General features: G+C 43.1%; 50 protein-coding genes, 1 long non-coding RNA gene and 1 gene segment (V, D, J or C); 27 read left to right on the plus strand and 25 right to left on the minus strand.

The window, feature by feature from the left end:
* The first annotated feature begins 64,990 nt into the window (after nucleotides 1–64,990).
* Nucleotides 64,991–74,135, plus strand: pecam1a (platelet and endothelial cell adhesion molecule 1a). 3 transcript variants are annotated; one of them, XM_035181289.2, is made up of 15 exons: nucleotides 64,994–65,161; nucleotides 65,259–65,282; nucleotides 66,458–66,751; nucleotides 67,379–67,675; nucleotides 67,764–68,024; nucleotides 68,144–68,425; nucleotides 69,405–69,704; nucleotides 69,794–70,075; nucleotides 70,982–71,114; nucleotides 71,253–71,320; nucleotides 71,464–71,517; nucleotides 71,930–72,010; nucleotides 72,106–72,162; nucleotides 72,737–72,759; nucleotides 73,743–74,135. In XM_035181289.2, exons 1-15 carry the CDS (start codon nucleotides 65,107–65,109, stop codon nucleotides 73,947–73,949), a joined length of 2,418 nt encoding a protein of 805 aa, XP_035037180.1. In that variant the 5' UTR covers nucleotides 64,994–65,106; the 3' UTR covers nucleotides 73,950–74,135. The 3 variants fall into 3 exon arrangements, with proteins under 3 accessions (XP_035037182.1, XP_035037180.1, XP_035037181.1); XM_035181290.2 differs by having other exon boundaries at nucleotides 73,746–74,135; XM_035181291.2 differs by lacking the exon at nucleotides 71,464–71,517 and having other exon boundaries at nucleotides 64,991–65,161.
* A 9,539-nt stretch (nucleotides 74,136–83,674) lies between these two features.
* Nucleotides 83,675–86,253, plus strand: ppp1r27a (protein phosphatase 1, regulatory subunit 27a). The gene is made up of 3 exons (XM_035181070.2): nucleotides 83,675–84,453; nucleotides 84,603–84,753; nucleotides 85,359–86,253. Exons 1-3 carry the CDS (start codon nucleotides 84,018–84,020, stop codon nucleotides 85,477–85,479), a joined length of 708 nt encoding a protein of 235 aa, XP_035036961.1. The 5' UTR covers nucleotides 83,675–84,017; the 3' UTR covers nucleotides 85,480–86,253.
* Nucleotides 86,254–86,799: 546 nt separating this feature from the next.
* mcrip1 (MAPK regulated corepressor interacting protein 1) lies at nucleotides 86,800–90,863 on the plus strand. 4 transcript variants are annotated; one of them, XM_035181896.2, is made up of 5 exons: nucleotides 86,800–86,925; nucleotides 88,648–88,741; nucleotides 88,937–89,055; nucleotides 89,885–89,989; nucleotides 90,092–90,863. In XM_035181896.2, the coding sequence occupies exons 2-5, from the start codon at nucleotides 88,734–88,736 to the stop codon at nucleotides 90,154–90,156; spliced, it is 297 nt and encodes a 98-aa protein (XP_035037787.1). In that variant the 5' UTR covers nucleotides 86,800–86,925; nucleotides 88,648–88,733; the 3' UTR covers nucleotides 90,157–90,863. The 4 variants fall into 4 exon arrangements, with proteins under 4 accessions (XP_035037787.1, XP_035037789.1, XP_035037790.1 ...); XM_035181898.2 differs by having other exon boundaries at nucleotides 88,952–89,055; XM_035181899.2 differs by having other exon boundaries at nucleotides 86,813–86,912; nucleotides 88,952–89,055.
* A 668-nt stretch (nucleotides 90,864–91,531) lies between these two features.
* Nucleotides 91,532–94,549, plus strand: alyref (Aly/REF export factor). 2 transcript variants are annotated; one of them, XM_035180071.1, is made up of 6 exons: nucleotides 91,532–91,909; nucleotides 93,290–93,448; nucleotides 93,545–93,692; nucleotides 93,846–93,909; nucleotides 93,988–94,177; nucleotides 94,267–94,549. In XM_035180071.1, exons 1-6 carry the CDS (start codon nucleotides 91,652–91,654, stop codon nucleotides 94,279–94,281), a joined length of 834 nt encoding a protein of 277 aa, XP_035035962.1. In that variant the 5' UTR covers nucleotides 91,532–91,651; the 3' UTR covers nucleotides 94,282–94,549. The 2 variants fall into 2 exon arrangements, with proteins under 2 accessions (XP_035035962.1, XP_035035963.1); XM_035180072.2 differs by lacking the exon at nucleotides 91,532–91,909 and adding an exon at nucleotides 91,918–92,891.
* A 2,023-nt stretch (nucleotides 94,550–96,572) lies between these two features.
* arhgdia (Rho GDP dissociation inhibitor (GDI) alpha) lies at nucleotides 96,573–107,793 on the plus strand. Its single transcript, XM_035180073.2, has 6 exons — nucleotides 96,573–96,664; nucleotides 104,202–104,395; nucleotides 104,603–104,686; nucleotides 105,071–105,147; nucleotides 105,271–105,334; nucleotides 106,057–107,793. The coding sequence occupies exons 1-6, from the start codon at nucleotides 96,585–96,587 to the stop codon at nucleotides 106,257–106,259; spliced, it is 702 nt and encodes a 233-aa protein (XP_035035964.1). The 5' UTR covers nucleotides 96,573–96,584; the 3' UTR covers nucleotides 106,260–107,793.
* Nucleotides 107,794–107,887: 94 nt separating this feature from the next.
* Nucleotides 107,888–116,236, minus strand: cdr2l (cerebellar degeneration-related protein 2-like). Of its 2 annotated transcripts, none has more exons than XM_035180068.2 (5): nucleotides 115,773–116,236; nucleotides 111,555–111,709; nucleotides 110,852–111,000; nucleotides 110,252–110,416; nucleotides 107,888–109,667 (listed from the first exon to the last, which is right to left on the minus strand). In XM_035180068.2, the coding sequence occupies exons 1-5, from the start codon at nucleotides 115,849–115,851 to the stop codon at nucleotides 108,731–108,733; spliced, it is 1,485 nt and encodes a 494-aa protein (XP_035035959.1). In that variant the 5' UTR covers nucleotides 115,852–116,236; the 3' UTR covers nucleotides 107,888–108,730. The 2 variants fall into 2 exon arrangements, with proteins under 2 accessions (XP_035035959.1, XP_035035961.1); XM_035180070.2 differs by having other exon boundaries at nucleotides 111,555–111,667; nucleotides 115,773–116,234.
* Nucleotides 116,237–116,931: 695 nt separating this feature from the next.
* recql5 (RecQ helicase-like 5) lies at nucleotides 116,932–128,890 on the minus strand. Its single transcript, XM_035181110.2, has 19 exons — nucleotides 128,675–128,890; nucleotides 128,389–128,510; nucleotides 127,273–127,794; nucleotides 126,470–126,566; nucleotides 126,270–126,381; nucleotides 126,015–126,177; nucleotides 125,846–125,928; nucleotides 121,921–122,142; nucleotides 121,721–121,817; nucleotides 120,927–120,963; nucleotides 120,781–120,839; nucleotides 120,194–120,264; nucleotides 119,994–120,087; nucleotides 119,740–119,925; nucleotides 119,014–119,657; nucleotides 118,871–118,925; nucleotides 118,573–118,797; nucleotides 118,404–118,476; nucleotides 116,932–118,051 (listed from the first exon to the last, which is right to left on the minus strand). The coding sequence occupies exons 1-19, from the start codon at nucleotides 128,769–128,771 to the stop codon at nucleotides 117,927–117,929; spliced, it is 3,084 nt and encodes a 1,027-aa protein (XP_035037001.2). The 5' UTR covers nucleotides 128,772–128,890; the 3' UTR covers nucleotides 116,932–117,926.
* Nucleotides 122,620–125,832, plus strand: LOC118123619. The gene is made up of 3 exons (XR_004698604.2): nucleotides 122,620–123,425; nucleotides 124,778–124,896; nucleotides 124,983–125,832. It is a non-coding gene; the product is annotated as an uncharacterized LOC118123619 (long non-coding RNA).
* Nucleotides 128,891–129,744: 854 nt separating the features above from the next.
* On the minus strand, nucleotides 129,745–135,466 carry si:ch211-120g10.1 (E3 ubiquitin-protein ligase TRIM69). Its single transcript, XM_035181506.1, has 10 exons — nucleotides 135,248–135,466; nucleotides 133,315–133,398; nucleotides 132,706–132,804; nucleotides 131,985–132,086; nucleotides 131,738–131,872; nucleotides 131,516–131,653; nucleotides 131,381–131,432; nucleotides 131,275–131,301; nucleotides 130,727–130,753; nucleotides 129,745–130,642 (listed from the first exon to the last, which is right to left on the minus strand). The coding sequence occupies exons 2-10, from the start codon at nucleotides 133,375–133,377 to the stop codon at nucleotides 130,083–130,085; spliced, it is 1,203 nt and encodes a 400-aa protein (XP_035037397.1). The 5' UTR covers nucleotides 133,378–133,398; nucleotides 135,248–135,466; the 3' UTR covers nucleotides 129,745–130,082.
* Nucleotides 135,467–136,028: 562 nt separating this feature from the next.
* si:ch73-364h19.1 lies at nucleotides 136,029–143,242 on the minus strand. The gene is made up of 5 exons (XM_035180564.2): nucleotides 142,535–143,242; nucleotides 141,928–142,037; nucleotides 139,538–139,627; nucleotides 138,562–138,732; nucleotides 136,029–137,047 (listed from the first exon to the last, which is right to left on the minus strand). The coding sequence occupies exons 1-5, from the start codon at nucleotides 142,683–142,685 to the stop codon at nucleotides 136,868–136,870; spliced, it is 702 nt and encodes a 233-aa protein (XP_035036455.1). The 5' UTR covers nucleotides 142,686–143,242; the 3' UTR covers nucleotides 136,029–136,867.
* Nucleotides 143,243–144,812: 1,570 nt separating this feature from the next.
* Nucleotides 144,813–157,441, plus strand: xylt2 (xylosyltransferase II). Of its 3 annotated transcripts, none has more exons than XM_035180560.2 (11): nucleotides 144,813–144,997; nucleotides 149,325–149,877; nucleotides 150,470–150,645; nucleotides 151,969–152,171; nucleotides 152,424–152,504; nucleotides 152,663–152,879; nucleotides 153,180–153,356; nucleotides 153,493–153,749; nucleotides 153,858–154,053; nucleotides 154,436–154,769; nucleotides 155,031–157,441. In XM_035180560.2, the coding sequence occupies exons 1-11, from the start codon at nucleotides 144,824–144,826 to the stop codon at nucleotides 155,351–155,353; spliced, it is 2,691 nt and encodes an 896-aa protein (XP_035036451.1). In that variant the 5' UTR covers nucleotides 144,813–144,823; the 3' UTR covers nucleotides 155,354–157,441. The 3 variants fall into 3 exon arrangements, with proteins under 3 accessions (XP_035036451.1, XP_035036453.1, XP_035036452.1); XM_035180562.2 differs by having other exon boundaries at nucleotides 155,034–157,441; XM_035180561.2 differs by having other exon boundaries at nucleotides 149,328–149,877.
* Nucleotides 157,442–157,603: 162 nt separating this feature from the next.
* LOC118123335 (ras-related protein Rab-26) lies at nucleotides 157,604–161,907 on the plus strand. Its single transcript, XM_035180683.2, has 3 exons — nucleotides 157,604–157,960; nucleotides 160,965–161,075; nucleotides 161,794–161,907. Exons 1-3 carry the CDS (start codon nucleotides 157,814–157,816, stop codon nucleotides 161,905–161,907), a joined length of 372 nt encoding a protein of 123 aa, XP_035036574.2. The 5' UTR covers nucleotides 157,604–157,813.
* A 1,005-nt stretch (nucleotides 161,908–162,912) lies between these two features.
* zgc:112183 (uncharacterized protein LOC550410 homolog) lies at nucleotides 162,913–184,096 on the plus strand. 2 transcript variants are annotated; one of them, XR_007034893.1, is made up of 10 exons: nucleotides 162,913–163,456; nucleotides 164,421–164,531; nucleotides 166,379–166,420; nucleotides 167,117–167,183; nucleotides 167,437–167,489; nucleotides 167,959–168,024; nucleotides 168,779–168,835; nucleotides 168,919–168,995; nucleotides 170,485–170,662; nucleotides 184,031–184,096. XR_007034893.1 is itself a non-coding variant. In XM_035180714.2 (9 exons), the coding sequence occupies exons 1-9, from the start codon at nucleotides 163,346–163,348 to the stop codon at nucleotides 170,588–170,590; spliced, it is 690 nt and encodes a 229-aa protein (XP_035036605.1). In that variant the 5' UTR covers nucleotides 162,913–163,345; the 3' UTR covers nucleotides 170,591–171,376. The 2 variants fall into 2 exon arrangements, 1 of the variants encoding a protein (XP_035036605.1); XM_035180714.2 differs by lacking the exon at nucleotides 184,031–184,096 and having other exon boundaries at nucleotides 170,485–171,376.
* slc9a3r1b (SLC9A3 regulator 1b) lies at nucleotides 173,384–198,813 on the plus strand. Of its 2 annotated transcripts, XM_035180710.2 has the most exons (6): nucleotides 173,394–174,322; nucleotides 189,641–189,811; nucleotides 192,437–192,590; nucleotides 195,205–195,248; nucleotides 197,223–197,342; nucleotides 197,455–198,813. In XM_035180710.2, exons 1-6 carry the CDS (start codon nucleotides 173,744–173,746, stop codon nucleotides 197,590–197,592), a joined length of 1,206 nt encoding a protein of 401 aa, XP_035036601.1. In that variant the 5' UTR covers nucleotides 173,394–173,743; the 3' UTR covers nucleotides 197,593–198,813. The 2 variants fall into 2 exon arrangements, with proteins under 2 accessions (XP_035036604.1, XP_035036601.1); XM_035180713.2 differs by lacking the exon at nucleotides 189,641–189,811 and having other exon boundaries at nucleotides 173,384–174,322.
* A 9,731-nt stretch (nucleotides 198,814–208,544) lies between these two features.
* On the plus strand, nucleotides 208,545–225,014 carry atp2a1 (ATPase sarcoplasmic/endoplasmic reticulum Ca2+ transporting 1). The gene is made up of 25 exons (XM_035180260.2): nucleotides 208,545–208,703; nucleotides 208,812–208,948; nucleotides 209,970–209,987; nucleotides 210,501–210,583; nucleotides 212,917–213,021; nucleotides 213,938–214,076; nucleotides 215,379–215,459; nucleotides 215,550–215,635; nucleotides 216,127–216,282; nucleotides 216,370–216,511; nucleotides 217,503–217,669; nucleotides 217,783–217,871; nucleotides 217,950–218,052; nucleotides 218,144–218,275; nucleotides 218,771–218,893; nucleotides 218,994–219,212; nucleotides 219,396–219,507; nucleotides 219,597–219,820; nucleotides 219,930–220,150; nucleotides 220,246–220,448; nucleotides 220,665–220,750; nucleotides 220,909–221,042; nucleotides 221,713–221,830; nucleotides 222,466–222,583; nucleotides 224,335–225,014. The coding sequence occupies exons 2-25, from the start codon at nucleotides 208,831–208,833 to the stop codon at nucleotides 224,343–224,345; spliced, it is 2,988 nt and encodes a 995-aa protein (XP_035036151.1). The 5' UTR covers nucleotides 208,545–208,703; nucleotides 208,812–208,830; the 3' UTR covers nucleotides 224,346–225,014.
* Nucleotides 225,015–225,225: 211 nt separating this feature from the next.
* On the minus strand, nucleotides 225,226–230,787 carry rabep2 (rabaptin, RAB GTPase binding effector protein 2). Its single transcript, XM_035180262.2, has 12 exons — nucleotides 230,340–230,787; nucleotides 229,120–229,275; nucleotides 228,858–228,940; nucleotides 228,390–228,767; nucleotides 228,049–228,144; nucleotides 227,797–227,895; nucleotides 227,620–227,727; nucleotides 227,265–227,343; nucleotides 227,120–227,131; nucleotides 226,764–226,918; nucleotides 226,416–226,532; nucleotides 225,226–226,205 (listed from the first exon to the last, which is right to left on the minus strand). Exons 1-12 carry the CDS (start codon nucleotides 230,380–230,382, stop codon nucleotides 226,101–226,103), a joined length of 1,431 nt encoding a protein of 476 aa, XP_035036153.1. The 5' UTR covers nucleotides 230,383–230,787; the 3' UTR covers nucleotides 225,226–226,100.
* Nucleotides 230,788–231,349: 562 nt separating this feature from the next.
* On the minus strand, nucleotides 231,350–236,790 carry si:ch211-11k18.4. Its single transcript, XM_035181530.2, has 12 exons — nucleotides 236,505–236,790; nucleotides 235,962–236,073; nucleotides 235,385–235,478; nucleotides 235,136–235,190; nucleotides 234,731–234,871; nucleotides 234,217–234,377; nucleotides 233,873–233,971; nucleotides 233,576–233,721; nucleotides 233,026–233,197; nucleotides 232,827–232,939; nucleotides 232,222–232,306; nucleotides 231,350–232,132 (listed from the first exon to the last, which is right to left on the minus strand). Exons 1-12 carry the CDS (start codon nucleotides 236,620–236,622, stop codon nucleotides 232,073–232,075), a joined length of 1,356 nt encoding a protein of 451 aa, XP_035037421.1. The 5' UTR covers nucleotides 236,623–236,790; the 3' UTR covers nucleotides 231,350–232,072.
* Nucleotides 236,791–237,493: 703 nt separating this feature from the next.
* Nucleotides 237,494–242,633, minus strand: nudt9 (nudix (nucleoside diphosphate linked moiety X)-type motif 9). 3 transcript variants are annotated; one of them, XM_035179988.2, is made up of 8 exons: nucleotides 242,444–242,633; nucleotides 241,653–241,901; nucleotides 241,209–241,298; nucleotides 240,650–240,736; nucleotides 240,420–240,531; nucleotides 240,081–240,227; nucleotides 239,907–239,991; nucleotides 237,494–239,791 (listed from the first exon to the last, which is right to left on the minus strand). In XM_035179988.2, exons 1-8 carry the CDS (start codon nucleotides 242,539–242,541, stop codon nucleotides 239,646–239,648), a joined length of 1,014 nt encoding a protein of 337 aa, XP_035035879.1. In that variant the 5' UTR covers nucleotides 242,542–242,633; the 3' UTR covers nucleotides 237,494–239,645. The 3 variants fall into 3 exon arrangements, with proteins under 3 accessions (XP_035035879.1, XP_035035881.1, XP_035035880.1); XM_035179990.2 differs by having other exon boundaries at nucleotides 241,653–241,940; nucleotides 242,444–242,629; XM_035179989.2 differs by having other exon boundaries at nucleotides 241,653–241,940; nucleotides 242,448–242,604.
* An 874-nt stretch (nucleotides 242,634–243,507) lies between these two features.
* mapk3 (mitogen-activated protein kinase 3) lies at nucleotides 243,508–256,137 on the plus strand. The gene is made up of 9 exons (XM_035179987.2): nucleotides 243,508–244,026; nucleotides 245,507–245,689; nucleotides 247,338–247,527; nucleotides 249,578–249,694; nucleotides 249,776–249,890; nucleotides 249,979–250,110; nucleotides 250,662–250,771; nucleotides 251,410–251,538; nucleotides 252,187–256,137. Exons 1-8 carry the CDS (start codon nucleotides 243,806–243,808, stop codon nucleotides 251,527–251,529), a joined length of 1,188 nt encoding a protein of 395 aa, XP_035035878.1. The 5' UTR covers nucleotides 243,508–243,805; the 3' UTR covers nucleotides 251,530–251,538; nucleotides 252,187–256,137.
* A 1,621-nt stretch (nucleotides 256,138–257,758) lies between these two features.
* Nucleotides 257,759–263,442, plus strand: gdpd3a (glycerophosphodiester phosphodiesterase domain containing 3a). Its single transcript, XM_035180427.2, has 10 exons — nucleotides 257,759–258,143; nucleotides 258,922–258,964; nucleotides 259,421–259,556; nucleotides 260,077–260,122; nucleotides 260,216–260,334; nucleotides 261,224–261,313; nucleotides 261,463–261,596; nucleotides 261,839–261,898; nucleotides 262,096–262,147; nucleotides 262,846–263,442. Exons 1-10 carry the CDS (start codon nucleotides 258,005–258,007, stop codon nucleotides 262,972–262,974), a joined length of 948 nt encoding a protein of 315 aa, XP_035036318.1. The 5' UTR covers nucleotides 257,759–258,004; the 3' UTR covers nucleotides 262,975–263,442.
* A 1,681-nt stretch (nucleotides 263,443–265,123) lies between these two features.
* ypel3 (yippee-like 3) lies at nucleotides 265,124–270,148 on the plus strand. Its single transcript, XM_035180429.2, has 5 exons — nucleotides 265,124–265,519; nucleotides 267,123–267,241; nucleotides 267,749–267,792; nucleotides 268,650–268,758; nucleotides 268,962–270,148. Exons 2-5 carry the CDS (start codon nucleotides 267,125–267,127, stop codon nucleotides 269,049–269,051), a joined length of 360 nt encoding a protein of 119 aa, XP_035036320.1. The 5' UTR covers nucleotides 265,124–265,519; nucleotides 267,123–267,124; the 3' UTR covers nucleotides 269,052–270,148.
* Nucleotides 270,149–272,282: 2,134 nt separating this feature from the next.
* atp6v0ca (ATPase H+ transporting V0 subunit ca) lies at nucleotides 272,283–277,804 on the plus strand. The gene is made up of 3 exons (XM_035180428.2): nucleotides 272,283–272,618; nucleotides 275,388–275,571; nucleotides 276,639–277,804. Exons 1-3 carry the CDS (start codon nucleotides 272,543–272,545, stop codon nucleotides 276,841–276,843), a joined length of 465 nt encoding a protein of 154 aa, XP_035036319.1. The 5' UTR covers nucleotides 272,283–272,542; the 3' UTR covers nucleotides 276,844–277,804.
* A 362-nt stretch (nucleotides 277,805–278,166) lies between these two features.
* Nucleotides 278,167–284,403, plus strand: spsb3a (splA/ryanodine receptor domain and SOCS box containing 3a). Of its 4 annotated transcripts, XM_035180264.2 has the most exons (8): nucleotides 278,167–278,370; nucleotides 278,831–279,099; nucleotides 279,936–280,150; nucleotides 280,498–280,678; nucleotides 280,888–281,075; nucleotides 281,205–281,307; nucleotides 281,399–281,524; nucleotides 281,805–284,403. In XM_035180264.2, the coding sequence occupies exons 3-8, from the start codon at nucleotides 280,025–280,027 to the stop codon at nucleotides 282,194–282,196; spliced, it is 1,116 nt and encodes a 371-aa protein (XP_035036155.1). In that variant the 5' UTR covers nucleotides 278,167–278,370; nucleotides 278,831–279,099; nucleotides 279,936–280,024; the 3' UTR covers nucleotides 282,197–284,403. The 4 variants fall into 4 exon arrangements, with proteins under 4 accessions (XP_035036155.1, XP_035036154.1, XP_035036156.1 ...); XM_035180263.2 differs by lacking the exon at nucleotides 278,167–278,370 and having other exon boundaries at nucleotides 278,638–279,099; XM_035180265.2 differs by lacking the exon at nucleotides 278,167–278,370 and having other exon boundaries at nucleotides 278,638–279,099; nucleotides 279,939–280,150.
* A 544-nt stretch (nucleotides 284,404–284,947) lies between these two features.
* Nucleotides 284,948–287,041, plus strand: mrps34 (mitochondrial ribosomal protein S34). Its single transcript, XM_035180267.2, has 4 exons — nucleotides 284,948–285,089; nucleotides 285,782–286,145; nucleotides 286,282–286,324; nucleotides 286,518–287,041. Exons 2-4 carry the CDS (start codon nucleotides 285,828–285,830, stop codon nucleotides 286,814–286,816), a joined length of 660 nt encoding a protein of 219 aa, XP_035036158.1. The 5' UTR covers nucleotides 284,948–285,089; nucleotides 285,782–285,827; the 3' UTR covers nucleotides 286,817–287,041.
* A 621-nt stretch (nucleotides 287,042–287,662) lies between these two features.
* On the plus strand, nucleotides 287,663–291,506 carry nme3 (NME/NM23 nucleoside diphosphate kinase 3). 2 transcript variants are annotated; one of them, XM_035180269.2, is made up of 5 exons: nucleotides 287,663–287,810; nucleotides 289,530–289,660; nucleotides 289,777–289,878; nucleotides 290,233–290,345; nucleotides 290,552–291,506. In XM_035180269.2, the coding sequence occupies exons 1-5, from the start codon at nucleotides 287,765–287,767 to the stop codon at nucleotides 290,667–290,669; spliced, it is 510 nt and encodes a 169-aa protein (XP_035036160.1). In that variant the 5' UTR covers nucleotides 287,663–287,764; the 3' UTR covers nucleotides 290,670–291,506. The 2 variants fall into 2 exon arrangements, with proteins under 2 accessions (XP_035036160.1, XP_035036159.1); XM_035180268.2 differs by lacking the exon at nucleotides 287,663–287,810 and adding an exon at nucleotides 288,021–288,304.
* Nucleotides 291,507–291,552: 46 nt separating this feature from the next.
* Nucleotides 291,553–316,370, minus strand: mapk8ip3 (mitogen-activated protein kinase 8 interacting protein 3). Of its 16 annotated transcripts, none has more exons than XM_035181347.2 (34): nucleotides 315,402–316,370; nucleotides 310,372–310,492; nucleotides 309,790–309,860; nucleotides 308,972–309,063; nucleotides 308,458–308,481; nucleotides 307,343–307,394; nucleotides 305,930–306,161; nucleotides 305,710–305,812; nucleotides 305,078–305,196; nucleotides 303,367–303,378; nucleotides 302,758–302,775; nucleotides 301,496–301,553; nucleotides 301,188–301,340; nucleotides 300,725–300,782; nucleotides 300,409–300,560; nucleotides 300,216–300,272; nucleotides 299,943–300,113; nucleotides 299,064–299,190; nucleotides 298,641–298,691; nucleotides 298,342–298,431; nucleotides 298,012–298,167; nucleotides 297,725–297,890; nucleotides 297,438–297,635; nucleotides 297,155–297,335; nucleotides 296,933–297,052; nucleotides 296,735–296,815; nucleotides 296,352–296,419; nucleotides 295,911–296,059; nucleotides 295,661–295,832; nucleotides 295,442–295,555; nucleotides 294,486–294,524; nucleotides 293,801–293,965; nucleotides 293,205–293,351; nucleotides 291,553–292,884 (listed from the first exon to the last, which is right to left on the minus strand). In XM_035181347.2, exons 1-34 carry the CDS (start codon nucleotides 315,705–315,707, stop codon nucleotides 292,760–292,762), a joined length of 3,948 nt encoding a protein of 1,315 aa, XP_035037238.1. In that variant the 5' UTR covers nucleotides 315,708–316,370; the 3' UTR covers nucleotides 291,553–292,759. The 16 variants fall into 16 exon arrangements, with proteins under 16 accessions (XP_035037238.1, XP_035037236.1, XP_047199919.1 ...); XM_035181345.2 differs by having other exon boundaries at nucleotides 299,064–299,223; XM_047343963.1 differs by having other exon boundaries at nucleotides 299,064–299,223; nucleotides 307,289–307,394.
* Nucleotides 316,371–319,285: 2,915 nt separating this feature from the next.
* Nucleotides 319,286–324,403, minus strand: jpt2 (Jupiter microtubule associated homolog 2). Its single transcript, XM_035181206.2, has 5 exons — nucleotides 324,187–324,403; nucleotides 322,687–322,838; nucleotides 322,311–322,453; nucleotides 321,066–321,102; nucleotides 319,286–320,748 (listed from the first exon to the last, which is right to left on the minus strand). The coding sequence occupies exons 1-5, from the start codon at nucleotides 324,240–324,242 to the stop codon at nucleotides 320,480–320,482; spliced, it is 657 nt and encodes a 218-aa protein (XP_035037097.1). The 5' UTR covers nucleotides 324,243–324,403; the 3' UTR covers nucleotides 319,286–320,479.
* Nucleotides 324,404–325,488: 1,085 nt separating this feature from the next.
* On the plus strand, nucleotides 325,489–340,634 carry cramp1 (cramped chromatin regulator homolog 1). 3 transcript variants are annotated; one of them, XM_035180319.2, is made up of 20 exons: nucleotides 325,489–325,587; nucleotides 327,412–327,788; nucleotides 329,504–329,706; nucleotides 330,359–330,512; nucleotides 330,942–331,025; nucleotides 331,206–331,254; nucleotides 331,908–331,993; nucleotides 332,702–332,825; nucleotides 333,369–333,450; nucleotides 333,578–334,540; nucleotides 334,924–335,101; nucleotides 335,485–335,657; nucleotides 335,745–335,819; nucleotides 335,961–336,042; nucleotides 336,169–336,279; nucleotides 336,975–337,132; nucleotides 337,308–337,500; nucleotides 337,766–337,933; nucleotides 338,189–338,334; nucleotides 338,535–340,633. In XM_035180319.2, the coding sequence occupies exons 2-20, from the start codon at nucleotides 327,413–327,415 to the stop codon at nucleotides 338,646–338,648; spliced, it is 3,519 nt and encodes a 1,172-aa protein (XP_035036210.1). In that variant the 5' UTR covers nucleotides 325,489–325,587; nucleotide 327,412; the 3' UTR covers nucleotides 338,649–340,633. The 3 variants fall into 3 exon arrangements, with proteins under 3 accessions (XP_035036210.1, XP_035036208.1, XP_035036209.1); XM_035180317.2 differs by lacking the exon at nucleotides 325,489–325,587 and adding an exon at nucleotides 326,769–327,029 and having other exon boundaries at nucleotides 338,535–340,634; XM_035180318.2 differs by lacking the exon at nucleotides 325,489–325,587 and adding an exon at nucleotides 326,769–327,029 and having other exon boundaries at nucleotides 337,311–337,500.
* A 52-nt stretch (nucleotides 340,635–340,686) lies between these two features.
* dhrs7b (dehydrogenase/reductase (SDR family) member 7B) lies at nucleotides 340,687–344,511 on the minus strand. Of its 3 annotated transcripts, none has more exons than XM_035180320.2 (7): nucleotides 344,359–344,511; nucleotides 343,258–343,433; nucleotides 342,953–343,071; nucleotides 342,308–342,518; nucleotides 342,025–342,117; nucleotides 341,768–341,920; nucleotides 340,687–341,504 (listed from the first exon to the last, which is right to left on the minus strand). In XM_035180320.2, exons 2-7 carry the CDS (start codon nucleotides 343,409–343,411, stop codon nucleotides 341,299–341,301), a joined length of 936 nt encoding a protein of 311 aa, XP_035036211.1. In that variant the 5' UTR covers nucleotides 343,412–343,433; nucleotides 344,359–344,511; the 3' UTR covers nucleotides 340,687–341,298. The 3 variants fall into 3 exon arrangements, with proteins under 3 accessions (XP_035036211.1, XP_035036212.1, XP_035036213.1); XM_035180321.2 differs by having other exon boundaries at nucleotides 343,258–343,488; nucleotides 344,359–344,489; XM_035180322.2 differs by having other exon boundaries at nucleotides 343,258–343,485; nucleotides 344,359–344,477.
* Nucleotides 344,512–346,057: 1,546 nt separating this feature from the next.
* tmem11 (transmembrane protein 11) lies at nucleotides 346,058–348,698 on the minus strand. Its single transcript, XM_035180323.2, has 2 exons — nucleotides 348,585–348,698; nucleotides 346,058–347,122 (listed from the first exon to the last, which is right to left on the minus strand). The coding sequence occupies exons 1-2, from the start codon at nucleotides 348,629–348,631 to the stop codon at nucleotides 346,606–346,608; spliced, it is 564 nt and encodes a 187-aa protein (XP_035036214.1). The 5' UTR covers nucleotides 348,632–348,698; the 3' UTR covers nucleotides 346,058–346,605.
* Nucleotides 348,699–349,865: 1,167 nt separating this feature from the next.
* On the minus strand, nucleotides 349,866–353,658 carry natd1. Its single transcript, XM_035181425.2, has 3 exons — nucleotides 353,454–353,658; nucleotides 352,270–352,388; nucleotides 349,866–351,574 (listed from the first exon to the last, which is right to left on the minus strand). Exons 1-3 carry the CDS (start codon nucleotides 353,554–353,556, stop codon nucleotides 351,458–351,460), a joined length of 339 nt encoding a protein of 112 aa, XP_035037316.1. The 5' UTR covers nucleotides 353,557–353,658; the 3' UTR covers nucleotides 349,866–351,457.
* Nucleotides 353,659–354,969: 1,311 nt separating this feature from the next.
* Nucleotides 354,970–366,318, plus strand: LOC118122853 (trichohyalin). Of its 2 annotated transcripts, XM_035179748.2 has the most exons (18): nucleotides 354,970–355,119; nucleotides 355,783–355,843; nucleotides 356,992–357,334; nucleotides 357,585–357,687; nucleotides 357,816–357,921; nucleotides 358,214–358,326; nucleotides 358,416–358,687; nucleotides 358,912–358,985; nucleotides 359,198–359,308; nucleotides 359,393–362,230; nucleotides 362,624–362,762; nucleotides 363,018–363,123; nucleotides 363,252–363,408; nucleotides 363,521–363,613; nucleotides 363,706–363,792; nucleotides 364,041–364,185; nucleotides 364,392–364,480; nucleotides 364,734–366,318. In XM_035179748.2, the coding sequence occupies exons 1-18, from the start codon at nucleotides 355,100–355,102 to the stop codon at nucleotides 364,782–364,784; spliced, it is 4,908 nt and encodes a 1,635-aa protein (XP_035035639.2). In that variant the 5' UTR covers nucleotides 354,970–355,099; the 3' UTR covers nucleotides 364,785–366,318. The 2 variants fall into 2 exon arrangements, with proteins under 2 accessions (XP_035035639.2, XP_035035636.2); XM_035179745.2 differs by lacking the exons at nucleotides 354,970–355,119; nucleotides 355,783–355,843 and having other exon boundaries at nucleotides 356,034–357,334.
* Nucleotides 366,319–370,786: 4,468 nt separating this feature from the next.
* kcnj12b (potassium inwardly rectifying channel subfamily J member 12b) lies at nucleotides 370,787–377,678 on the plus strand. Of its 5 annotated transcripts, none has more exons than XM_035179851.2 (3): nucleotides 370,787–370,936; nucleotides 371,104–371,288; nucleotides 372,310–377,678. In XM_035179851.2, exon 3 carries the CDS (start codon nucleotides 374,323–374,325, stop codon nucleotides 375,601–375,603), a length of 1,281 nt encoding a protein of 426 aa, XP_035035742.1. In that variant the 5' UTR covers nucleotides 370,787–370,936; nucleotides 371,104–371,288; nucleotides 372,310–374,322; the 3' UTR covers nucleotides 375,604–377,678. The 5 variants fall into 5 exon arrangements, with proteins under 5 accessions (XP_035035742.1, XP_035035743.1, XP_047199681.1 ...); XM_035179852.2 differs by having other exon boundaries at nucleotides 370,836–371,288; nucleotides 372,310–375,540; nucleotides 375,643–377,678; XM_047343725.1 differs by having other exon boundaries at nucleotides 370,836–371,288; nucleotides 372,310–374,020; nucleotides 374,185–377,678.
* A 3,477-nt stretch (nucleotides 377,679–381,155) lies between these two features.
* Nucleotides 381,156–385,829, minus strand: tufm (Tu translation elongation factor, mitochondrial). Its single transcript, XM_035181427.2, has 10 exons — nucleotides 385,736–385,829; nucleotides 384,553–384,599; nucleotides 384,323–384,461; nucleotides 383,953–384,119; nucleotides 383,578–383,847; nucleotides 383,257–383,389; nucleotides 382,586–382,690; nucleotides 382,335–382,486; nucleotides 381,929–382,048; nucleotides 381,156–381,572 (listed from the first exon to the last, which is right to left on the minus strand). The coding sequence occupies exons 1-10, from the start codon at nucleotides 385,770–385,772 to the stop codon at nucleotides 381,402–381,404; spliced, it is 1,341 nt and encodes a 446-aa protein (XP_035037318.1). The 5' UTR covers nucleotides 385,773–385,829; the 3' UTR covers nucleotides 381,156–381,401.
* Nucleotides 385,830–386,507: 678 nt separating this feature from the next.
* Nucleotides 386,508–390,046, plus strand: hspbp1 (HSPA (heat shock 70kDa) binding protein, cytoplasmic cochaperone 1). The gene is made up of 8 exons (XM_035181722.2): nucleotides 386,508–386,666; nucleotides 386,859–386,989; nucleotides 387,633–387,828; nucleotides 387,963–388,187; nucleotides 388,352–388,507; nucleotides 388,927–389,023; nucleotides 389,129–389,240; nucleotides 389,684–390,046. Exons 2-8 carry the CDS (start codon nucleotides 386,870–386,872, stop codon nucleotides 389,762–389,764), a joined length of 987 nt encoding a protein of 328 aa, XP_035037613.1. The 5' UTR covers nucleotides 386,508–386,666; nucleotides 386,859–386,869; the 3' UTR covers nucleotides 389,765–390,046.
* Nucleotides 390,047–390,168: 122 nt separating this feature from the next.
* tmem86b (transmembrane protein 86B) lies at nucleotides 390,169–391,860 on the minus strand. Its single transcript, XM_035181724.1, has 3 exons — nucleotides 391,490–391,860; nucleotides 391,139–391,382; nucleotides 390,169–391,020 (listed from the first exon to the last, which is right to left on the minus strand). Exons 1-3 carry the CDS (start codon nucleotides 391,538–391,540, stop codon nucleotides 390,569–390,571), a joined length of 747 nt encoding a protein of 248 aa, XP_035037615.1. The 5' UTR covers nucleotides 391,541–391,860; the 3' UTR covers nucleotides 390,169–390,568.
* Nucleotides 391,861–392,433: 573 nt separating this feature from the next.
* On the plus strand, nucleotides 392,434–395,185 carry aspdh (aspartate dehydrogenase domain containing). The gene is made up of 8 exons (XM_035181498.2): nucleotides 392,434–392,519; nucleotides 392,656–392,713; nucleotides 392,861–393,005; nucleotides 393,147–393,231; nucleotides 393,437–393,586; nucleotides 393,697–393,920; nucleotides 393,996–394,135; nucleotides 395,015–395,185. Exons 2-8 carry the CDS (start codon nucleotides 392,659–392,661, stop codon nucleotides 395,050–395,052), a joined length of 837 nt encoding a protein of 278 aa, XP_035037389.1. The 5' UTR covers nucleotides 392,434–392,519; nucleotides 392,656–392,658; the 3' UTR covers nucleotides 395,053–395,185.
* An 885-nt stretch (nucleotides 395,186–396,070) lies between these two features.
* Nucleotides 396,071–405,591, minus strand: gys1 (glycogen synthase 1 (muscle)). Of its 2 annotated transcripts, none has more exons than XM_035181494.2 (16): nucleotides 405,463–405,591; nucleotides 402,420–402,538; nucleotides 401,999–402,180; nucleotides 400,977–401,168; nucleotides 400,689–400,874; nucleotides 400,458–400,602; nucleotides 400,239–400,356; nucleotides 399,418–399,538; nucleotides 399,105–399,211; nucleotides 398,494–398,553; nucleotides 398,121–398,313; nucleotides 397,318–397,444; nucleotides 397,133–397,228; nucleotides 396,876–397,039; nucleotides 396,711–396,791; nucleotides 396,071–396,586 (listed from the first exon to the last, which is right to left on the minus strand). In XM_035181494.2, the coding sequence occupies exons 2-16, from the start codon at nucleotides 402,535–402,537 to the stop codon at nucleotides 396,350–396,352; spliced, it is 2,127 nt and encodes a 708-aa protein (XP_035037385.1). In that variant the 5' UTR covers nucleotide 402,538; nucleotides 405,463–405,591; the 3' UTR covers nucleotides 396,071–396,349. The 2 variants fall into 2 exon arrangements, with proteins under 2 accessions (XP_035037385.1, XP_035037386.1); XM_035181495.2 differs by lacking the exon at nucleotides 405,463–405,591 and adding an exon at nucleotides 405,281–405,433.
* Nucleotides 405,592–407,333: 1,742 nt separating this feature from the next.
* Nucleotides 407,334–417,449, plus strand: pold1 (polymerase (DNA directed), delta 1, catalytic subunit). 2 transcript variants are annotated; one of them, XM_035181492.2, is made up of 27 exons: nucleotides 407,334–407,683; nucleotides 408,578–408,767; nucleotides 409,159–409,272; nucleotides 409,435–409,575; nucleotides 409,767–409,892; nucleotides 410,076–410,244; nucleotides 410,339–410,453; nucleotides 410,579–410,708; nucleotides 410,847–411,013; nucleotides 411,125–411,229; nucleotides 411,435–411,575; nucleotides 411,688–411,798; nucleotides 411,919–412,110; nucleotides 412,193–412,281; nucleotides 412,539–412,655; nucleotides 412,764–412,877; nucleotides 413,107–413,254; nucleotides 414,071–414,166; nucleotides 414,260–414,397; nucleotides 415,218–415,393; nucleotides 415,473–415,625; nucleotides 415,729–415,831; nucleotides 415,925–416,057; nucleotides 416,317–416,430; nucleotides 416,546–416,598; nucleotides 416,964–417,061; nucleotides 417,184–417,449. In XM_035181492.2, the coding sequence occupies exons 2-27, from the start codon at nucleotides 408,581–408,583 to the stop codon at nucleotides 417,269–417,271; spliced, it is 3,318 nt and encodes a 1,105-aa protein (XP_035037383.1). In that variant the 5' UTR covers nucleotides 407,334–407,683; nucleotides 408,578–408,580; the 3' UTR covers nucleotides 417,272–417,449. The 2 variants fall into 2 exon arrangements, with proteins under 2 accessions (XP_035037383.1, XP_035037384.1); XM_035181493.2 differs by lacking the exon at nucleotides 407,334–407,683 and adding an exon at nucleotides 407,695–407,921.
* A 567-nt stretch (nucleotides 417,450–418,016) lies between these two features.
* zgc:55558 (GTPase KRas) lies at nucleotides 418,017–422,026 on the minus strand. 2 transcript variants are annotated; one of them, XM_035181500.2, is made up of 5 exons: nucleotides 421,642–422,026; nucleotides 421,340–421,452; nucleotides 420,187–420,365; nucleotides 419,771–419,930; nucleotides 418,017–419,646 (listed from the first exon to the last, which is right to left on the minus strand). In XM_035181500.2, the coding sequence occupies exons 2-5, from the start codon at nucleotides 421,448–421,450 to the stop codon at nucleotides 419,533–419,535; spliced, it is 564 nt and encodes a 187-aa protein (XP_035037391.1). In that variant the 5' UTR covers nucleotides 421,451–421,452; nucleotides 421,642–422,026; the 3' UTR covers nucleotides 418,017–419,532. The 2 variants fall into 2 exon arrangements, with proteins under 2 accessions (XP_035037391.1, XP_035037390.1); XM_035181499.2 differs by lacking the exon at nucleotides 421,642–422,026 and having other exon boundaries at nucleotides 421,340–421,614.
* Nucleotides 422,027–423,666: 1,640 nt separating this feature from the next.
* slc17a7a (solute carrier family 17 member 7a) lies at nucleotides 423,667–441,333 on the minus strand. The gene is made up of 13 exons (XM_035181496.2): nucleotides 441,179–441,333; nucleotides 431,446–431,698; nucleotides 431,087–431,205; nucleotides 430,529–430,643; nucleotides 430,350–430,437; nucleotides 429,631–429,717; nucleotides 429,234–429,376; nucleotides 428,884–429,033; nucleotides 428,260–428,392; nucleotides 427,505–427,615; nucleotides 427,188–427,315; nucleotides 426,989–427,058; nucleotides 423,667–426,897 (listed from the first exon to the last, which is right to left on the minus strand). The coding sequence occupies exons 1-13, from the start codon at nucleotides 441,238–441,240 to the stop codon at nucleotides 426,551–426,553; spliced, it is 1,806 nt and encodes a 601-aa protein (XP_035037387.2). The 5' UTR covers nucleotides 441,241–441,333; the 3' UTR covers nucleotides 423,667–426,550.
* A 1,245-nt stretch (nucleotides 441,334–442,578) lies between these two features.
* On the minus strand, nucleotides 442,579–453,658 carry slc6a16a (solute carrier family 6 member 16a). 2 transcript variants are annotated; one of them, XM_035180976.2, is made up of 13 exons: nucleotides 453,248–453,649; nucleotides 453,086–453,159; nucleotides 449,222–449,438; nucleotides 448,574–448,731; nucleotides 447,452–447,578; nucleotides 447,180–447,355; nucleotides 446,900–447,010; nucleotides 446,533–446,774; nucleotides 446,064–446,244; nucleotides 444,906–445,107; nucleotides 444,310–444,469; nucleotides 444,041–444,203; nucleotides 442,579–443,715 (listed from the first exon to the last, which is right to left on the minus strand). In XM_035180976.2, the coding sequence occupies exons 1-13, from the start codon at nucleotides 453,372–453,374 to the stop codon at nucleotides 443,368–443,370; spliced, it is 2,286 nt and encodes a 761-aa protein (XP_035036867.1). In that variant the 5' UTR covers nucleotides 453,375–453,649; the 3' UTR covers nucleotides 442,579–443,367. The 2 variants fall into 2 exon arrangements, with proteins under 2 accessions (XP_035036867.1, XP_047199876.1); XM_047343920.1 differs by having other exon boundaries at nucleotides 447,180–447,578; nucleotides 453,248–453,658.
* A 2,933-nt stretch (nucleotides 453,659–456,591) lies between these two features.
* On the plus strand, nucleotides 456,592–464,772 carry eps8l1a (eps8 like 1a). The gene is made up of 14 exons (XM_035180583.2): nucleotides 456,592–456,916; nucleotides 458,106–458,214; nucleotides 458,359–458,417; nucleotides 459,426–459,558; nucleotides 460,304–460,392; nucleotides 460,474–460,548; nucleotides 460,623–460,771; nucleotides 460,861–461,070; nucleotides 461,249–461,357; nucleotides 461,771–461,911; nucleotides 462,021–462,138; nucleotides 462,321–462,483; nucleotides 463,087–463,219; nucleotides 463,581–464,772. Exons 2-14 carry the CDS (start codon nucleotides 458,106–458,108, stop codon nucleotides 463,665–463,667), a joined length of 1,575 nt encoding a protein of 524 aa, XP_035036474.1. The 5' UTR covers nucleotides 456,592–456,916; the 3' UTR covers nucleotides 463,668–464,772.
* On the minus strand, nucleotides 464,487–467,630 carry nme4 (NME/NM23 nucleoside diphosphate kinase 4). Of its 2 annotated transcripts, none has more exons than XM_035180584.2 (5): nucleotides 467,217–467,630; nucleotides 466,301–466,431; nucleotides 466,124–466,225; nucleotides 465,866–465,978; nucleotides 464,487–465,728 (listed from the first exon to the last, which is right to left on the minus strand). In XM_035180584.2, the coding sequence occupies exons 1-5, from the start codon at nucleotides 467,344–467,346 to the stop codon at nucleotides 465,608–465,610; spliced, it is 597 nt and encodes a 198-aa protein (XP_035036475.2). In that variant the 5' UTR covers nucleotides 467,347–467,630; the 3' UTR covers nucleotides 464,487–465,607. The 2 variants fall into 2 exon arrangements, with proteins under 2 accessions (XP_035036475.2, XP_035036476.1); XM_035180585.2 differs by lacking the exon at nucleotides 467,217–467,630 and adding an exon at nucleotides 466,812–467,188.
* Nucleotides 467,631–469,570: 1,940 nt separating this feature from the next.
* xpo6 (exportin 6) lies at nucleotides 469,571–482,148 on the minus strand. Its single transcript, XM_035180582.2, has 24 exons — nucleotides 481,372–482,148; nucleotides 480,213–480,303; nucleotides 479,446–479,558; nucleotides 478,877–479,074; nucleotides 478,572–478,731; nucleotides 477,953–478,030; nucleotides 477,324–477,855; nucleotides 476,746–476,872; nucleotides 476,507–476,616; nucleotides 476,247–476,355; nucleotides 475,970–476,062; nucleotides 475,231–475,300; nucleotides 474,983–475,142; nucleotides 474,695–474,787; nucleotides 473,596–473,740; nucleotides 473,320–473,469; nucleotides 472,942–473,131; nucleotides 472,668–472,823; nucleotides 472,339–472,453; nucleotides 472,039–472,210; nucleotides 471,605–471,766; nucleotides 471,240–471,338; nucleotides 470,681–470,911; nucleotides 469,571–470,213 (listed from the first exon to the last, which is right to left on the minus strand). Exons 1-24 carry the CDS (start codon nucleotides 481,372–481,374, stop codon nucleotides 470,112–470,114), a joined length of 3,459 nt encoding a protein of 1,152 aa, XP_035036473.1. The 5' UTR covers nucleotides 481,375–482,148; the 3' UTR covers nucleotides 469,571–470,111.
* A 530-nt stretch (nucleotides 482,149–482,678) lies between these two features.
* Nucleotides 482,679–486,098, minus strand: antkmt (adenine nucleotide translocase lysine methyltransferase). Its single transcript, XM_035181361.2, has 6 exons — nucleotides 485,963–486,098; nucleotides 485,101–485,264; nucleotides 484,899–485,003; nucleotides 484,672–484,812; nucleotides 484,227–484,277; nucleotides 482,679–483,741 (listed from the first exon to the last, which is right to left on the minus strand). The coding sequence occupies exons 2-6, from the start codon at nucleotides 485,260–485,262 to the stop codon at nucleotides 483,529–483,531; spliced, it is 672 nt and encodes a 223-aa protein (XP_035037252.1). The 5' UTR covers nucleotides 485,263–485,264; nucleotides 485,963–486,098; the 3' UTR covers nucleotides 482,679–483,528.
* Nucleotides 486,099–486,236: 138 nt separating this feature from the next.
* Nucleotides 486,237–491,011, minus strand: hirip3 (HIRA interacting protein 3). Of its 2 annotated transcripts, none has more exons than XM_035181358.2 (8): nucleotides 490,876–491,011; nucleotides 489,731–489,851; nucleotides 489,479–489,629; nucleotides 488,943–489,314; nucleotides 488,677–488,834; nucleotides 488,025–488,172; nucleotides 487,471–487,569; nucleotides 486,237–486,804 (listed from the first exon to the last, which is right to left on the minus strand). In XM_035181358.2, exons 1-8 carry the CDS (start codon nucleotides 490,950–490,952, stop codon nucleotides 486,617–486,619), a joined length of 1,314 nt encoding a protein of 437 aa, XP_035037249.2. In that variant the 5' UTR covers nucleotides 490,953–491,011; the 3' UTR covers nucleotides 486,237–486,616. The 2 variants fall into 2 exon arrangements, with proteins under 2 accessions (XP_035037249.2, XP_035037250.2); XM_035181359.2 differs by having other exon boundaries at nucleotides 490,915–491,009.
* Nucleotides 491,012–491,972: 961 nt separating this feature from the next.
* Nucleotides 491,973–497,242, minus strand: kctd13 (potassium channel tetramerization domain containing 13). 2 transcript variants are annotated; one of them, XM_035180896.2, is made up of 7 exons: nucleotides 496,831–497,242; nucleotides 495,267–495,527; nucleotides 494,623–494,792; nucleotides 494,393–494,479; nucleotides 494,026–494,078; nucleotides 493,699–493,894; nucleotides 491,973–493,434 (listed from the first exon to the last, which is right to left on the minus strand). In XM_035180896.2, the coding sequence occupies exons 2-7, from the start codon at nucleotides 495,502–495,504 to the stop codon at nucleotides 493,186–493,188; spliced, it is 993 nt and encodes a 330-aa protein (XP_035036787.2). In that variant the 5' UTR covers nucleotides 495,505–495,527; nucleotides 496,831–497,242; the 3' UTR covers nucleotides 491,973–493,185. The 2 variants fall into 2 exon arrangements, with proteins under 2 accessions (XP_035036787.2, XP_035036786.2); XM_035180895.2 differs by having other exon boundaries at nucleotides 494,393–494,482; nucleotides 496,831–497,232.
* Nucleotides 497,243–497,957: 715 nt separating this feature from the next.
* On the minus strand, nucleotides 497,958–513,831 carry sez6l2 (seizure related 6 homolog (mouse)-like 2). The gene is made up of 19 exons (XM_035180886.2): nucleotides 513,654–513,831; nucleotides 512,846–512,926; nucleotides 512,585–512,701; nucleotides 512,277–512,489; nucleotides 508,094–508,230; nucleotides 507,272–507,464; nucleotides 505,975–506,160; nucleotides 505,705–505,888; nucleotides 505,083–505,246; nucleotides 504,290–504,484; nucleotides 502,850–502,988; nucleotides 502,095–502,291; nucleotides 501,780–501,974; nucleotides 500,925–501,119; nucleotides 500,655–500,846; nucleotides 500,149–500,187; nucleotides 499,658–499,775; nucleotides 499,424–499,535; nucleotides 497,958–499,276 (listed from the first exon to the last, which is right to left on the minus strand). The coding sequence occupies exons 2-19, from the start codon at nucleotides 512,901–512,903 to the stop codon at nucleotides 499,247–499,249; spliced, it is 2,664 nt and encodes an 887-aa protein (XP_035036777.1). The 5' UTR covers nucleotides 512,904–512,926; nucleotides 513,654–513,831; the 3' UTR covers nucleotides 497,958–499,246.
* A 4-nt stretch (nucleotides 513,832–513,835) lies between these two features.
* On the plus strand, nucleotides 513,836–519,877 carry asphd1 (aspartate beta-hydroxylase domain containing 1). The gene is made up of 6 exons (XM_035180894.2): nucleotides 513,836–513,956; nucleotides 515,614–516,093; nucleotides 516,690–516,896; nucleotides 517,171–517,378; nucleotides 518,112–518,225; nucleotides 518,975–519,877. Exons 2-6 carry the CDS (start codon nucleotides 515,641–515,643, stop codon nucleotides 519,082–519,084), a joined length of 1,092 nt encoding a protein of 363 aa, XP_035036785.1. The 5' UTR covers nucleotides 513,836–513,956; nucleotides 515,614–515,640; the 3' UTR covers nucleotides 519,085–519,877.
* Nucleotides 519,878–520,922: 1,045 nt separating this feature from the next.
* On the minus strand, nucleotides 520,923–524,727 carry cabp5b (calcium binding protein 5b). The gene is made up of 6 exons (XM_035180887.2): nucleotides 524,489–524,727; nucleotides 523,088–523,118; nucleotides 522,802–522,945; nucleotides 522,043–522,152; nucleotides 521,795–521,942; nucleotides 520,923–521,283 (listed from the first exon to the last, which is right to left on the minus strand). Exons 1-6 carry the CDS (start codon nucleotides 524,534–524,536, stop codon nucleotides 521,255–521,257), a joined length of 510 nt encoding a protein of 169 aa, XP_035036778.1. The 5' UTR covers nucleotides 524,537–524,727; the 3' UTR covers nucleotides 520,923–521,254.
* Nucleotides 524,728–526,294: 1,567 nt separating this feature from the next.
* LOC118123336 lies at nucleotides 526,295–527,100 on the plus strand. The segment is given in 2 exon segments: nucleotides 526,295–526,387; nucleotides 526,487–527,100. Coding segments are annotated over 2 exon segments (372 nt in total).
* The last annotated feature ends 4,714 nt before the right edge of the window (nucleotides 527,101–531,814 follow it).

Consider the following 531,814-nt stretch of genomic DNA (forward strand, 5'->3'; position numbering starts at 1 on the left):
ACTGCATCAAAACAGGACGAGTGCACGTTAGGGGAAAGAAAGCTCACAGGAAACAACAAGAATGTGTCGGAATACACAAATCTGATCATCAGGATCATTTTCTCATGATTTAAACTCCAGGTGGGAAAAAGTCTGATTCTCATTTTTGCCCAGAATCGTGCAAACACACCCATGGGTCTGTTATCATTCAGACGCAGTTTAAGGTTTCTTGATCTCTAAGGGTGCAGCGAACTTCAACCACTGAACAAAGGGGAAGAAGTTCAGTCGAGAGAACTAACTTTGCATTTTAAAATATTCAGGAATTCAGCTGAAGATCCAAACACATAATTTAGCTTCATCCTTGTTGCATTTCAATGTGCTTTGAGGCCTGAAGAATCTGGGAGCACTTTAAAAAACGAGAGGAAGAGTCTGGAAACCATACCAAAGAACACGAAGTTGTGTAGCAGAGATTTGTTTTTGTGTTCTCATCCTGTTAATTACCTTGGAACCCCTCAGGCATATGTAATCACTCCTTGTGGGGGTCCCGACCCCCTTTTTGTAAACCACTGGGCTAGAACACAGTCGCTAGTGAAGCTTCTACCTTGTATTTTGAGCTGTGCGTGATTCTTTTTTTCTTGCCCCGTGTTTTCCTCTGATTACTTTTGGGACCATCTCTGGAAGGTTTATTATTTTTTATTTCACTCAAAATAAAATATGGAGAAACTTTGGCAGAGAGGGAGACAACCCTGCGTGCTGTGAACCCAGGTCTTGACATAAATCAGCTCCTCTTGATTCTCTCTGGGCAGGACTCACTTCTTGTATCAGATCACACAGCAGCATTAACCCTGAAATAAGAGTTCGCTCAGGAACTTTAACTCTAACTTGTTTCAAACAGCTGTAAAGCAGAGATAAACAGTATCCAGAAATAAAGCCAAAATATCTCAGATATGAAGGCTGCCATCTTGCAGCAAAGACATCATTTGAAGCCAGAGTCTGCACGGTGATGGTCGGGGGCTGGAGCCAATAGGTAGCGAGCTCCCACCTATACACTCAGTCGACCAATCGTGAGTCAGTCTCAGCTATCAACCATGAAGTTTCATTTTTATAGCATCAAATAATAAAACCAAACTTGAAAATGAACACTTGAACCGACAGTGTGCTAACAACTACCTACAAATGACATCAACAACCTGTACTTTGACTTTTTGGTTTGGTCCATGTCCCGTCAGCTAACATGGAGAAAGCAGGATTTATGACTTATACTGCAGCCAACCACCAGGTGGCGAGCAAGCAGTCATGTCGTCCATCTTTATATACCCTCCATGGTCCACACCATCTTTTCACACATCACCGCCTCAGGACAGTGGTGTTCATAAATGTTTTTTGGAAAACGATGTTTCTGGATCACCAGCGGCTTTACAGAGCTCCAGAGTAAACCCCACTGAGGTGCAGAAGAACGGCCTCATGGGCAGAGCACATCGATAGCAACCACACAGAGACCTGATTCAACATGATGCCGTGTGCATGGTGAGCAAAATTTGATACAACTGAAGTGAATCCATTAAAAATCGACTAAGTGTCATCAATAAACCTGTAGAGCCCCACTGCAGTCCTTGTAACAAGAGCAGAACCAAAGCCTCTCCCGGCAAAAACCCTCTGCCATAGACGAGACGAATCCTCCTGCTGAGGCACTTTCTGCTCTGATATAAACACAATTCACTACACAGCATCTCCACAAGCCAATTAAAGCATTCTTTAGCGGAGGCATCTTCATTTACACCAGCTCCAGCCATGTGTTCTCACATTCACATGCACCACACTTATGTTTATTCATGAGTTTATATTTCCATCCAGAGGAAAAAATAAAAGGTTTTCCCATGAGAGGTGGCAAGAGTTGCAGGGTGGGGGGGGGGAAACCCAGAAAGTCTGATGTGAGTGTGCAGCGTCAGACTCGCACACCAACAGAGGACTAACAGATCCCCCCCTCTCTCTCTCTCTCTCTCTCTCTCTCTCTCTCTCCTTCTCTCCATCACCCCCCCAAAGCTGTGTCCATCCAAATTCGGACAACGCTGTTGTATTATTAGCAAAGGAGTCTCCTCGTCAGCGTGTGTGGGACGTGCACTGTTGATCCTCTGAGATGCAGCCGAGCGAACGCCTCCCCCATCACCTTTTATCTGCGTCTCACATTCAGCTGGAGGCAGAACAAACAGGCGCCAAAAAGAAAGAAAAAAAAAACTTCTGCCCAGTGAAATCATTATTTGAGAACTTCAGAAAAAGCGCCAGTGAATCAGTGTGGCATTCTGACTCGCTGTACATTGCAAGTGCAGCGTTTGCTTGCACATCGATGACAAATACCAACCACACGATTCCATCCGCCCACAGCCCAAGTCATCCATACAGCTTCCACAGTGTGACGGTGTTTACCCACAGTCACGATGCTAAACTGTCACTGATGTAAAAGTCATATTTTGTTATTTCTTCCCCTTTTTCTTCTTCTTTCGAAAAACTTGATCCGTCTCTCTCTCGCTGTTATTTGAAGACCAAACGTCATCTTTACGTCTCACAGCTCCGAGATTTAAAACTTATTTTGAAGGAGGAAAACTTGTAGCTTCTCTTTTTTGAGCATTTCACTTGCTCCTCTCATTCAAAGCTCTGCATTGCAGTGGTGGAAAAGGAAGAATAAGCATTTGTTCTCTGTAGCCATGGTCTTATTCTGGAAGTCGAACCTTCATGTGAATACGAATGGCAAAGAGAAAACGCTGGACACTGGCACATACACATTATTAATAATCGCTGCTTGTTTGAGGCAGACCTGCCATTGATCATCTCCAGCACATCAGTGAGGGACAAAAGACAAAGGACACCTGAAGGTTGTCTTCTCATGTGACTACATTCTCGCTCTCACTTGTTCCTGCATCTCGAGCCCTCATGTATCCACCAAGAACATCTGGGCAGATCATATTACACGTGCACGCATTTCACTATAAAATAGATATGAGGGGGTTTCATGTGTTTTTGTCTCCCTCTCTGGTTCGTGTTTCTCTGCGTCTCTGCAGGATTTGTGCAGGCCACTACGTTACAGTGCCGTAGCTCCAGACCTCTGACCTGTATACATTATATAAGTTACTTAAATTAATCATTCTGATCTGGTAAATCCATGCATCCATTTATCAATTACACTTTTTTTATCCAGGTCTTGGTTATCTTTACGGGATGAATAATTGATATTAGGATTTATCATGGTGTGCTGCTGGGAAATGACACGTGATCCAAGTGTCAATATGATGTATCTGCTATTCTGCTAAATTTAACTTAACTAAAAACCCATCATTCAGCCCTGCGCAGCACTGTGTGTGTGTGTGTGTGTGTGTGTGTGTGTGTGTGTGTGTGTGTGTGTGTGTGTGTGTGTGTGTGTGTGTGTGTGTGTGTGTGTGTGTGTGTGTGTGTGTGTGTGTGTGTGTGTGTGTGTGTGTTTGTGTGTTGTGTGTTAGTGATCCACAGTGAGGGGCTACAACAGAGGCCTATGACCTTTGCCACAGCCCAGAAACCAGATGCTGGCGTCACGTGGCCTCGTCCAGCTGGAGGGAGCAGTGGCCTAAATCGCAGCTGGTCAGATGGGAAGGCTCAACACAGTCCAGCAATTAACCTGCGAATGTGGCCGAGATCAGAGATGCTTGTGTTCAGTGAGTCTACCTGGGGATGTTTGATTCATCACCTCAGGGAGTCTGGAAACCAACAACTTCTTCCTATGTCACGATCCCTCCACAGGGACACATGTGAGCACTGTCTGACTCTAACTGTGTCCTGATCTTACTGTGGTGAAGATTTAATTACACATTTGGTCACAATCAGGAGGTTTGAAAGATCTTAGACTATCTAAAGATGGAGGACGGCTCCCAAAAGTAAAGCCAAAGTGTCTCGATCACCACCTGGTGGCTGGCTGCGGTATAGGTCATTATTCCTTCCTCCTGGTTAATAGTTATTGTTGCCTTCGCCGAGGAGGTTAGGTTTTGATTGGAGTTTGTTTGTCTTTTAGTTTGCAGGATTACATAAAAATTACTGGTCAGTTTTTGCGAGGATCGGTATTGATGATTTGTGCGATGTGGTGCAGCTTTAGTGAATTTAAGAGGACTCGTTTGATTCTGTGTTCATCTTGGACTCTGCTCCTTCTGACCCCTCGTCTGAACAACTTTGGCTATAGACTGTACGACTTGTCACTCATAGCTGAGGTAAAAACTTGCATCATACCAATCTCACTGTTTTATTTGTGTGTGTTTCAAAAAAGTTCAAAGGGTAACATTGAGATAAATATACTCCTGCCTGTTTACACCACAGTTTTATATAAGACTGTTGAGGTGAGGAGCAGCAGGTCTGTGGTGTGTGCGTGCGTGCGTGCGTGTGTGTGTGTGTGTGTGTGTGTGGAAGCTGCTCTCATCGTGCTGCCTATTCTGAGTTTCTAAGGAGACAGATCAATCAGTGCTGTCTGCAGCAGCGAACCCACTGCAGGTCTCCATGTTGAGGGTGTGGGTGTCATGGTAGAATCCTCACTCTCACCCACTAATGCAAGTATGAACTTGACTCATTCTTCTCGCACCGCTCTCCTCCGCCTTATCCGCACTGGAGCCAAATCGCTGAGAGTAAGCTCGCTTCACGAATAAAGATGAGCTCGTGTTTTGTTTTTTTGTTTGTTTCAGCTCATATGAAATCATCCGAATCTGCACACATTTTCTCCTCCTCCTCTTCTTACAAAGGTGTGTGTGTGTGTGTGTGTGTGCGTGTGCGTGCGTGCGTGCGTGCGTGCGTGCGTGCGGTCAGGATATCAATGCTCAGATGTATCCCTTCAGAAAGAACACGCTCTCCTGACTCGTGTGACGACAACCTATGCTGCCAGTTTTTGTTCTGCGGTGCATTGTTTCAAATTGATTTCGCAGGAGAGCCGGCCTGCAGATTGATAATTCAGCCCCAGTCTGACAGCTGTGTGGCTGGACAGAGACCTGACACACACACAACTCCTGTATTTCTTTTTTTTTATGTGCAGCCAGCCAGCTGTCAGCCTTTCCCCTGAATTATCAATCAATTCACTGCTGATAAAAAATTTATTTCGTTATTTAAGGTCTGCTTTTCTCACACACACACCCACCCCCCTCTCCCTCCTCATCGTGGAGGCAGTGTGTAAATCATTACAGGAGAGAGAGGAAAAAAGAGAGGCTGAGGGGAAAAAAGAAAGAAAGGGGGTGACATTCACCAGTAGAGAGAGAGAGAGAGAGAGAGGGAGAAAGAAAATTAAATGGAAGAATTGATGCGAGAGGGGCTGGCTGTCTCAGATGGAGAGGAGGGAGAAGGTCAAGGGGATGAGGGTCCGCTGCGCCACAAATTACCGCTCAGCTAGTCTTTGGCGTTCCCTGATAATTTGCAGCCCAAGGGGAGAAGAAGATCGTTAGTGATTGTAGAGGATGGATATGAGAGGAGGAAATATATTGCTATGGACTTTTCTCTGGGTTTCAGTGGCAGATCTATAAAAAAGAGTGCTTATGGGAGACGAGGCCAGGGTCAGACGTCAGACGACTGTAGGAGGAGAGCAAACCTTTGAGATTATCAGCTGAAAACACGTACACGGAGTATATACTGAATCAGCATTAATGATATGGAAATAAGCTAAACAAGGCTTCTTCTTTATGACACCTATTGACACCAGTGTGGGTTGTGGCTGCGTAGGGATACACTTTAGTCATGTTACATATATTTTATATTTATTTTACATGTAATTACTGCTTTACAGATAAATCTTCATTAAAATGTCTAAAATCGACTAGACCTCTGTTATCCTCTCTGTATCGTCTCATAGTGTTCGTGTCTCTCGCTTCCAGGGACGCTCTTATCAGAGATGTATCTCTTTTTTCATGCGGACCTCAGCAACTACGAAACCTAAACTCGGCCTCATCTTCTGTGTTTCTATTTGTCTCAGTTTAAGAGGTGTGATGAGGAATATGTGTGTTTTGAAACTGGCTTCATGTTCTGCAGTTCGGTTGCGAGCTCGACCGTGGGTTTGAGCATATGGACATCCAGAGGGCGTTAAAATGCAAAATGAACGTGGAAGAGAAAGAAAACAATAGCAGCATTGTCAGTGTGTTCTGTTGAGTGTAGGTGGCTTGTAATGAACATCTGGATCTTTGCAACTGTACTTTTCTGCATAATGACACCAGAAAGACACGGATTACATAGAAAGATAAACAGTGAGCAGATTGTTTTACCTCTTAAGTGAAAGGTATGCATTGTTTTAATGTTTTTTGGGTTGTCCGTCCATACGTCCGTTCGTCCCATTCCCGTCAACACGATATCTCAAGAATTCCCCAATTTCCTCAGATTTGGAACAAATATTCACTTACTCAAGAATTAACTGATGTGATTTTGGTGGCCAAGGGTCAAATGTCAATATCTCCGAAACACCTTGAGGGAATTCTTCCACATTTGGCTCAAACATTCACTTGAGCTTGGACTTTATCTTAGTAGCCCAAGGTCAAAGGTCAAAGGTCACGGTGGCTTTACAAAGTATGTTTATGTTTTTCTTGAACATGATATCTTAAGGTCTTCAACTGTCTTCAACTTTTGAAGAGTCACTTGGACTCATAGATAAAGTGATTATGTTTCATTCGCCAAAGGTAAAGGTTACAGTGACCTTTTATATGAATTTGGGAAAAAAGTATGTAGAACTATGTCCACAGAAACTGCACTGGTTGGCGGAGGCATCCAACCGCAGTGCGGCAATTCTGGTTATGTTAATAAAGGCGAGTTATTAAAGTTGTAATAACTTAAGCCACATTCTGAGGTGTCTCCTGAACAATGGACAAACAACCGAGATATGAGTGAGTATCGCACGGAAAGTTATGGTTCAAGAGGTGGGGAAGAGTGAGTGGTCTTTAATGACTAATTGCTCCATCATCAGCCGAGCTAATGAGAACAGGCAGGAGATGTTTAGCTGTCCCTGATGTCTCCTGTCCTCTGTTGAGCCTCCGTGGACCCGGAGCCAGTTGCAGCCTCAGATCCCAGAGGTGTAGATCCAGGACGACTGCCCTCATCCCACGCTGTATTTCTTTCTTGCCAGGGAGGAATGAAATGTGAACACACTCATTAAAATTGACTTTTAGATTAAAGGGTTGCTTCACCTAAAAGACATAAAACTCTAGGTTCTCTCACCAGTAATGGGATCCAGCCTTGCAGATAGTATTGGTTATGTTCATCCAGGTTTTGGGACATCTCCTCTGACTCCACTCAGACACAAGAGCTGTGATTTTGACAAAGGAAATTCAGCTGTTACAGTTAAATAATCATTGGTGTAATGATTTGGTGACTCAAGCTTTTCAGCGTCATTAATAAGATGAGTCATGTCATATCCGCACTGCTCCCAGTGAGCAGTGATAAAGTAATGTAGCGCTCCGCATGTGTCTGTGTGTGTTTGTTTGCTCTCCACCTACGTTCATATGCGTCCTTGTCTCTTGTCTTTGTCAGGAGGCTTGTAGCAATCACAGAGATCTGTGAGGGCAGCAGCGCGGGTCAGATTTCTACAGGAACTCAGAGACAAGGTCCAGAGAGTGACGGAGTGTCCATCTGCTCGGAGCTATTGAACGATCCGACGAGCGCTCTCACTTCTGTGCCTTCTCTGCGTTTGCCTCTAATGGACAGATGCCTTCAGTTCTCTACAAAGAGGCGCACGTCAGCCGATATTGGTCGAGTGCAGCGTCTCCTGTAGCATATTAAAGTATAAGTGGGTCAAAGTGTTTGTGTGTGTGCGTGTGTTTGTGTGTATTTATGTCACTCTTCCATTGTCCACGGTGGCTGCTTACCTGGGGTTTGTTAGGGGATCAAGTGTGTGTTCTTGTTTTTGTTGCCTCTACCGGAGCTTTTTTCCAGAATAAACACTTGTCAGGGCCAGTAGACCTCATGGGGACCAAAGCCCAGGCCTAATGCTAATCACTTCTGTGGTACTGGTTAAGGTTAGTGGTAAGATGTGAACTGTGGTTAGGTATGGATTGGTCATGGTTTAGTTGAGGGATAATGTTTTGGTTAGGCTGTCCACAATGAATTTAAATCAATGCAAAGTCCTAATTAGGATGACTGCATAAAAGTGTGTGTGTTTGTGCGTGCGTGCGTGCGTGTGGAGCTTGCTTCATGAACCTCCTCCAATCAGTAGACGGACTCAGTGGGAAGAACACACAAGTTAAACAAGACTGCTTGATAACACACAACAGCCTGGTCACAAAAACACACGCAGACATTCATGCCCTCAACACAAACAAACACACACACCCTGAACCAAACCCACACTTGCGCTGACTGTCGCACATTGCCCCACATCGCTGTTGTCTCACGGGTGCTCTCATATGCCGTCACCCCGGTCCTGACTCAGCCGAGCGCCAGCCCCGACGCTCTCACCTCACTGCACCTGGATTCAACTCACAGGACCGTATCATCTTAACTCATTTCTCCTGGAGAAATGTAATTATTGCACATCATATTATCCTCGCCTGGAAAAAAAATGTGTTTTGCCGTCTCACAGAAATCTGCAGACCCTGAGAGATTGCAGATTGTAAATCGCTGGAACTCTGAAGCACACACTGGCTGGAGCAGAATTAAAGCATTGCTCCGCTGTGTGTGTGTGTGTGTGTGTGTGTGTGTGTGTGTGTGTGTGTGTGTGTGTGTGTGTGTGTGTGTGTGTGTGTGTGTGTGTGTGTGTGTGTGTGTGTGTGTGTGTGTGTGTGTGTGTGTGTGTGTGTGTGTGTGTGTGGTCTTGTCTGTGTGTGACGTGATGTTTGTTTGTTTTGGTGGTGGTGGTGGTGGTGGTGTTACGGCATGTTTTGGCGGAGGCCTGTACTGTTCTCTTCACTGGCAGGCTGACGTGCTTCTGGAGCAGATGGTGCCGACTGAGAACGCGAGCACTCCCATGCCCTTGAACGAGACAGGAAATTTCTCTTCCCCTCATTTCCCCCTGATTCCCCCTTTTCCTCCTCTTTCCTTTTTTTTAAAGTCCCCTTTAGTTTGTGGGACAGGGGGAAATGCAGGACTACAATTCTAACTCCACTCTCCTAGGTCTGTCCTCTGCTTTGTTTGGGTTGTTTTTCATCTGGAGTGTCCCACTGCTGCTGACCTCTGACCTCCCACCGCGGAGAAGCTGAAAGCGTAGCTTAGCCTCCATTGAGCCTGTCATCCCCGTCCAAGCTGATTATTACTACTAGTGGTTAAACCAGTGGCGGACGTGTGACGAAACCCACGGCCAACTTTCCCCAAGTCCTCTCCAGATGTCACAGCGGCAGGTTGCGCGCTTTGCTTTCTGACGCAATTGTGATGCATTGACTGGCATTGCCTCAGTGTGAGTTATTCTCAATCTTTAAATCCGTCTGTCCACCATGTCTGCTTTAGTCATCAAGCCGCCTACTCGGCTGGCTGCTCCTCCTCTGTCTGTTTGTTTACCTGCAATTCTTCTTCTTTTTTTTTTCACCAGCTAAATCGTGATCTCACCTTCCCCGTGTATCTGTCAGTCTGGGCCACTCTCCCTGCATCCTGTCAGCAGCATGTCTCCATCTGCATAATTAGTTTTGTCTCCCAGCCTGTCATTCTTAACAGGAGGTGATTGACTCGGCTCTCCGCGGGGACGGCTTCCGTGCACCACTTTTGGACGACGCGATGACACATTTCCGACACATTTCGCACTGTATTTCTTATCACGCTGCTCTGTTTCGCTGCGTGGCCCATGTTTCATTGTGCTGAGGTGATTGCTGCCATCCGTCATGAGTATTCACTGAGTTTTTCATTATCTTACAGCGCTCGGTGGATTTATGTCTTTCGAGACCATAGATGTGTTTGACAACGCGAGAATCGAGAGGTGAATGGCAGCATCCAGAATTTCCAGGGCTCCGTGCCGTGCTCAGCGTGTGTGTGTGTGTGTGTGTGTGTGTGTGTGTGTGTGTGTGTGTGTGTGTGTGTGTGTGTGTGTGTGTGTGTGTGTGTGTGTGTGTGTGTGTGTGTGTGTGTGTGTGTGTGTGTGTGTGTGTGTGTGTGTGTGTGTGAGAAAGGTCGAGGCACAAACAGTGTTAGTGGACACAGAGGGGATGAGCTACAGAGGCTATCAGATGAAGAGATTATTACTGCAGACAGACTGTCTGGTTTAAAAAACAGGGACGTGACGTTATTTGTGGAGTGAGCTCTGGGTCCAACCTGGGGCCAGACGCATAAAACTAGAAATAGGAAAACCCGCACAGAATATTTGTGTCAATGATCAGAAGCCTCGCATTGATTTCTTTTATTAATCCCAATCGTTGTCAAATCTGTGCACAAACACCATTTCCACTCCCACAGTCAGCCGTAAATCATTTGTTTGTATGTGAACACTGTGGACAGTCTATAGCTCCATCATTGAATGAGTGTCTTCAACTGCCATCATCACACACAATCAATGCCGGGGCCGTGGCTTTTTATGGTGTTTGCATCATCAATTGATCACGTGCACGCTCCTCAGTTATTGGCAGTGATGTCTCGATCATCGTCAGCCGGCGTTAAAGGAAAGTAATAAATCTTTTTGTTCAGTTGAGTGGATCAAAGATGCTGTGAGGAGAGTTTCTATCTCTATTCATATAGAAAAGAAAATTCAAGGTGACATGAAGATGAGCGACAGTTTCATATTGCATTTTTCAAATGTCAAAAAAAGGGAAAGTGCATCTAAATCGCCATATTGAAAATTGTTCATATCATCTAAAATAGAAGATTTAGAAATTATGTAGGAGAAAATTTAACAATTTTTAACCGATTTTGTCAGTGTGCATTTACTCAGTACATTTAACTTCTGAAATCTCAGTTTAGTGCAGCTTTGGCGCTCCTGGATTTCCTATTCCACTCATCACTGCATTAGAATATATCAACGGCCAGACTGTCAACATATGGTTTTATGTGCATTTCACTTTCAACTTCACATTCATAAATACTTTTTGAAGGCTCCCTCTGGTTGCCTGTCATCTCGCTGCCGTCTGCCGGCAGCTGCTTTTCACAAACTGTTCAAACATCACGAGGCGTCTCTTCCTGTCAGAGGCCAGCGAATACTGGCAGGAGGGAAATTTGGGTTTATCAGATCTTGACTTTCAAATAATGCAGTCTGATGAAATGGTTGAATGCAGACGCTGATAATCCAGGTGTGTGTTTGATTCCTCACGACCATTTTCGACTGAGGTGAACCCGGCGCTAGTGCTGGTTCAGAGGTGCATGTCACTGTATACGTCTCTGATATCCCAGCACCACAAGCACAACATCAACAATGGCTACAGACCACTGCTGCTTTGCTTCGGCATCCACAGTTAACAATATTTCATCTTTTTTGCACACGACAGGGGCTCAGTATCTTTTAATAAACGGTGCTCACAATGTTTTATCTGGTCTCGTTGGTCACGATAATCCCGCCCTCGCCCCCTGATTAAAGCGTTTCTTTCTGCTAGACCAGCGAACCATTGTTGTCAGAGAGCCAAGTCGTTGGCAGTTGAAACACAGACAACCGGTTTGAGATTGGCTCCGGACCGGCCCCTTGGTGGAACCGGGGGGTATGAGGCTGTCGGCCCCCCTCTCCGCAGACGTGACGCAGTAAAGTGCCGTTTCCATCCCGCCTGGAGACGGAGCCCATGGATCCTCATCAATTACAGCTCCTTGATTAGTGCAGAGTGCAAACAGGCTCTGCTCTTTGAAGGCATAATGACTCGCTCCCCCCCCTCCCCACCCTTTACGTTACCCACTAATAGACTGAGCCACAAGCAATCTCACTGCGGCTCCGTGTACAGTAATTGGAGGATGCTGTAGTGTTCATAGGGCAGGCTTGAGGGGAGAGAAAATGGGCCGATGCTGCGTGTAGTGCAATCAATCACTTTGCATGGGTCAGATCTCAGCCAACGCACTTTAATAGGACTCAAAATTAAATCACATTAAGGTTAAGATACAGTTTATTAACACAGATATAAGTCGTACTGCATTTTTGTGTGTGTTTCTCTGCTTTTGACTGCAAATGAGCAGAAGGACCTGATTTCGACGACAGGACATTTTCTCTCTTATCTCATTTTATAACTGCATGCGTCCCATGGGAAGCATCGTCACGTGTGTGTACTTGTCCTCCTTTTGCTGCATATTACTGCAATGTCTCGCAGCCTCGTGGTCGTGCTGAGTTTATTAGCCAGCACTGGATGAACGCCAGGTGTGTTTAACTAGGCCAGGCCTCAGTGGCGCTCTGTGAGGAGTCACGTGTGTTATGTAACCGCTCTACCTTTTTTTAGAAAGCACTGACAGAGCCTGCAGGTAAATGATGTTGTCCAAAGGTAATACACACTTTAACTGTCCACTCGTGACACTGCCTGTTTCAGTGATGTGTCAGTTATCACATACTTTGTCATTACGATCTCTGTGAATGTGATGAATCTCAGTGTGGCTCATGAAACACAGACTCTGAGATCCTGACAAAGCATCGCTGACTTGAGCAAACTGGTTTTGTTCTTGCAAAAAACCCAACATGTGACCTGGTTTCCACTTCTCCAACCTCAGGATTTGCTGCTTTTTGCTTTTTTATCGCTTTCATTGGGTTTTGGAGAAAAAATGACACTATCTATGGAGCAGTTTGTTTTGTGAGCAGGTCCCTGTTTGGTTTGCATTCACTTACACATGCAGGCAGGTGAGAGGATGCACAGTGTTTCCATTGCTTTCACGTTGCTGCAAGAGGCTGCAACGCACCAAGAAACACAGATGTAGGGAAGACGACTGTTAAGTTACTAAACAATGCAAGTGATGTTAGTTTCAAAGTTTATATACTGGTCCCATTTACTTTGCGAATGCAAAACTGGATGTTGAGTCAGATTTTTACTAAACGAATGAGGTCAAGAGAATTCACGATAACGATCCATCTATATAAAGTTTAAATAATGATGATGATAGTCAAACACATCTTTAGCTTTGTTTATAGGGATTTTTATCAAAATGTTTGGCAAATGAATCCCCAGAATTGTGCAGCTAGACGCTGATCTCATTAATGGTCCGAGTGATTGAAGATTGACCGATTTACTCATTAATGTATTAAATCATTATTATTATTCAGAGTTGGTAGCATTAAATAAAAATTTAATTTAGCCCACTTTGGTTTCACGTCTGCGTCTCCCGCTCACAGACACTGATCCAGAAACAGAGCAGAGATGGAAGTTATCAGTCTCTGCTTGTTTTTCTTTTTCCCGACTCAAAGTGAATCGACAGTCAATGAGAGACGTTGTCTGCTGTTCCTTCGATGCGTCTCTGCTGCTCCCAGAGAGAATGAGAGAGTGTAATTATACATTCTACCCAAACTACTTATTATTACCATGTTGGCGTGTGAGCTAGATTGTTGCTGCATCACAGCGGAACGAAAGTGAACTCATTTGGGAGACGCCTGATTGATTTTACAGATTTGAGTTTAACGGCACCTTTAATTAAACAATCAAATAAACTAAATCAGTGATGAAAATAAAAGTCTATCTGCAAACGCGTGGACTTTTTGTATCTTAAATGCAGAGAAAACCTGTGTAAGTACTGGATTATTTGGTCAGAGGTTTATAGCTGAAGCACAAAAACAGCGTGGGTCCGAACACAAAGTTCAAACTGTGGTTTTCACCTCCTCCTCCTCTCCTCTTTCTCTTTTTTGATTCCCTGAATGTTTCCAGTTTGAAATGAAATCCTCCCGATGCAGTAAATACCGTGCCCTCCGTCTTGACACAGGCGTTTGTTTGTGCACATGCCTACACAGCGGCAAGAATACACACATACTCCCGCCTTTTCATGCACACACACACCCACACACACACAGTGCTGAGTGCTGACAGTGTGGTCCCAGGTTCAACGGTAAAGTGCTGCAGACGGCTCAGAGTCCGATTCCTCGAATGATGCACATGCCACCCGGGACACTGCTGCAATATAATGAATGTTTGAGGGGAGGTGGGTGAATGTATCGGAGGGAAGAGGAGGTCAGAGACAAATAAGGCTGAAGAAGAGGCACAATCTGACGCAGGTGAAAAGGTTTAATAGGACTGATGAATTTCTCACTCCCCAACTCTAAAGGTTGGCTGCGGCGTGTTGTAAAGGATCAGTCGTATTATTCAACAGTTAAACTGACTGTAACAGGGCAGATTCTAATATAAATGGTGTTATGCTTGAATCAGTACAATTTATTATAAGTTGTAAATGCCAGCCCCAAAGTTACGGCCTACCAATCATCTTGGCTCGGCCCTTTTCCCCTTTTTTTTCTCTGCTTGCAGTTCACTTCTCATCTCCACTTTGAGCTGTATAATTGATGGTGTCACTATAATTTCCTGTCTCCTTCTCCTGTATGCAACTGAAACTGGGATTCTCCTCTTCTGTTTTAATCCCCCAGCTGTCCAAGTACATCATGCATGACTGCCTCCATTCTTACCCAGTGTGTGTGTGTGTGTGTCGGTGTAAATGAGCGTGTCTCCCTGCAGCCAGGATTAGCCGGCTGTGTATCGCTGAAGTCTTTCCAGAGTATCCACAGTGGGAGAGAGGAAATGAGGCGATCAGTGGTGGGGCTATAATCAGCAGTGACGGGCCGCCTCACCAGCACCCAGCAGGTGAATTGGAAGGACAATCCACCTGGCTGCCATGTTGTTTTTGTTGTTTTTGTCACAGTCATTGTTTCTTTTTTGAGCTTTTATCATAACCTGTGACGGTGTAACGGCTCGGGAGAATTTCTAAATCTTGCATTAATCTTAATAGAATATGCTGCTGTATTACATGAATCACAACTACTGTGATCTCTTATTACGACTTATCCTTATACCCTCCTTTACCTGGCTTATCCAGGGGGCTTTCTCTCTGTCTCTCTCTCTGTCTGTCTGTCTGTCTGTCTGTCTGTCTGTCTGTCTGTCTGTCTGTCTGTCTGTGTGTGTGTGTGTGTTCAGGGATGTTTGCAGCTCATTCCTAAACATGGAGGATCCTCAGCCGCTTGTGACACGCGTCCTTTGCTTAACCTCACATGCCCGCTTCCCCTCTGCAGTCGGGGGGCAAGACAATTCACGACATAATCCCCTGACGACGCTTCCATCATGTCTCTCCGACAGTGATTAAAGCAAATTACCATACGTGTGGAAGGACAAAAAGATTGCTGTGAGAGGTTGAGGTCATGATAACAATGATTCACTGGTGTTATGATGAAAAACCCTTTGTGCTTTATAGAAGAGCTATAGTGAGGGAGGAGGGGGGGGAGAGGTTTTAATCAGATGAGATCAGTGGAAGAGGATGTCACTAGGGTCAATAAGGAGTCAACGATGCATGGAGAACACGTTGTGCTGTAATACCCTCTGACCCTCATGACACTTCCTTGTGCCCTTTAAGACGTTTCTGTATCTACAACTCTGGGATTATATTTAAAACCACATATTGGACGTATTTGAGCCCAGAAGGATTTGATTGTGTTCTTTAAGACTTAGTCGGATTACAAACCACAACACTCGGTTCAAAGAAATAACTAAACATCCCTAATCTCCTTTAACATTTAAGTTGAAAGGCTTAAATGAATATATAAGGGGGAAAAAGTGCGTCAGTCATACAGTAAAGAAAAGTCTTTAATGGGCCTGTTTCAGAAACCTGGCATCGTGATGGAATTATTCCGCATCAGCACGTCCATGGGAACACTGAGCAGGTGCAGTCATGACGTGCATCAGTGTAGTTTGAACATGAGCCAGGGAAAATGTTTGGCTGCCTTTATACAAGCATCAACAGTGGAATATTATATAATGTAATGTATATTTGACCCAATATGGCATCGTTTATTCTTTTGTTCTTGGCCGTGGATGTAAGTTTGACACGTGTCATTTAAATTGACCATTTCATGATGATATTTCTTTTGATATTTAGATTTTGATATCACCGTTTCATCAACATCTAAGGGCTCATAATGGGTTCTGTAGAAACTGTTTGCTCTTTTATTTGTTCCATGTGTGTGTTCATTCTGTCACACTGTCGTCTATTCAGAAACAAGACACACGCACAAAGTGACAAATTCTTGTGTCAAGTCTCTGCATCTGTCTGTGTTGTTTTGTTTTTTTTACTGTACACAAAATTCACTTCAAAAAAACTTATTTGCCTAAAACTCATTGTTGAGCCACGAGGCCTTTTGACAGATTACCATCACTGACTGCACTAGATTAAAGTGCTTTATAATGACATTCTGTGAAAGGAAACATCTCTCATCTCTCCCTCTCTCTTTCAAACAAAGACACACGCAATATGTAGGTGTCAGCATGTCTGTCGTTTTTCACAATGGCACTTTGTTCGTTGAGGTTTGTGTAAGCTTTGCTGCTTCATACTGACCTGACACCTGCCAGACTAACCACACTAACCTGGACTGTGAAGAGACACTGTGGGAGAAAGACGGAGTGAGATGATGATACCACAGGGAGAAACTTCTGTCAAATGTGAACAAAAGGAGAAAGAAGAATAAAGAGGAGGACCTGTGCACCTGAGAACATTAAAGTAAAGGAACAACATTTGGATAATAATATAATATATGGGTACATCTATTTTCTGCACTCGTTTGTTCTTTCAGTCACACGGAGACTGGAGTTTATCCAAGAATGAAAAGTTTGAAGGCACAGAGACAATGAGTCCTTCTTTCTTTTAGTCACCAGATCTTACATTAAGCTGCAGTATGTCCTCGGCAAACTCTTGACTAGATCAATAGGGCCTCGTATTAATAAGTCAAAGACATCCCAGTAAGATTGTTCCAGAAGTCACAGAGAAACATTTGCAACCACTTCAGCTCTCATCCTCCAGATTTGGGTTCTCCTTAAGCACCTGCCTCCCCTCCGACCCCTGATCTTCCTCCTCCTGTCTGGTCTCCAGGGGCATCATCAAGAGCCGAGTCTCCTCCTGAATGTTATCCTGGCAATCCAGGTGTATGCTGGATCTTTCTTCACCCAGAGCTTATTGATTTCTTTTTCTTAACTTCAACCCTCTGGTTACACTTCAGGGACGTCTTAAGTTGCACGGATCATCTCCCTGACAACCGAGAGACTGCACGACTAGGACCCAGATATAATCTGCAGCTGCTCATTTAAGATGTTTGTTTTCATTAATTTCGATCTTCTCTTTGTCCTCTTATTTCTCCTTCCTTTTTTCTTTTTTTTTTGAAAGTTACATTTTTGAAAGTTAGGTTGAAAACAGACGCATAAAAAGAGAAACAGATATTAAAACCACAGGAAATATGGTCCCTGTGGATTGAATTCTAATCCCAGTAGAGACATGCAGACTCAGAAACATGTTTATTCACCACATCCTCACAAAATTAAGCAAGTTCTTTAACAATTTATAGGCTCATTACCAGTTTGGTGGTGTTGAAAGAAACTGGTGCACCAGTCCACCCTGAGAAGACTCACTTTCAAACTTGCTGATTATTGCTCAATAGCATTTTGATGAACAATAATAATCAGTTACAGTCACGTTAACTCTCACAACTGCATCGGAGAACATAACTACGGCTCTGAACTACAGTAACAGGAAGAGATTGACATCTTTGGGAAACGGCTCGTTAGCTGTTAATGAAAGTATATTTTATTGGCCTTTCACCTTCATTACACAGCGACAGTGGAGAGAGACAGGATATGTAGGGAGAGGGAGGAGGGGAGTGACGGCCGGGACTCAAACCGAGGACCTGCTGCTCAGGGCATGAAGAAAACCCTCAACCATTCAGCTGCCGGGTTTCCCCTTATTGTTCAGAATAAGATGAGATAAGATTGATACCACTGTCATGTCTCCACCATAGACTGTGTATGAAGATGGATGATGGTTCACCTGCTGGCTGCTATATAGGTCATAATCCCCTCCTCCGTGTTAGTGGACGGGACATTGACCAAACATGTCCAATGTAGTTTTGTCAAAGATGGTTTCTGTCATTTTTAGTTTTAAATTACACTGTTAAATGTTCAAGTGTTAATTTCATTGTGTTTTATTCTTAAGTAATATGATCGACAGCTGAGACTCGTGGTTGGTTGAACATGTGCATCTGTGGCAACTCATATATATTTTGGCTAAATTTTTTCATCATAAGAGGAAGTGGAGACATGTATTAATTTCCCTAACAGCACCAAAAGCTCACTAATAAACATTGTCTTGACCTATTGATTAATGTGTCCCCCCCAAAATAAATACATATACTTTATCTTTAAAAGTAGTGAAATCATCAGAATCAGAATAATAGATTTTCCCAGGTTGTGCCGATAATTTACGATTGATCCCAGAAACAGCCCAGTGAATGAAGTACTTCTCCTTTATCCTCATGTGAAGCTCCTGGTTTGTTCTAATGCATCCGAGCTGATTCTAAATGGATTAGAAGAACCAAAGGTAAACCGGTCAGAGCACTACACTGGTCTTCCTTTCAATACAGAGAGTGTGTTGTGTTAGTGTTGTTCATTAGTACAACTAATGACTAATGCATCATCAATATCCACCACATAGATCCATTGTATTAACTCTACACACTGCTCTGCTCTGTACAGTCCACTCCAACAATACTTTTGTCACTAGTCACCTACAAAGTCATTTTACTCCAGGAACAAGACATTCTGCACTGGGTGCCAGTTTTGCTGGGTCTCTATGGGATTTTTTTTTGAGAATGGTGCAGTCAGGCATGGTGGGGAATGGAAATGAAGGGATTATGATGAGCTGTTAGCATTAGTCCTTCATAAAGATGCATGTAAACATTTAAAAAGAGCACGAGCAAACCAAATTAGGCCTCCAAAATGTGTCCACCTCCTCTCCCTCGCCTGTAGTCTCTGTGGACTCTGTCGTCATCGGGGAGAGATGAGAGGATTGAGGGGCTTATGTCCTTTTGGTGAGATGGGAGAATAAGAGCCCACTCAGACCGAGACAGAGAGGAAAACACGATCCGTGGCAGATTAAAGTTGAAGGTCATCAGGAGTACATTTCAGATCACCGCTCTTCAAGTGACAAAGCCGTGTGAGTCATGAAAACATCATCACACAGGTTGATCTGTGCAAATTGAAAAATGAGTCCAGCTTTACATTCAGCACCACGTAAAAAACGACTAGTTTTTAACTGCGATGAAAGATATGAGAAAGAAGATTGAGCTTTTTTTTTTCATTTCTGCAGAGTTTACGAGATTGAATTTCAATATTATTTAATTTGAGAGCACCTTCAAAAAAGTTCTTCCTAAACTTGTGAATTCTTTAACTGTCAGACTCCTCGTGGACTCAGTTATTGAACCGGTTGTTAAGCAGGAAAATAAAACAAGAAATATTATTCACAATCAGCATTTTTGCTCATTTCTTTCTTTACCTAATATTTCCTTTAATTGATATTAACCCTCATTAGTGTGCAGACACATCATCCACTTGATTGGTGTGTGTGTGTGTGTATGTGTGTGTGTGTGTGTGTGTGTGTGTGTGTGTGTGTGTGTGTGTGTGTATGTGTGTGTGTGTGTGTGTGTGTGTGTGTGTGTGTGTCTGTCTGAGCCTGTTTGCACACTCACTTACATGTGTACGATAATTTGCGACGTTGCTACAAGCTCTTAGAATATAAAGCATCTATTAGCAGCTGTAGGGGGTCTAAAAATACATGCATAATGAATGTGACACACAAGAACACACACACACACACACACACAGCACTGGTTAAGTCTCCGCAGAGCTAAGGCAGTGGATTAAAACTGCACCAAAATGTGTCTGATGTGGGGAACAGACAATTACATAACACAGAGAAGTGCTGACCAGGAAGAGCAGCTCAGCGTGAGTGTTTCGCTCTGTGCACCTGTTTTAATATTTCTGAACTTTTAAATCATTTCAAACTCTCATCCTTTTACTTATCAAGGTGATTATAGAAAGAAAGAAAGAAAGAAAGAAAAACATGCTCTTTATAAGAAAAGTTCTTTTAAGGTCCCTGGAGAATACACGAGCAGAACTAAACTGGAGGTTATATTTGGATGTACCATCTCGACGTACAGCAGCGCATGCATACAAATTTAATCACCTAGCTCTGCTCTCTCTTTTTTTGCTGCCTAAATGGGTTCCTCTCAGCGGTGCCATCTTCCAGCCCGGACTGCATTAGAGAAGCTGTGCAGAAGGAACTCCCCCTGCAGGCTGAGCGTAGAATCAGCTGCACTTTTTTCCTCATCACTATTCATGACATGCAGCATCGGCTTTTAGCCGCTGCTCATGGCCACGAGTCTGCGATGACCACAGCCTCTGATTTACTCTAAGTCAGAATCGGTCCTGCTGAGCGTCAGCCTGAGCCTGATGACGACTTCTAGCCCCTCAACATTTCTCTATAGGAGCAGATTCCTCTACAGGTGGGCGTCATTCTTTTACACAACTCCCTGCAAGAGGGAGATTGAGTGATGAAGGAAGAAAAAGAGGCAAAAAATGGAGTAAAGGGATAAAGTCTGGGTAAAAACGACTTGAGTTCTGACTTAATTATGTTTGAGTGGGCATGATGTTTGATTTAACTGTTGAATCTTAGCATTAATAATGAATATGTAGATGGGGTCATATGAATTTGATGTAAATATTTGATTTAAGCTCTATACCACCGGAGTCGTTTTTTTTTGAGAAACCTCTCCCTCCCCGGCTTCTTCCTATCTGACCATCTTGTGAGAAAACAGTCACACAAGCAGTTTTTATTTTAATACGAAGCTCCGTGAGCCCACATCTCCTCCTCCAGCTCTGTGCTCGAGTCAAAGGGAATTCCTGAGCCGTGCTCAACCTCGGCTCTGCCGTCTCCTCACCCACACAGACTCTCTGCCTCCAAGCTGTTTGCCTCTTCTTTCTGTCATTTTTCTATTTTTCTATTTTCCATTTTCATTTCATATTTCCAATACACAGTTGTTCAGGACAAGAGAGAAGCTCCTCACGGTGTTTTGAGAGTGAATCCACAGTTTTGAATCACGTCGGCGATACAACAAATCATTTCAGGGTGAAGGTTTAGTGAAACTTTGTAAATTGAACTTATTATAAATTAAAATAAAAGTTATGTTTGTTGCTTTCTTGTTGCTTTTGTTACCATTGAACTGAGCCAGGCTAGCTATTTCCCTCTGTTTCCAGTCATTATGCTGAGCTACGCTAACCTGCGCAAGGCCTTATCTATACATTTAGCATGTAGACGACTCAAATTAGGGCTGAGGAAGAAAACAATATCAATAATTACCTTAGATTTGTAAAATGCTTTAAAGTGTTTGTCAAAAAAGAGTTTAAAAGCACAACCTTTACTCAGGAGTCTGTCTTTAAACTGAAACAAAATAATAATGAGACGATATGATATGTAAGTTTCTGTGATCAAATCATTTTTGACCATATCGTTGTGAAATCAATCCTCCCAAATTGTGGAACTATTCCTTTAGAGATTTGTGAGAAATTCACAGAACACGTCATATTTGATACACGCATGCACATCACGCGCAGACTGCTTTCTAACAGCAGAGGCATTGTCATGGTTACCACACAAGAGACACGAACAATAGCAGAGTCGATGCACAACACACTCCTGTGCTGCTATTGTGTTCTTAGTTCGTTAGCTACTTGGAATAATCACCAACGTGCTCCACCATCTGGAACAAGTGGAAGGCTGCGGCCCTGAGTAAACCAGGGGAGCTCAGGGTGTAGACTGCACCTTTTAAGAGCCAGTTATTAGTCTGGACCGTATGTACATCCCAGACCAACTGTAAAACTGGCTCCTCTGCAACTCCCGTGCTAACTGTGGGCTTTATTAACAACTACCAAATAAGAACTATACTCTAATTTGTCTTTTTTCAGCACCTGCTCCTGGTTTTCGTCACTGCACCATCCCCTCGCCTGCTCGACATCTTTCCGCTCCGCTCCCTCCACGCCTCCACGTGCTCGCTCTGCACGTTCCCACCTGCGCTCATGATCCGCTGCATGCACCTTCAGTCTGCTCCCTTTGTCCTGAGTTCAGACAGTCCCTTCATAGTCTCAACAAAACCAGTGGAATTTTAATCACCCATTATCGCGACTTATCCAAGCCACCGTGGCAGGTTTCCCAGTGAGGGGGTCACTCTTTTGTTCCTGTTTTTCTGTGTATTCACAGCGGCCTGGCAGTGACTCTCCTGTGACGTAGAGCCATCTTCAACTATTAATGACACTGAGACTTAAGATTCAGATTCATGTTCTTCAACGTATACATTATCTTGGAGATCTTCCCTCCTTCCCTCCACCTCCTGGGAAATTATCAGTCCAGTGCTAACTCTCATCAAACCCCTAAGAGGTAGAAGCATGTGCTCGACTGCGATTGTATTGATCCTCCACGCAATCATGCGAAGGCAACAGAGTAAAAGCTTTAATATACCCTGAGCTCGGTGTGTTTTACGATAATGGCAGAGCTCACTCAGGGTGTGAGGATCCTCATCAGAGTCTCAGGACACTCAGGACTCGTAAGATTCAATCACACACATGTGCTGTAATGAAATACAGAAACATTCCGTCTTAAATATTTAATACTGATACAAGTGATTTCTTATATAAGTGGAGGTTTATTTTTTGGGGCTTTCCCAAAAAAACGATGCATACAGTTTAAACCACTGTGAGTAAGAAATTAATGAGCACAAGTGCTTTAAGGCAGTATTGGAGTTTTGTCAATTTTCACGTCGATGTGATGAAGCAACGGGACTTAATTTACTGAGGGAATAAAACACATTTGTGTGTTAGATATTGTCTTTGCCTCTCACTCACTCCCCTGTGTTCTCGCTGTTTTCCATTTCCTTATGTTCTTGTTTGTCCCCAGTTTGCTTGTCTGTGTTACTGTGTGTGTGTGTTTTTGTGTGTCTGTGTGTGTGTGTGTGTGTGGATGCTGCTCCCCCTTAATCAGCTGCACACTTGCCTCAGATCAGCTCATCGACCTAACAAGCTCCATGCTCCACTCTCATGGTGCCATGCTGTGGTAGCCAAGCTCCAAGTTCTTTTTAACTCATCTTTCCTTGTGGCCTTTGACTCCGGCCGAACTATTGATCACCTTCGACCGCATTGATCCTCCAGCTCAGTGTGCTACTGCGCTCATTCTAATACAAACGCACATTGTAGTGGAAAAACGTATATTATCATTTATAAAAACAAAACCACTCGATATATCACATGTTTTAAATGTTTTTGACGTATTGGTTGTTGTGGCTAAATAAAGCAGCGCAGCTACAGTCCTCATCAGTCGTAAACATTAGCCAGACACCTGACCTGTCACCTACATTGACCTGATACCGTCTGCACAGCTGACCCGTCCTTGAGGAAACAGGTCAGGGCCCTTTATTCATCTGTTCATTGCAGTCAGGCTTTAATTCATTATGGCTGATCTGTTAAAAATGTGATTTGGTCATTTATGGCTTGTAACCACAGCCCATAAAGCTGCACTGGGGGATCTGAGATCAACAGAAAGCTCCACACACTCTGTAAACAGGCACCTATAGCTACTATAGGGACACAAAGCCTGTCCAGTTGTCCATTTTCTCTCAGCATCTCACCCCAACTCACTCCTCAAACTACCAGGAAGACAAACTCATGTCGCACCCTGTGAAACGAGAACAAGCGATAACACACATTTCACCTTTCTGAACATAACAGTCCCGACACAGTGGCAGTGACACGACAGGTGACATCACAACGTCTGTCGCAGTACGACGGCGAATCTTTGTTCACTCGGAACGATCAATTTAAGAATGATACAGAAGTGCACACGATTTTAAAAAAGCACATGAAAGAAGAACGAGGCTTTGATTCGAGCTGCATTTTGCTTTGTTTTTATCTCTTTCTCTTTCAGTTCGGTGTCTCATGTGTCGTTCTGTATCTGCTAATTCCAGGAATCTCTCATATCTCGAGAACCCTTCATCTTCTTGGCATGTGCATTGTTAAGGGCCCAGAGAAGTGCAGTGTAGAATTTACAATTTTAACACATTATCCTACTAAACAGTGAATAAACACAGCAGCTTGCCATCTTGCAGTAGTGGGGGTGAGGCAGCGTGTCTTTAACATGTCCACTTCTTTGTCTTTAGTGTTTTCACTTCCCAGGATGAGTAACAGTCCTGATCAGATGACCTGCAGGGACAGTGAAAAAAGGTTTTTTTATACTAACTTAACTTTTTATACTACTGCTGTCTGCATGTGGCTTGTATATCTCCAGAACCGTTCATGTTAACGGCTTCACGCTTGGCACGTGTATTGTTAATAGCTCAGGGAAGTGCATTGTTGAATTTTAACACGCGATAAGGTCGATGTCAGCGCTCTGTAGCAGCGGCGGCGGCTGGGTTTCGTGTAAGTGGCGTAAGTAACTCACGACAACCTGACAGCGTGTTCATGACAACGGCAACAGCTATTCCTCCAGTTTGGGGGTTGTGCGTTCTGAGTCGAGCTAAAACAAACACTTAACAGATGAACAGCTCTTTGTGCAGCAGCGGTGGTGCAGCTTCAGGGTTGGACTCAGTCCTGAAGGTCACTTTTACAGATTCAGACAGAAACCTGCCACCAGCATCACCACAGGCCAAACAATTAGGTTTGGGCTCTGCACTAGTAAATACAAATGGAAATTGAATTCACATTAACATTTCGTGGATAAATGACTCCCCTCCTCAGTTAAATCAACTTTCACTGATTTTCTTTCTCTTTTTTTGTTGCATTTTCTTGTGCAGTAGTTTGCCACGAGTAGCGGCTCGTGATGATCTGCACTGTGTCAGCGTCTGCCTCTGTGTGTGGGTGGGTGAGAACTGGTCCATACAAGCACTGAAATGCTGAAAAGGAATCACACATTTGCAGTCCTTGAAAAACACAGATTAAGCTGTGAGGTCTTTTCAAAGACCAGTTTTGGTTCTTTCTCCTCTTCTGCGAGGACATTTACAAGGCCGCCTGCCTATTCACACATGGAAAGCCCACATGTATTAAAACATCAAAGCTTTCTTGGTGCTATGCTGAACTCTGCAAAGATCCGTGAGTTGTGTTTTCTTGCTGTCGATACGTGTCTTGAAAATATTAAGTGGGAGAGGGGGAGAGAAAGAGGGATGAATAAATAAGTGAACTGGGTTGCAGAAAACTGACGGGAGCAGTTTCCTCCCATGTTCCTTTTACGTCTTTGGGCAGAAAGAATCAGATAAATTAATAATAACGTACGGTTTGGTTCACCTCCTCCTCCCCCACCTCCTCCTCTGGGTGCTTCTCCCCCTTGTGTGTATTTTTGAAAATTGCCTTCATTGCTACGGATGGCTTCAATAATTCACTTGAAAGTTTTGAAAAACGCAGCAGATGATCTTGAGAACATCCAGAACGAGAGAAACAACAAATGAAAACATTTCCTTCTGTTTCCTTCTCTGGTGTTTCCTCGCACTGCACCAGCGTCAGGACGCATGAGCCCGACTGTGCGCAGACAAATACAGCCACAGTGCGAACACATATTGATTCTGCAAAGCACCAGTGACGCAAAGATGAATTGTTTTTACAGTGAGAATGAAGCCAAACCATCCATTCTATCAGACGTGTTATTTATGATTCATGCAGGATTCAGTATCTTCTCCGAAGTCCCTCAGATCCTCTGACCAGCGTCTCCTGGCTGTCCATTGGTCGAGGCCAAAGGAGAAAAGGCGAATGTGCATTTTTTAGTTCTGCTCCAAAGTTTGTGCTCCCCCTCAGTGAGATTTAACTGACCCACATGTTTACTCAGGCTTTTGACTTGTCCTTTTTATTCATACTTAGCCTTTTATTACCTCCGCCAAGGAAGTCAGTTTGAATTGTTGTTTGGAAGCAAGATTACACTAAAACTACGCAATGTATTTCCACGAAACCTGGTGAAAGGAAAGGCAATTTCATTTGTAAAGCCCCTTTCATTCACAGATGAGTCAATGTGCTGAATCTAGCTGGAAGTAAGGATGTGATGTGGGTCAGGGAGGGTTTAAAGTTTGATACTGATTCAGATCAGGATCGGATCCAGGATTACATTTGCAGATCCAAATAAGAATCCAGATCTAGTGAATTTTATTGTTTGTTGTGTCTTGTTTGTTTGATAGTTTGCTGGATTATGCAAAAACTAATAGATGAATTATCACGAAACTTAAGGGGAACTTACCTACAGGAAAGAATCTCCGACCATTTTCTCATCCAGACTCTTTCCTTCTGCTTTTCACCAAAGTGGACGATCATGGTGTCGATGCTGTTATAACTGTGATCTCATACATATCAGTTTCAGGCACCATCCAGAGGAACTACAGTCTTGTAATGTCATACAAAAAATACATTGCCCTCCTTATGCATCTGTTACATGTACTGTAAATTTGAATTAGGAGCTCTAGTGTTTATAAGTGGGTATTACAACCTGGATAACAGACGCTGCTCTTCAACCCTGTGACCAGTCAGAGCATTAACATCCCGGAGGAGAGAAGCTTCCCCCTGAATGTGTCTCAGCTCACGGCGTGTTTTGTTAGGACCTCGCCTTGTTTTGTTTTCCCGCCCCCGCAGATGAATGTGACTGATATTCCCCCATCGCCTGCACATATGGAAATTAATGGATTTGGGTTACAGTATATCTTCATGTATGAAATTGCTTCTACAGTAGGGGTTGTGTGTGCTGTGCAGGGCGATAATAGGCCTCCTATATTCCCTCTGTATAGTAACTCTGCATCCTGTCAAAGTGACAGAAAGCACCTCTGCTCTCGCTGCTGCTGATGCTGCAGATCAGAGCCTCTGGTTTTATTTCCGAGGGAGAGGAGAGGAGAGGAGAGGGAGGGAGGGGAGGGGAGGGGAGGGGAGGGGAGGGATGGATGGAGCCATGGAAATAGGCGCAAACATGGAAATATAAATAAACTGCAACCTCTCGGGTGCCACCACCCACCATCTCCTCTGCTCTGCATCTGCTTACTCCTGCAGTGAACTTTGTAAATTATCCTGTTCTTTACCATTATTATCATGTTTCATCTGGTCACCTGTGGTCCTGTCCTGCTCCTCCAGTCCCTCCACGTGCTGCCGGGAGCTGCTGCCGTCAGGGGCGTTGGTCCTTTTGTAGAAATCAGCCACTGTCGCTGCTGTAAACTCCTGTTCAGCCTTCATCTTAACATCCTCCTCCTACCTGCCTGAGGGATGAATCACTCCTTTTCTTTGTTAAATAAACAGAATGTAGACTGCAGTGTATAATGCATCTTTGTAATGTACCACAATACTGTAGCGGTGACGGGGGAAACAACTTTACTTCTTTCGTCTTTGTGTCTCTTTTGTGTTTTGTAAAGCTGCTTTCAAGCACACACACACACACACACACACACACACACACACACACACACACACACACAACACATTCAAACCCACATGGTGAGCCCAGCATGAAGCACCTTCGCTCTGTAATAGGTTTTATCTTATTTATTTTTTTGCCCACACTCCGTCGCCACTGCAGAGCTTCACTTTAAAAGTTGCATGGACTTCTTTAACCAATCAGGACGAGCTCTGTACTTTTCCATGCTGAAGCCCATAGGGTCAGTCCAAGGGTCCGTGTTCGCTGTGAAGGCCGTTACAACGCACACATTTCATTCTTTGCTGCACTGTGTATCAGCTGCACACGTTTTTTTACAGCTTGCAAATGTGTTGCAGCACTTTCTGAACAGCAGGGGGTCTCTGTGAAAGCCTCGTGTTTTCGTGCGTCAGCCTTACACATGTGAGTCAAGTGTGATCTCGACATGCGAGGCCTCGGGCTTTACAGGCGGCTCTGAAGGTGATGTAATGTCGTTTTCTCTGCGCAGACACATCGCGGTGTCTGAAGCTGACAAACAAAAGGAGTCTGAAGATGAGTTCCTTTTGTGTCTGTTGCCAAACTTTTGGTGGGCGAATAAAATAAAATAATGTCATGATCATAATATTGTGATCGCCGCCGCTGCAGAGTCATGCTGCTGCAATCAGAGGCCTTAGAACTGCAGGTGCTCCATCAAAAGATTTCCATGAATATTAATTAAAGCTTTGAACAAGAAACAATAGGAGATTTCTAAATCAACAAATGACATTTTATTGCTATCCGGTATGAATAATACTTTTAATAGTTTCAAATTATATGAGGGATTTCATGCCCCCTCAAGGATTGAAGCAATTTTCAAGAGTTTGGCACGATCCCTCTTGAAAACCTCTCCGATTTTAATCCTGAAGTTGCACTGTCATCCTGCCAAACAATAATGTCTTTTTCGATTGGGAAAAGTTGACATTTTATAGATATGAAATTTGGACCTGAAACCTCCTTTTGGGGCCCCGGAGGTGCTCAACAGCAGCTGAGGTCACCTTCGCCTCAGGCCGGCTCCACCCTGAGCCCTCAAACAGCTGCACTATGTATCCCATGTTATTAATATACCTTTTATTGTGAAAAACTGCGGAGCACCAGTGGGAGAGTGTCACATTTTATTCATAGATATTCAACAGTTTTCCTTCGGTGGATTTTGTGATAAGCGTATGTAATTGTTGAAAGCAATAAATTCCCCAAAAACTCATAATACAGGTGCTCGTCTTGCACTGAAGTAAAGTTTTTAGCACTTCTGTTAAGTGCTTTTTTTAAAAACCAAGTTATCATGCGACTGGAGTAATTAATCTCCTAAAATTAAACTGATGTTAGAGATATTACCGAGCTGATAACACATTTATTCCTTGCCTTTATTTTTTATCTTTCATCTGTTTTCTTAAATCATGTAAATCAAAGATAACAAATGACTCCGTAGCGCAGATCCCACTGTTATAAATCTTGAGCGCATGCTTCATCAAAGTGTAATTAGTTTTCCTCAAGGAAAGCGTGTGTATTAGAACAGTGAAAAAGGAGGAGCAGCAGCGAGGTTGTTTCTGTAATCAAAGAAAGTTAAAACACCTCCAGTTTAATTACCACTTTGCAATCTCGGTTGTTCAGGCTTTAAAAGAAAGTTGTGTATTACAAACAGACACATGGTTTCAAATGAGAAAGAATGCGGGGGGGGGGAAGAATACTCTGCACACACACACATTATATATTCTCCCCAAATGTTATATTGATTATCATAATGATTTAATTTATACCGTATGGTGATTAATGGTTGTTTTGATCTAAATAAGCTGTAACCAATCTTATTGGTTGCAAAACATCATGATGGCATCATTCCATCATACCATATGATCAAATTCTTCATAGGCCTATGTCTATATAGTCCTAAAAGATGTAGAGATACCTTGAAAATGCATTTTTAAACTATATATGATGCAATTTTATGATTTTATTGTCACTTCATGATCTCACGTATATAACAATGTTTTTTTTCTGGATTTATTTGTGTAGACCAATCAAAATCATCCGGAGAGATCCCCCCCCCCCCAGGTAATATTCACACAAGGTTAAGTGGAAATCTGTCCATGTTGAGTTATCTGGTCGGTGGTGAAGCATTAAACTCTCAGAAATAGAAAGTTCGGTGCTGATTGAAGGCAACGTTCAAGGTCAGTGGGAAAACAATGTACTATCAGCACTGGGATTCCTCTTTGTTTTGTCCCAACAGCTGCAGGGATTACGTTTCCTTTTCAGAAACTAATCCACAACATAACAAAAAGAAAATGATTGAAAATATGTATTAATCACAGGTGACTGAGAGATAAAGTAGGCTTCCTCCTCATTGACCTGTCCAGGTGGACCCCGCCTCTCGCCACATGTCAGCTGGGATTGGCTCCAGCCCCCTGGGTGAAGAATGAGGTGTTTTAATGTTCAAAGAGGGGAAATGAACCTAAAACAACACTATTAAAGCCGACTAATGATAATAATGGTTCAGGAATTTATATATTAGCAAGTTTAAGTCGAACAAGAACATTTGTGAACAGAGAGTACAAAGCTGCACAGTACAGCTTGACCATTTGCCAGAGCTAAAATAGGGGATAGAGAAAATACAACAGCCTGCCATAATGGTAGTGCACTAAAAACCCATTATCCCCTCACGGTGAGTAACAATAATTTATGATGACATTTTCTGCTAAATGATGTTTTACGGATGGAGCTGTGAGTGCAGGGTCAGCGGCAGAGCAGCTGTACTGCGGCAGACAGGCAGCGCCTTGCTAAAGGACTCATCAGCAGGAGGAAGTGGATATTTAAAAGAAGATGCTTTACGTGCTTTCTTGCCGAGACTGTTCGCTGTGAAGATGCAGTATTTGGCCAAAAGAGCATTATGGGGTCTTGAGAATCGCTATATTGATATTGATTATCACGTTTTAGAACTTGTTACGTGAGTTAAAAGTTGATTGATGAATAAATAACAAAAACAGAACTCTGTCACTGCATCGACAAAATGCACACAAGGTTTTTTTGCTCATGTATCTTTCAGCAACTCCGACATGCAGATCACACAGTAGATTATTTATCACATGAAGGTTTTTCTGCTCTATATGTGAAGACCCAGCACATGACGTCTGCTGAACTCTGCCGTCCAACCCGATTCCTGCGTACAACAGAGATCACCTATTTTAGAGATTAATCCCTGTCTCATAAAACACATGGATGTGTCTCCCTCGCTCTGAACCATTTGGGAGGCTCGCGCCGTCGTCTGGGCCGTGCGTGCGTCGCCGAGAGATGATACTGCACTTAACATGGTTTTGTTCCCTGCAGTGACATGTACTCGGCTGACATCCTGTCTGATTTGCACCACGTGGTTATATTTTACCGCGGCCCATCCCCTCCCCTCCCCTCACCTCCTAAATACAGCAGCCTGAGAGCTCAATCCATTAACGTCACTCAGGCACACAAATATCCTCTGACAGGTCCAGAAATAGGCTTTTAAAGCAAATGTAACTGTTATTGAGGCGCGGCCATTATATTATCTGCTGCAGGTGTAAAGCCGCAATTTGTCTGATTGAGTGAGTGAGAAAGCAATTTTTTTTTAAACTCATTGAATTTGTTTTTTCCTTCACTTAAAGCCTAAATTTATTCATCAGTTTCCCCCCCAACAAGAGCTGTTTGCCCTCAAACGGTTTTATTAGCATCAGCGGGGGAACTTTATTTTCACAAAATGGTCAACATGTCGTCTGAAAAGCCCCCGCCTCACTAAATTACAGCTCCAGAGAAAAACCCTGAGTGCTTGTAATTCTTCGGTCAAATTAAAAAATCTACCGCTGCATCAGCCTTCAATGCCCACATCGGTTAATCTCCTGTAAATATTTAATGCTTCCCGTAGCTTCACCCGCGCAGTTATTTGGATTCTCATTTGTTTTCCTGCCTTTAGAAACTCAAACTAATTCTGCGCGGCTAATTGCTTCGTCTGTCATGTACGTCAGGATGCCTCTGAGCGACCGTTTCCTCCATGTTTTCTTTCTTCTTTTTTTTTTTAATATCAAGAATTTATAGGTAAGGATCGGAGGCTAGTAGCCAGGACTCGCAGTGATGAATACGTCCTGACAGCGTTATTGAGGGATATATTGTTTTCTGGGGACATGGGAGGATTTTATCTGGCGAGTATTGTGAGAGATGATTAAAGGGAAGATACTGCTGAGAGTTGTATCGGCAAACCGAGTTATGAATGAACTGTGCCCACCTCTGGGAGCAGTAAGGAGCTCAGGGGTCACGGTGGGCTGTAATCTTAATTGTTTTCAGGTTCGGCCCCATGTCCTCCACACTTAAAGAAATGATTCTCTCCGCGAATCCAAATGCTAGAGTTGAGCGGGTTCACTCATGTACAAGACGTCAGGCTTATTACAGTCAATCATCTCCGCTGGGGAGATTTCTTCATGTAGGCAGCTGGCATGAACACTGATGACACGACTGCGACTTCAAACAGATCTAAATATCATCTCTCCGTCCTTTTCCCTGAAGTTCTCATGTCACATGAACCCTCTGTAATGACGATGATGAAATCTAGAGCACGTGGAAATAATAGGGGGCTTCTAACAATCGGCCTGAAACAGGAACTGTGTGACTCCAGAGAATCTTATGGATGCATATATGAAAACGTTTAACTTTTCCTCCTCCTCCGAGGTTTTGTCAGTTTCTGTTTGTCTTTCCATTTGCAGGATTAGCCAATAACTGCTGAGTCGTTAAAACTTGGTGGAAGGGTGGAGAGTACGACCCAGGAGAGAATCCATTCACTTTTGAAGTGAAGTCAATAAGGGGGCGGATCCAGAAATGTTTTAACTTTCTTCAACAATGTGAAATTGAGGCCGTTTTTTCAACAACTGCGTCGGTTTTTATCACAGTGTGTTGATGGTGCATATTTGCTGACTTTCCAACAGCTTGAATCATTCTCTCCCCCCCCACACACACTCTCTCTCTACAGTGTTGCTGAGATTTGCATGTGCAAGTTCGACAAAAGCTGCACAAGAACCTCTCAGTGATCATATGGCACCGGCTCATATCAGTGATTTCCCTGCTGACGCCCGTCTTTCCTCTCGGCCCTGAACCCACCATGATGCCAAAAGACGATTAACTTTCACCTCGTGCGTGCCCGGGGCATTTGGAGCTTTTGAAACCAGTGTCAATGGAATCCGTCACTGATGTGATTATAATTTCTGGACCCTGCCGGAGTAGCAGGACGTCCTAGTTATTCTGCTCCACTGCCTCACATCAGTAATGGAGGTAATGCTCACTTGTCAGCGCTTGACAAGTTTGGACCCAGAAGAGCCCAGTATATCACAGAGCCTGGGTTTAGTTGTTAAATGTGTATACGAGGGTTGAGTTAAGTACGTTGTGGGACACTTGTAGGTTTTTTTATATTAGCTCCATTCCATCTCTACTTTCGCCGGCCGTGCCAAACCAAACCAGGGTGGCATATATTTCCTCCTAGCAGGGGAAGTGACAGGTCACGGTGCTGTGGCCCAGCTTGGTGAAACCCTGACGGCCTCCTCCCCTCAGCTGTGTCTTTGGCAGCTGAACTCCTGTGAGTCTGTGGTTTGGACTTCAGCTCCACTCATGGGATCTTGTTTGTTCTGACACTGTTTACTGCTTTCCAGCCGTATCCGACCTGTGGTAAAGCTTCACATTAAAAGCTTTCCACTGGCAAACCACCACAATGCTTCTTTTTTTTTCTTTTTTTTATTCCTGTATCGGCCCCTCAATCAAATCATTTGATATAGTTTTCAATCTGTTGATACATAACTGAAAAACGCTCTCACTACACGACCTGTTGTGTGTACAGATGTTTCCTAATTGGCTGATTCGGTATCACAATAAACCATTGTGATGGAAACAATTTACAAAAACAGCTACTTCTGCCTTCTGTAATTTCAGTTTCATTGCTTCCAGCATTTCATTTTATTTTAATCTGTAACAATTCATGAAATATGCATTGATGAGTTTCCAGCTCTCTGGGGCTCGTAATGTAATCATTGTTTTGTTTATGATGGAAAAGAAGAGAAAAAAGTTTCAAAACTGAGGAAGAAAGATGGAAAAGTGAAGCAGAGCAAACTTTGAACACAGTAAAGTACAAGAACGGTGCTGTTTACTAAAACATCAGCAGCTTTACTTATAGTACTTCTGTATGTAATACTTATAGCAAAGCTACTCTGACACGTCATTATTAATTATTTAGTTCCTTCCAGATTTCTTTTGCAACATAATCCCCCAGTCACCGCCTCTTTCATCTTATATCCCACAGTCAGTGAGCGGAGGCCATTAGTGCTGTATGATAAATAAAACAGCTCTTGTGTCATCAGAACCTCTTTACATTTAAAATGGATTGAAATAAAACAATACAGTAAAGATAAGGAGATAAAGCTTTAAAAACATCTATTTATTCATATTTATTTCTCTGTTACGAACTGAAGTTAATTATTTCAGTAAAAGAACAGATTCCTCAACACTTTACCAACTCGTAGCCACAATCAGGTTCTTCCCACAAATCCCACCAGGGCAACTCTGTACAAATGTGAATTTGGTAGAAAAATTGGATCAGTAAAGAACCCATTAGATTTCGGCACAGATCCGGGATCAGGTGGTGGATCCAGAATGTTGTGGATTTTTTTACTTTCTTTAAAATTGTGTCACAGGGCATTTTTTAACATTGACGTTGATTTCACAGAGAATAATTCATGCATCCTGATGAAAAGGATCAGGCAAGTTTGGGGGACTGATATTTTTGAATGTGGTCTATTCGGTGCAGATCCAAATAAAAATCTGGATCCTGTGAATTTAAATGTGGTTTCCTGAGGGGGCGGTTGGCGGAGGTGTGGCTGCCATTCCAGTTGTAGTTTTCTTACTGTCTCAAAGAATAGATAAAGTACAATAACTACGTGTATTCATTTTTCCTCACCAGGTTACTATTGAGTTTTTTAACACCCACAGGAGCTGTGGATTACAATAGCCGACAGGAGACAAATTATAGTGAAGTAAAACATCTAATTTTAAACGGCACATTCTTTAGATTCACTCTATGAGAACACATGAAAAAAGAATATCCTCTTTCAGCATGCGCCCGTTTTATTGAGACGATTAATCACTGTCATCTCCAAGACGCCACCCTGCATACAGGGACGCACTTCCACCGCTCTCGCTCCTGTCCTCGTCTTCTCCTGCAGCCTCACCTTTCCCCCTCTGGGCCTCCAGCGGGTCATTAATGCAGCTCTGATCTGTACAATCCAGCATGCATGGATATTTATTAGCAGCTGTCACATGTTGGCTGCATCAATAATTAGTCACTGTAAAGCCATTTGGGTCCTAATTACGGGCGGGGTCCAGCGTCGGGGTGATCCATCAGCCGGTCACGTATTGCACATGCAAATGCAGGCGTGTGATCGTCATCTGAGACTCACGCGTCGACTCCTCATCTTTCCAGTGCACTTACAGTGAGTTGATCCAGTGCACGTAGTTACTGTAACGACTCGTCTCCCGCAGAGAGAGAGTCCAATAAATTCTGATGTCATTACTGAGTTTAACTGCAAGTGGGGCTGCCAGAGGTGTTAATGTGATATAATGCTGTACAACTTTTACACCCTTATTACTTATTTATCAGAATTTATAATGTTGACTATTTGTTATCCTCTGCTGAAATTTCATTTTGGCAAAAAAAACTGAAACAAAAATGTGAAACTGGCCATTTGTCTCTCCGCAGAAGTGTGATATATATATTATCCCCATTACATCTCGCTGCGCTTCAGGAACCCAACTGTAATTTTGCCAACTTTATTTTTAATTATGTTTCTCTCAGAATCTCACAGCTCTTGTTGTTTTGTTCCTGGAGTTGAAGGCGCGCATCCAGCAGTGAATTCTCTGATGCAGTAGATATGTTTACTGTTGCTTGTAGCATAAGATTAGATTTGAGAACCAATGAGTCAACAAAGGATTGGATGTTTACCTGCTGTAAATCATGTGCACACAGGATTAACACTGCGATCAACAGAGTATTTGTGTTCTGCATGTGATGGTGGATACATTTAGTATCGTGTGCACAATTATATACGATGCATAGTCATTAACCCACAACGTTTCCTACAGTAAAAGGGGGTGTGTGGTGTGTGCATTTTCCTTTGTGCACCATTTACAGTGTGCAGAATGTGTATTTGCTCAGTTCCGCATGCTGTAGCCCCTCGAGCATCTACACATACACACAGGTGTGTCTGTGTCTGTGTGTGTTGGTGTGTGTGCTGCGCTCGATGGGTCATAAAACAAGCCTGATAGGGCCCAGTGCGTTGGTGAGCACATTATCATCAGCTGGCCCCAGACTTTTATGGCCTGCCACACCTCTAAGCCGCGCCAGCAGTCACTGGTGTTTTATGAGCGCTGCTCCCACATACAAGACAGCGGGAGAAGGGGAAGGGTGGGGCGGCTGAGATGTAAATTATAGACTGGGCGGCTGTGGTAAAGGCACCGGAACAATCACAAAGCTCTCGGTCATGAAATATGTGTCCCCCGATGCCGAGGGAATGATGAGGTGGGCAAACGGATAACAAGGAATCTACAGCATCTCCCGACACCTGACTAACAACATCTCCATCGTCAGAGCAAAACGATTGGAACGAAACTAAGAGACCTGAGAGGCCTGAGAGCAAATATACACTGAGAGCAACGTTATGATGCAACAGAAATTAGATGTTGACACAGTGCATTTAAGGGGGGGTGTGAAACTGGAGAGTTGAAAGATTTAGTGTCAGATTTGGTTGCACAGAACAAAACACCTTTTCAATTTATCTTGAATTTCACAGTGGAGATTTTTCTCTTGGCAGGAGATGCAGGTAGTCTGACCTAGATGTGCAGTCTGAGGAATTATTTTGTCTCTGATCTGGGTCTAATTCCAGCTACATATGGCAGCAGCAGCTTAAATTGTGAGTATTTTTGTTTTGTTTTATGAGCCTATGTTTGGCCCTCTCAGGACTTGATGCCTCACTCAGCTCTGGCACCGAAACACAGCGAGGTCATCTTCCCACAGTCGTGCTGATATTCGGGAGATTATGGGATCAGCAGAAATTAGGACGCTGCAGCTGTGGTGACTTTTTCCTGACATTGGAATCATGCCACAAGTGCCACAAGTAGTTTGTCCTCATGCACCACATGCACGCACACAGTGATCTGCAACATCATCCTGAATATTATCAATTACCTGCGTACTTTTCATGTTTTAACCCTGCGAGTCAAACTCCTCTGAACTGATGAAGGCGTGTTTTTTAGGATTAAAGTCGAATTGTAAAGATCTGCACAGGAACCGCATTGTTGTCTAAATTACTTAGCAATCCTCTACATTATTGATACGGTTCATTAAGGAGAGATTAATTGTGTATTGGCAAGCCCATCCCCCAGAGTTACCAGTGCTGAGTTGCAGCGCTGCTGATTGTGCAGTAGTGGACAATAACAGGATCTGTCCTGTCACTATGAAGGATGTCACACCTCCGGTCATCATGCACACAACCACCCCAGCGTTTAGCCTGCGCCTCGCGACACAGTCCCCACCTCACGCATGTCCTACGTCAAAGGAATATGCAAAAGAAATAAATCACCATCAGTCAAGATGCAAATATGGACTTTTACTGTTTCTCTTTTTTTTTACCCAGTCTACTAAATCAACATTGATTCTCTTCTCTGCAGTATCAAACTGCTTTGTAAAGGCTTTTCTTGAAAAAGATCCTGTGATAATGCTGAGTCCTCACCCGGAGCATCAATGCTACCCCTCCGTCTCGGTTTTGCTGCGTGCGCCACAAAGTCTGCAGCGTGTGAAGCCTGTGAGCAGAGAGTGATACTCACAAATCCGTCAACGCGGAGACAACCCAATGCTTTTGCTTCCACAGGGCAGGGAATCAATCACCCTGGTTGTTTAGCCAGGACCTGGTTCACTGTAGTGAATGTTGGTGCATAAAAATGCCCATTCACTTGGTTTGCATGCCTTCAAGGGACGAGTGCTTTGACAGAGTGTGATTGAATCTATAAGGAGGAAGCACAGTGAGAGAGAAGCGCCTCGAGGTTTAAAGGAAGGAGATTATAATCAGTGTGAACACAATGTTACTGTAAACACAAAATATTAATGAGCATGTCCTTCTCTTCTGTTTTTATAATGTAGTTAATGATGCATGTTTGTGTTAAATCTAACACAGAGTGGCAGCGAGTGCAGTGAGCACCAACCCACACTGATCTATTTGATTTCACACTGACAACACAGGCAAAGCAGCTTTTACAAGCTTTGCCATTCAAGTTGAGTTGTTCTTAATTTCAAGGTCACAAAAAAGCGGCTAAACAAAGTTTGTCCACAGAATTTGGGTCCAGACTTTCTCCGAAATTCTCATCTTGGCACCGTTTTTTTTGTCCTGACATATTTATATTCTGTTTGTTTTTATGTTTACAACGTCATCAACATGTTCATTCCATCGTGGTGAATTCTGTTGAAAAAAAAATCCAATTTTTGGCAGATGCAGCAGAAAAAACACCCTCGTAGGAATTTAATTCGCATTTTGGCTCCTGTCACTTGATTTAATATCTAAGCCCTCGTCTTCCCGTGTCAACAGGAGTCTCATTTTGAGCCGTGACCTTTATCCAACTGACCACAGTGCTCTCTCAGAACCGGGTCGTAAATCTCACATGAAGCCTGTCACACAGAGCAAAGGTGCCGCTCAGCTCCGGTGACACCACTGCATGGATTTCTGCTTCAGCGGGTTCGGTTCTCATCAAGTATCATTCAAGACGATAATCCCAGAGGTGGTCGGATCGGTGCTCATTTATCTCCTCTGTCTGGTGCGTGCGTGCGTGCGTGCGTGCGGGTGCGTGCGTGTGTGTGCGTGCGTGCATGCGTGTGTGCAGGGTGTCTACTGTGTCACTGTGCGCTCGTGTCTGCTCATGAGGCTTTGACCCAGAGAAGCTGAGTTCATTTTTAAAAAACACCCATTTTTAGATTTGGCTGAAGCTTATGTTTTTAGTCAGTTTAATTAATGGCTCTGGTGAGATTAATTCAATGAATACTTAAATCTGGTTAAATTTGAATCGACTCTGACATTTAGTTTAATCATAATTTGTCATTTTATTAAATACTTTTTTGGGGAAATATTTTACATCATGGATGTTGAAATGTTGAGTAATGCCACATGACATGAATTCGGTTATGCTAATAGGTTTGTTATTTCTCACTTAAAATTTCCTGGCAAGATTAATGTAATATTGTTCGTTATAAAGACGGTTTAGTTTTGTTTTGTTGTGTTGAGTTTATAAGCAATTATTTACTTCCAGGGGAGTTTCCCAGAAAGATCATCATTAGCAGATGACTTTTTCCCGTATGTTTGCTTGTGACATATTTTTCAGTCTTGTATTATTTGATGTAAAAATTTTTTAAGGTAGGAATGAATTAGTTATAATTTAGTAGCAGTTCACCTAGAGCACTGCCTCAGTTCCACAGAAGACAGTTCACTCCAGGGAACAGTGAATTCAATAAATCTAACATCATGTAAAACCTGTTGAGAAAACAGAGGTAACAAGCTACTAGATTCAAATATTTATTTTGTACGGTGGCCTCAGGGTTAATGTTTGACCATGAAGAAGGTTTTTAAAACCTCATTATTATTAGTATTTTGGAAATGTGCATCTTTCACAGACAAGGACTTGAGAAATAATTTTCTCAGGGTCTTTTAGTCCCATTGTGTGCACTTTAATAAAGTGAGTTTGATGGATATTTGTACATGTTAGTCACGATTTCCTCGACTGAAGTAGCCGCAGAGAATCTCTTACAGAGAGATGAGTCCACTCAGAAATCAGCCGCAGCACGAGGCAACTATGAATAAAACCCGGAGGGATTAAGACCTTGTAAGAGGAGCACGTGAGCAGGAGGTCGACAATCTGTAATCCACTGGGGGGAAGAGACAGGGGTTTAAAAAAAGAACAAATCAGGGTGACGATGGAGGAGGAGGAGGAGCGTCTGCGTCATGCAGCTGTGACTCTCCATCAGAACATCTGGAGGGAGGGAGATGCAGGTGGACGGAGCAATTCTTTCTACACTGCCCGTAGCTCTGCCCTGTACAGTGAATACACATATATGCAGCAGGTAATGTTGACTAAAGATTGACGCTCAGCTAAGGACATATCTATTGATTTGTACACGTGATTAAAAAGAGCTGCAGTACATGCAGTAGTTGTAGTAGTAGTTGAAAGCAAAGGTCTGCAGGCTGGAGGTTGGGTTGATAACTGCCCTTGATTGTTTGAAGATGTTTGAGGATGTCCTGATCTGCCATTAAAGAGAAATTCTTTAAATGTTGACCAGTTGAACAGTTTGAAGTTTCGTCCCAACGGGGGATGATCAATTTATTAACATCCGTTCTTGCAAATCTGGCATCAGTTCATCCAGCGGCTGCTGAAATATTTCACAGGACGAGTGAAAACTCTGTCCGGCTGTTGCCACTTAATGAAAGTTCAGAAGTTCACTGAAGTCATTGAGATTCATCCCGAGTGCAGTTTAATATCTGGGCCAAGTTCTGCGGCAATACATCGAATAGTTGTCTTAACATTTCACAAGAAGAACAAGTCAGAAGATCACTAAAGACAGGAGGCTTCATCCTCTGGGGACCAAGAATGACAATCTATTCAATGTACATTAAGATCAAAAAGACGGATCACATGACCGCTCCCGTAAAGTGAAGCCACAGCGTTTTGATCACCATCTGGTGGCTGGCTGCGGTACAGGTCATAAACCAGCCTCCTCCATGTTAGTAGATGGGACATGGACCAAAACTAAAACATTGTCAAATAACCTTTTCTCAAAGATGGATTCCGTCATTTTGGCATTTTTAATTAGTTATTTGATGCTGTAGAAATGGGGCAAAACATAATGATTGACAGCTGAGACTGGGAAGTGTTGGACGTCCTTAGCAGCTCTGGTGTCCCCGAAGCCGCGCTGCTAACATGCTCTAAAACTAATATTGACTGCAATTAAAATGGAGAAACCTGAGGGATGTTCCCACCACGTTCACTTCTTTGAAAAACCGAGGATACCATCGCCATAAATTCAGACGAGGGATTACTACTTTTTAACCGCATAGGAAATGTTTCCCTCTAAAATCAGATGCCCTCAGTTTAAAAACACATCACGTAGTCTGACTTCTGCCGGCGTAAATGTGAATTTCACAGTTGAATATTATTGCAGTTGAGCCGTCTTGAGCCTTTTTACTTATGAATAGTAACATTTCACAGAATGTCATCATCGTGGCTGAACATCAGAGATGGACATCAGGTAATGGTTTTGCCCCGAATGCACACGTAGAATTTCAAAATGAGATCAATGATGGTTCTGTTATATAACTTAATAATGTATAATTGAATATATTTATTGTATGCTCATAGGCTTAGAAGGTAGAGATGGTACTACAGGAGGGATTAACCTGAATCCCCGCCGTTGTGGCTGTATTCAACCTGCTGCAGCTCAAATCCCCTCCCTGCTCATCACCATCTGTCTGGTAATCCCATCCACTGCTCCTCCACCCTTTGGTCACCTCACCCTAGTTTTCCTCTCTCTTTGTCTCATTTCACCTCTCACATCGCGGGCTGACGCAGACGAGGACGGGGTCGGGATATTTTCAGACCCGCCCGCTGTATACGTGTGGCTCCCGGAGCACAGACTGTCCCGAGCTCGGGGCCGCGCAGGAAAAAGCCGCCGAGCCGACAGAGAAAGACACTTATCCCGACATAGAGGGAGTTCGGCAAATGTCAAAACCTTCTGAGACAAGTGCTGAGAGGCCACTCAACCAGCCGGCTCATTATTTCACACACAGGCTCTAATTATAGAAGTATAGTGTATATTCCACCACGTTTCGTGCACAGAGGCTGAACAAGAGGCCACAATCTGAACGGGTGGATGATCATTAAAGAGGATTTTCCCGTAAGGTTCAGAGTAATGACATTACATCAGTGCTACTATTCAGTGACCTGCCGCCGCCTCTCTGTCACCGACTCTGCATCTGAACTGAAGACCCTGAATGTATGAATAGATAAAACACACACACACACACACACGTGTGTAGTGGATCTGTGATGTTGATAATCCAGTTAAGTATTTACTTTTTTACAGTAAAAAAAACCTGTCATGTCGTGTCATTGTTAACTTCGACTCTTTGGCTCCACACGGGTTTTTCTGCTTTGTGTCCACTCCACTTATTCTCTGTTGCATAACAAAGAACCTCCGGTATGTAGAGCATGTACACTCACACATGTGCAGCTGTGGCTGAGGAGTAGAGCGGTCGTCCTCCAACCTGAAGGTCGGCAGTTCGATCTCCAGTCTTCCCCATCTGCATGCCGAAGTGTCCTTGGGCAAGATGCTGAACCCTGAATTGCCCCTCATAGAACAAGAAAGTGCTGTTAATAGATGCACTGTATGAAAGTGTGTGTGAATGGGTGAATGTAAACTGTACTGTAAAGAGCTTTGAGTGCTCATCAAGACTAAAAGACCATTTACCATTTACATGTGGCTTGTCTTTAGACTGTAGGAAGAAGTGTCAGAAAAGTGTCATATTTAAAAAAACAGATCCATCTTGATGTCACTTCTAACCACTGTAGCACTCTGCTGCCTGAGAGAAACGAAAACAGTAAATAATGTTTAGGTACTAAAATAAAAACGTGTTTTTAGACAAATGTTTGCCAACATATCAACTTTCTTGTTGCTTAATTCTGTGAATTGTCTTTGGGTTTTTTCCTTCATGTTTTCTTCCGATGAACTGCTGATAAACCACAAAACATGTTCCTCAGCAAAAACTATATTGGTGTGACAGATTGACTGAATATGACAGTGAACTGAATTCAATCAGAGAAGACAACAAAATGAGGACGTATATCAGACCTGTGAAGAGAAGCCTGCTGTGAACATGTTTGTGTTCCTGCCAGAAGGTTCATCGAGATCATAGAGCAGCAAAAAACCAACATGTTCAAAGGCAGGATCAAAAATCCCAAAGGATTTCAAAACAAAGTCAACGTACATATACCATGATGGGATTTTGCCCCCTTTCATACCTTTATACTCATGAAATATTACTGGCTACTCAGAACATATGCACACACGGACTGGAAAGCAGTTCAGAAATCTCGGTTGTGGTCTCACATCCACCCCGAGTGAGAGCGGCGAGTTGATGGCTTTGAACTCGGCTCCTCTGGGATCTCCTCTGTCTTCCTCCTGATGCGTGTGGAGCCCGGAGGCCCGATTCTCACCAGTGAGAATTCATGAATAACGACAATTCGCGGTCTCTCTGACATATAAAGTGTGATCAGATCGGCTCCGCACTCGTGACCTTCCGTGGCGGTTGAGGAAGACGTGGCTAAAAGGACGAGAGGGAGAAGAGAGAGAGCGGCGGAATGGTGTGAAGATCAAAAGAAACTCTGCTGCAGGACGAACGCATCTGATCAGACGCCTGATGAATTCACTTAGAAGCCAAGTTAGTGCCAGGTTGTTATTTCCCTCATGCAATCATGCACAGTGCATCATATCGGTATGTTTCCCCAGCAGACTCCGGTGGAGTGTAAACCCCCACTGATGCTCCCGTTCCTTCGCTGTAGTCAGATGCCTTCGAATGCAACCCGGTGTGAATATTTTCCTGAATATAGCTAGAGGCCATGGGAGGGTTTTGCATAGCAATAGCACGCGGCGAAGCGCCGAGGAGTCTCTTGCCAGCCGGCTTTCAAACACACATCCATCATCTCCCCAAAGAGTGTCAAATTAGCAGTGGGCTAAACAGGTGGCTTGTCAGCGGATGCCAAGGAGCTAGCAGGAGGGAGATTGAGGTCATGTTTGTTTGATTGCCTCGGGGGTCAAGTACCAGATGGATTAGACTTCTTGGTTTTCGAGGGTTGCAGAAAAGGGGGGGGCGTGACTGTTTAAGTGTTGTAGTGTAAATGGGCAATTAGAGCCCCCCTGCTAAGTTTTTTAAAAAAGTGCTGATACTAAAAGAGGATGTTTGTTTTGGAGTGTTCCGCATTACCACTCATGAGCTCATATTTTTTAGAAGAAGAAATTCAGTGAAAATGGTCTTGTTGACTTTCTGTCAGGGAGGGTGAATATTATTAATTTGTATTGTGAGCAAAGCTGAAAATGATCTTCAGGAACTTGTCCTGCAGGTGTTAACTATAATTATCTTACTGGTGTAGCTGATCAAGTTCAATCAGTAACTTTGTGTCTTTCAAAACAAATCACACTTAGTCGTCCCCGTTGTTCAGCCAAGCTACTGCTGTGGATAATAATGTTTGTCTGTCGGCCCAGACAGAAATAAACTAAAAACTAATTCTGGAAGTATTGCAGTTAAAGTTTGTAGAGACGTTCGTGGCCCTCAGACAGTTTCTGAATTACCTAACAAGATATTTTATGACAGAGGGAGAAGTTTTATTTTAACTTTTGTGCTGTGTTGTTCTCAAGTTCTTTGTCTCAGTGAAATCTTGTTGCAACATCGGTTCAATATGCTCTTTGTTTTATATGTGACCTGCTCTCGTGACGTTTTTTGGCCAATTCAGGTGGACAACTGGGAATTTTCTTGATTTAAAAAAACAGACCTTGTTCTACTTACTTTTGAAAACCATCCATCCATTATCTATACCAGTGAAAAAGCGGAGCCATAACCATAGAAGACACCGTCGGAAATGTCAAGCGAGTTTGTGATGCTAAGATGTAAAGAAAATCACGTGATCTCCGCAGCGGAGTTAATACGTCACTTCCTGCCTCTGTGCTGCACCCGGCTGCTCCGCCTCTCACCTGAATAATGCCGGATTTGTTCCTGTTGTGAATGCGTCCGTGCAGAAAACCTCCTGCTGCAATGTGCATGTGTGAAAGGAAAACTGTGGGTAAACGGCTTTAAAGTCTAAATAGGCTGAATTTCGAGTCTCCAATCAACCGTAAGGAGAGGAGGTACTAGAGTACCCAGAGAAAACCCTCGCAGACAACTACTACAGTGCTAACTTTTGCTGTGAAAGTGATCTGAGGTCAAGCAGGCTGAGGAGCGGCAGGAGGCCGGGATCCGACTGGCAGAGCGAGCGGGGGAAACAGCGACTCCAAAACAGACAGGTTGACAAGGACCTGCTTGGCGCGGCAGGTCGCTGGAAAACGACCGGGTGACGAACCTGAGTATCGTGGCCGCAACATTTGTATCGCGGAGGAGGCGACTGAACAATCCAGGGCCGATTGAGTCCGTGTCTTACTTACCACAGCACATGCTTTGCTACAGGTGGATAGCGGATGAATCATGGGAGTGTTGGAGCATGTACCTGAGAAAGGAACAGGGGACGATAAACAAAACAGAAGAGGATCACTGGGGAATATATGACATATACACTTTAATATGCATCATGTGTATATTAATGTATTCTGTTGTTAAGTTATATGATTTTCCTGTATTTGATGACCCGTGCTGCAAAGTAATTTTCCTCTAGTCCTACATTTACGATGCTGGGTGTAAACATAATATCCAGGGGATACAGTGTAATGGAATTCTGGCCGCTGAAAGTCTCCTCTTTCCCGTGTTTTTTCTCTCAGCAGTAAATTGGATCCAGTAATCGCCTCAGGCTGGAAACGAGATGATTTAGACAGTAATTTGTGGAAGACAACTTTGAGGTCAGTGGAGTCTGCCCATTCATTTGCATTCGGTTCTGTTTATCCCCCGGTCGTCAGTGTTGTGCCAACCGAGTGTTGTCTCACAGCCGCATTTCTCTTACCATCTGTCAGAATTTAATACCTACGGAGTAAAATCCTGATAGACAGGGCTCCTCTCGCTTCACGTCGCAATTTAACAGCGATTCCACTGCGACTACGACCCGGCTCACGGTATCGTTCTCCTCTGCTGTGTTGTGATGAGCTGAATGTGAAGCTATCGCCAGGAGTTTCAGATTTGGATGCGTGGGCGTAATTCCTTAAGTAATGATAATCTGTGAGTTAGAGGAAGGTGACTGGGGGGTCAGAGTCGACTGCAGTGCGGAGGCCTCGCAATTCAGATGCACCCTCCCCCGTTTTTTACACCAGTGGACCATTACCGATATGTATCTGGGTCTTTACTTGTCATTCAATTTATATCAAATTTAGCGATTGCATTATGCATGTGGGAGCATATTACTGCCGTCTGTATTAGATTCTTGGGATCGCCTGGAGGGTTTTTTCTCCTGAACCACGTTGTTGTACAATATCGCTCGAAGCCCGTGGCCTGAACATCACAGGAAGTTTCCAGTGCGACTCCTGGCAGCCCAGTGTTTACGATCACCATTAATGACTCTTTCAAACCACCGGGCATCTTTTCATTAAGTCACATCTGTAGCTGAAGTGTTCAGACCCTTCCCTCAGCTGCAGGACAAGGCAGTTATGTAATGCATAGTTATTTTTCACTAAGTTTCTGATATTTTTAGCTACACTAGTAGAATGGTTCTAGAAATGGTCTCTGACCCAGACTGAGTCTAGAATACTTTTGGATGTATTGCCATGAGCAGCTCTGGCTTTGGGAGGAAGAGAGGGTCATCCACTAACCAGAAGGTCGGTGGTTCGATCTCCCGTTCCCACAGTCCTTAGTTAAGATGCTTAACCCCAAAGTGCCCCTGTCGTCTGTGCCGACAGTGTATGAATGAAGAAAGTGCTGCTTTTAGGAGCGCTGCAGAATGTTTTGCGTGAATGAAATGCAACTTATACTGTGAAGGGTTTTATAAATATTTATAAATAACACATTTTCTGCAGATGGAATTCTTCTTCACTCCTCGACATCTACTTGATGGATTAGAATTTTGACTTTCATGTTTCTTAAGCTGTTTTCAGACATGACCTGCAGGTAAAATCTGGAGAGTTTACCGGCAGTTTGACTTTCACAAATGCACAAAGCAGCAGGAGGTTCTCTGCACAGACGCGTTCACAAAAACAAATCCGTCACATTATTCAGGCGATCATCATCACTCCGAGGCTTAATATGTGCTTGAGCACAGTCAAAACATTATCATCTCATTCATAAACTAAAATATTTATACTGCACCATGAACAGTCAAATTTCCTTCCTGTTGTATTTGTTTGTTCTCTGGTTCGCCCCCATTTACCGGAGACGTTGCAGTTTGTGACTCCCACGTAGCGTTTGGAGAAGTCTGAATTACCTTTTGTCGTTGTTTTGAATCTTTCCACGCACCCTGAGTGCTGCTTTGAGCTCCAGGCGCCTCACTTTTATCCAACCAGCATTCCTTGCAAGTTCTGTAGAAACGCTCCAAGCAAACAAAATGGGAAAACGGTGCAACTCTGAGGACAGACACTGCAGCTCCTCCTCAGTTGGCCCAAACATGTCAGTGGTTTGAAACTAGGATAATAGAAAAGTTGGTGTTGTTTTGGTTGGTTAACATTTGCTAATCTTACACCTACAGCTAATGAGTGTAATGAGTGTAATGAGTGTAATGAGTTATCCTGTGCAGCCGGATGTTTGTGCCCATTACGTTGTGTAATGATGAGGCTTTAATCTCATATTCCTCATCTATTATACATCAGAATACAACAGAACATTATCTTGTGTGCATGTTTTTCTAATTGTGATATTGTGATTTAACTTTGCATGGCTCAGTGATTAGGGATAAAAGCATCTTAAAACTGTCAGACTGCATCTTATACACACACACACACTGTTTTTAACCCTAAAAACCAGATAGCTTCCTCCACAATTCACATTTAATGTATTCGTGCTGAATAAGAGATGAATTTTACTTGTGTGCATTTTTTGGGGGGGGGGCTTCTTAATGGAATTCAGCCCCAAAGATACAGTATAAATACAGAATCCCTGATTGGGCTTATTGAGCCGTTGGAGGTTTCTGTGCCTTTCTCTTCCCCGTGGTAGGAGGTTGAAAGGGAGCAGGGGTTTCTGTGTGCACAGCATTATTGGATGTGAAGAGTCATGATGTAGCCAGAGTCATCCTCTATTCCAAGGGCAATGTTCATGTTCAAAAAACCAGACTGCACTCTCACAGGTTCATGTACTGGACTTCAAATCCCTTCTGCCCCGACTACTTTGATGAGTTTTTATTGTATTTTTCTTTTTTTTGCAGGTGCTGTGGTTAGTGATTCTGTGGCTTTGATTGGTTGTAAAGAAAAAAAGGATATTTACATCTTTTCTGCCTCAAAGTCGAGAGGGAACCTGAAAGGGGTTCCTGCGTTATTGATCCTTCGTGGATCCGACTCTGCAGGCGACACAACCTTCACTGTTATGTAACCCAAGTTTTCCTTGAGGAATCTCGCGGCTGCCAGCGGCCACGGTTACAGACACTGGAAACTCAGAGCTAACCGTGCCTGCAGTGTTGGATGACATGGAGCCGCACTGGAGTGAGTCCTTCCCCCGAGTGCCGGGGAGAATTTAGATTTCCTTCAACACAAACAGACCGGCAGCCTTTGAGCAAGGGGAGAAAAAAAGCCATGTTGTCCTTGTCAGCAGGATTAGAACAGAATTATGTAATGATGAGGAAAAAAAAAAATATCAGACTCACTTGTTGATGCATAATTGATGACGCTCAATAATTTCCTCCCTTCTTGGTTTTGTTTTATCTGTGGCTGCATAAGTTTAAGGTAATTCATAAACCACCGTCATTTCTGTATACGTCGTTAATGTTGAGCATAAATTCATTTTCTTTTTTGTAGTTGTTTCATATCCTCCTGCAGGTCTCTTGTCTTTCTATCTACAGCTCATACCAAACATCTGCAGGTCTTTAATCAACGAGTCCCGATGGTTTCCTGAGCCGACACCACTGCGCGCGACACACACACACACACACACACACACACACACACACACAAACAGCACGTGCACGGACCTCTACATTCACACTAGTCTCCGTTTATTCCACTGAGCAGTGTCACTTCCTAATGTAGCCTCCTAATATCCCTCATGTCATTTCACTGAGCATCTTCCTCATGCTTCTTCACTCCCGTGACTTCAGTGCAGAAGAGTGTGAGGACTGAGCAGAGGGAGGAGGGCATTGACTCTTCCCCCCTTGGGTTTGCTCTCAAGACACTCTGCACAAAAACCCCATAATGTGTCATACAGGGGGGGGGGGGCATGCTGCTCTCAGCTTGAAATGGTGAAAGGGCGGTTTGCTTGCGGATCTGCGGCTGTAACGGCAGTTTAAAGCTAAACTCTACGTAACGTCTGCAGAGCAACGCCAGGCTCTGCAGCCACAGGTGGTGATTAAAGCTGTTAAAGCAACGACTTGATCTCTTGTTGACTTCTTTATGATCAGAGGGTTATTACGTTTTTTGAACATAACGTTTTAGGAGGTTGCATATCAAACAATGCTTAGGTTTTATATGTTATATGTTTTATTAGAGGGCACCAGAGGTCACGATGATCTCCAGCTCAGTATTTATTAGTCTTGAACTTGCTGGATGTGATAAGTTCAAGCTGCTGACTATCATTCAGTCTGACACGTCGTTTGGGAGCAGAGGGGTTTAGGGCATCTCAATGAGGGAGACACTGTTCTGCACTATCATAAAGACTTTGAAGCTGTTGTTTGAAAGTGAAGTGGTTGCAAAATTCAGCTTTAAACCATTTGATTTATATAAACAGTCAAAGATGTGATTGTGCACACAGGTGGGAGTCACCTGGTTTGAGGTGAATCTCTAATCCGTTATTCTCTGTGTGCAGGTCGCTCCTGCAGGCTCAGTGGCAGCTTCAGAGAGGGACTGCTGGAGGGGTTTTAGCCGAGTTCATCTAATGATTTGTCTTTATGTGTCACAGCGAAAAAAACACTTTTTAATTCCTGCATGAAAAAAAGTGTATGAATCATTCAACAACCTTTCACTTGACCTTGAATCATCGCATCGTGATTGTGATTGATTCATAAACATGGCTCTTTGCAAAGCGGGCAGGATGAGGGTTTATCAACAGGCTGCTGCTACCTTGATGGATCAAATGCTAGTGCACCTCATATTTTGGTTTCTAAGGAGATCTTTTTAGCTGCTAAATGTACATTCAATGCTTGACTTGAAGAAATAATGTGAAAAACAACAGTGTCCTGCTGTTAACGTTAATGTTTTAGATGCTGGAAATAATTTTAGGCTGCAAGACAATTCAGGGAAATGTACGTTTCAGAGTTTAGAGCAACCGACAGGTGGCTTCATTTGTTGAGCCACACACACAATCTGTGCATTTACATCACTGCTGAGAGGCTGTAAAACTTAAACAGCAATAAATAGTAGATGTATCAATAATGTTTATGCATTTCTCCTGAATTTAGCATCAGTCCCTCTGGCCTTTTTGAGAGTGGTGACAAAGAAAGCAGATGATGTCACTACGTTTGCATTCATTGATCATCAATCATCGTGGAAGTGCTTTTCATATACCGACTGTTTTTTACCTTAACTCCACCTCCTCCCTAGATGTGATGTTGTTTTTGCAAAGAAAAAGAACAAAGACATAAAAGCAGACAACAAAGTCTGGAAACCCTGCGTCTGGTTTGATAGGAGTCTTGTCAGGCTGTCCCACAGGAAGCTGTGTGTCAGGTCGAGGCCGATCGTTGCCACTCTACTTCGGGCTGCTCCATGCCTCCCTGCACTGGACCATTCAAAAACTTTCCGGAGTACGTGCCAGATCGCTCTGTTAACTTCTGAAATCACACCTGAGCCGGAGCCGGTGGGGGTTTCGCCTGCTGCCGTATGTGTAACACACTCCTCATTTCTGCTCCCGGCTGGAGTCGCGGCACTCCAGGTGAAGTGCAGGAATGAGAGAAGTGGCGTCCAGCTCCGTCCTCGTTGTACATCGACTCACTTCACTGCGTGCATTTTAAGTTTTTAGATCAGAGAGGAGGAGGGTAAAAAACAGGAGGCTGTTTACTGAATTCCCTCACATACTTAAGTAAATCCTCCTCTTCAAAGTAAAGGGGAATTACCGCTGACAGCTCACACCAGCGAGTAAGTCGTGAGTGTGTGTGGAGCACAGCGGAAGGTGAGAGCTGATGTCAGCGCTGCTACCAAAGGGCTTCGGAGTTTGGAAGACTTTCCAAAGAGATGATGATAATATTGGAGGTATTACATTTTCATAACCTCTCAACTCTCCCACAACTCCCTGTAGGTTGACGGGGGGAAAAAACAATGCACCGTATCTGTACGGTAGCACAATCATTTCAAAGTCTTCCTCGATACCAAAGGTTTTGTGAATACCCACAGAAAGGGACATGATACGTAGAGTATATTACACTTATATGAGCTGGACCATCAAGGGACTGGGTGGAGCAGAGCAGACACAGAAGTTAGAGGAAGTTTCTGCTTTCATGTGTTTGTGTGCCTGCTCACAGATTCCAGCAAAAAGCCTAATTACTGTTTAAATTCAGTTTTATTTGCCATGAGCTTTACCTAACGTTAACCGCGACATAAGTACGCTGCTGTTTAACAAGATGATATTAAGGATGTTGACAGTTTAAAAGCTGCCAGTGAGCGAAATATGTTTAAATTAAAAAGTTTTAATTAAAAAAGTTTTCTTCTCTTTGTTTGTTAATCTGCAGGATTACGCAAAAACCACTAAACCAATTTCCTTGTAATTTTTTGTGGAGGGGGCGGGGCATGAGCCAAGGAAGAACACATTCCATTTTGGTGCATTTCTGAATAAGGGGGCGGATGCAGGATATCTTTTTCTCTTTATGATTATAATTTACGGATCTTTTTTTGTTAATACAGATTTCTACAAAACTTGGTGGAAGGATTTGTCTCAAGGAAGAAGCAATTACATTTTGGTGTGAATCATGATCAGGGGGCGGATCCAGGAAGTTTTTATCACTCTCTTTAACATTGCGAGATCCTGAAGCCCTTATATTTAATCTTTGTGACTATTTAAACCTATATAATGAGTTATACATTCCCAGAGAGTTTTTTAAATACCTAAAGTAAAGAGCACTAAACAGTATATTACACTTAATGCCTAAGATATGAGCTGGACCACCAAGGGACTGGGTGTATTATAGTTTAAATTACAATGAATCTTCCCCTGACTTTAACCATCACATTATAAGTTACCATGAAGTAGATGCTGTTTAACGTGACAATATTGACAGTGTATGTGAAAAATGCCAGTGAGCAAACATGTTTGGTGTTATGGTTTGAACCAAATTCACAACTTGCCCCTATTGAAGTGGATGACATCAAAAGAGGCTCTGCTCCAGTGCACTTCAGTCAGCAATGCAGCAGCAGTAATGAGAACCTGCACCTCCTGTGCACGTTTCTCCCAGAGTGCAGTTGCTGTAATATAAAGGGGGGTTTTACAAAAGCCAGTCTGGGTTACCAGAATTACAACCGAACAAATTATTGCAGTTAGATTGTTTCATGGCTGCACCGAGGACCCCCCCTGTCGGGCGCTGATCCCTGTTCTTTGGGAGAAAAGCACTTATTATTAATAATTCAGCACAGGAGCCACTTTACCGTCAGATGTGGTGCTTTGTCCTCGCAGTGAGTGAAAGCTGCTGCTTAAAGCCTCGATCTTTGTTCTTTAAATTAAACCCGTCAACTCGCCGGATTGATGCACGCGGCTCCTGATTCCTGTTCTCCTCTGCGTCTGTGTTGACTTGTGATCACCGGAGTGGAAATTGGCCACATATCATGAATTATTCCCATAATAAACTCTGCTGAGTGAAAATGTGATCAAAAGACGCCCAAATCTGGACTGTCAACGGATGTAGCTCTGTTGATACTGCTGACTACTTTGTCTTTAACAGAACAATCATGGGAGAATTTCACAATTGCACAGATAAGGCAGGAGGTGAGTCACCTGAAGCCAGACGCACACGTCAAAGGATGCAGCGACTTACACAACACGATCCGACTCTTGTGCGTGTATCACTGCAGAGCACACAAACCCATTGTTCCTGCCTCTGCATTACTTTGCTTCTTCTTTCCCTTGAGTCATTCTATATACATGTACTTAGCTTTATACCACACAGTACGCATGAATACAGTGCTGCTGCTGCTGCTGCTGCTGCTATAATTAAATCCCATAATTGAAACCTGAGGGAATATATGTTTTTGTTCTCGGCTCTAATCACCATTCGCAGCTATACGTCAGCCGTGTGCATGTGATGGTCGTGTCTTTTTGCTGAGTGTGGCGCCGCTGCCTTGCTCATTCCCCAGCCTCTGTACATTATCTCACAGACTGATGACAAGCTCACAGCCAGAGGTCCGGCCTCCTCTCACTTCTTTACCTCAGAGATATCTGTGTCATCTCGTCTCCGCTCAGCTGCACGAATCTGCCGACATGTTCAGCTCAATGTCCTTTTTCTGCTTTACGTTTTATTTAAATTTTTCGTTCTTGTGAAGCACTGCAGCATCACAAATAATAAAGCTGTTTGCAGCAACGCCTGTGACGTCCATCTGAGATACTGAGATGTGATTATGTTCATGCATCAGTCAGGACGCTGTGGCCGTTTGCCCCACACACACACACACACAAAACAAAAGATTCTTATGTCATCAAAGCTGCCGTCAGTTCTGTCGCTGTTTGTGGCAGGTGTGCGTTTTCATCTCTCCCTCACAAACACACACACGCACACACACACACACACACCTACATGTACATGCAGCTGTTCGGGAGGTAGAGGGGCAGGTACACAAGAGAATACGCCAGAATAATGACTGCTATTCATTAAAGAAGTATTAAGAAATAATATGTCTGCAGTCGTTTACACCGCACGTGTTTCTCCCCCAACCATCTTTATTGCCTGCAACTCATACACTCGTTATTTCTCTGCATATATTAGTGGCCACAGAACGTATGTTACATACGTGTTGAACAGTGCTCACACTGGGTTAATTAGAAGCACTGAACACTGTAATCTTTGTGTTTTCTGTGAGCAACCGCATCCACAGAGCAGGGGGGTTTCAAGCAGGTGCAGCAAGTCTGCTCCTGATGGTCCACAATTCTTTACTAGAGCTGTCAACTACTAACACACACACACACACACACACACACACACACACACACACACACACACACACCTCCAGCTGCTTGAGCTTGTTATCTGTGGCAGAGCTGGGTCAGACCAGAGTGGATCAGGACGGGGGAAGATGAGTTCTATAGGCTCGAGCTCAAAGGACTTTATTTATTTGTGCTTCCATCTCACTGGAGATGCTTGTTTTTCTGTCTCATGGTCACTGATGGTGATTAGCATCGTATAAACAGTACTTGCTAGCTCTTTGAAAATTTGTTCAGTCGTCAATGTCTTTTTAACATGTCTCTTAATTGTTTAACCCCAAGAGCATCAAGGTGGAGGTTTGAATCCCGGTTCGGTCGTGGTCTGTCCTTGTTCTTTTCATGTTCTCCCTGTGTTTGCTTCCTCCCACAGTCCAAAGACCTGCAGATTGAGGATGAGGTTAATTGGAGACACAAAACTGACTGGAGGTGTGAATGTGAGCTGTCAGCCGCCCCCTCCCCTCCCTTCCCACACACACACACACACACACACACACACACTCCAACCATTACAAGGTAACTGGTATAGATGATGGATGGATGTTCAACCCATTAACCTGCTAAATGATTTCCTGATTCAGATTCATTGACCCTGCTGACGTGCTGTAAAACAAGGATAAACAACAACAATGTATAAACGACAATATTTAACTGAGGCTCAAAAGCTCTCTGACAGTTTTACAATCAATATTCAACATGTTTAATAAGCGAATAATCTTCTGGTCTTTTTGGGTGTGAGTGTACAGACCGCTCATGTTCCAAGCAAACCACTGACCGTATTTCATTTAGCTCACCAGGTACTTTGTGCATATATTATTTTAATTAATGGTCATAAAAAATGCAAAAACTCATCTGCAGCTAGGACATTAACGATGGCAGCAACAACCTGTGTGTGTGTGTGTGTGTGTGTGTGTGTGTGTGTGTGTGTGTGTGTGTGTGTGTGTTAGAGTACAGAGAAACGCACACACGTCAGATATAGAAAGGGTTGAGGATGAAACCATAATGTGTGCGTTGGTGGGGGTGGTGCTTCAGGATGACATGGAGGACAGTGATTTTGAAACAATGAGATTTATTTTTTTATATTTTATTTCAATTTAATTGGAAGCCGACGCAGCATGAGCCAGCCTTGTTCTGCCTCCCACCCACATGGTCCCCGGTGCCACGGGGCCTCTTCGTGGAGACCTAATCTGAGCTGCGTGTGAAGGTCTCTGTGCTTTGCTGCAGTTGAAAGGCCCTGAGTGAAGGCATCTCCCCTCCCCTCTGAGGGGTGTCAGCGGGGGCTTTCACAAGGAGTATCTGACAGAAAAAGATGACTTCTGCCTCAGATCTGTCCAAATCTCCCTTAACTTTCGCTTCACATTTCTCCTCGTGCATTTATTGCATCCCTTCCCCGGGGCAGGTTCTTGAAACGCATGCAGGACTGATATGTGAGATGAATTTATCTTCATTGAAGGTCCAATCTTATTTTGAAATAAAGGCAACAGGAGCAGGGGGTTTAAACCGTGATCAGCACCCACACTGTAAAACATGAGAATAAATAATAGAATAAATAATTAAATAGAATAAAGTACATGTGAAAATCTGTGTTTCTCTAACTTAAGAACCTTCTTCTGGTTAAAATAAATAATTGAAGATAACTATGATCTTAAATGTGTTTCATAAAAGCAACTTTTAAATAACTATTAATTTTTGGTTTTTATGTCTCTAAAGAAGCTCATGTTTAAGGTAAACCAGCTTTCACTGATTTGCATGTTTGGTTGAGTGCTGCATGTGTAATTGAACTGACTTGAGTTGGGAAGCCTCCAAACATGACAAAACATTCATATACACACGTCTCATTTTATGTTATTCCACTGAAAAGAATGTAATTTGTTTCTATATTGTGATTTGCAATGTTTAATTTTCTGTCTTCTGTAGTTGTTCATTTTAAATGATATGGATTTACACTGTCAGTGATGTTTTCTTCATGTTTTCATTTCATAATCACACTTAAGTTACGAGTGTAGATGATGTAATGACCTTTAGTCTGTAATTGTATGTGACTTAAGATCAATTCATGGTTTGTCCCTCCTCTTCATCTTGTCTGTTGGCTCCATGCAGCATCACACAGGTTCATGTTATTCCATTCGTTGGTCCTATTAAACGCTGAAATCAAAGGAATTCATTCCCATGTTGTCATCCCGCTGTCGCTCAATGACAGAGGTGGACCGGCCATCAGACAGCCTCCTCATTAGTGGCGGAGTGGTTGCTATAGTTACAGTTTCATTATATTCTGGTCAAATTCTTTTTTCCTCTGTAGTCATTCTTCTAAAAAAAAAATCTCTCTGCCATTCTTCAAATCGTGCCTGGATAAACAATAAACCGGCTCCAAGGTCACTTTGCACATACCTCGTTTCCTTTTTCTCTTTTTTCCTGCAGAGAGGATGTGAATGGATGGAATGCAACACGTCTCAATGAAGTCACATCTGACTCATGGATAAACGTAGCATGTTTTACCCCCCCCCAAATACCAACACTGCAGAGGCCCCGGAAGATTCCTATTGTCGGATGTTTTGATGGCACAGAGTCTTCGTGGTCAGCATTTCAACCGGCTGTTTCATGCTCGTTCTATTGTCCGACAACAAAAACAGGAAAACATATGAATGAGAACATCTGTACTGGAAATGTGTCATTGTTAAAACACTGTACGAGCAGCAGAGGAACAGATACAGAGCTGGAACTGGCCGACGCTAAGCAGAATGTGAATATGATCCTCTAGCGACATTTAGCCACTTTTCTAGCAGCGTTTACAAACACAGGGACCAGTCATGATGTAGCCACGTGTCTCATTTCCATGTCCACCTCTCAGCGCTGGGATCTGTCTCCTCACGCTCCTCAGTGAAGTTCTGCAGTTCCATGTTGTTTTTCTGCTCTTCAACCATCCTTTCTTTTTCTCTCCTCCGTTCATTCCTCTCTCCCCACTGAGACTTTTCAGTATTGATAATGGCCTCAAGCTCTGCAGTCACATTAATTCGATTTTCAAATTGAGCCTTTTTCTGTGTGTTTATCAAAGGTTATATTTGTATTGATTAGAAACCAAATTAGGACATACAGTATGAATATTTGTGTGTTTGTGTGTGTTAGTGCGCCTGTGTGTGTCCCTGTGTGTGTGTATCTTGACATTGAAGCTGATCCTGAGCCTGAATTTTGAACAGAGCACATCCACTCTACGCTTTTATGTACAGGTGATGAAATAAGAAGTAAAAATGATGAAATAAAACAAATAATCTTATCACAGGTATCCGGGGAGAAAGATGACTGTTAGATGAAATCAGATTGCGTTCGTGCAGAGTCTCTCTTGCAATGCAAAGCACTCATTTCTCAGACAAAGGAAGAAACGCCATGCGGTGTTGACCAATGGATTATCAGGATGCAGACGTTCTGATCTATGCAGATCAATGCATGCACTTCACACCCATGTGGATATGTGCAGTGTATGTAGCCTGAGGACAACATTTAGTATCAGGATGGTTTTTGTTTTGCAGCTTTGTTCTTCCTTATGTAACATTGACGCAATCTACAATCACATCATGAAAGCTTTACTTACATACATCAGTGTGAAAAGAATGATGTAAAATGACAGAAAGCATCTTTGAGGAAAAATGATTTGACCCGTGTTCTTTTAGTTTGTCCCATGTCCCATCCACTAACATGGAGGAGGAGGAACTCATGACCTATACTGCAGCCAGCCACCAGGGGGGCAATCAAGCGTTTTGGAAGCTGTCATGTCGTCCATCTTCATATTCAGTCTATCGTTGCCGTATATACAACGACTCCCTCAGCTCTATACAAAAAGTAACACTGGGAAAACCACGACACATCTTTCATCTTATCTTAAAAGGCTAATTTTATCTTCTACTATGAGGATTGAGTGGATAATTGCTCCCCTGCAGTCACTTCTGAGTCTGTGATGGGTTTTCAAGGCAGAAAATAAGAGTTTTATCTTTAACAGTTTGATTGTTGTATTATGTGACACACACTCTCAGTTAAATTAGGTTTTCTACAATTTGTGCCCCAGTGACACAGACTCCTGATAAAGGTTGTTCAGAGTCTTGTTTGCCGAGAGGAGGCAAAAGGCGACTCAGAGCCTCGAACATCCATTTTAAATGAATTTTGTACTTTTTCGGCTAATTAGCATTCCTGCCAAATGAGACTCGTTGTTCTATTATAAAGGCCAATGCCAGCAAAGGCTGGGAGTTATACAATGCTCCATGCTAAGTCATTGACTTTCTCCCCACTTCCCTTTTACTTTGGAGATACTTTTCTCCAACTGATTCTCTCCTGTGTGCTGGTATTTCTTCTTTTTTTTACAATAGGCTGTTATTGACATTTACTGTGGAAATGAGCCAAAATGTCAGGCCGTGCACCTCCAGCTGTATTTCTCGCTGTATTTGCAGAATAAGTCTCAACATCGGAAAAACAAAAGCTCAAAAGTTTCTGAATATTTGCAAATTTAAATGTGGCTGTAGTCCTGGTGGCAAACAGTAGGGGGCTGTATGAGAGAACGCAAACAGTCAGTTGCTGCAGAGATTCTCTGGAGTTTCTCCTGCCAGTCCCCAAGTGAAATGATCGGAGAATGTCCGAGTGAGTCCACGTGAGAATACAGTAGGATAATGTCTGGAGAATTCACAACAAGCTAGTGATCCTGTTGATGATGTTTCCCACAATGGACGTGAATAATTTAAAAAGAATTATAAATACTTCAGCATGAAAAAGAGGAGCGATACACAGAGACACTGAAGAAGATCGAGAGCTTTTGATGTCGAGAACTGACGCCAGTGTCGATGTGACAAAAACACATGATTTCCACACAACGAAATTGACGTCCTCTCCTGCCTCCTTCCTGCTCCACGCAGGCGCCGCCCTTTCCCTGAATGCTTCTGTTTTTGTGAATGTGACTGACAGACAGTCTCTTACTGCGTTCTTATTATGTGAAAGGAAAAGTCTGGAGAATACACTCAATTGTCTGGGCATTTTTTCCAGAGTTCATGTCTGAAAACAGCTGAAGACTCTGGAAGCGTCCTCTGTCACCAGACGTTCGGTGGCAGGTGTGAAGAAGCAGGGTCTCTCTTTCTACCCTCACACACATTTACAGTTTCTATAACTCTAAACGAGTCCTGGGCCCAGCCGGAGGCGGAGTGTGATTGCACAGAGGAGCTGGTCTTTTGTCTTAATCCCGTGAATGAACATAATGCTCATATTGATCGTGAGTGCGGGGCTCTCCCAGATGCCCTTCCGCTGTGATGGGACCTCGGGGGTTTCAACCAAACAAAGCATTGGGGTTAAATGCTTGCTTTAATCAGAGCTATCCTGATTAACTGGAGCAGCCCTGCTCCCTCAGGGGTCGATAGCTTCTCTGGCTGACACTGCCGTGACATGGTGGGCAGTGGCAGCACGTAACGTCAGGTCAAACCCAACAAGTGTGTTGAGAGCGTCAGGAACAACTTCAATCTAACCAGTACAAACACTTTGTTGTGTCGCCTCAGAGGTTGCAGCACCGTCAACGCGGCTGCATCACGGATCATGAGGCTCTCCTTCGCTTTTTCTATCGCTGTGCAGACTCTTCTTGACTTCGGTGTGTCAGCAACCCAAAAAGAGACCCTTCTCTCTGGAGAGCCTCTCATCTGAGGACGCTATTTAGAGCTTACCCTCAGCCGACGCTCACTGCTGCTACGTGAGGCTCCTCGTCTGCACTTTTCTGATCTCGTTCTAAGTGGCGTTCCAAACAAGTCGCTCCAACTTCTGGCTCTGACTGTGGTACTTTAAACACAGAAAAGGCCAGTTGTTAAATGTTGAATGTGGCTTGTTTGTGTGAAACCCACATTATTATCTTGATCAGTAAAGGGCTAGAGCGCAAGTGACGGTTTTCTGTGTCATAATGGGATCAGATCTCTTCCTGGTGTACAAGCAAATACCACCGACCAATCGCAAGCATCAAATAACTAATTGAAACCAAACTCAACAAAAGAACTTAAGAATACGAGAGAAAGCTACTTTTAGAAATATTTATCTGCTAACATGTAGAATAAGTTTATGACCTTTACTGCAGCCAGCCACCAGGTGGCGATCGAGATGCTTTGGCTTCACTTTTGGGGAGCTGTCAGGTCGTCCATCTTAAAAACCATCTTTACATCTCCACTCCCAAAAAGTGAAAAATGTATAATGACCATCTGTTGCACAACACATTTGTTGAGGAGTATCTAACTGATTAACTTATTTGCATGAGATCTCATTCTAATGCAGACAGAAATTTAGTATGTTTTGTATTTGGCTCTGCTTGGTAATGGTGGTTAAAGGCAAAAAAGGTAATTTATGTACATTTATACTCGATTGAGGTGGAGAAGTCGATGTATTCATGTATTCAACCGGAGAGAGGAAACAGAGGCAGACAGAAAACATCACGTCCATGAGGAGCGATGCTGATGATGATGAGACCTTCAAAATACTACACGAAACATAAAACACCACATTTATTTTTTTTAGGTTTGACCCTCGCTATTTAAATAAGAGTCATCTTTATAAATTCTCTTCCTCTGCAGTGGTTCAGCAGCAACTGGAGAATTAGTGCAACCTGTGTATTTCGATGCGGCCACATCTCAACCTCGAAGGCCCTCTCTCTCTCTCTCTCTCTCTCTCTCTCTCTCTCTCTCTTTGAAACCTTTATGAGAGAGAGAGAGAAAAAATAGGTGGTTTCATAAGAACTGTTGGAGTTACAGGGCAATTACTGTTTATGTTCTCTGATGCCTGCATAATTGATTTTAAAATTCACACAGATGGGATCCTCTCCCTCGCTCTGCGCCTCTCACCGCAATCTGCAACGGAGAAACATCCCTGTGTGGTGTTGCTCAAGGACACTCCAGCAGGGTTGGGTCTAACCGGAGCACATCAACAGACAACAAAAGGGGGCGAGAAAAAGAATTAGGCTCATGCTCAAACCAGCAGAGGGGTCCTTGGATCCAGGTTTCTGTGGAGAGTGAGCCCACAGCAGGCCTCTCAGTGCACCGGCCCCCTTGTGGAGTTTCAGATGGAGCTGTCCACATACAGCACGCCATGTGCCGCGTCCAGGAGCGACGAGTGGATGCTCGAGGGCCGGCTGTGTCGTGATGCATACATCCGTGAGAGCTCATTGTTAATGCGCTGCAGTACGGAACAATGAGCATGAGTCTTTTCTCCGCGTCCCCTCTGCTTCACTGTCTTGACTGTAAACCTGCTGCTGCTGCTGCTGGAGGAGCGGCAGCATTGTCTGGATTCTCCCTCAGTATCCCTGAGAGAGTCGATGCAGGGCGCCTGTCACAGCCGAGTCTCTCAGATCATTTATTATTGATTGTGCAGACATGAGGTGGGTGGAGCAAGGAGGACAGAGAGAGAGAGACAGGGAAAGTGAGAGAAAGTCTGTCTCCAGCAGAAAATGACATGTAAATCATGATGTGGAAGAAAATCCAAACAAAAAGGAGGCAGGGGAAAGAAGCTAAATTGGGAATTAGAAGTTATTTAGATACAGAATCATCATGTCCCTTGAAAAGAAAGATGGCGTTGCGGTTGGCCGTGCGATGTTTTGCGTTGGGGCAGTTGGCCTCAAAGCTTTGCCTTGTAGCAACACGCTCCCTGCCTCCTGCACGCTGTTGCGCCTCAGGCAGACACATCCCCATGTTGTCCCTCATCGGCAGTGTTCCCAGCCGTGGGTCAGCCGGCCCTGACGTTAGGTGCAGAGGCTCCCTGGGGAAACAAGTGGCCGCACGCTGCCAAAACACACTGTGCCAGGGAGTAGAGCATGGAGGGTGGCTGCAGATGGATTTCTTTTTACTCTCTGTTCTGTCTGGGTGGCTGTGGCTGAGCGGGGGAGCGGTTGTCCTCCAACCAGAAGGTCGGCAGTTCGATCCCAGTGTTCCCCATCTGAATGCCGAAGTGTCCTTGGGAAAGATGCTGAACCCTGAGTGGCCCCTCATAGAAGGAAAAAAGTGCTGCTAATAGATGCACTGTATGAATGTGTGTGTGAATGGCAAAGCTGTACTGTAAAGTGTGATCATCAAGCTCAGAAAAGTGCTTTAAATACAAACCATTTACCATTCTGTCATTGTCCCACAGTAAATTATCCTCGATTTGTTGTATTAAACCATTTGTTCCAATATGTGTCTTGTAAAAAAAACACGATTGCGTGATTGTACTTGTTGGATTTTCTACAAAAGCCTGAGCTGATTGTTTGTTATTAGGCCCTGAAGATCTTTTGCGTTCGAGCAGAAACCCATTTCCCAACTCGTGTCGTTCAATGGTGAAGCTTTATTATCCACCAAAATTCCCCATAGGCCTAAATAACATAGAAGTCTAGATTGTTTTTTTTACTGATTCCTCCATTTTCTCTTCCTCTTCGGTCTAACGTGTTTCAATTGAACGTCCTTAATTCAGAACAACAGCAGTTTGTTCAGTTTTAAATTTAAAACCTTTTCACACACACAAAAACACTGAGTGATGCACAAACCTTTGCAGACAAATTAAAAGAAATTAGCTGAAAACAATCTGTTTGCAGTACATGCACAATGAGAAACATTTCATAAACAATAAATCAAATGGAGATTGCTCCTAAACCTGCATGCTCTCAGTATTTGAAGCATCCACACTGATAATCCTCCAAACTTTGAACATTAGATGTATTATTGCAGTGGATAAATAGGGATTAACTCACAGTCCGGCGGAGCCACAACCTGTGCGGCAGCCTGAGAGAAGTGCCGGCTGTACAGAGCCCAGGGCGAGGACATAAATCACGACTCTGACCCGGGCCCACCGAGAACCAACAGTGTCGATGGTACTTTACCGTGGCCGCCATCGATCACGTCTTTCAGAGCAATGCACTTGTTACAGTCGTGAAAATACAGTAAACGCATGCAAAAAAGCACTATCCTCATCAACCACTGTCCGGCACTGACACACACAACAAACCTCCAGACTGTGTTCAGGCAGTAAAGTGGTGAGAGGCTCGGATAAAGAGATTTCGTCCTTCAGCAGAGGAAACTGAAAAGTCCTCCAAACCTTTCACCTGCATCATTCTGCACAGTGAAGGTTGAACCATCAAGTAAATGAACAATAAGGGAAATGTTTTTTGGACACATGCTAACACACCGCGGGTCGAGATTTGTGTTATGAAATCAACTTGTTATTTAACTAACTTGAATTTCAATCTCATGTATAGACTGTGTATGTATGTATATGTAACCCATCCACAAGAGGCTGATGTCACTTGTGGATCCTGGGTGTTTAGCACTGTAACCTGACGTCTCCCATTGCAAACAATGGTTGAATATATAAAACAACCAGGCTGAGAAATCAAAGTAAGTGAAAAAATAATGGAAACAAAAAATTAACCATCTTCTATCCTGACCTCCACACTTGACATGTCATTCATAAAGATTAATTGACTGTACTATCTTCTAACTGAGCGTTAAACAGTGTTAACTTCACCTTAACTTCTCAATACAAGCAACACCCACCCCCCCCCAAGTGTGTTGCTCAGTCATCTCTTGCAAAAATTCTTCTTCTTCTTCTTTTTCTCTCAATAACACGTAGTTATGTTGAAGTTACGATTAAAGGTGTTGGATGTGATTAAATGTTTACTCGACCTATTGGGACGGCAAAGGATGCCTCCAATATCCCCAAATCCCCCGTCACATCGCCGCATTACATCTGTGATCAATACTCTTGTTCCACTAAAGGTGTAAAGGATGTCTGCTGCTTTCTTCAAGCATCTCTATTTTTTATTTCCTTCTGCATGTTCAGGAGTGCCTCTATCCAACGTGGACTGCTGAGGCAGCGTGCAGCCGCAGAAGCATCTATAAAAAGTGTCCTTAGTGTCTCTAAACAGCCTCTTACCTCCACCTCAGCAGAACCAGCCCTGATGCTGACTGCAAACATTCATGGTTTGCAGTGTTAGGTCAGATTGGACGGTTAATGCTGGACTGGCATGGCCTTTAATGGAGGTCACCTCTGCAGCACCTCCATGACAGCTCTCTGGAAGCCACATCACTCCTGTGTATAGTGTGTAATATGTGTGTGTGGAAGGTGGAACAAATGAACTATGCAGATGGAGCTGCAGAACATGAGGGTTTTTCAAGGACTCCCTTTATTTTTGATGGTTCAGCGCCTCTTAGTGGTTGTCGTTAAGGATTGCAGGATGCTGGGCACTGCAAATAGATACAAATGCAACCAGCTTTTTTTAAAGTAAAGTTTCTGCACCAGTGACAAGAAAAGTTCAAATTACCAGCTATAGTCGATACAGGTAGATAGGAGGTAGGTAGTCGGCTGGGTGGTGGGTGGGTGGGTGGGTAGGTAGGTAGGTAGGTAGGTAGGTGGGTAGGGGAGGGGAGGGAGGGAGGGAGGTGGGTAGGTGGAGGTGGGTAGGGAGGTAGGTAGGTGGGGAGGGAGGGAGGGAGGTGAGTGGGAGGTAGGGAGGGAGGAAGGGAGGGAGGGAGGTAGGTAGGTAGGTAGGTAGGTAGGGGGGTAGGAGTGACCTCTTCAATGCTACAACAATAACCACAACATTATATGGGAATTACATCATGTTATTAACTTTGCCTAACATTTGTTTGCAGAACTGCTTTGACCTTTCTGTGCTTTCTTTTCCAATTTCCTATATCAAAGTGATACAGACCAAACATCGGTCCAAAGGTTGTTTGCTGTGTGAAAGCGAATACACACCCACGCCGGGGGAATTAAAGATGGAGACACTTTCTGATCAGGGCTCTTCATCTCTTGTTCTTTGTGATCTCACTTGAGTTGAGTTCTTGTAAGAAGCTTGAATAACCTGTCCGCTGTCACGTCACAAGTCTGAATCTCATCAACTCGGAGGGACTGAGACCATAATAATTAAATCTGACTCTCCCCTACGTTGTGTATTTCTCCATAAATCTCCCAAACACTTGATGATTTCTTTTTCTGTGTGTACATCATTTATAAATCATCACTACACTCTCTGCAGTTAAAGTCTGGCAGCTGCTAAGATCTTAGTTTGTAGCCTATAAATGATTCAGAGGCTCCATCATAGTTTCATCTCTCAGTTTTTACAAGAGGGTATACGGAGCGCCGGAGAGAGGATTAAACACGCGGTGTAAGGTGGTGTTGTCAAAACAGTGTGTGTTTGGATTTTACACTTAATATCGGATAAGAGATTGTATCATTACTCAGCCGGAATCCCTGCAGCCCAGTAAAAAGAAAACTGCAGATGATATTAACAATTTAAGAGGTGAGCTCGTGGGTAGAGAACAGCCTTTAGGTCGGTGCATAATTCTCAGTGTTGGTTGTTTTGGATCTATAGCTGCAAAAGCAACAGTCTAATCTCTGATATAACCACATGTAGAGACGTGTCTGTAGATGTGTGTCATTCATCATTAGGTGTTAAATCATGTAAGAAGCTTCCAGACCGGATCCATGCGAGAGAGAAAAGTGAGGAGGGCACAGGAGGTTTCTAAAAGCCTGTTGAAATGTCTCCTCCCTCGTACACTAATAAAAACAATGAAAATGCTTGATTCCTGAGGAAGTGGCAGCCATTTCCTGGTCAGTCAAGCAGCGCAAGGAGTATGTATGATAAGACGAGGTCCACCCCCCATCATCCCCCACTGCACTACCACACAAACTGAAAGAGTTTCTCTTCCTCACACTCCACCTCTCACTTCCTCCGGCCCTCCCCTGTTCTTCTCGCGGCCCTTTGCTGCCCCTGTCTCGTCGTCCCTCTGCAGCCGTATTTTAAACTCCCAGCAGTGAACCACCATCGGTCAGGATGGACTCCAGACCCCCCAACCTGCTGCTGCTTCTCACCGGCCTCCTGCACCTGTGTAAGGACCCACTGTTGTGCTGCTTTCAGCTTTTTCCTTCAGCAACTTATCTCCTGATCCTGACGTTTGTTTGTTTTCTCCTTTTTTCCAAATACAGCCCCGTTGGCCAGAGGACAGGGATGTAAGTATAACTGCGTACTGTACATCTATATATCTGTTTCTTGTTTGGAAAAGTGTGGGCCAGGGTTTCTTTAGTGTTGAGACAGTTTGAGGTCACCATGTCCTCGCTGTATTAGACAAGAAGCTATTTATACCTCACACATTTGTCTTTTTGTCGTTGTTTTTGATAAAGAAAATGTGCGTTGTGTTACGCTCAACTCGCTTCTTTAATAGTTTTCAAACTCTTTGCTTACGAGAATAATCTGGAATTCCTAACTAGGTGGTTATAGAGAATGATATGACGTGTTATATGAATAAATTAACATTTTGAGAAATACACTTTGTGCAAAGTGCTCGATGAGACAATTGTCACCACTCTCATGTCTGTCCAGTCAATGAGGCCACAGCCAGCTGCTGGTTAGCTGAGTTTAGCATAAAAACTGAAAACAGGAGGATGCAGCTGATTTTCTTGTGTCGAGGTCCAAAGTTAAACAAATCACCTCTGAAGTTCTCTGATTAACATAACGTCTGTTGTTGAGGTTTTAAGTAATTTTAGAAATAGTCAGGTGCATAACCCGGTGAATTATCATTATTACACAGTTTTATGCAGATGAAACAGTTGCATTAAGACTAGAGAATAAGGGCGGCATGGTGGTATATCTATGTTTTCCCCGAAGAAAAATAGATAGCTAATTGGAAGATTATTTTATAAAAGTAATATTTCTAATGTCAAGAATGCCCTTTCTCAGTCTACGTATAATTTCTTTGTAAAGTGGCTGAGGAAGGCCCAGCCATTCTCTGCCTCAGTGACTCCACATCTCTGAGCCTGGCGCCCAAACCAGCAGCGGCACTTTGAGGATGTTGACTAAGTGATTGTTTGGTGGCTGTTGAGGCAGGTTACACCGTGTTGTTGTTGCTGAGGGAGAGCACAGGAGCGATAAATCAACACAGCGCTCCCTGGGGGAGGAAAAGGGTCAGATGCTGTTTGTTGAAGCTCTTTCCTTCCTTTGGCAGCTCCTACTTACTGTGTGCAGCACATAGAGGGCAAGGGAGCCACTTTGCCTTTATTGTGCAAAAAATAACACACCCTGAGTTCTGTATTGTGTTACTGCTTCGGTCTTTTGTGTTGATTTTCCATGAGGGAGACGTTAAAATATTTCTCTGTAACATGTTTGTGTGTCTGTGTGGAACCTGCAGCGTACATTATAGATGGCGTCGGCCTCACAGTCCTACCCAGCAACACAGTTGAGAGCGGGACACCAGTGACCATCCACTGCAGGGTCAGCGTCAGTAGCGAAAACCTCCCGAACCTGACGCACACTTTCCAGCTCAAACAGGACGACGTTCCCATCCACACCACTATCACCACAGAAAACAAAGTCGAGTACAAACTCAACCCGGCCAGGGCCGCCGACTCTGGAAGTTATGAATGTCTGGTCACGGTTAAAGACAAGAGCAAAAGAAGTTTCATCCAAAAGCTCGACGTCACAGGTAAAGCTGGAGTGGACAACTTGGCACAATATATTACATGATTTTTTTTTTATTAGTTTTATTTGTCATAATTGCTTTTGTCTGGTGTGGTTACTGTAGTGTAATCTAAAGAGGTAATAAAATTCCATTCATCATCATAGATGGGTGGGGGGGCTCGGTTTATCTAAACCAGTGGTATGTTATTCCAATAATTCATATTACTGCAAACCATTTTTCACAAAGCATGATAGAAGATACTTTCTGCTGAAATGTTGCGTTACAGCTGTTGACGTTTAAATTTTGGATGTCAGAATTTCTTTTGGCATAAAAAACATGTTTTTAAATTTCCTGTTTTTGACTCAAAACAACCTTATTTACTTAGAATCATTGTTTCAAAAATAATAATATAAGTTATTTATAATGAATGTGGCAAAGCACACAAAAACTGTCACATTTATCACACTCAAAACCACACTTCTTTTTCTCTCTCTTTGGCAATACAGGGTTCTTTCGCACATCCAGCTTTGATACATTCATCATACCAGGCAGCTTATGAACGTGTACTGTTATATCTGAAGAGCCAGTATCAGTATGTGGAGTAATGGCTTTGCTTTCCACTGTCCTACTGGGTTCTCCTCTCCTCTCCAGGCCTGCAGACCCCCGTCCTGTATCTGAGTAAGAGGACCTTGTACAAGGGTGATGACTTCAAAGCCACCTGCAGTGCTCCGGATGAGAAAGGGTCCCTCATATTCAGTTTTTTCCAGAGATTTGGAAACGAAGAGCCTCAGAAGATGAAGCAGGTCGCAGCCACAGGTAACACATCAGAGACCACGCTTGTCCTGAGACACGTCGGAGACTACTTCCTGTACTGCAACTATGAGATCAATTTGGTTTCTGGGACCAGACACTCCAACCACAGCACTGAGATTCAAGTGATAGTCACAGGTGATACAAAAAGAGTTGTTACATCACCCAGAAAAGCTCAGATTGACAGAGGAACGATGTGTGACTGACTCTGAGCTGTGTTTTGCAGAACTTCAAATTTCCCCGATCATGAACGTGCTGCCATCTCCTACCGTCTATGAGGGTGACGTCATAGAGGTCGTCTGCAAAGTGGTGAATTCACTGCAAGACGTTAACGTGTTCCTGACGAGGGACCGGAGGATCCTCAAGGAAGCCCTGGTCAGCCTCAATCACCGTTTCACAGCGCAAGACGGCGACTCAGGGGAGCTTGTGTGTAAGGCAGAGTGGGGCAATGTGCAGAAAGAAACCTATCAACAAATCATAGTCAAAGGCAAGTACTGGAAATCTGGGAGGAAATGTCTAATATGTCCTCTTATCTTACGTTTAAAATACAACATGTACAGTATAAAGATTGCGTCATGGTTAATTCTTGTTGTCTGACCCCAACAGAGCTGTTTTCAAAGCCACGCCTGACTATGGAGCCTCTTGACATATTTGAGGGTGACCGCATCAAACTGACCTGCTCTGTCACTGTTTACGTTCCTGAGCGGATCAACCACAAAACCATGGCGTTCACCATCTACAAAGATAACGTCGAGGTCATCCGCTCAGAGACGTACACCACTGTGGCAGACGCGAGTAGAAATGGCAACTACACCTGTAAAGCCCGGAGTTCTTATCTTGCAGAACATTTTGAAAAAGAGAGCCCAGCGCTTGTTGTTAAAGCAAAAGGTGAGTCGTGAAATTACAATTCTATGGACCTTTATAGAAGACAGTTTGTCTGTCGGCAGATTCACGACTGTGTGTGAAACATCACCATCAAAATGTACTCAATGGAGTCACATATTCATGGTTCCCAGATGATGAACCCTAATTGCTCCCCTTACGTCTACTTTAGAGCCACAACCAGGTTTTAATTGAAATGTGTTTAGAATTATTGGATTGTCTTGAAACATAGTTCTGACTTTCCTGATCTTCTGAGGATGAATTGTAATCGCATTGATGATTGTGACTTTTCATCCGGTGATATCATCAGTCAGTCATTCAGTTAACCAACACCTGCTAAACCAATGAGATTCCAATCAGCCGAAAGCTTCACTTTGTGTTTAGTGCTAATTAGCAAGTGCTAGCATACAGTAAACTAAGATGAAGCAACAGATAATTTCTTACCAATAGACCTAATGAAAGAATGACAAAAGGAGGGAATTCTTTTACAAGCATCATACATAACAACATCATTTTAGCTTTGCTCCGACTGTGCCTACAGGCTCAAAGTGATGTTAGCATGGCAGAAGACACTTAGGGCTTAATTTTAATGATCTAAGATCATGATCTAAGGTGCGTAGTGAAAGTGCTTTTAGGGCTTATCTAAATAATCAAATTTTGCCTGTTTCATGATGAATAAATTACCTCTGCACCAGGTACATGGTTCAAAAGTGTCATAATTAATCATAATTCGTTAATTGTGTTGTAACATGCAGTAAATCAGTCAGACTGCCACCTCCCATGAAACCTAGATGTGCCTGCACCTTGACCTCCTAGCGCCTGCAACAGGCGCTAGGAGGTCAAATTACAATTGTGTCTTAAACTAGCAAAAACACTTGTATCAAACTTTGAACCATTTTTTCACTAGATGTAAGTGAAGTTTTGTTCATCTGCATCTTGTTTGTTATGTTGTATTGACTAACTGGCTAATTATCTCTATCCCCAGTTCTTCCTTCAAAGCCCGTGCTAAGCGTGGTGGGGGGTACGCTTGTATTGGGAAAGCGCTTCCAGCTGCTCTGTCACAGTGACATTGGCACTCTGCCCATCAAGTACACCCTACATGGCCTTCGAAAGGTAATTGGAGAGAGGTGGGTGAGCAAACCGGGAGAACAAGCCCTCTTTAACCCACCAATCATCTTTAAGAGCTTGGAGTTAAACAACTTTATATGCCACGCAAGGAACAGTCAGAACCATCCTCCCATGGTGGGATCAGTGCAGCAGCTATTCGATTCAACCAACGTCATAGGTTTGTTGGATGCAGGAATAATGACAATCATTTGAACTAATGTAAAAACATTGTCGATGCAAGTCTAATAGGGATTTTACTCTCTGCAGAGCCTGTGACAATACCACAGTTTTCAATAGACCCCAGCATGGGGGACGTCTCGGAGGGGCAGGACTTGACCCTCACCTGCTCTGTCCAGAGTGGAAGTCCTCCCATAACGTTCACCTGGTATCACGCCGAGACAGCGGGCGCTCTTGCTTCAGAGAACTCAAACAAACGTGAGGAATCGTACTTCATACGCAATGTCATGCGAGAGCACAAAGGGGATTACTACTGTGAGATCACCAACCCAGCTAACGAAACCAAGCGGAGTTCCACTGTCAGCATTAAAGGTGGGTTTCGTCCTCAGTTAACAGCAGTGATGATGTTAGTGCACATCTGTCCTTGTGTGATGACTTTTTGAAAACAAGAGATAAGATTCATTGTATTATTGTAAAGAGGAATAATGGTTTATTATCTTGTTGTGTCAGGGTGCTCTGGTTTCCTGGTAAACAGCTCGCCCTCCATGTTTATGAAACAAAATGGCCCCAAGCAAATTTTTACGTTAAATGTCTTTGAAGCCACTCAAACAATGTAAACTTTTAACAGTGTTGTTAAAGCAGAAACAATTCATCTACACCTAATTTTTACACAGTCTATGGCCTACACACAGCACCGGTACACTTATGATGTAGCCAAGCTAACAAGCTGCTATCTGCCACGATGAGCCCTTTATACCTGGATCTGAAGTGGGTGCTCTTCCATTGAGTCCACCATGTTTCTCCACCATGTTTCCTCTACATGTTCTGAAGGGGAGGGTGATGCAAGGAGTATTCAGTTACTGCAATATGCAACGCCACCTCTAGATGCCACCAAATCCCACACACGGAACCTTTAAAAACAAACGTTTTCCGACCGAAGTATCTCAAACGGAGGCGCTGACCTGTGAGATGCAATTGATCCATTTTACCAGTCCACATGGCAGCTGCCTATTTAGCTGTGGCCACTTTTATTTGACTTAGCAACACCGATAAAGCATTTTGGTCCAAGATGCTGGTGCTAGTGCGACATCTAGTGGCAGCGAACATAGTACATATAACCTTATATCAAAGACAGCAATTAAATGTTAATGAAATTATTATATACCATATATTTGTGAAAGGTACAAGCTGAAGATATTGAGGTTTTGTGAGAAGATTTGGAAATTAGTTTTTTATATTTAAATCATGATAATAATTTAAATATTTGTGTCCCTACAGTGAAGTTGGCCCACTGGAAGAAAGGTCTGATTGCAGGCCTCTGCATTCTGCTCGTACTGGCCTTGGTCCTCGTTGTCGCCCTTAAAACACGTCTCCTTGTATGTGGGAGGAAGAGAACAGGCGATCTGTCAGTGTGAGTTCTTGTTCTTGTTCTTATCAAAAATCTCTTTGTTCTAAAGGTGAAGTAATGAGGTACAAGAAGTGTTTTGACTCCCACAGAGCTTCCTGTTTGAAAAAAGCTGATTGTGGTTTTGTGTCCACCTCGTCGTAGGAAGTCAGCCGGCACCAAAGTAGAGCGGCTGAGTCTCACCCAGGCGGAGGTCAACGAGGCTGCAAATGGTAAAAACCTCTTCTGCTGATAATGCAACAGCAAACTGTGCTGAAGTAAACTCATTTTAAAAATGTCCCTCTTCTGTTTAATGCCACTTGTTCTAGATTGTACTGACTCAACAGCTGGTGTTGTTCTTGTTCTCTCTGTGTAGTTACACCGGGAATTATGGGGAAAAGTGTTTGGAGTGAACATGTATCAGGCTCTGGTGGGTATTAGAGACTGGACAGACCAATTGTTTTTAATTTTATACATGTTTTTAATTTAAATATGAGTCCGTTCATCTTATTGTGAAAGATTTTCTCAATATCTCAGCATATAAGACACAGCCTTTAAAAATTGGTCACAAATACATTATTTATGTATTCATGGAACATCGGGATAAGTCACTAAACAGCTGAGCACTGTTGTGTTTACTCAACTCAGATGTTACAGAAGTAAATTATGCATTTGTTTGGGACTATTTTCACCAATGAAATGTGCATTAATAGTTATTACTATTGGGGGTGTAGGTCAAAATTAACTGTCAACAATAAGAGGGATATAGATTTTCACCTGCCAAACATTTCTTTCTTCTTTTTTTTTAAATAATATGAAATGCAATGAACTTTGTGCTGCAGAGTCCGATGACCAGATTAGTGAGCCTGCTACCGCACCTCAATACACAGAAGTGAATATCGGCGAGGCAGATCCTAATAGAGGTGAGTTTACCTCAGAGCATTATTATAATCTATCGTTAATTCAACCCGACCCTAAGAACATAACCCGAAGTATTCCTGTGTTTGTTCCGCGTTAGCTCCGGTGAAGAAGGGCACGGACACGGTGTACAGCGAAGTGAGGAACTCCATGCAAGGTACGACTGACATCCTGCTCTTCATTCCAACCCCCTTGTTACGCTCTGAGAGAAATCAGGTCACAGGCTGCCATTTGAAAAAAAAGAGCGGCACCAGGAAACGGGATCGGCTCCGTTTGTAAACATCGGCATTGTTGGTGAAAGAATGTCCCATGAACACAGAAGGCCCGTTCGCCAGGTGTCCACTTCCTGCTTTCATCAAAGAGAACTTCCTGTTCCTACAATCAGAGAGAAACAGCGGGTACATCCGTTCAGACAGAGCAACGCGCTCCATTGTCTGATGCTCCAGAGGGAAACTCTCGTCCATTGTTCGGTCATTGGTTCCTAACGGCTCCTGGCTCTGTACACGTCATTATGTGTCACACAGTGAGGCAGCAGGAGTGAAGGAGAACATAACGTCTGGGTTGTTTTTTTGTGTTCTGGCAACATGCTCGCTCATAGGAAGAGACTTTATTGGCATATAAATAATACTGTGACAGATGTGATAATCTCCCTGGTTTCGTTAGTGCTGATGAGTTTGCGAGCCCTCAGACTCCTTGTTTCCTGAGTTTGTCCTCTGGCTTTGTTTTTGCAGGTGTCCCGGATCAGACTGATGGTGTAAGTAGCAGCACACGTGTCATATTCAGTGCATCCACATAACACACAGTCGTGAATCTGCTGTGTCTTTGCTCAGAGTGACCTCTCATGGACAGACACAGTACAATAAACTGAAACTCTGGTGTCAGTTCTTTTTCTATGCACACAGATAACTGAGAGTGTAGAAACTTTATTTTCCAGCATCATGAATTCATGATAGTTTACGAATAATTACAAAGGAACTGTCCCGGAAACAATCACGTGATTTGGCACCAATTATGTAATTTAATAAGATAAGATAAGATCAAACTTTATTGATCCACATACCAAGGAAATGTAGTTGTTACAGCAGCAGGCAGCTCAGAATGAGGTAAAAAGGCAAGAGAATTCAAAAATAAATGCAGATTATGTACATGATATACACATTTCACTGTAGTGTTTTTTACAGGAAGCCAACATCGAAAACTGTATTTGAAAGATGATTTAGCAGGTGGAGACGGTTTTGAGAAACAACATAAAGAAACTTTAATATTTAGTTTGTAAGTCCCTGTGTCATACTGGTGTCTTACAGTCTTTTAGTCAACTCACAGCAGCTTTATGCATATAAGCTATTTACAGACATTCAACAAACATTATATATGTGATAATGATATCAACAAAAACGTCCATAATCCTTATGAACAGCGGCTTTTATTGTCGACCAACTAAAGTTAGACCTTTAGAGCTTTGTCTTTGGTTTAGTTGGTTCCAAATTATAATTATGTTTCCTGTAAACCTTTCAGCAAATGCACAAGAAATTCTAAAACTGTTACTGTTCTTGTTAATCCATCACTACTTTGTTCATTTAGGTGAACGAGCTGAGGTGATGTTATCAATCACGGACGGTTAATTACAAGGAGCCACTCTGTCATGCTGATAGACACAGGAAACAGTGTCGTGTAGTAACCTTGTGTTCAACTCTCTTCACATGAGCCTCATATTTCATTTTTTTTGTCCCCTATCAGCAGGGGTCAGTAGAATATGCGGATCTGAATCATGATACAGATCGCCACCGTGACCAAGATGTCCAGCATGACCACGTGGACGGACCTGTCCAGCAAGACCACGTGGACGGACCTGTCCAGCAAGACCACGTGGACGGACCTGTTCAGCATGACCACGTGGACGTACCTGTCAGTGTCGACGCCAACATTGCTGACCAAGGAGAATGAGACTGAAAACTGGGCAACAAGGATATTTATTCCCTTATTTATCCAGCTGGAGTAAATTGTTCTGAAACAACACTAAGAAACGACGTGTAGTTACACAATGTACTTTAGTAAAGCTTTGCAAAGAAACACTCCACCCTGTAAATTCACCTGCTTTGCTCTGGAGGGCAAATAAAATGTTTTTGTAAAGTGTTTCTCTTTCTTTCACAAGAAAAATACCTTCAAATCTACATCCTTCTTCCACAGACTCTAACTAGGCTGCTGCAAATAACACTGTGTTTGGAATGAATGGTGAGAATCATTTTATACAGCCTGTAATTTTCAATAGAGAATAAGCATGACTACTGCAGTCATCCCTTTTTCAGAAGTGGAGATATGTCATTGAAATGTTCTTGGTTTATTCTGCCTGTGCAAACGCAATATGCAGTAAAGATTAAAGGTTGCATTTAAATTCCCATGTGGGAATCTGTAACATCTGACACCAGCAGCCTCACCACCAGCAACGCTTTCATCTCCATTCTTAGCACCGGCTAACGTATGGACAGGCCTGCAGATGAAGAGCTCATCTTCATTATCTCTCTGCCTGTATCTGTGTCTTCTTTTCCAGCTCACAGATCTCTCCTCCTCCACCAGCCCCTACATTATATGAGCTTTCTCATCTAAATTCTGCTAAGTCTCCGTGAATGCGTGCACAATATGTGACCCCACCAGTGTTACAACATTTCCAGGGTTGGCACCATTCCCACCGCCCCCCGAGCTCTTGTATGCCAACATGTGTGCCTCTTGGCCTTTGTGGCGTCCTCGCAGGCATCTTTGAATAGATCTCGCTTCTGCTCCGACGTGCCAAAAGGAAAACTTACACTCGCTGCACAGAACTGCAATTCAGTCCGCTCGTGGTTAATTAATCACACATTAATCACAGCATCATCTCCGTTACAAAAATATCACAGATGTAAAAGCAGGGTTGTTAGAAATAGGCTGTTGGGGAATGATTAGACAGAGGTCAGATGAAAAGTATAACCTCAACCTGCAGGGATTATATATTCTTTTAGGGACCAAAGAGACAAAACCACAAAGTCATTAAATAGAGGACGAAAAACAGTGTGAGAAACGTGCAGGTCAGAGGAGAGTGTGTTCCCGTGGGTCATTTTGAGCACCGCACACTTTGCCCTTGGATGGTGCTGCTCGTCGTCAGATCGTCACCGTTCTGACAGGGAGAAGATCGTGGATTTACTACCGTTCCCAAAAATTATGACCTGTGAGGTCATCTAACTTAACGGAGTCTTAGGATTCATCTTACAAGAATGCACGCACACCCACCCCAGCATGTAGTACAGTCACATGATCATGGTGGTGGCAGCAGTGTAGAGGGGTTCGTTATACGTGCATATGGTATAAGTGATAGATGAGACTTATGGGCCTAGTGCTCCGTCCGCTTTTCATTACTTCAAGTACGCTGTTCATGTCTCCGCCACGTAACCTGATCCACCCCCGTCTGTATCTGGAGCAGGACTCCTGCACTGCCATTGGCCGCTGCGCTAAAATTAGCATATTGACCCCTGTGAAATGCATTCTGGGAATATCCTGTCTTTGACTTGGCCTTATGCGGCCAGTGCTGCGGTCTTCAGATGCAGCAATGAGGTCATTATGTCGACCTCATCTTTCGTCTTCCTGCAGAGGAACCTTTGAGTTGTCGAGATGTTTCCAGTCACCATGTATTTATCTCAAATGTACTTTCACTTCTCATTATAATAATTACTTCATTATACATAATAATTTTGCACAGGAATCAAAGTGGTCCAACCCTGTGACCCGATGGTGGTTTGGTTTTTCCTGAAGGAAGGCTCAGACGTGTTGGAGATCATTAAGAATAAATTGAGACGTGCTTATCTTTTAATTCACGGTGCAAAAATATCAAACAGCCGTGTGTGTGTTTTTGCGTTCTCTCCTTTCTTGGTGATGGCCCATCAGGAGAGAGCATGACCTCACTGTCTCACAGCCACTAGTTAACGTTATCTAAATGTTGCAGGAGACCAATCTGTCCAGATCTCATGTAAACGCCTCCTATTTGTGCACACATTGCTTGTACGTTCGCTGGCGCTGACATCTTCTAATTTAATAATCTTTTATAGCAGGTGTCATGGGCTAAGTTTGTGAATATACTCTGTCCACTTGTTTCTCAGCTGCCTCCACATTTTTACATGAAAACCAACTGTCGTGAGGGGGTTGGTGCCAATCCCAGATGACGCTGGGCGAGAAGCAAGAAAAGACTGACAACCATTCAAACTCACATTTACACCTACAGGCAAAAGAAGTTGCTGAGTAACCTGCCCTGCATGTTTTGGACTCTGGGAAACCGGAGTACCTGGAGGAAACCTACGAGGAGGGCAGGCTGCCGGCTCTACACAGGAGGTCCCCTGCTCGGTCGAGTCCAGAGAGACGACAGCACAGACCACCGCACCACTGTGCCGCCCCAACGAATCTTAAATTTGCTTTATAATATGAATCAGTCTACACCATATGCAAATCATGACCTGAATTCAATGTCAAGCCTTAAAACTAAAACTAATTTGGTATCCACAGAGCTATTTATCAGGACGGTGGTATTTCACGAGCCATTTCTCATCCCGGTGCAGAGCTCATTAAAGAGTCGTGCTGCTGGGACATTGCATGTGAGTAACTGCAGTAGAAAACATCTCAGGTCGGAAACCCAGTGAATAAAGTCATGTTCAGACTTGAACTCTGAAGGATGTCGGAGCAGGTTCATGTTCCGGTCGGGTGAGGACGTAGGAGGAGATCACGTGTGTTTGTTTAGCGAACATATATTGTGTATGACACAGTTTTTCCATCTTGAGATATTTGTATATTTTCTAGTTCGGGTTTTCTTTAAATTTTGCATCTATTGCGTGTTAGAAATGACTTCAACATGTCAGTGCCTGTCTGGAAGCAGCTTAATACATCAGTCTTACTACAGAGGAGTTTTACATGACTCTACGTTTCATGCTGCATTTGACACATGTGCTGTGCAGAGGAAATATTGAAGTAAAGACCAAGAGGTAGATGTCATTTTTGAAGTTGGCATCACTGACATACAGAACATACACACGCGTGCAATATATCTTTTATTCTTGTCATTGTCAAGCAGCCACATGTCGGTGTGCTGCATAGAGGCCGCAGGCTAAAGACAGCCCAGGCACACCTTTGTGTGAAAGAGAAATACTTCACTGTCCTTCATATGCTAAGCGAAGGGTAGGTTAAGTAAGTCGACCTGTTTCATGTCCTCCATCTTTAATTGCTTAAGCTCTCGCAGATCCGGGAAATGAATTCATCAGAACGTTGTGCAACCTGGTCCCAGCAGCAGGAGGTTCACTGGGCACACATCCTCTCCTCCGTTAAACACTGACCGTTCCCAGACTGAACCACATCCCCCTCATTGTGCAATCAAGCATCAACAAATTATGTACAACTTTTGACCTCTGACCTGCTTTTCCATGGAGGGAGGCTCCAGTCAAGGTAACCCTATCCCTGCACAAACAGTCACCCAGCCTCGGTCCTGCTCCGCGTTAAGTCTGAGCCCTCTCCTCTCAGTGTGTCCCGGACAGCTGCGGCTCCTGTTTACTGCCTTTAACTCTTAGCGCCGCAGCATTCTTTACACACGGTCAATGTCAGCCACAGCGTCCCTCAATGGGGGAGAACCTTTTTTCCCCTTTGTCTTCAATGGAGCCACATACTGATATCTATTCTAAAGAGTCTATAAAAGCCTGGATCTTTCCCGTGGGACAATGTATTCACGGCCGTACTGGAAGCCCTTTTAAAATTCTGGATTTTAAGGGACACTGGAAAATATTACAGTGTTTACGAGTAGTCAGGTGGGGGGGGGGGGCCTGGGTTCAAATGCTCTGCCAGTGTTTACGTGAACAATTATATTTCGCTTGGGACAAAAAAGCCATTTACACTTCCATCGGGAGAGCAGAGCTCATACACCACCACCAGTCTGCACCTGTCACTGTGTAGGCCGTCCAAATAGTGATATATTCAAAAGTATATATACTAGTTTTATTTGAGATCATCAAACAGAGTAAACACGATCATTTACTGCAGCTGTCTGATGCAACAACACCTCCTTCTGACCACAGATGATTTGCATTCCCTTTGGATCGAGCTGCACTAATGTTGACCCTGACTTTTCAAACTTAAGAAAGCTCCTCTCGACCCATCAGAAGATATCATATTACTGTTTTCACTGTCATAAACAGCAAGAGAGTTCCCGGTTTGAATCTCGGTTCAGCTGAGATCCTTCTGTGTAGAGTTTGCATGTTCATCCATTTGAATGGTAGATTAGGGTTAATTGGAGTTTCTAAATTGATCGTATTGGGAATGGTTGTCTGTATCTGTATGTTGGCCCTGCGATATACTGGTAACCCCGAAGCTGCACAGATAATGGATGTTGGAGGATTCGTTGTCCTCGATAGGGGAAACATGAACAGCAATAACAATCAAGAGCATCTTTATGAAACCTGATGTCTTCTTAAGTGCTGCTATGGCTGCCGGTAGCAGGCTTTTGCTGAAGCGGGTCCTGTTGCACATTATTGACCTGTACCTGTAGCCATTATGTTAAAGTGGCAGCTGAGTGGGTGAGTGATTGTGTGTTGTTGAGGTTGCAATCTGAGTATAATGGCCGTAGAGTTGAGGTTAGATGAGGGACGACCTGTTATTTTGGCCGCAGTGTGGAGATGTCAAGTCCCCCTTGTGTTTATTTGACAGTACTGTCAGTACTGAAGAGCTGGTTTCTAATTCAGACATAAGTGGCTGCAAACTTTTTCCATCTATAATAAAGGAATCAATTAATAAACCCAAAACACTGACTGTCCGTGTGCTGCTGATATTATGAAGTAAATCATTGCAATTTTCAGGTAAAAATGCTTTGAATAGATAAAGAGTTTTAACTAAATTCAGATTGTGGACCATACTGAATTTTAAAAGATGGCATGATGTGAAAGCAAATACAGACACGTATTCATTCAGTCAGTGGTAATGAATATAGATGAATTCCTGTGGAAACTATGCGCTCATGACTGGGAGTGTCCAGCAACTTAAGGGTCCAGAGGCACAGGAACCACGAGGGTCGTGACATGTGTGTGTGTGTGTGTGTGTGTGTGTGTGTGTGTGTGTGTGTGTGTGTGTGTGTGTGTGTGTGTGTGTGTGTGTTGGGGGGGGGCACAGATGTCAGTCAGGCTCATTTTCAACAGCAAGTGGATCCATTGACTTTTGGCCGACTTCTCTAATCTGCTTTCTTTGCTCTTTGTGAGGACTCACAGTGTTTGTGTATGAATTCACCTCCTGCTACTTGTGTGTGAGGATCCACTACGAGCATGAGGCTCAATAAAATTAGACTTTTACTGTTTTAGTTGTTCGTTGGATTACATGGAGAGAAAAACAAATTATGGGAAGAATTTGCATTTCTTGGTTGAAATGATTTAGGATGAATAAAGTTTGGTGTTGCTGTATCGATGATGACACTGTAACATACATATATGGTGTTGAAGGTTTCTAATGATCCTCTGTCTCAAAGCAACTCGTAGGACATGAGTGTCGTCTAAGTGACTTCACCAGAAGGACATGAGGCCTCTCTCCGCTGCATTCAAGGCCTCAGTCGAGCCTCAGCTATACTCCTCTGCAGACACGTACACAGACATGTACAGGCACAGCTGCAGCCACACAAGTGTAGTTGTTCTTATTATACTTCTTTCTAAGGAGGAGTGCATGTGCCGTAGCAACACATTGATGGATACACTGACGTCCGCACAGAATGTACAAAAGAAAATATATGGAGAAGATGCTGCGTTTTTCACATCACCACAGAGCGAAGAAACATACGTGATCATCTGGAACATGCAAGATCAACATTACATGATTTGATATCTGGATGGCGACACCCCTCACTGTAGAAATAATCATTCGTGTGATGATGTGTGATAATACATCTCGGATTCACACTCTGTGGTTTGGTGAGACTTTATGACAGGAATGTCCTCCACACTGGAGCATTGTGGGAGCAGACAGTGTAACTCTAGCAGACTGGAGGCTTGTGCAGACACCATGGACACATGGCTGCTTTTAATTTACCGCACTTGAGACCTTAAGCCACTTTCCATACATGTACAGTGGATTAATGTCTATTAATGACTACACACGTTTCCCAGAGTCTGGACAATTCAACTACTCATTCATTCATTCACTCTCTACTTTTTTATATAATAATTCTATTTTTATCCATATTTGTAATATATTTTCCCCTTGCGCTGCTACTTTCATGTGCTGCTGTGTTGTGAATTCACATCCACTAAGTAGGATGAATACATTTTTATCCTATCTATTGTGTACATTGGAAATTAAATTACTGGTTTAATACTATGATATAATGTTGATTCCCAGTTCTGCAATGAGGGCTAAGAAGTTGATTTAGCAGCTGAGGCAATACAAACGTTTTCTACATCTACTTTTACTGTTGGTGCAGACGACCGTCTGCAAGAGACAGGAAAATGCCTGTGCTGGTTGAGCCCCATTTAATCTAATGGTGAGTTTCACAGCACAAACACAGCATCTGAGGGGATGAGTGCATCGTCTCCTCTTGTCCAGACTGTGGACAGTGAGTGAGGCACGAACAGCTGCTCAAAGAGACAGTGTTTTACAGAGAGACTTAAAACGAGGGGTCCCACCACAGTGATTCAGCAGCTGGTGAATCTGGGTCAGAGGGTGACAAAAGAAAACACAGGATCTGGAAAGCCCATCACTGGAGCAGGCATCATGGTGTCATCTCTTTCTCACTGAAAGACAGGATTACTCGCTCCTGATTTAGATTATAACTCCCTTCTTTACCTGCCCACTGCGCATGCCGTAACTAGATATACTTGCTTTTATCTGGAGCTGTGGGGATCCAGGCAGTGGCCTCAGTGAGTAGACATGTTCAAATGTACCTGTTGACCCCCACAGGAATGCATGTGTCCAGGAAAGCAGGGTGGATTTTCTGAGAAGTGGCTGTGCAATATGGTGCAATATGGACGGTCTCCATTTCCCCCCACCCGTGCCAAATTTCTGTTTAAATTCCTGCTAAGTGTCAAAACAAAGCTGTGAAACATGGATTATTCCAACAGATACATCTGACATGTGCTACACTGACCTTTTTAAGCAAAAGGATGGCGGCCTGCATTCATAGCGTGCTGTGCCCAGACGGGATGCTTCTCTTATTTTTAGAAGATGGAGTCAGCGAGCTACCTCCTACCTGCATCACGCAAGTCAGTTGAGTGGTGAGGAATGCATAGCTGGCTTTTTGGTCATATGATAAGCCTCTGTGACAGGCCGCTATTAAAATTGTCGTTCTTATGGCTTGGGTTTCAGGTCTGGCCTGGACGTACCCACCCAGACACTTAACTGAAGGTAAACACATGGATCACTCTGAGCACATATGAACCGATTGCCTGCTAGATCCTGTTGATAATTAGTTAGTGGTGTCGGTATCTATCTATCTATCTATCTATCTATCTATCTATCTATCTATCTATCTATCTATCTATCTATCTATCTATCTATCTATCTATCTATCTATCTATCGTGACTTTTTTATTACCACCTTTATTAACCAATAATAACAATAACAAAATGTGTGTATTTTGTTAATTTGGGTCAGTTTTAATGTTTTATCATCGAGGGGAGTTTGAGTTCTGCCACCTTGGTGATATAACATCAGAATTTTCCCTCTCCTATCTTTGATTATTGACGTCTTTGGTGATGCTCCATATACCTGCATGTTTTCAGACTGATTTCTTGGTCATTTGACAGATCATTGCATGCACTCTAATGGGCAGGTAGGTAAGGGGGAGGGGGGGGCAGCGTGAGACTATGAATAGCTGGAAGCGAGCGAGACCCCTCTCTGGCATGTGTCCAAGAGTGGGCCTAACAACGAGCCGCGACGAATAAACATTTTCCACACGCTGAGGTCCTGGTTTCTTCTGCCGAGGAAGTGGCTGTGGAGAGGAGCGGGTGGAGGTTGAAGGAGGGTCACCGTGGCTCAGGGACGCCCCTGCACCCCCACCACACCATATAAGACACTGTGAAACCCGAGAGCTGCGTTTAAAAGTCTCTTCCTCAAGCTGTGAACATTCAAATACTCTCACTTCAATTTGTGTAGACACGCGCTCTAAGCTGCTCCCCCCCACCCACCCCCGTTTAGAGACCAGTAGTGCAGGGAGGTGATGAATAATAATTCACAATGGCATTCAGAGCTGGGATCAACTCATAACACTGAGAAATTCCTCCATCATTTGCTGCTGGGAAAATGTACACAGTGTCGGACTATGACACAATAACAAAGAAACCGTTAACGTGCTGTAAAGCAGCTTGAATCAAAGCATTATCTTTTCAATAAATAAATTTGAATTTTACATTTTGAAACAAAGCAAGCTGCAGGGTTTTTATGCATTTCTTCAGGGCACCAATGTTGCTTTAAAAGTGAAGATGGGTGAGTCACTGTGCTGTCTTCAACATTCAATCAATAATAAAGCTGAATATGCAGTTATGCATTAGAATGGATGCAAATTGCAGCGGGGGAGCCGAAAGGTCATATACCTCAAGGGGTTCGACTTGTGTTGAGAAACAAAAAACCAAAGGATGGCAGCTCTGCTATTTCCTCTGCTACATTGGCAGCATCTCAGTCCAAGTCGTCTTCCAAAGGTTTTGTGAGTCGGTTAAAAGCAGCTCTGCCCATCTTAGACGTCTGTCTGGGGGACAGCTGGTGAGACAATCACAATGTTACAGCCCCACTGGCACCTACGCTCTGTCACACGATGATGAAAGATAGTGTTGCTCATTATAAAATGTTGAATTCATTAATTAAGTTCCTCTAACCGTATAGTCATCGGTAACAAGAACTTAGGAAGGTGTGTGTTGCAGCACGTGGTCATACCCTCAGTGTTGTAAATAGCCGCGTTTCTCGTAACCATGTGACTTTTTTGAGGCATCTGAAGGGAGAGGTGACATTTACACGCTTTGCCCCCTCGGCTGGTCATGACTGCACTGCCACAGGTAACCTCAGTGGGGGGGTTTTATTGGTGTATCTGGTCGTGATGCAAAGGGCAGGCATGAAGTGTCAAATGAGGAAGGTCAATGGGGAACACAAGAAGGGACATGGGCGAAAGGAGCACTTGAAGAAAAGGAATCTAGGAATCTCCAATATATTATGAAACTGAAAGTGTTTTGGAAATCAATATTACATTGCGCCATTAGATATGACGTGAGCAGACGAATCAACAACACGTACAAGCATGAAAACATGTGCTGTCCCTTTTGGATGTTGTTTATTTATCTCTCTCGTCAATAGCATCAAAACAACTGGATTCAAAGAAAACTGACTTTTGCAAAAGCCCAAAATAAGTTTTGGCTCAAAGCCTCCAACAAACATTAATTTGAAACATAGTCTCCTCCCAGCAATTTGTTGCTCTGATATACTCATAGTTGTTTAGATGTTGATGTGGTACGATTTCTCAAGCAAGACGCAAGGAGAAACAATTTTGTCAACAGATTTTATGATCTAGGGGTGGGGGCAGTGTCAGTGGACAAGGGCCTGCACAGTGGGAGGAGCTGCACAAGGGCCACTCATTTCTAGGCTGTAGTCACTGGATATTAGGCCCCAAAATAGCCCCACAGAAGGTATATAGGGGTCCTGTCCAACTCGCCCGGTCAGACGACGGTCCTGCGCAGCAGCAAACACACTGTGCAAACAAACCATTTCAAAGTCAGATGGGAGAAATTCACAGCAGACAAGAAAAAGAGGACAACACGAGCTAAAAGAAAGGAACTGGGACACAGTGGAGAGAAGCAAAGGATTTGTTTAAATTATGCAAAGTGATTGACAGTCGGGGCTACTTTAATCTGGATAAATAAGGAGAGGACAAAAAGGACACACAGCAGAGGATACTGCTCTTTTATTGGATTGGTGCATTTCCCTTGGATTTCTCACTTCCCTCCTCCTGGACTGACAGCAGAGGAGGAGGCAGAGCCGCCACCGCCGCAGGGATGAAGTTCAACTACCACGTACCGGCGTCAACGTACACACGCACCTCACAGTACACACCAACCTACCACACGCCTACAAACTACACCCCATCACAATACACACCAACGCAGTACAAATCCTCATACACATCCACGACAAAGTACACCCCAACGCAGTACAGCACAACACAGTACACTCCGTCATACCACACGTCCACATACAAAAGTGCACCAACATACATCCCTTCATATACCAAGGAGCCACGGTACCGCTCAACACGTCGCACGCAGGCACAGGAGCCTCCTGCACCTGTCGCACCGGTCACACCTGCAAAGAGAACAGTGCACTTCCCCAATGACATCATCTTCCAGGATATTGTCAGACGGGGAGATCTGGAGCAAATCGGTCGGTTCATGAGGGCGAGGAAGGTCCGTGTGGATACAATCTTCCACTCAGGTCAGTTCAACTCCCACAGCTTCTACTTTACTGCAGCAATATTCCCTGGAGACATTCAAAACCCCCATAAACTAATCAGATGCAACATTAGAAACAATGTCGTCATCATTTGCTGCTGCTGCAGAGGACTCATTTAGTTTTGTGTGCAGGTATGGCAGCGCTACATGAAGCCGTGCTGACAGGAGACATGGAGGTGGTGAAGCTGCTGGTGAAATATGGCGCTGATGTTCATCAGAGGGACGAGGACGGATGGACGCCACTTCACATGGCGTGCAGCGACGGCTACCCAGAAATTGCTCGGTAATAATGTAACTTTTTTCACCCTTGAGTGACATAGACTAAGTTATTTCCTGTACATTCTTCATCTTCTCATTTCTGAAAAGCAAAATAAAGTTTGATTTTAACATAGTAAGGAACAATTTAGTTTGGGATTTGAAACCAAAATACTAATTGACCACAACAGCCTGACTAGAACCAACAATATCTGTAGTTTCTTAATAATAGTAGTTTGAATTTGAATATTGGCAGTATGTATTAAAAGTGGCTGAACATAATGAAAAAATATTTATGAAACAGTGACAATTGAACCTTCACAATACACAAAACATGGTTTTCAGCATAAAGCAAAACAGGGTAGAGAATTTTTAAAACCCAAATATCAAGATGTTTTGTTTTATTTATAGCCAGAGGAAGAAGTGATGGTCATAAACTGATCCACAATATTTAAAGCTGCTTTATAGCTACAAGTTATGACACTTGTCTTATTCTGAAGTCTCTGAGTTAAGACAGTGATAAAACACAGACACTGAAGAAGATCAGTTGAACAAATGATAAATAATCTCATGCTTACGTGTTTTAAGAGAATCCCTCAATCCTTCAACAATCCTGTACTTTGCTCTCCACAGTTACCTGCTGTCGATAGGAGCCAGCACAGAGGCAGAGAATGAAAACGGAGAGAAGCCCGCAGACCTCATCGACCCAGACTGCAAAGAACTGGCCCAACTGTTTGAGACTGGCTGTGTGTGACCGGCCCCCATATGGACCCAAGCGGGAACAGAGACGACAGAACGATGAGCTCAGGCCCACAGACGAAAACGTTCAGGCCACAATCACTGATCCTGTAAAGTGAGATGTTGGGTCTGTTTGTTGGCTTCAGGCGTGTAGGACACCTTACTTCGAGATTTTTTTTTATTATAGCCATGAGGCAATATTCAATTGAGCTGCCTTTCGGTTTCTGGTCATATTTAATTTAACTTTATTTTGTGAATTTGTGTATTTCTCATAGTGTCTGTGGTATGTCTGTATTCTTTACTCACATGTCATGTACCACAAGGTCAAGGATGTGTCACTGAAATGTCGTCTTGACACGTGACGTATGATCCTCTCTGAAGAAAATTAGATTCGTTTCAATCCTTGTGTATTTTCCAGCACTGTATCTGTGTTAGTGTTTATCAGTTAGGTAGGTTGCACTGTGCAGCCTCCATGTTGATTTAAATCTGCAGCACTGAATTGGGGACGTTAGACGTTGGTGTCTTACACAAAGAGTGATGTATCCTCACTGCTGGGCAGAGAGAGGATCCACATTAATAGTTAATACTTCACTGATAGGTCAGGAATTGAAGAAAAAAAAAGATTATGCTGCACAAGCACTTCTTCTGCTGCAGTATTTCTTCCCTAATGAATTGCTGGTGTTTTTTCCGTAGTAGAAATGCAATTATCAGCAATGAAAGTCTTATAATTGTCTCTACAATAATTATTTTTGTACATTTTCATAAAATAAAGAAACCTTTTATAAACATATGACTGACTTGCAAGTGTGTCTGTTTAAGCGCCATCGCTCCAAACTGTAGCTTTTCCCTGATCCTCCTTTCTGATGTGTAATGCAATGCTACAGTGGAACAAAAATATTTTGGTCCCTCAGCTGTGGTCCGGTGTATTTGCAGCTGCTTTTTTTATTAGGGTTATACATGGAAACACAAATGTGACACATCTGACATGAAACATAATGCAACAATGGAAAAAAGCATTCTGTCGTTTAGGTTTTTCATTAAAATAGAAAGTAATAAAAGTAAATGAGAAAAGACAATGTACATGAACCACTAAACTGTAGGTGGGTGGACTTATAGTATTTCTTTTGAAAATGTTTGTCTCCTCCACACTTTTTTAATCGAGAAAACTGTATTGTATATTATTGTGGTAATTTGTCTACACATTTTTAAATCATATCATATCTTATTTTATTTTATCTAATAATATAATCTCTTGTATATTATATTACATTATATTACATTACATTATATTACATTATATTACATTATATTACATTATATTATATCAGTATAATCATGAGGGGTCTTTCACTTCCGTGTCCTCTCCCGGAAATGATTCGTTGGCATTGGCAACGTTTTAGCAGGTCTAACGGCGAACACAGTCTCTGAATAAAGAAAGCGAAAGGAGAGGTAATAAAAAGAGGTTGGTTGGATATTTTAACTCTATGTTCTCTATCGGGTGGATTTATTTGATCAGTACCGGGTTAAAATGTCCTCCTGGGGAATCTTTTTACACCGGCAACGCTGGTGGAAATATTAGCTGTTTTAAGCTAACGTTACGACAAGACAATGCAAATCACCAGCTAGCAGGCTAAAGTTAGCCCCCACACAACTATCGTGTCAGCAGATCCCCAGTTTGCTGTCGTCCCCCCCCCCGGGGACGCAGCTGCAGGGAAACACAGACCCGACCGCCCCCCCCCCCACCCCCCAACCCATCACACACGATGTTAGAGACCAGGTGCTGTGTTTCATTGTGAGAGCTGGAGCTGTAGTCAACAACACTGGGCTAAAGTGTGTAGCCTGTTCCCAACACTGCTGAAGCTACTTCAGTCCAAAAAAACGTAAACAACAACCCGGTTCGTCCATTTCCTGTGTGATCTCTGGCTGCTTCGATACAAGTGAACAGTAACAACGTTGAGTTCACTCCACGAGCTGTAACTGGGGTTGTTTTCACTTCTCACGATCCATCAGAGGATGTGGATGAGTAGGAAGCTAACACTGTAAACTCAGGGAGCTAACTAGCAGTCATTTACTGCTGCTGCTACTAACTCAGCTCCATGTAAATGTAGATGTTAGGATGCAATGTTCAGATCCGACCATTGAGTATGAAAACCACAGTTTACAAGGAAAACATCTGTGTTAAAGTTCAAGTAAAATTAAGTACAATAAAAAAAACTTCCACAGTAAATAATCTAGTATTAGTAAAGCATTAAACGTAAACATGCACATAACTCTGATAAGTAATAGTAACAAAGGAGTAATAATGAAATAAGTTTTGTCATTATTGAGTAATTTGCCTATAATTAACTGGTTTACTTTTTATATAATCCTGATTTAGTAGAGCCAAAATGGATGCCTTCACATGTTTTGTTGGGTTGTTTGACAAAGAGTCCAAATATCCCAAAATATCAAGTTTACAGTGATGAAAAGTAGCTCGTTAGAGAGGCTGGAATCAGATAACTTCAGGGGTTTCATTATTTTTGGTTGAAAATGTTCATTATTGTTCAAAACAGTTGCTGATTGTATTTCTTTGGATCAGTTAATCAATCAATCAAGTAATCAAGTAGTCGGCTCTATATCGTTGTAATACATTTTAATTAGATTCTTACTAATGCATTTTAGCTATCTTATGTAGTTATTGTTGTCATTGTGGATTAACCAGCAGTTTATTGTCCTGGTTTGTAAACATAATGAGTTTTGTGCCTTCACAATTATCCAGAGCCATTAGTGACACCTTCATAAAGCTTGTTATTCAAACCTCAAAACTATTACATTCTTTTTTAATTCTCTAAATGAAATGAAGCAGATCTCCACATTTGGAGAAAGTGGAGTCCCTTTTACAATTAAAAGTTACCAGTGATGTAAATCCGTCATTTGACTTATAGATTATTCACTAGTAGTTTCAGCTCTCTTTTGTAATTTTATTCCCTCTAAAGTAACTTGTACCTAAAGCAAAGCAAAGAGCATTCTCTCCAAAATGTTGCATGAAAAATATTCTCAAGTGAATTGCATACGTCACTAAATTGTACTTAGATACAGTTTGTAAGTAAATGTACTTGGTTACATGACATTAATGTTAGAAACTGGCTTATTGGATCATGTGGGATGCTAAAGTTGTCTTTGTTGTTGTTGTTTTTTTTATAAGAATCCAGTTGAGGACTTCTAGACCTTTGTATCCTTCACATCCACTCACCATAGAGGAGCGAGGAGCGAGTACAGACTGCAAACAGAATGACCAGGTGGGTAAAAAAGTCTCTGCACTTCAGTGCTCATGCAAATGTTCAAATTGTTTAAACAATGGTCATTGTAGCTTTGTCAAATGTAATTATAGGTATGCACAGTGTTGGGCCTTTGACATTTAGTTTGCAGTAAACTGATAAATTATATGAATTTCTGTTTGTGCTGCTAATGTTGCTGTTTTCATGTTTATCAAGCTCATCTGCTCCCAGGATGGTGAATAGTTACAAGCGGACTTCAAGCCCCCGATCGCCCACTAACACTGGGGAGCTCTTCACCCCTGCACACGAGGAAAATGTGCGCTTTATACATGATAGTAAGTTTACTCACGATTTATTGACAGTGTTGAATATTTCATTTAAAACGAAAACATTTGTCTTGTGTAACCTCATCTCTTACAGCTTAAATCTAGAGACTTGTTTTTAAATATAATTGTTGATGCACTGAACCAAAGAGACTCCTTTTTAATAACATTAATGTGTGCATGTGTTACATTATTTGTATCGTAGTCCATCCTAAATATAACATTGTAGAATCATATCTTAAAGTCGGGAGTGAGCTTTCTCTCCTTAGGCCACACTAAACAGTCGTACATTTTCTTGAGTTTGCATAAAGTGTTACTTACCAAAACACATTGATCTGTCCTTGAGGTCATGAGGTCTCCAATATTGCCAGACATTGCTGCACATCTTGACGTGAAACCATGTGGTGGTGATATCTTCTGGATAAAGACTCACTATCTAGTCTCTGTGGAAGTTTAGAAACCTGTAAATCAGTGGAACAATGCAAAGCCATTGTGACGTATCACGTCACCTATGTGCATGCATGAAACAAACAAAATGGCCCTGCACATAGAAAACGCTCCATATGACTACTTGAGGTCAAAAGCTTCAAAGGGAACCTGTTAAGTGCTGAGAATGAAACCTCGAAACTATATACTACAGTATCTGAATCAGACAACAGAGCTAAAGAATGGGCTTTCAAGTTGGCAAGTGTCAGGACTTTGTGTCAGATTCAGTGAAACTGGCTTAAACTACTCATCTCACATTCATTAAGTTGAGCTTGTTAGTTTCCTTCATCAAGTTGAATGTTGATTGACATTTCCTAAATGTAACAAAAGCATTGTTGTCTTTGCTCCTCTTCAGCCTGGCAGTGTGTGCTCAGAGACATCAGATCAACACAAAATAGTGAACGTAATGACCGTGGACCACAGGAGTATGTGGAGAAGAACCCAAATCCTAACCTACATTGTAAGTTTCAAGTTAAAGACTTAGTGAAGTAAATTGTGTTTTACTGACACACTGAAGGATGAAATAAATCAAGCACATCTCTTTACTGTCTCTCTCTTGCAGCTTTCACGCCAGTGGACCTGAGTGACCTCAAGAAACGCAACACACAGGACTCCAAGAAGTCCTAGTCTTTCTCACGATGGTCCAGTCGCTTTTTTTTCTCCACCCATTATCCTCGCGAACTTTTCCTCCATCAGCCCTCTGTCAGCCAGAAAGTCAGCCCTGTTGGCCAGTCTTAGCACAGAACGCCAAGCTTGTCTCTAAACTCTGGACCATAGCAACCCCTGTCTCTCTCTTTATCATCTCCAACTGACTAAGAAGAAAAGAACTGGGATTCCAGGGAGCACCAACTCTCCCCTCTCTTGGTTCATGTGTTTTTCAACTCACAAAATCTTCATGTGTACATTGTTTATGTGGATGGGACTGATGCAAACTTTCATCACAATTTGCTGACATCTGATGCTGAGGTACAAACTGTTGCCACTCTCCACAGGACAAAACAGACTGCAGTCTTAAACACAAACCCTGTTTTCTTTACTACTGCTACTTATATGACTTTGGAGGAAAATGCGAAAGGGCTGACGTCTTTTTTTAAAAGTTTGTTTTGGAAGATAGTTATTGTAGAAGTAATGAAATGGTCACATTGGATACACACTTCATGGGCAAGTTCTGGAAGCCAAATGCAATGTAGAAGGCCAACGTTTTAAGATGAATTTTCTTGCTCTCAAATGGACTTTACTAAGTAGAGACCTTCCCAAGTGTGCTGCCCTTGGTGACCCCCCCCTCCCCCATACCCTAAACGAAACAAAATGTTGAATAAAAGTCTTTTACAATACTCCTGCTCGTATTGATCCTGCATAAATATTGTGAGTGAATTTCCCTATGGGTGAAGATGATGAATATTCATAAGTCATCATTGTTTTTATTTTATTTTTGTCCTAATTAATTGATTAATTATTTGGCGTGTCACTTATAAGAAGCTGAAGTTGACATGTACAAAATTGGCTTTTTTTGTCTGATCATAGATAATTAGTCTGTTGTCACAAAAAAAACGAATATTATTGGCAAATAATCATATTCAAGCAGCTGGAAGCAGCAATAGAAATGACTCATATGATCAATTGATTATCGTAATAGCTGCTGATCAATTATCTTGATTAATTGTCTCAGCTTGAATCTGTAAAGCAAAATTCCCTAAGGCACAAGAGTCACAGTTGATAGTGAGAAGTGAGAGTGTGACATTATTATCATCATCATCATCATTATTATGAGTAAAAAGTGAGAGAGTGACATTATTATCATCATTATTATTATTATTATGATTTTTTTTATTATTATTATCATGAGTAAAAAGTGAGAGAGTGACATTATTATCATCATCATCATTATTATTATCATCGTGAGTAACGGGGACAATAACACAGAACTGTTGTTGTTCTCTGATGTGCGTCGTGACGCCACGTCCACGTCACGAGCCCGTACGTATAAATAGAGGCGGACGCTGGGTCATTGTGTTTTTCGTCAGACAACGTGCAGCTGTGCAGGGCAGAAAGCGAGGGACCAACACAGGGTGTATTTTTTTAATTCCACTGTTTCCAGTTTAGCGTTACCGGTGTTAGCATAATGGCCGATAAGATGGATATGTCTCTAGACGACATTATCAAGCAGAACAGGCAGCAAAGAGGCGGAGGCCGCGGCGGCGGCGGAAGAGGCCGAGGCCGCGGAGGCTCCGGCGGCGGCCGAGGAGCAGGAGGCGCCGGACGCGTCGGAATGAGCAGCGGTGGCGGCGGAGGATTTGGAGGCCGAGGCGGTGGATCCGGCCCCACGAGGAACCGGCAGAACCTGAGCCGCGCTAGAGGCAGAGCAACGCCTTACAACAGGGTATGAGAAAGTTAAAAGGAGTGGGCGGAAAAAGGATAAAAAAAACCCGTCGGCTAACCTGAGAAAAGCCAGGGTCACATCCTTCTATTCTACGATAAGCTTGCCAGCTAACCCTCTAGCTAGTCAAGCTAATAGAGTGATTGCCGACCGCGGAGTTTAGCTCTCGGTTCGGCATTAATGGAAGTTGTATACATAGCTTATCCCGTCTCCCACCACCCATGTGTGTGTCGCATCTTTTTTTGCCACAAGAAGAGGCCTGGCTGGAGGAGGTGTTAGCCGGGTTGGCTAAGTTGGATCGCGAAGGCCTCGGCGGCGCCATTTTGAATCCAGCACCTTAATTTAAAGCTAGTCGTCCACGAGCAGGCAGAGCCCCTTCCACACCCACTGGTCAGGTTGATGATGGTGAGAGGAATCCGCTCCATCGAGAAAATTCGCCCTCATGATTTTTATCACCACTTCTGGGAGCTGTAGTTTTTGTCCATGCCCCCCGGTGCAGACGGCCTTTTGTTCGGGAGTGGCCGGCGGGCTTCACACCGAGGCCCGTTTGGTGGCTTATCGACCAGGGTGGCTGTTATGGATGGATCGGTGGACATCACCCCCTGATAGTGTCCATAAATGGCGAATCTTCACTCCCGTTAGTGTATCAGTGTCTAGACGAGTCCCAACAAAGCCCCAATCAAAATGGCGTGGTCTCAAAATGGACGCTTAGATAATCCACTCTCTCGTAGAGAGGGGATAGCCGGCCATTTTCTAGTTGTTTTCAAGATCACTCCCCATTTCCTTGTGGACATTTCTCCCCCCCCCCTACTCCGTGAGAGCCATTTTCGTGGCCTGCTAAAGAACTCTTTGTGGCGAACCGGGAAACATGGTGCAACGCTGGAGGCCACGCTGCTTCAGATGGCGACCCCCTGTGTGCCCGAGGATCGTATCTGGAGAGCCTTTGGTGGAGGCACACATGGCAAGAGTACTGTGGGCAATATTGGTACAAGCTGTTCAGGGGTTTCATGAAGAGCAGGGTGGGCGGGTTTGGGGTAATTCTGGTGTGTTTTGACTCAGTTGTCATTGATGTAAACATCTCAGCAGATGCTTTTTAAAACCACTTACAATATGTCTGTATGTAGAGGTGATTAGCAGCACACCCCCTTGCCTTACTGGCTCAGTTTTTCCTGTGCATGTCCCCCATGTCTGTACTGATTCACTTGCTCGTAGTGATGGGGTGGGCAGGGGACTTTGGGGACCCTCTTGGGGGAGCCGAGCACCCTGGCCCTGTTGGAAGAGGAGGCCCTGCTTGCCCCAGCACCCAGCCGTGTGGAGTCTGTGATTGACAGAGGCAAGGGGGATCCTGAAGTCAGCAGGTGCGTTCTCTTTCATCTGTTGCAGCCAAAACAGCTTCCAGATAAGTGGCAGCACGACATGTTCGACAACGGCTTCAGCGGCTTCAATGGTGCTGCTGGAGGTGGCGGAGGAGGTGGCGTGGAAACTGGAGGGAAGCTCCTCGTCTCCAATCTCGACTTTGGGGTCTCAGATGCAGACATTCAGGTACATGAGTTCATCTTTACCCTTTTGTTTTTAGAAGGAAGAGACAAATGTTTTTGGTTTGTTTGTTTATGCTAAAGTCTGTCTTTCCCTTTTCAGGAACTCTTTGCTGAATTTGGAACTCTGAAGAAGGCGGCGGTTCATTATGACCGATCAGGGAGAAGTCTGGGAACTGCAGATGTCCACTTTGAAAGGAGAGCGGACGCACTCAAGGCCATGAAGCAGTACAATGGCATCCCACTCGACGGTATGCATCAAACTCAAATTGCATGAAACTGCTGTAAATTTGTTAAACATCATTGTTGTTTTTTTGATGGCTGGTTTAAGTTGCATTTGTTTTCCTGACTGTGCACTGCTGTCCTGCTCAGATTGTAAACGCATCACACCTTTGTCCTTTCAGGGCGGCCCATGAACATCCAACTCGTCACATCACAGATCGACACACAGAGAAGACCTGTACAGGGGTGAGTGCATTATTATAATTATTAGATATTTGGAAATTATTGTGAGGGCTGCATGTTGATTGCCATTCTTGTTGTCAGTCTGAACAGAGGTGGCGGAGGAGGCATGAACAGAAATCGAGGGGGCAGCTTCGGCGGCATGCAGAGAGGTCGAGGAGGCCGTGGTGCAGGCGGTCCCAGAGGACGGGGTCGAGGAGGACGGGGTGGAAACACTAAGCAGCCGATGTCAGCAGAGGAACTCGACGCCCAATTAGACGCCTACAATGCCAGGGTAGGTTCAGTTTTCAATGCCGTACCTGTCCCCAGTTGACTAATCCTGCGCTGGCATTTGTCTAATTCCCATCTTGTTTTGTTTTGCAGATGGACACGACATAAAATGAAGTCTCCCCCGTTTCCCTTCCTGTCTGCACAGAAGGGTCCTTGTCAGAAATGTGCAGAATATTTTACACTTGTCTTCTGGTGTGATTGAAATTGTTGTTGCAACTCCTTTTAAATGGTCCGAAGTGTTTTTTACCAGTTGTTTTTTTCTCTTCATGAACATGGTTTTTGGTTGTAGGTTAATGTGAATTGGGATTCCCAGTTCTTTCCTCTTCTCTGTAGTTACTGAGACTTGTAATAAAACCTGCAGTGCTTATTGACCAAATGCTGTTTCTGTTTTTATGTCAATGGGTCTGTCACCTAAGAAAATCAACTTATTTACTTGCATGACTGGATAACTTTGGGTATGGTTATTTTTTTTCTTTTTCTACGTACTGTCTCTTATACTTCTTGGAACCGTGAGCCAGCACGCTCGTATCACATGTGTAGGCATTGGCATAAAGTTAATCACAATAGTAAAAAGAGGCATGTAATTAACTTCTGGTTAAGAAGTTATATATGGAATTAACAATTTAATACTGTTGCACTTTTACAAACCATCAAATGCTTTAGCCAATAAGTCATATGGTCCAAATCAGTTAGTTTAGGGTATTTGACAACTTTTGGTTTGTCCAGCTTTAATAAAACTACCAAATATGGAGCCAAAAATCAGAATATCCCACTGCAACTTGAACTGTGTCTCATGCCTAATGCTTTGATGCACCACAACGCCTCTAGGGGTCGTCCTGCACTACAGGGGCCTTTTCATAGTCTGGTAACGACCATATATGGTCTGTAGTAAAGTCAGATGGCGGTTTGTGTGGAGAACAAACCTCTGTACCTGCCTGCCACGCCCATAACATGAGTCCAGTCCTGCACCCTGACTTGTGATAAGCTGCTCTGCTTCATATTTCACGACTCTTGTCAGTGGAGGAGCTCAAACTGAGTGGGAGCTGAACAAAGTTAAAACTGTGTGGATCCTCTGGAAGCAGCTTTTTGTTGGTATGTTGGTGTCAGAGCTGATCTACATGTCCACGCGTGTCACAGGCGCATTCTCCCGGAAATGTGCTCACAGAAGCTAAGGTTTCAATTGTGAGCAGAGTCAGTTTCCGGTGAGGATTTCAACATTAAGACGAGTTCACAAAGTAAAACAGAACTGAACCAACTGACATATCAGCCAGACGAGCCCTGTGACTTAAATTATTTTTAATTCAGGAAAAATAATGTAACATATTGTACAGGTTCTCCATGCAACATATAAAGGTAGTTAGATATAAGCGGTAAATAGATTTAAAGGATAGAAGAATATAAATACTCAGATCAGTGTTAGACATTATTTTAAAACAAGATGATTATTGACAGGCTGACATGTAATCAATATTTGAATCTGACTTTTGAGGCAGACCTTTTCATTGGATGATCCGTAATAATTATAATAATTTTATATTGCACTTTTTAATACACAGTTACAATATGTGTTACAATTTAAAAATGAATATTGAAGGAAACAAAACCATTAATTGATGGAATAATTAGATAAGTGTCCTACTGAGAGGCAGTAGATTAAAAGTATAAAGTAACATTAAAATGGAAATATTTGAAAGAAAAAGAAAGACAGTGGAATTTGTACACTACATAAACTGCAGTGAACTTCAATATCAAGTAATAAAAACGTTGACATATCTTGAATAAGTTGTGGAGGGCGGTGGAAACAGTACTCATATATTCTATTCATTCATTCATTTTTATGTATTTTGAACATGTAAATAAAAGTGAAAACAAAATAAAAAGTATTATTTACCGACAGTGATGAGTGGAAAAAAATCAAACGCTTAATGATTTAATCTATATATTAAAAAAGGAGTGAGAAGAAGTACAAACTTATTTAATCTCTCATTTCTCCATAAGATATTAATGAATAATAATCTTATACTTCCAGCTTCATATATATACATATATACAAACTCATACACCTATTTACTCAAAATCAAATATAAAAGAGAGGAAGATAAGATAAGAGAGAGACGAAGGAGCAATTCATATTAAGTGACCAAATAAAGAAACATTGTCAAATCCTGTCTTCACCTTGTGAACATCATCATTCTGTACTGTGTTATAAACCGGGTTGTGTTTTGACATTGTTTTGACTCCACATTGAAGTCAAAATAGCGATAGAAATACTCTGACATAAATAGAAGCCATGGATTCAAAATATTTACTGAATAAAAAATGTAAACATCAGGACGTTTGAGAGGAGCCAGGTAGAAATCCGCTTTTATGTTGAAGGCGGTGGACCGGATGTGGTGCTGAGTTCGCGGCAGATGTCTCAGATTTTCCTGCTCGGCTTCATTTCCTCCCGCCACCGTCAGCAGGAGAGTCTCATCCCAGCTCAAGTACAACGGTAAGTTAACCAAACACGTTAAGTTACTATCTTAACCAGCTAACTGACCCACCCTGAGCTGCTATGTCAAAGTTAGCTCGCTTTTGTTTTTACAACTTGTGAGCAAACTCCCAGCCATGACTTTAGGAACCGTCTGTCCAGTTCATCAAAGAGCATCTTCTCTGCACTTTGTGGCTGTTTTTTTCTTTTACATTTGATCACCTTCTTGTTATTGTTTTATGATCTCAAACTACTTGGATGTTTTTTTTATGTCGAGTCATTTTTAAAGTTGTGCCGCGGCTTTGAGAAGTGAAGGAGCAATCATTAGTTGTTCATTTCCGGGTGTCGAGCCTGATCCGGAGTGACATGGTAGCCCGTTAGGTAACCATCATGTCTGCCGCTGCTTCCACTCGTTTAAATTAACACAAACAATGAGTCAATGCACTGACTTTGAAATCCAAAGTGGAACCATAGTGGAGCTTGAGTCACTTTTAACTGTGGGTGAGCGACTCGACTGTCATGTGGTGCAAGAGGAACACTTCCTGCCACTTCCTGGATCACATCTCTCCTTCATTTGAATTGGCACTGATGCCTCTCACTTAAAAACAAAAACCTGCCTCCATTTTCATAGTCGAGTGCACATGGGTCATATCTCCTGAGATCACAAGTGAGTCCCTTCAGCCGTGTGCTTGGCTCAATGGCTGCAAGGCACCAAACCGTGACTCCCTTTTTTTCCTAACCTGTGTGACCAATAAAGTGGCCTGAAGGAATCTGACTCTTCCTTTTCTGTATCTCAACCTGAGGTCGCAGCCTTGCAGCCGGGGGGGGGGCCGGATGTCTCACTTTGCACTTAAAAGTTTCTGTGGTTTGGTTTTAAAGGGATAGTTCACCAAAAAAATGAAAATTCACTCACCGTCTACTCACCACTATCTTGATGGAGGTGATGGGTGAAGTGATTTGAGTCCACAAAACACTTTTAGAGTTTCAGTGGTAAACAGTGACCACTTCTTCAAATGTAAAAGAACAAAGGGAAAAACACATATCATGCCTCCATACTGCTCCTGTGGTGTCATCCAAGTGTCCGGAAGCCCCGACTTTCAAATTCGACTTGAAATGCCGTAATTTCCACCATGTTTTTAGCCTGAATGTCCTCTGATGTCCTCTGATGCCAAAAAAGTGGCGGAAGTGATGTTTCGATGACTTGGAGTCGCTTGGACGACACCACAGGAACAGTATGGAGGCATTTTACTTTTTTTCCCCTGTTGTTTCTTTTATGTTTGAAGAAGTGGTCACCAGTTACTTAAACTGTATTGGATTTGGCTGCAACGCTGTTTACCTCTGAAACCCCAAAAGTTATTTGTGGACTCAAATCACTTCACCCACCCCTGAAATTTCATTTTTGGGTGAACTATCCCTTTTACGCAGGTCAAATTAATGGCTGCGGGTTCAGCATGAAGGTATTTTCCTGACGTTGGTATAATAAGCTTCACACATGTTCAAGCAGCTCACTGTGAAAAGTGTTCAAGGTTCACAGCCACACGCCTGAACCCACCAATGCTGCACAAGTTAGCTATTACTTAAACATTTAGGATGTGAAGGGAAATTGTGTTCATACTGACTGTGGTGCTGAAGCAAAAACTCTATTCTGAATTGTTTTATGAATCTTATCATTTGGTTTTAGTCTATTTAAGACTTTGGCGAGACGTAATTCCTTTGAGTTGCGTTTTTAAAGTCGACCCTGACGAGTTGTGACAGTGGCCTCTTCTGTTTTAACTCGCAGGGATTGGGAATGCGAGCCAACACTTCCACACACAGACCAGCAAGACCTAGTACTGATTAGTCTTTCTCAAGTGTCACGTTGTGCGGTCCTCCACAGCCAGAACATGGCGTCCTCCACCTCAACTGCAGCCTTTTCAAAGTACTTGGCTATGAATATTATATTTCACTTTTTTTCTACCCCTGAATCTAGCTTTTTAAACTGTACTTTGGTCGAACCCTCTTGTAACATGTTCCGACCACCTGTTGTATCACATCCGATTCTTGAAGAAAACCATTATACAGCTGTAATCCAGCGTTGTGTAGAGTCTGCCACCTCCACCAAGGCTGTTGCCCAGGGAGGCAGACGGGATCTGGGCATGTCACCGAAACCCCCATGGTGCAGGACTAAGCTCTGACCTTTCAGCTGGCACCTTGGCCGTCCATTCACTCACGGCTTCCTGCTGCCGTACGCAGGGATTTCTCACCAGCTATTTTTAAAGCTTTCTATTTGTTCTGGTCCTTCCTGGGATAGAGGCATGTTCTGTTTCTCTATTTCTCCTTGCCACCTCCTTTTCGTTGCTCATTTTCTTTGTCATCAGCTTAGTCTTCTGCCCTGATGAATCATTTTCTTTTTCTTGGTGATTTAAAAAGCTCTTTCGGCTTCATTAGTATCACGAGCTGTGTGCTTGCATTTCATTCTCTAATTTTAATCTCATTTACTTTGTATTGTCGCTCATCCTCTTCTTTGTCTGTTGAGTTTCCTCTGCATTGCATCAGCTCTGCCAGCGACTCTTGGTGCAACACTTCCTCAAAGCTTTGGCATGTGTTGCACCATATCCTCAACTCGGTGGAAACCAGCCTTTATCCACTGACTTAACATCTAGCCGGTGCCAGAGTCCGTTTATGTCATTACAAAACGATTAGCGATTGGGTTACCCTCACAGGCAGCGTGTGAAGAAGATGAGATGAAGTGCCTCAGCTCCACAGCATTTGATTTAGTCCTCTACAGGATGTGAATCATGACGCTCATGCCTGAAAGAGGAAGTTTGCAGTAATGTCTGCACAGCCTGACATGCAAGGCAGTCTTGCTTGAGGTAAAAACCATGTGCTGCTACTTGGCCACTGTAACATCAGGTCTCGGTGCTTGTACCAACATACAGGTGTGTTTGTATTGTATTTGGTGTTGTTGTGGTTCAATTTCTTAAATCTTCTTAAAGCTCCACTGTTTGCTCTGTTATCCTCTTAGCAAACTCAGCAAAGCCTAAATCAACACTAACATGAAAGCAAGAGAAAAATCAATGAAGTGGCTGCATTTCTTCAGTCTCAGGAGGGTTTAAGGGACAAAATGTTGATATGAAAACATGATTCTTTGCACCTACATTTCATGAGCTTTTATAAAAGAATAATGAGAACGATGGAGAGAAGTGAGCCCGGCGATCAAAGTAGTCAGAGATCTGTGAAGTTCAATAGAGATGTGAACCCAGCGGCTGAATGTCGCCTCACAAAGGTGACATTCAGCCACTTTTCACTTTTAGTGAAGCAGCATTCATGTCCTGTTGTTGTCTTTGAGGTTTATTTATGCTTTGGTCCTCGTAAACAGTAATTCAAGGTCTAAATTATTAGCTTTTAATACATTTGATTTATCAGTAAAGGTGACTCTACTGTGAAAGTTGGCAGCAGCTGTGGTCGAACTGCAAAGCTCCTGTTAGATTTAATGTTTTTCAGTCATCTGCAGAAAAACATCTTTGCTTTGTTTTCATCAGGAAACATCGCTAAATAAAATATTTCTATGAGTTTCTTGTAGAAGTGGCTTGGCTACTTGCTGCTCTTGCTCCCTTTACCCCAATGAAATTAAATCTTTTTCTCACTTGTTTACATTTATATTTAATTTGAAAAACTATTTCAATATTTGTCAGTATCTTTGAGTTAATGTCAGTGGTTTAATAAGATATTTACGAAACATAAAATTTTTGGAACAAATTAAAGTAGTAATCATCGTTTTTTATTGTAGTTTTTTCCAAGTTAAATTGGAAGAAAAAGAAACAAACAATAGAAATTATTAACTGACTCCGAGGATTTTATTCACTAGTCTTGTGCAATTTTATCTATAGTAGAAAAATAATGCAGCAGGCAAAATGATCTCTTAGATGTCGTGCTTGGTAAAGACCAGATGTGATATCAGGGTTTCTTATCAAATACTAATGCACTAACCCTTAAGACAACGAATCAGCTGAGAGGTGTCTTATCGGTTTTCAGTATTTAATTTCAAAAGTTCTACCAAAGTCAAAGTGTTGCATCAGCTAAATCTGTGAGTAATACAGCCCGTGAGAAGAGGTATCTAACATCCTGTCCCAGTTTCAGTGTTGTGTTGACGCATCTCTCAGTTCTACACTGATGGAAAGAACCCTCCCCCCCCCCCACACTCCGTTTCATAAAGCCTGTATCATCCCACAGGAACCCCTCAGTCCTCTCTGAGCTCGCTGACCAATTATCTTCAGTACCATCTTAGTGACACTAATGACTCCTGTCAAGACAATCCTCTTAATGTGTCACCGGTGACACCTGCAAACACTCTCCTCATGTCCCTGAATGCCTCATTAGCTGTAATCCCACCTTCCATAATCCCACCGCTCGGTGGTGTTGCTAAGGAACGAGGTCTAATCTGAAAACCTCAGCTGCTGGTACGCCTGGTTGTTTGTAAAACTGCGCCGTTGGGTCCCGTCAAGCGAGCAGATTATGAGCGCCGCACGCAGGACTGCGCAGGTGGCGAGATTCAGCAGCACATCAGGTGACCGCTTGCGTGATCTCATGACCTGTGTGTTGTCTCCTAGCAGACGCCGGTGCTGGACAATGACTGGGCCTTTTCCTTCCTGTTCAGTGTGTAGCCAGTTGTCCACAGCCCACGTTGTGTGAGCAGAGTTATCCAGAAAGAATGTGTGTCATCATGAGTGCGGTGATGTCAGTGTTGTTAAGGCTAAACCATTAAAATTAGGAATGTGGTTCTTTAACTGGCTGGATCAACTCTTTCTTACTTTTGAAGTATCATCTCTGAATGATGTGGCGAGTTGCAGACGTTGCACAACACATTTCTGAACAGTTTCCTCTGAATTTGGTGGGGAAATGCAATTTTATATTTATTTTGTGAAAATACTATATTATTCTGTAAAAAGTACCATAATACAACATAATGGAATATGTGTTTCTTTTGTTCAAGTTGCTTTAACTTTCCAAAACCCAAGACTGTGTCATCCTACTAATCAGTTTATTGAACAGTTGTAAATATGACATTAATGAATTCATTTTTGATACTTTCGATTTTTTTCTCTGACATTGACGTGACATACGTAGACACCCTCAGGTCCTTCTTATACTTTGAATGTAGTTCGAAGACAGTCTGTCTTTCTGCCTGAGCCACAGTGGAGAAACACATCGGTCTTCTTTGACCCCGCAGCTTCCTCCTCTGTGAGGGTGGGACGCTGCAGCTCACAGCGGCCGAGGGCTCGTACGAGAGGAAGTGAGAAAAAACAACCTGCTCCTTGATATTTCAAGAATTATGTGACCCCATCGCTGTGTTATCTGGTCCTGCTTTCCTGTTTCTCTGCAACAAGGAGCCTCTCTCTCGTTCCCTCGGCCCAGAAACACTCCAACGGCCCAAGCCAATCTATTGACAGAAAAGGAATTTAGTGCTTTTATGGGAGCACAGAGGCCCCATTTGGAAAAATGTCGCTGCGTGTTTAGTTCCTGCTTGGCTCATACCCAGCTGTGTATGGTGGACACAATGGAGCAGGGAGGAGGGTTCGACACAGACACGGCAACAAACCAGTTCTCTCTGTTGATTCTGTTTGCAGTATTGTGATTTGATTTTTTTGTGTGGATCCTCCACACTGTAAATAGTGTGTTGATGATGTCAGTGTGAAATGTCAGGTGAAACCTGCTTCAGGAAGACTCATCAGTTTTAACTGTCGTCTGATGGATTTTGCAATCTTCAGATGTCTTGACTTGATGACAACCTTCAACTCACAATGATTTGCAACAGTAAATTAAGTGAGCGATAGAATTTAACAAAAACAAGTATTTATGGTATCTGTAGAACACGTTTACTTTAATGGAGAAGCAGTTTGTGTTACAATCTTCCTCTTTTACCTTTAGGGTCATTTTTCTGTGCAGAAATTGTATTACATCATCAACATTCAAGCATTGATCTTTGTTACAGATGAGTCGGTTTCAGCTCTTAAGCATGAATAAGATTACATGAATTACAGTACACTGTCACACTACAGTTGTTTTCATTGCCCTGCTGCAGTTTGACAGAAAGGAGTTATGCTTGGTTGAGTTCATTCAAAAACAGGAAGTAGAGTTCTTTCGACAAACAAATGTCAAACACTTAGGACGAGAGGTTTGAGGGCGGAGCTAGTCTGTAGAGTTCGAGTCGTGTTTTTCCATTGTCACAAATGAAAAGACATTTTTGTCTCCAACAGAACATTGCATCAAAACTATCAACACTGAATATACTGTATACACATGCCTTGTATTTAGGTCAACTGAACTGCTGGGACATCTGCTCAAACACCATTAGACTAATTTGTGTGTTTTCAGTCCCTGAGGTTTGCAGGGATGCTATGAGAGTAACATCATCATCATCATCATCATCATCCAGCTGCCTTCTGGCTTCCACAGGTGTAGATCAGCTTTGCACAGACTCTGCCTGGCATCTGTGCACCAGACGTTAACTGATAACTCTATTTATCACAGCATTTTATGAGCAACAATTGAGTTTAGTGGCGAACTCAAAGTTCCTCTATGTTCTTCGAAAATGAGGATGCTCTGCCTAATGGCCGTTTCCTTCTCAGAATCAATGTCCTCGTGTCTAATGAGAAGTGACTGGTGAGACGGTGCAGCTGGGTGTAGATGGCTGCATTAGCACTGCTGTTCCTCAGCTGTCACTTAGCGGAGAGACAAGTTGAGACTGGAGCTCAGATAATCGAGGCCACTGGCCACTGTGCTGTGAGTTTCTGCTGAGGCCTCACAGCCGTGTTTTGTGGCCCTCGTCTCTGCTTGTGTGTACGTTTGTGCACTCGAGTGTGTGCATACGTGTGAGTGGACACTGAGGAGCTAAAGGAACAAAAACACAGTAACACTGCCTTGTCTGAAGCCGAAGATAATAAAGGTTACACATGATAAACCACACCCAGATTCTTGTGAGGGTTTTTTTTTCAGTAAAGACTCAAGCTGCTGTCAAGTGTTTATAATATTTGCACATATTGTGACATTATACTATAAAAATATCAGGATAAATTAACTGTGAAGTCAACTGAAGAATACTTTTTTGTGTTTCTACATTCTTATGATCTAACTTTTAATTAATTAATACATTTTCCTTTTATTGTAATCTTAATATGTTTACACAATTTTCTTTGATCGTCCTAATTAGTTCTGTTCTTAAACATCTGTTTTGTTTTATATAAAGCACTTTGAGCTGCATTCTATACCATGAAAACTGCTGCATAAATACATTCTATAATTTATTTGTATTACATCATCTGCTGCTTTACGTTGCCAGAGCCCCAAGTCAAAGTCCACTGAGGTTTTCCTCTGGATAACTAATCCTTAATAAATATCCAGCAGCTGCATGTCTAATAACCCAGCACTGCCTTGCTCCACATGTCAGTCAGATTTCATTTAAGCAAAGTAAAGAGTGAAAAGGGAAGTGGTGTGTCGTGTGGAAGCCTACCCTCAGTCCTCACTGCTTTATTCTCTTATCCTCTAACCTCTGCTGTCACTTTCACCTCTGTGGTTCCAGCACCATGGCAGAGCAGGAGCCTACAGCAGAGCAGCTGGCAGCGATCGCAGCCGCCAACGACGAGGCCGACACCGCGGCCAACTACAAACCTCCCGCCCAGAAGAGCTTGCAGGAGATCCAGGACCTGGACAAAGATGACGAGAGCCTGCGCAAGTACAAGGAGGCGCTGCTGGGTAAAACCGCTGTGGTTCAAGGTTAGTGGTCGCTGTCGAATACCTCTCATAATAACTCTCCTAATCTTCTAGAACAACTGTAAAGCCCGTAAGTAACCACAGATATTTAGATTTAAGTCAACAGTACAGTCATGTGCTGCAAAAACCACTGTGTGTGAAAAAGAACATTTCCATAAGTTGCTTTAAACTGATGATCCTTTATTTCTCTGACCTTTGTCTCCGTCTTAGATCCCAATGCCCCAAACATCCAGGTGACGCGAATGACTCTGGTTTGTAGCACTGCGCCACACCCCCTGGTCCTCGATCTACAGGGTGAGTGGAGCAGACGAAGGGGGGGAGGGGTTTAGCTGGACTAAACTCGAGAGCAGCTGCTGATACCTGAAGTGAACGCCCACATTTAAAGCAGTCCTTCAGACACACTGGAGGAATTGTCTCATAGAAACATTAGTTATGGACAATAATTACAAAAATAAAGACCAAATGTCCTGCTGGGTCATTTGTGTTTAATTGATAATGACGTCATCCCCGTGTCAGTGGGTACAACTGCTGAGCTGCTTCCTCGTGGCTCTGCTGCCCTCCCATGGTGGTCTCATTGAACTACAACAGAACAGGAGTGCTGGGCTCACTTGAAGCCTTGTTGCCCCCTGGTGGTCACTATCATTGACTTCTCTGCCTTGTTTGTCTTTTCCCTGCCAGGAGACTTGGACAACTTCAGGAAGAACCCGTTTGTGCTGAAGGAGGGAGTCGAATACAGAATAAAGATCAACTTCAAGGTGAGGGAGTCTGGTCTGTGCGTCTGTTTGTTGTCTCAGACTGTTGGAAGTGTGCAGATGTCCCTGATGAGGGTTCGCCACGGGAAACTGCTCAGCAGAATGACGCATGTTGCTTTTTTGCAGGTCAACAAGGAGATCGTGTCCGGCCTGAAGTACAATCAGCAGTCTTTCAGGAAAGGAATCAAAGGTAAAGCTGTGAACGTCTTTTCATTTAGTCTCTGCAGTTTCTTTTGGTAGATTTATTTTTAATGGATATTAAAGGACTTAAAGGAGACTGGGACAAAAGAGATTGACACCACTCTCCCTAATAAGAGGCTGCAGCCAGTTAGCTCAGCTTAGCACGAAGACTACTTCTGAAGCTCAATGATAACCATCATCAAATTAGTTGGGGTTTTATTGTCGCTGAGCCAGGGCAGTGATATCCCCTGGATTCTAGTCCGGCAAATGTCTGGACCCAAGAACAGTGCATGTCTGAAAGCAGCTTTTGTGATGAGCTAATTGGCTGCTAGCTCCAGCCACACATGAACTCTACATATGAGAGTGGTGTAAATCTTCTCAACTCTTGGAATGAAAGTAAAATACCATATTCCTTTTTAAAACGTAGTTGTTTAAGTCCTCAAACGGATCTATTTCTGTTTAAATGATATACAGTGACAGTAGTATACTGTGTGTTTGTTCAGAAGCCGTTAGCTTAACTTGCTAGAGGTAATGTTCCTACTACTACAGTTTAGTAGATGTTGACACACACTGGACGACCTGTTTTTAATCTGCATTTGATATATTTCCTCTCAGTAATTAGAAATTTATGAGGCATAATTTTCTGTTGTAAAAATCTTGACTTGACGAGGTGCATGTTGAGCCTTCAAGTAACTTCTTACACCGGCTTTCCCCTCCCTCTCTCACACATAGTGGACAAGTCCGACTACATGGTCGGCAGCTACGGGCCCAGACCAGATGAGGAGTACGAGTTCCTCACCTCCATGGAAGAGGCGCCCAAGGGGATGCTGGCCCGCGGCACCTACGACATCAAGTCCAAGTTCACCGACGACGACAAACACGATCATCTGTCCTGGGACTGGAGCCTCACTATCAAGAAAGAGTGGAAAGACTGATTCCCCCGACGCCATCCTCCATCAACGTCTTCCTCTGCTTTGCCCCTCTTTCTTTCTTACTCTTGCCGTCATTCCGTTTTTTTTCCGTCTGGATTATTTGTTGATTCAAGCTTTTGCTCTCTCCGTCCATTGACACCCGCCCACCCCCCCACCCCCCTCCAGTTAAATTTCTCTTTTCTAAATTCCAATCTCTTCATCATTCCTCCCAGTGTAACGCTTCATGGGTTTTTGCAACCACCCTTTCTGTTAAGTATTAATTCTTTCAAAATGGAGAAAGCAAACAATGTGTACAATCCAGATTTTGCAGTTATGGTTTCTTTATAAAAGGAAAAATAAGTAAAAAGAAAAAAAACAATATTCGTTACCTGCTTTTGAAAAAAATATGAATTCTGTGATTTTCCTCTTGCTCCTCCCTGCTTTCTTGTCTTTCCCCCATTTTTCTTTCTTCTGTGTTTTTCAGTTTATTTTGTACTATTACCGTGATCTGCCTTGGGAAGCATATTACAGGGAGCAGTAGTGCTGTATGTACGTGACCACTGTGCAGTCGTTGAGCAACCGTTGCTGGACTCTTGGACGCAGTCCTCCTAAAGCCTTTGAGCAGATTATTTGTACCAGGGTCTCGGAAAGTTACTTCGAATTTAGGCCTCTTTCAAACGGTTTTGCATTTTGCAAAGTCTCTGCTGGGAGAAGGGGGGGGCGATTTTCCCTGTAACCTTCCGCTTGAGGTGCGTCTGTTCCTCTCATGATCAGGGTATGTTGGCAGTTATGTTAGCAGCCATGTGGCCTTAACAAGAATCCCTAGGAAGAAATAGAAAAACCTAGTTGAGCCATTTGCCTTCAGATTATATTTGCCAGAGCATCATGTGAGCCTGTTATTAACTATAATGTACTGATACTAAGAAATGGGCAGGGAAACATTTTAACGCCGTTATTTCCAGCTTGATGATTTGTAAAAGCCGTCACATTTAGATAGATCTCAGCTCTATTTATAAACTCTGATCATTTACAAACCTTTTATATCAGTTAAATTAGCTCTTCTAGGTCGTATTAAAGGCTTCGTACCGCCCAGGCTCCTCTGTAGTATCTGAGGCCATGTTGTTGGTGTTCCTGAGGCGTTACCGTACTCCCCTCCTGGATCCACCTCAGTCAAACTGCAGAACACCTTCTCTAGTTCAACCATTACCAACGCTCGCTGTGCCTCCAGTCTTCTACGACCTCATGCTGCTCCTGCTGACCTGGCGGCACTCGACACGTGCTCGACATCAGCGAGGTGAGACGTCGTACGTGATCGACTTCTGAACCAAGACCTCAGTCCACGACCAGACACCGGTGGTTGCAGACATGTGTCCTCTCTCTTCATTATACACTCCATGAGTATGTGAGCGGTGTCTGTTTCCACAGCCTCATTCAGCTCATGGGTCAAGGACTGATGCTCTTCTCTGTGGGTTGGGTCTGACTGTGTGTGTGTGTGTGCTGCTTGTATTACCAACAGTCGACTGATCTCCTGTGTTCAAATTAAAGTGTTCAGACTGGGCCTACGTGTGTGTGTGTCCCTTTGTTTTACTCAATTTTAGGTTTGAATTGTTGCCTCCCTGTGCACTTGATGAAAAAATAGGTAACTTGGTTGATGCATTTTGTTTTTTTTAATTAACAGAAATTAAAGACGACGATGCGACACCAGTATAGAAGCAACGACTATGTAAATAACTTCATATTTAAATACAGTCTTCGTGTAGAACTGATTAGTTTGTCATTTTATTTAGTGATCAAACAAATCCCTGAATCAAACTGATCATTGGTCCCGTGCAGCTTCTGATTCATTCTGTAAAAACCCTTCAGATTCATCTCCACCCATAATAAACCACATGAGAACCAGACCCCCATCATACACTTGTGCACCTTTGGCAGTCGTTTGGAGGGATTTGTAACATCCAATCAACTCAACATGTACACACACACTTTAAACATCACACCTTTACTTTTACCTGCTTTTGAAGACCAATCTAGCACTTAGTGTTTATAAGACAGAAGCATGCTTCAAATGTAAGTAATTTCAAAGCCAAAGGCAGTTTTCTTTTCCTCCAGTTTTTTTTATATATTATTTGGCATCATTAAATTCCATAAATAATAAATGGCAATAGTTAAATCCTTTCTGCATCAGTGCACCTCCGTTACAAATACATCACATACTAGATTGTCCTTAAACAGATGTTATGTTATATATTAAGTTACGTGCGCTCAGAGAAAAAGGCATTTCATCCTCATCGACACAATCCTCTCATCCGTGCAGTGAATTGTAACATTTGGCAGCTTCAGGTTAATCAGAGAACAACTGGAGGCTTCGCCCGTCAACTGTAATATTCATCATCCACCTCTAAAATCACAGGCAGGCAAAGGTTAAACAAGAAGCCCTCAAAATAGTGAGGTAAAGTAAATCACGGTTTTCAGCGGCCGACAGACTCGTCTCCGGCTCATTTGTTCCTCTTTCTGCTCTTGCCGGAGTTCATGTCGCTCTTGGTCTTCTGCAGGCGGGAGAAGATCTCTTTGAACAGCGCCTTGTACTCTGGCGTGTTCTGGCTGAGCCGTTTGTCCACCTGCTCCACCTGCCGGCTGATCCCCTCCAGGGCCTCTGGGGTGGAGGGCGTTTGCGGGGGCGTCGGAGGCGCGGCGACAGCCCCTGACGTGGAGGGCCCTGCACAGATCATGCTGTACTCCCTCATGGAGGGGTCCCTGGAGACGGGCCGCGAGGTCTGCACCCCAGCGTGGCACAGGCTCTCCTCGTGGCGCCGGCACTTCCCCAGCAGCTCCTCATACTTCTCCAGCAGGGCGTGGTACTGCTCGTCCACCTCCCTCAGGATGGACATGCCCCGTTTGCGCACGCCGTTGGCATGCATGGCGTAGCTGCCCTGACGTCTGCCCGAAGCATCTCGAGCTGAGATGGCATTCAGGGCTGTGTCGCTGCAGCTCTTCCTCACCGGGCCCCCCTGCTGCCCGTTGCCCCCTGCCTCTCCAGCGCCTCCTTCACCTCCCTCCTCCAGCCCCGGGCACACCTCTGGGGTGTCTGTCTCAGGGCCGTTGCTGAGCAGCGTCTCAAGGCCATCTTCCAAGCCCCCCATCAGACACATCCTGGACTTCCTCAGCTGCTGCATTTCCTGCAGCTCAGCCTCCAGCTCCCGGACCCTCAGCTGGCAGCCCTCGGCTCCTGAGAGACGCTGTTCCAGACGCTCAAACTCCTGCAGCACGGAGGTGCACTCCCGCTCGGCGCCCTCCCTCTTGGACCGCTCTGTGGACATGGCTGAGCGCAGGGACGAGACGATGTCCCTCAGGCGCTCGTTCTCCTCATCCGCCGGCTGACTCTCAGCCAGGTCGACGCTGCCCGGGTTGGCCAACAGGAAACCATCCTCATACCTGAGACAATGAAAAGAGTCGCATCACAAAGCTGCAGCTGGATTTCATACTTTAAAAACAACCCAGTGCACAACCCTGGTCAAATGAAACCAACAATATGTGATGAGATTTCACTGACGACTGCAGCAGAGAGCAAACACTATAAGACATGTACTAAAACACATAAGAAAAATGCAGTTAAACACAATGTGCTCTAGTATCTTCAACTTTCTGATCCATTTGTCCTCAAGAGCAAGTTTAACAAAAGTTAAACTATTTTAACATATTTATTTACTCTTTATTATGATTTAACATTTATCTGCTGTTTTATTTATGTGATACAAAATGTTGGCGCTTCAAAATTAGCAGTTAGCTTTAACTCACTCCGGTGCAGCCACTGCAGCTTCTATAAAATGTCCATGTTGATTTCTTCCCCCAAAATTAAGTATTTAATGGTAAAATAATCAAAACACTAATCGTATTTAGTGTGTTTTTGGCTTTGTAGAGCTCTGAATCAGTTTAATCAATCGAGCTGGTGTCAGGACCAAGATCCAGATGAACTTTATTGTCCCACAAAGGGAACAGTTTGTCTTGTGCACAGTCACCTTGGTGCGGTGCAGAGCTCTTTGAGGCAGGGGAACGAGTGCACCGTCTTGCGTCGTTCCTTCTTCTCTCTGTGGACCCTCAGCTCCTCCAGAGTCCGCAGCTCCTCCACCCGAACCGTCAGACTGTCCACCTGACCCTGCAAGGTCTCCACGGTGCCCGTCATCCTGCGCACACACACACACACACACACACACACACACACACACACACACACACACACACAAACGTTTGTCCTTGTGCTTGTTACGCCATCGATGAAATGACTTAATTCTCTCTTTTCTCCACATACCCAGGGCGACAATGAGTCACTGTTACAGAACAAAGAATGTGAGTGAGATCTGAAAACTATCTTTAGCCTTTAGTCCAGGACTGTGATCTGTAAAGAACTTCAATCCCTGATTATGTTATAAAAGCTTTACGGCTGCTGGAGCGGACTGTTATGACACAGCTTTTATGAAATATGCAAAACCGTGGCAGAATAAAGACATTACACGACTTCCTCTTCCCAACCGTCCTTCAGGTTAAAGCCTCTTTGGCTTTAAATCGTCTCTTTAACGACGTGTGTGATGATAATGACGGTTACAGCAGCTGCGGCTCACCTGTCGATCTTCTGCTGCGAGGCCTTGCTCTCCAGCACCAGCTTCTCGTTGGTGATCTCCAGCTCTCTGGCGGTCACGTCCAGCTGTTCGTACACCTTCGCGTGCTGCTCGTTCATCTCCCGCAGCATTTCCAGCTGCTTGGACAAGTACTGAGAGGAAAAGATATGAAATATATATATAAATACGTGTACTTTTATACAGATGACAGTTCAATAACATCTAGTTTGTGGGTGTGGAGACAACAAAGGTCAGGAACCACTGATCAGTGTAAATATAATGAAATCTGTCTCTTGTTTCTCTGGATTCTTACTTTAAGTCACTTTAGATTTGAGAATCTGCCAAATGCAAAAGTCTGAGGGCACATTTCACTTTTGGATTCACTGTGAACGCAACGTGATGTTAATTCGCCTGTTTGACTTTGAGGTAAATCTATCAGATACAGACTTGGTCATGTGTTTTACTGCAGAGTTGGGTGCTGTTCTATAGTCCTATAGAGCAGTGGGAAGGTGACGGATTCTGTCATTTGCATATCGCAGATTAAAAAAACACTTCTGGGTTTAATTTGACCCTTTTTCCTCTAACGCTCCTCATTCTTTGATAATAAGCTTAAGACACAATTCAAGACAAGCCAGATATTTCTTGTGTAGGATGTGCATGAAATCCGTCAGATTCCTCCATTACACACAGTGTGAGACGAGCGCACCTCTATCTCCTGCACTTGGTCCTCATTGTTGATGTACATCTGCTGGAGGGAGTCCTCCAGCTCCTTGTTGCGCTCCAGGAGAGTCTTACCGAGCTCTGCTGCCAAGTGCAGGTCTGAGAGGAGACAGGAAACAGCAGAAGATGACTGTGGGCTCACTGGGGAAGAGAGTGGGGGGGACAGGAGGGGGTCAGTTCTTCATTCCACCAGAAAACATTTGGACCAGTGCTCCGAGAGGCTAAACCCTTCTGGATCTGTATCAACTTCGTAAATTAGAGAAAATCCTTCGCTTGAATCAGGCCCTAGTTTCTGAAATCCTGAGTTTCCAGGCCTGGTTTTGTCTCAAGACGACCTCCTGAGAGTCAAAGTGTGAGAAGATGTGTTTATAAGATCTGATCTTTACTCAGAAAGGTCATATTCGAAAAGTTTTAGACAATTTGAATACATTTGAAAAAGAATTACACTCGTTCACCACAGCCAAGGCCCATCAGTCCCCTTGAATTTAATCCAACCACACCACATTTCACACATAGATATATGAAAAACATAAACCTAAACATGCCAGATTTGTTTTTCCATCAAGATCCATCAATAATTTGTAAATTGCCATATGTCACAACGTTAAAGAAAGTTACAAAGAATTCCTGGATCCGCCTTCTGACCCATAAAACATCCTTCCACCAAGTTTCCTGGAAATTTAATCTATTTTACAAACAAATATACTTTCTCCTTATTGGAGGTGACAAAAGAAATAACTGCAACAGAGCTGCAGGCCTTCAAACACTAGTTCAACAGGTCCAAAGAAAATTATTAAACCGGCTGCAGTACTTTCCTCCACTGTGTTGAGTCTGCGTTGATCACACTGACACAAACCAGGGCCCTGAGCAGTGAAAACACAACAGGAGCCTCACAGTTGCTGATATTTTACAACACAGCTTGAAACATAAATTATTCATCTCCTCTGGTGAATAAAACCCTCACTGGGCCGAGGAGGAGGAGGAAGAGGAGGAGAACCCTGCTGGCTCTGGAGTGGGAGGATGGGAAGAAAACACAGAGTCACTGACATCCATTACTGGACATGAGTGCAGTGTTTTTATCACCACAGCGTCGGGGGGGAGCACTGACAGGAACACACACACACATGCGTCATCATAGGTGTAAAGCAAAATGGACTAAATATCTGTAACGGTCCAGTTTGTGTCTGAATGGAGCAGGAATCCATCTGTTTCATCTAATAACATAAAGCAATGTTCATGTCTCCTAATTTCTCTACAAGCATGTTATTCATTTCATTATAATGATTAATAAAAGGATATTTTAACGTAGGCAAAGTTTTATTCCAACATGCCACCCCTCTCACCCACCGATGGGAAACTGCGATGAGATCCACACGTGACATTTGGCGAGTGGAGCCTCACACTGTCACCCCACAACGAGGCATCAGCTGCATTTACAAGACACATGTTTGGTCGTATGTGTATCGTTATTTAAACTGGGTCCCACTGGAAGAGCCTGAGCATTTAGTGGCTTAAAATATCATACACATCATTCTGGGCTTGAGTCTCGGCCGGGGTCATTCTGCGTGTGGAGCATTCTTCATGAACCCAGGAGCTCAGCTTGATATTAAAAAGACGGGTGTGTTTTGGTTTCTAAGCTTTGTAAACTCCTCGCCTTGCTCATCAGTCGTGGGGAAGTTGCAGGTGAATTGTTTTTGCAATCTGGCCCAACTTGAAATTCACATGTAAAAATCTTTATCGCTAACTTATTCACTTGAATCTTATAAATAGAGAACGTGACCTCCTGAGACTCTCCAGCCTGTCGTGATCTCCTGGGAGAACCCTGAGGCGGCCTCGTTGACAGAAATAGAAAAGAATAGAAATAGAAAGCAGAGTCTTCACCAACAAATACCAGTGAGCTCAGAAGGAATCCGCTGCCGTCCATTTACAGCTACAGTGCATTGGGGTTATAGCGAGGACTGTCCAGGCCTCTGCAGCAGATACGAGCATCTCCTATGAATCAATGTGTAATGAACTGTTGTGGGACGGGCGGTGAGGTGACCTTCCTCGACCCCGGGGGGTTGAACTAGCTGCTCTGATACTCGTGTGTTCGCTGCTGCTGCTGCATGAGGACAGCGAGGACAGGCTGTAATTTCCTGTCTCAACGATGCAGAGCTGATAGCTGAACACAGGCCTGGATAATGAGCCGAGTGAGAGGGCGTGTGAGGGGAGAGCACAGCGAGCCTTCTCTCTCTCTCTCCCCCAGGTCCGACTCAGTCACAGCAGTGTTTCTGCTCCTGAGGGCTGACACGTGCCCATGTCTCAGTTATGTAATTTCTGAAGGATGCACACGGCCGAGAGGAGGAAACATAACTCATGAGACACCTGAGAACACAAAGGGTCTGATCATGAGCACCAATAACACATAAGTGATCACGTGCAGAGTCAAACGTGCATGCTACCATTTGATGCTTTGTACCAGAGTCAGCCTGAGAGCTACTGTTCTTCTGGTTTCTGCTTCCTGCTCATGCATCTCTGTGCTGCTCCCTCATGCTTGAATCTCACGTTCGGTCACACGCCCCTCAAATGAGGCCGATGACATCACCGTGGCCGCGCCATCTGCCCAGACGCACTTCATATGTTTTGCCAGATTATAATGAACACAGGGGTCACCACATAGCAGAGGGAGGCAGGCAGGGGAGGGGGGGGGGGTTACATAACAGCAGCACTTCTGGGGCAAAAATGATGCCCGAGCACGAGCGCACGTTAGAGTGGCGTTGGTTTAATTCTGCCTCCGATCTCACCCCCCCCCCTGAAAGCCTGGAACCTTTGATCCCTGCTCAGGAGGTCTCGTCTGGGGCTCACTAACCAGATCAACCCGGGGGATTAATGACTGCACGGCGACACACACACAAATCCTGTACACACAACGATATATCCACCTGCCTGTCACTCATCTGAATATGAACGACGATGAGACACACAAAGCTGCTTTGCTTTCGCTCTCTGGGTCATCAGGTGATGCTGCAGGAGGACACACACACACACACACACACACACACACACACACACACACACACACACACACACACACACACACACACACACACACACACATCTCATCTCTCCACTGCCAATGAAAGTGCATCCACTTACAAGTCATTGCAGTCATTACATTTCACAACAAAAACAAGGCAGTGCATTAGGTGCAACGACTAATGCAAACACAACACCTCTGGATTACCATTACAACTAGATTGCTTATTACCTCTCCATTTATGTTAGACACTGTATTTGCTCATGAACGTTGTATTTATTTGTCATCTACTGCACTTCTGTCCGTCCTGGGAGAGCGATCCCTCACATGAGACTCTCTCTGAGGTTTCTACTGTTTTTTATCTGATAGTTTTTCCTCACTCTTGCTGAGAGATTGTTGCACCTTGTTAAGCCCTATGAGACAAATTGTGATTTGGGAATATGGGCTATACAGTTCACATTTGATTGATTGATTGATTGAAAACAAGGTCTGTTTCCTTGCAGAGATAATAAATAATCACAAAATCCCTGTCCACCGTGTTTTGGTCAAATCTTTGAGACAAAGAAGTGAAGTCGAAGGCCGTCGCCCGCTCGGCTCTTCTGTGTTTTTCTTTGTGCAAAAAACATCCACATCTACAAAATGTTCTGCATTTTTTCCTCCCACAATGGACGTGCTTGTCTTGACCTCTGGTGCTCGCACTAAATGTCACAGCAGAGATGAACGATGGGTGCAGTCACATCCTCCTATGTGACCCAAACACGCCAGAGTGAGGAGGAAGTGTTAGAAAACAGAGGAAGAGGAGAAATGTGGATGTGGCTCAAGGAGGAAGGAGATGAAGCAAACATCCACTCACTCAGACGGACAGACAGAGACAGAGCAGGGCTATTCTGGGATACACTGACAAGATCAAAATAATTGGCAGGAGAGGAGCTGAAGTGCAGGCAGCTCCACACTCAGGTGCACACACACACACACATATATAGGCAGAGACGTGGGTTTACACCCATCATGGTGCAGGGATGTGTTTTAGTTTTACAAATGGATGCAACCTCCTCCTCCCTTCTTCCTTTCTTTCTTTCTTTCTTTCCACCCATCCTCCTCTTCCTCAATGCATGAAGCCATTCTACCAAAAATCCTAAATGTCTTTGTCCCACCTCCCTCAGGGGGGGGTGCCGGGTGATGCCTCACCTTGCTCCAGGTCCCTCTGGTCGTACCACGGCTCCTCTTCCTCCGTCACAAACTCCTCCATCCCGCCTGCACGAAGCATCGATGCTGATCAACTTCCTCCTCCACCTCCTCCTCCTCTTCCTCCTCCTCTTCTTCTTCTTCACCGGGGATGCGATCTGCTCATTCACTCGACCGGAAGTGCCTGCTGCTTGCTCCCCCCCACCCCTCTCTCTCTCTCTCTCTCTCTCTCTGTAACCCTTTCAGACAAGTGACTTAAGGAGTAAATCCGAGGCTGCAGCACCTGCCTCTGTCTGCGGGTCTGAGGCAAACCTGCAGCCCGGCGATCGAACCTGCGGACAAACCACAGAGACTCTGCAGCTGCCAGAGGAGACAAGTGAGTCTCTGTCTCATCAGTGTGAGGATGAGCAGCAGAGCCTCGAGGAGGAGGAGGAGGAGGAGGAAGAGTGGCTGCTCCGCTCCTTCTCCTGATGAGGAGGATGCGTTCAAGGGCGGTCGTAAATGTTGCAGAAAAAGCGGGCTCTAGCACAATACAATAATAATAATAATAATAATAATAATATTTCCATTTGTGAGGGAAAACATGTCTTACTTGTTTAGAGTAAAGGAAGATGTAGTTTTTAGAAATTGGGAAAAGAAAAGTTGATTAGATTTAGAGTCATCAGCTCTGCATAACATTATCAATATAAATTATAAGATAAAAAACATCCTATATATAAAGATCAATACAAAAAATATATAAAAGCTTAAAATGTAAATCTTCTCTGTAGTGTTTTTTGTTTTTCTCTCTCCTTATTGTGTTTGTTTTGATTACAAACATAAAATACTAAAGAGGAAAATAATAATAATAATAATAGTTTGTTCGTCCTCAACAAAACAGCAGTTTTCACTTTTTGTGACGATAATAATAAAAACAGCATCATCAATTCACTTCATGCATTTTCACCCTTCCTCTTTCAGGGTCTGAATTCAGGTGCATCGGAAGCTGGAAGTAACGTGAGGCACATGAAGGCAGCACTGATGGAGGTGACGTCACTGTATATTTAACACTTGTCCCTGGCACTGACGTCTCCCTCCTCTTCCTCCTCTTCCTCCTCCTCCCCATAATTGGATTTGTCCAATTGAAGCTTTCATAAATATAAGTGACGTCTCACACTGTCTGTTCCTATTCAGCAAAGATTTTATTGTAAACGTTTGGCAGCAAAGAGCAGATCAACGATGGCTGTTTTCAGACTCAAGTCTTTGTCCATCAGTGCTTCAAGTTTTACTCTTTGGGTTTTTTCCTCTGGTCTGTGGAGACAAACTGTGGCCTCACACAAACCTGACGGGCGCCGACACGAGAAACCATCGAGATAAAAAGAAAAATACACGTCCTTCGGCACAAACAAAAAAAATCTACCAAATTATGTTGAAGTCAAATAAAGTACAGACTTTTATATCATACAGTATCTATCATTTATGCCCATTTGCTTTGCTGTCTGTTCTGCAGTTCAAGTCAAAATATGTACCAGCAATAAAAAGTAAAAAACAAAAAAAAAAAATCCATTACAACACAGAACAATGTGGTTTAATTCATAGTGTTTTTATGCTTTGACCAGTTTACTTCAGAGTGTGTACACTTCACATCACTGACAACCTGAGTAAGGCCTATTCCGTAGATTGGGAGGACATTGAGTGCAGACATTCATGATCCCCAGAGGATAAACTCCAGTAATTGTCAGTATGAAAATCAACACGCAGAGACTTGAAACATGTAGAAGTGCAGGAGAAAAGGAGACAAAAAGAAAAGTGTAGTGCCACATACACAATATTCCCTCACTACACTGAGATGACGTCTGTTTCTGCCTGTTCAGTCATTTAAAGTTTTGGTCGTCAGAAATGTAAAGTGTACACAACTTTCAGTTAACAGGCAGAGACATAAAAGAACACGCATCATCGTTCTACTTCTGCAATCTCCGTCTGTAACAGTCCATATTTTATTGCTTGATTGCTGACAAGCCACCAGCCTGGAACCGAAAGCAGAAGTTTTAGCAGCAAATCGACCATGAAACTGGTCGAGAGGCGTCGGTGGCAAAGCCTGAGATTGATGAAACAAGAGGCACTGACAAAGAGGAAGTGAAGGGGTTGGCCATAAAAACAGCGACGTGTCCCTTCCCATCATTCCTTGTTCTCTGTGGCGTTACAGCTGTGCGGTCTTTTGAGGTGCTTCCAGTCGGCCTCGCTCTCACAGCGCTGGACTTTGCTGAAGAATTTCTTGATGAGAGCTTTGGCTTCTGCTTTAACTGTGAACACAGAGAGACAAGAGAGTTGAGCTGGTTTCAGACGAGCACTGAACTGACATGTTTTATCCAGAGGGGGCTGTACGTGACATGAAAAATGAAATGAAATGAATACAAATTTTGAGCCTGGGTGAGAATACAGCAGTCTGGTAACTTCACAGGGAGCGAGTGGGAGTGTTGAGGACGTTTCAAACACGTAATTGACGCAAAACTGGAAGATATAAATATCTCAACCTTAAAAAGAAGAGACCCCAAATAAAGACGTCAGCCTCAAAAGACAAGATTCGAGAGCTTTTTGTGTTTGTAAACAGTTGTGGTATTGTTTATTTTTGTTATGTATTTTGTGTGTATTTACCTTGACCTTTTCCCCGACTCCTTCCTTCGGTAAGAAGGTGAGACAAGTAGCGGGCAAAGGACTTGAACAGCTCCTAAACCAAAGAAAGCAACCGCATCAAGTCAAACACGTTATTTCATTTCTCTCTGCTGCTTCTCTGCAAACATGAAACGATAAACATTTCTCACACCTTTGTGGCAAACTTCCCCCGAGTGTAAAACGGGTCCAGGTATCGGACGACGACATCGGCCGCTTCCTTCAGCGTCAGTGGCGTCGGCGGCTCACTCGCCGGCTGCAGGGCCCTCTCCTGCACGTTAGGGTTGAAGGTCACTCTCCTGCTGCTGCCATCTGGAGGCCGGCTGCGTTTCGGCGGAGGAGACGACGACTCTCTGCTTGCCTTCATGTCATCTGTCAACTGGACACAAGCATCATCATCAGCCACTGTGCAGGAAATCAATCTTCAGACTGGATTGGACAGCGACACCCACCTCTTGTATTGGAGCTGGTTCGGCTGCTTCTTCTTCTTCTTCTTCTTCTTCTTGTCTGTTTGAGGGGTAAAGATATTCTGTTACAGTTGATAAAAAAAAGCAGCAAAGTTTTCAATAAATGGTGAAATCAGTTATTTGCAGACCTCAGTTCCTGATGAGATGTGTCATGAATCTGCTTCAGCTCTAAAGTCTCTGTTTGATGCGTTTCCTCCTCGTCATCATCAGCTATAACGATCACTTTATTTTTACTTTCCTCCTGCGTCACATCCTGAGCCTCCGACTCCACAGGACTGTTCTCCATAGCTTCCACACTGGAAAGTGAGTCCTCCAGCTGGACGGTGTTTTCCTGCTGGACTAAGGTGGAAGTTTGAGACACCGTAGCATCAAGTCCCTTCAGCTCCGGTGGCTCCTCCTGGCTTTTTTCCGTTGTTTGCTTCTTTGCAAAATACTGGGAAATGTTGCGGGAACTCTTCGCTGCTTCCGCCAGCTTCTGCTTCTTGCTCATGGCTTTGCCGGCTTTCGTCGGGCTGTCCGCGGGGGCAGCGACTGCATTTGCTCTGTCTCTGATGGACGATGTTACAGCTGAGGATGTGTCTGTGTTTGTTCTCTCCTTGTTGCCCTTGACAGACGACTCTCCGCAGCCTCCTGAGCCGTCATTGTAAAAACCACCACTCTCTGACCCTTTGTTCGAAGCAGTTTCCAACCTGGAGAGCTCCAGCAGTTCCTTGGCGGTCTTGAAGGGGTCGGATGAGCCCCTCAGGCCGGCTCCTACCCTCTTACGCTTCAGCTGCAGGAACAATGGAAAAACAATAATGTAAGGATTGTCCGAAGCTCCACCATAAGAATAGTGTGTACTAGGGGGATCTTACGGAATAGATTTCTGATGCAGACGTGAACCCCTGCAGCGCCTCAGAAAAGGACGTAGAAGAGGAGGTGGATGCTTCCCCTGTGAGTTTCGACTCAACTTCTCCAGCTTCCCCGCTGCTGTTCGTCTTGTCTCCTTTTCCCTTTTCTCCTCCAGTCGAGGGAGTTGCTGCTTTCTTCATTTCTGCCACCTTCAGAATAAGAGACGAGTTCGGGCGTGTATCTTCCTTATATCAGCAGCAGAACAGTCAGAACCTACCTTCTTCAGCACAGCAGCCTTGTATAAGTTGGCAGACTTGCTGTTCTTGAAGACCTCGTGTTCCATATCCGCCCCCGAGGACAGAGGGTCGTAGCTGAGAGATGGAAGGGAGAGGAAGAACAGCGTAATGCGATTGATGATTCTGAGGAAAATTAAGTATGCATGAGAGTGATGATTCAAGGACGTGTCTGCATACTCACATGAATGTGCCTCCTGCCCCCTGGTGGTCATGTATTGCCTCTTCCAAGAGGTACAGGCAGTGCTCTCTCGCCTGGAAAATAAGGGAATTAACAATCAAATAAAAACAGTGACAAAATAAAATGGTCAAGGGTTATTAAAAGGCATTAATAACAGAAGAGTTAAAAGAATTTAGTTTGTTACAGGAGTTCAGATACATTCTGTATTTACATCTGTATTTTTTAGTCCTCATTTCTAAAAAGTTAAGATTTTCACTTTGTACGAGATGACAGAGCAAACACATTTTCTTATCACTCTCGTGTTTAGAGTTGATGTATCATCATATGAAATAGATTTAATTTAAAATACATATGTTCATGTAATACATAAATGAGCCACAGTGGCAGTATGCTGCCGTCTCCTTGTCCTTGTCTCTGTGTTGTATTCAGTGTTTATTCGAGTGGTGCTGTTGTGTTGCTCAGTTGAAACATTGGCTCCGTCGTCTACCTTCACATCACATGACACATGAGTCACTGAATTCCTGCAGACGTGATAATGAGTGCAGCGGGTATGAGGAATGTGTTGGTGGCGTTCGACTGCGCCGCTGTACCTTTACAGTGAGCCTGGGGATCCTCTGGCTGCTGGCATCTCTGAGCCGGCAGCTGTCGTCTGCACAGAGGGACACAGCAGTTACGTTGACAGTAAACATCAGCCTGCGTATTCATTCAGAGTTATTTACTTCTTCACTGATTTTACCTGGAGGAACAAAATCTCCCCTCTGACCGTCAGTTCCCTGAAGCGACACAGACAGAAGTTAGTAGTTAGTTCTAGAAAAGCAGGGTAGTGTTTTCTCCATGTCTGTGTGTGGGTGGACAAAATAACTGATTTTCACAAAACCTGGTGGGAATTGGGACATTGCCCGACTGATGCTTTTCATTTGAGTTTCAAACAAACACAATGTCAGCTTCGGTGGCTTTAAAGGCAAAGTTCAACAAACACTATTTAACTCTGGGTGCTTGGATGTAGTGAAGTAGCGTGGGATCATCACTGCTGATAGAAATCTACCTGACTTGGATGAGTTGATGCACATATGTTTTATTAAAGTTCTCCTAAAGGGCGTGTATATATATTTAGTGAAGCATCACTATAATCTGGTATTTCTCTTCATTAAGCTTAAAACTTAAATGTAGTTCAGTGAAATGAAAATGATGTTCCCCTTAATTTCCTTTACGATGAAACCTTCCTGTTCGTTAAAGTTCTTCTTTGACTATTTTACCATTAGGACATTCCTTATTTTATTGTATGTGTTGTAAACTGGCTCCACTTGGACCTGCTGAGGAATCGTTTGCCTTCAGTGTTGTGCCACAGTTCCACTGAACATGTGGGAGCGATTTACTACGCGCTGCACTTACAGGGGCCCCAGCAGCCCCCTGTCTTTCTGCTACCCACAGCTGGTGAGCAGATGTACAGACTAGAAACTCAATGCTAAACAATGTACGGAGTTGTTTTCTGCCAGAGACAGTTTATATTATTAAATACTGAGTTTTCACCTTCCGTAGGTTCATCTGCTTCTTGAAGAGGTCAGTAAACTCCTTTTTCCTCTGTGAGCCATCATCTTCACTGCCGCTGTTTTCCCCTTCATCAAACCTACAAGGTGGGAGATCAGTGTCAGTCTACTGCTTCTGCATTATTATTATATTACACACATCAGAACTATAACATCCCTACTGGGACAAATCAAATGTCCTGCCTCTCAAAGCCGTAGCCCTTCTTTCCACCTTCATAAACTTTGGGAATGAAGCCAAACGGTCCTGTGGCCTCGTTGCTCTGAGCTGCAGCGGTTCTGGTGCTGAGGGTCGCCCCTTTCTCCAGCTGGGCTCGTACAGCTTTAGGGTTGCGGCAGAAGTCGCAGGCGCCGGCACAGTTTGGCGCTTTGTCCCCGAAGAACTTGGAGATGATGGCATGACGACAACTGTTGGGTAGATGAGAGACGCTGATAAAATGAGGTAATAAAGCTCCTGCAAGTTAGAATAAATTCACAAAACAATCCGAAATTAGCTGCGTATTTGAGTTTTGCATTTAAATAGTGAAGAGCAAACACCACTGCATCATGCACAGGCTGTTAGGGGAGGCTTTCTAGAGCATGACCGATCTTTTAGATGTTGTGTAACCGCCACAACCGTCATGATCGATTTTTCTATTATGAAATGAGCCAAATAGAACTCCCTTGTCACATGACATTAAAAATATAACCGTCTGGAAAACACAACACAAAAGCTTAATTACACACAGAGCTATTAACATCTGCACTTATGAATGTTCTGATATCAAAAATGCATTAGAGCAAATTAAATCTTAATTTGGAGGAGTGATTTTCAGTCTCAGCTTCCTGCACATTAAAGCTTTTTGGAAACACGACATCCAGTCCTTTCTAACAGCAGCTCACTCTCTCCCTGCATGTTGTTGTTTTTTTTTAAATCCCTGTTTTCCTTGGGATTGTTCCACTCTTTTTAAAAGGCCTATATCAGATCCAGTATTATGTAACAGTCAATATTCGCACAACAAACACACACAGAGTGTGTTGGGGAAGCGGCTCATTAGACGAGTCACTTTCTACAGAACAACATTCTAACTACCACGCTAGAAATGGAAACGCTGCCTCCACAGCCGCGAAAGAGAGAGGAGCAGTCTAAACCAAAAGGAGGTGGGGAAAGACGAGGAGGAACACAAAGAGTGTGTGAAGTGAACACTCCCAGGCAGCCTTGGACGCATACAAACTAAAGTGAGGCTCACCAGTCAAATTGCACAGCAGATAACTACCGTGTGTGTGTGACATCAACAAAAACCACTAAAGAAGAGAACAAGCCTGAGGAGCAGAAGAAGAAGCTTTGGAAGATAACAACGTTCGAGGGAAGGAAAGATTCAAAAGCAGCGTGGAGGAGAACTACAGAGGAGCAGGGAATGAGATTTGTTTGAGTGTCATCTCACTTTTCTTTCGACTCCTCATGCAGACCGTCATCTATATCTGAGACATTATCCCTCCTAACCCTAATCTCAACCTGTCTGCTAATCTCAGGCAGCGTCTGAAGACTCCTCTGGATGATTGAGTGCTCTCAGGCGCTCCGCAGGCAAAACTCCTGCCTCGCTCATCGCTGTCTCCTCCTCATCAACTGGTCTGCTCACTTCTGTTTTGTTATTTCTGACACTTAAGTCTGGGCTCGGCTGAGTGAGTGGAAACAACAAGGGCTCTCGCAGGTAAGTGCTTTTACGGCGAGTGAGTCTGTTTTAAGTGTGTTTGAGAGACAAAGCGCCTGAGAAAAGGCAAAGAATGAGAAGAATGATTTTAAGATATGGACACAGAGACCATTTTAAGTAGTCAGCTTTAAAATGAGGAATTGGCGAATCTGAAGTTTAACATTGTAACAACTGTAATGTAACAGCCGGATGTTGATATATGATGCTTGTTCACGATTGAAACAAACACAGAATTAAAGAGTTGAAAAGTCAGATTAAAAAACAAATATCCACATTGTTTTTCTTCAGATTTTACACATGGATACTGGACACTGGATATAAACAAGGTGTAAAATCCACCACATCAAGCACCGACAGAGTATAAATGTCATTTATCAATCAGGGTCATCGACCACAGTCCACTAGTTTGGTAAAAACAGCTAAATGTAACTTTTTAGACTTTGGTTTTTGAACATAAAATGATATGTAGGATTATTTTTGATTTTATCTCTTACTTTTGGACAGAGGAAGGCTAACTGTTTCCTCTGTTTCTAGCCTTTGTGCTAAGCTAAGCTAAGCAAACACTCGCGACAAAAACATTTGGCAAGACATAATTAGTTCTGTTCCCCAAAATGTTACACTAAAAAACTTTATTCTGTTATCCAACGTTTGTATCATTCCACCATGTGTTGTAATGCAGTGCAACACAACACCACAAACACTCAAACCAGCAAATAGCTCAACCCCAAGAGAGTCGCACCCATTTCACACAGACAATGGTAAATCATGCATAGCTTGACACCAGCCACTAAAATTATATACCATTGTTAAAGATGCAGCACCGTCTATACACATAAAAACACATTAAAAACATATGGGAACTTGACTTCAAGTTCAACACAGAGAAGAACCCTGATTTGTTTTTCTCCTCTTATTCTTATGTTTTCTTACAGAAAGCTTGAGAGAGGGTTAAACTATTCTAAATGCTTAACACCCTGAACCTCCAGCACCTCCCTCTGTATTATCAACCTGGTAAACAGACTCACTCCCAAACACCTGCTTGGCTAGAAACACTACATACTTTTCATCTGTTCACTCCCAGCCAGTCAAAGGTCTGTCTTTCTCTGGCTGTAATCCTCCAAATTTCTCTCTTAAAAACTACAAAACCACAGGTTGAGAAACTGTTAAGCAGCACTTTGTCACGTCCATATATAAACAGCTGTAAATGATCCTCTTGTGTCAATACACCAGCGATGTTGTCTTACCCACTCTGGGTGTCAGGAACAGGAGTTACATCCTGATGACACTAAACGAAGGCAAACGAAATTGACCCTGTGTAAATACACCCACCCTTATTTCTGCTTGGTCAATAGGATGGATGCCGGAGAACAGACGCTGACCCTTCTGAACAGGGTATGGGTAAAGTTGCAGAATCTGCCCAGCGCCAACAGTATAGATCTGGGTGCTTTCTTCGTCCTGCTAACCTTCATCTGTAAGTCACCTCTCTTCCTGTACTGATTTTCTGGATTCTTAAAAAAAACGTTCTGGTCGTGACACTGCTGATTTGCTCTCCCACAGTGGTGGTGGTGATCATGTCAGTGGTGACCTGCTTTAGCTGCTGCTGCTGCTGCCGCTGCTGCAAGGCCAAGATGAAGGGACCGAATATCTGAACCAATGTGCTCCACACGAAGAGAAGTATTCACATGTGCAATTACTGGACTTACTGAACTCCCACATCAGGCATCTAAGCACAGGACAAAAGAGTTGCAAGAGTTTTTCTGCAGCTCTGGACTCCGGCTGCGACTCATGCCCATGTAATTCATAGGTAGACATTCAAGATGGGTGTGTTCGGTGGCACCAAGGAGGCCAAACCCTTGAACAATAAACTGAATTGTCAAGCACAGAGAGGGGTGTCCTGACTGGCTGCCAGGCACACCTGCTAAAGCTGCATGGTTTTCAGGAGAATCCACATTCCTCGGAGCATCCCTGCTCTCTACAGGGTCACAACAACTCCCCTGATGTGGGGAAAAGGCCGGGCCACACCCAAAATGCAACTTTAAATTATACAGGGAAAATACATGGAATTTGAGCTGGGAAAATTTGTAGAATCATTAAAAATAATAAAATAAATAGGAACTATCAACAATAAAAGTAAGATGTGATGGGGGAATGTAAATTGCTTTGTTAATGAGTCATTGTTGAGGAGTTGGATAAGATTCTCCTGAGGGGGAAGCTGTTTCCGAACTGGGACGTGAAGAGAGATCAAGTCTGCCCTCTGCTGTACGCAAACTGAACATGTGTGTGATGAAACTTATATTATGCATGATTTACTTAAGCAAAGGGAAAATGGATTGTGTAATGAAGTGAGGCTTTGACTCAACACTTATTGTACTGCCTACTGTAAATAATAAACAAAAAGTGAGAGTGATTTCTTCACTTACCCTTCTTTCTCACAGAATGACACCATGGCTTCGAAGTCTGTGATGGCTGCTTTGTCCGCCTCCTTTGAAGAGCCACGTTTTGCCTGTGGAAATATTGATCAGAAATGTTCACAAACCTTGACGTTAATCTGAATCCTTACATTCCGAGTCCTCTGTTTGCCATGCCGACCTGTCTGCGGCCGACTTCCTTTCGGATGAGGAAGTTCATTTGCTCCTTGTCTCTCCGGGAGTAGTATGTGCGACAGGAGGAGGGCAGTCCGTCTCTGCCCGCTCGCCCAGACTCTTGGTAGTAACTGGCCAACGACTTAGCGAGGTTCCAATGAGCTACAAACCTGGGGGATTAACAAAAACATCAGCATATACACCCTTAAATACAGTAAGCAGTACAAAATAATACAGAAAATCCCCCCCCCCATTCCCTCACCTGACGTTGGCCTTGTCTACTCCCATGCCGAAACTGATGGTGGCGACAATAACCAAAACTTTCCCCTGCATCCAGTCATTCTGTGCCTCTGTGCGATCTCCCGTTTTCAGACCTGCAAAAGAAGCACAAGTCAAACACTTCTTTCTGGTATTTTTCAAATTTTCTAATGCTGCATATACTGAGCAGAAAAACTCAATTACCTGCATGATAAGGCTTGGCCAGGACTCCAAGCTTGGTCAGCTGGTAAGCCACCGTTTCACAGCCATCCCTGGTCCGACAGTAAACAATCCCACAGCCCTGTTCACAAACACCATCAAGTGTGAGGAAACCAGCATCAGGGAAAATATCATGAGCCAAAGCGATTCAATTCAGCATCAAACAAGAATTCTATGATATACAATACTGCAAAAACAAGGTCTGGTCACACAAATAATCATAGTGCTCTGCAGGATGTGACTTTGTTCCATCTCAGGATGGAAGCTGATGTTGGCACAATGTGTTAAAACAACAGTTTTGTTATCCGGATGTAAAAAATCCAGCCTTCAGCACATTGCTGTGTTTTTGTTCAGTAGCACAGTGAACCCTCCATATTTCATATAATAATAACCGATATTATCAGACCAGTATCAGCTTACTAGTGTCAGAAATAAATTCTACCCTGTATAAACTGTATGTTGTCTAACAAGGAACAGAAATGCAAAATTTGATAAATTAGAAACTATTACATAGTCCACCAGAAAAGTGATGTTTGGATGCATGATTCTTCTTAACCCTCAGATATGGACAGTATTTTCTAAAATACTATAAATATCAAAACAACTTTCCATGTGAGTGGAAACTAATAAAAATATACTGAAAACCTTAGGGTAGCCATTGCAGTTGGCTTATGATTAATGTATTTTTGTATTTCTGTTCTTTGTTTGACTCCAACACAACATGTATATTAAACTGTGGTGAGAGTCACAGTGAAGAATCCAAACACCTCAGAGTCCAGTCTACTGACCTGTCCATTAGACCCGCTGTCCAGCGCCAGTGCTTGCTTAATAAAAGCATGGAGGTGGTCATAAGGTTTCGGCAGCAGCTCCATGAAGATCACATCATAGTGCAAGTTACTGCGAAACACCTCTGTGACAAAAGACAGCGGCAAGCGCAGCCTGAGGGACTTAACAATGTCCTCCTGCACATTCTTGGGTGCTGTCGCTGTCAGGGCCAAGCAGGGAACTCCAGGTAGGCGCGCACGCAGCTCACCCAGTTTGAGGTAGTCCGGCCTAAAGTCGTGGCCCCACTGGGAGACGCAGTGAGCCTCGTCCACGGCCATGTAGGACAGCAGGCCGCGGGATAACAGGCCCGTCAGGCACGGCTTGAACGAGGAGGACGCCAACATCTCTGGGGTGATGTAGAGGAGCTTCAGCTTCGGCTGGCTGCTCTCCAGGTCGCTCATGATCAGATGGCGCTCGCCTACTGGGAGCTTGGAGTTGATGGAGCAGGCGGGGATGTTCAGCTCCCTCAGGCGTTGCACTTGGTCCTGGGAAAGGAGCGACACGTGACTGAGAGTTTACACAAAAGCTCATATATGTGTGATGTGTTAGCAAATAATAGATGCCAAATTTTTAGTAGATACAAGCTTCAACCATCAGGCAGGGCGCCAACCAACAGGACCCGCACATCATTTGTGCCCATGAGTATTGCACTGTTGAACAAACTGTGAATCTTGGTGTGTGAGGGTGTCACACCTTATAACATGTCGAGCCCTTTTTATGATAGTATCTATCTACCTACCCACCCACCTTACTACCTACCCACCTAACCATCTTCTGCCCCACCCACCTCAAGTCCCTACCTACCTACCTAGTACCCACCTACCCCTACACCTTCCTACCTATCCACCTATTTACTTACCTACCTACCTACCTACCCACCTTCCTACTTCCCTACCCACCTTCCTACTTCCCTACCCACCTACCTTCCCCTACCTATCGACCCACCTATTTACTTCCCTGACCACCTTCCTACTTCCCTACCCATCCACCCACCTACGTACCTAGTTGCCACCTACCTTCCTACCTACCTACCCACCCACCTCCCTACCTTCCATTGGTTGACAGTGACAGCCACTGACCTGAATGAGAGCGATGAGCGGGGATATGACCAGAGTGATGCCCTCAGCCAGCACCGCAGGCAGCTGGTAACAGAGGGACTTCCCTGCTCCTGTGGGCATACACACGAACACATCCCGGTCCCCTGCACACAGGAAACACACTCAGCATGTCACACACTACAACAACAACAACAACACTACTACTCCACGTGCAGCTTCATGTTGTCAGACGTCAGGGGAAGCTGCTGCTAGCTAAACAGCAGCTAACGTGCTAGTTAGCAGATAAACACACAGCCGGTGAACCCACCTCTGAGCACAGCGCTCACCACGTCCTCCTGTATCTTGGTCCGGAAGCCGTCGAACCCGAAGTGGGTTTTTAACGCCGCTTTTACACTTGCAGTCATGTTGTTTGTGTGATGAGACCCTCTCCGGAGTCTTTATCCCCCCGAGCCCCGAACACCCGAGGAGGGCGAACTCACTGCGGGTGGGCAGAAGAACGCGGTGAGCCAATCAGAGCCCGGGAAGCGGCGGCGGGCGCCTGGTGTCGTCGCACATCAATGACGCCATCACCAGAGCAATTCCTATAATAATAAAAACTGTCTAAACGTTCATTCTTTGAGCTCAATTTAATGTATTTGATATCATTTTGATATATATTATATTACCAAATATCAATTAGGTATTATTATTTTATATTATGTTATATTACATTCTATTATAAGTATTGCATGCAACGTATTATTACTTTTATTATGATGTTTATTCCTGACTGCCTTCTTGCTGCTGTAACGTTGCAAATTTCCCTCCTGTGGGACTAATAAAGGATTATCTTATCTTATCTTAGCTTGTTAACTTATCTTATTGTATATTTGTTTATTCCTATTTGTTTGTTATGTCAGTCTGTGTGTGCTTTAAGTTGTTTTGCCAATTTGTTTAAAACATTTTAACTTTACCTTTAAGAATTATTGACCCTCGGTTAAAGTTATTGAGTAGATATTATTCGCTCTATTTGGATATTTGATTGATTTATTATTTATCATTATTGTTTGAATTTGAAGTTGTTTGTCTTTAAGTTATTTGACTGATATATAATTTATTTGGTTCATGTTTAATTTGATTGATCTTGCATGGGAAATTGAACAATATTGTCTAGTCATTAACTACTTCTCATAACTCTGGACCTGTGTTTACAGACACAAATAATAGAACCAAAGTGTCAGTAAAAGAATCACCTATATGATACCTCACAAACATGGCTGCTGTTATTATTGTTTTTGTTGTTGTTGTTATTGTTATTATCAATGTTATTATTCAACTTCAAATATATTGCAAACAATATATTTGCTTTTTTACAGGCCACAATAAACAGACAAAATGTAAGACACAGATTTGGTTTATTTATAATTCACAAAGTGCATTCTTACTGCAGGATTCATATTGCACATTACGTTACATTAAAGCTATAGGGTTTGTTTCAAATATACAATATGAAAATACATTATGCATGTGAGCAAAGGGTAACATGATAACTCTATAGGGGTAGCAACAATCACATTGAAGCGGCAGCAGCATAGAGTGTGGTCACATAGTGGAGCTAGTGATTGTGTCTTACATCAGGATCTCTGACTTGGAATACAGTATGGATATAACTGGGTTTCTTACACTTTTATATGATGTCTACTGGAGTGTTAGAGGAAGAGGTGACAGAAGGGAATTCAAGCCCAGAGGCAGGAAGTGGAGCAGAGACACTGCCTCTTAGCAGCTGGGGACTTAATCACCAGATCTTTTATAATCTCCACTGTACCAAACAAGGGGAACAGCTTCTCAGTGAAGCTCTCATTGTAGGTGTAAATGTGAAGGTGTTTGTCCACATCATAGAAGGACAGTTGGCCCTGGTCGTAGTCGAGGTAGATGCCCACCTTGCGGGGGATGAGGCCCGGTGGCAGGGAGGTGAAGGGCACGGTCAGCGCCTTCAGCTCAGTGCCCCTCTCCAGCCGCAGGGTCATGTACCCCGTGTTGGTGTTCAGCGACCTGAAGCCTTTCCTCAGGGCAGACTCTCTGGCGACGCCCAGCCGCCAGTCCTGCTCACCCACATCCACCTCCCAGTAGTGCCGGCCGGAGTCGAAGCCCTCCACCCCGACGGCGCACCACCAGCCGTCGAAGCGTTGGTGGTAGTTGGGAACATCCTTCCTCTCAAAGCCACAGCGCATCTTCTTCTCGTCATTGGAGATGAGCAGATCAGGGTTGGCTGAGTCCAGGTCCAGAGTCACCTCGACTGCAGGGACATGGAGCAGCTTGATTAACTCGAGAGCTTCAGCACAGATTACACTGACTAACACTTTTTAAATGAATCCTGTACCTGCAGCATTTGAGATCCAGTCCCACACTGCAAAACAGTAAGAAATGACAGTGAATGCAACTCAATGACACAAAGCTGGTTTTACAGAATCAAAAAAATGTGTTTTCGGTTTAGACATTGAAATCATAAAACCAGTATTTATGGACCAGACTGGATATTTTGCTTTTAAGGTTAAGGAAACTAGACGTTAGTTGGCCTGAAATTTTCCATCTCTCAAAATTACATTTGATGTAAATTTCCACCAGCAAGGTTTGCCTGTATGTTGCCTGTTTTCTATTCATGTTGACGTTTGACTGACAAAGAACTTTTTGAGGCCAAAATGTTGAATCAGTTAAAATTCTGGGAGCTGAAAATTTCATTGTGTGGCAACTTCTGGTTTTCAATTATATGCTGATTTTTGTCCTGAGCTTGTGCCCAGCGGGGGTTGGACATGCAAACTATCCATCTATCTTCATACAAATCTAATACTGAGCCTTTTGGAATTTAATTGTGCAAAACTACAATTAAATGATCTGCAACAAAACGTATGCAGATTGTACATCTCTTACCTGGTTGAGGAATGTAGGCCATGGCACCTGAAAGGAAATAATAAGAGACTCATAAGGATGTAAACGTTTATAAATTCACCTTAATTTACTTTTATACTTAACATACCAATATTCTGAGTCCTCTGCTTCCACATGAGCCACTGTTGTGGTATGGTGTCCTGCAAGAACACATCAAGAAGGCTTCTATTACACCCAAATGAAGTTCAGATCACAATGTGTGTATTATAACATGGACTCCTACCTTATCTGGGCGCTGCAGCAGTAAAGTCCACATGACCAGTTCCATAGCAGACAGCAGATTGGGCACACGGCCCCAACGCCAGGCTGACTGCAGATCATCCAGGACCTTCGCCACGGGCTCCCCGGGCCACACGCTTTGCTGCAAGAAGATCAGTGGGAATGAAATGTGTCACACAGAGAAACCAAAACCCTGCAAAAATCCGTCAGATGAACAGGAACTTACATCCGGCTGAGCTCTCAGGTCCTTGATCCAGTTGAGGATCAGGTTTTTGGCCTGAATCAGATCCTGCTCAGTGATCAGATCAGGCAGTTTCCCCTCATCCCTCTCTGGCCAACCGTCGGTCTGCATGGGCTTCTTCTGCAGACAATCACATCCACATATTTAGTGAATAAACCTTTCTATACCTTGTGTCAGCATAGTTATATCCTGCCTCTGGAAATGGATCATTTTGATTTTCTGGGATTAGCACCTTGCTCTCCAGCATAGCGGCCCACTGGAGGATGAAGAGCCTGCAGAGCGGAGTCGGCCAGGTGTCATCCTGGTCCCAGATGTGCTCCAGGACTTCTGACCTCTGCAGTGAGAGAACAGAGAGGGAAACACAGGAAAGATGAAGGTAGAATCATCATCATCATTTCTGATTCAAGGCTCATTGAAGAATAAGAAGAAGAAGGACACAGCATGAGAGTGGCCAACAGGATTTATAAATCCTACAGTGGAGATCACGTGTTTCTTATTGTTTTTCCAAGTTTACATCTTTATCGGCTTCATTTAGACATTTATATTCTTTATTTTTTTTCATCTGTTGTATATTAGAAATGTCATCAACACTCCCACTCACTCCCTGTGAATTTTCCCAGACATTTTCCTGCTGTATTCCCACATCACTCAGACATTTTCCCGATGTTTTACCACACGCCAGCAGGCAAAGTTCCAGAAAGTGTCTGCAGCCCCACTGGAAAAACTTTGGGAAAAGGTTTCTGTTCTGGAAAAGTTTAATAACATTTGTAACTTGAGTGACATTCAATAGTGCAACAGAATGATGATCAGTTACTGATATTGTTGTTGTTCTTTCATGTCATGTTATTGGTCATGTCACATATTATTGTTAATAACATCCCAAGTTCAAACAAGTCCTGAAATTGCCCAATAACTGGTGATAATGTACTAAGTGTGTTCTCAGGAGGTTGTACCTGGCACACTCGGCTGAAGTCTCGAGCCAGATCCAGAACAAACAACTGATCCTCATCCAGAGGCTCCCTCTTGTCCTTCTTAGCTCTCTTCTGTGATTCCTGCAGGGAAATTCAAAAAGTGAAAGGATTTTCTGAGCAAAACTGTTCAGAAAGGCGATGAGTTTTTGGTTTTAAAAAAAAAGAAAAAGAGACATGTGGAGGACGTTAACGCTGCTTAACCAGTGCATTAGAAAGTAATAAGGTCAATCTAGAAAGGAGGTGGTCACTCAGCTGGATCAAAATGCACATCATGGTTCTGTTACTGTCAGCAGAAACAAAAGACACCCCCCCTCCCCTCTCCCCCTCCCTCCCTGCCTCCCTCCCTCCCCTCCCAGACTCTCTGCCTAGATTCATCTCATCAGCAACTCTCTGCACACAGTGGCTGCTTCTGGTCAAACAGACCCAGGAGATGAGAAACGCACGCAGTCACATGCTGCTCTAAAAATGTTTTCATGTCAACCGTCTGCTTCGGTCTCAAGGCGACTCAAAACCATTCTGCTGGGAGCGTAACATGTTTGTTTAAACATTAAACACAGCGCGTTTCCTTTGAGTGCACCACTCATTATTCACCTTTATCTTGGCCGTCAAGTTCTTGGCCGGCTCCACCATGAAGTGAAAACACTGCATCATCATGGCTGCGCTGCGACAGAGTTCCTGCCGTGAGAAACAACAGATACATGTTATTGTAGATTGTCACATGAACAAGTTGTTTTTGTCGCCAGCCTTCACACAGGACGCTGCACACTCATTAAATCTGCATTGATATATTTGGTAGTTATCTGGTACTTCCTTCTCCATCATGTGTAGAAGTGAAACATCTCAACCTGTAGCGTACAACCAAGGCGTTATGTTGTCCGCCCGTCTATCTGATTCTTGTGAACACGATATCTCCAGAACGCCACGAGGGAATTTCTTAAAAAATGGTACGAATGTTCACTTTTACTTAAAGATGAAGTGATTCGATTTTGGTTGGTCAAAGGTCAAAGGTCAAGGTCACTGTGACCTCTAGCTCTTGTGAACGTGATATATCTGGACCACCCATAGATAATTTCATTACATCATGCACAACGATTCATTCTGATTAGAATCTGAATGTCAAAGGTCACGGTCACAGTCTTTTTTCCCCTGTGAACTAAATATTTTAGGAATGCCTCAAGAGAGCCGTTTCAAATTTGGCACAAATGTTCACTTAGACTCACAGATTAACTGATTAGATTTGTGTGGTCAAAGCTCCAAAAACATGTTTATGACACATTTAACATTATATCTCAAATCTGCCTTTAGTGAATTTGTGACCTCATATGAATCTGGGAAAAAATATGTGAAGACTGAAACTGCACTGATTGGTGGAGGCAACTGCAGTTTGGTATTTCTGGTTACATTTGGATTTCATGAGGTGGAACAGATTGTATTGTTTTGGTCTCTGACAGCAGACACTGTTGTGCTAAATTCAAAAACACCAGCGCGTCAAGTAAATGATTAAGCACATGATGGAATGTTCAAGTAAGATAACGTCTGAGTGTGATCACAACAACTCTCTATAAGAAGGGGGAGGGATGTTGTGTCCTCAGCCTTCACTGCCACTAACCAAGTTAATAAAGTCAAATTATCTCCGCCGAGAGACGTGGAGCGAGTCGATCATTCACGAGGGCACATCAGAGACCCAGAGCAGCAGTGATCATTAAACTGGAGCAGAACCAGGCAATGAAAAGCAGTCAGTGTGAAACGTGACAGGCCTCGGCAGAAGATTACATGAGCTCAGGCCGAGGTTGGTCTGGTCGGCACTGCAGCTGTTAGGACGACCAATCTGAACGGGTTCTGATGCCGAACCAGACTGAGGAGGATGAGGGAGGATTCACCGGTATAAATAAAGCATCACTGCAGATGCATGTAGCTTTAACCATTTAGAGACTAGTGTTTATCAATAGTCTTATGAGAGGAGGCCATAAATAGTCCTGATTAGACTATAAATAAACTCACTTTCCAGCTCAGTCACGCTCCACAAAGCTGCAGCACTCAGATATTTCTATCATACTCGTGTATATAACTTATTTCAATTAATTACATGCAGTAACACTGATTTATACCCAGAATATATATTTGCATACTAAGCTGATTTCACTGGAGACATTTGCATATGATATAAAGATATTGGAAACCAGCTGCAGGCTTATAGGGAAAAAAGAAAAACGCTCCGTTAGAAAAACATTCATTCGTGCGGGGAAATCATGACCAAGCATCTTTTTGCAGCGCGACCCAGATCCGGAGGCCAGCTGATGACTGCGCACTGTGCGTAAACACACACCTGCCGTGTGACTTTGCGGCAAATCTGCAACACGGACGCAGCTCGACTCGTATATCTCTTATATACACGCGATGTAACACAATGGAGACAGTGCACGCATTTGTATCAGGGTGATGCGAGTAATGTTGTGTCCAGAGGTGCGTGCGTCCTGCAGGGCAACGCAACATAACACGTCCCATGACGCACAGCTAAGCCTACCTTGCTCCGCAGAAGGTTTGGCTGAAGCGGTTTGGATCTTGTCCGGTGTGTGAGGAGAAAAGTGCCCGGGACTCAGAGGCTTTAGTCTGGGAGCTGCTGCAGTGCCTCTGACCTTGTTTACATACTTGGCTGATCGGAGAGCTTCGGTTTTTTTTCCCGGCAGTGACGAAGGCGACTCACCAGTGGACGAGGCGCGCAGCCATGTTTGTGAGGGAACCAATAGGTGACGCTGTTCCTGACACAGTTTGGTGCTCTGGTTATTAAACACATAGAAAACTGAGGGGCAGAGTCAGTCATCATCATAATAATAATAATAATAATAATAATAATAATAATAATAATAATAATAACTTTTATTATACACCTTACATCATATGTACACAAAAGTATATTTACTGTAATGTTACTTTTAAATACAGTTTTTTGAATTCCACTGTACTTTCCTGACAAAATATTTTTGTTTATTCAGCAGCTTCGGTTACATGAAAATATTCAGATTATAAACTATAATGCATTTTTAAAGCCTGACCTGCTTAGCAATATATGTATTTGTTGAAATGAACTTAAATAAAAGGGAATATTAAAATGTATATTACATGTTTATAATAGTAATAATAATCCTGTAATATATCTGTACAATTCAGGGGCCATTCTGCAAAAGCAAAAATACTTTTGCTTTTAATATTATAGCTAGAGATTACAACAGTTTTTTTATATGATCATCTGCTGCTACTGTGTTGTTATTAGTTCTTTAATTAAAAAAAAAGTTTTAAAAGAGAAATAATGATGAGTCACTTGTTTTTTAATAAATACAGTACAGGACAACACGCAGGACGGACATTTTGCATCATGTTTACATTGTAAGTCGCAGAAAATAACAGCAAACAAAACAAGTCTCAATAAGGAACTTATTATTCCTCCACTGTTTTCATTTCACATTCACTGCTGCTGAGGACTTGAACGTTTTTTTTGGAGAAGAGAACAAACAAATCCACCTTCTGTCCTGACATCAAATTATATCAAATGTAATGTTACAAAATGTTTGATAATAAAGTGAGAAAAGTAAAACTGAGGTAATATGATAAAAAATAAGAAATGTCTTATTATAACTTCATGAAAGGCACTCTCATTAGCACCTTTTTAACCCCACAGGCTGAACCAGATATGCTGGAGCAGTATGGCCCAGCCTCAGTCATTAAAACAGGCCTCTGATAACCTCACAAACCAGACGATGAGCTCTGAGGCTGAGGGACGGCAGAAAAATGAGTAAAGCAAACAGCAAACAACTAATTCACTGCCAGAGTATATTCAGAAAAGTACACAGTGGGTCCCTTTTTGGTGTATTTCAGTCCCTGTCGTCCCCAAATCCTCATCCGGATGAACCAGCCACCTCAGAAAATGTTCATATCAAGTTTCGCCCTTTACTGTGTTTTTAACATTCGTGTGCTCCAGCCAAATGTGTCCTCTCCTGCAGGCTGTGCAGCTCCTCTTTGGTTCCCCCTCAGTCTTGAGGAATCTGACTCAGCTCCAGTGAACGTGTGAAGGATCCAGTCATGATCAGCCTGTAAAGCTACAGAGTTCTTTTCACATTCATCGGGCAGCTTGAGAAGTCGATGAGGATCAGACATGTAGAACGGTGGTGCTGGCGTCCAAGTTGATTGGATGAGGTGCGTCGCTCTGAATGTCAGCTCCTGGGTTGGTGTAGAGGGTCCGAGGTGGAGAGATGTCCACAGCAGGTGAGAGGATGTTGTACGGCAGCTCCATAGACTGGCGGATACTCTCTTCGTATGTGGGAGGAGGCTGTAGGACATGTGGAAACAACAAGATTTTTTTTTAAACAGCGTTTTTTGCAAAATGTTGGGTGTCTGCGTGGTGTTTCATGTTGTTGTCCGTGCAAAACTTTGCACATTCCCCAAGCTCAACAAAGAGCAACATGTGTTGCATGTGAAATGTGTAGTTTCCCTCACGTATGTGGACATTTTTAGCATCTTTCAGCTCATTGTTTTGGTTTTCAGAGCTGCAGTTTCTCATTATTGACTCTGTTCAGACCTGGTGTTAACATCCTACCTGGGCGATCAGATCACAAGTGGACAGCTCTGAATAGAGGGGTACGTTCAATCTCGAAACATTTTGCAGCATTTTGCTTCAGTTACGGGTTGAATGACATGTTTGCAGCGACATGTATATAAACTCTGATGTATTATAAAGCCTGTGCACACAATGGATTCTAAAATTGTCTAAAATCACATCAGTTGAAGTTGTTGGACACATTTGTCACGGTGATGGTTTGACGGTAAAGGACTTCCTGAGGTCTGACATCTTTCCACAAAAATAAGTGGGAGGTGTATTTACATTACCAATAAATCTGTCCCCTCGTCGGCCGCCTGGAACGTGTTTTCCTCCAATGCATTATCTTTCTGATCACTTCTGGCAGATTCACACTCCCTGACTGAGCCCTCTTATCTTTTAATTGCTTGGGGACCCTCAGGCGACAAGAGCCACCCTACAACCCTGCCCTCAGTCCGCTACGCACACCCCACAACCCCAATACCCCACACACACCAGGCCAAACGTTTTATTACTATCCTGCCTCAGGCCAGCAGGACGGACAGGGGGACATTTAGGGGCCATCTTTTAAACTCTTCTAAAAGGGGCTGAGGGAGACTTTCAGTGACTAGTGATGGGTTGTGAATGTGCTTTCTGTGTGTGTACGTGTAAGTGTGTGAGAGAGAGAGAGAGAGAGAGAGAGAGAGAGAGAGAGAGAGAGAGAGAGAGAGAGAGAGAGAGAGAGAGGTTTAATTAAGGAAAAGGATGGGAGGTCAAAGAAGGAAAAAGACAGGATCACAAAGCTGCATTTCCCGGCACTGTTTGCACTCAGGATGCAGACTTTAATTATGTTTGATGTGCCCTTTTCTCATTACCTTGTTTGCTGAAGCGATGTGCGACTGAAAAGCTCAGCGAAAGATCAACACGGGAAAACCTTGAAAAGCGGCCGACAGCGGCACAATTCAGCAGCGAGCATTAGATGAGATGATAGCGCGCCCTGTTTACTCCCCTCTGAATGCAGTCTAATCTCTGAACACGCTCCTGTTACATTATTGTGTGACAGCGCGGTCATAATAGATAGAAACCCACTTCGTACAGTCTCCTCTGATTGTGAAACCACAGACAATGGCCTTCTCTCCAACTAGAATAGCAGTTAAATATTTCCCCATTTCCCAAGCTTAACAACAGCACCTGAATTACCCTATTGTCAAAGTGTTTGTGAGTGTATCAATTGCTGTGACACAGCCCTAGTGCCTAATATATCCCACCTCAGTCACAATGGGTCCATTGAGGCCGAAGCGGTCTGCGATCATCATGTGGATCTGCCTCTGGCGGTCCTTTTTTCGAACACTCTCGTAGGAGGGGAGCCTCGGCAGGGGGGCGTCCAGCGTCGGCAGGCTGTAGCTGGAGGGCAGGCCGACGAAGAACAGCTGACCTGTCTGCTGAGACACACACGGGCCCAAAAAACAGAGGGAAGCTTATGAAGGACAAGAAACAGAAGCCGTTACACGCTGAGGATTTATGGACAATTGCTCAAATTTACCCAATCAGTGACAACCACTTTAAAGATAAAAGCCAGTAAGATGCAGTAAATTAACTCAAGAGGTTGGGACTGCCTAATATATCCAGTGATAGCTGTATTGTATGTGTATATAAAACCAAATTTCTTTTCCATTTCTTGTTCTTCGCTCCAAAACATCCGCAAACTAAGTATTGTTTTTAGAGTGGTGAGGAACAAGTGATTTCCAGTAGTGTAGCCTGAGACAGAACTTGCTACAGTCAACAATTTGGTTTCACAAGGGAAGTGAAACAGGGTACAGTGTACAATGTGCAAGACTTCAGTTTCGAGGGGTGACACCAATTACAACTCTACCAATGTCGTAATACTTTTGGAGAACTATCACGCAAAAGAGCACGAGGAGTTCACAAAGACGAGGGGGGGGTGAACAAAGACAGCCCCAAAGCAAGAGAGATAAGGGACAAATCTGTTGAGTTTGTTATTTCTGGATTTATATATATTTGTGTTCTTCTTCAGTTATTACTGTCAAACTAGATCTTAAAAGAAGTTCTATGGCATTTGTCCTTTTCAAAGGGTTTAACCAAAGTCCAGGTATTGGAATCAGGAGGGAAAAAACACTATTGTAACATTTCTATATTGTAATAACGGAGTGACAGTTTATCTTTGTATTGCAATGGAGAATGAAAGATGTAGCTTTAACAGATTTCACTCCTGGGCTCTCTCACCTGACTGTTGTTGTCATCCATGATCTGCTGCTCCAGGCAAGAAGATCCCACCAGAGTCTGTCTGCTGCTGTAGTACTGAGGAGGAGCGTCCTGTAACACCGGCAGTAACGACAGTCACATGAGTGTCTCAGGACCCTGGTTATACATTAACCTGTTCCAGATAAAACCATTCATCCATTTATATTCCAACTAAGTGATGTGCCGGCGTGTGACCCTGCTGCTCTTTCTGCAATTAGTCAGAAATCCACTAATTTGAGCCCAATTGACCAATTTTCATGCCTTGTTTAGTCACTGTAGACGCTGGCTGTTTTAGCCATACCATAAATTATCTAATCAATAAGACCACCGCCCTCCGATTAACGTGCCTCCTCCCAGTCCCACCCCCTCTGAAACAAGACCTGTCAGTGTCTCACTGTATGAGGTGCAGGAATCCTGGAAAAAGGCCGCCAGGAAAACTAAGTAATTGCCTTGGGTCTGAATGAGTCTCCTTTGTGGGGAGAACAATGCAATGTCCCACTGTGTCATCAGCGTCCCTAGGCAACAACCCGCACCGTGTGGTCTTTTCAGCGTCTCTCTATTCCCTTGTAACTGCGGCAGGTACCTCTTAACGAGCACACTCCAATACACATTATGGCCTTGTTTGTCATTTGGGGCCGGCATTACAACAAAGTCAATTTGTTGCCTGACTGAGATTTAAATCCGTCGTGAGGATAAGAGGCGTTAGGACAACGCTTGTTACTAATACAAAAGAGATTTATCCCTGATTTAGAGGCAGCAAACACGGGAGTTCGGCGAATCCACACGGGGAGCACTCAAATATCTGATTTATCATTTTCCCAGGCCAGTTCCAACAATGACATCACTCACATTTAGAGTGACGCACTCCAACGACCTTTGCCATAACCCTCAAATCATGTCAGAATAAGAGACGACACCAAAAAGGTGATGTCAAAGGTCACTTTCCCTCAGCGGTTTGTACTTTCAAGAAGCCCCAAAAAAGAGAGGGGGGGGAAGAAAAATAGAAGAGTTGTCCTTTTGTCTCCTGCCCATTGATTCAGCCAGTGTGAAAAAGCACAACCGTGTAAAATCAGTGTTGAAGTCGGGGGAGGACCCCAGTGGCAGCGTGCCTTTTTCAACACCGCAACTTAAAGGAGATCCATTGTCCCCTTTGCGTCCCCCAACACCCACAGTGGGGTCTGTCCACCATTCATGGTGCAAACTGAAGCAGGGAAAGGTATGTGCCTATGAAGTTGAGGACATGAAAACGAGAAGCACAATGAAAGTGTTTGTGTCTGTTTCCCTCGTGGAATAACTACCCTTCACTTCTCTCTTCTGACAGTCAAGACAAAAACACTCTATAGGCGACTGTGAGTGAATTAAATATCCCACCACAAAAGAAATTAAACTCTGAAACACTATGGGTGCAGACTCCTGTTTACAATCAGTCACATGTAGATTAATGTGCTGACCTGACAGTAAGTTAAGGCAGCGGCTCTTTCTTATCAGCGACACCGTGAATACAGCTGTAACTGGAGGTCGGCAGGGCCAGTAGGTACCAGTGACACACTGGTCAGCAGGGCCAGTCTGTACCAGTGACACACTCTGTTAGTTCCTTAACTGGGAGGACAGAGCTTCTCCATTAAAAACCACAAGCAAGCAGAGCTTCCTGTCAGTTGAATGTGTGTGTGTGTGTGTGTGTGTGTGTGTGAGGGGGTTGTGTCTCTGCAGCCTGAAGATAACACTGAAACTTCACCCGTGGGACTCTCGGCCGTGGAATACAAGAGAAAGAGGAAGCAGAGAGAATGGACGACCGGTGAGGAGGAGTGACATCTGTGGAGTGTTTACGTTTCCCCGTCACCTCAACCTGCACCTTTACAGCTTCGCAAAATGTACGACAACTTAACTTTGGCAGGTCGACACATTGTTGGAGATGTGCCTTCCTTAAACATTAGATTGGCAATGTTTAAAAAATGTCACACACGAACTAAACAAACATCAACGATCGGGTTGCTTTGCTTCACCTGCTATATGCCAATGTTAGGATTTGATTTGCAGTGATTTAATTTCACTGTTGTTGCACTACAGCATCAATATGCACGGTACAAGTGCTAATTCTGTCAAATTCCATTAGAGCCACTGTGGCAGTCGGAGATATTTCTGGAGAGCGGGCAAATTCAATGATCATATCAGGTTTATTTCAGTCCCCTTTCCCACAGCCATGCAAATTGAATCTGACACTTCTAAATGGCCCCTGCACAGGGTGCACATGGCCGGGTCCCTTCTCTGTCAGTGTGATCCAAACAAATAAACTGGATCGGGAGCAAAACTGAACATGTAGGTCATTCAAAAAAAAAAACGCAGCACAAAAGGCACTTGTGTTTTCCTCTCACCATATCTGCATGAGGCCGCTGATAGGAGCGGAGTTTGCAGCACTGTGGATCCTTGCGATAAATAATGGACAGCAGCACCGCAATAACCACAAAGAACACCAGAGAAGAGACTGTTTGAGAGCGGGAGAGAAGGAAATGTTAATCACACTCAGTCAGGCAGCGGTTCCTCTCGACATCAACAACCTGTGGTTCAGCTTGAAAAAAGAACAGAACAGCTTTTAACAATTGAAATCTTCAGTCAAGGGGTTGGCTCATTTCTTTAATGGACTGTCTGTCTTTACAATTTGAACACTTGGTGAAATGTCTCTCCTGTGCTCTACTTGTCAAGAACAATTACAATGTGGAAGTAAAAGACAAAGATAATTCTGTCATTAACTGTGGTTTAGAGGTTTGAGTGCCATGTGGCAATCAAATCCTTCTGTCACAACGTTTGGAGAATGAAGATCCTTCATCAGGCTGCAACTTTTATCACACTGCTGCAAACACGGTTATTCAGACACTGAGCTAATCAACCAACAAGCCAAAAGGTCGAAGTCACTCTCACATAGTTTTAAATCATTTACAAATTTCCCTTTAATGAGTGAGACACTTTATTGAGTTTACTTACAGGACGCAGCGACCACAGTGAGTTGTTCTGATGTCAGCTGCGAGGAGGGGATGGTTGGACTTGCAGTTGTGGACATTTCTTCTGTGTAACCTGTGATTGATCCCTTTAGAAATCCTCCTGAGCTCATCAGCCTCAACACAAAGGCTCTCATCTTCCTTTAAAAAAAAAACTTAACTACATCAGAGAGAAGGGCCGGAGCCCACAGCTCCGCAGCTCCTCATCATGGTTTTATCTCCTGTTCCACAGACGAGTCCTCACGCGCTCCTCGTGCAAGTCCGATCTCAAACTCAGTGCTCGCGGTAAACATGGCACAGAGTATATGTGCTCGTGCAGGCGCACTGACACTGACGCCCCCTCTCCAAACTGCGTGACGTCGCTGGAGATGTCTGTGCGGCATCAGCTATATGGTTTCGCCAGGAACAGCAGCCACTTCAGAACCAGCAGACTTTTTACTTCTATGACTAATTTACTTGGAGTTTAATTCTCCTTGAATAAAAACAGAAATCTGACATGGAAATCTGCTCCAAAAAACAACGCGTATGGCTTCATATCCGTGCGTAATTTCAACATAGTCGGCATTCCTTATTATATTACGCACAGTCCACGGCAGGCGGCTGCTGGTTCTTCCGCCGTGTGATTTAGCACATCGAGAGCAGGAGGTTAACACTCTGGATGCCTGAGCCGGAGACCCGTTACCCCGGAGACCGTGGGGATCCCGTCCTGAGATAATTTCTATACAAACAAAGAGCCAAAATGTAGCATTAGTATTCATGAAGGAGAACTATGGAAAACACGGCTTCCATGTAAGACTGCCACTGGGCACATAAATTATCTTATTAAAGCTCTTTGTGGTCAAGCTCAAATATTACAGATTTGGTCTATTGCGAGTCTAAAGATCTAAACTTTAAAATAATATGAGCAAAATAAAACTTTATTTCAACAGCACTGAGCGAAACAATCTTACAAAGTTATTTACAAAACACGTATGAACAAAGGACAAAACAAGACAAAACAAACATAAGAAGATATAACTTCTTACAACTGTTCATTAACTATTAACACTGTGACATGTTTTATTAATTGTATTTCCATCCGTTTTGACCATGACCTCCATGTGGATGCTGAACTATCAAATCTTAATTTAAGTGGCCATTAAGCTACAAGGCATCAAATCACCAAATTGAAATAGGTTATTGGACAATATAATATATGCACCCTGTCATTCTAATGCACATTTAACAGGCAGCAGCACAGAGCTCCTCAGTATGAACTATATACACTTTGGCCCATAAGACTAATCAGTACATTTTATAATGGACCGAAGGCAGCAGGGAGAAATCGGATCTGCTGTTGTAATTTCCCGAAGAGAAGGAAGTCAACCCCCAAACTTCAGTCTGTTGATACAGGGAACAGCTCAAAAAGGCCTCATGGTGAGACATATGTTGTAAGGTCCGGAGACACAAGAGGGACTCTAATGTCTAAAGATGAAGCCTGAATAAAAAAAAAGAAAGAGAAACTGTATTATAACCTACGTCGAGGAAGTTCTGTTTCATGTGTCAAAGAGTAGAATTTTTCCATCATACCAGAAGAGCAACCAACAACTATTTTCACTTGAATATTTTAATCGTACTGAAGTTGTTGCCTTAATTAACTTGTCGATTGACTGTTTCCGTATAGTGCACTGCTTTGTTTCTGGGGGACTGGGGGTCAGCAGGTCAATAGTGTCCTGACAACTCGGCCTCCTAGAGGGTTAATCCTGACCCATGGTGGGGAAGCAGCAGGTCACTGCACGGTTGACCTCTCCAGTTCACCTGGGTCTGCATTAGAGAAGAAACTCAACCCAATTCACTCAAAGGAATAGAATAGCTTTGATTCAGAAAGCTATTCTATCTATCTATCTGTCTGTCTCTCTCTCTCTCTCTCTCTCTCTCTCTCTGTCTCTCTATCTATCGTCTGTCTGTCTGTCTGTCTGTCTGTTCTCTCCTCTCTCTCTCTCTACTATCTATCTATCTCTCTCTCTCTACTATCTATCTATCTATCTATTCATCTATCTATCTATCTATCTATCTCTCTATCTCTCTCTCTCTCTCTCTCTCTCTCTCTCTGTCTGTCTGTCTGTCTGTCTGTCTGTCTCTATCTATCTATCTGTCTGTCTGTCTGTCTGTCTGTCTCTCTCTCTCTATTTCTCTCTCTCTCTCTCTCTCATCCATCCATCTATTAAAAACTTTCTCTCCAAACTTTGACCAACCTGCGGATGGCGAGCGCCGCCGCGTGCCCGCGCAGCTCAGTATGCGCCGTGGCCGCGCTCCCGGTCGCGCGGCGGTGGTAAAGATGGTGGCCAGCGCTCGGGTACAGAAACTGCTCCGACGGTACAGACTCGCGATCGCCGCCGCGTTAACCATCCTCCTGGTCCAGGGTCTGGTCGTATGGAGCCTGCGGAGCCTGGAGGAGGGCGAGGCCGAGGTGAGCGACTGTCTTCCCCCCCCCTGCCCGCAGCCCCCGGTTATTTGTCCGGGGCACGGCAGCGGCTGGGGTCGCCGTTAGCGCTTAGCTTAGCTCAGCTCATCCGTGTGTTGTGATACGGAGAGGCTAACCGAGGCTAGCTACGTTAGCAGGCTACTGGGGATGTGGGGGGGTGGGGGGTGCGCAGCGAGACATTTCACTACAGCCGGACCTGTCCTGTTCTCTCCTGTCTGTCTGTCTGTCCCTCTGTCTGTTCCTCCCTGTCTGTCCCCTCTCCGTCCTGTCTGTCTGTCACTGGCCGCGGCATCAAACACACGCGCTAATAACCGGGATTAGCGGCTGTGACAGCTCCGGTTCTCCGGTGTGTGGCTCGTTTAAGCGGCAGCAGCTTTGCTCTGTGTTTACATTTCATTTCGAGTCCCTGTGCTGCGAAGAAATGTGACGATGGAATCACACGGAGATGAAGAAGATGAAGAAGAAGAGCAGCTCTATGAAGTGATGCAACTTTGTGTGAGACTCACTGACGAGTCACTGTCCCAGCAGATCCAGGATCTGTTTCATATGGTTATTATTCAGTGTTGTTACTCATATACCCTCTGTTCTGCTCAGACCCTCACCCTCCTCACCCTCCTCACCCTCCTCACCCAGAGAGGGAGATGAAGGTTAAAGTTAAGTAGAGAGTTTCCTCCTCTGTGAGAAACTTATCTCTGTGTCTCTCTCGCACACCTGGAGGAGGAGGAGGAGGGGGGGGGCTACCTGGGGCTACCTGGGGCACTGTCTGTTTCCTCACACTAAGGTGTGTGTGTGTGTGTGTGTGTGTGTGTGTGTGTGTGTGTGTGTGTGTGTGTGTGTGTGTGTGTGTGTTAGTACTGATAAAGCCACAGGAATGCAAGTTGTAGCCTGAAGTGGGACGCGTGCTGCCTCACGGTCATGGTGTGATAAGTTGGTATATTCCTTTCAACATGAGCTACTTTCAGACATGCTCTGACCTCCAGATCTTCTCCTTGTTCCCGACATTCTCTGGAGTTCAAACCTCCAGTAACAACTCCAGATAATGTCAGAGTGAGCCCACGTGCACGTACAGCAGGATTATGTCCGGAGATTTTACCACGAGCGAGTAGACACATTGATTAATCTTCTAACACGTGACAGACGCAAAACCTAAGAGACCTTTTTCCTATTGTTTTGAATGTTCGACATGGACAATCTCCTCCTTTGTTCTCAATATGTGAAAGACAAAGTCCTGAGAAAGTTCCACGGGTCCTGGATAGTTTGCAGTTCTGTGTCTGATGGGCAGGCAGCAGGCAGCAGATGTAACCGAGGCTACGTTTGGGACAGTTTGACCCTTAAAGGAGGGAAATGAAGGGTCATGATTCTGTAGTCAGTCCCTTGGGTCGAGCGTTGAAATGATTTGCTGTGGACCATTTTGGTTAAAGCTATGAGCTTATAGTAAAGTCAAAGGTTAATTCCCAGGTTCCTGACAGTTTGCAGCTATATGTTAACATGAATTACACCAGCCCAGATGAAGAAATCATTTACTTTGTCCACACTTGAACATGGAATTGTAACTGTAAAACAGGAACTCCAACATGTCCTTCATCATTTTGCAGAAGTGCTGTTCATTTTAACCTCTACCACCTGTTTGCTTCACCAGCCTCAGGGCTCTCGGCTGCTTCATCAGGTGCAGGTTTAAACATGTCTCAGCAAAGATACAGAAAAATGTGTAAAGGGGTTTGTGGTTAACTGTAGCTGAGATAGGTCTGTAGAGACATTTTTAGAAATCAAGATTTGCTTTCTCAGACAAACGCATGTTGGTTTATAGGGAAAGAATAAGAACCAAAAAGAGAATCTGCACAAATTGTTCTCTTTCTTTCTTTTATGGTTAAAACGTGTCTCATTCGTTCTCCTGTGAGTTCAGGCTTGGGAATCGTGACACTGCTGCTTCATGTCAGCGTTTCATGGAGCCGGCAGAAATCTATGCAAATAGCAGTGCACAGGGTCTTTGGATATTTGACAGTTGTCATATATATTTAGAATGAATAATCAATAATTCACCTCTGAACAGAGCATGAGCGAGCGAGGCTGGTGTCCCTCTGTGTGCCGCTTTAGCTCACATCTGCTCTAATCGGTGTCTTGCTGTGAATGCCACACGCATTAAAATAAAGCCCCTGTATGGAAGAGGGAAAGGATTTTCAGGAGAGAGGATGACAACTCTGTCATCCTTGTATCACCCTCTGCTTTCCCACACTTTCCTGCAGAGACGGGTGCCTGCTGCTGCTGTTACTGCTGCTGCTGCTGCTTCTCACTTCAGCAGATGGCGACGCTGATACGGTTTCACTCAACTTTAATTGGAAAGTAAAGAGGCAGCGCAGCTTTCTTTTGAATCAATACATTTTTGACATGATGGTGTTAATTAAAAGCTGTGAAATCGGGTGATAAGGAAAGGCGTTGGCCCCCCCCCAGCCGCTGTGCGCTTGTCTTCTGTATGAGAACATTTACGAAAGCAGCAAGTTTTCTTTTTTTAATCAATGTTAGCTGACAAAAGTGAGACAGCATGTTCTTCACACATAGTTTACATATTACTTTTGTAGCTGTGAGCCACCACGGAAAGAAAAGGTCCTACTGATGGAAAGAAAAATGCATACAATTTTCAAAAATATTATGCTTTATGATTCAGTTGGTAATTGAGATCAAAAACAGAATTATTATTATTATTTTTAATAGACACTGCTGCAAACAGCGGTCTTATCCTTACTGTTGTTTTCTAGCTTTGTTGTTTAACTAACAAGCCATTTTACATGCACAGAAAAATGATAAAGGCAGAAATTTGAAAATCCATTTACATGCACTCATTGCACTGCAATAACGTGTGATTGTAAAAGCTGCTTTCTTCACGTCACTTTCAGGTGCTGTTGGACTTTAATTATTTTAGATTGAAGGCCAGTGCTGTCACTTTGACACGCTCTGATTAGAATATACTGCATGGCTTGAAAGGTGAGTTTATTAACACCACTCAAATGTGTTCCACAAAACGAATAACTTGGTTTGTAAACTCCCTGAAAGAAGCTCCCCAGACTAAACTGTATCTGGACTCTACCGTGCCCACTGTAATGGGGATTCAGGGTGTAGTTGGCAATCAGTGGCTGACTGTGCTGTACTAGTTGGCAGCAGGTTCATTGGCAGTGCATTATCTGGCTCCAGCCCCCTCCTCTGTTCCCACCGTCTCTGGGCTGTCGACGTTCCAGCGGCATGAGGCGAGCGAGCCGGCCGTCTGACAGAAGCAGAAAGCTCTCAGCCCACTCGCTTCTCTCCCTGCTTCCTCCTCTCGGAAGGGCTTTTTGGTGTGATCCAGTATTCTGCGGTGCCAAAGCATAACGTGGTTTGGCTAGAAGATTTTTAAAAAACAGTCTACGTACTGTTATTTAATTTTTTTTGCCTTCCGTTTTTGGAGGTGTGATTTGTGCTCCAGTGAGACTGATTCTCTCCGTGTTCTCGCTTTGAAGCCAAACTGTGTACTCGGGACACAGAAATACAACAGAGGAAGTAATGGAGAAGTAACATTAGGTTTATTTAATTAGTCCTGCTTTTTATTCATGTTCAAACTTTTTTTTCCTGTTGGGGAAACACACAGCTCAACTCTTATCTTGGATTTGCCTGATATATTTATATTTTTCACTGATCCACAACCATGACAAACACTCCCTCGACTTAGGATCTTACAGCCAAAACAAAATTTTAGATTGCTCAGAGTTTAATGTGTCTATTGCCTGAAATAAATACAAGGATTCTCTATGTAACCTCCTTAACGTCTGACACTCATGCCGTTTCCCTGTGTGTGTGAAGGGTTTGTGAACACACGCACCTGTGTTTACACCTTCTTTGCAGTTTTTGCCAGGGGTTACAGACATGGGTTTGTTGAGGTTTCTGCAGTGATTTGTGTGTGTGTGTGTGTGTGTGTGTGTGTGTGTGTGTGTGTGTGTGTGTGTGTGTGTGTGAGAGCTCTGCTTTTTGCAGATTAGCTTCACAAAAAGGAGGAGGCTGAGCTAAAAATAACCCAGATCAGAGAAATTGGGATAAAAAACAAAACCAAGTAAACACATCCTTCCCTCAGGGGCTCTGTCTGCTGTGGTGTCATTGCAGGTCTTTGTTTACCTTATGTCATTCTTGGATTGGGAATCAACGCCTCTTCTCAGTGGTGTTTGTCCAGGATGTTCTTATGGGATGGAAACAGAATCATATTTTTATTCAATGCCTCTCTCTCCCCCTCTTTTCCTCTCTCCCTCGCTCTCTGTCCTGCTTTCTTCTCTTCCCCTCTCTTTCTCCTCAGAAGAAATCACGACGGTCTAAGTTGCCAGACCACAACAGCCAGGACCCCAAGAGAGACCCCGCACTTTGGGAGAAACAAAACTCTCTGTCAGTGAGGAACAAGGGCAGATGGAGCGCCAGGCTGGAGAGGACAGGGGGCACAGCAGCCAGCGCGCTGAGGAGAGGAACCAGCCGGCGAGGAGGGAAGCCCAGCATCAAGCAGAAGTCTCCTCAGGAGCGGGTGATGACGGGCGCTGGAATGGATGGTGTCATCCCCCCTGACCTGTCAAGCAGCCGCAACTTTAGCGAGACCCGAGGAGGCGCGGATGGGGCAGTTAAGCTACCTGCTGCTGCTGCCGCCGCCATTCCAGGGGAGCCGGGCAGTGTGGACGGGGCACACCAAGCCCCCAGCAGTGACTTTGTGCCCAAGTGCGACATCATAGGCAAGGACGCCCTCTCCGCCCTCCATCGCGCTGGGTCCCAGCAGTGCCGACAAGAGATCGCCAACCTCGTGTGCCAGCATCAGGCTGGTCTGCTCATGCCAAACGCCCTTCCTCAGTTCTGCCCCCAGCTCGGTGAGAAGCTTTTAAAGTGAACTCAGATGGTTTGATGATGATGATGATGATGATGATGAAGTAGTTTACACACTGAACTTTCTGATCATTTATTGGTTTCATTTTCATTTACTGATTTATTTTCAAATGAATGAAATGATACATCAACAAAATCCTAACTCAGAGATCATAAATGTACATTTATGAGTCAGAAGGATTTTATTAAAATACTAATAACAGACATTAGACTTATTAATCTACACTAAGTGAGTTAGAATCATAAGCAGCCAATTGCATTGCACATGTCTCATTTTCTATCCAGCGAACTTGTGTGTACATTTACTACACGATTATAGAATAGTTTAAGGGATGTAGTTGAGCAGACCGCTGAGCCCACGCCTCTGGCTGAGTTGTGCATTCCAGTGAACACACTTGGCAGCATGTGTGCGTGGGAAGCTTGTTTGAGGGAATCTAAAAAAATGAAGTAACAAAGACAATATTTTAATGCCTTTTTTAAAAAAGTCCACTTCTGATTTAAACCCATTATACAGCCGACTGTGAACCATTGAACAACAACTCTTGAATCCTCAATTCCTGCATCCTCTTTGTTCAGGTATAATAAATCCGGTTCAGGCCGTTGGCGAGCTGGACAACAGCCTGTCCAAAGTGGAGAACCCCATCAGGGTGGCTTTTGTTCTGATGGTCCACGGCCGAGCCATACGGCAGCTCAAGCGTCTCATCAAAGCCATTTACCACCGTGACCACTACTACTACATCCATGTAGACAAGGTAATCCCAGTTCATTCACTACTGTACGTTCTCTGCGATGTGCTTGTGCAACATCCTGGTGATTGGGACCTACGGTATTGTTTATCCATGCTAAAGCTGAACATCCCTGCTTGGTGCCTGCTGCACTGAGCTCACCACCAAGCTTGAACCGGTTAGGTCTTCCTGCATTATGAAGGTTATATTTATCCCACGGGTCTCACAGTATGGTAAAGGGGATTAGCCTGGATAGAGCGAAGAGTGGTTATTCTTAGGGGCTGGATTTAGTGGAGGAAAGGTCTGCTGTCATGTGCAGTTGGAAGGCGAAAGACAAATGTGTGGCTGCTGATGGCGAGGCCGGGACCTCAGGTGTGTGGAGCGCGGACAGCAGAGGTGCAGGCGCCTGCTGTCAGTGCACCTGTGCAGCCGGAAAGGTTACAGAGTCCAACCTGTTCTGCTGCCAAGGGGCGGTGGAGCGGCTCACCGGAGGCAGTGATGAATAAGGAGTCAGTAGGACAGACACACCACAGACACAATCACAGACAAGGTGCCAGCCAGACCTCATCCATCTCTGAGGCAAAAGCCTGTTTGAGAGATGAGGCTCTAAAACAGGTCGTGTACTGGAATCACTCGTCTGCACTTCACTATCATACGTCTTTCCTTTTTTCCTGCTGTATGCCAGTGAGGAGTGTGAGTTCAGGATCATTGTCACTCTGTTGCTCTCCTTTCTGAACACAATCAGGTCACCCACATAGTCTTGGCAAATCCTTTCTCTTTATTTAATACAGTTCAGAGTAGGTTACATGTTGGTTAATCGGCTGGTAAATAATCAACCAACCGATTAAGTTGAAATGAGGAATTTTGAACCCACAGATTTTGGTTTCCTGCAGTCCTCACACACATGGTCACACATGCTCACTGTATCTTTCACCACTTTTAATGCATCTGCTTAAAGCTTGAATACCTGTCAGCTCTTTGACTTTCTCCATCTCAGCCTCTATTCCCTGCTGATGTCGAATCCCTCCTCTGCAGTTCCCTCCAGACTGTCCTCTAAGCTTAGTTCATTTGTTTCTGTCTCGCTGTCACCTACAGCCACTTAAAGAAAGAAGCAGTCAACCTACCACGAGGCAAAAATGGCTTATTCTGATTGTTTTATGCGCAGTAGAAAGCACCATGTGACTTGTGTTCCTCTCGGATCGGATTCTCTTTCAGCGTAAGCCAGCTTTGTGTGGTTGTCCTGGCACAGTGGCAGCTGCAGAACTGTAACACAGCTAAAACTGGATTACACCGGTGATGCAGAAACGCAACTCGTGTAACCGTTCGACCTTTTGCTTTTAAATCCTCCAGCGGTCCGGCTACTTGCACCGCGAGGTCCTGCAGATCGCCCAGCAGTTCCCAAATGTGCGAGCCACGCCCTGGAGGATGATCACCATCTGGGGGGGTGCCAGCCTCCTGAAGGCTTACCTACGCAGCATGCAGGACCTGCTCTCCATGATGGACTGGAAATGGGATTTTTTCGTCAATCTCAGCGCCACAGACTTCCCCACCAGGTTGGTCGGCCATATGCAGTAACAGTGGAGATTTGGATAACCTCAATAAAACAAAGACAAAACAAAAACATACCAGTTATGTCTGAGAATCTTCGCACTGCCTTTAAACTTTGTGGTGCTTTTTGTTATTTTTCCTCAAAGTTGTTGATTTTGTCAACCAGCACCACACTTGTTCAAGCCCTTTATTTCCAAAGAGTCCTCTAGACCTAACCTGTATTCCTTTTTATTACTCACCTTCACACCCCCCTGCAGGACCAATGATGAACTGGTGGCTTTCCTGTCGCAGCACAGAGACAAGAACTTCCTCAAGTCACACGGGAGAGAGAATGCACGGTGAGGATGCTATAGCTTCAACACAAATCCATAAAAACACATCTCATAATATATAAACAAGAAGGCGGCAAATTAAATAAAACATTTAGCCTTTCATGGATGTCTGTGCAAACTCATGTGATCATTTATTATTTATATATCACTATTCTGTTTCCCAGGTTCATTAAAAAGCAGGGCCTCGACCGCCTCTTCCACGAGTGTGACAACCACATGTGGCGCCTCGGGGAGCGCGGCATACCAGAAGGCCTGGAGGTCTCAGGTGGCTCTGATTGGTTTGCGCTCACCCGCCGCTTTGTGGAGTATGTCATCAACTCCCAGGATGACCTGGTTACAGGGCTGAAGCAGTTCTATTCCTACGCCCTGCTCCCCGCTGAGGTAAGTGGGCCTCAGGTGGTCTGTTTATATCCTGTATTTAGCAGAGATAATGTAATATTTAAAGCTTTTGGGGCGTAGTGTGCAGCAGAGATGCCAGACGAGAGGAGGGTTTATTAGCATTTATCTGACTGCGTGGTTCAATTTCTCAGTGGTTTGTTCGCTGTCGCTCGATGCTATACATGCACGACATTTTGCAATCTGAAGAAGGTGCGTTAGAAACCGTTTAGGCACAGTATCTTCACCCTCTTTGTTGTGTTGCACAGCAGAAATATTGTATTGACCCCAGCACTTTCTCCCCAGTCTTTCTTCCACACGGTGCTGGGGAACAGTCACATGTGTGACAGCCTGGTGGACAACAACCTGCGGGTCACCAACTGGAATCGTAAGCTTGGCTGTAAATGTCAGTACAAGCACATTGTCGACTGGTGTGGCTGCTCGCCCAATGATTTCAAACCGCAAGACCTCATCCGGATACAGGTAAGGGAGCCAGAGTGTAGCACAGAACCCCAACTCCAACCTGTTTTGTCTCCTGTCTTCAAGTTCCACTTTCTTACAGGTTTATTTTACAACCAGTTTGGTTCATTTTCGCCCTTTCTCGCTTTCTCTTCGACAGCAACTGACCCGTCCCACATTCTTTGCCCGTAAATTTGAGTCGTCGGTGAACCAAGAGGCCATAGACATCCTGGACACTCACCTCTACGGCCAGTACGCTCCGGGCACCATCGCCATCAAGGCGTACTGGGAGAGCGTGTTCGAGCAGTCGGACAGCGTCGGCTCTCTCAGGGACGTGGCTCTCACTGCTTACACTTCTTTCTTTCGCCTGGGTCTGAAGAATCTGGCCACGGCTCAGAGCAATGTGGAGTCCTGCAGGTAGGAAGTTTGTCTTTGTACTGTGGCTGATACAGTATATTCCTCTATTAAATTAAATACACATTACTTTCATTTGTTATTAATGGATTATGTATTCCCTCACATTAGGTTTGAACCAGTAGGCTACCCTCTATCGGTACACTTGTACTTCTATGACGACCATTTCCAAGGGTACGTGGTGCGTCAGGAAACTCAGGCTGTGGGGTCAAAGGTCAGGGAGACGCTGGAGATGTGGGCAGTGCCGCAGGCCTCGTTCGTTCTCGAGAAGAACCTGAAAGAGTTTGAAAGGCTGAAGAATCTGGAAGTAAGTGCCCTCTGGGGGAGAAGCTCTTCCCTTGTGCGTGACTTATGATAGATCCTTATTCTTAAAATAACATGTATATCCTTCAGCCTTAAAGATGAAGGCCCCCTTAAGAAAACCGCTGCGTAGAAAGATTCTCTCCCTGATATGTAAAGACTGTGGTGATAGGATCAGGGCTTGATCTGACCACAGCTGAACTTTGAAGATTAATTAGGTTTAAAGATTAATATTGGGAGGATGGTGAGTGCAGAAAGTTCTAACACATTCATTTACCTTGTCCTCTAGTGCTCAAAATGTAGGAGACATTGTTTCGCTTTACTGGGCCACATTACACACTGTTATTTCAGGACGGTACTGACTGAATCTTTTTGTTTCTCCCCGACAGATCGGCACAGAGTGGGATCCCAAAGAGAGAATCTTCCGTAACTTCGGTGGGGTGATCGGACCTCTGGATGAACCGCTGGCAGTCCAGAATTGGGCCCGTGGTCCCAACCTCACAGCCACTATCGTGTGGCTCGACCCGGCTCTGGTGGTGGCGTCGTCGTACGACATCACAGTGGATGTGGATGCAGAGTACACCCAGTACAAACCGCCGCTGCAGCGCCCCCTGCGGCCCGGGACCTGGACAGTGCGGGTGTTAAAGCAATGGGAGCGCGTGGCAGAAGTTCGTTTCCTTGTCATGCCGCTAACCTTCAAAGATAAGGAGCCACTACGCAAAGGTGAGTTTGAGGATAACACTCATAATAGTCCATCCTTTTCTTATTTTCTTTAAATCAAATCCAACAATGTGTCTGTCAGTACATTCTACCAAGTCTAATAAAGACACCAGGCATTAATGAACATATTTCCATATTCTTGTTCATAAATTATTCAGGCTATCACTACAGTATTCATTAATATGAGATATATGTGATAAGTGATGTGATGGATTTCCCCTCTTTCATTTTCTCTTTGTCTGCGAACATGAATGTCCCGTCCAGAAGAGGACAGCTGGCTCCATGCAGGTCCTCCGGGGAACATGTACCTGGAGCAGAGTTTCCAGCAGCTGAGCTCCATGCTGAAGCTGCCTCCCCAGGAGCCTGCCATGCGGGAGGCCCAGCGTAAAGCCCAGCTCGTGGGTCTGCCCCTTGAAGAGTGGGTGGACAGTGGTGTGAGGACCTTCTGGGTTATGGGCAACCTGTGCACCACACAGACTTCCTCCTGCCCAGCACTGGGACCTTGCTCCAAAACCTCCTGGAGCTCTCTGTCCCCGGACCCCAAGTCGGAACTGGGCCCTGTCAAAAGTGACGGGCGTATCAGGTAGCCCCAAGAGAGGAGAGAATGTAGACTGTAACACATACACAGGAAGAAAGAGGGAGAGCTGGACCTACACTAGGGAGATCCAGGAGAACCTGTGTGAACCGGATTTTGCCCCCAAGGTCGGCTCAGAGCTCCGGGGCACATAAACAACCACAAGAAAACTTTCTGCACTGAGGAGTCGGGACTTTCTTTGGTGATGCAGACGAGAAAGCGGAGGATTCGACTGCTGGATATTTGCACATAGAAGATCGCAAGCGAAGACTTGTGTCATTGTTTGCTGAACGGTTACATGGATGCCAGATGTGTTGTTGCACACAGGTTTCAGTTTTCCTCTGCGTTGAAAGAACCAGAAAGCGGTTGTTAAAACTCGAGTCGGGGCTCCTCGCTGCGCCTCGATCTTCATTTCAAGGGAGAGCAGAAACCTCTGAATCATGATATTGTGCTTATTTTGAAGCATTACCGTGTAAGCATGTGGAGCAGACAGATGAAGTGCACTTTACTGTAAGACTATGGCGTCACACAGAGGTCACTCGGTTACAGTGCGAGGAGCAGACGTTTATAAAGTCAGGGTCACGTCACCTGTTCGAATCACACATGACGTCCTGTTGCACAGACACATCTTTAAATACATGACTGTCACTGGGGTTAGGAAAAGTAAGGAAACAGACAGAGAGCGGGTTCCTTAGGTCTCATTGCATTCAAAAATCACCCTCAGATAAAGTTGATAAAACAATCGCTGAAAAGATGCTCGGTTTCACGTCCGTGTGGCGGATACGGATGTGTGGTGTGGTCCAAGTCTTCAAAACAACAGAGTGAGTGGAGCTCGAGTTGAGATCGTTTAGTTTAATGATGTGACAATGCTCAAGTCATTTAGAGCTGCAACGAGCTTGTCAATTAATCGATTTGTCTATTGATTGATCAGTTGATCTTTGTACAAGAAAAAACTGAATATTTACCAGTTCAATGTGAGAATCTTGCATCACTAGATTTGATATCTGCTTGGACAAAATAAGACGTCGTCTCAGACTTTAACCGATGATTAATCAGTAAATTGTGAAAATAACTGCATATTAACCATTCATTTTAAATATTCCCTATGTTGCAGCTTAAATACAATTTGGTTTTACCAAATCAAAGTCAGTTTAGCAAAGGGAAGAGAGATGAAACTGAAAAGCAAAAGGAAACGTTTGACATTTTGGGAAATACCTTTTCTTTCTGAGAGTTAAATCCAATGAGAATATTTATAACCAACCTCATGTTTACACACTACATACACAGCTACTGCCTGCTTTGTGTTTCCCAACATGTCACAACTTTCCTTTTTAAATGCAAGAGTTTCAAACCACAAACCTGGTTGGACGTGTACGTTATTCCTCCGTTATATCAGTTTAAAAATGCAGTATTGTCACTCGTGTGCTCTGTTTACCTCACTGGTTGTTTATTCCCATTTCATTTCTAAAGGTGCATTTCATTTCAACTGTTTAAGTCCTCCAATCAAACGATGGTAAACGGTACACTGTATGTTTTTAAAAGTTTTTATTTTAGTGTGATCATGAGAATCTAAGCTGCCTTTTACTTAGCTGAGAAGACAAATGGCTTATACGGGAGAGTAGTTTCCAGAGATGTGCAATTAACGCCTTTCGAGAGGATAGTGAAGCCCCCTGTCTGTGTCTTAGTTTTGCATTAGTGGTAGTTGGCCACCATATGAGTTTTCAAGTGACCTTGTTTACCTTGCACAGGACAGCTGCTTCGGTGAGACCCCAGGTCTATTGAGACGAGCGAGCAGAGTCATCAGCGTAGCAGATTTTATTTTTCTACACATTATGAGAGAAAAGTGTCTGTTAAACCATTAAAAACTGCTGACTACTTATGTTGTATTTGACGGTCCACGTGTTCAGTGACATCTGATGCAGACCTGTTTTATTTTTATTCATTTTTCTGTTTGGAGGAGGAGGAGGAGGGTGGGATGTTGAGGTTTCCATCCGTGCTGCTGTGATGAATGAGTGGGGAACTTTGTCGCTGTACGCCTCTGGACAAGCTCATAAGTTAGACGTCCTGACTGATGACTCAATAAAAAAAACATTTATATGAAGGTTTTGGTCGTGTGATTTTAATGTCTCCTGTTTACGTGTTTGTCTTCTGTTTGATTTCCACTTAAAAGCAGGAGGTTGGACATGTTTATGTTGCTTCCCTTGTTTAAAATGCTCAACATGTTTTTCCTTCATAAATACTGTAAGCTGCAACTCAGCGGTGGTCTCCAACCGGAAGTCTTTCATATAAATATTTAGTCAGATTTGTGCTTATCCAGAGGACTGGATGTCACTTTTGTTGAGGACATAAACAGCCGATTAGTGACGGGCTGGGAAAAAAAAAACCCAACAACTGTATAAAAACAGGAGAAGAGGGATGTTTTAACCTTCACCTCTCTAGAAAGTCTAGACGTCTGACAGGTAGAATCATCGAGATGGATGACACCAGTGTGGCACCGCGGCAGGAGGAGGTGGGGATGGCTTCCTCCGACAGCGCGTATGGATCATCTGCGGTGGACACGGACACAGAGGACGGACACACACCCACAACCTTCCCTTACAATGAAGACCTCACGCATAAGGTGATTCTTCTTTTGCACTACTTTGGATGAGAATTATCTTTCTATCCAGACGCTGGATCTGTAACCGGGAAAATGTATTTAGTAAAGTTTATGATGATGGATTTAATAATTCACTCTATGAACGACCAAATAAGATCTTCTTTCTACAGACTCAGTGTTCTTATCCCTTCAAGAACTTCAAGACCCTAAAAAAAACTCAACGGTCCAGTATTATTTAAATAAGCGTCGCACTGTGTGTGAGCCCAGAACAGGCTCCTGCTTCCTCAGCAATTTAACTCGTGGTTACATTTGTTGTTTCTGCCAAGTTACATTCTGCCAGAAACTCCACAGCAAACTGGGCAGAGACGGCTCCAGCCTCTCGAAGGCTAAAATGGGCCAAATTGTCCTCAGTTATTTAAATATCCAATAAACTTTCAAGCGCTTGTATGACAAACTATAGAAATATGTGTATATTCTTGTCAGAGCTGATCTTTATTGTGTAGGCATTAAACGGAGGTGTTTTTTCAAAATTCTGCTATAATACCTTTAATGTAAGTAATATTTTCAATATGAGGGCTTAATGTAAAGGCATTGGAATTTAAAAATATGGACTCACTGGACAAGATGACACCTTATTTTAGTTTTTGGTGTCTCTTAGGACGAAAGAAAGGAAACAACACTGGCTTCTTCAATGATAAGATGTTTGAAACACAGAGGAATCTATGCATTAGTGTGTGTGTGGACTCGAGACTGTAAATAAAGATGAACCACACATCTCCACTTCCTTTCTCTGTCAAGAAATGAAGCCAAAATATCTGTTATACTAGCGCGGCCATCTTGGACAGATGACGTCATTTGGAGCCACAGTCCGTGTAGCAGTGGTCGGGGGATGGTCTCAGCTGTCAATCATGACATGTCACTCTTGAACACGCATCAGTGTGATAAGAAATAACTAAGATGACAAATCACCTTTGAAAAAATATTTATTTGACGTGCGATTTTGACTTTTTGACGATGGAGATACTTCGGCTTCGCTTCTGAGGAGCTGTAATGTCGTCCATCTTTATTTACAGTGAACAGTGAGGACATGGCAAATACAAACATCTGGAGAAATGTTGTTTTCATTCAATAATATCTAACGAAAGCAAGATGGTTCGGGGTTTCAACCTTGACGACCGGCCAATCCGCCTTCTCCCCACGGTCCAACGTCATGCAGGCGAAGTAAAGTTGAGGATCCAGTGTGAATGACTGTTAATCTCTAAATGTCAGTTCATCAGTAACCTGGCCATGTACCCTTTCCCCTCAAACGATAAGAAGTGGAGATAATAAAGGGATTTACTGAACACGTGTATGAGAGTGTTGGGTTTCCTCTCTGCAGTTTCTTGGTGACTATCTCATTATGACGGATCTCTGGGACTTGTGATTAACCCAAACAACACAGAGGAATCTCATGTTGCCATGGAGACACACGCAGCATCACTGTCCCTGCAGTCGGGCCATCAGCCACAGTAACCCCCCCCTCCCACACACACACACACATACACACATACACACTGTCACAGGTCTCTGTGTGCTTCCTGGAGATAAACTCCCCCCCTCGCTGCTGCACTCTGCTCCAACAGCTTAAGTCCTGAGAGCACTTTGACATGCCAACATCTAAATTTGATGAAGGAGGCATAAAATAGTAATATGTTGATTACGCAGCTTAACACTGAACAAGTTCCCCCTTCGCTCAGTGAGTCATCCACAGAGACGCTCGCCTCTGGTCTGCATTATTTGTATCTGAGGATCTTTTTTTTGTTGCTTTGACTCACACGAACGTCTGTAGCCGAGAACACAAAATAAAACAAAAGCATCCCATGCAAACATTATTTATATCCTGCACTCTTTGTTTAAAAAGGCCACTGTCTAAATTTACTTGATTTCTGAAGCTTTTTTCTGTATTTTTTCGCAGAAAGAAATTGATTTAGATTTTCACCTAGAGCTTCTGCCAACATCCACTTTAAAGTGTCTGATTTCCGTCTCGTTCAATAACTTAAACTGTCATAAACTTGTGTTTTTAACGGAGGAGCAAAGTCCAAAGTGCAGAACTCGTGGATGTCAGTGATTAAAAGTGACGGTATTGTGGGTTTCAGGGCGTTGTGTGCTGTAGAGCTTGCACCGTATGTGGGCACTTTGAAACTGCAGATAAGAGGCAAACAGCGGGGCTGGCCTGCTGGAGGAGGAGGAGGAGGAGGAGGAGGAGGAGGAGGAGGAGGAGGAGGGTGGGTGATAAATTTCAATAAAAGAGGCAAGCATCTGCTGCCAGGAAGCTCCAGGCTGGACCACCAGCTCCCAATGAGACAATAACCATGGCGACAAGGCCGATTGAATCCTACATCCAGCACTGTGGTGTCAAAACGGCAGATCCCCACTGGGGTGACGCATCGTGACCTGATGGTTCTCACAGGGGACGCCACTGTTTTTATAGGTGTGCAAGTGGGGTTTGATTTATATTAGCAATAAAATGACGTGAAATATGTTTCAGAATAAATACAAGTTCTGCATTTAAGAAGAAACATGCAGGTATTACCAGCTGATGCATGACTATTATATAAAAAAGGTAGAGATGGACCAAACCTGGTTTAGTGACTCCAAGGTAAAGTCTCACTAGATTAATCTTTTGAGAAGAGAAAAATAAGAAGAAGAAAATCTGTCACAGAAATGTGTATATATTTTTGTCTAATGCGTTTTGTGGAATCTTAGTTTTACCTCCATTTGTCTCAAAGTTATTTAAATGAAACCTGAGAAGTTCACGGAAGAAATGTCTCAAGTGAAAGTGATGATATTTAAAATGTGTCAAAATGTCAAAAAGATTAAGAACCTTGAATTAATAAATGGATTTTTATAAAATTATGACTTTTTGTATAGAAATGTTGAATAAAAAGTCAGTATTAGTAGTTAGTAGTCTTTATATAATCTATATGGCTGTCAAATGAATGCAGGTCACCTTTCTGTGACTCTGTGACTCTGTGACTCTCTGCAGACGATCCTGGTGGGAGACAACGGAGTGGGCAAGACCTCACTGCTGGTTCAGTACGACCAGGGCAACTTCCTCCCAGGCTCCTTCACTGCTACCGTTGGCATCGGCTTCACAGTGAGTCCCGACTCTCCTGTCCTCCACACAGCCTCCACACATCCTCCCCGCACATTGTCTTTCCTCCCTTCATTCCCTCCACCACTTCCCCGGGTTGCTGACCTCACCCGATTTATGAGAAGGACACGTCACTGAAGTCGTGACATGTAACAGCAGGGCAGATCCTCTCTGGCTGTGGAGGGGTTTTGACTCCCTCAGTGAGTCAATGAAGTGCAGCATGAATCAGTTTTGTTCTCCAGTGTGGGTTGGTGCATCTTTTCACTGCATTCATTACAATCCTTAACACTCAGTTTGTGCTTGTTTGTGTGTGTCTGTGTGTTTGTGTGTGTGTGGAGGAGTGCTTGATAGAGAGTACATTATTATATTTAATGATCCCAGTGCTATGATTAAATTACTGTGAAGAGAGCAGTACTAATGAATGTCATGGCGACAGGCTGTTTGCTGCTGGATGTTTGAGACAAAGCTGTTTTAAACAAGGCAGATTTTTCTGCTCTGTGACATGTGCAGGGCGGGGGTTCACCCTCTGTGGAGGCAAAAGGAGACAAACAGCAAAGATGCGCGACTCATTTGCTGCATTATTTTGGTTTCTGCTGTGTCGGTTGACAACTCCGGCTTTGTGTCATCTCCAATCTGAGCGGCACGGAGGAGCCGGAAATCTGGGGAGAAAGTATATAAAATCGGCTCTGCCATTTTGAATTAGCTCGGGTTCGTTTGGCAGAGCGTGATTCAAGGTTCAGAACCCCTGCAGGAGAACGCTGGATCCAAAGTGGAGGGGGTACGACAGCACCTGAAAATCCACTTCGGGAATGTCTGCACCTGCCTTCGTCTTTGACAAAGCTCGGCACGGATGATTAATGTTAAGAACCGCAAATGCACACAAAGGTGAAATTGTACCCTGAGTTGGAATACATTTTTCACCTCCGCCATGAGTAATGAAGCAGCAAGTACAGGGGGGGGGGGGATATATGCAGAGTCTGCCTGGTGTGTGTTAGTGACTGATGCTTCACTTGATATTATCTGATGTGTTAAATTGACTCACCTTGTGCATCTCCCGTCTCTTCAACTTCCACGTGACCCGAAATCCAACCAGTCAAGCGTTCAGCACAAATAAATGTTTTATCGCTGCGTTCGTGTCAGCAGGGGCGGGAGGGGGGGGTGAGATGTGGCCTGCAGCCGCCTGTGTCACACACTGATGAGGTCATCTGTTCTGGACAAGAGGTTGAATGTTACTTATATAACATGGCAGATCCCTGGTTCTGGCCTTGTGTCGTTATGGGCCCTGGTCACCAGGAGAGGAGAGAGAGGAGGGAGGAGGCAGCAGCTCCTCTTGATTCAAACACAAGGGGGAGACAAATGCTGCAGGAACAAAGAGCCTTTGAGTCTGAAACCATTTTGGAAAGGTTGCACATGCTAATTAAATGTAAGGGATTTGCTGATACCTGTAGGATCGTTTGTTCTTGACAAGATTTGCATCATGAAATCAGGAAAAAAATCCCTTTCCATGGCATATTCTTCTGCTTGGGGGAAGGGGAGAGCTTCGTGGAGCAGGTTTGCGCAAAGACGCGGACGCTCAACTCCTTTTTACGCACATGAATATGGAGCATTTTTAAAGCACCTGGTCACGGTTGAGCCTGTGTGACTCGCTGCCCTTTGCTCTGACCCCTTCGATGATCCAGCACCACCTGTGGCGGATGAGTCAGCCCACCTCCCCCCCACCACCACCACCCCAGTGCCTGCAGCCTGACTGACAGGTTGTTTTCACTCATTAGGGAATAACAAGTGATGCTGGAGCTGTCCTCTCACACACTCCGCTCATCCTCTGCCCACGCCAGGATGCGCACCGCACAAATCACAGACATGTTTCCGCCTGAGTGTCACCAGCTCTGCTCCTGACTGCTGCTGCTGCTCCTGACTGCTGCTGCTGCTGCTGCTGCTGCGCGTCGACGCTTTCCTCTGATTGTTTGTCAAGTTTCGATCGTCGCTTCCGTCTTGTTTTTTACATTTTTTTTATTGTTTTTTGAGGACAGTGCCACGTTGAGGTGTGTTTCTCTCCTCGTCCTTTTTCGTTTTGCAGCCACGCGCAGTATGCGAGCAGCGGCGGGGCTGGAGGCTGGCGGAGACTGAGACACCCCCCCACCCCCTCCACCCCCCCTCTCTCACACACACCGGCGTGCGCGTCTTTCTTGGACACATCTCTGGAGATTACAGCTGTGCTTTGGCTCCGCGCAGCCCCGCACACTTTTCTTTTCTTTTTCTTGGGGAGGATTGCGATGTCCACGAGAAAGACATCGTTGACGGACAAGGAAGCCAAAAACGGGACGTCAAAATATGTGCTGGAGAGATGCGCCTCTATTAACGAGTATTATGACATTGCCTTCAAGGTGTGTATTTCCGTCTTCTTGCAGTAGTGTGTGTGTGTTGATTTTGCGTTTTGGATTGAGTGTGGGGTTTAGTGGGTGCACCTGCAGCAGCTGCATGAATAATTCCTCACATCTGGATAATGTGCACATGATCTCTCAGATAATCTTAAGTGCAAAAAGCAGCAACTATCAGCCTATTAGTCATTAGTCATGCGTCCCCCCCCCCCCTGCTGTGCTCCATCCACCTGCAGGTTTAATGTGATACGTGTCTCTGAGAAGTCTCCCTGAGCCTGTAAATCTCTTGAGGTTGCTTTGTCCGCCCTCTCTGATGCAAATATTTGCTGAGGGTGTAGGTACTTGTTGCTCCCTTGTTAAATCCTCCCATGAGATGTCATCAATAAAAAAGCCACACACACCTTCGACTCTTTCATAAAAGCCCACAGACAAAAGGGAGAAGTTGCAATTCCAGTTTAATTGTGTTGTGCTGCTGTTGATTCATTGTGAAAGGGACCGTGTGGAGGTTTAAACCACACACTGCCTCGGGTGGATGGCTGTAATTATATCGATTAGTTTTGGAGGAGGATGCTCAGCTGAGAAAAATAATTGTTGAGAGCAAAATTACAGAGTTGGCTGCCCCCCTGTTTCCAGTGAACTGGCGGTGTGTCACATGTTGGTGGCAGCTCAGTCAACAGTGGATCACAACACCATCTGTACTGGAGCAGCATTAATGAGCCGCACACATTAACCAACATGAGATGTTTCGCAACTGATTCAAACATCGTGATCATCCCAGTTGTGAAATGTTCCTTTTTTTTTTACTTAATTGCGAAATCATTTTTGCAACACGTCCCCTGCAGCTTCAATGTCCTCCTCCCCCTCTCAGGAAATATGATTTTCTATTCTGCAATCATGTACAGTTGTGTCAGTCATGTTGTTATCCTGCTGTAACCTGTTGTCCCTCTCTCTGGTGGTGGCTCTGCTTTAGGTGATGATGCTCGGAGACTCTGCCGTGGGGAAGACGTGCATCTTGGTGCGCTTTAAAGATGGGGCATTTCTCGGAGGCAACTTTATAGCCACCGTTGGAATAGACTTTAGGGTGAGAGAGCGGCTGCACAGCAGTCCCACGAACTCACATTATTCATTATTTCAGTGTCAGCTTTTGCATTTCATATTCTTGTTACGCTCACGAGAAAGTAGTGAACCTACTGGTATTTACAAAGCAACAAGGGGTCCACTTGTTTGAGTGACATCAGGCCAATTATCACCTCACGTCCACACTGAACAATTCATCACCCGGCGACGATAGCACCAAATGTTCGAATCCTCCCACCAAGCAGTCAAGTTCACAAGCGCGCTGTGGACAGCTTTATAAATGTCTTGGCAGATGCCTGCCCACGTCCCCGTCTCCTGGAAAGATTGGCTGCAGCTCGGCTTGAACGTGGAGGAGTCACACAGCTGACAGACAAGCTCGTACCTATACACACACACACACCTCATGCACACACACACACACACACACACACATAACACTGCTGCTGAATGTGGAGCCAATTTCTACAATATATCTTCCTCCAGTGGCGAAACATTTCCCTCCAATCAAGGCAAAAACACTCCCATTAACAGCAGGTCAAGTGGTTTGAAGAGGACATTTTGTTGCATTGGCTAAACTCATTTGTCCATTTTGGATGATGACATAGACACAAGGCAGCAAAGTGGATGTCTGACATTTCATCCCCCCCCCCCCATTCAAGCAAAAGCAACAGGTACTGTACGCTTAGAGTCTGCTCACGAAATGCATTAAAAAAGAGGACGTGATTGATTTACACGTGCATTCATTTGATGGATGTGCCGGATTAAATGTGTATTTACTCAGAAGAGTGGCTCCCGGTGTGGGGGGGATTACCTTTTGTTTACCTCCTTGAGTGTGATCGGGGGCTGGAGCTGCTCAGAAACGGCAGTGATCTGAGAGAGAAGCATTAGAGTCAATGGGCTGAGGTTGTCCTCTGCACACAGACGGTGATGTTGTGGCAGCCTGCTACATGGCCGCTCTATTTTCGGCACGCTTCCTCGTTACTCAGCATGCAGGCTCCGCTCACGTCATAATTGGACGGGGAAAAAATGGAAACCCATGGCAACTAATGCAGAGGTTGAACCATGTCCATTCTGCCAAAGGCAACGGATTCAGCAGGTGGCGGCTGTAGCTCGCCACTGGCGGCTTTGCACACGTTCGCCGAGGTTTCTTTTGTCCCCGTGTGTTTTTCTGGTGTGTGTAGCTGCTTATTCACAGGAAAGGCAGGGACCTGATTGTGGTGACTTGTCACTGATGTGAAGTCATGAAGTGATCCAGGAAGTGCTGCATTTGCTCGATGCACTTCCTTCCTCTCTGCCTCTCTTCAGGTTGTTTAGTTGAAAATGCAGCTGTGATGGTGATACTCCCCATGAACGAGAGAATGGAAGAACCTGTATTTTTCTTTCTGAATGAATGAGCATGCATGGTTACACACTGCGTGTTATCTTAACCTTTATTTCCACTTCACTCTTAATTCCCTCTGGATGTTTTTTTGTTAAACAATCCCCACACTTAGTCTTTTTTTATCTGGCATTTCTAAACAATGTAAGGCCAATCTTAGCTTTACAGGAAATCAGAGGGCACCATTACGGGGCTGAAGGAAATTAACGGGGGCGTCCGTTGTTATGCTGCCAGTCGTCTTTCTCACTGTGGTGTAATTAAGTCTAATCCCAGGACCTTGTTGTTACGTGGGTGTTGTAAATTACTTTCTCTGCCAGCATTCAAAGCCACTTTTAGTCGTCTTGTTTTTTTTGCCACACGCTGAGTCTCAGAGCGTTTTGTAGTCGTCTGTGATGTTCATGTCATTCATTCCTGTGCAGTTATGCATATGGTGGTTTATCAGTCCCTCACACCTCCTCTTCTCGTTTCTGTAGAATAAAGTGGTGGATGTGGACAACCTCAAAATCAAACTCCAGGTAAGAGCATGCAGCTTTACACCAGATTCACCAGTTTCAGCCCAACAAATGACAAAACCCTCTGTTCTGTGTGGCAGCCGAAACTCATCTGGTAGTTTATAATGCTTTCAGTAAAAACACAGTCAAAGTCTCTGATTATTACTTGGCGTGATAATGTCCAACATGCTGTTAATGCAAGGTGCAAACCCACAAAACCTCCAAGCCTGTTCCCTCACCACTGGGTGGACGGTGCCAAATTTACATTACTCCACTTCCTTCTCTTCCCTCAAATCTGGCACATGATGAAATATTGGGATTCATTCCAAAGAAAGATTCTACCACCGTGAGTCTGTAGCCGCGTTTCGACCAAAACTACCTGGAACTGTGAGGCCTCTGAACTTTTTTTTCCAAGGAACGAAAAGGTTCCAGCAGATTGATGGATCGATCTAAAGCTCAGGGGAGATTTCCAGTCGCTCTTGTTCACTTACACAAAACAAGAGGACAACAGCAATGTATATCAGGAATTAGCAGTTTGCTCTTTATCCTCAGCAGCTAAATTTCACTTCACAGAAGAACAAATTCTCAGTAAATATGTTGTCGCTGCATCTCAGTCGTCTCTATAATCGTTATCTGTGCAGTCGTTTGAGGTGAGGACCGTCCAGGATGGTCCAGTTTTCCCACGTTAGCTGACGTGTCATCCTGTGGTTTTTCATGCAGATCTGGGATACAGCCGGCCAAGAGAGATTCCGCAGTGTAACGCACGCCTACTACAGAGACGCCCAGGGTAACCTTTGCTTTTTATATTGTAATCCCTCGTTATTTGTTTGTGTGTTTGTGTGTGTGTGCGTGTGCGTGTGTGTGTGGGTGGTGGTTGGGGGAGTTCAGGATGTGGTTAAGGGAGCAACCTGGCTAAGATGTGTGAATATTTTTATTAGTGTGCATAGAAATGGTGTGTAGGTGTCGATGTGTGTTACATAAGACGGTGTGCAGCAATTTAATAATAACGTTTGCAACTGCTCCTCTGTCTCTTTCTACAGCCCTACTGCTGCTCTATGATATCACCAGCAAGACGTCATTTGACAATATCAGGGTAAGACTGTCTCATATTACCTCTCTCTCTCTCTCTCTCTCTCTCTCTCTCTCTCTCTCTCTCTCTCTCTCTCTCTCTCTCTCTCTCTCTCTCCCTCTCTCTCTGCTCTGCTCTGTCTTCTCACTTCCTGCTTCTAAACCCTCTCAAGCTTAATGCTCCACTCTGTCTATTTACATGCAAAGTACTTCGAGGGCCTGCGACGTTTTCTCACAGCCCTCTTTGGAAATGACACGATAATATCGCTCGCTCGCTCGCTCGCCCAGTTCCCAGTTTTCAGTGATGAAAAGCAATAAAAGTGTTCAAGGATGAGAGTGACTCAGTCGCGCCATGATTGATTGGATGACGGGGATATTATTACAGAGAACAGGAGGGGAGAATGCAGACTTTGAGTTTGGTAGTTGTGTTTAGTTGATGCACCTCTTTCTCTCTCCGTCTCTCATGTTTCTCTCTATCTCTGATACTTTTGAAGGCTTGGCTCACAGAAATACACGAGTATGCCCAGAAGGATGTGGTCATCATGTTGCTCGGCAACAAGGTGAGCGAAGCTTCCTTTTTTTTGCTTTACATGAAAGGATCAGAAGGATAAGTGGTCCCTTAGCACAATTTAAACGCACTCTTATCACACTCAGACAGACATGAGAATGCTCAAAAGGCCGAAAATGCTTCCACTGTGCAGCACATGCATGAATGCAAACTTGAAACGGCGTCTTAATCATGCTCGCGTGTCTCCGTTGATTTGAATGTGCACATTTGTCTGAAGCGACAATAACCTGGGTCCATTTGCAGAATTTACCCGTCACCCAGTGTTCTGTGATCATTATGTCTACATGGGAAAACAGTGGCACACAAATAACAATGCACTCGCTCCGAGCTCCTCTTGCATGAAACCATTTTCTTCACAACGCTGCTGGTGAGGAACAGATGAGTTTTCATGTCTCATTGCAAACAGCAGTCATTGCCAATATATCTAAAAGCTCCCTCTGGTGGTTCAGAGAGGACTCACCCTGCTCCCGGGCCAGAGATGTCACACAGCGGCAGCTCAGATAATTTGCTGTGAGAGCAGCAGGACTGGTGGCATCAGTCTGCGAGAGCGCTGCTCTTCCGCTGGAGGTGGAGTCTCTGACATCTCATCAGTCCAAAGGAGCTCTGGCTCAGTGGGGCAGCCAGATAAGGGGGATGTGCTGGGCTGACATTCGAGTGCATCACTGTAGCTAATGGCACGGTGAGGCTGTGACCTTTCACCTTTCGCCCTTTATGACTTGCTTTCTCTCCCCGCTGCCGGCTTACAGTCAGACATGGCTGCAGACAGGGTCGTGAAGACAGAGGAAGGAGAGAGGCTGGCCAAGGTAAAGTTCAGTAGATCGGCTCCATGTGGTTTTATTTTCAACGACAGACAATTCCTCTTCTAATGCTTTTTTCCTCATCTCAGGAATACGGTGTGCCATTCATGGAGACCAGTGCGAAGACGGGACTCAATGTGGAGCTGTCCTTTCTCGCTATAGCAAAGTAAGTCGTGAAGTACACAACCTGAAACCAAACAACAGAGTCCGAGGTAGCGATTAGCTGGTGAACAAAGTGGAGCATTAGCAAATAAAGAGTTTTCCCTGTAGGAGTTGGTGGAGAACAAAACAGAGAAATAAAAATGGAGTGAATGTTGGACTTTGACACCAAATTAATACTCATGTTGCTGCGTGGCTGCCGGATGTTGCTGGAAATAGTCATTAACAGGTTTGCCACATAGACTCTTTATAAAATGAATGACATGACGGCTTCCAAAAAGTGAAGCCAAAGCGTCTCCATGGCCCCCTGGTGGCTAAAGGAAAAGTAAAAAAAAGTCCAACCACACATTAAATAATTTTCCCTCGAAGTTTCTTTTTCATTTTTCACTGACTCACTATTGGTCAAGCGTGTGTATTGGCTGGACTTCGTCACCGTGGATATTTTGGCTTCTCTTCTGGATAGTGGGAGGAAGTAGAGACACTTTGTCCATCTTTATAAACAGTGGTTTGCCACAACTACTTGATTATTACAGATTTGGTTATAGCTTGTTCTGCTCCCCCCCAAGTGCCTATAATAGGTTTAAGATATATAGGAAGAGATGCTAATTTCTCAGTCTACAATGAATTCTTTATTATAGTGTAGCCGGTTAAACATAAGGAACAAGAGGAACAAAGCGTGAAGCCTTTAAAGTTTTCATTTCAAGACAAACGATTGGTTTAATCAATCACGTGTCATTATTTTTAGCTTAAAGTCAAGGTCTTACAAGAAGCTGGAAAGAATTAATAATTAATTACAGTTAACACCCCCTAAACCAGATAAATGGCAAGTAGTAGAAATCATTAATAGGTTAAAGCAAAAAACAAAATGAATCCAGTTACATTTTTATCTTGGGTCTTGCTTCACTTGAAGTTTTGTTTTTTAATCTGTTTTTATGAGTTTTCTTTGCTCTTCTCTTCACCGTTGTGCATTTCTATACTTTTCTTTGACGTGGAATTAATGTTCCTGAATCTAAAAGCCCCCCCGATGGTTGTTCAGCTAATTTGATGTTTGTTCCTGTCGACTCGATATAATGGGAATGTGCATGTTTCAGGCTGCATGTGGCTCTCGATAAACATTAACTGTGTGATTTCTTTTTTTTGTCTGACTTCCTTGTGAACACACCTTTCTCATTGAATAGCAGGAAACGTGAACGGGGGTTGGTACATTTGCACAGCGTGTTCCTTTAGAGCGGCGCAGCAAAAATAATGTGGTGATCTGCCGCCTTCGAGCGCTGGGTATTTTAAGTGCAAGTTAGACGAAATGAATCATGCCAGAGGCTTTTTGATTAAATCTCAGCAGAGAGGGACATTTCTCTCGCTCACCCTGTTGCTTGATTTATTTCTCTTGCCTTCTCATTTTCTTTATTCACTCGCCCAGTCTGTCCTCAATCCCACACATCCACCGCCTCTGTATCTAACCTCCTCTCTCTCTCTCTCCCCCTCTCCCTCTCCATCAGGGAGTTGCGGCACAGAGCGACCCAGCAGCCGAACGAGCCCAAGTTCCAGATACATGACTACATCGAGTCTCAGAAGAAGAAGTCTGGCTGCTGTAGCGGGGTGTAGCTGATGCTGATCACCAGGCGGAGAGAGAGAGAGAGAGAGAGAGAGAGAGAGAGAGAGAGAGAGAGAGAGAGAATGAGAGAGGCAGAGAAGGGGGGAGTGGGAAGGAGGTAAAGATGTCTGCTCACACACAAAAAGCCAATCTCAGCTCCGAACGTGAGAAGCGGACGCCTTTCGACTTCTTCACTGAGCTCTGAGCTGAGGGGGAATCTGGATCGGCCGCCATCCCTTATCTGAAATGTGAATTTCGAATCTCTTTTTAATGTCATGCGTAGAAAAAAATGTCTGTGGTGTTTGTGGTGACAGTTACAAGTCAGGAGTTACAATCTGAAATGCTATATTCATCTGCAGGGACAACGAGAAAAAACAGATTATTATCATTGTGCTCTTAATAAACGGCTGTTTTTTGTATGAACAATCAATACGACTGTTGTTGTGGGTATAGCATTTTTTGCCATACAGCTCTCGGTTTGTTTCGTCACAGTTTTACCAGGCTGTGAACTGAATCCCCCTTTTTTTGGCCTTACATCCCCGTCCTTTACTCATTTTTGGTGTGTTTGAGGAGTGGACCTCAGCTTCACAGTCAGATTGTAGCTAAACTGATCCCGTCTGTTCACACCTGTACTGCTGTTCGGTAGAATAAAGCCAACGTTTTGAGGGGCGCTCGCCCACCGTGTCTCTGTCTGTGCATTTGATTAAAGGCCGGTGAGACTCAGAAGTGCACATGTACCCGTGCTGGAGGATCATCCCACCAGGCTCCATATTAAAAATAAAAAGATTTTCATTACTGTCATGTCTTCAGATAGAGATTCCTCAGCATGCAGTGCACACACAGACACACACACAACACACACAGCACTCCCAAACACCGTTGTGTCTCCTTTAATGATGGATGTTGTTGTCTGGGCTGTACCGAAGCTGTATTTGTTCATACGCCGCATCGTCTAACTCGATTCTTTGTAAATGTTCATTGTGAATCTTTGCTTGTCAAATCCTGCTCAGTGTCACGTTTGTCTGAGGCATCACGGTGATCACAAAGTGCCACAACAAAGTGCTTTGTTATCATATATATATACACACACATCTATAAAAAAGTATATTTTGTATTGTACGTGGTGTTGTTTTCTTGAAGTCTGTGTCGTGTGTGTGTGTCTTTGTGTGTGTGTTGAGATTTGGGCGGAGAGGAGTAGGAGTGGGTGACAGGATGTGGTGAGGTTAATGAGCCACTGTGTGGCAGCAGCTACACTGTTTATCCTCCAGTATGTAGCACAGGGAAACAGACAGATCACAACACACATGTTAATGTATTTCAATGTCGCTCAAGATCTGTAACCGTGAAGTGTTTGTCATCGTTGTCGGTGCAGTGAGTTTGTATTGACATGCTTGGTGAAGACATTAAAAAGTTGGAGCTCATTCATGATTCACTGCACTGGGCTGTGCCCCTGAACGCAGCTGGCCTCCTCTCCCACTCACACACTGCACGTCCCCCATCCTTTACTTTGAGGTGGATCAATCATTCGGATGATGTCCCACTAGCAGGTGAACTCCTCGCTGAACGAGTCCAACACACTGCAGTAATCGGCACAGATGCTCCGGTGGCTTGAAATCTCCAGGTTGCAGAGCGTTGGGATTTCCTGTCACTGTCCTCTTATCAGGTCTGGAAGCATTCCCAGCTGAAGAGTCAAATCCTGCATCCAAAGGTTTGGTTCAGCAGCTTCCTGAAATACCTATTTTATCTTTTTCTTTTACAATCGCATCAAGAGAGGGATCTGAGTCGACTCACTTCAAAAGAAAAGCGATGCAGATAAGGATCTGGAGACTGGCATTGGAGACAAGTTATAACTAAATGTTATCTGGTAAAAACATTCACGCAAAACTATTTTTTTATGTTATCTCTGGCAGCCTGGCATTTTATTATAATCTCAGGATTTAATTCCACACATGGGAAATGTTTTCATGGCAGATGATACAACACAGGGAAATAATCAGATCTGAACAATATGGTCAGAATTATCAGTTGATATTGATAATTATCACAATAAATGTCACATTATTATTAGTAGTATTAGTAGCAGTATTTTTTTGAGGTCTTCCTAAGTCTTAAGACAGATTTTTGCCCAAAGGTTGTGGTTTTTAACTCTGTTTTTATTGTTGTGATATTTAAGAGATATAATACTTGGCTCAAATGCAGTGTTTACGCGAAATGGAAACATTTATAGTACAAACAAATGGAAAAAACAACTTAAAGAAAACTGTAAAGAAAACTGCAAATACTGAACGACAGAAAACTGAAACTATATGAAAGATTTTTTTTTTACGTACGGTGGTTCTGAAGTGCCAAACACAAACTGTACATCAAAATACACAACGGTAATTCAGAAAATACCACAAAACACAATAGTATTAATTTCTAAGGAAAACGGTGTCTGCTATATATACCTACCTTTTTCATATTGTGTGTTTTCATTTGTCATAGTGTTTTTTGAGTTGTCAGTGTTTAGTGATTTGTTGTGTTTTGTTATTTACTGTTGTTTACTGTTGTTTGTAGTTTGTTGTGTCTTTCGAGTTGTGATTTGTACTTCAGGGCCACCACAGAAAAGTTTATTATAACATTTTTAAAAGTTGATTTTGTCTTCATTCCAACACTGTCTCGTCCTCTGATCATCTTCATCCTGTTGTTAAGTCCTGTTAGTTTGTGTTTGCTCCTCCAGCCACAGCCTCTCTACACCAGGCAGCAGCAGCAGCACCAGGAGGAGCAGCAGGAGCAGGGCTGGTCCCTGAACGCACCTCCCTCTTCCTGAGTGGCTTCTCTACTTTAAACACCGACAGCAGCTCCCGGCTCAGATGAGTGAGCTCAGGGGGCCTCCTCTGTTCGGTGTGTGCCTGTAGGTGTGAGGATCTGCCCAAACACTGGTGGTCAGTGGGCTGCAGAGGAACACGAGTGGGACCGAGTCCAGCAGCACCGCAGCTTCCCACGGACTGATCTCCCTGCAGGGGGCGGGGGTTGGGTGTTTCTTCCAAGGGGTACCACTCATTCCCACACTCCCCCCCCACCCCACCCTCCTCCCTCCTCAGTGAGCAGCATCCTGGGCAGGTCCTCTGCTCTGTCTCGATCCGGCGACAGGGCTGAGCAGCAGCGGCAGTTCGAAGCCGACCATGCGCCAGAGCAAGAGCCAGTGTCTGCGCCCCCGGCTGTGCGCGCTGGAGAAGGGGGACAACGGCTACGGCTTCCACCTCCACGGGGAGAAAGGGAAGACGGGCCAGTTCATCCGCCTGGTGGAGTCCGACAGCCCGGCGGAGACCTCGGGGCTGCGCGCCGGGGACCGCCTGGTGTTCGTGAACGGGGAGGACGTGGAGACCGAGAGCCACCAGCAGGTCGTGTCCCGGATACGAGCCACCCCGGGCCGCCTGGAGCTCGTCGTGGTGGACCCGGACACGGAGCAGCTGCTGAAGAGGCACAACATGAAGTGTCTGAAGGAGTACGTGACCGAGGGGGTCCCGGTGCTGCTCGATGAAGAGGAGGAGGAGGAGGAGAAGGTGAGGGAAGAGGTGGACGGGACGGTTGGCGAGGAGAAGCGGGAGCAGGCGGAGGAAGAGGAGGTGGTTGTGATGGTGGAGGAGCGGCAGCAGCAGGAGGAAGAGGAGGAAGAGGAGGTGACACCCAGGGAGTCCACGAAGACTAACGGGGAAATCCACGAGCACGTCGAGAAGAAGCTGAGCATCAGCTCTGAGAAGGTGAGACAAAGTTTCAGATAAAGTTTCCTGTCTCCTCTTCACTTCCCCTCCTCTTCACTTCCTCTTCACTTCCCCTCCTCTTCCTCCTCCTCTTCCTCCACTTACACTCTTCTGCACAATAACAGCTTTCAAGCACTCACATTACAAGCCGCTGAATGCATCACACTCTGGAGGTGTTTCCCCTGTAGAGAATAGCTGCTCTGTGCCACGGTTCCCTCTGGAAGCTGCTCCCACATGATGCCCCCTCTCTGCTGCTGATGCTGCCAGGCTGAGGTCAGGGTCAGACAAAAAAAACCTGCCTCTGCTCATGGTTCATGAAAACACAGAGCAAACTCTACTGTGTGTCTAGTTTATTCATTTAAGATGCCCAGTGGCAGTGGCTACTCCTCCCCACAAGTTGTAAACGTTTATTTCAATAGCTCTCAAAACAAGATACAGGCATTCAAAGACTTTCCTCAAAAAATATGCTTTAAGTGATGATTTCAAAACGGGTAAAGTGATGCCTCACCCCCCGAGGATTTCCAGTGTCTAAGGGCCCTGATGGCAAGACTCACCCTTAGGCCTGAGGTGTACTTGCTGTTTCACCACGTGTACTTGCTCAGGTACTATATGCATGTTACTGAAGGATTCCCGTCGAGGGCACACCACACTCACACTAAAGAGTGTGCGATCTTTCTGCCAGTTGTGGTAAACACAGATGGCGACACCTGAGGAGATCGAGATTTCAAGATGTTAAGATCGAGACAGGAAAAGTGACGTCACATAGTCAAATCTCTCTTATTATGCCCCTGATGATGTATCCCCTGATCCCGTTTATAAAGACGTACAACTGCCGCGATCTATTATATGTGTTTTGCATCTTGCGTACGCGTCAAGTCAGTTTCCGAGGACGTGCACAAGCCACACACGAGGATACGTAAAGCAGCCATCTTGCGTACGTGTCCGTGAAGTTGACAGCAAGTATATTCCGACTCTAAATGACCAGCCTGGACTTCGGAACTGCTACAATTGTTATTCTTATAGATCTTGGATTACAGCTTGGAGCACAGGGAGTTAGTAGCGCCGATATATAAATCCAGACCGAGCTTTAAGAGTTATTAAAAGAATTGGAAAATCAATCCCTAATTTAACTGGCAGCCAACGAAAGGGAGGAGAGAAATAGAGCGATATGAGCAGCCCAGAAGTTTCTGTCTAAGGTGATTCCCAATAACTTTGTTTCAGTTCCCGCTCTGTAAACCTCAAACGTCTGTGTCACCACAGTCTCAAGCAACAAGTGACTTTCAGTTTTTCCCGCGTGTGCAGCTGCTGTGCTCGGCCTCAAAGGGCAAACGGTCCAAAATGTGAAGTCACTGTGTCTTCTGTTGCTGCAGCGATGCCATGAGGTTAAACATAAAGTCAGCAACAGTGACATGGCTGCACAACAGACACAGAGACAGCACTTGGTGGAAAGACGTGGTGAGAAAAGACCAGAACTAAATATCTGCCCAGCACTCCACATCAAAACAACAGGAAATAGTTTAGTGTCATTTTTACAAAATCCTCCTTAAATGAATCCCACAAAAATGAGATTTCCAACCTTTGATCGTTGTCTGTAACACATTATGGGCACAGACTCACATGGCAGTGGCCACTTGTTGCCGTGTCTGCTGTGTGTCTGTGAACTCACCACCGAGGTTCATTAGAAAGCACTCGAGGAGACGAGGGTCTCTCCAGTCCGGAACATCTGTGCCCCTCGCTGCTGCGTCCTGGATGTTTACCCCCGAGGCTGTTTCTGTACGTGGCTGACTCCCCCTCCTCGGTACTTTACCGTAAGGTGGGGAGAGGAGCACGGCCGGCAGCGAGCACGAACAAAGAGGTGGAGAAGACCCAGCTGAGGTTCATTCTCCTCATTTCTTCTTCCTTTGTGGATCTGTCTCTGTCCCTCTGTCCTTTTTGTGCTGGTTAACAGAGCGTCCATCACATCCAGGTGCTGCCAGTCCGTCCACAATTTCTTTTGTAGGTTTTGTTGGGGGGGGAAATGACCCCAATGACCCCAAATTAAGTTTTGCTACATGATGTGATACTGGGGGAAGTAGCTGCCGCTGAGCAGTGCAGGTTTTTTAGTGATTTCCTGAAACTGACAGGAGGTCATGGAGGTCACGACACTTTGAAATAGAAGTTAAGTGATGGTGGGTCCGGAGACACTGAAATGGTGTTTTCTGTTAGATTAATCTAGATTCAATGAAATTTCATAAAAAGTGGAAAAAAGGCCATAATAGCAACAAAGGTGGAATCTGTCAATTACATATTTTATTATGTGAAACAGAGAAGCAGATAAAAATCACTTTTCATAATCTGCAACCTTTTCCATTATTCAACAACTTAAATGCTTAATCGACATATTGTCAGCAAGATGAGACAACATCAATACACGGATCAATACAAAACTTGGTGGAAAGGTGTGATATGGGTCTGGGAAGATTCCTTTAAATGTTGGTGAGAATCCGAATCAGGGGGCGGATCCAGGAATTTTAACACTGCAAGATAAGGCATTTTTGTAAAATTTTTTGATGGAAAAAAATCAGGCCCATTTAGGGAACTGATATCTATGAGTGTGTGCAGTCTGGTGCAGCTTGATTGAATTGAAGGTGACTGTTGGGCCTCGATGGAGGTTTTGTGATCTTCTGAGTTCTACTTCGGTCCATCACAGATCCTCAGTGTGTGAAGTGATGCCTTCAAATGTCATCTTCCAGTCCAACACCCCAGAGATATTAGGTATCACATCATGTTACAGTTACAGATGAATTCTCGGTTTGTTCAAATCTTCCTGAAATGCTCCAAGAAACCTTCTGTCGGCTCGATCGTCATCGTGAATATTCTTCTTCTTCTCTCAGACCATTTTTATCATTAATATGTGAAGGACCATTACACATGTAAAGTCTCATATGAACCCAGATGTTCAGAGAAAAGCATAAATGTCCTGTCTCCTGTCATTACTGAGGACAGTGTTTGACATTTAATCATAAGTTGAGCCTCCCTGCCTCCTTCTTTCATAATGTAATGACAGCGTGTACATATCCCGAGCCATGCAGGGCCTCATGGGAGTTGTGCTTCTGGTATTTAAAAAGAAAAAAGACTTTCCTTTTCCCCACAAGCACTTGAGCGCTGCCGGGTTGGGCTGTTTGTCTTCAGAATATACTGCGATTGTTCCCGTGTTTACCCTCGATGCTCTCCACAGAGGGATTAATGGAGCCGTGGCGGTACGGTTCACAGTGGCACACAACCCAGGGCGAAACAAACGTCGAAAAACAAACAACAGCCAATGCATTTTCACCCGTTTTCTCATTTCTTCTTTATCATATAAAGGCTCAGTGTGTGGAAAAATCAAGATTTCAGACGCCGAGGAAGTTACTTGGGGACAGAAGAAGACACAGTGGGGTGTGTGAGAGTGTAAATTGGACCCGAGGGACGAAGTTTACGGTCGGCTGTGTCTCTGTGTTACACTCAGAGGCACTTCAGGGTGTGTTTTGCATTGACTCCAGTCTTTCTGGAATTTTCTCCCTACATCCTGTCCGGCATTCCTGTGCCCGAGTCCTGTGGCCTGGGCCAGTGACACACACACACGCACACACACACACAATCCTTGCAAAGCTCCCGCAGCACAAACACACTCATGGAACGGCCTTGCGTTAGTTTAGCAGTCACACTGACGTCTGCACACTGCCTGTCTGGCCTCGTCTTTGAAGCCACACAAAAGAGGGTTCGAAGAGCGACGCCCCTCTCCGGAAAAACCAAGGAGCTGGGCTCAATGTCGCCATGGATACGCTGATGTTGTGTGCATGTGTGTGAGTGTGTGTGTGTGTGTAAGTCTGTGTGTGCCATCCATGTGGAGGCTAAGCAAGTGCGAGGATGGAGGTAGGCGAAAGTGAGACAGTGCAGGGGAGGTGCGAAAATGGATGAGCAGCGATGAAGGTCAAAACGTGGAGTTCGGCCCTGGGAAGAAAATAAGAGCCGCTGACGTCAGCGTGGAACCAAACACACAAAAACACATTATCGGTTCCAAAGGTCGTTGTTTAGTTTACCAGGCAGTAAAATGGTGGACTGCTGCACGTCTGAGATGGTTGTACGACAACATGTAATCAAATCTGGAGGCAATTAGTTGATGGATTGATTGACGGGCGAATTGTTTTGACCGTTGATTCTTCTGATTCCAGCTTCTCAGATCTGAGGATTTGCTGCTTTTCTTTGTTTTCATATACATGTTTTTCATATTCCAGAGGTACATTTTATTTGCAACATAATTTCTTTGCACATTTTGATTGTTTTTGTTGGGTATGATGGACACTGTGGAGGGTTCGGGTTGTTTTGGGTAAATTAATCATATAATTCATTATTGAGTAAGCATATATATATATATGTTTATCTATATTTTATTTATTTTCTCTTGTTTGAAATAAAGCTTTTTATTTATCTATCTATATTTTGTCATTCAACATTTTTTTTAGCTCTAATAATGAATCAACCAAACAAAAAACTAACTGTCAGATGAATTAATTGATTATTAAAAACAGTCAGTCATCTCAGCTTCTGCCCAAATGCTCTACAACCCATTAGGTAAGTGACCACACGAGGTTTGCTCAGAAATACACAGCAATAATTTAATAAAATGGACGAGCATCTCGAACACAAATACACATTTTTGCAGCTAAAACCACCGAAATGTGTTTTTCCAGGATCACACTGTGCTTGTTGTTTTTTTTTCTTTCTGGCAGTGATTCACTGGGAGAGTGTGAGGGTGAGAAGCTTTTGGGAGTCTTCCTTGTGACTGCAGGCTGCTTACATAAGCCGCAGTCTTTAAACACTAATTACAGGAGAGGAAGAGCACTTGTGTCAGATGAAATCGACTGTGGCGAGATGAGATGAGATGCGTAGGCACGTCTTTCTAACACAGTGTGTGTGTAAGACGCTCTCTAAGTGTGTATATGATTGTACAGCATCGAGACAGAGGCCTGAAATCAGACAAGAGGACAACTTTTTTTTAGTCCGTCCCCTCTGTTGGTTATCGTTTCTCTCCTCTAATCTGCACTCTCACATAAAACCTAGTAATTAAAGAGCTCAAAGCTTGGACTGTGTTCACAACACACACGCTCGGCTTTACACAGAGAGCGTGGGAGTGTCATACCTGAACAAATCCCCTTCATCCGCCGCTGTGTTGTGCGAGGATTCAGTCTGAGTTTGTGTGCATGTTCTGTGAATTGTCGAGATTGACAGTGGTCTTATTTATTGGTTTTTATGGGCTGTCCATAGCTCAGTCAAGGCAGTGTGTGTGTGTGTGTGTGTGTGTGTGTCGCCTGAAGCAAACCCTGAACTCAACCATGTGGTTTCACAGTCACAGTAAAAAAGCTTTTTTCCCAAATGGGCAGAACACTGCAGGAACGATTCAGTCGAGGGTTTGAATACTTGTGTCTGTAATTTATGGGACGAATGGGGGCAACATCCCGTCCATGTGACGTTCTTATCTGTGCTCTGTCGCTTCTCGTTCTGCAGGGTGGACTTGAGTTTATAATCGACCATTATCAGACCCACATTCGCTGATATCTGGTGCCGTGGCTCCGGGGGCGGCCTGTGGATGAGACTTTCTGTTAATAGAACCAGCGTCAGTGATTATTTGTCATGCATTAGCGGCAGAGATGACCACGCCTGCATCAGCTATTTGAGCCAGGATGGTCAGGGGTGTGCTTCTGGCTGACTGCTGCCGTGTCTGTGGGAGTCTTGGCCTGTGCACAGACCCCAGGACATTTGTGCTGATTTCCTGTCATTGTTGTTGGTGGAAGATACCCCCCCCCCCTGCCTCGTTGTCTCGATCTCCGTCCTCCTCCCACCAACACCCTGCTCCTGCAGTTAGAGGTCCAGCAGCCAAAGCTATAAGTGTGAAGGCTCGACAAACTCCCTCATCAAGAGTCGCCGCAATGGTTCAATTTGCAGCCACCAGATCAAAACACGATACACAGCATGAACTATACACAAGAGACATTAGTGTAATAGTGCGTCATTCCAGCAACAGACAGTGAGTCATGGTCCAAAGTAAACACGATCTCCAGCTGACAGTTGGCTGGTTGTCATTGAAGCCATCTTCACAAAGCCAGGTATTGTTCCGGCTGTGTTTGGGTAATGGAGTGCGTGTCAGTGTGCTGGTCTGACAGGATCAGATACACACCGTGATTCATCCTGTCCTTTCCCCCATTCGTTTTTGGCATTTGCTGCATTTGTGTTTGTTCTGCGTGAGCGTTTTTCACATGCATGTGTGTGTGTGTGTGTGTTCGTATGTGCTTGTATGTGCTTGTATGTGCTTGTATGTGCTTGTATGTGCGTGAAAGAAAGTTTGGGAGTCACCCTTCCCTTCTCTGCTCTGTGTTGACCCTGGACTGTGTGTTTCAAGGGAAATTGTCCACTAGACAAGACAGGGTGGGGAGGGAGGTGGATGTCGAGGGCTTCATTGTGTTTCAACATTTGTGAATGTACGAGTGCAACAAAAAAGACACGTACGAGCCGGGTGGTTGGACTGGCTGATGTAATGGTGGAAATCTGCGCCACTGTTTAGACAGAGGAAGTTATTCAATAGTGCAGCGATTAGTCAGCGAAGCAGTTTATCATTGATTTTTTTCAAATTGTTTGTTTCGATGTAATATTCTGAATGACAAAGAAATTCCCACATTCTAGAACATTGAAACGGAATTTCTTGGCACTTTTGCTATAAAAATGACTAAAATTGATTCTGCAAGTTTTTCCATTTTCCATTAAAAGTTGAAGTTTATCCTTTCACCCCTTTTACATTCAAACTATCCCAAAACTCAGCAAACTCTGGGTGTGTTAGGCCGATGTGCACAATGTTGCAAATCAATCACTGTAATATTAATCCAATGGCAATATTGGATTTGCAGGATATTTGTAAGAGTGTAATGACACAGTTTGTCAGGTATTTCATTCTGTCCAAAACAGACCCTTTATCTTTTATCCCCAAAATGTTCTCAACTTGAATTTCATACATTAGTATCACTTTGTAAAAACTGCAGACAGATGCCAGATTCTCTGTTGTGTTGGTGTTTTTGCTTCTTTAGCCACACTCCTCCAGCAGCTTTCATCGGGGTTCCATGTTTTTGTGTGTCTTATAGGTGTGAATCACAGAGAAACCCGTGATACAATACTATCATAAAACATCGCCCAAGATAACACTAGTATCACAGTGCAATTTATATTAGTTTCAGTGTTTGGAAAAGCAGCGCGCACAAGGACTTGAGGAAAACAGTTTGAATTCAGCTAAAGAAAACTAAAGTAACTAAAAAACTAAAACGCTAAAAAACTCAACCCTGCGTATTCTGCCATTAGGGAGGAACATTATTCTTTCATTGACAACAAACTCCTAATTCTTCCCTTTGTGTACAGTTTCCCTACTTGTTCTTCAGTGTAAACACACAGTTTGTGGGATGGATTCAGGACACACGGTTTTATAAGAATGTTTTTAGGGCATATTCGCCTTTATTACTCTTGAGGACAGTGCAGCGACGGCAGGAAATGAGGACAGACGGAAGAGGTGGGGGGGCACGCAGCAAAGGCCCACGGCAGACTTGTAGACACTTGATGTGATTACATGGTCAGTTTCTTAAACTCCCGAGGCCTCCAGGACGGTTTGTGCAACGCCAAGTTCATATGTGCCGTCGTTTAAAGGTCAGCTGTAAACCGGCAAAAGGAGGGAAACTGCCCCGAAGGCACGACGGTTAAGTCTCAAGAGAAGAGAAGATAAAGTTCTTCCACATCACAAGAGAACATTACATTCCTCTATTGATTCGGCGTGAAAGAAAAAGAATTGACGGTGGCAGTTTATTGTGGCGCGTCGACTCAGTGACTCTCTCACAATGTCGACTCAGTGACGTCAGTTCAAACAACAGCATCACTGTGGCCCAGGTCAGAGGTGGAACCTGAACCCTGTGTGTGTGTGTGTGTGTGTGTGTGTGTGTGTGTGTGTGTGTGTGTGTGTGTGTGTGTGTGTGTGTGTGTGTGTGTGTGTGTGTGTGTGTGTGTGTGTGTGTGTGTGTGTGTGTGTGTGTGTGTGTGTGTGTGTGTGTGTGTGGGGGTGGGGTTGCTGATGATTGGGTCTTATGGGATGCTGGACGGAGGCTCCACAATGCCACATTGCATTTCCCTCTACATTCTGCCGAAGGTTCACCACCCTGGCCGGACAATGAGCCGGAGGGCCGCGCCCAGCCGGGGGGGTGGAGGGGGAAATGAGCCGCTGCTCACCCTGAAATAGACTCACCCCCTCCTGCTGTTCACCTCCCTCCCCCCCGTGGATGACATTCTTAGGGTACGACCAAGACGGAGCAGAAAACGTACATTGTTGGTGCGCACGTTTCCTGAAATGGTTCCATCCTCAGGAAATCTATAGAAAAAGTGAAACCAGTATTCCGTAAAACACTGTTAAAAGTTGTCTGTTGTCTGCCTGATAGCAGGATTACGCAAAAACTACAAAACCTATTTTCTTGAAACTTGGTGCAAGGGTGGGATATGAACCCATTATATTTTGGAGCTGATTAGATTAAGGGGGTAGATCCTTATTAAGTTGTTAAAAAAAAATAACCCTAACCCTTTCCTTTAGTTTCCCAATTCCTTGGTTCAGGACCTAAACTTATAACAGTACTGGTTTGCACCTTTCTGCTCAAAGGAACCAGTGGAGGTTTGAGTTCTCTGATCAGGATTCCCCCTGGTCGCCTTCCTCTGGAGGTGTTGGCTCATATACAGTGTAAAAATGTTTTTCAAAAAAGATTCTGCCTTGTGAAACTCAACCCTCAGTGTTCAATGATCTCTACTTCCATATTCTCGTTGTTGCCTTCCCCTTTTCCTCTCAATGTATTTTCTTACACACACACGGTGGGTGGAGGGACTCGTGTTCGAGGTCGACAGCCTCGTGCAGCGCGCAGGTCTGCAAAGGGTGGAGGGTCAGGGACAGGAAGACTGGTGGAGCAGATAAAACTTGTTGACTCATTAGTTAGAGATCAGGTCAACAATCACCCGTCAGCGGATTGAATGAAATAATGATTTTTTAAAAGCAAAGCCGCAACCTGCAGGCTCATTTTCAAAGATCTCCCAGGGAAGGCCAGACCTCTTTAGTAATCAAGACCACACATTTGTTCTTATCTGTGCTCCTGCTGTGATGACTGACATTACTTTTATCATTTCAGGCCACTCCCCCCCCCTCCCTAAAGAGTCCATTGTAATGGGAACCCTCGGCAGAACCTTTCTTTGGTGGCTTTTGTAGAACTAGTTTGTCCCATCCTCAAATGGAAGGGGTGGGGGACAGTGCCGTGCTTTGTTCCCTCCCCTGCCTGCCTCACAGCTGGTTCCATGGTCCAGCTTGAAACCCTACACCCCCCCGTCCTGCCCCGAGAGAGTGGTGCGCTCCGTGCATTCAAGGGGCCAAAACCTGTAGTTACAAAGGAAAACCGGGTTTACATCAAACATTTATTAAGTCCGTCCTTGAGGCTGTTAATCTCCATCAAAAGCTACACATGACAATCACAAGGAGCGGGAGGCCCACGGCGTGTCACTGAGTAACCTCGGTGCCTGGCAGCACGTCACCTTGCTGGTTATTCTTTACGCTGATCAAAGAGGCCGAACTCATGGGAGAGCTGCCCTCGCTTATTAGAACGAGGGGGATGGAGTTAGCAGCAGGAGGAGAGAGAGAGAGAGAGAGAGAGAGAGAGAGAGAGAGAGAGAGAGAGAGAGAGAGAGAGAGAGAGACTGCTTTAGATGACATATCTGCAAGCGGAGCTCAGCTGAGTGTGACAGGTCTCAGTCGATGATTGGCAACACCCCGGAGTTTACTGGATGTTATCAGCGGTCAAACGCAGATGTTTGCATCGAGGAAGAACAGCTGAAAAAAAAATGTCAGCGAGTTGTTTTACGTAAAATGAGTAAAGGACATTTTCAGCTTGTGACAACAAAAAGTCGTTGAGTCAGAGACCAGGAGCCGGGCAGGAATGACACAAGCCTTCAGTAATAGATGTCCCACATGTGTGCTTCTTCATTGAGGCCTGTAGTTACACATCAGTTGTCTGGCAAAGCATGGGGGGAAAATATGAAGTAACTGGCAGACTGAGTGGCAGAGCTGCAGCCTCTGGCATCACACACACACACACACACACACACACACACACACACACACACACACACACACACACACACACACACACACACACACACACACACACACTCTTTTCCATGCAGAGGCCCTCAGCTCCAGCCCTCCTCTGTCGGACTGAATCAGCAGGAGAGCCCAAGTCTCCGGTGGCTCAGCGAGAGACTGGTAAACATGATGGATGGTTATTATGGGAGATAAACTGTTGCTTTAATTCTCCCAGAGGAGCCTCAGATGATGCACATCGATCAATGTGGCGCGTCAATCGCTCACCTGTCGCTCTGGCTCCGAGGCATAAATGATGAACCTGTCTGTCCGCGCTCTGTCGGGGGAAACGTTGACGTAAATGCTGATATTTAATAAACTTCAGTCGCTAGCGGCGCGGCACTGGATGGTGATATCAGTCTGTCTGTCAACACACCAGTTTGATTCAGATGGAAATATCTCAGAAGCTATTGGTTGAATTACCATGAAGGCTTGTAAAGACGTTCATGGTCTCCAGAGGATGAATCCTATTGGTCATCTTCAGATAGTGAATATGGAAAACATTATAACTAACATTTAATCTGCACTATGCTGGCAGCTCAACAAATAAATGGACAGGGGTAGAAAGATAACCTTCTTGGCGGAGTATTAATTAATGGATATTAGCAGTAGTTAGCATTATCATCCCCGGCAAGACCTATAAGATTTGATTTATATTCATATCTATCTAAAAAAAGCATGTTAGAAAAGGACTTTTGGATTTAAGATTACATTTTAAAAATATGTAAGAACTTTGCTGGGAAACCTGTATTTGTGTTTTAAATATTCACGATTGTATTCCAGTATTATTCTACAGTCCAGAGTTACATCCTTGGGGAGAACATGTGATTTTAGGAGCTGCAGTTTGGTCATTCAGCCTGTTAGTTGAATTCTGCCTCCGGATCTTATCTCTATGTCTACACCAGCCTCTGGATCGGGAACCAGCGAAACCTTTGTGTCTTTCAAAACTCTGAAGAGAAAATGAAAGCAGCAGGTGCAGGGAGTTTTGTGAGTGAGAAGTGAGAAGTGTGTTTTGAGAATATTAAAATGGACCCTGGTATTGTCCTGGAATGATTAGTATTCAAAGCAACTGCTTATTTTTAGTCTCCAGAATCTGTGCAGAGGAGGAAGAAACCACTCTCGTACATTCACTGCCTGAGCGATGGTGAATCTTAATGAACTGTTTAACAGCAGAGACTTGAGAGGGAAGTTGGTTCAATAGACTTTTGTCTCGGTGGGAATAAACGTGATGCAACTTTACTTTCGATCGTTTTCACTTCATTTGGCTTCTCCAGTGTCACTTAACTTTGTGTCATCCCAGGTTGTGTTAATAGTGTGTCAGTAATGGAGGCTGCTGTTGGTTGAACATTAACACAAGTGGATACAAAGCAGTTGTTGACTCAACTGCAAAACTCAACATTGCACAATGAAAACAAAGTGAAAACTGAGTTTGAAGGCACAGTCGGACTTTTCACCCAGTATAAACAATGAGATCACGATACACACACACATGGTACATGACGGTCAAACAACCATGAACGTTGCTTTAAAGAATGAAGAATAGATACTGAGGTGCCTTCACTTTCAACATATTTCTGTACAAACTATCCCTTTAATTTTTTTGTATTGATTTTTAATCCAGAAAACATGCATTCAATACAAACAACCAATTTGAACTTACATTTGACATGTTTTTTAATTAGTACTTTTCACTATCTTCTGGCATTTCAAAAAAATTTATTGGAATAATGATTATTGGAATAATAAATAATAACATTAATAATAACAACAATAATAAGTATTAGTTGCAGCCTTATTATAGTTTTAGTCCCATCTATAGACTCAACCCTGATCCCAGGTTTTATCCATCTTTTTGCACATCATTCCCTCCTCTTCCTCATCTCTGTAGAACTAATTCATGCACAGACAGTTTTGCCAAGTTAAAGTTAAAATCGGTAAAAACTTTCCCATCTGTGATTTGTGTTTTTCAACCTCCATCTTCCACCCATCCCTCCTCCCTCCTCCCCTCCCTCTTTCCCCTTGCAGGTGTAGGTTGAGTCTAATGTCGTCTCATAGTTAATGTTTATGTAAGTAAGTTATTTGCTTTGTGGTCGTACGGTTTGTTATCACCTGGTTTTTGTTGGTTAGATATCAAACATTGATTTCCCTCTCATCTCTATAGAGAGATTAAAATATATTTTTATTTAAATTTGACAAAACCTCCTCCTCTACATGCTACCTAATGTAAATGTGCTTTCTCATGACAGAGGACATACATGTGCGCGTGTCTTGGCCACGTTTTTCTCTGTGTATTGAATTCCCTCTCATGTCAGGAAGTGGTGTGAGCGCAGAGGGTAGCAAACCGAGGGAAGATGTGTCAACACTTCCTGTTCAACACTTCCCTCATCACAGGGAAAGTTTGTGTCACCGAGCGAGTGTGTTGATCTCCAAATGCTGTTTTTCTGAGCCGAGAGGAACTTTTCACACGATAGAAAAAAAGTGTGACATTTGATATTGAAGCGATACACTCAGAAAAAGTGAGAAATAGGAATGACTGGAATTCCAAACAAGGTGTTGTGTCACATTAAAGCCTTTTTTCATGAGACAGCTGACATGACATAGTGCAGGTATCATGGTGCATGTAAGAAAAGGGAGGACTGTATTTGTAGAGCCCTCCTACAAGTGCACTTTTACTAAACTGCATCTGAAGCATTAGCACAAATAGATGAACTACACTCAGTAGAGTGCACACCTCCATCAAACCTTCCCCTTATGAAATAACATGTAAATTCACTAGATCGGGATTTTTATTTGAATCTGTATCAAATTGCACACACTCATAAATGTTTTTTATGATTTCTTCATCTAATCCATGAAAAACGCACAATATTTCACTATGTTAAAAGGGAAAATATTTCCTGGATCTTTCCCCTGATCTGGATCCAGGGCTTGGTTTTCTCCCCATATTGAATCCGTCCACCAAGCTACTTGTCAATCCAGTAGTTTTTGCGTATTCCTGCTAACTAACAGACAAACAAACAAACACAGACGAAAATGAAAACAGAAACCTCCTCTGCGGAGGTAATAAAGGATCTGAGAAGACGTATAACAATGTTAAAGCTGACCTCAGACCAAGGCCAAGCCCTGCCTGAAACAAATATGTACTTATTTTCTCAGTGTAAATTAGAGAACACAGATTTGTGTTTATCATTTTGTTTTTAGCCACCAGCCTCAGCTGATTGTACGTGGAGGAGTCGTGAATTCAGTCTGTAATTTACAGAGCGTCCCAACCGAATGTTCTCTGGGTTTAAATGTGACCAGTGTATCTGCAGCTGTAGCGTTACTGGCAGAAGTTATTCACACATTTGTCGATGCTGTTGGCAAGAAATACGAGGCGCACAGCAGGGACACACACACACACACACACACACACACACACACACACACACACACACACACACACACACACACACACACACACACACACCACACACACACACACACAAGCATTTGAGAAGCAGTGGTTCTCCTCATGGCTTGTGTGTGTTCAGCAGATTCCACAGATTTCAGACCCGCGTGGAGATTCTTCAGCCCTCCTGTCCTCTCCAGACACAGACCCTCCTCTGTTGTCGCTGCCAGGGCCTCCCTCGCCCTCTCTCCCAGCACAGGGACGCCTAACAGCCAGAGCGACAAAGTCGACCAAAAAACCCACCTTGTAATTCTTATTGTGTTGAGCACGTGGATGACATGACTAATGCCCAAAAGTGAAGCCAAAAGCTGTGTCATAATTCAGGGGCTGCATCATTTGCATTACCAGCTTGTCCCGCCCCTTAAAGCCATCGCCTAGCAACAAAGCTACGAAGGAAAAAGTTCTTGGGTTGATTGAAAACTTTTTCAACATGTTCACCAAATTATTCTGACGTTTTCGCCCCCTCGCTTGCTGCCGCCATTACCTCAATGAAAAGCAGTTTGTCACAGGAGCTCAGTTGGGACTTGTTTAGGTTTTGGCCCAATCGATCTTCAAGTTGAGACACAGCTAAACTGTCTCTATCGCCACCTGGTGGTCACATTTCCAGGTGCTTCACTGATAGAAGTGAGTTCTTGGTGGACTTGGCAGGGGGTGGGTGAGGTGTTGGCTCGGAAAACAATTGACTTGCATAATACGGTGGAGTGACCATCAGTCACTGCTGGTGTCAGGTTGTAAATGAGAGAAAATGTGGAGTCAGACAGACTCGGTTATTATAACGTCCACAGTTTATTTATGTCCCGAAGTGGCTGCAATCAATCAGTCTCCTGCCAAGGTTTTTCGTGTGACTCATTCATGCTTATTTATCGACGTTCATTGTCTTTCAAAGTGTTCAGTTGACAGAGGGCGGTAGCTCTGATGTGGAGGGAGCGCCAGGTCGGTCACGCTGACAAAGATTATCCTGACCAGCGAAGTCTCCGGTCCTCGCCTGTATGTCGATGCGTCCGCCGTGGTTCGACCTCTGTGATGACAAAGCCACCGAGTCTCCGTCTGCTAAATAAAGCTGCTGCTTCATCCACGCAGCGGAAGGGAGGTTCTGGGATCGAGCTGGAGTTTTTTCCTGGATGACAATACGGCTCTAACTCTTCCTGCCATCCCCGATTGGGACTGGACGGGACAGGGCGAGGGGAGGTGGTCAGAGGTCAACGCCCAGCTCCCATTGTCCTCGCTGGAGCCTGGAGCGAGCACGGCTACGGACCACACCGGAACCGGTCCCTTCCTCTACACCCCCCCTCCCCAAATTCTCCACAAACCTTTTACCAGCACTCCTCCAATCACATGCCTCCAAGACCCTCTTCCTTCCTGGCGAGCAGCGGTCGGAGTCACGAGGAGTCCAACAGCAGCTTCGGTTTACTCACGATTGGTCAAAAACACACAGCACAACACATCAGCATGCAGCAGCCACCTGCATGTTCAACCTCGGCTTCATATTCATGGTTAACGATTCACTGGAGCTCTCCGTTATCTTCGTGCCTCTCGTTCTCCCTGTGCAGACTCACATGGTGGAGGAATTATTTTTTTTAAACGCTAGCGACTTTGTCAAATGTCCCAAACATCACATTAACATACCTGCTCTCTCTTGTGTGGCGTCTTTCAGGAGGTGTGCACCGAACTGCGGCCGCGGCTGTGTGTGATCCGGCGAGGTTCTAACGGATATGGCTTCAACCTGCACAGCGAGCGGGCGCGGCCGGGCCAGTACATCCGAGCTGTGGATGAGGACTCTCCAGCAGAGAGGGCAGGCGTGCTGGCACAGGACAGAATAGTACAGGTACTTGAATGAGGTCAACACTGCAGCACTGAGAGACCAGGCAGGGCTTTAAGTCAGTATGAAGACATATAATTGGTTCTGGTGAGGATTTTCTAGTCTAGAGGACTTTGCACAGAGTTCCATATCCTGCTCGTATAGAAAAAGCATATATTTAAATTAGCCCAAGCGATATAGATTTAGATGTAGATGTTGAAACCGATATAAGGGCATAAAAACATTCAGATTCCAATTTATTGTTCAATATATATGCAAAAATTAAGCAAAGATTCCTAAGATGTCGTTGTCAAACCTTTACAACAAAGACATGGAACTGAGCTTTAATATTTTATAGTTTAACCATAAATTTTATAATAAATAACTTTAAATAAAAAGAAATAACTAATATAACCAATTATATAGAACTTGAATTAAGAAAATAAATGCACATTTTTTTCACATAAAAATATATAAACATACATTTACATCTTTGCTGCTTTGTTTATTCTGTAAAGTGAAACTTTTCACTATCAGTAAATGCAAAAACAAATATGTGGTTTTATTGACCAACTAAGAAATCGTTCAGGCTCTAATTTTAGTCCTGGGCAGTTTTAAGGAAGTTAGACAAATTAGTCTCTATAAAAAGTAACTGGTTATTGACCAAGTTATAATAATTTAAAAATATCCATGCAAATCATATATCCTGATTAGTCTGCCACACTTCCTCTCTAGACAGCCCGTGGTATTTCTTCGTTGGGATAAATTTAGAGAAGAATGGAGTGACGTGTAATCAGGCCTCAGCTATTCTGTGAAGTACGAGAGAAAGTCCGTTCACCGTCTCAGAGAAAAACAGGAGAATAGATTTTCAAATAATTAAAAATAGTCACACATGATTTTAATGTTTATTTTAAACGTGTGACTGCAGGCAGGGTCTTGTATTTACATCTGTTTCATCCTTATCCACACCTAGATATCATGATATTGTTATATAATAATAAATACAAGTGATCAGAGGTCAAGTGTGCTCAGAGGAATGTGATGTGAACTAACAGCCGCTGTGTGGGGTCTTAAAACCGACCAGGGGACTTGGTTGTAACTGTCACTACACGCGGCCTCACACTGGAACAATCTGCTTCCTAACTGGTCTGGGGTCTGATCTGACCACACCTCTACAGTGCAGACTGGTTTAAACAGCAGACAAATAAATAGACACAAAAATGTACTTGAGTAAAAATACCACATTATCTTTTGTACTTGAGTAAAAGTAAGAAAGTACTTGTTTTTAAATGGACTCTACTACATCATTATTATTGAGTCTCGTGGTGTTTCTACATCACCAGTGATGCTGCCGCTGCAGGAGGCGGAGTCTAATCTTACCTGCCCGCTCTGATTGGATCCGTGGACCAATTCCCCTCTCGTTATTTGAAAATATATAAAAACAATAGTGAACATGTACTGCAATGCATTGGGAAAACTTAGCTGCTGATACATGTTGAAAAAGTGAATCTACTTAAGTAAAGTACAGATACATGAAAAATGTACTTACATACAGTAACTAAGTGAATGTACTTTGTTACATTCCACCGCTTATTTATAACGCAATAAGTTTTTCTCCATTAATTCCAGAACATTATGACTTTAAGTGTGAGAGATTAGATCTTTTTCGGTCCCTCCAGGTCCCACACAGATCACGTGTCTGAGCTTTCACTCTTCACAGATTCGCGGGGCCATGTGGTTACTATACATACAACCAATCACTCCCACTGCTATCGAGTCGGCAGAAGCAGAAGTGACTCACAACGAGCATCTCTGACTCATTCAGTGTTTTTTTTTAAACACATGATCAAACCGAACTCCTTTTCGCTTCCTACCTGAATGACATTTCACCCCCCCCAGCACGTGAGTGTGAGCCACGAAGAATCCGAGAGGGGGATGAGGACACAGGGATTAAAAAGAAGGTTCAGGGCCTGTGTTAGAGTCTTGTGAGGGGGTTTGAGTCCCCCAGAGGGCCCCAGACAGCCGCGCCACCCACTGGGGAGCAGGGCTTTGTGGGGAGCGGACGACCATTGTTACCACTGTTACTGGCCAAGCGGCTATTGTCCAGCTTCCTCTGTGAGGCTGGCTTAGATGTGCCGGTCCGCCCTATGACCTAAACACACACACACACACACACACATACACACATTCGAGACATTTCTTACATGCTTTCCCATGGCGATTTTATCCCACAACACTCATCTGGTCTGGGATGGACCCGACATGTTGCTGTACACCTGAAAGTAGCTGTTACACTGTCGGTGAAATACCAGGAGAGATCTAAACCTGAAGGGTAAAACAAGAGTCGACCACTGAGCCCTAAAAGTTTGTTTTGCAAGTTACTGTTTGAAAGTCAGCGTGTGTGTGTGAGTACATGCGTACGTGTATTTGTGTGTGGACACACAGGATTTCCTGCCCTGTAGCCTCTGGCAGACAAAGTGATAATGTTGAGAAAGAACTCCTGACAGTGATGGAACAGTTTGTTCACTTCTCTGTGGGAACAAAGACAAAAAACAAAACTAAAAAACAACAGTGACCCTTTCAAAGGATTTCCAGCTATGCCACAATTTTTCTAAAAACCCTAATTCCACCATTTCCTCTCCTCCTCCTCAGGTGAACGGCATGTTGGTGGAGGGGAAGACGCACGCACAAGTGGTGGCCGCCATTAAAGCCGGCGGGAATGAGACCCGGCTGCTGTTGGTGGACGCCGACACAGACGCCTTTTTCAGGAGGTGCAGAGTGGCCCCCACCTTGGACCACCTGACCGGTGAGAGGACGCACACCGTCACTCAGAGGAAGTTACTCTCAAGCTGGAGTTACTGTTTCAAAAGCCTGTCCGTTTGATGCCTCTGCTTTTTTCTCTCCTCCGTTATTTCTTCCAGTCTTTCTCTTTTTCTGTCTTTATCCTGCTTTCTTTCTCCGCCAAGAACCACAGACAGACTGAGCCACTTCCTGCCCCCACCCCACGTTGATGTCCTGTAGAGAAAGTTAATCTTTCAGACACAAATAGATGGGATCAGACAGATCAGAGCCAGATTGCACTGAGCGAGAGTTGTTTGTAACGTGTGAAAGTTTAATCTCTCTCACAGAAGTTTTAATATCAAACATTGGAGCTAAAAAATGACGACAAATCGATGATTGAATAGTTTAATGAAACATTTCTTAGAAGGTCATTTTAAAGGAAGTGATCCGGACCTAGCATCCTGTGGCCTTCATCGGCGGAGATGGTGACCTCAGTATAACTTTTCCATCATGTGATAACAAGTAGTACTATAGGATCTGAAATTCCTCTGATGAAGGTCACAAGTTGGAGCTGAAAGTCCCAGCGAATGCACAGTAAGAGGACAAACAGATACACAACTCAAGGTGTAATCTTTCTGTTTTCTTCTCTCCACAATGATCTCATGGGAATCCGATTAAGTGGTCGGCGTTCAGTGCTTTGCTCAAGGGCCGTCTGACATAACAAAGGTCCTGGCATATCCACCAAACCCCCCAGGGGGAGCTCGAGTACAGCTGATCCTCAGGCAGGTGGTGTGTGCGCCTGTGCTCGGGCCTAATGTCTCGAGTGCCACCGTGCACGGAGAAATAAAAACACGGCCCGGGGTACGAAGGCGTACTCTAGTAAAGAACCTTAAATTCTACTTAAAGGTCTCATCTCGTATAGAAAGTCTAGTTCCATGTCTTTAAATTACAGATCTTTTAGGTGCTAGAGAGAAAGTATCAAATCTCTCAGTCCACAGAGAAATGTACACGTATTCAGTAACTGTGGCTTAAAAACGAGCCTCCTCCTTTTCTTTATTTCTATTAATTATTCTTTTTCCTTCAGCCTCAGCTTTTTTCTTCTTCTGATTGTTGGATTGTGTTTTTCTTGCTGCTGTAAAATTTCCCGATTTTATCAGTCGTGTGGTTTTATTAGTTCCACTTGGACTGAAAACCAGCTCGTTTTATGACCGTGTGTGGAAACCTGCTTTGTCACAGTCCAGGAACAATATCCACCGCCTGGAGTTGAAGCTCTGGGAAAAAAAGGCTGCTGCCCCGGCAAAGCACATTTCTGCCACAATTTCCTCGCACACGCTGCTGTCACGGCGCCACCAGCAGACTTCCCTTCCGTGCACTCGCCTTCCCTCTCGCCATATTCTATCCTTGCTGCCTGATAGACCCGATGTGGTTGATTCTGCAGCCGTGCACGTTCCCCTGAGTGACACTTTGCCACTTTACCAGTCCAGCCCAAGGGTCTAGCAGCTGAGGAGAGTGAGCTGGAGGCTGCTTCACTGTTCATGGTCACGATGAGCTAAGTTCTGAGCCTCTCCTTTGATTGGCTGATGAGATGTGAAACTACATTGAGATGATTTTCAGTGCTTGAAACCACAGATTTAGCTTCTTTTGGATGTCAGAACTGAAAAGTGTCCGATATGGGAGATTAAGGGGAAACTGCACTTCTATTTTCCACCTCTGTAGTTAGATGTGTTAGTGATCAGAGAGATTCCAGTGACGTGTTGCCCAGGTAACTGCCTGCACTTCACATGCTGCCCACTCAGAGGGCACCTGCCTACACTGACTCTCCGACTTGCACACACACACACACACACACACACACACACACACACACACACACACACACACACACACACACACACACACACACACACACACACTATGCACAGCACCTTTGTTTGGTTTCCAAGGCGCTCACTCCAAGTGGCCTCTCAGGCTGGAGCTGGAGCCGTGTTAGAACCTGGAGAGGCTCCTCTCAGAGTCAGTGGCACTCACACACACACACACACACACACACACACACACACACACACACACATACACACACACACTCACACACTGCAAAGACCAGAGGAGGAGTCGATTCTCAGATTAACTCGGAAGGAGCAGCTGCTATCTGCCATAATAGCTCATTATCATCTATAAACACGTTTCTTTGGAGGATCACACACAGGGATGGAAGGTAAGGGATGTGCCCGACCCCCGTGACCATAGTTTGTGTCAAAACGTGGATTCATGGGAACGTCTGCGAGTTTCTGCTGAGGTCAAACTGCAGATATGGGATTGGCAGAAGGCCTCAAGCTTCATGGGAGAAGGAGGAGGAGGGGGAGGTAGAGTCAGGAGCAGCATCTCATAGAGGATGATCCACGTGTGAATAATAGATGACGTGCTCGTACCTGCGCTATGTAATAGAGCAGGTGTCGGTGGAGTGAAAGGTGAGCTGCAGAGAAAACTCTTGATCCAGGAGCTCTGTGCTCTGATGGTGCAGGACTGCAGGTGTCATGACACAGGGAGGAGCAGGGAGACGCTGATGCCGACAGACGGAGAGAGACAGAGAGAGTTTTATTTTCCGGTGACTGATTGTTGTGTTGTTTTCATGCCTACAGGTCCGCTGCCAGAACCTGTCATTAATGGAGGAATGGAGGAGAAGGTAAGCAAACTCACCGCAGACACAGTGCCATGGTTTGATTTGGAAATCGGCTTTAGAGCGAAGCCATGAGTGGGATTAGAAGTTTGAAGTGTGCGAGGAGCTGTCGGTCTCCCACAGCGACCACTTCCCTCTTCACCGAAGGAGCCTCTCCTTCCTGGCAGAGCCGAGGACAGTAATAGTTCAGCCTCCTGCTTTGAATCGCTCCTCGTGCAGAGTCACAAACGCCGGCCCAGCAGGCCAAGGTCGAACTGTGTCTGAAAGTAACACGCTGCATTTTTTTCTCCGTGTGGCTGGTGAAGTGAGTTATTAATCACGGAGACGTGTACTGAGAACACTTTCCTGTGATTGTCTGAACGCTCTGGTGTTCATTGTGCGGCGCGGTGCAGAAAACCCCACCCAGCTGCAACGCCATTAACTCTGACTTATTTAAAGGGACCAAGACGGAGAGTATATACACAAAACCCTAATTATTCAATCAATAAAGTTGCTCATCAATCAATCATCGAATTAAGAATAAAAGATACATGGAGAATGGCAACGCCACCACCGCTGCAGAGAAAAAATGCTAAGCTAAGCGGCTGCTGGAATCCCCTTCATATTTAACGTACCAACGTAGGAATCGTGTGAAAAGTATCAATACGCCAGAAAGAATATGAACTTGATAATCACTTTGTGGACAAAGGCCAAGAAAACCTGAAGGGAAGACATTTTCACAAACCAGTTGAGGGGCCTGCAAAATGTTTAATCACCTCCCAGGTAACGTTTTGGACACTGGTCCTTCTTCAGACAAAATACAAACAAAGAGATACATACATATATATATATATATATAAACGTTTTCATGGGGGGTAGTCACGTGACCTATCAGGTGACCTCCTGGTGCAGGTGTATGTTTAGTGTCTCTACCTAAATATTATCCATCTTCTCATCAAACTTTACCCCAGAAAGAGAATGAATCTGTTTCACAACCCGAACGTTTGTGGATTCCAAGAAAAACAGATTGTGTGTGTGCGGGTGTTCTCCTTAGTTGTCACTGGGGGCATCACAGGAATGCTTTCTAGGGGTCTCTCATGTTACCTGAGTGTCTTGTTCTCTAGACTTTTATGTAAATCAGTCTTAAGATCAGATAATTCCAGACTTGTATTAAGACGCCAGGACACAATCTAAACGAAACTCCTTCTCCAAATATGCAAAGTGACCCCAGCTCTCCATTACTCAGGGGCCTGTATGTGCACCAGTGAAATTACATGTTCCGTTTATTGTAGCGTAACAAGACGCTGGTTAGAAGGTTGAGGAGCTGAGAGGGAGGAGGGATGTGAGAGGGAGGAGGGGTGTGAGAGGGAGGAGGGATGTGAGAGGTCGGGCTGTGGTCGTCTGTGAGGTGAGAGATGTGGTTTTTCTCGAGGTTCTCGTAAGAAGACAGAGAACAGAAAACAGAAAACCCGTTGAACGGTTTGATGAGTAATTCAACCCGAAGAAAAGCAGGAAGTTTCTCAACAAGTCTTTTAACTGATTCTACGACCCTCCTAAGAAATATATGACAAATAGATTCCCACAGATTCTCTGAAGTCCTCATGCTCCTGCTTCACAGGCACTAAATGCAATGTTTACTCACTCTAAGTTTTATATAGACTTCAATAAACAGATTGTTGTTTACTTTAAACTTCTAGTAGAAAGTTCCTATTGAGAAACTTCTCAAGAGAACAAAGTCAAATCAAATCCAAGACTGCCTCTCTGTGGAGAAGTCTGTTACTGCACCAAGTCAGGAAAGAAGGATTATCCTTCCCCCATTGAACCTGAGCCTTTGTTTTAGGGCGATGAAACAATATCAATAATGTATATATTGATTTATATCTCATTTTCTGTCCATATTGTCCAGCCCAACACTTACTTCTCATTTTTACTGGTGGAAAATGTCCCAACTCTGCCAGTTCCATGTGATAAAGTGATGCTGACAAGCGTCTGTGTCCCCAGGTGAACGGCAGACGGCCCAGTGGGGCAGAGAGGGACTCGAAGCTGTCCATCAGTCCTTCTCCGTCCAGCGCCTCCTCCAACACCTCCCTCACAACCCTGCCCGCTAACACCCCACCTGAGGTACATCCCATAAAAAACCACTACAGCACAATAATCATATGCAGTTTAAAAACACACAAGATGCAGCATGTTTGTTGTTTTGTTGAACGTTGTGTCGTGTGTCCCCCTCCAGGGTTTGGTGACCGGTGCCGTCCCCGCTCTCAACCTGAGTCTGCAGCAGGTCAAGGAGCTCGCCCACCAGAAACGCGCCAACAAGAAAGCGCCACCTATGGACTGGACCAAGAAAAATGAACTCTTCAGCAACCTATAGGGCACCTGACGCCACCTGACACACACACACACACACACACACACACACACACACACACACACACACACACACACACACACACACAAACCAGATTTTTTATCATTTTTTTTATTTTAAAGAAATTAAAGGAGCAGTTTAACTATTGGCAGCAGATACAATTCAAGCCATTCTGTAAAATATAGTATTCTTCTTATTACTCTCCATGTTATTATAACCCAGATATTAACGTTTGCTACTAACAATGAAAGATGCATATGCCAATGAAAGAGAACTGGACCACGGTGAGAGTGTGTATGTGTGTGTGCATGTCGCTATTTATGCCCTGTGAATATGTTTCCTCTCTTTCTCTCTCTCTATCTCTTTCTGTGTGTGTGTGGACCCTGACCTCTGACCTCTGACCTCTGACCCCTGACCCCTGATCTGATGCCTGTGGAAACGAGGAGTCGATCATCGTAATACATTTAAAACATTAAAGGATCAGACACATTCGATAAAACCAGACAATCATACATCTCTTATTCTCCCAACTGTCGGTTTAGGGATCAAACATGTGACGTGAAAACTGAGATTTGACCATTTGAGTCGTTTTTATTTACTTTAATTAACTTTTTCTTTAAATTTGTACATCTTTTGTGGGACCAGAAAAAGGATAAACTCTCTAACATGAAACGTATTTTCAGAATCATTTGTAATTTTTTTACGGGGAAATATTTACTGATGGCTTTAAACTGGAAAGAACTACATTTTAAAGTAGGCTATTCTATCGTGTATATATCATATATCATGTATATTTTTCACTCTATGAAATGAAAGTGGTTTCAGTTGAATCCTGTGTAGCTACAATGCCATTAAATCCACCTCTGATCCCCACATTGTCTGAATACCTGATATTTCATCTTCTGAATAAATGTGAACTACCGTCTATAATGAGTAACTTATACCGTCCTCACTTTGTCGTCACTGTGACACACACATTTTTAGTGCATGGAAGATTTTTTATTGCTCTCTGAGAGATTTTTTTCCTATCGATGTCTTAAAAAGAAGAATCGTGTAATTTTTCCATCACGGATTTCTACGTCTGCGCCTCACTAGATTTTGTGCATTGGACCGATTTTGAGAAAATGTATAATGTTGAAATTGGAATGATTGAATTATATGAAGAAATATTTTGCAGCTTGTGTGAGCGATTTGTATTCTGTAATAAATCAGTCATCACAACAACATGATCCTGTTGCTTTTTATTCGGGTATTTTACTATTTTAACTTTAAACCAGCAAACTGGCTGATTCAAGAAAGTTGTGTCTTCTTTCCCTAGGTACATTTTTTTTAGATTTATTGCGTTTGTAAAATAATCCTCTGCAATTCTGTGAAACTTATTTATTCATCCGACGTCATTGATGTAAAACGTTCATCTAAATATCAGCTGGAAAGTAGTCTGAAAAACATAACATCCATTTTGACCCTTAATCCACTGACACTTTCTGTGTAATTGTCCATATTCGATCAGAGACCGGTGTTTGTCCTCAGCCTGTGTCGATGTATTTTGTGTTTTTTCCGGACTGGAGCGCCGTGTGTGCTCCTCTTCTCTCCTCCGACGTGTTGCTCTGTCTCCAGCAGCTGTCTCTGACTAATGACCTCGACCTTTCTGCTCCTTCCAGCCCCGCCGTCATTATCACAGTTCACTGTCACACTCTGCGCTGTTCGCTCTCCGTCTCCGCGGGACCATTAACCTAATTGGACTTTGACGGACATCAGAGTTAAATGGGGGTAAAATGGGGACTCGGCAGAGAAAGATGAGAATAATAATGAGGATGATGATTACAGCTGTTGAATTATAACCATGTCCTGATTGAGCCGTTCATCCTGGTAAAGATACAACAACAGTTTGATTAAGATATTAGTTGTAAGGATGAGGAGCAAGCTGGTTGTTATAGTAACTGCAAAGGAGATTGTATTGCTCTTCTCATCCAACCCTCTGCAACAAATAGAATTAAAGCTGCATTGAAGGATCCTCACGACTTCACCACGTCCACAAAGACTCAAAGGTTTTGCAACATTGATATTTTGGTGAATATCTGGCTGCAAACAGGTAAAACGTACCGTGAGCGCTATGTTATTTTGTGGGAGGCATCTTGTCACACCCAGGATATACAACAACAAATTGAGGGCCTCCTGAAGACACAGCTTTACACGGCACTGTGCTACACAATCGCACTGCACTTCAACACTGCACTACACACTGCACCACACCACTGTGCACCGCAGCACTCCATCACTGCGCTGTACTTCACCTCTGAACTGCACACACTGACCCACACTGCATCCATCCACCAAGTTTTGTGGAAATCCGTTCAGTTGTTTTTGTGTAATCTTAAAAACCAGCAAACAAACAGGGTGAAACATAAGTGAAGATACAGAATTCAGTTCAAGTCCTCGTGAGCGACTCCGTGTTCCATGTTAGTGTTTTACAACATGCACAGAACTTGCATGAACCCATGATGTTGGCACAACTACCACCACGTTCTACGCATTTTAACTCAGTGGACATTTGTAAAGCATTTCTTTGAACAAACTTTATTCTAGACATTACATTGGGGCTTGGAGAGAAACAGTGTGGATGTTCAGTCAGGTGTTGCCATCCTGCAGGTTGGTGTTTGCAGAGGATAATTAGCAGAAATAGGCAGATTGCTGCCCTCGTACCCACATGTGATGATGTCATTATGAAACGCCATTATTACAATATTAATATTGGCTGATTGGGCCACAAACAGCATGTGCAGTACTATGCTTTACTATGTTTTTCATCCCATTTCCAGCTGGTGTATCAATTCTCTGACACTTCAACGTTGCATCTGTCCTCTCTTCTACATTAGCACACTGAACCGTGATAAGGACGGTGATGCTGTGAAGGAGGACGGGGGACGATGACGCTGATAATTAAGATGATGAAGGGCAGGTGCAGGTTGTGCGCTGGACCTTCACAGCTTAGGCGCAAACACAGCCTGTTGCCGGGCAACCGTGTCCACCAGGGGGTCCTTGTAAGGCCTGGAGCTGGGGTGAGACAAGGGGTTGACACAACTCTACCTTCAAACCCCACAGCATGCTAAGAATAGACCAGGGGTGTGTGTGTGTGTGTGTGTGTGTGTGTGTGTGTGTGTGTGTGTGTGTGTGTGTGTGTGTGTGTGTGTGTGTGTGTGTGTGTGTGTAAAGCACAGTGGAGAAAATGACGGACAAAAACAGAGATACATGGAATAAGTGACATCAAGTGTATTGAGGAGGATGGAGCAGGAGAAGATTTTGGGGGGGAAAGTACAACAAGCCGTGTGGGACAAGACAAAGGGAGAAGCATCGGCTGAGCGTTGTGCGCAGGGCGGCTGTAACACAAGCTTTTTTCTATCTGTCTTCTCCGAGAAAGCTTCATCCCCTTCTGCCTTACTTTCCTCATCCACACACACACACACACACACACACACACACACACACACGCCATCTCCTTTTTAAAAATACCCAAGGACAATCCTCACTATTAATAGGAAGTGTTGTCAACTGGCTCTGGAGAAATGGGACCTTCTGTTCGGCTAACTATTTTTGCGGCCCTTTGTAGCTGCGACCCCTACCACTGTCAATTACATCCATTTTCCAGACTATTATAGACAACGTAAACATGTTTCATAAATACGACAGGGTCAGAGAAACAATAACGCTTTCAATAAAATACTCGATAATTTGTGGAAAATGTTTCAAATAGTAGTAAAAGACGCAAAAAGATCAAACTGAAAGAAGAATAATTGAATATAGCATTGAAGATGTGGATTCTCTTCCCGTGCTTTATTTCCTAAAAGGTCGTGTTGTGGGTGCCCACCACAGGCTCCCACAGAGAATAGTTCCAGAGCAGCAGTGATGGACTCAGCGTTATATTATTTACTTGGCTCCTCTTTCAGCACTGGGCTCTTTTGGTTCCAGCTCTGGAGCGATAATGGAGCTCCGCGCATACTGCCGGTGATTTATAGGCCCCGGGGTCGACATCCATGCGGCCCTGCCTCCAGGCCGACCGCTGCCATTCGCCTGCATGTAAAATAAATTAACTGCAGTTCAGCCCAGACACCTTGGAAGGGAAATAATAAGACACCGAGACATTCATCAATGATTTGTGAGATCTTCAGCAGCTGCATTTATATCAATGAGTTTTAATGTTAATCTACAAGCAATCAAATTAAAGCTGTTTTTATGATTGGGAAATAAAAACAGGACAGAGTGTAAATATCTGATTGTGAGATTGCGCTTTTCAACATTTTCAGCGTTTTCCCGGAGAATAATTCATGGATCTTGTTAAAAGAAAATCAGGCATATTTAGGGGGCTAATATATTAGAGTGTGTGTAATTTGGTGCAGCCTGACTGATTTTACGGGGACTATTATGTATCTATTACATTTTTATTATTCAAGGCTTCATCTGATGTGACTCTTTCTCGGATAATCAACTTGACTAACGAATATGAATCAAATCTAACTTTCTAGGACATTAGCCTAAATTCTGATATAGCAACATTCAGGATGGATGCTGGATAGCTACACACCAAATTCTCCAAGAATTGCCCTCTCAATGTGTGTGTGTGTGTTTGTGTGTGTGTGTGTAACCCAGGAATAGGGCTTGGGTTGGGACAGCACTTAAAGCTTAACACCATTCCAGCTAAACACCTGTCACACACACACACTCACACTTGCATGCCCGCACACACACCTGTCTGATGCATACCATAGACTGTGTCTGTCTGTCTCACTGTCTGTCTGTTTGCTGGCCTGTCTCACACACACACACACACACTTGAACATACTGTGACATACTCAGAAATGTTGACACTTGTGTCTGCAAGGTCACATTTCTATATTCTCTCACATGTGTGTTTCACTTGTTTCTCTGAATGCAGCCTGACGTCTGCCAGAGGCTTTCGAGGGGTCAAGGTTGTTTATGCCGCTTTATGATAAAAGCCACCGCTCCAGTGCAAGTCAATTATACCTGCAGCTGGAGCGCCTCTCATTATTTGTCATCACTTTGTGAAGAGCATGACATGTTTTCATCACGTAAACTTTGTACAGAGATGAGGAGGACAAACAGGCAGTCTGTCACAGCTGGTCAATAAAAAACAAGCCAGTGGGTGATTATTGTCACTGAGCTCATCTGTCCTCCGCAACTTCCACATCTCTGAACTTCTTCGGAGTAAAGTCCCTCCATCTTGATCATCACTCATCCGTCATCCTGTCATCGTCGCTGTTTCTCCAGCCCTGTGCACCCAGTCATTCCCAGCTTGTCCGCGCTCAGGCCCGTATATGGCGGGGCTATCCAAGGGGGGAGCCACAGGGTTAAATATACTCCGAAGCTCCAAGAATGCCAAACTCCTCCAACTAACCTGACAGTGAGAGATGCCCTGCAGGGCAGAGGGGCACACGATGGGCACATGCTCTCATTGTCTCATTAGCATAAGCATTTTATGACTGTTGTGCCCTGAAGTCAGAACTATGAGGTGCATTCAGGAATGCTAAAGCTCTTCTCTATACTCGTTTACTGAGGAAACTGAGACAATTATGTGTTTCACAGGCCGTTTTCAGATAGTTTGAATTTGCTTTCCATGTAAGAAGAATGTGGAAACAGTCGATGCAGTACGTTTAAACTCTTCTTTGCAAACTCTTGCAAAGACTCTGACCCAAGCCTGAAAAAAACAGCTGTGAGTCATATCATCATCATCACAACCATCTGACATCAGCTACTTCATCAAGAGAGAGCAGGTTCCGTACACACCTGGAATTAACATCTGTCCTGAGAGATCCGATCAGCCAGCGTTGAGTACGTATGTTCACCCCTGGCATCAAAATGCGTCCTAAATGTGTCCCCTGTTACGTCCCCCGTTCTACATGTAAATTAACACGCATGTCATTTGTGTTTGTTAAGACCAAATTATGTTGTTTTGAGCCAGTCTGTGTTTACAGATGTGTCCAATGTCACTGTTTGTGTGTCTCTGTGTGTCACCATGAGAGAGAGAGTATATGTTGGCTCTTCCTCGCTGCAAAGCCCAAGCAGATCTTCTGAGGAGGAAGTGGCTCTTTATCGGAATGGTGGTGGTGGTGGGGGGGGGCTACTCAGTCGGAGATTCTGTGACACAACAGAGCAACACGAGAGCCTGAAGTTTGTCCTCACTTCATGTTGTCAGGGACACACTTACTTAAGAGAGCGCCTGGCCTTGATTTATGTCCAGGGCCAGATTTTCAGGGCACGTGGCAGCGAAAGTGCTGAAGCCGGTGGAGGGAGAGGACAGAAATCATGCGCTGATGAAACGGAGAACAGGAGAATCACAGACTTTATTCAAGCATATGAACTAGGACACATCAGTGACTGTATGAAAGAGGACAGTTGTGTTTTTAATTCAGATTTGCAATGAGGAAAAACTGTTTTCCAAAAAAAGTTAAATAATCTGTGGCTGTGGCTCAGGGGGTTGAGCGAGGTTGGCAGTTCCATCCCCGCCTCCTCTATTCCACATGCCGAAGTGTCCTTGGGCAAGATACTGAACCCCGATGAATGATGAATGATGAATGATGAATGATGAATGATGTGGTGCTGCACATAGATGCACAGTATGAATGTGTGTGAACTGGTGGATGGCACAACTGTAAAGGGAAAATCTCTACATACACAAATACAGACCATTTACAATATGGTCTGTATAATAATCTGATAATGCCAAATGGAGATACATGTAGATAATGGAGACTTTAAAGTTAAATAAAATAAAATGACATGCATTCAAAAACTATTTACAGTTCAGCCGAGAGTCAAGGTGTTTACATACCTTAACTGTGCATGTGTCAATTAGTCATTAACAACGTTATTGCAGGATTGTTTTACTTGCAAACTACAGCGTTTGTCAGTTGTATAATCTGCAGCATCCTTTACTAAATCCATCACTTTAAACTGACCCAAGTTTCATTTAAATCAGTTTGGTAGTTTTTGCGTATTCCTGCTAATAGTCAGACAAACAAACCAACAGCGATGGAAACATAACCTCCTTGTCTTTATTCTGTGGACAGACATTGATTTTCAAACATTTAGAGTGATCTTCATGAAAATGAAACTGGAGAACAAAGCGGAGCATTTAGCTGCTGATTTGCTCAAGAGGTGGTTGAGACCAAAAACTGAGCAAAAAGGGGGTGAAAGCTTCATCAGGTGGCCACAAGTTTGACTCCGGACATGACAGAAGCAACCTGGTTACCACCTCATCCACACCTTGATGTAACCTTCAAGCCTCAGTGCAGCACCTGGGGGTCCACGCCTGCAGGGTGTCACATTCTCCAACCTCCCTGAAAGAACATCGAAAAATTCTGCCATTGTGTCATCGCTACCCGCACACATGCCCACTGCACTATTTATACCAGAGGAGCACAACTGCTGCTATAGGTACAGTTACAGTGAGGCACTTCAAACCCCAGCTGCCCGGCCTCAGCTAATAATACAATGCAGTATACACACCACCTACACACACACACACACACACACACACACAGACACACTACTGATTGCTCCGCTGCTACTTTTGGCGCTCATCCTCCTCCCTCAAAGTGCTTCCTGTATCTATCACAGTGATGAACGGCCACAGACGGGCGGTCCTGATGTTCCCACCTCCCACGCCGAGCTGCCTGCCAACAAGCTCTCACACACACTCGTTACATCACTGCCGAGCCCGTCCCCGTCCCAGCTCCAAATCATTATGCACATAATCATTTGATGTGTGGGGGGGGGGGTTTGGAATATAACTGCAGGATGTTTATGTTCAGTGACGACCGTCCAAACAAATAAACAAACAAACTAACGGGTAATTAAGTGACAGTCACAGGATATCCAGCTTCTGAATTTCCAGAAACTATTTGTGACGGTAAAAGTAAATAAAAGCTCATTCTCTGTTTCTGTACTTTACTTTATTAGTGTGTAGATTTTGTGCATGTTGTGTCAAATGAACACGTTTAATTAAGAAGCATTAAAAAAGCATTAGAAGCAGCAATTACTCATAAATTACAAAAAAGAACGACAAAGTAAATTAACACCAATGAACTCCTATATACTTTACTTTACATGACTGGAAAAGTCATATACAATGAGTGTGTTCCATTGACTGATACATGTACCTGGTTTTACTCTTTAGGATGGAAATACCATCGTCACATCAAAGGGTCAAAACTTTTATAAAAGAAAATGTATTTGTGTCTTTGATATTTGCACCTCTGGCCTTTTTGTAGCCCGGACAAAATGGATGTGAGCCTGAAGTGGCCCAAATGTAAAACAGCAGATATTCCCCAAATATCCCAAAACAAATGTGGGCCTGCAAACATGCAGTGCTCTCTGTAGGCGAGGTGGAATCCGGATGTGCACCTAAAGTAGCCAAGTAGCACAAAACAAATTTGGGCCATCTTTGGCACCTGTGGCTCAGATCTGGCAAACAGGGGTGGACCGGCCAAGTGCCATCATTTCACGCGATATGTGGGCCGGATGACAGTGTGGGCCAAGCTGGGCCAAAACTATTCTGCTATGTGGGAGGGTATGACCTTGGACCTTTTACTTCTCCATGTTCAGGAAAACACAACATGTGAAACCTGCGTGAGCATCAGCACCTTGAAAACATCGTAGAAACATTAGCAACTTACTCTGACTGGCAGCTTGAATCAGCCGCTTAATCAAAGACAGAATTAGGCCAAGTGGAGCTGATTGTTTTAACCGTGGAAGGATAAGTCCTGTACGGTGGTCACGAGGAATTTGCGTCACGGTCACTGAGGTGAAGCATCTTTTTGAATTCAACTCTCACCACAAACACAACAGCTCAAAAGACTTATCATGCATCACACACTCCTGATTCTTCTTTCCAAGAAATGATCCCAAACTAGTGTTTCAAGAACTGTGCAAGAGCAGTGTGAGTGTGTGTGTGTGTGTGTGTGTGTGTGTGTGTGTGTGTGTGTGTGTGTGTGTGTGTGTGTGTGTGTGTGTGTGTGTGTGTGTGTGTGTGTGTGTGTGTGTGTGTGCTGGTGGTGCAGCATTATCACCGGTGCTTTATTAGAGCACAGTGCTTAGAATGAGCCATAGAAACCTGATCCCAAAGGGAGATTGAGCTAAATGTCAGTGAGCCACCTTGAGCTTTGCACTGCAGCAGCAGAGCCCACAACAGCACGGCGGGTCAGCGGGGAAACACACAGCGGCGGATAGAGAGAGAGAGAAAGACAGATACTCGAAAAAGCTTGTACATAATGGTCATACATTGGTCCTCGTGATAATAAAGCTGGTGCATTTTAGTTTAGAAAACACCTCAAATACGTAAAGATCCCAGATTGTTAGCCTGTTATTCACAAGCTGTAGGGATATGTATATGCACTGATACATCCTTGCATCCAACCATCAGCAGCAGGTCAAGCAAAGTAGTCCAGCCGTCGCTTTCCAGCATCATTTCCCAGCTCCTCATCCACCCTGGTGGAGTTTGACCTCCTACCTTCCAAGAACACGGACACAACTCTCACTTTGATTATACCAGAACCAGACATCTCATAGATACAGCACAGGAAGTCCCTACTCCTGCACTAACACAGACATGATCCCACAGGGGATTTGTTTAAGGCCTTCTCCAAATTCATAAATAACATGAAGGCTTGATGGCAAATGACAGCTTAAGTACCTGTAGGTTAAAAAGTTAGGATGAAACATGCATTGTTCCTCCTGAGTCGGCAATCGGTCTGCGCCTCCTTTCAAGCAGCCTCCTATAACCTGAACTGATCACCTCTTATTAAAATATACACAGCCTGTCACTCGGATCCATCATCTGAGAACCATCTGTTGTTTGTGCCAATCAGACAATAGTTGCTGAGACGTTTCAGTCTGGAGATGACTGACACGGCTGAAAACTTAACTTTGTGAGTATATGAAAGCATCTCACACAAATAAACTATCCTGAACTTGTTTCCAAACCAATAACTATCAGTATTTTATGGAAAAGCAGCACTTAATGAATAAATAGGGCCAACTCTGTACTCGTCTTCACCCAAAACACCACTTTCATCGCCTCATGACCTCATCTTTATCTATTTGAGTGTTTATGCGATTGTGTGTATTTTATGCAAGGGCCCTGCACAATTCTTTCATACTCTCCTATGCACTGGAGAAGGGAAATAGCAGATCAGGACTTGTTTCATTTTCTTAGACACTGTGAGATTGGGAGTTTTTTGACATTTTCACAAATTCCCCTGAAGATAATCAATGGATCTTGATGAAAAAAAGAAATCAGACATATATAGTGAACGGATTTTTACGTAAGTGTTTTAAATTTGGGCCTTGGCGGATGTAAGCGCTCTGCTGTGCCCTCTGGAAAATGATGGAGAAAAACTATAAAGCAGCACAAAATGGAAACACTGTGTAGCTCTGGATTGTACAAGAGTAAAAAATGCTCTTGTAAAAAAATGCACTTGGTTTAAAACTTAAAATCTGCTTTTGCGAAAGCCCAAACATCCCTTGACACAAAAACATCTTTCGTCCTTGACCCCCTGACGACCTTTTTTTTTCAAAAATCCGTACATTTCCTTTATCCAACTTGTTGAGTAAATGCTTGAGTGTGCACGTGTCCACAGACGTGCACGCGCAATACACAAATGTCCCCTACCTCTCATTCAGAAAGCCATTATGCTGCCCCTCCTCATTGTCCTGACCACGCGCGCTCTCTTGTGCACATCTTATTTCCAGCTTGCCGGGGCAGTGGACCCCTCTGCAGTTGTTGCCCCTCTCCCCCCCCTACCCCCCCTCCTGCCTATTCTCTACCGCAGGGCCATCCCTGCCCACCTATTTGTGATGTCCTCAGCCAATGAGGTGTGAGTGCATGGTGAGCAAGCACCAATGAGGCCACTTTTTCATCTGTATAAAACTTTTCAGGACAGTTTGCCGGGTTGCACTTTCTGTCAGTCCAGGGCTCCAAGAGGAGAGCAACAGCCAGAGAGAGAGAGAGAGAGAGAGAGAGAGAGAAGGGAGGAGAGAGAGCAAGTGTGAACGCAGGGGGTTGCCAGGTTTTAATCCCAGTCCCACGCTTTAAGAAAGTGGTGGGTGAACATTGCTTCAGTTGTTTTTGAAGTTTTCCGTTTCAGGCCAGCTGGGCGGCTCAGACTGATGTGAGTGTCTCTGTGCTTTTTTGTCCCTCTGTCCTGAAGCCTCTCCGTTTCATCGAGGATGGAGAACGCACACAACAAAGAGTCAGAGGACGTTCTGTCCAACTTTGGCGTCACTGAAGAAACCGGCCTGTCTCCCGAGCAGGTCAAGAACAACCTGGACAAGTATGGCTTCAACGGTGAGGGAGATAAAAAATGGATGGATGGATGACCGGGAGGATGAGTTGGATGGAGCGCTGGAGAAAGAGTAGTAGTGAATGAAGTGATTGAGGAGCTGCAGGATGGAGGTGTCCTGGAGGAGGAGGAGGAGGAGGAAAAGACTCGTGGAGGAGAGATGGAAAAGCATAGAGGCAGAATGATTGTGTGTGTGAGAGGTTTAACAAGATGAAATGGACGAAAGAGACACTGAGGGATGAAGAAAGAGGAGGAGGAGGAGGAGAGGGAGAAGTGAGGAGACTGATAGATGAACTGTGGTGATGCTCTGATTCAGGGAAAGTGAATGATACAAATGGGGAGTGATGTTTGTGCAGCAGGTGCATCAGGGGGAGTTTCAGGTTTCTGACAATCACAATCACTGGTTTTAGTTCTGGAGATAGTTCTGTAAACTGAGTGAATCCACTGAACACACCAGTCGTCCACTTACTTACTTTTTCCAACCACATGTTTTATGCAACTAAAAGCTCCTGAAAAAGCTCATAATTGGACCTTGAGTTTGGATATTTAAGTCCCCATCCTGATATTTCAGAGAAGCATCCAACACAGCAAGAAAAGTCAAGCATAAGTAAATGTAAATGTTCCGTGTCATCGCTGGATGCTGAGCCCGGCTGCGGTGACTGTATTTGGAGCGGCTGAGCCTCAGCGGACAAGCTGGTGTTGACAGAGTGGCAGCGAGCTATAATAACAGAAAGAGTAATTAAGAGTCACCGCAAAGGTCGGTTACTGACGCCACTATATTCGTGTGATAAACTGGCAGCAGGACAAGGAGGCCCGAATAAACCAACTGCTACTTATACACAAATAATTCACACTTGGGAGGGATGCTGCGGCACCGACTGCTGGATATTCATAGACACATGGAGAGAGATTGTGGATTTCATCATTGTGTTTTGATACGCTGCGAACACTTGAAAAACAAAAGCAGATGAACGTGGCGTGACGCCTCGTGCATTATTAACATTCTTTGTCTCTCTTCACCCACAGAGCTGCCAGCCGAGGAGGGTGAGTCCACTTTCAAACACCTGTTTTTCAATTCTTCATGTAGAAATGACGACGTCCCGTTGATCGTCATTTATCTTTGTGCCGCCCCCCACCACCACCACCGCTTCCTGTGATGACAAGTCACAGGGTCATTTGTTTGACACCTGTCGCTGATGGCTTCTTGCAGCAAGCTCCGAGATAGTTACAGTGCACAAATAACGTGTTAATGCCACACACAGCTCAAAAGACCTGTCTATACATTGATTTGGCCTAAAGACAAGCAACTAAAAGTACAACACGACACCATACATATCATGTAGGGCTCAGATATAACAAAATAAGCCACCATGAATTAATGATCATAATTTACACTTCCAATCAATGCATTTCCTGTTGGGTCATTGGTCTTGCATGCAAAGTCACAACAGATTATATATCTTTAATTTTCCAGGTCAGTAGATGAATATTTAGTCAGCAGTAAACTTCATGTGTGACCAGTGTGCGTGATTTTATGTTGTTGTTTTATTTCACCAGGAAAGACCATCTGGGAGTTGGTTGGGGAGCAGTTCGAGGACCTGTTGGTCAGAATCTTGCTGCTGGCCGCCTGCATCTCTTTTGTGAGTCTGTTCACTTTTCGCCCTAAACACGATGTTGTGTTTCTGTAGTATTCACTGAGTATAGTTTCTGAAAGGGTTCTTAGAAACCGATCTCCCCTTGTTCCAGCAGCACGAGGAGAAAAGTTACACATTTGTTCCATTACGACTAAATCTAGCGAGTTGAAGCCATCGACTGAGAAGGTGGTGTGAGGACTTTTTACGCCCTCATGCTCCAGAGCCATTTAGAACAAGCTCCACCAATCAGATGTGTATGTCCAGGCCTATAGGTTATTTTAAGGTTAATGTCTGAGGCAACACAGTCAACAAGTACCTCAGAGACAGATCCCGACCAAATCTGTAGTAGAAATAACGTGAATTACAAAATGTCATGTTGACTGTGCTCATTGACGAGCTGCATCTTCTCCCATGTCCTCTTGGCGATGACGCACACACTCACGCACTCGGGCGGACAAGCGCAGCGTGTACATCACCGAGTTATTAAATTACACTGGGACCCGTGTCCTCACTCTCATTTACACAAGGAATCCCCCCCCCCTCCCTTCCCTGTCGCTCTCTCCAAAACTGTTTTGTGGAGAAGGGCTGAACACATTGTCTTAATCCTCCATCGCTGCCCTCTGGCCTCCCTGCACAGCTGTCACTATGGCCTTAGAAGGCCTGACGTCTCTGTGTGTGAGTGTGTACTTGTACTTCTTGTGAGTACTTGTACTTCGTCTTTGCGAGTGAGGACATATTTGGCCGATTCTCACGTTTTCAAAGGTCTGTCTGAGGGTTCAGACTTGTTTTTAGGATCGGGGGTCAGAATTAGATTTAGGTTAGGGTAGTGATTAGGTTTGGGTTTTGGTTGAAATGATTAGAGTGGTTAGAGTGGGGGGCTAGGGAATGCACTATGCCAATGAGTGTCCTCACTAAGATGTGCGTGTGTGATAGACAGAGCAAAATAAAGAAAATGACAAGGGAGTGGGTGAGTGTTTGTGTGCGTGTGTGTGTGTTTGTTTGTGTGCATGCATTTGTTTGTGCGTGGCAGGAGCTTTATTTTAAGAAAGTCTCAAGCCAGGAAGAGAAACTGTATCCTTGGACAAAGGTCAGGGATGGACGGAACGAGGGACGGCTTGCAGCAGCAGGAGAGAGTGAGGGACAGGGAGGAGGGTGAGGAGGGTGAGGAGGGGGTCAGGGATTGGGTTGCACAATGGCATTGTTTGCTGCAATGACAAACGAGAGCAATAGATTCACAGTCGTATATGGTTTCTAAAAGGGAGAGCACTAAATGCTGCAAACACACGCTCATCCTATTCATACACAGGAATGTCCTACTGCCGCGACGTGCTGACAGGCCCTGACTCTCGCTCCTGAGATCGATTGTGTCTTTGAAGAGAAGCAGGGTGAAGACAGACCCGAGAGGACGAGCAATAGAGCCTATTTTCAGATAAGTGTGAGAGAAGATGGGAGATTAAAGAGCAGACAAATGGATAATACACCAAAGATTATGATACTGAGCTAAAGGCCGAACGCTACCGGAGGAGGACGTGAGGACTCCTGACCTCCGTCCCTCTCTCTCTCTCTCCCTCGCTCCCCGGTCAGCTCCGTGCTCCGCTGGCCTGAGACTAATCTGTGTCAATGTCAACACGGAGCCTTTCCGAAACAGATCCGCGATAGTAACACGGGACTCCCACTCACAGGGGGCACACGTGTTGGACTACAGGGTTCGAAACACAGTCACGTGTCGAGGGAAGACTTCACACATAACGTAAGATACGGGGACAAAGTGAAATGTCATGTGGTTTGTTACTCACAAATAGCTCCACTTTGTTACTGGCAGAGGTAAAAAGATAATAGTGACACCCTCAGCAACAAGTGCACAACAGACTTAAAGACACACAAAAAAGATCCTGGATCCAACACCCTGATCCGGATCTGCACCAAAGTTTAATGGGATCTTCCCTGACCAACACCACATCCTTCTACCAAGTTCCATGGTAATCTGTGTAGTTATCTTGGTGCAATCATGTGACATGTGCTTATTGCAAACATTATATCAGGGCAACAACTAACAACTTAACTTATGTCAAATATCATCTTATTTACTTATTATCTGTTTTTATATTTCTGACTGTAATGTGTCCACCTGTCCACCAAATATTTTTTGGGGGTAAAAATGCTACACGTTCGCTATGTAACTCACAAAAGTGAGGATTTGCTTTTATACCATTGTAAATCATGGCCTCAGACTGTTGGACACTGTAAAGTCTGGTATTTGTAAGTGAAAACCTCTGTTGTCAAACTTTACAAAGATCACAAACATAATCTGTCTGTCTGTCTGTCTGTATCTGTCTTAGGTCCTGGCTTGGTTCGAAGAAGGTGAGGAGACTGTCACTGCCTTCGTCGAGCCTTTCGTCATCCTCCTCATCCTCATTGCAAATGCTGTTGTGGGAGTGTGGCAGGTTAGTGAGCACGCATGCTTGCCCACACACGCACACGGGTACAATTGCAATCACAAGGACACATACCTGCTCCTGAATTCTGTCTTTTACTCACACCTAAATAGACTCTTAACTTAGCAACAGTCACGACAATAAATCACACACGCCGGCGGGCCTGCTCTGGTCCCAGTCCGTGTCCTTTACCGTGAGCACACTCTCACTCCTATCAAAGCAGCGGCCGAACAGTTTAAGTTCAAGGGAAGCCAGAGTGAGAGGCCTGACGTCAGTGAGAGGTGAAAAAGGTGAAAGGTTAAACCAACGGGGCAAGTGGAAGGAAGAGGTGAGGGGGGGGCGGCGTGGGACCCATCCTGCCTTGAAGGCTTCAAAACGCAGGCTGCTACGTTACAGTCCGCACTGTGCAACCCCCAGTAAAAATACAGAGGGACTATCAGGTTACCCCAGGCCTGGTGTGCGTGTGTGTGTGTGTTTGTTTGGTAGGGGGGTTCATATCAACCGTGCAGTAGTCATTTGGAAACTATGCACAAGGATTCACACATGGGGGGTATGGGGGAGAATGGAGGGTGGGGAGGGGGCTGCTGGCATAAGTCAGGCTTTACACTTTGAGGTGTTTGAGGACAGCCTTGGAAGAAGTCAAACACTGAACCCGACATGAGTCTGTGATGGACCCGTTCCTCAGCTTGATGCTGCTCTGACACATGACCTCTCTCTATGCAAACACACGAGGCGTCAACTGAAGATGTGTTCAACACTTTAACGATAATTTAACATCCTGGGTCTTTTGATTATGTTTTACACTTTTTGTGCATTTTCACATGTCTTTGATGCATGGCACCACAATGAGCTTATGTTTTCTGTGTGTGTGTGTGTGTGTGTGTGTGTGTGTGTGTGTGTGTGTGTGTGTGTGTTTTTGCAACAGGAGCGCAACGCAGAGAGTGCCATTGAGGCTCTGAAGGAGTACGAGCCCGAGATGGGGAAGGTTTACCGGTCGGACAGGAAGAGCGTGCAGAGAATCAAGGCCAGGGAGATCGTTCCCGGTGACGTGGTGGAGGTTTCCGGTAAGGATTCGCAACCACGGGGGGGCGTGTCTGTCACTGCTTTACCTGCTGCATTAGTTCAAGGTCCACACATTCACTGAAAAACACTGAAGAAATCCCCACCTGGTCACAGAACTTATCTTCAAGTCACAAAACCTGTATCAATGAATGTACTTTATACAACCCACAGTAAACATTGTGCATTAGACATCGCGGTGGCAGGTAAAATAAAGTCAATACACAGGAAATCAAACTCTGATGCTGATGTTCACACACTCACATTTGTGGAGCCTGGACTGAGGGACATGCAGAGTAAAGCATCATCCACCTTTTCAAGCTGTGCAATTTTGCATGCAAATTCTGGTAAATGCGTAAATTTAGTTTTTAAGATGTCAACACAGAACCACTGGTCTGTGCACCTTTTGTTTCCTGAAAATAAGCAAAAGATGCAGCAGCCGGCGATGGCAAATTTAAATTGAAGTCTTTTTTCATTGCTAGACCGGATAAATCAATGATAAAGTCTTTAGAAGAGGAAAACAACACAAAGACCCAACAATCTAGATGGCAAGTGTGTTATAACGTCTGACTACTCGTGTGAAATGAAAAAGTGCAGCTGCAGTTTGATTATTCATTCAGATCTCACTGTTCCTCTTAACGCGATGAAGACGTCGAGCTTCTCAGCATCTGAATCTCTGTCCGCTCATGTGCTTCGAGTCAAGTCACACGTGTGCAGATACATGGGCACTGGTGTCCTCGGACATTGAACGCGGGCCCTTTTAAGGCAGTTGCAGAGAAAAGGGGGTGGAGGGCAACTGAAGAAAGTTTCTGCGGGAGGAAAAAAAAAAACAACCACACACACAAGCTTGAGTATAAATACACTTAATATTGACTCGCTCCTCTGTCTCACCCTCTCCCTCTGTTTGTTGTACACCTGTTCTTTTCATTTCATGATCTCCCCAAGGTCTCCCTCTCCCTCCGACTCTGACTGTGGTATCGGTTTTCAACAACAACACTATCCATCCAGAGGGCTAAAACCAGTCAATCAACTCTGCCCCCCCCCCCCACCCCCCCCCCTCCATACCTCCATCCTTCTGTAATGCTGCAGTCAGACTCACATGAAGTACTTTGTACTGCGATCCTGCACGAAGACAAAAAGGCTGCTCAACAAATCAGTCACAGAAAATAGAAACACGAAACCAAATCTGAATTCTGTGCATTTCTCTCTCTCTGTGTGTGTGTGTGTGTGTGTGTGTGTGTGTGTGTGTGTGTGTGTGTGTGTGTGTGTGTGTGTGTGTGTGTGTGTGTGTGTGTGTGTGTATTTAGTTGGTGACAAAGTGCCAGCTGACATCAGGATCATCTCCATCAAATCCACGACCCTGCGTGTGGACCAGTCCATTCTTACTGGTGGGTGTTGTGTGAAAAATGGTCAAATGTCATTTTTGACGTCTGCGTCCTTCCTTGATCTCCATCATCCAACCCCCGTGTTTCCTCCAGGTGAGTCCGTCAGTGTGATCAAACACACTGAAGCCGTACCAGACCCCCGAGCCGTCAACCAGGACAAGAAGAACATGCTGTTCTCTGTGAGTCTCTTTTTACTGCCATCGCTTCATCCTTTATTTGACACCTTCACGTTTCCATCACACCCGACTCCAGCTGCTGTTCACTCTCTTCACCAAAACTCAAAGAAGGCTTAGCTTCATTTAGCTGTGTGTGTCCATTTCCATTCACCAGTTTTTAGGTGCATTTGGAATTTGTGCAAAAGAAAAAAAAAAAGGAGTGGAAGCACCAAAAATCCCCCAAAAAGTCAACACATGAAAACACATTTTATTCCCTACAATTGGCAGAAATGGAAAAGTTGGGCTAATGACAAAAAATGTCTACGTATTGGACAATTTGAGCTTTTAAACTTAAGGATCAACATAGTTGTTACAGTTCAATATGAATGAGAAACAACTGTCATGACGATCCATCCAATCCTCATGAATACACAAGAGGGAAATTCAGCATGTGACTAACAGGATACATCCTCTTGGAACCATGAATGTCTGATGTTTTTTTCAACTCTGTCCAGGGCACCAACATCGCTTCTGGAAGGGCCACTGGTATCGCCGTGGCAACTGGCGTGTCCACTGAGATCGGTAAGATCCGTGACCAGATGGCCGCCACCGAGCAGGAGAAGACTCCTCTGCAGCAGAAACTGGACGAGTTCGGGGAGCAGCTCTCTAAGGTGGGTGATGTTCAGACTGTGAACACGTCGAAAAACCCAAACTCCGACTAATATCTCACACGTCCCCTCCGACTGCCTGTCCTCCAGGTCATCTCCCTCATTTGTGTGGCCGTGTGGATAATCAACATTGGCCATTTCAATGACCCCGTCCACGGAGGCTCCTGGTTCCGCGGCGCTATCTACTATTTCAAGATTGCCGTGGCTCTGGCTGTGGCTGCCATTCCTGAAGGTAAACCACGAGGATTAACTGCCCAAGAAGATTATCATATCCAAGATTCACATTGTGCAGCTTGTCTACATGACGATGCAGCGCCCAGGGCCTTAAAAACTAAATGAGGGCCAGTTTGTTGATCTTATTTGTTATTTTGTTCGTCTATGTTTTGAAACCTGAGACTGAGAAGAGAACAATTAAGTAAAGACACCTTGATTATATTTATCCGTTTATAAATTTTAGGGAGCGGCAGGTGAGGCACGGACAAACTGGTTTAACTAATTAAAACATTTGCAAAAACTAAGAAACAGCATCTAATCCACTGTCAATCAGTGTTGTACTTTGTTGTCTCTTGAAAGCCATCAACCACAAACCAACATATATGTATATTTTTTAAGTACATACATTTTGCTGTCCAGTACACACAAGAGCCTTTTCTGCAGAATTATTAGGGTTGATCATATTTTCTGTAACCAAACCAGTCTCAGATTGGTTGTTGCTCCCACTCGACCCTGTCACGCTGCAGTCACCTGAAACCTGTGCCAACGATCCTAATGATGCCAAAACAACATCATCATCTGCAAACACCAGTGCCGCTATAATGTCACTAAGTTGGACCATCTCCAGACCTTCTCCACACGGTTGTTGGAGTTTGATTTTTGCCAAGAATCTAAACACAGACCCGACTGTGGGCGTCCCCCTCCCACACAAATCCCTCTGGAGAACAAAGTAGTTTGGGTGTGCTCCAACCAATGTGTTAAGGACTGTGTTGGGACCACCGCTATTGTCGGGCTGCCAAATGCCAGAGTCCCTAAAGTCCAGGTGGTTTTGTCCAGGCACGACCGTTCTTTCTTTTCACCTGTTTTTCTTTTTTTGAGAACACCCCCTTAACATTTTGTCCACCATCAAAGCCTTCTTATCTTTCCTTCTGTAATAGTTCTGAAAAACATCATGTCACCTTCACTGTGTACCTCTCTTTTGCCCTGCGCCTCATCCACGTGTCCGTCAGGCCTTCCCGCCGTCATCACCACCTGCCTGGCTCTGGGAACACGCCGTATGGCAAAGAAGAACGCCATCGTCAGAAGCCTGCCCTCGGTGGAGACCCTGGGCTGCACCTCAGTCATCTGCTCCGACAAGACTGGCACGCTCACCACCAACCAGATGTGTGTAACCAAGGTGGGTTCAGGTTAATGGACGTCACAATCTCACATGCACAAATATACTTAATCATTCATGAATCAGAGAACACTGAATATAGAGCAGATCTGATGTGTCATGTTTCCATGCAGATGTTCATCATTGACAAAGTGGAGGGTGACAGCATTTCCCTCGGTCAGTTCGACATCTCTGGCTCAAAGTACACACCTGAAGGAGAAGTGTAAGTGAAACACATTAAACGATAACACAACCTTGAAGAACAACATCTTGAAATCATATTTTTGTCATTTTCTAATAGCACAAAGAACGGTTCGTCTGTGAAGTGTGGGCAGTACGACGGACTGGTGGAGCTGGCCACCATCTGCGCTCTGTGCAACGATTCTTCTCTGGACTACAACGAGGTCTGAAGACAGGGACAGTTAGTGTGTCTGACATTCATCCCTGCATGTAAAACCAGTTTAAAATGTCCTCACTCTCCTTCTTTCTCTCCAGTCCAAGGGTATTTATGAGAAAGTGGGCGAAGCCACCGAAACAGCCCTGAGTTGCTTGGTTGAGAAGATGAATGTGTTCAACACTGAAGTCCGTGGCTTGTCCAAGGTGGAGAGGGCCGACGCGTGCTGCAGTGTAAGTCCACAAAAGATCCAACTTTTAGAGGACATATCTATATTCAAAAAGAGATGATTATCAATATTTTAGTATGAACAATGGATCAAATGGCTGCTTGCAGGTAAAAGGCGTCATTCACAGTTATAAACCCACAGTGAACCAGAATAGAACTCAGAGCGCATACGTCCGCCGAGGCCCAACAGTCCCAACAGCCCCCCTATTTTGAATCAAGTCACACCAAGTTTCACACGCTCGTAAAAATCAGTCCCCTAAATATGCCAGATTTTTTTCCATCTAGATCCATAAATTGCTCCTTGGTGAAAACGTCAAAAGTGAAAAAAGTAAAAACTCTTAATCCGCTATGATCCAGATTCACACAAACATTTTATGCATTCTTTCTTGACCCACATCCATCCACTAAGGTTCATGCTAATACATCCAGCAAGCTAGACACAACCTTGATTTTTGAACATTTTCATGCAGTTCACCGGCTTTTCCTTGATTATCCTATAGGTGATCAAGCAGCTGATGAGGAAGGAGTTCACCCTGGAGTTCTCCAGAGACAGGAAGTCCATGTCAGTCTACTGCTCTCCCGCCAAGTCCGCCAAAGCCGTGGGAAACAAGATGTTCATCAAAGTGAGTGTGTGGATTCTAGATTTTATGACTTCCTGGTAAAAACAAATCACAGCAAAACACAGGAGCCAAATGCAAATGGTTGTCATCACTGCGACATTAGGGAGCTCCAGAGGGTGTCATCGATCGCTGCTCCTACGTCCGAGTGGGCACCAACCGCGTACCCCTGACTGCGCCGGTCAAAGACAACATCCTGTCCATCATCAAGGAGTGGGGCACGGGGCGCGACACCCTCCGCTGCCTGGCACTTGCCACCTGCGACTCTCCTGTGAGGAAGGAAGACATGAACCTGGAGGATGCGACCAAGTTTGCAGACTACGAGGTGGGTGACGGAGGACAGATGAAGCAACATTAGGGTCATGAGGCTCCACAGAGATGAGGCAGTGACTCCCTACTGCTCAGCACAGTACATCTCAGAAACAATGTTATATTGATTCTTTGCCTTCATTTGTTCTCTTCATTGTGAGTGGCTCCAAAGAACTTTTTGCTTTCTTAATACACCCAGACTGATTTGACCTTCGTGGGCTGCGTGGGCATGCTCGACCCTCCTCGCAAGGAGGTCAAGGACTCCATCGAGCTGTGCAGGGCGGCTGGTATCCGTGTCATCATGATCACTGGTCAGTTTATGCATGATGCTCTGTGCTTCAAAATTAATTTACGCATGAAGAAAAAACTGAATCCTTATTTGTTTCCCACGCCTCCGTAGGTGACAACAAGGGCACAGCGGTGGCCATCTGCCGTCGAATCGGCATCTTCACTGAGGATCAGGATGTCACTGGCAAGGCCTTCACCGGTCGTGAGTTTGATGACCTCGCTCTGTACGATCAGAAGAAGGCAGTTCGAGAGGCCTGCTGCTTCGCCAGAGTAGAACCGTCCCACAAGTCTAAGATCGTTGAGTTCCTGCAAAGCTTTGATGAGATCACTGCCATGGTGAGAAGAAAAACTGAGATTTCCTTGTGTTGAAAAAGATGAATACTTCCTCTCTTCTCAGGCTAACGCTTCACTCCTCTCCTCCATGTTCCCTCTACCCTTCACTCAGACCGGTGACGGAGTGAATGATGCCCCCGCTTTGAAGAAAGCGGAGATTGGCATCGCCATGGGCTCTGGCACTGCCGTTGCCAAGTCTGCCTCTGAGATGGTCCTGGCTGACGACAACTTCTCTTCCATTGTGTCCGCTGTTGAGGAGGGCAGAGCCATTTACAACAACATGAAGCAGTTCATCCGCTACCTCATCTCCTCCAACGTAGGCGAGGTCGTCTGGTGAGTGAAAGGATCCGACTTTTCCCGTCTTTGCATGAGACAAAAAGAGGAACTGAGTCAAAAGCTAAGAAAAAACATTTTGGCCTCCGCTGCAGTATCTTCTTGACGGCCGCCCTGGGTCTGCCCGAGGCTCTGATCCCCGTCCAGCTGCTGTGGGTCAACCTTGTGACTGATGGTCTGCCCGCCACCGCCCTGGGCTTCAACCCCCCTGACCTGGACATCATGGGCAAAGCCCCCCGCTCCCCCAAGGAGCCCCTCATCTCAGGCTGGCTCTTCTTCAGATATATGGCCATTGGAGGTAACTCTCTCTCCTTCACTCTCATTTCATTTGGTCTCATCCACTGAAGCATTTGATGGCGCGGACATGGACATGGAATTACATGTTATATTTTATTTATTAAATACTGGACGTTTATTAACCTATCCAGCATTTGATTTGGTTTAATCATTACTGATGGAAAGTCTGAAAACCATTATAAGTTTTAGATTTGAGACTTGATAATGTGTCATTCAGGTTACGTCGGAGCTGCGACCGTTGCAGCAGCTGCCTGGTGGTTCCTGTACTGCGACGAAGGCCCAATGGTCTCCTTCCACCAACTGGTGAGTATTTAACCCTGTGCATCGGTGGGACCATGTAAACACCTGTAACTTCACAAAAGAGTGAACCTACAGAACCTCTGTACAAACATTGAGGGTCCTTAGCTTCTGAGAGACGGGGCCAGTCTTTGAAGGATGCGCGCTTGTGTCTCTGTCGTCAGTCACACTTCATGCAGTGCAGCGAGGACAACGAGGACTTTGACGGGATCCGCTGTGATGTGTTCGAGTCTTCTCCTCCGATGACCATGGCTCTGTCCGTGCTGGTCACCATTGAGATGTGCAACGCCCTGAACAGGTCTGACAACACTCAAAGGGCATCGTGGGTTCTTCCATCTGAGCACTGTGAATGGAAAATAAATATTTACAGATGTTCTGTAAAATGACCAAGTGCATGTAAGCAATTACTGTATTCAAGCCCAAATTTTAAGTACTCTTACTTTCATATTACATTGTACTTCTCTTCCATTACAGTTCAGGGGGTAGTATTGCACTTTAAACTCTAAACATATTTGTCAGCTATTGATTCAACTGCTAAACAGTTTATAAAATCATTCTAAATGAACAAAATCAAGTATTAAAAGGCTGCTTACATCTTAAAACCTCTGTAATGATAACACTCTCAGGGGCCACTTTTTTCTGGATCGTTTGAGTTGAGTTGTTTGTGATATTACAATACATAATCATATTTACATACTTTTGAATAAATAATACTTTTCGTGCTGAATTTTACACAGTGATATTTTACTGTCATGAAACTGACTCTGGTTTGTTTGCAAACACACTGTAACTGTGCTGAGATGTTTCTTCTGAATGTGACGACCTCTATCTTCAGCATTTACCAGATCTCCAGTTGATTCTTATTCTTCACGTGTATATTTTCATGCATTCACCTCAACACACATGCATTAACGTACCCCTCCGCCTCCCCCATCCAACCTTCCTCCCTTCCTCCCTCCCTCCCCCAGCTTGTCTGAGAACCAGTCCCTGGTGCGCATGCCCCCCTGGAGCAACTGCTGGCTGGTGGGTGCCATGACCCTCTCCATGTCCCTTCACTTCATGATCATCTACGTCGACCCCCTGCCCGTGAGTCTGGCCTCCTGCACCACATCCACATCCATCTCCCCCCTCCACTCTTCCCCCATACACACGGCCTCCATGTCTCACTGCTGAAGCACCACTCTGTTGCCCAGTTTACGAACAGGGTGAGACACAATCAAACCAGCTGATCAGAACTGTCAACTCCTAAAATACTTCCCTAATTGCTGTGGCTAATGTGAAGCAGATAGCAATTAATTCCAAATGATTAAATAAAGTTATAAAAAGTTATAAATCAAGACTTCAAGAGTGAGGCAGTGAGGATCAGGGTTAAGTGGAGATCATTATGTCACTTACTGCTCTCTGGAGGACAATAAGTGTAAAAACAACACATTTTAAAAATGACTTCAAACACTGAAATTACTGTTTAAACAACATATGTGCAAATACTGTTAAATCAGCAACTACAGTGTCACTCAGTTTATGAAAACACATTTAAATTCACTGGATCCAGATTTTAATTTACAACTGCACCAAACTGCACACACAGATCTACTTGATATCTTCTTTAAATCTATTCATTCAATTTTCCATCGCCCCTTCACCGTGACATGATTTCTGAATAAACCTGAGTGGAAAGTTTGTTTTCGTCACTATGAACCCGGAGCTGCTCTCGTCCACAGATGATCTTCAAGCTCACTCACTTGAACGTGGAGCAGTGGCTGATGGTGCTGAAGCTCTCCTTCCCGGTCATCCTCATCGACGAGCTCCTCAAGTTTGTGGCTCGCACATATCTGGAGGGTAAGCTGAGCGCACGAGAATATCCATTCAAACCAAAATGATTTCATGTTGCTGAGTAATGATGGGTTTTTTTTACTGTTAGAAGAGAATTCATTCATTTATACCAGTATTCTGGGATGTGGCGATGATGTGCACCAGAGCCTCTGGTGTCAACATGGCTTTATCCTCCTCCTTACCTCCCAATTTGATTGTTTTAACCTCTCCTTCCTGTTTTCTTATTCCTGCTACTTGACAACTTTCTCCCACTTTCTTATCCTTTAACTTCTGTTTCTCATATATTTAATATTTTTCTCCTTGGATGCTCTTTTTTCACTTTTCCCTCTCTGACAATGCAGCCTAAACCCGTTTCCCCCTCCTCCATACCCCTTAACCACACAAGGTATTCCCCCTGACACGAGCTAAAGGCTTCCGCCCTCTGCATGTGCACGGCCTACAGGTCTCACGCTGGGAATTATACAGGTTTATGTTATTCTGTCAGAGAAACGCTGTTGTCCGTCAAGTTTGTCTTTTTACCTTCTGTGTTTTATTTGTCTTTGTAATCTTTCTCAACTAATCTTAGACTGTGTGTGTAGCCGTGATTTCGTTCCGATGACTTTCACGAGCTGCCAGTAGAAATCCAATATTTGCTCTCAGTGTCGGTGTAAACTGTAGAGTTGGCTTTTATCATTGGAAGCTTGAAAATGCTTCTTTATCTTTTTGCTTAGAGCAGTTTGTAGAATAGAGGAAGGCCGCTCAGCACATGTTCTGCCTCCTGCTTTGACTTTTCATTTGCTGCAGACAAGCTACATGTGCATTTTGCTAACACCTTAAAACATTGTATTATTTCTTGAAACAGACTTTGTGTGCTCGATTGCTTTTGTGATTATAAAAAACACATAGGCAGTCTTTCTCATTTTTTAAAATATTTATCATTGCTCACATAAGACCTTGCTTCAAATGTTTGATATTTTCACAAAGAGGGGTAGAGATTTAAGTTTGCATACTTATGATAATTTGCTTCCCTGCTTATTATTATTATATGAGAATATTGATACCACTCATATCTATACACGAATTCAAGGCTTGAACCACAACCAATCCCACCACCAAACTAGAATCGCACTCAATAGAGCGTAAACACATGAAAACACATTTAAATTCACTAGATCCAGATTTTTATTTGGATCTGAACCACATTGGACAGAATCATATCAGTCCCTTGAATGTTTCCGTTTTTTGCAAAACACCCAATCTCGCAATGTTAAAGAAAGTGAGGACAATTCCTGGATAGTGGCTGGTGGTTAAATGTCAGTAAATCACTTTGTGTCGGTCAGATGTGTCCCTTTTCCTTTTCTCCTTAAAAATAGACAATCATATCTTGGCTCTCAGCAGTTGCCAGGCAACCAGCGGAGACAGAAAGTTGCTAGTTCCAGTGAAGATATAAAAATAGTCCTGCACACAAACCCTGTTTAAAAGAGCATATTTTACTTTCTACACTTACGGCACTATACTGCTTAAACAAAGTAGTGTAGACTCAGTTTATTGTAGAGATGCTACTGGATGGATTTTGTTGTCCTTTTTGGTTGCGCTAACCACAGCTAACAAGCTTCCTGGCAGGCAGCTCATTTAACTCTTGAAAAAAAAGCAAATTGGGGTACGTGTCCAAAATGTCCAACTTATTTTGCAATTCACTTTTTAACCAATGGAGCTCACTCAGCCGCAGCCCACTGCCGTTACCCCACAAATGACAACGCCTTTGTTTTCTCCCCCAGGGAAAGTCTAGAGGCGAAGTTCATCAGAGAGTGTCTGAAGCAGAGCGAGAGAGAGAGAGAGAGCAAGAGAGAGAGAGAGAGAGAGAGAGCACAGAGACACAGAGGATGGAGAGAAAAGGCCGAGCGCTCCCACTGCCAGCGAGCCTGCCGACAGTCGCCTGATGTGATGAAAACATCGAGCGGCGTGAATACAGCAGAAAACACATAAGCCATCTGAAAAATACACCAAAAAAAAAAAAGCTGCAAAATATTTTTTTTTTCTGTGTATGTACTGAAATTAATATATAGGTTAAACTTATTAAAACTATTCTGTGTTGATTCTATTCTTAAAGAATAAAAGATATGTATTAAAGAAAGTGTCGAACTTGGATGTTTCCTGTTCGGTTTGGACGGATGTAATTTGCTGTTGATTATAATCTGATGACATTAATGGAAGTGTTACAGGAATTATAATGTGGTGAACAACATTGTGTGGACGTGCTGGGACTGAAAACCAGAGTCATCAGAGTTTTAAAAGAGATTCTGCAGCTGTGAGGCTCGAGCGTTCAACATCTGTATGAAGAAAGCGTCTTTGTGTTCTGCTTTGTTGCCAAGTGTTTTCTGCCCCGCTTCAACAAAAGCTCCTCTGTAGCCTGTTAATACACCGCTGAATATCTGTAAATATATTCATGTCGCCTGTTTTCTGACTGTTGTTGCAGTTTTTGCACTAAACTACATTATCTGTATATGAAGTTAACATTTTCTTTAATCCAAGCTTCAGGGTTTTTTAAAAACCTTTTTCAGCCCGTGACTCCATGTATGAGTTTTTGAGGCTATATTAAAAAAAAAAAAAAAATCAAGGGCATGCAAGATTTTATGAATAGATTAAATGGAAATTATTCAAATACGCTGTATAATCAATCCTAGTTTATTAAAATATCCATTTGAACAAATATGCATATTAGTCTTCCAATAATCCTGTTTCTAAATTAGATGACCCTGTGTGCAGTGGAAACCTGTCGTTAGTTTTCGGTATTAATAAAAAAATGGCAATATGTTAACATTCACATTTCTTATTTGATTTTTACATATTTTCTCATTCTCAGTTTGAAGTCTAAATGATAAATGTGGCTTTACTACAGAACTGAAATATATAACAATACTAAGCTTAAAAGACAACAAACTCAGATATTAAAAAAAAAAAAAATCATATCTGAAATGCAGTTAACTTAGATGAGTATATTTTGAATTTATTATTGAATAAATGTAATTGTATAGGTCCTCATCGTCTCTCTACAAAAGGTCCAGAGAAAACTTGTTTGCATATGAAAATGCTCGTGTTGTTTGCATATTAATAAGTTCAGTGTTGAACTGTTGAGTGTTTAGCTGAAGTCAGTTTTATAAACAGAGAATATTTACATGTGTTTTAGTACAGAAAGAAACATGTCACTAGTTGTAGGGAAAATAGAATGTGTGAGATAAATGAACAGCGTCACTGCAGAATTCACCACAGATCACTTTGGTCACTAAGCAACAGTTTGAGTCACTGACACAAAACCATTGTGTCTGAAACAAAAAGAAACATCATGTCTCTGTTCAGGAGAATCTCCAGTGTCATAATACTGTGCTAGCAGCAGCAGCGACTGGGATGACTCCAGCGCCCACCCTACCACACTGTCTGTTTCATGTGGCTGTGGTTAGTTGAATATTATTGGTCACTGTAGAGATACTTCATCTTGGTCCGTGGTCTTTGGTTCCAGTGGTTCCGGTGTGTCTTTCAGAAAAACTCACGAGGCGTCTGCAGGCGAGGAGCCGGCTTCACTGACGCCCTCTTCCAGGATTTCCTTGACTTGTTCCAGACTCTCCGCCTGTCGAATTACCTCAAGCTTCACCTGAAGGAAGAGAGACGGGGGAGTAAGTTAACATTTTGTCATTAATGTGGAGTAGCTCCACAGATTTCTAAAGCTAATGATAGTTGTCAGAAAAAAATACTACTTTAGTTTAGTTCATTTTTATCAGTGCTAATACCCAAGAACCATTACACAACTTATCTACTGCAGGTACCCGAGCCGATGAAGGACTCTGATCCCCACTGTTCCTACCTGCAGCGACTGGGAGAGCTGGACAAAGTCCCTCTGCACAGTCTGGATGGTGTCGACCTGTGAGCGCAGGCTGATCGCTTGACTTCGCAGCTCCAGACACTGTTGGTGCAGAGCCGCCTGACACAACAGATCAAACCATATTCAAGTCCAGAATCTCCAGATATTATGATCCTATTAGTACTATTAAATAGACACTCAAGCATGAACCATTTATACTATTCAACAATGTAGAGTTAAATTAGAGTGTCTCGTTTAAGCATTAAGTATTTAGCTTTCATTATCTACATATTAAAGTACAGACTGCTAATCATAGGATAAGATTCACTGAGGCACAACACTTGGATTTACTTTATCTTTGCCGAGAGCCTTGTTGGTGCTCTGTACATGAGAGAGCGCCACCCGTAGGGCGTCCAGTTCATTGCGGCAGGCCGCCAGTTCAGCCTGCAGCTGGTCCCTCTGAGCCTGAATCCTCTCTGTCTCCGTCTTCAGACTGGACAGCTGCACTGCACACACACACAATCGCACACAGGTCTGCATCAAGTTAAGAAATCAATCACCGCTGCATCATGGGGGCTCTTCAACCTGTTTACAACGATGTGCTTATTAAAAAGAAAACTCCAGGTAAATCTGAATGAAATACACCAATAACAAGAATTATTAACTGCCCTCTTACACTTATAATAAAGCAGGAGTTGTTCACTCACCTTCTAAAACCTCTGTTGACAGAAGATGCAGGTGGCAGCAGAGAGGACGTGAGAAAAAGCAGAATAAAACATGTGTCACAGTCGAGACAGACGAGACAGACAGTGCAGGAGAACTGCTTAAATACGGATGTGATGATCCACAGACCGTTCTCCTCTGTCCGAGTGTCCAGCTGCTCCCTCAAGTTCACTATCTCAATGCGAAGACGCTCCTCACAGTGCGCCCCCTGCAGGCGAGTTCCACAGTGAACACATATGAGTAGGAGACACATGAAGAAACTGTCGGCTATAAAACCATGAAATCAAATTAAAACAAAACCGGAACAAAAATAAATAGATGTCAAAATAATTCCAAATCAGGTCATTGGCAACTTGATTACTTGATTACAAAGTAAAATTACAATAATGAGACTTCATAAAAGGTCAAAAATTAATAGTAAGTGAAGTTTTTTCTTTGCTGCAGATATACAGGGAAAGTAAAACCAGTAAACAAGTGATGGTACCTGTAGTGTTGCTTGGAGTGAAGGGTCTGCCACCTCATCCTCAACCTCGTCTCCTTTCAGTCTGGACAGCTCGTTGCACATCTTCCTCTGAGAAAAAGACAACTCCGCCTGCAGGAGAGAATGATCCTTTCAACACCTGCTCCATGGGAACCAAGTGATCAACATGATGTCACTCACCAGCCGGCTCTGGACTGCATTCTGTGATTGGCTAAAAGATTTCTGCAAATCCAGGAGGAGGGCCTCTGAAGTCTGCACCTGAGACTGGAGCATTGACACCTGGACAAAAACACATGTGTATGAGCCTGTGCGTGTCATTTCCATTTCGCTGTCATGAGATCTTGACACAACAGCTCTATAGCTGTTATATAGCTGTTTATAGCTGTTATAGTGTGTGCGTGTCTTCACTACTCTAGGAGCTTTTTTCCCCACCTGTTTGTGTGTGTGGTTGGTCTGCGTGTCCAGTTCTTTCTCCAGCTCCTCCTTCTCCGCCTCCAGCCGGCTCACCTCCCCTCGCAGCTCTGAAACCTGCCAAACACACCACACCCTCTTCACACCTGAAGGACTCGAAGCTGAAGGCTTGACTCAATTTTGGAGTGACAATTATCAATTGCTACATTCAAGATCATGAATAAAGAACAGAAACAGAAAACTATGACAATTCTGGATGTTGAAGCACATGAGAAGTCAAAGATCAAGAATGTTTTCCCTTCAAAGACAAACTTCGGCAGCTTGAAACTATATTCCTGAAATGAGTGTTTGTGTCAGTATACCTGAGCATTGAGTGCATCCCAGTCGCCGTGTGTGACCAGTCGGTGTCCAGCAGGTGGCAAGTAAATGGCCTCGGGCACCAAAGTTCCTGTGGACACCAGTGAGTCCGTGTCTTCCTGAGCGTGGAGTTTCCTGGGCAGGGAGGGCGTGTCTAAGGAGAAGGAGGACAACGAGGCCGAGTCGCAGTGCCGCAGTGAAAAATAACCCTCTGCCGTAAGCTGAGCCCCTTCGCCGTCCGCGGCGGCTTCAAGCTCTGCCGGCTGGCCGCGAGTCCTCTCTATCGATGCCATCGCCTCAGCCTCTGTCATCCTGCTGGTGTTCGATGTCGAAGATTCGCTACTGGAGACTTCAGCGTCCATCCTGCTTCTCCTTCCACTCATCTAACAGGTGGAGAAACACAAATTGGTGGGATTGAGTCCTGGAACACCTGGAACACAAGTTAATAAAGTGAAAGAAAGTTTAACACTGACCATGCTCTGTACACTGGATCTCCTCCACTCCACAGGCTGAGACTGGAGAACCGCTATCCTGGCCTCATACTGCGCTGCTGTCTCTGCAAATACAACAGGATAATGATGACACCATTCATCACAAAGTGTAAGAATCTATGGAGTAGAAGTGTTGGATTGACATACATTGACTCCAGATTCAAATAATCAAGCTAACGTTTCTCTATCGTTTCTTTTATCAGGCCGTGTCCACACAAGCCGCCAAACACAAACACACTCTGACCTCTGAGAGCCTCCTGCAGCGACTGGATCTCTTGATCACATTGTTTCTGCAGCTCTGCCAGTTCCTCCTGTTTGCTCAGCTCGCAGATCGTCGCCACTCCCTGCCAGTGTTCGGCCTGAGCTCGGCACTCGGCTAGCTGGGCCTGCAGGCTCGCCTCTGGGAAAATGACAAACGTGTTCTTATGTTATTACGTTATGTATTCTGGCATTATTTTAGCTTTGTAATACAACAAAGCACATTTGTGTCATCGTGGTTTGACTGTGGCAGAGAAGTACTTTACACACTGTTACAGAGGTCAGCCTGAAAGATAATAATCTGCATTTCAACCCAAAGAAACAATGGATGACAGCCCCTGACGACATTCTTACTCTACATGACAAAGTGTCAGGGCACAGAACGATTTATTGTCAAATATTTTTAATGTCACATAATTTACTTCTTAACATATATTACACTAATAGTTTACTTGCAGGTCGTATTGCCATACACACACCCTACATGTAATGTGTATATTTGTATAGGCACTGTATATATGAACTCAACTTTAACAATTAAAACTATTTTGTTTATAGTCACATATTTTCTTTAAAGTTTAATCCCCTGCTGTGTTTATTGTCACATGTGTTGTAAACATCAAATATTACACAAATATTTTACTTGAGGATAGTATGTACATTTGTAGATGTATTGTATATGTATGAAACACTTTATTGCAGTATTTCTACTTTAACATGAGGCTGTGAACACTTTATCCACCCCTGTTGAAAAGTATTTCATTTGTTGTGACATATTTTACTTATGATCACATATTTTGTGTATTGTCAGATGTATAAAACAGTTGAAATGAGCTCAAACTTTAACAACCCAGACAGTACTGCTTTATTGCAGTATCTGTACTTTAACATAAGTACAGTGTATACTTTATTTTTTGCACAATGTGTACAGTACAGTTCACTTACGCAGTAAACTTGTGATATTTGTATTTGAAGAAATCAAACCGAACTCTCGCGATAAGATCAATATCTTGACAATATTAAAAGTCTCTCTGTGGAGGATTACATGGGTTTAAGTGTTAGCTTGCGGCTAGCAGCGCCCGTTCATCTCCATGGCAAACGAAGCTAACAGGTGGTTCGGTCCACAGGCCCCAAGTGAAGCAAAGTTAATGTTTAATGGAAGTTCAGCTCATTTCAAACCAGGTTAACGTGGCTTGTGTTTATTACCTGAGTCTCCGGTGTTCATCGTCTCCCCTGACAGCTCCTCCATTCACCCGCCGACAGGTTAGACACAGACGGACCGACGGTCCCACGGAGCTGCCCCGGACATTTTGATGGTTTCTGGACGAACAGCGGGACTTTAGCGTGGAAACGGTCCGAACTGTGTCCGCTTCAGGAAACAACTTTCCCCGGTGTGAGCTGCGGAAACACGTCAACCTCCTTCCTGTTCCCTGACGCCTCTCTCCCTCTGTCCTCCTCTGTCCTCCCCTGTCCTCCCCTGGTCCTCCCCTGGTCCTCCTCTGTCCTCCCCTGTCCTCCCCTGGTCCTCCTCTGTCCCTCTGTCCTCTGCAGTCAGAGAGAACGTGTTTGTTTCTTCACTTTCTGCTTGTTAATAAACTAAGAAAGGAGTTGACACGTTTGTTTATTGAAGTGCTAACACCCACATGTCCTCCACCCTGTTTAACCAGTAGCTGCTGACCCCTGGAGGCCACCCAGCCCCAGTTTGAGCCACATTCATAAATAACTGTACATATTTGATTCATTATCATATATTTGGTTTACTGTCACATGTTTTTTATTTATTCAAAATTTACTGACACATTTTGTTATTGGAATGTGTTTTATTCATAATGACACATTTTGTTAATTTGAACAATTATTGTCACATTTTTATTGAATAATTTTCATTATACAAACATTGCATCCAGTCACATTTTCTTAGTGTTGAATCTTATATATTATGACGTTTTTTCATGCTGTTTATTGTCTGTATTTTGCAAGGTACATATTCTATTTATCATCACATATTTTGTAAATTGTTATATATTGACGTTATGTCTATAGTCACCTAATTCAACTATCATCACATTGTCATATTTTATTTATTGTCACACATTATTTTTCAGATTGTTGTCCCACATTTTTTAACTCTAAAAAATAAAAAAACAGTTGAAAATACTTCATCCTCCTGTATTCAACCCCATCTCCAAGTAAAAAAAAAAAGCCTCATTACTTTCTATATTGAACATACTTTTCTTTATTAATCAGTTGTATTTAAAACAGTCACAAGTACAAAGGAAAGTACAAAAAGTGGAAGTAGTCACTGAAACGGTTTGATCTCAGTCTCACAATCTAGATTTACTTCACTTGCAGGCGTTGTGTTGTTAATTGAATATTCTTCATATTATAACACAGAAGTTCATGATGTAAATTTGTGCATTAATACCAAAACTGTATTTCCTGGTACGAGTCATGAAGCAGACAAAGTACTGTATAAAATGCTGGTGAAAGTCTTGGAAAAACAGCAACACATACAAAGTGACCTACGTAAACCAGTGCTATATGTCATTTAAGCAAAATACAGTTTCTCTGATAAAGTAATATCATAAATAGTTTGCAATTCTTTAAATATCTTAAAGTGGTGTGAGCCTGAATTCCTTTGAGGGGAGCAGTCACAGAGGACGTGTTTATAAATGCCCACAACAAACATGTTATCTGGAACTTGAGTTCACCTGCTGTGAGAGTGAACCCTGCTTATCTGCAGGTAGTGTTTTCTACAGAGGTAACATCAAGTTGTTTTTTTTACAGAACTCAAAGCACCAGAATTTGTACCAAGTGCTGTTGACTGTAATTTACATCTGCACAATTAAAAAAAATAGCCAGTTGGTGTTAGATGTTGGAAACATTTTAGACGCGGGGTCGCTGTGGGGAAGCCGAGTCTGTGTGCATCACAACAGTTTCTACGCATCCATGTCCTGGTCGCTGACACTTTGGCGAAGGTATTCGTCATAGAGAATTTTCTAGAGGAAAGGAATAAACAATTAACAACATAACTCAACACAGCCCATGTATGGCCAGAACAGTTCAGAGTCAGTCACGTTCACGGTACCTTTTTGTTCTTGACCACCTCCTGAACATACTCCAGCTTTTCCTGCAGCTGCCTTTTCTGTTTGCCTGACAGAGTTGGTCGAGTTCTGCAAAGAATCGAAGGGAAACAACTCAAAGACCAAGAATTTGGATCAGGTTGGTGATTCACAGAAATACAGTAGATGCAGAGGTTGGAAAAGTAAAGGCTTTGTTTTTTGTTTGCTCCAGGTCCACAGGGAGCCATTATCACATGCAGCTGCACAACAAAAAGAAACTAAAGTTCTCAGAGTGAAAGGACTGTTTCTACTTCCTTTTGAAAACTGAACTGAGAAGCTCTTTTTGATTTCACAAAGGGAACTGAAAGTGACACCGTTGCAGACGAGTGAGGTTAAATAAAGCAGTGACAAATAAGTAGTGAAATAATATTTACAATAAGAAGCGTGAGCTGCATGACACTAATAAACAAAATATTGTTTAAAAATCTGTCTTGAGAGAGAAAAGGGGTACATTGGATTAAGTGTCTACACAATGTTGAGGATATTACAGGAAATGAAAAAAGGTCTAATCTTGAATTCTGTGTCATTTCAGGACAAAGGCTGTAATGGGGCTCTGATCCGACTCTCCTACCTGAAGGAGTAGCGTGCAACGATGAGCAGGAGGAAGGAGAGAATGATCAGTCCGCCACAGCTGTACAGCTGCTGCTCCATGGAGAGGGACTCAAATATTTTCACTATGGGATTCTGTGGATTACAAGAGCAGCTACAATTACACTTGATGACTTTAAAGACTCTTTGTGAATCTATTTCTTGCTTGAATGGACACTCACCAGGTAGAGTGAGAGCGCCTGTGTGCCCTCGTGGCCCAGAGCCACATCCAGCAGCTCCTTGGACAGAATGCCCAGCACCAGCAGAGCCATCAGAGCCATCGGGACACTGAAGCCCAGCAGAGTGAGGAAGCAGCTCTTACAGCGCGCTCGTCGGTTCTCTACAGCGGTTTGCCTGTGAGAGCAGAGGGTCAAAGTTATTCTCTGGGAGCATTGAGGACTGATGCTACTGTTTATGTATCATAGACTATATAAAGATGGGAAGATGCGTCTCCACTTCCTCCCACTATCCAAATAAAGCCCAAATATTCTTGATATGAACACTGCCATCTTACTGCCACACTCTAGCATGGAGGAGGCGGGGTTAATGACCAATTCTGCAGCCAGCCAGCAGGAGGCAACTGAGATGTTTTGGCTTCACATTCAGTGAGCTATGGTGTCGTCCATCTTAATATACAGTTTATGGTGTGTACTACAGTGTATAGCTGCTCAGGTCCATACTTCTATGAGATGATATTACGTTTGTGTAACGCAAAGCCTTTGTGCGTGTTACCTGTCGTTACTGAGCGTGTCAGTGACGGCCTCACTGATGAGCTCACAGTCCTTCTCCAGAGAGTTGAGGGCATTCTGGACCGTTTGGTTGATCGTTTTCTCGATGGCGCGACACACTTCCTCAATCTGGTTCACACAGCGACTTGGCTAAGAAGAGAAGAACGAAGAAATTCAATGTCAGCCCGTACTACTAACTAATTGGAATGACACTGGATACAAAGAGCAAATAAAAGGGAGCTGGTGTACAAGCTTAAAAAACTGACAAACGTGTAAAACTCACTGACAGTGCAGCTCTTACCTTGTTAGGATTGGGGATATAGATGGTGGGCATGTCAAAGCCACATTTGTTGAGTCCTGGTCGCTTGCAGAGCTCCTGGACAATCTGCATCATTACTCTCTGAGAAAACGAGAAATAAGTCAGGAAGAGAGAGGGAGGATGTCACTTCCACTATTGAGTTTCTGGGTCATTTCTGTTACTATATTGTGTAGAAGTGAGCGTGCGTTTTGTGTCAAATGACCTCCTAATCTGTTACAGTCAGACAATATTAGCAATGGAGTTTATTTTTTTTTATCTTACAGGGACAGAAAGTCCTGGTGGTGACCTAATAACACATTTTTATTGTGAGCTGTTGCTGTGCATACCTGTCTGTCTGACTCTCCCCCAGCCTCGTCGGCTTTGCTCAGGAAAAAACGCAGGCGGTCCCCGTGTTTCTCATTCAGACACTCCACGATGTTGAGTGTGCGCTTGCACAGAGCCTGACCCATGGGGTCAAAGAAGACCAGAATCAGGTCACAGAGATCACCTGAGAGTGACAGTGGGAAGGACCATTATTTTACAGATTAGGTCGACTATTAGAAAATGTTTAAGTTAATCATTACTCTTCAGGGGGATTTTTGTTAATTTTCTATTCAATTTTCTATTCTATGCTTAAGTATATTTCGACACAAAACTTAGAATCATATCACAGTTTAACACAGAGAAAACATGATTCCAGTGAAAGATGATAACAAACCTTAAGCTCTCACAGGAAGTTATGACATTAAAAATAATACAAAAGTACTAATGAACTGCATACAGTATATTAAATTTGGATCCAACACAAAGCCTTGATAACTGCAGTACAATAGCAGCCAAGTTCAGTTAGTTTCCACCCACCCAGCCACAGGAGAACATCGTCCACATCGAAGGGATACTTCATATCACCGTCCACCAAACCTGGCGAATCCACAAATGTCACCAAGCTGAACCGTTTCTGTCGTGACGTGCAGATCTCTGTGCTCAGGTACTCTGAAACACCTAGATATCAAAATAGAGATCAGAAAATATCAGTTAGTAGCAAGTAAGCCGTTACAGCACAATAACCTGAATTCAACTTTGAGTGACACATCAATCATCAAAGTCTATCGTTAATGAATACTGTTTGTCTCAGGGTGGGCTCAGTGGGCATCCTCCACAGGCTACACACAAACTAGATGTAATAAATACTATAGATGGACAAACGACAACATACAGAAAATCTCTGGGCAACATGAACTGCTTGGCAGCAGCTGAAAATCTCACCTTTGAACTCTTGCAGAGGCTTGAAGTGGGGATATAGGTGAAGGGTGGCATTTCCCTAAAGAAGAAAGAAAGATCAGTCGCACTGAGCTGAAATCATTAGAGAAGATCTGATTTAGGTTTGTGTAATAAACTGCTATAATGAGAAGTTACTTAAACGGAAAGTGAGTGATTGACAGTTGAACTTATTATTAAATTTCACTGGACCAAAAATGCATCTACTTCACAAACATGAGCTCCTGCTGCACTCACTGTGAGAGATTCTCTCTTCCGTCCACTTGTGATAAAGCTGAAGCCTTGAGTCTCAATAGCCACTCCAGTGCGCTGGATGTGCTCCTCCACATACCTGACAAGGAAGAACAAAGTCAAACATGAGTCGTTTTCAAACTCGGGGGAAAATGGCCAGAAAATTGGGTGTGGATAATTTCCAGAGTTTCCCTTTCGAAGAAACGCAGCAGGAGATCGTCTGGGTCGGACACATTCACTACAAGGGGGAAAATGGCCCCTGGGTAGTGCATGCAGGAGGCACATTAACAAGTGCATGATCAGGCATTGATGTAGATTTTACAGATTTAGACTCAGTAGACCCGTTATAACTTTTGAACATGATCAGTAATGTGTGCCGTTTGTCTTTCTACAGACATATTTCTTTCACACTACATTGAAGTTGTCTGGAAATACTTCTCTAAAAATTGTACAGCTATTTTTATTAGGCATTCAATGAGTCAATGTCGTGCGTCATACTCATACACACGTTCGATTAGTTTACTCCTAATTCTTTATAAACACAGAAGATAATATGTCCACGATGAAGTTGATGACTATTCACCAGTTGATGAAGGAGCTCTTCCCAGCAGAGTGGTTTCCCATCAGCATCACGGTGATCTTTTTCCTGGGAGCCAGCAGCTTCACACCAACAGATTCAGCCACTGTGATCAACCCTGAACGAGACAGAGAACACGATTAGGGCTGACACTACTTTACTTTTTTGTGTTTCCCCTGATCACTCCCATTAAGACTGGATGACTCAAAGCAAACCTTCATTCATTTTATTGGAACACATACTTCTTGTAAACTGGCAAGAAAAACTAGTTTAAAACAAAACTAGCACGAGCTTCATTGCAAAATTCTGTATCCGTGTCATCGTTGACTAAAAGCGGCTACATCAGTGGGTGAAGTAACTACAGCACGTCAGCCAAGTCACACAATCCCTGCTGCTCACTAGCTAGCTAACAGTTAGCTCCCTGCTATCTAGCGCTACACACCAACTTAGCCAGCTAACCACCAAGTTAGCTCAGCTAGCTTAGCGACCTAATCAAACGTGTCGCTTCTGGACCCGGGAGGTCAACAGGTCGAATCCCAGCCCGCTCACCACTGACGGGATCCGCGTACAGTTGATGACAATCCCTCAAGATGCGCTCGTCGCAGGACACGGCGCCGGACAGCGCCTCTGCGTTGGCCGCACTTCGGTTCTTCACCCGTCCGGACATTGTTACGCGGTGGTGGAGTTACAGTTTCCCACGGAGGCGTCCGAGCATGAAGCTGAAGTCGCTGCGAACAAAGCCGGTGTGTCTGGTTTGAATCGCCCCGGTGCGTTGAGACACGGGATCGAGACGCGGCGCGGCCACGTCGTCAGCTTCAACGGCTTTCTTTCCTGACGCACGGGCTTGTGGGTAATGTAGTTCCAGCCGTGGAATTTATAGTCATGACACACACACACACTTGTCTCTCTATGGTTGTGGGGGCTCTCATTAGCATAATGCATTCCATAACCCTTGACCATCCAAAATTCAAATGCTTTACCTAAACCTAATTCTTAACCCTAAAGCCAGGTCAAAAACCTCAAACAACCCTTTGATCACACAACACACAACACACACACAGACGTTTGTACAGCTATCTTGGTGAGGACACTCATTGACATAATGTATTCCCCAACCCCTAACCCTAACCATCCAAACTAAATGCCTAACCCTTAACCTAACCTAAACCTGATTCTAACCCTAACCCTAAAACAAAGACTTAACCCCCAAACAGTCCATTAAAGAGGGGTCACGAAGTGAGGACCGGCCAAAATGTCCTCACTCCATAGGTTGTAGACTCAATCTGGTCCTCACAAAGACAGCCGTACAAGAGCACACACACGCACACACACAGGATAAAAAAGAAAGTAAAGCTGTAGCAAGTTTTCACAACTGTATATAAATACACAAGTTCAGCAGCAGGATGTGACCGAAAACAGTTGATTAATCATCGACATAGTTCTTCTATAGATAGGACTAAAGTTACCCACACTGTAAGACAGTAAATACAGTGCACAATCTAATACAATCTTTGAGGAATAAAAGAACACAAATCGACTCAAGAATTCATAGTGATTTAATATGTCAAGTGAATCAAATTAATAAAAACACAAGACACTTCAGAAATTCAGTGCAAAGTTTGTAAGTAGACATCTGTTGGTTCATTTTCACGTTTCAGCACGTACAAGCAAACCAGTCGGCGAAGTCTTATGTATAACATTGGTAATAATAAATAAAATAATACAATTTAATTTATTTGATCACTTGCTCTCCCATCTTCCTGTCCTATCATGTAGTACCTACGCAGGAAGTACCGAACCAATTTTCTTGAAACTTGGGGGAAGGGTGCGACACGGGCCGACCGATAATTCCTTACGCATGGATCAGGTCAAAGGGGCATTATAGGGCATTTTATTTTTTACATTTTCACAGATTTCCCAGGAAATAATTCATGGATCTTGATGAACAAAAATCAGGCACATTTGGGGAACTGATATCTATGAGTGTGCGCAATTTGGTGCAGCTTCTGTCTTGATACTAAAATTGAATAAGGCAGAAAAAATATATAAATAATCGGAACTTTAACGCTGGAACAACACACATGCTATTAGTGCTCATAATGTCAGTGGAGATGGAAAGAAGCCCAGGTGCACTGGACCTGAATGAGCATCTGCATGGACGTAAAGAACAATTTTAACATTTTACTATATAATATCACATTTCAACAGCAGAGCCTCTCCACTCCGCTTATGAAGCTTTTAGGATTCGTGGCGCCTCCTGAAACTGCTTTGCGTCTAATTAAATGACATTTTACAGCCACAATCTCTTCCATTTCCCCTAAGTGCCTAATGGCCATGCTCTCTAGCTTTACAGCATACAGAACATGCATGTCACATATTATGAAATCTGTTCATTCAGCCTGAAAACAAGTTGGATACATAAGATGATGCAGCTGCCTCCCATCACTGAAACTAATATGAGCTCAGCTGCTGGTTGTTGACAGCCTTTTGATGACAGAAGTGTTTATCTCAGTAATCCTAACAGATGCAAACCACTTGATGCGTAATTCTCAATTTCCCACCAGTGAGATGACACATACTTGTGCGAACATTTGGAAAGACCAGGCTGTCGAATGTGAAATGGCCTTTGCTTCCACCGACTGTTACCACTAGAGAACGTGTTTGTCCTCTAGCTTCAGCCTGTCTGGGCTGAAGCTAGAGCTCCAGCAACTTCTTCATTTTCTATTCACATGTACACATCAAAATCAGTCCACACACTTTTCTCCCTGATTGCCCCCTTATCGCACTTCCATTAATGTTGTATGTGTTATGTTCAGCAGCCCATTGAGGTTGTTCTCACAAGATTTCACTGGCTTAATGTGTTTCTTGTTAGCATTGAATAAATTAGCACAATTTGTGCCAGTGGAAATCATGTGGTTAGCCTCATCTGTTGATGAAGTGTGCCACTGAGCACCATGTGGGTTTTTACACCTAGAGTCTCTTTTTTTTTTGTTTCTGTTCTATAAGAAAAATCAAACAGCATACATTTTAACAAGCTTTCAACCTGCTACTTAGGCCCTGTTCAAAGATCCGTTCACAAGTGGTCAGTGTTAAGTCCGTCCTGAATGCGTCTCCTGTGACCACTTGTGATCAAACCTCACTTACCCGGAAAATAAATATGTACGACATTTGCGTAAGTGAGGACCAAATAATGTTGTTTTTAGCCAGGGGAAAGATTTTACCAATTTAAGAAAAGTCTCCATCAATATGTACTGAATAGTGTTGATAGTGTGGTTCACGCGGCTAAATGAATGCGGCCATGTGCGTCCCACACCACCTCTGAATGTGGTCTGAGTGATCTGAACGCATTTGGGTGCGACCTGGACTTAGCGCTGGCCACTTGTGAACGGATCACTCAGGACAGATGTACCAGGCCTGAATGGGGTTTTACATTCATTTCATTAGTTCTGCTACATTAGTAGAGTAAAGCTGCATAGCCACAATGTCCATCATTCATTGTACATCATGTACCGTTAATGAGATGTTTATTAGGCTTTCATTATCATAAATGTAATTTTAATGTTAAAATTAGTGAGGTACAGTGTTAGGTGTCATGCATTCTAATTATCAAGCACTCTCAGCACTCACTGAGAGTAGTGATGCTCATGTTCGTGTTTCCTTCATGGTTTTGTCAGAACAGTCTTGGTTTGGTTACCAGTGGGACTTCCTCTCTTTGGCAACCAGCTCCAGGAAATGGGAATGACTTGCATAGAGGGGTGAAGACGAGTCCACATCAGCCCACTTGACTTGTCCTGCGTCATCGCCGGCTTGCAGCGGCAGCTCGCTCACACTGTCGCCTACGGTAACAACAGAGATATCTCACAGTCCCACAAAAATGCAGTTTGTTGCCCCCAGAGTGAAAATGTATCAGAACTATACATTTCAATTGTTTAATGCAAAAATTATTGATACCTGAGTCATCATGGAAGTTGACCACGACTGTCTCCATCCAAGCATTGTCAGTGTTTCTAGGATCATCCACATAGCCTTTATAGACCTGAGGGAGAAAAACAAGATACTTCAGTTTTCTTATAGAGGCAACTTATTGACCAGAAAGTGATAAGCAAGTCTTTGTCAGCTGCCCACCTGAAACCCTGTTGATTTAAAGAGTTTCGTGATGCGCTCATTGATTTTTGCTCTCTCCGATGGCGACACCGAAAGAGAGTTCAACGCTTCCTCCGAGAACTCCCGCTGCAGCGTGAGGGTGACCTGCTCCCCTGCATCCACCATCCCCTACAACACGAGCACATGGCACACACATTAACACGCAAGTCACAGACACATGGCATCCTAAATAACCCAAACCACACCCCCCATTCCTCGGCTGTGAATTTATTTCTGTTATCCTTGAGAAATCTTGAATAGTTGTGAGCATAAAATGGTCGGCAGGTAGATCGTGAAAATTTAAACGTGAAATTCACCAACCCCAGGGATGGCCCACTGCCCACAGTCCTTCCTCTTGATGGACACAAACTGCAGGATAGGCTTTTTGGTGACTGGGTGTTGTATCTTTGCTCCTTTGGCATCTACTTTCCACCTGCCAGAGAGCGACATATGAAAAGAAAACTGCAAAGTACACAAGGCTCCTTGATCTAATGAACTGTGATTAGCGAGAATCTGGATAGTAAAGATGTGTAAAGTAAAGAAAAGATTACCTGGTGACAACTGGATCTGCCGCATGATTGGGTCCCCATCGTCCCAGCAGACCTCTAGCGATCAACCCTGTGCGTCCACGAGGATTCCTAAAGGAGTGAAAAGTGAGTTCAATCATTTGTTTCTTAACAATTCTTGGAAAATATGTTTTTCATAAATGTATATTGAAGAGCTCGTACAAATAAAAAAGTCTTTAGTACTCTGGTCAGTTTTCCTGACATGTTTGTCCATTAATATTAAAGCTTACTGAAGTGATTGCTCTTTATATTAAAATTTAATGAAATATTTCTGGGATGCGAAAGTGTTGCTAAAATGAAAGGTCCCTCCGGAGAATCGACATCCCCGCGAGCAGCTCTTTGCAACCACTGCTGGATTAAAGCCATCATTAGGAAAAGTGTTTCGCACATTAGCAATCAGAACAAGAGAGATATAACCATAACCATTGATCCGGCAACTTTCTTCTGAAGTCTGCTTTGTATCTGTCAAAGCTTGAAAATCCTTAAATCCAGAGGTAATATTTAATTTTTTAGGTAAAACAATTTCTCTTGCTCTGCAACTTACAGTGGCTTTCCATTTTCAACCTTGTAGCTGCCCTCGAAGCTTGTCCTGTCCACAGAACCATCCACAGCGTTGAAATTTGGACTGAAAGACCTGCAAAAACAAGAAAAAGTCATCAAAACTGGTTGGATTAATGTGCAATGGACTCACACAGCTAGCTTTACATGTAAAAATCTCACAACAGCCAGGGAAATCTATAACTAATTCTACAGGGCATTCATCTATCCACTCATCCATTATCTATACCACTTATCCTTTAAGGGTTGCTGCCGGCTGACATTGGGGAAGAGGTGGGCCACACCCTGGACAGGCGGGAAATGTATTGCAAGGCAGACATATAGATTTAAACCATTCACACTCACATTTGCAACTAAAGTCAATTAAGAGTCTCAAATTAACCCAAATCTGTATGTCTTTGGATATATTTTTTCGGCACGAGTTGCTCACCCGATATCAGGATCTGCCCATGCTGGCTTCTTTGCTACCGCAGAGTCGGTGTGGCTGACTGGTTTATACTGTGGCCAGTTCTGACTCCAGTCCACCTGGTTATCGGGCACCGGGAAGCGCTTGACGTTGGATCCTGGATACTGAGGGCATCTGGATTTTGCGTGAGGAACCGCTGAGGTCGGCATTGTCAGGACGCTGGTCGTGTAGAGGTTACAGCAACTGGAAGTGATCGGTCTGGCGGTGTGGCTGCTGATGAAAGGAGGGAAGGATGAGCAGGCGATGGCAGACCTGCAGGGGAAGAAATGTCAGACACGTTGGGTTGAGACCCCCCCGCCCCCATATCCACTCCTTGCTTTTGTGGCTCTTCAGGAGATAATAGATAAACACCTTCCCACAGCATTAACTTCATGCCACACTAAAAAAACACTTTACTGTTGTTAGCGTATTGAAATCATCATGACATCAGGACAAGTCATTTTTACAGTATGATACACACATCTGTCAGCTTACGTAATAATGATTTCGCAAACATCACATGATTATTTGTTGAATTCTGTTTGACATTTTAATACTGATATGTTTTTCAATTTGATTTTGCACGTAAGCCCAGCACTGTGGTTCACTGTGCTATTGATTTTAAATCACATGGCCTGGCTCGGCTGATAATGGCGTCATTTCAGGGACTTTGACAGAAACAGCCCATAACTCTTGTCTACTCTTGCAACGTTAGCTTCGAGCTAACCTAGTCCTGTACGTGTAAACATGTAGCTGCTACGTGAACGTGTCCGTACCTACGTCCGGAGGAGCCCACGGTGCAGGGGAGTCCGAGGAGAGTGAGCGCTAGACGGATCCGGCACATCCAGTTTCGCCGCAGAAGGAAATGAATCATTCCTTCAGACGGACCCAAGCATCGATCAACCACAACATGCGAGAGCACCGTAACCAGGAAGTGCACCGCCCTGCGTGGTGACGTCACCGAGGGCGTGCGGTTCCAGCAGTCGCACTCGTTTCCATGGTGACCACCTTCAAGTATATATTGGTGAATCTGCCTCTCTCACAAATTAATTAATTAATTCATCTACAACACATTGGCCAGTTTTTACATAAATACCGTTTACTTCACATCATACAAGTGTTGTGTAAAGATTTATTTGTAAAAGCGACTATTTTCCCTTTTGAATGACAATATTTTATGTGACAGTGTAAATGTGACCTTAGAAAAACATTATACAGGTTTGGAGACAATTGTGCTAATTTATTTAGTGTATTGATAAGGAAAACCTATTATGTGATGCTTCATTTCCATTTTAAATACTACGAAATACAGCATCACGAAAGCATCACTTTGTTGTCTTGTTTATTTGTGTATGTGTGTGTGTGTGTGCACAAGCAAAATTGACATTATTACCAAATGGTGATATACCATATCTTGACGTAAGTGTAAAACAATTAGACGAATCGAGATCATTTTGTTTTAATAACAGGTTTCCTCTTCATTACCAAATCTTGGACTAATATGAACATGTGGAGAATGTAAGGCATCATTATATTTTCATTTTGATTATGTTAATAGTGATATACAGACGAATACATTATAACAACAGGGCTTCACCATATGCACAATGTCACTGTATACTTCCATGTTATATACAGTGATTTAAAACGGTGGATTATCACGAAATCATCAAATTAAATTGATAATAAACTAAATTTTTCTTATTCTTGTTGTTCTTGGCAAAACTGGCAACATGCAACATATATGGACACGCCCACCCTGCGTGTTTATTTTGCAGCCTGCGCTTGTTACGCTGTGATAATGGAGCTGGATGGGCGGGGCCTCTCCGTGCGGATCTGTAGCCAGCTGGCGTGACTCCGCCCAACCGAGTCAGCCTCGACAGGCATATCTAACGCATCTGTATTACCGTAGTTTGGCACGCGCATTTTACGCTCGGTGTTGAGGCCAAATCCGCGCTCGCGCACCCAAATCCGTTTACAGTCCGGTAGTGGAGAGGGCCCGGCGCTCGGTTCTCTGCTCCGTCAGTCCAGACATCCGCACGGTCACAGCCCCGGAGAGACGTTACACGGCGCGGGGAGCGGCGGCGGTGCCTCGGCGACACACTCGGACAGAGCAGGAGCACTTCGGAGAGGAAAGAATGGCGGATTCGAGCAGCACCGCAGCGGTCGGGGCCGCGGGCTCAGACAGCGTCGCTGCTGCTGCTGCTGCCGGGGCGGCTGCCACTGTTGCGCAGGATGTCGCGCCCGGAGCCGCGGGACCCAAGCCCGTGTCCGAGTCCGTGAAGGGCCAGCTATTTGACGTGGGCCCCCGCTACACGAACCTGTCTTACATCGGGGAGGGGGCGTACGGAATGGTGTGGTGAGTTGTGCTTGCCGTAGTACCGGAGTCGAGACGTGCTAGCTAAACGTTACGCTGTTTGTTAGTAAATACAGTTCGCCTGCCCCCGTTTGGCCGCTGGCTTCCACGAGCAAATGTGCAGAAAAACGTGAGGGCGGTCGCCATGTTTGTGTTTTTTAAACGGCTGCCCGACATTAGGACGCGTTGTTGAACCTCCACCAGCTCTTGTGGTTAGCAGGTTAGCAGGGCTAGCTACAGGCGTGGCTTCGAGCTGTACAGGAAACAAGATTGGGAGCGATTGCGCAGAACGTAGTTTGCAGCCTGAGCTCGAAGCTCTTTGCAAAGAGCTGCGTTCTGACCGCAGATTCAAGTTGCTTATCGCTGCAGCCCTTTTTATTTTATCCTTCCTCCGCCTGGTGTTTGTCTCCCACTCACATTCACGTGTACTTCAGCTCTCACACACACACTCAGCCTGCAGCAAAGCCGCTGCACAGGATGCAAGTGGGATTTGTCAGCTGTGGCGAGGCCTCTCCTTGTGTTATCGCCGTGTGTGTGTGTGAGATCTGCAGCCCTGTGAGGACGTGTTAAACAGCCCTGATGCACTTTAATATCAGTGCCAAGGCGGCCCGAGCTGTGAACAAGCCATCAGATGTGACAGCACTGCGTGGATGGCACACGAGAGCCCGGGCCCCACACAGTCCATCCCGGTAGGACACGCCGTGTGGATCACTGTCATCCCCCACCGTGACAGCACAGGGCTGTTTTGTGTTGGTGTCATCGTGGTCATGTGATGCCACTGATGCAGCATCCAGTGTTTGTAAACACAGTCACCTCCCAGCGGCTGGTACAATGAAACAAAAAAACCACTACACAGAATATAATGTTAACGGTCTGAAAACCCCTGAAACTGTGCTGTTTACTCCACCCGGGATGTTTACTCCACCCGGGATGTTTTAGTTACCGCTGTGCTTGTGAATGTCACAGTCAGTAAAGGGGGTGCACAGCCAAGTCTTTGCAGCATGTTGTGCAATAAGAGAAAATGCTTGTACCAATAGGAAAGATGTGATGTAACTATTGTTCCTGTTGAGGGCGAGCGCCCGTGTGAAAACATAGCTTTGACGTTTTTTGTGTATTTAATCCCACAAAAGGAATAAGGGGGAATCAGGGAAGGGTTTGAGAATTTATCTTTTCCTTTAAAAATTTACAAGGGGATGAACTGTATATGCAGTGGACCCAAAAAACACACCACTCTCAGCTGCTCTCAGCACTGCCTGTACTCTACACCTACACCACACTGATACTGCACCTACACTCATGTCTACACCTACAGAACTTCACCACATCTCACAGCACAATAGACGTGTGTGTATGTGTGTGTCATATGTGCATCTTGGCTGTCGAGACCGTCTGCAGGACCATCCCTGTTTCTGGTACAGTCATCGCGTATTAACTGCGCGGTGTGTAATATGAGACCTGTTTTGTGCTTTCCGCCCCTGTGCAGCTCTGCCATGGACAACGTGACAACCTCGCGCGTTGCCATCAAGAAAATCAGCCCCTTCGAGCACCAGACGTACTGCCAACGCACACTGAGGGAAATCAAGATCCTGCTGCGTTTCCACCATGAGAATATCATCGGCATCAACGACATTCTCAGGGCACGGCAAATTGACAACATGAGGGATGTGTATCCTTTCACTCTCTGCAGGATGAGCTCACTGCATTTGTTTGCTTTTATTAATGCAAATGTCACATATACCACAAAATTATTATTTTTTAAAAAGCTGCCGGAATAATCTAGTTTGTTTTTGCACAGAAACTACAATTATCTCACACATTCTTAAAAAAAAAAAAAACACTAAAAAGGGAGAGAAACTATTAAGTGTTAATTTAAACATCTGTTCATGTTGGATTCAACAACCCGTAACAAAACGATGTGCAGCAACATTTGAGTAGGCTTTAACTTTATTGCAACAGCTTTGTTTTTTCATTTTGTGTGTTTGTGTGACGTCAAGAATTCAGCTGTGACTGCTCCTGCCTAGAAATGATTGAGGCTGTGTGTGGTGGGGTTCAACCAAACAAATAACACGGTTATTAATCCAGCACTCGCTCACTACACTTTTGCCATCGAGTTTCAAGATGGGTTATAGTTGAAAGGAAAGAATGCTTGATGGAGACGTTAATGTTTTGGCTAAATTTAGGCTACATTGTGAAATATATCTGACTCTGCTATTGTTACTGAATTATTTTTAGACTGCAGTTTCCGCAAACTGCAATTAAACCACAAATGGCAGTGTCTAATAGTTGTTGGAGCCAAAGTTGATGCAAAAGGTGTTTAAAGTAGCGTGGCACATTTCAGAGTTGAAAAAACGTTACGCACCTCAATTTAACCACGTTTAATCCCAGGTTTATCCTGTCAAATGCTAAATTGATCATTTCAGGATTAATTGGTATTGATTCAACATGTCTGCGGTTTTCGTTTAGCTGTGTCACCCCAGGTCAGTCCTTTTTTAGACAGAAAGCAGCGACCATTCGCAGAGCAGCTAGCAGTGAACCGGGGGCATGACCGGTCAGTCAGTGCGTTACTGTGACTGCTGCTGTGGCCGTTTGTGAAAAGCTGCTTTGTCCTCAGCGAAAGGCAAAGGAAATGTGTGATGTCCTTTTTTTCTTGTTTTCTTCTTTGATCTGCCTGGACACTCCACTTTGTTGTTTTGTTGCCGACTCCTGATTTGGGACTGATGTTACGAAATCCAGGGACAGCAGCGCATATACCAGGGCGTCTAATAGCAACATGACCTGATGTTGCCATGAGAGGAAAAGTTAAGGGATCTCCAAAGTTATAACAGTTCATCCTGAGGAGGATATGAATGTTTGTACCATCCAGTACTTGTTGAGATATTTCATTCTGGACCACAGTGGTTGACCGAAGGACTCGACATTATCACCCTAGAGCCTCCTCTGGACTTGTTGAGTATAACTAAGTTATTGCATCACAATCATTGCACCGACTGTTTTTGACCAATTCTGGCCGTCTCAGATTTGTCTACAAGATATGAGTCTAGAAAATATGACAAATGATCATTGTGCCATGAGGCTTGAAACTGGTCCAATCAGGGAGCTATAGGGAGTGAGGCTTAGAGGGTGATGTGTCTCTTTGCTTGTCCAAACTGCGTGTTAACACACGTTTAAACAAAGTATGATATGAGGTATGATTCAGCATTCTTGGCTCGAGCTTCCCTCATAAATTTCCACCGCTGAAAAATGCACGAGATATTTAAGAACGTTCCCTTTCCCCCCCCAAGTCGTTGTCCTCCTTGACTCGAGCGTCCCTCCAGCTACATCGTGCAGACTCTGATGGAGACGGACCTGTACAAGCTGCTGAAGAGCCAGAGGCTGAGCAACGACCACGTCTGCTACTTCCTCTACCAGATCCTGCGAGGCCTCAAGTACATTCACTCGGCCAACGTGTTGCACCGTGACCTCAAACCCTCCAACCTGCTCATCAACACCACCTGCGACCTCAAGGTCTGCACACAAAAACACAAACACACACACACACACACACACACACACACACACACACACACACACACACACACACACACACACACACACACACACACACACACAGACGGGGACTTTTGGTGTTTCGTGTTACTTGCAGATTTTTTGGGAGATTACACAGACGCACATACAAGAAAACTAGACCACACTTCAATATACACACTGAATATATTGAGTGCGTTACATTTATATATTGTAAATTTCACAGGGATTCAATAATCCCTGTGAGCTGAGAACCATAATGTTTCTCAGCAAATATGCTTTTTTTAAAACATTGGCACCAGTAGCAAGAAAGTATCTCAGGAATGTTGGATCAGGGTGACGGATTGACCCGGGCCTTCGCTTGCTCGTCATAACCCAGCCAAGGAACCCGTGTTGTTGAGGTTATTTGAATGATGCAGACTTTCAGACTTGTAATAGACATTTTCCTGACAACAGAGAGGAGCTGTGGTCTCCTCCTGATGTCCCTTTGTCTCTCATAAGCTCAGAATCTGAATGGATTCAGTTTTACTTTGTTTTTCCATTTAGGTTTAGTTTTTTTTAAAGTGTAAAGCTTGAAAATAGAAACAGAGTGACACACTTTTTCAGCATGTAATGGTTTGAACATGAAGTGGCCTAAAGTGAAATACTGCTGGAGTCTCTTCAGTGGAGATTATTATTGACAATATCTTAACAATGTAAATGAGTCAAGGTCTTAGTACCTTTCAGATCTAAACAACGAGGACTTATTTCTGTAACACAATACACCAATCAGTCACAGCATTGAACCAGAAACTGGTTTTAATGTTGCAACTGATTTGCTGTACAGTTGCATGATGTTAAATGTGTGTAATGAGGCGTGGCCCTGGCTTCTTCTCAGCTGGCAACAACAGCGAGCGTTAGCATCTTGATTCTTTCTCCGCTTACCTTTTAGAGAATGTTGGAAACCACTTATCAAAACTGAAGCGCACACAGCCTACAATTAAAGAGAGAGTGTTTAAAGCGTCACAGCTAAAGGATGTACAATTAATTACGCAAAGGGTTGTTAAACACGAGGACCTATTTTAGAATTTTAAAAAACCATGGGAAAATCCTATTTGCTGTGTCTGCGTTTGGTGCTGGTCAGTTTGCTCCATCGCAGTCAGAGTTCTCTTTGGCGTGTTGCTCAGCCTCAGAGTAAACTTGTGAACTCTTGACAGCAAACCATCAATCCCGGGATTAGCTGATCATGTGGGTGGAGTAGAAAACAAAAGCAGCATATGTTGAAACAGCTTCCTGAAACATTCCACTCCAGGATAAAAAAAGGAAAATCAAAATACACCCATATAACTACAGCCACACATTAAGTCCCTGGCTTTGTGCCACTATTGTTACTTAATGTGCATATCCATTGACTTTGAGTAATATGATCCTCAAATTGATTTCGCATATTCGATGCAGCCCCCATTAAGCCCTCGTTTCTCCACATCCCTGTGCACAGTGTACAGTCTTTCTCAGCTGGTCGCTGCCTGGCTCCAGGCTTCCTGCAATTTGGTGATTTGATCAAAGAAAAACAGAAGAGAAATAAAGTTTGTTGGAAAAGCACAAAAACAGGAACTTTTTTTACCACCCTATTATTCCTTACCAACTACTTATGAGTTTTGGGCTTAAGTTGTAAATCCGACACAAAGCCATTTTCAGACATGAACAAGACTTTGACTTTCCCATATGAATAAATAATGAATAAGAGATTCTCCAGATTGGTTGTGTTCACAACAACAGGAAAATCTCTGTAGCATTCAGACTAAGGCTGATGCCTGGGTAGAGGAGGCAGAAGGCAGGAGGAGGCGTATAGGTTCCATTGAAGAAGTCACGTGTCTCTTGTTTACAGCAAACACCAGCCCTTTATTACCAACAGCTCGAATCTCATTGTTTTTCAATTCGTTGGCGTCTTCCACTGCTTCTCTGATCAGTGCATGTCTGAAAGCAGCCGTAGTGTGACCGGTTGACAGACTGATGTTTCTGACCTCTGGCCCCTTTGTGTCATCCTCAGATCTGTGACTTTGGCCTGGCGAGGATAGCCGACCCTGAGCACGACCACACAGGTTTCTTGACCGAGTACGTGGCCACGCGTTGGTACAGGGCTCCGGAAATCATGCTCAACTCCAAGGTGGGTGTGTGTGACTGATGTGGATTGACCGAAGTGTGAGTGTGTTTGTCAGTGTGTTGATGGTTTGTGTGTTTGTCTCAGGGCTACTCTAAGTCCATCGACATTTGGTCAGTGGGCTGCATCCTGGCTGAGATGTTGTCCAACAAGCCGATCTTCCCTGGGAAACACTACTTGGACCAGCTCAACCACATACTGGGTGAGACGCAGTTCTTGGCCACGTTACAACAATTTCTATCTACAAGCAGCCATGTTGAAAGGTGTCCATGACACTCCTCTCTGTGCAGGCGTCCTCGGCTCCCCGTCTCAAGAAGATCTGAACTGCATCATCAACATGAAGGCGAGGAACTACCTGCAGTCCCTGCCTGAAAAACCCAAGATCCCCTGGGAGAAGCTCTTCTACAAGGCCGACTCGAAAGGTACTCGGACATGGAATGAGAAATGATATGTCATATTTATTGGAAATGACAAAACCTGCAGACTAATCTGAGGAAGCAGGTGGAGGCTGAAGGTGCCACTGAGGTCTGTGTTGAAAATGACTTGTAGAGCTTGTATCAGTAGCTGTTACAAAGGAATAATTATATTAATATTTCTATATACATATTTTGTAAAACTCTTTCCAAAGAGCTCTTTACTGGGCTTGTTAAAATAATGAACATATTGATGTTGGAAAAGAAAGAAATTGATAAATTAGATACTTGATTATCCAGAGAATTTTATAAAAAAATGATCATTGTTCTAATATTATGGTTATTTTAATCACACTCTTTATTCCTTAAAGATTTGTTTAATAGACAGCATAAGATACTTGAAAATAAAATGTAAAAGATACGAAAATTATTGACTTCTATGAATGTGAAGTTTTTGTTCTTCCGCAGTCCCAAAAAAACATTTTGAAGAAAAGTTGTGTTTCATATTGCTGCACAACCTGGTGATTAAACTAACCAAAGCTCTCTGAATCCTAACGCAGCTCTGGACCTGCTGGGTCGCATGTTGACCTTTAATCCCATCAAGCGCATCAGCGTTGAGGAGGCCCTGGCTCATCCTTATCTGGAGCAGTACTATGATCCCACAGATGAGGTACGCATGGAGACTGTAGTTGTTGTTGGAGCTGTGTGCCTTTTTTGAATCGGTATTAAAACTGTACAGTTAAAGAGGAATTTGAACAACACACAGGGAAAGACGCCAAGCTCAACTCAGCCAAGTATTGAGATTTGCACAAATGTTTGTGGCAGAAGGGCTGATTAATTCATGTTGTTCGTGATTTTTATTTTGTCAACCATGAGCCAAGCTTTAATTGTGATCCTTTCTGCTTTGTGCTGGGAAGCCTCTTAGCTGTGTTCGGAATGCAGTTAGTATTACGTTTGCTCCAGGTTAAAGTACGTAATCTCTCGTCACATACAAGTTTATGTAAGTGTTGGCACAAATCTCCCTTTGTTTGAAACATATATTATCTGGCCAGCAGTTTGTTTGTTTTTACAGCTTGATTTGATTTATACCTAAATTTGTGCATTCTGTTTTCTGGTTGTTGTTTTTGGTTCATTCTCTGCACATTTTGGAAATTAAACTGCACCATTCAGGCTTTTCTCTCTGACCAGCAGTCACCTCTCGATCATTGCTGCTGTTTTGTTATGTTAAGTAAACGTGTGCAGAACAGTGCAACTGGATATTGGCACGAAGACAGAAGTGTTATAAAATATGTGTGTATGTGTTTGTAGCCGGTAGCGGAGGAGCCCTTCACTTTCCAGATGGAGCTGGATGACCTTCCCAAAGAGAAGCTGAAGGAGCTGATCTTTGAGGAAACGGCTCGTTTCCAGGAAACCTACCAGGGCTCCTGAGACACACAGGTACGTAAAACTGAAACACAAACACCCACACTTACTGCAGCGCACACTAAGAGAACCAAAGTTCAAGATCTGTTCTCTCCTTGAACAGAGGAGCAAAACAAATGTTTCACTACAGTTTTGCGTGTTCTAATTTGTTTTCTTTAAACTGCAGGAGAGCTCTGAATGTAATCGGTTGATTCAAGACCACTAGATGTCAGTGGAACACCTGCCATTCATAGTTTAAACACCCTGCACATTGTGTAGTCAGTGAACCTGTTTGCTGTCACACAGATCCAAGAGGACAGTATCATAGGCACATAAATGTATTTCCATGTAATCGAATAGACGGATCAATTTCGGATCACAAAGATTTCTAAACTGTTTATTTCACACATAATTGAAACTGAAACTGAGATGCTCCCTCACCTCGCAGTCTTGCCAGTGTTGCATCTTGCACAATACAAAGAAAAGAAATAAATCACTGTTGCACATTGTTCCCAAGATGCAAGAAACGTTAACGGATACACAAATGTTCAGGGCTATTTATACGCCAACGCCTCAAAGCTCAGTTTCAAAACTCATCACGAATGATAGGAGTGAGGGTAAAATCTACAAAAAGTCTGGAATTTCGTCAAAGAGCCTCATTGCATCTTCTTCTCTTTCTCGTAGCCCTAAAGAGTGACAACGCCACGCAGAGGCTCGGAACAAGAAGACTCCAAACGACATGCTAAAACAAAGAAAAAAAAAAACCAACAAATCTTCAAGAAACCAACAAAAAAGAGAAAACACGAACATTTAACTGCTTATCTTTCCATTTCTACTGCAAGAGAGAGCTAAGTTCAACTTTGATTTCTGTGGTTGGGTGGGGTGGTTGGGGTCTGTCGTACTCGTATTGGTTTAGTTCTTTTCCCGTGTTGGACTCTCCCTCCGTTCACCTCCCATGTTTGTGTTCCAGTCAAACGCCTCACCTCGTCCCATCTGCAGTCACTCACTGCGCCTCTCTTCTCTTCTTCTGTACGGTTTGTTCATCCTTCACCTGTCGCTGATCTGTCTTTCCTCTCTGTCGCTCCCCCTCATATAAAATCATACTACTGTATTAACCAACACCATAACTCTCTCGTCTCGGCTCCATGTAAATCGCAACCTGGGTTAAAGTCGAGGGCTAAAAGAACGGGGATGCTAATCCGGTGTGAGTATGTATATACAAAAAAAATATAAAAAACCTTCTCTTTTTTTGTTTTTTTTCGTCGTTGTTTTTTTAAGTGTGCTTGTCGCAGTTTTCGTTTGTACACAACGTTGTTTGCGTGTTTTCGGATCAGTTCAGAGTCGTAATGTTTGTGTTGGGGTTTATATTTGCAAGTCATTTTTTGAACACTTGATTTTGAGACAAACATTCAGTGTTTTTATCGGCATGTTGGCAAGTTTATAGATTTCTTTGTTGTCGCTCTTTTTGGATTTTCTTTTTGTTTTTTAAAGGAAAAAAAAAAAAAAAACTGTATGATGTTGATTATGAATGCATGCATTCCTGAAATTTACCAAAGTGGCAGAGAGACGCGAGGAACTTGGCTGGGGAGCCACTAAGAAATATCAGTTTTTAACCTTAACCACATTTCTTGACCTACAACTCGAATCAAGGGCAGAGAAACGGATGTTGAACGGTTGTTTTCAGGATGGTTCTACGTGTTTGGAGCAAAACAAAGCATAAAATAGTTTCTACGATCAAGTGTTCTTTCAGATATTACAACTGTGATGCCTAAGCCCCATTTTCCAGAACGTTCATGGAGCTCTGTGCCATGTCGAAACATTTAATTTCTCCCCCCCCCCCAACATATTGTAAAAAAATCAGAGGCTTGAAACACCAAAACTGTAACGACCAGTACCGACCGGACAAGATGCAGATATGCCACAGAAACACTGATGTAAGACACTGGTGTAACATTACTGTATTCTCCACATTCTGCCGTGTAACATCCCTTGTCCATTAAATACAGCCAACACCAAACAGCTGATCCAGTGTCAGTATTACATTCCTATATCAAATTACATTCCTGTAACACACACAGCGGCTGACTGGTGAACTGCTTGTGTCATGACACCGCTGGAGCCCCCTGTGGTTCCTCAGCTCCTCTGACTCCTGATTGTCACTCAATCCTCAGTTTTTAGGGAAACAGCCTGTCTGGAAAATGGGGGTCTGGTTGACTTTAGCCTTTGCATTGTGCGATGCTGTCTCATGGAGGGAGGGCTTTGTGCCGGCTGGGACCTCGCTCAACAGCCGAGGCCCCACTCTGAACAACTCGATCTTCATGAATTCAAGCGGCCATTTTTATTTTGTGGTTCTCTGGGCCCACATACCTTTGTCACGGCAGACGTTTTGACTTGTCATAGAAAGGAAAGAGCACACATGAAAATTTAGATTTAGAGGGATATCAAACGTCCCAGTAAATCAATCGTGCCAGTAAGCTAGCGCACACACACAGTAACAGGACCCTAGTAGTCGCTCATCTGAATGGAATGCCCTCATTATTAATGTTTACGGCTATAACGCGCCAGAATGTCTGCTGCGGTAAGAGGCCTGTTGATGCTGGTGTTGAATGTAACTGGCCTTTGCTTTGTGGACTCTCCTCAGTTGTGTCCATTGACAGAAAACCGCACCACTACTGAGAAAAACTGTGCACGTTACTGATTTTAATCAAGAGCAAAACAGAAGAGAGCTGTACAGTTACTCCTGCTCACAGCCGAGCAACCATCATCACTTCCTGGTCGTCCCGTATATATCCCAGTTTGCCCCTCTCTGCGTGTTTTTATTTCCTGTGCTCCTCTTCCTTCCTCCCTTTGTTTGTGTGTGTTTGTGTGTGTGTGTGTGTGTGTGTGTGTGTGTGTGTTTTCCTGGCCACCCGTTAACATGCAGGATGTGTGTTCTATAATGTGGGTGATCCGGTGTCTGACGTATCATCGAGTGTGTGTGCACAAGTTGTTCTCTTTCTGTGTTCATTGTTTCTGTCAGTTTTCAGCGTCTGCTCCCTGTTCTCCGTGACCGTTCTACTCGCTGCTTGGTGGACCTCCACCCACGGGTCCACCAGCTCCGTCTGCACTAATCTTTTTGCCCGTTGCACTGGGACCAGTGTATAGACCCAGATCTGGAGCGCTCACTGGCCTCGCCCTCTCTCCCAGGGTTGTTCTTTCAGAAGCCATAGCCACCACTCTGGGATCGTCGTGAGGCTTTATGGTGCATGTGGCGACGCACGTTTTTGTAGTTCAACCCTCCCGACTCCCACCATGCTTTACTATTAGGGGAAAAAAAGGGCTGCCCCCTCTTCCTCCTCCCCTGTCTGCGTTTACGTACTCGCCCATATCTGCGTATGTACTGTGGGATGGGGAAAGACCCTCTGACCCACGTCACTGACTCTGCTGTCGCTTTCCTCCGTCAACCCCTCGTCTCTGATCATGGACATGGTCATAACGAGCAGGAAAACCCGCTCCGATCACATGACTCAATCAGCACGCCAGCACTTTGTCTCTGCAGCCACGCTCTGACTCCTTCAAGGTTGTTTCGGATTGGTCCTCTCCTCCCCTTCCTGTCTTGTATCCTGCTCATCCAGCTTTAAGTTTCACCTGCTGCGTGTGTGTGCGTGTGTGTGCGTGTGTGTGTGTGTGTTAAGACGCATGGACTGTCTGCTGTAATTTATGTCTGTGTAAAAGTGTTTGTATTTTTGCTTCTCAGTAACATAAAGCCAAGGCTCTTTTTGTGTAGTGTGTGTGTTGGTGGTGTGTATTTTCTCCTCACAGCTTGGGCCCTCTCCCTGCAGTTCTTTGCTTTTACATCTGTGCGACTGTTTTTTTTTGTTTCTTCTTCTTCTTCTTTCCCCACAAAGAACAGTCGCACAGATATTTTTATCTGCATTTTTCTTCTGTAAAGTCGTTCACCAGTCAAACAGGACCTGCTTGCTTTTTTTTTTTTGTTTCTCTCCCTCCGACCTGCCACCAGACAAAACATCCCACTGGGTAACTGTAGGAATGAACCAAGAGGACCACGTTTTGCAATCACACACACACACTCTCACACACACTTCCTCTCTTCGCCTGAGGAGTGTATCCGTGTGAAAAGTTGCACTTAAACACACCGCATACATTCACACAGTATCAACAAGTCGAAAGGCCCGTCTGTCATGAGGCCTGTTTCCAGATATTGTTGTTTTTAAATGGCTGTTCTTATTATTGCTATTGTCGTTATATTGGTGAGTTGTTGTATTTTTCTTTCTTTCTTGTGTTTTTTTTTTTTTTTACATAAAAGGGAGTTAAAGATGTATCTTTTCTTTTTTTTATTATTAGGATGTTTTTATTTGTATTTCTTCTTCCTTATTTCTCTTATGGGCTTGACTATTGGCAGTGTTTTCAATCTTTCGGAAACCTAGGCTGTTTTGTTTTTGGTTTTGTTTTTTTTATTTCTCCAAGATCTTACAAGAAATTATTTTAAAAGAAGATATAAGTAGATTGTCAAAGAGATATGAGTTATTATTGAGGGTTATAGTCTGTATATTCTATGGGTATTATGAATTAAACGATTAACAAAGAAACAGAATTATATACATATAATTAAATAAAAATTTCCTGATACTGTTACAACTCTTTGTGGATGTATATTTTGTCCTCTAGTGATCTGTTGTTTTTTTGTTATGCTATGATTCACAGTCTTTTATATTCAAACCCCAGGGACCAAAGTTTACCCCCTGCACAGACTAATTAATTCTCCACTATCCTAAGTAATAATTTGCAGTGAATCTAAAAAAAAAAAAAAGGCTAACCTGGCATCAAATAGTTCAGTTTAGTTTAATAAGAAAGCTACTGACCGCCGGTGCCCTTTCCTACCAGAGTCCGAAGGTACAAGTCTTTTATTTTTTGTTATTGCTGCTTTCAGACATGCACTGAACCGTGCACTGATCCTTAAATCATCCAGAGGGGATGTGCAGAATGTGAGAACGCAAATGTCTGTTGCTCCGCACATTCCGCAGACTTTTTCAGCCATGTTCCCAAACAGCTCTTTTCTTTCTCGTTACTTATTTCAGAACAGTGTTTAAAAGAAGCTACTAATTACAAGCCATGTTTTCCTCTGTTTTTGTGCCGCTGGTCTTAATTTAAACTTAAATTGGTTATTCAATTTGAGAAAATATTAATCTGCATTTGCGCAATCTCAGGAATTAAAAGAGGTTTCACTTTACAAACCAGTTTAAAACAGGAAACCTAAAGTCAGAGTGGTGGGAAAGGATATATAACCGTGACAAATGTCAACTTGCCCTCCCTCCTGTACGACTTTCCCATCTTACTTCACAACATGTCTGAGCACGGCTTCTCCCTCCCTGACATTCCCACAGACTTCGATGAATGACGGCACTGAGACAGGAAAGGAAAACACTAAAACAAGAAGAACATTTTATATAAAAAATGACCTGGAGCTGCACATCCGTCACCTGCAATTGTGAGAAAATGGTAGAAAGTCACTTTGTGCCACAGTGAATAGATTTGTCTGTTCTGGTAGAAACCAGGCTCGTTGCAGCATTTGAGAGCAGCTCGACCTTTTGCAGCTTTGACACATGTCAGCTTTGTTATTGAAGCGGAACAATACAGCGCTACACTCTGCTGACGTAGAACTGGATGTATAGAAAGCATGTGTACATGTGTTGTTGTCATATTTCAGGCCCCATGGGTCCGGGTTGAGTTTACATATCTCCACATGCTACCACATCGCCTTTGTCAAACATGGGCCGGCTCAGAAACCTGCTGCATTGACAGTGATGACATTTCTAAAGCTCTTAAATCTGCAGAGAACATTAGATGCACATAACTGACCCTTTTCCCCTGTTGCACCACCTGCAGGATTATCATGACACTAATTGGATGCACGGTATTCTGCATCATTAAGTCAATACTGCCAACATTGAGGCCGAATAAAAGAGATCCCTGAAAGGTGTTGGCGGAGGTGCAGTGTCCAGGTTATGAAACACACACACACGCTCACACAAAGCCACTTGTCCCTGCAGAACAAAACGGTTTAAAGAGCATGATATAGTATTGCCACAGGCAGGGGAGAGGCCAGTGAGAAGGGGGGAGAGCGGTGAGGCTCTGAGCTGGTGCTTCATTAACTGATTTTTACAGCTCTGCAGGTTCCAGGTGCCTCGTCTCTCTCTCTCTCTCTCTCTCTCTCTCTCTCAAGGAGCGAGACTCTATTCCTGGCTGCCTGATGAAACATTCGTGGGACGCATTTTTTCGGTCTTACCTGTCCGTCCAGTTTCTTCTTATCTCCTAAAGAAGAAAGCAGGTTGTCCTCGGTCAAGCTTCTGCATCTGTTCACCGACAGAGGAAGCGTTTGTTGGAGAGAAGCCTCAAGGGCTTGGACACACTTGACAGTTGTATTCAGGTGATAGTGCACGTCCAACATCCACGTGAGGGATCTTGCAGACTTTTACCAGCTCCCATTTTTTTTAATGGTAGAATGAGCAGTTTTTTGTATTTCGTCCTCCCGGCGTTGGGAGGATACACACTCACCTCGTTGTACCTGCTGAAGAACCCACACATTCTCCACAGGAAGAAACGCACGGCCTTTTACTGCACACACATCTCACACAGAGGAGGTAAGAGAGGAGGGGGGGTGCTGACAGTCTGACAGGAGGAGGGCTCCATAATAAAGCTGCGTGATTCAAAACCTGATGGGGATTTGTGAAAACAGGTGGATGTCATTGAATATTCAAGACGTCCTGAGAGAAATAACCAAAGTGAGAATGTTTAATAATTCATATGCTTTTGCTAAAACCTTCCAGTTTCTGTTAGTTGCACAAATTATTGATGCGGAAATGAAGGTGAAAAATAGCTATCTGATTATTTTTCTTAATTGACTTTACACACAATATTTAATCAATTCATAATTTTTTGTTTTGTTTTGTTTTCAACCTGCACCAAAAAGCTTAAGTTCAAAAAAGTCACTAAATACCACAAAAAGTATGTTAAAAAAAACATGTCTGATTTCTTTTATCAACATCCGTGGATTATTCTCTGAGAAATCTATGAAAATGTTAAAGAAAGTAAAATGAAAATGCCTGGATCTGCCGAATCTTATCCGAATTCATGCCAAAATGTAACGGGTTCTTCCTTGGGTTCATACCTCACCCCTTCCACAAAGTAGTGTTTGCATAATAGTACTAAATAATAAACAAACAAATGCAGACAAAATCATAAACGTCTTTGTGGGGGTAATTAAAAACAACAAATTGAAAACAGTGTGATTCAAAATGTCTTCTTGCTTGTCCAGATGTAGCGTGTGTGCATATTAACTGTATTTCTGGGGCCCCTGGCTGAATCAGCGGGGGCCCCTCTCCCACCACCATCAACCCTGACTCCTCTGTTGGTTTCCAGGATGTGGGGAGAGGATAGAAAGCACCATGGAGGCGTTCACACAGTGAGTACCACACTCTGTGAAAAGAAGAAAACATCTTTTCAGAAAGTCTATTGGCAGCTGAGGATCGGTTTTCCCTGATTTTTATCTTTTTATTCCTGGACATTAAGTGGTTTTCCAGCCCAGTAATTTATCTTGTATCTGATAATAGAATGATTCAATAATGGATTTCCTGTGTTTATACACTCAGCATCTCTCCGACTGTGCGCCCCATGGGTGCTGTCTGATTAACTGAGAGCTTGTGGGCTTCCTCTGGAAATCTGATCTGCATCTTGTTGTCGTCGAGTTCACAAAACGGCTCAAATGTCAATTTAATGATGGATTGTACAAAATAGATTTGTGCTTTGTGAAGGAATGATTCATATTCATCTCTTTTAACACCTTTGTTTGTTTGCAGCTTTTTAAGAGACTAGTTCATTGCACAAGAAATCTTATCTCCATGTGAACATCTGTCTGCAGTGCGGTGGAGCAGGGCACACAGATGCTGGAGCTGGACTGTCACCTGACACATGACGGACACGTGGTGGTGTCACATGATGAGAATCTGCTGAGGCAGACAGGACACGATGTCACCATCTCCTCCCTCGATCTGCAGGTGAGGGGACGTGTGGAAAGAAGGTCGCCTTGAGATAAACCATCTTTCCATTGAAAGGCGTTCGTTATAAGAAAACAGGTTTCTCAATGTCTCCGATTTATGAGTTCAGCTCATAAATATGCTTCGGTTTGATTGCAAAGCTGCATGTCTACACAAACATTTACTTTAAACTCACTTGAGAGGCCTGAACGCCTTGTGCAACTCAGGGTTGTGTTATCTATTCACAGGAATCTTTATCTGAGCTCGTCATCAGAAACGTAACTGGTTTCTGCAGAATTGTGTCACCTTAAAGTAAATGACTGGGTTTTGTGTCCAGCTGTGTTGCAGCAGTGCAGCTCCAGCACTATGTACTCTGTCACTCCAAAGTTTGATGTGTTTAAGGCGCAGTCAATGCAAAAGTTTTGTTTCACATGTGGAATGTCTAAGGAGAAGTTTTGTGCTAACTACTTAACTAACTAACTAACTAACTAATGAACTAACCTTTTCTTTCTTCATATACCTGTTTTTCCATCTCCTTTAGGATTTGCCTTTGTATAAGGAGAGACTGGAGGTGACATTTTTTGCAGGTGAGTTCCTCCTCTCATGCTTTAGATTCTAAATCATTGACAAAACAGCTCAGATCAGGAGGTAGGTGTGTCTCACCCCCCGAAACCCCCCAGGTCACTACAGCAGCGGTGCGGACAGGAAGTTTTCTCTGCTCAAGGACGTGTTTAAGAAGTTTCCTGAGACGCCCGTCAGCGTCGAGATCAAGGAGAACAACAAGCAGCTGATAGAGAAGGTACAGAACACCTGACGTAGAATAAAAGAAACACTACAAACATTGCACTTAACCAAATTATAGAAACTCCCAAATCTGCAGAGTCTCACTTCTAATTTTAAAGTATAGCATCTTTGAAAGTAAATAGATAAAACCTTTGTTAGCAATAAAACTAATCTACTCTTAATTATCCAATAAACTGAGTAACATACGGTGAGATTTTCACTCTGCAGTGCACGTTAGGAAATGAATCAGATCATATTAGTTTTAGTTCAGGTTTTACCAATGAGGGCTCTGCTGGATGTGAGCGGCTGTGTGAGGCTGAACATGTGTAGTGTTAGATGAAGGTGTGTCACAGAGGTGCTCAGTTGTGAGTTTTGTGGCGCTTAGCAACACTGTGACTAAATGTCAACATTAGTCTTTTCCCTGTTTGATGAGTCAACCTGTTTTATCTTTGAGAATTTAAGTTAATGTCTTTTTATTTTATTTTTTTTGTCCACCTTACGTTCCCTTTGTCTCATGTTCAAGAAGAAAGCCACCTTTCGTGTTTTTGTGATCAAATGTTTAAAGAAAAAAATCCGAAGATACAAACAGATACACACACAAATCATGCAAATAATAAAAAGAAAATTATTAATAAATATAAAAAATTCACTTGGGTAAAAAGGAAAGCAAAAACAAAAGGGCCACCACCCCCCATTCCCCGAAACCAGGCCAGACTCTTATCGAATATCATTATACGGTTTTAAATGGTTTATATACTTTCTAGTCATACCTTTCACGTAAGTATTTGCAACTCTAGTATTATTATATATGCTTACACATCTTGCCTCACAATCACTGCACTAGATTTTAACCTAATATCTCCCAGTTCATATTTAATCTGTGAGCTCCTTTCGTCCGTCGGCAGGTGTCCGACCTGGTGAGACACTACAACAGGGAGGAGATCACGGTCTGGGCCTCCGTGAACTCCAGGATCATGAAGGAATGCCAAAGAACGGTACATCAGCCACTTGGTGGAGACAAAGTTACTCGTACAGTGTTATTTCACTAGTTCACAGACAACAAGTCATTTTAGAGACATGTAAAGATCTCTACCAGCTTCTCTCACAGCAGCACTAGCCTCTGTGTGTCTCTGCTCCCTCGTAGAACAGCTCCATGCCGTACAGCTTCTCTGTGATCCGAGGCCTGCAGCTGGTGCTCCTCTTCTACAGCGGCCTGCTGCCCTTTGTGCCGCTGGGCGAGAGTCTGCTGCAGTTCTACTTGCCACGCATCTTCAACAGGTGTGTCCTGTGCAGGTGCACGTTGAGTCCAAGTGTGAGGTCATGTGTGTGTGTCACTACGTAATGAGGTCTTTATTGTTGAAATTCACAATCTAGCTCATAGAGAAGAGGCAGATCATTGACCCTCATGCTTAAACGTTTGTTTTCCTCTGTTTTATGGCTGCACTTCATCACTCAATCTGAGCTTTAACATAAAACAATATGATATGTTACTTTGCTTGTGTGTGTGTGTGCCGCTGAAGGACGTTCATTCCTGAGAAACGCATCCTGAGGAACAGGCTGGTCGTCTTTTTGATAGAAAAGTGAGTGACATTATTTAAAGAACCGCTGCAGCACCTTTCTTGCTGCTGACGTGCTGATGGAATTGTGACTTGGTAATGAGAAGGACATTTGTAGGAAAAATTATTGTGGCAAAGCAGCAGCAGTTTATAAAACAGCAACATCAAACTCTGAAGTTTGTATATAGACAAAATCATTCATTGATGTGTTGTTATTTCAGAGTAACTATGAGGAGGAGTCTTTTTAAACACCTGGCAGCCCGTGGAATTCAGGTATGAATAATTAACATATGAAGTGCAAACCTAAAAAATCTAGAAGTCTAGATAAAATAGAAAATATCTATCTATCTATCTATCTATCTATCTATCTATCTATCTATCCAACTATCCATCTATCAGGACTTGTGTAGATAAACAGAGAAGCTCACACAGCTGCTGTGAGTGTCTGTGATAAATCCCTCTGGTCCTGATGTGAGTAATCTCTGCTGGGATGACATCACCCCCATCATTAGCCCATGAGGTCATCATCATCATTAGGCCTATGAGTGGTCACCTAATAGTTTGAGCATGAGAACAATTGGAGTCACATGTCGAAGCTCAGTCTGCCGCTGAGGGCCTCGTCCCATTTGAATTCCAACATGGCGTATCAATTGTCCCCCTGGTGGCAGGCTGGACAATCGGTCATGAACCCTTCCTCCTCCATGTTAATGGATGGGACATGGACCAAAATATAAAGTCACAGTACAAATCAAATACGGTTTCCGTCATTTTCGGTAGTTTTTCTCTATCGAGTGTTCATTTTTAGGTATTGTTTTATTAAGTTATTTGTTATCCGGGATATTTGGGCTTCATTTTTAATGGATATTGGGAGGAAGTGGAGATGCATCCTCCATCTTTATTTACAATCTATCATATAGTTGATAAAGAAGGTCTTATGTCTCTAGGGTCGACTGATATATCTGTAATTGCAGGTGCATCTGTTCGTGTGCAATGAAGATGAGGACATAAAGGCTGCATTTGACGTAGGAGCCACAGGGGTGATGAGTGACTACCCCGCCGTTCTGTCACGATACCTCAGCAGACACAGAAGTCAGGATTGACCTGGGAACACATCCGGGTCGTCATCACTCGGCTGCTTTTCTGAGGAGAGAAAAGAAGAAAAGCAGAGAAATGTAAGAAGTGTGAGACTGATTTCCTCACCCATGAAGAGATTAGTCAAGGAGCTGTTTGAAAAAAAACTATCGTTCAACCCTCGAACCTCAATCGTTGGTGATAGAATTACGTGTTTGTAGTGCGATCTGCTATCAGTTCATTTCTATGTCCTCCGCCCACGTCTTTCAGACAGAGCCCAATGTTCAAACATACAGCCACGGATTTTCTCTGCAGCATATCTACCAGCGCAGGAGTGAATGTTTAACCAGCTGGGCCATGTCATCCAACATCCAGTTTCTCATGATAAGAGAGTAAACACGACTTTGTTGTGATTGTGTCTCATGTGATTTTCTGACTTCGTTTGATTGGTTTGAGTAAGTGCTGATTTTCTGAAATAAAGTATGTGGGACAATTCACTTGGAGTTATGCTGTTATACATATTTTTGTGGTATTAAGTTGAATAGAAGATGAACATGAGGTAAGACACTGAAGTAAAGAAAGGAAGAAAAGTAAATATGGTGTCTAGGTTGTGTTGTGCATCTATGTTTAATAATCTCACATGTACTATATATATGCACATATAGGCTGGGGGTTTACATGTGCAGTTAACCACACCTGTGTCCTTGTTTTACCAGGCCACGGTCAAAGTCCATTGATAATCAACCAAGCTGTTAGTGAAACAAAGGCTGTATTTTTCTGACCTATTTGGCTGGGCCTTGCAGTGTGACGAGTGAGTTAATGGAATATATTGTAAGTGGATCAGTGCAGACTAAGGGCTTTGATCCAAAGAGCAAAGGTTTGAATAAGTGACCCAGCAGAGAAAATTAGGTCTTTGTGATCATACAGTCTGGGATATAACATAATACAGCTACTACTGAGGACACAGGGGGCACGTCTGCAGCACTATTTATGGAGGGGGGGGTTTATCAACGTTAAGGGAAGTTGAGATTCTCATATTTCACCTTGCAGTTACTTTAAAATACTTTAAAAACTGAGTGTTTTGAGGGGAAAGTCTTTGGTACCACCAGAAAAAGTAAATACTTTCCAAAAGAGTTGACTTGTTGATTAACTGATGAGAGAAATTTTTAATCTGTTTCATGTTTGTCTTTCTCTTCTCTGACTGCAAACTGTGGACAATTTTGTTCACTGAATTAATAATTGATTGACTAAATAGACTATGATAATGATGAGGTAATGAAAATGACCATAACTTGCAGCTCAACTTATCAACAATGTACAAACAGAGATAAAATGTACCCAAAATGTAATCAGACGATTAAATGAATCAATAAAATGTGATGTGTTTTTTTTTTCTTTCCTTAAAGACATGGTAGGATTTTATTTACATACTTTGTTTTGAGGCTAGTAAAAATGCCTCAGGTGGATGAAGTGGTGCAGGGGAGGAATTTGGACCTTGGAGTTTTATGAAAACACGCACACACACCCCGGAGAGAAGAGCAAACACACAACCTCAAGGCGCACATGCAAATAAATCAAGAAACCACAGCAACCAATCTCTGTACCAATCTTTTCTGCTGAATAACATTTAACATTTCCTGAATCCTATCACATTAACTGTTTAGACACTCGGAAAATGAAATATCACACTGTCAAAATACTTGACAATGCGAGTAAAAGTGTGTGAGTGCACGTTATGTACTTACTTATATCACTGTGTGCAAAAATCAACTTACTAAAGCTGTCACATAAATACAGTGGAGTAAAAAGAGCAAATATTTAAGGCTCCAACTATTACTTTCATTATCGATCAATTTGTTTTTAGGAAATGATTTGTTTGGAAAATGTGACAAACCAAATGATATATTAAAATGTTTTGTTTTCAATCAACTGTCCATGCTCAAGTTAAGTACAAGTACCTCAACTGTGTATTTGAGTACAGTACTTGAGTAAATGTACTTGATTACAGTACTTGAATACAGTACTTGAGTAACTGTACTTAGTTACCAGACACCACAGACCCTAGCAGCAGGAAAAGATTATGCACCAGCAGCCAATGGCCACACGGGACTCATGTAAGGCCGCCTCCGATTGGCTGACCCACATCCTAAAGGTCAGTGCGGGGCTGTGATTGGTCGACGGGGGGTTTGTTTTGCAGTCTCCGGACTTCCTCCTCTGGCTGTTTTCATAAACAAACCACACTTTCCCTCCCGCCGGGGCCGCGTCTCTCTGCCAGCAGCGACACACTCCCGCCGCCGTGTCCGCAGCAGCCGCCGCGAGACCCAGGAGACAGACACAGGAGACAGACACAGGAGACAGACACGCGGGGTGAACGCTGCAACAGCCGGAGTCTTGTCGGTGTTGTCTTCATTGTCCGAGCGGACGACGCGTGGTCGACTGTCGGGACTGGGACTGAGACTCCCCCCCCACCCCCTCACCTCCTGCAGACCGCATAACCCGCTGTAACCGCATGGTTTCGAGCTGTCAGTGATTCTAACCCGCAGCTGAGACCGCGAGGAGCGTCGGTTGTTTCAGGTGAGCGGACAGACACCGAGGGGAAACCCCGCAGAGCTGCTCTGTTGTGGCTGTGTGGAGCTAGCATGCTAGCTAACACACACACACACACACACACACACACACACACACACACACACACACACACACACTAATGTTTGCGCAGCTCTCTTTGTTAGGACATTGCATTGACTTGCATTCATTGTGGACAGCCTAACCAAAACCGGATCCCTAACTTTAACCACGACCAACCCATGCATAACCCTAACCTCAGCCTAACCACAATTCATATCTTTCACCTAATCTTAACCAGGATTTCAGAAATTATGTTTTTGCTGGTCCTGACAAGCTGCTGTTGTGGCTGTGGGGAGCTAGCATGCTAACACACACACATTAAAGCCTTATCCCTGCAAATTCACCACGATCCCCAACTGTAACCTAACCAGGATTCACATCTTAACCTTAAGCTTAAAGGCTCAGTGTGTGGAATTTAGTGACATCTAGTGGTGACGTTGCATGTTGCAGCTGAACACCCCTCACCTCAACCTCCACTTCCAAACATGAAAGGGAACCTGTGGTAGCCTTCAGTTGTCATTAAAAACTCAAAAGGTGTTTAATTTGTCCAGTCTGGGTTACTGTAAAAAAACATGGCGGCCTCCGTAGAGAGGACCCGCTCCCGAAGTAAATATAAATGATCTAAATATAGGGCCCATTCTAGGGTAAAGAAACAGACTTATTTTATATTTAATTTCTACAAATGGATCCCTTTCACACTGAACCTTTAACCAGCAACTCAGAAATTATGTTTTGCCTCATTAGGACGGAGCTCTGGTCACCATTTGGTCCACTGGTCCTGACAAATTCAGTGTTGATGCTGGAAAATGTCCTGAAAAGATAACAAAAACGCACGCACACACACACACATACACTGGGGTAGAGCTAATGCCTCCTGCAGCTAATGCATGCATTAGGACCACAGACGCTCTCCAGTGTTGTACAGAGCAGAAATGTGGCAGCACACATTTGACAGGGCTTGAATTTGGGTTAACTGATTGCATCTAACGAAGCGAGGGCTGTTTGTGCAAACTGTTACGAACCAGGAAACAAGCTGCCTGATAAACGGTGCCTGTCCCCGACCCATCTGCTAGCATGAGCGTCTGCACACATAATGACCGTAACAAGGATGCATGATGCAGAAATGAGCTCAGCCCATCGTTTGTTCTTTTTTCTTGTTTATTCATTCTATATTTAACACTCTGTGAAGGATTTATGAAGTGCATCCCTGGTTAAAACACTAAATTTAATGAGTTTTTTTACTGGCCAGTTAATCCTCTGGTTGTTCCAGCAGTACTTTTGTGAGGTTACTTTGGGATAAAGCCTGCGAGTGTTATGCTGCTTTTATCAGATGTGTTAAAAGTTGTAGAAAACCTGTCTGTCTGTCTGATAAGCTGGAATTCCTCACCCACAGTTAAAAAATGCTCAAAATAGAAAAGGAAATCAACCCGATTGATCTAAATGTATGAATAACTGGTATATCTCAAGAGTGGTTGCATGCATGGCAGCGTGACTGATCCATGTGTGACAACTGACCATCATCCTGCTTCCTCCTTGTCCTCATCCTCAGATATGGTGAAGCTGACGAAGGCCAAGACGTTCCAGGCTTACCTGGACTCCTGCCACCGGCGTTACAGTTGTGTACACTGCCGCGCCCATCTGGCCAACCATGACGATCTTATCTCTAAGGTCAGTTTGCTGCCACCCTGTGTTGTTCCTCATCATTTTAGTTGGCTCGTACAACCCTCCATGGTTCTCACGCAGTTATCTCCGCCAGGGAGGTCGTGTTTTCATTCCTCGGTGTCTGTCTGTTTTGTAGGATTACACAAAAACTACTGAACTCATTTTATTCTAAACATGGTGGAAGGGTGGGTATGTGCCAAGAAGGAACACCCCCGCCCCCCCTTTAAATCTTTTTGTTGTCTTTTTGTTTGTTAGATTTTTGAGATTTTGATTTGGAAAAATACAGGATTTAAGGGGCCTGTTGGGCCATGGCGGAGGTATGAGTGCCATTCTAGTTTAAATGGTCGCAAAACTGGACTAAAATAACACTCCACATATTTCCAACTTAGATTTGGGATGTTAAACTGGACAAATTTCAATTGCCATCATATTGTGATCTTGATCCATATCAGTATCAAGTGGAGAATTGTAGCATTACTTCTCTCTGATGTTATTTTCTTCTGTTTCTCATAGTCTTTCCAAGGCAGTCAAGGCCGAGCCTACCTCTTCAACTCTGTGTGAGTATTTTGTTTTCAAATATCACTGGTACATACAAAAGTTATTATTCTTACTGTAGGTTGTCCCTCCTATTTTTAGATCAGAGTTGTAATAACAGCCGAATGGAAAACATCAAACTAATCGTGGTGCTGTCACTAAAGAATCCTTGCCCATATGAAGTACATTCGTAACTTGTGGGGGGGGAGTTTTTAAAACGTTATTTGAAGCAGATGTTTTCAGTACAATGTTGTTGTTTTTTTAAAATCTAAATTAGGAGCCTGGTCTTGTTAGCCATGTTTAGCCAAGACTTTGTTCAGCTCCATCCATCACTATGTAAACTGGTATAAAATTAGTTTAGCTAGTGTTAGAATTTATATTCTTTGCTGTTTTTAAACCACTTAAATATGTTTTGTACTTAGCCTACACAATTGTAAAATCTTCTCTGACTAGATTAGTTGCCTTGCAAACATTTTGTGGACCTTTTTAGAAGCAAAAACAAGTTGGAGAATCTATGATCTTTTGTTTTCCCAGTACTTTATTTTCCCAAAACAGTCCAGTTCTCCCTGGGAACTAATTCCCATGATCAGACATGTTTACAGATTGTCAACAGATAATTGGAAATTCCTGCCGATTGGACCTTGAAGTAGGATGAGATCATTTTAGTCACACTCCTCCTGGGTTAGTAGGTTTACATTTAATTGGCTCAGGTGAAGCCTTAAATGGTCTAAATCTTTTTCTCTTAAAGGAATTTATAAAGTGTAACAATTTATCTAGACCGTTAGTTTGACACTGGAGTGGATAAGTTTTACTCTCCCATTGTCTCACCGCTGTGAATCAGAGATGAGCTGTTGTTTGACGACACTGCGTTCGGTTTCAGGGTGAACGTCGGCTGTGGTCCTGCGGAGGAGAGGCTGCTGCTCACAGGACTTCATGCTGTGGCCGACATCTACTGTGAAAACTGTCACACTACACTGGGCTGGAAATATGTAAGCATGCACACCTCAACACGAATAGCAGGCTTGGGTTAATATCGTCATATTGGTGTCCGTGTAAACATAGTCAATGTCTGCACATCCTTTTATGAAACTAGCACTAAGCAGAGATAACAATGATATATGTCTTATTTGAATCACACACACCAATGGACTTTTTTTTATTGTATTTACCCTTGTGCAACTTCCCTCTGCAGGAACAAGCCTTTGAGCTGAGTCAGAAGTATAAGGAGGGGAAGTACATCATCGAACTGTCCCACATGATAAAGGACAATGGCTGGGACTGAGCGAGGAAAATCTTCATCTTTCTCCATGACTCTTTAAAAAGTTGCATCCCCTCACATAAAAAGGGTTCCAGTGTAGCTTCCTTATCCCGCATTCGAGCCATTGCTTCGTATGGCTTCGCCAACAGTAGCATGTGATGCCTTATCTTTTTCTGTTCTTTGTGTCTTTTCACGGCGACCACAACACCACCATTTGCTGATCTCACTATCCTAATCGCTAGTTGTGCTGGGACATGGACCGAATGAGTGCAGGGTGGGTGTGTGAAAGACGGGCGGATGTGGTCACGCAGGCACGTGTGCGTGTTGGATTTTTTAAAATCGTGTTCGAGTGATGAAACTTTTATCAGTGACCACGAAACGGTCTCACTCTGGGGAGGTGAGACCTGGGCAAGTCAAATAATCAAACCTTACACTTCAAATGCAGGTATTTGGTTGTTTTCCCCTTTTGAGTTTAGACTATCTGGCTTAAACGGTGTATTTGGGCTCGTTTAACCCTACAGATCCTTTGCGAGTGATACAAGGCTATGGGAATCCTTCTAGCAGTGGGAAGGCTGTTCTATTTTTATCAGTGAAATTCATTGTTTTTTTTAACAGTAAGATCAGTAACACTTCTTGTTATTGTGCCAAAGGCAATCAGGGTGTTATACTAGTGATGGTCAAGGCCCACAAAAGTCTCCCAAATGAATTCTTAAATCCGGAGTATGAGTGTGTTCTGATTGTTGGGGTATATTTTAATGTGTGCATGTGTATGCGAGTGAGGGAATGTGTGTGTGTGTGTGTGTGTGTGTTTTTGCAGTGGGTGTGTGTGCTGAGATGCCTTAAGCTGGATGATGTTGAGAAGAAAAGGTCTGGGGTTCACATCTAAGACTCATCACTGCACAGTTGGGATATCTTCACTTTTACTTAATGCTGATAAGATACATCCTGTGTGTTTGTGTATAGCCTTTTATCACTGATACATTTACTCAATCCTCTTAGTGCAAAGTGTGATTAGGGTTTTGTAGCATATTTATGGTGATTTATTTTTTAAAAGTCTGCTTCTTTCATGCTTTCATTTAAGTGTATTATTTTAACTTTTCATTAAAAGACAGTGTCTGTAACGGGTTGTTCACTTTTATTTTGTGTGTGCTATGTTGTTGATAATGGTTTCCTGCCTCTGACCTACAAATTCCTCTTTATTTACTCAAATAACTGGTTGATCGAGAAGAAGTTTCTGTAGAGAAGGGATAGTTGACATACTCTTGTGTACTTGTCCTCTCGATTGACCTTCAGTATTTTAACTTCCTTTTTACGGAGCGTTTGCTGACGTCTGTTTCAGGAAATATGGCCGTAACACCTTCTGTTCCTGAATCATAGTGTTAACTATTGACTATAATGGATGATCATGCTGTTTTATAACCAGCGTAAGTGTTACTGCAGAATGCTATGATGTCACTGGGAAGTTTATCTTTGACTATTTGGTTATAAAATGTCATTTTTTTTGTTTAACTGTTATAAGTGGCATATGAATTATTTTTAGTGAGGACACAGTGACTTTAACCTGTGACCTTAGACCACAATGTGTTCATGTTAACAATGGCTGTGTTCTGCAGGTAATTAACTTTATCGTTCACGCCGGTGAGAGCAGAGGCAGGCGTAAAGATGGACAAACCAAAAAACACATTTTCTAATCTGTCCCACAAACTTGTTTTTCAAATAACAAAAGAAAGTTAACACATCTTCTGGTCTAATTGTAAAGAAATGGTGATCACACTTGCTGCAGGAACAGGTCACATGAGGGAGCTCTGAACAGAACTAACAGTTTATTATAAGGATGTGGTGCAGAAACTGCTGACAGTCATGTGTATGCAGTTCATTCAACTGTCTGTCCTGCTCTTACCTTTCATTTCTACCAGTCTATTGTGTATTGACATTGTAAATGTCTTTGTTGATGACAAACAGTGAGAAACTTTAAACAAGTAGCACTGAAGGATATACATTTCTAATGTTTGGCTGGTGATCCCACTTATAGGTTGAGGATTTGGTGCCTTATTCGTGGACACGTCAACAAATCATGAGGCTGGTGACAGAAAATTGTATTCAATTGTTTAATTTGTGCAAAGTGGCAACAGTTTCGTAATGTGATGCCAAATTCATAGTGTATAATTTGCTCCCTGAGAAGCAAGTCCTGCTGGACTGCAATGGATAAATCAGTAATTGAACAGTTTTTGATTATTTGCATATTTTGATTTTGAATTTGATCACAGCCCCAAACTCAGTTTTGCTGTACTTAGTATTTTTAGAAAACCATAACAGGAAACAGAGCAGCCATGCAGAGACCTCAGTCAAATCTAAACTGGTGTCAATGATGAGATAAGATAAGATAATCCTTTATTAGTCCCACAATGGGGAAATGTGCAATATTACTGCAGCAAGAGTCCAAATATGAATCAGTAAGTAATAAGTAACATGCAATTCTCAAGTGTAAGGATAATAATATATATAAAAAAATATAGAAATAAAACAAGTAAAATGCAGGTGGTGTAAACTGTAAAGGTCACAGAGACTGGCTGAGGGTGAAATATATATTTTAGGAAACTCAATTAGGTATTAAGATGTAAACTAGAGACACAATCTGCCCAATAAGGAACAAACAACATGAGATGAGGTGAAATGTCCCTTTATCTGACACTAGGAAACGTCCATTTCTAGTTGACAGTGTCACCTTGAGAAAAGCAGCTCCGGTGAAGTCACTCAGTCAAGTCTGTTTGAATTTGTTTGACACGTGCAGGGGACTCACATGTGGATTTAAATGAACCTGCAGCTGCCATGCTGATTTAAAAACATACATATAATATAATAAAAGATGGATGTCTCCTGATCACAGGCTCACCGGGTTTCCTGCGTTGCACTGTTTGTTTGTTGTTGTGGGTATTTTCTTATTATTAATTATTAAAAAACAATGTGTTTAATGGTTGATTTGTACTGTTTATGTGACACATTATAATTAATACGTCAGCGTGAAGTGACTTCAAGCGATTCAACCGCAGTCAGTGCACTTGCAGCAGAACATACCACAACACGCACCCCGTAAAAAAAAAAAAAAACCATTTAAACATCCATTAGTTTAAAGAGTTTACGTGCGTGTGTATTTCATGTGAAAGTCGCTGACACGTGAGAACAAGCTCTCCGGGAATATTTGTTAGATGCGATGGAGACAGAACAAGGGTTGGATAGTGGATGCCTCTTCGTGTCGGGCACCCCCACGTCCGCGGGAATGGACGCGTCCGAGGCTGCCGGTCATGTGACTTTTTCCGTTTCGCCATTTTCCTCCTGAAGACCCGGTGCTGCCTCTGGAAGAAGCTCCGCGAATCGACCCTGCTCTCCGCGTTCCCCACCTGCCCCACAGCCGCCTGCGGGATAGAACCACCGGGCCGACCGACCCCCCTCCTCCAAACAGAAGAAAGTCGTTCCGTGTAGCTGCGTCCGTCGCCCCGCGAGAGAGAAGAGCGAGAATGAGCAGCCAGGAGAGCCCCGAGTACTCGCCTTTCTTCGCCGTGATGGGAGCCTCCGCGGCCATGGTCTTCAGCGGTAACTACCCGAGCTCCTTCTGGGTCGACCCCTGTCTGTGCGGGCTTAGGTAGCGGGTGCTGTCGTTAGAGAAGCGGGCGGGTTTGGGAGTCAGCTTGCCCGGTCGGTCACGGCTCGCACGCACCTGTCAAGCGATGCGAGGCGGTGGCGAAGGCAGGAGGAGGAGGAGGAGGATGGGGGAAGGTGTCCGAGCGGCCGCCGACCACCAGCCCCCTCTTTCCTCCCCGGCTTCCTCACCCGACCACCGGGGTCGAGCTGGAGCCACGTCCGCTGATGACGCAGAGCCTCGCCGAGGTGGCAGTTGCTCCCTGTAATCTGCCATCGTTTATTGTAATTTACAGCAAAAGCGGCCATCCACGAGTTGTAAGGGAAGCAGGGTTGAATCCTCCTCTTCCTCTTCCTCTCCCTCTTCCTCTCCCTCTTCTTTTCCTCCTCCTCCTCCTCCTGTACCGTTGGTTTCTATCCGGATCACACGAAGGCCCGGGCCTACACACGTCAGTCTGGTGCATTTAAAGGGAAAATCCGTCCATTCATTCATGATGGAGGCAGGGTACACCCAGTGTGTCACATGGCTGCTGGGGGGTGGGGGGGTGTAGGAACGACACACACACACACAACTGTCTGCATATCCTGGAAGTCACTGACAAAAAAATAATTTTCACATCAGTCGATATCGATAATTACCTCGATAAATGTCCCTGTTATTGTTTCTTTGTAAGTTTAAAGACGGATTCTCGACCCCCGAGTGAAGGTTGTGGGTTTTAAACTCGTTACAAAACCTGAGGTCAAGCAATTGTGTCTCGCCTCAGGATGCTCGCACCGTTCATAATCAATATGTATCGACATGTGTTGAACCTTTGCTTTATTGCTGAACATTTCGGCGGCAGACTGGAGTTCTAACATGAATCTAGAGATGCACAGATACAAATATTTCTCTCCCAATATGCAACACCTCAGCTCAGGGTATCAGCGAAACAGAGAAGTGATCCAATACCAGTGCTCTTCTGCTCAAATATGAAATCTGTTTTCATTTTTATTTAATGCAACATAAGTCCAGGTGATGCTGAGGTACCAAAAACTGAGTCAGCGCCCGGTTGAATGCAACTCAATTTTTAGAATGACTCTGGCAAAGAGTCTGGATTTAATATCACAGCCTGGCTCACACCCAACTGGATCAGTGTGTCCGTAATTAAACCTTAATACATTTCCCCTTACACTTATCTTTTTTTATTGCTTATGCCAGAGGTGTCTGTTGCTACAAAATCCACTTCCTTTTGAGTCCTGCACAGACTTTGTCTATTTGCTCACATTTAGTATAAAGGCTGTAAGAAATCAAAATTAGTTTGTCAGTAATGGGCAAACTGCAGTTTACCTCATTAAAGTTATCAGGTTGAGTCTTTGTATTCAAGTTAAATTCAAAATACTGGCGAGTACAAGCTTTTGCTTTTCATTAACACCAAATTGTCTTGTCATGTGATGAGATGCTGATATTCTGTGATGCAGAAACTTTTGGTTTATAATTTTAATGCTTCTGACAAAATATGAATAACTAGTATTTTATAAAATAAGACGGTGAGGCCTAAATAGTGTCTAATAACATTTACACCAGTAACACAGAGTACTATGGGAACCTTATCTGTCGCTCATCATTTCCACATCATACAACCACACCTTGGTAACAGAGTATAATTTTAGCTTTACAGCGTTAGATCAAAATCCACTGTGCCCACATCTCAGTAGAATCTCCACGTTTGTTAGTGTAGTGTCATAAATGTTGTTTCCTCACAGCGGAGTCAGTCTAGGATTTCTTAAAGGTTTCAGTTGTACAGAGCCGAGGCCCTGATGTAACCTTTAGGGAAGTAGATGAGGGAAATATGATCCTTCCTGAACATTTCACAAGACAACTCAGTCAAGCATAAGATATCTGTGTTCACCTTTTGTAAAGCTGCAGCTGTGACTGTACCTCCTTTTAAAGACACCAGGGGGAATAGGCAGTGCAGAGTTGACCCACTGTGCTTTGCAAAGAAAAGCAATCAGAAGACAAACCCTTAAATTTGAACCAAATACAGACCAAAAATATCCTTGTGTTGTCTGATGAAAAGCAGTTAAACTATTAGAGAAAATGCTCGGTTGCTTATTTACACAGTGCTTATTATCAAAAACCCTCGAATGTGTCAACACACCCACGGCAGCAAGTGAGAAGCGATGAAAGCTTAATCGTGTGAATTTTATTTATTCCTTCGCTCTAGCGGGTCTTAATTGTGCGCCTGTGTTGTGTGTTCAGAGTTTCTCGTTGTCATCAAAGCCAATGAATAATAACCAGTAATTGGCTTTTCCAGTTCTATGCTTCCCAGGAAGATTGCATTAATTTCTCCTGAGATACCGGTCAACCATCACCTTCTGTCAAATGATGACATGAACCAATACAGGGGAAAAACTCGGCGTAAAGCACCCGATGGGCTCTGTGTGATCTGAAAACTGCTTTAAATGATAGAAACCATCTTTGAGAAAACGTTATTTTCATGTATTTTGAATCTTCAGTTTAGTCCGTGTCCCTGGATTTATGAGCCGGCCACCAGGTGGCGAGCGAGACGCTTTGGCATCACTTTTTGGGCGCAGTCATGTTGTCCATCTTTTATATATAGTTTATCCTGCCCACTTTTCAGTGCTCGTTCTTTTATTGGAATTTCTGGGTGAGAGAAAACAGCAGTTGAATGTTTTTTATTGTTTCATCCGGCATTAACACAAACTCTCCTCTTTCTTACTCAGCATTGGGAGCGGCGTACGGGACAGCGAAGAGTGGCACAGGGATCGCTGCCATGTCGGTGATGCGGCCAGAGCTCATCATGAAGTCCATCATCCCTGTGGTCATGGCGGGTATCATCGCCATCTACGGGCTAGTGGTGGCTGTGCTGATAGCAAACAACATCTCCGAGAAGATTACCCTTTACAAGTGAGATGAACCTCGGATACAGACGTTGAACAGTTTTAGTCATTTTCATCTCACCTGCAACCCATCCACCTCCTTAACTCACAAACATAGTAATATTATACATATTTTATCTTTTGAATGAATATTTACTGACCTTTTTGATCTCCTGAGAAAAGTTTGGATCTTGAGCTCTATTAACGTTAAACTTACTACTTCGTGGTGCGTAGTGTTAATATAGCTAATTAAACAGATACAATGCATGACAAGTTAAAGTCACTGTGAAACAGCAGGGCAATGAGCACAGTATGAGTCCAAACAGCCACATTTACCTTCATTATGTACTTAAATGTTCCTGCTCTTAAAGCAACACTATGTAACTTTCTACCTCAAAACAGCTTTAAACCGTTTCCTCTTTCATTTCCACTCCTCACCCTCAACATCTGTTCTTGCTCGATGTGACTTTCATGAGCAGGTTTGATCTCCTGTGACACGTGTGGTACTGACTGATACTAAATCGTCAGAATTAGGTCCAGCAAGCTTGGAGTAATGCTGAACTGTAGATCAGTTGAAAGATACCATTTTTAAAAAACTGTTCTCCTATATTCAGTGAGGAAACTTTTGAAATATGAAGAATTCTAAAGAGTTGGGTGTATTTGTTGTTGCAGTGACAGCTCTGCTGGTTCAGAACACTGGGGATCATGGGTCATATCCACTGTTCAGTTGTACAGTCGGAGCCCCAGGCTTTGTTTTCTCTCTACATGAAAACCACTTAATCGCTCAGACAGTGCCCAACAGAATGAATTACCTTGTGCGGCTGCAGGGGGCGCTGTTTTTTTGTAAAAGTTACATAATGCTGCTTTAAATTGGGAAAATGCGGTTGTAATGTTTCAATGGTGCTCTGATTTATATTCGGATCATCAGATGGATTCGTTAAATTTTGGGGTAAAACTACCCCCACCTGAAATCTTTCAGACTTCAGACACTCAGCCTCTCCTGACTTGAACCACTGTTGATAACAAACTGTATGTTTCAGACAGTATTACCTTGTACACTAACGGAACTTCTCTCTTTCTCTCTCTCTCCTACAGGAGTTTCCTGCATCTCGGGGCTGGGCTGAGCGTGGGCCTGAGCGGTCTGGCGGCCGGGTTCGCCATTGGAATCGTGGGCGACGCCGGTGTTCGAGGCACCGCCCAGCAGCCCCGGCTCTTCGTGGGCATGATCTTGATCCTGATCTTCGCTGAGGTGCTGGGGCTTTACGGCCTTATCGTGGCCCTCATCCTATCTACAAAATAAAGTGTCTGCGTCAAACACCATCTCATTCATTCCATATCCAAGCAGCAAGAACAAATAGGAGATTTTCACCTACTTCCATTACACCCCGCGGGTCTGACAGGATGGGATGGCAACAGAAACATGTCAGCGGTCGACTTTTGACAGCTGTGTCCTCAGTAGATGTGATCTATCCATATTGTTTAAAGCCATCCAGTTGTGTCAGGTCCTTCGTGTACAGTACGGGCATGACGATGTATTGGTTTTGTGGGATGATGTGTGGACAGTCTGCCTGATTTGTTGTCTGATCTTAACCTGTACAGTGATCCAGAGTCCCTTCACTCCTGTAAATGTAGTAACCAGTCTGTGCTGTGGGTGTGAGTATAAATGTTTACCCCTCTGCCCATTCCCCTCCTTCGGGTTTTTGTTTTCTGTTTTCTGTTGGTGGTTTTGATTGTAATTCTCTGTTTTGAAACTGCTGAAAAATCGTGCACATTGGTATTTTATTTTTTCATGTTCTTTTTTTGGGACCATTTTTGATTCAGGAGCTGTCAAGACATATTTTTTTCACTATTTATGGAAAGCTATGACGATTTTGACTCAATGAAACTGTCTTAATGGAAAACTGTTAATATTAAAATACCCTATATACATAAAAATACATATAAATTATCTGTGTATAGTTAGATTAATTGCACTGTGGGTAATTGTTCAAAGTGCTTGGAATTCCTCTGGATGTAGTGTGATAATTAATGGAGGATGTCCACATGTTGACTTGGAGTTTGTATGTATGTGTGTGTGTGAGCATATGAGAATGACTTGAGTGTATAATGCGTGCAAGTGGATTTATGTTTAATATGACATTCTCAAACACTAGTATCGTTTACTTGTAGTGCTGCTGTCTTATTTGTTTTTTTTGTTAAAGGTGAGAGGTCACTGTTCAGCCATGCCTGTCAGATTTCCAAATAAAACTCAGCCTCCTCCAGAACGTCTCTGTCAAGTCATTTAATGTCTGATATCAATGGGATCAGTCAATTTACAGCATCAGTAATACAGTTCTCTAGTTTTTTATTCTCTCTGCAGTCAGACTGTCAAAATCCACTTCAGAGAAACAAGTCAGACTATGAATAGATTATTTTCAACTCATTTCTAATGTCTGAGTCATGTCGTGTGCATGTTTGAATGTTGACGTGAGACATGCACACTGGGGCCCACTGGCAGCTGATCTCTGGCGAGGAGGATGTTGCCAACGACTACGCCCCTGGCCACTGCACTGTCAGCACAGAGACCAGCAGACCTGGTGCTGGACAGGATCTGCAAACTGGTGAGTCACTCCAGAGCAGCAGGAGTTGATTGATTCTGGAGCCTGTGGTGAATTATTATCCTGATCAAGAAAATGACAACTCTCCCATTGGGCCGTTTACCTTTATACCACCAGGGGACAGTAAATCAGCATTCGATTCGATTCTGCCTCAAAGAAGTTGCTTCATTTTCTTGGTCTTACTCAAATATTCAGGATTTGAGAGATCAGAAGCGGTTGTGGTTCAGGAGGTAGAGCGCGTTGTCCACTAACGCTTTTTAATTTGAAAAGTTTTGTATTTGTGTTTTTACTTGTTTGAAGTTTGTGAATAATTCTTGCACTTGTGTTCTTTTGTTTGAAGAACTTTGTGATATTTTAAAGAGTTACTTGTGTAAAATGTAATGTAAGTTTGTGAATAATTCTTGCACTTTTTTATTTGAATGCAAAACTGTATTGGTTTATTTTAAAGTGTTTTTACTTGTGTAAAGTTAGAGAATAACTCTCGCTCTTGTGTTATTTTAAATGCAGAACTTTATTGTGTTATTTGCAGTGTTGTATTTTTACTTGAGTAAAGTGAGAGAATAACTCTTGCTCTTGTTATTTTGAATGAAGAAGTTTATTTTGAATGAAGAACTTTATTGTGTTATTTTGAATGAAAAACTTTATTGTGTTATTTTGACGTGTTGTATTTGTGTCTTTACTTGTGTGAAGTTAGAGAAGAACTCTCGCACCTGTGGGTTAAAACCATCTGAGTTGTGGTGGCGGAGATGTTTTCTGGGAACTTCCTGTGCAGACTGATCTCAGAGCAGCAGCGGGGCTTGTTGTTGTTTTCTCGGGACTCATGGTAAGTAGGTCACGGGGAAGCGCAGCTCCGCCTGCCGCTCCTTCGTCTCGTCCGAGTAGCGATCGGCTCCTTCGTCCTGCAGCGTCTCTGCAGTTTTTACCCTTGTACCTTCGAGCTGGTTGTGAACAACAAGCAGGTAATGTGGGCGCCATCCTTTTTATTTTTTATTTATTTATCTAGCGCTCCTAGCAGTAGCATGCTAACGGAAGCTAACTCACTAGCTACTCTACGCGGGTTGTTGCGCCTTCGAGTTTCCTTTTCACGACACAACCCGCGGACACACACCAGTCAGCGACACGCAGCAGGGAACCGGGCCGTGCACACACACGTCTAAACCCGCAGTCTGACTTGAATTGTGACGCCTCTGACCTTGTTGAAGCCCGTTAGCATGTTGATGCATACGCTTCGTGATGCTAGCGTTAGCCTAGCCTAGCCCAGCTGGGCTAACAACAGCTGGTTTGGACAACATCTGCACGTTAAAGGTTAATTAAAATTTGACAGATGAAGGTAAAGACACGAGAACTGTGTCCGGGCTCAAAACAGACAGTCAAGCGTTTAGGTTGATGTGTGCGTTGCTGTTTTTGTGTGGTTTGTTGTTGTTGCACAAACCAGGATACGACATGTCAATAAACTCTTGAATCTAATACGACTTCCTGGAATAAGAAGGAAATGTGCAGCATCTGTTTCAAATGTAAGTTTAGCTTTAAATAACATTTGACTGAAACAAACAAGGAACTACGACAACAGGAATAAACCACTAAGATGTGTCATAACATGTGTGTTTGTGTTCTTCTCGTTAATCACTGGGGAGGAGGCTGGATTTATGTAGTGAATGTAATTATTGATATAGATTATAGTCTTTTTATTGTTGCGTATGTTAAAACATCTTTTTTAATAAAAAGCTGAAGATGAAGTCCCCTGTTTTCAGTGTCTGTGCCTCTCACACCCTCATGTTGTCATCCTGTCTTCCAGCAGCCGGACTGATGCTGTTCCTCCAACATCTGGAATAAACCTGTTCTGACTGTCGGGTCCTTCTACAACTGAGACAAAGAGTGGCTGCCATGTCCAGACGAAGCAGGAACAGTCGTGCGTGGAGATACGTGTGGGGGGGGATACGGCGGGACGCTGATGCCCGGGCACTCGTGTTGGCCTCTGAAAGCGAGGAATGGAGCTATGGCCGCCTAGAGGTAAGCACGCCGCACTGGAACAGATGTGTCAGACATCGTGTGCGTTTCCATGTCGTTGTCATGTGATGCACCTTGAAACTTTAGTTTGTCTATGGCCTTTATTAACAGATCTATGTTTGTTGTTGCTAATGTCTGATGCTTGAAGCTAAAAGTTGAGTTGTTTACAAGCTTTGTTTTAGATCTAATAATTTAGGGGAATTCACCATAATGTTGGCCTTTAACTTTCAAAATGTGTTTTTCAGTGCAGCAAGCAATTTCCATTTAAAAGCCTGAATTCCATTATCAGCCCTGCAATGTTGCTTACATAGGATTTTCGCTATTTCTTTTTCTGCCCACTTGCTCCCAAGTTTAGTGACTCCGACTCTGAGACAGACTTTTCAGCAGTGATGGTCCCTCCAGTCCCCAGCGCAGTGCCGGTCACCGGAGAGTCCTACTGTGGCTGCGACTCCCAGGCTGAGACCAGCTACAACCCTCGTCTGCGCGGGTTTCACCAAGTCAAAGACTGCCACTGTGGAGAGGATGACCAAGGTACAAGACTGCTGCTGCATTTCAAGGGTTTAACTAGTGTAGGAAGCATAATTCATAGGTTGATTTCAGGCTACACCACTGTATGGTGTCATGTTAAAAATTTTTTATCACATAATCCTAAGAATCATATTTTTGCTTGTCAGGTGATATTAAGGTAAAATAAACGTACAACACAGTTACCTGAAATGAATGACTTCCGTTGTTTTTAGAATTTGACTGGGGGTGGGACTCGAACAGCCGGTCGACGGCAACATTACTGAGCTGTGACAATCGCAAAGTGAACTTCCACTCTGAATACAGCTGTGGCACAGCTGCGATCCGCGGCTCCAAGGAGCTGGCTGAAGGACAGCACTTCTGGGAAATCAAGATGACATCTCCAGTGTATGGAACAGACATGGTAAACCTCTGATTTCTTGCCTCCTTACATTGGCCTGCTTTTGTTTATGTTATGTCATTTTCTCGAAAACAAAAGATTGTTTAGAACAAAGGCTTCATGAATTCTTCTTCGTTCTGTCTTTATGAACAGATGGTTGGCATCGGCACTTCTGATGTCAACCTGGACAAATACAGACACACCTTCTGCAGCCTGTTGGGAAAAGATACAGACAGCTGGGGTCTCTCTTACACAGGTAAGACCAACACAATACATTGTAATGAGGCAGTGACTGCGCTCAATGGTCACAGTATGAGTTAGATGTCATTTGCTGTCTTTCTTTACAGGCTTGTTGCATCATAAAGGAGAGAAGATGAACTTTTCTACACGGTTCGGACAGGGGTCCATCATCGGAGTCCACCTGGACACGTGGCATGGCACACTTACTTTCTTCAAGAATCGAAAGTGTATAGGTTGGTACACCCACTTTAACCCTTTTAATTCAAATCAAGTTGCACCAAATTTCACACGCTCATAGATATCAGTTCCCTGGCTTTGTTTGGGAAGCACACTGATGTGCATAAAAGAGCTGTAGAGCATTTTCCTGCACAGCTTTCACGTCGCACACAAAACTGGACGACCTTTCAGACACAATAAGGGTGTCCATGTATTTAGTGGGGATTCTGAGGAGTTTTGGCGTTGGAACAAGATATTAATCCTGATAATACATTTTTGTCACCCTTCTTGATCCAGGTGTTGCTGCCACAGAGCTCCAAAATAAGAGGTTTTATCCGATGGCGTGCTCCACAGCAGCCAAAAGCAGCATGAAGGTGATCAGGTCCTGCTCTGCCCCCACCTCCCTGCTCTACCTTTGCTGCGCTCGCCTTCGCCAGCTGCTGCCAGACTGTATAGACAACCTGGACGTGTTGCCCCTGCCCCCAGGCCTCCGTCAGTTGCTCCACAATAAACTGGGTTGGGTGCTCAGTCTCAACAGTGGCGCTGTAGAAGAAACCCCAGACGGGCCTGAGTGCTCCTCGCAATTGTCTGTCCCTCCCTTGGCCGGACCGTCCTCCTCGGAGAGTGACTCGGAGGGTTGCACGTCCGACCCCGAAGCCTGTCAGAGGAAAAGATGCCGCTGGACATGACTGGGCGGCTCGAACCCTACCTCCTCTTAAACACTGGCAGAGGTTACTGCCCTACGGCATCTAATCTAGTGTTACTTACCTGCCTCAGGCTTAGCGTGGTAGTGCAGAGAATAACCAGGCTCGGTGGAGCAGAGAGAGCGGTGTGTAGGCGGTGGCAGTATTTCTGCCTGCACGTTTTATTACTGTGATCTTCTCTCATGCCATTCACATGTCTTCATGCTCTTCATGCACTCAGTATCCAACACCAGCTTCAGTAGTACGTGAAAAGATGTGGTGTTGTTTTGTTAACTAGCATAATGTGTTGCCATTCACCAGTGGGAATGAGCGACATTGTGCAGGAATGGTTACGCTGAGAACTGTACAACGTGACACTGAAGCAAGATGAATCCAAATTTTTGGTCGTCATCTTTATATATTTGCAAGAGGGGGGGGGTTAAAAAATGACAGACAGTAAAAGTATTTTCTATGTTTTTATCCTGTATGCAAAAAAATGATATTATTCGCTGTCCATGCATTATCAAAGTTGTCTGTTACCTGTTTCACTGGCATCTGCAATTTCTACTTTTCCAAAGTGAGAATCAGTGGATTTCTTACCTGCAGGTCACGGCTGTGAAGCTAAAACTTCAACTGTAAAAAAAAAACTAAAGAAATGATGAGAGGAGGTGGAATGAACGCGAGTGCACTTTGCGGCTTTTAGTCAACAATGAAATGATTGTTTCTGTCTGTCTCTTGATCCCCAAACAACTGACGCACATCTAATCGTTCATCACATTATTGGAAAAAACTGTTTAACTAAATATTTACTACATTCAAGTCTCCCTTTGAAAAGTCCTGCTTGTGGTTTACAGAAGCTATGAATTTCCACTTTTCTGAATAATGTAAGCAGTAAACATCGTCTCGTGTGTGTCAGTGAAATGAGACCACCGCACCTTTCATGTAACTTTTTATCGCTGTTACATCTTATTGTTACTTTAGAACTTTTTAAGGGTAGTTTATTTGTTTTAAGATTATGAGCACTTTTTAGGGTTAAATGTTTTTATGCAATGGTTCTTTTTGTTTTTGTTTTCCCAAAGGCCTTGTTCAATCCCTGTCCTTAACAACTGCTCTTGATTCACTAAAGTTGGATTTAATGCTACTGTCGTCATTTCAGTATCAAACCCTCAGCCCCTCTTGGCCTGAAACGTGACTGTGGAAAGGGGTTAGGTTAACATCTGCTGCGATGGGTTTCAATTATTACAAGCTTTCAGAGCAGAAAATGATTTTCAGTAATGTCATAGAAGCTTATTTCACTGCTTCTGCAGATAAAATGATTCTCAGCTCTTTCTTTAGATGTTTTTCTGTATGTCTAACAGTTCTATGTGGCTCAAAACACAGTTTAAATATTGTGCTACTGTCTGGTAACAATCACAACTAATTGAAGCTGTGGATTTCACAGTATTTTGTCATAACCGCAACAGAGAGACTGTCGCCTGAGGGATCTGCAACATTTCTCCTGATGTTCTGATGTCTTGAAAAACATTTTACTGTCACTTTTGATGCCTACGGGGGCTAAGTGGGGTTAAAAGGTCAATTTAAGTCTGAATTGATATTAAATTAGTGACAAGGGTCAGATATAAAGTGTAGTTTTTTTGTCAGAGTACCCAACCATAACAATATACGTATAAAAATAGTGTTTGAGTAGTGGTTGAGGCTACACAGTTTGCGGACTGCTGCCTCAGTCTCCTGTCTCTGATCACATTTATTTAGCCTAAGTAGATGCACACAAACATTTATGGTACTATGCAATGCAATTATCTTCTGTGATGAGGGTTTCCTGGGGGAATGGGTTTATCTGGGTGCCATGCCTGAGACACTGGTACCAGAGGACCACACTTATCGGCCATGAGTAGTGTTACATTCCAGTTGTGCAAAATCAGAAATCCCTCTTTGTAGATCCAGTGATGTAACCACACACTGGTTAGTTGTAGTCCAGAAGATGTATTTTTTTTTTTTTACTTTTAACTGTATTTGTCTTCACATCAATGCATCCAAGCACTTTTTCTTACTGTTGTACTGTAAATAGGAAAATTCTAAGTGTCTCTTCTATAACATGTCATATTAACAATACTGTATGTGAGGGCCTTTACTGGCCTTTTTCTGTATACCCCCGATCAGCATGATTTCAGCTGAGAATAAAATGAATGCTTAATAAACATATGCAGAAAGGACTTAATTGAATCGACTGCCACTTTGTTGACTCCAGAATCAAAAACTATTGAAAACAAGAGTTGAGGTTTTACTCTTTGGATCCAAAAAGAGACTTGGTCCCAACAGGTGGAGTGAAAATTCAAATACATTTTATTCAATATAATCATCACATAAATTAATACAATAATTCACAATGAAGAAGCTCAATAGTCAAACAGCCAAATAATCAAAATTGAAGAAAACAGCTATATACATTTCCTACAATCTTATCGAAAATGTGACCAGTTCTTTTTGTTTTTACAACTAATTCTACTTCAAGTGTGGCTGTTAAATAAATACATTGCTAAATTATTTTAATCTTTATCCGTTAAATTATTCTGAAGAGATGATTGAAGATGCTTCCATAGACCAATCAGCAATAATACTTAAAATATGCAATAATATGAATCAATTCTAGAGCCCTCTTCACATGATAAATTATTTGGAGCATACGTTATGAATTCTCATAAAGAGTTTCCCCACAAAATACATGATATAATATAATAATCAATATTTTGCCTGTTTACACTTAAATTAAATGCTCTCTAAATTCCCTCCTGCGGAACGAAAGTACGACAGCGGTTCACACGGAACATTTTGGCGTGCGGACCGCAGAGCGGAGCGGCACTGCTGAGGTCAAGTCCCACAGACACACACAGACCTTCAGGTATTTCAGCTTTAAGTGGTTATAGAACAGGATCGACAGTTCAGCGACAGTTCGTCAAACCCGATCTTTTGTCGTCAGTGTACGATGCGTCTCTCTAAGTTGTTCTTAGCCTCTAACAGCAGCTAACGGCTAGCTCCGGTTAGCTTCGGTACAGCAGGGCTGTCAATGTGTTCGTGTTCAAGCTGAGCAGTAAATCAATATCAGTATTTATCGGACTATAACTCACTAATAGCAATATAACAAGTCAAATGTTTATATAACGATCCAATATAATACATAATGCATAAGATATAATCACATAATGGATCGACCACAGATGTGTAAAATGTTTTTGTTATTATGAACATTGAACTCACTCTCTCTCTCACCTTGCTTAGTGTGTTATATGCCTGACACCTCCCTGCTGTAACACTGGAATTTCCCAGTTTGCAATCAATAAAATCAATTAATCAATGATATCTGTATCTATCTAGCTCATTAAGAAGGCTTTAAAACTTCAACCTTCACTCTGGAGCTAAAATCAGTCTTAAAAGTTAAAACAACAACAACAATGTGACATTTATCGTGATGACCATGAATATCGACTCGTATGAAGTTGCTGGCAGACTGATTTGGGGCTTTGTTTCCTTTGTTACCAGCAGGGAGAAGATCTAGAAGTTCACATGTAACTAAATTAAATTCCTCTCTTGCAGGACACACGTCAGGCTCGTGGAGGAGCGCCTTTAACACAACACAGTCATGGTGAAGAAAAAGCAACTCCGGCTCATCGCCGAAATGGCTCGGAAGATCCGGGCGTACAGAGAGCTCAAGTCCCGGCCGCGGGACTCCCAGAAGTACGCCCTGGACTACGAAACGATGAAGCGTCCTCTCACGGGGAAGATGCTGCCCGTGCTGGCTTGGGCAGATGTCCGAAAGGAGAGCCGCCTCTTCTCCTTGCTTGCGTGCATGAGGATGTTCGGAGTCGGGCGCCTCTTCACCCGGAAGTCGTGGTTGGAGGACCACACTGAGCCAAGCTACTGGCAGATCACCAAGGTCAAGGTGGACTACACAGCTGAGGTGAGAGCTGGCCACATCCATTCACTGTTACAGACTGTAACCTCTGCATATTGTTATGGAAATACATGTAGAAATGAGTGTGACTGAGACTGATATGTCCCGTAATCACGTACAACTGGTTTCTTGTGGTTTGTAGAACATGGATCATGGAAAGGCGTGGGGGATCCTCACCACCAAAGGTAAGACTGGACCCTGTAACTAATTATCAGGTGATGATCAAAATCCCAGTTGGAGAGGGCGATTACCAATATTACACGGGATGCAATGATTCTTAAACCAAGAGGACTCACTCAGAAGTCTTAAATTTGTGCACATAAAATAATAAACAATAAGTGATCATTCTGTAACTTTGTTGTGATTTGTGCTCGGCAGGGAAACAGGAGAGCGAGGTCAAGGAGGTGGACAAGGTGATGTACCATGACTGGCGCCTGATTCCCAAACACGAAGAGCAGCAGTTCACAGACTTTGAGCCGCTCCCTGAGCCGCCGGTGCGCTATGTCCCCTACCCCCCGCTGCTCCGCGCCATGCTGCTGGCCCAGCACAAGAAAGCAACAGGCCGCGTACTGACAGAGGAGCCCATCTTACCTTTGAAGAGGGACGTCCGGCTCAACAAAGACTATTTCCGCAGTCAGGAGCAAGCGAGGCAGAGCAAAGAGGGGACCGCGGTGTGATACTCCTGCTCGACTGTTGTTCACTAATCTTGGACATTTTGGACCAAATCAGTGTTGACAGACGCGTCGAACTTCTTCTGTCCAAGAACACTGGAAGTCTTCAGGGCAAAGTCCTGATAAGTCCTGGACTCAAACAAGTTCTTTGCCTAATTTCATCTGCAGCAGGCCTCTCTGTGTGTCATGTGTATGTGTGAGATGTGTTAATAAATCTGAGGTAAAATAAAACCACTCTGTGAGTTTTAATGCAAAAAAAATGTGTGTTTAAATCAGACTACCTCGACGTAGCAGTAAGGCTACGCTTTGGCTTCACTTTTGAGGAGCCGTCATCTCGTCCATCTTGGAACCTCTGAGTTGGAAGTTGCAACTGGAACACCCCCACACTCAAATCGGAGGAACCACACCATCCCCGACTTCCAAAGATGGCGGCGCCATGTGTCAGCAGTAGTGAAAGATGTATTTTTATTTCACTACTGTCATTACATTTGCCGTAAACATAGTACTGTCCAATTACTGGACGTGTTTCTACGGCGTTGGTTTGTGTGAAACGCCACGTCATGTGTTATTATGAACTGGTTTTGCTAACAATGGCTCGCTGGATAACGTAAAGATGGTTCCTGTGCAACTGGAATGCTATCAACTCGGGTTATGTATTATTATTATTACTATCAATAATACTATTATAATAATGATTTGATTTAAATTATTGATATTATAAGTACTAATCGTATTAGCAAGTAAACAATCCTGATTTAATTTTGTCTTCCTGTATAAAACTGTATTAATTTCATTTCATCGCGTCATCTTTGGTCACTTTACGGCCGTGAGGCAGCTTCCTCAGCTCGCCTGTGATTGGCTGCACGTTCCATAGCAACGTAAGCGTCTACGTCCTCCTCCTCGTCCACTTCCGCCTCAAGCAGCGTGTGTGTGCGGCTCCGTCCACTCAGCGACATGATCTGTCTGTTTCTGTCCGTGTTCGCTCACGTCTTCCAGTCAGGTTGGTGATGTCTTCATGTCTTCATGTCGGTCCTGGTTCTCCGGTTGTCTCGGCGGATCATGAGCTCGCAGTGTCCGCAGAGAGAGAGCGACTCCTCGGCTAGCGGCTGCTCCAGAGAGGGAGCGACTATGGAGGCAGGAAAACCTTCAAGAACTTTAACTAACAGCGACTAATGTGTGTTTAACACAAGTGGAGTCGTACACAAGTGTGACCTGTGACTAACAACACACACTGTAGTGACAGACGTGTTAGCATTAGCATGCGGCTCCACTGACACCGGCTAGATGCTAATCCACCAGCTCTGCGGTCCATGTGTTTCTCCTCGCGGGGAAGGGAGATGATTCATCGGCTTATTAATAGCTCGTGTTGGGGCCCGTGGGATCTGATTGGCTGCTGCAGGAGCAGCTCTGCAATGGGGCCGAAAAAAAGGTCACAGGGAAAACTGAGTGAGGCTGAAGATCTGGTGGTTAAACGTGCACGGATTGAAGAATCTGGTGAGACACACCAAGCGAAACTGAACTGAAGTGGAGCTTTCAGGGCGTTAGAGGTTCCTTCAGGGTGTGAGAGGTTCCTTCAGGGTGTGAGAGGTTCCTTCAGAGTGTGAGAGATTCCTTCAGGGTGTGAGAGGTTCCTTCAGGTTGAGAGTTGTTCCTTCAGAGTGTCAGAGGCTCCTTCAGAGTTCCTTCAGAGTGTGAGAGGTCCCTTCAGGGTGTGAGAGGTTCCTTCAGGGTGTGAGAGGTCCCTTCAGAGTGTGAGAGGTTCCTTCAGAGTGTGAGAGGTTCCTTCAGGGTGTCAGAGGCTCCTTCAGAGTTCCTTCAGAGTGTGAGAGGTCCCTTCAGAGTGTTAGAGGTCCCTTCAGAGTGTTAGAGGTCCCTTCAGAGTGTGAGAGGTTCCTTCAGGGTGTCAGAGGCTCCTTCAGAGTTCCTTCAGAGTGTGAGAGGTCCCTTCAGGGTGTTAGAGGTCCCTTCAGAGTGTGAGAGGTCCTTCAGAGTGTGAGAGGCTCCTTCAGAGTTCCTTCAGGGTGTCAGAGGCTCCTTCAGAGTTCCTTCAGAGTGTTAGAGGTCCCTTCAGAGTGTGAGAGGTTCCTTCAGGGTGAGAGGTCCCTTCAGGGTGTTAGAGGTTCCTTCAGGGTGTGAGAGGTTCCTTCAGGGTGTGAGAGGCTCCTGTGGTACAGACTGTTCTGCAGCCAGAGTCGGGGTATATTACAAGTCTGTAAGAGAAGCGTTTACTAATCTAACAATTGGCTCAAAACTTAGATACGACAACACAAGCTCTGCAGATGCATGTAGTTGAAACCTGAGTGTTCTCTGCTGCATGTGGAGGATTGAAAGTAAACTGTGTGTGACACCTGCTCTAACAAGAATGTATTTATGTCACTGCAACACTTCTGCATACTTCTTCCTCACTACCTCCTGCGTTAGTGATGGAGATGTTTAAGTACATTATACAAGTTACTTCATTAAATGCACTGGGATTGGATCCGTACACAGATATGAATACTCGCAGATACTCCATTTTCTGCAGTATTGAAGGTATTTTCAATGCTGGTATCAGAACATCTCCTAGTTATTGACTTTAATAATCGACTCCACCATCTACACTGAGGTGAAAGCTAGTTGGTCTTGTGTGTGCTATGGTTGGACATTGCAGTTAAAACACTACACAGGTTTTTGCTTTTTTCATATTTTTAATATTGCCCAATGTTAACTCTGGTTCTAGCGTGGACTGGGGTGAATGAGCGAACCTTCATCGCTGTGAAACCCGATGGCGTGCAGCGGAAGCTGGTTGGCGAAATCGTGCGGCGCTTCGAGAAGAAAGGGTTCAAGCTGGTGGGCCTCAAACTGATGCAGGTGGGCTGGATGTCCTTCATTTCCCTTAAAAAAAGAGACGCTAAAATAGTTGAATCCCCTAAAAAGTACCGTACACACTAAGTATGTTTCTGTCTTGTGTGTGTTTGACCGATCAGGCGTCTGAGGAGCTCCTCAGGGAACATTACTCGGAGCTGCGGAGCAAACCCTTCTTCAGAGGACTGATCACCTACATGAGCTCAGGACCAGTTGTTGCAATGGTGAGACTCTTCAGCACATTTTCTCCACGTACACACGTCCTCTGGATACGAAAAGGTTTTTATCCTGGTTCATTTATTTATCATTGAGGTTTAAATTGATACCACAGCAGTTAAGTCACACTCCTGCTACATCAGAAAATGGAGTTTAAATGATGTGTTGTGTATGACAGAAAAAAACAAGTCAGCCGTATTTGTGAAATCATTTTTCCTCCGTACAAGAAGGTGAATGTGTTGAAAACGTCAGATCTAATGAGGCAGACATTTTGGGACACTGTTCTGTAAAGGGTGTGGTGCCACTGCTGCTTTGTGACGTCATCCTTTGTGCTCAGGTCGTGTGCGTCTCTGTTTGTTCAGGTGTGGCAGGGTTTGGACGTGGCTAAGACCGCGCGTAAGATGTTGGGAGAGACCAACCCCGCGGACTCGATGCCAGGAACCATCCGAGGAGACTACTGCGTGGAAGTGAGCAGGTCAGATCCAAGATGACTAATTTCTCCCTTGAGGGGAAAAAACGAGAATTGTATTTGTATGCTGCAGTCACAATTGACTGTTTGCATCCTCGACAATATGCACATCATAAAACTAAATGAAAGAACATTAAATAAAAGACTACAATATTTATAATATCATCTCTTATTCCTGTGTGTGTGTGTGTGTGTCCTGTTTGTGTTGGCAGGAACGTGATCCACGGCAGCGACTCTGTGGCGAGCGCCCAGAAGGAAATTGCTCTGTGGTTTCGTCAGAACGAGCTTCACTGCTGGGAAGACAACTGCAGCCACTGGATCTACAACTGATCTCTGAAATCCACTGTCTCTAAACCGTCCTGTTGGTAAACCAGTGTTTTTTTTTTCTTCTTTTTGTTAAGTCTCAGTACAAGATGGATCACATTGTACCTCAGAGGACGATTTTGGCTTTAGTAGCTCGTAGTTACAGGAGAGATGCTGCATCATTGCTGCCTTGCTGAATCTCTCGCTGTCTTGTTTTTCCCCCCCATTCCCTTAAAAATAGAATCTATATGAAAGTGTGTTTGAAATGATTCTTCAAAGCAAAAGTGCACTAAATGACCAAAAACGTGACTGTTACAGTTTTCAGTGTAGATTGTGATGAGTGCAGAACACACATGGTTTTTAAAGCAATAAGCTTGGTGCAATAAAAGGTCACGAATCGTAATAATTGATCCCAAAGGTCTCAGGTGAAGTTACAGGAAATGTCAAATCACAGCTCTGTTGTCACCAGCTCAGTTTGTTTTGATTCTTTGTTTTTAAAGTGAAAAAATCAGCCACATGTATCGAAAATACCAAAACCTTGAAGAAAGTAATAATAAACGTTACCCGGCACCATTATTGCACATTCACGATTTCTCAGTTTCCTGTAACTTTTAAATTCAGATTCTGTAAGAATGTAAAAACAGTCCGATCACTTAAAAAAAAACTTGAATACAGTCGTTGATATAGCTTTTAAAATATGATGTATAGATTGTCTTGTTTACGACGCTGAATGAAGTTTGCGAATATCTTTTTATAAAACATTTTCCCATCATGTCGTCACATTCATGCTTTTTTAAAACACTATAATGATGCTCAGTGGATTGTTTTGGACATGCTGAAGAAAATAAATCTAAATCTTAAAAAGCCAAGTTTCAGTGTTTTGTGAAATGAGACACAGACGCCACACAAATGTTTTTCAGCACACAAATATGTTTAATATTTAATCCACACGGATGGAGATCGATGCATGAATTTCCATACTGAACAAAGAGGATGGGCTTCGGTGTGTCTGGAGATTTACAATAATCCCTGTACACGTTACGACGACACGCCACCGCTCGCCTGCTTTACACCAAACAGTCCGATCCACAGCCATTCAGAGGAGAGGGATTTGTTCCGGACTCGAACCCTCGACCTCTCGCGAGATTTAAAGCACGTAAACACGTTCTGATCTCTGATCGACATCATGCTGCCGCAGGTGCCCGTTTTGGGCCCAAATAACGTCGCTCTGATGAAAAACACCTAAATCAGGACTCTTCAAAACAGAGGCAAGATGGGATGCAAAACATTTTAGGTAACAGCCTAAATAACCCAGACTAAATTTGACAAGTAGTAAAATTGACTTTACATTTATTGTAATTCAACATATCCTCAAAATGTCAACAAACCCGACGATTTAAACCGTTCGCAACAATTTTAATGCCAAAAAAGATTGAAAGTGTCAAAGCACCTGTAATCTGCACCCGTTAACAATCAGGGTTCATATTTTCAGTCACAAATGGTTAAAGATTATCTGATCGGCTGCTGTTTGGAAAATCAGACTGATTTGTGGTAGAAGTCAGTTTTGCCACACTTAGTTATTTATTTATTTTTTGGTTAAAACTGTTGCATTCTGGGTCTGTGGGCTTCACTTCGAGACGAGGTGGAGGTTTCACAGGTGACGAACTAAATGAAGGAAGAGGACGACTAACTCGGGCTGATTCGGGGGCAATTGAGGTAAATATAGGAGGAGATACAGTGTGCTTACAGGGTGAGTATAAGATCGATACAGAGGAGGGGAGGTAGTTATGAGGCTGGGTTACAAAGCTCATAAAGATGGTTAACAATGCCCTGGGTGGGAGAGATAGGATGGCAGGCAGATTACTAGATCAGAGGAGGTACTTACAAGGCTTTAGAGTTACAAGGTGATGGGGCAGGAGGGGATATCATAGTTACAAGGGACCATACACAGCTTGGAGGGTCATTTTAGAGCCAAGGGAGCTTTTCCTCGATCAGGGATAATTACAAGGTTTGGGTGGCTGGAAGCTTTTGGGGCCAGGGGGAGAGGAGGAGGAGGAGGAGGTGGTGGAGGTGGTGGTCGGGTGTGTGTGTGTGGGGCATTAAAGCAGATCCAGGTGTCACTCGGGTACGTAAGACACCTGCCAGACGATGATGTGGCTCCGCTCCGCTTTGCACAAGGCAGGTTTCATCTGCGTGGCCCCACCGCTCTCTCCCTCCTCCGTCTCGTCGTCTTCTCCATCGCCTGAGGAGAGAGACACAAAGAAGATAAGAGCTGACAATCTAAAGATAAAAAACTTTATTGTGATGATGTTATGCGAGGGATAATTATATATATATATACACTTATTTATTTCATTTAAGTCAACGATTCAACACACAGTTGTTGTTGCCTTAGACTGTCTATAAAGATGGAGGACATATCTCCACTTCTTCCCCATCTTTTTTTTTACAGTCTATGGCTGTTATTAAGAATGGTGCGAGTGTTAACTGTGACACACACACACACACACACACTTGTTGTGTTAGTGCGTGTCAGGTTGACATGCAGCCGTGGTTGCTCACCGATACGGAAGTCGATGTAGCCCTCTCCTCCACTCAGCACCAGCACGTTGTGAACACTCTGGGCCTCGGCCTCTGGGGGCGCTGTGGAGCCCTGCCCCTCAGACGGACTGTCCAGCACGCTGCCATTCAGGGTGGCCAGAACATTGCCTGAAACACACACAGGAAAAGACAAGAAAACAGGATGAAGACTTGGGGGGTGTAGTCGGCTATGGACGTGTAACAACATGCAGATACTAGTGATCATTTAAACAACATCTAATTACTGCTGGAGGTGGGGTGCGTTCAAAACCAAAATCCTTTTTGTTGGAACAGATGCCCAGCGACCCTCAGTTAACGTCTGATTAATCCTAAACAATGATGACACGTCTACCTCACAAGCATGGTTACCAGACAATGGAGCTTTGCAGTGCGTCAGCCTCAGTGTGTTATCATCACAGATTAACGCTGTAATACAAAATTCAGTTACGGGAGAAATATTTTAAGACAAAAGTGAAAAGGAAGATTCCACCTGCTTGGATTTGGTGTCAAACTTCTGTGTAAATGAAACAAGGCTGGAAAGGGTTTTAAAAAACACTGAATTCAGAACAGGGGCCTACCGGGCACTGATACGAAGAACTTGACTGCGTCTCGGTGTCCGTGGAAACAGAGCTGGGCCTGTGCCATCGAGCAGTAGGGGATGAAGCTGCCGCTGCTCTTTTCAGAGCCGTCGTCGCCGTACACGTGGATGACTCCCCCGGAGGATGTTGGAGACACCTTATTGGCTGAGAGGGAGAAGGCGTACAGGTGTGAATAACGGAAAGAAACCTGCATTTTGTTTTTTCTTTACAAGCAAATCATAAGTGGTGGCCTGTCACCAAAAATACCAACAACTTAACACAAAAACAAATACAAATCACCCACAACATCCATATTTGTCCAAAGATCAACTGAAAATGAAAAACCTTTTTAAAGAAACACAAAAGCAAATGTCTTACATGCGATGAGTCTGGTACACACGAATATATACAGCATCTTTAAGTTGCAATGAATCAAATGATGAAGAGCATGCAAAGCCACCGATGTGTAAAAGCACCAGTCTGATACGAGAATGAAAATGGAAATCCTTGCACACAGAGTATTTTTGGTGACCATCAGCAGAACGAGGACTACAAGCGTGTCCTCGCTGCTCGAGCTCTTAGAAACAGGTTGCATCGCTGCAGGAGAACATGAAGGTTCGACTGGGTGAAGGCAAAAGGAAAAGGTGGATCCCAACAGCAGGATGTCAGGAGCGCTCCCACTTACCCCTCAAACCCAGGAGCTGTCCCCGGTGAAGGACCACCGCTACGGGAGGTGGAGGAAGAGGAGGAGGAGGAGAGGAGGAGAGCAGAGGAGAAAGAGGACAGTGACAGTAACAGTTATGACTGTGTGAAAAGAGGTGAAACCATCGAAGGAAGGAAAATAGAGTCAGGGACGTCATGGGGAGAAGAAGGGGGGGGGGGGACCTAAAGATAACTGCTGCACGTGTTTTAATAGAAAACAGTTCAGGCGACCGGTGAGATTTTAGATTTGATACGATTGGATAAGATTTGATTATGAAGTACAATTGACAATCAAGTACAATCAAGAATTAAGTTGTTATGTTACGAGAACAAAATTGTAATTTAATGTTGTCAACGACGACCAGAGGAGATTTTCCCGTCTCTGTGGTTCTTTCTTCTGAATCGACAGTTTCCTGCACAATCCTTTTAAAACCATGATACTTATGATGATGTGATGCTGATGAGCCCAAAGATTAATAGTATTTCATGATGTGTGAAACCTAATTTAACAAGATCTGTGTTCCTCATTTTAACACAGGCGACCTCTAAGACATAATTTCCGTAATACAACAAATTAACGCTCATAATATTATGACTTTATGCTTTTTATTCTAGTAATATTATGATTATTTCCCTTCAAGTGTCCCATATACTATATTTCAGGGTTTCAACAAAAATCTAAATAGATGAAAATTAGTCTCTAATTGGGTTTGTGGTGTAATTTTTCAGCCCCAATCTCATGCTCAAAATGTGAATTGACCACATGATGGCGCTGCTTGATCCTTAATGTATAATATAATTATTTTAAATGTACCAAATAGAATCATAAACAGGACACGTTTCTTCCGTTAGGACACAGTTTGGATTTCTATTTGCAGCTCGGCCCATGAATGACCTTTTGCACATGTTCTTGTTGTGAGCTGTGTACATGGAACTCACTCTCCGTCAGTGGGATGGAGATGATCACACCGTTCCCAGTTCCTACCCACAGGCGATTCCCACCGATCAGAAGCGCCGTGATTCGCACGAAGGAGAAGCCCAGCTTGCCGGTACCTGTGAGGGCAGAACAGTTGAGGATTGAAGGCAGTGTTTAAAAAAGCACTAGAAACATATATTCACATTATATTCTCTGAGAGGCCAAATTGAAAAGAAACTCACCCAGCATCTTGCTGACGTACGGCTCAATGTCCACGTCCTGGAGGTGCTGGTGCGTGTGGGCGTGGTAGAGGCGCAGGGTGGAGTCGAGCCGGATCGACACCCACACGCCATCGCCGATCCACGCTAGCTGCCGCACCTGGCTCTCCCTGCGGGGGTGCGCGTCGAAGGACTTCTGGATGAGAATCACACACACATCATTACAATAACAATAAGTGTAGTCGCCATAAAAAGGCAGAGAATCACAACTCACCTCGATCTGCATGCTCTTGGGCTGGATGACGTGGATCTTGTTCTTGTAGCCGCACCACACCTTGTCGTGGACGACCGCCATGCAGCGGATGGAGTGATGAGGCCGACCGAGGTCCATGAGGTGGTAGTTGGACAAATCCCACTGGCCGTCTGTTGACAGAGACACACACACACGGACACAGAATTGAGCACAGGGCCTGGTTATATTCATGTAAACACAAAACACCGCTGATCAATGAATCTGTGATAAAAGCTGATAGAACACTGGATCTATCCATGTCAATTTGTCACAGAACTAGAATCATGTGACCGGTTTCCTGTGATTTTGGTTGATTTCATGGCTCAAGTCGGAGTGAACGGAGCCTGAATGGTGGAGACGCTAAACTGACATGCTGGTGCTCAGGAGCCCTGTTTAAACAAATGTTTCAAAAATGCCAGATACCCTCTGATCTGTGGAAAATGGCGAGGGTCCCGTCAGCGAGGGCGACCAGCACACGACCTTTCACATGCCTGCAGTTGAGAGAGAAAACAAAGACTGTTGGTGTAACAGGAATTCACAGACAGACTTATGTCAACTTTACCCATGTGGCACTTTGCATAGCGTAAAATGCAGCTCAACGCGCTTCACCTCAAACAGAAGCTTATTAACAGAACATAAATAAAAGCGACAAAATCTTTGAGGTACGGCAAGATTAAAATTACAATCAAAGAAAAAGGCTGAATTAATTAAAAGTAAGACCATTAAAATAGGTTTTGCGAGAGAGGATGTATTTCTAACATGCATGTGTGTGTGCAGCTTGTTTCAAATCTGGCACGACCACTTACACCAAGCTGAGCACCGAGTCTTTGAGTTTGATGGAGTGGAGACACTTCTTCCAGTTTCCAACGGCCGAGTGCACGTAGAGCCTTGAGGGACAACAAAAGTGGGGACACACATTAACTAGAAGACACCAACTAAGATGTCAAGAGAGCTTTTGGTGTGTCGCTGTGGAGAATCTCCTGCTGTTCAGCGGGACGACTCACCAGCCGTTCTGGGCCCCGAGCCACATGGTGGGGGCCACGCTCGTGTAGCTTTTGGAATCGTCGCATCCGTCCTCTGACTCTGGAGGCTGAGACGATTCCTCTTTGGACAGGCCTCCGTTTCTGTGAGGACCGACGAAATACGTGGATATTATCAAATCATTATCTAATGTACTCAGGGGTTTATTTCGGTTGTCTTGAGGGGGACAGAATTCGAGCTCTTACCTGTCGGAGACGTCTGTAGGACGAGGCTGGGGATCGGTGAAGACGTGCTCGGTGAATGGTCCTGGAGGGCCGGATCCCATCGTGTGGTTGGCTGTTGACTCTGAGACCTCTGTGGCTTCAGTGGCTTCCTCGGCCGACTGTGCAGGGTGAATCTTCCCGTTCATGGGGGGAGCAGTGGGGGCTGCGGCACAAAACCATTCAAATAAATAATAAACCTAAAAAGACAGATTTCTCATCTTTCTATGATAACACAAAGATGCAGGAGTTTTCACAGTGTGTCCACCTTGTCCTTTGTCCATTATGGGGGTGTCAGTGCGTGAGGAGCAGTTGCTACGGGCAACGCTGCAGTTGGTGGCGCAGCCGACGAGAGTGATACCGGCCAACATGTTCTCCACACTACCGGTGTCCTCGCCTGCGCCGGCGCCAGCGTCACCCGGATCCAACACGATCTCTCCTGCTGGGTAGTCACTCTCACTGGCAGCTGAACACAAACACACATATCAACACAACAACAACAACAAAACAAAAACGTGCAATAAAAAAAAAAAAAAAATCTCTTTTGGGTTTTACCTGGGACGCTGGAGATGCAGAGCACGTGGGCGTTGCAGACGTTGAACTGGTCGACCAGTGAGCCCGGCTGGTTGGCGTCGATGATGACCACCTTGCTGGCAGAGTGAGTGCTGGTGAGTATCCACACTCGACTGTTCATGCTGTCTGTTTCTTGGAGCTCCTTTGACTGGGACAGGGAGACGGCAGTGATGATGACAGCGAACCCAAAACAGACCAATATAATTCATCTTTTAGGCATTTTTGTCTGAAAATAGATTTCAGTCACTGTGACGTAGTGATGGTTGTACCTTCCTCTTCTCCGGGGACGTGTGGCTGCTCTTCTTCTCCGCTCCGTCCTCGTCAGCGTGCAGGGGATCGCTGCCGCCCAACAGGGCTCTGCTTGGTGGCGACTCCTGGCTGCCGGCCCTCCATCCTGACAGGTCCACGCCTGCCGCACACCACAACTACAAGCACACACACGTGCAACAATTAATAGGACGGAACTAGCCACACTGAAACAAAGGATGCTCGCTCTTTTGCCCTTAAATAACATTGAATCAAGTTGTTACTACTCGGTGTGGACCTACCGGGTATTTGTAACTTTCCACCACTGTAATTTTTCCATCTTTAGTTCTCACCTTCCTGTTGGGGTCCTTCTCCACCAGGGGGCGACAGTACACCGGGACAGGAACATTCTTCATGCGATTATCATCTTTTTCGTTGGTGGTCTAAAAGCAGAGGTGATGAGAAAAGTCACGAAGAGGAAACTACAGTAATGAATTATTGTGTGGTTCCCTCAGTGCACCTCCAATGTTAAAATCCAAGGATATTCAGAGTTAGTGCTACAACATGGTACCTACTACAACAATGGGTTTATGGGGGAAGGCTAAAGGGAGAGGAGCAGTGAAGGCGCATGCTGGCCCCATGTTGGTCTCACCTGTTGTCTCTTCAGCGGGCTTTCCTGAGCGGTGTCCGTCTGACCACCAGTCTGTGGGAGACCAGAGTTAGAGCCGCCTGCCTAACAACACACTCCGGCCCTCAGGCGCTTCCAGCTGCACGGGGATCAACCCCTCGAGAAAATCTAAAGGTGCACTGTGATGCTGCTAAAACCTGTTTTTAAACCATTCTTCCCGACTTTGGCGTAAATCAAAGGTTTAGTCTTGTGATCATCAACAATACATACACATCATACATATAGATACAGTAGATGCCACTTCCCTGGCTGTCAGTGACCCGCATCAACGAGTCACACAACTGGTAGTTTGTTCTCCACATGTGTTATTGTTGTGCAGTGTGTGGAGGCCCAGGGTCTGTGTGTGTGTGTGTGTGTGTGTGTGTGTGTGTGTGTGTGTGTGTGTACCTGTTTGAAGCGTGACGGCACACTCCAGCCACAGGCCTGCATGATGCCGTCATCGCGGCGCATGTGCTCGCGGACCTGCCGGTACTGTTCGCGCCGCTGCTCTCGGCGGGCTAAGACCGCCGAGTCACTGAGGAGAGACGCAACACCGTTACTGGCCAGTCTGCAAGCAATGGAGGGAGGGGAGGCCGGGAGGAGAGAGAAAAAGAGCGAAGCGTTAGCAGCCTGGCCAGCCGGCAGCAGGAGGAGGCAGAAAGAGATGAGAAGACTGAGAAGAGGAACATAAAGCAGCTGCAGTGGTTAAACGAAGCTTTGTTCTATAGCTCGAGCCAAACACGTGTTTCATCACCCGAAACTGAAACGCTAAAGATTTTTTAAAAAGATTTTTTTGGGGCATTAAGAGGTGATGAAACAGTTTGTGTTGATGTGTGTCTGATGTGAGTCCTGTGTGTATTTATGTATCTAACTTTCCAATTAAAACTCTGCATTGATTCTCAAAACAGGAAGGTAAAAGAAGTGTATGATCCAAAAACTAAATGTTCTAATGTGAAGAAATTTATGTAGTTCAATAACTTTTGAAGCTTTGGACCCCAGATCCACGTGCAAACAGATTCAGGATATTTTTTAAACTTTCTTTAACAAGTGCCGTTCTGGTAATATTATACAGTATATTGTGCCTGAAGCTTCCTCTGAATGAAATATGAACTGGAACTATCATCCTGTTGAATGTTTGAGAACCTGCTGGAAGCTTTCTGCTCTTAAAGCTGCCGCAAGCGAGCAAGCGAGCAAGCGACCAGGTGTTCAGGCCACAAGCAGAGTGAGAAGCAGAGGAGGTCGGAGCTTCGGTGTGAGGTGTAAGTTAAGTGAAGGTTCGCTGCTCACTCTTCGGGGAAGAATTCCAGCGTGCGGTTGGAGGTGGAGATCTGACACATGGTTTGGCTGCGTCGCTGAGAGAAGCCGGCCGGCGAGGGCGACTTGTAGTGGATGTTGACGCTGTAGTACGGCCGCTTGACCGGCGGAGGGCTGGACGACGTGCTGAAGAGACGTGCAAAGCTGGTGGACAGAGTCAGAGAGGGGAGGAGAGGTTGGATTATTTTTACGTATTTCTAATTGTACTGAAGTAAAGATTGTTTAAAACATAAACCAGAATCTCACAACTGCCAGATGGTTGACTTCTTTTTCTCTGTGATTGGAGGACTCTCCCGTGACGCCCTGCGAGGAAAGACAGAAAGGACACAATATAAACCACGACAGCTTTTATTATTTTTACAATTTATTCACTATGTTGAGTTTCTCATCATTTTTTTAAAATCTCCGGTCCAGAGCAGCATCTTTCTTTTCCCTCTACCTGATCATTTCCGTCCACCGTACGGCCTCCTGCAGTTCCATCAGTCTCTCTTTGTACTGGTTCCTCTCCATCAGCACGCGCGCCATCTCCACCCGGGTGAATCGCCGCCGCTGGGTCATTGTCATGTCGCCGTCCTGCATGGGTGATGAGAACTGGGAACATGGGAGCGCAGTGTCATTTAAAAAAAATACACATTTAGAGGCAGACGTGGGTTTTCTACAATGTGAGACTTTCATTATGCCGGCGTTGGATGAAATACACTGAATCTGTGAAAAACTGAAAAAGTGAGGATATCTCCATGACTCATTTCACTCACATCATCCGCTCCTTCATCCTTAGAGTCCCGAGACGCACCGAGAGCTTCGGCTCTTAACCTGCAACACAAAAGCCAAAACAGTTACAGAGAACTAGTGGATGTGAGGAGTGGTCTGGTGCCGAGACTGGGACTGAATCTCAATGTAGCCCCCCTCAGGACTCGAACCATGAACCCTCGCAGACTGAACTGACAGGAGTTTGAAATGAACTGGAGATTAGTATTCAGACATCTTGTCCTCTGGTTCTTATTCTTTGACAAGTCACAAGAAGGAGATGTGCGTTTGTTATATAGTCACCCAGGGTCACTGAGACTTTAGGGGCATTGTGTATGCAGAATTGTTGTATCAAGGATCGAATCCTGAGTTACACTGCGATTCTCAAACCCAGTCACTAAGGTGTGAATCATATATTAAGAGGTAAAAGTTATTGGCCTCATTATATTTGAAGGAACATGTCATTTTCACCTCTTGAGTTCTTCCTCCAGCTCCTTGACTCTGGCGTCCACCTTGTTCTTCGACTGCCTCACGGCCTCCAGCTCCTCCCTCAGCACCTCCTGCACCCCCGACAGCTCGTCCACTTTGGCAATAAGGTCGTTTTTCACAATGTTCAGAGCGTTTCTGTCGAGCAAAGACAGGAGGAGGCAGTGAGGAACCTGAAAGCAGCTGCAGGAGACTGCGAGCTGAGCTGTCACGTGTCCCAAACACTCCTTTGAGAACAGGCTGTATGAAAATGCACAACGTCGCACACACTCGTCCGTCTCTGTGTCTCTTACTTGGTCTCTAGGAGCTGTTTGTTCTCTGTCAGCAGGTTCTCCACCTCCTTGCCCATCCCTGAAACAGTCACATCCACATCATCATCACATTATACACAACGTCCAACAAGCAGTCAACGCAAAGACTGACAAATGGATTTCACTGCCTTACATATCTATCAAGGTAAGTGTCAGCTGTGTGACAAATTATGAAATACTTGTGTTATAATACTAATGTTATTAAATATTAGGGGTTAACAAATTTCACAAATTGGGAGAATGTTTAGTAAAATCAAAAAAATAGTCGACTCCTCTTTATTTTTTTTCTTGAGGAGTCATAGGGGATCTTAAACTGCGACGTCTGCTACGGCATCACCAGGAAGTATTTTCCTAGAAAACTCCGTACTGTTAGATTTTAATTTTTTTAACCTCAAAATAGAAAAATGATCCATGATATTCCACAAGTGCCCCTTTATCCAGAATTCATGGAGGTTAATATGCTCAACCTATTAAATCCTAATCGTCTAAATTCTTGCGAGAAATTAACAGAAACATTTACATGGAAGCAGCAAGCAGAGTGCAACACGAGCCCAACCCACAAACTGTAAGCAGAAATGAAAGGTTTGCACATAAGAACATGTAAAAAAATTAAAAGAAACTGAACAAAAAGAGTGTATTTTATACCAAGTGTCAAAAAGACAGGAGATAGATTATTGGTTAAAACTTTGTTAGAAAACTTTATGTTTTGAAAAGCTAATTCTGTGATGCGTGACCTGACTGGAGAGGCAGAGAACCACCAGTCTCCAGATCCCATCAACCACCACCAGGGTCTAGACCCCGGGGCGGTTTCCCCCTTTCAACCATGAAGACAACATGAGGGGGTCTAAGCACCAAACAGACTCTTATTTGTTTCACATCTCTTACTGTGCACAGCAATACATTGTGTTTATTCAATTGAAGTCTCTCCTGTTTGAACTGCTGTGTTTCTGCGTCACCACGAGATCACTCGCCTTCTAGATTCATCGTCCAATCAAAAGGGGCGTTTTTACTTTAATGTTCCATCACGTCTACAAAGCCCCTTCAAAGCAAATCTTTATTGAGATTTATTTTTTTAGTTGTGTGGGATGCAAAGGAGGCATAAAAATGTAAATATAATATAAAGCCGCACAAAAAAAACCAAACAAACAGAATACAGAATAAACCAGAGGGATGTGAAAGCTCAAGGCCAGGGGATGACATAACAAGCAAATGTGACCATGAGAGTAGGCGAGGGGGCGCCTTACCGAAGAAATCATCGCGGACTGGAGGCGGAGGAAGAAAAGGGGGAAAGGAGGAGAAGGAAAGAGGGAAAACGGCACAGATCGGAGAAGATGGTGAAGAAGAGAGGGACAGGAAGGGAAGAGAGAAGAGAGGACGCTGATAAGCATTTGTAAATATCTGGATTTGAGGAAGAGCAGCTGGGCTAAAGGACTGAAGAAGTAGAAGTCAGGGAGGGAGGTCGATTCTGTGGCACTGAATTAGATTTATTTACAGATTTATTTCAAAGCCACAGTGAAACCGTTTTAGGAGCATATTGCCTCTTTCGGGAATAATATGATTCCCATGTGAACACGTGGCTGAGTGGGACTCTCCTGAGGGTCATATCAAAAATCTTTCATATACAACGGGATGAAAAGTTAAGGTATGCAGACTAATCACAAAAGATGACAGTAATTTCAATGTGACATTTTTTTTAATCAAAGAAATTTCAAAATCCCTGACCAAGCAGTAAATCATTAAAATAGTGGCTTTGTCTGTCTCGTACACACTGATTAGTACCTGCTCTTGGAAGTTCGGAGACAAGTCGAGAGAGTAAAAGAAAAATATACCAACCAATACGATAAGATACACACCTGAGAACTCGCCTATGGGTGTCACCAGCAGAAGCACATACAGGGGGGGAAACAAAAGAAATGGGTGAGAGGTTAACAAATGAGCTCCCTTCTTATTCCTGCGATCAAAACCCAAAGGAACCCAGTAACAATAATTAAGATTGAGAAAAATCTCACACGATTCATCAAAATGTATGAACCATCGACTGTATATAACGGACGAAGTGACTGCTTCTCAAAAGTGAAGCCAAGTGTCTTAAGAGTGTAAAGTTCTGCCTCCTCCATGTTAGTAGATGGGGACATGGACCAAACTCAAAAGTCCAGATAGTGAGAGGATGTAAAGACACATCGTCTATTTTTATATACAGTCTATGGTATTAACCCGTTATAGAGTGCCAGTGGAAATGTAGGATAAATAATTACTGTGAATATGAAATATTAAGTACACTGCACTGAATATCTAAGAGATATAATAAATGATTGAAGTTCTGCAAACAAATGTCCCAAAACATTTAAAAAAAGGTTGGTGTAAAACGGGGTTTCTCTCTCCTGCAAAGAAGAACAAAGAAAAAACTAGAAAGACAAATAAATGATAAACGTGAGTGAATGGGCAGCTGGGGTCGGGGGATTGTATATATTGTTTTCTCAGGATGACTGTGGGATGAGCTGCTGGGATGGAGTGTATTCCAGCCTCAGCCATGCAAGGGAAAAAGAACACGTCACACGGAGCTCCTGCCCTGCAGCAACCACAGCAAAACACGAAAAACTGGCTTTGCACTCATGCATCCACTAATATTTCCCTTTGTTTGGGTCCATACCTATTCGGACAGTACTAAGTAATATCACGTATTGACACGTTAAAGCAACACAATGTGAGAATTGCTCTCGGGTACACTTAAGGGCCCCCTACAGGTGGGAGGCGTAACTCATATTTTTATCAGCGTCATTAATACCAGTCTAAGTTTGAGCCTCTCCATGCACAGCGGCACACATTTGTTTACAGGCAAACTGAAAAGAACCAGCAACCAGGGAAGCCGAGCAGAGGGGTGATACATACCCTGCCACATGCATTGTACTGTATATAGGCATCTTGATAATAACATTTGTACAAAGTAAAACATCCATAAAGTTGTTGCCATCCTTTGCAGACAGGCAGGATTCTGGATGCGTTTGGAGAAACCCTCCAGATAGCACAGAGCTGCGGCGCTGGTTGTTGCAGTTGCTGTCATGTGACTTTTGAAGCATATAATGCATGTTTCAAATTGTCCTGCATGGTTCATCAGCGTGACAATCGTGCAATCTCAGGGGTTCTGGGAGCACTGTGGCAATGGCAGAGATGCTATTCTCCATATTTTAAGTTTGTGTACCATCAAAATGATTTTAAACCCGTTATTTTAAGGTAAAAAAGAAATGACACTGTGTTGCTTTAACATGCAGGACATTGTCATGTCAGGGTGCAAGAGCCTCCAGCTTCACTTCCAGCAGATCAAGGAGGTTCGTGTCAGGAGGAAGTGAAGGAGGCGGCGCTTTTATTTTCAAGCATTTCCTTTAGAGTGAAAAACTTACCACTGCATTATGAGATGCATATCACTAAGATGTGACCAGTAGGATGATCTCATGGTACAGACTGTTTCTACTTTACTGTCAAGAGTTATGTCGCTCCACTAAGGGGATTTGCAAACGACCCTATAAAACAAAGCAGCAGCTATCACAGCCAATGTCGTGTTCATACCGAGCAGCTCGGCGCCTGCATCTACGTCTCCGATGATGTCCGACTTGGCGTCTTTGATCTCGTGATAAAGGGAGTCGGTGTTGATGCCGAAGGCCTCGTTCACGATGCCCTGGGAGGGGCTGAAACACACAGAGATAGTAATCGTTAAACAATAAGAGTGGAATCAATTTTTTTTTCAGGGCAGCTGAAATATAACACTTCTTTATCTGCACCCCAGCCGTGGTAATTTACATGTTTCACCTTTGACTAAAGGGTTAAAGAATCTTCTATGGTCCGAGAAACAGTAACTGGCCTTGTATTGATGGGTAAAAAAAGGACCAGATTGATTTTCTTGCATGTTTGACGCTAAGCGATGACAAATCTGAACTCTGAATGACACACGATGAAACCTAAGATAACTTTGACAAGAATAAACTCACTTCATGAAGAAAAACACCTTAGAAAACCTGAATCACTGTGACGTGTGTGGGAAATGTACATTTTTTAAAGTAAACGTGCAAAAACACTGATGCAGTCCTTTAAACTCTGCTGACTAACTTATAAATCAATGTTGATCACGTTGAACGATGTTTTAACGTGTTTCTATGAAAGACACTGTGGATATTTCCCGTGAATATATCGTGTAGTTGTACCTGTTTCCTCCCCCGTACCCGCGGTGGTCCACACACATGTCGAGCTCAGGAGTAGAATCGATGATCTCCTGGAACTCGGACCACTCATCACTGCTTCCCATACCTGGAGAAATGTGACACAAACACGTTCAGCTGCTCTTTGGACTTTAAACATCTTTGCTTGCACTTTGCATGATTAATAACACATTGTCAGAGTTTTGACCCCGGGGCGACCTCTCACCGATGCTGACGTTCCTGGTTTCCTGGGAAACCTGCACTTCCATATTCCGGCTGAGCCGCTTGGCACTTTTCCTGTGGTTCCCGGCCCGCATGGCATCGAACTCGGAGTTGGGGAGGCAGCCCTCGTTGATCGGGGTGACGGTGGCGGAGGGGACGGAGGAGGTGGGTGTGTTGGACTTGCTCCCCGTGCTGCTGGGCGTGGCTGCTACTGAGTCGGACTCGGATCCATCCTCCTTGTGGCACAGCAGCGGAATGAGACGATGACATGGCGACAAGAGACCAACAATTTACATGAGCATCATATGGTGAAAATAGGATCAGGCACTAACTTTGTAACTTTCACACCTGCACTTAACTTTTTTAATTCTACAGCAACTGATTTTACTGGTGATGCTGCAAAATGATATGAGAATCAATCGTGACTTCACTTTCTTGAGGCAGCTGCACGTTTCCTTTAGTTTTTCTAGGTTTAACGTTGTTTCACTGTGTTTAAACACATGCTCTGTTATCACTGTGGTGTTTGGCTGTTTGGGAAAGATTCACGTTTTGTTGCGCGACATCTTGATGCATGAAACTGGCTGATTTTCAGAGGACATTTTTACTTTTTGAATTTGTAGGTAGGTCGGAGAGTTTGTGTATATTCATAAGACGACTTTAAACTGATTTGTTAAATGAGATATTGTGAAGGTGCCTCATGATTCGTTGGGTCCAGGATTAATTCTTCACTAAAGACTTCAACAGGTTGTCGATCATCTTTAAATCGATGCAGTTAGAACAGTTTGACCACAAACTGCCAAGAATCACTGTCTGAATCCTAAAAGGCACTTTTTGAACGTGAACTCTTGTCAGGATGATTTCAAAACGTAAAAAACCAGAAGGAGCCACAACAAGAAAGCATCTACGCCCTCTTTTCCACTCACCATGTCTGTTTCTGTCACATATAAAGCACAATATTCTATCAAATTTAAAAAAGAAGCTCACTTGGCAACTTAAAGGCTTAAACTTAAAGTGCAAAGTGTAAAATAAAACACGAGGACTCATGGCAGAAGCTTCACCATCACACAGAAAAGCAAATTCTGTGGAAAAATAAATACGGGGTCCCCTGCTTGCTTGAGTCAACACATATGCTTAAAAAATCTGACTTTAAAGGGTTGGTTCCCAATTGGTGTGAAAAAAACTGTTTCCCCTAAAGTGACACAAGCAGGCGGAGGGGGGGTGTGGCTAGCAGGACGGGCAGCGGTAAAGCAGGCCCCTCCCCCTTCCCAGGCTGCGGTGGGAGGTCGTGGAGGAGGACACGACCGCCGGCTGTCTGTCCCACCTGATAGGCAGAGCTGGAGATTGACTGGCCGAGCTCGCTGACCTGCCAGGTGTCTTTCCCGGGCATCATCCTAGCCCCCCCGAGACCCCCACGTACCATGCCCTCGCCGCTGGGGTACAGGCTCAACGACGGCGGGCGCTCCGCTTTGCTGCAGGTGAAGGAAACACAAAGAGGTGGAGACGGTTAGTTATTCATTCATTAGATTGACTCACTTACTCCTGTCCAGCACAGGGGGCCTCATTATAAAGGAGAGTATCTATACTAAAGGTGCACATGCACAGACAGGCCGGGAATAATCAGCATTTATAATCGATGCACAAGCACAAAACAGGGTCTAATCATTCATTACTTATAGATCCACTTTATCGTAAAACACTTAAATCAGCAGTGAACTTTTAATGAGCCACATCTATTCCAGAAACCGGCCAATTGGAGAAGATTTAAGTCGACTCAGATCTCCCAGCTCGCAGAGGAGGGGGCCACTGACACTCCGGGTCAGGATATAAAATCACCTTGGTTAGCTCAGTTAAAATGGTGGAGGTGACATTCAGTATAGTAATTAATTAATTAAAGGCAGAAGCAAAACGTTCCTGTATCTGTTTCCTTTATGTCAAAAACATAATGTATTTAATTTCACTGTAATACAGACACGAGACGGTTATCAATCTTCTCATTTATCTCTTGGCAAGTAAGAGAATACGAGTATTTAAAGTAAATGTTTTTAAACTGTGTGGAGAAAACGAGAAACACACAGAGAGGCTGCGAATGCCTGCTAAAACAATTCATATGGAAATGTGCAGCTCAAACTGTTTCCGTTAAAGTCCATTTCTACTTTGCTTAAACTTGATAGATAGAATTACTTCCTCTTTGTACATATCAACGTCATCCTCAGAAACAAGCAGGACAGGCTGACACACAGACGGGCCGACAGGCAGACACAAGCAGATGAGGGAGAGACCTTTGAACTATTCCCTATTTCACACATTGCGATGAGAATGCAGCATTAATGACGCTCCGATGATAACAAACAGCTGCACCAAGCATCAGCAAACACATAAAAGAATACGTCTTCAAACGAGGAGTCGAGGTTTAAACACCCACAAGAAGCGTCAGCAGCTTTTTTTTCCCTCTTCTAATCTTAAATCCAGGCAGGCATTTGGTTTCAGACGATAAAGGATTCGGGGCAGTTGCGGGGACCATGTTGGATTTACCTTTTCCTCCATGTGTGGCGTTGACTGTGCAAAACAGCAGCACAGAGAGCAAGCCAGCAAGACAGACAGACAGACAGACAGACAGACAGTGATTAGAGAAATACAGGAGACAGGGACATGCAGTGACACATGAAAACACGTAAACACAACCCCACACACTGAGATTCAGCTGCAGAAGCTGCCCCAGATGTCGCACTCCTCTTGTACGGTGCACATACATATTCAGGACTCATGACGCTGAATACTTTAAGCAGGTTGATTAACAAAATGTATTTTTTCCTCATTGTTCCTGCCAAAGCTCAGAATGGCTGCCGGTGTTTTTTTGTGTGTGCATTTTCTCTCCTCTCCGCCGGTGGGAGGTACCGGCTGTTCATCAGGGCGTCTGACAAACAAACGCCAGCGTCGGTACAATGAGCATGAAAAGCCTCACACGTTCAGAAAAAAAACATGAAACGTCAGCAACAAGACGATGGGGGTGAAGACGGATGAGCTTTAAACATATAAAACAACTCACGTTCGTCCACAGCCGGGGCCTTCCGATTGGCTGTTGGTCCCTGCCTGCTGCATTTTGGACCGCTCTATGTGCTCGACGTACGTCTGGATCATCTGTGATCCACAACAGGAACAATGAGCAAAGACTTGAGGAGAGTGAAGGAATGTGAGATGTCATGTATTGGTGCATGTAGAACAATCTATAATCTACATTAAAGAGCTCATACTGTGATATCTGAATACTGTTGTTTATCTAATATAGTTGATATCAGACTTAATTTGACGCTTATTGTTTTTTGATGCATAACATTTTGTTTTCGGTGTTCAAATTCTACTTTTTCGACTTTCCAGGCTGCCACTGACTCCCTTCGTTGCCAAGGAGGTTACGTTTTCAGTGGGTCAGGGAAGAGCCTATCCACTTGCTTTGTGGATCCAGATCTTTAACAGATTTCTCCGAGAATAATTCACGGATTTGATGAAATAATAAACAATCAGGCATGTTTAGGGGCACTGATATTTGTGAGTGTGTGAACAATCTGGTGCAGATCCAAATAGATCGTTGGCGGAGGTATGACCTCTCTGAGTGCCACTCTAGTTTTCATAATGGTTTGAAAACAATTTGCAGACAACAGCAACAACTGTGTCTGCTTTAAATCTGGTTAAATTTCAAAATAGAAATGAGCTACGACTTTGTGCCCTTGATAATGAAACATGTGAGGATGATGAGAGTGACAGTGTTCACACGACAATTCATTTGATAATAACAGGCCGGCAGGTTTGGTGGATTTCACGATGGGTGAAGAGAATGAAGAGTTGTCGGGGTCGAAGGTTTCCTCTCACCTCAGTGTGGCGCTGGTGCAGAGCGTTGTACTCTTTCTTCGTGTCTGATTCTCGCTCCTCCAGCCGAGTGACTGACACACAGAGAGACGGACAACAGTTTAAAAGCAATCCAAGGGTGTGTATTTTAACTCAGACACGTTTACATTGACACAAATATTCCAATATCAACATTATTGGATTAAGACAATAATGTGAACAAGACACTGCCTTGTAAACAGTATTTTCTGGTTAACTTAATCTGAATCAGGTCATACTCAGAATATTCCACTGTGAAAATCTAGTATAGACAAATAGAAACACATCAATACGACTTCACTAAACAGCCAAATACTGGATGAGCAGAACAAAAGCAAATCAGGGTTTCAGCTCAAATCTACCAACATCGTCCAACAGTGTCTGCTCCCGTTTCCATCTTCCCCATAGAACTACAATGGAATTTTTAATATGACACTTTCTTTTATATGCATATCAGGATAAAAAAGCCTCTGCAGAGTCTTTTTAAACTGTTAAAAACTTTTTTTAGTTTACTCAGATCTGGTTGAGCTGCAGTATTTTACAGTGTGTGAAGTCACGTCCACTCACTTTGGTCGGAGTAGTTCTTTGTCTTGAGCTCCAGCTGTTTCCCCTGCAGCTCCAGAAACTCCACCTGTACCTGCAGGTCCTTCTTCTCAGCTTCCAAGGCATCTTCAAACTCAATGAATTTCTGGCGGAGAAACACACGAGCAAGACGTTTGGCCTCGACACAGCTTCACTTCAAACCACAGATTTTACAGAAAGTGACGGATCACATGTAATATTTTCCACGTCGTGTACAGGTTGGGTTTTTGAAACAGAATTTACAATAATGACAAAGCTGGAAGTGTATTGTGATTCTAATCTTGATCTCAGCCATGTTGAGTCATCACGTTTCAGGGCTGCACTGCACAATGAGAACAAGGCAATTTAAAACCTATCGCTCACAAAAAAGGTTGGAGATGGTCGATACGTCTAGGAAATAACTTTTATTTGTCCGACAGCGAGCACTTCAGCTCTGTAACTGAGCAGCCTGACGCAAACACAGAGCAGTCTGCTCCTCGTTTACATTACCCGTGTTTTAATTTTTGGGCTTTTCAGTAAAGCTGTTCACAATGACGTCCTTTTTTTCCAGTGCAGCGAGTCTGCAAAGTCTTAAGACTGTAATCCTCTGCATGCAGCAAGGCCACGGAATCAGGAGCGTGCTGCACACGTGTAGCAAACACAGAGTTGAATGCTACAATTTGATGACTTCTGCAAATGCAACAACTAATTTAGTCACTTGAAAAAGTCCTTAAAAAAACCATCCTTGTATAATACGGCCGCGTTTGACATGTGCAGAGAAGCAGAAGCTGAAATATCAGAGAAATGTGAGTCTCCTCGTTTACTGATTCAATAAGATTAGTTTTTTTTCAATTAAGGTGATTATAGATTGAACAGATAACTGATATGAACATCAATAATTATAGTGATATTATTTTCATCAGTATATGTTGATATAATGCTTATGTACAAACACAGTGAGGAGGTAGAACACACAACTGATCTACCTGAGATTTAAAACTTAAAAGAAAGAATTCTGTAACATTTACCACAATATGATAAGTGGCAATAAACTGTATATTAATAACATGTTATGGCCATTTCACTCTGCCCAAGGTGAATTTGTATTGTACTATTAATAGCGGTGTTGTTTTTGCACATTGACTTCCAGTGTTAAACCTGAAAACTGAGTTAATATCAAATACAAATAATAAATATATCAAATAAAGAATAACATAATGCAGATAATCTAGCTCATAGCCCATAACATTCAATAATCGTATCTGGGGGACGTTATGGTCTGTTTTTGTGTGCAAATAATTGGTTTTAAAAAAACAGACACAAGCAGTTATCTCTTCTGCTCATATCAGATATTTTTTGACAGAAGATATAATAAGACCACCACCATTATGCCACAGCAGCAGACCACAGCTACACTCATTATACTCTTCATCACATCCCCTTCGACAGGGAACATCTCCTGCAGTCAGGTCCTCCAGACGTACTCCTCTATTTGCTGCATTTACCTGCATCGGACCTTTCACCTTTCAAACCTCAAGAGTCTTTGTGAGTAGCACGAGGTGCAGAGCCCATTAGAGAGGCTGTGTGTCCAGGTTAAAACAACAGCTGGGCACTTTCAGAAAGGACGTTTGATTCACAGTGTAAATCACAATTACACTGGTAAAATGACACAGTGTGCAGATTGATGGGCTGGATTATTGTGTTATTCTGTGCGCTATGAATAATTCACGAGGCAGCGCGGTGATGACGGAGTGAAGCTAATGTGCTTTCCTGACAAGCCCCAGCTAAGTGTGTCCGACTGCAGCGCTGCCACACATGCAGCCGTTTACACCGCGTAATACATGAAGACAGCGTGAACTGACGGCAGCAGCAGAGAACAATATGAAGTCAGTCATTTTTTTTTTTTTAATAAACCTGGAGGAAATAGTTGTCAGTTCAGATTTGTCTCAAGTGTTTGAAGGAGAAAACTGGCTTGTGACTGTGAATGTGCAGAACTGAAGCGGTTAAGCCGTTAAGTTCACGTTATCTGACGAACCACATCAGGAGGGAAGGTGACGATGATGAAATGAAGCAGAGGCAGCGGCGATCTGTCTTTTTCACCGCCATCACACTTTGAGAGGCGTGAAACCTGCACAGCTGCTGATGGGATCGCTCCAGCAGACGGAAACCTGCGGCAACAGAGATGCTTCTTTCTAAAAGGCTGAATTTGTTAAGCTGGCTGTGATCCGGGGAATCCAAGTCTCCACGAGCAGAGAGCGAGCACTGAGCTTTGTTTACCATCAAGCTGAGGCCTAATTGTAATCTGAGCCGTGCAGTGAGAGGGTGTGTTATTGTTTTCCCCTGCCTCTGAGATTCTCTCGCTCTCTTCCTCTCACCCCGCTCATTCTTCTTATCAGCCTTTGTCGGTCCAGTTCTGCCGCTGCCTTCACTCACTGGTTCACTCACACTGCCGCCTCATAAAACCTCAGCGTGTTTCATTCTCTCTCTGCTTTTGTTGTCCTGCCTCAGCTCCTCATAAGCACAAATCAGGTTACAGTGCCAGTGTGCTCTGTGTACTATTGATTTCCTATGATTCCCCACCCTCGCACAGCATCCCATCCCCCCCCCCCATTATACCCCCCTCTCCCACTCGGACGAAACTGTCTCTCTCCTTATTTGTGGCCTTCAAAATTTTTTTTATTTTCGAGCTGTTATAGAAAAGAGATTTCTCATGCCAGCTTCAAACATAACCTAACATGGAAGATAATCCTGAATGCCAGAGAAAACCACGAAATAACCAAATACAGAAACAAGATAATTGTATTATATTACTGTCTGAAGTGCTTGGAAATACCACTTCTATACAGCTAAACATTTAATAGGTGTGGGACCAATATGAAACCTAGATGTTCCTGGAACGATCCAGACTCCTCACTCCTTTAAAAAAAAAAAACAATAAGCAAAGCACTTTACCGCCAACTGCTTCAGTTACATGTTTTGGCAGCGAGCAGCAGAGATAATACGGATTGCTCCTCTGCGTCGGTTCACCGGCAAACGCACCAAAACCCTCCCTTGATATGGAAAATGAAGGTAAACAGACCTTATTGATATTTAAAGGTTGTTCAAAATGGTGATTCCAATACTTTATTTCTTTACGTGAGACTCTTAAGAGCTCCTGAGAGCGTGTTTAAGGTTTTATTGTATCGTAAGCACTTTGTCACATTGTTAAGAAAGGTGCTGTATGAATAAAGGTTATTATTGTTTGTGTTATTATTGTCGTATCATCTCCTAAGTAGCAGGAATCTTCGGGCCTGTGGGCGTCTGTCATTTAAAAACCACGGCGATGGTAATTAACAGATTAAAAAAAATGAAAACAAATGCGATAACTGGCAGAGGAGAAAACACAGAGGGGGGGGGGACAGATGATGACACAGGCGAAAAGCTGAGCTAAGCTGATACCAACAGAGCTGCCAGTGATATGCTGAGGCCTCTTAGGATGGGAGGAGGATTAAAGTTGCTTTATGATGACTGCTGGATCCCACGGCTGCTCTGACACCGGTCAGAAGAAGACAGAGGGGGGGGAAGAGGGGGAGTTTAGCCGGTAATGTAATAGCTCCATATTAATGTCCACTTTTGTTATCTGTGTCCCTGTTCCTGCTGTGTTTCCCAGTGTAAGTGCCCAATGAGCCTCACGCTTACACCATTCATCTCCTTCAAATTCAAAGCATGGCCTGATGGCCCTTTTTAGCACCAGCTCAGGTAAGAGACACGTGTGCTACCAGTGACACTTAGCTGTGTTTTGTGCGCTTGTCGGTGTTGTCAGTGTTGTCAGTAGTTGCATTGGTACTGGCAGTTGTCACAGTAACAGCGGTGGTGGTGGTTTTATGAACAGTAGCTGTGACACCAGAACTAACAGTCGTGTAAGCAGCGTTTATTCACACTGCAACTAGAATGTGTTCTGCTCTCTTACATAAATATAATGTGGGATTGTTTTTAGCGATTGCTTACGTTTGTTTTACCCTTTTCTTTTGCCATTAATTTTAAATAACGTTGAACATTTGTATTTTATAATTTGTTGACCTTGATTTTATTGTATTGTTTTGCTTGTTGCCTCTGATGTCATTTTTTATTCTAGTTTACATTTGTCCTCTCATTTTATTTACTATTATTATTATAATCATTATTATGTACAGATAGCGTGTCTGTGACCGTGACAGCAGATTTTACCTCCGCATCTTCAACAGGTTCAATATCTGGCAGATTAGATTTGGATGAAGAAGCCGGAGGATGAACAGAATTGTGAGGGAATATTAATAAGCATCTCCTCTTTGCAGAACTTTGTAACTCTCGTAAATATTCACTGTGCTATATTTATCTGTCTGTACGTTATAAATGTTTCATGTGCAATCCATTCACTGTATTCACGGCACATATTGTTCCTATAATCCTTACACTTAGTATTGCATGTTACTTATTACTTACTGTTGCCTACTTTGCCTCTTGCTGCTGTAACTAGACCAATAAATTATTATCTTATCGTATGTTATTCTTTCTTTTCTCTCTACTGTATCTCAGACCTTGCGACGGCTCCACTGCTCCTCTCAGACCCCAGAGGTTACTGGCTTTCAATTTTTCATCAAGCATCATTTTGCTTAAGAAAGCTGGTGTGCTTCACATAAAGTAATAACAATAATATAAAAACACTATTTTGTAGAACTCATCTTAAAACAGTAACAAGGTGCTTAAATAGTTAGAAATTTTAAAAAAAATGATGACAAACAATAGGAAACGTTTAGGCTCTTGTTAAGTGCTTCTGCTGAATCATATGTTTTTAAATAATATAATAAGATTACAGTCGTTCTTTGGACAACCAGGAGTCAGCAGAGCACCGACACTAAAAATAAGCTCAACAATCTCATGTCACAGGCCTCAACGTGAGTCACATGTCTGATGAACCCTCTCAGACAGGGAACCGTGACCAGGAGGAGGATGTGATGGAGCGGGTGTGGAGGCCCAGAGAGCCAAGGTGGGGGTGGGGGTGTGGGGGAGTCACTCACCTCCTCCGCCTGCTTCCTCAGCGCCTTCTCCCGCTCGTACTGGGTGATGAGCTGCTCGTTGTCCTCCTTCAGCAGCTCCAGCTCCACTTCGTGCTCCTGGTTCTCGGTGAGCACCCCGTCCAGGTTCTCCAGCACGTTCACCACCAGCGGCATCAGCTCCTTCACCACCTCCTCGTCGTAGCTGCGGATCAGCCGCTCGAACTCCCGGTAGATGCTGTTGGCCAGGCCCGACACCCGCTCCGACATCACGGAGCCGGAGCCGTAGTCGTCCTGGTAGACCACCTCGTCGATCTGCAGCTCCATCATGTTGCCAGCGGTTTCCCAGATGAGGAGGCTGCGCTCGGACACAGTTTCGGGCCTCGGAGGCGACACCGTCCCCGGGTGGGGGTTCCGCTCAATCTCAGCTTCTTTTTTTTACCTCAGATCACGAAAACACTTGATGCCATTTTGCAGCAGAGTTCCCGGGTGAAGACCGGCTGTCGTGTAACCTTGAGCTCGCTACGGAAAATCTCGGTAGTGATATTGTGGTGTGAAGAGGGCCCCCTCCTCCTCCTCCTCCTCTTCACTCCCTCGTATCGCCTCCAGACGCGGCTCAGCTATTCCTCTCCCCCGGCGCACAGCATCCGATCCGGGGCGCAGTGGGTGTGAGGGCCAGCCTGTGGATCGGCCCTGGAGGATGAGTCCATGCCGAGGAGCCGATTCGTCGATGATGTTGCACCTGCCTCTCAGAAGCCGCAGCCATGGACCCCAGCCATTACAGGCAGGGCGAATAAATACGAGAATAAATAGGTCAATAAATAACGCTCCGCTGCGGATCTCCTCCCGACGCCCGATCGGCCGCTACACCGCCGTCGCTGCCATGTTCCGCTCCCCTCGCTGCCGATGCTGCTGGGCCGGGCGTTGGTGGTGATGTCTCCCGATGGGAGAGGCTCACCCTGCTGATGGAGGGGCCAGCTGACCGACTGCGGTGACGTCACAGCGTCTGCATTCAGCCAGCGCTCTCACTGCGTCAAGTCAGACACGCGACAGCAGGAGCGCGCACCGGCACTGGCACTTCAAAATAAAGCAGCGAAAAATCAGATGGTAGCTAGTGTTAAAGGCTCGGCTTTGCAGTGACGCCACAATGAATATCATCATTAATACATAAATACAATTATTGGTTTGCTTTACTTTTAAACTTAAAGGTGCAGTGTGTAGAGGTTAGTGACATCTAGTGGTGAAGTTGCATGTTGCAGCTGAATACCCCTCACCTCACCCTCCACTTCCAAACATGACAGAGAACCTGTGGTAGCCTTCAGTTTTCATAAAAACTCAAAAGGTGTTTAGTTTGTCCCTTCTGGGCTACTGGAAAGAACATGGCGTCCTTCGTAGAGAGGACCTGCTCCTGATGTAAATATAAAGCATTTAAATATAAAGGGGCCATTGTAGTGTAAAGAAAACAACAATTCCTTCAATTGTATCCTTAAACACAAATAAGTTTTAGCGAGCTTATTTCAAAATAGTTTGATATTAAGGACGCTAATTTCAATTTTTTTTTCTTTGTACAAATACCAGTCCACACAATTAACACTGGACTCAAATAAATAAAACTGAAACACAACTTTAACAATGACCATCACAACAAAAGAAACCCCAAACTACATACTTCATATATACACCTTAATCTCTCTAATGATATAAATATCTATAAATAATAACGAGGGCATGGGGTCAGTATCAGTGGTAGCTAGAGACCTGGGGTTTTTTTGTACCTTATATTGAAAGCCTAAACCGGAAATGGTCGTTTTCCCTTTAACAGCCCTTTGACCTAAGTCTGCAGCAGCACTTCAGTAATAATGACAATGCACTCTACGAAACCGAAATCAAAAGCTGAACTGTGGAGATAAACAATGTCCGATTGACTAGATCTCATGAAACCTTATTGATAAATATTAAAAACTTGGAAGTCAAGATGATTTTTAAAGAGAGTATAGTGATATATGTCAGTTTACTTCCCACCTGACAGAATAAAAACATCTCCGTTTAAAATATTTGTATAGAGATCATCTAAACAGTCACAGTTTGAAGATAGGATTTTAAAATCACACGCTCTCAGCCTATATTAAATATGTTTATATGCACTTTAAAGACTTGATCCACAGCAACAGCTCTGCTCCTGAAAACAATATCACTTAGTTAATGGTTTTAGTGAGTTCATCACCTTCTGAGATTTTTTTTATATGTTAACAGGTTAACATTTAACTTTGCAAGTCACTGTCTTAATCTCCTGACGTTTACAGTATGTTGATAAGGGTCAATTAAAATAAACAATGGTGTAATAGCAGCTCTATATTGAAAAGTGCATGAAAAGATGCAGATTTCAGAATTTTTGCTGAGTGCGTTCACTTTAAAATAGGAATCGGTAAAAAGGTCTTATACCTTCCAATAACAGGAGCATGAAATAATCTCATCTAGATGAGGAATTCAGCTTTCATTCGTTCCGATTCTTGCAGCATATGCACTTTTTTTCTCCTGCAAAAGAGATGGACAGAGTTGGCTAAAAAAAGGGATTCGCTTCAGATGATGGTCTTGTGTTACATTTCACAACATCCTCAACAGGTTCATTGTTTTTGCCTGGCGTGATTAATGCCCTGTAGGGCAGGTAGTTACTGCCACTGGACTGCACAGATAGCACAGGAGTGAGGAGTAAAAAAAAAAAGGGACTGCATAGAGGGTGAGCATCTGTGTGCCTCCTCCAGCCTCTCACTGCAGCAAACCTCATAGTTAGCAGATTGTAGGCAAGAGGTCAATTTAAGTAGAGCCAAGTCATTTTACACAAACATCAACCTTGTGTTTTATCTTCTCAGACTCGTGCTGAACTGGCAGAAGTCAAAGTGGCTGGTCTCACTCAGTCCAGGGGTTTGCATCCTGTCCGTACCAGTGAGGAGGTCTGGGAGATCAAACTGTGCTCCTCGTGTTGCCTCTCTGCAGGGAACACACCAGATTTCGAGTAGAAGTGTCTTCATACTGAACTTGCTCAGCTCCTTTGAGATTCCCCTGCCTGTTGTATGAGTTGTATCTTGAGCTTTTAGAATAATGAGGCCGATAAATGCTGCAATCTCACAGCATAATGTAACCAACCTGCAACCTACACAGACTTCGGCCTTATCAGTCAGATTAACTGAAAACAACGGTGTGGCTGTAGTATTGCAATTTAAAATGCACCTTGCATATGCCGTTGTTTCATTTCAACTAAATTATTAATTTGCTCTTATATCACAGACAAGTTCACAGTAATCACATTTGAGGAGTTTAGCTGAAAGAGCCCTTGGTCACTCATGATGCTGATCCAGTCGGCCGACCAGACCCCATTCTTCTAGGATCTAACTTTAATTGTATGACCGACATCGTGTAGATGTAATAAACTGATTTCTTTTCATGCTTTTTTACCGACTGCACACAACCACTCCTTCCTCCTCTCTCTGGCAAGTACCATATTTTTAATGCACTCCCTGGTATCATAAAAACACGACTTATCCATGTCAGTATCTGTATATACTGAGAAATGTGTTTTGCCTAAAGGAGGGAATGAAATAGTGCTCTAGATTCCATTGTGTAGTTGCAAAGCTTAAACTACAATTTCCTCCAAAGCATGAAGTGGCCATTTTTTAGAGCAAAGGGCTCAGAGTGCTACCACGGGGCAAATAAGAACAAAAGCATCAGTGATTCAAGAAATAACTCTAAATCTGGAGCTCACAAGACATAGTTAGCGTGTCACATCTACACTGATCCACACAAACATTTAACAAGGTATGTAGCGTGTTCACATATTAGTATTTCCTCCATTTCAAGTTTCAGTTATTATTGCATCTCAAATTATAGGAAAATAAACAGCATAAACACACTCCAAATGCAAAACAACATTTTATTGCAATACACAGGTTATCTTTCTTCCGCTGCGCTCATTGCCTGCCAGGCACATGGACACACTGGGGACAGGCTGGCACCAGAATAGCATGAATGTGCATTGTGAAGTGATTGAAAAGGTGATTATCAATGAGCCCACCTAGACTCAGGTAGGCCACGAGCTTGTCCAGAGTTCAGTCTTCAGCCGTTTTAATTTAAAACATAAACAGAGGCCTACCCCAAGCAAAGAAAAGGCATGTTCTCAGATGACGCAAGCAATGAGGACAAAGCAGAAAGTACCTGCACACGATACATTCGCATTAAAATCGAAACGGAATTTCTTTAAGGAAGCTGAAGCTTTTGGGAGGAGACAATTGCATTTGTCTTTGTTTTGGGGGTCAATTTTTTGGCATCTCTCCCTGAACACAGTTTGTGTTTCCCTCGACACATTGAAATTCAGAACACGGCAAGAAGGAACACTTGGATGATTTAAGGCTTCTGCTTATCAAGTCATTGTGAAATTCTAACACATGCAATTTAAGGCTTCTTCATATTACGTCTTTGTGAAATTCTAACATGCAATATTTGGAATAAGTGCCAAACAAATGGTTTTGTGTTGGAACTGGCAGCAAATAAAAAGCTGGCACTCCCTGAAACATTTCACATATTACAAATGGTGAAAGATCTATTCACCCCATCATGTCTGAATGAATTTTTTTGAAATTTGAGGAAGGGCCTGCAATGAAACTACGCAATGATTGTAGTCACACCAGAACATTAGAATCCACAGTCATTTAAAGCTTCTTCAGTTGTCTCAACCTTTCTTGAGATGCAAAATACGTGATTTAAAGATTGACATATAAACCAAACTTCAGTTACACATGCTCAAACACCGACAAATGTAACCGCAACATTGATACAGTCCAAGTGAGTAACAGCTCACTGGTAGGTGATTGTACGATAGCAGGTTTCAGTGAAGAACAATACAACTTGAACAAAGAGCAAGAAATGGGAAAGAAAGTGCAAGAAGTTGGGGAGAACATATTTGACCATGGAAACAAAATTCCTGGTGTGTTTAGATGTACAGGTGAAATAACCGTGAGTAGAAGCGTGAAGGAATGAGAGAAGATTAGCGGGGTATCAGACAAGGAGTGTATAGACACAAAACAGGGAGGAGTGCTGTGTGCAGCTGATCAGTAGAACACCACACTAGATTTCCCTCCGGGCGGGCTAAGGACCCTGTTGTGAGAGCGAGGCCTGGGTCCGAGGTGAGGCTCATGTTTCTTCAGTGAAGTCTCATCATCAGGAGGTGAGGAAGAAGGTGAGGAAGTAGCGGGCTTGGGCTCGGGCACAGGAGCAGAAGCAGGGGCAGGAGCAGGAGCAGGAGCTTCTTTGGCTGGCACAGGAGCCGGGCGGACAGCTTCTTCCGTCACCACAGGTTGGCTGACCTTGGGCTCGGGTGCTTGAGGAGAGAATAACGCATTTTTACAGAAATAACAGCCTGAAGATGAGCATATAGTTCAACTTAGAAAACATTTAGGAAATAAAGAAAGTGTAGAGTTGATGGATACACTTGTGTGGACTCCGTACCTGTCCCTATACTTAACAAACCCCTTTTCTTTTTTAATGAAAGGAATGAGAATCCACCATGTACACTCCAGACCAGGTTTAGAATTATAGTTCACCTGTTGATGACTATTGCCACATGGATGTATCATACTTTCCATATTACCTGTTTTTACAGATTTAGATCAACATTTTCCTTTTAAATAAACTCACCTGGTGATTTATGTTCCGGTCCCACACTTAGATTGTCCTGTAAAGAAAGGACAAAGCCGTTTTATACAGGTTGTCTTACTCTGTTACCAGTGGGGGGAATGAACACAAGGCTTTCTCACTATTGCTGCTTTAAGCTAAAGCAGCAGCTCAAATTCTGCAAACAGTGTAATTTCCCTGACGAAGGCTTCTCTCTGATGCATCACAGTGAAAGTATTTGTCTCTCATTCGCACAGTCAGGCTACTGGGCTCAGGCAGGGCTCACTTTAAAAAGAGATTTTAATTCAAACAAGATTTTACCTGGTTAAATAATAGAAAAAGAAAATGCTGAAAGTATGTTTTAGTTAACACATAGACAATATTCTGTGTAAAAGATGGAAACCATTACCCATGCAGTGAGTTAATGGATTATGTTGGCAGCTCCAAAAATTATGCAAATACATTTTGTTTTTAATCAACATAGGAAAAGTATTATTTCCCAGCATCGACTTTATTATTTCAATACAATAAGAAAAGCTTATTTTCTACTTCAGCACAGTAAACGATAACTAACAATTACGTTAAAACAGTCTCGGGTAAGACCCCATCATTACTTTGAACTTGATGACGGGGAGATTATCATAAATACTGTTGATAATGCTGAGATCCCCCAGTTTCTTGGCAGAGAGGCACTTCCAAATTAACCCTAGCACAATAATATGTAGCTTATTCAAAATATTTTCCCTTTCCAAAATATCCCATTCTTATCAACTACGATAAAAACATCAGTAAGTTGACATAATAATAATAATAACTTGAATTTAGTTAGTGCCGTTCAAGAGACAGAATGACGCTGTGCTTTTTTGTCTTATGCAAACAGCTGTATAAAATACCATCACGTTTACAAAAAAACTAATTAGCTGGTGTTGAAATTCAGTACCTCTGAGGGAATCTATTTTTGTCCTTTCTGAGGCTGTTGCAATGTTCGAGTTGCACAAACACTACTGAACCGTGAAGAGGATTGCTTGATACACACAACTGTGTCAAATGCTGCCTGACACAGTTGCTTGTAAAGTATTAATTGGATAACTAGCAGGCCTTTGGACCCTGAGGGGTAGAAAATCATTATGTTTTGTATTTGGGGTGAACGATTCTTTTAAAAACTCACTTGCTGACGTGGATATCGTCAGGAGTCTGAGTAATAAAATAGAAAATAAATAACTAAACTAAAACAAAAAGTGGAAAATAAAATGGAGATGCTTGGCCTACCACTGGCTTGTTTCTGTTTGGGTTTTGCACAGGTGCCCTTTCTGCAGCCCCGAATAGGATGCTAGTGGATCCCCCCGGGGGAACGCGTCTCTGTGGTTGAGCACGAGGTTCAGCTTCCGCAAATATTCCGCTGCTCTTCCCACCTACACAAAGGATTACAAAGATAGTGTTGAATTAGGTCATTTTTAAGTCAGTAGACACACATGAAGGAACAGGTTACTTCACTTGGAGGTCGATTACATTAAGACCCTGAACAGTGACAGTGTTTATACTGAAATCATCACATTACAGTAACTGTTTTCACACCCTGGACTTTGACAGATGGTTAGACTGCCCTGCCTCAGCATATCCATTAGCCCTGACAGGCTGGTCTGACCTGGAGGATTGGAGCGTCTGGGTACGTTCTTGGGTTCCTCTGGTGAAGCAAACACTTTAGAGGCCATTTTATTAGGTCTTCTTGATGCTGCAGCATCGTCATCATAGCCCCCGAACAGGTTACTAGAGCCGCCTCCAGGAGGCTGCAAGACCCTACGGGAGACAAAGTAATAAAGGACAACTTAAATAGGATCCTGTCACAGATCAATTACCATGTACTAGGGCTGGGCAATAAAACAATATCAATAATTACCACAATGTTTTATTACAATGTCTTGTAGTATAGTTAGAGCTCTAACAACATATTTATATTAGATATGGATGAGAATATAACACATTTTCACTCCAGTTGCAATATGTGCTGCTCATTAATTGTGCTACAACCTTCACTCGGTATCAAAGAGAAGTATTTTAACTAAAACAAAATACTGTGACATCTATTGTGATAATTGTTAACTCTAGTTGCACATAGTAGTTCCAGTTGAATCTGCAAATGTCGTGTCTGCCATTAATTCTATGCTTATCTGTGCAAATACACAGAGTGCACAGTCAAATTCCTAGTATGCATTGCAAATAAAGCTGATTCACCAATGACCATCTTTACCTTGGTACAATTTTTAGCCACATCATCCAGGCCTGCCTCGTACAGTGACTTGGCAGAAACAGCCTTTTCACAAAACACATACTTTTCTTAATTTCATACACACTATATGAAAGTGACCTGTCACCAGAGGTTGTGTGAACCCTTGTCAAACGTGACACAGCATACTACAGGTTATCACACACACACACACACACACACACACACACACACACACACACACACACACACACACACACACACACACACACACACACACACACACACACACACACACACACACACACACACACACACACACACACACACACACACACACACACACACACACACACACACACACAAAGCAACCTGACTGACATCTCACACAGCAGCTTCAGCCGAGGCAGCCCAACACCATGTTATTTGATTATAGAGCCGGGAGTGGCGCCATGTGTTGAGCTAAACTTCCCTGACGTGGTTTAGCAGCCACGACATACGTGTGTGTGTATGTCTGTGTGTGGGATCTGACCCCAGGAGCAGACGCCTTCGAGTCCGTCCCAGGGAACTTGACCACAACGGGAACAATGAGGCGGACACACAAAGAGGAGCAGCGGCTGAAGAGGCTCCCGCACTTCCGCAGGCAAAGCAGACAACGCCTGGTGGGTTAGCTTAAAAAGCTACGCGACCCAAGTTCAGCTACCAGCGACGCAGACAACCCTCCCCGAAGCGAGCGCACCCCTCGGGGACACAAAGTGTATTAGTGAGACTCGTCCTGAGATGCACAGGTTGTGTGACTAAACCCCGCGGAGACCTGTCAAATGACGTTAACCCACATTCAGACACTAGCTTCGCGGGGCGGCTGGTGAAATCGCCACATCTTCAACCAAACCACCCGCAGCAGCCGCAGCACGTATTCACCTTGAGCTCGGCTTGGAGCCGCTCTCCAGCCCCTGGAACATGTTCGTCGAAGTCATGGTTCCTTTTCTCTTTGTTCTTCTGGTTTTTGAGCCTTTGTCCGATTTCCCCCCTCGAAGCAACAACTTCACGTCACTTTGCCAACTGGACGAGCAGCGAAGTTCCTGCTGCAGCCGCCTCGCGCTCCGTGGTGTGAGGAATGTCTCCGCCCTCCCACACGCAGCAATATAAGTGAGGGGCGGGGTGCGCTCGTTTCGAGGCACCCGGCGTCCCTCCGTGGAAAAAGTTGCAACTGCGTGACTAAGTGGGCCGCGTTCGAATAAGTCCACTTCGCTTAGGAGCCTTCACATCTGAGGGGGAGTGACCCGGAAGTATTTCAGCAGCCGCCACTATGAGAGATGTTCCAATTCTTTAAAGGCCAAGGAAAGGAGCCTCAATGCTTCCTAACTTATCTCCTTTACCATAAGAAACATCGGACCATCCTTTATGGAAGGAAAGGTCAGGGTCAAGGAATAGTGGTTAGGAAAGGAGATTATTTGGACTTTCTGCACGCAGCCATGGAATTTGAGACTTTGGGGTTTAAAAATACATATTTTTAATTTGAACATGTGTTGAATACTTACACCTGGTATCAGGAGAAATTAAATGGAACAATCCAACAGAGGAAACAAAATAAAGCTTATTTACCCTTGAATTAAACTAATTTAGATTAAACTAAATATGTTTTACAATTAATTTAGATTAAACTAAATCTGTATACAATTAATTTAGATTAAACTAAATTTGTAGCACATTTCGTGTGTTTTCTGTTTTAGTTTCTTGCAGCCTAGGTTACTTTCACTCAGCACTTTGTCGCCAAGTGTGAAACTTTAACTCTGACTCCGCTCATCCGGGTGATTTTCGCTGTACGCCAAGCTGAGAAACCAAGCGCACTCCCTGAGTCCCGCCTGTTGATTCGCTCTCTAAAATGTCAATCTCTTTATGGGTGGGACTTGTTTCTATGGTGTTAAAAATAACTCCGTAGCAATGATGTAATCTTCTTGATATAAAAGCTCGAGAACTGACCAACAACTTTTTTTGGTAACGAATCCGTTAAATTAAATAATAAAATAAAACATCCGTAAACTCACACAACGTGACAGGAAGAAAACCGCAATTGGTTTCTCTGCTGGGCCGGATCCGCCGGCGATTGGCGGAGCCTGCTGTCAGTCAAGTTCCAACGGGTCGCCTCGTGTATCCCCGGCCAATCGGGGGCTTTGTTTTCGAGTTGTGGTGGGCGTGCCAGGGCGCATGGTCATTCGATCCGCAGGAACTGTCATCGGCGACGAGCTGCAGGGCCGCCGGGAGCTAGCGATGCTAGGCCGCGTACCGACTGGGAAAACCACCAACAGGCCTCTGCTTCAGGTAATTTACAGCCTTCTGACAACGTCACACGTCGGACAAAGTGTTTGAGGCTCCGCGTGTGAAGAACCGTCGCGTTTCGAGCAGTTTTCGTAACGTTGTGGCCTCGTTTGACAGCTCCGGCGCTAACGTTAGCTAGCCGACAACAGCAGCCATGCTAGTTCCCTCGGTGTGTATGTATGGATGGAGAGGACTCGTGCATTCGTTTAATATATGTATATATATATATACACGTCGTACGATATTGAACTTATCGATAGCTGTTAGTTTAAATATCTTATCACAGTCGCCACGTGAACCTTTCAGTCAAAGACCAGCCCTGTGGTTAGAGAACCAACAAGCTACTGGAGCTGTAACATTGCACTGAGGATGTGCAATGAAACCCTGTGGAACAGATCTCAGTGTGTTGCTGTACGAGTTTAGATCAAACTTAACACAAATCAAACGACATCTTCACTTTTGAATATTCGCTAAATGTTGGTTTGAACCCGGAGATGCTCTCGCAGTAGTTTGAAAGTGTTGAAGACCCCACATGACCGCATGTAAACATACAGTAACTTTACCAGTAGTGTCGAGGTCTCACGGTTGTTAGATCACTTATCTATTTTGGAAATGTGTCTGAGAATTAACGTCGAGATGACAGAAATAGTGTGAGGCTGTGAGTGAATAGAGAAAGAGGGATGCTCTTAGAAAATCAGGGTTCAAGCTACACTTGTGCACTTCATATTTCTTTGTGTAGCTTTGTGTAGCTTGTCACTGCACCGACCTCCACCTGATTACTCAGAGATAAAGAAATCAGTGGGTAACAATGGATCAAACACACAATTACAAATTCGGGGGGATGCTTACACAACACTGATACAAATGTCATATACTGTGTCTTGTTATGTGCACCAGACACACGCACAGCCTCTGCTCCTGCTCCTGATGTATAATACTCTTTATGAGGATATTAATAATGTGAGCAAAGGGCCTGTTGTTTGGAAGATTTACTAATGCAGGGTGTATATGAAATTAATAGTTTTGCAGACATAATTTCTGCAGGCGCCGGGTGACGTAGTGACAAGCAAAGTCCACTTGCACACTCGGGTTGAATGAAAAACCTCCTGTGCTCCGCGATTCAAATGGGCACAACTGACACGTTTCGTGGCAAATGCATCTCGCGTGCGTGCAGGGACCGTCTCGCGTGTGTGCCCCTTGGTTTGTCCACCTTTTTATTTCTAGTTTGTAAAGAAGCATTGAGTAAATGTTGATGCAGATAGAAAACAGTTGAACTGCGCAGAGAGTTCAGCTCAGTCGAAGCAGGAGCAAGGAGAGGGCAGAAAGCGGAGGGATCGGTGTCGCTTCTATTATGCTCGATTCGCTCAGTATTTGCCAACCTAACCGATCGGATCCATGGTGAAGAGGAAGAAGACGTCGCCGGGCACCGAAGAATACGAGAATGGGTAAAATAATATTTGAAATTCACACTTTATTCAGAGGTCGAATGCACCGAGGGGCTCTCGTTGTCGTTTGTGCAGGGCGCTAAACTGAAAAGCGCTCGCATTTGAATTTAGTTGAAATTCAACCCGAAATATTTCACATTCGAGCCGAGAGACACTCGCTAAAACACCGCCGTCACTTAGCGAACTATTCTGGCTGGTGGATATAATTTATCCGGGGACGGTAATTGCATATATTTGGTGTTGTTTTGTCGGGACTGGAGAGGGGATTTGAAACAAACAGCGGCGGCCATGTTGAGAGACAGTGAACGTCGTCTTTAGAAGTTAATTTTTCACACCGCTTTGCTCCCAATGTGACCGAATGTGCCCGAATGTGTTTTGGCAGCATGACACCGGGCTCCAGGGAGGGGATCGGTGTCGATGGGAGGAGGAATCCGTCCAGAAAGCCCGACGGCTGCGACGAGGAGGAGAGCGGAGAGCAGGCGAGCGAGGAGCGCAGTACAAAGGGAGACGACGGAGTGGAAATTCTTAATCCATCAGCCACAGCGCTCAGCCCCGGTTCAGCCCCGGTGCTCCCCGCCTCTCCGCCGAACCGGACCGGGCCAGCCTCGAGCCCGCAGCCCCAGACCTCCGCGGAGTCCGCAGCTCCGTGTCACGACCAGCATCATTTTCTCCGGTCGAGCGTTCGACCTCCGAGCAAGCGCATCCGGAAGGATTCAATCGGATCAGCCATCAATGGACACGGCGTGGCGAAGTCGAAAGGTACCGTAGGTGGCCCAGGAATGTGTGTCTGTGTGTGTCTGTGTGTGTGATGGGATTAACAAGAGGGTCAACTCTCAGTTTTGACTGTCACTGTGTTTACATGTGTGAGAGTGTGTGGCGGCTGGAGCGATGCTGTTTGTGTTGCTGTCCCTCTGGGCCACTGCCTCTGGAGGTGGCTGTCTGATCTGCTCCAGCACCATCCTAACATTTGTTTATAAAGAAAAAAGACAGAGTTACAGACAAGATGTTGAATTACAATTCAGATGTCAACTGACTCCTTTTTATTCAGTTTCTTGGAAAGTTTTCACTTTCCAGCTGTACTAACTGGGACTTTTATGACTGTGATTATCAACAGAGAGCTGGAGGAATAAATCTCAGGTTTAAGACTTCAGTTTTTTTTCCTGCATGGAAATAGACACAGGACAGAAAGAAACCACATTATTATGACGAGTTCTTTTACATATAATTGTATTTGTTCAGAGACTTTAAACAGTGCAGGTTTTTGTTATATCTGAATTTTTTTCTAGAAGCAACTAAAGATGCTCTAGTGGTGCTGAAATTTGTCTTTGCAACTTATCTCAACTGATTCTGTGGTGACTCTTTGTGTGATTTCTGCAGAAGCCTTTTAGAAGCTGTCATTGTTGAATTGACATAATAATAAACAGGTTATCAGGCTTTAGCAGTTCAGGATGTGCATCGTTGATTTCATATCACAAGTAGCCCAATGAGAAACACTAACTGACAAGTGGCACAATTCAGTGCGTCCATGTAAATGAGGGATCTTCCTGTCCTCCACACCCCGAGAAGAGTGAAAGACAGGCGGGGCAGTGGGGTGGGGCAGGAGCGTTAATATCCTGTATGTTAGAAACTCACAGGAACTGAGGTGGCTTCTGTCCTTTGGCGAGCCTGTCGCTGAAACTGGCACCTGTTTCATTCCTTGCTGAAGGATTTCTTTTAAAATTTTCATACAGAATTATTTAGAAATGATTCCTGACTTTTTTGGGTCGTATAATTATCCTGCACTACAATATATTTATTGAAAAATTGCTTTATACATGAATCAGACTTAAATCTGACAGACGTAATTGTTGGGAAAGCGAACAAGAAAAAGATTGTTTGACTCAGTAAATTTAGATTTCTATAGAGACCTACTTATTTTAATATGTGCATCTAGTTTGAATAAGACACATCAAGGTTAGTCTCTGTGAGCCACACACATGTTTGCATTTATAAATGAGTTCTCATTTTGGCTGAAAATATAGTTGCCTTCACATAGCGCAGTGTTGCATCAACAACATTCTTAGTGTTTGTGTTGGTGCCTCCTGGCATTGTGTTGTGTGCTGGGGTAAACTTGGCCATTGCAGCCCACCACGAGTTGGTTTTGGACCTGTGTACTGTAGATCTGCCCGTATGGGCTGATTGCTTTTCCTGCCTCCTTGCCAAAACTGAACCACAGCGGGGGGTGGGCTCTGCAGGTTGTGCACTGTAATGCCAGTGGGTGGCTTTGTGTGCGTGTGTCCTACATCTTCTAAGCTGCACAGCTCAGAACTACAATTGTATTTTATTTTCCTTGCTTTAAAAAAAAAGCAGCCAGGGTGGTCAACCAAAAACATTTGGCTCAATCTTTACATTTTTAACTCAAGTGTGTTTTTTTTGTCCCTATAAATGTTTCATTACTGACGGGTTTGTGGGCTCCTTGACTCTGTGCAACGCAGGCGCAGAGAATGGCTCGTCCTCCCAGGGTGCAGTGGGGCAGTCGGGGCCGATGGTCAGCTCCACAGGAGGAGTGTCCAAGGCCTCCAAGGGCCAAGGGTCTGCTGAGAAAGAGGAACAAGCTGGCAACCAGAAAAGGGCCCGTCGGCAGTGGGAGTCTTGGAGCGCAGAAGACAAGAACAGCTTTTTTGAAGGGCTCTATGAGGTAAAGCGTGAAAATCCATTAGTTACTACCATATAGCTTTTAGGCTCATTTGTGCTGACTTTGCGTACAAGAAGAGATTTGAACATTTCAAATGATATAAACATACCTGCCCAAATATTTCCATGCGTTCTTTATGTTGGCATGGTTGTTAAGCAATACATCCACTAGAGGGCAGCCCAGAGTGGAGAGTGTCTTACAACAACAAACATGTTGATGGTGGAGGAGGTTGCGATAATGTACCAATTAAGACGGAGGCAAAAGTGTCTTTTTGTCCCTGTGCCCAGACGAAGTAACGTCATCAGCTTGTAGTTTCTTACAAACTCCACAAAAAGTTCCGCCATTGTTGGAATTTCTTCCTCGTCTCGCTTGAAGTAATGGCTACATCGACCCTCCATGATTTCCAGTGGTACTGGTCCATTTAGCCTCCTCCATATCTGTACGCTTTCAGAAGACGTGCACACTCTGTTTCTGTATCTAACGTTGAGCTCGAATTAGCATTTACACTAAATACATACTACTTTATATGACACAACCTAGCATTTGTCTTATCTTTATGTTATGCATCACGGGACACATGAAATCAAGATAAAAACCCAATTTCATTTGTATCTTTTGACATCTTCTACTCTCCTTCTACTCTACGTCTCTCTAGCATGGGAAGGACTTTGAGGCAATCCAGAACAACATTGCAATGAAGTACAAGAAGAGAGGGAAGCCAGCTAACATGGTGAAGAACAAGGAGCAAGTCCGCCACTTTTACTACCGCACCTGGCACAAGATCTCCAAACACATTGACTTCGCCAACGGTGAGTTGCCCATAATCTCTGTCACCCCAAAACAGCTGGGACCTAACGGGATCTCTCTGAAACTCAGAGGGTAGAACAGGATTTATTTTTGGAGGGTTGGAGCACCACAGCCTAATTGTTCAATCTAATCCATCATTTCAGATATCTTAATTTTTTCATGTTGAATCAGGGCTGGTTTTGATTTTAACGGTGCCTCTTGCAACAGTTGCTGCCATGGAGAAAACAATTAAATATCGATTTAATAATCCTTACTCTTCATGTTTATGTCGCAACTTGTTAGACAGTTTGATTGACAGTCCAAAAAAAGAATCTTTCATGTGTGAAAGAATCTCACCAGACGAGCTTTACCCTCTTTCTCCTACAAAAAGCTCTGTCACTGCCGTGTGATCTTAACGTAGTGTTGTGACTTGTCCCTCCTTTCCTTCTCAGTGTACTCCCGAGTGCTGAAGAAATCCTCCCAGGAACTTTATGGTCTCATCTGCTACGCTGAGCTCCGCAAAAAAGTTGGGGGATGTAAGTGAAGGCTGTGCACACACGCACGAAGACATGTCTCTGTGGAAGTTGTTTTCATGCTGTTAGATTGTGACACATGGGACGTGATTAAATGCTGCATGCTCCCAGTCATGGGGGACAGCTGCTCCTGGGGTAAGACGACGTAAATGACTCTCTGGCTTTGTGTTTTGTCTTTGACAGTAATGGACGATAAGAATGTGGCAAAGCTGAATGAACTCATCCAGCAAGGGTAAGTCTGTCGTTGAAGTGATCAAATGAACAGCCCACTGTCACTATGCAGTTTTAGATTTTTAGCAGGAACAAAAACCCTGATATGCTTTCACTCTCAGTATGAGGAATAAAATCAGTTTGACCTCATGCTGACATATACCAAATACAAGATAAGCAGCAGGAACACATCCCACATAGGCCACTTATATCACTTAGAGGGAATTTTTTGAAATAGGGTATAAAAATGTGTCATTATATCTTGTTCAGACCTGGCATCAACGTGATCCCCTCACAAGTGCTCAGCGCTAAGTACAAGTCTGAACATACTTAAATTCATCTTCATTTAGATCTGATCACTGGGATGCATGTGGCCACATTCTTTCTGCTGTGTCAACACAATTACATCCTGGGCCAAATATGAAGGACCGCCTACTCAACTGACTTCCTCTGACCCGCCACAGTTTAAAAATGAATCAAACGTAAAACGTTAATACCAGGTCTGAACAGGGCCTTTCATATTGCATGGCTGCTGTATTGTAAAGGGTTCAGCTAACTTTGTACATGTCTATGTTATTCTGAATTGCCAGCATGTGCCTCCTCCTCTCAAAATTGCAATTTGATCCAAAAAAGTTTTCCTTGAAGATTTCTCTGCTCTTCTGCTTGTTTGACCAGGGCTACCACCGTACGCTCCAAAGGGAGGAACTTGCGAATTAAAGCACCCATGTGCCGTGCACTGAAGAAACTCTGTGACCCTGATGGTGAGACACTCCACACGTACTGCACATGCAAAGTAAACAAACATCGGTGCTGAAAATACAAACTGTGACGATGGTGAGGCACAGCGATTGTGGGGGCAGGTTCTTTTCTGGCAATAACAATAACAGTGTGGGCTAGTGGCGTTTCCATGGTAACTCTGTGGGAGCTATGTGAGGAGGAGGAACAGGCGGGAGATGATGGAGATGACTGGTCCGGCCGGCTGCTGCCATTGACCCTTCGGTTCAACATCATCCACATTTATAGAAATCATTTTTCTTTCAATCCAGGATGGAAAATCACCATTTCTCTTAAAGTCGATCTTTTCATAGCTGTATCAGTGCTTTGCAAAGTTTGTTGGCAAAACAGCCTCATTCTGGTTTGTTAATTTCCTTTATTGCTCTAGTTACACTCTTTTCATTGCCTGCTAATCCGTTGAGCATGAACGTTTGCAAGATAGAGTACTTAACTTTTCACGAGTTGTACGGTCAACTGTGGTTTACTGTTCAAGTGATGTCATTGTGGATTTTGAGGTTTACCCGTTGTACAGTTGTGACATTTTGTGTCTGCTAGGTTTTCGAAATTTATGACAAAATCCCACCAGCTGGACACCTGCTCTCTCGCTCTCTCTCTAAAAACACCTGAACTTGTCCCAGAAAAGAGCTTTGTTGTTGTATCTCAGTCAGTCTCACTATGTCTTTGTGTCCGTGCAGGAGTGAGTGACGAAGAGGACCAGAAGCCAGTGCGTCTACCCCTGAAGGTGGCAGTAGAGCTTCAACCACGCAGTAACCACTCCTGGGCCCGCGTTCAGAATCTGGCCCACAACCCTCGCCTCAGGTCAGTCAGGCTTTAGCTGATGTCCGGGAGGAGTCAAAACCTGTTTCCAAAACGGCGTCATCAGAATGAGCCAACGTTTCACATTTGAGTCTGATCCTTGGAGATAAAAGAAAAGACAAAATAAAAGAAAAAGAAAACATCCGTGTTTGCGATTGTTTTCAGGATTTTCAAGGACAGCCAACTAATGCAAATGATTAGCAAATCAATCAAATGTTTGCATTAATGCGTCATCAGGTAGTTTTGAAAAGTGTGCCTGTTTGCTCAAGCAGCTTCTAAGATTATAAGATAAGAGCAACCAAAAAGAATCTATGCAAAACGTTGGATACATTTGGAAAACACAGTAGTTTGTCTCCCAGTCTCAAAATGACCTTGATTGAAGTTGATTTATATTCTCATTCATTAATTTTTAATAAGTCAATCATTTAGCATCAGACCTAGAATTACTTGATATGTTAGGAGCATAAAACTAAAGTTAGCCAGTGCAGTGCTACACTGTCTTACCACAGCAGCTGTCAACAAACTGTTTTGTCTTTTCTCACCCAGGATGGTGGTGGAGCTCCACAGGAAAGTTTCCAGTCTCATTGACTATCTGAAACAGAAGTGGGCGCACCAGGACCAGCGGATCGTATCCTTTTAACAATTTGTTACAATCATCTTATGTGTGTGAATTCGAGCTGGGTATTGAAATTCATCCATACACAGCTGGGGAGGACAAACCTGTGTGAACTGAGTCCTTAACACTGATGTTTCAGCTCAAGAGTCTCATGGAGAGAGAGGCTTTGGAGGGCAGCCAGTCCAGCACAACCTCTCCTAGTAAATCACAGCCTGATGAACTTTTTCTTCTCCCCGCGGAGACCAGCACCCTGACCATGATGCCTGGTGTGGCACGTGTGGTTCACTCCAAGGCCTCCTGCACCGTACACTGGCTGGAGAGTGGCAAGACCCGCCCTAATTCCAAGGAATTACCAACTGCTCAGATCCTAGGCATCCACACGGCTCCACCACCTCGGACTGGCACCAAATCTGGACGGGGGAGTGCTTCCATTGCTGCCACTGCCTCTGGTGCTGGTGCTTCAGTGACTGTATTGGGCGATACTCGTCGGACTGAGCCCCTTAACCCTGAACCTTCACCAGACAATTCTGCAAAGGTAGAGGAGAAGAGACCTCTGTCTGTTTCTGTCACTGCTTCCTCTCAGCAGACTGTGGCTCCCAGGGAAGAGGAAACTGTGCTGGGGCTCTCTGAGGGGGGCAAGACCTGTGCCAGTGTGGAGGCCAGTGGTGGATTAGCAGTGATCAAAAGCACGGAGTTGTGTAGTGTTGTAGAGAGCTCATCTGAGCATTGCAAGGAGGAGCAGAACACCAGTGTTCCTTCCCCTGAGGCCAACCAGACTCCTCTAGCCAAAAGTCTGATGACTGGCTCAGAGGAGGGAGTGTTGCAGGGCTCTGCACCAGCAGCCAAAGAGCGGACCATTGAGCAGATCAGAGAGGAAGGCTGGAGTGCCCGTGACGCAGAGAACGTCACCCTGGCTGAGCTCTACTTGATGTTTGGAAAACCTGGCAAGCTACAGCTTGAATACGAGTGGCAGCCCGTGGCGGCTCCTTCTAACAACCAGGAAAATGGACAAGCCTTGGCTCAGGCCAAGCCCAACAAGACAAACCGTGTTTTGCGCTGCCTGCTCAAACTGGTTACCACTGAGGTCAATCCTAAACCTTTGGTAGGGATTAATTTTGTACTTCTCTCAGTGTTGTTGCTGGTTGCCAGATGCTTTTTAATATATATTTGTTGACAAAATGTTTGAATGTCATGGTTTAGTTTTTGAAAAACTTAAATTGATCAAACAAGGACACATGGTTGGAGACATAAAGTGGTTCTCATGTGCTACATTGCATTTTGTTGTGTTGTAGTGTTTACAAAATTGCATTGCTAAGAGAACTATTACAACAGATCCTAGATGGAGAGATAAAGGTTGGTGCAATGTTGGTGATTGTAGGACTGGGGACGGGCTGTTCTCTGTGCCACCTTCAAACTGTAGTGACATCTTTATTTAGAACTGTACATTTTGAACAGACGCTGTCATTAACTCGTCCTCTCCTCTAGGCACCGGAGCTGTGCTCCACTGCCACATCACCGCTCAAGACCCTTCAAGAGGAGCAAAACCAGGCACTCACACCTCCAGGAAAGGGGCTCGTAACAGGTGTTCGCAGCCCCAGCTGTGGCCGGCAGCAGGCGTCCGTCCGAGGGGCCCGGTTAAACCCGGGAAATGCTGGAACCTCAGGTATTTGTGGGTATCTCTCCTTATACTCCTAAGCCATTACTACAGGCATTAAATATAAATTCATCTTCAGTGTAGCTGATCCTATTGTAGCTGTAGACCTTAGTACAGACGAGCAGGCATCACAGTTTCTCTGTCCCTTGATAAGATCCTAAGCAAGTATGTTGTTTTTCCTGATGAATGGTTTTGTGGATGGTGCTGTTGTTTGTTTGACGATGGGAAATAACTATGCAGTGCAAGTGCTTCCTGTTTCATAGGAAATTGGATATTTCAAGTACTTTACGTACCATATTCTCCCAGATGCTGTTCAGTGGGTTCATACGTTATTCTCAGGAAACGTTCCTCCCCCTCACGTAACATGTCCTTCTTGTTCCTCCCCTCTCCAGGCGGACGGAGCCTTCCCCGTTCTCTGCTGGGGTCGACAGCAGGCTGCGACTCGGAGGGGGGCGTGTTTGCGGTACCCACCACGCTGCCCCCCAACAGCTCGCGCCACAACCGAATGTTCTCCCCCAACAAGGAAGCAGAACTAGCCTTTAGACAGCAGCTGGACTCTATCAATGTAAGACAGAGCAGAGCATCATTAAACTGGTATATTGTCCACAGTAATATATGCACAAATATTAATAGACTCTTTCTGTCCTCGCAGATGCAGTCAGATCTTTTCCTTTCCAGACAGAGAAAACCTCGGAACAGGCAACTCCGCAAACCCCTCGTAGTTCAGGTAAGAGAAGAATTGAAGGGTGTTTCATTTGAATATGCAGTCGTATTGAAGTGAACACCCTCTCTATTGGTTTATACTCTTATTGTCTTACATGTTGCTGTCCTACAATGGGCTAAAAATCTGTTTCTGTCTCATACACAGCGGACACTGCTGCCTCGAACTACAGGGGACACTCCTCAGCACGTCTGCTCCTTCTCCATCCTCTCCAACTCCTCTGCCACAGGTACGCTTCCTCACATCAGGACAAAATGATGATACAACATGTCAGCAGAGGATGGGAAGTTGTAAAAAAAAAAAAAGGGGGGGGGGAATTTCCATTTGCTGTCTCACTTCCTGTTTCTTCCCTCAGGAACTGGATCTTTCCGGCCAATCCATACTCGCCTTGCTCCTTCCCCCCGCCCTCCCGTTTCCAAAGTCTCCCCTGCAGCGCCCAGCTCCGCAGCCGCCAGCCAACTCTCCAGTATGTATATTCTGTTTCCTGTCCATGTTTTATTGACAGTTTGTTAAATTCTAGATAGAACATAATGTAGGCTGTACTGTTAAAGATTTCAGTTTGAGTTACTTTTTGATCCTGTGGCCACAGAAACTAAAATGACTACTTAGAGATAAGCTTTTCCCTTATTTTAAACACAAATACTTTATAACACGACTCCATCATTAAACAACCTCAACAAAACAATGAAGTCTTCATACACAACAAAATAAAAGCACTTGGATAGTTAACCTCTCAATCAGAAATAACTGTCCTACATCAGTTGATTTTCTGTATTGGTTCACTTCTTACCAACAGTGTTTCTAACATGAAAGCATTGATTTCTTTAATGCGAGAAACTGCTCCCTGAGGCTCTGGGTTTTTATGCAAAATTAAGTCCTAGTTTGAATGTATATGAACAATTATTGGCCTCTTTTCTCCCACATGATCTCCAACAGTCGATATGATTTAGAACAAATAATCCATTGTGCAGGAGTAAAGGGACAAAAAGAACGTTCTTCTGCTCTCTGAAGGGAAGAACTTCAGCTTTAAAGTTGTATATTCAAACTGTTGTTGAGTTTGATTCCTGAAATGTTAAGTTGCACGCTAGTGTCCACTACGGTTAATACTTGTGCAGATGTGACAAATCCTCTGTGTTATCTTAACTGTTTTTATTCTTACAGGTGCCATCGACCTGGCAGCCAAGTCTGCAGGCATCATCCCCGGCAGCCCCTGTCGGAATCTGGATTCTCCCACTGTCGACAACGGCACTTTGCTCGCCACCGCACCTATTGCCGAGGCTGAACCAGACTCTCAGCTCCTCCAGCAAGATGTCCCAGAGGTCAGCACCCACACACAGACGCTCCGAAATCTATTTATTTAGGATTAGTCCCTTTTTTGTCGTTGGAAGGATAACAGAGCTGGATCACTCCTCGCACTAGTGAATTTATCTTATCATCTGTACAGTATAGTCCCAAGTTTCTCCCCCTTTTTAAGTGTTGAACTTGTTCTTTCAGCAGAATGGTTTGCCTCCACCATCTCCTGGAGCGACTGGTGGGAGAGACTCACTCCTCTCTCCACCCAGTGTCGCCTCGCTCCTGGACATCTCGCTGCCTGGGCCCCCAGAAGAGGCTCTGGCCCCCGGAGGCCCTCAAACGCACATCAGTGACTCCATCATCGAGCTCGCCATCAACTCTGCCCACTACGGCGGTACGTGCCTGTTTCCAACCCTCAACATTTAATTAGGATGTGTAGATGTTGTCTTCTGCAAAGGTTTTTGTTGAAATGAGATGCGACGACAGGAAAAAGGTTTTGTAAATCCCCAACGACAAGATTTTATTTGTCTTCTCATTAGAGATTTGAAATTATGTGAAGGAATCTGTGGACGACATATTAAGCTTCCAACCCGTCAGGAGTATTGACCACTGTGTGTGTGTTTGTAAGCTAATATGGCTGTTTGTCTCTCGTGGTGCAGGCGAGGAGGCAACTCTCTCTCCAGCCAAGCTGAGCAGCAACGACGGCTCCAAGCTTCTGGCCTCTTCTCCCTCAGTCAGCCCGTCCCGAGGCTGGATCCCATCCCCCAGCCACGACCCCCAGTGGTACCCCAGCGACTCCTCTGACTCCACACTGGGATGCCTTCTCTGTAAGTGTTTTTCTCCCCTACAGAACCCTCCACAAACAGATGTTACTATAGATAACTATCTTTTTACAAACTTGCATATTACGAATCGTAGCTCTGCTCTACTTCTCTGTTTGATTCTATCCAACGAGTTGAGGCTTAAGGCGCATTTAAGAGATACGATGGTTTCAAACAATGTCACCGTCACTGCTCACATACTTCCACGTGTCATAGATGTTGCCATTGTTTGAAATGTACCTCATGTTCATGTTCATCCAGCCAGCATGGTGTCCCCTGATAAAGGGAGGCGGACCACGCTCACCCCCTCCGGCCCCTCCAGTGGCACAGCTTTGCTTGGTCCTAGCCTCCTGGACTGCAACTCCCATGATTCCTTTCAGTCCCGGGGTCTTCCTGACGTGGCAGAGGTGAGTTCAGGCCTTTGACTATAAGGGATATGTGGGGACGGGGGGGATTTCTGTCTTTGTTTCTCACAAATGTTAAATCTTTTTTTATTCTTTTGAAGTGTACACTCAAATTAGCCTTATATGCAGTTTTACCTCTATCTCAAAATCCCCGTGGAATCCATCTTCTTAGTTCACATCAAACGCTCTGTGGTTGTTTGCAGATGGACTCTCAGCTTGCTTGTATGATGAGTGAAAGCAGCGTGGACTACATCGCTCGCTTCAACGACCTGGCTCAGGAGCTGGCTGTGACCGAGCGCTCCATCCCGCCGCCCTGAGGAAGAGAGGACCACCACACCACGGCCATCTGGAGGACAAGTCCCAGAGTGACCCACGAACGGGTCTCTCCCCCTCGATGGCAAGACTGTTGTTTCCTCTGTCGCTTCTACACTGTGGAAAAGGCAGTTGTGGAGAAAAGCCCAGCCCCTATAAGCCATCCCTGCCCTGTTTGTTTAAGTGCAATAATGACAGTGAACCTTGACCATTGTTCAAAGTTAAAAAATGCATTGGTTTCACTGGACTGTTCTTTAAGGTGAAATGCCCTTTAAAAAACAAACACTTAAGAAAAACGAAAAAACGCGTTTACAAAACACAACCTCATGTACAGGAAGATACAATGCCATATCTGAACAAAATATTTTCACTGATCTTACGTCTTCTCATGATCTTTTGAGTGTGTGCAAGCGTTTGTGTGTGTGCGTGAGTGTGTGTGTGTGTGCGTGCAGTGTGTGTATTTCTGTCATCTTTTTCTCTCAGATCGACCTCCAAAATGTGTAAATCCTCCAAAATGTGCAGTTGAGGTCCCAGTCGGTGGCAAACAGCTGCCGGAGGGCGATTTTTTGAAAGTGGTGGCAGTGAGAAAACGCAGTGTGTTCAGTCGTCACGGCAGCAAAAGTGGAGCACGAAGACGTAAAGTCCTTTGCTCCTGTCCTACATTTTACATGCTCTTCATCTCAGTCAGTTCAGGTATCATTGGTTACATTTGAGGAGTAGAGCCTGCTGTGTTTGTTTGGAGTCAGGTTTCTTTCGTTTATTACAGCCACGTGCAAAATGGCAGCTTCTGTCGCTTGGATACATTTTATAGCAGCACTAAAGATGTGATCTTCTGCAGCTGCTTCCTTGAAATTTCTTTATCTGAATTTCTAGTGGAGTTTAAAATTTCAGCCTCATTGAATTTTCATAGATTTTAATGTGTTTCAAGATTATAATTAAGAAAACGGCCTTTAGGTTTGTTTGTTGTTCGCTAAAGTCGCTAAGAAATAACTTAATTCTTTACATATTTAACTTTCAGCTGCGGTTTCTCATTTTTACATATTAATGATATACTCAGACATTGCAGTTTGAATAACATGGCGTTTGGATTAAGTAACAGTGCTCATTTTACTACTTTGCCCATAAAATGACCAGCTGTAATTTCACTTTTAGATATTTGTTTTAAATTCCACTCATTTAAAATTTCAAATGTCTGACGTTTCTGTTAATATCACACTCCAGTTGAAACAAGAAGTATATTACGAAAATCAAACACTGAAGCTGTAGTTGACACTCCGCTCATACTAAGTTTTAAAGTCACTATTAAAACCCTCTGATTTTACTTTGTCCATTGATGAGTGTTGATACTGAACACTGGGCCATCGTCGCTCTAACCTCAGGCCGCTCTGAACCTGATGCTCTTTTTTTTTTGTTTTACTCCGTCGATGTAGTTTCGCTGTTGTTCACAGAGACTACAAATGTACCACGTTAACTCCAGACTCTGAATTTCAATTACCAGCATCATCGATATGCAGTATTGAACACATATTGCCTCATCAACAGGTTTTAACTTCGTCTCTGTTCGTGTGAATTGTTGGGAGAATTCTGGTCATTCCACAAATGGGATTTTTAAAAAAAATGTTGGTCTCCTTCAAGCTCCTCCACGGTTTTGACTCTACGCTTTAAAACCTGTCGTGGCGCTCATTCGTTAGACGTTTGAAAAAGGTTTCATCTCCTCACACCAGAAAAGAAACGACGAAGATGTTCTTCATGAAGAAATAAACAGCAGGTTTTGTCTTTGAATCTGGCTTTTTTTGTTTTTGTTTTGTTTTGTTCAAGGATTTATTTGTACAAATGGCAATTCCAGTATTGACTGCGCTTTTGTAACATATTGTAAATTGTTATTTGGACTATTTATTGGAAACATTTCTGAAAATGTTTTCTGTTTAACTTAATATTAAGACGACGTCTAAAAAGGAAAAAACCTGTTGTTTAAAATGTTCCGTTTGTAAAAGGTGTTTTTATTCTGTATAAAGATAGTTATAAAAAAAAAAAAACTCATTGTTTCTTGTATTCATTGTTTAATTTGTGATAAAACCAGTTCAAATGTTACAATTTACAGAGAAGCCTTTGGGTCATTACCTCCACCGTGGATCTTGATGAAAATAAATAGGGAATTTGAGAGCGATATCCATGCGTGTGTGCAAACTGAAGACATCAAATTGAATTTAAGGGGAATGTTGGGCCTTGGTGGAGGTATGCGCTGTACTGAGTTAAGTTTTGTCATCTGTTCCAGAGAGCTGAGTGGTTTCTCTCTGGTCTGCATAAAAACAAAAGTTATCTTCCATCAAAACAATACAACTAGTAAACCAAAGAATCCCTTGTCATGTAACATCCATGTCATGGAGTCAGTTCAGGAAACAGCCTCACAATGTTATCACAGGAGAGTTTACCAGTTGACTTTAAAGCAGCGATATTGATAACAAGGTTAATTCCTGAAATGAATGGACAACACAGTCTGGTCAAGTTTCAGATTTTCTACTAGTAGCACTTCAAACTGTGTCACTTAACAGAAGCATCTATTCACATCACGTCCATTTGGCCTCCATGTGCTGCAGTCAGTTTCAAGTTTTGGTCCATGTGACACAAACTTTAATCCGCAGCCGCGATCAGCCCTCATCCGTCTTTTGGTTTCTGCTCCTTGCGAGCGCGAGAGGCCATGAGTTTGAAGAAGAGCGCGGGCCACAGCGTGCGAAGGTAGACGGCCAAGGTGGCCAGAGGTTCTGCTAGAACCACATCTTTGCTCCTCTGACGGACGGCCTTCAGGACCGCGAGAGCCACGTCTCTGGGATCCCGACCCATAGCTGTGGTTTTGTCCAAAACTGAAAGCGGCGTCGCACAAACAAGAAACAGAATCAGTGACACCTCAGTCAGCTTCGTTGGAAAACTGTTGTTACTTCTCGTAATTGTTTCATTTTGTTGTATTTACTCTATATTGGACTCTAACAGAAAATAAACATGCTGCACAAGTCGGGTTCATGAGATGATGTCATGTTTTACAAAAGGGGAAACACAATTTCCAAAAAGCAAAAGGACAACAGTAGAATTTGTGTAAACACTCCTGCAATTATTTTCAATGCCTCACCTCCGTACTTGGAGCCGTCCCCGGTGACGGCATTGAGAGACAGGTTTGTTCGGATGTAACCGGGGCTGATCACGGTCACTGGAATCCCGTAGCACTCGATCTCTGCCCGTAAGCAGTCGAAGAAGGCCTGGGTGGCGTGTTTAGAGGCTGCATCTGGAGTGGAAAAGACACGGGACTGCTTCATTTCCATCAACCTGACGGACTGAAAACCTCTTGGCCATTTAGTTTGTGTAACTGAACAAGAAGAGGCAACTTACAAGCTGATCTATATGGGATGGCAATCTTGCCCTGGACGCTGCTGATGACCACGATGTGGCCGCTACGCCGGCGGACCATGGAGGGCAGGAGAGCTGTGAAGGGAGCAGAGAAGAACGAGTGAGTTAAATATAAAAATATTGTGTGGTCCTGTTTACACTTCAAATCCTTGGCAACCTGCAAATGTCTCTTCCTTATCAGTGTAACCACAGCAACAAACACACATTATACACGACGACTCACATCTGCAAACCAAATGCTATAAAACCTCAGCTCCTCACTAACCCTGAGTCAGAGCAACAGGGCCGAAGTAATTTGTCTCCATGACGTCCCGTTGAACCGAAAGATGGGTGTCCAGGATGTTACCACGGTAACTGATTCCGGCATTATTGATGAGGACATCCACTTGTCCATAACATTTCAGGATCTGCTCTGCAGCTCTGTCCACCGTGCCCGAGTCAGCCAGGTCGAACACGGCCGTTCTGGGAACATGAGTCTGTTGGTAGAACAAAAACAGTTGAACACTCGGGCTGATTCAAGTCATTCTATCATTCTTGTATTTTAATGAAAGATTGATCTGCACAGATGTGAAAAACTGTTTCTCTTTTAATGGAGTTTCGTGTTGGATTCTCAGCAAAGAAAGAGTAACAACAGTGATGGAAAGAATTCAGATTTCTAAAAATAATCTCACGTTACTTTCATACCTGAGCAAGTGACATTGTCAAATGTTCCTCTTTGTTCGGACCAACAATCCAACACTTTAAGAAAAAGCTAAAAGCTGCTCTCACATTTGAGCGGCTTGGCGGCTTCATCGCTGATCCTTTATGCATCGCTCTCTCTGTAATGTCATCCCTCTACTAATGGAACATTTAAAAATCTATTGACTATGCAATACATTTTCCTTTTTTATCTCAGCTCTAGTGTAAACACCTTCTGCTGCGCGCCTGTTGAACTTGCAGCGAGCTCCTGGACGACCTGCTGCAGACGGGCTGCGTCTCGACCACACAGAACAAGCCGTGCACCTGCAGCGTGGAACACCCGCGCACACTCTGCGGAAACAGAGAACACCTCCGGTTCAAGTTGAATATTAATAGCACTAGGAGCACAACACTAAAATGTGCCACTGTGACTTATCTCACTACTACCCATGGAAATGAACCGCTGTGAATCAGTGTGACTAGATTGGTGGAGAACATGTGAAGCTGAAGTGAAGAAGAGACGAGTGGGAGACGAACCTTTCCCCAGTCCAGAGCTGGCCCCTGTGATGACCACCACCGCGTCCTGCAGGGCAGCTCCTGGTCTGAGGCGGGAAAGGATCCGGTACAACAGCCAGACCCCGACACTCGCTAAAGCCAGCGGCAGCATCCCTCCTCCCGTGACCCGCTCCATGGCTCACAGACCCCCCCGAGACCTGCAGACAGAGGCTCGATCCTTTAGTCCAGAGGAGTTTCTCCCTGCTGCAACTGCTGATTTGCATTATCACAACATTCAGACTCAGAGATTTCTTGTGGAGAGAAGTCACCTGACAAAGGTCTGTTGAAAATCTTTGACAGCCTGAAGGGCAAACATTTATAATTTCACAGATAATAGATTGTTTCAGCAGAACACAGTGAGATCTTAAGCTCTCTCGCCCCAATGCCAAAGTGACTGTGGGTGTTTTCATGATCACATCATTAAGTTGAGCTGCTTCCAGTCATCCCCTGGTCCTGAGTAGCCAACTACTGTAAAAGATCTGCTGAAACTTGACACACAGACAGTGGGAGTCACCTTGAAAAAGAGTGAGGTGTAATAACTGTGTCACCTCTCAAGGATTTCTTCAAAATAATATTTAAAATGAGCAAGTTATGAGCGTCATAATGAAGAAGTTGCCAACTTTTCCTTTAATTTTCTCAAGAATTCTACAGTAAAATCTTCTGAAACTTGACCGAGGCAGTGGGGGTCACCATAAACAAGAATGAGGTGTAATAACTGTGTCACCTCTCAAGGCTTCTGTTTAAATAATGTTTAATATGAGCAGGTTAGGTTTATTTACAGTCTGTGGTTTGCACATGACTGCAGTAGTTATTATTAGCATAGTGATAGCAATAGAAACACAGTTAGCATTTAGTGACGCACAGCAGGTTTGTGTTGGTGAGCACGTGTGTCGAGAACACACCGAATGAACCATGTTGACTACACGTTAGAATCTCACAACACAACACAACACAAGGAGCTCCACACTGACTCCACTGCACATGGGAGGCTATCAGGGATGCTAATGCTAACGTTAGCTCGTTTCCAACAATGCGACAAACTGACCCGGACACAAGAGTTGGTTTCAAAGTTTAAAGTCTCACCTGATGTGTGTTTCTGTTTTGAACCGCAGCAGCGGGACGGGTGACGGGAGAACTTCCGGGTTTGTCTCCGGAACCCGACGACCGGAAGCCCGAAGACAGTCACGGTCATTCACCGCTGTGAATTGTGGGAGTTGAAGTTTGGGGTTTGCCAGTGGACTTTGGACTCATGTGCTCGTGTCTCGTTTCACACAGATACAAATTATTTGCTGTCAAGTTACCAGAGGTTCTCTCACCAGGCTGGTTTGTGTTGAAGTGGAACATTAAAAATAGTTTTTACCTTTTTTAAACTTGAAAGTGAATCAAAACTCTTCCACATCTGGATTAGAAACCAGCTGTGAACCTCTGGGCTGTTGAAATCACTAAAGTTGTGTTTCCTTAGTCTCTCTCTCATTTTGCAGGTGTACTGCAGGTTTACTAACTTCAACTATTGACCTCATCCTGCCAACCTTATAACCAGCGTCTTCTTTGTGATGATGGGGCTTCCTACCGCTAACAGACCTAGTGGTCAACCTTAAAGTGTGATAAGCAGCCACACTGCTGTGGATCAGCACTGAGCATCAGGTCAGCTGACAGATGATTAGCCAGCACTGGCCCCATACCAGCAAACTAATGAGGTTATCTTGGGTTGTCCCTCTGAGCACTCATCCGTCTTCTTCAAGTGTCTCCGTCTCCCTGCGTCAGTCCAGCACATCTACATGTAGAGTGAGAGGCAAAAGGCGCTGGGAGGTTTCCCGTGCTCTGTGAGCATTAAGGCAATTTATTTAATTCAGTTCCAAAATGACTGCGTTAGGTCTCGAACACACGGTCGTCCCTGTGGTTGTCTAAGTGAAACACAGGCTGAGCTCACAAAGTCAATGTGAATACAGAGCACAGCAAAGGTTGCAAATGGAATCTTCTCCATGTTAAAGCCGGCGGCTGTGGTCTCAGTCATCCGAGGCTGTTTTCATACATTGAACAGTTATTGAGAAACTGTTCAACAGTTGAAGTTTTATTAACTAAACGTTTTGCAACCTACTCGTCCTTTTAAATCACTGTAAACATGTTTCCCTGTTATAGTGTCATAAACTGAAAATATATTGTGATCAAGTGAGGGAAAGACATTTGTGTTACTGTGTTTGTCTGTTGACATTTTGTCTAAACACAACTTATTGAAACATTACCAGTTTTCTGACCTTCGAGAAAGTTAACCATTTATTTCCAGGAAACCTTTCATTGATAAAAGTATCATATATTTTAAATCTTTTAATTTCCAGCAGAGAAAATAGGTGTTTCAGGAAAGTCAACAACCCCTTATCGTCACATTTGGAACTGAACTGATTTACACCTAAAATCCACTTTATTGTTCAATTGTCGCGAGTCTTGTTAGATCACATATCATCCTTCACATACTTGTTTATGTTCATCAGTCGAATTCCATTACTTTAAAATTGTTAAACTGCCGATGTAGACAATAACTCAAAACAAGCATCACTGAATAAACAAAATAAAGAAAGTATGAATTTTGAATCTGTTTGTTTCTGTTCTTAAATTTTCATTATAAGGGTTTGGCTTGACATAATGTGAAATACTGCACAGGCTCAGAAGCGTGAATAAAATGTGACTTTTCTGAAACAAGGACACATCATTGTCACCAAAGATCTTACTTGTTCTCTTTCAACCAAAGAACCTACATGGACAAGACACAATCTCAAATTGAGGCTTTTTGCTCCTTTGTGGACATCATGTAGAATCCATTTAATGAAAACAGTAAAATAAAATACAGAAAAGTGAGTTTGAAATATCCTAAAGTTTAATGAAAGGGTGATGTACTGATCAGCAAGAAAAGGGTACAGTAAAACTACGAGGGAAAGGGGAAAAAGCTCGGTACTCAAAACATATCTGTCCGTTTGAACAGCAATACGATTCAGTCCAGAGGAACTGCGGCCATTCCCTTGTGCACTAACTTGTGTGTCAAGGATGCAGGTGGAGGGCACAGGGGAGGAGGCGCAAGGGAACTACAGAGATAAACGTACTGCTGTTGTCACAAAGAAGTAAAGGAAATGTAAGGGGGAAAAAAACAATTCCTTCTAGTTTTAACTATATCCCTCTGATCAAAGTTCAAAATGGAAGCACCCACCACATGTGCGGAGCTAACTGCTGGGCCTGATCGTGACTTCCACTTCTCTTACATCTGGGGTTGGATAGGTTCTGTTTTTTTGTTTGTTTTTTCCTTTTTTCGGTTGGTTCTTAAACCCTTTCACAGTGCACTCATACAGCATAGAGTTCATAGATCTTCTTGGCGCAATACGCCAGGGCAGCCAGTGCTATCGTATTATGGAGTCTCTTTCTGTGGACGTCATCCCTGCGTACCAATACCACGGGCGTCGAGGAGGTGAGTGTATGCAGGGGCAGCCGTGAGAGTTTTTGGCTGTCATATTCCACCTGGTACTTGCAGCAGGGGTCGAACTGCCAAGAAATCCCGTAGAGGGCAGAGCAGGCCACGCTGAGGGCGCCAGCAGGCAGCGCCACGTAGCGAGAGTATTCAACAGGCAGTGAAAGAGGCGTCAAGAGGCAAGCCGTTCCTGACAACACAGCCGTCTTGTGCAGGCAGTTGCCAACTGTAATCCAACGGGCCGTCTCATCTCCGATACGTGTGGGCTCAATAACAATGTATTTATACTGGGCCTCCAGTGCTTGCTCCAACTCGTACTCGAACTGGTCCTGTGCATTCTCCCCGTTGTAGATCTCGTGCACAATGTAGCAGTCTGTCGCCGCCATCACTCCCCTGAACATAAACAGAGAAAAACATTTTTGTGGCCAAATTTTATTGCAAAGAAAAACATTCCAAGGAGGTTATTTTTGTCTCAAAGTTCCTCAACTTAACTTTCAGTGCATTTTCTACATCACATAAATATTCCTGCTGTATATATGAATATATATATTATCTGCTTCTACTAAAGAGTGCCCGTGCAAGATTTGATTGAATAGTTATATTTTGCTATTAATCTGTACATCTACATACTTACATGAGAAAAATTTTATTTATAGACAAACATTTCCATGCATACCTGCATTTTTTTCAGCACCTATTTGAAAAGCTACTTGAAAATGTTGATGTGTGACCTTTAGACTACATGGTGAATGACTGTGAGCCCACTGTTACAACACAATGAAGTCATTTCTCAATGTTGTCAGTCCAACAAAAGATACAACGCGTTTTAAATGAAGTCATTTCCCATTTTAAACTTCATTGTTCTTACTGGGATTGAACAGGTAATTCAGTTTCCATCACTATCCCTACTCCCGAACTCCAAAATATAAAAATACCCAAAGTCAGCTTTCATAGGGGAAGTGATGTCTACAAACTACTTTGTCTGACCAGCAAACAAAAACCTGCATCGTGAGAAGTATGACATTTAAAACACTACAGTTTAAAATGCTAATCCAGACCCCTTGGATATGTTAGGTTGCAAACTAAACCATTGCTACCAACACCTTTGTTTTGACTTTCTGTTTTGATCTTGTGTTATCCCAACACCTCAGTATATGGACGTTCTTCACCCCTAATGAACTGTACAACTACCACCACACACGAGTGGATCCTCTGAGGCCTCGATAACAAGCTAACTAACCACTTGACAGATAACAGGCTTATTCTGCCTCACAGACAGCGGGACGTGGACTGAGGCAGGAGGGGAGGGGGAGAGAAGAACTGGACGTTAGACTGAACACCGGTGAAAGTCATGTGAGGATCACGGATCAGGGAACACCGTGTACCGGAGAGGCGCTTACAGAGCTGGCGGTAGAAAGTTGAAGCGGTGCACAGCGAAGTTGAGAAGCGACTCACTTTCGGTACAGGTCGAGAAAAAAAAAAAAAACAGCGGACAAGGCTAACATCCTGCCGGGGACTTGGCAGCATGTTCGCCGGGCCCCACCGCAACCAGAGCCCGCACCGACCCCGCGGTTAAACGCAACCCCCCCCCCGGCAGTTAGTCGGTTTGTGTGAAATGAACCAAAACACCGCACGAGCTGCGGGTTTGTTTCCCCCGCTAACGCTAGCTAGCTGTACGCGCTAGCCCGCTAACGTTAGCCAACCAGGGGATACAATTCCGACTTGTCGCGCTGGTGTTTAACTTTGCGGCCCCGAACGATGCGCACGTTTAGCGTCACTCAAGCAGAGAAATCGACAAAATGACACTTCACAACAGAGCATTCTCGTTTAATGGCCAAGATGTGGAGTAACTGACCTCTCCCTGCTTACTGGGACACCGCGCCTCCTTCCCAGCGACGCCATGTTGGAGATACAACCGTGATTGCGGTTGACGTATGACGGCGCCCAGCCTTCTGGGTAATGTAGTGTGTCAGTGCGCTGGGAGCGTCGCTTGGGCGCGGAATGAGGACTACGTCTCCCAGAATGCAACAAGGGACAGAGCGCCTGACTTTACGTCTTTAACAGCACGTACAAGTTTTGAGAGGTCAGAATGAATTATGAATACATTTGAAAGAGATTAACGGAGGTGTGTGTTTGTGTAGAACATAATAATTAATTGATTAAAAGCTCATTAAATAAATACACGAGATAACCACATTAAATTATTATTTTTAATTTCCTGAGTCAGTGGCAGCATCATGTGTACAGTATGTAACACAACGTACATGTGTTGTTTTGTAATAGCACGTGTGTTGTGTAGACTTCTAGGTATCTCTGTGTGTGTGTGTGTGTGTGTGTGTGAGTGAGAGAGAAGATGAAAAGTGACAGTGTTGGTGTGTCAATGATTAATCAAATCATTGATTTATTAATAATAGATAGATGGATGGATAGATGGATAGATAGATGAATAAATGGATAGATAGATAGATAAATAGATAAATAGATGGATAGATAGATGAATAGATGAATAAATTAATAAATGGATAGATAGATGGATAGATGAATAGATGGATAGATGGATAGATAGATAGATGGATAGATGAATACATGAATAGATAGATAGATAGATAGATAGATAGTCTCCCTGACTGAATCATAAATCACCAAACATAGCTCAATCAGACAAAAATCAAAATACTGCAGCGTGAAATGCAATACACGATACTGCCACTAGGTGGTGACAAAGTAAGGCCCTTTAAAAACCTTCACCAACAGGCTGGATCATCACTGATGCGTTACAAGGTCAAATTACACATGAACTGGATCAACACAGTGTATGTGCTGTTATTGAGTTTGAAAGTTAACCTGTAACTTCAAATGTTTAAAACTTCCAGTGTTTCCTTGATTTCATGCAGTTTGTTGCAGAATGTGAGCATGAGTTTATCAAGGAGACAATATACATCTAGTCAAAAAGTAGTAGTTGGAAGTTTTACATACATTTGCATCCATTTGCTAAAATTGAAATGTGTTCATCTGACTCAGTCGATGAAAGAGCTCAGTTCATAAACTGTCATAAACACATATCTAAGTCATACTCATAACAATGGCTGTATGTGAATCCTGTTTCGTTATACACACACATACTTTGACAATAATGTGAGTATTAGATGTATTTATTTACACACAACAGTAACAGAAAAGAAAAGTCTCAAGCACAAAACAATATAAAGGACTGGTACATCCACCACATGCTCATTTGAAAGAACCATCCGCTAAAAACTGTTTCATCAGCATCTGACTCCTTTCAAGAAAACACACAAATATCAACAAAACTACAAAATGAAAGAATGTTTTGAATACCTTAACCAACCAATAGGTGTGTGCCACCTAAAATAAAACTTTTACAAAGGGAAGGTTTTTCCTTATTTAAGCAGATAGTCTGCGTCGCACGTTGATGTACGTCCTGCCAGTGTGTCGCGTAACCTGAGGTATTTTTTCTCCTCAACACTTAAGATTGTCGCCTGCAAAAGACTCCAGAGGAGCCGTGAGAAGGGAAATAACAGTAAACCATATTTTGTCAGTAAATTGTTGCCTTGTTCATCATCAAAAAACAGCAACTGATCAAATGACGAGAAAACACAGAAAGCCTCAACCACACCACAGAATGTAAATGCCCTGAATATATAGCACTGCTGTTTGTGAAATGCTGGTTTCAGCAGAGATATTGATTCAAATACACTCTCAAGTGCTGCGCTGCATAGTGACAAGCTTCACACCTAATTCCTCATGTGTGTGTGAGACATTTAACACCTACAATGGAGAAAATGGTTGTACCTGCAGAGCTAGACATCCTCACATTGTGTTCTTTGGTTTACAAATTCTTGCACCTTTTAACTTTTCAATGTGGACAGTAAGTGTCTGTTACTGGTAAGAGTGGAAGTGGACAGAGTAACAGTGGAACTAAATTGAAAATTTGAGAAATAAATGTTTTCAAAATACAAATTATATATATTTTTGAATTACCCATTACCGACAAAATGTATGTCTCTTTTTTGCAGTAACATAGAAAACGAAATTGTAATAGCTTGATGTTTAAAAGATGTGTTTAGTATTCAAAACCTACTACATTAGCATTTCAGCCCCTAAGAGACAAGTTTATAGAGTGGAACACAAACGGAAATAAAAAATAACAACCTCAAAGAATATCAAAAGGGAGTTGAATTATAAAAGTCGTCATCATCTGGACGTCAGTGAAGCCATAAGCTGCTTCCGTCCGAGTCCTCACAGAGAAAGACACGGGGTTGGTCCATCTTCATAGAGCTGTTCACAAACAGCGAGTCCAAAGCAGGACAGAACATTTGCAGTCTTTTTTTCCACATGTTCTCTTGATAAACCCAACGCTTGCTCAGTGTCAGTGATGGTTTGACAACCTGGAGGTTTCTGTCTGAGGTAACAGGCTTCGGTTTTGGTTGATTAGTTTGCACGTGTGTACAAGTAACGACCAGATGATTCACTTCCTGCTTCTGGTTAAACTGCCTCCAACGTGTTATGGCCATTACCGCAGACTTAATGTACAGCTCACAGACGACTTCCCCGTGTGATCCGCTGTCTCTGGATTCACTCAATGTGCCTGGAAGGTCCTTTATTGTATATCAGCCTGTATCTTCAAAAGATGCTGCTGCTGCTGCCACCACATCGTGTTCATCTCCTGGGAGTCTCTTTCTCCTTCTCTGCCGCGGCTGCGTGGGGTCATTGACAAATGTGTTCAAAGTACTGAGGCTGAGGATTCTCTTTGACGTATTTCTGAATGTACCAGCAGGTCAGGTGGGCTTTCAGGTCCTCTTCTACCACAAAATCCATGGCTGCCTGTCATCACACAAGCATACAACCACATGTACATTGATCTGACAGGCACTTTTTCACATGAACACTTTGTTTTGTATATTCAAAATTCAATTATGTGAGGTGGGCTTGTGAATGTTTGCCAGATATACAGCAAGCATGGACATGACTGGTATAATCAACATAAGTAGGTACTTTTTCAATTGAAATAATTAAGTTCTAATCATTAGTGAAATTTAGATTCATGTGGACAAGTGTTTAGATCTCCACCTGGTGGCTTGCTGAAATATAGGTCCTCCTCCATGTTAATGGATGGGGGATAGACCAAACTAAAAAGTAAAAGTACACATTAAATATTTCTCAAATAAGGTTTCTGTCATTTTTATGTAGTTCTTATCACACTGATTTTGCCAGTGTAGTTATTGTTTGATGATAAAAAATACTGACTCGTGATTGGTTGAGCCTGCATCTCTATACCCCCCTCTACTGTGAAGACTCTTGATCCAACTGCACAAGATGGAGGCGTTTGTATCAGGGACATTTTAGCTTAATTTATAGTTAGTTGGAGGAAGTGGAGACATGTCGTCCATCTTTATCTGCTGTGGTTCAGCCACACACAAAATACCCGTTTTCCACATTAACATGGACGTGGACATGCCTAAAACTTATATAGTCAAAGTATTATATACAGGGTCTTTCGGCTTCTTAATGAGTTTTACCTTGGCCAGGTGCTTGGCGATTCCTCTCCCTCTGTAAGCGTCTGGAACCTCAGTGTGTTGCAAATCCACCGTCTTTTTCCCAACATATTCATACAGGAGAACTGCCCGATCATGAGATCCTGAGGGAAAGACAAGTCACAGCTCTCAGGTTGTGTTAACTTGTTAGTGGATACTAGATAATATGTAACGGACAACCACAATGATACCTACTATACACATGCTACAGAATTTGATGGTCGATTAACTGTAAAGTCTGAGCATTAAAGCTTTGTGAGAGCCCACTGCTTCCATTAAATTTGACGTTTATTGGGATAAAAATAGATTGCGACTGCTTTATACATGTTATTATCTTGATATCGTCTTTGGCGTTATCGCCCAGCCCCCCTGGTTTCAATCAGCGATCATTCAGCCCCCTCAAAACAAGAGGGATCGCTGGTTTGATACCGTGTACCACAGTGGAAAACAACACTTGGCCCGGCCAGGTACAGACAGACAAGCGCTTGTGTAGCAGCTGGGTGGAAAGACAGACCACAGATAGAGATCTTCATTCAGGGAACAAGGGTTGGCTTAATTTCGCTGGAAACATATCTGTAATGCAAAAACTTATTTCTATAAAAGGAAAACACACAGATGTGCTTTGCCTTGTCATGGACAGAAGGATCCCAGAGAGTTAAGGAAGTGCCGCAGGCCTCGTTCGGCCTGAACTAAACAATACACAGCGTTTTTATCCCAGGAATGTGGACGAGCTGTGTTTTGAAACTTCTACAGGTTGGACGAGATGAACGAGGCTGTTGCTCCACTTGGAAGTTTAATTACTTTACTTCACACACGTCAATCCCACGGTTTTATGGCTGGAGGCTGTTGAAGGCTGAGTGTTTGACTCCACGTCAGGGAGAAGAGAGACAGTTTCCACCGCGACACACAGAGAAACCAGCAGCTGGAGGAGAAGTCAGGAGAAGCACTGGCCTGCGTTCAGCTCCTGACCCGGAAAAGGTATCTGATCAAACACGTTGACACTTCAACCGTGTGGAACAATAAACCCGTTAATGCCCCAAAGTGCCGCCGGAAGGTAAAGAAGAGGCCACGGCTGCGACGTGTAGCAGCAGAGAACCCCCCCCCAGCAGCCGTCTGGGGCTGGTTAGCGTTAGCCTGCTAGCATGCTAATGTTTACATGCTGAACTCACCATTCAGTCTGATTACAAACTGCCGACGCTTTTTGTCGTGCTCCACCTGCATCTGGGGGTTCGCGGCGTCGGGGGCCGTGTTGGCCGGGGCTGCCTGCGCCATGGTGGCCGGCTGGAGGACACGGGAGGCCGCGGAGCTCCGGAGCAGAAACGGCTAAACTGAAAAATAATGAAGGGTCAAAGCAAAACACTCCGCAGGAAATCAGCTGTGAGGTCACATGACGACCCACAGCCAATCAGCGCCCTGGGGAGAGACTCTAACTGTGCAGACGTTGGGATCAAGATAAATATAATATTAGTTGATATAAATTTAAAATATTGGTAATCTCTGGTAATAGTTAGTCATCTATAACATTAGTTAGTCTTCTATGATATTAGTTAATCATTTGTAATATTAATTAGTCATCGATAGTATTACTTAATCATTTAATATATAAGTTGGTTAGTCAGTAGTCATTTATAATATAAGTTAGTCATATCTAATATTAGTTAGTCATCTATAATATAAGTTACACACACACACACACACCATTTTATACTAACTCTCTACATCCTCACGCAATCATCTTTTACATTACATTACATGTCATTTAGCTGACGCATTTATCAAAAGCGACTTCCAATTAGTGCCTTCAACATCAATGAGGGGCCATTCCGGGTTCAGCATCTTGCCCAAGGACACTTAGGGATTCGAGCCACTGACCTTCTGGTTGGGGGTGGACCGCTCTACCCCTCAGCCATCGCCGCTGTGTGCCACTGAACAAGATGATAGTAAAAGCACTTTTCACAACCCATAACCATCTGAAGTGAAATGTATATATTATGTACATATTTCTCTTTAGTGTCTTTTCTGTTTCTATTTGATTTTTATCACCTTTTTTTATTTTTTATTTTATACGTTCACATGTTCTCTTGTCTACCTTGTTTTGACTATCTGCTGCTGTAACAAGTGAATTTCACCAGCGTGGGATCAATAAAGTCGATTATAGTAAATACGATCAAGAAAGTATACCCCTGATAAAAAAGTCTACTGCTTTACGTGTTTTGTCCGGGCCACATATATACAATAAAATAAAACTAGTTACGACATTTCCGCTCTAATTGCATGATGTGGTTATTAGAGATTGAAGAATATGATCTTTCTCACTCTGAACTCACATTGTACAGTTGTTTTTCCCAGTATATGAACAGACATAGATTCTGATGGGTCAGGTCAGGTCACAGCTCCCAGATCCATGGTGGCAGCTGTGTGTCTTCAGTGGTCAGACTCCTCTCAGACTCACATTAGTTCATGTGCTAACTGCGACCTGTTTGCATGGTGCTGATGTCAATTAAATATAACATCTTGATATAAACTTTATATACATTTGGAGAATTATAGACAGGTACGTCGAGTTCACTGAAACGACTGTGTAGTAATCCTGTTAAGCTGTCGCCCTAATCCCACAAAACTCAATTACTAAATTAGTCAACTCTGTTGGATTACTTCTGTCTGTGTTTCTTTTGGACACTTTTGTATAGACGTGCTTGTGATATGCAGGTTTTTTCCAGACTGAGAAGGAGCACAATCGTTTCTGCAGACAGATAGTTCAATTTGCACTATTTCCTCAGTGGTCTCATTTAGTCTTCTCTCATTACTGTTAAAGATGATGTCCAAGTCGCCAAGGTGAGTCCAGTTATCAGGTTATTCCCTAAATGTAACAGGTAACTGATTTAGTTTAGCTATTAGACAGATAGATGTACACAGTAGGGCAGTGCTTCAATTTGTTGGCTCATTGAAAAATTAAAAAGGAGATTATTTCTGTGAATTTCAAAGCCATAATTACAGGTTACATATTGTGTTTATGTACAACATGTATAACATTTGTCTACTTCTTTATCGACAACTAACAGTTTGATGTGTGCTTATGATATTTACTCTTGGTGTCAAAGAGAAGTGAAATGTGAAATGTCCTCACATAAGTAGGAAACATTTCCTGACACCATCCATGATTTTATTGGTTTAACAAAGTAATCAAACCTTTACCAGTGTCGTAACCAACTAAACCAGAGAAAAGCATTTCATTTGAGCACCATTGATTTTGTGTTGCTTGTTTTTTTGTGCTGATTTAGGCTCGTTAACAGGAGAACAGAAATTTAGCACTTTATCCAAAGTAGGCTAAATCTCATGTTCCCTGTAAGAAGCTTAATGCAGTGAAAATGTTGCTGTTTTGAAGTGCACATAAATAAACGTGCTACTACAGAGATGTTACAAATGTTTTCCATCAATTTAATTAACTTCCATGAAAACGTGATTTGTGCTGAGCTGCCTCAGTCTTATCAATAACAGGTGGCCGGAGCTCGTGGGGAACTCCAGGACCAACACACCTGCACAGAAGAAAGGAGGAAAGGTAAGAACCAAACTCGGGAGGAAATTCAGACAGACATGCTTCTCAGGTTATTTAAAATGCTTTTGACTTTAAAAAAGTCTGACTTATTTATTACATTGATTTGAAAACATTCTTGAAATGAGAAAGTCTTCCGTTTTATTATATTTGTCTTGATTATTATCTAATTTCCCACATCTGAACAAAAGATTAAAAGGGTGTTGAAGTTTCTAGCATGAGCCACCATGTCAGCATGATTAAAACAAAAATCTTTCATAATAAAACTGAGACATACAAAATAAAGATTTGCATTTACGAGGTCCTATCCGACTCCGTTTATGAAATACAGCATTTTTATGTTGCAAAAATTGACTCTTCAATCACTGGATCTGATCCCAAAATAAGATTCACAAAATAACTTTCGGCATTACCACAACAAATACACTCAGAAATAAAGGTTAGGGATAGGGTTGTTTTATTTTCATTTGTCAGGTTTTAGTCTGAAGTACAGCATCTCACATTTTTAACAGTTTCCTCCAGCATTATATTTAAAATAAACTGTGCGTAAGAACATGTTCAACATTATTAGGCTTCGTTTGCAATGTCCTGAATTGTTGATTTAACGTGGATGCAACTTCCTCAGAGTCGGGGGATGTTTTGCTTGCATTCAGTCTGATATATGTTACCATTGATGACTGAAAATCAAATGTGTGCAGTTAAATCCTGCCCAAGTCACTGAGTCAGGACTCTTCCACCCTCCTCCAATTGATTTCTGCGTCACGGCTCCGGCCACAGATTGATTGCCTCTGCAGTCGGAGAGGTTGCGCCTGCTCAGACTGGAATAGACTAGAATAGACTGTGTATGTCTGATGACTCCCCTGATGCTCAAGTGTGATTAAGTTTAATGTGTGTGTGTCCTCGATCACAGTGTCGGTCAGATGGTACTTAAGCAAATTAAGAGCTCTTGCGAGGATTACAGGGTTCTCTCCAGTGGTGATTGGATTGTTTGTGTTAAAGAGTCCAAGCTGGGATGGGGGTGAGCAGGAGGTGTGATGTTTGACATCTTTATTTTTTCATCCCCATACCTGAGACGCAGATGGAGCTTTCTACTGTCTTATTCCCTGTCGTTGTTAAGTGTCTGCTGTCGCTCACATCCTCTCTGTCTCCCGAAGGACCGACTCACAGTGCCGGCATCTGGTGGTGGTAAACAGGCCGGCAGCAGTGTGTCTAAACCCAGTGTCGGCTGTGGCAGGAGCAACAGCCAAAGCAGCAGAGGCAGCGACTTCACGGCGGGCGTCGGTAAAGTTGGAGGCAGTTTGAAAAGAGGCAGCCTCGGTCACCATGGCAGCGTTGGCCACCCGGGTACCGGACCGGCACCTCAGCCAGGAAGACCTGCTCTCCGCCTCTGCAGCAGCCGGAGCTTCTCGTCCCTCCACACGCCCTCGTTCAAGACCGCTCCGTTCATGAGGAGCAGCCGCTCTCTCAGCAGACTCGACGAAAGATCCTCCAGACGAGGTGGATTCACTCATGTGTCATTATGATTATATCTCATAAAGCTAACTTAAATTATTTTTGAGCCATGAATCTTATATGTTTCTGAAAATCTAAATGTGTTGGCTCATTTTTATTATGCTATTTGTGGGGGGTTTTCTTACTCTGCACCACGATTTTTAAAAAAGGACTTTAAAGATTTGAAAGCAAATGATGATAAATCTCATCAAACAGTTTCATATAAATCTGTTTCTCTACTGTCGCCTCTGAACAGATTCAGACCATGCACCTCCAAACTCACAAGATAATAAAGGACAAAATTCAGGAGAGAAATTCCTGAACTCTGGCCGGCTGTCGACCTCTGAGGAGCAAATCAGGTTTGTTGGACTTTTCATCTAATGTTGTTCTGCATAAATGCTTTAATCCAACTGAATTACAAATAGTTATAACGCTCAGTCATTAAAAACTGGGTTTGTCTTCTACTGTTTATGGTTTTGTCATAAAGGGATTACGAAGACCAGTGTCATGGTGATGATGAGGAGAAGATGTCCTCCTCCTCTTCAGTCTCTACCGCTGCATATTATCATCACTGCAACACAGTAAAGAAACAGGTACTTAAAGGTTGAGTTTTTATATTAATAACTGATGTTGCACAGATGCTACAGACATCAGGAGGACATCTCGGACCTTTTCTGCTTTTGTCTAAAGTCTATATGTTGGCCCGTCAATACGTCACTGGCCTTTTATTTAGATATTTGATGAAAGAGAGGTGGAAAGCATTTTCCATTACTGAGGGTAAATTAAGGTCATGGAGCAGTTTACATGAAGCAGATATATATGTCAGGATCTTAGATACAAATATAAAAAGCTTTTTAAACAAACATTTAATCTTTTTCCCCACAGACCAAAGATGGAGTGTCTGCCGCGCTCTGTGCAATGACCTCTGGGATGAGACGCAACTGGGTCCAAGCTGTGTTGAAGAACGTGAGGCCCAGTGTAACAGCTGATGTCCCAAGGTAACTGGAGTTGTTGCACAGCTGGTATCAAATCTTTGGGACTTTAAGCATCTCCCCTTGTGAAGACGTTTCTTTCCTCGTGCTCACAGCTCCCTCTCAGGGCAGAAAACCCAACAAAGATCACATCAACCGGACTCAGAGTCGGCTGAGGCTGTGTGTGAATCTGAAAACCCAGATAGCTGTTGGCAAGAAGCCAGTGACAAGGCAGAGGATTCACATCAGCAGCAGAGAGAACAGGAGAAGGAGCTGCAGCCGGAGAAGGAGCAGAGCTGCAGTGGTAGTAACTCAGCTCCACCTCCTGTGAGTCCTCAGGTGGAGGACGACCACGGTGCTCCCTCTGATCCGTGTCCGCCACAAACTGGTGAGTGAACTGAGATAAATAGTCATTTCTTCAGTTATTACTTTTAAATGAAACGTCCCAATGGAAAATTGATCCCCGCTGTTTTTATTACAGTGTTTAGAATGTAATTATAGGCCAATCGAGGGAAATTATTATTTTTATCATTATACGTTACATTCAGTCGGTGAGGATTAAAATCTTTTTGCTTTGTGTGAATGGTTCTTCTGTTGTCCTGGTTTTCACAGACGTAGGTGTCTCAATAAAAGAGGAGGAAACCCGGTGTGAGCAGCAGCAGCAAACTGTGCAGCTGGTCAAAGAGGTGAGACTCCATGTGCATTGATCTTGTCCATTCAAATTCCACCATAAATTAAAAACCTTTGTTGTTGTTGTGTGAATATGGTGTCACATGCAGGAAATAACAAGCAGCTAGAACCGTCTAAGAATCAGAAGAAAACAAACGTGTTTAGGAAATTTAAAATGAGAGACATGATTCCATGTTACGAGTGACAGTTTGTTGCCGTTATACCACAGCTGGAGCAAACACAGAAGGAACTGTCTCGACTCCAGCAGTTAAACAGGAATCTGCAGGATGAACTGAAACATGAGCGAGAGACACATTCAAGAGAATCGGATCTTCCACAGGTAGAAGACACTGTGAAATATAAATATTAAATTCAGCATGTAAAGAACAGTTTGTCCTACTTAAATCTCTCTGTCGTCCTCTAGAATGATCTTCTTTCAAACTCTTCGGAACAAGCTTTGACTTTACAGCGACTGCAGAAGTTAAACCACGACCTCCGCGTCGAGCTGGAGACGCAGAAGAGGAGTTACGAGGAGGCCAGAGAAGCCGAGCTACAGCGAAGAGTAGATCTCTTGGCTCAACAGGCTCAGTTACTGGTCACAGGCGACGCCACAGCTCTTGCACAAGCTCATCTGGAGCAAGATCGACGTTGCTTTCTTGAGCAGGAGAAGGAGTGGGAGAATCATGTGTCCTCCCTGAAGTCCCAGCTGAGTGTCAGCGAGGAGCAGAAGAAGGAGGCCGAGTCCCGGCTGACACAGCTGCAGCAGGAGTTGCAGGGTCATTACGATCGCCAGCAGGAGGCCGATCGCTTGCAGAAACATCTCCAAGAGGTGGAAACCCAACTTTGTGCCAACGAGGAAGCACAGGCTGACAAAGAGGCTCGTCTGCAGAAGCACCTCATGCTCCTTCAAGCAAGTCAGGACAGAGAACGGAGGAGCTTGGCTGCCAGTCTGGAGCAGGCCCAGCAACACTCACAGGACCTTCAGGAGATGCTGGACAGGGCTCAGGAGCAGAGCCTGAGCAAGACTCAGGCCTGGACCACAGAAATTGAGGTGGCTCAGCAGCAGCTCCAAGAGGAGCTTACATGTACGGTATCTGCTGTACATAAACTACAAGAGGAAAGAGAGCAGCTCGGCCACCACTGTCAGGAGCTGCAGAACCAGTTATCTGAGGCGGAAGGAGAGGTGAGCAGGCTGCAGAGCCGCTTGAAAACAGATGAGACCCAGTACTACAATCTTGAGCACTCGTATGAAAGAGTTTGCGAGGAACTGCAGCTGGCTTTGGGGAAGGCGGAGCAAAGGGAGTCTGAAACGCAGGACATGCGAGAAGGATACGAGAGACTCCTCGACGGGAAGGAGCAAGAGCTGACTGAAGTTCTGCTAAAGATGGAAGTCCTGGGAAACAGCTTGGAGGAGACAGAGGTGAAGCTGAATGAAGTGTTGAAAGTTTCCAACTCAAGTGAGAGAGAAAAGCAGGTGACTGATCCTCTCAATGCTAGAAGAGAAGATGGAGCAGAGAGTGACGAGCTCTCCGACAGCTCAAACACCACAGATGTTGTTCAGGTCCACGGCAACCGCTCTGATAAACGTGCCAGAAACAGGTCTCGCTCCATCGACCCGTCGTACCAGCACATCGTCACGGCGGGAGATGACCCAGACAGGTTTATGTCTGTGATCCAGTTACTGGAGAGGAAGCTGTATGTGACAGAGGAGAAGCTTAAGGACATCACACAAAGCCTGGAGGAACACCATGGTCACCTCAGCTGCCAGGACCCACACCTGTACTCCCAGCTCACCCAGAGCCGAGCCACGGCCCAGCACCTCAGTCTGCTGCTCCACAGCCAGGCCAGGCAGAGTCAGCGCTTCGCCCAGGAGTCCGAGAACCGCTGCAGGGTGCTGGTCGGCAGGTTTCAGCTCTCCCTGAACATCGTGCTAGCCTGCAGGGACAGGCTCCAAGCCCCCCCGATTAACGCTGCACAGTTTGAGAAGCAGCTGGCCGCCGCTGCAGCCTGCCTTCAGCAAGGAGAGAGAGACGCAGAGAAACATCAGCACGAGTCACACAATGCCAGCAAAGGAGAGGACAAAATCCTCCACGATGAGACAGTGGCTGGAGATTTTAGTGGCCTTAGTGCTAAAAGTAAACTCACTGATACATTTCCAACGGAGAATGGCATGACAAGTGTTAGGAAGTGCTTATTGAGGGAAATATTTGTCATAGGAAAAATGCTGTCTGTCCTTCAGAGTCAACGTGGCATCGGCCAAATATCCTTAGCAGTGAGAGACGATGAGGGGAATGTGGCACACAAGTACAAAAGCATCATCTCCCAAATATTAGCCCTAAGAAGAGAAAAAATAACTCAGTCTAGGAAAAAGGGATATGACGGTGAAGAGCATTTGGAAAGTGTGATTGGTAGAGGCTGCGCCGAAGCTGAGCTCATTTGCGCTGCCTTGAAATTTCAGCAGCGCTACGAGAGTCAACAAGCGGAGTGTGAAAAGACGGGTCTGGCAGACACCAGCCCTCCAGAGCTGGCAACGTATGAGCAGCAAGTGAAGGTGGAGGGCAGAGGTTTAGAGGAGGCTACAGAACCAGCCGAAAAAAAACAGTCTGATGACAAAAAGGTGGAGAAGGAACCAGAGTGGTTAGGGAGACTTACATCCCGGCTGCAAAGAAGAGCCAGATTCTTAAAGCAGCTCTGCCAGGAGATCTCAGACGGACCCGTCAGTGAGGGCAGTGTGGACTACAGTGGGGAAAATGGTTCAGACGTAGACACGGACTGGGTGCAGGAGCAGGCAAAGCTGATTTATTTGTCGGACCGGCTGCACTTGCATTTAGAGCAGGAGCTGCAGCAAAGTGAGGTGCAGCAGAACAAACTGCAGGCTCTGTGCAAAGAGCAAGACACCACGGCGATGGATGAGCAGGAGGAGGCGTTAAATCACACCTTGTGCCTGCTTCAGGAGGACAACAGCGTGCTCAGGGAGGAACTGGAGCGTGCTGAGCAAAAGATCATATCCGTAGAGACTGGGAACCAGAGACTCCTGGAAGACATACAGAGAATCGAAGATTATCACGAGGAGCGGATGCAAAAACTGGAAAGCAGTTTTCGAGAGAAGATAAGAGAACTTCAACAGATCCACGAGGAGGAGATGAAACACTTGCATGGATACTATACCAAAGAGAAACAGAGAAACTGCACTGAGGCGCCTGTTTTCAATGAAAGTAACTGTGATGCTCTGGCAGCGAGAGAGGCCCTTGTCCATCCTCAGGTAACAAAGACTTTATTTATTTATCAAACTATTGAAGTCTTATTAGAATCTCTCAGTTTAAGCTTTTTAAAGCTTTTACACTGTGAACATTGTAGTGTGATCACATGTTTGTTTGTCTTTATAAGTGAATAAATGTAAAATGACTAAATCTATAATTTAAGGTTATTGATATGTATTTGTTTGTGTGACCAAAAGCATTAACTAGCACATACAATAACTATATAACAGTGTATACAAATCTCCTCTAACTTACATTGATGTATATAAAAGCTGTGCAAAGAGTTGTTTACTGTACAAATTAAGGTAAACCTGTGATCTGTGATGATTTCATGAATAAAACAGGATTGACTTGATGTATATAAATAGAGGTCTAATTTCTGGATTTCAACGTAGGATCACGGCGTCACTGCTGCGGAGGAAATGCACAGGAAGCTGTTCGTAGATCTGCAGCAGCAGCATCAGATGGAGGTGGCGGCACTTCTGCAGGAGAAAGACCAGCTGCTGCAGGAAGAGACGGCTGCCACCATGGCAGGTAGATGAAGTAGTCAGGGCTGAAATGCCAAAGTAAAAGCACTCTAGGCCATTCAAGGGACTCCATGCATTACTTTGCTAAGTTTGACAGAGCTGTAGTTTTATCACTGTAGTTTTATCACGGACACATGGGAGCAGATCATTGGAACATTTATTCGGTGTAAGAACTGGTTCACAAGAAGCTTTGTCCATCATGAAAAGTCGAAAGTAAGTGTTGGAGTCAGGCATTTTATATCTTATCACTTTTTCTTCCCAGCAATTGTAGCGATGAGGAGAGCCCATAAACAGGAGCTGGAGAAAAGCAGACAGTCTCAGCACATCAGGCAAAGTGCTGACATCGGACAACTGCATATTGAATACGAGTGAGTACTGATCCCATCACGTCAGTTTTACTCTTGAAGAGCAAAGAGTGTTTTACTCTATCACTACAGCATTTGTTCCAGGGACGCTGCTTTGTATTTTACTGTACAACATCATCTCCCCTCTGCAGGAAGGAGATCCAGTTGCTGCACAAGGAGCTGGAGGTGTTGTCAGTTCAGCACACGCAGAAATGCCTGGAATACTCTCAGCTGAGCCAAGAGCTGCAGAGCGAGAGGAAATGCTTGATGCAGCACCAACAAGAAAGGCAGGAGCTGATAAAGAAGCAGGTACAAACCGTTTCTTCTTACACGGGTCCTGTAGCTGGATATTATGAAATCCTATTGACTTATGTTGATGTTGTGTAAACGTTGTATTTGTGTGTGTGTGTGATCCTTCAAGAGAGAGATGGATGCAATGTCGCAGCTACAGTTCTCGATGAATGGGAAACATTCACATGTGGTGGCACAGACCACTGACTTCTATGAGATGGAGGTGAGCATCATGAAGTCTCCTCAAAGTCTCCCTCCTAAAACTTTCTGCCAAGAACCTGAATATTGACGCTGTGTTGACTCATCACACCACAGGTGATTCTGCGGGCGAGGGAGGCAGAGATGCAGTTCCTCCGACAGGAAGCTTGTTCACTCAAGGAGGAGTTGAAGCTCGCTCGAATGGTACTGAAGTCTCTGAACCTCCGGGATCACAAGATCCGATTAGAGAAAATCCTCTGACAGACAGACAGACAGATAGACAGGCAGACAGACAGACAGACAGACAGACAGACAGACAGACAAACAGACTGTAACAGATGCAATTGCAAACTTAAAAAAACATATCAAATTGTTTCTGTCTGTTCATATATTTATTATTTACATGACAAGAGCAGCGATTTAACTCTGTAACTGTGATTTTACATTGACAGGACAAAATCTATGCCCAGAACAAGCTGAAGACGCTCTACACGAACAGCCAGGACGAACAGCATCATGACGTCAACAAACACAACGCTGAACATTTCAAGTTGGGACCTTGGTTTGCAAACAGAGACACATCGGGAAAGAGCCTCAGTGAGATTTACAGTCACACACACAATCAAGAGTTTAACGTGTCTTTAGTTGGTTCGAGAATAATGGTGCCTGTTTCAATAGTTTGAATTGTTGGGGAACAGAACATGCAAACCCCACACAGAAAGACCCCTGGCTAAACAGGGAATCCGATAATATCCATTCATTCCATTAATACCATCCCTCTCTGATGTTGCACTCTTTCTCAGAGGACTCCACGCCGAACCCAAGTAACGCTGCTTTTAAGAAGAAAACTGAGAAGTCATCGCTCACACGTCAGATCAGAGCGAGATCGAAGGTAAACCTTGTTTTTAAGTTGGGTTAAATGTTTAGTAGAATGTAGATTATAAAGCAAACAAGCATGTGAATGCATCAGAAAGCAATTGTTATCCAGCACACAAAGAATGCAGAGTTTAAGAGGATGTTTTAAGTAAAAGTGCAGAATGTTTCTCTCATATGAACCATTTTCAAACCCTTACCCAACAGTAAAGTGTGTCACTATGAATAACGTTTTTGTCTCTTATTCATTTGAATGTGTGTTTGTCGTGCAGAGTTTGAAAGACGGCCTCTCTGTCCAAGAAAGAATGAAGCTGTTTGAGTGATTCTGATCCGAAGACGTTGGAACCTGCACATCACAGGAAGACGGCTGTTTGTCGAGTGCAGTTCAGAGAGAGTCCATATATATATGTATATATCTGTAATGTGTGTGTAACTTTTGTTGTTACACAAAAATGTGTTGCATAATGTTTTTTATTGGATAAAAAATCTGTTTGTGCTTCATGCTGGGAAAAAAGAAAAGAAAAACCAAGCATCCGACTACCACTAGAGGATGGTAAAGATCTGAGGTCTGTGTTTGTCATCACAGGAAAACTCATCAGTGTTGCACCAGTTGCATAAAAGCTGTTATTAACACTTTTCACCACTAGATGTAGCGTGATGCAACATTTACTCTCTTTTTACTTCTCCAACTTTCAAATCTGTTCTTCGGTTAAGGACAAAACATTTTAGAATGTTTACTATTCCATATAATCAGTAAATTAAAAATATTAGTCATGTAGATTTTGTATTTTGAAATGATGCATTTATGTAAACACAGAGAACAACCAAACTCTGCTTCCCTGCTGCCCTCTAACAATACCTGTGAGTATATGAAGTAAATAAATGTTATTTGCGGTCACAGTTATTAAAGTTATTATGGTCATGTTCCTTACAATTGAAGAGACAGGAACAGTAAAACACAGATTTCTGCTCTCACACACATTGTTTACACTTCAGCCTGGTCTCCAACGTTATCCCACCTGTCGTACGGAGGAAGAGCCAGAGACGTCTTATCATTTACCGTCGCCTCTGTCTTTTCTGAATACACTGTTCACCCAGTTTACCTCAGACGACCCCTGACGTGTAATATGTGTAGTTATCCTCCACAGATCTGTGTAAATTATAAATATAAGCTCCCGGTGTCCTTGGAGCTGCAGAGTCACATTCCTGAGGAGGAATATTGCACCTCATTAAACCCCAACACTCATCTCTCCTTTCCTGTGACGACAGTGTGTGAAACTCTTGTGGAGTGTTGTCATGAGCCGACACTTTGAAAGAGCAGAGCTGATTCCTCATAGTTTTTCATCATGGATCTAATTCTGCACCTTCCAGGTTTTACTGGCTCCCAGTGACGGTTGAAACAGAACAAACATCAGTTCTTCAGGTGGGTTTTCCATCACTCTCCTCTGTCTGTAAACAACAAATTTCATACTGTTGAATCCACAGACTCTATTTAAAGATGGACATGACATGACTGCTCCCCAAAGTGGCTGGTTATAATACAGGTCATAAACCCCATCTCCTCCATGTTCGCAGATGGGCCACATTTTTCTCATAGATGCTTTCTGTCATATTAAGTAGTTCTTATCCCTTTAATGTGTTTATTCCTCAGTTAAGTTTGGTTTTAAATATTTACTTGATGCTATGAAACGGGATGAAACAGTGGATACACACACTGAGTTAACTTGGTTGACTTTAAGTGAAATATGGGTGAAACCAATTTTATCAACATGTTAATAAACTCTCCAGGTCTGGTTCTCCTGGATATTTTTAAATTATGTCTTGATACTTTTCTATTAAACAGATTACTGAGAGTGATTTGGGTTTGTTTCTGTATTTCTCTGTGTGTGATGTAGTGTAAGTGTGTGTGTGTGTGTGTGTGTGTGTGTGTGTGTGTGTGTGTGTGTGTGTGTGTGTGTGTGTGTGTGTGTGTGTGTGTGTGTGTGTGTGTGTGTGTGTGTGTTGGTTGTGTGCACCTGCAAGGTTCGCTCCGAGTTGAGCTGCCCCACAAATGCTCATGACTGATCCATGGACGATGTGAAAACACCAGCACACAGGTGCACCTGCTCGGGCTGTAAAAATAAGTGGCCCATTTAGTCATGCAAAGATCAATTACAGCAGCCAGCGGTGGAGCCGCTCTGATCGGCGAGCACAGTCTGCCTCAGATACACTTCAGGTTTCAGTTTGCACCGGGGCCTGACACAACCACAGCTCTGATTCATCCTCATCTCACACATGACACAAGTGTGTGTTTGTGTTTTCACGTCACGGTGACCGGCCAGGAGCTGCTGCCGCAAACAGCTTCTATTTCTGTTTTTTTTTTATCAGCTTGATTTGGATCACGCTGTTACAAAACCAGGTCCAGAGGCGTGTGACCTACATGCAACTTGTTTGCATCAAACTCAAAATCTGTCAGCGTTTCCATGACGATGGATGAATCCTTCATCGTTCACCTGAGACAAATATAAATTTGGCACCAACGTCAATCAGGCAACACCAGCCGCTGCACCGGAGGGGGATGAAGATGATGAAGATGATTGGAAGCACTTTAACACAGTCACCTCTTGTATGAGCTGTGAGTAACAAAATGTGTCAGCAACAGGGACAGCGTGTGCAAAAATACATATGAAGTTGATAATACCACTTAGTGGGGAAAATAGTCAAACGGTGATAAAACCGATAACACTTCTGCCACCGCGGAAAACAGATGTGTTAAAAACTGAAAAGCTTTTTCACAAGGATCAGACCGTGTTTCACTTTTTATCTGGATGACGATGGGGAACACAGTTTGTGTGACTCTGTCAGACCTGAATCCAACCTCCAGTCCTTTCTGTGTGGAGCTAACACGGCCTCCCTGTGTTATCCCACGTGGTGCGAGCACTTAATTATCATGAGACATGCAGGATGTTGATTAGGCTGCTCTGGAGCATATTCCCTAACTGGAGCAGGGCGATTGGAACAGCTCCCAAACAACAACAAAAAAGAAAACCCTGTGTGTTGTGCACGCGCAGTATTTTATATTTCGTTGTGCTGGGTGGGTGCACGACGCCTCTCTTCCCCACTCACAGGCTGATTTTTATCGGTGTTGACTGCCAACAGTCTATCTCTAAACTTTTATGTTTGTTCTCCATCTCCCTTGATCACTTCTGTGTTTCCTGTGTTACAGGCCTGCAACCATTTTGTTTGAGGTTCCTGCTTTATTCCTAAAATGGATTTTTTTGTTTTCTCCTGTTGTTATTTTAAACTAATATTATCCACAGAAGTTGAAAAAAATGTAACAACCTAAATGTAACAAGGTGATAATATTGTAAGGTGGAAAAATCTTGGACTATTATAATATTGAACTCATAATTATGTGAGAATAAATTTGCAGCTAATCTGCTCATGATAATCAAATAATATCTGTCTGTAAATCTGTTGCTGGATGAAAGAATACATGAGGGAATACTTTAATGAACTATGAGAAGTGCTATATAAAGGTATTATGATTATGATTATGTGGCTCTGTCAAGTTCAGTAACAGAAGAGGTCAATTAAAACCTCAGCAGCAGATAAATGTACAGATCTTTATCTAATAGAATAATGACCCACAGTGAGAGTGAGCAGCAGGAGAGCACTCCCATCAACAGTTGTATGATGGGAGTGCCAGCCCTGCTCCTGCTCCTGCTCCTGCTCCGGCTCCTGCTCCTGCTCCTGCTCCTGCTCCTGCTCCTGCTCCTGCTCCTGCTCCGGCTCCTGCTCCTGCTCCTGCTCCTGCTCCTGCTCCTGCTCCTGCTCCTGATCCTGAGTGTCCTGCCAGAACCATTTTTTTTCTCACTTAGCTTCAAGTAAAAATCCTTGTGCCCTGGCTGGTGTCTCCTGTACCACACCGTGTTCACCACAACATGACATAACACTTGAAATGAATCAGGAGGATGTTTGCTGACAATCTGAAAGGTGATCAAACGCTGCAGCTCGTGTCCTGAGTGCGGTTGAGCCGTGGCCCACTTTGAGCTGCCGCACTGAGGCGGTCTTTAAATAGCTTGGTGCTGCTGCGAGGTATCGGCCGGACTCTGGCTTCTCTCTGTCCTGATGGCACACTTCACATCTGGTCCTCCATCCCCTGAACCCATAACCCACTTACAGACCTGACACCAGAGTAACAGTAACATACACAGCAAAAAGTCCAGAGTTAAACATTTAACACTATAGTTCCTTCTTCATGTTCCTCAACTCACAAAACAGAGTTAAATAACACTCAGGGATAACACTGATAAACAGTTCAAATCCTTCTATCTCAGCTCCTGTTTCACTTCTGTTCTGTTCAGCTTTTCCTCCACTAGTGAAACATTTTTCCGAAACAAATGTCTAGAAGCAGAAGTAAAGTGAGGAGCCGTGACCGTGCCGGAGTCATCTCATGTTCACAGGAGACAAGAGTCTGAGATCAGCTGTTAGTTTGGACCAGATGCTGTGTGGCACACTCCTCTCCACAGGGAGGCGCTCTCATGACTTTTAATGTTCCGTATTTAAAGGTGGAAAGGCGGGATCACTTCCAGAGCAGGACACAATCTGATTGGCTGAACAGAACCAGGTGGTGGGGTGTGAATTGAACAATTATTTTGAAAAAAGTATCAGACATTAAGAACGACGGAGTACTAGGACCACATCGAAGAAAAATCAAATCGGACATTTCAAGAATAAAGTCAAAATTTTACGAAATCAAAGCATCTCCCGATCAACTCTGTCAAATAACACTGAACGCCATTTAAATCAGAATGTGTTCAAATTACACTTTTAGGGTGGAAATCAACTCGGAAATGTTTAACCTTGAAATTTCAACACCAGTTTTTTGCAGTGTAGTGGGGGGGGGATGCAAAGCTGCGCAAACATTCACAGGAGCAAACACACAACTGTTTTGAAATGAGCCAAATGCATTATCTCACATGCTGCAAATATCCACACAACCAACGGCACAAACAACTCTTAAAGGTCAAATATTATTTCTATTACCTACAACAGGAAACTGATATTCAGACCCCCGTGGCTGAGCTTCCTCGGAGGCCGTCGTATTGCAGTGTCACACTCGCCCGTGTCTCTTCTCCGTGGGGGCCTCCAGTGAATCTGGGTCAGGACAGTGCTGGAACTATTCATCAGCGCTGTCTCAGGAAAGAATTAGAAACATCCTGAGCAGAGCATTTCTTTTTTGTTTTTTCTTAATGAAATATCGACTGGATCAAGTGCCGTGAAATTTAGTTCAGATATTTGTAGAAACCAGATGATTAATCCTGCTGTCTTTTTATAGTACCACCAGCAGTCCCCACTTTTCCACACCATTCAATTCAATTCATAATATTTGATTTATCCCCCAAGGGGCAATTGACTCCAAATCAGACGTCATCATATCTACCCCCCCTGGTTAAGAAGATTAGGTCCTTCCTGTCCTTCTGCAGACTTAGAAAAGGTCGTCCACGCTTTTATTTCTAAGACTAAATGCCGGCAAATAATAACAAAAGCTGGATTGGAAAATGTCTTCTCAAGGACAAACAGAGGGCATGTGCATCCATCAAGGTAAACTGACCATCCCTTGCACTGTCACTTCTTCCTAATTGTTTTATATACAGGCTTTTTAAAACACATTCCTGATGGCAGCAGCTGAAAATCACCATGGAAGACGTTTGGGGTCATTGATAATCGTTTATGACGTGATCTTTGTGTTGTTTTGCAATTACCCTCCAAAACTCAACCGCAAACCAATCGTATGCCTAAGTATAATCTCTCTTGGACGCCAGCATGGCTCTCGGCTCTTCACCTTCTTTTTGCGACTGATCGTGGGAGCGATTGGTTCTGTGATACATGTGAAGTCCACAGATTCCCTCCTTCAGTCAGGCTTACACAAGACAAATGAGTGATGCTCATCTAAAAAGGGCCCACATGGGTTTTTTCATCATCCGGCATGTTCAACAGAAGCTGGTTCTCTCTTCTGAATGAGTCAAAATGGAGAGCGCGCCACCCACTCTGTGATCAGTGCAGTGGCAGTTAGAAAATAATGGCAACGTGACAGAGTCAGTCTAAAATATATTTCCACAGATGTGTAAATGAGTATTGGGTAGATTTTATACCTGGAAGTTAAAGTTAAAATTAAAATTGTTGGTCTACGGGTCCAGTAGTTGTCTATTCCAGAATAAGAAAACTCAGAGAATTCAGTAAAACCAATGTGTTTATTCTCTGGTCACCGCTGGTCCGTCCCGTGCACATCAGCCCTGAATGAACCGGTTGGTTCTGTCGACTCCGAGCACAGCTGATCAGCAATGCTCGGTCGGGGAAGAGCACATAGTCTCCAAATGCCAAGTATCTTCAGTGACACTGTGGAAGGGAGGGGGAGGAGGAGAGCCGAGCAGTGAGCAATAGTTCACTTGATGTGGGATACGGAGTGGGATCTGCAGCAGAGCAGGATCAGGTAGCACATATACTAGGAAAGTGTGAGACATGGAAGAGGACAGACTGTTGTGACTCCAAAATGAGCTGCGAGGAAGTGATTATCTGATCAAATCGGACCCTACTGACCCTCACTTTCCAATCTCTGCTCTCTTTCTGATCTACTGGACCTCAATCGAAACCTTGAAGGACTTGACAGCAGGAGTGATTGTGATGGTCTCTCTGAGTGGAGACGGAGACATGAAGGAGCGCTGCAGCCGTCCACTCTCACGCCTCAGGAGGATGGAGGGGCTCTACCCGTAACAGAGGAGAAACATGAGGCAGTTTGGCTGAAAGCTCCGGAAGAACTGGAATCAGAATCACCTGCACACAAGGTAAGAGAAAGCCCTTCAATTTGACACTCAACACCTTCCATACACTGTATTTTCATACATGAAAAGTGAAGAACGACCGTAGGGAAACAGGCTCAGCCCAGAAGGCAGAGCGTCTGTGGCTCCAGAGAGAACCGAGGAGTGATCACACTGAATATTAGATATTTATATCTCTTAACATCCTGCCTCCTAGCAACCAGAACACTGAGAAAGAGCAAATAATCTGTGAAGAAAAAGCGCAAAGACAAACAATCTCAGGAATAAACAAACAATCTCAGTTATTGTCGTGCTGCAGTCTGGACTCTTTCACTTTGACACAAACCTCTAATTGAGTCTCACCTGCGATGCTTGAATCTGCACAGAACATGCTTATTAAATGAATCATCTACCATTTCATTACCTGCTGTGTGTACAGGGTATTAATGTCTGTCTATTCATAGAGGTGTCATGGTGGGACACCTGCAGGGCAGCCTCTCTGAGCCCATGACATCCTGTTTGCTCTGCAGTTTTACACAGCAATTAGCAGTCATCCTAGGCAAGGAGAGGCAGTTTTATTCATAACGCATATTTCATTCAGGGAGGTAGATTCAAGGTGCTGAAATGAAAAGACATTTTTTTTAAATCTGAAAGCACAGTTAGAATAAAAGAGGTAAAGAGATTAAAAGAGGTAAAAGAAATAAAGAGGATAGATTTGTATAAAAAACAAATGAGTAAAATAATACAAATAAAGTCGATAAAACTGTGTAAAATAATAAAATAAAATTCAATTATGGTTTAACCTTGTAAAGTTTAGTTAAACGCACTTGTGAATAAAAATGTTTTCAATGTGTTTTTAAAAATTGCAATGGAGACCATCAGTAGAGATGTTATTTGATGTATTCATGTGTTTCAATGTTTTTCTATGTGCCTGTGTTTCCTGTGAGAATTTGCTTTTTTGGCTGCAAATAAAATTTGGAAGTTGAAGTTGAAGCTGATGTGATGCTCAGATATCCTAAAAATGATTCTCTATATCAATTATTTACAGAATAAAAGCAAACACATCACGTCCGATCCACTTATTTCCAGTCGCTGACCAACATGTCCCCCTGTGCTGACGTACAGACGTATCCTTGAACTGCTTCCCTCCAGCTCCCTGGAGTCGGCAGCGTGATGCTGTGGCTATTTTATGACATGAAATGAGTGAAGTTCCATCAGAGCAAAAAATGCAGCCAGATTCTCAACTGATGAACCTAAACTTCTCTTGTAACCAATGGTGTGAGGCACATTTCGGTTAGTGCACAAGAATCAGGGACTACTTCAGCATCTTTTAATGTGTTTTTCTCATTATGTCACTAATGCAGGTGTGTGATATATGATATCTAACATGGCTAAAATTGGACATGTTAAAGCGTGACTGTGTATGAAAATGTCGGCCTCAACAGCTACGAGATAGTGATACACAGGATTCCCACAGGAAAACTCCCACAGACGTGCAGGTCGACATTTTTAGCTTTTAGTGAAATGTTTTGAGAAATATTAGATCTGGATTTTTATGAAATTGTTGCTATAGTTATGCATGGTCCCCAGAAGATTTTGGCAAACCCCTGAAGTTTAAGTAACACATATCAACAACTATTTCATTGCTATGACATTCATTTCAAATATTCATGCTCCTACGAGGAGTTCTAATAACTTTATTCATCTCTCAAGTTGAAAATCAATTTTTTTAGAAATACGACTCTATGAGTCAAAGTTCACACATTAACAAGACCACATGGAAAATTGAGCATCATGGGTCTTTCTTTCTATCATTTGTAAATACCTTGTTTAATTTATATTTACATATAATGCTTTCAATACAGTTTTGATGGGCTGCTGTAGTGACAAATTATAGTTTCCAATTAATTAGCTGGAAATTTTATTGGAAACTTTAATTTCTAAAGTAGCATGAATTAGAAATAACAGAATGCCATCCTATGTGAGCTGACTGCTGCAGTTGGGACAGATCACAATAAAGTTCCCTCTTTTTTTCTGAATATTATTTCCATTAATGTGCCTGAAGGGATCCCATCGATTCTTACCGTCGAGACATTTGTGTCTGAGGTTGTTTACTCCGTGATGCCCAACTCGGTGCCCCGTCTTTTTCCCCCTTGCCCATATTATTATCCAATTCAGTGTCACAGGGGAATCACACACAGCCTCATCACCGTACTCCACAGACTCAGATAGTTGTACCAGCTGGGGGAAACAGAAGATCCGTCACATAAAATGGCAGGGTATTGGATTAGCCGGCTATTTCTGTACCTTGTTGATCAGAGAAAAATGTATCTTATTATACCAGTAGAGTATTTCCAGTGGAGGCAAGGGAGAAGTGGAGGTAAGACAGAACATCTAATGTTTGCTATGACATGATACATGTAATGTCGCATTGAGAAGAAAAGTGCAACATACTCTAACCAGTATAATAATAATAACAATAATAATAATAATAAAAGGGATTTAAACAAATACAATTTAATTTAAAGGGAAAATAAAATGAAATACACAAACAGCTCAGTTAAAATCAGGACAAGCTTCCAGGTAGAATTACGTTTTATTCTGATACTTAAAAGACAACGATGTCTCAGACTTATATTCTCTTGACAGGTTGCTCCACAGCCTCCGGACCCAGAATGCAAAGGCTCTGTCCCCTTTAGTTTTCAACATGCTCTGTGGAACTGCCAGAGGATCTCCTGAGGATCTCGAGCTACACAAATGTAGCATAGGAAAGATGTTCGATCAAAGTTGATAAAATTATAAGAATTAATACAGTGCAATAAAGTTACCTTTATGTTTTTATCCACCTTTCCTTTAACGTTCATGCACTTAGAACGCGACAGTGTGGACAGATGATTGCAAATTGATATTTGTTTCTTTACAGGAAACTACGATTGTACGTCAGCTCTCGATTCCAGTCGACGCCAAGAGCGTGTTGGACGGCGCCGTGCATTTCCCGTGAGCTTGGTCTGTATGAGCTGGGCTGATAGTGTGAAGCCACGTGACCGTGCCCCACTGAGGCATGAATGTGGGAAGGGCCCACCACCACAGCTTCGTGTCCTGTGAAGAAGAAGGCCTGAGATTGAGTACCATGCCCGCCGTGGGCAACTTTGGCAATTGCAAAATTCACACGAGACGCAAATGCCATGGGCGGTTTGTCACCAAGAGCGGCCAGTGCAACATCCATTCCTCAAACATGGATGAGAAGTCGCAGCGGTACATATCGGACATTTTCACAACTTGTGTGGACATCCGCTGGCGGTACATGTTCCTGCTGTTCAGCCTGGTGTTTGTGGTGTCGTGGTTAACATTCGGCTTGGCGTTCTGGGTCATTGGCCTCCTGCATGGGGACATGGACCATCCCACAGGGGACGACAGTTTTGTTCCTTGTGTCCTGCAGGTCAACACCTTTGTGGCAGCTTTCCTGTTCTCTATTGAGACCCAGACGACCATTGGGTATGGCGCTCGTTGCGTGACAGAGGAATGCCCCGCTGCCGTCTTCATGGTGGTCTTTCAGTCCATCATGGGCTGCATCATCGATGCCTTTATGATTGGCGCTATCATGGCCAAGATGGCGAGGCCCAAAAAGCGCGCCGAGACTCTACTGTTCAGCCACCACGCAGTCATCGCTTTACGTGATGGGAAGCTGTCCCTCTTGTTTCGAGTCGCTAACCTAAGGAAGAGCCACATCGTGGAAGCTCATGTGCGCGCCCAGCTCGTCAAGCACCGTTACACAGTGGAGGGCGAGTACATCCCCCTGGATCAGATTGACATGAACGTGGGCTACGACAAAGGCACAGACCGCCTTTTCCTGGTCGCGCCCCTCACTGTCATACATGAGATCGATGAAGAAAGTCCACTGTTTGGCATAGGTAAGCAGGATCTGGAAACGTCTGACTTTGAGATAGTGATTATACTGGAGGGGATGGTGGAGGCCACGGCCATGACGACGCAGGCGCGCACCTCCTACCTGCCCTCGGAGATTTTGTGGGGTCACCGCTTTGAGCCGGTCATCTTCGAGGAGAAGAACCAGTACAGGATAGATTATGCCTACTTTAACAAAACATTCGAAGTGCCCTCCACCCCGAGATGCAGCGCCAAGGAAATGGAGGAGAGGAAATTCCCGACACCGGGTGCCAACTCCTTCTGCTATGAGAACGAGCTGGCCTTCATCAGCAGGGATGAGGAGGACGAGGGAGATGTAGAGAAAGAGGAAGTCAGGAAGTATTCATCAGAACTGGTGAATGAGTCGATCAATTCCAGAGGTGAGCAAATGTCCTCTGTTAGAGAATCAGAGATTTAACCGTGGGCTGTTGCTTGTTGTGCTTGTTTCTGAATGCAGGGTAATGCAGTTATCATGTGAAGAGCCCTTTGACTGTCACTCTGCTGACATGAGGACACCACTGAAGACTTTACTGCTGCAGGTGGAGGAGCAGCAGAACCATTCTCCATCACACAAGCAAGAGCGAAACTCATCACTGGAGGAGATGAGAGTTTGACTTCCCTGACATGGATATTGAGCTTCATCGAATGCAAACAAAAACTGTTTCACTTTGCAGATCCTAAAAATCAAATGCATGACAATAGCATAGTTTTGTATGAATATTTTTGGACCGGTGGTGTTCACACATACACGATCTACAGCTGAGTGTGGAGTGAAACTGACACTTGGCAGATGACATCGGGAATATTCCTCCAGGCCGTTATGGATTTAATCTTAATGATATAACAATAAGACAAAGTATTCTACATCATACAATGTCAGGTGATAGCTGGTGAACAACAATATGGATTACATGTTATTATGGGAGACATATGAAAAGGCATAAGAATCCATTATAAAAACACATGTATTCAAATGGAATTATATGAGCAAGTGGTTATAGTTGTGAACACATAGGCTTTGATTTCCGGGGGTTGAGATGGCAACGGCAGCGTTACTGCCAGCGTCTAGAAGCCGGAGAGGTTAAAACACGTTGAAAGAAATGCAGAGCAGTTGAGAATATCAACATTTGCCTCAGACAAGGCCTGTTGGAAAATTCCAAACTGTCCAATATTTCAACTCATCATCCAACGATGCCGTTTTCACGTTGGTCCGAGGTTGTGATCATATCGACTCCTCTCGGGAACAAGGTAAACTCGACCATATTTGAAGCCGGCAAAAGGTCATTACTGTCGGTAAAGAGAGAGATAATAATGTTAACAGGTTACTTAAGAGCTGACAACCTGATTAATCCATCCCTCGCACACTTACTCCGCTATTTTTAGTCATGGAGAGAAAGAAAAAAAAAGACAGCAACCTCCACAAAGGAACAGTCAGAGAAATCCAAAGCTCCACAGGCCTGCTGTGCATTGTTACGTACGTGCTAAACTGTTCTCGCACAATTGCCGGGCCCAGCGATTAGCAAACCGCCAACTGAAATTAATTTCACTTCTTCTCAGATGAAATGTGATTTCTAAACATGGTCATAAAGTCATAATTATGACCTGTTTGAGTCTAAAAATACCCAATGACACAAAACGCGTCGTCCATCTTTTATATACAGTGCTATGGTGTAACCTTAAAGGAACACACATCATTTTGGAGGTTCCCAGTAATATGGTGAAAAAAGGAAAACACCAAACACAGTACCAAGGACATGCTGTTCACCAAATCTCTTCAAGAACCTGGAGGTTGATGTAAACAGAACACTACTGACTCTTGAATGTTTAAAGGGACATTTATATGGTCTGTGATCACTTGTGCAAAATAGGTATTTTTGAGCACAATATCAGGAAAGTTTAACGAGCTCCGACTCAGATTAAGATGCAGCATATTATAATGAAAATGTCAGGATAGATATTATTAACGGGAGACGTAATGCAGTTATTAGGTCAGACTGTGCACCACTGCTTCACTTATCCCAGCTGAGATGAATTAGTTTTCCCAAGCATTTCAAATTAAAAGCTCCACGTGGGTTACCTTTCACACTGGACTGCCTTTTCAGCAGGTTTCAACACATTTGTATTAATATCTCTTGCTGACTTGTGCTGGAGAAATATCAGAATAGAGGCTTGTTCCAGAAAACAAGCCACAGCAGGGGTCAGGGTCTCACTGCCAAGGAGAATGAAGAACTCTGATTTGTACAGTTGTCCGGCCGTTATTGTAAATACTTTTTTTTCTTTGTTTGACACTGGAAATAACTCTCTTTGTTTGATTGACAGAAATAACATCTACTGAACTGATTGACTTTGACCTCCTCTTGCTGTCTTCCACTCAGCGCATTTGAAACAATCATGACCTTACCTTCTCCCCTAGTTTGTCGTGTGAGACAACAATTCATGAGTGAATGAAAATCTCCTGTTGACTACCATAATAAAATATATTTCACAAAGCCACAGGTTTTCTTTTTTTTACCCCTTCATGACAGTCCAGGAATAAATCATAGAGAGAATGCATTTGTTATAGAGTTAGAACTAAGTGCAGGAGCGGTTTTGATAAACACAGAGGAATGGACTGTAATATGTGGCTGTGATTTGGTGGGACGGTATCTGGTTGGGGTCAGAGGTGTATTCTTTCACTCTTATGCAACCATACAGGCACGTCTCTGCAAATGTACACACAAGACTTGGCAGACTCATTTGATTTCACTGCCCAGTAACCTTGAACACTGGAAACACACACACACACACGCGCGCACACACACACGCACTCAGAACTTAGAATAGCTTTGTTAAATATTGTTAGAAATCTGTGTGGGCAAGCAACTTGTGCAACACGATACTAAATTTGTTTTTTTTATCGATTTAGAAACAGAGAAAGTTTAACACATAATCAACAACTGAAAAAACTCTCTCTCAAAGGTACAATCAGTGTTTCTACTGATAGGAAAATACTGTATCATCGGTTCTATATATATTATACCTATCTAAGCATAATGTTGTCCATATCTCGTTAAATTCAATTACCATTTAAATGATGACCTGTTTGCTAAATTGCCAGAGAGTGGGCGTGCCAGATATTCTCTTGTCCTGGCAGCGGCCGGCTCATCAGAGTGACATTTAAGAGAATCGTCATGCTTTAGTTTTCAGGGATTTATCTCCGTGTGTCAAATGAAAGTATAATTTCTCACTTTGAGAGCACCGCATCCTCGGAGATGTGCTGTTTGATGGAAGCAGCGCTGAGAATAAACAGGGATGCTTCTCACCCACTCTGCAGTGTTGGAGGACGAGAAGCCGTGGAGGGTCAGTCTTCCAACATGCAGAGTGGGCTGTTGAAAGGCAAATTCAGCTTTAATTGCGGCGGCGCGCTTCTTCTTCTGGTTTTTCTCACAGCTGCCAGACGGAGGTGGAGGGTGGAAAAAGAAAGTAACATGATGCAACAGCTGCGCGTCTTTTCACTCGAGCCATAACTCCAGACGCTTCGGGCCTAGATCGGATTATTGTTGCTTTTTCTATCAACAGTCGCCAGTTTGGACCAAAACCTTATCAGCTGTTTCACTTTAGAGCTTCTTTCTGCTGTTGATGAGTGAACATGTTGCATCCTGAACTGGAAACAGACAAAAAATAAATATTGGTTTAAAAATGCCTATTTACCTATGTACCTATACCTTCCTATGGTTATCCTACCGACCTACCACCTACCTATGTACCTATAGCTTCCTTCTTTCTGCCCTACCTACCCACCTACCTACCCACCTACCTACCTACCCACCTAGCTACATACCTACCCACCTAAATACCTCATTACCTAACTACCTTCTACCTACCTCGCTACCTACGTATGTACCTTCCCACCTACCTACCCACCCACCTACCTATCTGCCTTGCTATCTATTGCTTAATACCGTCTGAATTCTGTGATGTGGTTAATAACTGTCGTGGATAGACTTTAAAGACGTGGACTGTTATCAATGTGTGTGTTTCATGTGGGAATGTAACCACACGCCCATTCATTCAGGCAAAACTGATATTGAATCAGTCATCGTGTTCGGGGGGAAACAAGTGTCCAATCCAGGCCTCCTCACTCTGGGCCCGTGACATCTGTTCAGTCCAGAGCACGTCAAGAAAAACCACTCCAAGCATCTTCTTGATATCACATAACAGTTTCTCATTTCCATCCAAAGCAAAACCAGATAGGCGAGGCGGTCTCGTGTTATTCTTTGGAGGGGTGCGGACAGCTTGAAGGTTAGAGCAGCGAACTTGTGAATGGAAGATCTCTGTTTGGAAAAACACGCCCTGTCTAGGAAAAGCCGAGGGGAAGTTGTTTTATGAAATCAGGGTGGATTGGACTGTAATTGAAACGACTGTCCGACGGCCCCAAGTGAATGAAGAGCGTGTGAACTTTTTCATTACTTTCAAACATGCAGGAAAATCAGAAGTACAAGAATATACGATAACTTTTACATAAACTCTTACAGTCAATACTTCTGCACTGGGTTTTTTCTCCAGTATAATTTTGCGTTGTTGTTCTTGTTTAATCAACTGATCTCATGGCGTCTTCCACCACTGATTACATTAATCTGTTATCTGCTACAGATGATTCACAGGAGACATTAAAGTCTTTGACAGACGCATTAATTAACACTTAAATGTCCTATATTAGCTTGTGACTACATTTTAATGAGCTATTGTATTTATAGTCATAGTAAAAATATTTATAATTTGTTAATATATATTAATTGTGCATTCTCTTCTATTATTTAGGCATTAGTCAAACTAATAATGTTATGTGCAGACAGTGTAATGTATCTTATCCCTCGGCAGAATGTGAGGATGGCAGAATCAGCAGACATGTGAACGGAGCAGTTTCACAACATGGCTCAAAGATGTGCACGCTGGTTTGAATCCCACGTTATGAAGCAGTTACTGGTTCCACTGGCTACCAGCTCATACGAGTCTGTACTTGTATGAGCTGGGAAGCAGTTACTGGTTCCACTGGCTACCAGCTCATACGAGTCTGTACTTGTATCTCCTGAAGTTATTTTGCTTGTGCAGACCCTCCTCCTGCAGCTGAGCTCGTCACTCAGTCGTACTTGCTGCTGCAGTGTGGACTCCTGCAGACTTTCAGTATTTGATTACACCAACAGGCTGATTGGATTACAGGAGGCACAGACTCAGATACCTGCAGCAAACACAGAGCAGCTTCCTGTCAGCCTGACTGAACACACTGACACCATCCATTAAAGGGTCTCAGTCGAAAGATGGTAGCAATGATCAAAAAACCCTTCAGCAACATCTTAATCCTTCACTTGAGGTTTGTTTCTCTCTCTGACCGATGCTGTTTGACAGAGACGTCCTGTTTGTGTTAATATTGTTACATTATTTTCATTTTATTATCTAATGTCAAATCCTCACTAAAGGCTGTAAAAGGAGCAGGAGACAGGCAGATTGTAGCCGACAGGTGTATTGGGGTTTGCTCATATCATGACAAAAACAAATTTATTATTTGTTAATTTATATTTTGATCTATTTTAAATAAAGATTTGAATGATTTACAGGCAGGACAGAACAGTCAAACTTTAAGTCCATCAAAGTGGATAACTTTCTAAAACTTGTCATCATGACAACACACGTTAGTGCACATTAAATACACACATCTTCAGATTAGTTGAATCTCCTCATAAGGAAAACACTGTAAACAATAATGAGCATTGTCTCATTAAATGAGATGTAACCAAATAACCAGTAATAATTATTGTTGCCATCACAACTCCTATTTGCCTGAACAGACTCCTCTTTGCTGCCCTCATGTGGCAAATCCAGGTAACATGCAGATTCAAGTCTTTTATTTTGTATGAATGTAAAAAGAAAATCAACAATGAATTTCCCATGATTTTTGTGGAGATTTTGGAGAATCATGTTGTTACAAATATCTACAAAACAAACAAGACATTTTTATTATTAAATACATTTTTATTACATAAATGACATTTGAGTTTTGACAGTCACGTCACAATGACAGTGCTAAACAGGTGTTTTGGTTGAAGTGGAACTGAACAACAGAGCCATGCATTATTTTGAGTCCTCCCTTTGCATGGGTTTATGTATTTGTAATTCGAAATTCGTCGATTAGCCCTCTCCAAGAATCCTCCCCCCCCCAGCTCTGTGCAGCGTTTCCCTTCAGCCCCAGTTGCACTGGTCCTCATCTGTAAAAGTCAGGATGTCTGTGACCAGGCCGGTGCCGATCGTTCTGTTTCCGTCTCTCAGGGTGAACCTCTGGCCTTTCTCCAGAACCATCGGCTGACGGAGCGTCAGAGTCAAGGACGTGTCCTCTCCTGGCATCACCATCTCCTGAAACGGGACGAGAACAACGGGAGAGTGTTTACTATCCTTCAGAATCATGTACAAACATGAGAAACCTAGAAATACAAGAGTTTACGATGGGGACATTTATTCCAACGCCATATCCTCACTGGGACAAATCAATATTGAAGGACCAGAAAAATATAAACCGAGACTTTTCATTTTCACAACTTTGAAAAAACATGTTACTCATGCACTATTTTTTTGTATCTCTACTTTTATTAAGACAATGACTCAACAGAGGCTGTTCTACATTTTTGTTAGTACAGGATTTGACCTGAAACCTTGTGAAGTTACAAGAAGTACAACAATGCTTTTATTGACACAAACACACACACACAAACCTTTTCTTCAGGGAGAGTGATTCGGGTGGTCATGTCCCAGGTTAGAGAGAACATGACGGGCATGAAGTTGTTGACGAACGGTTTGTGTCGGCCTCCCTCCTCCTTACTCAGAACATACACCTGTGATAATAAGGACACACGTCAATGTTTCAGTTACTGCACAGTGCAAGTTTCATATTTCATTACAAAACAAAATGAATCAAAAAATAAAACTGGAAAACTCAAACTCTAAACTACTCTTTATATGTAGGAGGCAGGTTCTTTAGTTCAGTGAATGACCTCGGTGTCATCACGGCAGCATCTGGCCGGGCTCCCAGTTTGCCTTTGCCTCCAGGTAAGACTGAGTCATTCAGACTCACTGATTGTTTAGAAATACAACAGATTAATCAACGTAGTGCTCTGAGACCTGGGCCTGGACTTTCTGGTGGGGCATGATGGATCCTGGTTTACACATCACCATCCCTCTTCTCACATCCTCTCTCTTCAGGCCTCGGACCAGAGCGCCCAGGTTATCTCCCGCCTCGGCCCGATCCAGAGACTTGTGGAACATCTCGATACCTGAGCCCGGCAGGAAAACAGAAACCGCAAGGTCAAAGTTCACGGTAGCGTGCAATGACAGATAATGACGGATCTCCAGTGCACCGGTCGCTCACTCACCTGTAATCACAGCCTTGAAACTGCGATTGTGCCCCATGAACTCACTCTCGTCTCCTTTCTTGATGATACCTCTCTCCATAGTGCCCGTCACCACCGTGCCCCTGCCTGAAAGACACAATCCATAACTCTTGCGCTCGGAGAAAACCATGTTTGGAGTAAATAATCTGCAATCTTGAGATACAGCATTTTACAGTTAATAATGTTTTGCCACTTAATGGTCCTCCGGTGCCTATATTGGTGTTGGTGGTAACTATGATGTCATTCTTCAGCGTATCATCACATGCTAAATATCACTAAAATCTGTACAACCTAAGCTAAAAGATTATGCAAGTCAATAAACCATAATAAACGATAAAAGCAATAAACTGGCATTATAAATGAAAATAAAATACTAACATTTGAAATTAACACAAATCATTAATCTAAAAGAGTTCTAAATATAGAAACTTGAAGAACATTTTTCATAATGCTCCATATGTTATTTGAAGTTTGGCTTTCTGGTGTTTATTTTAGATGGATTTGAACAGGATCGTTTTCAAAGGGTTAAACACTTAAATACACAGTGAACTACTACAGATAAAATATAACACCACCATTACTCGTTGATTAGGTTGAACTAACTGGAGCAGTGCTAGTAAGAGCTGCATGTACTTCTTCCTTTTGTCTCCTACCTGGGATAGAATAAACCCCTTCAATGGGCAGGAGGAAAGGTTTATCCAGCTCTCTCTTGGGCAAAGGGACGTAAGAATCCACAATCTCAAGCAGCTTCATCACTGCATTCACACCCAGCTCAGGATCTTTGTTCTGAGGTGGTGCAAAGACAGAGAAGTACGTCAGTCACAAATGTACACGGCAAATGCTTTGATGCAGCTAATCGATCAAACCCCACCGAGGTCACAGTAAAGGTCAAGTGAAAACAACTGTGGTTAAACTCATCAGATCAGCACAGTATTCTCTACACGACAAAACCGCCGACAGTATCCTCTCCTCACCTCCAGGGCGCAGAGGGCGGAGCCTATTACAACAGGCGTGTTGTCGCCATCGTAGCCGAACTCTGTGAGCAGCTCGCGGATCTCGATCTCCACCAGCTCCAGCATCTCCTTGTCCTCCACGGCGTCTGCCTTGTTGATGAAAACCACCACGTGCTCAACGCCGATCTGCCGGGCCAGCAGGAGGTGCTCGCGTGTCTGAGGCATCTGGCCGTCAGTGGCCGCCACCACCAGGATGCAGCCGTCCATCTGAGCTGTGCCTGTGATCATATTCTAAAGGAGAAACTCAGTCGTTACTCAGGTAAGTTCACATGACAACGAGGCAGCGTCATATTCAGTGTTTTGTTGCATGCAGGTGGGAAGAAAAATGGAGATTACCTTGACGTAGTCAGCATGACCAGGACAGTCTGTGTGAGCGTAATGTCTGTTGGCCGTGGTGTATTCTACATGAGAGGCGTTGATGGTGATTCCTCTCGCCTTCTCCTCGGGGGCATTGTCGATGTCTTCATACTTTTTGTAGCAAGCACCACCAGCATCAGCGAGCACTGAGGACGAGAGGTCACGTCACTCAAAGACGTCTTGAGACATTAAAGAGCAACTATTGCTTTTCAGGGCTGAACTTCCAAAGCTGCTTTCAGACGTGCACTGAAGTCCAAACATTTTTCTAAAATCTTCCAGAGGGGCTCTACGTCAGAACGCAAATGTCCAAGTCAGTTGGTCAGAACCTTTTCTTAAATTTTGACTCTACCTTTTGTGATGGCTGCAGTCAGGGTGGTCTTGCCGTGATCAACGTGGCCAATTGTTCCAATGTTCACATGAGGCTTGTCCCGGGAGTACGTCTTCTTCGCCTCCGCAGCAAAGGTCCGCCGGCTCAGGGGCACAGCGCTCTACATGACAGAGAGAAACCCCGGGCATCAGGCTGTTAACAAAAACACAGCGTGAAACAGTGTGTAAACTGCAGTTTGGCTGCACACTCACCAATCTGAGGGAGCCGTGCAGGAGGCTTGGCTGCGAGAGCTGAAGGGCTGAGAAGAAAAGATCCAAACATGAGAATGATGTCCAATTAGATAACGGCTGATTATTTAACGTGACAATCGTGTGATTCAAGCCTAATGTCTTCAAAATAAAATGTTTCTGTCAGAGTGCATGAAGTAAAACTTAGTGAAGGTATTATGTGTCTATGACTGTCATTTAATCTAATATTTGTATTTTTCAGTCTCACTGCAAAACATAGTCAACTGTTTTTGTTTGAGACTAAAGAAGCAGTGAGATGTTTTTTATTACATCGTCTCATCTCAGTTGGTGTCAAACCCTGTGAATCTGACACCAAACTGCAGTGAGTTAATACACAAATCCTGCAAGTTGACCTCTTCAGGGGCATTTTGTATTCTCCTTCAGTTAGATATTGTGACATATGATTATTTTGCAGTAAATCGATTATCGCAGAACCACTGTGTCGTGATGTCGTCGATATCAGGGGCCACGTATCACGCATCGTATCATAAGTTGCCCTGCGATTCCCTCTCCTGTCCATACACTATTACTTGGAAAAATTACAATTGAAATATAAATAGATTTGACTTTAGCCTCAGGGACATTTTACCCATTTTCAAATCACATTTAACCACTAGATTACCTCAATAATACAGAGATTCTCCAAAATGATGTCTGTAGGTTAAAGTGCAAAAACAAAATCACTGTCACGTCATTTCAACATCTTCCAAACGAGGAGGAGCAGCTCCTGCTTTGACTCACGTCCTCCAGAGTCAAGTCACAGTTCAATATCACAGGTGGTGTTTTGCAGATAGAAAGCAGCAGCTGACATGAAGCCAACGAGCCTGAAGGGAAAGACTCTCAGTGTCGTTCTCCTCCAGACAACCTGACATCACGTTAATACTCATGTGTCTGTCCAGATATTAATAATAAGAATAATATTCAAAGAGTCATCAGTTCATCCTCCTCGGCTCGATGCTAACTCTCATGTAACGTGACCTTGCTCTGCTGTCGGGAAGAGGCTGCATCACTCTCTTCCTTCACTCGTGTTCTTCTACTGAGCAACAACAACAACACGTTTTATATCAAACACACAACCACACTGAGCGCGATGAATCGACGTAGAGAAAGAGATAATTCACAAAGTCACACAATTAAACAATTTTACCGGAGAAACATGCGCGCAAGCCCACAAGCGACGCCATCTTGGATCGACAAGACAAACCAGAGACGACGAAAAGAATCAAGAGAAATCACAGACGACTCTAAAGCGGAACATACTACTTCCGGTACGCACTACTTCTACTACACTTACTACTCTTACCACTTATAATAACAGCAAGAGCTTATTGTAGATCTTTTTTTAAATGTATTAATTTCTCAATGACATTGCAGAGGAAGGACTTTGTAAGAGTTGGAGACAATTCATCGATCATATGTTGCTTATTATAACATATACAACTTTACACACATTTGAACAGAAGACCATCTTTCTATAATCGTTTCTATTCGTATTCATGAAGAGGAAATTACTTTGGACTCTATGTAATCCTATATATCGACCGCCTATTGTTATATAATAACATGTAAAATGTCACACACGTTATAATAGTGGATACATGTTTTATAGTAGTTATAGTAGTTATAGTAGTATGTTTTATGTGTAATACTGACTCTTTGAACGTCTCGTGACGTTCTTCTCTCACTTTTACTGACACTCTCTGAACGTCACTCGTGCGAACGCCACAGATGTACCGTAATTACGCGAATAGATGCGCTGACATGTTGCTGTTGTGGCTCACCACAATGTTTTACACTGTAATTTTAACATTATTATTATAATTATGAACGACTTGATTAACGCAGACACGTGAAGACTGAAAACACGGATATGAGGCAGAATACACGGGGGAAACCATTTCTTATTTGCGTGTTGGCTTTAGTGCGTACGGTAAAAAATGGCCGCCTCCAGGCCACTCGTGAGATTAGCTAGCCAGAACATTCTGGATCATTCATTCTGTGAGCTAACGCGGTTTGTACGGTTGTTTGTAGGTCGACAGAGAAACCGTGTGTCCATTGATTCCACTGCGCTGTGTAAGGTAAGTGGGAAACAAGTGCATTGTGCTAATAGCAGTCGATTGTTATCCGTGGTAAGAACCGTTAATGACGTATTAGATGTGGCAGGCTGCTGATTGACCGCTGGAGCAAACAGGCGAACCTCGTGGATTGAGGTCAGACGTTGACTTCATTTAAACATCTTTTTTTATTATTATTTCTCTCTCTCTCCTCAGGTATATTCATAATGGCAGAAAAGAACCAGGACAAGAGATATCCCCCAAACCTCCAGGGGGTCCTGAAGATGGCAATGGAAGCCGGAGTCGCGCCAGAGGGAGCGGCCCCCGTTGAACCGATGTCAGAGGAGGTGAGATTCAACACGTCAGTGCCCACGACGAGACAACAACCACAGCATAACACATAACAGGAAAATAAACACAACACATAACCCCCCCCCTCCCCCATAAAAACACAACATACATCTGTGGATGTAAAACACAGAATCAATACTGAACACGATTAAATACAGTAGAAACGAGTGCAAATAAAGGAGCCATGGATTGATGAGCCATTTGGTGATTTGATGCCTGGTAATTATATATTTCAAACCTGAGAAGGCTTTAGACACACACACACACACACACACACACACACACACACACCTACCTCCTTAGGTACTGACCTTTGGTCAATTGTAAAAGACAACAATTATCTGACTGTAAATGGTAATAAACACAGTCCTTAGCTGTGGCACTGAACACAAGTATTCTTTTAGTGCTCAAATCAATTTGGAGCCATCATTCCAGCATAGTGCAACATGTGCTTTACCATTGTTTACAAATTGCCTATCAAAGTCACTGGACTCAAACATAGTTAAAACCAGTCAGGGGAGATACGGAGGCTTGAATCCTCTTGCAGTGGCCGAAGGTTCTGGGCCTTTTTGCACAAAGGTAACTGTCTTGCATCAAAGGTAACTGAGAACCATTTTCACACTTGTCCTTTTTTCCCAGAGGAAGACGTTTCTGAAAGAAGCTCTCGCAGAAGTTTGCAGAGGGCAGACAGATGAAGTGGAGAAGATCAAGCAGTGCCTGGAACTTCTACACAAAGAGGAAAAGAGCGAGAGGCAGGGAGAGGACGATGAAGATGAGCGGGAATCCGCCTTTAACGTGTTAACGGAGTTGTGTGAGAATTTGGACAATGCCAGAGGTTCGTTATAATCAGTACAAAATTTGATATTCTCCCAGCGGAGCTTAAATTGGAGAAGCTATAACGAGGTTATGAGCTCAAATACAGTTTGTTTGCTCTGTTCTGACCATGTCCCCTCTCTCTCTGCCCCACAGACCTGATGGTTCTGGGTGGACTGGATTTGTGCCACTCCCGGTATCTTGGTCATGTCAAAAGTGGGTTGAGGTGGCGTGCTGCTGAGCTCATTGCTTCCTGTGCCCAGAACATGCCAGAGGTGCAGGTCCACCTGCTAAGCATCGGGATTCTGCCAAAGCTGCTGCAGATGACAGACTCAGACCCTCACCCCACCGCCAGAGTAAAAGCCTTTTATGCTGTCTCATGTGAGTATCTCATGTGAGCTCTGGCACACACAGGAAGACAGTGCTGCAGCAGTTCATGACTGAACACTTAAAGTAGATTGAAATGCTAACTGAGGGTTTTTTCGCAGACTGATTTTCATTTTACACCTCAGAATATAACCGACTGTATCTTGTCGTGACTTCAGGTCTAGTCCGAGAGCAGGAGGCAGGGCTCAAGGCGTTCCTGACCCTCGATGGTTTCTCAGTGCTGGTGCGAGGCATAGAGTCGGAGAATGAGAGGCTCAGGACCAAGTCGGCTTTCCTTCTGCTCAACCTGCTGAGGTCACATCCTGAACAGAAAGGTATGAAGGAGGGAGGCGGTGAAACGGCACAGTGCCTTTTAGATTGAGTAGATATTGGTATCACAAATTTTATGATCTTGTTGTCAAAATCTGATGATAATCAGAAAAATCATACCATAATACATTCCTACAACGAGGTTTAGCATTTGTTCAGGGTCACAATGGAAGAGGGTCTCTGGGACAATATTTGTAGCTATCTTCAAATTATTTATTATGCTGCCAGTAGTAAAAAGCAGCTGAATCAAAGTTTTAGCCTGATGCTAATGCATGGGAAATGCAGTGAAAGCATATATGTTTGAGTGTGTCTATGTTTATATACACAATGGAATCCAGACCTCCTTCAAAGATGTATATGATGGAGTTGTGTGCAGTATCTCTCTTTTTCCTTTTTGTTATTTCTGCTCTTATCCATCCTGCAGACACTGTTGTCTCCATGGGAATAGTACAGCAGCTGGTGTCTGTTCTCCGCACACCCCACTCATCTGTCCATGAACATGTACTTGGCGCCCTCTGTTGGTAAGAAACACTGTCGACCTGACAGGCCTCAGCACTGAGAAGTTTACATGAATGTGTCCTTCACGTTGTTGATTCTGGCCTCGCTCTGTGTTTCTGTTCATGTAGTTTGGTGGAGGACTGTCCACAGGGGCTCAAGGACTGCAGGAATCCTACTCTGGCTCTGGAGGAGCTGCTCAAACAGCGAACCAAAGAGCTCGGAGGGAAGGAGGAATGCCAGGTAGTTATAACTGAGACTTTAGAACAATACAATATTGAAAACTGTACAAAAAAAAGTATTGTGATGATTCAGACTTAGGGATAAAGCTACGGTAGTGAGGTCCAATCATGAGTGACGTTTCACCCTGTTTTCACAGCATTAAGTAATTAAAACCAAATTTACCAGAAACATGAACATTTGAATACACATCAGTGTGATTTCTACTTTTAGTTTGGTCCCCGTCCCATCCTCTAACATGGAGGAGGTATATATGACCTATATAGCTGCCAGCCACCATATGGCTATCGAGACACTTTAGCTTTACTTTGGGGGAGATGTCATGTCTCCCATCTTTCTATACAGTCTAGAAAGAAAATATTGATGAAAAGATATAAATAGTTTAGTAGCAGGCTTAATATTTGTCCAAGGAATATGTTTTAAAGTCATATTTTTGTTTACAACAGGAAGAGCTGGACTTCTGCGAGAGTTTGGGGATGACATGTTTCCGTGGGCAGCGGTCAGATGACAATGGGATGGATCGCTGAAGTGTTATTCACCTCATGTAACAGAACATATTCCCTGCTCTAGATCATGTTTAGCAACATCCTTGTCTGTTACCACAGTTGCTGTCCATAAATTTGCCTGTATTCCACAGATTTAACTGTGTAAATAAGTATCATGTATAAAATACTTTTTTCCCAGTCAGCTGTCACTTCAGTGTAATGTTTTCAGTTCCTCGTGTCATAAATGTATTACCAAGGATCTGTATTACATGTAGTAGTATCATGATGATATTTGTAGTTAAATGTACATCAAATTTTAATCCAGATTTTGTCCAAGTATTTTCATTTATTTTATGTTGTTTGTTTTTAAAACTTGACTCAAAAGTACAGACACACGTTTTTTTTTATACCATATTTTTTTATTATTAGCAAAACAAATGGGAGTATTTATCTACATATAATGGCCTGTTCACAAGTGGAAAACAATTGCCACCACATGCACAACTTACACTAAAACACTGATTCAAATATTGGCACAAATCACAGAGTACATGTTATTGTTAACATGCTGACATATGTGTTGTATGATCATTGAAACTCAATTTAGAAACAAAGTATCTCGTGTTGCAAGTTGCCCTTTTGCTAAATCGTTTCCAGTTGTAAACCTTTTCACCCAAGGAGCTGTCAAGTGTAAACTGTCCTCAATGAGTTTATCTTCCTCTTTTCCTTTATTTAGAAATAATTCCTACATTTATAAAAAGTATTCAATGGTAGCATCAGCTCTTTACCCAATAAGTAAATGTGCGGACGATGGTTCACACTTTAGGTATGCCACAGGTATGCTGTCTAGGACCTCTTCCATTTTCCAAAGTCCTCCTTGTCCACTGTTGCATTTATATCACCCACAGCGATTAGTAGCTGTGCCAAATAGTATGTCCCCATGACAAGAGTGTTTCCGTGCTGTAGCTGTGGCGTGACCTTGAAAACTTGCAGGGCCAGTGCCACATCAGACACCATGAAAGACACACTTCCCAGCAGTGTCGCCGCATGGCGGGTTCTAATAGCTAACGCCCCCATTAGAGTAATCAAGACAATATAGACCCCCACACCGGGAATGAGCAGCTCTGAGTCCGGTGCCTTCTGCAAGAATGGATATATGTACATGTAGTAGCCTCCTCCTATCGTGAGCAGGATCAAGAAGAGGAAAATAGTCAAGGAGGAAGAGCAACGTGTCGGATAACGACTCGAGAGGAAGGTGAGGGAGTACGTCAGATGAGCCACAGCAAATGCACCCATTCCTGAAACAGATAATGACAATAAATAACTCAAATGGAATAAAGTGCAGCTTTTATCACAGTGATGAACTTGCCATTGTTCACTGCATCTGGAAGCTTCTCTTACAAACCAGACTCTTACCATGCACAAACAGCTCCGGCCATATCAAGCAGCAGTCACCAACAGCAGAGAAGAGCAGGCCTCCCGCCACACCCAGGACACTCTGACCTCCATTCCAGCTCAGCACGACGGCAGCCAGGAGGACAGTGGGTGCCGATTTGACACCTGCAGACACGATGGAAGCCGGCGAGTCAGGAGTCCACAGGTAGAAGAACAGAGCTGTGGACAAAAAGAAAGGCAAGAGAGAGAAGAGCAGGGCACAGGACTGAGAGGGAGGGAGGAGTAGAGAGAAAGAGGGAGACACGTCACAACTGAAAAGACTATTAAGTAAATTAATGTCAAGAGACTGTGAGTAAATGGTTTCTGTGGTACCATATTTCTCCTCTGCCGCCTGTCGTATGCTGCTGTCTCAAGGATGTCCATCTTCTCAGAGTCAGCACTGACGTGGGCTCTCAGACCATCAAGTGAACAAGTGAATGAACTTGTTAGATTCTTCTTCTTCACCTATAATCCGTATTGTTCTCGCCTCGTTCTCCTGTTCGCCTCGTCTCTGTGTCTCTGCCGTGTCTGTCAGTCTGCTGGTATTTCACAGCACTGAACTTTAGACTGGTGCTTCCTGTCTGATTGCTCTCTGATAATCAATTCCCCGTTTTGAGTTGCTATGGACAAACTGCTGACCTTTGACCTTTCTGGGCTGAATACAATTACATCGACACGCAGAGGGCAAAGTTGAACTGGGTGAATAACTGGGAATAGGAAACTGTCACATATGATAAAGATAGTTTTCTAGCCTGGCATTTGTTAGATTGGTCTTTATGAAAACGTGCATACATGGATTTTAATAAATCAATGTGGGAAACGCCCGTATTCTTGAAATTCTAACGTTGTCAAACTTTCAAAACTTAAACTGTTAGAATTATGCTTCTGTACACAGCTTATGTGTTATATGCAATGTGTGACTCGTTTGTAGGGGTTTTGTTGAATTTTGTAGGATGATTCTAGAAAATAGTAAAAATGATTTAATATTCTATTGCTTTTGTTCACTAGATGATTTTGTATCAGAGCTATAGACAAAAAATTATCATAATTTCCCAATCAAACACTGTTAAATTGTGCACGTGGGGCAAATAAAGCAAAAAAGCAAACATGCTTATCAAAATGCAATATATGTAATTTAAGAATAAATTGATGTGAGTCACACAAAGTAGATTTTTCCTGAAATTGTTAGAGCAGGTGGAGGAGGAACCCTGCGTGCGTGAGAGAATTCTACAAACTGAAGAACAGACAATAATTAACTACTGCTTCTCAGAGTCAAACTTTGTACTCTGCTTTCCCACAATTCCCTGCAGTCGTGCTTCAGACTGAGAGACTCAGGAGCTCGGGAGGCGTGTGGGATTATTAGGTGAGTAGAGCAATAAATGTAGTTATGCTGGCGAATAGGCGATCGAGGGAGATGAGGTATAAAGTACGGTCAAATGCAGGTGTGTGTGTGTGTGTGTGTGTGATGGTGCTTTTTTTTGTTTGCTTTCCCTGCACAGGACATGGAAACCAGCGGCTCTTTGCTGAGGATTGGAGTTGTCGGATTTGGACATTTAGGTTGGAACTGCTTCTCCGAACTCAAGACACTGTTTTCCTTCAATTCATAAATCCTTATTCACTTAACGATCTGTTATCAGCCATGAAATTGTCTAAGTCTCTCTCTCTCTCTCTCTGTGTGTGTGTGTGTGTGTGTGTGTGTTTTAGGGAAGTACTTGGTGGAGAGGATCCTTAAAGATGGAGCAGCTGTGGGTTTGACTCTGGCTTTTGTTTGGAACAGAAATTCTGACAAGCTCAAAGGATTAGTCCCTGATGAACTCATACTTGGCGATCTATCGTGTTTTGCAGACAGGTGCAATCACACACAAATACACACACATATGCAAAACACACTAAGCATCTTCATGCAATCGCTCTGTAAGATACAGATGTGTGTGATGCTGCCTGATGTCTTCCTTAAAACTTGAATGGATAATCTGTGTGTGCTTTACAGGCGATGTGATGTGATTGTAGAAGTGTGCCATCCTCAGATAGTGAAAGAATTCGGACTCCACTTCCTGTCTCAGTCTCATTTCATGGTAAGATTCTTTGTCTGATTAACTAAAGATATGATCAACCTGGAGAGAGCGGCTTATTTTCAACAGATATGTATCATTATTGCTAATATCTGTCAATTTATGTTGTTAAATTTCCACTCTGAACCCTGATGTGTAAATGAACGGGTGCTAAAGTAACATCTAAATGCTTGGTCCTGTGCTGTGCCCGTGTTTCTCCTCCTCTCAGGTGGGCTCTCCCTCGGCCCTCTCTGATCCTGATCTGAACTCGATGCTGCGTCAGGCGGCTCAGCAGTACGGCAGAACCCTCTATGTCCCCAGTGGTGCATTGTGGGGAGGCCAGGACATCCAGAGGCTGAGTGACAGTGGAGCCTTAAAGGTAACACTGGACAGAAAGTCAGGATCCAGTCTGAACATAATGGGACTCAGCACATTTCAGCACGAGAGTCTCTTAACATGACTGTTTTTCTCCTCTCTGCTTCCTTTCAGGCGTTGTTTATAAGAATGTCCAAGCATCCGTCCTGCTTCCGGCTGACAGGGGACGTCCTCTCTGATTGGACGGAGGGAGAGGGCAGGCGGGTTTTGTTCAAGGGCCCAGTGGCAGACTTGTGCCCACTTGCTCCTAACAATGTGAACACCATGGCGGCAGCAGCGGTGGCAGCAGCAACACTTGGCTTCACAGGGGTTCAGGGAGAGATTGTGTCTGACACAGCGTAAGTTTCCTCTACTAAAATCTGATTGACCCAACGCAGCCTTTCACATCTGACTTCTATCTCTCTATTCTCCAGGTTGAGTGACTATCACGTGGTGGAGGTGGAGGTGACGGGGCCAAATGGCTTCTCAGTGCACACAGTGAGGAGAAATCCAGCCAGACTCGGGGCTGTAACTGGCAGCGCAACATACAACTCATTCTGGAGTAGTTTACTTGGTGAGTCCCGTGTTGCCTCACACACTTTCTCAAAGATCCTGAGAACGAACAGATCACTTTGGTCAATCAGGGTTGGAGTGAATGCAAACTGCAGTGAACTCTTTTTGCCAGCTGCTCTGTTGTAGATATTTATGGGATCCATTTATACATTTTTGCTTTGTAAAATGTCAAACGTAAAAGTACTCACTGTGCAGAAAATGACCACTGCCACTGATTTATTACTAATAATCATGCAGTAGTATTTTCTTGGTGTAGCTGTCGGAGGTGAGGGGACTTTTTATGATTCTATAAACTGTGTTTTATTCCTGTGGGTCTGGTCCCTCCCTCCTAAGGGTCGTATCTGAATGATTGTGAGATTATTAAATAGGTTATTGTGCACAAATTGAAAGTATTATCTTTACTTCTAACTTTTCTCTAAAGCTTTTTAGTGAACAACTGGATATTTTTACCTGTTTGTGCCCTGAAAAGTTATTTAAATGATGAAAATGGTAGAACTGAACATCTGTGATGTAACAACGGGTTCCAACTAGACATTTTGTTTGTATGGGGTCACAAACATAAAAGGAGCTACATCACACATCAAAAATGTAAAACCTTTGAAAAGTGAGGTATAATGTAGCATGATTATAAGGCCTCATATCAATGCCAACTCAAAATTGTATTTAAATACACAACTTGAGCAGATGCTTGAGTCCTCAGTTCGGACCTGGCCCCTTTGTTGCGTGTCTTCCTCTATTCGCTCTCCCCATTTCACGTGCACTGTCCACTGTATAAATAATACAATAAATATTATAAATGTAAGATCTTGAATTTCTCTGTGTGTGTAAATAAGTGACGTGTGAGGGAGATTTTGATTTCTGATTTTCTTGTTTTTCTCAGCTTGCAAAGGTCACGGGGGCCGAGTTTACTTGTGCTGAAGCAGTGGACGACTGCGGATGATCATCAGCAACAAGAGGATCCACTGGGAAATCTGTGATAGTGAATCACTGGATCAATGTTACTAAGAACTTGATATTTTGTGTTCCAATAAACTGTAAGCACACAAAGAAAGACCCAGTTATCATATGTAAAACACCAACAGGTATATACAGAGCATACATATATATATATTCAAACTTTATTAGAAGTTCATCTGGTGCATGTTGTGAATGATAAAACTGTTACAGGAAGTGCGGGCATATATGCTGGTAAAACAATTTTCCTTCTTCCATAACAAACAGTGAATACGTACTCAAGCTCCTCCATTCGTCTCATGTCTCTCACATGAAAAACATGGCTGCTGCCACCACAGGACACAGTTTTACTCATCTCTTTTCCTTTCACAAATAAATACGTTCGAAAACAGGCAAACCCAGGAGTATCCGTCCCCCCCACAAAAAGCACACACACACACACACACACACACAGACATACACAGGAGTGTGAGGTCGGTCATCGATGATCGTCACTGAAAGGCTGTGATACAATAAGGCCCGGAAACAAAATAAAAAACACAAACACACACGACACTATTCGTGCAATGTTGCGTTTGTGTGCTTTTTCCATTATGTTTCCATTCTGGGAGGTCTTGTGGTAAACAAGGCATTACAAAGACAGAACAATATGATACTATAAAAGGTGGACAGTTGAGTTTGAAGCACTGGATTACCATCACGCATTTAAGCCAAACATGGGTAAAAAGAATGGCTGCTATTTGTGGCTACTCACAACAACTATTACCTGGAAAGTAGCTGATCCTGCTTTCAACGTGGAAAGATGACAAGCTGGTAAAAAAGGAGGGTTCTGCTCCGACCAACCTTTCACTCAGGTTTTTAAAACCCTCCTCCAGTGACTCATAATAATCCTACGTTATTTTTCTCCATGACTTCGACCTATCGGTGTTATCCAGTGTTAGTAATCTACAAAATCCAGCAATCCTGACTCTTTTTTTTTTCCCCCATGTTGAGCTGTTGATTAGCTCTTTTCTAGCTGCTGTGTTTTACTCCACAAAGCAAACCACTGCTTTCCCTGCTGGTGTAACTGAGAAAAAACCCAATGCAAATCAAACTGAAATTTTGAGGTATGCACAGTCTGGGAAGACACTGACACAAATACAGCTTTTCACGTCAAGCCAATATTAAATTTACCACTCGCATTTACAGCTTTCCTCATCTATAACGTCTGCGAGTACATTGATGACTGTAATTACGTATGAGGGTGTGTGTCTCCATTTGTCTAATCCGAGACACCATTGCTGGACCCGTTGGCCCCGGAGACAGCAGGAGACTTGTTTTTGACTGGCAGGGTGAAGGGCTGGCGGATGTTCACGCGGTCCTTCTCCGCCTCAAGATCCTCGTCGTAGCGCTCGTCTTCATCGTTGTCCTCGGCCTCGCTGTGGTGCGGGGAGGAGTGGCGGGACAGAGCAGGAGATGGCGGCACGGAGGCAGGTCGCGGGTAACGGAAGCCTGAGGTCTGAGGATGAGAACAAAGACGGCGGATATTCCATCAGAGGATGGAGCTGAAAAGATTTTTTACTTCTATATGTAATAATAATTTCAAGTAAATCTCCCATTCAAAGAAACAAAAGCTGACTTACTGAGGTTGACTCTTGAGGTTCATACAGGTAAGTGTCAGGGAAGGCTTTAGCCAGGGCCATATGACGAGCTGCTACATAATACTGATGCAGAGCAGAAGAAAAACACATTAACATTCCAAAGCTGTTGCATGATTTAAGTTCATCTTTTGGGATTTGCAATCTCACCCTGCCGAGGTATCTCCAATCCAAGAGGTCACTCAGGCGCTCGGTGCGGTTCCTCTGGATGATCCGCTGGCGCCGGCTCTGCTTGCAGAACTGGAACAGGAAGGAGGTGAGCTGGTTACACGACTCATCGACCCCCCGAAGCCGCCGGTCGAGGATGTAAATACCTGCAAAAGAACAGCGTGATGAGAAAGAAAGAATCGTTTATCTTTTTATTCAAGAAAAACTGAGTAAGTGAGAAAATGTATAAAGAAACACACCATACGCTGAGGGGTCCGCTATGTGTTCCTCCATGAAACAGCCAAAGCCTGACAGGTTAGTCGAGATGGATGGAATTCCCATGACTGTGCACTCGGCTGACAATGACAGAAGCAGAAAGGTCCGATTAACATTTTAATGTCATACATATGTGTACATACACCTTGTCAACATGCATGGGTCATACCAGGTGTGTAGCCCCAAGGCTCGTAGTAAGAAGGAAAGACGCCGAGATGGCAGCCTCTTACAAACTCCTCGTAATCCATGGGAAGTAAAGGAGAGGTGGACGAGAGGAACTCTGGATGGAAAATGATCTAATGGACAGAGATGCTGTTTAATATCAGTGCCATTGACTGTACATAAAGATGGATGACATGATGGCCCCCCCCCCCAGAAGCAAAGCCAAAGTGTCTTGATCACCACCTGGTGGCTGGCTGCAGCACAAGTCATAAACCCTGTCTCCTCAATGATAGAAGGGGCATGTTCCAAAATAATAAATGATAAATATGGATTCTGTCATTTTAGGTCGTTCTTATCACACTGATGTATCCTTTCCGGTAGTTTTGGTTTTAATGAGACATTTGATGCTCTAGAAAAACTGGTTGAAACGTATTGATTGACAGCTGAGACACACTTGTGATTGGACCAGCTTGCACATCGGTGGATCCTCAATATTATATTACAGCTCCATCCCCTGATCGCTACGGTGCAGACTCTGGCCCAAAACGCATCGGTGCAAGATGGCAGCGTTCTTTATCCAGGACATTTTGGCTTAATTTCTCGATAGTGGGAGGAAGTGGAGATGCGTCATCCATCTTTATGCAGTCTATTATCAGTGCCTATTATCAGATCATTACCATAACAGACACTGTGATTGGAATCATTTATTACACTGCAGATTTAACATGTATGAATTATTAGTTGTTAGTTGTCTCTCAATTGAAAAAACACAAACACCTCAAATGTTCTATTTATCAACAGATGACATACCTTGACACGGTCAGCAGAGCTGTTGAAAAGGCCGATGCGGCGGACACAGTTGAGGATGGGGTCGCTGCTGTCCTCCAGCATGTTGTGGGTGCAGATTGGAGGCTGGCACTGTCTCTGGGTCGCGAAGATGGCACGCTTCATTATGGTGAAGTCCTCTTTGTCCAGCATCTTTGCTATGTCTGGCAGCTGCCCGCTGAACAAAGCAAAAATGTTTTAGAATTTAGCATTAAAGGAAAGATGTAAAATGATAGGCTTGAATATTTGTAAGAAGTGTAACTGGGTTTGTGACATCTGCATTTTATATAGAACACCCACTTCTGATGGGAGACATACATTTGATTTCTATGCAGTGGACTGAAAGTGGTCGACTTACACTAGAAGTGAGTCGTAAAGTTTCTTTCCGAAGCGTTCCTTCACAGTCTGAGCAGTATCCCTGTCACATACAAAAACAAACACAGTACAACGACCATAAGACAACTGCAAATCCCTTTCCAGGTTGAAATCAAGTTGAAGCAAGATCTTTGGTTGTCTGACTAAAATTCTACATTTTTACTTGAGCCGTTAACAGACTCTGGAGAATATTTTCCAGTTTGCCTTTCACATATGAAGAACGTGTTCACAACAACAGGTTTATTGAGGTGAGGTGTGGAACCTGAGAAGAGCAGCAGGAGGCCGGACATGGTGTGTACATTCAGCTGCGTGTTCATTTATAGCACATCGACACCGGCCCTTAGCACCAAAAGCTCTCAAATCTTGTTGTCTTCAGGGGCGTCCTCTACGTGTATGGCACCTCTTTTTTTTTAATCCGAAGATATTTGTATTCTTCCAGTTTTGCATTCGTAATAGGTTAGAAATGTTATCAACTCACTGACTGTGGATTTTACAGACATTTTCCTGCTTCATTCTCACATGTGCTCCCACTGACGTTTACCCGACATTTTACTGACATTTACAGATCTTTCATCTTGTTGAACATAACCTCACCAGAGCTGTTTCCTGACTGCCTGGCCCTTCAACGTCTCCACGTTGAAGTTGTTTGTCCGAGCTGGCATGATGAAGAAGGCGATGACGGTCACATCGCTGTGGTTGACCTGCGACAAGAATGCCACCCAAAAATAGACGTTACATTTCTTGACCTGGGATCCACATTTGTCCTCCTCGCTCCCACACACAGACAAACAAACCAACGCTTCCACTACATCTGTTAACACAAGCACAACAACACACACACACACACACACACACACACACACACACACACACACACACACACACACACACACACACACACACTTACTCTCAGCAGATAGTTGAGTCTGGCTAAAGCCTCCAAGAAGACGTCGGCTCCTTTGTTGGAGAACTCGTACCTTCCAGCGATGAAGAGGAACAAACACTTGTCCAGGTTGAAGTCCAGGTGCCTAATGGTCACATAACATGGATGAATGCAGTACTGACAATTAATACTATTTTTGACAAATGAGCAATGAACAATAAACTCATTCTTTAAAAAAACGGTTTATTTCTACAACAGAACATACTTATTATAGATTGCACTTTATTTCCTGTCAGGTGGCACAACTGATAATCGTCAGGTGGTGCAACCAGGTAAAATATTAATTTAAACCAATAAATAATAGATTAAAGTGAACAAATGGGCGACAAATATTATGTTAATTGTTATTGTACTGAATGCAGTAATTTGTGTGTTTGCGTAATTATTTTTCTGTCTTCTAATGTAAAGTTACTGAATACCTGGCCAATAGAATGCAAAAATCTTAAATTATAGTAAAAACAAAATACAACCACAAAATAATAACAAAAAAATTAATAATGATAAGATATGTATGAAAGTGTAGACTATCAAAATTATATTTTAGATTTTCCAGGTGGTAAAGTTAGAGATACTGTTAAATTAATTTAAACTTTTTGAAATGTTATTTAATATATGAGAAAAAAATTTATTTCACATAAAGTGAGACTTTTTAAAAATACTTTATTTGTCATTGACCCACAGATTTGTATTATTGACTCTTTTAGGAGGGCACACACGAACATTCAACATTCGTCCTCACTCAACTCTTCTAGTGTTTGGTAAAGTGTGTGTTGTTGGTCACTGACCCGTAGAAATGTCCCCTGATGAACTCCTGGATCCGGTTCTTGCTCTGAGCGTGGAGATTTTGAAACTCATGCATGGCTGAGAACTTCTTCACATTGAGCCCGTTGGGAGTTATGATGTCTGCGTGTGACAGAGAAAATCAGTTTAAGTCTAGTTAAGTCTCTACATCGATTCAAACAACGAAACATTGAGACATTCAGTTTGAAATATCCAACACACACCTGGTTTCCTCATGAGCAGGTGCACGGCCTCAATGGCTGTAATGTGCGACACAGTGGTGAAGACATGAGCACAGTGAGCGGCCGACCGCTCCAAACAGTAGCGATGGTAGATCTGTCTGTCGCCTGCTTCCTTGTCCAAGTTGAACTGAAGGAGACACACATGTGTTACATCATCTATTCTTCCCTGTTTATTTCATTACAGCCCTTTGTTATAAACCCTTATGCACACACGTCTGCGATTTTGTTGTAGAAGTCCACATTTCCAGCACACAAGTATCGCCCCAGCAGCGTGGCGTGAGTCGTGAAGATGGTCGCAACCGGCAGCTGTCTGTGTCTACACAATATCAGGCCCAGGCCGGCCAACCATTCATGGAAATGTGCCACGATGTGTGGAGGCTCCTCACTCTGAGCGGCGTACTGTGACACAGGAGAATACAGGGTCAGTGATAACCACACACACACATTCAACAACCAGCTAAACTCATGTTTGTGTAGGTTCTCGTCAATTGAGCCGCTGACCTCTCCCAGCAGCCAGGCCGTCAGGAAGCCGAACAGCACGGCGTCGTTGGCCTCGCGGTCGAACCAAGGCACGCCGATGTCACAGAGCTCCCAAAGCTCGCTCTTCCACCGGTCCAGAGACCAGGCAGTGAACGCAACATCAATCAGAACAACGTAGGGACTGCCCTCGATGAGCCAGCGCCCGAAGTAGACCTGCAGGGGAAACGATAAAAGGCTGAGAGGTGGAAAATGTACTTTAATAGAATAATCTGTAATAGAATGATATGGGAAAACTTGATGAACCATCATTTTACAATAAAAATAGGACAAACCACTCAAATCTCATGAAACATGTTCTAACTTCAACTCTCGCAGCTGCAACCGCAACTCCTGTATTTGGTGCCATGCTTTGATCGGTTATTTACTTATAATTTATATGTAGATAAATGGGTTCTTCATTCTGTCTCACATCTCATAAGATTAACCTTGAATCACTATCAAAGTAGGGTGTAGTGTAACTGGCCGGCTGAATGTAGAAAAACACCACCTAAATAAGAAAAACGGATTTTCAGTACAAATAGCTGTGCTCTGGTGTCGGCCTGTCATGGGACTACAAGTTATCTGATGCAAAGGTCATTCAGATAGGCTTCACTGAAAAGGCTGCACTATCCCTTTAAAATAGCAGCACCGCCAGCCTTGGCTTTGACCCATAATTCCACAGCACAAAGCATTAAAATATCTCACTCACACACACACACACATCTATTTCTGGAGTGTGTCTGTGTATAACTGTGAGAGACAGAGAGACAGTAATACAACCTTTAACCTTTGCAGGGAAATGTCATGGTGTTTGGAGAGGCGGTCGGGGACAGAACGCGAGCGGGTCGGATATAGAATAGATCTCTGAATGGGCTTTTAAGTGTGGTGCAGATTCACAAACCTATCTCTATCTCCGGCCGTGTGTAGTGAGAATGTGTTCCTTGAGCAGAACCCACAAATTTGACTCAGCCCTGTGTGTGTTTACTGTGTTCGTGTGGTAGTACCTTACACCCACTGGAGTTCATCTTGTCAATGGTTCTCTTCAGTGCAGGGTTAGTGGGCTCGATCAGCTCCACCTGAGTGCGCACGTTGCTTTCCACGTAGGGGCCGACCAGGAAATAGTTCTCCCCCCATTCCTCTGAGGTCATACGGGCTTTGGTCTGGATGACGGTGTAGATGCCTCCAACTTCACATGTGCAGCAAACATGCCACAAGTACGCACACAAAGTCGAGACAAAGATATAATGTGATTCAGCCTGATATATACATGCATGTTAGGATTAGACATTACAATTATAACTCTCTCATAAAACTAGATTTTAAATGGGAGGATTAAACTGTGGGAACATCTGAACATTAAAATAAACTATTTCATCATTTTCAAAGAATTTCACAAAAATGCACACACACACACCAAACACCTACCTTTGTTAGCAACCTCCCAGGCAATTTCAAAAAGAACAGCATCCTCCAAATCAAACTCCTCATCCCACTCCTCCAGTCCTGAGAGGGACGTGACAGATAGGCTGCGAGCCAGCGGCATGCTGGGTAAACACAGAACGCACTCTTGAGACAGGAGTGACCCACAACCACACACACACAGTACATGTTCTCAGATGATGTCTTATCCCTTTTTCACGTATACTTATTCAACGCCCCACTAAAGTCTCTAGAGGTGCGAGCAATTCACTGTTTTTAACAATTTGTAAAGTAATTCATCCAGACATCATCGACCTTAAGATGAAATATGTACAATATTTACGACTGGACCAGTGATTTTAAACTATTTGCAAATAATAGTACTTACCTACAGTATACTATTACTAGAGAAAGTGACAGTGGTTAAAGAAAGTGTGATTTAATCTTGGGATTTACTTTGTACTATTTCCCAACCAACATTTCATCACATGCCTACAAAACCAGTCCATCATCAATGACTTACTTCTCTAACCTGTTACATTATACTACTGTGATGCAAACACAGCATTTCTCAATCTCAGTTCTTCTACAGTTTGAATAATTCTCTGGAAATGTAAATATAACCTCCCACCTCTACGTGTTTTATGGGAATTTAAGTCCAGTGAACCTTAAATGGTACAAAGGTGAGTGGCAGACGGCCCAAGGTTAAAAAAACACCATCGAAAAGTGAAAAATAATGTAAATTTAATAGAAAACAGGTCTTTGTCAGGGATTAGGAAATCTGTTAATTTATTTACCAGCAGCATTGCAAGTGAAATACGTCTTTAACTTTAACTCAAACTTTTCCCACAGGTTTTCCAACTTTTATGATGACTTACAAACTCAGTCTGTACAAAGACAGTGTTGGTACAGACTATGTACAGCTTCTACAAAGATAATGATTCAGAACTTGAGCAGAAAAGAACAAGATGGAGGCTTCAGATGATGGAGGAGCTGCACTAAAACCCTGTGGAGCTGGTTTGGGATGAACTGGACAGAAGGTGAAAGCAAAGCACAAGTGCAACAAATTCCACGGAACAAAAAGATATAGAGAAACCATACAAGGGCGCATACCTCCGCCGAGGCTACAGCCCAATCTCCCCATTTTGAATCAAGTGAAAAGAATGTTTTTTTTCGATTTGCCCGTTTTTCATGATCTGCTTCAAAATTTAAAAAGGTTCTTCCTAAGCCGGTGCCCCAACCCTCCACAAACTTTCATGGAAATGAGTTTGACAGCTTTTGTGTAATTCAAAAGAAGAACAAAGAAAAACGGCAGAGGCTGCTGAATGAGTCAAAATTTCAATTATTTCAGGATTGATCATTCCACAGTTCCCTTTTCATTTTTATTAATTTGTTTGATGAGGTAAACTTCAGAAACACTGAGACATTAGATTATGTTAATTTGGTCACAACTGGACAAATTGTGTTGGCTGTTCTCAAAGGAAACTCCATCATATGTCCAGTACATGTATATGTCTCAAGTATTTGCTGTGTTTAAAATCTGTGATGGTCAAAGGGCTTCTTCTGACTGACCTCCCATGTAGCCACATAACACTCACCTGCACAAACATGCATATCCCATAAAACACGAGTTTTTATCTATAAAATCTACAAAGCTGTTCTGTGAGAGTAAAATGTTCATCTTACGTTACTGCACCAGGCGTCCACTGTTAGAAGTCTGCAACAGAAGCTCAGTATCCGCCCATCAACAGTGGAAACATTATAAAGCACAAGAGAGGCGTCATTCCTCCTGACTCACGAGCAACGACTCACAACACACACAATGATTGGCTTCCAAACTGGTCGTGATGTCAGAATATCCTGCTCATACCTGATCCTGCTCGTGACTGACTGAACCAGAAATGGTTCCCATTGGTTCACTGACTGACTCACTTCCCGTTTCACCATTTCTGATTGAAATTCGAGGAGCCAGAAAAGGTTAAACCACAGATAAGAGCATTGATCAGGTATAAACACGATCCATCCGTTTACTTGCTGATGTGTACAGATATGTCGCAATCCCATAAAACCACACGAGAGAAAGCAAATTGGGCAACACACTGACACACTGACACGGAGGAATGTGTTTCTACCTGTGCAACAATTTACGACATTCAGTCCATCACCACCAAAACCTGATATATCAGAAAACCACAACCACTGACACATCAGATTATTTTAATCTGAATTCAAACATCTCTCTCTTTCTCCTTCACTGGGAAACCTTTACTTTATGGAGTAGCAAATATATATATTCTTTATTTCCAATCGAGAGTAACTGCTGGAGGGAAGCCGTCTCCCACTTCACTGAGACACTTGCTCTCAGAGGACGTGCTCTGGAGGTTTCAAAGTTCCCACATCTCATTTGCAACACGACTGGCTTCCAAACCCCTGTGAGAAAACCCCCGCTCCCCCATGCACGACTTCAACTCAGACTTCAACTGTGAACAGAGAAACTTCCCCTTCCTGTATATGAACGTGGAAACGTCAAACGAGTCAAACTTCACAGAGAAGCTCAAACGTCCACCTGAGGAAACACCAAACATATTTCATATCCTATAATGAGTAAATACCACAATGCTGGAGCTGAATTACAGGTCATTTCTTCAGGGACCCCCACAGCTGTTGGGATCCCTCAGGGCCCAGTGTGGGGACCATTGGACATGCAAACACACTAACCACCTTGTGCACATTTATATTTAGCTGTGAGCTGACCAGTGGGCCCACAGGTCTGAACCCCCGAACCCAGGCTATGGAGGAGGCGCTGCTCGTCCACCTCGGCTCGGGCCAGCAGCTTCCTGCCCAGTGTCATTACATCACCAGCTGACCTCTGGGCTGGACGTGCACGCCGCTTTCACACGCATCCTCCGTGTTTTGGGTGCGAACGTGACATCAGGCACATACTGCAGCAGCGGAAACGCGCAGAGGACACCGAGTCCTGATGCGCGTCCGTCGAGGAAGAAGTGCGCTCCTATGAACATGGAGGACAGAAACGCAGACGTGCACTCACCCTCCGGTTTGTCCAAACTTCAACAAGATGAACTACACATGAGCAGCTGTTGCAGTCATTCCCCCCCGAAGACGAACGAGGAGACCGGACAACCGTGTATGGGGTGGGGGAGAAGAAGGGGGCGGCGGCCTCAGTTAAATGCCAGCAGCTCACATTGGTCTGGTGCGTTCGCTGTCATGAAGGGCGAAGCCCCGCCCACCGCCCGTGATGTGAGAAGATGATTGGTGCGAGGACCGCGCTGTCAAATTGTTCACGAGCTCCACTCCCATTGGTCGCGCTCTCCTCTTTTGGCTCCGACCCCTGTTCGCAACGCGAGGGGAACTGGGTGTTTTCCTCAGCGCTGCGACGCCATTGGCTGAGCAGCGGTGACAGGGGGCGGGGCGACGGTTGGTGGAATTAATTTGTTTCATCCATTCAAAACAGGGCCAACTTCTTTCTTTCTGTTCCTGTGAGGAGGTCTGGAAGATCATTGCTGCCAGAAAAAAAAAGAAAAGAGATGAATGCCGGGTCAAAATTGTCCAAATTATGAAATGTGAAGTCGCAAAACTTGAAGATAATGAGTCAAAGTTACGAGATAAATAGTCAAAACTACGAGATAAAGACTCCAAATTAGGAAATATGAATTCACAAAATGTAAAGATAGTAAATTGAAGTTACGAGATAAAAAGTGAACCTTATATAATAAAGTCCAAATTATGAAATATGAAGTCACAACATTTTAAGATAGTAAGTAAAAGTTACAATATAAAAAGTCAAAATTATTACATAATTATGCGATAAAAGTCGAAATGATGAGAAAGTAAATCCAAATTATGAAGTAGTAAGTCATAACTATAAAATATGAAGTAGCACAATTATGAGATAAAGGTCAGAATGATTAGACAGTAAATTCAAAGTATGACATAGTTAGTAAAATTAACGAGATAGTAAGTCAGAATTTTGAGACCTTAAGTTGCTAAATATGAGACAGTAAGTCATGATTAAGTGATTAAATAGTTAAAATCATGTAAATAATAATTGTGAGATATTAAGTCATAATTATAAGAAACTGAGTTGAAATCTTGAGATTATAAATTGTTATTTTGAGAAACTAACTGATGCTATTGAGATATTCAGTCACTATTTGGAGTTGGTGAGTCATTTTTCCTTATTATAATGACTAATAGGATTATTTTTTAGCAGAAATGAGCTTCCATAGAGGGGAGGAGTAAGAGATATTTATAATGTCCTCCAAGGGTCAGAAGGAGCACAGTTTGGAGAATACAGCGTGACTCTAAGACACCCAACCCCTCTTCATATCTCTGTGATCTCTGTCCTTTTGTGACCTCATAGCTATTTTCTGCTGGCTGCTATCAGGGCTAACCCCACCACCACCCACCCGTGGTCTGATCACAAGGGCTAAACCATTCAGGTTTATATTGGTAAAGCTCCTGAGAATAAGTGAGTGGCCCAACAGTCACAGTGTCACTGTCCTCGGCCCCTGAATTCCAATGACAGATTACCCCATTGGGAAAAATTGGGCATGTGCCCTGGAGCCAATGGAGGCACTTGATTTGAATCTGTGGTTATTAAATTGTTTGAATATTTAGTAAATTAGCAGATAAAGTCAGGTGATGATATTGTTTACCTTGCATTAAGACTGTATTTGATGCTTCCTGTTCTGCCAACATAATTGCTGTAGTTTGAAGTATGCTCGTAGATGTAGGTTACTATCTATCTATCTATCTATCTATCTATCTATCTATCTATCTATCTATATATCGATATATATATATATATATATATATATATCCTATATGATATGATATGATATGATATGATATGATATGATATGATATGATATTATATTCTATTCTATTCTATTCTATTATATATAATGACATGTTTTTGACCTGGAAATAAGTGATATATAAATTTTATTAAATTCAAACATCTTCTCTCTGATGCCTATGCCCTTCCCTCGCTGTTGCGCACGCTTTGACGTCATTTTGCCGGGAACACACGGTCCTGACAATGTTGAAGGTTTAGAAAAAAAGCCCGCGCTCGACTTCCTCCTCACGGCAACAGAGTTTCCGCCTCGACCGTGACGTCACTGTCCCGTCCTTCACTACCAGGCAGGAAACTTCCCGCGCTCTGCCCCCCTTCGGTGAAAGTTCACAAATTAAAGTCGAGTGGCGGGAGCTGTTGTCTGGTGTTTATATCGTCGCGAGGAGACAAACAGGTTAGTGCGGCGGTTTGTTTACGACGGAGCTCGGACGGACTCTGCTGCGTGTTGTTTACACTCGTGTTTGCTAGCGCGCGGCTTTTAGCCCCACACACACACAAGGAGGGAAGCACCGAGGTTAGCATCACTGCCAACAGAGACATGTTCACCTCACTCCAGTCACACGCTCATCAAACGTCAACGCACTGAGCTGATATAACACAACTGTGAGAGGATGTGACCGCGTGTAGACAAAGTACGTGACGCAGGTGTGATGCTAACAAGTGTGTGTGGAACTAGTTTCACCCCTAATTGGACATAGACTGTTTATAATAGGCTAATGGACTAAACTATGTGCAGAATAGGGGGGTGTCTCTCCTTAGCTGGGGCATGACATCCAGTTTGATACATTTCTCTCATAATATATGATTTAGTTGATCAAATATATTTGTTTTTATCATTTATCTATTTATATTGTTCTGCTTCACATCTACTTATAGTGTTTTCTTATAATATCATCTACTTCAAGATAATTATCACTGACACCACTGTAATTTGCAGTAAGTCCACCACACTCATCATAGTTTCTAAGCACATGCACCATGTTACAAATGTATTCTGCCACTACAAGGAATATAAACACACACACACATTTTATATTTTTAGCTGTATGTAAAGCAAAGTGGGTTATCTGTTATAATCTTAGCTTTATTTCCAGGTTGCAATAAGCTCTGAAAGAAGTATAATGTGACCTTTTTGATGGTTTTGATTGCTGTCCCTTATTCTGAATATATTTGTGAACCGCCCCCCTTATTGGATTGTTGCGTTGCTACCATCACTGCGCTTCTATTTCATTTTTCTCTATCTAATCATCTTCCCTAACGTGTCCTCTGCTCTCCATGTTCGTTGCAGGCCATGGACTTTAAAAGGCGCAACGGTGGCCCCTTTAGGGGCGGGGCACCTCAGGCCAAACGGGGTAAACCGGCCGGCGAGTGGGAGGACAGTCCGTCGCAGTTCGAAGAGGAACTGTCCATGTTCGATGAAGCAGATATGGATTCAGAGGCGATGGAGGGACAGGCAGGTCATGATGTTATTCCCGTAGGTGAGTGTTGCACAGGAAATCAAAACAGACGTAGGTGGAATGATTCAAATTATTCTGGTACAGGTAAAGATGGAGTTGTGTAAATGACATGCAGACCATTTTCACAAATGGCCAATAACTTGCAGTTAAGTTTTACCATCTCCATAAATCGATAATCGCATAATCACTGATGCTTAGAATTTTCCTAAATTCTTTCTTAAAGATCATGTTTATCTTATAGCCTGACTTTTTTTTTTTTTAAGGTAAGTAAACTGTTTGGTAGCTCTTACAAATACTCTTCTTGTGTTCATTCAGTTTTGATAATGCTCTCAGTAGTTACTTGTACTAATCGCCATAATAAATATATATAATTTTTCTTCTGTTTCTGTTTTCTGTTTCCTTGTTGTGTCAGGTGATCTATTCTCAGCAAACCTTAACCCTCGCTGGCCGCGGCCTACTGCTCCTTCACTGGAACCATCATCTGATACTTTGGTGTTTCAGCAGATTGATCTCGACTATTATTTAGGTAATTATCACAGAGGAGTTGTGTAGAAGCCAGACTTCAGATAATATAGACTGAATTCTTTGATATATTTACTGTTGTTATTAATATATAAATAATGGTCATCATACTACACAGAGTATTTGTAAATTCACCTATATTGATTTCCTCTTTTCTGTTTTGCAGGGAACGCGGTGGCTGGTATGCCTGGTCAGTCGCAGGGAACAGTTCCCATCATCCGCATGTTTGGGGTGACAGACAGCGGCAACAGTGTTTGTTGCCACATTCACGGATTTGCGCCTTACTTCTACGTTCCTGCACCAAGTGGTGAGTAATTATTATCTTGTTAATGTAAAGTTGAGTTTAAACACTCTGTACATTGTATAAATGTCATATATGCACATTTCTCTCTTCTGAGCTGTCACTTTTCGAAATGATTTCACCCTTAGAGGAGGAAAAATCATGTAATTCTTATTCATCCCACAATTTGTCTCCCTCTTTCTGCTTCCTTTGAAAAGGGTTCACGTCTGATAACTTGGGTGAATTCAAAAGAGAACTGAACTCTGCTGTGCTGAAGGACATGCGCTCCAATAAGGACAACATCTCCATCACAGTTTTGGCTGTGGACATCACCCAGAAAGAGAGTGAGGACAAGTGATTACAAAATGCTTCAAAGAAATTGTTGTTATACGATAACAGGGCTGATCCTGGTTACAAAGAACAGTTACTAATAAATAAATGAACAAATATGAATCAATGCTATTTTAATACACAAATGAAAAACTGTGGCTTTTTTGCATCTAAGACTCTTTGCCTTTTTCCTACAGGCATGTATGGTTACCATGGACAACGCAGTGTCAGTTTCTTGCGGATAACCATGGCGATGCCTCGTCTCATTGCCCCAGCAAAGAGACTTCTGGAGCAGGGCATAAAGTTTGGACCTTTCTCACACCAGAGTTACAAATCCTACGAGGCCAATATAGATTTTGAGATCAGGTATGTGTGTTACAAATTCTTCTTTACATGTACCACATGGCTTTCTCAGGGGAAAAAAGTGGACAAGTAGCTCAGTGAACCTCTCTCATCGCAGGTTTATGGTGGACTGCGATGTGGTGGGATGTTGCTGGATCGAACTTCCCAAAGGCAAATTCAGAGTGCGTGAGGAGAAGAGCATGGGGGAAACAAATTCTCAGTACCCAGGCAAGGTAGGTGTTGTTTACGTTTTTAACCACAAGAGACAATCTGCCTCGTCTTTATGCTGCTCAGTGGTTGACCAAATGGCCGGCATTCTACATGGGTCTGCTGTCATCTTCCTATTTCTGTCCTTCAGGTGACCTTGTGTCAGTATGAGGTGGACGTGGGATGGACAGATTTGATAAGTCACCCAGCGGAGGGAGACTGGCAGAGGATCGCACCACTCAGGGTCCTGAGCTTTGACATTGAGTGTGCAGGAAGAAAAGGTGAGGTTCTTTCTTTACCTCTGGGATTTTCTTTATCTCAACCCAGCATCATATTTAGAAACATGAACAGGGCTTGATCATAGTTTGATGAGAAGCAAATGCAGATCTTGATTTGGACGTTACCTGTTTTCTCTCCAGGAATCTTCCCAGAGGCTGATAAAGACCCTGTGATTCAGATAGCGTCTATGGTCCAGCGTCAGGGTGACTCGGAGCCCTTCATTCGCACTGTGTTTACCCTCCAGTCCTGCGCCAGCATTGTAGGCTCTCAGATATTGTGCTTCACACAGGAGAAACAGCTGCTGCAGGTAAATATACAAGATTTAATAATGACCTGACAAACAAACAAACTGTATTTTGACAAGTTCTTTGTTTCCTTTTGTAATGTTTCATTGTTTTGTGTCTGTCTGTGTGAGCAGAGCTGGGCGGAGTTTTTGAGAACAGTGGATCCAGATATCATCACTGGCTACAACATTCAAAACTTTGACTTTCCCTACCTGCTCAACAGAGCAGCTGCTCTAAAGGTTAGATGGAGCCACGTTAATGTACAACTTTCATCCATAACCAAAGACTAAAAATGTTCCTGACAGATTTAGCGTCAGTAAGAATCCCTTAACTACCTTTGTAAAATGTATATGTTGCAAAAATACTTAAGTTTTCCTTTTTATGTTTGCACTAAGTTCATGTCTCCCCCCCTCTGTTCAGCAAAATATGTCCTTCTGTGTTTAGGTGAATCTGTTTCCCTACTTGGGCCGAGTGCGAGGAATCAAGTCAGTCTTGCGAGACCTGAACTTCCAGAGCAAGCAGATGGGACGCAGAGAGAACAAGATCACTAACATGGAGGGCCGCGTTCAGTTCGATTTGCTGCAGGTCAGCAGCCTGTGCATTATAATTCAACAATAGAGAAGACATTGCTTAGATTAGAATGATTTGAGGAAAAGATATGTTGAATATACACTGACTGGTGTGTCTGTCTTATCAGGTGCTCCTGCGGGATTATAAACTGCGCTCATACACACTAAACGCCGTGAGTTTCCACTTCCTGCAAGAACAGAAGGAGGATGTACAGCACTCCATCATCACTGATCTGCAGGTAACCTTTCTGCACCTGGAAGAGAGCTGGATATTTTTTTTAAAGCTCTTTAAATTTGACTTGACATTGAGTTGTCGCTGTTGTCGCTCATCCATCTTGCCCCCGTGTCCTTCCTCTCAGAATGGCAATGAACAGACTCGCAGACGTTTGGCTGTCTACTGCCTGAAGGACGCCTATCTCCCGCTGCGCTTGCTGCAGAAGCTGATGTGTGTGATTAACTACATGGAGATGGCCAGAGTGACAGGTGTGCCTCTCACATACCTGCTGTCAAGAGGACAGCAGATCAAGGTCGTCTCTCAGCTGCTGCGACAGGTAACAAAGGCAGACACAAGGCACAGATATTAGATACACGTTGACTTAGAGATGAAAACTACAAGTCTCTGTACATGTTTAGGCCATGAAACAGGACCTGGTCATGCCTGTCATAAAGGTAGAAGGAGGAGAAGACTACACTGGAGCAACTGTCATCGAGCCAGAGAAAGGGTATGTATGTCTGATGTTTGTTTGTTTGTTTGTTTGTTTGTTTGTGTGACTGTATAGCTTTTCAGAGATTTTTCTGTTGTTGCAAATGTGTCTGAACGGAGAACCTCCTCCTGCATTCTTCATATGTGGAAGACAAAGTCCGGACCTCATTGTGTGGACATTTTCTGGAGTTCATATCTGAAAACGGCTTGTGACTCCTCTGGTCCTGTCTTGGTCTTGTCATCTTTCTTCCCATGACCACCCTCTTCTTTGTGTAGGTATTACAGCATTCCCATTGCCACCCTGGATTTCTCCTCCTTGTATCCGTCCATCATGATGGCTCACAATCTGTGCTACACCACCCTGCTGCAGAAGGGCTCAGCAGAGAAACTAGGGTGAGCATTCGTTTTGTACTTTTGCACCTTAAACACTTAAATGCATCACATTTATCTGTCTAGTATTAACAGAGCAAACTAATAACTGAGGTGGTTGTGTTTCTTAAGCCTGTCAGCTGAGGACTTCATCAAGACTCCGACTGGTGACCTGTTTGTGAGGAGCTCAGTGAGGAAAGGACTTCTACCGGAAATCCTGGAGAACCTGCTGTCTGCCAGAAAGAGGTTTGAATTAGTTTAAATAAATCACAACAAATTGAGCTGAACTCGAGTGAGTATTTAGCATTTTTGTTTCACAGCTACTGTAGCATGGGGCCTTGATTTACTGCTAAAGCCAAACTTTAATCTGTTTCCTCTTGCTGTGATCCCATTCTGATTCACTTAACATACAAAATGTATCATGAATCAGCCCGATGTGCCTCCCTACTCATCTTGTTGCTCCGTCTTGCCACAGGGCCAAAACAGAGCTGAAGAAGGAAACTGACCCTTTCAAGAAGCAGGTGCTGGACGGCCGTCAGCTGGCTCTCAAAATCAGTGCTAACTCTGTGTATGGCTTCACTGGGGCCCAGATCGGCAAGCTGCCCTGTCTGGAGATCTCCCAGGTGAGCACTTGACTCTTCATGACAACTCTGGAGTAATTATCTTGCTCAGAGCTCATACAACTGACTGCATAATATGTTAACATGTTTACATATTGTGATATATATGTGTATACTCTGATAAGTGTGAATGATCTTCAGCTAGAGAGCTTTGTGGCATTAGTTCCTCTTCTATCACATTGGTAAGGGGCTGTGTTTTCAAATGTAACCAGTAAGAATCCATAAAACTATGGTCTTTTCAAAGGTAGTAATCTGCGTACACACACAAAGAAAGGTCAAAGGTTGCATGATTGTATTGTTGTGCTTCAATTCCACTTTTTAAAGTTCTGGCCCCACGCTATGCTTTAACCATGTGATTTTAAGGCCTTAAAAAGTCTTCAAATATTGTACTAGGTCTTAAATTGTCATAAATGAAGTCATCACAATTTGACTCACTGTCGCTCTTTCCACTGCGCATGTGGGAAGTGGGAGCACAAGCGCTAAACAAACAAAGATGTAGAGCAAAGATTGGAGTTGAGACGGAGACCACAGAACAGGCGGAGGAAGAAATGTAGAACAAAGAATCAAACACAAACATCTAACATGTAGGTGAAAAACAATGATGTGCTACAGACTGTGTGATGTTAACCTAGTTAGATACACATCACCCTCAAAGACAGATGAGACAACTCTGAGTTTTGCTCAGTAGCAAATATTCATCTTCATCATTGAAACTCATGACCTGTAGCGTGGCTTTGTGCTCCGTGGTCAGTGAAAGGTTAATCCAGCAACAGGCAATTTACCTATTAACTGAATTAAAACTTTTCTTATCTCATCTAGAGCGTCACAGGTTTTGGGAGGCAGATGATCGAGCAAACCAAACAGCTGGTGGAGTCCAAGTACACCATTTCCAGTGGTTACCCAGGTGATGCCAAGGTGAGGAAAACATGCTGTCAACATATCAGATTAGTTTCTTTCTGTAATTTAAACACTTATATGTGTGTCTGTGTTCTTTTATTTGTTGTTAAGGTCATCTATGGCGACACAGACTCTGTCATGGTTAAACTCGGGGTTTCGACAGTTAAGGAGGCCATGGAAATCGGGAGGGAGGCAGCGGAGTGGGTGTCGTCCCATTTCACACCACCAATCAAACTGGAGTTTGAGAAGGTACAGTTTCAGTCCAATCTGTTTATATGCACACTTTGCTATTTGATTTGTTTCTCTGATAAAGAGATGGTTCAAGTGCGCGTTTATTCTCACACACACTAGTTTGACCTGAATGAATGAACGACATCTGTTGAGATATAACATGACACAGACAAGCTTGATTTACATGTGATCCCTCAAAGTTTAATTGGCTTTTTATTCACGGAGAACAAGATTCCTTAATATTACACATTTCACACGTTGACTTGACTTGAAAATAATTCAAACCATTCAGCACAGTCATAACTACCCAGCATCCTTTGCATTAGGCTTGTTAATTCTCAACAACATATTTGTCCCATTTAAAAAGTTCAATTGTCAATTCAGGTTTAACTAAAATCTTTTTACTTGCTGTTTTTATTTCACTTTTTAAAAGGACTACACTTTTAAAGCCTTTGGAAATATATGTTCCTTTTTAAGACCAACAGAATATGTGTAGGTCTTGAAAAAGCTTAAAGCCTTTGTCGGCTGTTAAGTTATTAAAATCTTAAATTCCTTCAAAAAAGGTCTCAATTTCTTTTTTACTGATGATTATATGAATTGTATATGATTATAGCATAAACTGTCAGGTAAATCTCCAGTTATACGATTCCATATCCTTGACTTTTTGTAAGAGCTCTGTAGATCTTTGTGTGTTTAATCTAAACTTGGAGGATGAAGTAGACATGCAGCAGCACTTCCTGCCAAAGTGTATCTGTAGGAATAGGAAGCTGTTTTTTGGGACCACAGGAGAGATGGAGCATCCTCTTGGCTCACAAGTTTATTTTCATCACCTCCACAGGTGTACTACCCGTACCTGCTGATCAACAAGAAGCGATATGCCGGCCTGTATTTCTCCTCCAGTGCAGACACTCATGAAAAGATGGACTGTAAAGGCATTGAGACTGTCCGCAGAGACAACTGCCCTCTGGTGGCGAACCTTATCGGCACCTGTCTGCAGAGAATCCTAATTGACAGGTACACACATATCAGAGATGTTGCTTCTCAGGATTTCACCGTAGAACAGTAGAACTAACTGGAGCTGGTGTGGTGTTAGGGATCCGCAGGGGGCAGTAACTCATGCCAAAGAGGTGATCTCAGACCTGCTGTGCAACCGTATCGACATCAGCCAGCTGGTCATCACTAAGGAGCTGACGCGCACCGCCCAGGAGTACGCTGCCAAACAGGCACACGTGGAGCTGGCAGAGAGGTCTGATTATACTGAGATGATTTAATTGACATTGTTCTTCAAGGGAAATTATTGTGTGTGTGATTATGGGTGAACGGACTCATTAACATGGATGCTTCTACAGGATGAGGAAAAGAGATGCCGGCAGCGCTCCCAACCTGGGAGACCGAGTTCCATACGTCATCATCAAGGCTGCAAAGGGAGCAGCAGCTTACATGAAGTCAGAGGTCTGTACTGGCAGCTTCGACTTTTTTTTGAATGTGTGATTCACCTCCACATCTCCTTTCCTCATGATAAACATGATAATATTGATTCTTCAGGATCCAATCTATGTGCTGGAGAACACCATTCCCATCGACACACAATACTACCTGGAACAGCAGCTGTCCAAGCCCCTGCTGAGAATATTTGAGCCCATCCTGGGAGAGAGCAAGGCGGAGAGCGTCCTGCTCAGTGAGTCAGCACACACACACTCTCTCTCAAACTCTGGAAAGTCTGTTTCAGTTGGAGATTTCCTTTTGCATATAAAGAATGCAGCAGGAGAATGTTTGGCATTTTGAAGCATAAACTGAGTAATCTATAGACTAATCTTCCAAACAAAAACAGTACATCTGCAGGGATCATATGACTCAAAGCTCCACAGTTCAGAAAAGTAATGCGTGTTATCCTTTTGGATCTTAACGTCACTTGTGGTTATTGTCGTGTCTGTCAGAGGGCGACCACACACGCTGCAAGACCGTGTTGACCTCGAAGGTCGGGGGACTCATGGCGTTTGCTACGAAGAGGAGCGCCTGTATCGGCTGCAAAGCTGTGCTCAAGACGGACGGTATGTGTGCTCACATTGATGTCTCCTTTTTTAAAGAGGATGTTTTGCTATTTGTTAATAATTTTATATTTATTTTATTATTTCTGCAAGATTTAACGTGTGTGTGTCATTGCAGCGGCTGTGTGTGATTTCTGTAAGAAGAAGGAGTCTGAACTTTACCAAAAGGAGGTAAGCAAGATGCTAAAGGACTTAAATGTTTTTGTTTTTTTCACGAGCAAGATTTGAAGTTGATTTGGTTTAAGTCCCAGCTCTGAAAATGTTAGAAGAAAGGCTCTCTTGTGTTTGGCATCATTTTGCCGTCGGGTGGCTTTTCAGAGCTTAAATCAATTAGAGAGAATTTGCAGATTTCAATATGAAACCAAATTGAGTCCCTGTGCCCGGTTATTTCCTTTTTGCTGCTGTAGACCAGTGGGCTGTGATTTAGTTTTTCCACATCGACTGTATTAGCAAAGCAAATAACTATAAATTACAAGGGGCAGTATCTGCAAACAAATGTCTTAAAATGTTGCTTACATTTAGCTTGTAAATTACAGATCTTTCACATGAACACACTGGAGGAACGTTTCTCTCGCCTGTGGACTCAGTGTCAGCGGTGTCAAGGTTCCCTGCACGAGGATGTGCTCTGTACCAGGTACATATACTGTATAAACACAAGCACGTTTAGTATTAGTGTGTTTATTGCAGAAACTAGGCTGAGCACACACTGGCAGTTTTTTTATATTTAGTAATGCTGTCCCCCTCTCTCCTCTGCAGCCGGGATTGTCCCATCTTCTACATGAGGAAGAAGGTTCAGAAAGATTTGGATGACCAGAGCAAGCTAGTGTCTCGTTTCGGATGGTGAGGAAGAGGCACACACCCTCATTCCTCCTGTGCCTCTTTTTTGGACTTAGTTTTTTTTTTCTACGTCTACTGTGCTTGTAAAAATGCGTATATATATCACTGTTTCTATATTTTCTAATATGAAGAAAAATAAATTGAGTAGTATGTTTTTTGTAAAATAAAATCAAACGCAAAATCTACTTTACGGAAATGAAGTCATTTGTGATTGCCTTCCTCTTCAGTGTCAACCTCAAACCACAACCCCTCCTCTTCACTGATTCAGTACCTGACAAGATGATATTGAACTTTAAATGACACAAACTGAGGCAGAAAACTGGATGTTTTGTTTGTTCTTCTAAAGAAAAAAGAGACATTATCGAAAGTCACAAATCAGATCTGGGGCCTGTACTACGAAGCAGGATTTGTGTTTGCGAGATAACTGCTGGTTTAACTCTGGTTTTTCAGTCCACGTGCTAAATCATCATGGTAACTTATGGTGAACGGCCAACCTGCTCCAGTGTAGGTTAAGTTTGAGATCTAGACCTGGATAAGGAAACCCAGGGTTAACTCAATTCCAATTGATAACCAGCTTCATACACATTATCAGGACGGCCAATGTGAAGATATGTTGAACTTGCATTGTAGTATAGCCCCAAAGTGTAAAATGCGGCTCGGTTTGAGATAAGTTTGTCTCTTTTGAGGAAACACTTATCCTCTTGAAAACCCCTTAACCAAGAAGATCCACCTCAGATAAACAGGACGAGACGTAAAAGCTAGACGTTTACTTGTTCATTACAGCAGAGTGATTTTACATAGCTGTCAGTGTCAGATCCAATCACGTTACATGTTTTTTTACAGTGGAATTACATCATGTCAAAGTGACGAGTCGGGCATTAGGAGCATGATGGATAAATTCTATACTTGATCATTCTAAATACTTGGCTGAAGTTATCTCATTTACCTTTGATATAATTTCAGTAACTATGTGGACAGAAGTTTCTCAATGCAGATGTTTTTTTTTAAACTGGGACAATCGGTTATGCTACAAAAATAAAAATCCATTACATTTTAAGAGCGATGGTAATTATCAAAAAAGACAAACACTGCAATAGAAAAATGTTGCGCTACTGAATGTGTTGATCCAGCATCGAGTGGGATCGGATACCATGACAGTCGCTGTGAGGCTGCTGCGTGAAACCACTGGTTTGAGTGGTTTCATGTCACCACGTGGACATTTGCACACCCACACTACATGCTCTGGTGGAGTGTGGTGAAGCAGAGGCTGAGCTTGGAGACAGTGACTTACAACTACAACCACCAACAACACTGGGACTGACTGCATTCAAAAGTGGACTTTGGAATGCAGTGCGACTTTGGACTGTGTCAGCACTTCAAATGATAAATGAATAATGACAAAAAGTTATGGAAGCAGGGGTCAGACTTGACAGCGCTCATTCAGTTGAACTGGCACTACCACTAATCTTAAAGTCTAATTTAATAAACAAAACGTGGAATGGATAAAGTGCACCTCGGAGACTGGAACACAACTTTGAAGCTTTTGTCACTCGTGCTATCCTGCTACAGTTCTTTCTTTAACTTATGGTCTTTGTGGGAAACTATATATATATTTCTGTTGTGTTTCAAGCCCCAGATGACAAAACTATCAAAAAAACCCAAGGGGGAGAGGAGACAAACATTTTCTGGAAGCAAAGCATTTTCACAAGAACAAAAAGCATCCAAGTCATCAGGATCCATTTCTCATGACGAACATGCAACAGTTCACCTGCAGATTGTGTCGAGTCCTGGTGAGATGCATTAGAAACATCACCTGTTGTGATTGTGCAAAGTGCAGTGACGCACTGCCGTGAACCCTTGACCACCTAGAGTCAACAGGAGCAGAAAACACTGGCCGGATTATACGTAATTAGAAAATGAGAATTTTCTATACAAACAACTTCTCACAGGTTCTTGGAAAATAAATCCTTCTACCACAGACTCAAAAATTAAGTTTCACAAATGTAAACAAAAAAACAAACAAAAAAAAACATTCCACTAAAAACTAGAGCGTCTAGTAGTTTGGTCATCAAAACAAACTGCACATTGGATGAAAACTCGTGGCAGCGTGCTGTTAGTAGAAACCGTGATGGCTGTAAAGATGGATTTTGCCTGCTACCCTGTCTGGACTGGAGCTGAGATGGAAGTCTCCAAAGTGACAGAGGAGGTGCAGTGTGTGAGGGAGGAGGAAAACAAGTGCCATAAAGAATGCTGTGTGTGTGTGGTTTGCTATAGTATCAAACAACGTCTCTGAGTGTTCTTCTTGCTCTTCTTGTTGCTGCGGTTGGTCTCCTTATATTTTCTAATCTCCCGTACCAGTGAATAGAACGCTTCCTCCACACCCTGCAAAACACACAAATTATGTTAGATTGTTAAGTAGGTTAATACGTTTAATCTTATTTACTTACTTGCTGGAACATGCCTCCATGCAAACTTAAACATAGGTGTCTCTGTCTTTCCTACACACCTGTCTGGTTTTGGCAGAGGTCTCCACAAACGGCACGCCGTAGCTTCGTGCCAGCTCCTGCGCCTGTCGCGACTCCACATTGCGAGTGCCCAGGTCGCTCTTATTCCCCACCAGCACCATGGGAACGCTGTCACTGTCCTTCACCCTGTTGATCTGCTCTCTGAGGAGGAGACACATGTACTTAAGAGGCTGAAGCCATCTTTCTTTCTGAAGGGTGGGTTACAGTCGCAGATCTACGCCTGCTGCATCACCTTCCTTTAAATTATGTGAATATGAACCAGACTGTCTGTAGATATTAATTACTGAGTTACATGTGCTGTTCCTACTCATCAGGAAGTAGCCTCGTCATGCTACACTCACTGTCATGCATGGTACAGTATGGTGCAATAGTTGAAACACCGGGCAGCATCTTGTACCTGTAGAGGTGAACGTCCTCAAAGGACTTGATGTTGTTGATGGCGAACACGCAGAGGAAGCCCTCTCCTGTCCTCATGTACTGATCCCTCATGGCGCTGTACTCCTCCTGACCTGCCGTGTCCAGGATGTCCAGCAGACACGTCTCTCCGTCAATCACAACCTGTTTTCTGTACGAGTCCTGCAACATAGCACGAGCATGATTACGACAAGCAGGGCTAAACGGTGTCTGCAGAGAACCTACAGTGGATTGCATCATGTTGATTCCTTTTTCTGCTTTTTTTTTTGACAGTTACACGGCTCCGTCGTGTAGCAACAAGACCTTGCTGAATCAAATGTTTTGCAATGAACTTGCTGAAACAAGGAGTTTTTTTTTAACACCAAGTATGACATGTTGTACATGTATTTACTGTGTTATGCATGTATGTATGAATATATACATATACACATATATATATATATATATATTTAGCCGTCTGGCAGGCTCCATAGAAACTTTTAAATTGCTCTTAAATATACATTTTACCTCTGCAGTAGAGGAGTAATGTTTTCATGAGTTTGTTTGACTTTGAGCTGCATTACACAAAAACTACTGAATGTAGTACTGAGCCAGGGAAGAACCCATTAAATTCATAGTGAGGATCTGCATCAGGCGGATCCAGGAGATTTGTTTTTGCACTTTCTTTAACATTGCAAAGCGTCTTTTTGTTTTTTTACATTTTCACAGATTTCCCCGGGAATACATGGTATGTGCTCTACTTGGTGCTTTTGTAGTTGTAAGTTTGCTTTTTTAGACTTTGACTTGAGGTTCTGGATTCACCGTCAACCTTTTACTAAATAACTTGTTAACCTTATACTACATAGAAAATGTTCATTATTATCATTTTAAAACTGTAATGTCTAGCTCTGATCTTACAGACCATTTTAAATCACATTAGACTGTTCTACTTCATTTTGTTTTTATTCTTTTCTCATCTGTAACATTTTCATGAAGTTTGTATGTAGGGGTTTGAAAGTCACTGCTACATAGGATGATTATTAATGATTTGACTATTCAGTGACTCAACACCCAGATAAAGATTAACACTGAAACTGTCTTTTCCAGAGTTTGTCCTCTTGTCTGTCCTCTGCAGTCTCTGGTTGCCGGTGTCTCACCTCGATGGTTGGATCATACTCATCTACGAAGTGGTTCTGGATGAGCTGGATGGTGAGAGCGCTCTTCCCCACGCCTCCGGCCCCCACCACCACCAGCTTGTACTCGGTCATGCCTGGTGGGGGAAAAAGAGGTGGAAAACACCGGTTAACCAGTGACCGTGGACACATCCGCACCAGTTGCTCCTCTCCCTTCCTGCGCGGACACTGGCCCAGATTTTTTTTTTAAAATGACTGCTGCTGCTGCTGCTCCTCCATGTTGAGCCCTTCCCCTCCCGACACGAGCCCGTTTCCGTGTTTCTTACCTCAGCGAGGGGGTCGATGGATGCTCGGTCTGAGAGGAGAGTTCACGCACACTTCACGTTCTGGATAAATCAGATTAGCTCGCTACATTACGTTAGCCTGCGAGACGGGTTTCCTCGTTTCGAAACACTTGTGGGGAAACACTTCGCACAAGTGGCCGCAACTTGTGTTCCGGGTCGCCAGCCGCTGTCCGGAGAAGGGAACGCGACTTACTTTCCGAACGCTACTTGTCAAAACTGTAACTTTGCGCTACAAGTAGTTTAAAGACTTAAATCCTCTCCTGGCTCCAGTTTAGTCTCCATTGTGATTCATTGCGAGGCAAGAGCAGCTTCACGTTAATCCCCTCTCTTCGCGCAGCCAATCAGACGCCCGGAAGCAGACGGACGTCGCGAAGGCCCAATCATAATTGAGTTCTGGTTTTTTTTTGAGCCCGCCCATATCTAGCAGCTGCGTCCAATCACAAATAAGCGTCGCTGCAGACGGGCGTGGCCTCTCAGACAACCTCGCTTCCTCCAAACTTCACATCACGGAAGAAATATGAATTATTTTTATAGTTCTTATAATTATTATGGCTGTCATAGTTCTTATAATGTTTAATGATGAAAATAATATTAATATTTACAACAATAATAACATTAATATTTACAACAATAATAATATTAATGATCATAATAATAACAAGAATAATGATAATGATAATAATAATGATGATAATAATAATAATAATGATGATAATAAATATGATGAACTTTACACACATACAAACACAGTTACAAGGTTCTATATAAGTTGAAAATTAAAAATTAAAGGCAAGTTATGGGAAAAATAATAAAAATGCAAACAATAAGAAGTAATTTCAAAGCATTTAGGGCATTTATTCTCACACTGGTGCTGAATTAAATACGCATTATAATCCATTCCTCGCTAAACACTTAATGTTGTCCTTGTGAATATGTTTCCTTCATTAACACTGTAATCAGATATCAGTTCTAGTGATCTTATTTTGAAAGCTCTTACCGGAAGTGAAGTGTGGCGTTATGTCCGTCTTCCTTGACTCTAGTGAATTATGAGTGAATTCCAGGTGACACTTGTGTGTTCACTGCCCTCTAGCGGTCACACTGTAGAAACGCGTGGCTAATGTACAGCAGTAATCAGTAGAATAGTCGAATAGTCGAATATGATATAACAATAATAAAAACAATATGATATACTAACATTAACAGTAAGACAGCAGTGACACTAAGTTAGCAGTTCTCTGCTGTGGAGGCCAACACATGTTCATACCAGAGGTGTGGCAGTTTATTGTTGACCTAGATGAAAACAATCATCACTTACTACAGTTCCGATCAAGAGGCTGAAAATATGCTGACATGAAAGTATGTCAACACAAATCATGGGATGAGTAAGGGGATTTCTTCAAAAACACAGCGAGTTCAAAGTAAACACCAAACTAAAGAAATCCTAAATGAAATAACAAATGTGTCTGAGAAATTACTAAAGTGAAATTATTTTTTAAATCATTGGGGAATTAATCCCCAGAACAAATAATCCAAATTAAAGACTTAAAGAAAAGTGATAAAATGCCCTGTCTTCACACACACACACACACACACACACACACACACACACACACACACACACACACACACACACACACACACACACACACACACACACACACACACACACACACACACACACACACACACACACACACACACAACGAGCAGGCATCATGCCCCACCCTCTGGTCCATCATCCTCACTTCCCTTGTCTGTGACGTCCATGTTTCTCGCTCCCTCTCCCACCGAGTGCATCTGCTCTCCCATCTAATCTTTGCCTAAAATCACCGAGATAATCCTGCATCCATCTGTCCCGAGAGAGGAGGAGAGAGAGCGACCGGGAGCTGACATTGTGCTCATGATGTAAAAAAAAAAAGAAGAAAGAATTACTAATTTAACGCGTCATCGCACTGTTTGGGTGTCAAATACCTGATGACACGATTGTGCTGAAATAGTGGCATCACCTTAAATTAGTTAAATTTTTATTATACACAAGGATATCGCACATGTACATCTTTTATACATAGAATATTTTTGCATATTTTTGCAAGTTTAAATTTCATCATTTCCTTTTTAGAATTTTTTTTTTGTTACACAGATTCCCACCAGGTAACCACACATTTCATCAAGTAGGGGGAGGACGACACTGGAACAGCCAAAAACTGAGACACAGAAGAAACTTGATTCAGAAATACATTGATACAACATTTAAAAAGGAATAATCATTCATGTCTTTGAGACGTTTCACGTAAAACTCAATGGTGATTTGCCTTCGTCACATTTCAAGATCATTTATTAGACACATTTCCCATTAAACTCTCATTTGATTCGGATGATTCTGGATATTTTAACATTCCACTCTTCCACTTTCACTCTTCACTCCACTCGTTTCACAAACCTCAAGTTAAACAGAAATGGATTCCTGGTCTGAGAAAGAGCTGTCTGCAAATATGCTTTTAATCTTAAAAGTAAAATACTAAGTGTCAGTCAGCACGACCTGTGAGAACAAGCAGAAAGCATAACTTGTTTGTGTGTCTGTGTGCATGCACATGTTGTAACCTCTGCCAAGGAAGTTTCACCCCTGCAAGCACGATTACGCAAAAACTACTGGACGGATTAACACGAAACTTGGTGGAAGGATGCAGTACGGGTCAGTGAGGAACCTTTAGAATTTAGATTTTAAATATTTGGTCTGGATATGGATCGAGGACGGATCCAGGAATTTCTTTCACATTCTTTAACATTGCGAGATTGGATTTTTTCCACCATTTTCCCAGGGAATAATTCATGATTGTGATGAAAAGAATCAAGCATATATATGGGACTAGATATCTATGAGTGTGTGAAATCTTGTGCAGCCTAACTGAATCTAAAGGGGCTGTTGGGCCTTGGAGGAGGAATGTGCTTTGGCTCTGTCTAGGTGCAGATGCAAACTGATGCTGTTGCACAGTTTGGTTTCCCTCCTGGATGTTGTTGCACCTCGGAACTCTTCACTTCTGCTGCATTAAGGTGGAGAGGATACCACTTTTAAATTGATGGCATGAGAGGAGCTAATGTGATTGGCCATGATTGTCAGCGAACCTTAAACCCCCCCTCTGATGATGTATGATAATGAATATTTGCTGAGACCACCCTGTTTCCATGCTCTTCACTGCTACCGCCACATATTGTGCCACCACTCCCTCCTGCATGAAATCTGCAACCTATATGTGTTAGTGTGTAAAAGGAAGAGAGGGATGACGGCGTAAAGCGCTGCTGTGCCCATTAAAACATGCTCACCGCACAATGTTTCAGCACCTGCACCCAACACAACACACACACACACACACACACACACTCTGACCCACCAACTCAAACATGACATTTAGAGACACGGTACAGACAGATGAAAGGATGAGAAGGAGAAAACACAGGGAGGTAAACGGAGGGAGAGGCAGCAGCAGAGATACAGAGAAAGGCAGAAACAGAGGCAGCACGAGCTGTGATGCCCGGGAATATTATAACGATTGTTCCTCACACTGGTTAAGTGCTGGAACTATCACTCTCTACTTGTCATCCTGGGCCACCTCTCCAAAGAGATCACACACACACACACACACACACACACACACACACACACACACACACACACACACACACACACACACACACACACACACACACACACACACACACACACACACACACACACACACACACACTAAATGGAAAAGTCACAAGAGTCAGATGATTTAGTCGTAACGTGTGCTTTGTGACCCACAGGCCGGGCTGGACGTGACCTAGTTAGGTCAGGCCCAGGTGAGATTCAGCGAAACACCACATTGCAGCTTCGCGCACGCGCCCTTGCACCGACAAACGCACACACACACACACACACATACACATACATACACACATACATTTAGGGCAGCCTGTTTTACAAACACACACACACATACAGGCTGATACACCACCTAAGCACCTTGACTGAAAAGTTTGAAAGTATAGTCACTGAGGGTTTAAAGCATGACAGACTCTCACCACATATATGAACCCGCGTTGCAAGTTAACATTAACTGTGCACGCCTCGGAAAAACATATTGTTGCCGTAAAGCAAAATGAACTGGATGCATCACCAGCGTCTCATTGAATCCCACTGATTTTCAGTCTGCGTGTTGATTTCATCATCTGATCAATATGATTTCTATAATATCTGAGAACCTTGACAGTAATATAGACTGAGATAAAGAGAGAATTTGCTGTTTTTTAAATTTAAATTGACATTGATGTCAGCTGAAACCAATGCCCCAAAGGTGCTTAACCAGCAGGATGGTGGTTTACACATAAAAATTTAAACGCCACACAATTCCAGTGGCTTGAGAGAGTTGCTGTACACGCAAAAAGCCCACCAACACACACACACACACACACACACACACACACACACACACACACACACACACACACACACACACACACACACACACACACACACACACACACACACACACACACACACACACACACAGAATCTCCTCAGCAATGTTGTGGAAACAAAGCTCCTGACCAATCATAAAGAGCCCAGGAGCAGGAAAGAAGTCTGGGAGATTTTTTGCAGATGAATACTGGATGTGTTTGTGAACGTTAACCACTAAAACCTTCATGCAATGCTTACACACACACACAAACACACAGACACACACACACACACACGCACACACACTCACACACACACGCACAATGGAATGAATTGGATGCATACTCTTGATATGTGCAGTAGTAAATACTGTACAAAAGCACACAGCAGGTCCATTCAGTGTTGCAGTGACTCTTAGAATCTTCCTCTTTCCTTTATCTTGATTTTATTGATTTATTGATTTATTATTTGTTGGATCACGTTGCTCTTCCGTGTCAGCTCCCTCTCCTCCTCTCCGCCGTACATGTAGGAGTTGTATCCAGGCGGTTGAACATACTCCTCAGACTTATCCCAGTCCGACACCCACCCGGGTCCGGCTCCTCCACCTCCTCCACCTCCTCCTCCGGCCCCGCCCCCGTTAGAACCCACCACGGGCTGGCTCATGGCCCCGTACTGCCCGCCTCCACGGTAGAGCTCCTCTGTCTCATTGGCCAGTTCATCCTCGTCGATGATGCCACACTTCTCTTCGCTGGTGTCTTCTATGTCCGCCCATGGCTGCTTCTCTCCTGATGCAAAGAGTCCTGTTTAAAAAATAAATCACTGTTTATTCTGGGGTCTTCTACACTTGCCTCACATGACACTGTAACACTGTGTTTATAAGTGGAGTCATACCATAGAAAATCACTCCTCCATAATGAACGAGGGAAGCTATAAGGAAGACATACTGCCACTCCTCACGTGTCTGGAAGAAAGTAAAAAAAAACAGGATTGATTTAATCTTCTCTCATGGACTATTAAACAAAATAACATAAATACAACTTCAATGTTTCTTACTTTGCATTGTTAGGTTCATATCAGTGATTGTTTGTACCTTGTGTTTGGTCATGGCTCCGACTATGAGAGGACACACCATTCCTGATAATGTTCCCACCCCGTTTGAGATGCCCATCAGTATGCTGGCGTATCGAGGGGCGATGTCCAAGTGATTGACATTAAACCCTGAAAGAGGAAAACACAAAAACGAGCACATCCTTTATTTCTCAAGGTTTTGCCAAATGCCAAACTGATCCTCTAAAACAGGAGCAACAACCCAGTTTCCAACATCTCTCTCAAAAACTGTTGATTCAACTGAACTAACTCAGACATGAAAAGTGACACAGGTGATGAGATCTGATTAAACTCTCTTACCTGAGATTGCAAATCCACTGAAGCCCACCGCGAGGACCAGGAAAGAAATGGCAACACCTTTAGTGTGAGAGAATCCCACCACCAGCAGGAGGGTCGCCTCCATCCCAAAACCTGAAACACAGCCACACACACACATTTAGAAATGTAAGAAATCCCTTTACAGCTTTATACTCTGTCAATGATTGGTGTGTGAATGCGACTTGTACTGTAAAGCACTTTGAGTGGTCAGTTAAACTAGAAAAATCATTATATAAATACAGCCCATTTAGTCCATCCATGTAAGTACATTGTAATTATATTGAAAATCGTACACTCATATTTGCACATGAAACACGAGTGATCCAACCTTTACGTTGTGCAAAAAAATATTCATATGATTCCAGTTGTAGCAGCTGCTGCACTTGAGATATGACACAACACTTATATGATAGTGCCTCGAATTTCAGCGTCTTTCTATTGGTTATGTTTTACTTTTACTACAGAATGTAAATACGTTGCATCCAAATATCTAGTTTTTCTTTCAACTGATTCTTTAACAAATCATATAATATTGTTGCAGTAGTTGCTAAAAGTAAGTAACTGAAAAAATGTTTCTAAATGAATAGTATCTAAAAAAATATTCAGATATTTAGTTGATGACAAATCTGAGATGTTCTTCTGTTTTCTGCTCTCGTCGTACACTGTCGCCAGGTTTCTTGTTTTTTTTCTTTCCATTGTTTTTTTTCTTCGTCTCCTAATCGTCCTTCAACTCTCACCTCCACAGTTCATCATCTTCCGGACGTTGGTGGTGGACATCAGGTTGTGGGTTCTCAGGTAGTCTGCCAACTGGCCTCCAATTGGCACGATGATTGTCATCACCAGATGGGGCAGAGCGGACACCATGCCCACCTGAAAAAGAGAAGAGAGGTGGCGAGAGAGAGACAAGAATAGTAATTACGAGAGGAAAATATCTGGAAGGAAAAAGTTATTATCAATCATAGTCAAAAGAAATACAAAAATGTTTTTCTTCAACACCAGCTTAAGCATCCATGAGCAAGGCACTAGCACCTAATTGAGCCAAGTTGTTAGTACAGTGGTACATTGGCCGATACCCTGCACGCACGCTGTACACACCCTATATTTTTATATTGTAATAATGACATTTCATAATCATCAACACAAGTTTTAGGTTGTTTCTTGTTTCTTCTGTCTACAAAGATGGACGACACTTCTCCACTTCCTCTCAGTATCCAGACATGAAGCCAAAATATCCCAGATATGAACTGTTACACATAGTCTATGACCTGGACTTTTGACCCGTCAGGCGGCGCAGGTGCGTGTGGCACAGTTACAGTTTCTACAGCTGTGAAAGTCTTTACATGTGGATGATATGGTCTCACCTTGCTGATCTCGAAGCCAAAGACCTCTTCGAAGTAGGCCGGCTGGCTGATGAGCAGCAGGTAGAAGGTCCAGCTCCTACAGAAGTTGGCCACAATGATGGCGTAGACTGGCATGGAGGTGAAGAAGTGTCTCCATGGGGTTTTAAATTTCTGCCACCGAAAGGAAAAAGGTATCACTTGGATTCACTGACTCGTGAATGATAGAGTCAGGTGTGTGTGTGTGTGTGTGTGTGTGTGTGTGTGTGTGTGTGTGTGTGTGTGTGTGTGTGTGTGTGTGTGTGTGTGTGTGTGTAGATCTGCACTCTAAGAGCTTTTTGGTGTTTGACTGCGAGGCTGTACATGAACCATACATGCAGAGGGTTGAGAAATGATGCGGACTCTCCGATTGCATCTTCGATGTACTTCCTCTCCTCTGTTGTGATGGTGGGATGCGCTGCAGGACTCTCGTACGACACCAGGACCCAGAACAAATACCAGAATATCCCAAAGCTGCCTGGAAGAGGAAGCAACAGACACACGAGGGAACACAGAGAGTGAGAGATGATGAAAAACAAAGCGACTCAACCTATAGCAATAAATAGCAATAAAAAAACCTAGTTCTGTAAATGCAACTGACACATATATTAAGTCATTGAGCTTCTAATGAAACAGAAACATACTGGTAATGGTCATATCTTAGTATTTTACTGGCTGAACAGTCATGTTACTGCAGTAAACCAACACGTGCTTCCGTATAAGGATACTAACCATAGACGTAGAATACCGAAGGCCACCCAGTGTATTGCACCAGTATCCCAGCTAAAGGCATGGCCACCACAGCCCCTGCATAGGATCCTGAGACAAACACAGAGAAAACAACAGATCATTTATTTTTCATTTGTAGCCGTGAAGTAACGTCTGCCTTAAAACACGTAATATAAAGCCACATGTCTTCTAATCTCTAAAATTAGCAGGTAATTCTTGTGGCTAACCTCGGGCGAAGAAGTTATGGTTTCATCGCTGTTGTTTAGCCGGATTGAGTAAAAACTTCTGAAGGGATTATCACAAACCTTAGTGGAAGGATGTGGTATTGGTCAGGAGAAAACCAATTCAAGTTTGTTGCAGATTTGAAACAGGGGGAGGATCCAGGAGTTATTTTTCATAACTTTACATTTTTCGAGGGAGTAAGTCATGGATCTTGATTAAGAAAATTAGCCACATTTGGGGAACTGGTATCTATGGGTGTGTGACATGTTGTGTAGCTTCATTGAATTTAACCGTTGGGCCTTGGTGGTGGAATTTGCTCTAATGAGTTCCATTCTAGTTTTACGTCTGAATCTGTTTCGTGACCTCAAGCTCTTAAAATGTACAGATATTTCTTGGATTCTTTCTATATTTACACAACCTCATTTTCCAACCCACAGACCCCAATGATCACAGATATTGAATTCTGGTTAAATGTGCCGAAAACGGTGTTGAAACTTAACCACAAAAGGCTGTTGTGGCCAATCGACTTCTCTCCAGTGGCGGCGCCCACTTGGCCCAGATCCCGTGGCAGGCTGGGTATGATACACCCTGAAGGACGAAACACAGTCAGGGACGCACTGGTAGAGCACACACACACACACACCTGCAGAACACATACGCACACAAAAACCTGCTGTACCTCAACAAGGCCCTGGCATATCCTGACCAGTATGACACAGCTGTAATGGCAGCGGGCGGCAGATGGAATCAGCATGTTGAGGGTGGAGGTGGCCACTATGGCAAAGCCGAACACTCTTAAAGACACAAAACACACACAAGCTGCCTCAGATCAAATATTCAACGGTAACAGCTGCAGCCAAGGAGGTTGTGTTTTCATCTGGTTACTGTGTTTGTGTGTTAGTTTGCAGGATTACGCAAAAACTACTGCATGAATTATTGCAATACTTAATGGATATGAGTGTTTGCAATTTGGTGCCGATGATCTAAATAAAAATTTGGTTCTAGTGAATTGTTTGTTTAAATTGGACAGATGGACCTTGGCAGAGATACACACTAAACTGAGTGACATTATTGGAACAACAAGCTACTCAATACTGTTTATAGCAAGGTACAAATTGAGTGTGTATAAATTGTATTTAGATTCCCCCTTGAGGGATTAAAGAAGTATCTTGTATTGTATTGTGTCGAATCGTTGGGCCCATATTGGACAAGATTTCCTAAATGTAAAAATATTCACCTGTTGGCTGCAAATTTTTGACATATAAAGCCACCCGGGATCTGTGTGACAATGTAGCCCCAGAAGAAGGAGCCATGGATCATCCCCACTGTCTCAGGGTCCCAGGTGAACTGTGCAGCCTGGAGAAAGAAAGATATTTATGAGTTTAACAATGAAAAACTAACAGTCATGAGGACAGCAAATAAACTTCATTGGAGACCACTGCATATATTTTGTAAATCTATTCGTATAAATAAAATGAAGTTCTTTAAAATAACTTTTACTGGCATGAATTGTGTCCTGAACAAAAATAAAACTAAAACAACACAAACACATTTGCCCGAAAAGACAACAGCTTGAATTTCTCATGTTAAACTTACCACAAGAACTTCCTTGTTGCCTTTGAAGACAGTGTGGTCGTTGACCATGCTCACAATGGCCACACCCAGGTTGCACCGGATGCCGAAGGAGATGCAGAACCCCAGGCCAGACAGGATGGCGATGATGTAGCGCCTGGGCAAACCAAAGCAGGTGCAGTCCACCACCGGCAGCTCTTTCTCCTCCACCAGCTCAGGACGGCCCTCCGCTGATAACTCGATGGTTTCTCCATTGGGCTGCCGCTTCTCTATCAGCCTGCAGGAGGACACAGAGAGTTCAGAAAATAAGGTTTTAACAAAGATATCCATGCATCAAGAGACATGTATATGTTACACAAGATGCAATGATAAATACATAAAAAAGGTAGAATTTGACATTTAAAATAAAGCTCTGCAGGTTTTAACAACACTTCAGTGACAGACCCATGAGTCAAACGCAGATGTTAGCCTGCATCTTTTCTGTCGATCTGTTCTAACGCTGCAAGGACATCTTCTGGAAAAAATGCTGCTCCTTATTTGCTGATGAATTAAAGTGGTCAAAGGTAGATTTCCATTTAAAAAAACAGGACAGAGGGGAAGAGGGAGAGGTGAGAGTGTGGTCACACACTGGTGTACACCTCCATCAGGGACAAAAACTTGCATAACGTGGAAACTGTGGCTCGAATGGCGATTTCCTGGGAGTATGAGGAACATTTCCAGTTCAGGGGACTTTGGGTTGTAAAAGCTTAAAAAGTTGCAAACACAGTCTCCTGGTGTAAGTAAACCATCTCTGAGCAGGCGTCTCAGTCTCCTCTTCATTCATCCCACAAACACCACGTAACTAAAACAGGTTGTGAGAGTTATCACTTTACTTTGAGACACTGGAAAGAATCAGGTTTTTTGCAAGCTCTTAAAAACTTTCTTAACAATACAGATATTAGCACGTTGAAATAAACCTTCAAACTGAGTCTACAAACACCCCTGGTCAGAAGTTATCACATGTGCACTCAGCTTGGTTGTGAGAAAGACCGAATATCTACTGTCTCTCTCTCTGTAGTTTGTGAGATAACTTATTCCAGACTCAGCTACTTCAAGTATAAATACTTCTGGAACTCCAGTATCTGTCGTACTTGACATAGGTATTGAATCTCATTCATTATGATCCTAAGAAGTATTAAATTAATCTTAAAGCTGCAGAAACCCTGAGAGTACATGCATTTTTCTTCATGCATATATTTAGCAAATTTTGTGGCATTTGCCCACTTTCCATGAGCGCTCTCTTCAGATATACATTCACCTACAACATGCACCCGGTCGGGGGTCGTGTCTGACTCAGTGTGTGGAAGCAGCTGTCACAGGATGAGGAGCTGAGATGTCCCAGCGTCCTCTGCTTCACGACGCCTGGGACCTGCTGGTGCTGCTCAAGATGTCCACTCTCTCTCACACACACACACACAGGAGGCCGACACCGAACCCCATGATACCACTGAGCGGACAGGCTCGGATGTTAATACTGGGAATTCAGAATTGAAAAAAACAGACACCTTAATAAAGTCTGAGCAAACTCAAGACCTTTATTTGTTTATCGCTCTATTAATTCATACATCTTAGACTTGTTTTTTACTTTCTCAGGATTGATTTCCCTTTAACCGCTTTTTTTGTATTTTATCTTGATCCTTTTCACATCTTTTTTAGTATTTTATTGTTTTATCTTTATAATTTTTATCTCCTTTTATCGGCCTTTGGAGTTTTCCTCATTTTAAAGTTATGAGATTTACGACAGCGGTTCCTCGGTTCCTGTTAACATTGTTTTGCTCTGTGCGTGGATGGGGGTTGGTGGGTGGAGTATTGTTATTGGTTGTTTGTTCATGCTACCGCTCATTTTGTACAAGACCATTTTTGTCACTTTTTTCCACAGGAGTCCAACAGAGAAGTCAGGAGAGCGACCATCTGTGTATTACAACCCCCAAACACACACACACACACACACACACACACACACACACACACACACACACACACACACACACACACACACACACACACGCACACACAATGCAGCAGATACACATTTCTACAATTAAACAAGACGTACCACAACAGTTTTTAATGTAGCTACACACACACATATATATATATTTATACAACATATATATTTAACACAAGTGTGTTTTTGCATAACTGTAAATTCACAGTGAAGTGCACTTGTGTGTCAGCCGTCCACTTTCCATTGGCCTGATCCAGTTAGTCAGTGAGCTGGAGAATCGTGCACAGGAAAAGGCACAATCACCACGAGGATTTGCACCATGTGATGAGGATCGTTGCATTTTAAAAACACAAAAGGTGTTTTTAAATTTGAGCTTCAGCACATTTCTAAAGACGCAGCGTCGAACACTCCTCTGTTTTCTCAAGGAAACGTTCCAGACAGTTCATCTCTCTCAGGCTCTCAACAGGAACTGCAAAATAACTTATTCACACACAAGACAAGTCGGGCTCTGACACTGGTTAATTATTGATGTGCTTTTGGCTGAGATAAATAATTGAATCCAGCTTTTACACCGTGATCTGTCACTACCCATCTATCTGTTGTCCGTCTGCCTCTCTGCATGTGCGCCGTTTCATCCGTGCGGTCGTTATATTTCTTCGTGACGCTCGTGGATTCCTCTCCCTCCCCCATTTCCACACAGCCCATTCTGCATAATCTCTTTATAGGTTCATGCAATCGGTCGATATGGAACAACAGGACCAAGATATACCAGTAAAATTATCCCTGAAATAAACCTGGGTCCATCATGAGATTCTGTTTTTGTTTTTTTTAAGTAAGACGTAAAGGACAACAGAGCAGTAATACTTTGTAAAGCAACGTTTTTTGAATTTGTCAGAGATTAGAGAGGCTGCTGCATGCATCCTCTCTCCCTCTCTCTCTTTGTCTCTCTCTCTCCCTCTTTCCCTCCCTCTCTTAATCTGTTACAACATTCAGATTAGGATTACAAAAATGATTTACTTCCGGAAATGAATATGGAAGGACAAGGCTAGTGCCGGGGCTTGGTGCAGCGGGCTTCTCTCTCTTATCACGACACACACTGTTGAGTTCATGCTGCTCTTTGGTTCATTTGTGTGAATCCGATTAACTTTCATTTACACACAATTGTCTTTTACCAAATCAAAACAAAATGGTTTCCTAAAATGACAGTTTTGTGTCTCTCGTTTGGTTTTTATGTTTTTAGATTCTAAATGATTCATTTCACTTTTTACCTCTGCTAAGGAGGTTATGTGTCTGTTTGTTTGTTGGTTGATTTGTTAGCAGGATTACGCACTAACAAATAAACCGATCCCCACCAAACCTGGTGGAGGGATGGGGCCTGAGTCTGGGAACAACACATTCAATTTTGGGTGCGGATGCAGATTAAGGGGCAGATACAGGAACATTTTTGTCACTGTCTTTTTCAGGAAATAATGCAGAGATACAATTTATTTTTTTTGATTTCTTAGAATGATTTGTTCCACAGCTGTTGTTAAACGTTCTACTTGACATATTCTCATAATAAATAAAAGTCAATGATGTTGCTAATCAGTGACATATGCCAGGCTGTGTTAACCAGCAACAATAATCCCATTATCATGTAGTATATGGAAAATGATTCATTTCTTATGTAAATTATTGTTTTGAAAACTGGCATTTTAAGATTTAAATACTGAAAATGAATGAATATTTGGTAAATTATGATCAGGTAATGTTTGTTAGGTCATTTAAGGAAAAACATACAACGCAATATTAATATGTATATTATTTTAAAGCAGTTTTAGGGAGGGGACATTTTGTCCCCAAAGATGCTGACAGGGAGTTTTTTTTTTAAGGAGCCTGAGGGTTAATGGGCAAATACAGGAACTTTTCTTCCTGCTCTCTTTATCATTTTTTAACATTAGGCATTTTTCAACACTTTCATAATTTTTTCAGGGAATAAAGCACCGACATATCAGGCATATATTATGATATTTATGAGTGTGTACAATCTGGTGTGGATGTAACCGCTGCATATTTTAGATTATTGATGTTAAACTTTCTAATTAACATATATTTATGTTGCTAACTTTATCTCTCATGAGCAGATACATGTAGTTAAGATTTTAAGATAGATAAGATAGTATATTTCTACTATAAGAACAACACAATCATGTGTGGGATAGTTGAGCCTTGTTTCAGCTACAGCACATGCATCGGCTTCTGGACATGGAAACTGAGAGATGCCTTTGTGACAATTATCCTGTAATTCTAAGCAATAAGTCGATCTGACACAAATTGTTTTTTCTATGGAATCGCTGTCGTCTCTGCACCAAACCAACGCTCGGCCCCTGAGTGGAGCTCGTCATCCTTCTTCAGAGTGAGTGCGGGTTGCAGGAGGATCCTCATTAAACCTCAGGACAGATTGCAGCCTGACACCTACACATATGCTACCAGCTAACGAGGCTAGCCCACAGCAGAAATTACTGTTAATTACACGGATGCTTCGCACTAAAGGGCAATCTGGCCCGTGCGCATGTGTGTGAGTGTGTGTGTGTAAGTGCCCTAAAATAGCTCACTAGCTCAGGGTCTCCCTCCTCTAATGTTTTATGGTACTAGAGGAGGATTTAATTGGTACTTTCACTGTAAAAACAAGTACAATAAACTTTAAAATCTCAAAATTAGAAAAAGGCCCCGTCGCTGAGCAAGTTCAATGAGAGACACAAAGAAAAGAAGAGTCGTCCCGGGACATTTTCCATCGTGCGAGACGCTCACGTCCACTCAGGTGACGTCGCTTCTCTTCTTAGCATGCAGCGAGGACCTGATTGCTCTCAGCTGGCAACGATTAATGAGGCAGAGAGCACGAGCCGGCGGGAGCCCCGTGACCCCGGGCCCGCTGAAATATCATAATTACAACAGTAACAGGCTCAGTGTGAGTAACCGCTCACGTCACACTGAACCAGAGCACAGGAAGCTGGTCCAACGTCCGACTAGAAACCTGAAATGTCTTAAGTAAAACCTGACAGCGTGATTCAGGCTTCGAATTCTTCAACTCTTTGATTCAGTTGACGTATTTATTTTTGGAATATTTTAATAGATTTACCTTGTATATAGGAAAATAATGTAAAATAACATCAATATGTTTGTTGGTTTGTTTGTGAACAAGATTACGCAAAAACTACCATGGAACTTCATGGAAGGAAGTGGTACGGGTTCAGGGAAGACCCCATCAAACTTTGGTGTGGATCCGGATCAGGGGGCAGATCCAGGAAGTTTTATTCACTTTCTCTAACATGGCGAGATTGGGCGCTGAATGTGAATCTGAAAACACAATACTTCCACATTATTAACAAATATTTATTAAGATAAGATAAGATAAGACTTTATTAATCCCAATAAAAAATATTATGCCAGCTCCAAGTCTACACTACAGAACCATATATATTAGAACTGAATACAGTGAAACTATAAAGAATTAAGTCTAGAATATAAATGAGGAAAAAGTATAAGAAATAAAAGTAAACAGATGTTTATTGTAAATGAAATATAAATATGTAGTAAATGATAAAGGAGTAAGTAATGTGGGATATTGATGTTGAACATATTTAATGTGACACACAACTAATAAGGAGGCGAACAGAATGAAAGATCTTCCTGGAGCCCACACAACTCTTCACATTTGCTATGATATTGTGAGAAAAGCTTTATAATTTTGCCCTATTTGTGATTTTACATGGATGTATAAACTGTGACAGTGAGTAAACACGTGCTGCTTGGTGCCTCTGTTTTTCTCTGTATGTTAGATTCACCAATTCACAGAGCGTTCTGCATAATCCTCTCATAAGAGGATGATGGAGGCCGAGAGAGAGAGAGAGAGACAGCGATGGAGGTTGACGGTAAAAATATTATATAACGCCAGACGCCCTGGTCATCACATCTGTGTGCCGATTGATCCTCCATTGTGCCGCATGTAAACCTGCACTCCCCCCAGCCCACCTCAGTCCTCCTGTATGAAAATTATTTCACCCTTGTTTGACCTCTAGTTAGGGGTCAGATTATTATGGGTTGTAGCTTTAGGATTTTACATTTAATTTTTAAATGGAAACGTCTGCAGATACTTTGTAATTTTGATAGTGGTGTCTCCCCCTTCCTCCACGAGCCTCTCACTGTCCCTGAAGTGAACAGATTGGGTCTCGGTGGGACTGTGTCACCCAGGGAGACACCCTCCTCCCCATCCTGTCACACCACAGCTTTCCCCCCCCTCTCTCTCCTGTGGACACACACACACACACACACACACACGCACGCACGCACGCACGCACGCACGCACGCACGCACGCACACACACACACACACACACACACACACACACACACGACCTTCAAAGTCGTATTATCGAAATAAAAGTGAAAAACTCAATCCCTGCAGATGCACTCACACACCAACACACACTTCTCTCTACCTTTATCAGACAGTAGACGATGTACTGAGCTGTTCCAACAAACGATCATCGTGTTACATATGAAGATAATTTCCCGTTCTGCTGTGTACCACAGTGTTTTGAAAACCGAGCTGCAGCAACACACGGAGGCTGCATGAACACTTAATACTGGATCTGTGCTAACGTCATGGATATAAGCAGCATTGCTGCCAATAACCGTGCACGCTGAGCGGTTGCAGCTGACTCTCCAAACTGCTCACAGGTTCACTATGGAGACCCCTCCATACACATGGCTACATGTTGGTTCACCAACACACAACAACACAGGCAGAGCGACACACTGACAGAAACTCACAGCCAAGGCCCAGCAGAGGCTTTAAAGTCAATCAGGCTGCACCACACTTTTAGAAACTCAGAGATATCACTTCCCTTAAGATCCCCGAGAAATGGGTGAAAATGTTGAAAATTGTCCCTCCTTGCAATGAGAAAGTGAAATAAAATCCCTGCTATCCCCCCCCGATCCAGATACACACCAACATTCAATAGGTTATTTCTTAACCCGCTACAGGGAAACTCTTCTGACTTTGCATGTGCACAAAGAAGTGAGCTAAGTAGTAAAGCTGCTCATGAATAATTTCAAAAACATAATGTTTTATAAATATAATAAAAGGGAACATTTTTAGATTGATTAGAAGGCTGTGATTAAAACCTACCAATAGTTTGCAAATTTTCAAAGTGGTTGAAAAAAAGTAGGTATCTGTTAAACTCATAATTATCGAATATCTTGGTCCTGTGCGTAATGCCTTGGCCATGCAATCCAGCAGATTCAGATAAGTGGCTGATTCATTTAAAAGTATTTTTAATGAATACATGTTGCAATCTTGTCATTTCTTTGAGAGGCAAGATGTCCAATAGACACTTTTACAATTCCTACCAAAAGTTGTAGAATAAATCTGTGTCTTTATATTTCATGCTGTGTTGTGGAGTAGCTCCCTGGCACAAGAGGATAAATAAAGGATATTTGGGCTTTTCTTTAAAGTGATGTTAACAGAGTGAAATAGGCTGAGGAGCGATGCGGAGTGTACTTGACCTACAGTGCTGAAGTTTATGCTTAGCTAGTGGAGTTTAATATAGAAACAGGAGATGCATTCTGATGGAGAAAATGTTTAAATAATAGATGGACGCCTGGCTGCTTTCATCAGGAGGGATCGTGGTTTTGTCTGAGAGATGGTGAGATTGCACACAGACACACTCACATATTCACACTGCGCAGGGAAGCTCGCCGCACTAGAAAATTAGAACTAGAAAACATTTCTATGCACACACGTACAACATGAAACATAGATGGTTGCTTGCACTTTGCACTGAGGCCACATAAAACCATGGGCTCACTGTAGCTAAGCTGAGGAAATGCCCACTGCAACCAATCGGACCTCCAATCCGCTACATCACATCTCTCATAGCGTCCGTGAACACGCATGGCTCACGACCAGTAAGAGAGTAAAAGCCTGAGATTTGCATGTCTGTTAATCTGGGAGACCCTGATAGGCGGGAAGTTGTCCGCGCTGGTTTCTCAATGGATGGATGGATGGATGGATGGAGGACAGAGGAGGGAGCGGCTGCAGGAAGTGACATGGGGCTGGGATGGAGTGAGTGGGAGGGGAGGGTTCAGGGATTTGCGTGGCTCGACAGCTGGACTGAAAAACAGGCTATTTCAGGACGGGATTTATACGTTTGGTTGCTACCTCAAATCCTGAGAGCGTGAAAGCTTAGAGCAGTGGTTATTGCATGAGGTTCCACCAGTGTCTTTAATCTCTTTTCTAATGAAATATTGTCTGCACACCAATCTGTGTTGCAACTTTCATACAATTTATTTTACTTTATCACATTCGCTATTAAAGGTAGTTTTATATGTTGTTCTTTTCTTTTAAAATCACCTGCACTGATTTCTTTTTATCGCTATAGGCCTTCGATCAAAATGTCCATCAGAAGATGATGTAAAATGTTCAGATGTTGGAGTTGGGAAAAGTCATTGAATGAAAAGTTGTCAGTTTGCCTTTTTTTTATTGTGTAGCGACTGATAAATACACTTGGACTGGAGTGTGGTTGTAAATCATTGTATAGTTCAATTCTAATAGTGGGAATTTAAGTTTGAACAATTGATATTATATTATTCGATTATAGAAATAAGTCTCTGATGATGTTTGTGATGATTTACTAATCCCTATCCATTCAACTATGCAATACTTTAATGGTAACTAATTATTATGCATTATTTTTAACGTTGTTTTATCCTTTTACCTGTATCCTGTATTTTTTTAATGATTTCAAAATTCATTCGTCAGAGAAAGACAGATCAAACGTTACTCTTTGACTTTTTTTGAACTGTTATAAACACTAAAGCTCACTATACACAGACTGATAACAATGGCTTTAACATTGGAGATAGAAAGATAGATAGATAGATAGATAGACAGACAGACAGACAGACAGACAGACAGACAGACAGACAGATAGATAGATAGATAGATAGACAGACAGACAGACAGACAGACAGACAGACAGACAGACAGACAGACAGATAGATAGATAGATAGATAGATAGATAGATAGATAGATAGATAGATAGATAGATAGGTAGTTTAAGACTTTGGCACCATCTGCTCAGCGCTCTCATCCAGCCAGGTCGTGCCAATAACGCATAGAAATATTATGTAACCGCACTTTCCCCCTGACACACCAACACGTTCAATCCACTCTGAGCTGGGACAAATCTGACAAGAACAAACAAACAAACAAACAAACAAGCAAACAGGATGAAGCGAGTTCAGAATCAAACAGCATCAATCTTAGTTTTTGGAAGAAAAGTGTCCAAAGCATGAAACCACAGTGAAAAGAGCATCCACTCCAACATGCACAAGTTCACTGCACTGTCACAAAATGAAAAACAAACAAATAGAAAACCAAACGTGAAATCAGAGCCAAATAATCCGTCCAATCTCTCGCAGCATTTTGAGATAACCTCTGTCAGCGCCGCGCACAGCTGGAGCTGAGCCTCTGACACGATCTGCTGCTTCGACCCAACAGTCGCCTCTTTCCTCAGCTCAGATCAATAAGGAACAAACTTTTCCTCTACTTTACACTTCCTGGTTGGATGAGAGAGAGAGAGAGAGAGGATGGGAACCCGCAGCGGGACGAACCGCAGCGTCCCGCAGAGAACAACCCACATCCATCCCCAACACACGCGTAAAAAACGGGGGTAAAAGTGAGAGGGTGGTGGGGTCGGGAACATTTGAATGAGGGTGTGTAGCTACCTGTGAATTTTCCCCAGAGTTTTCCCCGCCGCCGCCTTAAACCTGTCCGGTCGGATCTCCATCCTTACAGCTCCCTGACCCGGCCCCGGTGTGCCGATGTCCCGCGCACTCCTGTCCCGCCCGAGTGCGCGCAGTCTCTCTCTCTCTCTCTCTCTCTCTCTCTCTCTCTCTCTCTCTTGATTGGGAGTGGTCTCTAGTTTAATATACAGATGCAAAAACACAAAACACACTTGTTCTATGCACCACTGTGTGCTCACATAGCAAAATTGCTTTGGCACAGATTTGGCCCACATTCCACATCTGGCCCAAATACCATATGGATGCAATGATGGCACATGGGATCGTCCGCTTCCGTTTGCCAGATCTGGGCCACAAGTCGGCCATAGCGGGGCCTCATGCCAACCAAAGGTGGCCCGAATTTGTTTTGTGCTATTCAGGCCATATTCACCATTTACCACATGGGCCACTTTAGGTTCATATCCAGATTACAGTTTGCCTAGAGCACCACGTTTGCCAAAAAGAGGCCAATGTTTGTTTTGGAATATTTGTGGACAACTGCGCCACAATGCCAGATAATTATAATATAATAATAATAATAATATATTTTATTTGTAGAGCATTTTAACAATGCTCAAATATACTTATCATAGCAAATAAAAGCAAATCATTTAAAATATAAAATACACATTTCTCATCACACAATGAAAGCTGTTCTGAAGATTGTAGTGATCCATATACAAATATTTGATCAATTAAACACCAAACAAACACCCAGAACTACACCTGCAAACACGAGGAAGATTTTGTAATAGCAATAATAGGAAAATACATCAAGTCGCACAAAACTAACTTCACAGAGAAGAAAGGACTTGAACTGCACAGGTATTGGCAATAGTATGTGTTACAACAGCTCTCCCACCAGAAAGTAAGAGTGTAAAGAGCCTTGTGAGAATTAAAGTGATATTGATGAAACAAAAATTGATGGAACTTCCCTTAAAAATCCACAAATTCTTACAGATACATAGAAAAACAGACCTGGTGTCTGAGGAAAGTTCCAGAGCTTTAACTGAAAATGTCCACTTGCAGCAAATATCTGTAACATATATGAACTATGATTATGTAGTTATGCATTTGAATGATAAAGGTGTAGGTTAACTGCTTCTGTGCTCCCAAAAAATATTTATTTGTATTATCCTATCCTTTGCACAAATTCACAGAAAATTCAAAACCACAAATGGCCTCCAGCTTTGTGAATAAAACTCCTCACCAACATTTTATTGGTTTATTATTTATTTATTACTCTAAAACAAAGTAACATCAGTTGAACTTTAAAGGTTTTTGAAGACTTCAAGGATTTGAGTGAAGCTGAGTGAATCACAGAAAGTCACGAGTCAGGTTGCTGCCATCTAGAGGTTTATTCAGCTACAACTGACACTGGACCAACACAAAACATTGCTGTTCTCATATGAGGTAAAACGATATCAATACAAAGTAAAATATACAAATTTAACTGACATATTAACATCTCTCATTTTATAAACAACGTGATTAACAAAAGAAATGCTCACACACACACACACACACACACACACACACACACACACACACACACACACACACACACACACACACACACACACACACACACACACACACACACACACACACACACACACACACACACACACACACACACACACACACACACATCACAGTTTCTCATGATAGAATGTTTTCACGCATGAAGCATATTTCTGTCAGTTTAAAACCCAGCGTGAAATCAGGCTGGCAGGAACAAGACAAAAGTTTAGTTTGACAGACTGTTAGCTGGTAAATGTCCTCATCTAAAAACTACAATAAAATCCTTTGCTTCACCAACAGTGCGGCTTTTGTCCTGTTTCATGTATTTACGAGTGTTTTTATGTTCTGAACAGCTTGGGTGGTTCAGAACACGAACGGGGGGATATACAAGGAGGAGCTGAGGTCATCGTTTCACAAATATAGAAAATAAAAAGCCTTGATTTGACTGTGTAATGTACCTTCACTTATATAAATAAAATTACTTTGGCTTGTCAGCAATGCATAGCTTGCTGGAGTATGATGACAGGTTACAACCCAAAGACTCTCTCTGATAAAGTCCGTTTATGAGTGTCTGTCACAAACGAACCACTCTCCTCCCTCAGCTGCGCTCACACTCCTGTGTCTTGCTCCTCATCCTCATCTTCCTGCTGCTGGGGCAGGAGCCGGTAGTGTTCGCTGCCCATTGGCTGGAAGACAGTCCTGGGACGAGCCTCGTCTTCCTCGGAGGGGGCTCGGCGGTGGGAGCTGGAGTCCAGCTGCTCGGTGGAGTTGCACTTGGTGTACAACTCGCGGTGCACCTCTGGGCCGGCTCCCTCTTCGGAGTGAGCGTGACGGAGCTGGCGGCTTTTCCACGTGGAATGGATGTAGCCGATTGGCACGGGCAGGCTGGCCAAGACTATGAGCATGATGATCATCCCCAGGGCCCAGCCAGGATACTCCAGAGTCATCTCAGACCCCTGAAGAGACGGATGGACAGAGCATATCAGAGAGAGAGAGAGAGAGAGAGAGAGACATCAGCAGGTACGCACAATGCAAAGTACTTTAGTAGTGCAATAACTATTTAGTTAGAGACTATTTATAAAAGCTAATTTGAGATCAACTTTAATTTTAGAATCATTATATCTTTGTGGAGCTTATACCAGTTATAATATACATTTTAATCAAGACTCAAACAATTATTATGTGCTATTTTTCATAGGTGGACAAAGGTGTCATAATAAAACAGTCACATATGCTGTAAACATGCTATTTTGACTGCTGTCTTTACATATTATATCTTACTGTGTTTTGATTCCAGGCGGTGTACGTGGGACGTTTGAAGACCATGCGCAGCAAACTGGCTGCCAGCAGACCCACCATCGCCAGTAAACACACATACTTCCACAGATACTTGTACACCACTGGAGGGCGCCATTTGAGCATGACCTCAATATCATCCAGGAAACTGCAGTGGAGGAAATATGCATCTGTTTTTATAATAAGAACAAATAAAGACCAGGAAACAGAAAAGACAAAGAAAATGAACATCTGTCATGTATATTGTTTCCTACCGATCGGTTCCATAAACCCAGGCCACACTGATGGTTTCAAAGATGACTACGATGACTAGCGGGAGGGTGGCCGAGTAGTCGTCAAACATCGTCACAAAGTAGTTGCCCGAACGCTGGGTGAACAAGATTCCTATCAAGAAACCCAGAGCACAGCTGGACACTGAAAAACAAAGGATGTAGACAGTGTTAGACGACAGGAAAGGTACAAAACTAAAAGTATTATATTAGGTGATATAATATACAACTGTAAAGACTGTCAGAAACATGTTAGAACAATGTGAGGCTTTGTTGTCTGAATAAAGAAATTTACTGTCTATTCTACAGAGGTGTATTGTATTAACGTGGAACAAAATACTCCTGTTTTTCTGGATTAAGGAGATAGCTCAAAATCCTTTTACTTTACGTCTCAACAATCCCAACGTCCTGAGTCACCTGCCCAAGGTCCGGCACAGGAGAATTATTTTATAGTCCAAATGTATTAGTCTTAAATGTAATCCTACATTCCTGCAGGATAATTTATTTAAGTCAAATACTGTAAACGCCTGTAATCCAGAGAAAAGTTTGAACACATGTTTATTTGTTGGGGGCAGAATTACCAGTGAGTGCAGTCCTGTGGCGCCCCAAGAGGCTGAAATTGTCCATGAGAGGTGTGAGGATTCCCTGCATGGTCCCAAACATGGTGCTGAGGCCCAGGTTGAGCAGCATGAGGAAGAACAGTGTGGACCAGAAGGGGCTGGCTGGGAAGAGGGCCATCACCTCAGTGAACGCTATGAACGCCAGGCCCGTCCCTTCAATCCCCTGCAGGCACACAAAGAACACAAAAGGAGAATTTGTTAATGTCGACTGATGGTTGAGAAAGTACGTAGGGGCTCCACACACCAGGAGAGACAGCGAAAATGTGGTTTTGATGTTCCCAGTCGTATCCTACAAGTACAACCTACACAAAACATAGAATTTTGTGATAAAATAAACACTGTGAGGTACCATGACGTTTAGTGCCTCTTCCTCTGTTTCTTTAGTTTCTCCTTTCACTCCTATATCACAGCTTGCTCCCATCTCTCCCGGGGACCTACAAGATTCAGTGTCACATATGTCTTCCTCCTCTTGTCGACTGGATGTTTTACGGCACCTCCCGGATTCTTCAGGGGTCCTGGGAAACGCAGCACTCCACCTACATACTGTGTTATTGAAATGTTCACCTCTGGCCGAGCCTCATGATTTTCTTAAGGCCATGTGTCAGCACCATGTGAAGAAATTCTTTCCTGTCCCTCTTCATACAGCGGAGATTCATACAAGGCAAATACATGGATTTAATTATATTCTCTGAATCAGTAGCGCGGGCAGAAACAATATTTTGGATGGGCCTGTAAGAAAGTGGGAGGGCCATCGTTTCCCACGAGGGAAAGTAGAAAAATTGGCAAACAAGACAAACTGAAGAAAAACTGTAATTGCAATAAACTACATTACAAAAGTAATTCGAATGGCACTCAACTAGAATGGCAGAGCGCATACCACCTCCAAGGCTGAACAGTCCCCTTAAATTCAATTAAGCTGCACCAAAATTCATACCCTCATAAATATCAGTCCCCTAAACATGCCAGATTTTGATTTTGAATAATAGCAACCACTGGCTACTGGCTACACACATCTGCTCTTCAGACATGTGGAGTCTCTCCCACTTTGACCCTCTGCCTGTTAGTCCATCGTTCCCGACGCCACACTTTTCAACGAAGGATCCGTTAAATGCCGCTCACCTTATTCATCTCCTCCTCCAGACTGCAGTCAGTGATGTTTGGACCCACAGTGGGGCTGTAGTGACTGTACCACTCTCTGTACTCCGTTAAGGACACAGAGCTCGGATCGGACATGTTGAACCAAGGCCACCAGTGCTCATCAGATCCATGCGACGCCATGGAGCTGAGCAGACCAAGATTTCTGCAAGAGGGTGAAATTAGAAAATACGATAAGAGAAAGACAACATTAAAAAAAACACTATAATGTGAATCTTTGTTAAGACCATTTGAACTTACAGAACATTCCCCTCTTGGGTTCACTATTTCTACTATCTACTGCATGCTTGTGCTATATTTGATTTCAACAATCATTTGCCAATCTAACAGATTTCTGTAGTTTCTAGCATCATGTGAATGTAGTTCTACAAAAATATGTTGCCATAATGGACTGAGGGAACTTAATAATTCATTTTCACACACACGTTCGTACTTAGCCACGCAGCGTAGTGCAATGTTCTTGGCCCGGAAACCCAGCACAACAAAAACCACTAGCGATGCCAGCACCGATGTCATGAAGTTGATGCAAGAGACCATCAGCGCGTCCCTGTGGCAGTTGTTGTTGATTGGATTGTAGGAGGAGTAAGCGATGACGGAGCCGTAGCCCAGACCAAGGGCGAAGAAGACTTGTGTGGCTGCCTGTCGCCACACCTGCACACTACCCCAGATTTCCAGCTGAAAGAGACCACGGAATCAAAAGTCTCATTCAGTGTTTATGAGAAAACTTATTAGAATTCAAAATTAAGAAACAAAATCCATATAAAAAGGAGAAGAGGACAACAAGAATATGATGAACTTACTTTAGGGTAAAACATATAGGTGATTCCGTCAATCGCACCGTCCAACATCAACCCTCTGATGAGGAAGATGAAGAGCACTACGTAGGGAAAGACTGTGGAAAAGTACATCACCTAAGATTTGGAAAAAGAAGCAGAGGATGATTTTTGTGCCAGAACATTTGAAATGATTAGTTCCAAAGAAATCTGTACGTGTTACAGCCTTATCTTAACCATATTTACCAGACATTTGAACTGGTTGTTGATATGGAAGAGGTGAAAACCAGAAGAGAAGTTAAGTTACCCTTGCAGAGGACTTGATGCCCTTGATCATGGCCAGAGAGACAATGGTCCAAGCAGCCAACAAACAGCCCGTCATGATGGGGTTTAACTCTCCGGAGTCGTCGATGGAGTTTGTGATGTTGAGGGCTTTCCGGAACCAGAAATACGACGTCGGCGAGCTGGCCGCACATTCTTTCACTGTCGATGGAGGACAAGACCAAGATGGTAACTTTATAACCTTTGAGTGTTTTCTATGTGACTTCATTTTGTTGAATTTCTGCGTTCCGCGAGTACCTGTGTCGTTAGTGGCTACATCGAGAGGACACTGCTCCCACGGCAGAGGAAACTGAAAAGAATTCCCCAAGTAGAACAGGCTCCACGCAATGATGACATTGTAGTACAGAGCCACGTAGAAACAGACCTTCGAGGAGAAGAAAGCGTTTGTGAATGATTTACTTCGTGAATTCTCAATATTTACGCAGCAAGTACTTGAGATATACAGTATGATACAGTATGTGCAGACTTGTATATTGTACATTCTGGAAAAAACATATTTCAAGGTCAAAAATATGAACATGCGTGTGTGTACATTTGTGTGAGTATATGTGCGTGTGTGTGTGCATGTGAAGTGTAAGTGACATTGAGTGCTTTATGTGCATAGAAAGTTCTTGATGAATCTGTTCGCCTCGTCTCGTTCGTATGGAAAATGCTTACGTAACAGCACTGCAGCACCAAGACTCTCTCACATGACGGCACAGGAGAAAGTTGTTGACGGAAGGCGATAAAAAGGTAGTGTAAATAAGACAAACGGAGGAACATTTTCAAATCTGTAATATTCAGATTCTGATATTCTAAAGTCGATCATGGCTGTATCTTTGAAATACCCAAAAATTGAAGAAGAAAAAAAGGTCAGACTGGAAAAAACGTCCCAGCTTCCTCCCACTATCCAGAAATGAAGTCAAAACAGCCCAGATATGAACGCCTCCATCTTAATTGCACAGTAGCAATCGTGGGGGGGGGTGCCCCGGTAGCGAGGTCCGGCCGATATATACGTGTGCAAAAGTCAATCTCAGCTATTAATAATGACGTTTCACCCCGTTTTGATAGCATCAAATAATTAATCAAAACCAGACTTCCTGGGAAAATTAACACTTGAACATAAATCCAGTGTGATAAGAACTAATTTATAATACAATAAATAAATTAAATGTTATAGAAAAATCTTTGAGAAAAATGTACTCAACGTGTGCTTTGACATTTTACTTTGGCCCACGTCTCATCCACTAACATGTGGTCCATCTTTATATACAGTCTACGTGAAGGTTGTAGAAGCCTTTTATAGGATGAAGAATAGCATAGTTCTGACAGATCTAAATCAAGAGTTAAATAAATGCATATAAATATAAAAGTCCTCACAATGCAGCTGGAGTAGCCAATCCCTGCCAGCTTCGGGGAGATGTGCTTCCACACGCCGATGCTTCCCTGTCGGATGCACTGGCCGGCGGCCAACTCCATGAAGAACAGTGGAACTCCCACAATCACGAGAAGAAAAACATACAACAGCATGAAGGACCCTGGAGGAAACGAAGAACGACAAATTAAGAAACTAGAAATACAACACTGCGGTTGTAAGATTTGTTTTCATATAAGGTCACTTTGACCTTATATGAAAACATTTACATTCACTGAAATCTAATCAGTTCATCTTTGAGTCCTAGTGACCATTTGTTCCAAATCTGAAGAAATTCCCTCAAGCCAATCTTAAGATTTCACGTTCAAGAGGTCAATAAATTGTTTTGGGAGTTCACCGTGACCTAGACTTTTGACCTTTGACCACCCAAATCTAATCAATTCACCCTTGAGTCTAAATGAATGTTTGTACCAAATTTGAAGAAATTCCCTCAAGGTCTTCTTGAGATATTGCGTTCACAAGAATGGGATGGACGACCCGAAAAAATAACTGCAGAGAGTTTATTTTGTGTTATCTTATATTTGCCCCTTTTTTTTTTAAATGCCCCTAAAAACAGGTACAAAGTTGAAACTAGTGACCACTGAGACACTCACCTCCTCCATTTTGGTGGCACAGGTACGGAAACCTCCACACATTCCCTAAGCCCACACTGAACCCCACCTGGGCCAACACGTACTGGAACTTCGAGTCCCACGCGGGCCGATCTCCATCACTGGTCGCAACTGCATCCGGACCTGGTGTAAGCTGAGATTCAGACTGACCCTCACCCAGCCAGGCTCTGTCCTCGGTGTCCAGGGAAGGTTTTTCCGTCTGGTCGGAGAAAAAGCAGCTTCAGTAAAACCTCCCTGATGTTAAACTGATATTTTTTTATTAAATCAAATACGCTGTGTTAAGGCAAGAGCTGCAAATGAAAAACATTGTCATGGGAAAACTATTGCACCAACCCCTGCAAACAAAGCTCATGTGTGTCAGGCTTCACCAAATTGAAAGCAATGATTGTCTATGAGTTTGCCTCTTTCCCATTCCAGCAGATACCACATCCACTTTATCATTTATCTGGCACCTGAACAGTAAACGTGTTCTGAGGTGCACGAGGGGGCCACAGACCACTAACAGTCTCGAAGAGGGAACAGGAAGGGGGGCCACCGTTGTACTTTTCTGCTATAGTGTCACGGTGCGTGCTAAAATCAGACCTCCACCTCTGACCTGCCGTGTGAAAACACAACTGTGACACACATGTGCTGTAACTCGTGCTGCACTTCAGTTTCATAGATAAACATGGAGGATAAACGCTCAGTAGAAAACCAAACACAACATTCAGATGTGTGTATGATGAGGGCTGGGATCAGACGTGGATCTGCTGAATCTGAAACAGTCAAGGGGTAAAGAGAGTGTATCTATATATCGTTTTTCAAACTAAAAGTGTTTCACAGTCACATTCAACCAATCACGCACACATTTGCAGTGCTTTTTTAAATCTCACACACACACACACACACACACACACACACACACACACACACACACACACACACACACACACACACACACACACACACACACACACACACACACACACACACACACACACACACACACACACACACACACACACACGCACACACACGTCAGGGGAAAATGTGGGGTCCAGTATCTTCCCCACTCGATGGACACTTAGGAATGCAGACTGAAGGAGCCGGGGTTAAAACCACCGACCTACTGGTTAGTGGACGACCCACTCCTGCTCATTAGCCACAGCTGAATCCAAACCCAAGTAAAAAGAGTCTACGATGAGTGGGCCGGATTCAAAATGACTTAGCTCGAGCCAAACTGGCTTTAGAACATGACCCGGCCTGGATTATTTCTATGTGCCTGCGATGAGAATGGAAAATTACAAGAGGCGCATGACCCAGAGAAGAATTGCGGCAGGGTTGGCCAAGACACATGGCCAAACGGTGCAGGTGACTTCAGAAATGGGTTTCCACACATACAGAGCAGTGTGAGAGAGTGACATAAGTGCACATGAGTGTGCAAATAGAGAGGAGGGGGGGAGGAAGGAGAAGTCGCCGCTGCACAGGCCTGAGGGTGAGGGTCTTCAGTGACGTGTGGGTGAGAGTGAGAATCCACTGGGAGGTGTTAAGTTTGTATTGGTTCACACTGTGGGTGGTACTGAGGCGCATGGGTAGACCGTAGCGGATATGGTTGTGCACAGGGCAGGAGAAGGGCAATTACCATTGATTTTAACTTTGTTGACAACTGGGCACCAAATAAAAACTGCAGCCTCATGATAATCAAGTCACGCTACATGTTATTTTTTTAGGCAAATAAACAACAATTGCTCATGTTCGAGCTTCTCAGACGTGAGGCCTCGATTCTCCGGTCTGGAAATTCAACAGTTGCGAGCCAAGTGAAACAAAACCTTTAAAAACACCTTCTCATGAATAACATTTTATATTATTTTCTAAACCTAATCATGAAATGTCATTTAAACTTAAAATGAAGTGGAAAATCCTGCATTTTTTCTCCTTAACTACTGTGCCCCTCTACAGTTGCTATAAAAGAAACTGCTCTTGTGTTGCATTAAATTACAATGTGAATTTTTTCCTGTATATTTCTTAGACTTAACTAGAAGTCTGTTAGTTCCTCATTCAGGTTTTCTCTGCATCCAGGATCAAAACACAAAGAGCCAAGATCAAAATTGACATTTACTGCTCCATAAGACTTACACAAATTTGATTACTGCAGTTAAACTGTGGACTCACAATGCATCTCAAGGATTTTCCTAAATGGATACAATTCATTTTAAAGTGTTCATTAGAGGGTGTTCAAAAGAAGCAAAAACAGATGAGATACTTACATATACAAGCATGAGGTGGGAATAAATTATTGTCACACATACTTCGGATAAACAAGACTTTTCTACATGTCTACACATGAGGGTTAACGACTTCAGCAGCACATACGATTTGTGTTAGTTTACTGACACAACCCTCCACAAACAGCCAGGATACAGCTCCTCTCATACATGTCGACATGTTTGAAAAGGAGGCAGAGTCATTTTTTAAAACCCTTTTTATAAATGTATCTTTGGCAACGGGCCGACTCAGGACCGAGTAACATCTCTCCAACACTCCCAGTCGAGTAAAGTCAACAATCCCACTCATCAGGGCATTCACTAACTTTCCACACTTTCCCAACTTCCGTCGGAGCGAGCTGCTGCAGGCCGAGGATCATGTGGCAGCGCTGGCATGTGAGCGAAACAGGAGCGAAACGAGAGCCTAAACCCAAATAAAATGTCTTGTCAACCTTTTATGTTGTGAAAATAAGCAGCTCTCGGGTTCTGCTGCTGTGCGTAACATCACATGGGTGACACAGAATACTACAGTGGATTACACAGGACAAAACACCAACAAGGCATTCTGGGTGAAATAAATCACAGCTGGGAAGAAGCTGCAGAACAGGAGCTGTAGTTTATAATCAGCTGTTGATTTTCTCACTTTTCGACACCTGCCTTGCCATGTTTTCAGGTCAGAAAAAGGGCCAACACCCTACACAGGCAAACATATATTAGCAAATACACACTCGACACCTCATAGTATTACATAACGAGAGTATCTGTCAGTCGCAGTGATTTTGCCCGCTTCACTGTGGTTGATGTCTGCAGAAGCCTATATGCAAGCACATTGAGGAGGTATGAGAAATAACTGATCCACCTCAGATTTGGAAAAATTGAAATATAACATAAAGAAGAGTTTAAAACCACAAACTTCACTCAGGAGTGAAAAACGTGATAATTATCAATATTGCCTGATATGTAATTTTTTTTATCTCGATATCATTTTTGACCATATAGCACAGCCCACTCTTTAAACTTAAAATAAATCATGATTAATATCGATGTCAGCTGACTTGAATATTTGATATAATTTTTAACCACATTACCCTGCCCATCTTAATCACCTCTATTAAACTCATGAAACATATATATATATATATATATATATATATATATATATAGAAAAGTCTCTCAACTTAATATAATATGTGATATCATGATCATTAAATTACATAAGAATGTTTATCTTGATATAAGTCCCACTTTATCACGTATTAAACAGGTAGAAAGTATATTTCTTAAGCCACATGTTGACAGTTTGGCTCTGAAAACGCATGTTCGGTGACAGATATGTGCTGGAACACGTGTGCTGGAACATATCCGTCACCGAACACATGGAGCTGCATGTTTACTGCTGTGAACACAATGCACTCTGCTGCACAGGGGAGATTCTCCGGAGTCATGGCACAGGCACGACGCGTCATTACGCACAGAGGAGTTTATGGAACAAACTGTTCAACCCCAAAAAACAAAGACGGTCAGAAGCGAGACGCGGACAATAGTGAGACACTGGTGCTCGTGGAGTCACGTTAACGGAGTGTGAAGGCGGATCAACACTTACCATGCTGACAGGGCGCTGCAGGCTCCAGTTTCCAGTAGCTGGTGTGGCTTCCCTCGCTACTTTTAAACTCTTCCCTTTTTGGTTTTGACAATAATATGACTGGATTAAAAAAACAAAAAAAAACACTTTGCGCAGGGAGTCTGTATCAAGTTGTTTTCTCACCACTCGTGGCCACGTTTCGGGTTGTTGGAACAAGACCCTGCTGTCGACAGCCCAAGAAGAAGTGAAGGAGAAGCTGGAGCCAATGGGAGAAGTGGAGGGGCTGAGCTGCCCTTCCCCTGGACAACATAAATACACACTGCTGGATGTGATGTGATGTGTGTCCCTGTCCGGCCCTTGTCCCTGTCCGGCCCCTGTGCACTGAGCTGCAGCCTGTGGGAAAACAGTCAACTCACTCATTCAGTCCTGTTTTATTTGCATTTGCCAATTTGTACCATGTGTAATCTCAAGCCACTTTAATTCCTGAGAAACCCAACAGTTCCCACAACCAGCAAACACGACATATCCGCCTGGACAAAGGGGGGAAAGAGGTGAGGAGGGTGGAAAAGAGGGCAGAGAAGAGGTGAGAAAGACCAGGAACAGTCGTAATAGTATTAATAATAACAATAATAATGATATTTGCTATTGTTGTTGAGTAGAATCCTGCAGCTCTGGAGATACCTGCAGAAATGTGAGCGAGAGAGCTAGAGAGAGAGAGAAAGAGAGAGAGAAAGAGAGAGGGGGGAGAAGTCCTCAGTGAATGATGGGAGTTCCCCCAGCAGTCTAAATGATGTGTATCTGTGTGGTCACACTGTGCTCTCTGCTCTTTACTGCAGTTAAACAGGCCTATACACTGCTATTTGCAGAATATCTATAAATGAGCTAAGAGTCTGAAGTCAAGTTGTGTAGTTAATATTGATAATAATAAACTTAATTTATATAGCATCTTTCAAAAAACAAGTTACAATGTGTGCTTTATTGGTTAAAAATGAAAAATACAGGGCAAACAATAGGAAACAGTTGAAAAACAAAGTATAAGAAACATGTGTAGATGAATGTCTGTGGTTAGCTCTCTATGCATGCTAGGCGAACATGGATATTGATGTTATGTTGTTATGAATACTACTTGCTTTTTACTCACTCTGCGCCTTAATTAGCGCCAAATTAACTCGTTAAAAGTACAAAAGCTAAATGTAAAAACAAGACCCACTATCAGAGTGGTCCCATGCAGTAGTTTAATGTTCTGTCTGTCTTGTCATGGGCCTGGTTTGTGAAATATCTATATATCTATATATATGGTGTGTAAAATCAATAATCTGCAAAGTAGCTGTCAAATACAGTGAAGTAAAAACCGTGTGAAGTCATTTCATTTACAAGAGTCATCATGAAAAACTGAAGTATAAACTCTTCCATATTTATGATTGTGAATATTATTACTGTAAAGCACATAATAAAGCTTTTAAACCTCCTATTAACTCTATTTTACTATTTAAGAAATTGCACTGTCTCATAAAATCCTCCCCGAGTTGAATAAACAGTAGACGATACTGTCTTGAAAAACAAGCTGCTGTGTCCACTGACTATTTGGAAGGTCCCGGCTCCGTCTAGTGGAAATAATTTGCTATGACCCAAACTACTTGGTCAAATGTGAGAATTTAGGAAGCAATTAACTACAGTATGTGTCTCCGTGTTCCTGTGGCAGACGAGATTCTTTCACAGTCGACATTTAAGAGCAGTTAAAGTGACGGGAAATTCATGATTAATTTCAGAAATTCACTTTTGGAGAGAAATATCCAAGCGGGTTGATTTTTATGCCAAGATTTAAAGATTTGATGCCCAAATAACATAGAAATTAATCAATATTATTTATCATCTACTGACGGGTAAAATGTTTTAAATGCTTTTAAAAAACGTTCACTTTTCCACCAACTGGTGAAAAGGGCAGTATGTGTACGTCCCCTCTGCGGTTGGGATGTGGGCTCAACTAACTGCCCGTCTACAAATCAAATGGATAAACTACTGATGGCAGTAACTGTGGAGATCAACTGAAAGCTCCTGAGATGAAACCTGTTGGAGATCAGAGTCATGTCAATCATGTCAAGAGTAAAGAGCATTAGATTCATTGAAAGGTTCAGGGTGTGGAAGTTAGTGACATCTAGTGGTGAGGTTGCATGTTGCAGCTGAACACCCCTCACCTCACCCTCCTCTTCCAAACATGACAAGAGAACCTGTGGTAGCCTTCAGTTGTCCTAAAAACTCAAAAGGTGTTTAGTTTGTCCAGTTTGGGCTACTGTAAATAAAAAAATGGCGGCCTCCATAGAGAGGAAATATGCACCTCATCAGTTTATTATTTGGTCAGATGAAAGTTCAAACATTTCTCTCCTACACGTTCCTGTATCATCATCCATTAGACTATGAGCAGCTATTTGTTTTTAAAACTGTGCCGCAACTGAGTCAAGCATGAGTGGAGCTGCGGGGGGTCTGACCTGCCATGACCAGTAGGTGTCACTGTTCACCAGCAGCTCACTCTTTCCTCGTGTCATATCCTGCATACTTTAAATTTCTTCTTGTTTACAGGAGAATACAGTAAAAAGGAAAAATCACAATGAAAACACTGTTGTTTGCCAAAACCTGTTGTTTATTTGAATTAATACATGTTTCATTCACTTCACTTTATTTCATTGATTCTAATGTTTCACAGTTAAACTATTTCCTCTGATCTTGTTATATGCTATCGTTATATGACAGTATGCAGAGCTATAGAACTATAACTGTATATTAATAACTGTAAAAGATTTCGATATTTATTATAAATTATTACCTCCAACAAGGACGTTATGTTTGTCTGTTTGTTCGCAGGATTTACACATAAACTACTGGACAGAACCCATGAAACATGGTGGACGGCTGCGATATGAGTCAGGGAAGAATCTATTAACATTTTGGTGTGGATCAGGATCAGGAGTTGGATCCAGGAATGTTTCTTCACTCTCTTTAACATTGCAATATGATGTTTTTATCTTAGGGTTGTCAATTTCTCAGAGAAAAATCACACATGTTTTGGGTACTAATATTTATGAGTCTGAGCAATTTGGTGCAGATCCAAATACAAACAGATATCTAGTGTATCTAAATGTGGTTTCATAGGGGATCTGATGGGCCATAGTGGAGGTTGGTGCCATTCTAGTTTCACAATGAATACATGTTTAGTTAGTGTCTGCACAGTCACAAAGAAAAGTTCTTGTAAGAAAGAACATTAAAAAATTAGTTTTAAAGTTTATTTAAATAGCTTCAAAGCAGCAGTCACAAAGCAGCAGTCACAAAGTGCTTATTTAGTTCAGCTCACAGAACTAATATCATTTCTCCTTTGAGAAAAATCCAAAGAATTAATAAATGATTCATTTCCTTTTCATTGTCCTTTACTCATAACATTTTTCACCACTTTTGTTAGTATGTCTCAAACGAAACTCGACGTCACTGAATGTGTGGAGGTGGAGACTGCATGACATTTCTGCGCTGGCATGTGCTGCAGATTCCATTAGCCCCTTGGCACAAGCCACAGGCAGCTGCTGAGAGAAACACCTGTCGCAGGTCACAGGAAGGAGAGGCCCCACAGAGATGCAAAGAGAGGGGAGGGCCGCAGCCCTCATAGGTGCATGAGACAGTCAGAGGAGAGTGAAAGCAGCGAGACAGATTAACTGCGTAAGGAAAGCCAAACTTGTTTTTCTTGTTCCTGCATATCTCTGGAAGGTGGGACGTATGCATGTAAACAGCTCAGATCAGAGCACATACAACTCAGCACGAGGATTGGTTTCTGTCCCTTGGAGTTAAACACTCAAACAGCACCAGAAGGTACAGTGATGGATCGAGATTTCAGGACTTAACTCTGTGTAAACTGTGTGTGGGTGTGTGTGTTTGTGTATCTCTGTGTGTGTGTTTGTTAGAGACAGAGAGAGAGATAGAGAGGGAGAGAGGGAGGGAGAGAGAGAGAGAGAGAGAGGCGGTGCACCTGTCGTGTGAAGGACAGCCGCTTCATGTCATTAATACGTGGAGACTTCTCAATAAGCATTACTTCATCTTCACACATTAGAACATCCAATCACTTGCAATTGCATGAATGACTTTGTCTGTGCAATTGATTATAATTTGTTAACGCGTGAAAAAGTCTGCATTTTATTTCTGCTCTATCCACATGTTGGAGGAGAAGAAATGACAGGATGGAAAAAAAGGCAGGAAGATGAGGGGAAAGAGCTGAGATGTGTTTGCACAGCACAAACTCTGTGGGTTTTATGTTCGGCTTAAAGAGTTTCTCCATCAAGTTTTGGTGGTTGTGTCACCTGCATACCACGCACCTGGTGACAGTGGTTTTTCCTGTCATACTGTTTGCATCCGTCACTTAAATGCAGGAGCATGTGAGAATACTCTGCATTCTTACGATCAGCGTGTGGAATGTGTCACTATCAAGCCCTCGCTCGTCTCATTTTCAATATACGATATTCAGGTGAAGCTGAGCTAAGTGTTTCACATTAACTGCTAATGAGATAATGTCCTGATAATTACAGCGGGCTGATACAACAATTAGGCAACAAGAAATTAGATGCCACATAAAAGTTGGTATGTTGGCAAACATTTCTCCAAAAAGGTTTTATTTTATTACCTACACATTATTACCTGTGTTGATTCTGTCAGGCGGTAGAGCGGTACAGTGGTTAGAAGTGTTCCCTAACAACAAGAAGGATCTGTGTTTTTTAAATCTGACACTTCTGTGTGGAGTTTGGATGTTCCCTCTGTGTCTGGGTGGGTTTCCTCCTTCCCACAGTCCAAAGACGTGCAGCTTAGGGTGATTGTAGACTTTAAATTGTCCACGTGTGTGTGTGTGAGTGTAAATGATCTACATACTGTTTGGATGTTTGTCTCTATATGTCCGCCCTGTGATGGGCTGTGCAGGGTGTAGGCTTTGCCCAAAATGTCATCTGTGTTTGCCTCCATGGATGTGTGTCTGTATATGCTTGATTTTCCTCTTTGCACCTGCACACACCAGATGTCTGCACCACCTCGGGTGGCCCCGAGAAAGAGCTCAGGCCTCCGGGTCATGATGCCTCCAGGAGAGCGGCCTCCTCCCGGCAGCCTGTCCATCTACACAGTTTCTGGTAGGTACACTCATCTGATCAATGTGCATGACCATGTACTGTGGATTTCTGGATACTACCTCGTAGCTCACTGCGGCAGCCTGGGTGTTTTTGTAAATGTGTTCATTTTCGTTTTAGTAACTTCTTTGTTCTCCCTCCGCTCAGAGAATGGTGCCCACGAGGACTCAAATCATACAACTCAACAGAATGCAGAGAGAGAAGTGGTATGTACTCGCATAAACGATTTAGTTATAGATTAGTTATTCTTATATATATGAATGGAGAGAGGGAGAGAGACAGACAGACCCATTGTAAGGAAGTGTCATTATCTTAAAGTCAAATGAGATCATCTCCTGTGCAGAGAATCTCAGTGAAGTATGTAGTCCCGTCAAGTTTATGACAGTAGCCCTCATACAGCACCTCAGCACTTCCCTGACAGAAACTATTGTCTATACACGAGAGAGAGAGGACACAACAGCTGACATAAGAGTTTGCCGTTGAAAAAATTGCTTCAGCATATAGATGATATGAATTTTACTAAAGGAAAAGAGAGAAAATCCCATCGTATTGTAACACATCTTTTTAAACTTGTCTACTGTGTGATTAGTGACGTTTAAAGGAACCACTCCCATTGGTCCTAGAAGAGCTGATCTAATCTAAGTTGTAGAAATAGTATCAATTGCCAAGGTGAGAGACAGCGGGGGGGATTATGTTGCTTTGTTTTAAAACGTTATGGAACAAAATGTATCACAGAGGGAAGATATGAAGGAAGTGTCTTTTGTCGTGGTTAACACAACATCTTCAGCCGAGCTCGTCAATAAATCAAACTGTACGATCTACTACTGCAACACAGCAAATACAGGTTATAACTTTAATCCTGTTTGCTCAGTTTGTGGTAAAGCTCTTTTATTAGATTTTATATTATATTCATGCAGATGTGGTGTTACTCTAATGACCAAAATTTAAGAAGTTTGTATATTATTCAATATTGATTTTAAACATTAAACATTAAAAAGCATTACAAATCTTACAAATCACAGATTACAAACTATAGGATTACTTATTTTACCTCTGGGTTAGAGCATTAGTTTGCACACTGAATGTATGGATGTGTGTGACTTTCATGTTAGTGTCAACTTGTGGCTTTTTAAATCGTTGGGGTGTGTTTACGTTATTAAAAAGAAAACTGCTATGAGTTGCATCGAGGATAAAACAGTTTGCGTCTTTATCAGGAGATTCTGAACCACTGCTTTGACGACGTGGAGAGATTCATGGGGCGGCTGCAGCAGACGGCCGAGGCCCAGAGTGTTCTCGACCAAAGGAGGAAGAAGTCAAGGAAGAGCAAGAAGAAGACGGGACCCGATGGTGAGAGGATCCTACCAACTAACTGTGGTTGTCATGGTTTCATAAAGGAAGGTTAAGAGAGATGCAGGCTACAGAAGGAAAGTAGGAGCAGGAAACGGAAGGCTGAATATTGGCACAGTATAAACAGGCAGGCTGGGGAAAAAAAACCCTCTGGTAATTCAGACCAATCCTTGCCTACAACAAGCATTCTTAAGAAATATGGAATGACTGAAGCTGGGGCCGAGTCGATTCTGGAAGATTCAGAGCACAACTAGCATAATATTAAAAAGAATAAGTTTTCATCAGCGTGTGTATTTGTTTATTTGCAGGATTTCACAAAAACTACTCAACAGATTACTATGAAACTTGGTGGAAGGATGTACCCAGTGGTGAGAATAGGAGATAAGCGTTTTTCTTAAAACTACTTTGCATCCTGCTTGAGAATAAATTTGATTTCAGACTGACGGCAATGAATGCATGAACGCAATTATATGTCATTATCATTGGCTTTGTCTTATAGGAGATTACTCACCAAAACAAGCAGTCAGACTCAACACTAATGAGTCATCATCAGTAGTGGAAGTTTCTAGTATTCTTCTCTTTTTATCTTATTTTCCATTATATTTTTACTTTCCGAACATAGGTTGTTTAAAAACCTGAAAACCACAGTATATCATATGCACGTGACAATAACAGTGAGTGTGGTGTGTAGAAGTGTAGAAGTACACTTAATTAAGTTGTGTTGCTTGTACTCTCCTGTGTGCAGATGATTTGTTGACCATGAAAGCGTCTCCTCCATCAGAGGAAGACTTCTTGGACGTCTTTCAGAAAATCAAGTACTCCCTCAGTCTGCTGGTGAGATTACACTAGTCATTTGTAACTTAACACTGTGTAACTCCACTGGAAATGAAAATGAAAGTGTCTTTGTGTGTTTAGGACCGTCTCAAGTCGTCCATCTCACAGCCCGATGCCTCCGACCTGCTGCATCACATCTTTCTGCCTCTCAGACTAGTGAGTCTCTCTAGTATTTGATTTAGTGTTTTTTCTTTCTGTGAAACCGATGCTGGTAACCTTCTCCTTCACAGATGGTGAAAACCACCGGAGGCCCAGCCCTAGCTGCATCCGTGGTCGGTCCTGCTATGACCAGCGGTGCCGTTTCACTGCTCCAGGAGCATCTGGCTGGAGGGGAAAAGGAACTCTGGACTTCATTGGGGTCTAACTGGACTTCCTCATGGTCTGTGTGTTTATGTCTCTGTGTGTAAATGTGGGTTTGAGACTGTGTTGTGCGGGGCTAATCAAACGCTCTTTCCCCCTTTTTCCCAGTTCGCACCTTGATGTGTCGGCTGGTCCATATTCGCCCGTCTTCCTGGACGGATGGCAGTCGCAGGCCTACGACTCAGCTGGGCAGCCTCTGGAAGATCCCATCGCGTTGCAGCACAAGCAGGATGCCCTCAGGGAAAGGAATCAGCCACAAACTCTGCAGAAACCAGCTCGACAAGCATCGGAGGGCGCCGGTGAAGGCACTGATGAAGTGTGAGTCTGTAGACAGAGCGAGGCATAGTTACATAATATACTGTATGTAATAATGTACTGCACAATGTCAGTCAAACTCCAGATGGCTGTAATTAACACTGTTGACTAATAATATCCCTCATTTATGTGTCTCTCATCAGATTCAAATTACTGATATTTGACTCCATTTTCGTTTCAGAGATGGCAACGGGCTCCCACCAGAGGGAGAGAGGTTTTACTGCTGCAGCTACGACTTTGTGGCCAGAAACAGCACCGAACTGTCTGTGCTACAGGGAGAAACCCTGGAGGTGAACACTCACACAAGTAGAATGGCACTAAGGGGCCAACAGTCCCCTAATGAAACCACATTTAAATTCACTAGGTCCGGATTTTGATTTGGACAAACACTCATATCAGGCCCCTAAAGATCCATGAAATATTCTCTGATAAATCAATATTGGAAAATCTCCTATCTCATAAAGTTAAAGAAAGTTAAAGAAAATTCTGGATCCACCCTCTGATCCGGATCCACACCAAAATGTTAATGGATACTTCCTTTGCCCATATGCCATCGTTCAATCTGTGTTTCACAACAATCCCAGTGGTAGTTCTTGTGAAATCTTGGGGTAACTTCTTGGTGGAGGTCATTATACTATATATAATATATATTCTTGGAATATGCCACAAACCTCAGCTGATTTGTGAGACCTCCTCTCTTTAGGTAGTAGAGTCGGCGAAGCGATGGTGGAAATGTCGGAATCGCTTCGACCAGATAGGATTTGTTCCCCACAACATCCTGGAGCCTCTGTCTGCTCTGAACAACACGGGGAGGGACAATCCACTGGTCCGGAGAGAGTCAAGGGTACAAGTACACACACAACACTACTCTCACGGTTCAATGCCTGAAACACCTCACACGCTGTGTTTTTAACCCGTTTGACGGTTTTTATTCCATCCCTGTTCTTCCACAGATTGCACTTTCCCCTCCAGCAAACTACTTCTCATTTCCTCCATCCAGCCCGGATGGGACCAGTCCTAATGCTGCAAGCCCAACGACGCGCCCACAGAGCGGAGAAGAAAGTGACAGAGGTAACGGACGTCATGTGTAGGGTACAAATATAAAGAAGGCCTATAATATATATAATTATTTTAAACAAATTTCGCAGTGGAGAAATGTGACATTTTGACCCAACATATTGTGTATGATGCCGTAAATGACACCTTGCTGCTGTATGTATTGCATGTGTATGAACTTTTGTGTGTCTTTGCAGTCCTGATAATAAATGATGAGCTTCTGCAGCGGCTGGCTGGGAGGAAAGAGTCTGTCCGTCCGCCGGTGGCCCCTCGCACCCCGGACACTTCCACTTCCCTGAACTACCGCTCACCCCCTGCTGAGGTGGAGGCCTGGCTCACCGCTAAGGGCTTCAATCAACAGTGAGTGTCGCCCCCCCACCCCCACAGGAGACGTCTCCAGCTCGAGCAGATTCACCTGGAGGCCGATTCAGCACAAGGCCACATATCCTGTCCTTGAGATCATTAATTATGAGAAATATCACGTCCAACATTGGTTGTGTATCAAAATCAATCAAACCTATGCCTTTGTTTCACCGAAGGTTTTTGTGAAATTAGAATTATCCAGATGTGAAATGGACCAGCAAATCAGATTTTATTGGTCTAAAGGGGGAGTGAGATTTATGAAGGTGGTTATTGGACATTCAAGTGCTGATATGTTTATTTATAACCAGTACGTTGCATTACACTTGCTGCTGATCTGCACAACAGCGCCCTCACATGTCAACAATGAACAAAGCAAAAATACAGTGAGCTGGACGTTTGCAGCATTAAGTGCAACAAACAAAAAGTGGATCTTAATAAAAGGAGAATCTAAAATTTGTAATTTCAAAATTGATGCCAATCTTCTAGTTTCAGTAGCTGGATTCTTTCTTCGCGACATTATTATTCAAATTGGTGATGTTTTGACAATGAGAAGTGATCAGACCCCAGCAGTGACTTTGTTGCTTCTTTCTCCTCCGTCAGGACGATTCGGGGTCTGGGCATTTTAACTGGAGCGCAGCTTTTCACTCTGAACAAGGAGGAGCTCCGCCTAGTGGCACCGGAGGATGGTGCAAGAGTCTACAGCCAGATAATGGTGCAGAAGACGCTTCTCGAGGTTTGTCTAGTGTTATTCTAGGTGAACTGTGTGTGTGTGTGCATGTGTGTGCGTGTGTGTGTGTGTGGTTAAGCTTGGGTCGATGTGTCCTGAGCCACTTGTTTGTTCAGCCTCGACTGATAGACTTACATCATTTCAGCATGCTGCCATTGATCTAAATTGACTAAAGTTTATTTACCCTCCTGTTTACAACTCCTAAATACACAATAAGTCGTAAATACATAACAGGTTAAAGGTCAGAGCCTTCGTTGTTCTTGGTCTGACGTCAAAGGAATATCACAAACAGTGTGTTATTCATTTGACCTTTACCGTACAGACACTGGTTGACAATTCAAATTAAATTTCTCTCTTTCGTTCTCAGGATGTGCACAAAGCCACGGAACTGGAGGCGGTGATGGAGAAGCAAAAGCAGAAGATCGGTGTGAAATCGGAGGGTGGTGCATTTTGACTGAGCCCGTCCACATCCGCCGATACAGTTGCGGCATCAAACATCAGTGGACGTACACGTGGTGTTGCTCGTACAGCTGGTGGCACAGAGGCACGTTTTAATCGTGCGTGTTGTTGAGTCTCTTCTGTGCCAAAGATTCATGGACATGAACGAGCTGTGTTCAAAGTAAAACTGTCTTACTAATACTCTAATATTGAGACGAGCTTTAAACTCCTCGACAGTATACTTATTTTTGTTTTGTATTTAGTGAAATATATAATATAAAGTACAGATGCATACAGTTCTACAGTATCCAGCCATTACTCACAGTGAGATTGAAGAAGAAACTAATAATTCCAGCAGTGAAAACGTGTGAAATACAATTTACACCAAGCTTATTCTGACACTACTGGATTTCAGATGCAAAAGATAGATTTCATTCGCCCGTCTGACTGAAAGCTTTACGATTTTCGGAACTTCAGTTCAGTTTAAGGTAGAAACAGTGTGAGGGTTGTAAGGTGCAGCTGTGGCTTTGAGGGAGAACAGCAGGTTGTCTATTATTCGCAGGGTTGTTGGTGTGACCTGCCGTTGGTGTGGCTCCAGTTTCTTCTGTTACCTTTAAGACAGTGGCATGGACGCTGGGAGTCGAGGTAAAGTGGAAATACACTACCAGCAAGCAGCTCAGGACGGTCCCTCATAGAGAAGACAGACCTGCTGTGAACCCAGTTGGAGAATCGACGAGTGGCATTTACCGAACCGAGCCACTGAGGGAATTCATGACTGTGTTGGGACCAGACTACTTCAGTGAGATTCAAAAAGTAACTCAGGGCATGAACAGTCTGAGTGAATCACACTTTTTATTGCATTAACGTCAACCTGCATTGAGACAATGTTGCTTGCTGCAGACAAATACACATTGAAATTATTGTACGTCATAAATACACAATTTCAGTCTATGAGATTCAAAATGTTGCATTGTGGCACACATCAGATCAGCATGTATAAGAGGGATATAAGGGATACGTTGCTGTGGATGTGGCAGCTTAAACAATATATATATTTTTGTATAACAGCTGTGTTTTCTATGATTAAAATATATAATAAAAAATGTATGTGAAGAATTCTATTATGAATTATTTATTTCACAGTTGACACTGAGTGCAAAATGAAAGCTCAAGTCATTTTTCAGCTCTTTAAGGGATTTAAAAAAGTGACACCGCAGATGCTGTCTGTCTGTCTGTCTGTCTGTGTCTGTCTGTCTGTGTCTGTGTGTGTGTACATCTCAACCAATAACATTCACCTGAGGTTAACTGTTCCAGTGTAAATACACGATTCCTGACATTGTTTTACTCTCTGCTGTTCACCTATTTATTCATATTCTGCTCCACGGTGGTTTCACTTATCGATTTTTATTTACATACATTTATTTCATTAAACTTTTAGTCAAGAATAATCACAATTTGAGGACAAGATTCAAGTTAAAAGTTCAATAAATTGCTCTTTATAATTACACTTAATACTCCTATATTTAATACCCTAAACACAAACATATCAGATATCATTTGTTAAATAAAAATACAAAGAATATTACAATTTACTCTCTATTCCTCCACAGCAAGGCTCTACTTCTCCAAACTGTAGATCATTACTGTTTAGATTACTATCCACTAGGATCTGGGGATTCAATGTCTATTATAAAGCAAATTATAACTACTGGTCAGAAAGACAATAGTGTTTCGGTGACTGTGAGATACATCCTGATTTTACTTTGAGTCTCGTGCAATTAAAATAGTTAAGCTTAGTGCATAGCTTGAATTTTAAAGTAATTAGTAAAAATTTCTTATCTATTTTATAAAATAAATCTTTGTGACTATAGAGTTAGTGCATTTATTTTTTTTGGGCATGAACACTGAATTGTTTTGAGGTATCACGAGTGATTCTCTGTGCTTTCCGCTCTGTCTTCACGGCTCGCAGGTGAAGGTCTGGTCACAGCTTTCCCAGTTCAGAAGCTCTTTACCCTGAAACCACAGCTGGATCTCCCTCTCCGCCCCCTCCCGGGAGTCACTGGCATGGACCACGTTCCTATAAAGGACCAACATACATCATTACTCCAAGACGGACAAAAAGAAGACTACACATGCAACAGCTTCAATATCTGGAAAGTGGCTGTGTCATGAAGTTATTACCCAACCGTGAAGCTTAAAAACACATCAGGTTACCTGCTGACATGAATGCTGAAGTCTCCTCTGACTGTGCCGGCCTGGGCCTCAGCTGGGTTAGTGTGTCCCACCATGATGCGTGAGGTCTGGATGACGTTGTGCCCTTCCCACACCTGAGAATGCACATAAAACAGAAGAAGTGTAGCAGGTTTTTTTTCTTGCAACATTCTGCACTAGGTGTGAATCATTTGCTTAAATGAAACTATCACGTCCGTCAACCGAATACAAAAGTAGAAATGATAGAAATGATGCCCTCACCATGGCGACCACGGGCCCTGAGGTCATGTAATCTTGCAGACTGGGGTAGAAGGGCTTTGTCCTCAGATGACAGTAGTGCTGAGCCAGGAGATCATCAGACACCTTCACAACACACACATGTCAGATGTTGCACTTTACACAAACATCACCCAACGTGGTCCCCTCAGACTTTTGTACCTGTAACATCTTCAGACCAACCAGCTTGAAGCCTCGCTGCTCAAACCGCTGCATTATTTGTCCTACAAGACGTCGGTGGACTCCATCGGGCTTCACAGCGATGAGGGTCTGCTCCCTGACATCTGGACAACCTGGTGGGACAGAACAGCAGCTGATCAGCAGCACCAGCCTCACACAAAGCACAATATAGATAAAGACGAATATAGAGATGTTGATGCATATTCACACAATTTACTGCAGAGAAACACACACACAGAGTGGAACAGGCACGTCAGATATTTTGGTGAGTTACGCAAAGATCAGCAGCAACACGACGCACGAGCTAATGAATGACAGCATGCGATCAATTACACACACGTGACCTGCCCGGAAAAGTCCTGATGACATTTAACTCGGAGTCTGTCCGTGCTGTGCTGTGGGCTACATGTTGGTTGGATGTTAGTTTTCACGCTGAGAAAAAAGTTCGGCTGTTGTGCCGGATGATCCTGCGCCTTGCGCGCTGAATGCGCACCGGTTTTGGCCCAATTACGCACAGCTCAGGTCACAGTTTCTCCACCACCGCCGTCACCCACATGATCATCACTATCTTCTGCACCCCCCAACCTAGTTCCAGTTCATGACCCCGTGAGTTTGGCAAGAGGATTTGTTTTTGCAAATGGCCCTGCGGTGTTTGGAGCAAGTAAACGCTGCGTCTCTGTGGTGAAAATAACGTTTAACGAGCAGCGATATATTCTTTTCAATCTAAAGAAATCAAGTTTATATCTATGTCTTGGAAGAATTGACATTTAGTCCGATTTCCCTGCGTTAAAGAGGAGATAGAGTCGTATTTAACTGAAGTGCCCAAAGACTGGAAAATGTACAAAAGCAAATTCTAAGACTTTTCTGACTTTTCTCGAATATTAGTTCAGTCACTTACTTGATTTGCTCCTGAGTCCACACAGCAGAGCGGCTGCAGACCCAGAAACCAGCTCTTTACTGGTTTCTCCATGTCTCCAATAAAACGGTCGGGTGGTTCCCTGAAGTACCCACCTCGTCAACACGTTCATGTTTGGGTCTGTGTCCCGTGTCCCCTCAGGAGACAGAAGTCAACGCTGCTCAATTACAACTCACGGGTCTGTCCCACCTGATTGTAGCTCCCTCTGAAACACACTCAACTCCAGTGAAGTCACATGCGTCAGCTGCTCCTCTTGTTTCTCCACAAGAACTTTCCCCGTTTAAATGCTAACATGCTGATAATGTAATGTCACACCCCCAATTCCAGAAGAATCAGTAAGGGGGAAGCTCGAATCGTGGCAGCGGCAGCTCGTAGAGGCACTTCGGGTCTCCACACAAACTGCCACTGATATGTAAAGGCAGTGTGGCACAGGCATATCTTATACATGATCAGTAGACAAAAATAAAAATGCTTAATAAATCGTTTTTTAGAAAAAAATGATTTGGGAAATTGGCCGTATTAAAATACAGTACATACGAGCACAGAAAGTAGAAAACAATAAAACAATAAAACAGATGTGAAGGGATGACACCAGAACTGTACGCAGTGTCTCAACCATCCAAAAGTAAGTAAACGTTCACAAACTGGTCCCAATCTCCCGGAATAAGTCACAAACAGCGTTAGTTGCTCTCAGACAGTGTGCCAGCAAAGGCAGCTGCCTCCAAACAGTGTGGCAACAGAGGCAGCTGACTCCAAACAGCTTGTAAGAGGCAGCTGCCTCCAAACAGCGTGGCAACAGAGGCAGATGCCTCCAAACTGCGTGGCAGCAAAGGCAGCTGACTCCAAACAGCGTGGCAACAGAGGCAGATGCCTCCAAACAGCGTGGCAGCAAAGGCAGCTGACTCCAAACAGCTTGGTAAGAGGCAGCTGCCTCCAAACAGCGTGGCAACAGAGGCAGATGCCTCCAAACAGCGTAGTAACAGAGGCAGCTGCCTCCAAACAGCGTGGCAACAGAGGCAGCTGCCTCCAAACTGCGTGGCAACAGAGGTAGATGCCTCCAAACTGCGTGGTAACAGAGTGATTTCAAGCTTCAGTTCAATGACACAAAACAAAGGCAAAGCATTAACAGCATTTAAGCAGAATGGATACGAATATTACAAATAAATCAGCCACATAAACGAGCATGTTTCACAATACAAGTGGGGAAATACAGATCAATTATTCTGGGTGCTCAGAACAGTAGCACGCTGATAAACATTCCTAAACTACATAAAATATCCCTGAATAAGTCACAAACAGTGGCAACTGCCACCAAACAGCTGCGGCAACTGCCTTTACAAATCAGTGGCAGTTTCTGTTGACATCGGAAGTTCCTCTACGAGCTTGCTGTCTCTCAGAAGAATGACATGTCACACTGCCTACGTCGAAGATTTCTGATGTTGCTGTCATGGCTAAGCTTCCCATTATAAAATCCATTGCAGAAAAAGTTGAATATTTCAAAAAGTATCCTTTGTTCTTTTTTTATGTCAGAAGTTGTAAACACACAGATGTGTCCTTGACCAGCAGAATGTTTAATAGGTGAAATTGGTTGAAGTATGTGGAAGTCGTCAGAGACAGAAAAGACGCCAGTGAGTTTAAGAGCCCAACAATGACCCTGCTCTTCAGTGCCGACAAATACAGCATCGAGAAAGTTCTTCATGATACAAGACTATCACAGTGAATTAAGTATTTTTTCACAGTGAATTAAGTATTTTTATGAAGTTGTTGGACTTGCAAGAGCTAACAAATGGTAAATGTTCAAGACCGTTAGTCCATTTATGATCTTTCTTGATCCCTAAAACTGCTGGATGGATAGATATAGATATATATATATATATATATATATATATACACACACACATTATGCAACTCAATCCTGTCATCATTACACACTTCATATTTCTCTTAAGCTATAAAGTAAAGCAGGTTAACATTATTGTCTCGTGCTTGACACCATACAACAGTCTATTTTCCCTGTGACCAATACATTTAACTTGAGCTATAACATATGTGGAATTTGTTTTAAATTAAACCACATGAATGATTGTCAGTGTTTAAGACATTCAGGCTTGTTTAAAAATTCACTCAGAACTAGAAAGAAGTCTAAACTTTTACAATTAATCTATACTGTACAATACATCTCTACAAAATTAAAATCTGAAAAAAAAAAAACATTCAGCATTTGAAGTAGTTGAATTCCAGTTAATATGAAATTCAACAGTGTTAACGTGCAGCAAATGATTGTAACACTGTCAGAGCACATAGGGCAATAAATCATGAATTATCCAAGACTTGAGTTTTACTAAAAAAGCACTTTATTTAAATCAAGCAGGTTTTATCTTTGTCAGAATGGAATGATATGAAAGATCTTAAGTTGAGAGTCCGTCTCCGTTGGAGATGAAAACAATTGAAGGCAAAAATGAATAAAAGCAGATATTTTAAAAAACTCAAAATGAGTTGAAAGTGCTCAGTCCCAGCTCGGCCTTGTTGCAGAGGCGTGGGAGAGAAGACCTGGCTCAGACTGCTCCAGGTCTGGGCGACAGCCGACTGCACACCAGGTTTACATTTCTTGCCAAATTATCATTGGCAATACATAAGGAGGGCACTGCTTTTTAAAAAAAAATAACGCGCCAACCTTCTACAGTAGAAATCAACGAAATTAAACATCAGCAGCATCCTCAACCTCCAGTCACTCAACCATGAAACGCATGTGGTTCCTTCCTATCACTCTGAATAGGAGGAGCGACGCTGAGCTGGAAAGGAGTGTTGGGGCAAAGTGGTCAGCACAGGCAGTCCTTGAAGATCATAGTTGATGTGTGGAGTGGTTCAGTCATTGTGCTATAGCTTGATGGTGCCAGTGGGCAGGCTACTGTTACACAGTCTGTAGTAGCGCAGGTCATTCACCAGCCGCTGCACGCTTTGAGTGAAGGAGGGCAGGTCCTAGAGAGAGAAGAGAAAGGTTTAACAGATATGAATTTACAGAGGGGACACGAGTTGAGACTGGTCGGAGTTTAATTACATACAGTCTCACAGCAATGAACAATAAATGCAATTATAAAAAACGTTAGCCTCCACCTCTTATTTTTGTCAACTTGTTGAGGGCTAAAAAGATTAGGATGAAAATAATTTTCAATTAAGAGCTGGATTGTGTTGCTTATTGCCAGCAGTGTAAAATACTGTTCAGTATTCATATGTGGACAATCTTTTAAATGCCACTGTAGTGTTGAGTTGTTATGAAGATTCATGTCCATGACCAATCAAAGTAAAATCAAAACAAATCAAATCATGTAAGTAACAAGTGGTTAATTCCATCACCATTTAATGCAGCACTTGTGCCCAAAGGAAGTTAAATACATTGCCAGGGTTAACGATTGGTGGACAAGATATCTGAGTAACGTCATTCTTACCTGTTCAAGCTTGAAGTTGCGTGCAAGTACACCTCGTTGGCCACTGTCTACACCCTGGCAGCTGTTGAGGAACTCTGGCATGAAGGCAGAGTAGAAGGCATCAAAGTCCACGGAGGCCATGTTGTAAATAGCGAGGACGATTTCCTCCTGAAGAAGGTCGTGGCTTTTGTGGAGAAGGACCTGCAGCAGCACGTTGATGAAGTGGAAGAGCATCGAGGTCCGAAAAAGCTTCTGAAGCACATTCAAAAGAAAAGGAATGACAATGGAGTCTTTACATTATAAACATTCATATTAATAACAGAGAGTACAGAGGTTATATTGATTAGAAAAGTGGTTGTTTTTGTTTTGCTCGTTTGATTACTAATTAGATTTAATTTGCCAAAAAAGGGAGACGAACACCAAAAGAGAAAAACATCTCAATTTATAGCTTATATACTTTTCTCAATATAATATGTGAATCCAAAACTTACAAACAGGAGCCATAAGAGTGCAAAAACGTGAGTTAGCAATGCTGCATGATGATATACAACACATCTACCGACACAGAAGCTCAACTCACTCTGTGATACAACTTGTGCTTGCTGTTCAGCGACTCCAGATATAAGAGATTCTGCTTGAAGATGTGGATGTCGGGCTGCAGGAACGACTGTCCGAAAGCCTGGAGACCACATTTCAACACAAGTCAGGGAAGGAAGTTACATCAGATTCAACAATGACTTCATCTGTTAGCGGTGTGATGAAGAAGTGAGTTAACTGATGATATTGAGAACAGAAAACACAAACCCGTTTGGATTTTGTGTTCTGTATGGTTAACGTTACAAAGCTGCAGGACATCATATAAATTATAAATAGTTCTTCATTTGAAAAACAGAAATATAGAACACAGTGGTATAAAGGTTTGATGCTGTGGCTGTGGACACTGACCTGCATGGCAGCTGTGAACTGGGCTTCGTTTTCCATCGTATCTTCAGCAGCTCCTCTTTGGACACTTGTTAAGACTGAGGTTTTAAAGAAGTACCTCCAGTTTTGGTGAAGTATTTGGTAAAGCAACTCAAACATCTCCACCTTGACGTCTGGTGAAGATCTCTGTCAACGAGTTTCAATGTACACCATCAAAACAATATCATAATGTGTGTGACACGTTTTATTGTCCGATTTTTCAAATTAACAGATTTGTGACTAGTGTCTGGTTTCCACAGACAAAACATTTTAATCTTTTTGATAATATATGTTGTTCCACAATATTCACATTTACTGTCTTAGCTGGATTTCTCAGTGGAGAGTGATGCCACATGATCATTTGAGGTGTTTAAAATCCAGAATGAACGTTAACTTTGAGCAAGTGACCACTAACTGACCTCTGCCACCACCGGGTAAACCTGCTCCATGCACAGAGAGAGGATGTTGGGTAGGAAGGGCTTGAAAGCTTGACCAGGCTCTTGCACCACCACCTGCAGGATTTTCAGGAACTTCTGTACCACTCTACACCCTGCACTGCCCTCTTGCAAAATACTGGCTGCCAGCTGTTCCCTGCAGCACATATAAGTGACATTACATTCATTAGTGTTAAAGAGTGATAGCAGCATTATGCCCGAAGCCATTTAAAGTCTTTATCCATCCAAGCAGGATGTAATACTGCTGGGACCAGTTTCTTTTACCTGGTGAACATGCTGAGAAAAGTGTGGATGATCTGTCCAGTGAAGGCAACACCCATCTGGACTCGCAACGCCTGAAACAGCGTCAAGAAGAAGGCCAGCATCTCATCTGTCACATCTGGGAAAGAGAAATGACCGTGAACAAAGCTGGCCAGTCAGATGTGTCGTTGTTTGTTGAGAACGTGTTTTATATTAAAATGTATTTATTATTAGTTTCATTGCAAGCAACTACAGAAAACTCTTTGCGAAATGTAAATTAACGGATCTCCACTTAAATCAAATGTCAAGTTTAACCTCGAGATGGGCAGCACAACTACAGATGAGACACTGACCTGGCTGCTGAATAAACACTGGGAAAAGGCTGAGGGACACTTGGACAGACTCCTGGAGACTCTGGTAACAGATCTGACGTGATTTGGTGGATTCCCCAGAGATGCTGTCCACCATGTCTCTGAGCACAGGCAGGGTCTGCTGTATCAGCGCTTTCACTGGAGTGAGAAGACGTGACAAAACACAATTGGTGGAGGAAAAGGAATGACAGGGCATCAAATAATCAGACCAGGAGTAACAGAACAGAAAAGAAAGATAAATAAAATCAAAACTGACTGTCATCCAATGCGGGTTGCCGAGGAGTGATGTTCACCGTTCCTCTTAAAATACGATATTCCCGCGTGAGGGCTGCCATCATGCTGGCGTGGTTGCTGGAGCGAGTTTGCCACTGCTGCTCACTCTCTGGTAAATTTGGCCACGGGAGCAGTAGCATGTTGGATAAAGCCCGACACACCAGCATGTGCGCCTGTGTGAGCAGAAACACACAACAACAATTATTTCAAGTAGTAAGAACATTTCAACCTTTTAGATTCTTTTCTCAATCGACTTTTTGAAAAAATGTTTGGCTTGTGTAGTGAAGTCTTTTATTTAAAGAGAAATTGTGGACTAAATGTCAAAAAAAGAATATACTAAATAAAAGGAACAAACATTTACCTCTTGGGGAAGTCTGCGGGTCCGACTCTCTGTGGTAATGAGGTTGAAGATGTTCTGAACAGCTGGCAAAGTGACCAAGAACACTGGCCGCACAGTAGATGTGATGGAAACCATCAGATGGCACGATGAAAGCAGCAATTTCTCAGGTACCTGGATATAAAAGCAGAATTTAAGTATAAAATCATTTGGCAACAACATTCTCCACTTTCTTCTTTGTCATGTATGTAAGTAACCACCAATGACATCATCAGAGAGCGAGAGAGTTAGAGAAGCTACCTTAGTTGTGATGAGTGGGCTGCTGGCCTCAATTGTGGATGTGATGAGGTTGATGAACTGGCTCTGGTTTTGACTGTGGACTTCACTGTAGAACTGTGCAAGCCAGTGAGAGTAGGCTTGCAAAGCAGCAAGAGCCTGTGCATGTCTGCAACAAACAAAACATGACACACGGTTAAAACATGTGCTGCTCTGAGACATGCACTGAAATCTGGACATTTTCCTGAAATTCCTGGGCTATACGTGAGAACGCAAATGTCTGACTTTTTCTAGTAGCCCCAGAGTAAAATGTCCGAGCGAGCTCATGTGAGAATAACAGGGTGTTGACACGCAACGGACATGAAATAGGGAGAATACAAATGTCTCAGGGTGAAAAAGAGGAGCAATAAGCGAAGACGCAGACAAAGATGTTAACTTGGAAAGACGATACGATTCAAGAGCTTTCTAGGATAAGGGCCAACACCTGTGTCAATGTGCTATATTCAAAAACAGGTGCTTCCTGCCTCCTTGCTGCTCTACCCAGGCTCCACCCCTCCCCTGAACGCTATGGACATTTTTCTGTTGTCGTGAACGCCTCTGACACGGACAATCTCCTGCTGCGTTCATATGCGAAAGGAAAACCAGAAAGTGTCTGGACCCAAATTTACAGACATTTTTGGAGTTCATGTCTGCAAATGAAATAAATTAAACATACTTGATTCTTCTTTGTAAAGCTTCTCCCAGTTTGTTTTGAATTTGCATTTATAATACCGTTTAGTTTATTTATGACGGAATTAAATATATTTTAATGGCCTTCCGCCTTGCCGCTCCAAGGATCAAAATTATTCTCTCTTCATTATGCAAAATGTGGACCAGCTCTGACGACAAACAATGGGAAGCAATTTCACCAGCACTGTGCAAACAGCCACAGCAGCTTTTATTCTAACAGTGAAATACGGCTGTTGAGTGTCTAAATTCACACAAACATCGCAACTGTTCACACACACACACGTCCCCTATGTGACACTGTGCTCTATAACGGAATAGTATTGTATTTTATGACCATTAAGGTCCCATGTTAAAAGATAGGGTTACATTTCTTCTTTAAACATGTGATACTCACACGTCAGTGAGGTCAGGCTTGAGCACAGAAGGCACAGCGGTCTCCAGGTCGTAAAGGCTGGTCCGAGAGCCGTAACAAGTCACTTCAACCAACCTTGAGAAAGACAAAGGAAAGGCTCATTATGACATTTTGCTCTTTCAATTATACAAAATGAACGGCCAACAGAAAATGACTACATCACTTGTTTGTCATTAGATATCCCAAAACGTGCAACAATATGGTTTAACAACATTCTGAGATATAATATAGTCTCATGTTGTAGGTACAATGTTATATAGAAGCACAAACCTCTCCACCACGGCCAGGGCATCACTGAAACGTGCAGCAAAAACATCCCCGATGAAATGCTCAGCCAAGCGTCCGACAGCTTGAAGTAGGGAGCTGAGGTCCCTGAGAGAACAGTGAAGGCGGCGGCAGTCGTTCTCCGCAGAGATATTTAGCCTTCGACCTGAAACACAACAGAGCATTCAAACATTTGAATCTATGCGAGTAGCACCATTATATGTGGCTGTACCAAAACCAAAAGCATTACATACTTGTGCCAGTGGTGACAATAAACTGCTGCAAACCCAGGTACACGTCCAAATTTTCTTGAAGCACTGGAAACTTGAGACAGGAAAGAGGAACAAGGAGGAAGACTGTCAAAGATTGGTTATACATTTCTCAGCATGAAACAATAAAATCTGCAGCCATGTGAAAATAATTCAGTTTCTTTCTATTAATTAGTGTATGAACACATCACTGTAAACAGCAGAACTCAGTGAGGTTATAATTACAAGTGATCAAGAAGAAATATTTGGATTTTAAATATTCACATTTTCTATCAAGACGAGAGTGAAACTCATAATTCTACATTCCACACATGAAGTGTTATGTTCACATGGCTCGTCAGATCTTTTCAAACTGCTCAACACGTGGCTGGATCATCCTTCTAGGAACTCATGTTAGTTTGAAGTCATATGACTATTTTGTTTCACTCACGAGTTAACTGGTAAAATAAAATGAGGAAATGTGTAATGTTATTGTGGTTTGTTTAATATTTCAGACCATGAATACGTTGTGAGCTGATGAACAATCTTAGAAACTTCAGGAGTCAATATTGCTGCTCTAATGTTTTGGCAAGCTGGAGTGTGTAATCATGTTTGGAATTAATGTTGAAGCTCCTGTTGAAGGAAATTTGCTCAAGTTGGAATTAAAAAAAATATATAAATGAATTTTGTGTAGATGCCTAAATCCTTACAATATGTCAATGTGACACCAACAGCGACCACTTACCAAAGTAGAGAATGCATGGGATGGGAGCAGCTCCATCACCTTGGCAACCACCTCCAGACTCTGACGAAGGTACTTCTGCCACTCTGTCTGTTTCTATGGTTACCAAATGAAGAAAAACATTTAGACTTTGAAGTGAAAGCTAGAAACACCTTCCTAATGAAGTTAAAATAGCAAACTTTTACTTTAGACTTCCTGTGGCTAAAAAGAAACACCAGAAATATTAAATAAAAAGATGCAAATGACAGACTGGAATATACTGTGTGGGAAATGTTCTTACATCATCATCCAGCGTTTCATCATCCAGCTCTTCCAACTGTGCTTGATTGTATCTGAACTGAATGCGATTTAGAACTTCCCTTAACAGAAGAACCAGGGCATCTTTGTACCTGTCCAACCACACATGATTATATTAAGAACAACGACAACACATCAGACATCATGTACACTTAATTATATTGTATAGAGTTCAGTTCACTTGGTGTTTCAGAAAAACCACTGAGGTTTAAAAGGTATAAATATGCTTTCTGAGTCACTTACCTATTCAGGACACTGTCTCGGTCTGCTAGTCTGCTTTTAATTTTGGTTGTGAGAAAATCCAAAAACACACTCCAAATTTCCAAGCAGGCAAAATAACCTTCATGGGTAGGCTGAAAAAAAAAAATATATATATATATATATATACACATTTATAATCAATGAGAGGCAAGCTTGCAGGAAACCTGAAGGAATCGACACAATGTGGTGTACTGCACAAATAACCGACTAATTATCATTACCTGGTTGAAGGTGAACTTGAAAAGAAGGGAGAGAAACTCTACAATTGGAAACTGAGGACTGGACTCAATCCGCCTCAAGTGAACACTGACAAACAGGCGCAGAAAATCAGTGAACTTTTCCAGGTAACTGCAAGAGGAAACAAAACAAAACATTAATACACCACGAAGATCTTGCACTCAGAAGTTACTTAGTCTACACTGGTCAATAATGATGCATCATAACCTTAGATACATGCTTTTCTGTATGATGTCTGCAAAGGGTCTTTTTGAAGGACGACTTCAGTTCCTGTTTACACTTTGCTCATTTTGTGTTAAATGATACGAACAGTGCAGGAAAGAGCTTCACATGTGTTGTGTTACAGGCATAACGTAAAAGTTATGTTTCACAAGTCTACGGAGATGGATGGTGTTCTAATTTGGTGGTTTTGACAGTCTGCCACGTACGAAGATGTATTTTGCTACGTCATACTGTAAGCTCGACACCCACAGTATGATGAAAAGAATAAATTACCTTACACATACACTATCATCTGTTAACACGTCTGCACGCACAAGCACCAGCGCACTAAGGTCCATACCTCTCATCGAGTTCCTGTAGGCGGTTCTTGACTGTATGGGCATTATTCTCTCGTGTCAGCCTCTGCAGAAGAAAGAAGGTCTGCTGGAACATGCGCAGCAGGTACTCCTCAAAATCCATTGGCACACAGTTCTTTGACACCAGTTCATTGACACAAGTCATGGCGAGTACGCCAAGCCGGGCGCGATCCACCTTGCTGCCCTCACATTGCTGTCCGTTTCGCCCTCCCCCGTTCGACGTTGGTGCCATTGTCCCAGGGTTAAGCTGGCCATTAGAAGAGGAAGAGTTGGAGGAGATGAAGGATCCCGTCTTGGCCTTTGTGTGAATATCACAACCGAAACGTGCAAAATGGAAAATGGAGGCCAGCAGGGTGGGTGTGATGCTTGTTGAGAGAGGGATCCAGCTGAACAGGTGGGCCAAACACTCCAAAACAAGACAACAGAGCTGCTGACTCTCACTGTCCAATGCTGCCATGGGCTGGCAGAGCAGCTTTGAGTATTGGCTGCCCTGAAACAAACTGCCCAGCAATTCCACTAGATGGATTGAAGAGACACAAAATGGTCCGGTTAAAGCCCAACATTTCAATCAAGTCTTTGCATTTTAAAAGGAGCTTAAGAATGATTTTCTCACCACTTTCCCCTGAGGTGGGTGAGGGAGGTGGCGTGGAGGCGATGACACTGTGCTTATCCCAATAGGTCTCCAGGATACCTGCAAAACAAGACATAACGCATAGTTAAAACCACATATACTGACGGCTTTCCACCAATACATTTTTCTGAGCGTCAGCCTAACTCTACTTCAGGCAGATTTGATCTAAGGTTTTGCAATTAAAAAGTCAAATTAAACCCAAATTGCAGGTTGCAACATTGGTGGTTTTAGCTTTTCTGTTGACGGTAGGCCTCAGTGTGCAAAGGGAATTGAAGTCCTTTGCATTGTTCGCAATATGGGATGCAACAGTGAGGTCACCCAGAACAGGGCTAATCCCAGCATGCAGCGATGGTGCTGCTGAAAAATAGTGTTGTATTATTATTATTATAATTTTGTTGTAACATTTACAGGTGTGGAGGCAAGACATTAAAATGATCATCCCCTTCAAAGTAAAAGCATCAAAAAACAGTAAAAGACAACCTGCTGTTTTGCTCCTATGCCGACAGAACACTACAAGTGATCCACCACAAACTACCACCAGGCACTTTTAAAATGTATATTCATATCAGGAAATCATGTTGCACAAAAAGGTTGTTCTCACCCGTCAACAGTCCAAGTACAGTCGGTACCTGCTCCAGCAGCAGTTTACGCAGCTCATCTTTCCTCGCAACACTCAGATCTTCTCGAGGACATGCAAGTTCCTCTGATGTCGTTTTCAACATCACCAAACCCAACTGAGCCAGAGCTGGGGACTGGATCAACTGTAGTTCACAACACATCAAGAGACAATGGAGATAGAGATTACTGAATTTTTCTCACTATATACAACAGATGAAAAAGCTGATGATGATAAAAACTCACAGCACAACACGCTTTAATTGCATAAAGGATGCGAGCGAGGCTCACCTGAAGGGTGTTTGTAAAGAAATCGTGGTAGAACATCGGCCAGTCCTGGCGACCAATGTCCACGATGACCTTGCAGAGTTTGTTACGGATGAAATAGGGCACAGATTTGTGCTGAGCAAGCAGGAGTTTGGGTAGACAGTTGCGAATCTCCATCTTGTCTTGTGAAGCAACACCAATCCACATTTTGTTCACCAGGTTCTGAAAGTAAAAGGGAACAATCGATGGTCAAAGATGTAGAAAGTTATTTAGACACAGCTCTTCTGCTTGAGGAATTTGTTTGATTACTAATTCCTGTAATTCATTTATCAAGAAAATGCTATAAATAAAACAACATTTTTAATTCAATCATATCATTGGGGTCAGACTTATCTCCCACAAAATGTATGATACATTTAACCAACTCATTTTGTAGAACTAATGAAATGAGGAAACAAAAAAACAGAATAAAACTAATGTCATACGATCAGTTCCTAATAAGCATTGCATTTCTGTGTGTAATATTTTAGTAAAAAAAGGCCCTGCAGGGAACAATAATTCCAAAATATGTATCTTCCACCTACAGGACTTACTTCAAATACTGTGAGGCTGTACATCATTACATACTCATTCCGAGTATTGGAAAGGAAGAACATGCAGTGCCGCCACGCTCCAGTCTGCTGCGCAAAGTTATTCAGCAACTCTTCTGCAGAGAAGAGGAAGTAGGTATGATCACAGAGGTATATGACAATGTAGTACTTCACTTGCAGACAGACCGAAAGTAACGCATCACAAAACAGGAAGTGTCTTAAAAAAAGTGACACAAAAAATAGAAACCAAATTATTCCGGGTCACATTAAATGCTCCACTGTGAGAAACTGTCCAACAGTGAATTTAGACAGTATTCAGACCCCTTCACATCTTGTGATGTTGCAGCCCTATGCTGAAACAATTTGACTGATTTTGTCCCTCAACCAACCTGCACTCAGTAACCCAATATTAAAAAGTGAAAAGTGAGTTGAGAAAATTCTGTACATTTCTTAAAAGAAAAGAAAAACTGAAACATAACATTAACACAATTATTAACCCTTTGATCAGGTGCCTCCCATTTATCTTCTTCATCTTTAAGATGGTTCTACACCTCAATTGATTGGACATGATCTGGAAAAGGCTCACACACCAGTCTATATAAAGGTCTCACAGCTGACAATGCACATCATAGCAAAAAGCAAGCCACGAGGTCAGAGAAACTACCGGCAGAGGTCACACACAAGATTGTGCCAAGGCACAGATCTGGAGAGGGCTTAACGGTTTCAATTTCATGTTTCCCACTTCATTGATCTACTGACTACACACTTACCTATTTCTCTCTTCCGCTCATTGGTCGTGCAGCTGTGAAAGAACTCCGTCATGAGGCTCTCCAGTGCGCGCAGCGACGACTCCTCTGAAGCCTAGAGAATAATACGAGATAAAGTTAAACATAAATGAGCACACATAAGATAACTACTTGACAATATGCATGATCCGAACCAGTGGATGCTCTATTTGTCTCATAAGGATCTACACATTAGCGTGAGAGAAATCAAACGTAGACCAATATCTGTCCATTTGACAGATGAAATTCAGGGATGTGCATGTCTTGCAGTGTACATGCACATCGGATGCCGAAGTGCAAACCAGTCATAAGTCTCTGCAAACACCAGATCATGTCCAAAAATCCCATTGTCACCGTGAAGATAACAACACACGGCCATTCGAGCATTTACGATGATATCTTCTAGTTTGTTCCCAAAGAATGAACGTGTGCACGTGCAGAGAACTTCATCAAGCGGTCTCACGGACTAATCTTAACAGACATTAGTTGGCATTTGCAGGTGTATGTTACCATCGTACTCGAGCTTACTGAGGTGGAAACCTATCTTCAGAAGTCAATGCCTGCACACTGCTATAGATGGATATAGCTGGATCACTGCACGTGTATCAGTGGCGTGCACGTTTAGGCACGGCCTGGTGGAAGTACACAGTTCACGTGGATGGTGAAGGGTCTCGGTGATATATACAATCAAATAGCTGTAGGTAAAAACACTGGGCTTTGGCAGCTGGAGGAGGATTTGGCCTCGTCTGGCGAAAAGAGGAGCGACATAGAAACGAGGCTTCACGCAGCAGCTCCCGTGGCAGGCGGCTCTGAATTCCTCAAATACGCCACAACTTGCCGAGGCTCAACACGACTCGAGGCAAATTTTCGCTTTTGCAAGATGGGCGTCTAGTTCCGTGAAATGGCTTGAAGAGCCGTCACGTCCCGTCAAGCGGCCCGGAGCTCTCTCTCAAACCGTTACCTGACCTGTCACACACACTGGCCTGTCCCATTAGCGCCATGTGTTAATAGGAGTATTAATAAAACGTTATGTGTTCCTGTTAGAAGCCGCTGCACCACGCTAGCCGTTAGCACATGGGACAGGAAGACACGGGCGAGTGTGACAGACAGGCTGAAAGGGGGAGAAGCGTTGACTCGTACTCACCATGTTCAGCGGGGCTCAGATGCTTTCTTGGGTTTACTTAAGTCTCGGCTCAATTACACTAATGAGCCAACATTAGCTGCCTGACTAGCCAGATCTGTAGCTAACGTTAGCTACGGTGTTGCTGGCTAACGCAGCTGCAGAGGGGGCTCATCGTGGGTCGATTCTCCACACACACACACACACACACAAACTCACTCACTTACACGCGTCTAGCTAGCAAATGTTAGCAATAACTGAGTTATTTTGATCTCGCCCGCAATAAAAACGCGTACTCGCTCGACCAAGTACACAGGCAACCGAACCAGCTAACTCGAATCGGGTGGGCTCGGCTGCATCGTCGCGTGATTCCGTTGGGTTTGTTGATCTTTAAAATCTTGTTCTGCGGGACATCCGACACCGGGGAGAACCGTTAAATAGCCCCCCCCTAAGTCCAAACGTCTCGCGGCTAATCACTCGCCAAAAGCGGTGCAGCGGATGGCTAACGCGTTAGCTTCTCTACAGGGATGAAGACGTCGCGTTTTTTCGTTAGCTTGCTGTCAAAAGCGGAGACACGCGTCCACGAGCGTCGGGCGCCTCCAGCCTCGGTGCTTGTTTTACAGCGGGGGGTCACAGCACTCCTTCCCCGCACACGGGACGGACGAGCGGCGGCGTTAAGCGTGTGGTAGTTGAAGGCGCTGGCTCCTGTTATTGCTGCTGTCGGTGCTCAGGGCGGCTCAACAGCTAACAACCTCCTGTTACAGCTCGGGGCTTCGCAACTTCCTCTTTCGCTGCAGAAACCAACCAATCCCAGCAGCCCCCGGGTCAAGACGCTCACGGCAATAAGAGCACGACATCCGGTTATGCCTTCAAGTTACAGCGGTTTCAAAACAACAACTACTAAAGAAATACTAGGCAACGAGAGAAAAGGTCATTTTTTTTATGGGCAAATGCCAAATGTTTCTGTGATAATTTAATGCTACTAACTACATCTTGCACTTGCCCGCACTCCTGCGCTTTTATAATTTGTATCACTTTCTTTCTTTTCTGTTTTTATGCTTTTTTAAATTATATATTTTATTTATTTTTCTTCTAAATGTCATTTTCTTCATGTCATTTTCACGTTCTTATGTTACTTCAGATCAGTTGTGTTTTTATTCTTATCTTTCTTGTATGTAAGGCCCCTGCATTTTGTGTATGAAAGGTGCTATACAAATAAAGTTTATTATTATTACTACTACTACTACTACCAATAATAATTCTTGTATTATTATTTTATGATCATTTTGCATTACAGTGATAATAATAATACGCTGTAACAAGTGAATTTCTCCAGTGTGTGCTCAATAAAGTTTATCAAAGACATTACAGTAAAAAATAAACTGATACTGGATAATTATTTACCACTTTGGAAAGATGAATGCGTTCTCCTAATATGTTCACAGATGTAACTACGAAATACCATCAAAGTTACTATACACTATGGACACCATTAGTCCAAGGGTTACAGTCTGTGATATTGCAGAAAATAACAATCACGCTTACAGAACATGAAGGGCAAAGTCCACCTGCCCACACAACCACCTGGAAGCTATTCATTGTTTAGTTCCTCTTACTTCTGGATCAAGCTGCACCATGAATTCCAAAATAGTCTCTGAAGATGTCTAATTATATTTAGGTGTAAGAAACACTAAGTACATAGTGGCATATAGCGGACACAGAAAACTATAGATAAAACAACTTTTAAAAGCATGTTCCTCCTCGACATGTAATCCACCAAAGGTTAGTTACACAGAAATCCTCAATCGGGAATTTCTGGTATAAAAGTGAAGTTCAGACATTGTTGATAAATAAATTAGACAACCAAGCTATCAAAAATATAGAAGAGAGCATTTCTGCAAATTTCTGTAAAATCATTGCAATTTTTCACTTCAGTACAACAGTAGAGTAAAAAGCAGCAAGTGCATATGCATACACGGCTTCTCAGAAACATCCTGTTGCAGATGTAATCAAAAAGTCTGAAATTGTATTTATGTAAAATGTCCTTCAAGTTACCCTTATCTAATAAAGGATATTTACATCTTACCGGCAGTTATAATTTAATGATTCCATGTTGCCGTTACAGGAGGGAAAAAGATTTGGTGTGTCCATGTAGCTTCAAGAGAATAATTTCTCCTTTGGTTAGTTTGTAACAGTGTCGCTATCCATGACTGTGAGGTTGTCGTTTTTCCTGAGAGCGTGCTGTCTTTGTGCTTTCATGCTGTAGGCCCAGGCCCTGTCCACACCCTGGCCCTCAATCCTGCAGGGTTTCCAGTCAGGGAAGGGAAAACGTCCGGCCACAACTAAGGCATCATCAGAAAGCTCAGCCTGCAGCTTCTCCTGCAATAATGAAAGCTGCGAACACAAGAGCACAATCAAAAAACGACTGCAATAGTAGAACAGTAATCTATTGAAACTATGCATCTGAATTCAATGAAGCTTCATCCGCGTGCTGACAGATTAATCTTTGATGGTTTTTCTTATGCTGGTATCTATAATCTTAAAATGGTGCAGGACCATAGTGGTCAAGTTCCTTTTATTGAGTTTTAGCCACCTGCACATTTAGAGATTTAAGTATTTTTTAAATTGTTTTCACCATCTATGTGATGTGATTCAAGTGTTATTAAAACCACTGCAACACTTTCTCTGACAGAAACAAAGGTTCCTGTTTTAAGACAGAAAAGGCGTTTCTATAATGTGACCAACCACAACTCATCTCACCTCCCTTTCAACCAGGAAACCTTCCATTTTTCTTTATCAGGGAGTTTGGCTTTGCTGTAGGCTACACCGAGATAACCTATTATTCTGGTAACTAGGCAACTGTTCAATGTGTTACTCACCACGCTAGGTGCCAAGAACACGGTGATATTCTTGCATTCTGTCAAGTCAACCTGTGAAGAGATACAATGCAGGAAGTAAACATTTACCATTCATTTTTATTAAGAATCTGTCTTCACATAAATATAATAATCACATTAGAAAAAACATAATGATTAAGTATTCATGTAGCTTGTAAAATGTCATGTTCCTTGTTCATAAAGATAGTTTTCATGTCAATCTTTGCTTTAGATGGAGGGCTGCTGATTGTGTCATTCTTGTTATCGTCTACTTCTGGGCATGAGAACGTTTCCTCTCAAACTATCATATTGTTCAATAATACTTTACAATGTTGTCAAGACCACAAAGTAATACAGTGAATTGTTGTCATTCAATGGTGGCTAGTGTAACATACATATTTGCACAGGATTGTTACAAATGCTGCAACTCAAGTGAAAAATGTCAAACCTTCCAGAGATCTTCCCGCCGATATGATACATTTTCATGATGGCCTGCTCTCCATGCATGAAAGCGGGCGAATTGAACAAGCCAAGGGTTGAGCTCATAACCAACAGCAGGAGTGAAACCCTGCCGATGGGCTTCCAAGACCTGAAGTTTTAAAAATGACCACAGTCAAAAACCTATGGTTCACCAGTGCAAGACAAAAGGATCTCACACATCCTGATTGTACTCACAATGCGACCGTCACCAGATCCCAAATCCACCAGGCCTCCCTTTCGACCTCTCACCAGTGTCATGACATTATCTACTTGAGCTTTGCTGGCTGGGATGTAGGGAACCTGGAGGCATTTTTGAATGATGTTTTACCAGGTACAATCGGAACAAGCGGAGTTACATTAGCAATCATTCAAAGTGTTACGAAGATGTTGATCTTACCTGCAGCCTCAGAGGGACTTTTCTAAAACCTGGCTGGACGATTACCACCCACATCGCATACACAGCCAGCCCAGTGCCAGCAGCTATCTGAGCGACACCCCATCCTCCAATGGGCCTGGACCTCAGCTCGGCAAGGACCTCGTCTGGTGTGTCATCATCCATTCCTGTGTGAAACGTGTCGTGTAAGGTCTGAGTAAATATGACATCCGAGAAAATACTAATACTGACAACAAGGCAGGGCCGGATCCAGGGGTGGAAAATCTGACTGGACACTGAAGTGCCTCTGTCCTGTCAGTAGTCTAAAAAAAAACTCACTAACAAAACTAACAACAAATATGACAATTTGTTTATTTTCTTTTGTGAAGAAAACAATGTGCTTGAACAAGGAACACTTTTCTAAATATATTCAATGAAACAATGAATGTTTAAAACGTGCATATTACTGAATCAGGAATTGTGCACAGATGTTGGACATATTGGCCCCCAAATATAAAACGATCCTACATCCACCACTGCAATAAAGACTATAATACTGTAATAATGTAAAACCAGTAGAAACATGAACCGTGAAATACCAATCTACCATCTATGCTCTCTCTATTCACAGCTTATGTAAAAGCTCCTTGGATACTAACATGGAAACGTAGACAATTTAATGCAATGCAAGCGTTTTTAACTCAGCTTAATGACTGAGATAGCTCAGTGCTCTCTGCAGGAGATTGAGGGTCACATGGAGTTCTTATCAGGATCCAGTGACGATCTCTGATTAAGAACATCAACACTCACTCATTACTTCATTAAGATATTTAACAAACGCAAACGCCCGCAATAACATTGTTTTAGCGTATTTATAAGTAGATACCTGCAGGAGTGCTGGCGGACACATTAGCCCGTGGGACCGGTCCGTCTACGAAATAGTCCGTGAATCCGAGAGCCTGCTCACAATAGTTCCGGGGATGAAACGCTGCGAAGATTCCGGACTAAGTTTATTACTGTGTTGTCTTGTGCCTGTTATTAATATCGTGCACGTCTTTAGCTGTTTTATACAGAATATCACCTCCTGTTAGAAAAAGGAAATCAGTTTTATCTATGTGTCAACAGGTTAAAATAAATGGTTATTCCACAAGAACACAATATCATTTGAAATATTTTATTAGAAATTGAAAATATATGAACATGAAAAAGTATGCATCATCACTTAACTGGGGGCGGGGGGGCATCACATGACATAAGAACCATTTGTTCATATTTACACCAACAGTCAATAAGAGTCTCCAATTCACCTAACACCAGTGTGCATGTGTTTGGACTCTGCTAGGAAGCTGGAGTACCTGCAGAAAACCCACTCAGACACGGGGAGACCACATGAAGGCAAACATTCTTGCTGGGAGGCTGGTGACCACTGCACCACCATGTCGCCCCTCAATAAGAAACAATAACTAAGTAATTCATAAAGATCAAAAACCAACTTGTACAGAGAAAAGCGTAATGTCCTTAGAACAGGAAGTGACCCTTGTCAGTCACTGTCTGCATCATCACTGACGATCCCCTGCAGGTTGGTCCAGTCTGTGGCTCGTCTGTGCACCTTGTGTGTTCTGTTTTCTTCACCACTATCAGAGGCGGAGTTCAGAGTGCGCTTATACGTAGAGGACGGAGAGTCGTGACCTTCCCGCCTCACTGAGGCTCCTCTGCGTTTTGGACGACCTGAGAGGAGTATCCACACAACCGGTTATAGTTAATCAATATTTTCTTATTTTGAATGCGCAATAAAGTGATAAACAATCTAGCGATTAAGTCACTTCAAAACTTATTGAATAACACCATTGCTGTAAGTGTTCTGTGCATTATCTGGTACAAATAGATCACAGTATATAGTGTATGCAGCATGTGTGATACATGTAAGTTTCCCATGAGAGGAACAGAAAACGTCTAAAGTTGTTCATTTGACCAAGGGACAGTATAATAATGCAAAGTCTTATCTTAAAAGCCTATTTATAGCGCTAATTATGTTAGATCCACATTCACATTTTCTATAATCAATATTGATTGTGTCACACCAACTGGCTTTTCTTGTACAAACTGAACTAAATGTGCACAATGAACAATAAAGAAATGGAATTTTCACAAATGCTCATGGTTAATCTTCCTCCACTAACATTTTGCTCAGATTTTTGAATCGTGTGAATTCTAGCTACAGAACTGCATTTAATGCAAAGTGTGGGTTTATCCAAAATAAGATTTTCAGTTGGCAGCTGGTGATGATTATTTCTAAATTTGGCCAGTGAATTATTGTAAGAAACCTTGCTTTGTTACTTAGTAATACTAAAAGCAGAAGGTGGTAACAAACAAAAAACGGAGACAAATGGTTACCTGATGTGGAAATGATGTTGCTGACATCAAGATCAGCTATTTCCTGAGCCTCCTCTCTCTTCCTTTTGACACTTTTGCATTTTTTAATAGATGGTTGTCCTGTGTGAAAACACACACGTGTTATAACTTCAGATTTTTTTTGTAAAAAGAAAAAGAAAAACGGTCAAAGTTTACATTATTCACAAATGACAAATGTCACGCTGCAGCTACAAACTTATAATCGGATTGACTGTTTCTTCTGTCAGTCTTTCATAAGTGCTACAAATTAGAAGCATCTCAATGTATAGTATTTAAACAAATGTGGAAAAATGGGCAAAGTAAGAACAAACTAGGTGCCTGGTAAATGTCACAGCCACCTGGCGGGGAAGATTTGAATAGCTTTTGTGAATGATCTCTGTAAATTTTGCTTTCTGGTGACACAAAATACGTCAAAATATCTGAAATCTTGCTCCGGAGACCGCAAATAACCATTTATTCACCTGACTTTAGGACTCAAAAAACTAGCATGGCATGAATTTGTGTACTGTTAAAAAGGTGAATATATATCTAATGACCTTGGACACCAAGATCGTCCAGCTCCTTCTTCAAAACAGCCACCATGGAGGGCACAGAGTGACAGTCATCGAGGAGCTTCTTGTAATTCCGCTTCACACCACAGAGAGAAATGTAGCGCTTGAGCCTCACAACTTGTTTGTGTTCATCCTGCAGGGGTCAGACGGGTTGAGAAGATAAGACTTTATTCCATATTATATTCCACAATGACCCAATACACAAACTTATGTTTCAGTAAAAACATTTTTCATTCATGTTGAACTTTGTGTCTCGACTCCGCTCAAAGTCAATTATATGGTTCAGTTTAGCATTTCTGCAAACTTCTTTCTAATAACTTCAAATGCACAGTGGGTCCTTTGATAACAACGCCAGTATAAATTGGGCTCAGCATCAGCATCGACCCACAAAAATCCATATCGATAGAGCTCCAGTTACAATACTGCAACAAAAATATGTTTTTGTATCTGCCTGTATTTAAATTCAATTAAATGAACTACATTTCAGATCACATGACCACTGTAAAAGTGATTAAAATTAAAACTACCAAAAATAAACATCATAAAATCACTTGAAATTACTTATGAATAAAAGCCAGTTATACATTTTTTTATAAGATGATGAGGACTTGATTGATCACATGACTCATGGACTCACCTTTTCTCCGCTGGTCTTTTCATCTTTTTTCACAGTTTTCTTCTTTTTCTTATCATCGTCATTTTTTTTCCTCCCAGTTTCTTGGTCATCGTCCAAGGAGGTGAGTGCCGATGAATCTGAGTCTTGGTTGTTTTCCTTTTTCACTGGGACTTTTTCTTCTGCACAGTAACAGAAAGTCGTATCACAAAAAAAAAAAAAACTCAAGATACTATGAATGAATGAACATTTAAATGTGGTAGATGGAAGTATAAAGTTTAAATTCTCACTTTTTTCACTATCATCTGAGGACTCGTTGATCTGGTCACTCCTCTCGGACTTTCTCTCTGTGTCAGTTTCATTCTCTTCATCACTCTGTGGTGTTTTCTTTCCAGGACTTGTACTGCTGCTGCCTTGCGTGTTCTTTGTAGAATTCTCTTTCTTTATCCCGATGTCTTTTGGACCTTCACTGTCTGACCCTCCCGACTCACTCACGTCCTCTACTGGAGAGTCCTCACCCTCCCTCTTACGTTTAAGATTTCCACTTTTCTTTAGCTGTGATTTTTCAACCTCTTGCTCCGCATCCTCAGATCCAGATTTCTTGTTTTCTTCCTCTGCACTCCCCTCACTTCCTGTTTTGTGGCCCTCGTTATCCTCAGATTCTGTCATTCATCACACAAAAGAAGACAAATCATTTCCTGGTTTATAAAGAAGCAACAGAACTCACTATAATTAAAACAATGTCAGAGTAATGTAATTACTAGGTTGAAAAAGAATAGGAATAATTGTCTGCGTACTCGGTAAATAACAAATATAACCAAGTTACCTGAATTTATCTGACGTCGGGATTTCTTTGCCGTGGATTCATCTTCGTCTTCTATCCCACTCTCCTCCTCATCATCATCATTTTCCTTTTCTCTCTTCCTTTTGTTGTGGGGCTTCTCGGTCTCCGGCTCAACTCCATTTTCATCAATCTCCTAGAAGGGGGGTGGGGGACAAGCTGAAAATGACCCCCCCAACATAACTACACTTAAATATATATATATACATACAAGCTGTTTGGGAAGAATTCAGATACCTGCATTTTCGACAGTTCCTCTTCAACCACCTGCTTCATGTAATTTCTGTCCTCTGGACTTAGTGATTCGAGTCCCACCAGCACCAGATATCGTTTTTTTAAAATTCCCAAGGTCAGTGTGCTGCAATAAGACGTTAGACAGATTACATCAAGGTGGGAGAGGGAAGAGGTGAATTGCAGAAACAGATGTTCTTCACTCGAGCCTTTTGTAAAACACACGTGAAACTCATATTACAATTTGAGATAATTCTAAATATACAGCCTCTAAGAAGGGATCACATTGTTCTGGTTTGAGCGTCTTTACACTGGCTTCCAGTATCACTGAGGATGAACTTTAAAATGATTTTACTTTGAAGTCTCTTAACGGTACAGCATCCTCATACATTTCTGATTGTTTATCGGAGTATGTTCCCAAAACTGTTCCCTCAGGTCTTCTACCGCAGGCTTGCTAAATATCCCAAAAATGAATTAAACAAAAGGTTTTGGGGGAGCAGCTTCCGAAACAAACTCCCACCAACACATCAGACAAGCTCCTTCTGTTGATAGTTTTAAGAAACAGCTCAAAACCTACTTCTATTATCTTGCTTTTAATCCATTTGTATTGTTTTTAAAACACCATTGTCCTAGTTTTATGCTTTTCTACTAAGTATTTGTTTTATTACTAACATGTTATTGTAATAAGTGTTAGTTATACTGACAATGTGCAAAATTTTCCTTAATATGAAAAATGCAAATGTTGGTAACTAGTTGTGATGTGAAAAAAAAAACAGCGCTGCATTTAATTTACTTTGAGCTGTCGTCTGTCCCACTGTTCCCCAGCAGGTGTCGTGAAAAAGCGTAAACACGATGGTGAATACCACTCGGCAGCTGTCACCTCGCACCGAGACGTAACCTTTACACTGGTTTTTGCGACACAAACTTCATTTTGCGCCTCGTGTCGCTAAAGTTCGCGGACAAACAAAACCAGCACGCGGCCACAACACCGCCACAGCGACGTAAACACGGTTTAACTGGACGTTATCCGGCAGTTTGACCTCACTAGGATTTGATATAACAGGAGACGGGCCTGTGTTGTTATTGTTGTAACTCAAACTGCACTGACTCAACACAAACACACAAACACACAAAGTCTTTAAAGCCTCCACCTCAGGTCTGGTTGATTCCGGAGTTGATCGCACACGAACCTGCGGATTCTCTCCGTCACTTTCTCTGACACCATCATGTTTCTCCGCTTATTTCCTTTTTGGCGCCATCGCGACCACCTGACATACCCGGAAGTGACGTCGCACCGGCGCCACATCCGGTCACAATGCAAAACAAAGATATTTATATATATATTGTTATATTGAGTATTATTTATTCTTTCTAATGTTTATTCATCTATGTGCATGTTTATATAACTGTAGTGTCGCTAAGTTGATGATTTTCTGTGTCGTTTGTAACTACTGGACTTTTTTGTGATCTGGACTAGTCATTAAAAACTAGTACTAATTTTCTGTAGAAATTAAACTGAATGTCTAATTTATCTCAAGGTTTGATCACGTTTTTAATTTATTTGCAACTTTAAAGAGTGTAAATACAATTTGAAATTTGGTCAAAGAGATCAAAATATATTTAGACTCCAACATTTTACCATTAATGAGATTATTTTAATGGAAAGATGCTTTATTAACTAATTTTGTAATTTTAGAAAGTAGGACTAGATGGTGAATACCCCTTGTACGTTTTAAGTTACCAACTACCAGTAGATGTTAGCAGATATATAATAGTAATAGATAACCGGAATTTACCTTTCCTACAAGATGTTACATATCTCAAACTGAAAAGTAAAAAAACAACAAATAACTTTGTTTAAAGAAATATCAACAGTTGAATCTGCCTTTTAATTTGACTGCCCTTTCTATATTATATATTATTTTGACACGATTGATTATTTTTCTTTAACGCAAAAACATTATGACTGATGTTCTGTCTCTCAGTAACAAGGGACACTGTGCAATAATAAAAAATTGAAATCTATAACAGAGCACAATAGTATCAAATATCTGAATAATATTTCCCATTATAAGCTGTTTGAATGAATGAAAACGATTTGGAGCATATCTAGTGAGCATGGTAATAAATAATAATAATAATAAATAAGTGTATAGCTTCCTGATGTCTTAAAAACAAGTTGTGTTAGAGTCCATTCCTTGTTATACTTAAGGAAAGGGAGGGAAAAATGAGACCAAGAAGCTTAAGCTGAATTTCATAAGTCATTTATTCAGAACATTCCCATGACCACTATTGGACGGAAGTTAAAGTAGTGCATATTTTCATGTATTCCAAGGTGATTTTATGAAGGGTCTGAGACACATATTGATCTCATTCAGAGTTTTTTTCAGAATTCAGAGTGATTAGGTTTACACGAGACACCGGTGACTATTAGAAAGAAAACACTTCTCTCCCTAAGGGAAGGAAAAATACAACCCAATATGTTTTTATCTTCACTGTGTGGCCAATTACTTTGAACAAATTCCAGTGGTTTGGTATAAGACATAAAGCGTAAGTGAAAAATCATGGCTCAGAATGAAATGCAGTTTCAAACAAGTGGTCTCTCTTCCTCTTGAAACACAAAACTGAAATGTAAGTTTACCATTTAGTCATTTAGTCTGATGTGCGCTATAGAGTGCATCATATCATTCCAAAAATGAAACCTCACTTGAGCACAAGTTAACACAAAGATTGCATACAATACAAAAGTTAAATACCAAACAATAAATTAGGTTCATAAATTAATTAATAAAAAACATCTTGAAGCAACAGCTGTAAAAATTTAAATAAAGAAAATTGAGCTGCTCAACAATCTCATTCATGGACATCCTCACGAAAAAATGGTTACTCAGTTTATCCAGTGTTAACGTATCTGATCTAAACTTCACCATCCTCTGTTCCAACACTGTCAGCCAGCATCTCAGTCCAACTTATGAAAAGGCAACAGATGCTTCACAACCTGAATGAGCTGACAGTGTTTCCTACAAGTCAAACACAGAGGAGGCTGCCAGTGCAAGTCATTAACACCAACATTAACAGTCGGCCTTCTGATCCAGGGATTAAATCCACCATTGGGGTGGATGTTGGACTTTGAGGCCCATTCAGTAACTTTCAAGGGGCTCCTTAATAATTGCATGTATTCATTTGTATGCCAGTTTCGTGTCCCAGGCAATCTTACATAATTCCTATTTAAATAATGTAGACAGTTTATTTTCATGTAAACAGAAGCATCTTTCATCTCCAAATGACTGTTACCAAATCAGTCATCAACACCCATGTTTCTGCCGTGACGCCTAAAGACATTTCAGGAAATAACCAACTACCAAGCTATTGCTATGATCAAGGACCTTTCTTTCATTCTGCTAGCATCTAACAACCAAAAAAAAAAAAACATACATCAAGTCACTCGCGGTTTCACATTATTAGTCCTTATACACAGTTTGCTGACCGGGCCCTCTTTCGTCATGCATTATATGCCTCCTCACGTGGATCCGTCTTACACGTCTTTCACCTCCCACAGCCCCCTCTTCCTCCGACTGGCCAGCTCCCAGCGATGAACCTGAGCCTCTTGAATCTAAGAGGTGTAAGCCTCCTGGGCCAGTTCCTCTGCCATTCTCATAGATGAGGATATTGAGGGTTTCTTCAAAGATTCGAGCTTCAGGAAACTCCACCTAAAAAGAAAACAAACTGGTCAAGTTTTGTGGCGAGTAGCTGATCTTTGCATGCTTAGCTCTAACCGAGAAATGTGTTAATTAGCGAGCTTGTGATCTGTGGGTCGATTTCATTACCTTTGGCCAGAGCCAGGTTGGTTGTTTCCCTGTCTCCAATCTTTGTGCTCAGCTAATTTAAGCTAAAAGGCTACTGTCTAACTGCCAGAGAGCAAATAGACACATTTACTTATTTAGTTATGGCACTACGCATAATGTGATGCTTACTTTGGTCTGCTTCTTCTCAGTAGCATAGACAATAGACGTGCAGCATACTTCAGCAATCTTGCGGCCTTCACCATAGAAAGACCAGCAGCAGATTTCATCCCCGAGCACATCTTTGACGAACAGGACCCGGCCGTTAAATCGTAGCACGAGTTTGTCAAACAGTTCAATGTTCTTCAGCAGGTTATCATCAGAGTTGCTGGTGACAGGGAGAGACAAAGAGCAAATCAAACTCTCAAAATCCACCGAGATGATTTCCTGTAGCAGAATGTGACTGGCCATATTGTTTTTCATATTGTCTGTGTACATTCAGCCAGCCTTCATTTTTACCTGGTGTAAGAGTATTTGTTGTTTCCTCTGTTGTTCTGCAATTTTACTACCGGCTGTAGAGAGAAGAATCAGGAATGAATCCGGGTTATTCTGTATTCTATGAGTGGGAAATTGTCTTTACAAATTCTACATACATACAAACAGAACCAACTTCAATTTCCTGTTAGAGTTCACATTTTGTGAAAGAAATTAATTCTTAAGCTGCAATTTACTTAATAATGATTCACACTTCCAGCAGACTACAATTTTTATGGATACCAATTCTAAGTCTCTTCAAACCATCTGTTATTCTAGGATTTGACAGCTACTAGGCTAATATACACTTAATTGTCAGTGATCTATTGGATTTGGGTAAAATGCTACTTACCTTTCTACAAGTAGCAATCATCCTCTGTTCCTCTTTGGCTGAGGTGATCATGGGGATGCGGCAAACACTTTCAAAGACATCCTTCTGCTTCTGAGGGTAAACAAAGAAAGTACATTCACATATACATGAGTTTAACATGTTTTTCTAACTTATAAGTTGACCGATTAATTGAATGAATATACTCAAATAATAATTAATAAAAAATGGTGTAAGAAAAAAAATCTATTTACCTGCATGGCAGTGAGACAGTGCTGTACGAGTCCCTGGACCCGATAGTACTGGGCCTCCTTCAGAATCTCATCCAACTCTTTGTGATCCTCTGGGAGTGGTACTGAACCGTCTCGCAGGAAGTTCAACACTAGCCCAAAATGTCGGCCACACCTGTCCAAAATGACCCAACCTGGGACCGCAGGGGGAAAATATTTGTAATTTTTGCATTTTTCAATTTTCTTTTTCACCTTTTCTAGTAGACCAATGGTGTGTGAGACAGATGTGGTTCAATACGAACAGTCTGAACACCTTCAGTTAATGTCATTATTGTTGATTCTCAAGGCCACATTATATCCACACTAATTTAAGTTGGTTTTGGACAATAGCACAAAACTGAATGAGACCAACAGTGTGAGACTTGTCCAAGTTCATAAAATTTGGCAGATTGTTTTACATCTGAATCAAATGCAATGTTTCACTAAAGAGACTGATGTCAAACTAGCTCTGTAATTTTACTAAGAAACTATTTTTATGATGTCAAAAGCACCTGACCAAACTATTATATTAGAAACATTAGTTTGAAATTCTGATATCAGTGACACAGCTTTCAAGACGTTAGTTCAACAGAAACAACAGTGTTGAGCTGACAGCCAGATCCACCCACCTTCAGAGTCGATGTTAACCTCCGTTCCTCCGTTGCATATGCTCCGCAGCAGACTGTCTTCCTTGCTTAACGTCTGGACAGTTGTATAATGCAGTGAGCCACCCACATTTAACTTGACATACTTGCTCCCCAGCAGCCCCCGACTTCTGTGCTCGTCCGCTCTGTGGCAGGCAGGCTGGGAAACATCAAACTGGGCAGAGTCGGCAGCATGACTGCCAACTGAGGCCTCAGCAGACATGGAGCCGAGGAGTCACTTCGCGACTGCAATGAGATACACAATCCTTCATTAATCCAGAATATGAAGTATATGGTGGCTTGTTTATAATGCAGGTGTGTCTGGCTTGCTAGCTGTGTGGGTAAACCAATGTATAAAGGCCTTAACCTCTAAAGCAGACTATCTTTGTATCTGACGGACTCACTTGAACAGACAAAGAACTGTTCTGATGATTTATATTCACAGACACCAGATATACAACATGAAATATCTCCATCGCTGGAAGCTGGAGCAAGGTACCTAAGACAATGGAATCATGGATGATGTGGGTGGATATAAGCACCCCCTTCTGTGTCAATTATAATGAGGCTATTATAAAGATGGGTGATGAACATTTTATCGAGATAAACATGTTCATATCAGTTGGTATCGATAAATGTCACATTATAATTTCTTTTAAGTTTAAAGGCTTTTGCTCCTGAGGGAAGTTTGTGGTTTTAAACTCTTCTTTATGAGCAGCACACGACAAACAACCTCCTCACTGTGCACAATGCATAAACATTATATCGGTTCACAATGGACTTTTATTATATTTCTATTGTCGAAACTTGCGATCAAATAATCGACATTGTTTTACTGCCAAATCTACATGTATATATATACACACACAATATATATATTATACCTATATGTATAAAGACAAACAGTATTTTATGTGCACTTTGTCTGGCACATTCTCGCTCTGGTGTTTAGGTTTTAAAGCCAGTATTACTTTGTCATCTTTTATGCCTTATATCCTTTTAGTGTTTTATCATTTTAAGTGTTTTAATGGCAGGTGCCATATTCAACTCAATTGTCTTCTGCATTATCATTCCGGGTCTTACACGACATGTCCTTGTGTTTCGTTGTTTGTTGCACAATGTACTGTTCTGCAGCTGCTGCAGCACTTTGGCCAGAGACACATGTCCCCCAATGGGGACAATAGAGTAGATCTTGAGACCCACTACGGGCTGTTAAAGATGAATGAAGCCCTGGACCAGCTTTTAAGGAAACAAATGACGACATGAAGCTCACTACGTTGTTCCCCTGGCGTGCGAAGTGCGTCAGCGGCGAGCCCTTCCTTCCAAGCCCTGATGCGACCGAGATACAGGAAGCGCTCGTTTCTGAACGGCTCACAACTCGTAAACACAATCTTACACAATGAACAACAACTCGTCCCGCAGTGGCGTCGCGTGCTGTGACTGCCTCGCGTCCATTTCCTGCGATGACAGACGAACGCACCGGCGGCACACAAAAGCCAAGTAAAGCGAAGTAAACACGAGAGCTAGCTTGAATCAGAACTGTACTCACCACACTGAACATCCAAGAGGAGCCGCGGAGCTGAGCCGGTCCGAGCCGAGATAAATCCAAGTCAGCGGCCAATGCGAAGAAACGGGAAAAGTTTACGACCCAGCCGCCGTTTGACAGCTCATTTTAATCGCAGCTAAATCAAAGTGGCTAACAACAGCTAGTCCGCTTCGCCGCGCTTCAGGCCGACGACGCCCGCTCGTCTCCTGTCACCACCCGGGGGGGGAGGAATCAGAAAAGCGGCTGTGGAGAAAACACGCAAGGTACAAAATCCGCCGAGTCCATTGTGTGACACACGGGTTAATAACAGATGCTAACGTGAGGAGCTAAGTGGGTCAATCGGAAACGAAACCAGAGCGTCTACTTCCGCTGCTCTCTTTCTTCTACGTTCTTCAAAGTGGTGTTTGCAGGGCATTGCCCCTCGGTGGCCACAGCCTGGAACTGCATCACTACGTTTACATTCGTGTGTTTACTGCCTTCTGATGGTCACACAGGCGAACCACAAAAATACGCCAGTTAAATAAATAAATACATAAATAAATAACCCTCCCCTCATAGTCTATTTTTTTAATATATTTTTGTGTGTGCACCATATTAATATTCACCAGTGTCAAGTCTACGTTTACTGTCACTCTGTGCAGTAATCCCACCACTGTGAGATGACGTGCAAATGTTTGCTGTGTTGAGTTACTTGCCTTTTTATATTTGCACATGGAGCTGGGGGAGAAATGCAGTTTCGTTCTGCTAAAGTTCACTTTGATTATCAGAAGAATAAACCTTTAAAAAACCTGCGTCATCCTCGATAAAGATAAGAATGATGATGACTTGTGACTGGAAAACTATATAAGCACCGATGTATCAGCACAGATGTTTATCTCTGTACACACAAACATATATTGACTGATTATTAATAACAACAGGAACATCAATACTGGTATTATTATGGAAAATTAGAAGGTTTGAAGACTTCACAATCAAAGACGTTCAAAATTATCAATAAAATGTATAACAACACTCTAATATTCTTTCCATTTTATGAGTTAAATTATGTGTATTGCGACAAGGCATGATGCATATAATGAATAGTATAGATGCAACCAGGTTATATTGAAAAAACAAGAAAAGTTTTACACCATTCAACAGAGACTTTATTTCCAGTTCAGCAAATAATCCACTGCCTTCAAAAGAGTGTATTTCATATATGAAGCAAAAAAATGCTACCGATGATAAGAGAAGAATTTAGTCTACAAAGCAACAGTCTCCAAAGATCCTTCATTTGTCACAGTGAATGGGACGACATCCACTGTCCAAACAATCGTTTGTAAATAAATACATAATGCATCACAGCAAGCAGCCAAGTTTGCAAGTTTTCATCAACATAGTGCATACAACATCAAATCTGAGAACAATGATAACTGTCAATAACTATAATGATAATGGCAAGATTGAGCAGAAGCAATATAATTTACAATCAGTGCATGCTCTAAGCATAATGACATTCATGTCCTCGCCTCTTCTTATATGTAACGTGACACCGGGTGACAGTGCACTCCAGAAACAGCAAAGAATAAAAGAAACACTGCTTTTGTAAACACTATTGCAACAACAGATGAAACACTTAAGGACATTAAAGTATTTAACATTATATTTTGGCACTGAATTTTCATCATACATATATACGTATATAATGAAAATATATAACCTCCCGCCACCACGTATAAGTGTATATATGAGGCTTATATATAGCCATGTTTGTATATATATGTATATATAGAACCAAGTATATATATATAAACCTCAATAAATATTAAGTCAGATATTTACATTCAATTTGTGTGTGTTACATAGAGAGAAAGACAAAGTGAAGAAGAGAACATTACTTTTCTCTTGATGAAAATTTAAATGTTCTTCCTCTTTACCGCAACGCTTTGTAAAATGTAAAACGAGTCACTCTAAAAAAAACAAAAGAAACACATTCAGCGTGTATTATATACTCATGAATGGAACCTTTGATTGTTACGAATAATGTATTGCCAAGTTCTCTAATATTTTGGCCTCAAAATGATTTATCGAAATAAATAAATAAATCTCCCTTTCCCCTTCATTTCTTATTCTTCCCACACTTTTTTAAATTATTTTCTTTGTTGTCAATTTCTTACCCTTCCTAAGGCACCAGTCCTAATGATACAGAAAATTGGATCGTGAAATAGGACCCACGTTTGGCAGACCACCCCGACACATGAAAATAAAGCACTTCCACCATTGATAAACCAGAGAGACAGTGGTGGTAAAACTGAGACACACTTTCAAATGATATGATAAAGGGGGGGGATGAGGCCTCAGAATATTAAGGAATTTGTCTTCCAAAAGAATTGAATCTTTGTGTGGTTTTTAATTCTCACCAAAAACACTTTCTCCTTTAAATGGACACCTCATACTCCCGTGTATCCTGCGATCAAAGTAAGAAACCAGTCAGATGAAAGAGAAGAAAAATACCAAGAATAGAGAAAATCTCTTCAAATAGATTTTCATAAAATAACATAAGATCTCATGATGGAAAATTGTATTAATTACTGAGAGTATTAGTTTTACTTACCCCTGCCTCGTACAGAGGGTTGTTGAAATCGGACTCGACTGTGATGGGACTGTAGGAGTGTGTGTGAGACAGAGACTTCCAGAAGAGCGGCTTCCATTCTAGTCTGCAGATGCTGAGGGTGAGAAAATAAAATGTCATGTCACCTCATGAATAAAGGCTGCAGCGCTGTCATCTTTGAAAAGTAAGACCTGTGTTGCTCTACAGCTGATATGGATGCACGTCAATGTTACTCACTTTGTGTAGTACATATAAATCCCTCCGATCAGGAGGATGACCAGGATGATTGGCAGAATTATTGCCAAAGCAATGTTCTCACTCAGGATCTGATGGGACGGCTCGAATGACTGAGACACTGTGAAATAATCAAAAGGTCGTCAGTAAAACAGGCCTCTGATACAGAACATGATTTCTTATTGGTGTTCAGACCGCACTATTGATTTGGTTATAAAACTAAAATGACAAAACATAAAAAGTAGGCTGCTAATTCTGGAGAAACTACATTTTCAATACATTAATTACATATATTACATGTGATGACTTTAAGATGATGATTGCTCTTTTAATTGTCAGAGTTCCTGCGTTCAAAAATATCTGTGCACCACAGTGTTGTACTGAATATCACCACTAGATGGTACCAAACAGTGTAGCTGTGGTGGATTTATATATCACGTCTGAACAACCTCAGATATTTTACACATCACAGATGAGCCAGAAACAGAAATCACCTTCTAATTTGTGATCATCCAGGAGCTCCTCATACGCCACTGTGTGAATCAGACATGTGTAAAAAGAGAAACAAAATGATTCATGACATATTGAATAAACGCACCTTCAGGGTCCCAACATATTTATGTTGTCTTACTAAAAAAATGGCAGGTAAGATCAAATGTTTTGTGAGGTCACCATGACCTTTGACCTTTGGCCAACAAATTCTCATCAGTGAGTCTAAGTTGTGCCAAATTTGAAGGGATTCTCTTGAGGCATTCTTAATATTCACGAGGTAAAAAAGGGTTTTGTGAGGTCACAGTGACCTTTGACCTCCAAATTATAATCAGGGCATCCTTGATATGTCACCTTCACAAGAACATGAGGTCACAGTGACGTTGACATTTCACGACAAAATTCGAAGCTGTTCTAACACGTTCTTGAGATGTTGGCATAATAAACTGTTCAAAGAAGGCCCAGGGCAGAGCACTGTACAATATACAATAAACAATGTTTTAGCTTTTACCTTTGCAAAAGGGTGGCGGGCTGTTCCACTGAGAGGGGTGTCCGGGAACACAGCTGATAATGACCTCCCCGATAAGTTCGTAGCCCTCGTAACAGAAGAAACGCAGCGTCTCTCCTGCCTGGTAGCTGTGTTTGTACAAGGTCTGATAACCGTTGTCAGGGACTCCGGGGTTTGGACACGGGTCATATTTCACTGTGGGGAACAGTCATGTATTTGAAGTTAATGTGACAGCGGGCATCATAAACAGCGGAGTTCAGAGAAGACACTTACAGACACACTTCGGGCTGCGGTCGCTCCATTTGGGTGTGCCGGTGTCTCGTCCATGGCAGGAGATCTGGCTGGGGCCCTCCAGCTGGTAACCCTGGTTGCAAGAGAAACGGACGACTGTTCCCACCGCGAAACCGGCTTCAGGGCGCACAGAGCGAGCACCGTTCACCACCTCTCCCGGATCAGGACACTGCTGGACTGTAGGGGACAGAGTGGGACACATGGCAGCATTAAACTTGATCCTGCAAGTGTTGTCAAAGGGAGAGTTTGACATTTTGCGAAATATTTTTTCTGGAGAGAGATTGTTTCCCCAGTAAATATCAAGTTGGAGCCAGCAGCAGGTTAGCTTATGGGGCTAACGGTTCCCCCCTGTTTCCAGTCTTTATGCTAAGCTAAGCTAAGCAGCTGCTGGCTCCAGATACACATTTACTACACACAGATCACAGATCTTTATAAAGATGGACGACATGACTGCTCCTCAAAGGTGTCTAAATCGCCACCTGGTGGCTGGCTGCAGCACAGGTAATAAATCCTGCCTCCTCCATGTTAGCAGATGGGCCAGACTATAAAGTCAAAGTATACACATGGTTTCTGTCATTTTAGGTAGTTCTTATCCCACTGATGTTTGTTCAAGTGATTATGTTTCTGATAAATTGGGTTTTAATTAGTTATTTAATGCTATAAAAAATAAAATGTGAAATGTACCCTTATCTACGTGACCTCGCAACCGTGGCTCCACCCCCTGAATGCTACTGCGCAGACTATATATTAACTTCATTTCTGGATCGTGGGAGCAAGTGGAGACATGTCGTTCATCCTTATTTAAAGTCTATGGGATTAATCCAATACTTGTCTCACCTTTAACACAAGTAGGCGGACTGCTGCTCCAGGACAGGTCCCACTGGCAGGTGATGATATCGGAGCCACTGATGTCATATCCTGGTTGGCACTGATAGGTCAGCACACTGCCTCTCATATGGGAGGTGTGGGACGAGCTGATCCAGCCAAACTCAATTTGAGGGGGGGTGGGGCAGGTGTCGTTTGGCTCAACCTCTGCACGAGACACAAACAGAGAAATCCATCTTGTCTTTCAAAGTGTCAGGCCTTGATTGTCCTGTTGAATTTTGACACAGACCTTTTCAAACGCCTACTATAGGTTTAAAGTCTACTTACCACGGTACTGAATGAGGAATCCCTGACTCAGGATAAAACTGGAGTCATCCGCATCACTCTGAAACTGGATGGTGACCACTGACCCCCCTGACAGTAGCTGGAAACGCTCTCGCGACCCCAGGTACTGTCCGATCACGTGAGACATGAGATCGTGTCCATCAAAAACGGTCAACACGTCAGTGTGGCGGATATTTATGCTTTAAGAAGGAAAGACAAGAATACAACAAAACAGAAATGAAGTTAGGATTCAGAAACTGAGGATTACTGAATATAAAGCTACGACATGACGCCATTTTTCTTTCTCTTTCTTTGAAAGTGACGTGATTCAATTTGCATATTTATAAACCATGAACAGTCAAACTTATCTACATATTTTTAAATATAAAAGTTCAACTTGCTTCAGATATTACATGTTGATGTACACACATAATGACTTAGGATCAATTTAACAGGTTAAATGGTAATTCGACTATTAAAGCAATTCACTGGAAGTCAAGTGGTCAAGTTCCCATAAAGGTGGAAAGGATCTTAGCACATTCATATAACTGTGTCATCAAACTGCAACTGGCATATAATATGTGATCATATGTTATCATTTGACAGCATGAAGCGATTATTCTACACAGTACTGGTACGATGGTGATAACAATCTTTGCATTTTAAGATTCCCAGAGTGTGAAACAAAGTTAAAAAACACAATAAACAAATGTTTTATTAAAACACAGTTGCCAAAAACTACTTATCGCAGCACTCACATCTGGACTTCGAGCAGAATGCGTTTGTCATCACTTCCATGGATCTGCCACACGCAGTCAAGCCCCTTGGAGTAGCTCTGGGGCCAATCAGGAGACAGGATGGTCCCTGCGGGCTCAGTCAACTCCCCTCCACACAGAGCTGAAACAACAGGAGGAGAGGAGAGACGCTGAGGTGAGGACGTGGACGGGGAGGGTGATGAATGCACACAAACACTTTCACCCCTTGACAACAAACACAGCAGAGAGGAGCCAAATGCAGAGCTTCTGCCACATGTTTGTCTGTGAGCGTTGAAACATTTCATTTGACTGTGTTTCAAGGATCCTGCTGACTTCACATCCAATTCCAGGACTCGCTACTCTCTTCCTATTAAAACCGAGGCAGGAAACTGTGAAACCGCAATCAGCCTCGGTTGGGAAGTGAATCCAGGATTGCTCACACAGACGTGAAGGAAAAGAGGATTAAGACAGAAACGTCCTACACACACTACTTTCATTTTAACTGTAACATTTATCAAAAACATGTCAGTGAGATGGTCTGGGGAGGAGAAGACCACCAGGACTCAACACTGGGAAACACATTTTCCTTGAGAGCAACTCTGCTTGGGTGATATCTATACATAAATCTATATCTATATCTATATATAGATATATAACACTCATCACAGACACAAGCTCTCCTCAGCCCTCCTCCATATGTGGACGCTCGAGACCCTGTGGAAAACCTCTCACCTCTTCATGCAGAGCACTCAAGTTAACGACGCCTACTTCCCTGTACCTCGCTGTGAATGAGCCACTTGTGGTTTTCACACACACACACACACCACATATGTTTTTTAAAAAGCTCGGCTGAAACTGTGACACCTGTGTTTTCAGCCCGTCACTGACCAAAGTCCGTGACAGTTTCATATCCGCCACAGTCTCGGTGCTACTCTCAGTTTTCACAGCAGCAGATGACACAGACAGCTCGGCTGCAGCCTTCATGCAGTCGACAACATCTTGATGCTCCTGGCACTCGTATCAACACAATTCAGTCTGAATATTAATAAAGAAAATTACTTTGTCGCTTCATGCAATAACTTGTCTTGTGGAAATATGGATTAGTTGCAGATTTAGGTTAAATTTCTTTTTACAAAAACTCAATTATATTTATATATAGATAGATAGAGAGAGAGAGAGAGAGATAAATGGATGGATGGATGGATGGATGGATAGATAGATAGACAGACAGACAGATAGATAGATAGATAGATAGACAGACAGACAGACAGACAGACAGACAGACAGATAGATAGATAGATAGATAGATAGATAGATAGATAGATAGACAGACAGACAGACAGATAGATAGATAGATAGATAGATCAGTCGATAGATAGATAGATAGATAGATAGATAGATAGATAGATAGATAGATAGATAGATAGATAGATAGAGACTAACCTCTGCACACAGGTTCGCTGTCGTTCCAGTGGGGGCTGCTGGGGTCGACACACTCGATCGACCCTGAGCCTTGTTCCATGACGAAGCCTTGAGAGCAGGTGAAGGTAACAGTGGTGCCGAGCTGATACGTGATGTCGCTGCTGCTGAAATTCCCATGGGGCATGTACGGCTCCCAGCAGTGCTCATCATCGAAAGCTTGAGAAACACAAGTAATTAGTCACATTATGTGCAAGCATATACTGATCACAAAAAGTGGTTCTTTATTACCGATATACATTTAGTTTATTCTAGTACTTGTTCTCCTGTTTGACCACATTAGGAAACCATATCCATTTAACTGATGTGGGAGCAGTTTAGCTTTTCGCTCGGGGTGACCTGAAAATCTTAAGCCCTCTTGGCGAGTAGAAGCCATAAGAGGCTAAACGCTGAAGCACTGAGCATCTTGAAATCCTAAAATAAATCCCACTGAAGCGTCAGCAGACTGTGAGCACTCATGTGGCTCATTATGGCCCCATTACACACAACAACAAACTAATGGGAAGAAGGCTATTGCTTATTAAAGTCCATTCTCACCGAAGGTGTTATACATAGCATCAATGATTAAACCTTATATAACTAAGTTACATCTAACTTAACATGATTAGAAAGGTCGACCTTGAAAGGGATTTTTGGGGAACAAGTGATCACGTAAGAGGCTTTTGAGTAACTGGGTGGTTCTGGTGATTCTGGAATGTGGAAAAGACCTTGTGGTGGAGAATAAGGACACAGAGCTGAGTACTTAAAAGTGTCTCACCCTCGTATCGCAGAGCCAGAAGCAGAGGGATGGAGGAAGAGTCCGCTGTGAGCTCCAGGTACAGCGTGGAGCTCTCGCTGAGCAACCCACGCTCTGGGACGTCATCCAGGTCTGAGTCGAAGAGCGGTGAAGACAGGGAACTGTTTCCACTGCGCACAATTAACCTGAGGAGGAAGGAATCACAGAGACGTCCGGTGACGTGATGATGGATCACACCTCATGTATGAATGTGAATGTATATCAACAACAACAAATAAGGCAGAATGTGAAGACCTAAACTATTTTGTTTTGATCTACTGTAAATCATTTTCTATACTTTTCTTTTTAATACTTCAGAGCATGTTTTTAAATTAGGGTTGAAGTTCAAGGGGCTATTTTTCTTTTTTGGATAAACTGTTGTGATAATGGCAAAGTACTTATAATATGGGCCTAACATGAAATAATGATAGTGGGTAGTGGGTGTGAGACAGAAAAACAAAGCCAATTGAAGAGGGTTTGTGCCTTTTATAGTGCAACCATAAAACTGGTTTCCACAACGTTTAGATCTTTACTCAACGTGACCTTGAAAACAAACTGATTCTGTGACACTCGAAATAATGGAAACGCACAAGGGTCGACTTACTTATCATCATCTTCATCCAGTGCGATCCTCTCAAAGTGCAGGTGGAGCTTGTGTCCCTCTTTGGCTTCTATCAACCAGTGGCAGCTCAGGTTATTGACGTTACTGTGGTTGCTGACGGATGTCGGGGGTGGAGACAGTATCCGGCCCACTGTTGCATTACGAATCCAACCTCCACAAGACACAGCTGAAGGAAAAAAAATAACGCCCCAAGATTAGATTTTCCAAAATCCCAAACTGTCTCATTTAATTTGAATGTATGAGTTCACTGACCGACACAATGAGGCTCAGGGGTGCTCCAGCGAGGCTGTGTCGTGTTGACACATGTGGACACCTCGTGGCCACGAACCTGGAAGCCTGAATCGCAGTGAAAGTGCGCCTGACCTCCAGGATGGATGTCCGTCACTGTCACTCCGCCGCCCTCAGGGGACAGAGGGAAAGGGCAGGACAGCAGAAAGGCTGTTGATGTTGATGCAACAGGAAGGACGGGGAATTTAGTTTGTAAAATGCAACACAAACACCGGTGATTGAAGGATATTGCCTCTCACAGCTTCAGCGTTTTCTGTTAATGGTCCTCAATGTTCTCATTGCGTATTGTCTGATTGTCTGTCTGCCAGCAATATCAAGCAAAATCTGCTGAACTAATTTTATTGAAACTCGGTGGAAAGATGTAGTATCTGCCAACAAAGAACCCATTTTTTGGAACATAAAAGAAATTAAAACAGAGATCTTCATGAAACAAATCAGGCAGATTCAGGGGTCTGTTATCAATGTGCAATTTGGTGCCGCTTGATTGAATCTAAAGGGAGTATTTGGCCTTGGTGGAGATAGTTGCTCCACTGGGTACTATCCTCATTACGTAAGGAGGCTATGTGTTCATCTGTGTTTGTTTGTTTGTTAGTAAGATTATCGCATAAAAGCAACTGAACGGATTGCGGCGAAACGAGGGGAAAGGATGTGGAAAGAACACTTAGAACAGATGGAATTTTGGTGCAGGTCTGGATCAGAGGGGCGGATCCAGGAAATTTCTTTCACCTAAAACATTGTTAGATTGGGCATTTGTCCACATTTTTGTGAATTTCCCAAAAACAAATGCGAATATTCTTGTGATAAAAAGAAAAAGAGCTAATATCTATGAACAGCAGAAATTTGGTGCAGACCTTGATAGTGATCTGGATTTTGAGAATCAAAACAAGTTTTTTTTTTAATCTTCATTCCTTTCAACTATGTCAAAGCCTGTGTGTGTTTAATGAAAACAGTTTACAGAAGATTTATGTGTTTATAGTTTATAAATATAGCATATCTGATGCAATACATATAAATCCAACATGGTGACAAAGTGGCCAATCAGCCTTGGCAGAGGTACAAACTCTTTTTCACGTGTCACAATATTTCTGACCATTTATCTTTCCTTTCTGTCGCTCGTGCAGAAACATAGAGGAGGCAGATTTTCAATCACGACACTTAACAGTACTTCACTCATAAGGGGAAACATAGTTCAGTACCTGACCTAAGTGTGAAACAAACAGGTAGATAAAAACAGATGAGGTGTATCCGGTGCGGCCTTTACCTTGATAGTGGAGGCTGAACGTGCCGTGGTTGGTCTGTCGGAGACTGCGATAGTGGATGTACACCTGATTGGTTGTGCTGCGGATCACCTGACCCTCTCTCATCAGGGTCTCGTTGGCTAACAGCTCTGGCGCCGTGCCTCCGTGCCCCATGATCGTCAGAGATTCTTCCTTGGACAGATTCACTTTTCTCACCTGGAGGGTAACAAGAGGTAATGATTGCGTGCGACCTGCTCTGGAGGGGGTCAGAGATCTACAGCCTCAGAACAACTCAAGACACTGGGAAAACCTGAATTAAGATACTGTGCTGGGTCTTCTCTTAATAAGGAGATTATGGGTTTTAAATTTTAACTTTCCTCTTGAAGCTCTTTGCTACATGTTAGTACAGTTGTTATTAATCCACCATTAAATATTAGACACAGATTATATGTTTCAAAATGTGCAAATCTCCATCCACTAAATGATTTAACTACATTCGACAAAGATATCTCAAAATAATGTGCAATCTGTTTCACTGTACATATTCTCACAGTGTACATTTTATGTTTACAGAGTCCATATCCAATTTATATTATATACATTTAACTTATTATTACTTTACTGATGCAAATGTCCTCAGTGTGGGACTAATAAAGGAATATCTTATCTTATCTTATCTTATCTTATCTTATCTTATCTTATCTAACTTTTGTATTTGCATCTCTAGCAATTAGAGAAGTGCACAATCCTAGATCTTCGTTTCAACCGATCTTTGACTATTTTTAAAGCGATTAATATTTGAAAAGTTGAATGTGTCTGGATTCATCGGGGATAATGCAGCTTACCTGAATTTCCACGCCGTACCCTGCGTACACAGTGATGCTGTAGGTGCATTCCAGAGGGGCGAACGAGGATGATGATGATGCGGGATCTGGGGACTCAACGACATCCTCCATCGCTGACAGAGTCGCATTGCACTGCACTGTGAAGAGAGGGAAAGGTGGGAGAAGAAGAGAAGAATTAAAACTGTCGAGGAAATACATATTATTAAAAAATTCACTTCACTTGCTTTTTAGTAACAGATTAATACTGTACATACGTTCATATTGCACATATCTGTTTTCTAGATACTAGTGTTTATAATATTATTAAATATATATGTTTATAATATGTTTTTCTATTTTTATATGTCTTCTTGCAGTAACTCACCACAGCAAATCCCTTCTGTAGCCTATACTTGGCAATAAACCCCGATTCTGATTCGGAAATAAAGAGTTTCTGAGTGATGAGAGATCGATTTCTTTCCCCCCCTCCAATTGATATTTTCACAGTCTCTTTTCTCCCCCTTCAAAGCTCTGTGTTCCCTCGCTGCACTGACAGCTTTGTAAAGGAGAGAGCATCCCAGCAATCTGGTATTTTTTGGGATAAGACTTTGTGCAGTCGTGTGCGGTTGAAAACGCTCAGTGCCGTGAAGACGGGAGAGAGGTCACGGTGATCTTTTATCACACTGTGTTGAGTGTGTCCTCACTGATCCCTCGCACACTGGGAAGCTATGGAGGATTCCTGTTCATAAGCAAACATGTAAAAGGGCGATGAGTTATTTTACAAACCCGCCGCTGCGTGCTGATGGTTTATTCAAGGTTCTGAATTAATTAAAGCATCTGTACATGTGCTTGATTTCATTGTTATAGGAAGTTTATTTGAAACTAGAGGGTGCAGATGGGCCACAGATGATTTATTAATGTATGTGGTCGGTTATTGTCTGTTTTTTTTGTTAGCTTTTTCTTTCTTTCCCTTTTTTCTGTTCCCACGCGTGTCCACTGCTGCCTTGATAAGTGTATTTCATTTTTGATATGTGGTGATTGTAAAACATGTTGGGGAAAATATCCCCCTATTTAGGTTTTTAGGAGAAAATATCACAGAATTACAACTCGGTGTGAGGCAATAAACTTTCAACAACAATATCTACAATCATTTCATTTTAGATAATGTACTGTTGGAGGTAAGAAGCACAAATTAAATCAAAATTCAATGAAAAAATTTAATCAGAAGTGTTGTGTTCTAGTGAATATTGGCTGAATTGAATCACCGCCTTGGGTAAAGCGATGATGCATTGGATTTCCCCACATTAAATTATTTTACTGACCACATTAGTGACTGAAACTGCTGCTATGCTTCTGCAAAATCGAATTATTGACCACTGCTTGTTATACAAATGGCGTCTGAGGAGGAAAAGCTTTTATAGACCATCTGGCAAACAGGGAACAGAAAAACCTGAGGCAGAGGCATCAACACACAAACTCTTCACACTAACTATCAGTAAATGTCTCTGCGTCGAGTCACACAAAATGTATGTTTCTGTCAAAGAAGTTAAAGGAATTATTTCATGATTTCATAAATATCCTGATTGGTTTTAAGTAAGATGAGAGAATTTATACTGTTTTTGATTATATTAAATGAATATGAGCAGTTATCTAGAGCTAGCAGCTGATTGGAATTGGTTTAGCTTAGCATAGTTAGAGTAAAGACTGGCGCTGATGTGCCAAAAGATTAGATATTTCATTATTTGTGAAACTTATCTTACAGTGTAACTTCACAAGATGCTCCACATACGTCATTTTAATTCAGGCAACAGGATAATGTTCAGAAATTCCTCCTCTGAAAAGAGATATAGCTCAAAATTATGACTTTATTCTTGTAATATAATGACTTCATCACCTCCACTAAGGAGCTGATATGAGGTTTTCCTCTGCAATTGTGTGTTTGAGAGTTAGCAGGATTACGCAGAAACTACTCGACCGAATAACATGGAATTTTGTGGAGGAAGATGAAGGTAAGAAGCCAATAAATGTGAGTGTGAATCCAGATCCAGATTTTCTTTGGCGTTTTTTAACATTTTCCTTGATTTCTCAGAGAATAATTCATGGATCTTAATGGAAAAACAAAATCTGACATGTTTAGGGGACTGATATTTATGAGTGTGAGCAAATTGATCCAAATAAAAACCTGGATGTAGTAAATTTAAACGTGGTTTCATAAGGGGACTGTTGGGCCTTGGGTTGAGGGATGCTCTCTAATGAGGACCCTTCTGGTTCTTGTAATATTATGACATAATTTTCATAATATTACAATATTATTCTCAAAATCTAAGATTTTTCATTTCCTTTAAACTTATGTCATAATAGAATATCACATATCACATATCACCCCCATGTAACAATATTGTTTTTACTGCAAATTAGATTTTAAATGTTAATTACAGAGTTTTGCTTCATCCTGAATCCAGTCTTTATGCTAAGCTAAGCTAACCAGTTTCCAGTTGCACCATCGTATGTAACGTACAGACGCAACAGTTGCATCAATCGTCTTTAACCTGGACAATAAAGTCCCATATTTTGCAAAATGTGTAACTATCCCTTTAAGGTACGATCGTGTTGCCATGACGAGTGTGAACATGTCTGAGACATTATCGCACTATATCTGGAAAACGATTTTACAAAGGATTGAAACCAGGATACCCGGTAAAGAAGAAAAAGATCCTTGAGGAAGCAGATTACAGACACACACACACACACCTCACTGATCATTCATCTTGTGTGACATGTCTGTTGCCACATCTGGTGTAAATCAGCTGCACCCCCCCCCCCCCACTCCTCCTCCTCCTTCAATCACATCTCCTTAATTCTCATTTGTCGCTGTCGCTGTTTAAGTCTCATCAACCTTCAGAGGCGCGCAGGCATCTGAGCAGAAGGAAACGCTGTAACGTTGTCTCACTTGAGTGCATTTCTAACAATCGTTCATACAGGATGCCACCGTCACCAGCCCCCGATTAGTATTCTGCCCATGACTGCGATGTTGACTGACTCCCGCTGATTTGTCAAATTAATACTTCTCTCTGTTACAATATTAAGACAATAAGAGTTGCCGATGGTACAGGTTCGACTGGCTGCTCTTCGTTCTGTCGACAAATTGTTTTCATGTTCACGGATCAACTTCGATTTGTTTGACGTAATAATGACTCAAAGACAGCGGAAGAATTCAGATTTTATTGTCAAGATCCTACAGAACCTTTCATGGGACAAAGTCAATCACGAGAACACAACCAGTGAATGTGTCTCAGGACAATAGACATGTAACTCTTCCAGATACTAGTCTGAGCCTCTCTTGTGTGTTTTACCTCACTGGTTACAAAGCATCAAAGTATGTTAGAAGTCTGCTTCTCTTCTCAGCCATTAACCTTATTCTCTGTTGCTAGTACATGTTTAGAAGGTAATAGATTACCAGGTTATCCGGCTACATGACTTCTACTAAGGAGCAGGTCATGCAACATAGGATGTGCATCTCTTTTCAATCGTTTGCGTCACAGATGCAAATGTCCATACAAGACATGTTACTGATACATCTCGCACCATCGAGCAGGAAAGCAGGAGTGCACTTCGTTATCTTCGTCACCGTTCATTCCTCTGAGGTGTCTCATCCTGAAATACAGACGTAGAGGAAGCATTTTTGAGAAAATGGACCAGAGGCATCAACAAGTATGTCTGCACTTAACATAATGATCGCTAAAAATGTCCCAATGTTAGCAGCGAGCTTTACAACCAAAAACACTGGCTACTGAATATTCTACTTCACAGGCAGCTATGTTGACTCCATAGCTTCTTTTTTTTAATGTCATGAAGTTGTTTAAGACTCATTATTTAACAGTGTTGGAATTTTCTGACCAACATAAAATACATGTGCATCTTTTTTCTTTGTAAGTAATTCACATTATAAAGTAGCCAGTGGACTTTTCATCATCAATATGTTAGGACTGTTTGGTTTTACCTTGTCTGTCAAGTCTTCTTCTTGTTCTTCAGAGGGAGGCAGAGAAATGACTGAAGTCGCCATACGGAGTCAAAGTGATTCAGTTGGAACTTCTTGTCACTGCGGCCGCCGGCAAAGTCTGAGCAGCTCTGAGGCCACAGGTGACATGCAAGCATTGTTTTCCCCCACAGCAAGAATACTCTACCACTAAGGTCAAACCAGTACCTGGCATGTGCATCGTGGTTATGGTGGTTGTGGTGATCAGAGTGGTGGTTGTCTCCTCCTCTATGGGCAGCAGAGACTTGTGCCTTGATCCTGTCTGGCCGGCAGCAGAAGATGAGCTTAAAGCCGTGGTGAGGAGCCCTGGTGACATGGCTGTCGCTGCTGACTCGCTGCGCCCGAGTCCAGGCACAGCTTGTGTTGGGTTTGTGGTCGTACCTGCAGAGTCAGGTCAATTAAGTGTGTGTCATTTCCCATGAACAATCACCCACATTGTGCTGTAGCTGTAGAAATGAAGGCCCGTCTTAGTGTACCTGCAGAAGCTCGTCCTAAGTACTCCTTACTCTGCAGGGCAGCGTGGATCAGGTCAGCTGGTGAGTCTGGGGCTAATGTTGGTGGTGCATCCGGCTCAGGAGTCATAAAGCGCATACCTGAAATAGCCAGGTATGCGCAAAAAAACAAAATGACAACAAATCTGGTCAGGAGGACACGTGTACACAGAAGAAGTGTGTTGTTTGTGATTGACAAAGTCTGTATTAGCCTGTGAGTGTTGGAGTATTAGCCAACACACTTACCTGAGACGAGGTGCATCATGGTGACATACAGCATCACGGCAAAGCGTGTGAACCCCATGGCTTTGGATGAAACTGAATGACCTGAGAAGGTTAAAGTGAGCAGACTGATCAGGAGATTATTAACAATGTAAATAGATCAATCACAGTATCTGGGAGGCTCCGGCCATGTGGTCGCATGCATTAGTATTTTACAATTACTGCAGGAGGCACTGCCTTGTGGTAATGAATTATCAGCCATATCAATTATTCTCACGCAATTCCCCTGCTGATCATATGTTTACACCACACAGGCCACAATGACTCGCATCAGAGGAGCATTGCGATGTGAAACTGTAACAGCTCCACCGATATGGAGAAAAATGTTCAGTTCATACAATGCAGGGGAAATGAACAGCATTTTAATACAAGTTATTTTTTTACACGGTATGATGTTAAACATTCAGGACCCCCTCCACCCCCATCGTGCATCTTCTCCCCAAAACCTGCAACAACATGCCCGGGAAAAAAAAATGCGCTATTCCAAAAATCCAGCAAAGGAGCCTCCCCCTTCCCCCCCACCGCAGGTCCAGACTCTCAGAGCTGGATCCAGCATCAACCTGTTAATGGAGCTGAGTCTAAAGGCTCCTCCGCTGCTATTCGAGGCGTTTCCTCAGTGAAAATCCCGGTGTGTGACAAAATGATGGGGCTATACGAGGCAGCATCACACGCACCTCCCCCGGCCCTCTTTGTGCAGATTAGATTTTTTTAGTATTTTGGCACAACCAGCAGCGCATGAGATCCATGTCTGCAGCGCTCACAGGGGTCTTACCTTTGTCCTCCAGGCTGCGTCCCGTCCTCTCCCTCCCGGACTGTGTCCTGTTGCTTTAGGATCCGTCACCACGGCGGCGGGGCTGCTGCTGCTGCTGCTGCTGGTGCGATGCCCCTGTAGCTGGTTGCCGTGCGCTTGACGCATTCGCCTGCGATGTGAGGGTATTTGCGCTGAGGTGTCGGGCGCCCCCTAGCGGCCGCGCGCGGCGGCTGCAGCGGTGCACATTTTGTCTCCAGCGGGAGGAGCTGTCCAGCGGCTCGGTGCTGAAGTGAGTCCGACGCAGCGCTGCACGCTTCATTCAAGGTAACGACACAGCGGCTGGATACAGACTCTTTCCTCATTGTGAAGGCCTGCATGTGTTATAGGAGATGCATGGGGGTGGGGTGGGATGGGGTGGGGGGTGTGTTTGTGTTGACATTCAATGCGGACATTGAGAGAGGCGAGCTGTGCGGGCTGGTGCGGGCTGGTGCGGGCTGGTGCGGGACAAACAGGAGCCATGGATGCTCGAGCGGTGCACGGTTTGAAGAGGCTGCCCAGAGGCGTCTGTTCCAGCGGACGACACAGTATCATCGCCTGGTGTGTGTAATTGAAGCAGAACGAATCCGCTGGAATAAGCCTATTAGGAGAGAGCTCTCCCACCTTCAACACACGCGCGCGCGCGACCAGACGTGCACGCCCCCCAAATCCACTTGGCACGCTTTGTTCATGTCAGATTTGCTCCAGTGTTCCCATGCAACATGCAAAACTTTTGAACATATACACAGAATTACTCACGTGATGTTAATATGTTATAATTATCTTCTGCCGCTTTTACAATTTGTCGTGATTCCTTTTATATTTTATGTAAAGAACTTTGAACTGCCTTATTGTTGAAACGTGCTAAATCAACTTGCCTTGCCTATTATAATATAGCATAATATTATTATTTGTTTCATTATTATAATTACATTCCTCAACCAAGTGCTGGTATTAGGGCAGGAATCACAATTAAAATCAATCAAATAAGATATTAGATATTGTGGTAGAGGTTGATTGGTTATGGACATCACAAAGAAACAAATATTGTCAGTATTAGCAGCCAAAAATAATAATAATAATGAAAAATAATAAACTTTATCTTTATAGCACCTTTCGAAACACATTTAAAGCAAACAATAAGAATCAATTTAAATGCAATTAGAAGAACACACAGAGCTCAGATCCGGAAATAAACCATGTTACAGATGATTAAAGAGTAAAAAAAAAAAAAAACATTATAAAAGGATTAAAATAGTCGGTTAAATCAGAACCAGGAGAAAGCACATCAATAAAAATATGTCTTAAATAGAGATTTAAAGTGGATGAGGAGTTTGCCTGGTGGATCTCCTCAGGAAGCTCGTCCCTGGGAGCCCTGACAGAAAAGGCCCGTTCACCTCTGGATAAAAAGTGTAGTGGCACGTCATCGCATGACTTCAGAATATTGCCTGCAGCGAAAGCTTTAGTTACATCCATAGCTCATTCTCTGAGGGGGCATTGGTCAGGAGTTACATAACATGAAGTCAGTGTCAGTGGAAACTAAACCAAAGGGTCAGTCACTCTGGTAAGATGTCCTAATTTCTTCCAAGTGCATGCTGGGATTAAAGGAAAAGAAATAAATGAATGAGTTTGCCCTCTGTGACCAGAACAGTCCACTGCTCTGTTTGGGCTGTGCTTTGTGGCACAGAGGCTCTCGTCTCCATAACATGGTCTGATGTTGAAAAGCCCCCCCACAAGCTTCTTACTTCAGTTCCTGTTGTGCAAATGAAGAACAAAATCCCACCAATTAAAAACATCACCATCAAGGCGAATAGTGCAAAGTCACCTTTGAAATTAGTTTTAGTTCAGTAGAATTTTAGTTCTGAGATTGCTTTGCAGGTTTTGTTTCCTCCATATTACACATGTATATGTATCTCTGTAATCTCTTCATCTTTTTCTGTCTCAGTATTTCAGTGTCCCACCAATTGAAAGGATGCACTGGTCTATGAACACACTACCCATGCCGCTCTGTGTTGAGCTGGGTGTCCATTCCCTGAGTGGCCTTCTGTGGACTCTTCTGCTCCTGTTTCTGTGGCACTGTTACCGGATGGGCTCCGACCTGCCAATCCCAGGTCACGCACATGCCGGAAAGCTTAAGTCAGGCTCAAGGCGGTCCATGATGTCCCGCGGCGGTAGCTGCGCTGGAACAAAGTGCAGCGCACGATCCAAGCTGTTGAGAAGTGAACAAATTACTCCCTTCATTCCAATGGAAACCGAGGAGGACGAGGAGCAGGGACAGGGTTACCTCACCCCCGTGCTGAGTCACGCCTTGTTCCCAGCTCAGGCATCTGCAGAAGCCAAAAAACTATACGCGGCACTACAAGAGTACGCCAAACGCTACAGTTGGGTGGGCATGGGCCGCATTCACAAGGGCCTCCGTGAGCAGGTACATGTTGTGTATATAGGTTTTTATATTTCATATGTATTGCAATCAATTCCATCGTGATCCTAGACTGTTTTCATGGCATCAATAACTGAATAATGCTGTGCAAAAGTAGGAGTCCTAACATCTTATTACCCCTGTGAAGGAGGTTATGTTTTCACCCCTGTGTTTATTTGTGCGTAAGCACGATTACACAACAACAACTAAATTGATTTCTATGAAGCTTGGTGGAAGGATGGGGTTCGGGTCTGGGAAGACGCCATTACATTTTGGCGCAGATCCGGATCAGGGGGCTGATCCAGGAAAGTTTTTTCACTTTCACCTTCATTGCGAGACGGGGTTTTTTTCAACATTTTTTACAGTTTTCCCAGCGAATAATTCATGGACCTTGATGAAAGAAAAATCTGACACATTTAGGGAACTGATTTCTATGAGTGTGAGCGGCTTGATTGATTTCAGGGGACTGTTGGGCCTTGGCAGAGGAATGCGTTCTCCTGAGTGTCGTTCTAATATGAAAATGTTGTTATTAAAGGATAAACAGCAGAGAAAGTAAACATTGTCAAGAAATACTCATTCTCTCTTTTCCGTCTTCACTGAAGGTTCGACTAAATGATCACTCTGCTATACAGAAGCCTCATCTCTTCTTCCTGCCAGATGTCCCAAGTGTTCCTTTCTTCCCACGTGATGCTCATCGACATGACATTGAGGTCTTGGAAGCCAGCTACCCAGTAATCTTAGCTGAATTCCAGACTGTTTACCAGCGGGGCGTTGACTCAAAACTAGGTTGGACCAGTTTGGGTCCAAAGGTACACGATTAAATCTTTGGGGCAACTATGAGAAAAGAGCAGTCCAAGAAACATTTCCATCCTTTGTATGAAAATCTTAGGAAAGAAGCTGCTTTTCAAGTTTCTGAACGACATTAATGTTTTCTTAAATCTCAAAATACTTAAAATATCCCCCCAAAAAATAATTATTCAATCCATAAGCCCTGATATCATTAAGTGGAGAAATTGACTGATCTAGATCTATGCTGATGTATCAATCTAATTTGAATCTAATTGGGATCATTGCCTCTTTCAGGGCCAGGCAGTGTTTCCCTTGTACAGTTCTGGCGTCTGTGTGGCAGGAAACTGTCGCTCTTGTCCCTGCACATACCGCACACTTCTCTCTCTACGAACGTTCATAAATAGCAACTCATTGGGATCTGCTGGATTCTGGCTGCTGGGACCCGGAGCTACGTTGGGGAGTTCGTACGGTCCCACCAACACACGTCTCCGCTGTCATCTGGGTGAGTAAAAGAATCACACTTATCTTGGTTTATCTGCATTTACCTGCATCTGGATCTTCCAATCAGAATCTGGTGGTAGTTTGATAATCATGCTAATGCTTCACACAGTATAATGACAGTGTTGGAATGCACTCGTGCAGTAACTGCTCCACATTAGAAGGAAATGAACATTATATGACCACATTATACACATTATATAAATTCAAAAATATAATTTGCCTTTCTTTGAGTTGGTAGGAGAACCCTTATCCACTGAAGGGTTTTCCTTGACTGATAATATAAGTGATTACCTGCTACAGGGGGGAGTGCCTTGGCTGTCAAAATGCTTAATTCATATGCCAGTTACTGCCCATAGTAGGATTCTGAGTGCCAGGCACTTTATAACAAAACAATACATACAAATCAAGGCTCCATCAAGGCTATTCATAGTAATTGGTATTATTTATTCAGTTCAGTTTACTGTGGGGCACTTTGGAATTATACTGGTGCAATAAATAAATTGTTGTTTGACGTTAATTCAACTAAAAAGCCCAGAAAAATAAGCCCATGCAACACTAAACCATTGCATAATGTGGTACTTTGTGGGTCAAGGTTCCCCTCAGCCCATTTTTGTGCAATCATCTGTCTGGATATAATCCTCTCAGTTTTAAACACAGACAGGACCGGAGTGCACGCCCTTCTTAGCTGATGGAAAACATGATATTCTGTTTAAAAAGAGATTTCACTTTTGCAGGTCTGCAGACTCCACCCCTGTGTGAGCTGGTGGTGGGAGGGGAGCCGCAGTGCTGGTCAGAGGGGCACTGCCTCCTGGTCGATGACTCGTTTCTCCACACTGTCTCCCACAAGGGTCAGTGAATCACAAATGCTTTTGGAAAACTAATTTTACTGTCATTTATTGTATTTCTGGCCATTTATTGGTTTAAAAATGTAACAGATAATTGGTCTAATTGTGGTATAGGAAATTAAAGATTTTATCGGTAAATGTTCAGTTTGTAGGGTTTAATGCAACCAAGTAAATACCCCTCACCTTCCTCACGTTCAGGTAAAGTAAATACACAAAAGGCCCTCTGTGTTTAGTTTGCCCATCCTGGGTTTCTGCAGAAATATGGTCATGCAACATTGAGAGGACTCTCTCCCAATGTTCCCAAGACTAATTCAAAGGTAATGAAAACACAGCTTTTGTGAAATTTATAGGAACGAAACACATGATCATTTTATATTTACATTTATATTCCATACACTCAACCTTTAATTTCCCTCTGATTTCAGCTCTTACAGCCTCCACCAAGGAGGTCACGTTTTCAATGTTGTTTGTTTGTGTGTTAGTAGCATGTTGACGCAAAAACCACTGAACCGATTTTCTTGAAACTTAAAGGTGTAGGGTATATATGGGCCAGGGAAGAAGCAATTAACTTTTGGAGCCGATACGATTAAGGGGGCAGATCAAGGAATTATCTTTCACTTTCTTTAACCTTGTGAGATTGGGCGTTCATTTTCTGCAACACAGACTCTAAAGCGTTGTTTTGCTCCATTTCAGAGATGAATCTGAACGACTGCTCATTTTTAACTAACATAGTAATGCGTCTATTTGTCAAGGTCCCTCAGATGCCGGACCGCGCGTCATTTTGAGCGTGGACCTCTGGCATCCAAATGTGGCTGCAGCCGAGAGACAAGCTCTGGACTTCATGTTCAGCCCCGACTTCTGAACTTGCCCCTGCACCTCCAACAGACAACACCCAGGGGATGCCTTACTTTAGCCCCGGTTGTTGTGGGTCATCTTGCATCTAAATCAGATCGAAGGATCACTGTGTGAATTTGCCCTCAGAATTACACAAGCCATTAGCCACGCTTTCAAAAGATGTTGGATTTATGGTCTACACCAGGAAGTGCCACCTGAATGCATTATTGATGGATGATGTGAGACAATGCTACTGTACATGCTTGACAGTCTGGCTGCAAACTATAAACTGACAGCATTTGAAAGCACAAAGAGATCTAACCTAAGAAGAGCAGATCTAATCCTAATTATTTTAAATATTACAGCAACGTAAACAGTATATTGACATCATGTACTATGCTAATGAATGCTACTTGCATGAAACCTGTATCTGTCATGATTGTTTGAAGCTGCTGATGCATGCACTGATGCCTTCAGGATTATTTTGAAATATATGTAGATTACTAACTCTATGTTTCAACCAAAAAACTGTGAAAAATCAAAATCGTAAATGAAAAATGTTTCAATTTATTTTTGTTTTCCCGAAATGAATGCCAAAAATATATAAAACTTTTGCATACTGTGGTTATTCGTTCTCTTCCTACTATTCTCTCTGTGGGCACTTACATGTTTCTTTATATAAATATATATTTTTCTTTGTTTATTATTACAGTCGGTGGTTTGTTTGTTGTTTAATTATTACCCGACATGAAAAGATAAGGATTTTTTGTCAATTAAATTTTTTCTTGGAATCCAAATAAATGGAAAAGCAAAGAAATCCATATTGACTCTGTGTAAATATAAATGTTGTGAAAAGGACAGAAAAGGAAAAAAAAAAATACAATGCATAAGTAAATGGAAGGTGGATATGTGGATTTACAAATAGCAAAAGGGAAATACAGATAAAGAATGTCGATAAAGAGCAGAGCTGATTGTTCTGTACGATACATATTGCACCTTTATGAGGAATTTCATTATTTTAATCTGATTGAGACAAATCAAATATATATAAATTTATTAGGAAAAACTGCACAGTGATTATTTGGCTTGTTAAAACAATAAAATAAAAACTGATTTAACGTATTTAATTTATTGTTTGGGAAAAAAAAAAAAATCTTGTAACATACATTTGTCATGAAAAAAACTTTTGATTTAAACACACTACAACATATTAAGGGGAAAAAAAGCATAGTGGGTCCCATAGCCCTTTTTCGCGTTACTTTTTCAGTCAGTAGATGAGAATTAGTCCGTTGATTTTTGTCTTATCTGCCATCTGTTCAGATGAGGGTCCCATGATGAGGATTACACCGGCTGAACTAATCCATCCCATGAGACAGATTATTCTTGAGATTGTTTAGTTGTATGTGCTCCATGTTATCTCATGTTGTATGATTTGTTGGACACTGGAGCACAATGAGGTGTGGAGGATTTAAAGGGAGCAAACATAAAAAAAAAAGGATTCTTGCATTCATCTTTAATATTACTATGTTAAATTGTAGCATGATCTTAACTAATTAATTTAATGAAGCATTATGTCATTTTATATCTTGTGCTCAAGCGATATTTCATTTTTTTCCAGCAGCTGTATGTCGTTGCCTTGTTTATATTATTCACATTCATCACAAAGTCAATGTTCGACAATTTTTTCATGTTGTTCTTTTATTACGCAACAGCTTTAGCAACATCAGAGGGATTATTTTCATTAAAAGATGTCACACGAACAGAGTCGCCGGAAAATACATTTCTTATTATTATAACTTATATTATTATTATATAAATCTGCTTGGTATACACAGTATTTCATTTATTTATGTTTAGTTAAGTTGTATTTAATAAGACACGTGGCCTATATATGCAGTATAGACAACGTAGGGACAATAATAAATACTCCAGCTAGTACTACAGTAATCAGATATAATCAAACACCACTTTCATTACGACTGCACACGATTAATCTGTATATTTGAGTATTTGGTTATAAATTACTCAAACGGAGTAATTCTATTTGCATCAACTTGAACCATAAGAGCTAATCTTCTTTGATCATTTAAGATGAATGAACAGGATCATATATGAAGCAGACGCCTCTTAAATCACAGGAAAATGAACAACAATTGAATAAAAATGGATCCTCTTCATTCCCACTCTGTCTGTCGACCTCATTTCTGTGACATCATTTTCACAAACTCTGCAAAGAGAATGGACACAGTTACCGATGAGCTAAATTCGTGTTGTTTCATAGCAAACTGAGACCAATGCACCTGTAGTAAGGACAACCACATTGCATACACTGTCTGACGTTTAGCTGCTCATGCAATCGAGCCATGTTTTTCTTTTTGAGGACGGACCCAATGATAAGGTTACAGAGTTCAAGAGTAAATAAGTGAACAAACAAATGACAAATAAGTCATTAATAGATCTTTATGATGGCAGACGTTGATGCACAGAGGAAACTAAAAAGATAAACTGTAGTTCAGATGCTTTTAAATGCACCAGTGTGCCATAACATACATATAGCATGTAAAATTGCAGGGCCCTGTTACTAGCACACCGAAATAGTTGAATATGCATGTGACATTAATTCAATTTGTTTTAAATCTATTGAAATATTTAGAAAATCTAGCCTTTTGGCTTTTAAAGAAGAATGATTCAATTTGTGTGTGTGTGTGTGTGTACTTTTGGGTTTACTTGTATCTCACCCTCAAAGTCAACTGTTCCATCCCCGTTGTTGTCGGCTTCTCTGACCACAGCGTCAATTTCATTCTTGCTGGTCTGTTCGCCTAGTAGCTTCACCATGGCGTGTCTCAGCTCCTCGGACGTGATGCTGCCGTCACCATCCATATCGAACTGCAAGAGAGGGGCAGACCTTTTACAGTGTGTTCGTTCAATGTCCACCATGGGGTGCCAAAGACCAAGAAGAGACAGAGAAAAGGTACGTTAAGCTCACCTCTCTGAAGGCCTCTTTCAGTTCCTTTAACCCAATCATCCCGGCAGTTTCAGCCAGAAGCTTTGGGGTCATTAGTTCCACAAAATCCTCAAAGTCCACCCGTCCCCCCACTGTGATAAGAAGGATAGTCAAATTAATATAACTAGGGTATAAGCAGGGAGAAAACACAGCTTACTCCAGCCATTTATATTCTCTGTTTTAAATGATCGATTTGTAAAATGTGAGTTGGGTGAAACACACGTGAGGTTGTGTCGGCTTAGTTAATGTGTACAGGTTCACAGTAGCTGTGTGATAAAATGGGTTTTTGCTTTAAATGTATTTCAACTGCTGACATACAGTGAGCCGACAGATCACATTTTCATGTTACTGTTTGTTCGCACTTGTTTTCTTCTGAGATAGAAAATGCAAAATAAAAGGGCTCAGGGGACGTGGAGCCTGTGAGACGTGTTTCCTGAAACATTCAGAATAAAAGACGCACCTGGCCATTTGCATGTGCAGCAATGTGTCACATCAACATGATGAATGTATTTTTAATTGATATTAAAGCAAAAGTATTAATCTTTAAGGATTTTTCTCAATAAAAATGTACAGTGATGTGTCTATTTTATTCATAAACATGATTTTGTTGTGTTTAGGCTATTCTTCCTACTGCCATTTAAAACAATGGACCACATTTGTTATCATGATATACAGTTAAAAAAATAACCCATTAATTGTGTCGCTGTGTTTTTCTTTATCTCATCACAGGACATTACTCACAATTCATGTTGATGTTCTGGCTCAGTTCTATCAGCTCCATTTCAGTGGGCATGTAACCCATGGTTCTCATCAGGTTGCCCAGGTCTTTACAGCTGATGAAACCGTCCTTGTCTTTGTCAAACTCTACAAAAGCTTCACGCAACTCTAGAGAGCAAAGACACACAGGGAAACTGAGAATGGTATGTGACTAAGCTTTGAAAGGGTAAAAAAAAAATATATATACGGTACTTTTTAATAGTTAGATCTTAAAGCATAAACAATATTATCAGTTGATAAAAACAATTACCTTCTATCTCGTCGTGGGTCAAAGCTCTTGTCTGCAAAACAATGATACAAATGTGAAATGACAAAAAAATCTAAACTATTGTATCCACACAATATGAATATATAAATACCACAGAAGAAAAATATGTGAAATAAAGGCATGCCATACAGGCTAGTGTTCCATACCAGTGGGATTATGTGTGTGTGGGTATGTATATAAGTTTTAATTGTCCATTAAGTTTTTAAATATTTAAAAATAATGACTGCTTAAACTTGTTAAGACTGGAAATGAGTGTAAAAAAGAAGTTTGACTCAAAAATAAATGTAATGAAGTGTTAAAAGTTCTCATGTCTTTCTACATATCGTGTCTGATTCTGTAAGATTACAAATTGGTTGTTCTACAATAGTTTTATTTCAGTTTCATTGACATTACATATTCAAATTTACATTAATGAAATATCGCACTGTGCTATATTTAACTGATGTCGTCTGATGTGCTTAATTGTACTTTGTTCTATTTCTCCCCTCTTCTCACTTTCGTCCTACAAGCTGTTGATCCTTAAATGACATTCCACAACGTAGCAGCAGCATCAACATATTTTTATCAATTGTTTTTTATTCTACCCATGGTTTGATTTTTTATGCATCTAATGTTTTTGTACATGGTTTAAACAAATTTCATGGATTTGTATTTTATTTACATTTGCTTTGAGCTATTCTGATCGTTCAGGTCGGATAAATATGAGTGTTTTGTATAGTTTTTGGAATCAAGAATGGAAAAAATCTCTAAATACATTATATTTATGCAAATATAACATCTGTAAATGTTTTAAAGGATTGATACTTTCAGGCTGACTGGTCTGAGATTTGTCTGTTAAATCCACACTGAAAGTAGTTTTTTAAATCTAGTAAGTATCTTATCCGGTTGACCTCAGACCACATATACACTTTACATATTTCGGTATCACTTCTGCAGAGATCCCCAAAACATTTACATGAATCATCTTGCAAATATAACGCAAGAGACGAGAGCAAAACTATTTGCGTTTGTGTTTTGCGTGATACTGATCTTTGTACTCAGGAACAAAGCACAGAAAGTGATGCTGAGTGCCAAAGCATCTGCCTAATGCATCATTTAAAAGTTTGCCCTCCCACCTCTACTCCAGAATGACACTAGGCTTTTAAGCTTCTTTTGTCATTACCCTAAAATAACACCATAAGAGTATGAACATAAAAAATACAACATAACAAATGAAAGTAATATTTATATTCCTGGTTCGGAATAAGAAAAAAGAATATAAGAATAAGAATAAGAACTCATTTGAGGTTTAAAAATCTCGTGAGCTAAAGACACGTCAACAATATAAAAACTACCATGACAAATAAAACTGCAGAGTAAAACTATAAAAGCACATTGACTTACTCTCCTCGGTGCTCCTTTGAGAAAGATGCAGGCTTGTTTAACACTCATGATGACGGCCTTCGTCGAGATCCCGAGCCACTTGTGTCCGTGAAGTCCTTTCTTGAGGAAAATATTAAACTCACTGTGCAATATTTTACTGAATCATTTGGTCTCTGTTTGTGGTGCAAGCGTGTGTGTGTGTGTGTGTAACTCGTGATCAGTGGTGATCTGTGTATGCCAGAGAGAAGGGATGAGTCTCTTATGGATTATCTCCGCAGCTTTGGTCTAGAAACAGAAAGATAGGCTTAATGCTGCACATATACACAATTTTATATATGTCAAAGATTATGGTTATTTTGAGAAGTAGGTTTATAAACAAACAACAAATGTGTCTAAATGTAATAAATACATTTTACAGCAATAAGAACTTTAATAATCCGACGCTGAGGATAAAAATAGTTGTATCACCTCATTTTTTAGATTTCAGCCTTTATTCATATGGAAAAAGAATGTTGAATAAATCCGTGTTTTTTTACTGTTTCCCATGTGTTGACTCCATTAATCTTTTTACATGATGCTAATGAGTAAATGACTGTCTGCCACACACACACACACACACACACACACACACACACACACACACACACACACACACACACACACACAGCTGTTTTACAATGATTTAAAAAAAATGATCTGATTATTAAAGAATGGCCGCAGCAGCTTCTTCACTGTATACTTTTCTGAGAATACACATCGTCAGCAGCCATTACATAACCATACATGCTTTGGCAAAATTAAAGGTTTAGTGCAACCTAAGACGATATGCTCCAAAGTGCATGCAAGCATTACATTTGCATTCGAACTGGTGGCTGCATTGCATGAGAGGATGAAATAAATGAGCACATGACCAGTTGATCACACAGAAGCAGCATTTCCAGTGTAAATTCATCTGAAATGCAATGGCTCTGCTGGGGCCGTATGTGGTGTATGTAAACAGGATCAGCACGAGCAGGATGTCATGATAATTCCATGAAATCACTTTTCATTTACTTTTACATAACAGCATTGATTCTGTTCTATATGTACTCGACATACAGGCGGATCAAATTCACCACATTAAATAGAAACACATCTCTCCTGCGACGTACGAGAAATCCTGTTGAAAGAAATCTTAAAGAAAGCGGAATTTGACACAGAGTTATACATTTTTTAATATTGGAATGTATTGAAAATAATGAGGTGCCACATAGGTTTTGTCTACTTAAAGAAACTGGAGTCAAATACGCCTTATAGAACTGAGTTACAGTAGTTAACAATGGCTGGAAAATGATGCATACTTGAGATTTTAACGCATTGCAAAAGCCCGGTGCCTAAAGATTCAAAATTAAAACGTAGCCGAGCGGGATTAAAGTGGCGTTATAGGCTCTACTGAGATAATTCTGTCTGCTTTCCGTCCACCAGCTGTGTGTTACTGATGCAAACTCTCTTTCAGACGTGCCTGATGAGCTCTGTGAAAGGGGAACAACTGAGGAAGTGTTGTTGAAAAACGTTTTGAAAAATTACATACATACTGTACATACAGAGACATGATTCTTAATTTAACAATTTCATGATTTTCCAGACTTTGCTTTAATCAAATCTAAAGTGTTATGCAGATCATGTTTGTCAGGGTAACCAGTCAAGTATGAATATGTCATATGTTATATATTTTTATTTGAATTATATTTGAGCCAAAAAATGATGTTTGTCCCTCCCTTGTAAAATCCGGAATGCAAATCCAGACTTTTCAGAGGGTATACTTCAGTCCTCCCATCAACTGGCTGTCCTCCAATTAAGTGTGAAGCCACTGTGTTCTCATCTTTAGTCTGAAGAAGATGGACAAACTGTCTGTTCTGCTGACATTGCTCTGTCTGCCCTGTAAGTTGATTCATGCTTTTCCACTCCTCAAAGAAATACATATACATTTACTTCCTTCACCAGCCCACTCTTTAAAAAAAATCTCTGGTTGTTTTTTAGGTTTGAGTGGCCAGGCCCTGGAGTCCATTCCCTCTACTCTGGTACTGAAAACACCCCAAGAAGCCCTGAGTCTTTCCTGCAAGGGAACTGGATTTGAGTTCAGTCAATATGGAATGCACTGGATCAGACAACCTGCAGGAAAGGCACTGGAGTGGCTGGGGCTTATTTACTATGATGCAAGCAAAACACATTACACTAGCAGTCTTCTAGGACGTATAGAAATAACCAGAGATAACAGCAACAGCATGGTGCATCTGAGTCTGTCCAACCTAAAGCTGGAGGACTCGGCTGTGTATTACTGCGCCAGAAACACACACTGGTTAGAGTGAGCGGAGACGCTTTGCAAGAACTTCAAAACAAATATGTTACAGGGGCAGAAACAGATCCGACACAACACCTCAGTAAGGCCACGGAAAAACACACACTGAAAGTACCAGCTGAGGTTGTGGTTTTGAGACTTCCTCTATCTTTTAGTTTTTGCTTTTCTACAGGAGGAGTAGTTAGTAATATTCCCACGGGTTATTTCTAAGGCATGTGTTAAGCATTTTCTGTTATATCTGCCAAAAGATGAAATTACAGTCACTAAGTATTGATTCAAAGGTCACCAATCAAACACATAATGAATAAAAGAAAAACATAAAACCGTAGTAGAGGAAGTAATCAAATATTTTACTCAAGTAATGGTTCAAATAAATAGACAAAAATGTACTCACGTAAATGAAAAGTGTCATATATTAACTTTTCTACTTGAGTACAGAGTAAGTAAGTTATTTCTGTTAAAGCAACTTGAAGATGATTCTGTTGAAAACATTTGCATTGTCATTTTATATAAATCCAGATTGAGTAGAAAGTTAAGATATTTGCTGATATATGTAGTGGGCCTAAAGTGAAAAGTACCTGAAAATGAATCTACTGAAGATGCATGAAAGATACATCATTGTCATGAAGATATAACTGTTTGATGAGTGTGTTTGAGAAATTATAGAAATATAGAAATTAGGTCTCAGAGGGAAGCAAACAGGTGGCTTGAAGGGGGCTGTTGAAATCAAGGAAAGCCAAAGCCATTTGAACTTTTATACAGTATGCATGCTTCTTTTCATTAATTTGTACTTTGCATGAAATATCAAAAGCGGATTTAATGACTGTCTCTGAAAAACAATCAGACATAAACTATCCCCATGCCACGTTTACAAATACACAGAACGTACAGTAAAGATTACTGAGGACTGAGACAAATATATTTATGAATTATACAAACTGCAACCTATCAGCCTTTATAGCTTGTCAGTGTCCGTCTCTATGCAAAGTGAACGTCCTCAAAGTCTGATATAAAGACTTGATGTCGTGCCGTCAGCTGCAGCAGAAGAAGAGAGGTCCCAATCGGATATCCGTCAATACCGACCATGCTCTGTGTAGCTGTGCTGCTGCTGCTGGCTGCTGGACGCTGTGAGTCCCACTGAGGCAGCATGATCACATCTCAATCACTGTCCACTGTCATTACACTGACTCAATATTCACCAAGTTTTCCCTCTGCAGGTGTGAAGTGTGAACGGTTGACGCAGCCAGCCTCTGTGACTGTGCAGCCAGGTCAACCTCTGACCATCAGCTGCCAGGTCTCTTATTCTCTCAGCAGCTACTGGACACATTGGATCAGACAGCCTGCAGGAAAAGGACTGGAGTGGATTGGAAGCAGGCGTGATGGAGGGAGCACATACTATAAAGATTCACTAAAGAACAAGTTCAGTATCGAATTAGACACTTCCAGCAACACAGTGACTCTAAAGGGACAGAACGTGCAGCCTGGAGACACTGCTGTGTATTACTGTGCCAGAGACACACAATGATACAAACCATCGACCTGAACAAAAACCCCTCAGTGCCTGAACACTAGTTACATGAAGCCACCAGAGGAGGAGCCCAAAGACTACTGGTGATTTCAGACCAGTTCACTGTAACTGTAAAGAGGAATCAGTCCGTTTCATGAAGGTTTTATAACTGCAGGAACTCTTTTCATCAGTTCACTCATTCCTCCTGCATAACATGTCAAGAAATCACCCACCTTGCTCAAGAGCAGCAGAATCTCCACGTCTTAAAACCAAGAATCATGATCAAATCATGTAAATGAGCTTTATCCATCCATTTATCCCCTTTCTGCACACACTTACATTCTATTATATAAGTTATGGCATCATGATGTGAAATGTTTTTACAATTTTAGATGATAAACAGTACATTCTAATGACAAGAAGAGTTCCTTGTTATGTGATGAAAGTTGCTACAATAACATGAAAAACATATTTTTGTAACAATAACGTGTTCAAGTCTTTATGATACACGTGTTTTTCTTTTTCTGGCGTGGCAGCTAAACACTTCCATGCATTCTGACACATGCTAGAGAGTCATGTATGGAAATGTTGCAGGAGTGAGTCCTAAAAGTTGCAAATAAGTCATCAGTTGATGAGGAAAAGTTATTTCAGCCTCCAACATTGCTCTAAACGGTCAGTCTCCTGCTGAATTCTACCTTACTCATTAACAAGACCCAGAGATAATTAAACTCCTTCATTTGGTGTAGAATCTCCATCCCAAGCCAAAGAATGAATCTGTTGTTTTCTAGCAGAGAACCATGGCCTCAGAGTTAAAGGTGCTGACCGTCATCCCAGCTGCAATCCATCCCAGAACACATGCAGGTCCCAATCTGATGAAGCCAACAGAACCATATCATCTGCAAACAGCAAAGAGGAAGTTCTGAGTCCCCCAAACTGGACACAGTCCTCCCCCTGGCTGCATCTTGAACTCATCTGAATCACAATCAGGTGTTGTGCAATAATGCATTAAACGTGACACCAGTAAATGGTGTGCCTTTCGGCATTCAATAAATTTGGTTATCAGACAAAATATTTAATATTAATATAAAATATTAACATTAATATAAAATATTAATATTAATAGAAAAATATTAGTATTAAATAATAACTTTAATTTATTAAAGTTACCTCGGGGCACCACCATTCAAAGGAAGGGACAAGATAGCCAATTTATTGATTAAGTCTCATGAAAGTACTAACTACAAATTTGGAACTCTGATTAACAATTAAATTAATAATTATAACCAAAATTACCATAGAGATAGTTAACAAAGTTGAAGGATATAGAGTTCTTGACAGTGTAGAGGTTGGCAAAATTCACACTTATGCAACATTCATTAAAACAACATTTGTGAAAGAAAAACATTTATTATGAAGATAATAAAGTATAAAAACACAAATTACTAAAGGTGTACTTACTATATAAATATGTGTATGTGAGTATGCGTGCGTGTGTGTGTCTGTGTGAGTGAGTGAGCTTTCAAAATGGCGGCTGGCCCCTATGAGGGCAATAAACCATCCCCCCTAGTATGTTTATGACATGTAGCGGGGGTCAGAGAGATGTGTGTGGAGATATGCGTGTGTGTGTGTTGGTGCCAAATTAGAGAAAGTTACTAGATGCATGCAGAGAAAGACTGAAGAGCATAACTAACATTAACTTTCAAATAACTTGTAACCAAAATATCACAGTAACACAAATCAAACTAATAAACATCACACGGAATCTAATAAACAGTCTTTGCTTTGCCTAGTATAATTATTAAGCCCAGTTGTGTTACCCGTCCATGAAAAGGGAAAAAAGGTTGATGTGCTGTTCGAAGTCCAGTGAAGTCGTCTTGCTGGGTTGCGGCTCCTGTTGTGGTTCTGCTGTGCGATGCAGCTCTTGTGCTGTTCGAAGTTCTCAGGCAGGCTTATGCGTCGCTGCCTTTCGGAAGGTTTTAGCAGTCTGCTCCAGTCAGGCCTGCTTGAAGGTTGGTAGAGCTTGGATTGGGAGGAGGTTTCCTTGGTGAGGTGAGCTGCAAGCTGCACCTCTCCTCCATTGAAGTTGAGCAGAAAGAGAGGTGGGCTCCTCTGGGAGAGTTGACTGGAGTTGAAAGAGCAAGTGAGCTGGACAGCCTCACTTCTCCTTTGGGAGGGTTGCATAGAAAGAGGAAGAAGAGAGGGGGGACTTGGCTTATATTGGCCTGGTGACCTCATGGGTCCCAGAGTGACCAATAGTGGTTGAAACTTGTGTTCCCGGTCGGTTTTCACCTCTGTGTGACGTTGAAGCACACTGGGAGACTGAGTTCTGGCTGCTCTGGTTTCTCCAGAACAAAGAACATGTGCTCCACGCTTGGACTACACATGTAGGCCGAACTGTAGTTCACAAATACCCGGTCCCAACACAGGGCTGGTGAAGAGGGACCTTGGCCTGTAGGTCAATGCTCAGTTTGAGTTCCTCCCCAGAACACAGGAGACACAATTATCACTTCATATTATACAAGGTCAGGATTGCTTGTAGCAATGGCCCTAGAATCTGTATTTCCATTGATAATGGGATCATTGCATTTCTGAAATGTCAAAACAATACATATGTGCCTTAATTGTTTCCTGTAAAAGCAAAGCTAACGGTGTAATCAGCCTTACAATGTGATTTTAACGTGTTAAAATTGAGTAAATAATGAAATCAAAATACATCATATTTTATAGTAAGCAGAGGTGATTCCCTGTCATGTTTTCCCAGAGCTGATCTAATAACACTGAGCAGCCTATTCTATTACCCCCAGAGACACCATCACTGATGATTCGTATATTTGATTCTATGCAAACTCAGAGACCTTCCTTGTTACTCAACTATAAAAACTTCCCAACAGACTGACAGGGGAGTTGACGGCACGTCAGATTCACCATTAACCATGTTTCCTGTAGCTGTGCTGCTGCTGTTGGCAGCTGGATCATGTGAGTCTCCCTGGATTTGTCATAGAGTCACCACTTTTTCTTTTGCAGGACAACTTAATGATTTATGACAAAACATTCTTCTTTTAACAGATGTGAAGTGTGAACGGTTGACGCAGCCAGCCTCTGTGACTGTGCAGCCAGGTCAACCTCTGACCATCAGCTGCCAGGTCTCTTATTCTCTCAGCAGCTACTGGACACATTGGATCAGACAGCCTGCAGGAAAAGGACTGGAGTGGATTGGATTGAAAGGCACAGGAGCTTCATACTATAAAGATTCACTAAAGAACAAGTTCAGTATCGAATTAGACACTTCCAGCAACACAGTGACTCTAAAGGGACAGAACGTGCAGCCTGGAGACACTGCTGTGTATTACTGTGCCAGAGACACACAATGATACAAACCATCAGCCGACCTGAACAAAAACCCCTCAGTGCCTGAACACTAGTTACATGAAGCCACCAGAGGAGGAGCCCACAGACTACTGGTGATTTCAGACCAGTTCACTGTTACTGTAAAGAGGAATCA

This window comes from Hippoglossus stenolepis, chromosome 16 (assembly GCF_022539355.2).
Source record: "Hippoglossus stenolepis isolate QCI-W04-F060 chromosome 16, HSTE1.2, whole genome shotgun sequence".
Classification (NCBI taxonomy): domain Eukaryota; kingdom Metazoa; phylum Chordata; class Actinopteri; order Pleuronectiformes; family Pleuronectidae; genus Hippoglossus; species Hippoglossus stenolepis.

Bases quoted from the DNA above. Each gene is read 5' to 3' on its own strand.
- pecam1a (XM_035181289.2), top strand. From the start codon at position 65,107: ATGGACTCCAGACCCCCCAACCTGCTGCTGCTTCTCACCGGCCTCCTG. The intron at 65,162-65,258 runs GTAAGGACCCAC...TTCCAAATACAG, and splicing joins CACCGGCCTCCTGCACCTGT to CCCCGTTGGCCAGAGGACAG. The intron at 71,321-71,463 runs GTAAAAACCTCT...CTCTCTGTGTAG, and splicing joins GGTCAACGAGGCTGCAAATG to TTACACCGGGAATTATGGGG.
- ppp1r27a (XM_035181070.2), top strand. From the start codon at position 84,018: ATGAAGTTCAACTACCACGTACCGGCGTCAACGTACACACGCACCTCA. The intron at 84,454-84,602 runs GTCAGTTCAACT...TTTTGTGTGCAG, and splicing joins GGATACAATCTTCCACTCAG to GTATGGCAGCGCTACATGAA. The intron at 84,754-85,358 runs GTAATAATGTAA...TGCTCTCCACAG, and splicing joins GGCTACCCAGAAATTGCTCG to TTACCTGCTGTCGATAGGAG.
- mcrip1 (XM_035181896.2), top strand. The intron at 89,056-89,884 runs GTAAGTTTACTC...GCTCCTCTTCAG, and splicing joins TGTGCGCTTTATACATGATA to CCTGGCAGTGTGTGCTCAGA. The intron at 89,990-90,091 runs GTAAGTTTCAAG...TCTCTCTTGCAG, and splicing joins CCCAAATCCTAACCTACATT to CTTTCACGCCAGTGGACCTG.
- alyref (XM_035180071.1), top strand. From the start codon at position 91,652: ATGGCCGATAAGATGGATATGTCTCTAGACGACATTATCAAGCAGAAC. The intron at 91,910-93,289 runs GTATGAGAAAGT...CATCTGTTGCAG, and splicing joins GAGCAACGCCTTACAACAGG to CCAAAACAGCTTCCAGATAA. The intron at 93,910-93,987 runs GTGAGTGCATTA...TCTTGTTGTCAG, and splicing joins CAGAGAAGACCTGTACAGGG to TCTGAACAGAGGTGGCGGAG.
- arhgdia (XM_035180073.2), top strand. From the start codon at position 96,585: ATGTCTCAGATTTTCCTGCTCGGCTTCATTTCCTCCCGCCACCGTCAG. The intron at 104,687-105,070 runs GTGAGTGGAGCA...TTTCCCTGCCAG, and splicing joins CCTGGTCCTCGATCTACAGG to GAGACTTGGACAACTTCAGG. The intron at 105,148-105,270 runs GTGAGGGAGTCT...GCTTTTTTGCAG, and splicing joins GAATAAAGATCAACTTCAAG to GTCAACAAGGAGATCGTGTC.
- cdr2l (XM_035180068.2), bottom strand. From the start codon at position 115,851: ATGCTTCGTGCAGGCGGGATGGAGGAGTTTGTGACGGAGGAAGAGGAG. The intron at 111,001-111,554 runs GTGCGCTCGTCT...TTTTCCTCTCAG, and splicing joins ACCAAGTGCAGGAGATAGAG to TACTTGTCCAAGCAGCTGGA. The intron at 110,417-110,851 runs GTGAGCCGCAGC...GTGTGTGCGCAG, and splicing joins TCGCAGCAGAAGATCGACAG to GATGACGGGCACCGTGGAGA.
- recql5 (XM_035181110.2), bottom strand. From the start codon at position 128,771: ATGACTGCAAGTGTAAAAGCGGCGTTAAAAACCCACTTCGGGTTCGAC. The intron at 121,818-121,920 runs GCAGGACATTTG...CCCACCTTGTAG, and splicing joins AAGGGCTACGGCTTTGAGAG to GTTTGATGAAGGGGAAAACA. The intron at 119,658-119,739 runs GTAAGATCCCCC...TTGTTCCTGCAG, and splicing joins CTGCATCAGAAATCTATTCC to CTGAAGCGTAAGAGGGTAGG.
- si:ch211-120g10.1 (XM_035181506.1), bottom strand. From the start codon at position 133,377: ATGATGATGCAGTGTTTTCACTTCATGGTGGAGCCGGCCAAGAACTTG. The intron at 132,087-132,705 runs GTACAACCTCCT...CTCTCACTGCAG, and splicing joins ACTTCAGCCGAGTGTGCCAG to AGGTCAGAAGTCCTGGAGCA. The intron at 131,873-131,984 runs GTGCTAATCCCA...GATTGTCTGCAG, and splicing joins CCGCTATGCTGGAGAGCAAG to AAGAAGCCCATGCAGACCGA.
- si:ch73-364h19.1 (XM_035180564.2), bottom strand. From the start codon at position 142,685: ATGAGAGCCTTTGTGTTGAGGCTGATGAGCTCAGGAGGATTTCTAAAG. The intron at 139,628-141,927 runs GTGAGAGGAAAA...CCGGTGTTACAG, and splicing joins AGCGGCCTCATGCAGATATG to GACGCTCCTCCTCAGTACTA. The intron at 137,048-138,561 runs GTGGGATATATT...CATGTCCTACAG, and splicing joins ATGGACCCATTGTGACTGAG to CCTCCTCCCACATACGAAGA.
- xylt2 (XM_035180560.2), top strand. From the start codon at position 144,824: ATGCGCCGTGGCCGCGCTCCCGGTCGCGCGGCGGTGGTAAAGATGGTG. The intron at 150,646-151,968 runs GTAATCCCAGTT...TAAATCCTCCAG, and splicing joins ACTACATCCATGTAGACAAG to CGGTCCGGCTACTTGCACCG. The intron at 152,880-153,179 runs GTAAGTGGGCCT...CTTTCTCCCCAG, and splicing joins ACGCCCTGCTCCCCGCTGAG to TCTTTCTTCCACACGGTGCT.
- LOC118123335 (XM_035180683.2), top strand. From the start codon at position 157,814: ATGGATGACACCAGTGTGGCACCGCGGCAGGAGGAGGTGGGGATGGCT. The intron at 157,961-160,964 runs GTGATTCTTCTT...GACTCTCTGCAG, and splicing joins ATGAAGACCTCACGCATAAG to ACGATCCTGGTGGGAGACAA. The intron at 161,076-161,793 runs GTGAGTCCCGAC...TTCGTTTGGCAG, and splicing joins CCGTTGGCATCGGCTTCACA to AGCGTGATTCAAGGTTCAGA.
- zgc:112183 (XM_035180714.2), top strand. From the start codon at position 163,346: ATGTCCACGAGAAAGACATCGTTGACGGACAAGGAAGCCAAAAACGGG. The intron at 166,421-167,116 runs GTAAGAGCATGC...TTTTTCATGCAG, and splicing joins ACCTCAAAATCAAACTCCAG to ATCTGGGATACAGCCGGCCA. The intron at 168,025-168,778 runs GTGAGCGAAGCT...GCCGGCTTACAG, and splicing joins TCATGTTGCTCGGCAACAAG to TCAGACATGGCTGCAGACAG.
- slc9a3r1b (XM_035180710.2), top strand. From the start codon at position 173,744: ATGCGCCAGAGCAAGAGCCAGTGTCTGCGCCCCCGGCTGTGCGCGCTG. The intron at 192,591-195,204 runs GTGAGAGGACGC...TCATGCCTACAG, and splicing joins CACCTTGGACCACCTGACCG to GTCCGCTGCCAGAACCTGTC. The intron at 195,249-197,222 runs GTAAGCAAACTC...CTGTGTCCCCAG, and splicing joins ATGGAGGAATGGAGGAGAAG to GTGAACGGCAGACGGCCCAG.
- atp2a1 (XM_035180260.2), top strand. From the start codon at position 208,831: ATGGAGAACGCACACAACAAAGAGTCAGAGGACGTTCTGTCCAACTTT. The intron at 210,584-212,916 runs GTGAGTCTGTTC...TATCTGTCTTAG, and splicing joins TGGCCGCCTGCATCTCTTTT to GTCCTGGCTTGGTTCGAAGA. The intron at 215,460-215,549 runs GTGGGTGTTGTG...TGTTTCCTCCAG, and splicing joins GGACCAGTCCATTCTTACTG to GTGAGTCCGTCAGTGTGATC.
- rabep2 (XM_035180262.2), bottom strand. From the start codon at position 230,382: ATGGAGGAGCTGTCAGGGGAGACGATGAACACCGGAGACTCAG. The intron at 229,276-230,339 runs GTAATAAACACA...TCATTTTCCCAG, and splicing joins GATGAACACCGGAGACTCAG to AGGCGAGCCTGCAGGCCCAG. The intron at 228,941-229,119 runs GTCAGAGTGTGT...TTGTATTTGCAG, and splicing joins GCTGCAGGAGGCTCTCAGAG to AGACAGCAGCGCAGTATGAG.
- si:ch211-11k18.4 (XM_035181530.2), bottom strand. From the start codon at position 236,622: ATGTCCGGACGGGTGAAGAACCGAAGTGCGGCCAACGCAGAGGCGCTG. The intron at 235,479-235,961 runs GTGAATAGTCAT...CTTCCTTGTCAG, and splicing joins AAGAGCTCCTTCATCAACTG to GTATGTGGAGGAGCACATCC. The intron at 234,378-234,730 runs GTGGGTGGAAAC...TGTCACTCTCAG, and splicing joins CGATGTTCTCCTGTGGCTGG to GTGATCTCTGTGACCTGATT.
- nudt9 (XM_035179990.2), bottom strand. From the start codon at position 242,541: ATGATTCATTTCCTTCTGCGGCGAAACTGGATGTGCCGGATCCGTCTA. The intron at 240,532-240,649 runs GTAATCTTTTCT...GCTCTCTGGCAG, and splicing joins GCAGATCCAGTTGTCACCAG to GTGGAAAGTAGATGCCAAAG. The intron at 240,228-240,419 runs GTTGGTGAATTT...CTCGTGTTGTAG, and splicing joins GGCAGTGGGCCATCCCTGGG to GGGATGGTGGATGCAGGGGA.
- mapk3 (XM_035179987.2), top strand. From the start codon at position 243,806: ATGGCGGATTCGAGCAGCACCGCAGCGGTCGGGGCCGCGGGCTCAGAC. The intron at 245,690-247,337 runs GTATCCTTTCAC...GCGTCCCTCCAG, and splicing joins ATTGACAACATGAGGGATGT to CTACATCGTGCAGACTCTGA. The intron at 250,111-250,661 runs GTACTCGGACAT...ATCCTAACGCAG, and splicing joins CTACAAGGCCGACTCGAAAG to CTCTGGACCTGCTGGGTCGC.
- gdpd3a (XM_035180427.2), top strand. From the start codon at position 258,005: ATGAGCAGTTTTTTGTATTTCGTCCTCCCGGCGTTGGGAGGATACACA. The intron at 258,144-258,921 runs GTAAGAGAGGAG...GTTGGTTTCCAG, and splicing joins ACACATCTCACACAGAGGAG to GATGTGGGGAGAGGATAGAA. The intron at 258,965-259,420 runs GTGAGTACCACA...ATCTGTCTGCAG, and splicing joins ACCATGGAGGCGTTCACACA to TGCGGTGGAGCAGGGCACAC.
- ypel3 (XM_035180429.2), top strand. From the start codon at position 267,125: ATGGTGAAGCTGACGAAGGCCAAGACGTTCCAGGCTTACCTGGACTCC. The intron at 267,242-267,748 runs GTCAGTTTGCTG...TGTTTCTCATAG, and splicing joins ATGACGATCTTATCTCTAAG to TCTTTCCAAGGCAGTCAAGG. The intron at 268,759-268,961 runs GTAAGCATGCAC...TTCCCTCTGCAG, and splicing joins CTACACTGGGCTGGAAATAT to GAACAAGCCTTTGAGCTGAG.
- atp6v0ca (XM_035180428.2), top strand. From the start codon at position 272,543: ATGAGCAGCCAGGAGAGCCCCGAGTACTCGCCTTTCTTCGCCGTGATG. The intron at 272,619-275,387 runs GTAACTACCCGA...TTTCTTACTCAG, and splicing joins CGCGGCCATGGTCTTCAGCG to CATTGGGAGCGGCGTACGGG. The intron at 275,572-276,638 runs GTGAGATGAACC...TCTCTCCTACAG, and splicing joins GAGAAGATTACCCTTTACAA to GAGTTTCCTGCATCTCGGGG.
- spsb3a (XM_035180264.2), top strand. From the start codon at position 280,025: ATGTCCAGACGAAGCAGGAACAGTCGTGCGTGGAGATACGTGTGGGGG. The intron at 280,679-280,887 runs GTACAAGACTGC...CGTTGTTTTTAG, and splicing joins CTGTGGAGAGGATGACCAAG to AATTTGACTGGGGGTGGGAC. The intron at 281,525-281,804 runs GTTGGTACACCC...TTCTTGATCCAG, and splicing joins CAAGAATCGAAAGTGTATAG to GTGTTGCTGCCACAGAGCTC.
- mrps34 (XM_035180267.2), top strand. From the start codon at position 285,828: ATGGTGAAGAAAAAGCAACTCCGGCTCATCGCCGAAATGGCTCGGAAG. The intron at 286,146-286,281 runs GTGAGAGCTGGC...TGTGGTTTGTAG, and splicing joins AGGTGGACTACACAGCTGAG to AACATGGATCATGGAAAGGC. The intron at 286,325-286,517 runs GTAAGACTGGAC...TGTGCTCGGCAG, and splicing joins GGGGATCCTCACCACCAAAG to GGAAACAGGAGAGCGAGGTC.
- nme3 (XM_035180268.2), top strand. From the start codon at position 288,121: ATGTGTTTCTCCTCGCGGGGAAGGGAGATGATTCATCGGCTTATTAAT. The intron at 289,661-289,776 runs GTGGGCTGGATG...TTGACCGATCAG, and splicing joins TGGGCCTCAAACTGATGCAG to GCGTCTGAGGAGCTCCTCAG. The intron at 289,879-290,232 runs GTGAGACTCTTC...CTGTTTGTTCAG, and splicing joins CAGGACCAGTTGTTGCAATG to GTGTGGCAGGGTTTGGACGT.
- mapk8ip3 (XM_035181336.2), bottom strand. From the start codon at position 315,707: ATGATGGAGCTGCAGATCGACGAGGTGGTCTACCAGGACGACTACGGC. The intron at 299,224-299,942 runs GTGAGCAGCGAA...CATTGCTTGCAG, and splicing joins CTGGAATTCTTCCCCGAAGA to ACTGGCCAGTAACGGTGTTG. The intron at 298,432-298,640 runs GTGAGACCAACA...CTCTGCTTTTAG, and splicing joins GCCCGCTGAAGAGACAACAG to ACCACCAACGAAAAAGATGA.
- jpt2 (XM_035181206.2), bottom strand. From the start codon at position 324,242: ATGACTTCGACGAACATGTTCCAGGGGCTGGAGAGCGGCTCCAAGCCG. The intron at 322,839-324,186 runs GTGAATACGTGC...TGTCTCCCGTAG, and splicing joins GGCTCCAAGCCGAGCTCAAG to GGTCTTGCAGCCTCCTGGAG. The intron at 321,103-322,310 runs GTAGGCCAAGCA...CTTTCTTTACAG, and splicing joins CAAACAGAAACAAGCCAGTG to GACAATCTAAGTGTGGGACC.
- cramp1 (XM_035180317.2), top strand. From the start codon at position 326,980: ATGGTGAAGAGGAAGAAGACGTCGCCGGGCACCGAAGAATACGAGAAT. The intron at 327,030-327,411 runs GTAAAATAATAT...GTGTTTTGGCAG, and splicing joins ACCGAAGAATACGAGAATGG to CATGACACCGGGCTCCAGGG. The intron at 337,501-337,765 runs GTACGTGCCTGT...CTCGTGGTGCAG, and splicing joins CAACTCTGCCCACTACGGCG to GCGAGGAGGCAACTCTCTCT.
- dhrs7b (XM_035180320.2), bottom strand. From the start codon at position 343,411: ATGGAGCGGGTCACGGGAGGAGGGATGCTGCCGCTGGCTTTAGCGAGT. The intron at 343,072-343,257 runs GTTCGTCTCCCA...CTGTTTCCGCAG, and splicing joins CAGCTCTGGACTGGGGAAAG to AGTGTGCGCGGGTGTTCCAC. The intron at 341,505-341,767 runs GTGAGGCATTGA...CGCCGCTTTCAG, and splicing joins GGACGGCTCCAAGTACGGAG to TTTTGGACAAAACCACAGCT.
- tmem11 (XM_035180323.2), bottom strand. From the start codon at position 348,631: ATGGCGTCGCTGGGAAGGAGGCGCGGTGTCCCAGTAAGCAGGGAGAG. The intron at 347,123-348,584 runs GTCAGTTACTCC...GTTTATGTTCAG, and splicing joins GTCCCAGTAAGCAGGGAGAG to GGGAGTGATGGCGGCGACAG.
- natd1 (XM_035181425.2), bottom strand. From the start codon at position 353,556: ATGGCGCAGGCAGCCCCGGCCAACACGGCCCCCGACGCCGCGAACCCC. The intron at 352,389-353,453 runs GTGAGTTCAGCA...TCTTTCCCTCAG, and splicing joins GTTTGTAATCAGACTGAATG to GATCTCATGATCGGGCAGTT. The intron at 351,575-352,269 runs GTAAAACTCATT...GTGTGATGACAG, and splicing joins TCGCCAAGCACCTGGCCAAG to GCAGCCATGGATTTTGTGGT.
- LOC118122853 (XM_035179745.2), top strand. From the start codon at position 356,872: ATGTTTGACATCTTTATTTTTTCATCCCCATACCTGAGACGCAGATGG. The intron at 362,231-362,623 runs GTAACAAAGACT...ATTTCAACGTAG, and splicing joins AGGCCCTTGTCCATCCTCAG to GATCACGGCGTCACTGCTGC. The intron at 363,793-364,040 runs GTACTGAAGTCT...TTACATTGACAG, and splicing joins AGTTGAAGCTCGCTCGAATG to GACAAAATCTATGCCCAGAA.
- kcnj12b (XM_035179851.2), top strand. From the start codon at position 374,323: ATGAATGTGGGAAGGGCCCACCACCACAGCTTCGTGTCCTGTGAAGAA.
- tufm (XM_035181427.2), bottom strand. From the start codon at position 385,772: ATGGCGTCGCTTGTGGGCTTGCGCGCATGTTTCTCCG. The intron at 384,600-385,735 runs GTAAAATTGTTT...TTTTCTTCTCAG, and splicing joins CTTGCGCGCATGTTTCTCCG to CCCTTCAGCTCTCGCAGCCA. The intron at 382,049-382,334 runs GTCTCAGAGCAC...TTATTATCACAG, and splicing joins ACCAGAAAGTCCAGGCCCAG to GTGTATGTTCTGAGTAAGGA.
- hspbp1 (XM_035181722.2), top strand. From the start codon at position 386,870: ATGGCAGAAAAGAACCAGGACAAGAGATATCCCCCAAACCTCCAGGGG. The intron at 388,188-388,351 runs GTGAGTATCTCA...TCGTGACTTCAG, and splicing joins AGCCTTTTATGCTGTCTCAT to GTCTAGTCCGAGAGCAGGAG. The intron at 389,024-389,128 runs GTAAGAAACACT...CTGTTCATGTAG, and splicing joins GTACTTGGCGCCCTCTGTTG to TTTGGTGGAGGACTGTCCAC.
- tmem86b (XM_035181724.1), bottom strand. From the start codon at position 391,540: ATGGACATCCTTGAGACAGCAGCATACGACAGGCGGCAGAGGAGAAAT. The intron at 391,383-391,489 runs GTACCACAGAAA...CCTCCCTCTCAG, and splicing joins GGCGGCAGAGGAGAAATATG to TCCTGTGCCCTGCTCTTCTC. The intron at 391,021-391,138 runs GTAAGAGTCTGG...TATCTGTTTCAG, and splicing joins GCCGGAGCTGTTTGTGCATG to GAATGGGTGCATTTGCTGTG.
- aspdh (XM_035181498.2), top strand. From the start codon at position 392,659: ATGGAAACCAGCGGCTCTTTGCTGAGGATTGGAGTTGTCGGATTTGGA. The intron at 392,714-392,860 runs GTTGGAACTGCT...TGTGTGTTTTAG, and splicing joins TGTCGGATTTGGACATTTAG to GGAAGTACTTGGTGGAGAGG. The intron at 393,587-393,696 runs GTAACACTGGAC...GCTTCCTTTCAG, and splicing joins GTGACAGTGGAGCCTTAAAG to GCGTTGTTTATAAGAATGTC.
- gys1 (XM_035181494.2), bottom strand. From the start codon at position 402,537: ATGCCGCTGGCTCGCAGCCTATCTGTCACGTCCCTCTCAGGACTGGAG. The intron at 400,603-400,688 runs GTGTGTGCATAA...TGTCTCCTTCAG, and splicing joins TCTACAACAAAATCGCAGAC to TTCAACTTGGACAAGGAAGC. The intron at 397,445-398,120 runs GTATGTCATCTG...TCTGTCCATTAG, and splicing joins GCTCTGCTGACCGTGTCAAG to ATCATTTTCCATCCAGAGTT.
- pold1 (XM_035181492.2), top strand. From the start codon at position 408,581: ATGGACTTTAAAAGGCGCAACGGTGGCCCCTTTAGGGGCGGGGCACCT. The intron at 410,454-410,578 runs GTAGGTGTTGTT...TCTGTCCTTCAG, and splicing joins ATTCTCAGTACCCAGGCAAG to GTGACCTTGTGTCAGTATGA. The intron at 411,230-411,434 runs GTTAGATGGAGC...TTCTGTGTTTAG, and splicing joins ACAGAGCAGCTGCTCTAAAG to GTGAATCTGTTTCCCTACTT.
- zgc:55558 (XM_035181499.2), bottom strand. From the start codon at position 421,507: ATGTGTCCACGGTCACTGGTTAACCGGTGTTTTCCACCTCTTTTTCCC. The intron at 420,366-421,339 runs GTGAGACACCGG...GCTATGTTGCAG, and splicing joins AGTATGATCCAACCATCGAG to GACTCGTACAGAAAACAGGT. The intron at 419,647-419,770 runs GTGTGTAGGAAA...TGTGTTTTGCAG, and splicing joins CCTCTGCCAAAACCAGACAG to GGTGTGGAGGAAGCGTTCTA.
- slc17a7a (XM_035181496.2), bottom strand. From the start codon at position 441,240: ATGGAGATCCGACCGGACAGGTTTAAGGCGGCGGCGGGGAAAACTCTG. The intron at 431,699-441,178 runs GTAGCTACACAC...GTCCTCCTGCAG, and splicing joins ACTCTGGGGAAAATTCACAG to GCTGATAGAGAAGCGGCAGC. The intron at 429,377-429,630 runs GTTAGTATCCTT...TTCCTCTTCCAG, and splicing joins TTCGGTATTCTACGTCTATG to GCAGCTTTGGGATATTCTGG.
- slc6a16a (XM_047343920.1), bottom strand. From the start codon at position 453,374: ATGTTGTCCAGGGGAAGGGCAGCTCAGCCCCTCCACTTCTCCCATTGG. The intron at 447,579-448,573 runs GTGAGGACTTTT...TTCTCCTCGAAG, and splicing joins TTGGCTACTCCAGCTGCATT to GTCTGTTTCTACGTGGCTCT. The intron at 446,245-446,532 runs GTACGAACGTGT...ACCCTCTTGCAG, and splicing joins GCACTACGCTGCGTGGCTAA to AAATCTTGGTCTGCTCAGCT.
- eps8l1a (XM_035180583.2), top strand. From the start codon at position 458,106: ATGTCTGCACCACCTCGGGTGGCCCCGAGAAAGAGCTCAGGCCTCCGG. The intron at 458,215-458,358 runs GTAGGTACACTC...CCCTCCGCTCAG, and splicing joins GTCCATCTACACAGTTTCTG to AGAATGGTGCCCACGAGGAC. The intron at 459,559-460,303 runs GTGAGAGGATCC...TCCTGTGTGCAG, and splicing joins GAAGAAGACGGGACCCGATG to ATGATTTGTTGACCATGAAA.
- nme4 (XM_035180584.2), bottom strand. From the start codon at position 467,346: ATGAACGTGTTGACGAGGTGGGTACTTCAGGGAACCACCCGACCGTTT. The intron at 465,979-466,123 runs GTGAGGGCATCA...GTGCATTCTCAG, and splicing joins CAGGGCCCGTGGTCGCCATG to GTGTGGGAAGGGCACAACGT. The intron at 465,729-465,865 runs GTAACCTGATGT...GGTCCTTTATAG, and splicing joins TTCAGCATTCATGTCAGCAG to GAACGTGGTCCATGCCAGTG.
- xpo6 (XM_035180582.2), bottom strand. The intron at 476,873-477,323 runs GTATGGACCTTA...TTCCTCTTGCAG, and splicing joins CTACAGGAACTCGATGAGAG to TTACCTGGAAAAGTTCACTG. The intron at 472,824-472,941 runs GTCAGTTTTGAT...TTCTCACTCCAG, and splicing joins GCAACCCGCATTGGATGACA to TGAAAGCGCTGATACAGCAG.
- antkmt (XM_035181361.2), bottom strand. From the start codon at position 485,262: ATGGATGATGACACACCAGACGAGGTCCTTGCCGAGCTGAGGTCCAGG. The intron at 485,004-485,100 runs GTAAGATCAACA...AAATGCCTCCAG, and splicing joins AAGTCCCTCTGAGGCTGCAG to GTTCCCTACATCCCAGCCAG. The intron at 483,742-484,226 runs GTGAGTAACACA...TTGTGTTCGCAG, and splicing joins TGTTCTTGGCACCTAGCGTG to CTTTCATTATTGCAGGAGAA.
- hirip3 (XM_035181358.2), bottom strand. From the start codon at position 490,952: ATGATGGTGTCAGAGAAAGTGACGGAGAGAATCCGCAGGTTCGTGTGC. The intron at 489,315-489,478 runs GTAACTTGGTTA...GATGAATGACAG, and splicing joins CCGACGTCAGATAAATTCAG to AATCTGAGGATAACGAGGGC. The intron at 488,173-488,676 runs GTGAGTCCATGA...TGACCCCTGCAG, and splicing joins AAAAGACCAGCGGAGAAAAG to GATGAACACAAACAAGTTGT.
- kctd13 (XM_035180895.2), bottom strand. From the start codon at position 495,504: ATGTCTGCTGAGGCCTCAGTTGGCAGTCATGCTGCCGACTCTGCCCAG. The intron at 494,079-494,392 runs GTAAGTAGCATT...TTCTCTCTACAG, and splicing joins TGATTGCTACTTGTAGAAAG to CCGGTAGTAAAATTGCAGAA. The intron at 493,895-494,025 runs GTAAAAATGAAG...CCCTGTCACCAG, and splicing joins AACAAATACTCTTACACCAG to CAACTCTGATGATAACCTGC.
- sez6l2 (XM_035180886.2), bottom strand. From the start codon at position 512,903: ATGGGGTTCACACGCTTTGCCGTGATGCTGTATGTCACCATGATGCAC. The intron at 505,247-505,704 runs GTAAGTCGACCC...CTTCCTCCTCAG, and splicing joins CTGGATGAAGATGATGATAA to GTTAATTGTGCGCAGTGGAA. The intron at 502,292-502,849 runs GTGAGTGCTGCG...TCCTTCTTAAAG, and splicing joins ATTCTGCTCGAAGTCCAGAT to CATAAATATCCGCCACACTG.
- asphd1 (XM_035180894.2), top strand. From the start codon at position 515,641: ATGCACTGGTCTATGAACACACTACCCATGCCGCTCTGTGTTGAGCTG. The intron at 516,897-517,170 runs GTACACGATTAA...TGCCTCTTTCAG, and splicing joins GGACCAGTTTGGGTCCAAAG to GGCCAGGCAGTGTTTCCCTT. The intron at 518,226-518,974 runs GTCAGTGAATCA...CTATTTGTCAAG, and splicing joins CCACACTGTCTCCCACAAGG to GTCCCTCAGATGCCGGACCG.
- cabp5b (XM_035180887.2), bottom strand. From the start codon at position 524,536: ATGAGTGTTAAACAAGCCTGCATCTTTCTCAAAGGAGCACCGAGGAGA. The intron at 523,119-524,488 runs GTAAGTCAATGT...ATTGTTTTGCAG, and splicing joins TCAAAGGAGCACCGAGGAGA to ACAAGAGCTTTGACCCACGA. The intron at 522,153-522,801 runs GTGAGTAATGTC...TTCTTATCACAG, and splicing joins CCAGAACATCAACATGAATT to TGGGGGGACGGGTGGACTTT.